The sequence below is a fragment of the Artibeus jamaicensis genome, unplaced genomic scaffold, assembly GCF_021234435.1.
Source record: "Artibeus jamaicensis isolate MK-2021 breed Jamaican fruit bat unplaced genomic scaffold, CSHL_Jam_final contig_497, whole genome shotgun sequence".
NCBI classification, from domain to species: Eukaryota; Metazoa; Chordata; class Mammalia; order Chiroptera; family Phyllostomidae; genus Artibeus; species Artibeus jamaicensis.
In genome coordinates this window covers 6779955-7356670 of record NW_026521863.1, presented here as the reverse complement: position 1 = coordinate 7356670, position 576716 = coordinate 6779955, and the positions used below count along the sequence as shown (strand labels likewise).

Sequence of the window (576716 nt, the reverse complement as noted above, 5' to 3'; positions counted from 1 at the left end):
CTATTTTTAAGTGTCTGCATTCATAAACACAGGGCCAACGAAACTTCGTTGATGTTATTGTTACTTTCTGGTAATTAATGGGAATTTTTCAAATTGTCTGCATCTCTATTTAAATGATTTATATGATGGACCTTCAGAGTTGCTGTTACAATCTATCACATTGTAATGAAGTAACTTAGGTGTATTTATTACCAATTCACAGGGAATATGGCAGGCTGGGGGTGATAAAACTTCTTCTTTCTCCTGGTTTCCTTACAGTTCCAACATTCTGTGATTGGAATAAATAGGACACGTCTTCACACATGAGACATTTGTAGTTTGAAGCCACAGATATTTTATTTGGGGCGCTGGCCAGTCCCTGGTGATTTATGACACGTTTTCATTACAAATTGCTGTGAGGACCGCCATTGCTCACCCACGAGGCGGCGGGCGTTTATTCATAAATTTTCAGCAATGAGACAGCATGTGCGCCAGGAATGATAGAATACTGTTTACTTTTCCCTCCTTCAACTCTCTCAAAATGTTTTAGGGAATTGGGGTTTGGGGACAGCTTGAGAAAAGGGAATAGTCCAAGCAAGGTCCTGAGCAGTGTGGCTCCGTTGGTTGGGGGTCGTTCCACCAGGCGCTGGGCCACCTGTTCAGTTCCTGGTCAGGTCACAGGCCTGTGTTGCGCGTTTGGTCACCGGTCCAGGTGCCTATGAGAGGCAACTAACTGATGGATGTTTCTCTCTCTCATCAGTGTTTCTCTCCCTCCCCCTCCCCAAAATACATAATCTTTAACAAAAGAAAGCAAAGAGAGCAGTCCGAGTGAGCATGTGCATGTCTCATCCTACGCCGATGCAGAGACATCCGCATCCTCTGGTTGTCTGCGAACAAACACGGGAGAGCAGCTACAGCCCATCCCTCTGTCGGTATGGCAGGAAGTCCACGGCAATAAAGCGGAGTTCTCTACAGTTAAGACCAAACCGGATTCAAACTTGTCATTCCCTAAGGCCACTGAGCTCAGTGCCTGGCAAACAGTAGCTGCTCAATAAACACAGAATTTGAGTTGTGAACTATGTGTTTGAAAAATTAAATCAATGTCTAAACAATCTTTATTTGAAGGGCCCATGCGATTGGGGAGGTCTTTTGCAATTACGAGATATTTGTAATACGACTGGAGGTCTTGAGCGTAATAAGATTTTGCATTCTTGATCTTTTCATTATCTTCCACATTTTTAAATATTGTAAATATGCAAAATGATTATTTTTCATCTGACTCACTTTGAGAGAACACAAAGGAAATAATCTTTATAAAACAAAGACTGCTGTGTGATGATTAACAAACACAGTATTTCCTAATGCCAGAAGCTTAATGTATGAAAGTATGGACCCTTCTACATTCTATGGAAGTTCTTTATACCAGTATTTCTATTTTGGCACATTTGAAATTTTTATAGTAAAATAATCTCTTACTTAAAAAGACTGAGTTTCATTAGTTGGCCCTGTTATACAGAGATTCACCCAGAGACCCCCCCGGAGATTGTGAGACCCTCAAAACATTTCTTTTCAGCCCTGGCTGGTGTAGCTCAGTGGATTGAGCACGGGCCTGTAAACCAAGGGGTCGAGATTCAATTCCCAGTCGGGGCACATGCCTGGGTTGCAGGCCAGTTCCCAGCAGGGGACGCACGAGAGGCAACCATACATTGATATTTCTCTCCCTCTCTCCTTCCCTTCCCCTCTAAAGATGAAAAAATAAAATCTTAAAAAAAAAAGAATTAAAGGAATCATTTTAAAAATTTCTTTTCAACAAAGCATTAATTTCTTACCCTGTATTCTTCCCTTTTGGCTTTGTTTGTTTTCTTTCATCCACAGTATTTTACAAGTTTATCGAGACTTCAAATTTAAACTCCCTTTAGGTCTGTACATCTGAAAATGTCATTTTTGATCCTTGTCACATTTTTTAGGAATCATTGCATACGAGAAACTGCAACCATTTAGATGTTTTATTAGAAATAAATACTCTTAACAATTCCACTACAGTCAAGATACAGACCCCCCATTAACCCTCAAAAGACTTTTGTGCCACTTTGCAGTCCATCTCTCCACTTGCCCCACCCTAGGCAACCACAGACCTGCTTTATGTCACTGTTGATAACTTTACAGTTTATTCAAGTGGGAAAACATAGGCAGACTCTTCTGTAGCTGACTTCTCTCCTTTAGCATGACTTACAAAGGTTTGTCCATGCTGCGGTGTACGCCTTTCTCCTGATGAACCCTACTGCACGTATTAGAGGTACCACCTGTTACTCATCTGTTTACCATTTGGTGGGCTATTAGGGTTAGCTCCGAATTTTGACTATTGTAATTAAATCTGCTATGAATGTTTTTGTATAGATATTAACAGATACATGTGTTTTCATTTTTTCAGTTAAATATGCAAGAGTAGATTGCCTGGACAATATGGCAGATGTATGTTTAACTTTGTTTAAAAAATGCCAAGCAGATTTTCAAAGTGTTTGCACCATTTTCTATTCTCAGCAGCAGCTTCTGAGAGTTCTACTTGCTCTTCTATTTGTTCTGTGTCCTTGGCAACACTTGATATTGTCAGCCTGTTAATTTGAGCTATTCTATGAGTAAACTGTGGCTACTCATTGTGGTTTTTATTTTTTTCACATTTCCCTGATGGCTAATCATAATAAGCATCTTTTCATGCATGTGTTGGCCATATATTTATCTTCTTCTGAAAAGGGTTTCTTCAAATAGTCTTTTCTATTTCGTATTGGGTTGGTTGTCTCTTTTATTATTAAATTGTAAGTGACCCCCAGATAATTCTGGGACCCACCACCACCAATGCATTTTTTAACTGTTAGGATGTGGTATTTGGGATTCTTACAAATAGGTTTACTCTTACAAAAATTTGGAAATGCAAATAAATATAAAAGTAAAATCAACATTAACCATGTGTACTATTAACATTTTGAAATGTTTCTTTCTAGTTTTTCTATGCATATTTATAAACATACTGTTTTATAAGATTATAAAACATAATCTTATTATAACTTGCTCTTTTCATATACTATATTATCAACATATTTCCATGTTTTTATATATAATGCCTGTAAAATATTCAAATACATACTGTTTATTAAAAACATGAGATATATAAATAATATTCTCTTACACAAGTCTGTATATCATATATACCATGGAGACCTACCATAGTTTCCCTATTCACCTATTATGAATACTTTGTTGTTTTTAACTTATATTTACTATACATAATGCTACATCATAAATATTTCAATATTTCCTCAGAATAAAAGTCCTAGAAATAAAATTGCTGAGGCAAAAGACATGAACAGCATTTAAATATACACACATATTGCCAAGCACTCTCCCAGCAAATGTTCATCCTCTCAAACACGGAGTGTAATATTGTTGTAAACTGCCAACTTGATAGATTAAGAAAGTCTCGGTGTTCTTTCAATTTATAGTTATCTGATATTCATAAGTTCAAACATTTTTTCATGTTAATTAGCCATTAGTCTTTCCTTCCTGTGCATTTTAAATAAGACAGTATTTACTTACGACTTTGAAAGACAGTCATTTCACAAATCAAATCAAAATACCTGGGTCACGCACAGGAAGTGCATCTACCCGCCTCAGAGGGGCCAGGCTGACGTCTGTGTTGTGACGGGCATCTCTGTTGGCACGTGGGAATAGCATCTTCATTGCGTTTCAGGTTCAGGTTATAGCCGAGCTCAGCCTCTGGGTAACTTACAATTAGCCGGGCGGGAGCCGAGAGAAGATGTGCACAGACACAAGTGGACAAATCGTGTGTGTGTGTGTGTGTGTATAGATGTAGATAGATATGGATACAGTATCTATATTTACATTAATATACATATATACTTATATGTTTGTATATTTGCATACAAATAATTTATATATACAATTAGCCACAGGTAATGATGGATGATTTTTGATGTGTAGCCCTCAATACAATTGTGTATTTCCATAACCTCTGGTCATACGAAAACTTGTTTTGAAATCCACTAAGAATTAAAACTGATAGGCTCCTTTGAAAATGTTACCGGCCACCATATTGTCTCATAAACCCTAAGTCACACCTGAGCTATAATTTACTACGAGCTAAAGAGAAATGCTATGAGTTGATTTTAAAGAGTCACCATTTCATACTCTCAACAGTAAAGCAATAGGCATTGAATAGTATTTGTGGAAGCTGAAATGCCAACGTACTCAGGGAGGTTGTTAGTGAGGAAGTGAGTCTGACCTTGGGCAGATGTTGAGCAGTGACGAGGAGGCTGGCCCTTCTGAGGAGGGGAGCGAGAAGGGCCTTCTGTTCGGAGAGATGGTGGAGGGTGATGGTCATGCGGGAGAGGCTGGGAGACCCCGAGGCTCGGATCCTGACTCTGCCACACACAGGGCATGGCTTCCACCTCTCTGCAGGGACCGCCTCACAGTGTTCCTCTCAGGATTTAAGAGCCTGGATACTTCCCTGGCCAGGTGGCTCAGCTGGTTGGAGCATCATTCCACACACCAAAAGGCTGTGGGTTTAATTCCTGGTCAGGGCACATACCTAGGCTGCGGGTTTGATCCCCAGTAACTCACATGGTGTCCAGCACATGGTAGGTGCTCCATGGTAGCAGCTGTCATCACCAGCACAACGTTAATGCGTGATGACCAGGAGGGGGCGCAGCGGGGAAACTGGCAGGGGTGGTGGAACAGCTGGGCGGGGTCCTGGGCCACAGAAGGGCAAGGGGGCTGGGGGACAGGCCCACAAGGAGGTTTACAGGGACCTGTGCAGCAGACGAGTCCCTTCGAGCTCCATGGGACATGGCAGGACGCAAACAGATCAAGAGACTCTCCTCCGGCTGTAATAACAGCAGCGTGCTGGGAAGTGTTTTACTGCAGAATGAAAAATCCCCTGGCACCGCTCAGGGGCCCTGACCTCACAGGGTAAACAGGGCCCGAGCGCTCAGCTCCAGGAGCTGGCGTGGCACTCAGCAGAGAGGGTGAGCCCTGCACACGCTGGGGTGGGGTGGGGACAAGGACTCGAGTGCCGAGGCGCTGTCAGGGTGGTTGTTATCGAGCGCGAGGCCATAAACCGAGGGCCAAGGACAGGGCAGCCAGGCCTCCTCCGCCTCCCGCAGACAAAAGGGCTGGCTCAGAGCCAAGGCCAGGCTGAAATGGCAACTTTCCGGTTTCACAGGTTGGGTGCGAGAACAAGGGGCCGGCACTGGCTCTCCGCCCAAGTCAGGTCTGATGTCTGCAGGTTACAGGGTCCTCCCCGAAGAGCTCCCCGTGACAGACAGGGGCCCAGCACCCACCCTGTCGCATGGAACAAGGTTGGGTGGGAGCTGTGCAAACAAAGCCAGCATCTTTGCCAGCGGGAGAGGGTGTGGCGGGCTGGTGGGACACAGGGAGAGTCACGGGCCACCAGCGGTTGGGGTGGCGGGCGAGCACATCTGCCAGAGCCACAGGCCTTCCAAGGTGGCCAACACTCCGGACTTTAAAGACCTCTCCTAGGACCAGCCAGAAATACATCAACGGCATGGTAACACATCAAACACGGTCAGCGGGGCAGGGGGCAGTGGCTACCCCCCAAGCACACCCAGCTCCGTGGTGGAGGGCGCCATAAATTCACTCCCAGAACCCATTCTTGTTTCCCTTCCTAAAGCCGTCCACACCTGGCAAGCATGGGGCTGCCTCGTGCCCCCTCGGGTGCCCACCCCTGAGAGGACTGTAACTGCTGCGGCCCACACCTGCTCACAGCACCCTCTCGCCCTCCCCAGGGGCGAGGACGCGGGGACTCCTGCCTCCTTACCCAACTGGTTACCCTTACCCCAGCCAACGATGGCCACCATTCATTCTGTTATCCTCACCTCCCGAGCTTCGACTCTGCAAAACCTGCAAAACAAAATTGTATCTACCTCTTGTTTAAAACCATGTAATCGTGATGTAAATAGAGGCGGGGACTGAAAAGGAATGTGAGAAAACAAAAAGGTAATTTGTTAGTTTGGTGGGAATGGAGGTTTCTCTTTCTTTCTGCTTATGTTTGTTCAATAAATAAATTTTTAAGAGTTTTTTTTTTTAAACAACTTGCCCTTTAACTAAAGTTACATTCAACTTGTGTGGTCTTGGCTCTCAAGATTTTGACAAGCTGGCTGCCCTTGCTTGAACTTCTATCTCTGCAAATACAAGGTCTATTGGAAATCAGGAGTTGTCACTTTTTTCCCCTGGGCAATCAACTGCACAATCACAAGGAACGCTTGCTATTGCCATTTCTGTCACTCTGGGGACACTAACACTGTAGGACTCTGACGAGAAAAAAAGAAAAAGAAGAAGAAGGAAAAGACTCATAACTTAAGAAGCACCAAGGTTTCAAGCGTGGCCTTCAGAAGCCCAGGGCTGCTGAGCCACTGACGTTCAGAACACTGGGGTCTGAAAGGAGATACAATGCATATTAGCATTATCAGCAAGAGTGCTTTAGCCAACTGTGTGTTCATATTCCTCAACCCAAATTCCTTGGAGAACGAAAGTAAAAATAAAGCCATGCTCCCCGCCTCCTCCAGGCCTCGGAGTCTGGGTTAAGGAAAATCTGCTGACTTGGCTGACCCTCACAGAGGTGCGGGGGCTGGGGGGGGGGGGGAAGGAGAGTGAGTTCTGACATCGGGGGCTGAGGTCAGGTCCTAACAGCTGCGCTTTGCCTGCATTTTCGATATTTTCTTTCAAACTTGCCTTTTTGCTGCTGCAGCTGGGCTTGTCAGTTTGCAGTACTAATGGGTTGTGATGGGGTGTCAGGGGAAGTCAACAATCAATGCTTGGAAAGAAATGGCAGGGGGTGGTGGCTGGGCGTCACTGCTGCCACCACCACCAGGAACAGAAGTACAGCGGTCCTTCTTCGGTAGGAAAATAGACGAGAAACTCCGTGACATGCTTTAAAGGTTCGTATAGATTTGTATCCTTTGATGACTGTCTGCTCTTTTCCGCTTGAAACTTGCCTATCAAAAACGCGTGTTCTGGTTTTTCAATAAGCACTTTGCAGTATGGTTCAAACTGTCCTCCGTGCTGTGGGTTGTAGCCACTTCTCACAGGAAGATGAAATGAGATGGGGGAATGTCGTCAGGAACGGAGGCCTGAAAGCAGTGGCCTGAGTGGCCGGGGCTACCTACCGCGTGAAGTAGGCCTCCTTCAGGGAAAACTCGTTCTGGCCCAGTGTTGTGTGACGCGAGGGTGCCATCACAGTAAGGCTCGGCCTGATGACGGTTACGGGAGGAACCTCACCGGAGACGTCCTTCCCCGATAAGTGGAAGCCTGCTACGGCCCTGGTGTCAGAGCACAACACTGACACTCGCTCCATCATGGGTTGTGTTATTCGAGTCGGAAACGACGGTGATCGACCATCGAGTGTAGCGTACCCTACGGTAACACAGCACTTCCTAAACGGGCTTTACTGTCCTTATTTGTGTGGTTCCTACTCAGGCCAAAGCGGCTACCAGGCGGAAATAGGACAAGTTGACTTCACACAGCTCTTGGGTTCCTGCGTCTTGTGTGATTCAGAGTGACCTCCTGCTTTATTCCCTTTGTAAACCCAATTCAACATGGCTCCGGTTTTCTTAAAGGGAAGTCCATCTGTATTGATCTTCCTTTTTAAAAATGAAAATTTAGTTACAAGCAAGACTGTGGACAGGAAGTTGTAGCGAATGGCAAGGAGCTTTGCTCACCCGTGCCCCTGCCTGATGGTGTTTTCTTCCCTGACCAGACTCCAACCCCACTCCAGCCTCAGCTTTTCCGTATTATCAGGATTTTAATCAGCTCATAGTGTTTGATGATCAGAGAAAATTGCACAGTGGAGCCTTTTTAAAAAAATCATCGTCCAGGAAGGCGAAGTAGATGTACTTTTTCTACTCCTCCTTCTAATTACAACTAAAAATCCTAGACAATAGTATGTATATACATAATCTTAGTAAATATATAGTAATGATTAGTACATTTCTATAGCAATAATGTATTTACTATGTTTATATTTCCAATGTATTCCTCCATCAATAATATACTTATTATATTTGTATTGATATATTTGCTCTTTTATATATTCGATATCAAACAGAAGATTGACAAGTAGAGACAAGGCAGGCCGACTAGGGACCTTGGGACTTGAGGGTCCACATGGTGGTGAGTGTCCTGGGTGTTCTTTCTGTCTCACTCATCCCATACTTGGAACTGGGGTAGCTGGCAGCCCCGAAATGCCAATAGGTACAGACAAAACTGTGCCAACCAAAGCCTGTTCTCTCTAACCAGAAGCCCAGGACAGGGGCAGTTTAACCAGACAGAGAACGTTCAGACAACATCTGCTCTACTTCAGCCAAACACTGAAGAAAAGCCTGCAGCTCCACCCAGAGAAGACCACCAGAGACTGGCGTGCCCACCCGCCCCTGCCCCATTCAGTGGTGTCCGTGCAGACCGTGTGGGGACCCAGAACACCGCCCGCACCTGCAGCGCTGAGGCTGCGGCAAAGGTATCAGCAAAAACGGATAGTCTAAATAAGATCCCAGATCTCATAGTGTAATATGAAATGGCCAGGTTCAACTGAAAATAACTCATCATCTCCCAAACCAGGACAATCTCAAACTGAATGAAAAAAGACAATCAATAGATGTCAACACCGAGATGACAGAGATGTCAGAATTATCTGACATTGAGTTTAAAGCTGTGATAAAAGTGCTTCAACAAGCAACTATAATCATGCTTGAAACAAATGGATAACCAGAAAGTCTCAGTAGAGGTAACAAAGGAATGCAACTGTACACATATCAATTGACAACTTGGAGGAAATGGACGATTTTCCCCCAAAACACAAACTACCACAATGCACCCAACATTAAGTGACCACTGAGTCACCTCGTTTGAATTCATCATTTTAAAATAGCAACAAGAGAAATCTGAAGGCCCAGGTGATTTTACTGGAGAACTGCACTAAACATTTAAATAGGAATTAACACCAATTTCAAGTAATCTTTCAGAAAATACAAGAGAAGGGAATACTTCCCAATTTATTTTATGAAGCCAGTGTTACCTTAATATGAAAACAAGAAAAAGGCAGTACAGAAAAGAAAACTACAGACTGATATTCTTCATGAATGCAGTTGCAAAATTCCTTCACAAAATATTAGCAAATTGAAATTCAGCAATATATTTTTAAAAATTAATATACTGTGATCAACCAGGGCTTATCCCATGGATGCAAAGTCAGTTGAATGTTCAAAAATCAATCAACATAATCTACAATATTAACAAACTAAAAAAGAAAAGTTACATAATCACATCAGTGGATGCAAAAAAAAAGCATTGGAAGAAATTCCACACTCACCCATGATGAAAGAAAAACCTGTTAGGAAAACATCTTACTCATTCTGCTCTGACCAGTCATCCTCAGTTTTGTCAGTGGTATGATCTTGGACAAATTACTTGATCTCTCTAAGCTTCCGTTTCCTCATCTGGAAAAAAAAAATGAGAGAATGATGATACCTATTTGTTCAGTGGATTATTATTATTATTATTATTATATAGAATTATTAGTAATTAGAAGCAAGCTTATTGAACAATGTTCTATGAATAACATTTTTTGTACACTCTGAGCATTAGAACTTAGCCTGAAAAGATGGATAAGACCCTCTTAGTTCACCTATTTAAGTACCTACCTATTAAAATACCTAAAAGTGCTTTTTAATTCAGAACATTATATGTGGCCCAAAAACATTATATGTGGCCCAGAAACAGTGTGGGTGAATAAAATAAAAATAAAACGAGTATCATGTATATTTTACCATCCAGTTAATTAAGACAACATTATGTACAACAAACAAGAAATGCTTTATAATGATGCTCTGATATAAACTTCTAATCACTGTCCAGTAAGGGATTGTTAAAAGAACCTCAACCAACATAGGTAACGTTGATAATAATAATAATAATAATAATAACAATAACAGTAATGAGAGGATTTCTTCTGGCCTTGCCCACATTTCCCTTTTCCTTTCATTTTCCAAATTTTGCTTAATCCTCTGCTGTGTGTCCAAGGCAGTCTCTTCCCCACATGGAGCTGTTCAGAAGCAGCTCTTCTTTGTCTCATTGCCCTTTTTCCTATTTGCAGAAAATTCTCTGTCGTTGCTGATGTGCTTGCTACATGTACATTTAAATAGTGCTCAACAATGGCACCTCTGCACAACGGGGCTCCCCTTCGATACACATCACAACATGCCTGCCAGTTAGGACTTCCCGACACAGGACAGCATCCAGCCCAGTCGCTTCATGGTGCTCCAGCCCTTTCCAGAGCCTCTCTGTTCAGAGTTCTGCTCTACCTTCTCTGTGGTCTGCCCCTGGCTTCTCCACTACAGTGCAGCTGGAGGAGGGGCCAACCCTGTGGTTTGGACAAAGGGGTAACCCTTGCTGTTTGGGGTCCAGGCTACAAATGCATTCCACTGGCCCCACGGAACGGCAACATCTCCACCTCACTGTTTGGTGTGTTAGGATTACATGTCTTCCCTAGTTGTAGTTCAGAAGATTTACCCTTTATTCATTTTAGGCTTATCATTGTGCAGCCCACAAAGCTCAAAAAACAATGAATGAATAAGTAAATACATATTGGCACCGCAGGCTAAGCTGACCTGAAAGGACACACACACACACACACACACTCCAAACCCATGGAAATGCTGAATAAACTTGTTTTTCAGTGCATAACTGAGCTCAAAAGCAAGGAAATCCCCAGATGTCAGAAATGAAGAACAACTCGAAGAAAAAGGAGTGGGAGCTGAGTCCAAACACAACAAGGGCATTGTAAACTGATAGAGCCCAGTAGATTGGGGACTCGAGTTTTATGCCTGTGCAATGACAGGAGACAAGACCTTGGGCCCATGCAAGGCAGGGGGAGAAACTAGGTTGCTGAATGAAACAGAGAGCCATGAAGCTTCGCCTGAACTGTGACACTGAGTTTAGACACTCAGCACAATTGCCATCAGTTTAGGGTGATTGGTAGAAAAAGTTACCTATAGGAAATTGGAACCAGAATGCCTTCTGCGCAAATCTGTACTACCCCAACTGAGAAATGAATATAAACACTAGTACAGCAATCCCTCTTCCTGGTATTTATCCTAAAGAATTGAAAACGGGATCTCAAAGAGATATTTGCACACCCATATGCATGGCAGCATTATTCGCAATAGCCAAAACGTGGAAGCAACCCAAGTGTTTACCAACAGATAAATGGGTAAGCTGAATGTGGTATATAAACACAAAAAATATTATTCCACCTTGAAAAGCAAGGCAGGAAAATATGACACATATTACAATAGGGATGAACCTGGAGGACACTGTGCTAAGTGAAATAAGCCAGTCACAAAAAACGAGTACTATATGACTCCATCATATGAGCCATGTACAGTGCTCAGACTCATAGAGACAGAAAGCAGAGAGTGGTTGCCAGGGGCTGGGGGAGAGGAAATGGGGGGTCCTTGTGTAATGGACACAGAGTTTCAGTTTTGCAAGATGAAAAATTCTGGGGATTAGCTGAACAACAATGGGAACAGACTTCATACAACTGAACGGTAGACTTGGTTAAACTGGTAACTTCTATGTTATGTGCATCTTACCACAATAAAAACCTGAAAAAAGACCTGGTTCAGGCCCCAGCAGGGCAATGGAAAACAAGACTGTCTAATTAGCAGCACAATCAGGGACCTGGGTCGCCCCAGGGGACAATCCCGGCAGAAGAGAAACTCACACTCAAAGACGGTGAACATGAGAAAATGCAACCCCCCGGGGAGAGTGAGCAGAGCAGCAAATGGGGGGAAACTTGCTCTCCAAGAGACACAGACAGCAGCGTGTAAATACACCCGCCAAAGATATGAAACATTATCTGTAAATCCCAATGAAAGAACAGAAAAGAGGATTGGGGAAGGGAGAAGAAAGAGGTAGCATTAAAAGAATAGGAATTCTAGAAATGAACAAATGTAGTCAATAATTTTCTAAAAGGAAATGATTGCATGGATTCAACATTGGTCTGATTGATATGGTTACTGACCCCAGAGCAATGGGCAAAAAAGGCTACATGTTTTATTCTGGCCTAAACTGTTATCCCACCGATTGCATGCTATATGAGCCATGATGTAATACCCAGTCCACAGTCAAAACCAAAGTAACACCAGGCATTCTCCTGTTCGTTCTCAAACCGTCAAACTTTGGGCCAGGCACCATTCAAAGCCCCGGAGACACACGACGAGTAAGGCAGCCAAGGTCCTTCCTCTCCTGGTTCCTGCTGTCTCATAGTTTGTCATCCACATGGCCATAAAGAGGCATAAATATAATAATTCAGACGCTTTGATAAGCATAATGAAAAATGTCAATAACACAGGGTGTAACGAGGGGACTGAATGTTCAGAAGAGGCCTCTCCAAAGAGGTGGCATTTAAGCCGAGCTTGGATAAGGAGGCACCAACCATGCCAACACTGGAGAGAAGGGCCACATAAGGACAGGAAGAGGCGAGGACAAAGGCTCCACGAGAAGAGAGGAGAAAAGCCTTTGGACTACCTTGTAGGACAGACATAGGTAGAGAGAAGGGCACATGGGTTTCCCACCAAATGCAGTAAACAAGAGGCCGCGGCACAGACGCACCCAGCCGTACATACTGCCAGTCGGTTGGTCGCCTTCAAGTTCACGCAGTGACTGTTCTGGATGCAGTGTGGGTGGGAGATGCAAACCAGGCCCGGAGCTCCAGTCAGCATTTCAGCAGAACCGGCAGACACAGAAATACCGTCTGTCAGAAGTCCGTGGGTGACCTTTAGACTCCATATCGCCTCTGTCTCGGTGAACTAATGAGTGAAGCGCATCCTCTGTGCCAGATGTCTGGGACCCCTCGAGCGCAGTCCATTTCTAAAGCCACGGTGGCAACCCTGCCCTGCAAGGTCCAGAGGGTAAACAGGTCAGCCTTTGAAGATCACACCGTCTCTGCTACAACTGCTCCACTCGGCCATGTAGCGGCAGCAGCCAAAGATAACAGGAAGGTGGACAGTGTGGCTGTGCTCTAAAACCACCGGCTCATGGAAACGGGCAGTAGTGGCCCACCCCTGTTCCACGATAATGACCTCCAACTCGGACGGAATCCAAATGAGCCTCGGGGTGTGGAAGACAGTTATCAGGATTTTGGTTTATGTTGTTTATCACGGAAGAAGAAATCAATTAATCCAGCCATATTTAATATCAAGGTCCCCATTGACACTCTTATTCAATCTGGTGATGGGGCATCAAAGTTCGTGGATGGTGCAGAAGGAACGGTGAGGAAATCCGGGGCATCCCAAAACACAGCAGTGTTGCCTGTGGTCCTCCCTTGCCCAGTTTACTGTGACGTGTGACAGCTTCGGTGTCACACTCATGACACAGGCAAGCATCTTAAAAAATTGCAACAAAGAATCTTCAGATTGAAGATGATATCAAGAACACAGGCACAAACAAGGGAGATGAAATAGCAGAGTCAACTTCTAGTATGAACATTTCTTACATAAAAAACAAAAACTATGAAAAAAATTATCATCTCTGAAAGGCAGTCCACAAAATATTCAATTCTGTGTTTGTTTGTTTGTTTTTTCACTGCTATGTAACAAATCATCCCAAAATGTTAGTGCCATAAAACAGTAACAAACCATTAACATCTTAGTTTCTCTTGGTCAGAAATCTGGGTGTGGCTTACGTGGGCAAGTCTGGCTTAGGGTCTCACCTGAGATTGCAGCCCGGATGTTGGCTGGGGATATGGTCACTGAAGGCCTGACTAGGGCTTGGAGACCCACTTCCTCTCCTTCCCAGATCGCTCACCCCCCCAGCAGGCAGGTTGGTGCTGCCCACTGGGAAGTTCTCCATTCCTCACCGTGAGGACCTCACTCGAGGCTCCTCCAAGCTAAGTGAGCGAAGGGAACAAGGAGGAAGTGGCAAAAATTTCCCCCGGCCCAGCCTAGAAGCCACACGCCATCAGCTCCCCGGGGGCCTGTTGGTCACACAAACCAAGGCTGGTATATTCAACACATACCGTGGGGGGAACTGAACAGATGTGAACACCAGGAGGCAGAGACCGCTGGGGGCCACCTTGGAGGCTAGCTGCCCTCATCCACCCTCCGACCCCGACCACTGACGTCCCTCCTACCCAGGGACGGACTCAGGCAGACGGAGAGAACAAACTCCTTCTTACCTCGCTCTCTGCTCGTTCGGGCCGCCATCAATTTTGATGAGGCCCTCCCACACTGGGGAGGGCAATCGGCTTCACTCTGTCTACCAGTTTAAACTTTTTGTTGTTTCAGCTTTACTGAAGTATAATTGACAAATAAAACTGAAAGATAATTAAAGGGTACAAGACAATCTGATACACTTACACGTTGTGAGAGGCCCCCCACTGAGTTCTTCAGCACATCCATCACCCCACAGAGTTCCTTTTTTTTTTTTTTTTGGTGAGAACCTTTAAGTTCTGTTCTCTTAGGAAACTTCGATTATACAATCAATCCACTGTTGTCAACTACAGTCACCACATTATACACTTGACCCTCAGACCTCATCTTCTCGCTGAGAGTTGGCTCCCTTTTCCCAACCTCTCCCTACTTGCCCCACTCGATTCAAATGTCAGTCTCGCCCCCAAACACCTGCACGGACACCCCTGAAGTAACACTTAACCAGACACTCCATGTCCCCATCGAGTTGACACCTAAAACTAACCACCACAGCCATTAAGAGAAGATTAAATTATGTTTAAAACATTATGTATTTCACATTTCTCTCCGGTTTAGTTTGCATTGTTTGCATGTGCTTCCCAAGATGCACAGGAGAATTCTTTGTAAGTGTCTACATGTGTGTGTGTGTCACAGACACGCACCTTCTTTTTAACAGGCAGTGTCACCGGATCAGCAACCTGTGACACTGCCTAGACCCGTAGTTTGGCAGCAACCGGTCTAAAGCCTGAAAGTGAAAGAGGGCACCTGCCCAGTCTCACTTTCTATTTTCGGCAATAATTTGTCAGGGCATCTATCTGGTGGCTGGTAAATGGAATAAAATACAGTTACCAGCTGGACTGCCTGGGGAGCCAACTCAAAAGATGCCGTGGTTTCGAGGGGAAGTGGATGTAACAACCACGCCAACCAGTCAGAGCCGGCGGCAAGCATTTAGCCTGTGCTTGAAGATGAACAGAATACTTAAAACGAAGGGCAAATTCCTCTTTTAAAACACAGTCTAGATAAACTGAAGCTATGAATACCTCAGGAAAGTACCTAGGGAGATTTTAAAGAGGAAAAGCTTATCCTTTTCTGGGGGGAAAAATGTGTCATATTAAAAAGGAAGGGGACTATAGAGATTTAATAGAAGGGAGAGAAAGGCATTAAGGACACCTACCACTGTTAGTGGCCAGCAGCGAACCCCGACATACTTTACTTTCTTCTCCCCTGGCCGCTCCCTCTCACTGACCCTCTTTTTACAGAACCAAGCCCCATAAACCAGCCCACTGCGGTCCTTTGCAGCTGGACCCTGCGCGGTGGTCGCTCACCCAGCTCCTAGATCTGGATCACCGGGGCCCTGTCCTCGTGCCTGTTCCTGCCCGGTTAGAGCCTGCGGACCCACGCAGAACATCCCACTCGAAACCCTCCGCCACGGGCCACGGCACCAGAGCCTGGCCCTACCCACTGCTAACAGCAAATGTGCTTATACCGCACATTGTACCGTAAGTGGCGCGAATTCTGTGTCAGCACCCAAATGTCCCCATAATTGACAGATGTCTTAGTTAAATCATTATTACTAAGAATTATGGTCTAGGCCGTAAGCAACTTCTACCACGGATGTAGCCCTTGGTGGGGGTGGTTGATGTTAATTTTTTCATTGTTTCCGATGACAAGGGACCTTGAACATGATTTTGCATCACTTCCGGGTGTACGGCATAGTTTTAGACAGTTTACGAAGTTTTCCCCCTGGAATGGCCAGCGCGCACCCGGCACCGTCCGCGGATTAAGCCCTTGTTCTGAGCCACACACTCGACATCCACGATTCTCAGACTTTATGGCGTTTCATCCACCCAGCAGTCCTAGGGACGGATATGTCCACCATTCCCCATTTTACAGAACAGAGAGAAACGAAGCTGGAGTGACTTGCCACAGGCCGAACCAGTGGCAGACAGGAAATCTGACTTCCAAGGCTGCCCTTGCATATTCCGTCCCAGACCTCAAGAATCTCACAAGATGTTGCTCAAAAGGGGTCCCTGGCCCCACTCCAAAGACTCAGGCTCAGCAGACCTGAGGTATGCCCCAGAAATCTTTTTGTATGGAACACCCCAGCCGATGGTAATTTGAGTGGCCAGTAGTTTTTTGGGACACGCATTGTACTGTATTTTAAGACATCTCTCTTTTTTTTTCTCATTTTTTTTATTTAGTTATTTTTTAAGTACAGCTTTTTGTCTATTTCTCCCATCCAAGCCCCCCCCCCGTACCACGCTCACCACCTCCTCCCCACCCCCCCAGCCCTCATCCCTGCGTCCCTCACATTTGTTCCCCCAAATCCCTCCCCCCTTCCCCCTTAAATTTCCTTCCCTCTCCCCTCTGGTCACTGTCCCCTTGTTCTCTATTTCAGTGTCTTTATTTTTATTCTGCTTGCTTGTTTATTTTGTTGTTTAGCTTCCTGTTAAAGGTAAGATCATATGGTATTTGTCTTTCAACATCTGGCCTATTTCACTCAGCATAATGCTTTCCAGTTCCATCCATGCTGTTGCGAAAGGTAGTAGCTCCTTCTTTCTCTCTGCTGCATAGAATTCCATTGTGTATATGTACCACAATTTTTTGATCCATTCGTTTACTGTCAGGCACCTAGGTTGCTTCCAACTCTTGGCTATTGTAAATTAAGATGTCTCTTAAATTGGTATTTTACTCTAACCAAATAAACTGAACTATATCTCAGAGGCTCATGGTTACATGATAACAAACCACTGGTGTTATGATTTAAGAGAAAATACACACACACACACACACACGTTCAAACTCTAAAAAACTGAAAAGCCAGAGGTCATGATTTGCATTACAAAATTATTCTTCAATTTACAAAAAATTCTCTGCAGTAAGTCCTCTGATAGCACAAAGTTCCCAGAGAAGGTGCCATACAGCAGTACCCATAAATGGAACAAAACTGGCCACGAAAACGGAAAAAAATAGTATCAGTGGCAGAAATACACAGAAAACCACACTAGTGAAGATCGTGGTAATTATGTCTCCCATCCACTTTCCTTAACCACCTGGTGCTCAGGCCACTAACCTGCCCTGGAGGAGAGTTGACAATGAGCAAAAAAACAAGCATTAAAGGAAACACTCAGAAAGAACCCATCACGTCCCCCTTGACAGCCTGATCTGTTTTGAGGGGTTGTGCTGGTGACTCGGTATTGGATTTGCATGGCATGTCCCTGCCTCCCGCTGGGAAGGTGGTCCTGGCTCATGTGACATGATTGGCTGTCTCCTTGTCACAGGGTTTGCACCGGAAAGAGCATGGAGACTTCCAGGTCTGCTGCCGTCTGGGTAAGTCTGTGCCCAACCAGCCTTGCTCCCTTGAACCCTCAGTCTATTACACCATTTCAAGTGCAGACTTTTTAGAAACACAGTAATTACCTAGGATAATGTGTGAAAGACAGTGCTTCTCCTATTCTCAGTGAAAGGTGTCATTCTCGTGGTTCTCTTCCCACTGCAAAGGCCCAGCCCTGACAGGTGGGGCGGGAGCCCTGCGGGACGTGGGCATAGGCCGTTTGTGTCACAGCCTCCACGCTGCAGGACAAGGTCAGCTCTCCGCAAAGAAAGGGCAGTTTGTGGGAGGAGCCAGGGGGCACACGGATCACAAAGCTCAACCCAACCCCCAGCAGCTGACAGAGTGAATGGAAGGCAAAGGGACTCCAGGGGTGACCACTGGGTGACAATGCAGATCCCAGCTGGAAGATAAGAAACTAAGCTTTGCTTCTAAATAGAGGCGGCTTTGACCACCAAGTGTTTGTCAAGCAACGTGGTCAATTCAAGGAAGTGTCTGGGGAGCGAGGGGCGGACCTGAGTGGAAGGAGGCATTCACCTCCAGAGGGCCAAGGCAGTGTGTGGAGAAAGCCCACGAGGATCTCCTTCAGGGCCCCAAGGTGGGCGCCCCCCAAGGATGGCCCACTGCTGCCCACCCAGGGGAACAGTTTCTCCAAGGCCCCATCCCCCAACTCACCCTCAGTCCCTCCAGCCTCCTCCTCCTGGGAACAGTCTTCACACGTGGACGGAGACGGCTGGCCCTCAGAGCCCCAGTGCCCACTCCACTTCCCTCCTGAAGAGCCCTTGGAGCGTGATAGACTCCACCACCCAATATGGGCCAGTTACAGATCTGCCCCCCTCTTCCCACTTTATCCTTTCCAGACCGACATGTCCACGAAGATGGCCTTTTAGACGTCTTGACTTGTTTGAGCCCATAGGTGGGAGCCCACAATCCCCTCTAAGAACAACTAGCAAACAACCTACCTACAGAGAGGAACTGCCGCAAAGCCAAGTGAGCGTGTAGGGCTGGGGGATGCTGCCGATGCAGGTCGGGTCATGTGCAGTTTGGGACAAAGAGGAAGGAAGCTTCCCCGAGGAGCATCAGCTTGAACTTGCAGAAGATGCGAGACAAGTGTTTGGAGCAAGGTTCTGGAGGGACAAAGCTGATGAGAGAGGCTGTCCCCCTCACAGGCCGCCAGGGGCTTACACCTCCCAGAGCAGCCAGATGGCACGACCAGGTAAGAGCCAGCTACATTAAACCATGCAGGAGAAAAGATCTGAAAAAGTCTCCGCACTGTTCTGTGCTCACATGCCAGTTCCACCTTTATTGCACTGCTGTCACCGTGGCGATGAGTCCTGCAGTTCCTTTCTCCATGTAAGAATGGCTCAGGTGGGGTGGGGAGGCGGAACTGGTGAAACAGGTGAAGGGCTCAAAAAGCACGCATTGGGAGTCACAACAATAGTCATGAGGATGTAAACCACAGCATAGAAAATATCCTCAATAAGATGGGAATAACTATGTATGGTGTCAGGTGGATCCTAGGTTTCTCTGGGTGATCACTTTGCAAATTATATAAATGTCTCATCACCATCTGATCACTATGTTGTACACCTGTGACTAATTTAATATTGTGCATCAGTTGTTGAAAAATATGTTTTAAATTTAAAATTTTTTTTACATTAATTAATTACGTAAGAATAGGTAACATTTACTGAACACTTTCCCTGTGCCCTGAACCGCGCTAAGGTCCACATACATTGTCTCGTTTCATTCCCACACCAGCCCACCACGGAAGGCATGGCTGTCTGTGTTTGACAGATGAGGAGGTTGAGACTGAAAAGGGCACAGTAATTTGCATTATCTCAGAATGAGCGGCAGAAGGGCGTGCTGTGGCCGGTCCGGCCCAAAGGGGCAGCCCTGTGTTATAGCAGAGTGTAAGCGGCACATTTTGAAATGCCCCCCATATCACTGAGATAAGCTTACGCCATGCTCACGGAAACTATTCGAGAAAACAGGTGTTTGAACATTTTAGAAACATTGCCGTTTAAAATGGTGAAAAGAAACTACATGTGGGTGCTCAGGGAAGCACAGTTCAGTCAAAATGCGGTTCCGTGGAACAGCTCATCCCTGATGATGCTGGATAAATGGAGTGTTACCATATTAGTAACAGCAGGAGCGAGGGCAGCACAAAGGCGATTAATATTATTAGTCAGGCTGCAGTGCTTGGACAGACTGGTGCAGGAGAGAAGGGCGAATCAGAGAAGCCACCGGGAAAGAGCTTCCGAGAGACTTGGGCCATGCAGGCCCATCCCGCCCCTTCCCACCACCCTCACCGACTGCTCAGAGTGCAGTGATGTTTCCAGGCACTGTGTATATTTCTTACAACGAACACTTGGCTGTTCTGCTCTCATTTTGAACCCCCTGCCTCTGGGTTGGTCTGCATCTTGGCGCTGGAAGCATTAGGCAATATATACGGACTGCAGCCTTGTGCACAGGACGAGGCTTACAGTGAAAGCAGACGGACTCTCCTTGTCTGGCGTATTGATGCTGTGCAGCAGAAAGCCAATAAGTGCATGACCTTGTTCCACACACAGAGACGTGCTTTTAACGGGCTTTTTCTCCCAGGCAGCGAGTCTGGCCTGGGAGGGAGAACAGAATGCATTTTGCTTTTAAGAAATGTGTAAGAAGGTACTCGTTTTTTCCAGCCTTTTTTTTTTTTTGCCTTTTATTTTTTCAGTTTCATGAAAAATACTTTTGAAAGCTGATTCCTTTTTGCACATGATGATTAGCAATGTCATCTTGCTGAAGGGCCTTTCTCCCCAAGCCTCTGGTTTGGTTCTATCCATGCTGCAAATGGACCCCGGCCAGAGATTCGCTCCAATTCAGATTCTTATCAGTTGTATTAGAGACACCGTATTTCTCCCTGTATTCCCATCTGACCTCTTGACTATATTAGACACATAGATATATGGATGGACAGAAAGACAGATAATGAGAACCTACAGGTCAATAACTACTTTCAAACCAGTGCTATAATTAAGAAAGCACAGGTTTGATTTTCTTACTCCTACATAACTCTTGTTTCGGGTGGTGCCAAGTTGAGACTGATTTATGCCTCTGCACACCATGAATAAAGCTTTTGAACTAGAGAAGTAGCACCACAAATGTTGTGTTGAATATACTTGAATATTAATAGGTACTTAGCTGTTATGTGACTCTATGTAGCATCTCAGCATTCTGTGTTCTACCTTGCTAGACACCTACTATGTGCCAGGCTCCATGCTGGTGCTGGGCATTCAAAGATGGGTTTGTTTGGGATCTTTTTTTTTTTTTTTTAAGGAAAAAGAAAGAAAGAAAGAAAGAACCCATGACTAAAAGGGCCACGCCACACAATCAGGGTTAATGAACACCATTTTTTAAAACTGTTTGAACACCGTTCTATGTTTCAAGCTGAAAATGACCCTTTTCTCCCTCCACCCATGGAATCAGTCAAGAACAAAAGGAAATGATTCTGAATTTTTTCCTTTCTTTCCAAGCACCTTGGGAAGAGAGAACCAGGCATGGAGCCAAAAAAGGAGGGTGGCTTTCCTAAGGAAAAGCACCACCCTGTTTGGCTTTGATGAGAAAAGAGAAAGAAAGAAGCAACGGCAACTGTGCACAGAAGCTCGCAGGGCGTCTATCCGAGAGGAGTGTTTTCATGGATAACCGCCACGGGCGGAACCGCAGATCTAATCAAACGCTCTGCGCACGTGGCTGCGCCCAGCCTCGGGGAGAAGGCAGCTCCGACATCGGCTGGGTTTCTAAGTTTCTCTTCTTCTATTCAGTTGAGCTTAGACAGCCTTACAATGCCTCAAATATTCTTCGCAGCCTCCCTGTCCTCCAGAAAAAGAAGGCTCATCGTGAAGACAAACCATTAATTCCAAATTAATTCCAAACTAATAAAATTCTCTTATCTCCATCACACAGGTGAGTTGTGATGGGACTATCTGCGTGGCTCCGCGCATATGTGTGGACTGCTGTCCTCTCTTTCTTCCTAGGAGCACAGGAGCACAAGAACACTAAGATTTTAAAAAATCATGCTGAGATGAATTATCCCTTCATCTCTCTACCCATTTCCCTGCCTTTGTTTCCCATCGGAGAGACTGTTCATGGAGCAGAAACAAGCAGGACTAAGAGGCCGCCACAGCCCTGGCCCTCTAGAGGGCGCTGTACACGCCAGACCCAGGAGACCTCACCAAGGTCACCTGCTTGATGCTGGATCCCACCGGCGTTTTTCAGAAAGTCTAAACGCGAATGTAGCCTGAACAGGCAGGAGTGGGAGGGGGCGCTGTGAGAGGAGGCAGGTCCTGGCTCTCACAGAGGCCGAGGGAGGACAGGTGGTCTCCCAGGGAGTGCTTCCTGCGTCAGAAGATGGTTGGGCTAAGTGGCTCCCAGTTCGGCCCTGTGTGGTAGAAAACAACAGAAGGGAAACCAAGGAAAAGCAAGAGAGAAAAGGGGCGAAAAAGAACCTATATTATTAGAGACAGTCCTGCCCAAGAAGCATGCTGGGTATTGGAAGGTCACGTAAAAGATGCTAAATCCACCAGGAAACTTCTTTTCCAGAGCCCACGTGGGTGTGTTTGCAAACCAGATCCAGACAGAACCATTTCCCAAGGCTCTCTTGAGCATGCCCAAATAATCTGACAGCAATGTCCCCAGGCGTAGGTGCTATCACATGGCACTTAACAGATAATGGAAACCAGGACAAAGGGGGGAAACTTTCCCAAGGTAAGCCAGCCAGCAATACCCGAGCTCAGTATGCACCCACCTGATCAGACACCAGGTCTGCATACCAAACTGCTACCTTCATTGATGGCTAAATGCCATGCCTCCAAAAACAGCCAGAAAAACTTCATCGACTTCTAAACCCAAACACTGAAAGCCAACTTTTTTCAACTCCATCACCGCTGCCAAGGTGGTAGAGTGAAGATATCCCCAACTATCTCTTCTTTCTTCTTTAGCAAATGTCAAAAGGTGAGGAAAGTAGAAAAGAAATTAGGATTGTGTGAAAACTCAGTGAAACCTGTGTTAGAAAAATAAAATATGTAAGTTAAGGCCAGGCCATCAATCTCCTAAAACTGCACTGAGACCCAGCATCCAGGACATCCCCTAGATCTCTGAACCAGTTTGAGCCCACAGCAGGCGGACGAGGAGTAGAGCCTGCCTCCCTTTACAAAGATGCTCTCAGCTCCAGGCTTCTCCATCCGCCACAACTGACTCCAGCCTCGGCCCTCTGGGCAGAATCGCCTTCTCCACCCGCCCCAACCCCAGCAGACGTATTTGCTCCCGACTTTACTGAGGGGCATGGGTCTTATTATATGAATCTCCTTCACTTCTGTCTTCACCTCACCAGTTCAATAAAGATAACTCCTCTCCTTTTTTTTTGTCTTCTGTTTTAGGAAAAGAGATGGTATCCCTCCTTTCCAAAGCTGAACCTCCTGCCTTTTCAAACACCTGGACTCAACAGTTATCCCCTCACGTACCTTTGTCCCACGATCGGCCTCTGTCACTCTGCCTACAAACCTGCACTACCCCCTCATCCTTGTAAATACAAATTAATGAATAAAAAATGCAAAGCCTTCCTTTTACCTATGTGCATCTTTATAACAAGGTTTCTAAAACTTGCTCAACCCTGAGAGTCACCTGGGCCCTTGTTTATTATCACAGGCACTTTCCCCTGGATGTGGACTTGGCAGGTGTGAGACAAGGTGTGGGAATCAGTGTGATTGGGCAACTTGGGGAATCACCTCCCTTCAGTCCTCTCTTCTGTGTCTGCAGAGGCTACTGGCGCAGGCTGTGATTGCTGCCTGCCTGCCTGCTCACCTCCCACGCACTCGCAAGCACGTGGCAATGCTCTCGCCCTAACAAACTTCTCTCCTATGGGTATTTTGCATTGTGACAACACAGCAAAACTGAACTACAAGTCCCAGAATTTCCTAACCAGGATGGTTCCAGGCGAGGGCTGGCCACTCAGAGAATCTGCATGAGATATGTAGGGCAGGAGTGAAACAGCTGGCTACGCTCTGATGGAGGTTCACAGAGGGCCCAGGACCTGGCGGCTTCTGTGTTGGTTGGCATGGGGCACACATGTGCCACCAGCTCCTCCTCCTCAAACTTCTCTGAGTTCTGGGCCCAGCACGCGGGCAGCTGATGGCAAAGGACCTGACTTGCGTGGGTCACCTGTGTCATCAAGGTTGGAGGTAGTGAGAGGCAGCTGCAGTTTGTCTTTGTAGGTTAAGTTTGTCTTCACAGGTTCCAGGTTGTCCTCAGTTCCCCCGGCTCATACCCAGTTTTTCTTCCCAACTTGTGGCCCCCACCAGGCACAGAGGCAAGAGCCTTCCGTGGACTTCTCCAAACAGACCAGTTGCCATGAGAAAGCCCATCTGCATGCCACTCCCAGATTTTGCTTCTCTGGCGGAACCCTGTCTGATATAGGCATTGGCACCAGAAGTGGTTCTGGGGGAACAGGACCTTAAACATGGGTTCTTCAACTTGGAACAGATCTATGCAGGATTGGTGCTCTGATTCCGTGAGATTTAAAGGCAGTCATGGTCCTGTCACCACTGGCAAAAGGGACACTGGGTGCCTGTGACATGCAATGGTGAAATATTCACTAAAGTGAGTACAGGTGTTGCAGGTGACCAGCGTCTAGAAGACAAGGCTTTGTGTGACCAAGTGGTTGCTGCTAGAATAGACCGTGGTTTAAATAAAGAACATAATGGAGTTGGCTGCTTTGGAGAGCACTAGAAAACTTTGCAAAAATAAAACGATGAGTTTGGGACTCTCGTTCCCAGTCTGAGGTCTGAAGAAGGGACAGTAAGCTTCTAGGACTTCCCTGAAGGAGCATTATTTCCTGCAGTCAAGATTTTGGGGAGGGGGGGCGGTTCGGGGGTGGAATCCAGTCCTAAGGATTCTTCTGAATCATAAAGCAAGTGAAATTTGCAACCTTGCAGGGTCTTTTATGTCAAAACCAGGGCATGACATTGTATGTATTTTACCGCAATAAAAAATTTTATACAAAAAGTACTCAATGAAATAGGTCTCTCTTCAAACTATGATTCCCAACTGTTTGAATTGGAGGAAGCTTTTTCTATAAGCTTCTCCCCTCACTGTCCCACCCTCACACACACGCGGTGGTGGTTGTAGTTTTCGTGTCATTTGGAAGAGGAAATAAGTAAGGAAAGGTCATATAAAAAAGAAAGAAAACCAGGGCATTTTTGGGACCTGAAACCTCAAAATAGTTGCTGACAAACCATTTTTGTCCGTGGAAGGAGCCCTCCCTCCTTGCCCAAGTTCTCAGTGAGGTCACGCTGTGCCAGGGGGTGGGGATGGGGGTGCCGCACCCTCAGCTGGGGTAGCTGGCTCTCCCAAAGAGACCTCTCATTGCTGCCAGACCCACGACAAGACTCAAGCCGTGGCAGACGTCAGGAGCTAAGGTACAAAGTGTGAGCTGGGAAAAGACACCATGTGTACCAAGAGAACTGGAAGACGGGGTTGTTGGATCAGACAGAAGGAATATATCGAATTGAGCCAAATGCCTTGCTCTGGGTGTGCTGAGCAGAGATTCTGGATTCAGTGTGCTCGCTCAAGCAGCTGGAAGTGGCTCTAAAAATTTGTGTCTTGGTTTCCTGAAACATAGAAACAAGAGTAGCCTACAGTGAGGGAAGCTGAGATGCCAGAACTTCCCTGGGAAATATTAAAGGAAGGTATCAGGAGCCCGAGGGGATCAGGATTATGGAATGGACTCATCGTACAAGACCTGTTCCCCCTCCCTTACTCCACGGCGTGCCGGGAGGGCCCAGCCTCACTGCATCAAACCCGTCAGAAACGAATTTCTGAGGGGAGCCCTGGCGTCCTTGGGGAACCCCACGGTGCTCCTCTTCTGCAGGCCAGGAATGACGGTGGGAACTGCTGCCATCAAACTGGACTCCCAAACTCATCAGAGATAAGGCCCCCAGAGTAGCAGGGTCCTTCATTTGCAAAGATCAGTGTAGCCAGGTTACCATGGTGAGGGGCAGAGCCAAAGCAGTAACCAGAGGGCTTCAAACCCCCAAAATCTTTGCGGGTAATTGGTCTTGGTATCCCCAGAACTGAAGTAGATGTAAGACCTTCTAGAGCTGGTGACAAGGAGTCGGACTTGAATCATCACAATCGGAAGTGTGGCCCCTCAACCATTTCCTGGATCTAGCAGGTTCGCCAACCCAGAGCCCCTTGGATGAGGGTGGGTGGGTTCCGCTTGAGACAGGTCCCAGCCACACGGTTAAGAATGAACTGATCCATCTCCAGAAAGTCTGCCATGACTCCTAATTGCAAAAAAAAAAAAAGAAGAAGACTTCACTGTGGTCCACAGGATGCCTGACGCACCGCAATGCCTGCTCCTCGAAACTCCCAGTCTTGGGCGCCGGGCACTTCTCCTGCAGCTGATTCTCAATCCCGAGTTCTTCTTTCTGACCCCTAAATGGAAATGCTGCCACATTCCTATTCGGGTCCCTTTTCTCTTCTCATTTCCCAAAACGCTCCCTGCATTGTCCTGCAGGCAGAATGCCAAACTCCCCTCCTCAGACCCCAATTTTTCTCTGTGTCTTGTCCCTGCTTCTCTGTGAGCTAAACATCAAACACCCAGATGTTCTACTGCCTCTTCAAAGTCATTCTGTGTCTGCTGTGAACCGAATATTTGTGTCCCTCCCAAAATTAAAACGTGAAAGCCCTGACCCCCGGGACTGGGAGAAAGAAATTTCTGACACTTCTAGGCCACCCAGTCCCTTGTATTGTGTTCCTGCTGTCCAGTCGGACTAAGTCACTGCCGTATTTCCTCGTTTCTCTGTCCACGATGCCTCGATCCTCCCAGTCAATCGGACTTGGAACAGCAAGCATCTTTGACTCCACCCCTCTCTTCTCTTCCCACGTCTAATTGGTCACAAAGCACTGGCAATTTTATTTGCACAATCTCACCACCCGTTACTAAAAATGTAACTGGGGTTCAAATCTGTGCCCCCTCTGGAGGAATGTACCAGCCTTCCAGAGGGGCTCTAAGTGCTCTGGGAACAGAGGTGCATATCCTAGACTTGTCTCTCAGAAACAGCAACTAACACCCCTAGTCTCCCCCCTGAACTTCACATGGAACACACAACCATGCAGTTGTAGCTTTTGTGCTCTTTGGGAAGATCACATCCTTAGGCAGGGCCTCCTCTCCCCAGTAATTATATCCACAAGCAGAAAGGGAGAAAGATAAGCATTTACTGGTCATTCATTGCTTTTGATTGTTTTTTCTTATTATATCTAACACAACCACTGCCCCCTCCTCCCCAGGCTTAGCAGAGTGTAGAGTAAGAACTTTGTGGCTGTCTCTTGGAGGAATCACCCTGCCTAAGAAACAGCCTCTTATTTAGCTTCCCCACACTCGATATCCCCCATGTGGTCTGAAAAGTCCATGGTGCTAACCACTGACCACAGCTCTCTTCTAGGGCAGCTGCCTTCCAAGGGGACTCCCAGTCCCTTCCCACAGAGCAGTCAGGTGACCTGGGAGCTGCAAAACAGAGAATGACAGCAGCAGGGACAAAGACACTCAGCCCTGTGTCTGCCTGGCTTCCAGGCAGGGCCACCCTAGATGTCCCGTCAGCTCCTGAAGAAGAAAGCATTGGGAGTGGGCCTTCTCAAGCGCCTGGCCTCTCTGGAGCCTTTGTCCTGTAATTGTGCATGTCACCAGAAGCCTGTGCTTTTTAACCATTGCTGACTAGGTTAGAGGGGCCTGCTGGAGTTTCTGGTGTCCTTGGCGGCTGTGACAGCTGGTTCTCCCGTGATGTGTATGTCGGAGAAGAGTCGGTTGGTAGCAAAGGGGTGCTGTCCATTCCTTTTTCCTGGCACGATTGCAGACATCCAGCAGAACCAGGAACACTTGGCTTTTCTAATGCAATGCTATAGCCCCTACCAAAGGCATCTTGCAAAGGGAGAAAGCCCCCCCTCCCAGGCTGATGGTACTGGGATACCCAGAGCAGAACATGTCAAGAAAATGGGCTTGAAACTAGGGCTTTCAACAGAAAAACAGAGCCAGGCCCAGGCCCTTCCGTGACCCTGCGGCACCAACCACTTTCCACCCTTCCCCTGTGGTCCCTCAGAAGGCTCTGCGTGATGGATGTGTGGTCTCCGTGACAGGCTGGGTCCCTCCGGCACACACCTCTCTACCCTGTACCCCCGTCTTCCCATCAGCCCCATAGGTCCCTTCCACTTCTCCAGTGCAGGACGGGGTCCGTCGCTATGACTTAATTATCTAGCCTGCATTCACTTAATTCACTACTGAATTGGGCCAACTAAAAATTGTCAACCCAAAGACATGCTTTGCAGCTCCTCTGATGTATTTCTGAAGGGAATAGCAGTCTGTCACTTCTTAGACATGTTGCTTGATTTCTCTGGGCGTAGGTTTCCTTATGAATAAAACGATGGGGGTGAGTCGGGCTGGTGACTTTAACCCTGGCTGCATATTAGAATCATCTGGGGAACTTGTAAACCAACCACGGGGCCAGGGCCCCTCCTCCCCAGACCAATTAAGTTAGAATCAGGGGGAGGGGCAGAGGCCAAAGCCCTAGTATTTTTTAAAAGCTCCCCAGGGGATGATAACTTGCAGCCAAGACTGGGGAACCGTCAGAGCGGGCGACCCCTCAGATTACTTCAGCCCCAACCTTTACTCTGCAAGGCCCCCACGTGGGGTGTGAACAGCAGTCGCTGTTGGACTGACTGGGGGTTGCAAACCATCTCTAACAACAGAGTGAAGGGAAGCCAGGGCATTAATTCAGTGACGCCTTAGGGTCCAAAGTAAAAAGTTCAGTAAGGATCAAAATAACCTCCTCTGAGTCTTACTGTGTCCGTCCAGAAGACAGGATCGGAGGTCTTCAGGATGTTCCCTGGACCTTCCATGTGCCCAGCAGTGCCCAGAAAAGCCAGTTGTGGACCTACTGTGTGAGGCAGCTGCCCTTTTATAGGTTACCCCACGCCCTCTTGGTAGAGACTAGGGCGCCCAACCTGCTGGGCTTGCGCAGAGTCCCAGCTCTCCAGTCCTCTCTCGCCCTCATCTCCCAGCCCCTGAGCCAGCCAGTAGTTGCTAACTGCCGGCACATCCACTGAGGCCAACTTCCAGGCCCTGGGGAAGCCGTGGGGGTCAAGCTGAAATAGCAGAGGAGCGTCAGGCTAGCCTCGAATATACACAAAAACGTAGAAGGTGTCTCCTTTTCTCCTCGACCCTGTTCCATAGCACTGTTCCACACAGAATTAGATACGGCCTTGCACTGTGATTGTTTCACGTGTTGGTCAAGCCTTCTCATAAATTCTCTGCACCTACTCAGCACAGAGAACGTAGTAGGCATCGAGTGAGAAACTCTTCAAGATGGAGAGGAAGGACAGGAATGAGACTAAACGTTTGATCTCATTATCCGCAGCACAATCCATTCCTCTCTCCTGCACATACCCAGAAGGTTTTCAGTTCCACTTTTAGGTCAAATGGGCTTCATTCCCAGAGTCATAGCATCTGGAATTGAAACAGACCTTTCAAACCGCCCAGAGGCCTCATTTTGTAGCCTAGGAGCCTGAAGCCTGCAAGTCGAAGGTCCCCCAAGGGGGCCACGGCAGACCTTCCCCCAGAGGTCACGGTGCAGCTGAATGAGCTGTCACAGCCACTTAGGAGCCCTGTGGGCTGCGGCACCAGCCAGGGCCACCCCTCACCCTCTCAGTGACTACTTAAAACAAAGGAGGCACAGAGCGTCCGTCCGGCAGGCATGTCCCTAACTGCCCCATGCTCCCCCTGTACCACAGCTCCCTCCCAATTCCCGTCAAATCCAGAAATCCGGCCCAATCAGTTCCTAGAGCAGGTTTTTCCAGAGCACTGTGTTTTTCTGTAGCGGACCTGCCTGCACCCTGGCTTCTCCCTCGAAAAGGACGTAAGCAGTAACCGTGGCTTTAAACCGTGTGGAGGTGCAATGCCCTGGAAAGGACCACAGTCCCCTCAGCCTTTGCTAACCCACGCCCTCTCCAAGAAGTGTAAAATCGCGCACTCCTTCCGTGACCAAGAAAGTTGCAGTGAAAACCACAAACCCTAGCTAAATGCAAAACAGTAATTTTTAAACGCGTTTTTATCTTGAAAGATACTTTCACTTAAAACTCATGTAATATTAATATGCACAGTAAGTCTGCTTCCTAACTTGCTCCCTTGCTTGTTTAGGAGAAAATAGATTTTTTTTCATTTTCCAAATAAAAAAATACCAAAATATTGACAGTGCTTTTCCAAAACAGCGTAGGGTCTTATTATTAGGTGTTAACGGGAGACAGGAACACAATATTTTAAACTGCAATGACCTAAGACTTAAATGATGCCAGAAAACTTAGCAGTTTTTGGAATGAGCACACGGCTTGGAATCAGGCACCAGGTTTTTAATTCAGATAATAGGGTCGCTTGGCAAGGATGGCTTTTGCCGTATCTGCGTGATATGACTCCACAATCACAAACTCTGAAACCTCCACCTCATTCTCAAGATTAGTGAGATCTTAGGGTCTGTCCTCAGCCCCGTCTGTGACCTGAGTGAAAGAGAGATGAATGGAAACCGAGTGCCATGTGCAGCCTTGAACAAGAAAAGGTTTCTGTGTCTGCAGCCTGCCAGAGGCTTTAATGGAACGTCAAATAATAGCTAAGCAAGGAAATAGGCCGAGGCCTGAAGTTCCATCCCCAGGGGAGGAAACTGTGGTGTTGTCAAAGAGAGAGAAAAATAAAAAATTGAAAATGTTACCAGCGCGCAAGTTGGACTGCACGGCAGACTGGGTTACACTTTGTTGCCCTTTGTATTCGGAGATAATGCGCCTGGTAGTGCTTGTTGCCTGAGCTTTACAATGTGGCTTCAACACCAACGGGAAATTCAAGAGTCTTTCCAAGTTCCATAAATTGTTCCACGGTTTGCTGCTGTCTCGTCACCGTTTTTTCCTTCACCGCTTAAATTCACAGTTAACCTGAAGCCTTTGGTGCAAAGAGAGGGCGCTCATGCCTTTCTGCCCCCGTGGGATGATTGGCTCATGGCTCTGAATTAACAGAAGTGATGCCACAAAGAATAAGTTGGAGAGCCACTCTTGCCTCGGCCTTGCCCCCACCCCTGTTACCCCGGGAAACAGGGGAGCAAGAGTAGGGAGCATGGGCCAAGCATCGGTCCTGCCTCCATCCTGCCCGGATGACATGATGAGCTTCAGAGAAGTGCCCCCAGCCCCGCCACTGGGGCTCTAGTTGTTCAGCCCAAGCACCTGTACCAGGAGACTTAAGTCTGCTGTCCAATTCCAGTCTCACAACAGTCACGCCACATAAGGATTATAGCCTTCATTTACAGGTGAGGACACTGAGGTCCAGAGCAACTGTCCAGACATTTGTCTGTCAAGGGTCAAAAAGCTCAGAAGGAAGACTTCCAGTTTCCAGTCTGGCATGTAGAGTATAGAGTTGCCACTCTGCTCTAACATGTAAAAAGCCGAACAAATTGAGAAAGTCCACAGTTCTTCACAGGTCCTTCAAAGAAGTGAGGCCACATGGCAATCTCTGTCCCCAAGACTGGAAAGACAGACGAGCAAATACGGACAATCACAACCCGTTTCGGGAGACACCCCTGTGCAGAAACTGCAGAACAAACCAGTGCCAGAGCAGAAAAACCCGAACTGTAATTGAGAAACTGCCAGTGGCTCACTGTGGGCAAGTCTCGGTTACAAACTCCAGGGGGACCCAGTTATAAAGGGGGAATCCACACTTGGTGAGTTTTACATCCAGGAGCTCACCAGGTCCTCCCAGCAAACATTAGAGAAAAATTCCCTTGTGCCTCCAGCAGAAAGAGCAGGGAAGGAACCATTTTTAAATACACCAGTGCATTCTATTCCTCTTAACAGGCTTGCCCTCAAAAGAAACAATTTCACCCCAGCCTAATTGACATGGGCGAAGGAAAATAGCTGACTTCAGCTCCCTCTGGCTGTCCTGTTCTACTTAAGAGGGAGATACTGAGGGGCAAAGGTGAAGTTCACAACCCAGGGCACAGGGTAATCAAAAACTGAGATGTGTAGGACACTTCCCCTCCCCTCACACCCCACGACCTACTTACTGTATTCCTTTTTTTTTTTAAATATATTTTATTGATTATGCCATTACAGTTCTTCTATTTCCCCCCTTCATTCCCTTCCACCCTGCAAACCCCCCCCCCCACCATTCCCCCCCTTTAGTTTATGACCACGTGTCTCAAGTTCTTTAGATTCTATATTTCCCATACTATTCTTGCCTTCCCCCCTATCTATTTTCTACCTACCGTCTATGCTACTTATTTTCTGTACCTTCTCCCCACTTCTCCTTCTCCCACTCCCCTGTTGCTAACCCCTATGATCTTCATTTCTATGGTTCTGCTCCTGATCTAGCTGTCCTCTTAGTTTGCTTTTGTTTTAGGTGTGGTTCTTAATAACTGTGAGTTTGCTGTCCTCTCACTGTTCATCTTTTTTATCTTCTTTTTCTTAGGTAAGTCCCTTTGACATTTCATAGAATAAGGGCTTGGTGATGATGAACTCCTTGAATTTGATCTTATCTGAGAAGCACTTTATCTGCCCTTCCATTCTAAATGAAAGCTTTGCTGGATAGATCAATCTTGGTTGTAGGTCTCTGGATTTCATGACTTGGAATACTTCTTTCCAGCCCCTTCTTGCCTGCAAGGTGTCTTTTGAGAAATCCGCTGACAGTCTGATGGGAAATCCTTTGTAAGTGACTGTCCCCTTATCTCTTGCTGCTTCTAGAATTCTCTCCTTCATTTTAATCTTGGATAATGTAATTATGATGTGCCTTGGTGTGTTCCTTCTTGGGTCCAACTTCTTTGGGACTCTCTGAGCTTCCTGGATTTCCTGGAAGTCTATTTCCTTTGCCAGATTGGAGAAGTTCTCCTTTATTATTTGTTCAAATAAGTTTCCCACTCGTGGCTGTTCCTCTTCCCCTGCTGGTACCCCTATAGTTCGGATGTTGGTGCGTTTAGAGATGTCCTGAAGGTTCCTAAGCCTCTCCTCATTTTTTTGAATTCCTGTTTCTTCATCCTTTTCTGTGTGGTCATTTTTTCCCTCTTTCTGGTCCACTCCTTTGATTTGAGTCCCAGTTTCCTTTCCATTACTATTGGTTTCCTGTGCATTTCCATTCATTTCAATTAGTTTAGCCTTCATCATATGTTCCTCTAATTTGTGACTAAAATCAACCAGTTCTGTGAGCATCCTGATCACCAGTGTTTTGAACTGTGCATCTGAAAGTTTAGCTATTTCTTCATCGCTTAGATTTATCAGCTCTGGGTCTCTGAGTCGTTCTTGAGCCATGTTTTGATCTGTTCATGCCTGTTACATATGAGGAGCGGAGCCTTAGATGTTCACCAGGGTGGGGCTACCCAGGTCGCTGGGTTGTGACACTCTATGTGGGGGCGGGGTCAGAGAGGGACAATAGTGGTCCCCTCTGCCACTTCCTGCCACTGGGGCCTGCACGGTCTGTCTCACAGTTCGCTCCTTCATCGGTTTATCTGCGTGTGAATGTGTGACCGTGGTCCGCCCTCAGTGGGTCCGCCCCCTACTCCACACCTGGGACCCGCCCACGGCTGCCGGTGTGTCTGGGTTGCGTGCCTGGGTCGGTCAGGTGGATCTTTCCTGCCCGACCCTGCTCTGCTGCTGGCTCTGCTGCTGGCTCTGCCCCTCTTACCAGTTTGGCTGAAGGGTTCGTTCTTGTCAGACTTCCGTATAGTTCAATTTTCTGTGGTTTGGCTGCGTTTTTGTTGCTAAAACTTTGTTGTTTTTAAACTTGGTTGTGTGAGAAGGTACAGTGCTTCCACCAATGCCTCCGTCTTGGCAGAAGTCCTACTTACTGTATTCCTTGCACCCCACAGAGCATGTCCAGCTTTCAACCAAAAATTACCAGGCATACTCAAAAGCAAAAAACACTTTGGAGAAACTAAACAAGCACCAGAAACAGAGTCAGAAATGCAGAAATGTTGGAATTAACCAACCAAAAATTTTTTAAACTATGACAATATGCTAAGGGATTTAATTTTAAAAAAAGTATACATCATGAAAGAACAGATGAGTATTACAAGCAGAGAAATGGAATTTCTAGGAAACAATCAAAAAGAAATGCTAGAAATGAAAACCTCCATAGCAGAAAAGAATAATGGGCTTTGATGGGCTCATTAGTAGACTGTACATGGCTGAGAAAAAGAATCTCTGAACTCGAGGATATAACAATAAAAAGTGAAAAGCAATGTAAAAGAATAGTGAACAAAGCAGAAGAGAATGTCCAAAAACTATGAGACACCTACAAAAGTGTGACATGTGCACAATGGAATATCAGGAGAGGAAAGAGAGAGAGAGAGAAGCAGCAATATTTGAGGAAAAAATTCCCAAAATTAATGTCATATACCAAACCACAGATCCAGAAATCTCAATAACAGGCAGAACAAGTGCCGCCACCCTCCCCCCAAAAAACTGTACACCTAGGCATACCATGGCCAAATTCTGTAAACATCAAAGACAAAGAAAGAAAAGAAGAAAACACCTTGCATACAGAGGAGCAAATAGCAGAATCACATTGAAATTCTCCTCAGAAACCATGCAAGAAAGAGGGAAGTGGAAAGAATATTTAAAATGTTAAGAAAAAGATCTAAGCAATCTATATTTCTATCCTCTGTAAAACTATCCTTCAAAGAGAAATACTTTCTCAGACAAACAAAAGTTAAGGACATTTGTTGCCAGTGGTCCTGTCTTGCAAGAAATGTTAAGAAGATTCATCAAAGAGAAGGAAAATGATATAGGTCAAAAATTCTGATCTATATAAAGAAATGAGCATTGGAAAATGAATAAATAAATTTAAAATAAGACTTTTATTTTTCTTATTCTTAATTGATCTCACATCTAACAGTTTGTTCAAAGTAATAGCAACAATGTACTAAATTATGTATGCTATCAATAAGTGGAATAATAAAAGTAATGATATAAGAGTTGGAGGAAATAGGATTATTTTATTATTATAAAGTATTTGCTCTACCCATGAAGTGGTAGTGTGATCGGAAAGTGAGGATTTGTGGTAAGTGTATATAAGAAACTTTATGGAAACCACTAAAAATGTGTTTAAGATAGAAGTGTAATTGTTATCTTTAGAAAGGACAGAAAAGGAAATCACATAAAATGCTAAATTAAAACCACAAAAGAGAACTTCCGCCAAGACGGAGGCATTGGTGGAAGCACTGTACCTTCTCACACAACCAAGTTTAAAAACAACAAAGTTTTAGCAACAAAAATGCAGCCAAACCACAGAAAATTGAACTATACGGAAGTCTGACAAGAACGAACCCTTCAGCCAAACTGGTAAGAGGGGCAGAGCCAGCAGCAGAGCCAGCAGCAGAGCCAGCAGCAGAGCAGGGTCGGGCAGGAAAGATCCACCTGACCGACCCAGGCACGCAACCCAGACACACCGGCAGCCGTGGGCGGGTCCCAGGTGTGGAGTAGGGGGCGGACCCACTGAGGGCGGACCACGGTCACACATTCACACGCAGATAAACCGATGAAGGAGCGAACTGTGAGACAGACCGTGCAGGCCCCAGTGGCAGGAAGTGGCAGAGGGGACCACTATTGTCCCTCTCTGACCCCGCCCCCCACATAGAGTGTCACAACCCAGCGACCTGGGTAGCCCCACCCTGGTGAACATCTAAGGCTCCGCTCCTCATATGTAACAGGCATGAACAGATCAAAACATGGCTCAAGAACGACTCAGAGACCCAGAGCTGATAAATCTAAGCGATGAAGAAATAGCCAAACTTTCAGATGCACAGTTCAAAACACTGGTGATCAGGATGCTCACAGAACTGGTTGATTTTAGTCACAAATTAGAGGAACATATGATGAAGGCTAAACTAATTGAAATGAATGGAAATGCACAGGAAACCAATAGTAATGGAAAGGAAACTGGGACTCAAATCAAAGGAGTGGACCAGAAAGAGGGAAAAAATGACCACACAGAAAAGGATGAAGAAACAGGAATTCAAAAAAATGAGGAGAGGCTTAGGAACCTTCAGGACATCTCTAAACGCACCAACATCCGAACTATAGGGGTACCAGCAGGGGAAGAGGAACAGCCACGAGTGGGAAACTTATTTGAACAAATAATAAAGGAGAACTTCTCCAATCTGGCAAAGGAAATAGACTTCCAGGAAATCCAGGAAGCTCAGAGAGTCCCAAAGAAGTTGGACCCAAGAAGGAACACACCAAGGCACATCATAATTACATTATCCAAGATTAAAATGAAGGAGAGAATTCTAGAAGCAGCAAGAGATAAGGGGACAGTCACTTACAAAGGATTTCCCATCAGACTGTCAGCGGATTTCTCAAAAGACACCTTGCAGGCAAGAAGGGGCTGGAAAGAAGTATTCCAAGTCATGAAATCCAGAGACCTACAACCAAGATTGATCTATCCAGCAAAGCTTTCATTTAGAATGGAAGGGCAGATAAAGTGCTTCTCAGATAAGATCAAATTCAAGGAGTTCATCATCACCAAGCCCTTATTCTATGAAATGTCAAAGGGACTTACCTAAGAAAAAGAAGATAAAAAAGATGAACAGTGAGAGGACAGCAAACTCACAGTTATTAAGAACCACACCTAAAACAAAAGCAAACTAAGAGGACAGCTAGATCAGGAGCAGAACCATAGAAATGAAGATCATAGGGGTTAGCAACAGGGGAGTGGGAGAAGGAGAAGTGGGGAGAAGGTACAGAAAATAAGTAGCGTAGACGGTAGGTAGAAAATAGATGGGGGGAGGGCAAGAATAGTATGGGAAATATAGAATCTAAAGAACTTGAGACACGTGGTCATAAACTAAAGGGGGGGAATGGTGGGGGAGGGGGTTTGCAGGGTGGAAGGGAATGAAGGGGGGAAATAGAAGAACTGTAATGGCATAATCAATAAAATATATTTTTTAAAAAACCACAAAAGACATAAAAATATGAAAGTCAAAAATAGAAACAGAAGATTGTAATAAATATGGTAAATATTAATCCAATAATCACATCAAATGTCAACAGTCTATATACTGCTTAGAAGACAGAGACTGTAACAAGGAATCAAAAACAAGGACCCAACTATATGTTGTCTACCTAAAAGAAAACCACTTCTAAAGATGCAGTTTAAAAGTAAACAGATAGAGAATGGTACAGCATGCCAATACTAATCAAAAGAAAGTAGGAATTAACTTCAGACAGAACAGACTTCAGAGCAAGGAAAATTGTCAGGGATAGAGAAGGATGTTACATAATAATAAAAATCTCAATTCTCCAAGGAAACATAACAACCCTTAAAGTGTATGTACCTAACAACAGAGCATCAAAATATGTGAGGCAAACTCTGATAGGACTGCAAGGAGAAGTGTATAAAACCACTATTACAGTTGTAGATATGAACACTTCTTTATCAGAAATACAGATCTAGGAGGCAGAAAGTCAATATGAAACTGTTGATCTTGATAGCACCTTAAATCAGCAGGATATAATTGATATCTGTAGACTGCTTTATCAAAGGACCACAGATTGCACATTCTTCTCAAGCTCACATGGAATATTCATCAAGACAGACTACATATTGGGCCATAAAATATGCTAACAAAGTTAAAACAATAGAAATCACACACTGTATGCTCTCAGATTACATGCAATTAAACTAAAAATCAATGCAAGAAAGAGAGATGGAAAATTCCAAAATACATGGAGATCAAACAACACAGTGCTAAATGACAAATGGGTCAAAAAAGAAATGTCAAGAAGAGTTTTGACCTAAATGGAAATGAAAAGGAAGCATATCAAAGTGTGTGGGATGCAGTGAAGGCAGTGCGTCGAGGGGAACTTACAGCATTAAATGCATGTGTTAGGAAACAAGAAAGATTTGATATTAATAATCTGAGCTTTCACCTAAGGAAAGTAGGAAAAAAGAACAAATTAAATGCAAAGTAAGAAGAAGAAAAGAAATAATGAAAATCATAACAGAAATCAATAAAATTGAAAACAGGAAACCAATAGAAAAAAATTTAACTAACCAAAACAGTGGTTCTTTGAAAAGATCAATAAAATTTATAAGCCTCTAGCCAGGCTAAGAGAAATAAAAAAGAAGAGATATAAAATAAAATAAATGAAAGTGGAGATATTACTATAGATTCCATGTACATTAAAAGGATAAGAGAGGAACATCATGAACACTCTATGCCCACAAATTTGATAATGTAGATGAAATGACCAATTCACTGAAAGCCACAATCTGCCAGAACTCACACAAGGAGAAATAGGCAAAATAAATAGGTTTATCCGTACTAGAGAAATTGAATCAATAATGAATAAGCTTCCCAAACAGGATGCACCCTGCCTAGATGGCTTCACCAGTGAACTCTGTGAAATATTACAGGAGGAAATTATACCAATTCTCTACAATTTCTTCCAAAAAATAGGAGCAGAAGTAATATTTCCTAACTCATTCTATTAGTACAGCATTATCCTAATACCAAAAGCAGACAAAGGTATGACAAGAAAACTCATAAACATAGACGTAAAAGTCCTAAAAAATATTAGCAAATTAAATAAAACGATATATAAAAAGTTATACACCACAACCAAATGGGATATATCCCAGGTATGGAAGCCTAATTCAACATTGGAAAATCAATTAATATAATTCATCACAACAACCAGTGAAAAAAGAAAAATACATGATAGTATCAATAGATACAAAAAAAGCATTTGACAAAATCTAACACCCATTCATGAAAAACTCTCAATAAGCTAAGAATAGAGAAGAATTTTCTTAACTTGACAAAAAAATATATTTAGAAAAAAACATACAGCTAACATCTTACTTAATGGTGAAAAATTCAAAGCTTTCCCACAAAGATCAAGTCAAGGCAAGAATTTCCTACTCACCACTGTGTTTCAACATCATGCTAGAAGTACTAACTAATACAATAAGACACAAAAAGGAAATAAAAGCAGATTGAGAAGGAAGAAATAAAACTGCCTTTGTTCAGAGATGACACAATCATTTATATAGAAAATTCTAAAGAATTTATTTTTTTAAAGCTAGAATTAATAAGCAATTGTAGCAAGGTTGCACAGTACATCAATATAAAACAATCACTTTTCTGTATACCAGCCATGAACAAGTAAAATTTTTACATTAAAAACACAATACCATTTACATTAGCATTAAAAACTAGAATATTAGGTATAAATAAATCAAACAAAATATGTGTAAGATTTATATGAGAAAAACTACAAAAAAATCTGATGAATGAAAGCAAAGATCTAGTTAAATAAATAGAAAGCTATTTCAGGTTCATGAATTTAAAAACTCAGTATTGCCAAGATGTCAATTTTTTTCCCAACTTGATCTATAGAATCAGTGCAATCTTAATCAAAATCCCAGCAATTTAACTTGTGGATATGGACAAACTGATTCTAAAATTTATATACAGAGGCATAAGATCCAAAAATAGCTAACACCATAGCAGAAGAGAAGTGCTAAGTTGTAGGACTGGAACTATTTGACTTCAAGACTTACTGTAAAGCTACAGTAATCAATATAGTGTGATATCAATAAAAGAAAAGGCAGATTGATGAAACAGAACAGACATTCCAGAAATGAACCCACTTAAATATAGTCAAGTGATCTTTGACAAAGGAGCAAAGATATTACAGTGAAGAAAAGATAGTATGTTTTAACAAATGATACTGGAACAACTGGGCATTCGTGGGGGAAAAAAAAGAATCTGGATATACATTAACCCTTCATAAAAATTAACTCAAAATGGATCACAGACCTAAATGCAACATGCAAAACTATAAAACTATCAGAGGACAACATACGAGAAAACCTAGATGATCTTGGAGTTGGCAATAAATTTTGGATACAAGACCAAAGGCAGAATCCCTGAAAAAAATAACTGATGAGCTGAACTTCATTAAGTTAAAAACTTCTGCCCCGGCTGGTGTAGCTCAGTGGATTGAGCGCAGGTCTGCGAACCAGAGGATCGCAGTTCCATTCCCAGTCAGGGCACATGCCTGGGTTGCAGGCCAGTTCCCTGCAGACCAATTCCCAAAAGGCAACGCACTAGAGGCAACCATACATTGATGTTTCTCTCCCTCTCTCCTTCCCCTCTAAAGATAAATTTAAAAAAAAACAAAAAATAGAACTAACATTTAAAAACTAAAAAATAAAAATAAAAACTTCTGCGTAAATGATCATGTCAAGAGAATGAGAAAACAAGTCTCAGTCTCTTGAGAAAATTATTTGCAGAAGATGTCTGATAAAGGGCTGATCCAAAACATGCAAATAACTCTTACAAATTCAACCATAAGAAAATAAACAACCCAATTTTAAAAGTGGGCAAAAGATGAGAACAGTTACCTCACCAAAGAAGATATACAGCTGCTATGTCAGTCCAGGAAAAGGTGGTCCACATAATATGTGATTAGGGAAATGCAAACTAAAACCAAAATGAGCTATCACTACACATCTACTAGAGAGGCCAAAATGCAAAAATGACAACCTCAAATGCTGGTGAGAATGTGGAGTTCATGCTTGTGGGCTTGTTTGCATGGCCTTACCATACAAACATGGTAAGGCCATTTTGGAAAACAGTTTGGCAACGTCTAAAGAAACTAAATATACTCTTACCATACCACCTAGCAATCATGCTCCTTGTTATTTACCCAAGTAGAGTGAAAACCATATGCTCATAAAAACCCACACACATGTTTATAGCAGCTTTATTCATAATTGCCCAAACTTGGGAGAAACCAAGGTGTCCTTCTGTAGGTAAATGGGTAAAGAAATAGTGGTACATCCAGCAATGGAATGTCATTTTGCACTAAAAAGAAATGATTCATCTAGCCATGAAACTAAATAAGTAAAGAAGCCAAACTGAAAAGTCTACATACTACATGATTCCAACTATATGACATTCTGGGAAAAGCCAAACTCTGGAGATGGTGAAAAGATTAGTGGTGGCCCACTAGACTGGTGGATATATGTATTGTACATTTTTCAAAACACACCACCAAGAGTGAACCCCAGTGAAAACTATGGACTTTGGGTGATAATACGGTGTCAGTGTAGGTTCATCGGTTTTCACAAATGTAAAATCATGGTGCAGGGGGTGGATACTGGGGAAGGCTGTGCCCAAATAGGGTTGGGGGGGTACATGGAAAATCTCTGCTTTTTGTTCAAAGTTGTTATAAACCCCAAACTGCTAAAAAATATATATATAAAGTTTATTAATTTAACAAAATTAACAAGTGCCGGAGCAGTAATTTGATGTCTGGTCAATTTAACTGTAAAAATGTTGCTTAATTTGGTAATGCCATCAAGCCTCTGAGATTAAAGCAGCCCCTCCCAAGCAGCTGAACTGGGCTAGTTTCCTTGGCCCTTTCTTCTTAAGGTCTCCCAGTCTTAACTTCCCTTCCAGCAGCCGAGGAAATCACGCAGTCACCCAAGCCACACAATGAGAAGCGATACTACTACAAACAGGCAAAATCTTTTAAGGAAGTCTTTAAGGAAATCCCAATCAATAGTAAATTTTAACTTCTCAGTTATCTCTCGCTATCCAACAAACCACCCAAAAAACGTCGTGGCTCACACAACAGCAATTTGTTATTTTTCATTATTCCATGGGTTGACTATGCAGGTTTACTGCCGCTCTCACTTGGACTGACACACAACCACGTTCATTGATGGGCCAGCCGGGGCCTGCGAGCAGCTGACTTAGCTGAGCTTCTCCCTCTCTTTCTGTCATAGTCTTTTACGCTGGGCTTTTTCTCAGCGTGATGATCTCAGATGCGCACAACAACTCAAGCAGGGCCGCCAAAAGCCTCTGAGGCCCTAGCCCCAGAGTTCGTACCACAGAACTTCTGCTGTATTGCATTGGTCAGAGCATGTCAGAAAGCCAGCCCATGTTCACTGGGCAAGGAAACAGACCTCTTGATGGGAGGAGGAATGAGGCCACCTTCGAAGAGGAATAAACACAATAAGCACAATTCCTTGGAGACCATTATTGTGCATACCAGTGTACCCCAGTCTCCCTTTTGGCCCCATCGGTGATAGCCAACTTCTTGACACCCAAAATCCCAAAGTCTCAGCCCATCCCAGCATCGGGCTCAGAGCCCATGATCTCATGCAGGTTAGGTCCAGACATGTTGTGCTCCTTAAGTGCAGTACTTTGCTGTGGCTCCTCTTCATCTAGGGCTCTGTGACTACAAGACAATGTTCTGCCCCACATATCCAACATACAATGGAAAGATAGACATCGGATAACTGCAATAGGTAGTCCCACTTTTAAAAGAAGGAAGCAGAGGTACAGTAATGTCACTGGTCCGTAACAGGTCTCAAATCCAGCTGGGCACATGTTTTGGAGCTCCTCATCTGGAAACAGGCATATTCCTTTATTGGGGGCCAGTAGTACTCCCTCGAAGCAGTTCTCTCACCGCCTGGCTCTGTTCCAGGCTGATTGGCTTTCCCTTCTGAAACACTTCTCCTTTACCACAAGAAATGGCCTATCTTCGCAGCTCAGGTTTCTTATTCTTCTTCATGTCCATAGAAAGTTGGGGGTCCAGAGTCTTCTCTTTTAATTTGTGCTCTCTCTCCCCCTTGCAGTCCAAGCTGATGGCTCTCTCAAAGTACAATATTCTCAAAAAAGTTTGTGGGTTTCCCATTAATAGAGTTACTCTTCATGTCCAAAAGGTACATGCATAATTCCTTTCAAGACACACATCTTTCTATGTGCCAAGTTGCTATGGGGTAATACCCTTAGGATTCTTAGAAACCATTTGGTCTGGCTGAGAGGATTCTTAGGTATCTCCTTAAATTTTCCAAGGACTTAACAAAGATTATATAGCCATATTCTTGATTCAGTGTTTACCTTGAGGCCGTTTCTTATTTGGGGAATCTCTTGCTGAAGACACTAGAAATGTGAGTTTTATTTTCTAACTAAAAAAGTCATAGCTCTCCTGTCTTCCTGCAAAGACCAGTTCTAATCTAAACATATCATTCTTTGGTCTATTTTTATCTCCCTGGGTTAAAAATACATAAATAAACAAAAAGCTAATAGTCATGTTCAACATTGTGCCCTGGCCAAGCTCACAAGTTCATCAGCCGTATTTTCTATCTTCCAAGTTACTGCGGTATCCGTTTGCCCTTACGCAACATGGGTCACTCCTTTCCACCTGCAGTAGCAATTTTCTCACTGCTCTTCCAGCTTCTGCTAACAAACTCTTTGCTGCCCTTTCATCCTCCACCTGCCACCCAGTTCCAAAGCCAATGCCACGTGTTTCAGGGGGTTGCTGCAATTGTACCCACTGCCAGATACGAATGTCTAGATCAGTGACTCACTGCTGCACAACAAAACACTCCCAGACGTAGTGGTTTCAAACGGCCACAGCATGTTATTCCTTCTGAGTGTGGCAGCCCCTCTGCTGGTGTTCCCTGGGCTGCGCTCAGCTGGCCAGCTGGGTGGGCCACCTGGGCCTTTCTCTCCAGAAGGTCTTCCATCTGTGCCTATTCACAGCTTGGAAGTCTCAGGGTTATTAGAGAGCAAGTGGAGGCTCCAAAGCTTTTAGAAGGCTAGCTCAGGAGACACCCGATGTCATGTCAGCCATATCCTATTGGTCAAATAAAGTCACAAGGCCAGCCCATAGTCAAAAAATGGGGGGGGGGGGCATGCATTCCACATCTTGACTGAAGGTGCAAAAGGGTATAAATACAGGAAAGTGTAATGCATTGGGAGCCATTATTGTAACAATCTACCACTATATTGTAAGAGTCTACCACTAGAGATAGAGAGATTTTATTTATTTATTTTTAGAGAGAATGGAAGGGAGGGAGAAAGAGAGGAAGAGAAATATCAATGGGTTGCCTCTCACACACCCCCAACTGGGGACTAGGTCTGCAACCCCCCAGGCATGTGCCCTGACTGGGAATCGAATTGGCGACCTTTAGCTTCGCAGGCCAGCGCTCAATTCACTGAGCCACACCAGCCAGGGCCATATATACTTTTATGTATGGAAATAAGTGACTTTTTTTTACCTCTGAATTTGGAATCATGATGTTTGCTTTACTAGTTTATTTAGATAAACGCAGGTGACTCATAATACTTTATGATAGTTAGCTTGTGAATGGCCTGTAGTATATTTGACAAAAGTAATAAATTCTTGGTGATGTGAGATTTGCCCAGAACTCCCAGCTATAAAGTGTTTCCTGTGAAGTAAAACTATATTGCGGAGGAATTTCTGCAAAAATGATCAGGTTTATGGATTAGCAAAGTGAGAATTAATGGGGTTCCTCTGCCTGTACTGCAGCCTCAGAAGTGGGGTTCCTATCAAGAAATTAGTTCTAAGAGCGGAGCCTTTTAAAGTCCTCCTGGCAAAGATGGCATCCTCTGGAAAGCAGAAAGCTGTGAAAGACTAAAGTTTGCCATTATGAAAATTATTTTTATTGCAATGCATTATTTTTATTAATTAAATGTTCACATGGATAACCTGGCAATAAACTTCTTTTTAATCTAAACATGTGTCTGTAATCTTACTGTGTGATAGAATTTTTGTACAGGTTTAGGACAATGTAAACTGTAGTTTCTGACCTTTTGCTCTCAGAGTCACTTTTACTATTAAAATTAAGAAAAATTTATTCAATAGAGTATCAAGGGTCATTTTTCAGATATTTGTGAGTGAGATAAAATGTTAATTATCTTCAAAAATGTATAAAATTAGTGATTATAAAAGACATCATAATATCAATCATCTTCTTTCATATGTGAAGGGAGCTAATAACACGTTTGTACTGACAAACGTCTAATAAGGCTGTTTTAGCCGGTAGACATGTAATTTTACATAGAGGAGGAAGATCCCATCGAATTAGATGAGATAGAATCTCATGACTTAATTTATAGTACAATCATGCCATCCTAATTGTTCAATAGTCTTTATCGGGTCAAAAGTTTTGACCCCATGAATGATGACTTCAAACACATTGATATAGCTAGCTTCAGAATAAATTACACATTCATGGAAAATTAAAAATCTATGTGCAGAAGACTTAAATGTATTTTTTTTTAATTCAGCAATTCATCTTGTAACTTCTTTCTCCAGGAACATTTCAAGTTGGACAGCCATTCTGCCAAAAAGCTAAATATTTAAAATGATACTATGAGTTACCTGGAGTAGTCGAATTCACAGACAGAGCAGAACGGGCTGTCCCTGGGGAAGGGGGAAGGAGAGGACAGGGAGTTACTGGCGATGGATGGTGGCGATTACTGCACGACACACATCTTGGAATGTTTGTAGATACAAAAGAAAGTAACTAATATTATGGAACATAATCAACACTAACAGTAACACCGAAGAACAATAACCATAAATATAGAAGAAAAAACCACTTTTCCAAAATGGCAGCTACTACCATTAATTCACATCAAACTCTGTTTAAGAGGGTCAGTCAGTCACATTGGAGACATGCCATTGCTGAGAGACATAAGTGAAAGCGGGCACATTTAACTGGAAAAAAAAATAGCTTGTAGCTTAAAAGGCGACTGTGTGATGTCTTACCTTAATCACTGTTTAAATTTTTTGTTACTGTCAGGAATAGCTTAAACATTTCCATGTCTAGGTGTCTATAGATCACAGGGCAAAATCAGTAACCTCCACGAAGCATCTGAAAAACTTGCGATTCCAGTGTGGCTTCTAAGTGCATTTCTCCACCACCACCCCCCACCCCCACCCCAGCCAGCGCCTGGCTCACTCCCAGCCATTTTTCTAGGTCAGACACTCTGAGGCTTCCCCTTCTCCATTCCCTGATTGCTGCTCTTGGAGTTTTCCAAACACTCCGGTTTCCCTCTCAGTGTTCATCCAGCTAAGACCTGTGGGTCTTTCCAACAAGCCTGGAAGCTGTTGGAAGGCTACAGTTGTGTTTGTTCAATTGTAATCCAGTCCCTGTGACGGTGTTTGGCCCACAGGAGACATAATCCAGGTATGTTGAAATAATGAATCAATCAATGATAAATTAAATGAATGATACATGCTTTTCAAGCCTGTGAAAAGAGCTGCATTTCAGGAGCCAGGCTCAACCCCATGGACCATCTGATGGAATGAAGCGTGATGAGCCACTGTGGCAATGACGCAGCCCAAGCCAGAGCTCTGCAAGGGATGAGAGGCAACTTTGGCAGCACCTTACGAGAAGGCATTACACTTCCCACCTGGTGCTTTCCAGAAAGCACCCTCCATCCATCAGGTGGTGGTAACTTTCACAACCAAAATACAGTTTCTGAAGGATCTGTGAAGAGTAGCTGACCAGTTCCTTCTGAAAAATGCTTTTCACAGAACTCATTCATTATGTGTAAAAAATACACATTATTAACCATATCAAAAAAATCAATGGATTTAAACTTGTACAGTAGGTGTAAGAAAAAACACAAAAACATTTTAAGCGCAAACTAAGCTTTATCAGTAGCCTCAGTAGTTATCAGTGAGCCTCAGCCGGGCCCCCACCCTCCTACCCTCCTTGGGTGGCATTCCCAAGATGGGGGAGAAGCCTCTGGTGCCCACCGCAGCCCTGGGAAATGAAGCCCGTGGTAGGCGTGGCAGGTTGCAGAGAAAAGCGGGCCACGCCCAAGCCCTACTACTCCTTCCACAGGAAAACCACGGTTTACTCTCAGCCACGGACCAAGGGGCCCTGACTGCAGTACACAGGACAAGACGTAGATCCCCAAGTGATCACCCAGTATCATAAACACTAAATAAACAAAGGTACTAGATCTGCTCCTGTTCGTGGTTCCTAACCTGGAAGAAATTTGCCCTCCTGACCTCTAACATTTTGAAAATCCTGGAAAAGGTAGAACTACACCAGAAAGAAGTGGAAGAAGAAAAAAATCCCTACGCACAAAGGGCAGCTCAAACTCTACCTAGCTTCCCCCTCATCCCTGCCCCAGGTGCGTGTTATGCAACATAACCAGTATTTCCACTTAACAGCATGTGGTTCAACACTCGTTGCTATGCCAGGGCCTCAATCGCACAAATGGCTTCTTCGCCGAAAGAGCATCTTCTCTTCCCAGTTGGAGCCTGTGGCCCGGGAGGCTTCCAGAATCCTGTCTTTGTGTCACCAGCACCCACGCAGCCAAGTCGCCTTTTGGAATAAGAACTAACCTGGGATCGAGGGTGGTGAAAAATAACCCGGAGGCAGGAGGCTGGGGGCAAGGAAGAGACTGCCAAACAATCAGCTTACTTCATTTATGCTTTTTCAACCAGTAACAGGATTTGTACTTACTGGGAAATAAATAAATTGATAAAGTTAGCATTTGCTCATTGTATTTAGTTATTATTCATTGTGTCCCCTGGTCCTGCAGGTTGACTGAGCTCAGCTAGCCACTGCTTGCTTGGGGTCTTTCCTGCAATTATGGTAAGACAGCAGCTGGAGCTGGAGTCATACGGAGGTTCAAAAGGACTGGCTGTCCAGGGTGGCTAATTCACTGGGTTGGCAGTTGATGTTCTCTGTTGGCTGGAAGTTCACAGCTGGGGGCAACTGCATGTTTTCAAGCTATACAATATGGATGACCTGGACGACACATACCTCTCCAAGAAGGCAGCTGGATCCTAAGTGTCCCAAGAGGGAGCATTCCAAAGGACCCAGATAGAGAAACGGCAAGAATGTTATTATCTAGCCTTCAAAGTCATAGCATCCCTTCAGCTGCAGACCAGATTCAAGACAGGGCCCACCCACGAGTGGGAAGAAAGGAGGCTGGGCTCCTGGGTCAGGGTGCCTTTGGAGAAGAGAAAAATATCTATATATCCCCAACATCACACAGTGTCCTTTATGTACACTATTTCATCCCCAAATGCCCCGAGAGATGAGTATAAGAACCCTTAAAAGGCTCTTGAGACCTGGCCCATGCAGCTCAGTGGCTTGAGCTTGGACCTGTGAATCAAATGGTCTGTGGTTCAATTCCCAGTCAGGGCACATGCCTGGGTTGTGGGCCAGGTCCCCAGCAGGGGGCGCATAAGACACAAAGACATAGTGATGTTTCTCTCCCTCTCTTTCTCCCTTCCCCTCTGTCTAAAAATAAATAAATAAAATCATTTTTTCAAAAAAGGCTCTTGAAAGAAAGGTGGCTCTCAGGTTGCTGTCTGAATTCCCTCATGATAATGAAGGGACTTTGTTTTAAATGTGTAAACATTTAAGTGGAATCCATTTTTCTCCCACAGGCCCTGCAGACAGGATGTATACTTGCATTTTTATGTTAGAGTGGGTTTAAAAGGCGTTTGCCCCCCTTTCCACGGTAGTAGGTGGGTAGCCACACAACTCTCACCCGTTTTTATCACTTTCTCTGCCCACAGGGCAATACCTTTCCACCCAGTAACCCAATCGATCTGCTATCTGCCAGGCTCACTCCCCACCCTACCTTTCTCCTCACTCTCACAGGTATCAGATTTTTTTTATTGCCTATCACAACTTTTTTAAAGTTTCAGACAATTTAAGTTTGCAGCATCTTCAACGCTGTACGTTTAACTTTGATTAAAAAAAGGCAAGCATATTTGTTTTTGTTCTCAAGTGGTAAAAGCCTGAGAGTTTAGTTTAAAGAACTTGTGTCACAGTACACCTTATTTGTCCCCTTATGCCTCTCTACTGCAGACCTAGGTGCTTTGTATAATGCATGAATGAGCCCCAATTAGAAACAGGAATGTATTTGGAGTAACTGTTTATTACGTTGTTCCGAGCATACAGCTTTAAATTTGCCCGCTGTAGCTTGAAGCTTTACACAAACTGCTGGTTTGCTGACTGCCTCGCTGGCAGCAACACGCACAGAAAATAGATTGCAAAAGGGTTTTTCTCCCTCCTCCCCCTCTCCTTCTCTCCTTTTTCTACTTTTTTTGAAGCCAGTCGTGAACATTTTTTAATCTTGTGGCATTTTTAATCAACACGTATTTCCTTCCAGGACCTATGATCCTCTATTGATTCCCGTTAAAATGCTTTTCTTTTCTTTGCCCCCTCTGCTGATCGAATTTCAGATCAGCCACAGGATATGCAACTAACCTTCCGGCACTACTGAACCCAACCGAGCGAGGGTGATCAAAAGGCGTGATGCATTCATTAAACATTCCTATCGCCCGGGCAGGAGCTCTCTAATGGAACATATCTCTTTCCATGGCAATTTTTTTCCCTTTTTTGTCTTTACCCCCACCTCCAAAAAATGTTTTTTGCCTTTGATCGCTAGGGAAGGGGGCGAGAACAGGAGAACAAAAGAGACCTATCTTTTTCCCCGGGGCTGACGTCAGTTTGATTTTACTGACAACTATTCGAGCGTGTGTAGCAGTTGGAAGCGGCCCCTCGCCCGCCCCCGCCCCCCACACCTTCCACTTAAGGGAGAAAACAAGACTTTTAGCTGCTCCGGAGACGCGCCCTGAAAATGGCCTGCTCGCGCTCTGAGCTCGATGCCCTCCCGCCCGCTTGGCAAAGGGCATTCAAGGCTTGTTTGTGTGGCACGATCTTTACTGGGGCGGAAAACACGCGGCGGGGGAGGAGCGGGAACAGGCGCAGGCCGGGCTGGGAGAGGCTGGAATGTTTCTTCCCGGCCCCGAGGAGAGGGCACGGGCGGGGGAACAAGTCCCTGCCGGGGCGGGTCGCACGGAGTCCGGGCACCCGGAGGGTGCGGGCGGGGCGGCGGCGCGAGGGTTCCGGGCGCGCAGAGCCTGGGAGCAGCGACCCGCCAACCCCGCGGGCGCGCGTGCGCGGCACAGCCCCCACGCCCCGGGCCGCGGCGGCCTCGGCGGCGCCAGCTCCAGGCTCAGCAAGCGCAGCGACCGGTGGACGGTAAAACCCGGGCTGGAGTAAGGCGCGGACCGGATCGGGGCGGCATGCAAACCCCGAGAAAAGCTGGAGCAATCCCGCCGGCTCCGAAAGCTGGCGCCCCGGGAGGGCCTGCTCCGGGATCTCCCGCCCGGCTGCGGCGAGGTGTGTAGGTAGCCAGGCCCGTGCGAAATTCCCCATCCGGCCACTGGGGAAGTGCGTCCAGGGAGGGCTCAGCCGTTCTGCGGTTGCCAGGAACCTGAACATCTTTAACCGGCCCACACCATTTCTGGAAAAGTCATATTTTCCAGGCTTTCGTGAAATAGTACTTTTCTAAATCTGGAGAGGAATGTGCATCCATTTCAGGGGAGAAAGACAGATGTGAAAAGTGGACTGGCTCCGGGAAATGTGGGTGACGGGGTTGGACCGGTGCCTGGTGTCCACCCATGCTCCCTTCCCTTGAGCACACCTGAGACGTTTGTTCGCCAAGCGGGGTGGGTGCTCGTGATCCACAAGGTAACTGCGGCTCATTCCGCCCGGATCAAAAGGTGAATTTCAAAATGGACCTTACCCCAGCATCTTGACTTTTCTGAAGGAAAATCAATGAATAAAAGTCAGCCTCTGCTGGCCCACCATGTTATTCACCTGGCACCTCGCACCTACCTGCACTTCAGCATTTGTCACTCTGAAGTTAGGCCGTTACCTTCCTATCTCCCCAAGGGCGGAAGATTCCTTGAAGACTGGATACCAAGGCTTGTTCTTGGATTCTGCTCCAGCACTTCAGAGTACACCATAGGCGCTGAATAAATGTTTTCCTCTTAAAGTACCATGAAGCACGGAGGGAAGAACAATTAAATTTGGCTAAGGGAAGGGATCGGAGAAGGCTTCCCGAGAGAGCAGGCTTTTGTGCTGGACTCTGAAGACAGCCCGAGTTGGTGGTAAAGGCCCTTCTGTTGTAGACAGTTGGCGGGTAAATATACACTCTCGGAGTCCAGAACCGAATTGATAAAAATTTTAATGGCCAAAGATTTTCCTGCGCAGGGGCGAACTTCCCCAACTGTGATCGTAGTCACGTAGCTACTCAGAGCTACAAAATGGAAGTCGCGTCTGGCTTACAGACTACTGGGTATTTATATTTTCTAGCAAGCAAGCAAAGGCTTACAGAAGCAGAGGCGGCGGTTAGCTATTGGCTTATTTAAAAACGGCGAGGGTCCCTGATTGGTGGGTGCTGCTGCTGGCGGGCACTTTCTGGCCGCCCGGGTTAGTTACCTTATTTGGCTAGAATTTTAAACCCAATTGTTCCCGGATGTTTGTTCATTACCCTGTTCCAGGAACTGCAGATTTAGGGTTGGGTAATGCCCTAGCTGTAATTTTCCTAGCTGGGTATAAAACTTCCAGGATGAAAGAACATGAACCAAAGGAGGGACTGTCCAGTGGGTGGGAACTGAAGGGTCTGAGAAGGGGGTACTCAGGGCATTGAAAAGGAATGCAAATGTGGAAGGTGCTTAGAGCCTTGCCTTTGGGTAGCAGCCAGGAAATGCACAAAACCATTGTATCTAACGGTCTAGAATATGAGCATGCAAACATAAAATAAGACAAAGAATATGGAATGGATATACCGGAAGAGTCAAAAGAAAAAAAACAAGGAGGGCAGTTTACCAGGGAATTTCAGAAAAATTGTATGAAACCCAAAAGAAATGCCAAGGAAAACCCCTGCCTTGTGACTCTGGGAACATAAACATTTTAACAGCATTTGAGTGCGTGTGGCAGGCAGGGTGGCGGCGGGGGTCTCTTTGGAAAAGAAAGGAAAGAGGTAATGATGGAACTAATGTTCTGAATAAAGATCTTTGACCATTACAGTGTTTCCTGTTTGTGAAGGCATGAATAGAATGGCTTATAGAAACCAGGAAAAGATATTGGACATCACTATTAAGAAAGAAGTACAACTCGAAACAAGAAAACAGTGATACATTGAAAACAAAACAGATGATCATCATTAAGGGATTCAACCTAACCTGTCACACAGCCAATAGAATATTATGCAGCTGTTAAAAACAAAGTGTATTTATTGGAAAGATGTTCACAGGGTACTGTTATTTGAAGAAGCAAATTATAAGCCAACACACCTGGAAGGACCTGTCCAGAATGCTGACATTGGCTCTCTCTAGACATCCCGATTATTAGTCACTGTTAACACTCCTTCAAACCTGTAAGTCTGAATTGTACCAATGAGAAATTATTACCTCTCTCATTAGAAAATTAACACATGACTTTAAAAAATGTTTTGTCTTTTAAAAATATATGTGGTTCATTTCTTCTGAAGCCGGAATGAGGCCTGTGGCACTGGAAATCCTCAGGGCAGGTGGGAAGAAGACAGTCTCTGACTCCGGCCAACCTGAGGCCTGCACATGGTGCCGCTTCTTTAATTCCCTGTGACTTCTGGCCCCAGACCCTTCTGGGCTCAATGGCTTCATCTATGAAGTGAAGGTGATCGTATCTAACAGGGCTGCTCTGAGTACTGGAGATAACATCTGTAAAACACAGAGCATTTCTTAGCAGACCCTGCCTTTGCCGTGGTGGTGGTCATTAGCACCTCTTACAGACAATCCTTCTCTCCCTCTTGGGTGGTAAGACAGTACGTCCTCAGCCATTTGAAGTTAGGAGCAGCCTTGTGACAAGCTCTGGCTAACGAAATGAACAGAAAGAACACGGGTCACCAGTGAGCATTTTCTCCATCTGCTGTGACAGCCAACAATTCCCAGGCTGTGGCCACCCTGCCGTCCTGGACCCCAGAATGAGGACAGGCAGCCTCATGTCCCTCCTCACGTAGAGCAGGAGTGAGAAGAGAGCCCTTGTGGCAAGCCACTAAGATTTGGGGGCTGCTTGTCACCAAGCCCAATTAAATTCCTGCTGACACAGCCACTCACTTATTTTGTGACCCTAGGAAAGATACTCGGTTTCTGCAGGTTTCCACGTCCTTCCCTGTGGAACATAAATGTTAATCTTGCCGCTCCATGGGCTGGTGGAGAAAACAAGTTAATGTCTAAAGTGCTTGGTTTGGTCGTGTACCTGGCCCTGGTAAGTACATGTGAAATGAGAGGGCCTATATAAGCTCACTGTACATGCTTACTTTCCCCCAGTACATAGGGACAGCCATCAGTGTGGGGGGCTCAGCCTATGCTTGCATATGGTCTTTCTACCATTGGGTGTAACTACAGATACATGCAAATGAGAAATGCCAGAGTTAGCATAGGTAAGAAAATTCACTCAAATATTATTGATAATCTTTTCATCGCTGGAAGAAATGCCAAGTGGTAAGTTCTGGTAGAATCAGCAGCCACATGCTAGTAGGTCATGGCCCTACCGTGACAGCAGGGAGTGTCCTTGGTGTGAGGGGGTGGGGGCATTAAGAACACCAAAAGGGCCCTGGCTGGTGTAGCTCAGTGGATTGAGCGCGGGCCTGCGAACCAGACAATCGCGGTTCGATTCCCAGTCAGGGCACATGCTGGGGTTGCAGGCCGGTTCCCTGCAGGCCAGTTCCCAGCAGGGGATGCACAAAAGGCAACCATACATTGATGTTTCTCTCCCCCTCTCCTTCCCTTCCCCTCTAAAGATAAATAAATAAAATATTTTTTTAAAAAAAGAACACCAAAAGGCTCCAGTGATCCTCACTGGACGGTGATAAAAATAGTGACCACCAATTTCTTCTAGAATAAAACTGTTTTCTTACCCTCTCAGAGTCCTTAAAAACACAGTGCCTTTTACATCATAGAGAGAAGGAGGTGTGTGTCTGGGTGCTTTGATGCTACATGTGTTTCCCTGCTTTGATTGGGGAGTGAGGACAGCGGACACACTCTGGTTTGGGGGACACAGGAGAGCTCTGCTTCGGTTGCTACGTAATCAGCAAGACTCACAACCCTGATAGAAAACGAACAGTCCTTTGGGGGAGTTTAGGCATGAGACCAGACACCTGGGAGGACCAGAAGGAGTGTCAAGTGGGGCTCGGCTCCACAGAGGGGGTCAGCAGGGGGTACTGTAGCACCTCCCAATTTGGAAAGGGATGGAAGGCCAGTGGAATTCTTAGACAACGCACAATGGGGTCTCCATGACCCAGATTTCAGAACACCCCTTCGCCACCCCTGAGAAAGGGCGGTGTGCAACAGCGGGGATGAGGCGTGAACAGCTCTACCTTCACATTTGCCGGGTTCTCTATAGTCAACCTCCAAGCGTGTCCCCGTGTGTTCACTCGTTCCGTCCTTACAATGGAAGGATCAGCCAAGCAAGAGAGAGATTTTGGCCCCGGTGAACCTTTCTGTGACTAACTGAAAGTTGTCAAGTCTTTCTCCACCAACACAGAAGGTGGCGGCATCGCTGGAGGAAAGGCGGGGACTTAGTTCTGGGACCTGGCAGCCCGTCGGAAATGAAGACCATGGAGCAGTCAGCACACAGCTTAACCATAACACAGGCACCCAGTTTCAATTTCCCTCACAACCAACAAGCGGCGGCCTCTCCATGTCTAGCACCATCACAGTGGTCCACGCACTAATGACCACACCCTTGGGGGCCTCCTGCCTCCTAGCTCTGCACACGTGCTCCCATCCTCTGTGTTGACACCCAGCTCATCCCTAAGCATCTCCTTCATCAGTCAAGCCACTTGCTCAGGCAAAAATCTCTGGTGCCTGGTGCAAGCTCCTAAGTCCGTAAGAGCAGGCCCGCTGTGGCTGGACTTGCACTACAGCAAGTTCCTAATTGGTTCAGAAGCCCATTCCCCAGTTGCTCCCACCCCAGCCGAAATGCCCTTCCCTCTCCCTGCCACAATGAAGATTCTACACACAAGGCCGCAGATAATTACATCCTCTGTGAGAACGTCACCGAGGCCTCCAGCCTCCAAGTCTTCCACATCCCTGAGTTACAGTAGGGTGTCTGCAGTTCAGCACAGTCATCTTCAAAGCAGGTCTCCTATTCCTCTGGGGCTGGAACTTTCCCAAGGGCCGTGAACAAGCATATTTTGAAGGAAAGCAACAAGCAGGCCCTCCTATTCAATACCCACTTTTACTAAAGACCGTGCCCCCTTTCACTGGGGCTCTTCTCTCACTTTGCAAAAGAAAAGGGGGTTGCTGCTCACTCTCATTCCCACTCTTAGTGGGGTGCATTGCTCCTGCATTTAAAAAAACCCTCCCGGGCACCAAAGACAGGGAAAATCGAAAGTCTCAGTGTAAGTGCTGGGAAGACGATGAACGCAGAGGACTGGGTATCAGTCTGCTCCAGTTATCGTAACACAGTCCCACAAATAAGCAGCTCAAATGGCAGAAATGTGTTGTCTCACGGAGGCCGGAAGTCCAACATCAAGGCGGGGCAGGACTGGTTCCTTTTGAGGTCGTGCAAGAAGGGTCTCTTCCAGGGCTCCGTCTTCGGCTTGTACATGGCTGTCTTCTCCCACTGTCTTCACATCCTCTTCTCTCTGTGCCTGTCTATCCCAGCGTCCAAATTCCCCCTTTCAATAAGGACACCAGTCATAGAGGGTTAGCATCCACCCTAATGACCTCATCTTAACTCATGACAACTACGGTGACCTAATTTTAAAATAAGAGTACATTTTGAGGTACTGAGGGTTAGGATTTCACTATTTGAGTTTGGAGGGGATACAACTTGACCCATAACAGGTTGGGTAACAAATCCTTTGCAAGTCAGGTGGTTTTCAATACCTTGCTTTCAGTGAAATTGAAAGAAGAAAGAAACAGTGTTGTTGCTGGCTGACAGGTCATTAAAACTAATGTTTGATAAGGGATTAACGTGATTTGAGGCAGATAAAGAAAGAAGGAGCTCCCAAAATTGAAGGACATTTCTATAACAAAACGTTTTCCATTCCCATCTCCTTGTTCATAAAAACAAGGATTTTTCATCTCTAGAAAATGGAAAACACAAGTAGAATGGATGCTAAATACTTTGTCATTCCAGCCATAAGTAATATTTATCCACCATAATGTAACATAACGTTTGGAAAGGGGATAGCATCATCTATCTTGCTATGAAATGTAAGCTTCCAACAAAACTTATTTTGTTAGCATTTAAAAGTAGTCTATTCATTAGGTTGTCTCAATCAGTTGTGTGCTACTAGTAATGATAACGCCATCTAAAAGTCTAAAAAACACTTGAAGCTGAGGGTCACAGGGATTTTAAAGTGTATACATTTCAATTTTTTTACATATGTTTGATACACAAAATTATGATGGGATACTCAGTAGAAGATGTTCAGTCATATACATCTTACATTAGCATAAAATTCTGAAGGGGAAGTAGATGGAAATAAAATTTCAAAAAAAGAGAAAAAATACACAAATTTTGCTGGCTAAAGATGAGCTTGTTTGTGTATTAAATGGATGGTGGTAACAAACTGTCCTACAACTTAGATTCCATTTGTGCACATTTAAACCAGTGACGCAACAGTTTTATGTTGAAATGTCAATGTTTACGATATGCTAGCAACTACATTTTTTGCAACTATCTAAATTTATGATAAAATTATGAATATTAACTTTTAAAGGACCCTAAACTATTTAGGGTCCTTGAGCAAAATGTCTAAGGATTGATTCGGTATATGGTCCCCTAGGTGTCCTCACGTCTAAAGGGATATTCAGAATGTGTCTTTTGCAGCTCACTGTGAATCCAGGGAAACTATCTGAGCTTGGGTCTTGCCTATTGTTGTCACAATTCCCACCCACAGAAGGAATCGAAGAGTTGGACACATGCTGGCAATCTTGGACTCTTTTCTGAGACAGCATGGTGGCATGAAAAAGCACGATCTTAAACCACAATGAGATACCGCTTCCTACCCATTAGGATGGCAATGATCAGAACAGGAAGGAAGGAAGGAAGGAAGGAAGGAAGGAAGGAAGGAAGGAAGGAAGGAAGGAAGGAGGGAGGGAGGGAGAGAGAGAGGGAGAGGGAGGGAGAGAGAGAGAGAAAGAAAGAGAAAATAAGTAAATGCAAGCAAAGAAATGTTGGCAAGGATGTGGAGGGTCAGAGCCTCGTGCAATGCTGTTGGGAATGTAAAATGGTGCAACTACTGTGGAAAATGGCATGGCAGTTCTTCAAAAAATTAGAATGGAATTACTGTATGACCCAATAATTTCACTTCGGGGTATGCGACCCAAAGACTGGAAAGCAGGGATTCAAACACATTTTCACAGCCACGTTCAGAGCATAACAAGATGTGGTGTGCTCGCACAACGGAGTGTTATTCAGCATTAAAAAAGGACATTCTGACACATGCTACAACATGGATGTACCCTGAAGACATTACACAAGGTGAAATAAGCCAGATACGAAAAGACAGACCCTGAGTGGTTTCACTTACATGAGGTCCCTAGAGTCATCAGACTCACAGAGACAGAAAACAGACCGGTGGCTTCCAGGGGCTGGAGGGAAAGAAAATGGGGAGTTAGGGTTTACCATTATGGTCCTGTTTAATGTTCATAGTATTGTTCTATTTCATTGTTTCAGAGCTTTAGTTCTACAAGAGAAACAATGTTCTAGTGATGGATGGCAGTGACGGTGATACAACAGTATGAAGGTAATCAATGCCACTGACCTGTGCACTTAAAAATGGCAGAAATGGCCCTGGCAGGTGTGGCCCAGTGGATTTAGCACCGGCCTGCAAACCAAAGGGTCACTGGTTGGATTCCCAGTCAAGGCACAAGCCTGGGCTGCAGACCAGGTCCCCAGTTAGGAGCATGTGGGAGGCAGCCACATATTTGTGTTTCTCTCCCTCTCTTTCTCCCTCCCTTTCTCTAAATAAAATCTTTTTAGAAAATGGCTAAAACGATAAATTGGTGTATATTTATATATGTATATTTTACCACATTTTAAAAATCCTCCCCAAAGGATATGTTTATTGACTTTTTAGAGAAAGAGAGAGAGAAAGGGAGGGGGGAGAGAGACAGAGGGAACAAAACCATAGATGTGAGAGAGAAACATTGATCGCTTGCCCCCGCCTCCACCCCCACCCCATGCACACACACCCTTGCTGGGGATCAGCCCCAACCTAGGTATGTGCCCTGACCAGGAATCGAACCCACAACCTTTTGGTGTATAGAATGACTCTTCAACGAACTGAGCCACCTGGCCAGGGTTTACATTTTTTTCTAAGAACACAGTCTTGGGACTCAGATCAGCTAGTAAGTGACCTTGAACAGTTTGCTTAAACTTCCTGAGTCTCAGAAAGGAACTAAAAATGCTTAACTGGGAGGACTGTTATGAGACTTGAAACCTAAACAGTGGACAATGGGGTGTGGGCCCAGATCCCCTCCTCGGGTCGGAGGTGCCCCAGCCCCAGCTGCTGCGCTGTTGCCTGCTGGCGGCCCAGGGCTGGAAGCATCTTCAGGCATCAGCCAGCCCCAGAGGGAGCGGCCTCGCCCAGGTTTGTAACCCCTCTCGGGAGGCAGCAACTGGCTGGTGCCCAGCTGACGCCTCAGCTGAGAAAACTCTGAAGGGCCATCCAACCGCATTGTGTCCAGCAGGGTGAGTGGCTGTAACATCCCTCGGCCTCTAGACAGTCCTGCTTCTCTCCCGTTCTCGTGGCTGGGAGAGAGTAAGTTTCCTGCGTGTGGATGTCCATCCCGGAGTCTGTCCCCAGGTAACTCTCCCCTGCTTAAAATTCCCCAAGAGCTTCCCATTGTCCTCAGAATGAAACCCGAAATGCTTATTATTTCCCACAAGGCCCAGCATGGCTTGGTCCTTTGCCAGTCTTCTCTTCTGCCCCTGCCCCTCCCTCGTCCCTCCCAGCCATACTGGGCCTTGGACAGTAGTCCTGCTGGCTGTCCGCAGCTCCTTCCATCCCTCAAGGTCATATCTTGCAAGGGGATTGCCCAAAAACATCCCCTATGTACACTCAAATCCCCTCTATGCCTTTACCCTGCTTTGCTGGTCTCCATAGCATTTATCTTTGACATGATATTAGACCCCCACTTGCTTATAAACACCAGGATATAGGTTCCCCGAAGGCAGAGACTTTTCTGTCCCTGTGGCCTTGGTGTGCTCAGCAACTGGAATGCCTGGCACAGAATAGGCACTCAAGAAACACGTGTGGAAAGGATTCACATGTTAGATATGATGTGCACTGAACACGTGGCTCAGTGTGTGGCGCGAGTCGGGGGCGCAGCAGATGGTGCCTGTTCTTATTATTTTATTGTATTTCCTGTCTGCCCAGCTCAGACAGGGATGTCGGACAGGGCCCTTCTCTCGTAGTCTACCTTTTATAGTGCTAGACACAAAATCACTCAGTAAATAAATACTTTTTAATTGGATTTGACTTGTTCTAAAGCCAATGGTGAGGTAGACGGATTATTTGTGTCCAAGCTGGCTGGCTGGTTCTACTTCATTCGAATGGCCAAGATTCTATCACATCACGTCAGGTCTCTATTAAAATCAATTATGGTCAGACTCCATCCGTCACATCCCAGGGAGAGGAGAGGACTCCCGTGAACATCCCCCTGGCCACTCTCGGCGACAGAGGGTCACTCTGAGGCCCTACGTGGTATCTCTTCATTCTAATCGTCAAACATTATAAATATTACGCACTAATCTTTAGAAACCACTAAAAGGGAGGTAACAGATGTGATCTCTGCCCCCAAATCACTGACAATCCAAACTTGTCAGAGCAGAAGACAGTGGCGAGTCCCCGCTCTTTTGTGCCTGCGCCCTCACCTGCCCTCATCACCCTGGACAATTTCCCCTCCTCCTGCTCCGCCCACTCGAGGCCTGACAGCAACACTCGACCTGGCAGCCCTGCCTGCTCCACCTCCCGTGTTCTTGGCTGCACACTGGCAGTGCACTCTATGAAGTACATGCCACACGGTTTCTCCTGCTTTGCCATGTCCAGGGAGCAGTGAACAGATGTACGGACATTTTTAAAATGCTGTTTCCTCACTATACGTTATCAAGTACCTCTGTGCAGTGAACAAGACTTCAGAATGCTGCGTAGAAATGGGTGACCATTCTTCGCTCTCTTTCCCTTTTTTGCAGATGCAATAAACACTAAGGGAAGCCCCGCCCCGCCACTGGGAGTGCACACCCAGGCAGGGAGGGGTGGCCCCTGCTGTGGACCAGGCTCAGTGATGGGGAAACCCACATTCTTTAGTAATTTAGTCCACACAACACTTTGAGGAAGGTGCTAGTATCCTCTATTTACAGATGAGGCAAGAGGTTAGAAAGATTAAGTCATGTTCGTGGGGTCACCTGATGGTAAGTAGTAAACTAAGATTTGAACTGAACTTTCTCTGACTCCCAGGTGTCTTCTAAGACTGCGCACTCTTGGGCTGGTTACTTATTTCTTTGCACCCGAGCTAGGTCCTGTTCCTTAATAGCTCCCATTCTACTCTGATTCTATTTTAAAAACAAACAAACAAAACCCCATAAAATGTCCTACCAGAGTAAAAGTGTTATAAAGCTACAAAAACCAAACCAGAATGGTGAGCGGTGACACAGCAGAGTTCGGGAACCGGCTCGCATACGTGGTGAAGGAAGCATTTCAAATCCTTTCGAATGAAAGAGAAATGGGTTATTCTGTCAATGGCATTGGGAAACCTAGTTGGTAAAGCAATTAGTAGGTGTCCAATAGGTGTCTGTGATTTCTACATCATGCAACTCAGCTCATCATGACCATGAGCTGACACTTGCCATCCGGCTCCCGCACTGACTGCTGGGAAGGACTCCAGAACTTTCCGAGTTCTGGACTTTCTGAGTCCCTGACCTACACAGAACTCCGGTCTTAACTCCTCACAGTCTCCTACGATACTTCCGATTTACGAAGTGTTTTCACTACCCCATTATAGCAGGGCAGGGTTATTATTCCCACTCTCCCTATAAGGACATGGAAGCTCACGGAGGTTAAGTTCACAGCTGGCATGGCTTGTGAAACTTAAACCCCCGGGCTTCCTGATTCCTCGAGTGACTGTCACTGTGAGACTCTATACATGGCCTGTCCTGACCCCCGCCCTCACATTCACACCCACGCAGCTCAAACAGTGGAAAACCAAAGCATTGCCACATTACCACAAAACCATGTTAGTTTCTCTGTATCCACGGTCAGCCTCTGTCCACAGCACACATACTTTACATAATTGCAATCATAGTTTAATCATAATTTAGTGGCCCACTTTTCCACTTCATATTGTAAGGGCTTTTTACAGTTTTGTAGGAAATGACTGATGGACATCCTTACTGTCTCTTAAGTGGTCCCCTTCCTTAAGGTCATCTATGCAAATCTCCATCCCTAACCCAATTGTTTTTAAATGAATTTCTTTCACATGAGCGAGTGTGGGCAATTGTGTTCCTCTTTTCAGGCAGCCAGTTATCTCCCTTCCCCCAGTGAGGAGTCTCATTTCTTTTCCCAAGCCATGGGTACCTCTACATGTTGCTCTACTCTCCGAGTTTCTTGGTGGGGGGGTGGGTTAACATCCAGCTCTTCTGCAGACCTTTGCTGGGGTGCAAGCGGCAGAGGGGGCATCTGGCACCTTCTCCTCGGAGCTTACGACCATTGCACATTGCATTCCTGTTGAGGATTCACTCCTCACTCCTTTTCTAACCTGTGGCTTCCCAATTTAGCTTGCCCAGGGCAGTCATCACTGAAATCTTGATTCGCCCCCATGGTTTCCTCCCTGACCAGGGAGAAGTTGCAAACTGAACATTTTCATCAGTTTTTGTAGACAGCTTGATGCACGGGACAACACGCTCTGCTTAGAGTGTTGAACGCGTCGTTGTTTGCCATCATCCACACCGTGTTTTAAAAGACCCATTTTACATGCTTACTGTGCCCTTCTCCCCATTCAGGAGATGTGACTGGCTTCATGGAAATGCGCCCTCACTTGACTGTCCGCTGTTTGGAAAGAAGTAGATAAAGAGAGACATGGAAAAGATACATTTGTGATCAGTGCCTGTCCTAATGCTCCATAATGTCAAATGCAGTCTACTGAAAAGAAGGAGTTATGGGGTCTTAAAAAGGCAGCATTCAAATGGGCTGTCAGCGAACACTGGTTGGATGGCTGTGCACAACCCTCTCTGCCTCGGCAGGACGCACATGGCCCCTGCTCCCAGTGCCTGCTCCGAGCGCCTGCTCTGAGGGCCTGCTCCCAGCAAGTTCATTCTCTGCACCAAGTGTTCTGGCAGACAAACACACTAGCAGAATCTGCCAACAGAGGTGATATAATAAGAGGGTTGTAATATTTTTAAATTTTATTTTTCAATCACAGTTTACATTCAGTATTATTTCATATTAGTTTCAGGTGTACAGCATAGCGGTTAGTTAATCGTGTACTTTACGAAGTGATTCCCCCCATTATTTCCAGTACCCACCTGGCACCACACACAGTGATTACAATATTACTGACTATATTCCATATGCTGTATTACATCCCTGTGACCACTTTGTAACTACCAGTGCGTACTGCTCAGTCCTCTCACCACTGTCCCCCAGTACCCTCCCCCGTGGCAACCATCCATCTGTTTTTTGCGTCTATGAGTCTGCTTCTATTCTGTTTGTTCATTTATTTTGTTCTTTAGATTCCACATGCAAGTGAAATCATACAGTAACTCTCTTTCTCTGACTGGCTGATTTTACTTAGCATAATACAGGGTTGTAATATTTTTGCAAAAGGTTGGTTTTGATCAGAGTTTTAACTGTGAAGTTCTTTTTACCTAATTAAAATAGAGAAAGCAAAGTTGCAGAATAACAACATAATAATAACCAGAAGAGATGCCGTTATGATTTGGCTTTGTTTTCAGACCTCTAATTGTAAAATATGTGAGCAAGGGGAAGCGCAAGCCTCGGTTTCTTTCTAAGAACTTGTTTTCTCTATCGACAAAAGCAACCATTTTCTTTTTTCACCATTAAGGAGCCTTTCCTGGGCAAAGAAGCCCTGGTTCCATTGTGAGAGCAAAGAAGGAAATTTTATGACTTAGTGCATCCCAGATTGATTGTAACTTTTCATGACTCAGCTCAGATGGGTTAGAAACGGCCAAACGTGTTTGAATATTATGCTTTTGTGAGGCATGGGCATAGCCAATAGCTGAGGGTTATAGGCGCTGTGATTCAGTAGGGGAATAGCAGCCTCGGCCTCAGAAGAATGCAGTGCCATAGTAACAAGCCAAATTGCTGGCATTGTCGCTAGTTGTGATTTCACTTTATTGATTGTCTCCTGTGAAACATGAGGCTCTTCATTTGAATCATTTGTATAGGTGTCATACTGGGTTAATTGCAAAGCAATTGGATTTAATAATAATATAACGATGTATCCATGTACATCGATTCCTTGAATTGTGAGATGTGAATTGCACTTGATCATGAGGTTGTGCTTCCCGATGCTATTAGATGAGCAAGTCCTAGGCTAATGGTGTAAATTTAAGCTGCCCGGAGTGAGCTTTAACTTACATGCCAGTTTGGATTGTTATTGCAAGTATTTTATGGGCCTGGAACATGATTGGTTATAAACGGGATGCCCTTGAACTTGAATTGTTTTAAAAAACATAGCTTTATGTTGAGTTAACAGCATGCCATTAAGATCAGTACCAATGTAAACACAGAGAATGAAGGCTTTCTGCTGGCCACACTTTCTTGGAGATTTTCGTAGTTGCTGAAATTATTTCACTTTTAGCTAAACTGGTTTGTCTTTGTTAGCCCACTGAGTAAGGAATATGAGAATGGTCCTCAGAGTTGATAGAAATTCCCTAAAAAGCAAGGGAACACTAATAACCAAGTTCATTATTTCACAGCAATTGAAAAAACAACATATTGTATACTTGCATAATTATTTTTATGGTTTAAAAGTATGGATACTTTCCACTTCTCCAGTTGTAGGGTATTTCTTCCAAGAGGGATGAAGCAGGGGAAAACATAGATTTCATGGGAAAATTTCATATCCATATGATAAAGAGAAACTAAATTTAAAAAATCAAGACAAACATGAGTAGGAAAATTAAAAGAGTGGGAGAAAGAAAAAAAGGAGGAGGGAGGGGAGGAAGAGAATGAGAAAAGGGTATGTTATAAAACGAGACTGAGTAACACCGTAAAAACTGTCTGCCACAACAGCAGCATTCAGCAGGCATTACAATCAAAGTAAAAACTGCAGGAAAGCAAGTTGTAAGGCATCGAAATATACTGCCTAGACTGCTCTCTCTGACGCATCTACATAGAAGCAAAAACTATTCTTTTTTTAGGCCAAACTTTGGTATGTGAATTCACCATAAAATATGGTTTTCACAAGTTACATTTACACTATCATTTTAACAAGCACAATTGCTATGCCAGATTTTTAATATCGTTTGAGGTCATGGTCAACTTGGAGAGGCCGCTGGGAGAATCCCTGACCCCTACAATTCATCCTAATCCAGAACGCAAAACCGGTCGCCTAGGCCCAAATGCTTCTCATTTTCCTTCCGCGCGGGTGAAGCTGGCTTTCTCACCAGCTCAAAGATGATTTGGGGGGTGATGTTAAATAAAAAACAAAACTAAAATACACTTAATAAGCACTGTGTTTATCTATTAGTTCTCTCTAGGTTGATCTTTTCATGAGCACAGAGCAACACTACAGGTGGTTTTAAAATGTTTTCCAGAAACGTGTTTAAATGCATGTGTTAATGGCTGAGACGGAGGCCCCATCTCAACACGGATGAATTACATGACCATGTGTTCGGAGCTGCTCTGGCCCGCCGTTGACAGCTGAGTCAACTGAAAGGAACAGCAGTGACAGGAGACGAGAAAGGAAGCTACTTTTATTTTTTTCAGATTTGTGTTTTAATTTGATGTGGATGTGGTAATAATATTGCCAGCTTAGGACGATAGACATCAGAAAAATTCTGAAAAGGGAGCCTTAGGAAGGCTTCATATTTATGAATAAAGTTAAATGCACGGAATTTTCTAGTGTAATGAGGATAACAGGAATTGGTGTTCTCCCATCATGCCTACAGTCTCGTTTCTTTGGTCTTGTGATTTCACAGTGTAGACGCCGAATATTAGATTTTCTTAATTCAAGTGAGACTCTCGTTAAGTAAAGGCCATTGGAACACGGGGAGACGGCTGGCGACCGGATGATGGAAACCGATGCGTACCTGCTGCTCCTCCCGCCCCCGTGCAGTGCTCTGATTAAGTATGGATACCCTTGACTCATTGCTGAGCCAGCTCCTATTTCATTTCCATACACTTGTTCGTGTCCACACTGTCTGTATTTCAAATGGAAGAGCAGGGCACCCACTCTGGCGATTATGGCCATACCTGCAGGGCCAAGGTGATGTCTGAAAGCAAAACTGGCTCAGAAGAGCTGTCTGTCCATCCAGCCAGCCATCCAGCAATCCATCCATCCATCCACATCAACCTCATTTTTAGGGTCTCACCTAAGTGCTCCTCCCTCCAGAAAACTCCTTTATTCTGATGTAGTGTGACTTTCCCTCTGAAATAATCATTTGAAATGTTCTTTTACAGTTACGTTGATTTATATCTATTAAATGTGCCGTATTTTGCCACCTATAATGTGCACTCATGTTTCTGGCCCAGACTTTCAGGAAAAAAAAAAAAACTTTTGTTTTAATTTTTTATTTATTTACATTTAGAAACAAAACCAATGATCATATTCCCAGGTATTATTTTGCATATGGGTATTGTTATTGCTTTCTAGAGTTACACTTCTAATGCACAAGAATAAATAAAATAATTAAAAACATTTATGTAGATATGGAATTAGCACAACCCATGTATAATACACATCCTTATTTTTCCCTCAAAGATTTGGGCAAAAAAGTGAGCATTTTACATGGCGAAATATGGTATCATAATATTATAATATAACCTCATTCATACTATTTTTTAATCCTCACTCAAAGACATATTTATTGATTTTACAGAAAGAAGAAAGTGGGGAGAGAGGGAGACAGAGAAACACTGATGTAAGAAACGTCCATTGGTTGCTTCCCGTGCGCTGATCAGGAGTTAAACACACAACACTGATGAGTGCCTTGACCGGGGATCAAACTACAGCCTTCTCGGTGTGTGGATGACACTGCGGCCAATGAAGCCATCCATCCAGGTAGCAATACTATTTTTTTTACCATGTAAAACAAGCCATGCATCTGTTACTTTTAGAAAAATGTAAAGAGGTGTTATTTTCAAATATGCTCTATACGTATGCCATATATATATATATATACACACACACACACACACACACACACACACATACATACACCATAGGTATATGCTACAGCATTAGACAAGGAAATGAACGCCCATGTTTTCATGGTGGTGTAAAGGTTTACCATCATTGAAGCACCATTTAACATGGCATGCTATAGTGTCGGAGCTTTTAGTTTTCTAAGGCTGGTTATATTTACAAACTTCTTTGCCTACTCCTTTTACCCTCCAAAGGAAACACACTTCTAATCAATTTATTTAAGCAATTATAAATGAAGGCACAGACAGGGATGACCTACGTAAAGAACCTCCGTGACAGGCCTTTAAAATGTCAAGCCGAATAAGAACACCACTGTGACATCTACTAGCTGGCCACTCTATAGACACAATTATTTTACCTTATAATTGATGACTTGTACCTACTCGTCTCCTTGTTTACTATCTCTGTGTTTTCTAACAGGATTATGCCACTTTGGAGTTCGAAGGGATCACATCTATACCTCCCTTCCACTGCCCGCTGCTGCTATCCAGAATGTCTATTGACATTTTCCACAGCTGTTCATCTGGTCTTTGCTTTGAACAGATACAATGAACATAACATTTTTAATATCGATGCTCATGCTATTGGAAAGTTTGCTCTTACAGTGAACCAAAATTTCATTCATTAGCTCGAACTTCTACATGCAGTTTCTGAAGTAATGAAAACTAAAACTACGCCCACCTTCGCATGGAAGCCCTTCATACATGTACAGCTTTTTTACTCTTCCACACAAGTGTTCCCTTCTCCAAGTCAGACAGGCTCAGTTCTTTCCGAAGTTCTAGGCACTTCAGCTTCCTTCGCCTTCATTCATTCAATCCGCTTTTACTGAGGATCGACTATGTTTAACACATTGTGCTATTTATAAACTGGATCTCAGAGTCAAGACAGGGAAGACATTCATCACCCAGCCACACTAAAGGGTTGGTCATTAAAAGTTCAGGCAAGTGGTCTGAAGGAAAGGAACACCGTTCTGTACAAAGGAGCCTGGGGGTCCAGGCCAGGTTTTGCCGCGGAAGTGATGCTTGGGCCAAGACGTGAAGAAACAGTGGAATCGAAGGAGGAACGGAGGAGAGACTCAGAAACAAGGCAGTCAGGACGTTCCAGGACTCTGAAGGCAGGAGGCGCCTGGTGTGCTCAAAGAATCGAGAGACTACTGTGGTCGGAGGCTGAGGGGGAGAAAGCTGAGGGGCAAAGTTGCAGAGTTCAGCGGACAGAATACCACCAGGAGCCTTGAAGGTGGGGGAGGCATTTTTTAATTTTATTTTCGAAACAGTAGGAAGTCGCTGAAGGGGGTGGGAGATGGTACACCTGGTCGCCCAGTATTCTGGCCTCACTTGCTCTGGTTTTCCTCCCTGTGGGAGGTGAGGCATCCCTCCCTACTGCACCGAGAAGACGCTTTGTGACCTGCGTTGGCCAACCAAACGTGGGCAGACACTTTAAAGCCGATATGTGGGTGACACCTTCTCTCCCGTCACGGTCATTGCTACCACGGCCAGCAATCTTCCACACAGAGGCTGCTGCTGGCATTTCAAAGGGCAACGTCCAGGAGGCAAAGCCACAGACAGGGTGCGAACCAGCGGTAAGCTGCAGCTGTTGAAGGCTAAAGAGGTTTCTGGGTTGTTTGTTACTCCAGTGTTACCTAACTTATTCTGACAAATACAAAAGGTTTTATGGGGCCTGAGGAGACGTGAACAAATTTGTGTTCTGAAAAGATGACTAATACTGTTCAGAAAGCAGATGGAAAAGAAGGCAAAGTAGATTCTGGAAAGCAAGTTAGACAGTTATTACATTAACCCAAGTAAGGGATGATGGTCAACTGGACAAGGGGGAACACAGAGATGTAAAGATGCAGATGTATCCAAAGGCTATTTAAGAGGCAAATTTTCAGGGCTTGGTGACAGATTTGGATCCTTGGTGGGGAGGGAGAGCGGCTGGGGGACCTGGGATGTTGCCCGAGTTTCTGGCGAGGCTTCTGACAGACACTGTGAACCTATGAGGAAATAGGTAAAACTAAATCCCGGAGGGGAAAGGTCATCGGGTTAGTTTGGATGTTGAATCTGAGGTGCCTCTGAGACGGCTGGGTGAGTGGAGTGGGCAGCTGGCTGCAGGTCTGGATCTCAAAGGCAAGGTCAGGTTAGAGATGTAGGTTTGGGGATCACTATATACTGGGTCAGCCAAAAAGCTTATTTGGTGTTTTTTTTCATAAGATGGCTCTAGTAGCGCTTAGTGTCTAACTTCATTCAAAACAATTTTGTTAAATTGTATTGTGACAGCTGTCAGATCAGTGTGCATTTAAAAAAAACATCAAAATTGGTGAATTTTTGTGTGGCCATTTTAATAAGAAAGATGAAAGAAAATAAGCAACATTTTCAACATATTATGTGTTATTATTTCAAGAAAGGTAAAAATGCAACAAAAACACAAAAAAGTATTTATTCAGTGTATGGAGAAGGTTCTGTGACTGATTAAACATGTCAAAAGTGGTTCACAAAGTTTTGTGCAGATTACTCGATGGACAATGCTCCAAGGTCAGGTAAACCAGCTGAAGTCGATAACGATCAAATTGAGACACTAATTGAGAATGATCAACGTTATTCCACGCGGGAAAGAGCTGACATATTCAAATATCCAAATCAATGGTTACTGGTGAAAATGAAAAACTGTGTCTTTGACAGAAAAAAATATGGACTTTTTGGCCAACCCAATAGATGACAACCGTGGATAGCAGTGACTTTGCTAAGTGGGGAGTAAATAGCAAAAGTAGGGTGCGAAAACGGAGAAATTGAAACTGACTGACTGATAGATCTTAGGAATTGAGTGTGGAGAAGCTCCAAAATGTCACCTGTGGCTGACAAACTTACTCTTATTAAGAAGAACCAGAAAGAAAAGAGGGAAGAGAAATGGGAAACTATGGTGCCTCAGAGGTCAAAAGAAAAAAAGTGACTAAGTGTCAAGGTTGCTCAGAACTCAGAAAAAACGAGGCCCCAAAAAGCTCCGTGTGTTTAGCCACGCGAAGGTCACCAGAGGCCTTTGCCAAAGCTGGTTGTTACCGGACTGGTAAGAAAGAAATCCAGCTCACGTGGTGCCACGCACACAGCCCTCCGGTGTCCCTGCTGGCTGTCAAACAAGGACGAGAATGAAGCAAGACCTGGGTGCTCCGTGCAGGGCCTCGCCACAGTTCAACCTCAAGGCCAAGTCCTGCAGACAGAAGCTCAGACGCCATCACTAACGTCCCCCCTGTGTCTACACAGTAGCGGGCCCTGCCCCCCCTTCTCCATCCTCTGTAGAGGTTAAGGAAAAAATTATAGCTCCAAACCATGATAAAACCATTATTTAACATCATTTTATGGGTACTTAGGAAAATACGATTAACTACAGATGCCACAATTTTGTTATAAAACTAAACAAACTCAAAAAGTTTATCCACATTAAGTTAATTTAACTAAAAGAAAGTACCCAAAACCACATGCAATATAAGAAAAGTAAGAAAACTTTCCACTAAATAAATATATATACTTTCTTTTAAATTAGGTTTTTTTTTTCTCTGTTTTGCGGTATCAGAGGGGATGAAGAATCCTTGCTTAGCCTTTTTTTTTTTTTGAATTTATTTATTTATTTATTTTTAGAGAAGGGGAAAGGAGGAAGAAAGAGAGAAACATCCATGTGCGAGAGAAATATGGATCAGTTACCTCTCACACACCCACTGGGAACCTGGCCCACAACCCAGGCATGTGCCTTGACCAGGAATCGAACTGGCATCTTTTCAGTTTTCAGGTTGGAGCTCAATCCACTGAGCAACACCAGCCAGGGCATCAGTTTTCTTAAGTTCTGAATCAGGTTGCTCTTACAGATACTGTTGTAACGGGGTACAGAGCATGGGTCTCCTGAGGGTGGGGAGGCACCATCCCCCCAAATCCTGCAGGCAGGGCAGGAAGGGGGCAGGGAACAGGACATAACAAAGGCAGGTTAACAGCAGACCTTCCTGAAAGGAAGGTCTTCCCAACTGCAGAACTGTGTATGCAACTGAGAACGTGCAGTGACTCATGACACAGAGGGGGTGGGGGAGCTCATACAGCACCTGCAAGATGGGGACATGACCTATGGGAGCCGACACCCTCCCCGAATGCCCGTGCATCACTGGCATCTCTTGCCTTCACTAATGATGGCGGCCAAAGGAGGGTCAAATACATTGGAAAGCTGACAAAAATGGTGGACACTAATGCACCATAGGAATAACTGGATGTTAGATCATCACACAAGAAGTTCTGAGCTGAACATTTAAAACTGGAGTGGAAGGTCTGAAAGGAGGCTGCCACGAGGTCAGGAGGTCTGCCTGGAAGTCTGCCTGGAGAAGATGGCCAAAGAGCAGGCGGTGCAGCGGGACCTGCCTGGCCAAGCACACAGAGACGGGAGAGATGCCCGGAGCTGAACTGTGACCGGGAATGCTGAGCTGCAGACTTCTGCTTTTCTCAAAGATGGTGCCTGGAGTTTTTGGAAACTGACCTGGTTTGGCAGAGGGAGGCAGGACAATTCATTTTGGGGTGTTTTTAAAGAAAGCAAGACTTAATGGCAGAAATCTGCCATTATTCTAAATCTGTAGAATAAAACGGTTGTTTTAAATAAACAACCCCTTTCCGTTTTCACCAAACTCTTGCCTTGGGAGTCACACTTCTTGGTGGCAGGCAATCGAACCCCACAGCTCTTCCAGAACAGCATCCGCTGGTTCTGCAACATGGTGACTACATATTTCTAGTTTATTCATTTATCAAATAATCTGATTCTTTTATCTTTTTATAAAATTCTTTGTCTGCCCTGGCTGATGTGGCTCAATGGATTGAGTGCCAGCCTCTGAACCGAAGGGTCACTAGTTTGATTCCCAGTCTAGGGCACATGCCTGCGTTGCAGGCCAGGTCCCCAGTAGGAGACACGTGAGAAGCAAGTGCTCATCAATGTTTCTCTTCCTCTTTCTCCCTCCCTTCCCCTCTCTAAATATAAATACATAAAATATTTTTAACAATTCTTTGTCATATAAACCACTCTTCTGAACTGTCTCTCAGACCTGGGCTTTTCTCCCTTACCCACTTCTGCCCCCTTATGCACTGGGCCTCTGCCGCTCACCCCAACTCACTTTGCATAAGCACCTGCCCGCCAGAATCTGATACCTAAAATCCTGTCTCAATCATTTCTGTCCCTTTCCAGAATCTATAATGGCTCCCTGGTTCCCAGCACATGAAATATTAAGTTCCCTACTTAGAACACAGGACTTGCCACAGCCCATTCCCATTCGACTCATTCAGTTGCTGTAACTACTCCCCAAAGTTCCGCTTCCACTTCCCCTACGCTAGCTGCAGAATCAGCACCCACACTTCTATTCGCCTTTCCTCTGTGCTCTGACACCCACCACCCCTTTGGCCGAGATGCCTTCTGCAAGTCCCTTCCTATAACCAAATCTCACCCATCTTTCAAGCCCCAGGAGGGAAAATCTGCATGTAGAAATTGCTGGTCTTCTATAAGAAATTTGCCAGTAAAAAAACAAAAACAATTCCACTGAGACTGTACAATGCCACGCTCTTTGAATGAGTTATGTCAAGAGCGCCCTTTGAGGTAGCCAACATATTGCAGATGGTGAAACTGAGGATCAAGTTCATCTACGGAAAGCACCTGCCACAGTGCCTACCTAAAATAAGGATTAGACAAATGCTGACTGTCACTACGCTTCCTAGAGAGATTTAGTCATTCTCCCAGGTCACACAGAAGTACGTAAAAGAGCTAGCATTCGAACCCTGGCTTCAGAGCCCAGCCTTTTTCATCGCCAAGAGCAGTAATGCTCTGTTTGCATTGCTGCTACCTTGCCGAGCTTCCTTAACTATTGCAGTCAACATTGATCTCTGCTGTCTGGATTCCTGAGCTGTTGGAGTGTCCGTACCACTCTGTTTTGCACTCGATGGCCATCTTACTTGGACTTTTACTTTTCCTTCAGTACATGTCTTATCTCAAGTTGGCCATGAGTCAAGACTAGTGGTGTGCTGAGAAATGTTTAGCAACCAGCTCTCAAGGAGAAGAGAAGCTGAATCATTATGTTTGTTAATTTCAGTGGTATAAATACTCCGACCATGGTCAATTTCAAAATACCAAAGCAAAGTCAACCAACTCGGAGAACTGCTGAAATTTTAACAATCGGCTCTGGAAAGTGGGTGCAGGCTGCCTGCAGCACCCCACTGGCACTAGGGATTAGATGCTAAACGGTACTTACTCTCTTGTCTTCTATAGAGCCAAGCACAGGGCTAAGCAAATAGGATTCATGACCACGTATCTGGAGCTTCTGGTTCAAGGTTTCAAATGCTTATAAGCATTTACTTAGCCAACTTCCCCAAAATCCTACTGAAATCCTGGTACACAAAACTAATGCTTCCATAATAGTGCCTAATGAAGAAAGGATGCTAACAGCCAAGTAGAAAATTTGACAAGTTATGAAAGACAAGAAAGCAGATAGACTTCTATTGATGGATATGCCAAAGGAAATGACGAAGTGAAGCACTGGTGAGGGCTGCCACAGAGGGGGAGCCTTCTTCCCAGGGAGACGCTAAGCTCGGCAGGTGTGAAGAGCCTAAGTGGACAGTGGAGCAAATAATCAGGGTAATTAATTAAAGGCCAAGGAATAGCTGAGCCAGTCTGCCCCCACCCCCACCCTACACATTTTCAGCATTGTGTCCCCAGCGACAGGTCTCAGAATTGCTTTCTCAAACAAGTACAATCTTTCTCTGGGGAGGACCCCACTGTGGATATTTGGGGCTGGAGAAACAGAACAGAGCCTGTGCCAACTCTGAACTTCCAAGTGGACACAGAGGGGGAATATGGGTGAAAGCAGTCCCACTAAAGTCCACTCCGTTCACAACTGCAGGTACTCGGTATATGTTCAGTGAATGAATAAATGACCCTTGCAGCTTATGGACAAATGAATGACTCTTTAGGCAACATGACAGCCTAAGCAAATGCACAGAAATTCTAGATTATTTAAAACCATTAAAATTTTGTTCTAGCAACCGAGCTAGAGAGATTGGGGAAGGAAATCTCCAAGTGGCACCAATAAAGGGAAACATCAAAGGCAAGAAGTTCAGAACAAGCTGTCCAGCTCATCCCTCTTGCAAGGAGTGTAACCGTGGGACGCAATTCTTGCCAACACCACCTAAACAGACGTGGGCTAGGGATTTCTGGGAATGTTTGGTTTTCCTGATCTGGGGACCATCCCTTCCTCCTAGTTGCTTCCTTCTCTCTTTCCTACCTGGACAATGGCTTGAGGCTGGAAGTGGAATAACCAACTTGCCACCATGAAGCAGACAGAGGGTGGAAGCCATTCTTTAAGGATGGGGGGGAAGAACATACAGGGACCTTGAGGAAAAGGACACAGATGGTAGTGTTTCTTCCCTGCTCTGCCTACTTCCAACCTTTTTTGTTATTTTAGAAAAGCAAAACCACTATAGAAAGGGTTGGTTGTGTCCCTAAGTAATATACATGGTATGTCCAAGAACTTGGATGGAAGAGAAAATACCTTTGAGAAATGGAAGCTCCAAGGCTGAGATACATTTGTATATGGGGTCAGAGTTTATACTACTTGCTTGACTTAAGAATCCTAACTCAAGATAGTAAATTAAGTAAAAAGTCAAGCCAGGATTTGAAAGCTCTAGACCTAGTAGTAAAAATGTACTTTCACTCCTTGGGAACACTTTTACAACTCTTAGGAAGAAAAAAATTGAAGATAAAGTTCACAGTCAAAAATTACAAGGTCCGGGACAGAATACACTACGGTGAGGTGTGAGTCACAGATCCAGCAGAAGGGAGACTCGGCCCTCGGAGAAAGCATGTGAAAGGGTGTTCTGGAAGAGACTGAAATAAGTATGACATGACCGAAGATACAAACACAATCACAGAAAACATCATAAAAGAAGAAAATACAAAAACAATAGGCAACTCTGAAAAAGAACCACATTGCGTCTCTCCAAGTAGAAAATATAGTCACTGAAATTAAAGATGTAATGAACAGAGTAATGAGGAAATAAGACAAAATTGAAGAAAGAATCCATAAACCAGAAGACAGACTGGAGGGAATTTCTCAGAATATAAGACACAGAAACTAGGAAACCACACTTAAATGCTATGGAAAATAGATCGAGAAGATTCGAAATGTACATCAATTAGAAATTCCAGACAGAAAAAATTGTGGAGAAATGGGGAAGAGTTGATATTTAAGAAAATAACAGCTGAGGGGGAGAGACAATATTAAGACACTAACACCTGAGTTTTCCAGAAATGAAGTAAAATATAAATGAGTCTTTGGATTTCAGAAGTATGTAAACACCCTAGCACTAGAAATTCACCATTTGATAAACTATAGTGAAAATTCAGCATGTCAATAAAAAGAAAAATGTTAAAAGCAACCAAAGCAAGTGCCTAAAAACAAAAACAAAAAGCAAAAAAATATCCAAGTAGACCATCATACATTTGCCATCAGTCACTGCAGATGTCTATGAGAAATGAATGGCATCTCCATGCTGCTAAGAAAAACAATTCTCATTCTAGAATTCTATACCTAGCTAAATTTTTATGCCAGACAGCGAACTAGACATTTCAAACCAACGTAAAGTGCGAGTTTACCACCCAGTGACCCCTCCTAAAAGATCTATTATAGGGTTTACTGCAGTAAGAAAAACAGTAGCTCCAGAAGGAAGACATGAAGGGCAAAACATAAGGATGAACAGAGACATTGTTAAACGTATTGTCAAAGTCACACAATGAATCCCTATACATAGTAAATTGGAGAGGAAACACTCATATACCCACTGGCAAGGACATGGGACACTGCAAAGGAAGACCTGAGCTCAAGGGCCCTGAGTTCCTGGGCTGCTTCAGAGGGGAACAGATATGGATGAACTTTACATTCCATTAAGAATTTTCAAGGGGATAAAAATTCAGGGGAAAAGAGGCAGGGTTTACAGGAACAAGTGTAAAGGACACATGGACAACAACTAAGGGGGGTGGAAATGGGAGGGAGGTGGGGAGCCCTGGAGGGGGTGGGCTGGGATGGAAGTAAAAGACAGAAAACAGTACTTGAACAACAATTAAAATAAATAAATTTAAAAAAGAATTTTTAAGAATAGTAAAGGAACAAAAATATCATATCCAAGCCAAAAGAAAGACACTAAAAGAAAAAGAACTTGAGATATCGACAATCCAATGAAAGGCAGGAATGAGGGAGTATGGAAAAAAATCAGAAATACAAAAATTAAATCCATGTTAAACAGAAAATCAGAAAACAATGTTGTGATACATATGCACATTATATGACTATAAATGCACACTTTAAACTATGAACCAATGTAAAATATTGTTCATGAACAAGTATATTAAGAAAAACATAACAATAAGAATAGATAATGTCAACTTCAGAATAATGACTATCTTGACAGGGAAAAGGTGGGAGACTGGGATTGCAAACAGGTACAGCAGGTAGCAACATACCTTCGCATGTTTTTTCTACCCTGTGAAACAAAACAAAACAAAACAAAAACAAGCAAATAAAAAGAACAGAATATAAGCAATGAGCTATTAAGTCCAAGAATAATTGTACATAAACAAGCAACATAAGGAGCCTGTGAGCCCTTAACACATTAGAAAGTACAATGGAACAGATAAAGCCTGAGTAAGTGGGAAGTAAGATCAACAGAGGGTGACTAGACACCAGTTGGTCTTCAGGTACTGGCATTGGCATTAGCGTTCTAACTGCAGAGCTTTGCTGAGTGGGAACATGAATTTAATTTGCAAAAGAAAAGATTGATATTGGAGTGAAGAAAAGGATTACATGACTAAAGATTTTTACACATTTAGCCCTGGCTGGCATAGCTCAGTGGATTGAGCGCGGGCCTGCGAACCAGAGTATCCTGGTTCGATTCCCAGTCAGGGCACATGCCTGGGTTGCAGGCCAGTTCCCGGCAGGGGACGCATGAGAGGCAACCACACATTGATGTTTCTCTCCCACTCTTTCTCCTTCCCTTCCCCTCTCTCGAAAAATAAATAAAGAAAATATTTTTTAAAAAAAAGATTTTTACACATTTTACAGAAATTAGCATATATATTTTAGAAGAGTCTTGTTTCCCTAAAGTATTTACAAATAAAAATAATTTGCCCTGGCTACTGTGGCTGAGTGGATTGAGCACCGGACTGAGAACCAAAGGGCTGCTGGTTCGATTCCCAGAGGCAACCATACACTGATGTTTCTCTCCCTCTATTTCCCCCTCCCTTGCCCTCTCTAAAAATAAATAAATAAAATATTTTATTTAAAAGGAATAATTTGACTAATAAAGTCTCTTTCTGAAGATGAAATGGTACCTCAGCCTGCTGGTCCTCCAACATGTTGGTGTGCAAACATGTGGATGAAAACCTGCAAATGATGAAAGTCCCCTTGGGATATTTCCAATGCAACCAGTGTCAGACTGAGCAGGTTCCTCCCCCTACTTGGGTTTGCTGTGATTCTGAAGAGGAGGGGGAAAGAAGAGGGGAGGGGAGGAGGGGATGGATTGGATGTACAACTTCCAAAGCCACTCACCTACTCTTACCTACTTGTTCTCTGTTCCTCACTGTGGCAAGGGATTGGACGCAAGGAGACCTGGAATAAATTTCAAATATGATCACTTCCTACATCTTCTCTTCCCACAATTTTCCAGAGAGTCTGGCATCCCCTACCTCGGCCAGAGCCAAGAGAAAGTGGGTTGTAATGACATCCCTTCCAATTCAAGCTGGCCAGGGGTAAAATACCAGTAGGAAAATCTGCCCTGGTTTTTATTGTTAAGTTTATGGCAGTTAAAAATACAATCCCCCGTGCTTCTGCCTTTTCCCGCAGTGATGACACAGATTTCCACCCAGACACCAAGACTCCCAGACCTGACCTCTTGAGCCAGTCCTGAAGACCCTTCACTGACTCCAGGAGGGTCCCAAGAATACTTTGAGGACCACCAGTTCATATCATCTCTACCACTCCAACCAGAAGGGTGATTCTGAAACATCGTGTCCCCGTTCTCATTTTTCATTGATGTATAATTTATGTATTATAAAATGCACATATTCTAAATATACAATTCTCTTATTTTTATGAAACTACACACCCCTCCCAATCAAGATACAATATAAAGGCATTTTTTATAGGAGACTTATTGTCTGGATGGAACCAATAGCAATGAAACACAATAGCTTCTATTTCCAAATCTTAACATTTGCAATCTTAGTAATAGCATCCAAGACTTGAAGATAAAGAGAGACAGTGTAGGAAGATTCCACGTTACACCATCTATAAGAATAGTTCTATTTTCCATAGTAATTTAGATAAGAAACAGAAAATGCTATAAATCACTGTAAAGTGATTTGTACTTTAAAGTACAAATCTTACAATTTGTATGCCGAAAAGTGATTACTCATTCATCACACTTTATTTTCATCTCAAATTTTCTTGTACTGCCACAGGAATAAGCTAATACACCTTATCTTCTGTCTCATCTGAAAAAACCTGAGTGAACAGTGTAGGCCAACATCCATGCTAGCAATGGGGGTGCAGAGCAACAAGCAGTTCCCTTTAAGTCAAAGAAAAGTAACAACTACAGAATACCTCACTCTGAAGTTCCTTTATTTTGGTGCGGACCTCTGTTAACAGGCTCTTTTCAAGTCTTTGGAGCATTATTAAATGATCCACTATTGATTTTCTGTGCTTAGCACTGGTGGAATGGAGTGACTTGAAGTACTAATGACTGAAGCCCACTCACTGTCTCAAGGACAGGTACAAAGGCAGAAGAAGTACTCGGAACGCATTCCTGCAACCATCCTTATAACTTTAATTTCAACACTGGGAAATAGGACAGGTGGGAAATAGGACACGGAATTCAACTCCTCTCTCACTTACATGTAGCACTGCTGCTATTTCTGTTACTTATCTTGGGAAATCCTATAAGTATTGGTACATTTTGCCATTCAGCGTGAAGCTGTATGCCTCATTTCTACCTCCGAAATCCAAATTTCCAGATAATCACTTTTAGAAAAGCATTCCTCTATTTTCAGCTTCATTCTCCATGGGCCAGTTATTTGCAATGCAGAGCCATTGAGTAACTAGAGATTACAGTAAGAATCTGTCCTGCCAGTTTCTACCTTAAAGAGAAAAGCTTTTAAGAGAAACAAACAACTTTTTTTAAATGGGTAAAAGAAAAGAACAGGCATTTTACTAAGAGGGAGGAGGGGGGAAATGGTCATACAAATTCAACCTCATCAGTAATCAGGAAAATGCAAATTAAAACAAGACACCATTTCACACCCCATCAGATGAGTGAAAATGTGTAGTCTGACAATGGAAAGTGTTGATGAGGGTGTACAACTACAGAAACTCTCATACAAACTGGTGTGAGGGAGAGGTGCCTAAGCGGGCCATGATGATGAAAAGAATGGTTTGTATTTAGTAAAGTTGGTATGCCTACCTTAGATCCCAGCCGTTCTCCTCCTGAACTACACATACACACACACACACACTCACAGAAGAATAAACCCGGAAGATTATATGTTAAAAATTTTTTTAAAGTTACAAGTGGGTTTGTTTGGATCAAGAAATGGAAAATAATTTTTCCTTTCTCACCTACAATCTGTATTTTCTTACATTTCTACAGTAAGAAACTGCAAAGCCGTGACTCTCGAGAACAATTACATAGCATCTAATAACATCACAGACTGAGTACAATCCTGAAACATCTCCACTACTTGGTGAAAGTCTTCACATGTACGAAACATACAAGAAGGTTCATAGAAACATTGTTTACAGTGGAAAAAAAGTAGGAACACCCCACATCTGTCAACAGGAGGATGGACATCTAAGCAGCAGTGAGAAGGAAGCAGAGCTACCGTAATGGAGGCGAGTGTATCACACAAACACCATGCGGAGTGACACAGCCGCGAATCGCAGAAATGCAGGCCCAGTTCATGCTGCTTCTATAAAGATTTAAAACACGCAAACGAACACAATATAATGTGTTGTTTACGTGGATATGCGTATGTAGGGAGAATGCCTTAACACACGGGGATAAACGCCAAGTGCAGGGTATATGCAGTCTCTGGAATGTGAGGAAGGGACCTGAGCGCAGGAAAGGGGACGGTGGGGGCGGGGAGGTGGACTTTAGTTTCACCTGTAATGGGCTGAAGAGGAGAGACGTTTGCTACTATAATTCTCTGTAGGGTGTTTCTCTTAATTTTTATAGGCCTGTAACATTATTTCATATAATGAAAGAAAAGTTTTCAATTAAGTGTATCTCTAGAAATGTAATTAACTGAAGGTGCAAACATGGACTTTGGGGCTAATTTAAAAAAATATTTTACAACTTCATTTTTGGCAAAGATTTCCAAACCAGGACATTTACTTTCTTCAAAAGTAATTTTTATAAGAACATTTTCTTATCATTATCACTCCATTCTGTTTAAAATCCAAACTTTCTCCACGGGGGGGGGGGAATGAAAACACGCGCCCCTCTCTCCCTAAAAGTATTTATTTATGTAAAAAAGGGGGATAAAGAAAAGCACTGAAGCTGGACAAAGTAGTCGTCCTTTTATCCTCTCAGCCTATTCTAAATTTAGGGGAAGTCTATGGCTCAGAAAACCCCTGGGTGGTAAGCCCTGTCCCCAGCCTTCATGGCTGGCTCTGTCAGGAGGCAGAATTACACATTTGCACATGGTTAAACAGTTTCGTCACCGAAGTAAAGTTAAACTTGCTTTAAAAGAAGGAAAAGAAAACATTCGGTGCATTCCACATTTTCCCATAAGTGTACCGTACCGTCAAGTCCTGCAGCATTTTGCATTCCTCAGAGCTCCTAAACACTACTTAAATTGTGCCCATAAATCACTTCATCCCAGGTGAAATATAGCTGTCTCCTCCAGGAGAAGTAAGGGGCGACACCTGGGGTGAGGACCCCAGCTCGGCAAGCATCAAATGGCGGTTCGCAGGGACCCGCCCTCCGTCTGGAAGGCTGGAGAGTGTGCGGAGGCTCGCGTCCTTTCTGCCACCCAGCCACTACCGGCTTCGGGTTAAAAGCCCTTGAGTTAAAACCCGTTGAAGGCTACCTCCTGACCACGTGATCCATCTCAGCACTCCCGACCTGCGGGAGCTGTAGGGTGGCGCGCCGAAAGCATCCTCCAAAAGGCGCAGCGAAGAGAGAAACTCAGCTGGAAGAGGTTAGGGAGCCCAGAAATTAATCAAGATACAAATGAGGGGCGAGTAAGCTCCTGGCAAAAGGACTCTCCTTTACCAAACAGCCCACCGTGGGACTCCTGAAACTCGCGGACGCGACGTGATTGACAGCAAAGCTGTTTACACACCACACACCCTGGGGTAGCGGGCTCGGGAAGCGGGGCCTGCGTTCCAGACGCTTCCTCCGGCTGGGAGCGGCCGCGAGGGGGCGGGGCGGCGCCTGCGGGGGGCGGGGCCGAGGCCCGGGGAGGTGGGGCCCCAGCGCATGCCCCGCTCTGCCCTCCCTGCGGGTCACGGCGCCCCTGGCCGGGACGGGATGGGAGGAGGCAAACCAGTTCTGTGGGCCTGCCCAGGGTATTCGTGGGGCAGGGCTGGGCGGAGCTCGGACCGGCCTGTTGAGAACACGAGCTTGGGCCCGGCCCAGCCCAGGGCCTCCATACTGTGCACTGACTGTCTGCATTGCCAATAAGGACCTCTGAGGAAGTAGGTGACATCCTAGCCCCGCCCCTGCCCCACCCCCAGTACGCACACTTACACTCACAAACCCACACGAGACACACACACGCTCTCACACTCACGCGCAGTCACACTCTCCTACACACACGAGGGGTGGATAGACATCTCTGATAGTTGCCCCATCTTCCTAAGGACACGGCTCAGTAGTCAGAACCAGCTGGAAGGAATCATGGAAAGCAGCTCCTGCCCTAGGCCCTCCCAAGGGTGAGGAGAGAGGTGGGCCTCTAGAAAAGCCTGGAAGCTTCCACTTCCCAGGGCACGTGAGAGAGAAGTCCGCCTCCCCCTGGGCTAGGCCAAAAATTTCTCCTTCTTGCTGGGCCTGTTCTCCGTTACTGAATGGGTTGCTTCAAATGTGAAATATCCCTAAATTGATTTCTGTTGATTAACAGTGGGTTCTTAGTTTCGGAATTAATGTCGTCACCTACCAGGACACTGCACCGCGCTAGGCACTTCCTCAATCACGAACCCACTGCGTCCTGGCCCGGCTGAACCGGGTTGCCCTTAACATCTGCCTAGAAAGTTGAGGGAACGGGCTCAGCCGGCCACGCTGTTGGGGTCACGTCCTGCAGACTACCTAGCTATTTAAACTCCAAGTTTCAGTACTCTGTAAGTTAGCGTTGACTTCACCCTTGACCCCGGACAGTCGGCCCTCCAGGCCTCCCCTTCCGAGGGCGCCTCATCCGAGGATTCAGCCAACCTCAGATTGAGAATATTTGGGGGGATGTTACGTTGTTGCCGACATGTCTTTATGCCTCCGATGGCTGCGTCTGTACTGAAGATGTACAGACATTTTTCTTGTCATTATTCCCTAAGCAATACAGCACAACTGTTTGCATGGTATTTACACTGTGTTAGGTATTATTATAAGAGTTCTAGACATGATTTAAAGTATACAGGAGGACATGCATAGGTTATATGCAAATACTATGCTATTTGATATAAGGGACCTGAACATCCTCGAATTTTGCTATCCAAGGTGGCCTGGAACCCATCCCCCAAGGAACCAAGGAACAACTGACTGTATTTTTCCTCATGAGCCATTTTTATTTCTTTTTCTTATCCTTCTCCCTATTCTTTCTGCCTCCTCCACAAACTCACTTTCTGCTACACCCTGGAAAGCTGGAGAGCAGTGAAGATTAGAGGGCTGTAAGTAGGGGAAATCCTGCCCACCAGAAAAGGATGAGGCAGAACCAGGACTCTGCGCCTCCTGCCAAGTTCAAATGGTAGGGGAACCAGCTGGGTCGCGCCGCGTCTGGACATGCTTTTCTGTTCTGCAGCTCGCAGAATTTTGTGTGTGTGTGTCACTTTAACTTCAGTGATCTTTGGTGCCCCTGAAGGCAAGTAGCACACCTGAATCATAAAGCTTCAGATGCGTTGAGTTCAAAGTTTTATTTTCTACTTTTAAAGCCCTCAATAAATTACGGCAAAGGGAGTTGGAATCCAGCCTCCAGCCCCGGCATTCCTCTGGGATTGTTAAGGTTGGCGAAGCAATCTGCTCGTGAGAAACCAGGTGTAACAAGACCTGGGTGGAGAGATCCCTGGCTTGTTTGTGGAACTTTCTCCTCCTCTGTGGCATCTGCCAGAGTCTCTCTGGGGCAATCCTGCAAGCTTGCCAATTGAGCTACGTGGTGGCGACCTGCCTTTGTTATGCAAGTCACAGAGCACAAAGCGTCCCTGCCTAGTGTTCCTGGCTAGCACAGGAAGGAGGAAAGGGGTCAACAGGAATTCCAGGCATCAGGCGTAGGATACCTCTTCACTTCCTCTGCCCCCTTACTTCCACCTCATCATCTTTAGAAGCCCAGCTAACTCATATTGAAAGAGAAGTAATGCTTCAGAGCTCTGCCACCAACTTGAATAGGGTCATTAGGATTAAAGTGATATAACATATTCAACATTAACTTTTGCACAAGTCTGAGCTGATGCAAAGAAAGCACTTAATTCTTGCTGTTCTCGTTTCCCTTGTTGTTATGTGGGATCCTATTTTGTCCTAGCTCTCATGTTTTTACACGTCTGGCAAAATAGTCGTTTCTTTCTAAGACTCTTAAAAATTATGGTGTCAGGGATAGTCAGCAATTCCTGTTTTTGTTTTGTTTTGTTTTGTTTTTTTCCTCTGAGCCTGTCTTCCTGCAAATCTCCTGCTGCTGTAGCAACTAACATGCTTTTGAATCCGGCAGCAAAGATGCCATTTGGTGTTGTTTTCCAGGCTGTGCTGACTGTTTGCCAGGGAGAACTCAGATCCTGGGACGGATATGTACTAACATGTTGAGACCTATTAGTACATACATACGTATTAATATGTTGAGAGCAACAGCAAAAAGTGGCTTGCAGTGGCTTTGCGTCAAACCCCTGGGGTGGCCCCACAGTCACATCCAAACCCTGTTTTGGAAGATCTGCCCACTCCAATCAGGTTCCTCACGACAACAACAAAAGAGGGTGGGAGTGAGAACGGTGGAGCCTCAGCCCCCTCAGGAACCAGCTTGTTGATTATTATTAATGCCTGCCTCTTCACTAGAGTGGAGCTCTGAAAAAAACACAAGCTCTCTTACAGAAAGAAAACAGAAAGTGCACCACTGTGTCAGAGATAAAGGAAATCTCCCTCACTCTGCTTTGTGTGGTGATCTAGACCCGCTGGAAGTCAGACTCAGGAGATACACGAGCCCAGACTGAGGAGGAGCTCGTGCTGTCGGCTCCGTGGGGGTGGAAAAAAGCTGAGAAATGACTCCATCCCATATGCCTCTCCAGGACATTCTCCAGTGATCTTCACGGTGAGACCAGCTGCTTCTCCGCCTCCTGGTATTTACTAGTGGGCACCCTGCGTGGGAAGGGACCCTCTGCACTCTATTCCCATGCAGTGGTCATTTGTATAACACCTTATCTGAGTGGTCCCCAAAGCATTTTAGAGAATCTAAATCCACGATTGTGGGGAAAATACAGGCATTTAGGGAACTGAAATGAGAAAATCCTTTGGCTGAAATAATATATCCTTTATTTCACAAAGTCTCTCTGTAACACAGAACCTGTCTGGGTGGTAAACTGATTCAAAGTCCTGAGGGAAGTGACCTGAAGATTATATTTTGTTTTTGCTATTTTGTTATGTGCTCTGAGTGAATTTAGAAAGTCGATAATATTCAAAGCAGGGCAGTCCTTTACTCCCCCCCTTACAAATCAACATGGACATGTGCCCTTAAAATGAAATTAAAAACCAACTCTTAAGTCCTTACATTATGGTACAAAAGAGAATGTGTTCTAAGCAGCAGACCAAGGGGCCATTCCTAGAATGAGATCGATGAACTGGGCCGAAGTGGAAGTATGGGGATTAGTCTAAATTACTGATTGTTCCTTTTCTTAAAATTCTCCCTGGCAAAGATTAAATCGCACCAAATATCAATCAACTCTGTGATAATAGGACTATCCAATTTGTTGCATTCAACATTCTCCTTTCTCTCACAGCTGTCTAAACAGGGTTTTCCCATTTAGCAACCAATTCATCCAGAGTTCTGATTATACTATAACTTAGGAGATCCCTTGAATCAAATATTAATATTTGTACAGTTATTAAAGGAGTGGGTGATTTGTACACGGACTCTGAAATTAAATATAGCATGTCATTTGTAGCCTTAGAAAAGGCTAAAATGGAAAAGTATTTTCTAATCTTTGGTTTTTGCTGGAACAACTTGTAAAATGACATATTCGAAGTGGTATGTATACTAACGAGATCTTTTACATTATCTCGTGCAATGCTTTTCAGACTGTATTTGTGCAAGGACTCTTTTCCAAACAAAATATTAAGTAGAAGCCAAATAAATAAAATGGATGAAAAGAGAGGTGCCACGGGGACCGGTGAGGAACTGGTTTTATTCTCTGAACCCTCGCAAGGGCCACCAGAGCACCTTTGAGGGGTGACAAGGCTCTAGGAAGCGTGAAAGCCAGTGTCGTGCTGTACAACGTATTAAAAAGAAAATAAGAGGCACCGTGTGAGATGACATTCCTCGCTACTGTGTAGCTGGTTGTCAAATATCATTCAGTTACTCGCTGTTTCCTGTCTTTATCATTCTTACTCCGAAGCTGAACTTTCGTGGCACTTTGTAATAGTGCACATAGATTCTGTGTCTGTGAGTTTCAAATTGTAAGTTCCATTTTTTTTATCCTAACAGTACAGAAAAGGCCAGAGGGCACGTGAGGCCAAAATACATGTGACCTCAATAAATTATTTAGATAAATATTTCTATCTTGTAGAATAACAACAATAGCTCAAGAAATGATTGCCAAATTATGATTAGGACCTTAGAGAATACTTTATCCAAAAACCCCGACTTTTCTTTTTCCAGTTAAGAACACCGGGGTCCTGGAAGTCACAAAACATCACCAAGGTTACAGGGGTAGATCCCAGAACACAACTCTCTTGTCCCTGAATCATATGCTTTCCTTGTGTCGTGTTGTATAAATTCATATGAAATTCTTCCAGCTTGAAAACATCAAAATTGACTCTCGATGGAAATCAGTCTAGTATTTCTATGTTTCTTTAGACTAACATGGTCCTGCTCACACTTTAGTTATAGTTAGGAAGCATGGCTTGTGTTAGGTCAGAGGTCATGGAAACATCCTTAAGCAGCACATGTCCCCTGCAAAAGGATTTCTGGAGGCCGTGTAGGGGACAAAGTCCACTAAGGCACGCAAAGCATCCGTGCCTTCTTTGGAAAGTGGAGGTCACATAAGCACATCTGGAAGACAAATTCGAGATGGTGGGGCTGAGACGGGAAGGCCGAAATGTTGGTGTAGAAGATACTGGTTTTCTTCCACCTCTGAGAACCCCTTTCACACCCAACTCTGAGCAGAAGGTGGGGAGAGGTTACCCCAGAGGCTGGCTTTCTCGGAGACCCAGAGCATTGAATCGTGAGCCAGATGTGAAGGGTGGCGAGTTGGCCTGGCTTGTGTATGTGTTATCAAGATAAGGGAGGTTCATGTGATCTTTAACTGGTTTAAGTGTCTCTGCGCACGTACCACATGCGTTTTCAAATAATTGGACACTTTATAAGTCACATTTCTTTAAATGTGTCACTCTCTGTTTCAGGCTAAGTTGGGGAGGATTTGTTTAAGTTCCTTTTGAGCTTTCAAGAGAAATAAGTAGAGTAGGATTTGCTGTGAACCAAATTAATACGCTAGTTTCCATTTTTGGTTTTTTAGCAGCTTTGCCTCCGCCCGGGAATACTAGCTCCTGCAATGTGGGTCGCTGTGCCCAGTTGTCTATATAATTACATTATGTGCACTTCAATATTTGTAAATGCAAGCATTAGAGTGAGCAACCACAGCAGGCTTCAGTGGGGCAGGGGGACAAAGGCGGAGGCTGTAGGTGAGGTCTGTCAGTCAAGCTGATTGACAGCATCTGGGTCTCCAACTGGGAGATTCATTATGTTGAACGACTTATCTGGTGTTTCATGTGGTTGGGCAAATGGAGGGTACTTGTCTTTGTAACAGTATCAGGGGGACTTGGGGCAATGATGAAGCTTGTTGTTCAGTTTATTCAGATTACATTTTCCAGGATGGCCTTGATTTTTAAATTATGTTATCTATACAGTATTTAAGGTTTCCTCAGAACAAAACTAAAAGGAAAAACGAAAGTGCTTATTAAAAGTGCTTATTATGTATCACGTAGTACTTGTTCACCCTACCTCACAAGATTGGTGTGAAGAACAAATAAATTTGAAAATCGTAAGAGACGTTGCAAACAAAAGAATTATTCACATCTGTTGCTAGTGATACACGTTTGAATCACATTTCAGCATTGGAAAGCTCAGGTGACTACTTCAACCTATACAAATATATCACTCTATTTTTTTCTTTAACAGTTTTATTGAAGTAAAATTTACATACCATAAAATCCACTCATTGTAAGTACGCATCTTACTGATTTTCAGTAAATGCATACAGTTTTATAGCCGTCACTAGAATCCAGTTTTAGATTTTCATAACCTCCCCAAAAGTTCCCTCATGCCCATTTGACATAGTTAAACCCTTTTCTTAGTCCCAGCCCTGAGAAGTCACGGATATGCTTGCTGTCTCTATAAATTTGCCTTTTTTTGACATTTCCTACAAATGGAGTCATACACATATAGTCTTGCAACTGGCTTCTTTCATTTATCATATGCTTTTGAGATTCATTCATGTCGTAACACATGTCAGTACTCGGGCCCTTTTAATTGCTGTGTAGTATTCCATTGTGTGGGCGTACCACATTTTGCTCCTCCACTCATCCAATGACAGGCATTTGCATTGTTTTGAGTTTGGGGCTGTTATGAATAACACTGCTATGAACATTCATATGTGTCTGTTTGGACATACGGTTTCATTTCTCTTGAGTAGGTTCCTAGGAGTGAATCGTTGGGTTTATGATACGTTAAAGAAATTTAACTTTTTAGGAAAATGTTAATTTGCTATCCAGTGTGGCTATATTGTTTTATATTTTCATCAGCGAGGTATGGGGATTCTAGTTTCTGATGTGCAAATAATGATTTCACGTTTGTGTACATACTGCAGAATAGTCCCCACAGTAAGTCTAGTGAGCATCCAACACCAGTTAGCAAGGTTTTTTTCTTGTGATGACAACCTCTGAGATCCACTCCCTTAGCAGCTTTCAGATATGCGCCAAATTATTAACTGTACGTTACAGCCTCATGACTTATTCGTTCTATAACTGGAAGTTTGCATCTTTTCACTCCCTTTACTCATTTCGCCCACTCCCACCTCCCTCCAGCAACCACTATTCTGTTCTCTATTTCCATGAGCTCCTTTTTTCTTCCCTTTTTAGATTGTGTGTAAAAGTGAGATCATACAGGATTTGTCTTTATCTCTCTGGCTTATTTTACTTAGCATAATGCCCCTGAGGGCCATCCATGTTGCCACAAATAGCAAGATTTCTTTCTTTTTATAGCTGAATAATATTCCAGTGAGTGTGTATACTCTTTATCCACTTATCCATTGATGGACACTCTCCAAACTTGATTTTTTGAGCCATTAGGGTTAGAGTTAGGTCCATGAGTTTTTTCTCTTTTTTTCTTAACCCCTCTACCTCCCCACATCCTCACCCCCTTTCTGACAGGTGTCTGCTCTCCATCTACGAGTCTGTCTCTGTTTTGCGTGTTAGTTCATTTAGTTCATTAGATTCCACATATGAGTAAAATCATATGGTACTCATTTTTTTTCTGACTAGCTTATTTCATTTAACATAATGCTCTCCATGTCCTTCCATGCTGTCACAAAGGGTAAAATTTTCTTCTTTTTTACAGCTGATGGACACTTGGGCTGCTTCCAAATCTTGACTATGGAAAATAACACTGCAGTGAACATAGGGGTGCATGTGTTCTTTCAAATTAGTGTTTTGAGTTTCTTCATAAAAATTTCCAGAAGTGGAATCACTGGGTCAAAGTAAATATCAAAAAACAGTTGCATTTTTATATACCAATAATGAACTATCAGAAATGGAAACTAAGAAAACAATCTCATTCACAATTGTTTCAAAAAGAATGAAATACCTAGGAGTAAATTAAACCAAGGTTGTAAAAGACCTGTACTCAAAAAATTGAGACAGTGAAGAAGGAAATTGAAGAAACATTTGCCAGTGTGGGTCAGTTGGTTGAACCGTCATCCCATAAACCAAAGGTTCACAGGTTTGATTCCTAGTTTGGACACATGCCTGGCTTTCAGGTTCATCCCCATAGGGGTGTGTGCAGGAGAGGGGGTGTGGCTGACAGATATTTCTCTTCCTCTCTCCCTCCTTTCCCCTCTCTCTAGAATCACTGAACATTTCCTAGGGTGAAAATAAAAGAGAGAGAGAAATTGAAGATGATACAAATAAATGGAAACATATACCATGTTGATGGATAAGAAAAATTGATATCATTAAAATGTCCATACTACTCAAAGCAACCTATAAATTCAACACAATTTCTATCAAGATATCAATGGTATATTTCACAGAACTAGAATAAATATTCCAAAAATTTATGTGGAACCACAAAAGACCCTAATAGCCACAGCAATCTTGAGAAACCAGAAAAAGTTTAGAGCAATCATCCTACCTGATATCAAACTACATTACAAGCCCATAGTAATCAAAACAGTATGATACTGGCATAAAAAACAGACATATAGATTAGTGGGACATAATAGAGATCCCACAAATAAAGCCATGCCTTTATTGCCAATATTTGACAAAGTGTAAGGTGCCCCGCCCCATGGAGCTCTTCTAGCCGCTGCAGATGAGAACAAGTCATCCTGGACATAATTTTGTTGTTCTGGCTGAGAAGGGGGTGGCAATTCCCTCTAGTGGAGAATGCCCCAAGCCCTTCTTCCAAATGGCTTTTTTGGGGAATGCCTGTAAAGCTCACCAATCAATGTCCAAAGGCTATACTTATAGAAAACAGATATTATCTATAGATACCAATTGAGGAAGCACAGAGATCTGCCTCAGGTCAGGGTCTGTTAAGGTGGGATTCATGAGATTAGGAGTTCACTCCCTTGTGCTTTGAACTTAAACATCTGGTTTATATCAACAGGGCTATACAAAGCAAAGCAAGCTTCAAAGGCTATGATGTATTTATCAGGTCTGATTTTACATGGGAGCCCTTGGTGTTAGTATAGGGTCGTGCCTGCTATCTGCACTCCCTGCGTTCCGGTCGAGACTTTCAGTCAAGGCCTTGCTCATATGGGGCTACGGTTTCCTATACCACACAAACTGGTCTCCAACAACAAAAGAAGCAAAAGTATGCAATGTGCTCAAGATAATCTATCCAATAGATGGTGTTGAGAAAATTGGACAGACACGAGCAAAAAAATGAGACTGCCTTCTTACATCATACACAAGAATAAACTCAAAATGAATTGGTCTTAAATGTTAATTCAAAACCATAAAAATCCTAGAAGAAAAGGTAGGCAATAAAATTTCAGACATTTTTCATAGCAATATTTTTTCTGATATAGCTTTTTGAGCAAGGGAAACAAAAGAAAAATAAACAAATGGGACTATATCAAAGAAAAAAGTTTTTCCACAGCAAAGGAAACCATCAACAAAATGAAAACACTACTCACTGATTGGGAGAACATCTTTGGCAATACATCTGATAAGGGGTTAATATCCAAAATTTATAAAGAACTTATAAAACTTAAAACAAAAAATAAAATAAATAACCAAACTTAATTTTTATACTCCCTCAAGAAGATAACTTCTTTTTACCCTATTTACTTTTTTATAAACCAGCCCTAGCAAAGTACTATGAAAATAATGCATCCTCAATAACTATTTGTTCAACACATGATAAAAAGCTCATTTTTTATGTAAATATCATCAGCATACCTGATATCATAATTTAGTAAGTTGCATTAGATTCTGTTTTGTTAAATGTGTTAGAATTGCTTAGTGTAATTGCTTGTTATAACATTACAATTGAAGTTATAGTTAGTTTATGGCTCAGTTTGAATTGAAGCTAAAAATTTTGTTTCTTTATTGTTTTGTATATCAGAGGTTTCAATTTTAAAACCATTTTAGAAGGGAGTGCTTCAGGGTATAAACTTGGACAAATACATGTAATTATCAGAGAAAAGTGATTTGAAGAAAAAATAATATTTTACGGTAACAAATATGTTTAAAAGACTTTAACTTTTAGGCATTATTTTTTTCTGTGCATGTCTCTAAGTGCCTTAACAAAAACAGCAAGACCATAATTAATCACAAATAGATAATGCTCTCAAGTGATCCAAGAGTAAGGAGAAAACAAACCAATACTTCACCCATCACCAGTACTCTGGACTCAACAGATTTCAAATTATAAATATAAATTTATACTTATGTATAAGCCTGAATGTGAAGCAAAAACAACTTTTCCTATAACTAGTAAATAACAGGAAGGGGGAAAAAAAAACTTTTGAGCCTTTCCTGGAAGGGTGCCAAAGATATACACTTGAGAATATTTTAAGGTAATTAGCATTTTTGTCTCTGTGTCAGTAAAAATAGGCTTTTGCCTGCTACTAATTTTCTTTGGGTTAGTGAGACCATTGTATGAATGAAGGGCTGTTAGAGGCCATTTATATTGTGCAAACAGAAGCACAAATTAGAGAGGGCATGTTAATAAGGAGAGTGGGCTTATGAGTGCTCAATTATGAGCCCAGAACCTGTTTCTATTTTAAGGGGATAGAAAACACATCAATCTTGCTTTTAGAATATTTTCAATTAAAATGAACAGCACATGGCCTACTAAGAACTAGCAGAGGCTGTGGCCATGTGGATTTTGAATAATTCTTACATCCCATCTTAGTATCAACACTGATATACGTATAATGGGCTCAAATATAATTTGAGATCCCAGAAGACCAAAGTCCCTGAGCTGCATAAGAAATTCTAAAGGAAGAGAAATATAAAACTGGACCATCTGCTTCACTTTTCGACACGCAAGCTCTAGAGTAGACTATTTGCAGGAAGATGCTGTTTAAAACCTGAACAGGGATGAAATATACTCCATATACTCACAACATACCGTTAACTCCTCTCCTAAGCATAATCAATAGCGTCCAAGCCTAGTTCAGCATGTTGAAAACAAAGCACAGTGTTAGCTGCACAGAGCACTCACTCCTCCCCACACGGAAACAATAGCGCGCAGATTACTCTCCATCCCTAGGCTGCGCCTCCTGCCTAATTGGGTGAGCGAAGGGAGGCATCCACTCTGCATAGGCGAGTGTTTGGGGAATCTAATTACAGTTTGCACACCCAGCTCACTGTAGGAGCTGGGACTGCCCCTGCTTTAGCCAGTACTTCCAGTGGCCCAATATCATAGTTTTTTTTTTAATATGTGCTTTTTTTTTTTATTTGGGCTTATGAAAACATTTGGTGATACTGTCTCCAAAGCTGCCTTTTCCCCTCTGTGAAACTGCTATTTTAGAAATTCAGCTAAGCAGGTTGCCAGTGTTCACATAATGTTCGCAAAGTGGAAACACACTAAATAAAACAGCGAAGGGTGGCGGGAATAAATGTGTCAGCTCTCAAAGCAGAGAAACCGCTACCTCCAACACTGTTCAATAGGCCCAATGCTGAACTTCTCAAGCCATGATTGTATTGGATCTTTGGCTCTTTTTTTCAGGTGGCACTAGTCCTCTCTCTTGAAACCTCTGTCACTATTAAGGCTAAAGTGCCATTTAAAGCAAAAAAGAAGGCAAAGAAATGAGCTATGGAAAGCCATGGGGAGCCGTCTGTCAATGTATCCTTTCTTGAGTTCTTTGGGGAAGCGGGCTTCAGGGTGTTGGGATCAGAGGCTTTATTTCGAATTTGTCTGTTATCATCTTAAAGCTTTCTTCAAGGGAGATGTATAGGGTTCATGTCAGTACACAATGTCTGTTGCTATGGAAAGGTGTGTACTTAACCCTATTACAGTGTTCTGTTAGAAGCAGTGAAGCTGGGATATCAGTTTATCTCTCTAAAAACCACATTTTATGGGATAAAATAAAACAAAAACCATGAACAGCATACGTTTCTGGCATTAGAGAACAATTTCAAAGCCCTTTTTTTAAAACATTGTGTATATCAAGAAGACATACTCTATTCTAAGGGCCACAGTAGCCTCTTACTACATAAGTTATCCATGGTAACAATGTGATAGATGTCAATTACTTGCAGTATATTATCCAAGCTCCTCTGATATTTCCATCCCTAAATTATTTTCCATGTCCCATCGCCACCCAAATATTTGCTGTTGGCTCCGCAAGAGAACTCCGCATTTAGCGTAGTTTCTAGTGCCCCGTTCCTGGTGAGCGATTTCAGCACAATAAGATTATACTTGACTGTTGCTGTTGATGAGTCCTCTGAAATGGAAAGGTGGAGGTTGCTTCACATTGAAACCTTGGCTGTTCTAGAAAAATCCAACCATTGATCAATCACAGTCTAAAATTTTTCACTTTTCACATTTTTCTTTGAATCAAAGTTGTAAAGTATTGTTTGTCTCATTTTCAAATAGGAATATATTGTATGGGGCTAACTACCCCACTTGTAGGAAGACATGTTGGTTCTGAGTACAGACTCTACAGTCAGAAGGCCAAGGTGAAGGTCTAGAGATGCCATTTGTAGCCTGCGCAATCTTGGACTGGCTCCTTAACCTCTCTGTGCCCATTTGCACATCTGTTAACATTGGAATGAGATTAGTGCCTGTGTCACAGGGTTGAACTGGAAATTAAATGAGGCAGTTCTGGTAAACCACTTAGGACAGTGCCTGGTGCAGAGTAGGTCTGCAGTGTTGGTTCATTGCATTGTTGAATGTCATCGTCCTCCTACGGTTTTTAATTTTACCCTTTTCCACAAATATGGAACTATTTCTCTTAAGAAGAATTTTAAATGGTAGACTCTGGGGCCAATGGTGCTGGACACTTGAAAAATAGGTGGGGTTGGGTGACTCTCCTGTGTCCCACAAATAATCCCATCAAAAAATGACTTTCCCCGCATCTCAAAGTGAGGACTTCGACTTTCCATGTGTAATAGCTGGGATTCTCTCTCTGTCCATTGTCCTATAGAAAGCTCCTTTTTGGTTCTTCTAGATAATATGAATGTGAAAAGAGTTTGGAGGTATACATGTGTTACCTCTGTCAAAATTTCTGCTTGCTTTATTAGCAATCCTTACATGTTATTAAATGTAGAAAGAGGTTTAAAATAACTTTGATAATTCGCCCCCACATATTCCAAGGACAATAAATGTAGACATATAGAAAGAGATGAGGAGCTCGCTCTGCACACATCCAAACCGATGCGCGAAGTTGCAGCCCAGACCTGGAGTTTGTTGTCGGTGCTTGGCATTTGTCCACAGTGAGGGGCACCACGGTCAGCAGGCCTGTTTCCTTTGCTCAGAGCATCATTTGATTCCTGTCAACTCAATCTGGCTACAACTGAGTGGAATTTTTTCTTCTTTAAAGGTTTGTTTTTCACATTTCATTTATATACTATCTCTAGTGAGGTCAAATTCCCCTGTAAATATTATCTAATTTATTCTCATAACATCTCTGAGAGATAGGGGGCATTCGTCTTTATTATTAGCATCTGGTGTTAGGAGATGCACATTTACTTTGTTGGGAATCACCAGGAATAAATCTCACCCAGACACTAATGGAAAATATAATAGGAGATAAATATAGGTGTATCTGTAAATGAAGATATTTTCCCACCTTTGAAATCTGTTGACTAAAAAGATAAAAAGTGGAACAACTTATGGTGATTGAATAGTAATAAAAAACAGCATTTAATCTAAATCTCTCCTTCTCATGATTACAACATGCTAAATATTACTCAATGGTAGAGAGCCTGCTGATGAGCTATGTAAATGTTTTCCAATAAAATTAAATAGATTAGAATTGGAAAGAGAATGTTAATGTTTCTGAGTCTTGTAAAGAGTCTTCTCCAAAAACTTTGCTGAAAAATGCAATTTCAGACCACGCCACAGCGTCATGGGTGCCGGCAGCGTGAACGCCCCCATTTCCCTGTGGCTGAAGCAGGCAGGGCAGCCATCCTATTCGCGAAGTTCTTGCCGTCTGCGATCCCGTGTTACAAATCCTCCTCCTGTATGTTGCCCGCTCCTTTGTTTTGGTTGTCAAGGTTTGTTAATGAGACAAGACTAAGATCATCCTCCTCTGACGGTCGCAGATTGAGTCGGCATGACGCACCATGAGGTGAGTCTAATTGCTGTTAATATCAGAAGGGCAAATAATCCTATTAAAAAAGAAGAACAGTTATTAAAAAAATAAATAGGTGGAGGCAAGTCAAGATTACATGATCGAAGGACAGCTTGATGAGGGGCAACCCATTAACCTGTAAGGAAACAGTTCTTTGTTTCCAGTTTAGTGTTTGTGAGCAAGATGGCATTTCTCCTAAATCAAAATGGAAACAATTCTTCCGATTCATTTATAGACTTAACTATTAGGTTTTCTTATACATGATTCCTAGTTGTTGATAGAGTATCAAAATGCGATGTTAGGCTCATGGAAAAACCTTCACCTTGCTCCTGGGGTGTTAGTGAGTCAGAAGGTAACTCTATTAGGTGGAGTGCACAACTCTCCAAGCCAGTGCTTCTCAAACTCGAATGTGCACGTGCGTCACCTGGGATCTTGCCAAACTGCAGGTTCTGATTTGGTAGCTTTAGGGTGGGGCCAACAGGCTACCCTGGAGAAGCTCCTAGAAGATGCCCCTCCTGCTGATCAGAGCCACTCCTGGAGAAGGCAGGCTCCAAACAAATACGTTTAAAAGAAATCTGCAGAAGCACAGCATGACCCGCTTTGCCATCATTTCAGGAAATTAAACAGCATTGGGATAACAATACCCAAACCACTTCCTTTGCAAATAGGAATGAAGAGAATGAGCCAATTTAAAGGTTCAGGGAAGGACTCTTTTGGGGACAACTTGAATTATGGGTAAGGTTGAAGGTGTAATGGAACAGTCTGGAAAGGCAGAAAGTCTCCTGATTTCCTCCCTTTCTCATAGTCATGGTTACTGATGGCTCTTAGAAAACATGGAGATATTCCTTTTATACAATAGACTTTCTTGATATGAATTCATGATGCCTGCATAAGAGAGAGAGGAATGCTTCTCCTCCTTTGTCCTCCCACAAACCAAGTTGTTAAGAGAACGTGGAACTCTGTAAGGACCTTACAGCCAGCACATTTCACCCATTCATTCTGTGCCCAGGACATGCTGCTTATTGGTGGTTACTTACTGGTAAGATCATCTGACACTCCCAGCATGTAGTCCGGTTTCTTGGGCTTTTGAATGCGTTAATCCTCAGATAGCTGAATAAGAGGGAGAACACTGAATTACTTTTAATGATTAAGAGTGCATTTGAGTCAGGAGAGCTTTAAATGTTTAGGAAAAATGGGTTTCAGAAACTGGACAGCAAGTTAAGTATTCTGAATGTTGGGAGATCACAAACTATCACTTACTACTTATTTGGTAAGTGTGTAGGGATAACATAAACCTGACACACAGGATGGTAGGAAAATGAATTGCAGCTGGATGGGCAGTTGTGTGGGTGTATTAGTCTGTTCAAGCTGCTATAACAAAATATCATAGACTGGTTGGCTCAAACAACAGGCATTTACTTCTTGCTTCTGGAGGCTGGGAAGTCCAGGATCAAGGTACTGGCTGATGTGGTTCCTGGTGAGGGCCCTCCCCCTTGGCTTGCAGAGAACCTCCTCTTTCCTGTGTCCTCATAGGACAGGGAGAGAACGGCCTCCCTCTTCTCTCCAAGCTGCCCATCCCATCATGGGGGACCTACCCTCATGAGCTCATCTAACCCTGATTAACCCCTAACGCCATATTTTCAAAATCCATTATGTTGGGGTAGTGCATCAGTATAAGAATTTGGGGGGACAGAGTTCAGTCCCTAGCAGTACATTAAAGGCAATGAGGGTATTAATGACTTTGGAATGATAATGCAAGCACAAAGATGAAGACTTTTTCTTGCTTTTCAACTTATAATGATGTCTATTTTTTACGTTCGTTGTCTCTGAAACCATGAGTCTACATGTGTATCACACTGGGACCAAGTCTGGAAATAAGGACCCTGATGATAGTTTCATCGCATTATTGGAAGTTATTTATTCTAAAGTTAAATTATTCTCATACTCACAATATAACCCTTGAAAGTAATTGTGATGGATTTACTGACTACTAACTCACATAATCCCACTCTAACAAAGACAAATTTACTTCTAGTGTGTTAGAAAAAAATCAGCGCCTTCTGGTATGCACAGTTAGAAAGTCAACACAGTGGACAAATGCGATATGGAAAGATTCCTTTTCTATTACAAGTGTCTGGAGTGATGAACAACATGAAGTAACAAACTTCCCAGATGTCAGGAGCAAAGCAACACACCAAAGCCAAAGCAAAAGTGCAAGCCAATGTTGCAAGGACCTGCAGGGGTTTTGTCCTGGATAAAGGCCCCCGGGGACGAGGATGGGCCCAGGAGAAGGCAGAGCCAGGGACAGGAGATGGGTCCTTAGACTCACTAGGCAGAGAAGCTGAAGCCAGTTCCCTGCAGAAAGCCTAGACCCTAGACCCTCACAAGAAAAGGTAGGCAAACTTCCCTCACTGGCCCGCGGAAGGAGCAAGGATGTTTGCTGTTATTGAGCCCTAGAATGGGCACAGGCCTGGGAAGGGACATCCTTGTCAGAGAAAGTGACACCAGCCTGAGATGTCTGAATTTATGCAATTAGCTCAGAAAGCTACCCCTAAGTCTGTTTCCTTGAACTCTCTAAGCCAGAGATTTCAACCACTGTGTGGCAAGAATTTTTAAAACATGCGATACCTGACTAGTCAAGGTCACTGACTCCTTTTCCTTTAAATTATCAAATAAAAGATGACAATAGGCAACACAACAATAACTGTCCAATGTGAATGAATCAAAATTATACCTATTTTTTTGGTGTGCTCCGGAGCTTTAGTAATTAGTTTATGTGTGCCATGAAGTAAAAAGGGTTGAAAATTGCTGCTCTAAGCCAATAAGTTAGCATAAAAATAGGTCCAGAGCCTCAAAACACTTGGCATCTGATAGAAGCAAATGCAAAAGCACTTCTGTGAGATCACCTTCACAGCTTAGGGGTAGGAAGCTGGAAGAGTCTACTAGGGCTGCCATAACAAAATACCACGGCGTGGGTGGCTGAAGTAACAGAATTCATCTTCTCACAGTTCTGGAGGCTGGAAAGTCCAAGATCAAGACGTTGATGGATTTGTTCTCTCCTGAGGCCCCTGTCCTTGGTTTGCAGATGGCCTCCCTCTTGCTTCCTCTTCACACGGCCTTTACTCTGTTCCCATGCCCCCTTGGTGTTTCTTTAAGGACACTGGTCATATTGGGTTAGGGCTCTACCTTGATGTTAATTACTTCTTTAAGAGCCCTGTGTACAAATAAATTATAATGGGGGTTAGAGCTTCAACATATGCATTTTGTGGGCAAAGAGACACAACACAGTCCATCACAAAAGCCTCTCTCTGAAAAACAACAGAACCCACTGAAGACGAATTCACAGCAACAACAACATGTTATAAACTATACGAGTAATGCTACCATAATGAAGAGTCATCAGAAACAAAAATTAGGAGAATTAGCACCAAAACAGCTATAACCAAACAAAAGCAAAGACACTCTATAATAAATAGAATGAGTGAAGAGATTTTAAAGAAGAAATGAAAACAATGAAATGATCCACCCATGGATTATCCCAGGGGTGTCCAACCCGTGGCCTGTGGGTTGCATGGGGTCCAGAATAGCTATGAATGCAGCTCAACACAAAATTGTAAATTTACTTAAATCCTTTTTTTGCTCATCAGTTTTCATTACCGTTTGTGTATTTAATGTGTGGCCCAAGACAACTCTTCTTCCAGTGGGGCCCAGAGATGCCAAAAGGTTAGACACACCATGGCGTGGAAATAAATAAAAGGAAAACTCGAAAGGAAGCAAATTAAATATCTAGAAATGAAAACTGTGGCCATTAAGATCTCACTGGATAGATTAAACAGAGTTTTAGACACATCCAGAGAGAAAATTAGCAAACAGGAAGGTATATATGGGAAAATTACCTAGAATAGACTACAGTGGAGAAGAGATGGAAGAGGTGAAAGACTGGTCCGGAGAGGTGGAAGACAGACCAAGAAGGTCCAACATACATCCAGTATGTCTCGGGGAGACATGGAGCAGGAGTAGAATATGGGAGACAAGCAACATTCAAGGAGGAAATAAGAATTTTCTATGATGGAATACAACAAGACCTAAAAATTGAAGAAGCATACTGATTCTAAAACAAGTAAAATAAAAACAAGTGTACATCTAGTTTGAGAAAAATCAAACCATTCCAATGTTTTCCACAAAGAAAATCTCAATAAATAATAAAAAATTGGTTTCATGTAGAACATATTCTCTGATCATAATGCCGTAAAATTAGAAAACAATAATATAATAGCTGTCAAAAAAATGAAACAGTATCAATAAAATATTCTACATACAAAGTATGTTCAAACATGAATTGAATCTTTTTAACTGTTTCATTGCCTCATATAGGCAGGAAAAAGAATTTTAAAGTACCTTATTTATAATTCTGGTTTCATAAGGAAATAATTTTCCTTGGTGTCATGGCTATTCCTGAGACTGTTTTGTCAGCCGCTGCCTGACCTTGATACTAAAAGACTACATTTTGTTAGTATTTTACAAAGCACTTTCATACATATCCTATCATTATCTAATTTTTCCCTCTTGGCAATGTAACTCGAAGATGCTTTGCATCTTCCTTAAGTAGTGTGCAAATCATTTACCAGTATGCAAACCACAAATATTGCTGGAGTCAGAAAAATTCCTTCGAAGTGATTTAACTTTCTTCTGCAGCATAGAACCTTGATGCAACTATGCCCAGTGAGTGTGGCCTTACAGAGAAAATTGTTAACATTAAAGGCTGAGGAGCTTTAGACAGTATTCTCCCACCAATATTAAATATTAGATACACGTTATAACAGATCTGTCATCTGACTGATTTCAGAAGAGTCCCCTAAAATATTTGATAGTGGGGTAGAGACAGTGTAGATGGAAAACATTATTTTTCCTTTGAAATTTGATATGAAAATTAAATAGACTTTTAAGACTTTGTAACACTTTTTGTAAAAAAAATTATTGATGGACTTAGAACACATGATCATTTTAACTTCAGGCTCCTTTAAAGACCTGAATTCTATTGAGGATCACGTTCTTATAATTTCATTAATATATCACCCGCGGAGGCTGGTTCTGGGAGGATTTTGACTCTGACCATTTCTATAGTGAATTCTGGCTGCTATTGCAGGCAGACAGGCCCCAGTGTTTGAAGAGGCAGGCTGGGCATCTTGAGACCTGCCACACAGGCTCAGGGCATTCTTTTTCAGGGGAAGGGGAGGCGGTGTATATTACTGACGTGTCTGCTGTCCTTTTCATCTTTATTGCACTCTTTCTACAACCTTGACATAGATAAACTCTTTCTGTTCACTGGCATCCACAAGACATCTCATCAGACCCATATCCTTAAAGGTTCGCTAAAGGTTTGGGGTGACATCATGAGGGCTTAAGTCCCACACTGTGTGACTGTTCACCCCACAACCTCACTGAACATCTCTTACCCTTACACCTTGTATCATTGCTGCCCCAGACCCCCCCATCACCAGCGTTCCCTGGGGAACATGCACTCCACTGAAGGATTGCAATGAAAATGATTTTTTTTAATCCAGCAAAGTAATTAAAGACACAGTTCCAAGCAAGTCTTGAAATCCTCCTAAATGTTCTATGTCTTATATTCTTAATTTATTTTATTCTAACGATTTTATGAGACATGAAGATGGTCATCATTATTCTTTGACTTTTTATTGTTCTTTCCTAATTTTTCCTTCTTTCTGAAACATAAATCTATATTTGAGGTAATGACTATGCATTAAAGTTACATCAAACAACTATCTTAAGATTAAATCAAATAGAAGAATGCACTTTTGGAAAATTGATTAAATCCACTTTCCCTAATGAGGGATTTAGATAGAAATGATTTTAAATCAAATTGACCCTAGATAAAGAATCTGCTGGTAAAACTAGGAATATCCTTTTAAAATAAAATGTTTATTATATTTTCTTGGAAAAACATCTTTAGTATGTATAACAAAGTATTAATTTCCTTAGTACCCAAATGTTCTTACATATCAATAAAAAGGTAAATAAGTCAATTTAAAAACAATAGACAAACTGTTTGCAGGGAAAAATGATAAGAATATACAAAGTTGAAGCTCAGTTATAATTGAAGAAATGCGAACTTCTAAAATTGAGAAGTGGATTTCCCTCCTTCTCATTGCCGGAGGGGAATGGTTTGCTGTGGCTGCGGGAACTCTGATGTCTCTGGTACAAAGCGTCAGTAGCAGTGGAGACTGAGACAACCCTTTCAGAGAGCAATTTCGCATGATTTATTAAACTTTAACATATAAATGTTACTTTTAAATTTAAATGCATCCTTTGATCTTCCAATTCCATTTAGAAATTTATCCTATAGTTGTTGTTGTTTTTACATGCATGAACAAGAATAATCATTGCCACTTTATTCAGCCAACAACCAGCCGAAGGCCCATCCATTAGGATCTGGTTCTCTCATATGTTACAGCACATCTGTGATTGCATGCGTTGTTTGAATGACGGAAATAGAGCTGTATGTGCTGCTAGACAGAAGTCCAAGATAAATGCTTCTATGCAAAAAAAAAGCAAGTTGGAGAATATATATAACATAATCCTGCTTGTCTAAAATAAGTTAATATTTTATGTATATGCTTTGGAAAAAAACTCTAGGAGGAAGTGGGAGAGTTAGAAGTACTCTGGCTTTCTATGTTCTGTTGCGAACCATTTCTTTTCTTTCTTTCTCTTTTGGTTTTGTTGTTGTGTGTGTATGTGTGTGTGTTTTCATTTCTTCACTTGTTTGTTGCTGTGAAGATATATTGTTCTTATAAAAATGTGTATCTAATGGTGAAATTCATTTTTATGTATATTAAATAATTTGTTTTAACTGTCTCTAAATGTTTGGGGAACCACAACATGCAGGCCTTTACCAACAGCAGGACAGGACAAGGCATAATCTCCTGTCCCTTTTTCTCTTTTCTCCCTCGAGTTGCTCCTGGTGGGAAGACTCTGCTTTGCTGGTTCACTAAACAGATAAAGGTGCCTCCGAAGTCAGGAGACGCTCAGAGACAGGTGCACCCCGTGTCTGAGGGACACCGGGGCTTGAAAAACAAAAATTAAATATGCTTTTATGAAGAACCTGTGCTTACTTTGTCATCTCCTCTCGGACCATCTCCCTTAGCAGGTATTTGTTACAAGTAAGGGAAAGTGGAGGGGGACTAAAGGCGCAAAATGAAGCAAATGTACATCATATACGTTCAGTTATATGTTGAAAGTATATATTCATGCTGCAGGAGAGCGGCTTGGAAAGCAATTGTGATATGCTTTGAAATACTTATTTCAGCAAGATTTTCCTGTTATTTGACTCAATGAACTGAAAAAGAAAAGAAGAGAAATAGGTTGTTCTAAGAGCTATTTTATTTATTCCTCTTATTTCCCTATTTGACCAAGTTTTCTTGCAAACTCCGTTGTAGGTTCAAGTTTCTTGGAGTAGACAGAACCTTGGTTGAAGCTGCTCTTCAGTAAGGAGGAGGGATTAAACTGCCCCCTTCCTAATTGCTTTCTGAAGCCCTCCCTTCTTCCTAATCTCACTGTAGTTTCTTAAGAAACGAGGCACTTACATATCCCCAGGGGTTAAATGGAGATTTCTGCTGCAGAGGGTAAAGTAGAGCGTTTGCTGCATTCATCACTGAATAACATCAATCACACATCCACTTGGGCAGTTAAATTTCTGTTGAACAAAGTACAGAAGTACCTGGGGAATGTCTCCCTCTTTGTAAGTGGTGTCATTAGACATCTGTCATGAAGGCCCTGTGAAAATAGACTTGGGGCTGCAAACAAAGTCATTTTAACACGGACACGATGCTAGGCACACACTGGTAATATTCTATAAAAGTTATCGAGTAAATTAAATTTCAAAATAGATTATTGTACCAACTCCCTAAACAGACTATGTAATTAATTACCTTTTATCCAAACTTGTGCGCTTATTGCAGCAAGAATTATCTTCCTTAAGCACCATTTTGATGTTTCAAGCTCATTTTCAGAAATTATAATCGGTTTGAATTTCTGCTCACATAAAATCTGCATTGCTGATCCATGTTGAAAGGTTTTCTAACAATTGGTTCCCTTCTACCTGATTTCCCTGAAAAAAATGATCATACCCTCAGTTATCTTTGCTAGCCCAGAACACAGGTGAATCTGCCTCGTAATGTGCTTTCTGCATCCAGATGCTGCTCCTGCCACCTCCCCGGCCTCCCACCCCCTCCTTCACCCTTCCAGACCAATCCCATTCTGTTCCTACCACCACCTGTCATTCCAGCCAGCCTGGCAGAATGTAAGTACAGAGCAGTGTATTCACAGTGATAACTCGCAGAGTTTTATTTCTCTTTTACACAACTCCCTATCAATCTAATGCAGTCTTAATGATCTTTACTGGGATATAAGCCCATTGGAGGCAAAGGTGGCTTCTATGACTTCGCCCCCCTCACCGAAATGATTAACATTTGCAAGAGGCTTCATGACCTAGTTAGTTTCAAAGGTATGATAACATCTCAGGAAAAGATCAAAGTGGTTTCATTTAAAAAATTTTAAAAATCATATTGATGGGTAATATCCATATCAGGTTGAGTCAATAAAGAAAGTGTCAAATATTTGCACATCAATCTAACACTAGAATAAAATTCAAATAAAACGTTCAATTCTTGTAGGTTTATGTTATTTAGTCTTTCCCTATAATATTAATAAAAAGTGTTCTGAAGGCTATCATGAGAAAATTTTAAGAAGTGTATTAGGGAGGATGTGTCATGTCAGTTTTCATGCAAATATTTAAAAGTGATAATAATTAAAGATAGGGCACTGGTAGAGTAATAGATATGTAGGTGAACAGAATGTAACTGAGACTTAAATAATGATCTGTGTACATAAGGGTGATTTAGTTCTCCCTAGGGAAAGCATTTTGTGTTGGAGGGATAAAGGATGATTTATTCAATAAAGATTGAGACATTTGATTAACTATTTGGAAAAGTAAACATTTGGATCCCTATAAATGCTAGCTAGATTAACAATTTGAAAGTAAGTCAAATTAAAAAAAAACACCTAAAAGTATTGGTGAATATTTAGGCAGATATTTCTATAATCTATAAGAACCTAAGAGAAGTGTCTAAAAATAATCCCAAAGACAGAAAATAAAGAGGAAGAAAAATCCTGATGAAGTTTAAAATTTCTGCATAAAAATATCATAAATGATGTTCAACAGAATAAACTGAAGAAAATATTTATAATGTGTAAAGCATATGTGTATTATAAATATTTGCCTTGATAGAAAAATGAGCAAGGAACTTTTAAAAAGCAACAGAAAAAGAATAAACACACATGGCGAACAATTTTTTAAAAATATTAACCATTCTAGTAATCAAGAAAGACTACCTAGTTGGCAAAGATTGGAAAGAATGGTACCTAGTGTGAGAATGGACATGGAAAAATGGAGCACGTTATGTACTTCTCATGGGAGTGTCATGTTGTACGGTCCTATGGAGTGAAATTTGGGAATACATCTCAAAAACCCTTCAAAGCATATAAGCAGGAAAATATATGTATACAGGACTGGTTATAACAGCTGGTCATTATAGCAAAATATTTGGTGAAAACACGTTATTCGGGAAAATCTCAAATAACAATAGCTAAAGAAGGTAGAAATTTATTTTTTTCTGTGAAATAAAATTCTGAGATAAGTAGTCCAGAGCTAACATTGCAAGTTCATGACCAACAGTGACCCGGGTCCCTTCTATCCTTGCGTCTACAATCTCTTCAACATGAAGATTGTACCTTATGGCCCAAGATTGTTATTTGCTAACCAAGCATCTCATCCACACTCTGGCCCGTGGGAAGATGTGAAGAAGAAAGGCACAGTTTTTTGTTTTTTTTTTAAAGATAGTTACTGGAAGGTAAATATAGCATAACAAAGGAAATTGGGAAATAAAGCCTTTATTCCAAACAGCACCTGCCTAGCTAAAAACAAGGAGTCTTGTTACTAAGGAAAAAGGAAAGAAGAGTATTAGTGGCTAATGTTCAGTTTCTGCCATGCAACCAAATTGTCCACTTTTCCAAAATTTTGAAATATCATATTGATGGGTCATAGCAATAGCATATTTCGAGTCAATAATGAGTGTCAAATATTTCATAAATGATTCAACAGCAGATACACTGTGGTACATTCAGACAATGGAATACTATAAAACTGTTAAAATGCTGATATAGATCTATAATTATTAACACAAAAGGAAATGCACAATCTATTATTAAATGCCAAAAGCAGTTCATAAAATAGTTTTTATAATATGATCCTAATATCTCTTATTTATCAATCTAGTTGCCCTTTTATTTATATCTATCTATCTACCTGTCTACTTTGAGGTGCTTTTTAGTTTCTAAAATAATAGAATTTCTAAGTTATCGTGTTTTTAAATGTCTGACTATATTGCAATGCAACATAAAATGAGTACTTGGAATTTGTTGTCAAGGTGGTTACTCTCTAGTAACCATCTCTTTCCTCTGATTACTGGTGGCAGCATTCTACACATCTCCATTGACAAAGCTTATTAATTGTGCTGTTCAAGACACTTTCTACTTTCCAATTATTTATAGGCTTTCTATTTCAGTTTCTGAGAGAGGTGTGTTAAAAACACCCATCATGGTTGGGGGGTATAATAATGCTATTAGTATATATGGAGGTCTGTCCAGAAGGTATCCAGCCACGTAATATGAAAAATAGAGACATTTATTCAAGAAGATATGAGATACAAGAAGCATTGTACACAGGACAATGACACCTCAATCCCCTTCAGTGTAGGCTCCTTGGGACCACACACAGTTCGATTTGAATCAAGTCATCAGCAACTGCAGCATGTGTTGTTTCTGCTCTAGTAGCAGAAGCCAAGGAACGTATTTTGCCATGACACGTTTCATGCCAAGATCCTGTGTCAAAATCTCAGACACAGCAGTGTTTGGAATCCCCAGATCAGCTTCTGGTTCTTGCACTGTGAGTCTCCAATGTTTGTTGATTGGGGTCCATACACGTTCAACCATGTCAGGCGTCCTGCTGGCTGCAGGCCTTCCAGATCATGGATCACTTCCTATCAACTCCTGTCCATATTCGAAGTGTTTGTGCCACACTTTTATTTGCACTGCAGCGCTCATTGCATCATCCCAAAAAGCCCTCTGAATCTACCAAATAGTTTCTGTGGAGGGATGTTCCAGCTTAATGCAAAATTTGATGCAGATTCTTTGCTCTACTTGCTCAGTCATTTTGAATGTGACGGCCACACAGTGCACATGCTCACTCAACAGCATCTACCGCCCCCACTGACGAGTACAGTAGAGTTGTCATTGTTCACACATGTGCATTCCAGTCCACTGTCTTTGGTTACCAGGTTATGTTGATGTCATGCAAACCATTCTTGTTATATTAACAAATGGCTGGACTTTTCCCAGACAGACCTCTTATATCATTATTTGTCTTTATACAATTTCAAGACTATGTTTTTGGATGCATGCAAGTTCAGGATTATTATATTTTCTTGATAATTGTTATTATTTATCATTAGATAATTGTCCTTCTTGTACCTAATACTGTCACCCTAAATTCTGTTTCTTCTAATTAATATTGCCTTTCTATCTTTATTTGTTTATTTTTAACCTGTAATATTTTTTTCCCATAATTTTCTTTCAAATATGAGGGGTCATTGTCATTTATGCTTGCAAAGGTCATATAGATAGAATTTGTGTTTCTATTCAGATAATTTCTATTGGATTTATTTCTGCCATGTTATTTTAGTTTTTGTGTTTGCCACATTTTTTTCTTACTATTTGGGGTTTTTGTTCTTGTTTCCTTTGAGTCTGATTTTGTTCTTCCCCACCCCTGTAGTATTTAGGAAGATATATATTCTCTTTCTTTGGATGGTTGCCCTTAAGTCTGAATATACCAGGCTACGATGGAGGTAATCGGTATCTCTTATTGTCTCTTCTCCCATGGTCTGTTTATTACTTTCCTCTGTTTTTAAACACCTCCCCAAATTAGCCTTTATTATTTAGGGTTGTAAGGTATCTCATCCATAGCCCTTCTCTTCCTCTCTGGATTCAGAACCAGTACAGAGAAAGAAGAGGGATAGAATTGGGAATAAGAGACTGAAAGTCAAAATATAATATTAGCTTTATTTCAGATAGATATGATTGGAGAAAGTGATCTTACAAATACGTCATTCCTGAATGAGATGGACTTCGCCCCTGACGGCTCAGTGAGGCAACCGCAGGTCTCCCTCATGAGGCTGGTGGCTCTCGACCTGGACACAGGCAGACCAGAATGCTCCTCTTCCTCATCTGGGGCAGGCAGCTCTGCAGGAGAGAGAGTAGCAAGGGCTGAGCCAAGCATGGAGAGCTCTTCCTCCATGCCTTTCTGTGGCTGGCTAAGGGTGCAGAGAGAAGTGAAGAGTGTTTTTATGGGGCCACTTGTGGAGATTGAAGTAGAACTTTCCTTCTTTCTATGGACATAGGCGTGGCAAGTAAGTGTCCTCTGACAATTATTACTATTATTGCTGTTTTGTTAATGCTGTTTCCTATATTCCCTGCTTATGGTGAATCAACCATGTACCTAAAATTTTAACTTCAGGACTTTTAACTGGTTGGACCTTCCCAGGGCACTGAAACCAGGAGGAAGCAGCAGCCCCAGCAGAGTTAGAGGAAGGGAGCCCTGCTAGCCTGGAGGTCATGCTTCTTGTCTGGTGGTGTCTCGGAGCTGCAGGAGAGGGGGTGACACTGGGCTCCAGTCCCCATTGACAACCTGCCCTCCACGAGCCTCGTGGAGCACCAGCATCTTCCCCGAAGAGAAGAATGAGGCTGAGACACTGTTCCACTCTCGGCCTGAGGGCCATGTGACTTGCTTGGCACACAGCACTGCTGAGAACTGCCAGGCAGGGAGTGGGCGGGACGCCAGGTGTGGTGAAACCCAGCTGACCTTGATCAGCTCGCTGGGACGGTGAGATCAAAGGGCTGGCGTCATCTGAAGTCTCCCCCCAATGCCAACAGCAAACGAGAAGCTAAGCTAAACTTCTCTAAATGATGGCTGGCATTTTTTTTTTAAACAGAACAAATTTTGACCAACCATGTTAGAAGACTGATTTCTCTTTCTACTTCTTTATATAGTATATTTAAAAATCATTTTCACGTGGAGAGGTGAGCAAAGAGTATGCAGGCAAGAAATGTAGGGAAAAAATGTATTATAGAGGAGGTGAAATTATGATGAAAATAATTAAAAGACTGTATTATATTCCTGAATTTTGTGAGATTGGGTAGCATTTAGCCACAATTTTAAATTTTATTTGTTGTGATTTCTATTCTTATTCAAAGGAAACATAAATTTTTGTACTTAATTTCTTATTATACTTTTCTTAGAAAGGGTTTCCCAGATTATAAAGCTGTACGTCCCACAAAACCGGGGCCCACTCTGGTTTTTTGTTTTGTTTTGTTTTACAAATACGTTTGCTACTCGTATTTGTTTTGCAAATACTTCCCTCTGCTCCTCGTCTCCCACATCCTTGCTGGGGTCCACTTTCCTTCTTCACCAAGTACATCTTTCAGTCGTTCTTCCAGTGGAGGTCTGTTAGTGGTGAGCTCCGACGGGTCAGAGTTCAGCCCTCCGCTGTGGCATGAAACTTAGCTGGGTAAAAAACTCAGTTTGGGTTTTCTTCCCCCTTCCGGCACCGAGAGGTGTTTCACAGCTGCAGTTTGCCATCGTTGCGGAGAAACGGGCTTTTCCCCTTGGAGGACGGTCGACCCTTTCTCCAGTCTTTTCTCTTTGTCGTTTATGCTCCGCAGTTTCCCTTCCTTCTGTCCAGGTTTGAATTAGTTCCTGTTTAACCTTCAAGGGCCAAGGTCTTCTGCAGTCTGAGGACTGATGTTCTCTGTCAGTCCTGGGGAAGTGTTACTTATTCTTTAGCATTCTAGCACTTACGTTGTTCCTAAGGAGTCCTGAGTAGGTGCAAAGCAATACCTTAAAAATATACATAAGGCGGAAAGAATAATGGGGGAAAAGCAAAAAAGAATAACAGTACAACCCTGAAATACTCACCGTTGAGTGTGCGGAAAGAACCGAAAGAGCAACACCATTACTTCCAGTTTCCCTTCTGCACTGCACCAGCCCCCGCGACTGACCCACCTATTTCCCTGCAGAGGCCACTATTATCCTAAACGTACTGTTTGTAATTTCTTTGTACTTTCACAAAGAAAATACATGGCAATTCATGTTTTAAAGTGTTGTATGAGTGGACTAATGCCATATATGTTCTTCAGTTTGTTTTGTCCACTGAAAACTATGTTCCTGAAATCCTACTGTATCGCTGCGGATAGCTACAATTTACTCCTACTCATTAGTGATTAGTGTCCCGTTGCCCACATTTTATTCGTTCTACTGTTAATGAACATTGGTTGGTTTCTAGTTTCTAGTTGTCTTAGTGCTGCTTTAAGCATTTTCATAAATGCTTCTTGGGACAGGATAGTTTCTCTAGGGTTTATGACCAGGAGTGAGATTGCTAGGTCATAGAGTATGGGCATCTTCATTAAGAAAAATTGGTTTTCATAGTAATTGTACTAATTTACCCTCCAGCAGTACTGTATGGGAGGTGGCCCTGCTCCCTATGTCTGCCAATGCATGGTAGTCTCAGACTTTAACATTCGCCAGTCCTGTGGGTATGGAATGGTAGGTCACAGAAAATGTGTATTTTTGCTACTGATAATGAGATTGAATGACGTTTTACATGTTTATTGACCACGTATATTTTCCACAAAATGCTTGTGCAATTCATTTTACCCCCTGCCCTTTTATACTGGTTTGCCTTTCTCTTATTGATTTGTAATTTTTTTTACATATTCAGGATACAAATACCATGGCAACTGTATTTTTAGCAAATACCTCCTCCCACCTGTGGCTGGTTTTTTAGTGTCTTTTGATGAATAGACATTGTTAATTTTAATGTAGCCAAATGTGTTCATTTTTCCTCTGTGGTTGTCAATTTTTATTTCTTATTTAAGAAATAAACAAAAGTATCATTAAAATATTCTTCCATATTGACTTCTAAAATTTTTATAGTTTTGTGTCTTACATATGGCTCACTAGTTCACCTAGAGTTGATTCTTATCTGTGACGCACCGAAAGGGTATAAGTTCTAGTTATTTTATGTACCTTATGGGTGTTTTTGTGTGTATGTGTTCTGATCTCCTGTCTCACTTGTTACACAAAAGATATATTGTGGAATTCAGGAAAATGGTATTCCAGGAGAAATTTATAGTCTTTATACTTAGAGCCTGAAAATTGAGTAAATATGTTTCCAAATTTGAAAGTTAAAGACATAATAACAGAAAAACCACAAAGGATGTAGAATAAAAAGCAGTATAAAGATAAAAGCAGAAAGCAATTAAATAATCATTACATAAACAATAAATCAATTAAACCAAAATCATATTAAGTAATAGGCTCAAGGAACACAAAATAGTGTTTTTTAAAAAGTAGCAAAATTGATAAACTCTGGTGAGACTAGTCAAGAAAAAGAGAAAAGGCACAAATATACATTAAATTGATAAAGATGTCAAAAATTCAGGTGCAACAGATTAAAAAAATAAAGAAATGCTTTTTTATTAACTTTATGCTAATAAGGTCAAAAATTTAGGAGAAAACATGCAAATTTCTAGGATAAAATATATATTGATTTGCATCTATTTTGCTAAATTCTCTTATTAATTCTAATAACTTCTCTGTGGATAACTGTGGGTTTTACATATAACAGCCAAATAATATATGACTTATAAAAGTATTTTTTCCCCCGTTATCTCTTAGAAATACTATATTGGAACTTTCCATTCTGTCTTCCATGTCACATAACCTTCTCTTTCTTATTTCCATTGTTATCTCTGTGGTGTATTATGGGTGATTTATTCAGACCTGTGTTTCAGTTGACCACTTTGTATGAGGATTTAGCTATTCATTGAGTTTTTCATTTAAATAAATTAATCTTTTATTTCCAGAAGTCCAATTTGGTCCTATTTCAAATCTGTTTGTTCTCTGTTCATAGTTTCCTTTTGTTCACGTATTGTTTTGATTTTTACCTTACCTCTTTAATCATTTTTAACATAGTAACACTTGTAGACTCTTTCAGAGTGCTCAGTTATCTGTATAGTTGTTTAGGTACCAATTTGGTTGAATATTGAGCCATTTGATCTACCCTCATCTTGTTATATGGTTTGTAGTTATCATTGTGCACTCACCTTAAACACTGGTGGTCTTCCCCGTAGGAGGTCTGTGTGCCCCAGATCACAGGTTTGCCCTGTAGTGTGCATTGGCATTTGGTTTTGCTAGGGTCCCAGAGTTTCCATGGTTTGGCTACGTTTGGTTTTTCTTGCCCCAATTTTTTGTTAGTGTGTCAGCTGAGAATGCTTATGCTATAAGGCTTGTGTAAAATTAGATCCTACACTCCGGCTTGGGCTAAATTTATCAGAAGAGATGTTTCTTTTTCCTTCTTACTCAAACCTTAAATATTGCAAGATTCCTTGCTCTTTGTCCTTGCTGGAAATCTTTTTTAGTGACATTTTTATGGACTAAGCAACTTTGCAGGATTATTCCCTTAATTCAAACTTTTACTTCCATATATTAATTTTGAGTGACCCCAAGGCCGTCACTTGTCTTTATGTGAGGTTTATGAGGTCTGCCCAGAAGGTATCCAGCCATGTAATACGAAAAATAGAGACATTTACTGAAGAAGATACAAGATACAAGAAACACTATACATAGGACAATGATATTTCAGTCCCCCTTAAACTAGGCACCTGGGGACCTCACATAGTTCTGCCAGTTGCCATCAGCTGCTCCTACATATTTTCCTGAATCTAATTAACAATCTGAAATCTGTTACCTTTCAAAGGTGATTTTAGTTTTGGGAAAAGCCAGAAGTCATAGGGCGAAAAAAAAACCCTGTATAAGACATGATGCGTGAGCAGGCATATTGTCATGATGAAGTTGCCTATCACCAGTTACCCATAGCTGTGGCCTTCTGATTCATCCTAATAGTTCCCATGGAGGAATGTTCAAGCTTAACGCAAAATTTGATGCAGATTCATTGCTGTACTTGTTCAGTCATTTTGAATGTGACAGCCACACAGTACACATGCTCACTCAACAGCATCTACTACCCCCACTGACTAGTGCAGTGAAATCATCATTGTTCACACACATGCATTCCAGTCCACTCTCCTTGGCTGCCTGGTTGCATGGATGTCGTATAGACTGTTCTTGTTAACAGTGGCTGGACTTTTTCCAGACACACCTTGGACAACCAAACTCCAATTCTCTAGGTGGTTCTATCAGCCCAACTTACAGCTATAGTTGTCATAGGACTTCCCTTTTCTCCCTCTTGGTTGAATCATCTACTTTTAAAAACACAATATATTTGTGTATTAGTGACTGATTTTATTTTATCCAAAATATCTATGTGTTTATTGCAGGAGTGTGGGAGGGTCCCCCATGTTGCTGGAACCAGAAGTTATAGAAAAAGTCTTGATTCACACCCAAATTTACATTTAAGTAAATATTCTCCATTGAGTGGGATTACAGATTGTTTTAATTTTCTATCAAAGCCTCACTTTTATTGTTTGGGCTTTATACAATTAATATGTAATACTTTTATTATTTGAAAATATTATAAAATAATTTCAATTTGAAAACTGGATTAGGGTGCCACACTACCCTACCATGTAGTTCAGAAATTATTTTATTCTCAATTGTCCATGTCAAACAGGGGAAGAAGTCACCAAGTTCTCAATTATTTTATATTTAACTTTAGAATGCATTACAGTGAAACATCACCAATTCAGACTAAATGAGGAAAATGAATCTAAGTTCATCTAAAAGATGGACATTTTTAATGCCTTTTAAAAATTTCCTCAAGTACATGCAATAAATGGAACAAAAATGGTGTTAATTAGGAAAGGTCCTATGTTGTGTAATAAACAGACTACATTAGTTGTTTTATGCTTTGAAATAGAAAAACATTTCCCATTGCCATCTATCTATATTCCTCACTCCCTGTATTTATTACCTACTGTTAAATTCAAGTATTGTCGAGTTGTTGCAATGATAACTTTTTAAATCTCGATGGCCTCAATTTACTGATGCTATTCATTTGTTTCCAGGTCTCTCTGGGGTGCAGGCTGCGTCTTGGGGTGTATGTGAGTGCACATGTGTTTAAGGGAGACTCTTGGGGGTGTTCAGTGTCTGTGCTGAATGATTTTTAATGACTCTTTCAGTGGCTACTTTTACTTTTAGCCCGGTTCCAATTCAAATGATGATTAATTCTAAATTATTGAGGTTCAAATAATGGTTTTCTTTAAATGCTTTGCCAATATGTATATACTGATTTTTTTAAAATTTTGAGGGTTTAAAAAATCTAATTCTAACGTACAAGGAAAATAGAAAATACTTCCTGCAAATATCCTATCAAAACATCACACTGTATATCATCCCAGCCTTTCCCTCATAAGCCCGGCTTCTTTCAGAAAGCCTTTCTGGGAGACTTGATTAAACTGAAATCCGTATAAAACAAAAGATGCCCATATAACAAAATGTGGAAGGTAGTTTCTCACAATGGACTTTCAGTGGACTATAAACATCTCTATGCTAGATGTTGCAGTTTTCCTAAGACCTTAGGAGAATTTCAGGTTTTCCTTATAGAAACGCTGGGGGCGGGGGGGGGGGGAGAAAGAAGGAATGAAAAAAGGAAGGAAGGGAGAGAATGAGGGAGGAAAGAAAAAAAAAACTGACAGAGCCTTACCAAATATAAATATATTTATAGCCACCAAATATAAATATATTTATAGCCACTAAAGTGTCTCCAGGTGAGCAGAGTGGTGGGCACTCACCTTGCAAGAATAGGGTTCTCTCCAGTGATATTCTGAAATCTCCACCCACATCTTGACCTGTGGTTTTGGGGCTTTGGGGCTGCTCAGGAAGTGTCTGAAGAGCTCAAACATGTCAGTACATTGGTATCATTCTCTGGGGAAGGGGACATGCTGCACTCTGACTGGTTGCAGAGGTCATTCATTCATTCGTTCATTCATCCAACAAACACCAGTGGAGGACCAGGTTCTGTGTTAGGCCCTGGATATACACGAATGTGGGGTAACCTCTTGGAGCATTCAGACTAGGGGTGGGGACACAAACATTCACAAATAATTTACAACATAATACAGGCTAAACTAGCGCTGTCCACAAGCTGGTTTCTAACTCAGGGTTGACCATTCCACTAGGTATGTGGGAGTGGTGGTCAGAAAAGCTTTACAAAGAGAGCGACAGTTGGGTTAAGTGTTGAAAGCAGCTTTTGACCAAGCAGTGTGGGAGAGGGCATAGAAAGTAGCCTATGTAAATGCGGAGAGCCAGGAGAAACTGGGGTGGGGCAAGGAATTGGAAATGGGATTCAAGACTACACTCGCAGGGATCATTTCTATAGTTTGTTACTAGAGAAGTTTCTCTGAACTGGTGGAGAGCACCTGAAACCACAAGGAGAAGATGGAGTGTTCTCCTGAGCTTGAAGTCGGTTCTTGGTGCTGCTTTGGTCACTGCCATTTGCCATTGATGATTGTTCTTCCCTCTCTCCCCCTAGGGGATAAGAGGGAGAGAACACTGTCTCAGTGGTACAAGAAAAAAGAAATGGGGTTCATTAGGGATGAAGACACAAAGCGTGAAAGTAGTGAGCCAGGCCCTGGGGGCAGTGGTTGGACGGTTAAGGGAATGAAGTGCACAAAGGCACAGAGAAAACAGGCAAAAATTATATCGGGGCAGAGAGGACGCCATCTTGACCAAGGCGGGGCTGTCGCCAGGGTCACCATGGCAGGCTGGCCGGCCACAGGGAAGGAAAGGAACCGGGGCATCTCAGCATTAGGGGGTTGATGGCGAGGAGGTGAACAGGCTGGTGAAGAAAAATGAGCAAGTGTCAAAGAAGCTTTAGGCTAGAATGGGCTCAGGAAAGTCAGAGGAAGAGAAAAATAATTTTGAAACTTAAAGAGCCATCAGAGTAGCCACGGACCGGTCCATTTGCCTCCCTTTGTAGATAAGGAAGTTGTCTTTGCCAGTATGTGCTGCTTCTAGGTCAAAGCTTCTGTCCTACGTCCCTGGAACTCTTATCCCAGCCACATGCCCCAGCCTTCTCATTCTTACTTGGCCTTTAGGAGAACTTGGATGACCTAAATAGACTGCCTGCCTCGGCTTTGATAAGCAGGAGTAGAATGAAAATCACAGAACAGCTTGCTTCAGACTTCAGTGTGTGTTTTCCTAGAGATCGAAGCAGAGGAAAGCCAAGAAAGGACGTGACGGTTTTCCTAGAAGAAAGAATTCATTAGAAATCCCAGACGAAACATTTTCAGGGGCCAGGTGATGTTAGAAATCAGAATTAGACAGGGATTATAAAATAAAATGAAGGCAGGCGGATCAGCTGTCCAGGGAATTTATCCATGGAAGGTTAGCAAGAAAGGTTATTCTAAAGTTTTAACCTTGAACCTAAAATTTTTATGACTTCCATGAATTACTCTAGCCTAGTTAATGATAAATGTGTCAACGGATAATAATTTGCAACACTGTTTTTTTTCCCCCCCAGACAAGTGGTGTTTCTTTCTAGTAACAGTGTGTCTATCTCTAGGAGCCTCTGGTTTTCTTGTCCTCCCATCTTTCCTCCTCCTTCTCCCCAGTCCCCTCCAATTTCTCCTTTCCTCCTCTGTCCTCTTCTCCACGGCACCCAACCTGAGTGAGACAAATTCTTGACTCCATATACTCATTCGTCCTCATTCTCGTTGCAGCCAAAGGGACTCACATGGCCCCAAAAGCAGGGGTGGGGGAGGGGTGCAGGCGGGGTTGCCGGTTGCCGAGGCCAGCAGTTCCTTCACCCAAGCCTCAGTGCCAGCGTTCTTTTGCCATGGAGAGGATTCACTGCGACGTCCAAAGTAAACCCACTCCATGTCATCCACTGCCCTGTCTGGCTGCAAGATCACGGGATGACGCAGCCCAGGAAAGCTCCCCCAGACTGCATTCCCCTGCCTCTCCCCGACCCCAGGTTGGTGCCTAGCTCAGTCTCCCAAGGGTCCCCTGTACACGGCAATGACAAATCCTGGGACCGCAGCCCTCACGAAATGGGTTGAGGATGCCAAGCCTGACCTGTTAGGCTGGAAAGAAAAACCTTTTCAACATTTTGGTATGTTTTTCTTTTCAGAGTTTCGTCCATTAATATGCAGGGATGGTTGTGAGGGATGTTGTGCAGGAACTAGAACCTGTCCCCCGCATCGCGGCTTCCCCACTCACTGTTGTGTCCCCTGCTTCATCTGGTCTCCCCTCTGGGTCTCACATCCTCTTCACCTCCTCTGCTTCTGCCTGGGTACCAGATGGGGCAAAGTCAGGTTTACAGTGGTTCCTATGGAAAATAATACAATAATTGATAAGCAAGAATACAAAAATAAACTCTGCGTTTTTGTATTCACAACTGTAAATCTACTTTTGCCCCACCCTATGTATTCACAATAAGGCGTAAATGACTGATAAAAGCTTAAGGTATTACTTGTTAGAAGCACATTTGTATTTTGACAGGGCATAAAGCCTTTAGAGAAAGGAATAAACCCATAAATCTGGATGGAGAAATTTTAATTAGGTAGCAGGAGAAATGTCTGGGACTGGATGGAGTACACCTGGTTTTCCTGAAATCACAGGACAGACACCCATTCTGCTTAGAAACTCTCTCTCACACACATCCCTGGCCTATTTAATCCCAGGCATATGTGAAATGCTTTACTTACACTCTCACGTACTTCTTACCCCACCCCCCGACTCATGCAGGGTAGATATTTAGTGTTGCACAGACACCCTGCTACACGGCAAAGTTAAGAAGACTGCCCAGACCCGCGCAGCCCAAACGTGTGGAACTGGACGTGACTCCAACTCCTGTGGACCGGGAAGCCCCAGCGGGACACTGTCTTTCCACGTGGCGGGAAGCGGGTCGGCGGCTGGCCTCCTGGGCTGCTTAGTTAAGGAAGGTATTGAGCTTCGGAAACCTCTTCTCCTAAGTCATCTTTAAAAGCCGCCTTAGTCATCTTTGTTTTCCTCCAAACTGCCCGGAGTGTGTGTGCGTCATGCCTGCAATGCTGTGCCCCAAATGGAACATGCTGGCCGGGTCTATTTTCATTTTTCAGCTTGTGTAGGATATAAAAAAAAATAAACAGCATATGGTGAAAAGTTAATGAGATTTAAAAAAAATAAGTTCACTTAAAATAATCCACGGGCTTTTCTACATGTGTTCTTGGTCTGGTTTCAAAAACCACAGGAGTTTTTACTATGCTTCAGAAACGGGTGAATATTTGCATAGTTTCTGTCGGGGTCAGTGGGAAACCAGTTTCATAGAATCGGCACTAATAATCATGTTTATAAACAAGTGCTATGCTGAGCTAGTACAGACTGGGACGTACTGTGATGTGTCCTAGCATTCAACATGTTCAGAGCAACCCTGCCCCTCTCCCTGGTTACCAGTCTCAGGCTCACGGGATGCTGCTTCAGCCAGTAAGTGTAAGGAAGTCCTACCCAGAGAGGAAGATGGGAACAAGCAGACAGCTTCTGGGAGTAGCCCTCTGAACATAGCTGGGCACTTACGTTACCATTATAGGTAGAACTCACCTTGTAAGAAAAATTTCCTACACCTTAGAAGCCAATTAAAAAAAAAGGAAGTTGAAAATCTTGTTTTTATTTTAAACAAGGAGGGCATACAAAGTTATTGTTTCTCAAGCTACCTGAGGTTTTTGCATTGAAAGAAACAATTAATTTGAAGATGCACATAAATAATTTTATTTGCATGATTGTGTTTAGCCACAAAGTTCTCTTGATAATTAAGTGCTAAAAGCTCACTGTGTGCGTTGAGGATTGTTCTGAGTGTTGTGGAAGCCGTAAGAGAAATAAAAGGGAAGGACTTTGTCCTGAAGGCGTTGATAATCCAGCTAGTGATGGGTAAGGCCTTTGATGAAATGGAAAGTGGTGTCGGACACTTCTTTTGTGCCAGGCAGCGTGCTCAAAGCTTTGCAGGAATTATGTCATTTAATCCTCAGAAGCCCAATGCTGTAGGAAATATACAGGAGGTAATGCAGGCTCGAGACGTTCATGGAACTCTCAAAGAGTTGTCTCGAGAAGTATATGAGAAACTATAATGCACTATATCAGCTGGGTTTAGATTTGGTTTGCTACGGAAAAAGAGGGGGGAAATCCCCAAACAAAACAGAGCAAAACATAAAAAAGCAGTAGCTTAAACAGACAGAAGTTCATTTTTCTCTCTTGTAAACCCAGTCCAGGGAAGCAACCAAGCCAGCACTGCAGCTCCCCTCTAAACAGGGACACACCTACCCCCAAAGGATGCAGGAAACAGACACATTTTTACAGGTGGTCACGTGCCCATTAAAAATTGGGGCTTCTATTTCTAAAGGTGAGGAGAACAGATGTTGGGTTAGGCAACTTGTTTCTCTACCATACGTGTGCAAAGTGCTGGCACAGGATAAACACAGTAAATGTTAAGTAATAATAGTTATAAAACTCAAAGCAGCCTCCATTGTGGCTTGGTTTATTGATTAAATACGCCTTGTGCTCCAGGTTTCTCCTGTTTCAGACTGTATCCTGTGCCTGAATGGGGAACTGAGTGAGAAGGGAGGGCGAGCGAGCCAGGAGCTCCACACACTGAGCGCGTTGACTTTCCAGGGCCTGCCTCTTCCTCCTCCTGCAGACCGTCGAGGTGGGAGGTGGTGTGCCCTAAAGTTTGCACCTGTGGAAAGGTGGCCGAAAGCCAAGTTATGATGCCAAACAAGGACACTGCCCAGGCCTGGGCGTTTTGCAGCCCAGGCTTCTGCTTTTTTCCCATGCAAATGATAGCTCCGCATTGTGGCAAATGGGGAGGAGCGGGGCAGCCATCCTGCCTTTCAGGGGGCAAGCAGGCACCCTGGACTGGGGCGTCCCAGTGCGACGCTGCTGGAGCTGTGCCAACAGGGGGCCCTGGGCAGGGGGGCTGGTTGTGAGTCATGAGTTGGTGGTTTTGACTGGGTGGCTTCATTTGTTTCAAAGAGTTTTGCATGGATCATCTCAATCTCCCAAATTCCTAGGTAAGAGACTCTCGGGTCACAAAATATTTGCACTCTATGGATTTGAGGAGTTGCTCTCACCTTCTTAAAACATCTACCAAGCAAGTTGTCTTTAGGTTTAGGATTCTATTATGGGCAGACTTGGTTTCTCAGAGCAGGGGTGGGGGTGGAGAAAACTGTGCAGGGTAGGTGCAGAGGGTGAATGGGATGGTAGGGAGAAATGCTGGCATTTCCAGCTGTTTCCTACCCAGGTTTGGGCCAGGAAGAGCTGGGAAGAAAAAGGAAGTGAGAGGGAAGACCTTGACCCTTCCACGTTCTCACCTGCATGTCCAACCCATGACCAAGTCCTTCCATGTTACCTCCTCACAGCCTCTCCCATGGAGGGCCACTGACTGCAGGCATGGTACTTTGTGCCAGTCAGAAGAAGGGATCCACCTTCCAGCAGGCTCAGTCCTGGGCCAGGACCCAGGTGAGTGGTAGGTAGGGCTCTGGACCCGTCTCATCTCCTTGGACAGGAGCATTGAATGGTGGTGGATTATTTGGGGTCAGTTCACACATCTCATGCCTGTGGCCCCTCTTGCCCCCATCCACCTCCACCATCTCTCTGCTCTTACTTGGACTATGAGCCATCGCGATAACGAGGAGGCCCTTTACAGAAAAGCCTCAAATTTAGACTTCGGTGCGGTTGCCAAGTAAGCGTATACATTTAGTCCTGCAGATAATGACTAGATGAAAAGATGTTCATCGTATTATTTGTTTTTAAACTTGTGATATAGTAACAGACCACACAGCCTGTGGGGCACTATGAATTCATTGAAATAAATTTTAATTATTCTGTGAAAAGCACTTTTGCATTGTATTATTGGGATGGAATACATTATGTTAAAAAATGTAAACATTACAATAATTTTATGACCCTCTTATTATTTCTTGCTATAATACAATATACTGGGATCCTAAATAAATGAAGGTTACCAGGTCTTCTTGGCCCGAGCCCTGAACCCAGACGCCTGTGACCTGATCCCTATTGACTGCAGTCTGCCCTGGCTCTCCCTCTCTCAACAGCCAGTGGGGTTCTGCGACCACCCAGAGTCCATGATGGCGGCAGCCCCCTGCTGAAACGCTGCAGGTCCTTCCCACCGCTCTAGGCACACAGGCTCCGAGGGAGCTGGGCCTGTAGAGGCCCCACCTCCGCCTCCGCCCAGGCCGCCTGCCCAGTCTTGCTCCCCAGCCCCCCGGGGCCTCCTGCTGTCCGGGATGCCCTTTCCCTTCTTTCCCTGGTTGGTTTCCCCTGGTTTTTCAGTTCTCAGCCCAACCCACATTTCCTCCGGGAAGCCCGTCTGCAGACCTGAGTCTGCGTCAGGCTTCTCCGATTATTTCCCTCGTGGAGTTCTGATCTTTTCTTCAGAAGGTGGTACATTTTACCATCAACTAGTGTGATTATCTGAGTGGTGTCCAGCAGGCACGCCCAGCGCAGTAAGTTAACTTTTATTCTTCACTGTCCTGGCTGCTGAGCCAGAGTGAATGAATGGGAGGACCACCCCCTCAGCTGCTCCCTGTGGATCACGCTTCCCGAGGGGGGATCTTTTACACACAGGGGCCTTGAGAACGTGGGTCACCAGCACCACAGAGAGAAGTGTGGCTTCAGAGGAGACATCTGAAGGTCAGAGATGCCGGGGTAGCCCGCCACATTTCAATTCCTACGGAAACATGTCACAGTGTGGAACTTTCCCTAAAGTTAGGGAGAGAAAATTACGTGTAACTAACTACTTGGGCATTTTCAGAGGAATGCACTGATAAGCAAACTCCTCAATGAAATTGTCATTTTGTGTTAAAAAAGAGAAAAGTATGTAACAAGTGCTTTGGCCCTTCCCAGAACAATTAGACACCTGTCAGTCCAATCATTTACTGATGAAGGTGCCCATGGATTCTCTGAATGAATCAGAGGCAAGGCAATTGAATATAAGCCGGGAGAAATAAAAAGCATGAATGTAATATAGTCATGCACGAGTTATTGTTTGGAACTTATTGTGCTTGATCTTCTGGAAGTTTATGCGTACTATGAAGCAATGAATCACATATGAAAAAAAAAAGCCTACAAGGCCCTACAATAAGTTTCTGAGATCCAGAAAAGTGGAGGTGAACACCCTCTGAAGGAATTCCTTGTGTTCTTGTTATGTGGCACCTCAAATATGGTCCCTTCCCACGTTTGTATATTTGAAGATCTAGAGTGGAATTATCTATAAAGTGTCTTTATCCAAGCAGCAGGGTATCAGTGATAGAAGCTGTATCCACGATTACATAATACAACTATAGGAAAGAATGCACTAATAGGTACTCAATACGTGATTTTGATGATGGCGAAATGAATAATGACAATACTGGGAATGAAATGAGAGATGCCATTGAACACATATTTGTCTAAAAGTTACAATTTCTAAACTAGGCTGTAATAAAGATATTTATTATGTAGCATTGACAATGTGGGCAGTCTGTATGATATTCTAAAATGTGAAGTGTTTTCTTCGTTTATGTCACTGGTATTACTGTTGCTAGCAACTTGGGAGAGAAACTGTAGTGATCTTACGTTGCGTTTGAGTTAAGGTTCTGAACGTCTAGCCCCTACTGTGGTGGGTTCCCAGTGTCAGTGCAGGGCCGTCCAAGGCTGTGGGTCAGGGCTGGGTGCCTGGGAGGGCAGCCGACAAAGCACAAAGGGGAGGCTGTTGGGTGTGGGTGCAGTCTGAGCCTGCTGGTTGACGGGTAAAGTCCTCCTCGATGCTTCCTTCATGAAGGGCGGCCCTGACAGCTGCAAAGAGTTGTTTTCCTCCCCTGCTGGGGGCAAAACCAAGGCAATATTTACCCTTTTCATTGTCAGGGCATGTCACAAGGTAGATTTTAGATAAATTTGTTGAATCAATCAGTGTAGTTTCCCCCCCACCAAGATTTATCATCCCCACTCTAAGATTCTTCCTAAGTACAATAGAGCTATTGATCATCAGAGTCCCCAATATTTATTCAAACTATTTGCTTAGATTTTTAAAAATCCTAATTGTTTTGCACCCTAAACGTATGGACCACTGTAAATTTACATAGTTGTTTCAGATCAAATGGTATATCCCGAATCTTGCGTTTACTTAGTTATTCACTGCTAACATCTAAATCGGAGAAGTGAAAAGGACAATTGTTTAGTGCTTTTTAAAGTCCCTGACCAGGATCAGTAGGGAAATCCCATTAGCTCCATTCAGCGTGTTTCTCATAAATGTAAAAGGAAAGCAAGTATCCAAAGCCTTATTCTTTAATAGTTCTTATTTGAAAAACCTTGACAGGGCTTTATTCTAAATTGCTTCCAAATCATGTAAAGAATACTGAGAAATATGATGGGCAGTGCATCTAATAGTTTGTTACTGAAAAAATAACCAGAACAGTAAAAGGGGGCTAATCTCAAAACAAACAGTATGATGGGCTCCATCCCATGAGGCAAAAAGAACAGAAACTATGGCGGCCTCCCATGGCCACCTGGCCCAGTCCTGTGGAAGTGGACAAGCCAGACAGGCTTTTTCATTCAGTGTCCTAAAACTTATTCAAAAGGAGCTGTTACTTGAATATTAATTTTTTATATCACTAAAAACAAAACAAAACAAACAAAAAAACCCAAGCCCATTTCGTAGCCAAAAAGGAATGTTTAACAAAATACCGGACTGGGTAATGGCTGGCCGAACCCGAGGGCAGGGGGCAACTTGTATGTGGCTTCTTTGTGGTGAGGTCAACTTATTAAGGCTGTCATCGTGGTTGGAAATTTAGGCAAGAGGTGTAAAAATTGGGAGCTCATTAGGAAAAACGAATGCGGTGATTTCCACTACCTTTTTATCAAAAAAGGAAATAGTGTAGAATTGCCATACAGGATAAGGGTGGCAAGTGGCCGTAGAAATTATGATCTACTCTTCAGACTGTAGTTTTGTGGGGCGTGAACCTATTTCAACCCTTTCTGATGGGCCCCTGACGACTGCCGTGTTGTTTACCAAGTCCTGGGTTTTTAAATGGAACTGTAAGAGGCCTTAATTTTGTTTCCCAAGAAGGTGTGTTTGCAAAGTGGAAGTTGAATAAATAGGAGCTGACTAGGTATCTTCAGCAAGAAGCCTTTAAAAAGGTATTTTAGCTTTCTCTGTGCTTTAAAAGACAAAACCGACTCCTGCCGGCTTTGTGTTGTGCTTCCCTTGCAGACTGCAATGCCTTCTGTCTGCGTTAGGGTGTGGCATCTGCCATCGGGGAGGAGAAACTGGCATGAGTCGCCTTTCAGAGCAGACTGATTTCATTGTGCTGGGGCCTCCGTTCCACAGCCTCTTGGTTCCGGTCTTCTCGATGACTTGCTGAAGCAAATGGAACTAAAAGAGATTTTAACTGACATACCTTTTTATTTTTTAGTTTCATGAATTTTCTACATGAAATAACCTTTTAAAGAAATGGGCCAGAGCTGAAGTTGGTGACTCATTTTCCCTTTTAGAATGAACGTAAAAATAAGGCAGAAATATGGCTACTCTTGCATGAATTGACTTTGATATATATTAGTTTGAAAAAAAGTACTTTTATGACTATGTATATTTTAGTTTGACTATAAATGTCTAAAATATGTAACTGACTTTAGAATATATGTATATACACACAACATATATTTATACTTACATATGAAAAACTTAAAAATTCAACTTACGGGATATAATGCATGTAATTAGTATGCACTGTATTTGCATATGCAAAGGGAGAAAATCCAAAAGAAAAATGTCAAAAAGTCATGCTAACAAAGATGTAGTATTCTCTTGGCAAAAACTGACAATTCGGCATGGATTCACCTTACAGGTTTGTTACTTTCTCTCACTCAGGATGATATAACCCTGGGTTCCGGTTGTTTGAGTAGAATTGCAAAGTGTTGTTTCTCAACCCTATAATGACCCCTGGGTACACACGGATGCCCCGCCCCCAATTAGTCACCGGTTTTCCCCATCCATCCTTTTCTATTAAATCAAGTAACTTTTACAGTTGGGTCAAGCAAACCAAAATAACCACTGTACTTGAAATAAACTAAAAGTCTTTATGAAAAGCTGAAGAACGAAATCATTTTAGAAAACTGCATTCTACCAAAATCGTACCATTTATATACATAAAAAATGAAAGCTCTGGTTTCAAAGCTTTCTCTCCATGAAAACTCAGTTCACACTAGTACAATTGAGCTGCCATTGCTTAGGTTAAGAAGTCCTGCTATTGAAGATACTCAAGGTGTTACTTGGTGATAAATTAACAATAAACACTTAAAACATCATAAAGTGGTAAAACAGTTTTGCTTAAAGAACAAAGCATGAAACATTTTTACTGTAGGATTAGATAAAATTATTATTACTAGTCTTATGTTTATTAAACAACATTTTTTGGTTTGGCTTCAAATAGAAATGAACTCACATCAAGGGGGTAATTGTGGGTATTAACCTCTGAAATATGGTGAAGGGTGTCTTACAGATTTAGGAAGGTGTGAGATAAACCTTAGCTGTTACTATTTATGGCACCGATAGTTAAATTTCCATTTGCAAGATGTTTGGAGTGTAACACACCACTCTTCATACTTGAAGACTTTCCTTTCAGGGAGAGGACAGACAAGTGTATTATTGCAAGAAAGACACTCCTTTGGGAATACTTTGAGCTTTCACCGACAAGCTTACACACATACATAAGGTGCCTTAAAAACTATATTAACATTATCTTTGGGGCAGATGTAGTCAATTACAGGCATTTATTGAGTACCTGCTGTGTGCACTTCGATTGTGGCTAACCTTCGCTTACACTCTCCTAATTTCCCAGTCTGAAGAAGTTGTGGGAATTAGACGCTGATGGCCCGAAATCAAGGCAGAGAGGCTAACATTTGGAAAAATTACATAACTCCTGGGAAAGCCAGTGCTTTTGCGCGGATTGCCCAATATTTTCTCTCTGTCGGCTCCTCGTCACCTTTGAGGCCAACAGACAACTTTGTTCCCCAGCCCTTCTCCCTCTTTTGTCTGCTCGTCAGACTCGTTTTCCACCTTTGTACCGTTCCTTTTAGACGTGAAAACAAACACGCGAACGCCCGGTTGGCAAGGAGACGGAGGCACGAGGGGAAAGTGCAGCCTCCGTCGGCCCCAGGCCGCCGCGCTCCCGGCGCCGGCGGAGCCGGCCCAAGTCCCCGGCCCCGGCCGCTGAGTGTGGGCGAGGATGCGCCCGGGCGGGCGGCGGGCGCAGGGCCGGGAGGGCGGCGGCAGCGGCGGCCCGCCGAGTCCAGTCCGCGTTTTGCGAGTGCACACGAGTAATCAGAGAGAAGTGGATAATAGTTGCTCGGGCTTGCTCGGCTCCCTCTCATGCCGTGCTGGGCCCGATCGGCTCAGCCAGTCGTGTATTTACCCATATCCGGGTTAGAGAGGAAAAAAGTTTTCATTTAAACCTGAACTCAAAACTTTCACCGTGAAATCACACAGCGGGAGCAGGCCCAGACCGTAAGGCGTGACTCCCGGTTCCGCTCCGGCGGGGCCTTCGGAGGGGGAGGGGGCTCGCTCGATCCCCTTCGGGGCGTGTGGATGCGCACAGGAGGGGCCGCGGACTAAAAAGTGGGTTTTATTGTCTCCCCCCGCCCCCCGCCCGGCCTCGCCACGCCGCGGCGATCATGGCCGCGCGGGCAGCAGCGGCAGCGTCGCGGGCGGGCAGCGGCGAGCGGCGGGCGCCCCCCGGGCCGCGGCCGGCGCCCGGGGCCCGGGACCTGGAGGCGGGGACGCGCGGCGCTGCAGCGGCGGCCCCGGGACCCATGCTGGGGGGCAGCGGCGGCGACGGCCTGAACAGTGTGCACCACCACCCCCTGCACCCCCGGCACGAACTGAACATGGCCCATCACGCGAGCGCGGCCGCCGCCGCCAGTTCTAACAGCGCCAAGAGCGGCGGATCCGAGGCGGCTCTCAAGGAGGGTGGAAGCGCCGCCGCGCTGTCCTCCGCCTCCTCCGCGGCGTCCTCCTCTTCCTCCGCGTCGGGCCCAGGCTCGGCCATGGAGACGGGGCTGCTCCCCAACCACACACTGAAAACCGTTGGCGAGGCCCCCTCCGCGCCGCCCCACCAGCAGCACCACCACCACCATGCCCACCACCACCACCACCATGCCCACCACCTCCACCACCACCACCACGCACTACAGCAGCAGCTAAACCAGTTCCAGCAGCAGCAGCAGCAACAGCAGCAGCAACATCCCATTTCCAACAACAACAGCCTCGGCGGCGCGGGCGGCGGCGCGGCTCAGCCCGGTCCCGACATGGAGCAGCCGCAACATGGAGGCGCCAAGGACAGTGCCGCGGGCAGCCAGGCCGACCCCCCAGGCCAGCCTCTGCTGAGCAAGCCGGGCGAGGAGGACGACGCGCCGCCCAAGATGGGGGAGCCGGCGGGCGGCCGGTACGAGCACCCGGGCCTGGGCGCCCTGGGTGCGCAGCAGCCGCCGCCAGTCGCCGTGCCCGGGGGCGGCGGCAGCGGCGGCGGCCCGGCGGCCGTCTCCGAGTTTAATAATTACTATGGCAGCGCTGCCCCTGCAAGCGGCGGCCCCGGCGGCCGCGCCGGGCCTTGCTTTGATCAACATGGCGGACAACAAAGCCCCGGGATGGGGATGATGCACTCAGCCTCAGCCGCCGCCGGAGCCCCCAGCAGCATGGACCCCCTGCAGAACTCCCACGAAGGGTACCCCAACAGCCAGTACAACCATTATCCGGGCTACAGCCGGCCCGGCGCGGGCGGCGGCGGAGGCGGAGGCGGAGGAGGAGGAGGAGGAGGCAGCGGAGGAGGAGGAGGAGGAGGAGGAGCAGGAGCGGGAGCTGTGGCGGCGGCGGCCGCGGCGGCGGCAGCAGCAGCAGGAGGCGGCGGTGGCGGCTATGGGGGCTCGTCCTCGGGGTACGGGGTGCTGAACTCCCCCCGGCAGCAGGGCGGCGGCATGATGATGGGCCCCGGGGGCGGCGGGGCCGCGAGCCTCAGCAAGGCGGCCGCCGGCGCAGCGGCAGGGGGCTTCCAGCGCTTCGCCGGACAGAACCAGCACCCGTCGGGGGCCACCCCGACCCTCAACCAGCTGCTCACCTCGCCCAGCCCCATGATGAGGAGCTACAGCGGCAGCTACCCCGACTACAGCAGCCCCAGCGCGCCGCCGCCGCCGTCGCAGCCACAGTCCCAGGCGGCGGCGGGGGCGGCGGCGGGCGGCCAGCAGGCGGCCGCGGGCATGGGCTTGGGCAAGGACATGGGCGCCCAGTACGCCGCTGCCAGCCCGGCCTGGGCGGCCGCGCAACAAAGGAGCCACCCGGCGATGAGCCCCGGCACCCCCGGCCCCACCATGGGCAGATCCCAGGTAACCCCCGCGCCGGCCGGGCCTGCTTCCGCCGAGGCGGCCTCGGCGCGCGCCGCGAGCCCTAGTTTCTTTCTTTCCGCGTACTTTTTCTGCGTCTCGTGCCCGGGGAGGCGGGGGCGAGGCGCCCAAAGCCATTTTTAAGTCGCGGCTGCCTCTCTCCGAGGCTGGGGCGCGCACCGGGTTCGAGTGCGCGGCCCGGGGGCCTGGCCAGGGGTCTGGCCGAGGGCCCGGCCGGGCCGGGCGCGGGCACTGCCGGCGGCCGAGCACCCCGCCTCGCCACCCCACCCCAGGCCCGAGCCGCGCGCGCTGGAGCCGGGGACTGCGCCGCCTGGCAGCCGGGTGGGCGCCGGGGAGGATCGGGCCGCGTTTGTAACGAAATCGGCGCTCTGGCCGGTACGGTCGGGACGGGAATATTGACCCGGTCTTCTCAGCGCCAACAATGAGCTTTAACTGGGGGAAAGAATGAGGAACTTTGTCCTACCTCCAGCCACACCACGTTCCTTCTTAGCTTCCAAGGTGAAGGAGGAAAAAATAGGTTAGCTTTGTGGCAGCCGAGTGTGCTTTTCGTAGTTATGCCCAGCCATTCAGAGATACTCGATGCGGGCTTTGAGTGTGAATGTTTGGTAGCAAAATAATACCCAGGCGTACAACGAAGAGGAGTTAGGGTATTCTAAAATATATCGATTCACTCCTGAGAATTGTTAGGAAATCCATTATTTGGCTTATGGGTTGCTTGAAAGGAGTCACCTTCAACAGATAGGCTGTTTTAAAGGAACGCCTTCCGGGTAAATTGAACTTATTTTGATCATGGATTAGACATACATTTTATTTAGCAAGTCCGGGAAAAGAGCAGACCAGTGAAAATTGATCTTTTTGGAACGGATTTATTTGGATTTTCTATAATTCGCTGTCACCCAAGTCCTACAGCGTCATTAGAAGTGTCCTGCAATCTTGCCGTTCCTTGCTCATAGGCTGAGCCTAAAGACTGACTTGATCTCCTTTGCAAGGTTTGGAATTTGAATTGTGGAGGTAAACTGGCTGTAATAGTCTCCAGACAGCTGCCTCTGAGTTGACATCTAATCTGCCATCTGATTGGCTCCCCTCTCACCATTGGGCATTTAGCACTGCTGATGTAAATAGAAGTGCTGAGCAGTACAGTCACAAAAATTCTTGCCACAAATAATATCTGAGCTCTATTGCAAGCAGATGTAAGGTAGAATATTATTTAAAGCTTAAATGACTACGAATCATATTATCAATAAGAGGATTAAATACATAAAAAACATTACGCTGGTGTCCAGTGCTGGGCATTTACAGAATTACCATCTTTGAAAATCCTAACATGGACATTGCATGTATCACATTCTTTAATTGTAGGGTGAGGATATGGCAGTTGAAAAATAATTAAACCACCGATTTCTACCAATTTTTGGATTCGTTAAGCTTTTATAAGTACCCTTTACAGATTAAACTATGAGAAAAATTTGAATTATATCATTACAATTTAATATACAATTAAAAGTTACGCTATTAAAATTTCAACATTCTGATATGCAATACCTTTTAGTGAAATATAATTAGCTTTATAACAAGAGTGAGGCTACATTTATAGTAATTTGTGTTTTTAACAATTATGACCCTCTTAAGATGTTTGTGGATGAGGTGTTCTAGTTAGAATTGACATTATAGTCGAAAAAAATGAAGCAAGAAAACCATATAATTTTTGCAGACAGTTAGTTAAAAGGAAAAAATGGATATTCTTGTGAAACACTAAAAGTCATTTTATATTTTCTTCTAATTTGGAGAATACAGAAACACACCAAGAGCCTTTCTCCCCCACTTAATTGTTTTGTTAGATTGGGTAACGTGAGCTCTATTTGAACTGCTTACCCAGTGAATTGGGGAAACTGTATTACATGCAAGGTGTGTTTCTTCCAAATAATTTTTCTTATTGCTATGAAAATTTTAAAAAATTTAATCTGTTAGAAAGTGATGACAGTGATTGTGATGTATATTTTCACTCAGCTCATTTACTTAGGTATATCTTAATGATAACCATATCTTAGAGGAGAGACTTCTCTGAGTGATTGAAAGACCGTATTTAACTGATAATCATGTGACTCAGACTGAGGATATTGATGTCCACTGCTTTCAAATCTTTACTTAGTGGAGTTTTACTTTTGATAATCCTGTATTTTTTCATTCTTGATAGAAAATTTTTGATTTCTGTTTTTATTTTTGATTTGCACAGGTAAAAACATTATAGAGAAACCTTGTGTAAATAAACCCACATAATTAATTTTAAAAAGATTTGCTTTGTCAGCTTGCTTTTAAAGGGACAGTTTAAAATTCACCTCTTTGTAAACTAGAAACGAAAGGATGATAAAGGCAGATGTAGGTTCGTGTTACTTTAAAGTATTATTTCTTAATGGTACCAATCATTTTAAGTATTTTGTTTTCTTGGAATGAGAGTGAATCCATTAGGTCCTCAGTATGACCCTTGGGAATAGCTTTTATATTTTTGAGGGGGAAGAAAAATGACAAGCATATGACCTAGATTGATAGATTTCTTTTTGGTACTTTATGGTATAATGTGGAATGTGTCTTTATAATATTTTTTCTTTTAGAGCACTAGTATTACTTAGTATTTGTTATGGTAAATGACTAAGAAACAGTCATTTGTCCAAAATATTAAATTACTACATAACTATAGGTCATAAAACGCTATTAAATCACGTTATTAAATGATGAAATTTTCTTGTGGCTTTTAACACGTTTAGTTTCATTTTTGATTTTAGGAAACAGTTTATATTGGGTGGCAAATATGGCTTATAGTTAGGAATAAAACATGCATATATAGTAGGGGGAGGGTCTTTTTAAAAATGAAATAAGCCGTTTTATGCTACAATTTTGGGTTTTTGTGAGATAAAGTATTCAGATGGAGCAAGTCTCAGAAGGAATGTTGAGATTTACTAACATAACTAGGATTTTATAATGTCTCTGTTTGTACTGATTTCCATTAATGCTACTTTACCTTTAGTTTTACAGAATTTAATACAATGTAATAAAGAGCCATATTTACCATTAAAAGAAAAGTGATTAGCTGGCTTCTAGAGCAGGCAGTTAAAGGCTGGTTCCTGATTTTTTAAAAATGTGTGTAGGATACATTATAGCTGACATCACAGCTCTCCCGGCTTCCTCTCCCCGCAATGAAATCTAACTCTGTCTGACATTTCAAATCTTGTAAAGAAATTTTTGTGGCCTGAGTTTGTGTATTTACTGAGGGATGGCCGGCTGGCTGCTCGATCATGAAAAGATGTGGAATTGGCAACTGTGATTCATAAAAAAGGCCTGTCCTTTAAAAAACAAAGGAAATATAAAAATGCCTACAGTTTTCTGTTCTCCTCGGTTATACGGGATGAAATTATGCATGGTTTAAAATTATTTTCATTGAGCTCCTGCTTTCTGTGTACTTACTTTGACAGTTTTTTTTTTTTTTGAATGGCAACTACTCTTTCAAACAGCGATCACTTAAAATTTATGTTCATATTGATACACAATCGATACGCATATTACAGTAGGGAACAGCATAGTCTCACCTTGGGTCTGCAGTGAGGAACCTTAATCCCTCCTTTTTCTTTGGTTTTGTTCTTTTTATCTATATCTAGGAATGAGTTTTCGGCCAGGCTCTCCGAGCTTGTTCTGTTTTTCCCACTGTCACTCGGTACCAGAAGTGGGCATCTACCCCCAAACAGTGTGTTCCTTCATTAGAAGGAGAATAACGTCTTCACGGTGGTATAGAAGTAGCATTAATTCTGGTCTGAGAACCTTTTAAAAAAATGTAAGGCAGTGTAGAGGAAGACTTAATATAAACTCATCTGGTAATTTTATTAGACATATTTTGAAAGAGATCAGTGTATTAGAATAGGGTTGAGGTTTCAGTTCTATTTCTTATTAATGGACTCTTACTATATAATTTGGGGTGGGGTGTATCTAAACAAATTACTTCTGATATGATGGGAACTTACTTATTTTCCTAGGTTAAATATTGGTATGACAGGCAAACCAAAAAGATGATTGTTTCATCTGTTTAACCCTGTCTTCCCCTAAGAAGAAAGTGGTTTGATTTAAAATTTGTTGAGATCCATGACATTTTGCCATTTGTTTTGAAGACTCATTTTGGATGCATTAGTGTAGGAAACTGTATTAGCTTTTTGCAGAGTGCATCTCTTAAATACAGAGAGAGGCTTGCTTTTCTCACTACACTAGCCAGACATCTCTCAGTTAATGGATCTGTGTGCTTTGATCCATATTTGTAGAAAAGGGACTAATATTTCACTTGTGTCACTTTCATTTTGGACTGTGTGTGTATATCTGTAAATTTGATGCTTATATTTAAGTTCAAAAGAACAGTCAATGTGTTACTTAAAGCAACAGATTTATGGAGGCTCAAAATGAATATTAATAAAGCTCATTCCATTAATTTTTTGCAATATTTACATTTTGAAAATGGATGTTACAAAATTTTTACAAAAATGGCATTTTACAATGCTGTTCCTATTTAAGGGGCCAATTCCATGCCCTGGGCCCTGTGGGAGTGGGGTGGTTTCGGTGGTAACCCCTTTTAGAGGTCCCCCTTCCTTCACCGGGAGATTTGTGCAGATTCTCTGTGGGTATGGAAAGTAGCGCCACACACTTGCTCTGTGCTGCTTGAGGCTGAGGAATCCCAAGTCCTCGTTCCCTGTGGTGTGGAGACGTAGCAGGCGGAACTGCTCACCCACCAAGGAGAGAGACGTGCGTGTATATTTATGTGGCATAAATGCAGTTCTGTCGCGCAGTGTCGCTTTTTCCGGTTTGGAGGCTATTTATACCAGGCTAAGTGGCCCTCTTTCGCTTAATAGGATGATTGAATGAATTAATTTTAATCTGAAAACTTGGAATATTTCAGTGACTTTTCCCTCTTAGAAATTTGATGAAAAGAAAATGATTGGTGTATCGTTGCTTAGGTATCATTAAATGCCCACTTATTTTGCCTTATGCTAATATCAGAACAAATGAAATTGTTAATATACATATACATATTTCTGTGTACTTACTTTGTAACTTAACAGTTCACAATAATTGAGTGACTGAGTAAATTTCTTTATCAAAGTAAAGTACGTGTTTCCATGGTAAATTTTCAGCGAATGTGCTGTTGTCAAAATCTAACTTGGAGCAATTCTAAGAAAATGATTTCCTTAGATTTACTTATTTGAATAGGATCCAACAGGCAGTTTTCAAACCCACTTCTGAGAGGACCAGTGCCACAGACATAAGAAGGCTGCCGAGTTTGGCAGATGAACTAATGAGAAAATGAATTTGTTTTTTGAAGGATATTTATTGCTAGGGGAGAGACTTACACCCTAAAATCTTAAGCATGTGTGGTTTACCGGGAGGCCTTCTTAGTTAGATGGCAGCAGAATCTGGAATAGATCTGTTGCAGCCAGACGGCCCATTCGAACTGAAGTAGATTTGGCCCCTGCTCACCAGCTTCTGCGGGAGGCGGCACTTCTCATGGGCTCCTGTGGGCCTTGGTGAGAGGTGGGACTTGGGAAACACACGAGAAGCCGTTCCTTATTAGGTGAAGCTGGAAGGAAGCCATGTTTGATGAAATCCAGGAGAAAATCCTAGACCACATTTTTTAAAAAAAGGGATGCTAAAAGACTATAGATAACGTATTTCTTTTATTGCGGTTAAGTGTACACAATGTAAAATTTACTGTTTTCACTACTTTTAGGTGTACAGTTCAGTGGCATTAAGTTCATTTACATGGTTGTGTAGCCATCACCCCATCTATTTCCAGAACTTTTTCATCTTCCTAACTTGAAATTGTATTCCTTCATGTCAAACTCTAAAACAGTTATTAAAGAGTATTGTAAGCAAAATAATCTTATTTTTATAACTATTAACCTTGCCATTTCATAGTTTATTAGTAAATTCTTCCTCAAATGTTCTATAGGAACGTTAATTGTGGGTTTTGTTTGTTTTTAGTCTATTACTTCCTCCTAATTCTAACATTGGGGTAATTGACTTAGGTTTTGCCTTTTTCGAAGTCTGTGTTGTGCAGGTGAGGTGCTTCGTTGTCAGTTATGTCATTAAAAGTTTAGGAAGAGCTTTTTGAAGCCTTTTTGCCTAAAGGTTTGGGGTACTTTGTGGAGAGAAACCCAGAACTTTGTTAGATAATAGGAAATGGAAATAAACTGTTGTCATGATCATTTTTTCTTTATTTCTCTCATCTTTTGCATTTTTAGCCTCTTCTTAAAATTATTGGTTTTATCTTTCTGCTAGTACTGAAAACCAATTACAGTGATAATTTTTTCTATTTGTGTGTTAAGTTCTGGGGTGTAACAGCACCCTTAACCCAGAGCAGACAAGCTGTCCATGGGATGCTGTGTCCATTTTCTTACTGTTCTGAGCCCCAAATTTGTCTCCCCCCTCCTGTTTTTAATTTGTAGTCCTCTGCAAAACTGCATAAATTCTTGGTACATGAAAAAACTCCTAAATTCAGACGATTGGCCTTTTAATTATATTTTAGAGGCAGCTGCAAAGGGATACTTCTTAGATTTTGAATAGTCTTCCTTGGGAAAGACTGTGTGTGTGTAAAATATTGGAATTGTACTTGAGCTGCTCTTGATGCTGATACAGAGTCGCACCTTTATGTGATCAGTTATATATATACTGTAACGCCGCATTGCACAGAGGGCACAGGAAAACGAGCTGTGATTTAGACACCTTGTACTGGGCGGCAACAATTGTTTCCTAAGGTGTAAACATTTAGCATTTGTGTATGCTGTGAGGTGTATGTTAGATAAATATCTACTCCACACGATCAATTGGCAAATATTTATTGAATACCCATTCTCTCAGTCAGCCTTGGGCCAGACACAGCCAGTGGCCAGGGCGCGGGGATCGCTGCCGTTCTGGTGTGCAGTTCAGGCAGAGAGGTGCTGCCCAAGCCTGCCCCCACGGTACCTGGGCATGGATTTTGGCATCACTGACTTAGAACTGGCTCATTTAAACGGAGTGCAAATAGCAACCGTGTGGGTCAGCAGTCTGCTGGCCTGCTCTTTTTTGGGTGGGGGAGTGGATTTTGGCAAAACAAATAATTGTAGGTTATTGTGATGCAGCTGATAGGAGCTAGTGGCTCTTTTTACATTTCTACCAATCAATGCCGGGCTTTGTGCCAGGGCAAAATACAGATCCACTACAGAGAATAATAACTAAAATAAGGAAAATATAATCACTTTGAAATTTATATAGAATGGTCCTTTTTCTTTATCTCAGTTTTCTACATTACTTGGGCTGTTGGGGAAAAAAGTTAAAACAGTCTGCTCAGATTTAGGAAGATACTTAGATTGCTGGAATATTTTTGGTAACTGTTTAGATAATGTATGCTGGCTGAGGAGTAAATTCAGCTACTGCTTCTGGGTCCTGAAATAAACCTTTCAGAAAGCAAGGCATGGGTGATTAGTGGAGGCTGTTCCAGGACCCTTCGCAGCTCCTGTTTCTTTTTCGGATGAGCATCTTACCCGAGTGCTCAGGTAAAAGCACTCAACGTACTTCGTAGCCTGATTTTGAAATGATTGCTAATTATAAAGTTTGTCTAGAGTCTGGCACCTAGTTTCTGAAATTTATGAAGCAAATTTTACACATTCAGTGACCATATATTTATTCAAGATGGTGCAAAAGTAGTTTATAGTTGTGGTCGTGCAAGACACAGTTTATTCTTGTACTCATTAAGAATTGTATTATTTTTCATATGAGCAACGGTGAACCCACGTCTGCCCCACCTGTGTATATCAAACTATATAGACCCTTTTAAATTCTCCGCTTCCAGTTTGTATTTTTTATAATAAACTCACTTTACTCAATGAATTATAAATGACCTTGGAAATGGAAATGTAAAACATTGTTACCGTTCTGCTGAGCAAGTATCTTTCTGAAGGAGCAGGCATATTTCTAAGGGAACAGGCATGTTTGTTGTATAGTAGTTCATTCTGTGATTATGAGGAGTTATGAGAAAATATGAATATATTGAAAGGCATCTGATACAGTGACAGACCGTGACTTGGAGTTGGTCCGACCTTGATTCATTGATAGGTTTCAGTGCTCAGTTTCCTCTGACAAGTTGCCTGCTGGGCGGGGTTGCCATTGAGGTGCTTGCTGTGAATCCTTTGGCAGCTGCCCTGGCACCTCTTCTTTCCCCACCTTCCTTCCCACCAGTGTGGTGAGGGGTCCTGGGTTCTGTTCTCTGTCTGGCACTGTCCCACTTCAGCGTGTGGTCAAGGAGGAGGCCCTGCCGCCATCAACCAGGTGACCCCTAGTCTCCCCCAGCTGCGAAGTTCTCTGTGGCTCTGAATTTCAAAAAACACTGCCTCATCAGCTATGCACCACTGAACAGCTTATTAAACTACACTAGCTCCCAGAAAGGTTCAGCGAATGCAAACTGAGACCTGTGCAAATACACAAACTTTGTGAATTCCACTGTAATTTCCCTCACAAAATGCAGTTTTCCATTGATCCAGGGCTCTTGTAAACAGTTACATGGGTTGGTTTTGGTTTACCAGTAGAGCCTGTCATTGGAAATAGCTGCTGCCCCATTTAACGTGCCATCCTTAATATTAACTAGTTCTGTTCTCTGGCCAAGAATCATTGCTTTCTTACACTTGTTAGACCTTCCCACTTTCATGATCTGCAGAAAACATCTGGCTTTTAGGGGAAGTACTTTTGCAAAGGAACCAAGTTTCAAAAAATTAAAACTAGGCTTTTTGGATTCTGGGTGGTGGACTCGGGGTCTCTCATTAGTTGCTCTGTGTCTGATTCAGGTTTGGTCCTTAGTAAGGCTGGGTTTCAGTTTACTGGGCTGCTCTCAGATAGTTGAACAGGGAATGCCAGATCTCCAAATGCCAGAGTTCTGCCTCAAATATGTAGAGAATAGTTTTTATAATTCTTTAAAATAATTAAGTTCTATTATGAACAAATCTGAGAACCACCTGGTGCTTAAGATACAAAGAGTAAATATAACATGATCCATAATTTTCTCTGGTGAATTATCACAGAATCCTGTGTTTAAGTGGAAATTAAAATGAATGGCTGGCTACATTATTCTTCTGCAGTTCTATGCAGAAAAACTGTATCTCTCAAAGTGCATCATCGAAGAACTCTTTGAAGAGTAGTTAACAGTGCATCCCAACTGAAGATTTCTTGATGGTGTACATACATTTGCAGTGTCAGTTTCAAGGGAACCTGTTCTGTCGGTTTTTCACTGCTTTATGTGGAAGGTCAGTATATTTGGAGACTGTTCTAGGTGCTGTGACATTGATGAGGAAGTGATCTGAATTTGGATTTTGTTTTGAGTATCATATGGTGATTTTTCTGCTAAAAAATGACTTTATAGTATTAATAGCACACGAAGGAATTAAAATTTCAGTTCACTCACTTCACCATATTGAACAGTCTTCTCTGTGTGAGAGCTTTGGGGCTACAAGTTTGTGTCATTGTCGGGAGAGCTGGGGCATCAGCGTGGGGCGTTTGTGGAGAGCCTACTGTGCGCTCGGCCCTGTGCTGGATGATGGATCCCTCGGTGACTGCAGCCTGGGTGGACCCTGACGAGTGGACTAGGCAGTGAGTAAGGACAAGAGAACATGCTACACTGTACAGTGTACGTGGTTTGGGCCAGAGCTTTGATTTGAAAGGGACTCCTCTCTCAGAGACTAGATGGGGGCCAGGTGGGAGTGGGAAGGCTCTATGCAGAGGAGCTCTGCACAGCTTCAGCGAAGAGCTGGTTTAGGAGCAGTTCCCCAGGTGAGGAGGGGTGGGGACCGCGGCTGCGGCCAAGGCAGGAGCCAGAGGCCTGCGGGTTAGAGGACCTGTGTGACCTCAGGCGAGTTACTTCACTCCCTGAGGTTAAATAATCTAAACAGGGGTGTCAAACCCATTTTCACAGGGGGCCTCAGCAGTCTTGCGGTTGCCTTCAAAGGGCTGAATGTAATTCTAGGACTGTGTAAGAGTAACTACTCCTTATCAGTCAGTTAAGCAAGAGCTCAGCACTGCCTCGAGGTAGAAATAAGGTGCGAGAGGATCAGACCAGGTGGAGGGCCGGGTTCCGCCCGGGGGCCTTGGGTCTGCCACCTGTGTCCTACAAGCATTTAGTGAAGACAGGATCCAGACCTCTCTCAGGTGTGTAGTTCTCTGATTTTGGAAGGCACGGGAAGGAGTACTCACACAATTGTCGTGAGGAGTAGAGTATAAAGTACCCTCTAACAGGGAAAGGGACGTTTTCATTCAGTAACAAAGGACTGTACGCTCCCAGGGGTCAGGAGTGAATTTAACAACAGCCTTTGAGTCTTCTCAGAACAAATAAGTTAACACTTGAAATTCATTTCTAATCTACGTGCTTTAGGTTTTTTTTTTTTTTCCAATTGCCTGTTAATCTTTACCTTGCTGAATATTTAGGAAAAGTAAGTTATGGCACAACTGATCACATCTCTAAAATGTTTTCTGATTTTTTAGTCATTTTTTTTTTAACTGGTGAGGAAGAATTCAGAAGACTGATGATCAGAACGTTGAATTTCACCACTGTCAACAAACAGGTGCCCTGGTGAAGAGGCACAGCAGACATTCCACCAGATGAACAGTATCCAAGGATGTTCATAAATTGTTGAACTTGCCTTGTTCATTGTTTGTCACGCAGGAATGTCTTTAGACTGCTTAGTGCATGTCGGTGATTCAAATAAGTAAGGTAGTTTGTGGGATCTTCTTATTTTACTTACTATTGCATTTAATTAGAAATGTGGATTGAGTAACTCTGGCCTCCTGTGCAATCTGAATTTTGAGCTGAAGGAGATCAGTGGTAGGCCGACAACTTTTCCAATTTTGAAGTGGGTCTTTTGCTTCCAATTATTTTTTTCATATCTTAAACAAGTAGTTGATTATTGTAACTGTTGAAAGTTACAACTGTAAAGTTACAGTCACATTTGTTAGGATTTTGCTGATTTTGAGAACCTGCTCTTTCTCCGCCGTTAGTGCCGACTCCCTTTCATTTCATTGGGCCCAGCAGGGAGAGCACCGAGGCAGGTGCCCTGCTGACCGCGGGCTGAGCTGCGCTTGTCCAGTCCGGCTTCTCACCCGCTGGTGTCCGCCGTGGCGGGACTTTGCCGCTTTCTCCCTGGAGGCGTTTGTCAGAAGCATTCGAGCTTTACAGCAGCTTTACTTTAATCTGCAATTATTTAGTGAGGGTAGGACCGGAAAAGCAACTTTGTTTTTTGTTGTGCATTAAGTTCCTGCACTTTTCTGCATTGCCATGTTATTAATGAGGAGAGAGAGAAAAGCGTGAAGAGAGAAGGTGAGTTTTATTTGTTATGTGTATTCACGCAACTTTTAAAAGAGTGTTGCTCTTTAAACACCCTTTTCTGGTCTGAGTAGTTTCATGGTTTGTTGATGCAAAGAAGTTGTAATCAGCCCTTAAGAATCTGAATAGGTACATCACGGACGGATGAACATACTTACAATATATATATTTTACAGAGAACTTGGTAGCAGAACATACAAAGAAAAACAGCAGATGAAAAATAAGAACTGTCCAGTTTTTTTAAATGTGCAGAGGGCTTGAACGGATGCTTCACAGAAGATGGACATCAGAGTATGATAATAAAGGCCACGGTGGGATACCGCTCCACACCCATTCATGTGGCTATAGCAGAAAGGACCGATTTGGTAGTTTCCTCTAAAGTTAAATGTATATTTATCCATCTGACAAATCCATTCATAGGGATTTACCTAAGAAAAATAAAACCTTTCAGAAAAAGACTAACGTGTATTTTCTCAGCAGTTGTATTTATGGTAGTTCAAGTGTGGCAGTAACCCTAATGACCATCAATAAAAAACGTGGATAAACAAAACAAAACGAAAAAAGGAATTGTAATCAGCTGTGAAGGTATCTGAGCCAGCTGGTTGTCAGTATGTTGAAGTTGTATTTTCAATGCATCTACACATTTCAGATAAATGCGTTTTATCTGGGGGGGCAGCATATCAGCATGGCCAAACTGGTGAAGCCGAAGTCTGGATTTGATTTGCACGTGTGGCTGTTTTTAGGGACTCTCACTCAGAGTTTCACACATGAAATAAACTAGGTAGCGTGTGCGGCATCACATGATCAAAATATTTTTCCCCTGCCGCTGCCAGAAGCTATCTATGGCTTTGCAACAATCTTACTTGTTGGGCATCATGCCAAGATGTTTAAGACAACCCCTTACGTGAGCTGTTCCATTCTTAACCTCTTTGACTGAAGTGCCGTGACCTTCACATATGTAGATTAGCCATGTGCTCTGTGAATTGAAACTTGCTGCCTCAGGAAGAAAGGGTCTTTCTTTTGATTCCACTGGGAATTTGACAGCCATTCATCCCTGACCTGGGCAGAGGTAATGCAAGGAAATTGGATTCACATGGAACACGGACAGATAACACCGGGAGGTAGGCAAGCTCTCTGCCCTGTCAAGGATGGATATCCTGTGGTGTGGGTCCGTGCTGATGGGAAGGATCTCAAAAAAGCAAGGAGAGGGGTTTTGGAACAGTGCCTTTTAAAAAAGGAAATTGTTGTTGCAGGCATTTCTAATTAGTTTTGACTCTTTTTCTAACCTAAGTTTTTGAAATCATTTCTGAATTTTATATTAATACTTCTTGATAAGTAATTTTAATATTGTGGACAAGCATAGGCCATAAATACATTTAATTTAGGCGAGCCTTTCAAAAGTAGAAAGTCATGCCTTTCTGGTTGGTGTGGCAGCTCAGTTGCTTGGGTATTGTTCTGCAAACGAGAATGTTGCTGGTTTGATTCCCGGTCACGGCACATGCCTGGGTTGCAGGTTTGGTCCCAGGTCAGGGTGCGTGGCAACCAGTTGATATTTCTCTCCCTTTCTTTCTCCCTCCCTTTTTCTCTCTAAAATAAAAAAAAAAAAGAAAAAAAACTTTTTAAAAAGTAGAAGTCATTAGAATGTTGGAGAGATGACTATTACCACCTGTGTATGGAAGAATCAGCATGTTTCTGCTCGTTATGCTGTACATTTTTCCAATGAACTGATCCTTACAGAGATGGCTTTACTCAAGGGTATGTTACTACTCAGTTTTGTAGTGATTAATAAAAAGTAATGAATGAATAGTGGAAGTTTGGATTTTCATTAGACAAAACCAGTTTTAAAGAATGTTTATCTTTGTTAGTAAACAACTTGAAATTAATAAAATTTAGTATAAGTAAGTCACAACATTTGATTAATTCGATAGGACGGTATTCAGAAGGAAAGTTCTCATTATAAACAGTGATGGGTTTGAAGCAGTTAGTTCTTTGACTTGTGTCTTAGCACAAGGAGGGATGGTTAGGGCAGTTGGAAATTGATGAGTGCTTTTGTGTGTGTTTCAGAGCCAACCCTCTCCTGTGTACCTTAGAGCTTGTGAAATATTTTGTGGGTCAGAGCCTCTGTAATGGGCTCTGTGGGAGGGAGGTGTTGTGGATACTCAGCTCTTTCCACAGGGCACAGAAGCGGACATCAGTGTGGGGATGTGCTCAATGGACGCAGGAAGCATAAGAATTACTGTTTGATTTGGGGAAGACTTGTTTCTTTTCCATATGGGACTAACAAACATTAGGAAAAGTGTCTGATCATGATTATGGAGAATGTGTGGGCTTTCACGGACTTCTGTTGATGTGGCGGATGTAAGGAGTGCATAGGTTTCCCCAGCATCTTTATGCGCGATTGGGACGATGGGGCAGCAAGCTGGCCCACAAAATGAAGTGAATGCAAGGGTGGCGGTGAGGCCGTCCTGGAGAAGGCAGAGTAATTCTGCAGTCAGAGGAGCAAGGCAGGCACCTGACTGAAGTCAGAGTGAACAAGTGCCAGGGGCCCTCCTGGGAGAGCAGCCAGCTGGGTGCAGATGGGCAGGAAAAATGTTAAGGTGGTAGTGAGTTGGCTAAACTTTGAGTGTTTTTTTTTTTTTTTTAAGAGTGGCCTATGTAAGACTTCAGTGGGGGACCAATTCTAGTGAGCTGTGATGGGTAACTCTTGTAAACACATTGCTTCTGTCTCATTCTTGGTCTCTCAAATACAGAAATGCAGGTTCAGAAAAAAATTTTTAGAAGAGTCCTAAATAATTATGACATGATAAGAACAATACCTTCTGTTATTGAACACCTACTATGTGTGCCAGGCACGTTGCATGAATTTTCTTAGGGGTGTATCATTACTTTTATTTTATTTAAAAAAATGTATTTTATTGATTATGCTATTACAGTTGTCCTGATTTTTCCCCTTTTGTCCCTCTCCACTCAGAGGCCCCCCACCATTGTTCACATCCCTGGGTCATGCGTATAAGTTCCTTGGCTTCTCCATTCCCTATACCGTACTTCACATCCCCGTGGCTGTTCTGTAACTACCTATTTGTACGTCTTAATCCCTTCACCTCTTCACCCGTTCTCCCCCTCCCCCTTCCATCTGGCAACCATCAAGACGTTCTCCACATCCACAATTCTGTCTCTGTTCTTGTTTGCTGAGTCTGTTTTTTAGATTTGATTGTTGTATTTTTTTAAACAATTTTTTTATTCATAGTTTTGATCTTTTTCTTAAATAAGTCCCTTTAACATTTCATATAATAATGGCTTGGTGATGATGAACCCCTTTAGTTTTTCTCATCTGGGAAGCTTTTTATCTGCCCTTCCATTCTAAATGATAGCTTTGCTGGGTAGAGCAATGTTGGCTGTAGGTCCCTGCTTTCATGACTTGGAATATTTCTTGCCAGTCCCTTCTAGCCCGCAAAGTTTCTGTTGAGAAATCAGCTGACAGTCTTACGGGAACTCCCCTGCAGGTAACTTTCTTCTTTTTCTTGCTGCTTCTATGATTCTTTATCTTTAATCTTTGGTGTTTTAATTACGATGTCTTTTGGAGAGGGCCTCTTTGCATCCATCTTGTTTGGGACTCTCTGTGCTTCCTGGACTGGCATGTCTATTTCCGTCACCAAATTAGGGCAGTTTTCTTTCATTATTTTTTCAAACAGAGTTTCAATTTCCTGCTCTTTGTTGTCTTCTGGCACCCCTACGAAGTGAATGTTGGACCACCCGAAGTTGTCTCAGAGGCTGCCTGTATACACTGTCCTCATTTTTTGGATTCTTTTTCCTCCTTCTTGTTCTCATTGGTTGTTACTTGCTTCCGTATGTTCCAAATCATTGATTTCATTCTCAGCTTCATCTACTCTGCTATTATTTCCCTGTAAATTGTTCTTTATTTCAGTTAGTGAATCCTTCCTTTCTGACTAGATCTTTTTTATGCTGTTGAGGTCCTTGCTAAGTTTCTGGAGCATCCTTATAACCAGTGTTTTGAACTCTGCATCTGATAGGTTGCTTATCTCCATTTTGTTCAGTTCTTTTTCTGGACTTTTGATCTGTCCTTTCATCTGGACCCTGTTTCTTTGTCTCCTCTCTGTGTTCGTTTCTGTATATTCAGTAGAGCTGCTTTGACTTTGTGTCTTGGTAGTGTGGCTTAATGCAGTAGGTGTCCTGTAGGGTCCAGCGGCACAGCCTCCCTTATTACCCAGGGTGGGTACTAGAGGTGCACCCTTCGTGTGGACTGAGTACACCCTGGTCTTGTAGTTGGGCCTTGGTTGCTGTTGGCAGATCAGTGGGAGGGGTCACCCAGGCCAGTGAGCTGCAAGGACTGGCTGTGACCACTGACCACCAACCTCTGCCCTCTAAGGAGGATCACCTGTGGAGGGGTAGGGTGGTGGTGCAGGCCAAGGTCAGCCCCCACCTGTGTGTTGCCCGGGGTACCCTGCCTGAGCTGTAAAGCAGTCTGAGATGGCTGCTACTTGTGCTGGGCTTGGAGATTCCCAGGTGAAGCCAAGCTGTGACTCCAATCTGGCTGCTGGTGCCAAGCCTGGGGCTCACCGATACCAGCTGTTACTTGTTTGATAGGGTTTTAGGAAGTTGTGAAGCCTGATCTAAAACTAGCCATTCATATGGAAAAGAGCTTGGGTGGGCCCGTAAATTGGGTGGGGCAGAGTCTCTGCTTATCTCCTGGGCAGGTCAAATAGTGCTATCCAGGTTGATGGAGTCTCAGATATGGCACTGGCTTGCCAGCTCTGTGGGGGGAGGGTTTAGAAAAGGGACAATGGCCTCTGCTCGCCCTGATGGCAAACCACTTCAGTTCCTCCTTATGCCACTGGTGCCTTTCAAGCTGCTGCCCCAGTGCTGGAGCTCAGAGGGAGTGAGTCTGAGTAGCTGAGTCTGTGTTCTGAGTAGGTGGGTTCTTTGAGAGGAACCGCTTGGGGCTCCAGCAGTTTCTTCCACCTATTCAATCCATCCCTGAGGGTTTTGCAGCCAAAAGTTGTAGGGACTAATCTTCCTGGCACTGGAACCCTGGGCCCCGGGGTGGGGGGGTAGGGGGCTGGTATGTGGGGGCTGGGACTCCTTGCCCCTAAGGTATCCCTCCCATTTTTATCCACCACTTGTGGGTGTGGGACCAGCCTGTTCTGCATTTGTGCTTATCCTACCTGTCTGGGTGGATGTGGTTCTTTAATTCCATAGTTGTCCCACATCGGATCAACTCAGTTTCTGACTCTTCTGAGTGAAGGTGGTTCTGTTTTAATTTTGACGTGCTGTGCGAGCCGTGTCTGCCTACGCTACCATCTAGACCGGGAGTCACTTCTTAAAATTAATTCATTAATTGCGATTTTATTGAGCTGACATTGGCTAATGGTGTTATAATTTAATATGTGTATTCTCTTCTGAATGCGCCCCTCCAAAAGCCTAGTTTCCATCTGTTACCATGTACTTGACCCCCTTTACCCATTTTACCTCCCAACACCCAATTTCTCCCCTGGTAACCACTCTTCTGTTCTCTGTATCTATGAGTTTGTTTCCTTAGTGTGTTTGTTACTTTGTGTTTTATATCCCACTTGATTGAATGAAGTCATCTAGTTTTTGTCCTTTCCTACCTGACTTACTTCACTTACCATAATACCTTCAAGACCATGTGTGTTGTAACGAGTGGCAGTACTGCATCTTCTTATGGCTGAGCAGTGTTCCGTCGTGTGTACCACGTCTTATCCGTTCTTCCATCAGTGGACACTCAGGATGCTTCCGTATCTTGGCTGTTGTAAGTGCTGCAGTGGCCACACAGACACAGGTACATATATCTTTTTTAATTGTTTTCATATTCTTCAGGTAAGTACCCAAAAGGGAAATTGCTGGGTCATATGGTAGCCCTATTCTTAAGTTTTTGAGGAACCTCTACACTGCTTTCCACGGCGGCCTCGCCAGTTCACGCTCCCACCAGCAGTGTGCGAGGGCTCCCTCTTCACACCTACCAGCACTTGTTTCTCGTCCCTTGGATGGCAGCGTTCTGATAGGTATGCAGGTATCTCATTGTGATTTTGATTTGCATTTCCCTAGTAATTATACTGAACGTCTTTTCGTATCAATTGCAGTTCCTTTCAGTAGACTTACAAGGCAGTCTCCCTATTTTATAGACAAGTAAACTGGTGGAATTAAGAAACGTGCTCCATACCCAGGTCTGTCTGATGCCAAAGCCCACGTTCTCTCTACCGGAGGAGTGGCTCTCAGGCCTGCTTGCACTTCAGGGTCACCCGGGGAGGCAGGCGAGGTCCCCACGCCCTCCCCGCAGGGGTTCTGCTGCTGTCACCCGCCCTTCTGCCTCCCACAGAGGTCATTGATGAGCGAGAGGTAAAATTGAAACAGCACTGTTAATACATGGAGAATTACGTCCTTATGACTGAGGAGGTTTTAGTGTGTTTTGGCTTTGTAGCCAAGCCAGACAGAGAAGAGGAACGAATCTGTGCTCCGAGGGCATGAGGGTGTCTGTTCGGTTTTTCTGATGGTTCGCTGAACGTTCGTTTATGTCCACCTGTGGGGAGACTGCCCCACAAGGGGTCACGTGCTTGAGTTGGGTCTTACAGGGTGCGGTGAAATGCTGTTGCTTAAAGAGGAGCACGGATTCTCCTCTGTCTGTCTGGGGTTGTTAAGTGTGGCTGTGACTGAAGTTAATGAGCTGGGGAGGTGATAGACCAGTGTCTAGCACATAGTATGTGCTTAGTAAGCAGCTTAGTATGAGAAACTGGATGAATGCACTGGGCATTGTCTCACGGTCAGTTGGTGTTACCAGCAAGTCCGGAAATCTCGTAAGTCCAGGGAAGTTAGAAGAAAGAATAGGGAAGGGAGGACAGGTGACAGGGGTCAGGGGGTTGGAGAGAAGGGAGCTGCAGGAACGAATTTTAGAGTAAGAAACAACACAGTGCAATGCAATGTCTGTCCTTTTCTTCCTGACATTGTGTGCCCAGAATGAACTGTGGTGGCGACAGTTGTAAGTTAACCCCCCAAACTAGCATGTCTGAAAATAATCAAGATATTAAACACATAGTTAAAAGAAGAAATGTAAGGCAGAAAAACCTCCAACCCGGCAAGGTTGTTTCGTCAGGGTGATTTCTGTCATTGCTGCTGCCACATGGCATTGTGGAGCCAGATTTCAGCGGTGAGACCCCTCACGTGCTTCGTTTTACTCTGTGCCTTGCCTGGGGCCTGTCAAGGTTGGCCAGGCTAAACGGGAGTTAGGATGGGCCCCGTGGCCCTGTCGGCCTTCCTCTTCCTCATTGCGTCTAAAGGAAGGTACAGCTCTGGGAGATTCCCCTTTATGTTGCCAGCTGTTCGTGTCTTTTACAGTTTGTCAATAGAACCAAATCTCACAGCTTTCAAGAAATCAGTTTGGCTCATTACGTTGTCTCAGGCGAGCAGTGTGAGTTAAATCCCACCTAACCCGTCCTGTGGAGTGCGTGGGCAATGGGAAAGAACACGGAACTGGTACCGGCTCCGTCTGGTTGCTGGGGTTTCGGCTGGTGGTCTGCTTACCTCCTTCTAAATTTGTGGCCAAGAGTATTTCCAAGTGACTGAGCTCCATAATGCTGTTTCCAGCTTAGAACTAAATGAAGGCTTTCCTTCTTGATTCCTATTTTATAAAAATGTTTGACTTTGCTTTACCACTTCTAATAATGTATCACTATTAAAGTGATCACGGAGTTACTAGTTTTTGAAGTTAATGCCAACCACACCTAACCCACTTCCAGCAAATGAATGAACCGTCTTTAAGACTGCACAGGAAGAGAATAACAAACAACTGGTAACCTCTTTTTTTTTTTACTGTTAACATGTGTCATAGGAAAGTTCTTTTCTCTAAGAGTGGACCTTTAATTGTATTTGATTCTTTAAGCTTATTTCGCTCCTTATGATAAGAGGTATCTTTTGCCTAGAACGCTAACACCTGTCTGCCTGTCTTCATCCTTTCGGGGCATTTCTGTACTGAGGCATCACTCATCCGGTGCTCTGATTTCCAACACTGTGATCTTAACATTCTGACACAGCTCTGAAAGCGTGAGGAAAATGACTGCCACAGCGCTTGTGAACTTACCTCCACTGGAGAAGAATAAAGCCACGCCCCCCTTTTCAGGCATAGATGATAGTTATTTGGTTTTCCATGGTAACGTTCCTTTTTGCCAAGTACAGCGTGGAGAAGGTAGCCGAGCAGCTGGGGGGCAGCAGTCGGGAAGTGAGGGGCTCGTGGAAGCAGCTGGGTTCTGCCAGACCACAGGGCCGAAACGGGCCATGCTGGCCAGCATCTGATGACCTTGTGGGGGACACTAATGAGAAGCCAGCTGAGCCTTCCCTACCCTGGTGCCTTTGAGAGCCCGGGACCTCAGTCTGTAGGAGAAACATTGAGTATAGTAATACAGGGATATTTTGAGGGAAGCTTTTCATAACCCAAAGACCCAGGGAAGGATGAGTGTGAGACCTAAGTTGATGGCCAACAATTCATTGTGAGATACTCTGTTACTTTGTGTGTATACTTGACTCATTTAACAGAGTCGGCATCTGCTGTGTGACGGATACAGTGAATACAGCCTAGACCTTGCTTTGGTAAGGCTTACCTTCCAGTGAAGTTCCATCCCGTAGACGGTAGAACTACACATCTGCATGAATCAAACAAATAATGGTCATGCAGTAAGTAACGAGGCCGAAGATGAACAGGTAATAAAATCATTATGTAAAGGAACGAGCACAGTTATTTCTAGTCTTACAGATAAGTGCTCGGCATGTACCTGTGTCAGAGGCAGCGCTGTCCTGCCTGAGGTTGACGTGACACGTGGCAGCCCTGGTGCTGTCTTCTTGTCCTCCAGGCTGGGAGGAAGAGGGACACGCACGGAGTCCTCGTTCCGGCTTCTCTGTCTGCACTGTGACTCTCTGAAGGGGCTCGTCTGCTCTTTAGTGTCTGTCTGTTCAGTAACAGACACGCTGGGTGTGAGATGTGTTCCCAGCCTAATGGCTTGCTCGTGGGGAGGCAGGGAGTGGGGGTCTGGACTGGAGGAGGGTGACTTGGGCCCAGCACGTTGGTGTGGGTTCATGGGTTTGCCTGGAGTCACCTGGGCTGGGGGGGCGCGCATCTTTGAATGTCTGGAGAGACCTCTCAGAGCAGATCGTTGCACTTAGGGAATTAGCTTTGGTTATTGCCACTCGTGCCAGTGGTCTCAGGCCAAGGCTGCGGTCAGTGGGTGGGGGACTTTTCATACACGTTCTCAAGATCCTGGTGGACACCCCGGTTGGGAGCTGGCATTCCGGACTGGCCACGAAAGCCGTGGCGGATCTGGAACAGTTTACTTTATATGTGTAGGGTGCTCTTTGATGTTAGATTATTTAATTTAACACAAGTATATGTGCGCTACCATGTAATTACAATGAAATTGTTCTTTAAATGGCAACTCACATATATATCCCCTTGCAGGCCATACAGATTATAGGCAAGATTCCCTCGTGGTACCTGGAATCTCAAAGGGAAAGCAGTTGTTTTTCTGTTGTGCTGAAATGCTGTGTGTTGAGCCATTAGTGATGTGGCACGCATTACCGAACGCTTGCTGGGTGTCCAGCACCGCGCTGAGAACCGCCTGTGCCTTGTCTGTGATGTAAGTACTGTTACTGTACCCGCTGCACAGATGAGTAAGCAGAGGCACCGGCTGGACGGCCTTTCTAGAAGCGGCTGAGGCCCGAGGTGCACGCTGGTGCTCGGAGCATTGTCTCTTCAGCACCGTCCCGCAGTCCACCCAGCAGCGGCCGGCGGGGCGCTCGGACGAGTGGTCTGGGTTGCCCTTGTGGAAGCTCTCACTGTAATGGTGGCTTCTTTTTCTCGCTGGCATTCACGTTGTTTACTGTTCTACGAGGATACTGGAAAAGTTCAGGGAGAAAGGCAGCCCCTTCACGCCGAGGAGATAGCATTTGTTGGGGGTCAGGGGAGATGGGAGAGGCTGAGACACAGGGACAAGATCAAATCCTCCAAAAGCCACCTGGCTGGTGGCGCGACCCCCAGGCCGCATGGAAGACCAAAGGAGAGTCGTTTCCGTCCTGCCTGTGTCCCAGGAGACATGGCTCTAAGGGGTCCACCAGACTCCCCATCTCCCCGTGGCAAACGTTTTTCTGGTGGTGCTCCTCTGGCCCCCCAGTTGGGAAGCGGATTTGGGCTAGGTGCATTACTTTTTGGGTGAGATTGCGAAGGGCCTTTATGTTTGGTTTAGTGTTCGCAGCTGCCTTCCTGAAGAGGGGACTCGGCGTCAGGACTCGTGTGACTGCAGGGCCTCTTTCCGGCAGGAAGGTGTTTCAGCATTTCAAGTTCCCTCTGCAGTCACTGTCCAGTGTGGTAGCCGCTGGCCACACGAGGCTCTTTCAGTGACAGTGCATTAGAATTAAGTCCAAGGAAGAGTTCAGCCCTGTGGTCGCCCGAGCCCATTTTCGGTGCATCTGAAAGCACACAGCAGCGGCATGTTTCACCCCGAGGCACACTGGTCTGGTCTCGTGGGGTCACAGCAGTGGACACGTGGTGGCCAGTGTGGCTCTGAGCAAGTTCTACACGGGAGCAGCTTGAGGTTTGGAGGCTGTGAGTAGTGCAGGGTCTCGATCGAATCATCATTAGTTTTGAAACTGCCTTTGCTCTCAGCAGGGCGAGTGTATTGGGGTGATGCAAAATTAAACCATGATCGAAAGATGAAAGACAGATAAAACAATATTACAAGAAGTTACTCTTTCTGTTTCGTGGGAGAGCTCGGTCCAGGCCCCCACCTCGTCGTCTGCGGACAGTGGGAGCAGGGAGGGTGTCCTGTGTCGTCCAGGTCCTGAGCCAGGACAGAAGCGCTGCTGCCGTGTGGAGACGTGTGTGCGGCAGCCTGTGTCACCGGTTCTGGTTCACTCCCACTAAGAGCTCGGGAGGCTGGTCAGCGCGTTCAGGGGCAAGTGCTTGATTTCTGATGTCACAGTCTGAACTTGAACCAGCAGCCTGGTCTTTGGAAATAGGTTTTGCATTTTGCTGTGGAAAAAAATTGAACTGCTTTCCCAGGGTTGACCAAATGTTTTAACTCTTCATAGCAAATGAGGCATGAAACAAATTGTCAAAAGGACGGAGACGGGATTATTGCGGCACCAGATGCTACACTGGCTGGCGAAGCTCTGGTGGAGGTGCGGGCCAGCACCTCTCTCCTTCTCTTCCCTTCCCTTCTCTGGAGGACGCAGGGCAGCGGTGCAGCCTCGCTGCCTGCCCTTCGACAGCGCCCGGTGACAGTGCTGCTCTGAGGAGCGATTAACAAGGACTGCAGGCTGTGTGGATTAGGAAAACGCATTTTCTGTGTGCAGACATGCCGGCTCCCATCTTGGGCAGATGAAGCAAAAGTGCGTTTGGAGTGTTCCCGGGAGCTCGGCTGCATGGAGAGCCTTGGCTCTTCTCTCCGTGCACGTCACTCCTCGTTTGTCCTGTGTCATTCTAGTCTGAATAATACCCTTTTGCAGGGTTTAGGGTTTTAGGATGTGGTTGTTTGAAGAATAATGCTTGAACTGAAAGGTAATGAAGTGTTTGAATCGTGGACTTTTTACTTTTAAAATATCAAATGTTAATTGAAGGAATGGCCAGAGGTTTCATAGGCACCCCTGATAGTTTTGGCCGCTCCTCCTTCACTTTTCACTTTGAAGCTTCTCTTTAGGTTCCTAGAACGACGTATTAAGAAATAGCAAACAGAAGGCTACAGCTCTCCCAGCCCACCGGGCCTTTTAGTTTCAAGCACCATCACAGAGTAGCTGAAATAGACGTTCCCTACGGAGAGGGAGAGGGAGAGGAGAGCGTTTACGTAAATGCAGAGGAGGAGGGTGCGTTGGCCTTGTTCTTCTGTGACTGAGTTATTTTCCATGTTTCCACATGTTTTTAGCTCATAAGGGGGCTAGTACATGAATATGTGTGCACGGATGTGCACGATCATGTCGTGTGTATACGTACATGTGTCCATATTTAATGCACATGAGTGGAATGTTACGGTCCTGTCATAGTAACACAGCTCAGACTCTTGTGTCTTTGCATCGAATGCTCACATCTGGTGGGTGTGTGAGTAGGTCCCCTTTTTTCACCTTTTCAAAAAAATGTTCTGCTATAGTGATAGGTGTATGTAAGGAGAATAATAAATTGATTATACAGTTTCCAAGCAACCGTGTGTTCTTATTGGACTGAATTATTGGAACTGACTCCAGTGTGCTGAAGTGATTGAGTTTTTTGGTGTGTGATTTTTGTGCCTTTATTAAGCCTCTCAATGAAGATTTAAGAGCTGATATATTTTAACTACACGAGGCTCAGTGCCTGCTCCAAACCCTAACCGTGAGCCTTGCGGAGCCTCTGTGTCCTTCTCAGGAAAGTGGGGAGGGAGTGACCTGTGGTGCTGGCGCCCGGCCAGGTCTCGACCACTGAGTGCTAAACTCGCACCCTGCATGTTTACCAAACAGAGGCCTTCAGCAAGTGCCTGTAGTTCCCGAAGTGGGGGCACTGCGCCTCAGTGTGGCGCTCGGTTGGAGGGCAGGCCCTGCCTGTGGCTGCCTCGGTCCCACCGAGGTGGGTGGGGGCGCGCCCGCTCTCCATTTGCCCTTCCTTCTAAAATCATGATCCACATGAAGGTACATTTTACAGATGTTTTACACGTTTTCAACCAAAGCACAAATTTGGGTTATTTGATTTTACTTAGATAACAGCTTTGAACATAATTTAGTAATTTCTAAAGTTCTGTTCTTTTTTTTTCCTTAAGATTTTATTATTTTTAAGAGAGAGGGGGAGGAAGAGAGGAAAAAAGAGAGAGAAACATCGATGTGGGGTTGCCTCTCACATGGCCCCCACAGGGGACCTGGCCCACACCCCAGGCCTGTGCCCTGACTGGGAATTGAACCGTCGACCCATTGGTTCACAGGCCGGCACTCAGTCCACTGAGCCACGCCAGCCAGGGCTGAAAGTGCTGTTCTTATCTAGTCCGCACAATCAGTAGTTTTGTGAAGTTGGGTTAATATCCCTCTTCCCCACATGCAGAAGTCAAAGGAGAGTGGTGTGGTTAAGACCGCAACGTGCCTCCACACCGGGTTTTAGGCCCCAAACAGGAGCTTTTGTGCTGTGCACCGTCTCTGTCTTCACTGCACGATGGTAATGCTCCAGCTCACAGAGATGTCAGGCGTTTAGATCAGGGGGCAGCGAACTTTTCTTATAAAGGGCCAGATAGTACGTATTTTAGGCTTTATGAGAATGGTCTTTGTGAAGGGGAGGCTGTATGCCCAGAACACTGTGGACGCTTATGTTTGAGTTTTGTGTAATTTTACATTTTAATTTTTTTCCCAACTTTTTTAAAAAGTGGAAAAAAACAAAACAAAACCGGCCTTGGCCAGGTAGCTCAGCTGGTTGGAGCATCGACCAATGACACCAAGGTTGCAGGTATTGGTCTCCTGTTAGGGCCCAGACAAGAATCCACCAGTGAATGAATGCATCAGGAGGTGGAGCAACAAACCCATATTTCTCTCTTTCTCGTTCTCTCCCTCCCCCTCTCTCCCTCTTTCTCCCTCCCTCCCTTCCTCTCCTCCTTCCCCTTGCTCCCTAAAATCAATCAATTAAAAAAATGTAAAAAGCATTCTTAGCACACTGGTGCAGCACAACAAGTGGTGGTGGGCTAGATTTGGCCAGTGGGCTGTGACTTGCCAGCCCCCATTGGGGGTCACGATAGGGACAGGACACACCTTTCCATTTCAGGTGCTGTCCAGAGCTTCCACCGCCCACCCCGTTAGCTGCCCTTATTAACACCGCTCTCCTCTCTGGGATCTCATCTCAAGTAGCACTGCCGGGCCAGCACCGGGCTGGGAGGAATTAGGTTGTGTGATGAGACAGGTCCAGAGGGAGCCCGTGGGTGGCATGGGGCTGGGACTCCCGTAAGCACTGGAGTTGGTACATGTGAAACCAGGCCTCTTGATTCTCCACCCAGTGAGCTGTTTTCTTTTTTATTGGCTGCTGTCATTTATTTGCATTTCTCTGTGTTCTGGGCACTCTGTCAATTCCTTCATTTTTTTTTCCCTCCGAAGTTATGAGTTTTATTCCGAAGATTTAAAAACAATTATAGTAGTATGTAAATACATGAACACATTCTCATATAAAGGATTCAAACACTGGCAAAAACATGTACATTGAATATTTAAATTGCCCTTTACTGCTGCACTTTCAGAAGTATATACTCTTCAGTTAGATGTATTTTTTTTCCTAACCTGCTTTTCTTTCCCTTTAAAAATACTGTAGGTGAACATATACAATTATGTAAGTACAAACACCTGTATATAAGATCATACTATGCATATTCTTCAACTGGTCTTTTCCCCCACTGAGTCCTCTTTTGGGCGCGTCACAGTGGTCCTGATAGTTCCCTCTGGGTAATAATAGGGAAATGAGTGTTAGGGGGGTGGGGAGGGAGTAGGGGAGGAGAGGTGGTCTTATTGTTGTTGCAATCACTGAAGAATTGAAAATAAACACAATGTTGATTTTCCTGTGGACGCCGAATCATTCCGGAACGTCGTCTTCCGAGGCACTTGGCTAAGGTTGCCTGCAGGATCTGACGGGGTCCTCTGGCACGAGCCCCGCATCAGTCACTCCCTTCGCAGGCAGCCTCGGGTACAGACCTTGACCTCGTGTCCCTGTGTGCTGCTCACGGCAAAGTTTCTTACAGGGAGTGTTAGAAAGATGCAGCCTCTTCGTGGCTTAGATGCTACTTCTAATGGTGTTAACCCCGTTGTGTTCCAAAGCAGGCCGACATATTTCAAAGTAATTGAATTCAGTAATGGAAATTTCAAAAGCCATTGAGAGGAGGTGAGCACATTTCCTATTGGAAGGCATTAGTTGGGTTTTTTCCCCCTGTTATTTTCATTGTATCTAGTTAGCTCAGAAGTAAGAATGAGGAGGACAGAAAGGAGAAGTGTGATGGTATAATACAGATCTTGAAATACTTAGAAGTTCTCATTCTTTTTTAGGTGTGGTCCTGGGTAGGTAGACATCCCGGTCCAATGTAGGCCATAACTTTCTAATTCAATCTCTCGAAAGGAGGGAACCTGGCAGGCTGCCAGGTGGTGTCGAGTGAGTGTGCGCTCCGGGGTGAGTTGACCTCTGGGGTGAGTTGACCTCCGGGGTGAGTTGACGGGCAGCCTGGGCAGCCTGGCGCTACTGTCAGAGTTTGTGACGCCCCGTGGTTCCCATAACACAGACTTCCTCGAATCCTACCATCTTCCCATTCATCCTGTTTTATACCTACTTTCTCTCAGTTCCAGCTAAAATTAAAAAGTATATATTTTAAGTACATCGTGTCTCCCTTGTTAAGGAACACTTTTCCTAATCTTTATGCAAATAGGAAAATTGAAAATAAAAACGCCTGGCCTTGACCAGTGCGGCTCAGCTGGTTGGGCGCCGTCCTGTAAAAGGAGGGAAGGTTGCTGGTTTGATCTCCAGTCGGGTCACAGGCCTGGGCCGCTGGTTTGGCCCTGCCGTGGGGCACACAGGAGCGGCAGCGCCGCTGTTTCTCTCTGGTGTTAATATTTCTCTCCCTCTTTTTCTCCCTCCCTCCCCCCTAAAAATAAATAAATAAAATCTTTAAAAAAAGAAAATAAAAACATCTGTAATTGTTCATAAGGATTTATTTATTACTCATACAAATTCTTTATTTGTTGATTTGGTTTTAAAATATGAATGAATATCCTGCTCTCCTCTGCTCTGGTTTTTGCTCGATAAAAAGAAACTTTAAAAAAATGAGCAAATAGTTAGAAGCACTATTATTTTTTAATTTCTTATATATTTTTAAAGATTTTATTTAGTTTTAGAGAGGGGGAAGGGAAAGAGAAAGAGAGGGGGAGAAACACCAATGTGTGGTTGCCTCTCATGTGCCCCCTACTGGGGACCTGGCCTGAGACCTAGGCCTGTGCCTGGACTGGGAATTGAACTGGTGACTTGCAGCCTGAGTTCAGTCCACTGAGCTGCACCAACCAGGGCTAGAAGCATTATAATTTTTTATTGCAAAATTGTTAAGGGGTTTTATTTCTTTAGACTTTGGGGAGAAATATCTTAAATTTGTACAATATGAGTTTGTTTTATTTTGTTTGACAAAAGGTTAATCAAACTCACATGGCCAAGCAAATCTCTGAAACACGCTACTTTGGGGGGATATTTATTCATTGTATCTGATTTATTCAGTTGACTTGCTGTTTATTCTTCAAAAAGTAAAACACCATTAGCCTCTTCTAATGAAGCATTAGCCGCCTTATTTTTGGCCTCCTTCAGGTTGCTAATTCTGTGCACCAGGCTGGCACATAAAGAAAGGATCAGTGCCGGGTGGCTCTTGACGCCGAAGAGCGTCCTCCCAGACCGACCTCCCGACGGCTCAGAGAGCCTCGCGTGAGTCCTGCCGCAAACCTCCCGGCCTTTGCTGCTTCTGCTTTGTGAGCGGTGCGGTCGTTTTGTACGTAGGACGTTATGCTGGGGTATTGACATTTTACTGCTCCAGACGCCTGTGTTTCTAAGTTGAGCTGCCTTTCTTTCTAAAGGGGAATTTTACAGTTGTAAAATTTCAGCCCTATTTTAATTTTGAAATCTAGGTGAAACCTAATCCCCGGAGTGCGCTTTCACTGTTGCAGTATAATCTTTTCATGTGATACCTGATTTAGTTGGAAACAAATTAGTAACTAACTATGCATGCTTAAAGGAAGCAATTTAATAAACAGGATTTTAGAGAAACCTAATCAGAATTGTAAAACGATGCTGGCAAATCAATTGCATTATGCAGAATTATTAGGTTAGATGTAGCTTTTAGATAAGTGTGGGTAAACCTGAGGCTTTTGTAGGGCCGTTGTCAAGTGCATTTATAAATGTGCCCTTCTCACCTAACAAACAAAGAGGGGAGGGGAGCCTTCACCTTTTCCCTGAAGAGTGCTGGTTCATTCAAGAATGATTCAGAATAGCCTTTTCAGATCTCTGGGCAGAGGCCAGCCATACAGTGGAGCTGGCTACAGCTGCGACTTGGTTACCCACATGAAGTTCAGTGCGCTGGGCAAGGTCAGCTGTGTAGAGGTGGGCAGGGTGTGTTCTGTGGTCAGGCAGCGGGAAAAGGGTGGAGAGATGGAGCCCTGCACTTGAGGATTTGAGTTCTCACTGGACACACACACACAGAAACGAGGACCCAGGAGCAGGATTCAGGGACGAGGTGAAGGTTGGCCAGTGACACAGGCCTCAGCTTAGGGACCTTTCGCTGCCTTGGCCCAGGTGGCCTAGGCCATGAGAAGTCAACAACGGCCACTTTAAATCGTGTGTGTTCCTTGTCAGCTTCCATGCAGGGACTTTTACAGAGCTGCTGTTAGTTAACCACTTATTTTAGTTTCAGTTCATATACATTTTCTTACATTGGTATCGCTATTTTCAGTTAGAATTTAGGTGGACCTTTCTAGTATATATTTTTCTTTCTATCTATCTATCTATCTATCTATCTATCTCTCTATCTATGTATGTATCTATCTATCTATCTCCTTATCTATTTATTTACATTGGCTAGGTTCTGGGTGTGAACCCTGAACACCCATGGGAAAACTATTTTATAGATGAGGAAGTTAAGGGCTACAGGAGTGGAGCAGCTCACCTCGTCTCAGGTCATCTGGCTGGTGGACCAGAACTGGATTCCTGCTCTGTTCTAACTCTTAGAACCCAGGGCTGTTTTCCTTTATCTTTGCAGCCATCTAGCTGTTTAACGTGGTGTTGAGGAGACAAACAGAAACTTGCAACCAGACCTTCCAAACATTATAATGGAGGTTTCTTTTAAGGTCTCTGGGACCACGGGAGGGTGGTCTCTTCGCTGCCTGATGATTTTGAGACAAACTTGATAGGGGTGATCGAGAGCCCCGGTTTGGAGGATGAGTCGGAGTTGGCCCAGAAATGGGAAGAGTAGAGCGTCCAGGAACTTCTGGGCTGCTGTGTCCAGGCTTCTTGGTCAGTGAAAATGCTGAAACGCCAACAGTGGAATTGTGAGCAGCAGCAGGCCCTGCCTGGGAGCAGGTTCGGAGCAGCAGTCTGCTTGCACACGCAGGTGTGTGCAGGGCCTGCGTGAAAAGCGTATTAGTTTTTCTAAGTTGTGGACTAGTTTTCTTGCATTACAACTTGAGTGGCTTAAAACAACACACGTTTACTGGCTCAGAGGTTCTGAGGGTCAGGAGTCCAGGCCCGGCCCCGCCGAGCCCTCTGCTGCGGCTCAGAGGCTGTGGCAGGGGGTCTGCTTGCCGCCAGGGGGTCTGCTGGGCTGCAGAGCTTCTTGCCTGTGTCTGTGCAGTTCCTAGCCACCTGCTTCCTCAGTGCCCCCAGCAAGGGGAGAAAACCTCTGCTGCTGGGAGACTCTAACTTCTGGGACCGCCTGGACTTCCTTGTACAGGGCACACCTGATTGTGTCGGCCTCCCAGACCATCGTTTTTTGATTCGCTCAGTCAACCAATTAGGGACCTTAGTTGCATCTGCTGAATCCCTTCAGCTGTGCTCTGTTCTCTGGCCCCCGGGCCTGTCCATACTCTAGAGGAGGGGATCACGCAAAGGTGTGGGTACCAGGCGGCAGGAACCCCGGGAGAATGCTGCACACCACAGGTCGCACCGTAAGGTACCTTTTGTTAGGACGGTGATGCTGTTTGCAGAGTGCCTCGAGCAGTGCCTAGGTCACCCTGGGCACTCATTAAGTGGTGGCTGCTGTTACTATATTTGTGGCTTGATATTTCTGCATATCTTCATCTTTTATTATCCACATTAAATGATACATTCCCATGAATTCTAACATTTCTTCCAGCCTGAAGTTATTATCCTTAGCTGAACTCTCTTAGGACTTTATTTTCCTCTGCCCTGTGGCATTGACAACCTTATTTGTATCTTGAATTATTAATGTACATCTCTTATTTCCTCCGTTACAGTGTGTGTTTCTTAAAGTCAGGGGCCATCGTACACACCCATGTACTCTCACAGGCCTGCATATTGATATTTGCTCAGTTTGAACAGTATGGAGTGAGTGAATGGATGTGGCCTCTGAGATAGCTTGTTTCCTCTTTTCTCTTAATCTGTGTTTCTTACCCTTTTCTACCCTGCGCCTCCTTTTGGTGAACATGCGTTCCCTTGTGACTCCTCCAGTGCTCAGATTCGTGCTCCCCAAAGACCAGGTTCCTGCTCACCACCTCCTGTGAAAAGGCAGAAGGTGGACTTTTCATGCAAATTCTTAACAATAGAGATTATTTTGTCAAGCTCTACTTTTACGTGATGTGTTTTAAAGACAGTATTTTCCCCCTTTTCCAAGTAGAAAATTGTCCTGGATATGCGTTTTCAGTTGCACCTGCGAGCCTGCCCTCATTCCTGTGTGTACATAGTGCACCCACCCGCTTTCGCTTCTGAGAGTTCTGCTCTGAGCCGATTCTGACCTGCCCTGGAGGCCTGTTGCGGAAGGTGGTGACCTAGAGGTGAATGTTCAGGTGAAGACGCCACCCCATTTGCACAGATGTAACGGGACTCTTTGTCTTTCCTTTATTTGGTTCTTTTGTAATGAAAGGTGTTAAATGGGTATGCGTTTGCATTTGTGAACCCTATTTCCTGAAACGGTTACAGTGTGTATAGTTTAAGAAGTGATCCTAGCTATGAATTTAGCTTTCCGGAGTGTATGGCACTTGGTAAATACTACTTGATTGACACTGAGGGCTTCGCTGTCTGTGGGAGCCAAGTGAAAACTGGAGACCCCCGCTGTTTTTCTACAGAGGAGTACTAGGGGGTCAAGGGGGGGCCTGCCCTCCGAAGCCCCCCAGGCTGTGTCTGCCAGGCAGACTTTGTCTTCATGCTCTCTAGCCATGACTGTCCTGTCGCCTGCCACCTGGGAGTGGGTACCATGTCCCAATTAGCTCTCTTGCTAAGCTAGCAAACAGAACACCTTTGGTCACAAGATAATAGAGCAAATTTATGAGGCGATCTTTCTTTTTAAAGGAATTCTGTGCCTGTACCTAGGAATCAAAGTTTAGTGTGCTGAAAGGCAGGTAAATTACGTCTGGTCTCCAGAGGGCTCTTTCAAATTCAGAGCGACCCATTTAAAACAGGCCTTATCTGGAATTAGATTGCATTGAGTACTGGCTGTTTTAAATGGGTCCCCCTCTATCCTGTGGAATTATTTTATGCCTTTGAAAAGACTTGGCTTTGTGTGGTCAGTCCTGCTTTTATGAATGTTGAGGATGTGGGAATGCATCTGAGAGCTCGGAGGGGCAAGAGTGAGGGGCTTCCGCAGAATCGGGCATGCTTTCTGAGAAGGGAAATTAATGGTAAAGAAAAACAGTCTTTGGCTTTTTGATGCTCTCATAGGTGCATTTGAAAGTGTAGATTATGTAGGTCATGTGGTCTCACTTTTAATGATACTTGGTCACTTTGACCTTTTTTATTTTTTATTTGTTTTTAAAAAAGATTTTAATTATGTATCTTTAGAGAGGAAGGGAAGGAGAGAGGGAGAGAAATATCAATCAGTGTATGCTTGCTTTTCGTGCATCCCGTGCTGGGAACTGGCCTGCAATCCAGGCACGTGCCCTGACTGGGAATCGAACCGAGATCCTATGGTTCGCAGGCCCACGCTCAATCCACAGAGCTACACCAGCCAGGGCTGATACTTGGTTACTTTAAAAAAAATTTCCTCCTTATTCTCTTGCTCTGCATTCATGTTACTTTTTTTTTTAATCCTCACCTGAGGGCAAGCTTAGAGAGAGGGGGTGGGAGGGAGAGACAGGGAGAGAAACATCTCTTCTGTGCCCCAGGGACTGAACCTGCAGCCTGCTCATGTTCCCTGACTGGGAATCGAGCCCGGGACCCTTTGGTTCATGGGCTGGTGCTCCAACCAACTGAGCCACACTGGCCAGGGCTTTACCTTTTTCCTTACCCCCAACAAAGAAAAATTTTAAGCCTAGTTTTTGTTAACTTATTATGATGATAAATTTTCTTGTGAAGACCCACCTATTACCAGATTATTCAAAATTAAATAGGAAGCAGCGAATTAACACAGAAGTGTGTATCCAGCAGTAACAGTTACTAAAATAGTTTTGAACAACTGGATGCATGTATACTTTTGGGTGGTTTCAGGAGGCTTAAAAATGCATGTATTTTGGTACCAGTCGTAAGCCCCTAAAGTGTCTGGTCATACGTTCTTTGAGTAGAAAGTGGGAGAAAGGTAGAGAATATGAAATTGAAATGGCTCGCAGGCAGCCAGTCTAACACTGCGAGGCTCTGCATCCTGACATCGTTTCTCAAGGTGGCACATCCTCTACCATGGTTCGGGTGGAGCTCTAGCAGCCGTGCTTTTATCTTCCAGTTATTCTCCGAACATAGTCAAACTCTTTCTCGCCCTGAACCCTAGACTTGTCCGTTAGTTAATTTAGCAGAAGGGTGTTGATGCAGAGTGCGGTTCACTTAGGCTTTCTTGCAGGCTGAAGAGGATGGTGCACCTTCCTTGATTTCCCTCCTCCATCCCTTTCTCCCCTTACCTATTTTTAAAATAGCGGTGCCTTTCATACTGTCAGAATTTCATGTTGTGACACCCCACTCAGAAGTTGTGACAGCAGGGTAATGACAGCAACTGCCTCCTAAGAATCAATCAGGCAATTAATTTTGTAAATGAAATGCTGATTATACAAAGCTTCACATGAGAGGCCCAGTGATTAAAATCAATTTAACAAATTGTTTCAGGTGGGACTTGATTAATAATTTGCCATAAATGCTGAGGATCTATGACCAGCATACCTTGTTGTTAGTCTTACCACCCAGCTACGCAGAAAAACCCCTGTTCTTTCTCTAACTGCCCAACTTTATCTGAAAATCTGCAGGTAAGCTGAGCGGTTACCCTCTTGAGGTACCTAGGACAGACCACACGCGTGTGTGTGTGTGCGCACACACTCACACTCTCCCATAGTTGCTCTTTGGTTGTCTGTCTGCCTCCATAGACCTAGCTAACAAGGAGAATGGAATGCATTATTACATTTTTGTATCAACCTAGCTTATGGTTTCTGCTGTTCTACTTGAAAAAAAGTTTGTCCAGACAGGTTTGGGTACAATCACGTTAAACAGGTGTTTTTCTATGAAGCCTGTTTTAGTATTTTCTTAGGCTGGCATATGAGGTCTGTCTGGAAACAGTGCAGCCAGTGTCAATACAGCGAGAACAGTTTGCACGGTGTCGGTGGAACCTGGCGGCCAAAGCCAGTGGACTGGAATGCGCACGGGCGACCATTGACAATATCTCTGCACTAGTCAGTGTGGGTGGTGGACGCTGTTGAGTGAGCGTGTGCACTGTGTGGCTGTCACATTCAAAATGACTGAGTGAGCAGAGCTATGAATCTGCATCGCATTTTGTGTGACGCTTGAACATTCCTCCGTGGAAAGTAGTCGGATGATTCAGAAGGGCGTGGTGGTTGGCAGCTTCATCACAAATGAATATCTGGTGCCTTCTGGACAAACCTCGTACATAATGTGTCTTAAAGAGTGGCATTGCTTTATAGACAGTTTTCATTCTTAATTGCAGGAATAGCTATAAACATAGTTTGGGAAATAGTGTTTTAAGAATATTAGAATTGGTGACCTGATAGCATGGAAATAAAAACGCCTGCGTTTGGAGCACTGTGATGAGTCCAGGAGCAGCCGGGTGTCTTTCTCGCACGCGCACACCAGACATGTACTTGAGTGCCTGTGACACTCAAGTGTCACAGGCACTCAAGGCCTCACTCTGAGGCCAGACTCAGAGTCACGTCCCACAGTTTTTGTCACTTGTGTTGGGTACATCTAGGACAGCAGCACAGTGCTACTTAGAAGAGGATGGCTCGGGGAGGTGAGGGTTAAGGCGTATTTGAGTTTCTTGTATTTACTTTGTTCGTGAAATAATAGCAGTAGTACTCGTCCGTTGTGGAGGAGACTTTGGATGAGGACACCCTTGGTGTCCCATGGAGCTAGCTCGCTGTTGAAGGAGAGCAACATAAGCGAAGCGTCCCAGCTCGTTACGGTAAATGTTCACTATCCATTGAACAAGAGAGACTGTGGTGGGAGTTCTGAGAAGGCAGAATACTCTCTCTGTTGGTACTTCTCTGGATAGGAAGAGGGTTTTTTTTTCATTTTAGAGGTAGCCAGAGGTATTTGGGGTGCAAGGGCATTGTCAGGGTGGGTGTATTGGCTGCCTTAGTGTGTGGGCACAGAGGTGGGCAGGAGGACTGTCTGCGTTCAGTGTGGGCACATGTCTGACAGGTGGCAGGTGGGTCACCTCAAGTGGAGCCTTGATTATTTGAACGTTGAACTTGGGGGTTTTGAATTCTTTAGCCTGCTTTGTATCTTTTGACCTTCAGGGCACTGTATTGATAAGATTTCTGGTCAAAGAATGAGGCAGGTAGGAGAAGTATCTCTTAAGGATCCATATTCTTTAGCTTCTTACCAGGGCAGTTGGTAGTTCTCGCAGGGTGGAGGGATGATTCTAGAATCAGAGAATGCTAGACCGGGAAGGGACTGTAACAGTTCATCGCTTGATCCCTCACTTTACAAGTGAGGAAGTTTGGAGCCCAGAGGAGTGAAATTGCCCAGTAGTAATAATCTCTAATACTTAATTGATCTCGCTGGTTCCAGGCACCCCTCTGAGTGTTTGGTACCTGCTATGCTACTTGGTACTTACAAAGAATGCTGTGAGGGCGGTGCTCTTCCATCCTGCACTTTAGAGGTGGGTGCTGAAGGTCAGAGAATTCATGTGATGGGCCTAAGATCGCAGCAAGTGGCCTGGGCCAGGGTGCGGGCCAGGCCGGTTTACTCCAGAGTCTGTGTACTTGACCCCAGTCTCCTGGACCGAGGCTCCTTAGGGCCCTGTGGCTGGATGGTGGGAGAGTTAGGCTTCGTGTGCCACAGCAAGCACTTAAACTGCCAATTTTTGGTGCTCTCTGAACCCTTTTATCCTTGCAGCTGAAGCTTTATCAAGCACAGTTTGGGGCTAACTCAGTTTTTTATTTGTGTGGAGTTGTAAAACTCCCCACTATGTTTTCCATGGGTAGTTGCTGCCCTTATCTTAAACCAGAGAACCCGACAGCCAGACAGCCAGTCCCCTCCCCCCCCCTTCGGGTGTTTCCGGGGGAGCAGGTCTGCTCCGTCTTTTGAAGGGCAGAAGAGGGCCAGGGTCACACGTGAAAAGTGGCAAGTGGCTGTTACGAAAGCACCTTTTGAAACTTTAACAAAGACAAATCAGGGAGAATTCTGGGTTAAAAGATGGCATATTTCACTGGTTTGAGATCTTTTAAAAAACATTAAGAAACCTGAGGGGCCAGAATCCCCCTTATGCCTGAAGGTTGAGGGGGGTTACCTGGAAAGGTGACTTGTGGGTAAGGGTTCCCACCAGGGCAGGTTTTTAACCCTGATGATTTTTTAATTAAACATTTTTTTGTGTGTCTGTGGAATGGAAGCTTCCTTAGAATTAAAAAAAAAAAGTATTTAGAAATGTATATTTGTATGTGTTTTGCCAGTGTCAGTGCTTATAAATATTTTTAAATTTTTATTTACTTTTAGAGAGAGGGAGAGGGAGGGAGAAAGAGAGGGAAACATCAAAGTTGGAGAGATACACGGATCTGTTGCCTCTCACAAGTCCCCAGCCGGGGGCCTGGCCTGCAACCCAGGCATGTGCTCTGACTGGGAATCGAACTGGTGACCTTTCAGTTCCCAGCCCTGCGCTCAGTCCACCCAGCTACACCAGCCAGGGTCCAGTGTCAGGACTTTTAGGGAAAGAATGGCAGCCTCTGTCCCCCAGCCCTGGTTCCACCTCACTACATCCACTTCCTTTTTCCCATCCAGTGCTGTCTCTCCTGGGTTTGTGACTCGTCTGGCTCTGCTTGTTTCTTCCCCCCAGTTTTCCTCCCCACACTGCCCCACCCCTTAGGGGGCAAGCCTGCCCCAGGCCCCGCCCCACCCATGCGGTTCTCAGTTCTGAGGAGCTGCAGACCTCCTTGCAAATGGGAGGTGTAGGGATTGTTTTGGTTTTCAGTTTTCCTAGTCTTTCCTTTTTGTCCATTTATTTAGCTTTTATTTTGAAATAGTTATGAAATTGACAGGTAAAATGTAAGGGTAGCATAGAGCAATCCCATTTAACTTTTACTCTGGTACATCAGTTTTTAACATTTGCTGCCTGTTCTGTCTGTGTTTCTACCCTTCTGTCTGTCTACAAGGTATTTTCTGAGAACCTTTGTGAGCTCGGCTGCCTTACTCACTCCTGAAGCGCGGGCCGGAGTGCAGGTCCCAGGAACAAGGTTCCCTGGGCCTCTGCGTCTGCTGCAGTCCGTGCTCTCTCGTCCTCTGGCGGCTGCGGGGTCTTCCTTCCTTTAGGCGGCCTGTCCTGTGGCATTTAGGTGCCCTGTCTTTTTCAGGCGGTAAGATTCGGCTGTGTGTTGGTCAGGTTGGCTCTTTCTTTGAGCAGTCACATCACAGTAAGAGTCAGTCTGTGCTTTCACCTCCTGACGGCTCTGGCACAGTAGACCTTTGATGGGCCGTGACTCTGAATCCCATTTTCCCATGAGAGACCTGTGGCCTGTGTATCTTTGTCCAGAGATGGGCAGTGAGTTGGTAACGTTCATAGTATGTTTACTGGTGTTTTCTTTAGCAATTTTAAAGTTGTTAATTTAAAAAATTAATGAAATAGTTTGAAAGAGGCCTGGCGGCAACTATGGGATTTGCTGGGAAATCGGTGACCTCTCTCTGTCTTCAGGTACCACTCTGGGACGTCTTTGGGATTGTTCATTCTCGCAAATCACACACCAAGCATCTTTAGGATGATTGTCTTTGGGGGGGGTCGTTATCTTAAGATGGAAAAACAGAGGCTTGAGCACTGGAATACGTTACCAAACAGTTTCTGGCTGCTAAGAAAAGCAGGAGAGGGACACGAATCCAGGTCTCCAGGGCCAGACTTCATGCTCTTTCATTGTACCACAGAGAGCAGATTGGTTTCTGTTTGTCTGCAAAATCTGATTATTGGTACTGGCTGCTTACAACTCCACAGGGTGGAAGACTTGGGAAAACGAGTGTTGGGGCCGATTTTCAGGGTCTGCGTTCTGTGCGGTGGTGGAGGGGTGGAGGGCGTCTGTGCCTTGCAGTGACTGTTCCGGAGTTACACCTCCATGTAATAGGTACAGTAGAGTCTGTCCCTGTCAAAAGCCTGTCATGTGCCCATAACTTGACCGTGTCTCCTTGTGTGGCAGCTCTGTAGTGATGGTAGTGTTCTTGCTGAACAGATGAGTTAACCAAGATGCAGAGAAGCTGAGCAGGGACTTTCTCAGCGTCACGCAGCTACACGTGGTGGGAATGAAATTTGAGTTTCACAAAACTTCTTTTCTTGATTTAAGTCTGTATATGGGAAACATACCATATTATTTCTCTTTTTTCAATAAGTCTGCTACTAGGTTGTCAGTAGAAACACATGAATATGTACGATACTGTATACTTAGAGAGGTAAATTTTAGGAATGGTTAAAGCTGTGATAAAAGCTTTACAGATTTTTTTTTGTGGTGCAAATGACAAATCTGAGGGAAAGTAGAAAAACATTCCATTACTATTTTGATATTGCTTTTAGGTCTAATGTATTCTCGAAATAAAAAACACAGATACAGCCTGTCCAGAAAAAGTACAGCCATTGTTAATAGAACAGGAATGGTTTGCACAACATGGAAGTAACCTGGCAGCCAGGGAGAGTGGACTGGACTGCGCACGTGTGAACAATGATGACTTCACTGTACTAGTCAGTGGGGGTGGTAGACGCCATTGAGTGAGCCTGTGCACTGTGTGGCTGTCTCATTCAAAATGACTGAGCAAATAGAGCAACAAATCTGCATCAAATTTTGCATTAAGTCTGAACATTCCTCTGCAGAAAATATTGAGGTGATTCAAAAGGCCACAGCTATGGGCAACTGGTGGTTAGCAACTTCATCATGCCAACACGAAGCATCAGATCACCCAGGTGACTTGAGTTAGCCCCCCTACAGCCCAGATTTGGCACCCTGCGACTTCTGGCTTTTCCCAAAACTAAAATCACCTTTGAAAGGGAATAGATTTCAGATCGCCAGTGAGATTCAGGAAAATACGACGGGGCAGCTGATGGTGATTGGGAGAGCTGTGTGAGGTACCCAGGTGTCTTGTCTAGTTTGAAGGGGTCTGAGGCGTCATTGTCCTGTGTACAACATTTCTTGTATCTTGTATCTTCTCAAATAAATCTCCATTTATCCAGCACATGGCTGGATACCTTCTGGACAGACCTCATACACTTTGGTTCATAAAATTATTACATTTGCTAAATTAAATTTAAAAGTATAGTTTAGTCAGTAACGTATTCATTGAATGGACTTAGAAGCTGCTGCACTTCACAGATTATAAAATAATAGGTTTTTGCCAATTTATAAAAATCAAGCAAAACCCGGAGAACCAAAACAGACCCATTTTCTGGACTCATTCTGTGTTACCTGGGTGAAAGCTCTGCATGGGTTTAATATTTGTCTTCTGTACCTCCGTGTTCTACTCCCGGGCATAGTCTAGTTGGGGAGAGAGACAGTTACCAAGTCGTCCCAAGTAAACATTTGCATAGTCTTCGGTGAGTGCGGGGGGGGGGAGCGCACATACAGTGCCTTCCAAGGGGATTGTGCCTCGGCCAGGTCGAGGGGGGCTTCTCTGAGGACGCTGTAGCGCTGAGTTGGGGGGGTGGGGAGAGCAGAGCTCCTGTTGCTGGGAGGGGAAGGCACGTGGGTTTCCCGGAGCCCCGCAGAGGCCCCTGTGGTGGGAAGGGGAGATTCCCTGCTGATGGTAGTGCTGTGGGTCAGTGGGCAGGGTTTTTCTGAGGTTTGTTATGAAGACCTCTCCCTGAGACGCTGACTTGGTGAGGGCTGGCTCTGGTGGAGAGAAGAATGAGCTAGAAGAGTGCGTCTTTGCACATCTGGTTGGGGCGGGGTGGCATCCTTTACTGAGGTGGGAAATGGATGCGGAGGATCCTGGACATCCAGGCAGGGTGTTTGGGGCTCCGAGAAACCAGCCAGGGGAGCCACGTTTGGGGGACACCCCGTAAAGAGGTATGGAAAGCTGTGGCTTGTATGAACCTGTGAAAAGCGGAGCTTTGTCTGCACGATTCTTTGCTTCTTACACCTTTCAGCCAGCAAGAGGTGCACGTTCTCGTTGGAGCCCGGCTGTTTAACTGGCTCTGTGGTGTTGAGGAAATCACTGCTTTTCCGTTCAGCAGATGTTCATCATGGCAGGCATTGCACTGAGTGCGAGGGGTGCAAAGATGCGGGAGACAATCTCCGCCTTTAATTAACAGTGTGCCGGGGAGACAAGACAATAAATAGATTAAATTATTGAGTGATTTTGCTCTGACTTCAATGGGCTAATTTGTTAAGAAGGGAAAAGATTTAGGAAAACTCTCACCATGTGATAAACCCTGCGGTACCTCGTGTGATCCCCCAACAACACCGGAGGTGGGCGCAACTGCACTCTGTGTTACGTGTGAGCCCGTGTTGGCACAGCTAATGAGGAGTAGGAGCAGGGCTCGCCTCTGACTTTGAATTTCTGCGCCCTGCCTTTCCTTCACCTGTCTTTTGCCTTGAATTCCCAGTGTTTTCTTAAACTTCGGACTATTTATTTTATATGTTAGAAGAGATGGAGGAGGTTGAAGCGTCCAGAAATTGTCCCCCAAAGGCAGATGTGGACCCGTGGCTGAGTAACGAGCGTAGTCAGCGCATCAGAGGCAGCTGCTGCGCCATGGATGGGCGTTTGCTGAGGCCTCTGAGGAAGACCTTCCTCCAGGAGTGCAGTGCCTGGACGGCGGTCTGTGCCTGGACGGAGGTCTGTGCCTGGACGGAGGTCTGTGCCTGGACGGCGGTCTGTGCCTGGACGGAGGTCTGTGCCTGGACGGAGGTCTGTGCCTGGGAGCGGCGCCAGGGCTTCGCCCGAGGCTCTGTCCCCTCCCTTGACCTCTTCAATGTTTCTATCAGGGGCGTGGATGAACACACGAATAAAATGGCATGCTGATTTAATTGGTGGCTGATGTCAGGAGCGGGAATGCAGTTGATATGTTAGATGTCAGGCTAGAGCGGTGACCAGAAATAAGCAGAGTTTGAGCAGGCAGAGAGGCGTGCTTTTGCGGCTTGAGTCTGCTGCGCAGCTGTACAGCAGGCGGTGGGGAGGTGGGACGTATCCCAGCGGATGGACGGCTCGGGTCAGAAGTGGGTGGGGCTGCCAAGAGAGCGCAGAGACCTGAGGCCGGGCAGTGCCCCTGCCGGGGCCGGAGAAAAGGAAGCAAGTTGCTTCCCACAATACCTTCTGTGTTGAGGGGACTGAGAATTGGCATGTTTTACTCAGAAAAGGGAAATAGATTCAGCTATCTTCAAATATTTGCAAAGGACCAAGTGAAAGCCAATGGATATAAATCACAAGAAATGGTTTCTGTTACACACAAGGAAGAAATTTGTAACATTCATGGTATAAAGGCCTTCATGGGGTTCATACATACGTGCTGTGCGGACCTGGGAGGAGGGGAGGGTACTTTCAGTCCTAAGATGCTGTTTCATTGCTGAATCCTGTATCAGGGTGTCTTGAAGAATTGTGATCAAGTGAGAGTGTATTACTGTGCTTTGGGACTGCCTGGCAGATGGTCAGTGTTTGACGATGCCGGCCAAGAGCGTTGCCGGGCGGCGTCTGGAGTCTGTTCTGTGGCCCTCTGACGCCATATGATAAATTCAGGACGTGTATGCATCATGATGCATTTTTAGAGCGTCCCTAAGAGTTGAGAGTCACAGCCTCTGGTTGTTACTTTTTATTGGTATTTTATGGATAATCTTAATTCTGAAAAATAAAAATCCAGAAATATTTTAGATTCGGGATTTAAAATACAGTTAGGAAAAATATTGTTCTTCTCCTGTTTAATGACACTGTATATGTAAAAAACAGGCTTTGTAATTTATACTTGTATATCAAAACATGTTTCTTTCAGATAAAATTGCATAAATAAAAATTTCCCATAATCCCATTTTTACCCTCTTCCTTCAAATTTCATTCTGTGGCCCCACAAAGACATGTTCTTTTTAACTTGCCTTAAAGAAACCAAAACCCCCAACCAGACATTGCCGACAAGTTGGGATGTGAGTGTTTTGGTCCCTCCCTGGTGCCCCCCCCCTGTGAATGGCGTCCTGGTTAGAGGCTGTGGTAATTAGATGGTTCTTTGAGCTGACAACCAAACAGCCTCTTTTTTTCCCTCTAATATCTTCGAATTCCACCTCTTGACCCTTCCTATGTGGCAGAACGTGGCAAATATTCTTGGATTGACAACAGAAGAACTGAGAGTGTGCTGACTTCCAGTGTCTGTTTCAGTTTGTCGTAATAACAGGTGCTGATTTGTCCTCAGCACGCGCGGCAAGCAGAGTGGCTCTGGATGCTGGGCTGCGTTTTTCCGGCCTCCCTCCCCATCCTGTGTGCTCGTTCCATACAGCGGAGGGCAGGACCCGAGTCAGGGGACTTGTGTTTGGTCTCCACCCCACCCTGGCAGCGCGGGGTGGCCCCCATGGCGCCCAGCTCCCTCACGTCATCTGGGCTGTGAAAGTGTCTTTGGTAGTTGGATTCTGTGCTGGTGGTGGCTGTGGAAAACTGAAGGTCTTGGCGTTTTCTGGCTTGAAGAGGAATTTGCATTCTTTCTCAAATGAGAGTCTCTGGTGTCCCAGTGCCTGTTTTTGGCTTAAACTGATTTAATGCCGTTAGGAAGGAGAAGAACTTGAATACAACTGTTGGATTGTATTCTGTTACTGACCTTACATGTGTCTTCTCTGTACATGCGTGTACAGAGTGATGTAGAAAGTGGTTATGGATATTTGCATTTTATTTTTGAGAACATTTTACTTTATGAGATCAGTCATCAGTCCCAAAGTGCATCACCATAGCCATCTAAGTCATTTGTGCTGTAAGCTAAGGGACATAAACAGTACAAAGCATTTACATTGCCATTTTAGTTTGCTTGGGAGATAAGAAGTGACACATGAAAAGTGGAGAAATGGAACATAAACTAAGTGTACAAGGCAACCCGGGAGTCTGCCGAAGCAGCATAGGAGGGATTCAGGGCAGGTCCCCTCCGTGGATGGTGCTCCTGGGGTGGGGTGCAGGGGGGAGCTCCGTGGTCTTGAACCGAGACCGAGTGAGCTTGGTGTGGGGCCGAGAGGAGAGCGGGAGCAGCCTCAGGAGGAGCAGCAGCAGCTCGTCCGGCTTGTGTGTGCTGTGCATGGAGTGTGGGTGCAGGCACGGAGGAGGGCGGGGGCGGGACAGCCGGGTCCCGTCGGCCCTCAGCCCACGTGCGCCACAGTAGCGTTTGCAGCATGCCTTGGGAAGAACCAGAGGCATTTCAGAGTTATATTTAGCATCACAGAAAAGTCAACGTAGATTGCTTCACAGTATGACAGCCACTACTTACAGGTCACTGTGGCTGGCTCTGATCGTTATCAACCTAGTTTTCACATCGCTGTAATTCATGCACATCACTTGCACACCTGACATTGTTTCACAGGTGCTTCTCCATGTCTCTGCATATTCTCCTGTGCCCATACGTTATGGCTGGTCACATACTCTGAAACCATTGACTACTTGGGTAGTTTCAGTTTTCTTCTTGGAGCAGTTAGTACGTGGCTCAGAGATCCTGTCTAGTTCTAATTTCGTTTTCACAGTAGTCATTAGGTGAGTATTATTTCTCCCATTTAGTGAGTGAGAAAACGAAGAAACGAGCAGTGTGTTCAGGCACGCCCAGTGGTAGCAGGTGGAGGGGGTAAGGGGGCGGGTGCGTCTACTGTGGATCCAAAGCCGTGTTTCCCCCCGAGACCGTGCGGCCTCCCTGCAGGGTTATAGCATTCATGTAGCTGCGGACGGTCTGGGTGAATTGCACGCCTGCCCCATTTGAGAGAGAGTGTTAGACTTGGAACAGATACAGTTCTTAGATCTTCAAGAGTTTCTTGACTCACTCTTTAGAGAGAGTAGCAGTTTTACCTGGTAGTTCAAATACTCACTTGCTTACATTGGGTAAAACTGTTTTATAGGTAACGAAATACCACTTCAGAAGCCTTCTTTAGTTAGTGCTCAGGTAGAACATTTTCCCAAATAACAATTCACAAGGGGAAGTTTCTTTCTCCGAGCTCCTGCCTAATCCAGATACTACAGAGCAGGAATGTCAACCTCATGTTTACCGGGGGCCACGGCAGCCTCGTGGTTGTCTTCAAATGGGTGAAGTAATTTTAGGACCGTGCACATGTAACTGCTCCTTAACTGTTAAGGAGCTGAAATTACATTTGGCCCTTTGAAGACCACCGCGAGGCTGCTGTGGCCCCTGGTGAAAATGAGTTTGACGCCCCTGCTGTAGAGGTGTGTGATTGGAGATGAGGAGCTGTGACGGTTCTTCCTTCTGTGGGCTTTTGTACTGCCCTTTCTTCAGTGTGTGGTTTAAGGAATAGGGGGAAACTATTGTGAAATGTTATGTGCAGGAAGGAAACTACTAATGAACTATCTCCAGACCTTGATATTTAGGAGTAAATGCAAGCAGATAGATCTCTTTATTATAAAAACATGTGTAGGCATATGCTGAAAGATTGGTAATGAAGAGTAAGTGTAAAAAGTGTTAAGTACAGCTAAAGCATACTAAAAGTGATTTTTTTAAACTTGCATAACCTTTAAAAGGGGAGGTAGCTGGATTCCCAGACCAGCCTCTAAAAATCTTTTTAACCTCCAGTACAGCCTAACTGTGCTACCTGATGCATCTAGAATCTGTGTTCCAAATCAGATTTTAAAATGTGCGTTGTACTCCTCCTTATTTACAGTCTTAGGGATGTGAAACCTTCTGAGGCTTTTGGGTGGTACAGGCAGCAGTGGCAGCTCCCCAGAGGGGGGTCCAGGAAAGTGTGTGTGTGATGGACGACCTATAACTCATACATCCATGTGCCTCTGTGAAAGATGCATAACATATAACTCACACATGTGTGCGTATGTGTGTGTGATGGATAACCCATAGGTATGTTAAGGGCTGTTTGGAAATGGGTGGTCCATACTGAGGCCTTCAAAGGGCTTGTATTTTATGAGAAAAGTATTTGAGGGCTATTCTTAATGTGAATGATGCCTCTGATACAGTAGAAACTGCATGTGAGAAATGACAATGGGGACACTCTGGAATATATCAACAGAAGGGTAGATGACAGAAATAGAAAAGTTCTGGCTGGTGTAGCTCAGTGCCAGCCTGTGAACAAGTGGGTCGGTGGTTTGATTCCCAGGCAGGGCACATGCCTGGCTTGTGGGCCAGGTCCCCAGTAGGGGGCGTGCGAGAGGCAACCACACACTGATGTTTCTTTCCCTCCGTCACTCCCTCCTTTCCTCTCTCTGAAAATAAAGCCTTCAAAAAAAGGGTTAGATGTGAATATGAGAAGCCAGTTGCCTTTTATGTGTTTGGAAAAGTCTTAGATTTGATTTGGTCTTTGGTTTCTTTCAGGAGATAACTTGCAAAAAAGCAGGGGTTGAGATCCTGCAGTTGTACGTGTTTTATGTTAAAAATAGCAAGAGCACACGGGGATGGATTTGGGTTGTGGATGAATATTTACTAATGGGCCAAAGGAGGGATGCTAAAAATTAAATCATTTGCTCTATGTAAGTATCCGTTTTCATATCTGAAGTCTCACTGAAAGGTGTTAGATGCATTTTGAGAGGTACAGATAATCTGTATTTCATGCTTTCAATCTCGAGAAATCTCAGGGTTACGCTAACAGTTTTTGACACGGGTACGGATTAAACTGAATTTTAAGTAGGACTGTGAGACTTTCTGGCTGTGGTGAACCAGGTTCTGCCGGACCATTTCCGTCATTGATAAGATGGGTTTGCTGTACCGCGATCTGTGGACGTTCCGGTCATTTTCCCATTTTGGGTTTCTGCTTTAATTTAGAGAGTTTGGTCATGCAGTGTGTAAAGTGAAGTAAGCAGACCTTCCCTGTGCCCTGGCCAGTCCAGACTGAGTGTGAAGACATGGCTGCCTCAGGGCCTGTGTTGGAGATTTAGCCTGAAATCGGTCTCGCAGTAGGTGAGCCGTGTTCGCTGTGGGGTTTGAAATCTCCAGCCCAGTCCTGATTTTCACACTTTCATAGGAGGTTTTATTTTACATTTTGTAACAAAGTGTGGAAAAAAGTTATATTTTTATTTTTAGGCATAAATGCTAACTTAAATCACTTTGGGAAACTGTGATTTTTAGTTCTCAATTTTAGTTTTACAATGTCTATCAATATATATGTTTGTATGTTGAAATGTGAAGTCAGCACGTGTGTAACATCAGTATGTTGCTTGAACAGTTTCTGTCATTGTTGAGTCCACCGTTTTTCTTGACTGGTGAAAGAAACACGTGGAAGTCCCATGGAATTGTGAGTTTGGAGCAGAACTGTTTGGTGTGCCCGTGCTTTCATTCAGGTAGCGCAGTTGTGGCAAACTCCGGGGACCCCCAGGCCTGAGCCTGGCTGTGTTGTCTGGTCAGGCCCTGGCCGACCCCTCGCAGACCCATCTCCTGAGCCTCCCCGGGGCCTTGGGTGTCTGGTCGCGTCTCCTGCATGGCACCGCGGTCTTCGTTCAGCCCCCCGCCTTCAGCGAGTCGTTCCCTTCTGAACCGGGATGGCCACTGACACTCATTTTTATGCCTCCAGTGCCTGGCCAGTGCGCATGGTAGATACTCAGTTAACGTGGGGTGAGTGGATCAATCCTGTCGTTTGAATGAGCACCAGGGCAACCCTAAGAAGGAAGAAGGGCAGAGACCGATGCAGCCTTGAGTCGGATGTGGGTGGGAGGCAGGCCTGGTGGTTCTTCTCACCCCCTCAACTGGGCTGCAGCCCTGGCACCCCAGTTCCTATCTCTCCCCTCTTCTCTGCCAGGAGGCTGCCCTGGCCAGGGTTGGGAGCGACCTCCCAGTCCTCCAGTACAGCAACAGCTGCTAGCCCTCACCTGCCGCACACCGGGGCTGCACGTGACCGTCTTCTCTGCAGAACACCGCACTTCCCAGGAGGTCTGACTGCATTTCAGACCCTTCTTTTGGTCTCTTGGTGGACTGACTTCTTTTTTTTTCCTTCTTCCTTAAATGGTGATATTTTTTTAAGAACAGTCCTCCACCCATTATTCTCTTTCCACATATTCTTCCTGGATAAAATTTTAAGTTTTTACATGTTTCCTGTTCATTAATTCACCCAGTATTTATTAAACATTTGCTGTGGGCCACGAGCACTGTCTGACTTATGTCCTGAATACATAGTAGTGAGTAAAACAGAAGAGGTTGCTGCCCTCCAGAGGCACCTGTCCTCTGTGTGCCGACTTCCTTAGTTATCGTTCTGGCTCGCACCTGGCCTCCCAGATGGAAACTCTGCCTCTTCCTTCTGGAGAGTTTCAACTGGATTTCCGATGGGAACCTCAAATCTCGTGTGGAATACAAAGGCTCCCACTTCCTGGCAGAGGGCTGATCGGCTTCTACCGCCCCTGTGTGCTCTGTCTCAGACGGTGTCTGACTGTCAGTGAAGCCACCCTTGATTCTGCTCATTTATCAGTCAGTCTCCAAGTGGTGCTGCATTTCCATGCTGTGACTTGAGGCTGGGCTGGCTTGGTCCACCGCTGCTGCCAGCTGCGGACCTCAGCTCACCGGCCTCCTGCGGCTGCCCACCCCGGCTCCAGCCAAGCCGCCTGAGAGGCCAGCCTCCCAAGAGGCGGATCTGACTGCAGCTCCCTTCATCCCTCAGGGTGAAGCCTTTAAAACGGCACGTACGGCTCACCCTTATGTGTCCTGGTTTCTGCCGGCAGCAGCGGCTTCTCTGCAAATTCCTGCTTCGTTTGGCTCTAAACTGCTTATGTTTCCGCACACTCTCAAGGCAGGTCATCTCCCTGGAGCCGGTGCCTTATGCTATGTCTTCCGCTTTGTGGTATTCCATGCCTTGCCCCTTCCCACCTTGAACCTGGTTTCTTCCTATTTATCCTGCGAATCCTCAGTCCTTCCTGAGAGTTTCCGTGAACTTGGTGTGAACAGAGTCTGGCACACAGTAGGGAGCAACATATGGTTTTGGAAGGAAGGACCCACTGACCTGTTCGACGAGTGCTGCAGGCCTTTGTGGCCAGCGTGGAGGGACCGGCCCACCCTGCACTGCTCCTTTCAAGCACCCGGGGAGTGAAAGCCCAGGCCCGGGCTCCAGTTCTGACTCTCCCCAGTGGCCTTGGACCTGAGGCCCATGGCTGACTCACTAAGCCAAAAATAAAACTTAAAGTCTAGTTTTGAACTGGTAATGTTTGGTAAGTTCCTTACTTACATTGGGAAGGTGGCTTGTGACTCATAGTCTGGGTGCTTATGCATTCATGGGCACTAGTAGTCTTTGGAAGTTTTCACCCTAGACATTCTGTATTATTTAAAATCTATCTTTCACTTTCTAAACAGCACTCAGATGCATTAATGTTTGATAGGGACTTGCAGACTCAGGTCTAAAATGAAGTAGTTCTAAGAATACTTTGCAGTCAGAAAGTGTCCTAACCGCTCAGTATTTGTTGCCTTTACTCCTCGGGGGCGAAAGGAGCTGAGCGAGACTCCCCGTGCTCAGCGGATGCTTGCTCCCTGCCTCGGAGGCAGAGTCTTTTCTTGTGTTCTTTACGCAGGACTGTTCTTCATTGTTAAAACCTTCCTAAAAGTAAAAAATAAAATGTCTTGTATTCATCTAGGCATTTTTCTTCATGTTTTTCTGGGGTTTTATTTGTCAGGTCCTTGTTGTTAATGTTTCCAGAAGGATAGTTGTGTTTTTAACGTACATGTCCGCACGCTAAACTTACTTTCTGCCTTCGTAATGAATGCTGACGTAATAAGCCTCCTTCGTGTATTCCTCCACAGGGCAGCCCCATGGACCCCATGGTGATGAAGAGGCCTCAGTTGTATGGGATGGGCAGCAACCCTCATTCCCAGCCTCAGCAGAGCAGCCCGTACGCTGGAGGTTCCTACGGCGCCCCCGGCCCGCAGCGGTACCCTATGGGCGTCCAAGGCCGGACCCCGGGGGCCATGGGAGGAATGCAGTACCCACAGCAGCAGGTTTGTGCTCCTTGTTACTCCCTTCTGTCCCCTCCTGTCTCTGGTGACAGCTTTGTCTTGTCTCTTATGGTCCACCTAAGGTTAGTGTTGGGAGAATTAGGGGGTGTTTCACTGATCTTCTGCTTTTAAAAAAGTTTCACGAGTTTTTTCAAGTAATCACATGTATATATATTTTTTTCCCCTTTCTTTTAAAGCAGGAAAGGTGATCTTTTTAGAACAAAGTGAACAAAAAGCCTGTTTGGTAGAAGACCAGTGTAACCAGCCGCATCTGAAAGATGTACGCTGTCATCGTTCTGCAGCAAATTGTGTAGATCTTAGCCTCAAAGTGAACTTGACTTTTAACCATTTCTGGCGTCAGACTGTGTCTGATTTGGAGCTGTGCATAGACTTCCTAAGGCAAAGTTTTAAGTTATTTAAAAAAGTCTTTCTCATGAAGATAGCACCAATCTGAAAAGTGTTCATTAATTTCCCAACAACTAATTTTGCTTTTAAGTCTTACACATTTATCCTATACCTTGTTTTAAAAAAGATTTTATTTTTGGAGAGAGGGGCAGGGGAGGGAGAAAGACAGGGAAACACTGATGTGAGAGAGAAACATCGGTTTGTTGCCCTTTGTACCGTTGCCTCTCTGGTCAGCGCCCCAGCCGGGGGCCTCACCCAAAACCCAGGCGTGTGCCCTGACCGGGGATCAGACCCGCCACCTGCCGCTTTGCGGTACAGCGTGCAGCACACAGTCTGCTGAGCCACACTGGTCAGGGTCCCCTGTCACTTTTGAAACAGATTTCTGTATTTCATGCAAGAGGACTTGATGCATCCCTGTTTTCTTAGAATCATGTTTTCTGTTTTAAACAAGAAAGATGTTTCCTGTTCTCAAGACCCAGTATTTTTCTCTAGAATCCAGTAGTTGGAGTTCCCTTAAATGACCATCTGCCTTCTGGCAGCACCAAACCTAACAGTCTCCTGGGCGCTGGAGGGTATGTCGTTGTTACGCCGGCCTGAGGAAGCGTGAAATTTGGAAAGGATAGATTGGATTGTGACTTGTCAGGGTGTTTTGTGACTAGCACCCCCAGAAGGCTTTAACCCTGGGGGCCTCGGGCTGGTGCCCCAGGCAGCCCGCTGCCTCCCCGGAGGTGCGTCCACAGTGTCACCGGAACCCATCCAGGGTTTCCCAGGGCGTCTCTCGGGAAATTCTCCCTCTTCTGGTGTTGGACCAGAAGCCCTCTGTGGAAATGAAAGCACCGGCTGGCACTTCTGCCCTCTCTCAAGTGGGTCAGAGAGCGACAGGTATGTTGGGCGCGGAGTACGGCCCGGCTTTGGAGTGAATGCTCCCGGAGAAGTTGCATTTCAGCCTGTTCTTTTCGAGACTGAGTATTGGTGACGTTTTTACCTTCAGGCAGTCGTAGGGAGAGAGAGAAGTAAGTTGGGCTTAGAGGCCTTGCTCTTGGTTCTTTCCACGGCCTTCATAGTGTCCTCACCCCTGTGTATGAACAGTTGGCTACTCAGAAGTCTAGCAGTCAGTTGCAGACTTAATTGTACTCTTAATTTTTCCAACATTACTCCTTTCTTCTGGCAATATTGTACTACCTAGAGTAAAAATCTTTCATTGAGACTGCTAATTGTGAGAGGGAGATAATTTGTACAGGTTTGAAAAGTAAGGTAAGAGTTACGATTTTCCTCTCTTTCCCTTTTTTTTACTTTAAAGCTATCTTGCCCTTAGATGGGGGGAAGTAGGCCCAGACGGCCAGCTCCTGACGCCCTCCCTGTGTCCAGTAGCTGATTTCATTTGGGAAAGAGAGGAGGGGCAGAAAGGTGGTAAGAAATAGCAGGTCCAGCGGAGAGGGGCAGACGCTGGCCTGGTCTCGTGTGCACACGTCCCTCCCCGCTGTGTTTTCCTGACGGGAAATTGGGAAGTTGTTTCAACAGGTGCATTCCTGGTACGCTGCTGAACACCCCGTGCGTTTTTCTCTGAATGCGTTCAAGTCTTCCTAGAAGTTTTTGACATGGTTTAGTTTGCAGTCCCTAAGTGGGACTCTAAAACAGTGGGAGAAGGTGAATACCTAGGAATTTTTTCATTATTTTCTCCCCAAGACATGTAAGGCTGAAAGTAGAGGACACATTACAGATACTTAAAGAGTAGCCTTGTGCTCTTGGCTTTGCGGCTTTATTCTCTCCCTGTGGCTCTCATGTGCTTGTGCAACCCAGTAAAGATTGCATTTATTTGAAGGGACAAATGGATGATTACCTGCCAAGTATTTCAGCAAATTTTTAAAAAATGTTTTCTTCGTATCTCATTGTATTTTTTCGCTTGCCATTCCGCCCACACCCTCTTCCAGCTCCACCCATCCCCCCACCCCTGCAATCACCACAGTTGTCCATGTCCGTGAGTCCTTTCTTTCCAGCAAGTTTTTAATTAAAGCTTTAGATAAGGTATTTTACTGCCAACCAAAAGAAATGCCTGATTCTAAACACAGATCTTTCTAATAATGAAAGGGGAATGCTATGCCTGGAAGGAAGTGAGTCCCCGGCTGTGAAATGTCCAACTCGCTAAAGTTCATCATAACTGGCGGTTCTAAAAAACCTTCACTGTTTCTCACCTTTTCATTAGTTATAATACAGCCTAAAAAACAGGCCGTTTTGTTTTGAAATGGAAAAGGCGAGCCCTGACTGTGCACGCCCGTTCGAGTGTGTGTAACACTTGACAGGACACACAGTTTGTATCACAGCAAGTTCATGGGATCGGTGAGGTGCAGGCTTTGACATAGAAAAGAAGTCAAAATTTGGGGAAAGGTCATTAGAACGTATTTATTTTGTTAGTTTCAGTCTGTGTTCATTGGTGAGGAATTTTCAGTGAGTTGCTTTGTTTGTGACTTTTGGGTGATTACAGGTTGGTCCCCAAAGTCCTGGCTCATTGATTGGCTGCTGCGTGTATTCATCTTCTCCTGATACTGATGTAATTGTCTGAATCTTGCTGTACTCATGGCTGCTAATGTTCTTCAGGGACAGAGTTGAAAGATGATGATGACATTGAGCTTTCACCGAGTGGACATCACCACCTAGGCATGATTTTGCTTTGGACAGCCTCCAAAGAATTCTGGTTTGGTTTGTGAACCTCTAATGAGCTGAATCCAGTTCATTTAATACTGCTTATATATTTATTTCTGCAAAGGATTAAAATGTAGGAATTCAAGTTTGTAAATTAAGTTGCCCACTTACCAGCTGAGTGGTAAGTTGTCTTTGGCTCAGGGTTGCAGTTTGATTCCTGGCTGGCATTCCACTCCCGTGATAGGAATTTTAAATGAGTTCTGTTAGAAAGAACTGCAGTGCTTATAGGACATTGAGCGTGGGCGATATCACTGCTTATTACTTTTTGTCTCAGAGAGGCAGGAGGAGCTGGCCACTCAAGTGTCAGGTCTGATTCACCTGGCGACTCTTGATTTGTATGGTGGTAATTTTACTTTTGAAATATACTCGTGACTGGGTCTTTGAAGCATGATATGATAATAGTACATCATTTTGGTATTTGTTAACTGGATGGAACTAGATTTGTGGTCTTTTACTTGCTGATTCTCCCACACTAACGTGTTTAGCAAATACACGGCTAAATAGATTAGTTCTGAGTGGTGCCCTAAAACCTAGTCTCCTTGGGTTTTTGTGGAGCTCACAGGGGACGTGAGTGTTTGGTGGTGCCTCTGTGGAGTGCTCCGCCTCTGGGCTCCTGGAACTCTGACCTGGGGATGGTTAACAGAAAGAACGGTGCTGGCAGACTTCATCTCATGAGAAACTGCACGGAGGACATACAGTTTTTAAGGGTACTAGGTTCTGACTCTTAGTTTTGATTATTTTAAAAACAGACAGCTAGTTATCCTTTCCTGGATCAGAGAAACAAATGTTTTGTTTTATTTTTCTTGTTTCTTGTGATCATAAATGTATGCATAGGCCTGTGTGGCTTGCCTTAGATGAAATAGCACCCAGGAGAACCAGGCTACAGAAACAAAAGGTATATTTATTTGTGTCAAGCAGAATTTGTAATCGGAGATTTTTCTTAAGTTATTAGGGCTATTGGGTTGATATTTTAACTATCCTTACCTTGTTTCAGATGTTTGTATACTCGGTTGCCTGCTGGTACAAAATCAGGGAAAGGGGGCAATGTGAGAGACTGAAGTTCATGGGTGCTTTTCTGATGTTCAAAGGAAAAGAGGACCTTTTTAGTTTTTAAAAACACATCTGTATTGTGAAGACCTTTATAACAACAAGAACAGGGAATAGAATTGTTGTTTTGAAAGATAGCATGGTAATTTGGTAATTTAGCATAGTAATTACATAGGAATTTGTTATTTTTGATAAGGTAATATCTTCACTTAAAACTTTTCAGTAAAATGGAATTTAAAAATGAGTTTCTTTTTGAAACATTTAAGAATCAATAGGTATTTTTCTTTGCCTTTACCTTTTACACCCTTTGGATATGCCTATTTTGCTATATTTTATGTAAAATATTTATTTCAGAACATAAGCATTCTATTTGGTGACATCTTAACATCCAAAATACTTTTTTAAATGCAGCTACCTAATTTGGCAGCAGCTTTTTCTAAAAGGAGACAGTCATTACCATCGTTTGGCTAAAATAATGTTTTTGGGGGGGTTATTGAGGCAAGTTTTAGGATCCCCCCGTGTTACTTTCATAATCGGAATTACATTGTCATCCAGTTTGAACAGTGTTTCTGCAGAGTAAGGGTGAGTGGGCAGGGAGGACGGCCCCAATTTGGGGTCCGTCGGCGGGAAGTGTTTGTCCGGGCTCTGTCCCTGAGTCCCCGTGGGGACCTGATGGTCACAGCCTAATTTTTGTTCTTTCCGACGAGAGCTTGGGCGTCCTGTTTTTAAGGAGCATTGTTGGGTGTGACAGGATGAGAAGGGAAAGCTTGACGACATGACAGAGAGGAATGGGTACCTAGTGTCTGTCTTACACTCAGAGTTCATTTCTTGAAAGTTTATGTTCACTTGAAGATGCCCACCTGTACTCGAGTGTGTACACGCACACTTGCACTTGAGGATGCCCACCTGTACTCGCACGCTCATGCGCTCACTTGCACACATGAACACGAGACAGAACTTCGTGTGGCAGCAGCATCAAAGTGTAGTGAGGTAGGTTTGTATATGTATGTAGATAACATATTAAACATGTGTTACCTGGGTATAGATATACATACACCTAACACATCAGTACAGTGGCGATAAACATCGTGGCCATTAAAATAGTGAATGCTGTGAGGTTTCATTCACTGTTAATTTACAGTGTTTTTACATACGCATGTTCTCCGCTAAGAGACTTAGAGCCAAGCTGCTTTGCTTGTGCACCTGAAATGTTTGGAGTCCTTTCTGCAGATGCAGATTTGTATAAATAATGGCCTTTTGTTGGCCACATTTTGTCTTGATTTCCTCGGTTGTTCTTCATCAGGGAACATGAAGGTATTTATGGTTTACCAACAAAATGCATTCACACCTCGCATTTCAGCTTCCAAGTCGACAGCAGATGCTCCTGCTTCTGATGCCAAAGTTCCCTGTAGACGGAGTTCAGTACCGAGAAAATGTTTGTGAAGAGGTTTGTAGATACGGGAATTCTTTTGCTCCTTAAAATTTAAATTTCTGGAATACTTAACTAGATGTTAAGTTGGATTTAAACACTTTGAAGCATTCAGTGCCACATTCTCAGGAGAGGTGTATTAGAAGAGATCACATTTCAAGTTAAATCTAAAAGTTTAAAATCTTTAGCCTTTTACCTAAAAATTAACCTTAAAAAAAAAAAGAAAATGTGAGATAATTTCTGTTTTAGTTTGGAAAGGTGCTTTTATATTAGGAAGTTTATATCTGTATATCTATATCTATATGAGCATTTACATTGTTTTAGACATTCTAATTATATTCAGGGTACAGTACTTATTCTCTGCTGGCAGCTTATACTATTTTTTTCATTTATGTATTTTACATATAGAGACTTACAATTTAAAATATCTGTTAAGCTTTTCTTTTATTTTTGAGATGTTAATCTCAAGTATGTTTTAGGTAGCACTAGAATTACTTGAGTGTATTTTTTTAATTCTTTTTTTGGAAAGATTTTATTTGTTATTTTCAGAGAGAGGGGAAAGGAAGGAGAAAGAGTGGGAGAGAAACATTGATTAGTTACCTCTCTTACACCCCCAGCATGCACCCTGACTGGGAATTGAACCCGCGACCTTTCGGTTCCCAGGCCAGTACTCAACCCATGAGCCACACCAGCTGGGGCTTTTTGAGTATATTTTAAATAAATTTGATTTATTTGCTTTTACCAAAGAAATGGGAAGTACGGTATTTAATGTTAAAATGTAAACAATTCAAGTAAAGCTAACAGTTGATAGCAGTGAAGTCAACCAACTATATTCCCTCAGTGCTCCTTGAAAAACAAACAGAAATCCCAGAAGATAAGTTGAATGTTCGAGTGACAAAGTGGCATCTCTTAGGCCCGTGGTCATCAAGCTTTGCTCAGCGTTAGAGCCTCCTAAGGTGCTTCACACCCCAGGGACGGATGCCCATGTCAGTGGCGCCCGAGTGGAACGGCCCCTGCTGCCTTTTCTGAGCTGCACAGGTGACTCCACTGTGCACCCGGGATGAGCAGTCAGGCACCAGAGCAGGACCAGTAGGTCAGAACCCGAGAGCAGGTTCCCAGCTAGATACCATGTTGCACCCTGGCAGCTCGTTCTGGGCCCTTCCCAGTGAGCCAGGAGCTTGCCTCTGCCCTAAAGCCCCCGGGACCAGGAGTTGGGACTGCTCAGTCTTTGCCGATTAATACGTGACCCTTGTGGGACAGTGGAGGGTCTGGACCTGCCGCTCCTCCATCAGCGGGAGGAGTTGGACTACAGGCTCTCCTGGCTCGGATGTTTCTTTAGGGTAATAGTGAGCCAGTGTCTTTCCATTTTACTTTCACATTCTACAGTCGTGTCATTTCAGATAACAGTCTTCCGAAAGGTATGGACTGACGCCTGGCAGTTTGTGTTAATATAACTACCGACCCAGTTTCTTTAAAATTGTTTCTAAAAGGGGAAGAACTGTATCTTCTTTGAAGGTGAGCAAGTTGTTGCAGTTAGTGCAGTACCTTATTTTCTAACGTTTGACTGTATTAAAGTGAAAGTTCTCTCTGAACTCCTGATGTATGTCAGATATGGAGGATGGAGTCTGGCCCTTTTAGGATGTAGAGAACCTTCAGACTGAGATGCTGACTCTTCTTGGAGTCACGAAAGGCAGCGAAGAGAGGTCAGTAATCACTTCCTCGTTTCACACTGCGTTGCTTTCCCAGCAGTTGGAGGAGAGGCGGGTCCTGTGTGACCCTGGGTCCCGCGTGTACAGGGGGTTCTGAGTACAGAGGAGGCCTGGGGTTCACGTTCTGCGCCGTGGCTTTCTGTCCTTTAACTTCCACGGAGGGGAGCTGGATGGCGTGCTCTCTCTCTTTTACTTTAAAACAGGTATTTTAAAGGGTAAAGGTAGCTTTTTTCCTGTTTTGTTAGTGGATGAAAGTTAAATTCTTTATGATAAAAAGTTGTTTATGGCAGTAGGCTTATTTGTGTATGCAACACATTTATTGAGACCATTTGTCCTTAACATTTTGAGAAGTAACTTTACAGGGTAAACAGTAGTTGTGAATGAAGTTAGAAAAGCAGTTCAGCAGCCGGGGAGACAAGGGAGGAGACCGCCAGGGGTGTGAGAGGGGAGGGAGGAAGCGCCCTTGCTTCTCTCAGTGGCCTCGTGGATGGCCCTGCCTGTGGGGGGCTCGATCAGTTTGGGTTTCTTTGGCTTCAAGTGGAGCTGCCCCCTGGGGCCAGCCAGGTGTTGGACATTCCCTGGAGACCCTAAGGCTGAGACCTGAGAGTGGTCAGTGGGTCACGTGGGACAGGACCGTGCCTTGCCTACTCACGTAGCCCCTAACCAAAATTTTGTCATCAACTGCAGTGCCAGGGGTTACCCCAGGAAGAGGTATCCTTACCTTGGAAAATAGACTGTAGTCCAAAGAATTAACCAAATTAGTCTCCCTTTATAGGTATTGAATCATTGAGAACGTACTTTAAAAAAAAAAAGACTGTAAAGACTGTCAAACCAGTGAACTTGGCCCTTCAGGTTTAGTCACAGGTCCATGTCAAGTTCTCTAAATCTTCAGACATTCAGAAATAACGAGTAAGAGTAGTGTCAACAGCAGAAAATGAATGTAGAATTAAAAGGCAGAGAGCTGTCGTTGCTGAGGTCATGCAGTTTTACTCTCTGGTCTGGAGACTGAGAAGAGCCCACTGGGCGGCTGCAGCAGCCGGGCCCGGGGAGGAGGTGGGGACGCGTGTGGCAGGTTGGGGGGACTCCCAGCTGAGCTGCTTCAGAAAGTTTCCCAGTGCCACACATTAGGGTCACCTGTGCCTTCATCCCCAGCCTCATCACTGCTTCCGGAGAGAACTGAAGGAAAGGGTCAGAATAATCGTTGGCCCGTGGGCTGGACGACCTCAGAATTACTCCCTGAAAAGATCAGACAGAAAGGAGACTTCTTTTCCTTCAATTACTATATTAAGTTTCCCATAAGATTATCAGCTTATCAGATATCCCAATAATCTGGATATTTTAAGCGTTTTATGTCTTTGGATGATCTCCGTATTGTGGGCTTCATGCAGGTACAAGATTTTCCTTCTCTACTTCCTACGTGTAAGTCCTGCGCTGTTCATCATGGGTCTTGGAGATGAGGAAACTTGTTCCTCAGTGGTTGGCCCGATTTTCATAGTTGGGAGAGAAAAGGAAAGACCACATTCCTTTCCAAGTCTCCAGGGTGACCAGGGAGAACCGCCCTCCTTCTCACTGGTGTCTCTGGCGGTGACCTGGTGACACCGTGGGCTCTGTCTCTGTGACCCCAGGTGTGTCACAGGCCACTTACTGCCACATGCAGCCCGGGTAACAGCGTTCAGAGTGGAGCACGAGGCAGAGGGACCAGAGGCTCATCTGCTGCCGCCAGAGGCCTCGGAAACTGGGCAGTGAGCAGCGGGCAGCGGGCGGAGTCCAAATCGAAGTCAGCTGTGGTCGGCCCGCCTGAGAATTTCAGTGATCCGAATGCCTCTCAGCTTCGAGGGGGGCTGTACATTAAGCTCTGAATTCTAGAATGTGGAGGCAGGGCTTTTCGGTTATAGATCTTTGTAGAGGACGCAGAATTATTCTTGATTGTTCCAGAGTTTTTCTTGGGTAATAACTTTTCTTCCGTACCTCTCCACCTGCTTTTTCAGTAAGTGGCGGCTCCGTCCGTTGCTGGCATAAGCCAGAGTTCACAGTCACCCTTCTGTCCTGCTGCCTTTCTGTCTGCTAGTCCCTGGCCTCTTCCTTTGAAGTATATCCGGAATCTGAGTGCGTCTCACCTCCTGGCTGGACCCTGGGGCCCAGACCACCATCTCCCCTTTGGGCCACCACCGTGGCCTCCTGACTCTTGCCACCCCACAGTCTGCTTCAGCAGAGCAGCCCAAGTGCACCTGTCAAAGGGTGGAAGGCGGGCGTGGCCCTGCTCCTCCCACCTCTCTCCCAGTCCCCAGGCTCGCTCCTGCCTCCACCCCCCACGTTCTCCCCTCCCGGGGCCTTCGTTTGTGTGCTTCCTTCTGCCTGGCAGGCTCTCCCCGAGTTTTGCAGAGCCGGCTCTCGCATTCCTTTTAGGTTTCTCTGACTCAAGTAGAATCGCCCATGCCTGCCTCTTGCCCCATTTTATTTGCTCCACAGCACCCACCACCTGAGGGGCACTGGTCACTCCTAGGGTACATAAGCTGCAGGCCACAGGGACTTGGTCTGGCCCTGGTGTGGTCCATGCAGAGCTGCATGCGGCCCCCCACGAGCAATCGGAGGGGAGAGGGCGCCCCTGCGGGCTGGCCAGTGGGCTGTGGCACCCCATGCAGCCAGGTCCCAGTGTTCCAGTGGCGTGTGCACCACCTGCTCTGGTGGAGAGGTGGCTTCTTCTCCACCGCGTTCTTCGTTTCCAGTCGAACTCCAGTGCCTGGCGCCCCTCTGATCCGGTAGGAAGCCTGTGGACAGCCACTTGGCCTTACTTGTCACCCTGCTTTTAGCGTCCTGAGGAATTTCTGCTGAGAGAGTATTGCTGCTCATCTCACTCTGTGTGGAGTGTTAGGGGCCTGTGTTCCTTCCCTCCGGTCCTAACCCTATGGAATAATTGGAGGCAGTTGCCACTTCCCTTCGTGGCTGGTAATGTTCCCTGAATCCTCTCGTGTTGAGTGTGGTACACTGAGTAGGGGAGGTGAGCAGAGGTTCTAGAATCCAGATCGCAGCTGGATTGGATTCGGCCAAAGTGTGATGCTGGCTCTGGTCTTCGTCCTCGTCCCGGTCATCTGATGGTGCTTCCCGAGGAGGACTTCTCGGGCAGCTGGCACGGCAGTTATAGAAAACAGATGTGTTTCCGGAGGGCTTACCGCCGGAGGGGAGGGAATTCCTTCCGAGGGGCGGCGGGGAGCTCCGCCCTGGTGGGGGAGGCTGGGGGCCGTGAAATGGGCCTGAAGCCCTCTGGTGTGGAACTGTTTTACATCCGTACTCACCCTGGACTTGTGTAAAAGTCGGTGTTTATTAATGGGAAGACAACCTTAAAAATGTGACATTTTAGTTCTCCGTAAGTGAAACTGGTAAGTCAAACCCACTCTTCTTAGCAGGCATTATTTTCACATGCCTCGTGGGGCCGGAGCCCCCCCAGAAAGCCTCGCGGTGAGCAGGGGTGCAGCACAGGCAGACTCGGGGCCGTGGTGTGACGCCACGTCACCGCTTGTTTGTGGAGGTGGAGGTCACAGCTGTACCTGTAATGAGTGTGACACCTGGGCAGAAAGAAATGCAACTTAGATCATATGAAGAAATTGCCATGTGCTGTGCTCTAGTTGAAGATGATGACAGCTCGGTCGTCTTCAGTTCTCCGAAACTACAGGATTCAGTGCGTCAGTGTAGGTGCTGCCTCAGCACCCTCATCACCGTCATCACCGTCTTCTCGTTTGTGAAAGACGAGAGATTGTCGCTGGGTGACGATCATAACAGGAACTGTGGCTCCAGGAGCTACACTAGGAACTCGCACGTGAATGTCTCAGTCCTTTCACGCTTCTACCAATGTTTATCTCCATTTTATGAGTAATAATAGTGCTCATTGAGGGTTTATGCTGTGCCAGGCACTGCTTTACCTCTTCTGCCTGGGTTAACTCGGCCTTCACAGTGGCCTTCTGAAGCAGGTGCTGTGTCCTTACTTTGCAGATGAGGAAACTGAGGCAAGGGGGTTAAACCAGGTTCATCAGATCTTGCTGTCACTGAACTGCAGGATTCTGGTGAAACTGGATGCATCTCATCACTGAGGCCAGAATGCACTTGAGTTTTCCAATAATAAGGCTGATTATAATTAAGGTGGCCTCATTTTGACATTGTGCATCAGCTTCGTGGGAAGTCCTCTGTGACCTTTACTAAGTTGAAAATGGAATGTTACTGTGTCTGTTGCACTTCGAAACAGAGCAGTTATTTTTATCGAGGTGAAATATAATAAAAGCAAACATTTTAGAGTGTGCAGCCGTGGCTAGCCTGGCTCAGTGGATTGAGCATCAGCCTGTGAACTGAAAAGGCCACTGGTTCGATTCTCAGTCAGGGTACGTGCTTAGGCTGCGGGCCAGGTCCCCAGTTGGGGGCATGCGAGAGGCAACTAATTGATGTTTCTCTCTCACACTGATGTTTAAGAAAGAAAAAAAAATAAAACGTGCAGCTCGGCGACATCTGGTACCTTCGCGGTGTCGTGCAGCCGTCTCCCCTGTCTAGTCCTGAGTCGTTTTCACCGTCCCGGGTGAGGCCGCTGTGCCCAGCAAGCGTCGCTCGCTCCCTGTCTCCTCCTCCCCGCAGCCCCTGGCAACCACCAGTCCACCTTTTTTCTCTGTGGATTTGTCCGTTTTGGACATTCCAGAGAAATGGGATCTTGTATGACCTTTTGTGTTTGTCCTCCTTTACTGAACGTAATGTTTCCAAGCGTGTGTTGGTGCTTCAGACCTTCGTTTTCGGCTCAGCGTTACTCCGTGGTCCTGGTAGACCACGGTTTGTCTGTCCCTTCATCTGTGATGGGCATTTGGGGTTCTTCTTCAGCTCCTGTGAGTTTGTGTGTTGTCAACATGGGGGTGAGGATTTGTTCGAATATCTGTTTTCAGTTTTTTCGGGTGGATTCCTAGGGGTGGAATTGCTAGGCCATTTGGTAGTCCAATGTTGAACTCTTCTCTAAGGAGCTGCCAAATCGGTTTCCACCGTAGATGTACCATTTTACATCAGAATTACAGGATTTAACGTTGGTGTGGTATGTACTGACTTCTGCTAAGAGCCAGGGCATCCTACTGAACCCCTTCCGTGTGTCTCCTCATGTAGTTCTCACCAGACCTGTGCCAGTGGGAAGACGGAGCAGGTGGGAGGCTGAGCTCATCACCCGCACAGTGGGCGAGAAGTCGGTTCTTGCTTTGGGTCGTGCAGGGCTAGAGACCACCCCGCCCAGCGTGTCTCGGTGCGAGCCCCACGCCCTCCCGGGGCTAGGCAAGACCGTTAAAGAAACTGGAATCATGTGGTGAGAATTCTCTCACACTTTGTCTTTTCTGTGAGCTGAGATGCGCTCTTAACGCCATCCCAACACTTCTCGGCCCCTCCTGTGCTCTCATTTTCTAAAGAATAGGTTCAGTCTTACAGCCTCGGGCAGGTGTCTGTACCCAGTTAGAGTGTAATCATTCTACAGTATGTTCATATTATTTATTTTTGTGATTATGTTCTATTTATGGTAAGTAATACTGGTTTTCTATTTATGGTAGTAAATATGAAGCTTTCTTTTAAAGTAAAAGTATATGAAAGTGATTCACGTTAAAGAAGAACAGTTTATACTGTGAGTTGAGGTTACTCACTTCTAGTTTAACTCGGACATTGAACGCCAGCCATGTGTTCTGGACTGTCCTGGTCCCTGGGGATGCAGGGATGACAGCGACCAGCTCTTTGTTCCAAGGTGCTCTGCGAAGAGATCAGCTGATGGTGTGAAGTGTGGCCAGGTACCGATGTTCACCCTGCTGTTACGGCAACGTGAAGGGGTACTTCCCAGGGTGGGGTAGGAAGAGAAAAGTAGGGGAGCTCTTGGAATGTGTGTGTGAATACAGGTTGATTCCAATTATAGCAGATCTCTACTGAATTTTAAAAATTGGGCTTTTGGGTTCAGGTAAATACCAGTATCTCATACATCCATTTGATTTGATGTGATTTTATTTTATTTATTTATCCTCACTTGAGGATGTGCTTATTCATTTTAGAGAGAGGGGAGGGAGAGAAACATCTGTGTGAAAGAGAAACATCCATCGTTGCCTTTTACACGGCCCCCGGCCTGGACCGAATCAGAACCCAGGCCTGTGCCCTGACCGGGACTCAAACCCGTCACCTTTCCATTTACGGGATGTTAACTCTAACCAACTGTGCCACGCCAGCCAGGGCTTTTGGTTTGTTAAATTAAGAAAGTGTTATTAAGGTTCACACAGTGTGGGGTATTGCAGAGTACACTCATGGAATCACACGCAGGTTCTGTGTTTTGCCCTGTATAATGCACATCCATGTTCTGTGTGCATCGTGTATGGGATTATTATACCCACGGAATGTAATCACTATACCAGTGTACAGTGCGCATCCTTATTTCTCCTTCAAAAATTTGGGCAAAAAAGTGTGCATTATACATGGCAACATACGGTAGATGGGTGCTTAGAAGATGGTGTGCCGAGCACTGCAGACAGGACTTGGACGTGTGCCCTGGGGATGCTCCAGCCACAGGGCGTGGGGGGCGGGCTTTCTGGAACGAGTGGCGTCAGACCTGAATCTTGGGGCAGGGGCTTCCTGGGTCTGGGAGGAGAAAGCGGGGGTGCTTCTCAGTTCAATTAGGCTTTAAAGGTTTACAGAAATTTTCACAAGCATAGAATCTAGCTTTTTTTTCTTCTCGCACTTCCAAATATTTCTTTCATCTTTGCCCATTTGGGTGAGGTCAGAAAGCAGCAGGGCTCCTCAATCTTACCTGACTTTCAAGAGGAACTGTCTCTCCATGCTGGGCTTCCAGAATGGAGCACGTTACCCGTCTCATCATGTGTCCGGCGGAGCCGAAGTGGAGCGTGTCCGTAAACGCTGTTCTCGTAAGTGGGCCTTTTAGGAAGGGCCCGCGATTTCTGTGAGGCTTATCGTCTTCCCCCGCAGAGACTGCGCCGTGCCGGGCCTCACACCTCGCACCCTGCGTGGCAGGCACGTTTGCACCTGAAGAACGGTATCCACTGTTGGGCCCTGCGTGGCTCATGAGTTTGCTTTAGAAAGAGGAACCTGCCAAAACCTAAAGTCATATTCAGACAGTACAGTCAACACTCTGAACTTTTATTCTGGTGTGTTTAATGAGGTGAATGAGGATATGGAAATATGTAGAAAGAAGTTAAATTTTGAATAAAAACCTCGGACATTATTTTCCTCCTTAAATGAACTTACTAGTTGACTTTTATTATTTTTATAAATGGGAATGTAAAAAAAAACACCTCTTGCCACTTTTTCTGATTATGGACAGTTTTATCTGTTATTGTTGCTCCTGATAACACATTTTAGGGCATCTTTTCTTATACAAAGTTGCATATGTTTGCTACACATCTTTTAATTTAAAAAGGAAAAGTTAATAATGTTCTTGCTTCTGTTAATCAGACCTATTAAATTCACTATATGTGCTCAAGATTTTCTCTTCCTTCCTGTTTTCCCCTTGCATTATTTCATCTTTGAAGCAGTTTTAGTAGTATTCATTACCTTGTTCTTACAGTAATGGCTAATACATGATCGGCATTGTGTGATTATTAAAAGTTAGTTACTTGAAAGTCCAAAGCCACACATGAATCAGGTAAAATGGTTTCTTTTGACAGTAAAGAGGTGAAGGGTGATTTACTTCATGTTAAGCTGATTACATTACTCTAATTCTAATGAGGAAGAAACTCGAACTCGAGTGGACACTAGTGGTTGGTTCACTTGCCTTTGGGAAAACTGAGTGTGCATACCCATGTTTTGATTGCTTTGTCAGGGGCGCACGCTTAGTGGGTAGCGTGTGGCTGCAACACCCAGCAGATTAGCTGGAAGACCCTGTGTAAGAAGATGCCCGTGTCGCCACCGGCACACTTTCCCGTCGCCATTGCTGCTCTACTTGCGTAGTTTGGCTGTGGGGTGTGGGCCGAGGGGTCCGTCTGGCAGGCCCCACCATCTCTTCTTACGAGTTTTTATGTCACTCATTCTGAAGGATCTTTCCTCTTTGTATTTCAAATTGTGCAAAAAAGATTGTGTGCTGTGAAAACGCCACAGGTTTAAATTTAGTGGTGGTTGGACATTTGGCTGCAGGTGAGCGGTGTCGAAGGGGGTCTGCGGTGGGACCCTCACCCCACCCGGAGGACTTGCCACTGCGAGGCCCGGTCTGCTGGAGACAGCACGTACTCAGAAAAGTAAACAACGCTTCTTCAAGTGCGCACGCGGTTTGGAAATGGTTTTACAGGGCTTCTTGTGAAAAATACCAAGTTGAACTTCATCTCTCCTGGTCCATGAATTCTGTTCCCTCGAAGCATTTGCTTTCAACTCTTAGTGGGTTATCCCGGCACTTGAATCCGTATTTCTAAATGACATGATTATGTGGCTAGTCCTCAGTTTTTGAACTTGGACTCCGTTGGCTCCCCTGTGTGAAAGTTAACTCTTCACGCTGCCCTGCCGCGCAGTTCCCTTTCCTCTCTTGTCCTGTTAGATCATAAATTAAGAGTAAGTCCATATTCTGTGTTTCCACTAACAGGATTGAATGAAATTACCGTCTGTAGTGGAGACTTTAATAGCGGTGGGTAATTTCCGGTAGATACAATTTCGTGTTGTTCTAGAGTTGATAACTGCCTCATAGTTTTACTTTTGAAAAACAGATCACCAGCTTATCCTCCTCTCCTGATATAACAGTGCAGTTTCGTCTCAATGAGGGGGCCTATCACTTAGACTCCCGGAGCCTCTCTCCTGCCATAGATGCCCATTATCTTTTGAAGAGCCTTTCTGTGTTTGGGGACATGCCCACATGTCAGAGCTCTGCCTCTGCAACTGAGAATTCAGAGCTCAAATTCCTAGCCTCCCTTGCAGCTCAGAGGCATTCCGTTGACTCCAGGTTTTCCAGATGGACCCCCCCCCCCCCCCCCCCCGTAGCCGGCTTGGACTGGAAGGAAGCCTGTTGCTCATCTCCAGGTGTCTGGCTGAAGCGGCAGTGTTTGCCTCCTTCTGTGATCAGAGCCGGAGTCCCAGTGCCTCCTCCCCGAGTCTGTGATTTGTTACGCTCACGACCTGCTGCACATGTGCTAAAACTTCCTTCGCCATCGTGCTTGGCATGACTTTGTCCTGCACCTCAATTTTCTGCATCCGTGCCTTCTGTCTTTAGTTATTTCCTCATTTTGGTGAGACCCATTCTCCAGTAACGTCTTAGGAAGGGTGCAGGAGAGGGAAGTTTCCCTGCGTGTCAGAAAGATGCTATTTCTAGCATCACGCTCGATCGGTTGTTCGGCTGAGTATACGCATGGAATTCTGGAACTAATTTTCTCTCAGAAGCGAGTGTTTATTGCTCTCTGATCTGTACCTCCGCCGCTATATGTCCCCATTTTTTAGCCTTTGGTCTTCTTAGAGGCTCTCTATTTCTCTGATATCTAAAATATTGATAAACCTTAGAGTTGGTATGTTTTATTTATTTTATTTATTGATTTTTAAAAATTTACCTATCCAGTGTAGAACTCAGTTCTGGGAATTTTTGGTGGGGGGGGAGGGTTATATTTTTTTATCATTTCCTTATCTTGATTTTCTTTGCTTTTTCTGTTTTGAATTCTTATTAGTTGGATGTTAGACATCTTAGATTCATTCTTTACTTTTTGACCCCTTTCTCCTTTTTTAAAAAAATCTTTTTGGTAGATAGTTTGCTTTTCAGCTATTTTGGTGAGTTTTTACTTTCTGTTTTTATAGTGTCACTTTTCACAAGCGTGGTTTTATCTGCTAAATTCTCTCTCTCTCTCGTTTTTACACCATCTCATTCTTGTTTCATGGGTGCGGTAGTTCACCTCGCTGAAGATCATCCGAGGCTCTTGTTTTTGAAGGTTTGCTCTGCAATGCTCCTTGTCTCTCTTTCCTTTGAGTCCGGCTGTCCTTCCCCTTCGCCGTCCTTCCTGTCGGATGGAGGCCGTCTTGGGATGCGTGGTGATTGTGGTTGTCTCTTGACACGTAACAGTGAGGTACGTGTGACCCCAAAGCTAAGGACTGTGTTCCTGGACAGGCGTGTCCGCAGGTGGGCCTGGCTGACGCGGAGGAAGTCAGGCATTGTGTCTGAGGACCCTCCAGTCGTGTTCTCCACGCTCCCCTCCTTCCCAGTGACTCATCCACAGGGAAGTGGGGGCCTCTGGAGGCTGGGTGTGAGTGTGTATGTGTTTGTTTAGACTCCATTTAACCCTGTTTTCCACGGACGAGGGTCTGCGGCTCCCTCTCCAGTTGGAAATCCTGTTCGCTTCTGCCTGGATTGGAGTGAGGATTGTTCGAGGGGCAGTGGGGCCAGTTCTAGATCACTCCTCACGGCTATTTCACCCAGCCCCTCCGCCTCCGATTCCCGAGTCTTTGGGGTTTCGAACTTTAATTAGCTTGCTTCTCATCTTCTCACTTAGAGCAAATTAAAACTTTAATTATCACTTGTCTATCAGCTCTTTTCCTTCCAAAAACATTTTGACCTCTTACCTGCTATTATCTTACATTTTCTTTGTCCTTGTGGGTGTCTACTTAAAAATAATTCTTTTACTCTCAAGAAATTCTTTTGTTGTTGTTGTTATTGTTGTTATTATTATTATTTACTTTTATTCCATGAGGGAGTAGAGATAAACGTGAGCATTTAATCTGAAATGTTTCCTGGAAGTCTTAACAAAGACACCTTTAATAAAGCAGTTTCCCTACCGAACCTGTTGCCTGTGACGAGGATTTCACGGTGTGCTCCCTGGTGGTGCGGCAGACTTTTCAGGGGCTCAGGGAATGGGCGGACCAAGCACAAACCTGTGAATACACGCACAGGGCGGCCCAGTGGCAGGGCTCTCTGTCCGGCCAGGGCTCCTGGCCCAGGAGGCCGTGTGGGCACGGTGGCCTTTGTGTCGGTTAGTTATCCAGGAAAAGCCGCAGGGAAGGCAGGAAGAGTTGGGGGGACGGGGAATGAGCTCCCCAGCTGTGCGTGTAGGACAGGGTCGGGTCAGAAGTGGGGAAGACGGTGGGGCTCTCTTAGGAGAATCAGTGCCCAGAGCAGGGCAGCTGAGGGCAGAGGCCGTGGAGAGGAGCGGTAGGAAGGCAAACACGTGTCTTGGGGGTGACTGCGTGCGAGAGCAGACGTGTTAGTGACATTCGGGTCGGAGATGATCCCGCTGTTTAAACTGCGAGGATGCGCTGGATGGGGATACATTCTGTAGGGAAGTTACTCCTGCGAGTCTCTGAGCAGGTGACACTCTTCTGGTTGCTTTTGGCTTTAAGGGTAGTAAAAGGGCACATTAAGGAAACTATTTTAAGCTTATATTTAGTCAGAAAAGAAATTTCTGACAGCAGTGAATAGCGGCAGTCCCCTTCCCAACCTCCCCAAAGCCACAAAGTGAGCCAGTGAGGGAGAAGCAGCTGCGGGAAGCCACCCCCCTTGCCTGACACTGTGCAGTTCTGGTTTCAGAACTGAATCATGACAAAAGCTGGAGAACCTTCAGGACTCAAAAAAAAAAAAAAAGATGAAATGGTGTTCATTTAAGGTGGACATTTTTCTGATATCTGTGTTTTACATGTAATTTTTAACAATAAGGGCTGAACTTAAAGAACGTTCTCATTAATTCTTATTTACCCAGAAAACTACATTAACCACTGGAGCAAAATCCTCAAGCACGCAGTCTTCAGTCGAGATCTGGCTGTGTTTTTTATCCAAGGAAGGACAGCCCTCTGGTATCTGTATGTGTGGCCCAGGGCCAAGACCAGGGCGCAACTCAGAACACCACCTGCAAAGGGAGCAATGACAACAGAAGTCAGGTTTGCAGCCTTATGTGTCAGGAATAAACAAACAGAGTCCAGTTTACGTGGCCAGGTTTAGTCTTCACGTTACTGCTTATGTTGCCATGCATAGGGTCTGGTAAAGGGATGGGGCTCTTCTGCAATGAAATATCTGCCCATTTTCATCAGCTTTCACAAACAATCTTTTTATGTCCCCGTCACTGTGAGACACCATTTAGTAATTAGGGTCCCTCTGGAAAAACCTTATATATAGACCACCGTCCTGGCTGAGGTTGTTACTCATCCCTGAATGTTTCAGTGCCCTGGTGCTGGCCTCGTCCTGAGGCCCCTTAAGTTAAAAATACCCGGTGTGTGGTCTTGCCAGCTGGCCAGAGGCCAGGCTTTTTATAGCCCCGTCTGGCCTGGGAATGGAGCTCAGTTCCGGGGGAGGTGCGGGACTGATCTGTGGGCAGGGTCTTCACTGGCCTGGGGGGGCCGCTGCTAGCGTGTCTTAGCTTGGTAAGTAAAAGGCCAGCGTAATCTGATGCCGAACCCTCCTCCGAGATCTTTTGGTACCATGTTTGTTAAACTAACCAAGGAGACAACCTGAAGTAAATTTTCCTGTTATTTTCGAAGCCTGTTGGACCATCTGCTAGGAAGAAACTTCACTGCCTAAGTACATATACTTTAACTAATTAATTGAGTACCACGTTCCTGGAGAAATATGTTTGTTTATTAAATGCCAAAACTTGGGGACATTGAGTCTTCATTTTTGGTGTTCTGTGTCCAGTGGCATTTTTCCTAAATTATGTCCAGAATTTTCTTGGCATTATACATGCAATTTATTATTCTGAATTGTTGCTTAGTTTCTTCTGAACGTTCCATTCATTTCCACAGCTCCACCCCTAACAATACCTAGAGAACCATTTTTATGCCATTTCTCCCTGTGGTCTTTCTTGGATGCTGTTTCATACACTAAAACCATAGGATTCAAGGAATAAAAGCCATTGACACGTTGCTTTGTTTTGTTATTACACACTGGCAAGGAATTTGGTGAAGTGAGCAGTGGTGTTACATAATTTTCATTAAAAACAGTTTTCATCCCTGGCTGGTGTAGCTCAGTGGATTGAGTGCGGGCCTGGGAACCAAAGGGTTATGGTTTGATTCCCAGTCAGGGCACATGCCTGGGTTGCAGTGCAGTTCCTAGCCGGGGACACATGAGAGGCAACCGTACATTGATGTGTCTCTCCGTCTCTCCTTCCCTTCCCCTCTAAAGATAAATAAATAAAATCTTAAAAAATAAAAATAGTTTTCAGGCCATACGTTTGTGTCTCATGATGTGTGACCCAGAGCTAAGACTTAAAACTATTAAATAGCAGAATGTTACTCAGTTCGCAGGAGCTTCTGCATTTATGTAGTTTAGAAGAGTCAAATTTAAATAACCTCTTTGGTAAACTCTTCCTGTCTTTATATGTTTTTCTGTCCTGAAAAGCAGATGATCACATTAATTTTCTCCCTCTTGCCACTTGATGGAAGGATACAAAGAAGAAAAAAGGCCAATCTTTGTGGGGCTTGGGGAAGGGGAAGGTTCTTTATTTTGTTTGTGAAAGCTCTTAAGGAGCGTAGTTGGAAGCTAATTGTAACAGGTTGTATGGACCTGGAGGAAGGGACTGGCGTCATTGGCCCGACACTGGTGATTGAAAGACAGTTGATCACCTTCTCTGGCCTATTAAAAATGCTAGAGAGCAGCTTTTTTACATCACTGCGGTCTTTTTGTAACACCCCTGTGGGTGTGTTTGCACAAAGTCATGTCCGTCAGAACTGGAAGTATCTTTCACGGGGGTCTTTGAGTGGGTGGCACTGGGCATGCACGTTTCGGCACCTGGCTACTCAACACGGGGCTGCCTGTCCCTGGAGAGGATGTCCGGCTCACCTGTGTCCAGGTTGAGGGGCACAGGACTGTACCAGCTGTTGTGATGCGGGCACTGTACGTGATCACTGTGTCTGTTAGGAATGATCGCTCCTAAAAGTACCCAAGATGGGACATGGGTGGGGCCGTCTTGAGAATGCAGAACAACGTAAGATTAGATTGCAGACCCTTGTACTGGTCGGTATGAACTTACATAGTTTGATTATAGCTGTTCTGGTGATTTTGGATTAACTCGGTTCTTATTCAGGACTAAATTCTCCCAAGAAACTGCATAAATATTTTTCTTTTGGAGGAAATGTAAGTGGCTTTTGTAAATTCATTTTGGGAATTTCTAATTTTGTAGGATGTTAAATCCTTAAAAACAATTCTATTTTTAATGTCCTTTGTAGTCACATCTTCAAGGGGGTTAGCAAGCTGAGTGAATAAGGACCATTTTCAAATCTTGTAGCACATGGTATTATTTTTAAATAAATGAGGTACATAGAACTAAAAATAGACCTTCTTTATTTCTAGGGAAATGAAGAACTCACATTTTGGGGGTAATGGGGGAATAGTTCTTTTTTCTTCTTTACTGATTGCAAAGGACTATTTATTTGTACATGATTTAAACATTTTTTTGAAATGCTTAATGCAAACAGTAAAAGGTAAAAGTCCTGAAATTTCGCACAGCAATAATGAGTCTGGTATATGTACTTCTAAATAAAGTTTTAAAATGCTGTAATATTGCACATTATGCTCTGAAACTTGCTTCCTTTGGTTATTGTATCTTAGCTGTTTTCCACATTTCCCCATTTATTTAGATAATGTTGCACAGTCTTCCTTTGTGTGGATATATTGTCATCTGTTTAATCCAATGTCTGATTCAGAACTGTTTGGGTTGATTCCAGCATTTAACTGTGACAAATGATGATCTCTTACAGTTGTCTCCTTGTGAAAATTATTTTTAAAAGATAAGTTCCTAGAAGTAAAATTGAAGGGTCAAAGAGTCAGGGTTTCTTTTCCAGTAACAGGAGGAAAACGATAAAATCCCAAGAACTCAACTTGGGCTGGTCTTTTTTTGCTTTTTAAAAAAGTATTTTAAAAATGTAATTTCAGTAATGAAATTACATTACTGAATGTAATTTCAACTCCTTAACAGTTAAGGAGTAGTTACATTTATACAGCCCTAAAATTATTTTGGCCCTTTGAAGGTAACTGCAAGGCTGATGTGGCTGGCCCCTGGTGAAAATGAGCTTGATGCCCCTGATATAGAACATTGCACGTTTGTTAAAAAATATTTGTTAACAGCATTGGGCACTCTTGACAGGTGTTCTGTGTGGTCACATTATTTATCCCCACGTGGGGCAGCACAGGCCCTGGCCCTGTGTTTTGGGTGCTGCTGTTGCCCGTGGAGAGGCTGGTCACCTGAGCCTGCTCCGAGCGCCAGAGCTGCCTCCCGCACTTGGGGCCGTTCCCAGGGCTTCGTGCAGCCTGGAGAGCGGATCTAGAACCTCTGATTTGGCGGCGGGAACATACATACCCTTTTTGTTCCCCAGATGCCATCCTATCATTAAGGGTTCACCTTGCTCCTTGTTATTTGCAGCTTCTATTTTCTGGTTTGCTTTTGACGTTCCCATATTTAATTGTATATTTAAGAAGTCATACAGAGTGTTATTGATTTATTTTTTTTTTTTTAAGAAGAAGACTGTTTCTTGGAAGAGATTTTCTCTTCTCTCTTTTGTGACAATGAATTAGACTCCTTCTTGAAGGCTCTGGATCTGGGTTATTGCAGGGTTTGCCTTCTCTAAACTGGAACTGTCCAACTGTTGTGCTATTTCAGAGCTGGCCCATCTTTCCCGTTCCAGCTCCGGAGGTAATTTATAGCTGGTGGTGTCAGGAGCGGGCCTGAATTGGGCCTGCACGGTGTAGCCTGGAATTTTGCAAGGATTGTGCAAATCACTACCTCAGCCTTCAAATGGCCAAGGACAGTAAACTTCTGACTCACTTAACTTATTTGACTATTTAGTGACCAAGTGCTTCATGTAGAACACTAAAATAATGAAAAAGCCCAGCACGTGTTTGGAGCTGAGAGCTGATTTGGCTTTTAAAAAAATTATAAGCTTTCGAATATAGCCAGCAAAGTGGTCTTCAGCACAATTGGCGGTAAATGGATCCCTGTGGGCTTGGAATCAGCTTCTTACTTTAGAAGCTGTTATGGGGGTATCGTTGTCTCTTAGCATTCAGTTGGTATTTTCTAGAAAAAGGGCACTTTTGAATTGTGCAAATTCGTGTTTTTACATATTTCCTTCCTAATTGGAGAAAGTTGTATTTCTACTCTTATCTCTGGCATAAGCATATAGGGACTTTGATTTCAGAGTATTTTGTTTAATTTGCAGTAACCTTCATAAGTTTAGTTTGTTCTGTGTTTAAATGTCTTTTAGCTTAAAAATTTTTTGAAGGTAGTGATTGGATTTTATTAATATGGTGGTTTCCTAAAAATAGTCCTCTTAAGACTGCGACTCTTTTCCAACCAGAAGGAGGTAATTTTTATCCCTCTGAACAAAAAAGTTTACCATTCATTATCAGACGTTTTTCCAAAACTGACCACAAGGAAACATGTCGAGACTAACTCAGGGTTATATAGAAGATTAAACTATGATTTAATTACAACAATTGATTCTCTGGCTCTATTAATAGCTAACGACTTATACTTTCCTGGCCTGTGAGCTACACTTTGCTGTGTTTTAGCTTTTAGGTACAATCATTAGTGTTCCTAGAGATGAGACATTCCCAGGGACAAGGTTCTATAATGTTCCTTCCTTCCCTGTTTAACTGGGGGAGCAGAGGAAGAGAGGGTTACCGAGTGAGTACACTCAGGCCCGGAACCCCAAACTTCCTTTCTGCCGGCCTGCGCTGGCCGTCAGACACAGCAGCATCCTGTTACACTGCCAGGAGGGATAATGCCTAGAAACCTACAATGTTCTTGAGGAGTTCACTGTATGCGCATCATTTCAGCACAGGCATTCTGTTGGACTGATGGAATTCCCAAGACTGTGGAATACTAGGGGGTACTTGATAATCTTACAGAGTTTAAGGACTGGATTAGGAAGTAGAACTTCAGAATTCCAAGCTTAGCTCCATGCTTTGAATATTAGTGAATGCATTAGAATTATAGTCCTTAAGTCAGCATGTATCAAAATGTGTTGTCACAGTAGGTGAAAAGTCTGTGTGAAAGTGATCGAAATACTTTGATACATTCTTTAAGATGCCCTCGTCATTTTTTAAATTCAGAGTCCCAGGATTGTCCTAAGGATGAGTTTTGTTTCCACCCTGGCATGAGAGTGGGCCGGGATGGCACGTCCCTAAGTTGGCCAATTCGGGGCCACCCTGCTGCCTTCCCTGGGAGGCCTGGGTTTACCTTTGGGCCACCCTGTGGGGCAGGACAGGGCACAGCTGGACGGAGCCCGCCGGGAGCCTCCTCCTCTCTTCCGCCTGGACTTGTGCGGTGGAGGAGACACCTGACACCTGTTTCTTCTGATTGGCCGGCACAGTGGCTCTTGTCTTGTGCTGGGCCACCCTTCTGGCACGGACGCTCCCTGCTGTTTACTCCCCCTTGGAGCTCTCAAGGTCATTAACTTCAGAGATGGTTTTTGCACACGTAAGATGGGCCTGATGGCATGACCTGACTCCATAGGTTTTTCAGGGTTGAGTGAGATTACACTTGTAAAGAGTTCACCAGTAGAACTCCCCCAAACTAGCTAACTTGTACCCTGTTTCTCCCCATCTCCTTTTTTTTTTTTTTTTTTTGGCTGAGGATTGAACACAATTGCTATGGTGAGCTAAAGTAGCCCCGAGAACTGCTGTTTTCTTTGGGCTTGAGTGATTCTTGATGTTTATTTGGGAAATTGTTCTGGAATTCAGAAAATTCGAGATTTTTACCAACAGTACTTGAGGCAGGTTAGGGGCCCCTTTGGGCGGGTGGGTGGGGGCGGGGGCAGTGGAGGGGGAGAGCCTGCTGAGATTTCAGTGTGGGTTCATCCCTCCAGGCGTATTCACCAGCCTCTTCTGACCCAGGCAGGCACTGGGGGCAGAGCTCAGAATTGGCAGCATTGTCCCAGGACTGAGCAAACAGTCTGTTCTAAACTAGTTCTAGTCCTTGTGTTTGCTTGCTTTATTTTTTATGATTTAAGCAGAGATGTTATTTATTTTTAGACAGAGGGGAAAGGTGGGAGAAGGAGAAACATCCGTGTGTGGTTGCCTCTCCTGTGCCCCCACTGGGGGCCTGGCCTGCAACTCAGGCACGTGCCTCACTGGGAATCACTGGGAATCAAACCCGCGACTCAGTCCTCTGAGCCGCACCCGCCCGGCCTAGTCCTTGTGCTTTGAATCTTTGCATTGAAGCAAATGAGTGAAGACTGCCCTCTGCTCCACCCTGTGATAGTTCGGGTGGAATTTGTTCCGATTCTGCAAATCACTAAGGTGACGTTATCTAGTTACGTTTGAGCGTGATGGCCACAGGTGAAACAGGGAAGGTTTGGGGAAGATTTTATATTGAGAGTTTATTTCTTTTGCAAAGATGGTGTAGCATATTAACTGCTATTAATTAGCATAAATAATTAAAACAAAAATGGGATCATCAGAATATTTGGACAAAATGTGTTAGGAGGTAACATGAGCTTCTATTTCTTGCATTGCTTCGTCCTCTTAACTTCCGGTTAACTGCTACGTGGTTTTTGTCCACTTGGGCCGTTTGATGAGGCTTTTGTGATAAACTGCTGCTCGGGGTAGGTGGGGTCGGTGGGTGCTTCTCACGTGGGGTGGAACATGTGTTAAAGATAGAATCAAAGCGGCAGTAATGTCACGTCACCTGTGTTTGCTTAATTTAACACCCAGGCATGAATGGACCTAGATCAGGGAGATTGGGAATAATGTCCACTTTGGGAGGAGCAAGCTTATAATAATATCAAAATTATTAAGAATTAGCAATAAATGTTTAGGGGGTACAGATGATACTTTAAAAGCAAGTCAGGGAGCAGATTGTTACTTGATTTCCTAAAGCGGGTAATTTAACCAGAATTTACCCTGGGGGTGAACTTGGGCTGCAGAAAGAGCGTGGTGTGCAGCGCACCCAAGTTCACCTTGCGTGGAGCAGAGGCCGCCTTGGTGGCCCGTGTCTGCCACACAGAGCAGAGCGGGCTCGTTTCCCCGCTTCAGTGCACCCCACGTTGTTCTCGTTCCACCGATGAGGAATCGTTTCAGCAAACTACACGTTGACTTCTATTTTTAATTTCCCTGTTTTGATAAAATATTTCGTATTTTAGGCAGTGTTTTTGAGGTAACTCTAAAGTGATTATTTTATAACTTCTCTTAAGGTATTAATAACCAAGCCGAGCAGTACGTCAGCTCCATGAAAACTGGTTAAAACAATGAGATCATCAAAGCAGTCCATCATTTCGACGGGAGCCTTAACTCTGGGGGGCGGGGTGGGGTGTGTGCTGTTTACATTCCCACAGTTAGAGATGGGAATATGTAATCTGTTGGTTCATGTCTGAGAAATTCGCTCTGGAATATAGGAGCCAGCTGCTTACTGGTACGCACGGGGTCCTTGGAGATGCTGTAGATAGAGCACTTTCATGGAGTAGGCATTGTTGAAACTGCCAGTATGAAAATACCGACTGCAGTGGTTTCTTCTCTAGTATCAGATTCAGAAGGAAAATTTTGCTTACGTTACCTACTGTTTTCACGTATTGTAATTATAACCGTGTTCATGCAGATCGCTTCTAGATAATGTATAAGATAGTTCTGGGGTCAATCTGTGCTCAGTTTTTTGTGGTATTGTTAGGAGAATTAAATGTGTTCTGAAGTATTGAGCTCTGGGTGCCTGGCACAGGGCGAACACTCAGTATGTGTAGCTTGATGTTAACCCAAATGAATGTACTGCACATACCATGTGGAAAGATGTGTGTGTGCTTAGACAAGTTCATTCAGTGTGTGTGAATGCACAGAAGCACATATGTTCATGTGCATATGATGATCACATAACCTACACTGTCTGGGACACATTGAATGATGCTACAATGTAAATACTTGCAACCCCCCACTGTGTATCATGTGCTGGTTTTAGCATGTTACATACATGAACTTGTTCCACCTCATAGCAGTTCCATGCGGTGCATACTGTCTGTCACCTTACTTCCCCCAATATGTTAGTGGAGAAGCTGGGACTGAGTCCATTCTGTGCTGCTCCACACTCTTAATGAATAAGCGAGGCTGCCTCCCCAGCCTGAGTGTGCACTGGGTCCCGTTCTCATGCCGGTGCTCACGTTTGGCCACCTCTCCTACAGCCGTGTGTGTGAGACGTATACATCATGTAGATCGTAGCTCATCCAGTGCACCGTGTGTGTTCTCAAACACATGAGAATAATGTTAGCTTTAAAAAATGCTTGGGTCTAAGAACCTCCATTGCTTAAAAGCATGTTGCTTTGCTTAATTGTCACATGCGTCAATCATCTTGTTAAAACTGTGGCATAAATGTAAGGGGAAGACACCTGGGGGGGAGCCAGAAAAATGATTGATACAGCACCTCGACCAAACAGACGGGAGACCGAGGTGGTGGTGATCTAAGGGTAGGATGGCCTCTGACCTCACTGAGTGACTCGGGGCCACGGTGGCCCTGAGGGCTGTCATGGAGTGGATGACGTGCCGGAGGTGGCAGCTCTGATCCAGGCACCTGCATTCCCGCCCTGGAGTGCTTGAACTTCATGACAGCTGGAACATCAGCCGAGGTCTGTACAGTTTGTAAGTGCTTATAAATCGCTACTTTCACTTGAGCCTCACAGAGCATTGAGAGTATTACCATTTTCCAGACGAGGAAACTGAGGCTTCAGTAAAGTAACTCCCAGGGTTCAGTGGAAGTGTCAGAAGCTGAACCGAGGTTTCCGGAGGACAAAGCCGTGTTCTCTGTGTTTACACACAGTTCCAGGAGTGTCAGAACCCTGGTCTCCTTCCCACGTGCAGGCTGTCCGTAGCCCCTGTGAAGCTTAAATGCCAGGCATAATAAGCCACTTGAAATTAAAGGACAGGTGGCCCTGTGGGTAGAAGCAGGGGCCCTGGTGTGGCCTTGGCCTGGGTCCAAACTTCTGGTGTGGGGGTTCCACTGGGCCCTCCTGCTCCACAGTGCTGTTACTTGTTTGCCTCTGTGGGCTGTTGTGTGAAGGGGGCCTGTTTCCATGAAATTTCTACTTGAACTGGAAACTTAAGGCGGAGCTAGAGTCGGGAGAGGGGCTAAGAAGCCACCACAATGGTTCTGGTCACCCGCCCTGAAGTGGCTCTCGTTTTATTTATCTTTTTTTGTTTGTTTGTTTGGTGTGAACAGAAAAAGAGGCAAAGAGCTTTTGTTTCTTAACCCAAGCAGTAGTAGTTGGTTGTGCATTTGAAGTGAATTGGTGTCTATCACACACCTGTTCTGTTATCCTTAAACGGTCGGCCTTCCCCCTGGTGTGGTGATGTGCGGGGGAGCGGTGCTGGAATTGAGGCCGCGGGCACTGCCTGATTTTTTGGCTGTGAAGGGCCTGAGAGCAGGAAGCGCTCTCCTTTCTCCCAGAGTTAGTGTTCATTGTTTGACGACTTACGTAATATTTAAATTTCAGGGTTTTTTTTTTTTCCTTAAAAATTCCAGTGTTTACTGGCATGCTGTAGTGCAAATGTGAAAAGGAAACTGTTAAAATTTATCTTATAATTTATACACCAGCATTTTATATGAAGCCATGCGTATGGCAGCTTTTCTGTTTGTGTTAACTGGTACCAAAGCTTTTCTAGATTAAAAACTGTAGGTTGCAAGACGTGTGGTTTTTCACATGTGCAGTTATTTCTTTATCACTGAGTTGTCCTTCCAAGCCCGGTCTAAATGTGCTCGGAAATTACCATCTGCTCCCCGCAGTTTGGAGAGGGCACAGAAAGACCAAGGTGGGAAGCTGTCACTTGTAATATTTTCGTTCAAACTTTCACACCCTCCTTGTCTGGTTCCATAATCGCATGCAGCAGGAGACGTTTCAGCCATTCAGTTTGATCCCGATTGTTAAGGGAGGTGGCGGAGGGCACAGGGAAAGACCAATTTAAGACCCAGGGCACAGTATGGATGCATATTTGAGAATCTGGTAAACCATGAAGGCATTTAGAATTTCCTCTCTTAGCTCAGTGAGTTAGTGGGTAAGTCCTTGCATAAGCGACATGAATATGAATAAAAATACCTATACTTATGGATATATTTTCTTATGCATAATTGGCTTTCTCACAGATTTTTAATGCTGAATTCTCAAATTTCAGATCTGAAGATTTAATGATTTAATAGTTTTTTACAATCTTACTTGATGTTCAGAATTTATGATAGATAATATTGGAAGGATTTTGGATTGCTTACATAATGTATTTTTAAATGTGTTTTCTTTTTAATTTTAAAAATTGATCTGTTTTGGTTTTGATTAGAATGAGTGATCACAGTAGGCTTTGGAAATGAAACATGATGGAAACTTGTTGGTGTGAATTGCTGATAATTTGGAATGGTCAGGAATAGGAAGACCATTAAAAGGTGGGATTTGTGCCAGTGGAGAGGAACCGGTGGTATCAGTGCAGCCCAGAGCGTGGACTTCTGGTCCTCCCGCGAGTCGGTTACCCAACACTGGGCCAAACTGGAGTCACTGGTTTCACCCTTTCATTTACTCGGCGATGATGCGAGAGAGGAAAGGAATTTTGGTCTTTCATTGGCAAAATGATGGTTCTAACTTCCATTTAATGACGTCTTCAGTAATTCCCACACAGTTCTATTTAGTTAAGATGTCAGTAATTGATTTTTGAGGAATGGCATTCTGTGGTTTTTATAATTAGAACAGAGAACTTAAAACAGAAACCCTTTCTCCCCACCACCTCACCCCCCATTTTCTAGCCTATGACAATCTGAGAATCTTTAGAAAAAGTTCTTGGTCCATTCATACACCTTGCTTTGTGCAGGGTGTTTGCCTCTTGTGCAGCCAACATCTTAATGATTTCATCAAGTAACAAAAATGTGAAACAAGCTTTAGAGAAATTATAAAAATACATTTTTAGGCCCTCAGAGAGCAGGTGTGTTGGTAACCTTGTGTGTGCTGATGAGTACACTAGAGATACGTAGAAGCGCCGTGGGGATCAGAGGTGAAGGTGATGCTGGGGCTGTGGAAAGTCACGTGGGAAGTGGAGGGGACGTTTGAGCTGGGATCTAGTGGGAGAATAGCAGGAGCGTGTCTGTATGTATCTCACATACAATCTTGAACTTGTAGAGTGTGTTGATGGGGAGTGATCTGATTCTTACAGGGTTCAAGATCTTGGAGAACAAGATAGAAGTTTGGGTTGGTTCTAGGGGCTGAGCCCCCATGAATGGAGTTAGTGCTCTTATCGAAAAACTCCCTTGTTCCTTCTACCACGTGAGCACACAGTTGGAAGACTGTGAGCCAGGAAGTGGGCTCTCTCTTACCAGTCACCATAGCTGCTGGTGCCTTGGTCCTGGACTTCCAGCTCCCAGAACTGTAAGAAAGAAATTTCAGTTTATAAGCCAGCCAGTTTATGGTCTGTCTGCCTGAGCCCGAAGGAACCAGGACAGATAGCTTTAAATCTGCGTAGAAGGCAAGGTAAGGAGGGCCTGGAGGTTCGACTTGCAGTGGCGGTGGAAGGAAGGCGCAGGGTGGGCGAGGAGACCAGTCCTGGGTAACACAGGCTCCTGGTTTGGAATGAAAGAGATCTGGGCCCACCAACCAGAGGTCTGGCCTGTCTGCTGGAGGAGGAGGAGAGGGCCAGTTTGATTTTGGGTGTGGTGGGTTTGTGGCGACTCTTAGTTGTGTAAGTTTGAGAACAGTAGGGAGAGTGTCTCGTATTTCTCTTTTCCTTCAAGAATCTTAAACCCACTTCATTCTCACAGACTTCCTTGTGAAATGCAGAATAGTCGTCTTTATTTCACAGATGGGGAAACTGAAACAATTGAAGTGTTGAGTGATTTACCAAAAGCATAGAACAGGAAGTGGAACCTAGGTTTATGGATACTGTGAACACCTCGGTCCTGTGTTCCGATTACATAGAATAATTGCCAGAAACGGTTTCTCTTGCTGCGTGGATGAGCGAGTCGTTCTGGTCCCCGTGGTGCCGCACACGGCCCCCGAGGGTTCGGGAGGAGCCGCGGGTCCCTCACGCTGAACTGGATGCGGGGCCCGGCTCAGGGTGAGAGGTGCCGTGGCCGCCTGGCGCCTTTCTGGCTCGAACATTCTGTCTCGAACATTCTGTCTCTGGACTTTCAGTGCCATGTTCTTGAACTTGTTCTTTGAGGTAAGAAAAAAGTGTTCAACTCCTAACAAATGATTTGTTTTCTTTTTTTGTCCAAGTAGACTGGAAACATACTATGTTTGTAGAACACAGAAGGCTAGAAATGGCTTGTGACAACTAGTTTTGTATTTTCTTAAAATTAATCTTCTCCCTCATAGCAAAGCCTCATGTACCTAAAATAATTCAGTGGGCTGCAGGGTATACTGGGAATTGTAGTTTTCCACTTCTTTGTGTTGTGAAGATTAGTAATCTTGCAGCCCTCTGAGGGAGATAAGGAGAGGGTGCTGGCTGACAGATTGTTATCTGGTTGTTCACACGTGTGCCCGAGCAGTGAATATACCCTCAGTGCCTCCCCTGGGCTGTTAGCTTGATTCTGAGTCATGATAATATGTAAAGTATGGCTTTAAGATTTTTTTTAGCTTTTGGTACTGTAATTTTTTTCCCTCTAGTGTCTCTAATCTTTGCTTTTAGCCTAGTTTTTGAAAAGTTTTTCTTTGTACCAAGGGTATAGATGGAAATGGTTTACAAAGCCAGTGGTTTTACCAGCTCAGCGGCACTGCCCGGCCTCCCCCACGGGCAGCCGCTTGAAACTCCCTGAGCTGGTTCTTCCAGATGCCTCCGAAGTTTTGAATAACACACTTGTATTGCTGCTCTCGGTTTTAGGCTTGAGTCCTGGTTTCCCCTGGCAGGTGACAGCCTCGTTCTCCTTTCTCACCCTGTTCTCAGCACAAGTGTGAGTCCTTCGTGGCTGCTGGTCCCCCACTACCGATTTGTCGTGATTTTCCGTTTGACCGCCGACGTACTTTCACGTTGTTGAGGCTGGGGAAGCTGTCTTCAGAAATGAGCCGTGTGCTGAACTGCTGTTCATTTTTCCTCTGCGGCTCTTCGTTTTTCTTGAAGTTAAGAATTGTCTTTTCTTTCATTTTCCATGTGTACTTATTACTCACTGCATTTTATATTTTTCGTCAGTTTGTCACTGTTCGTATTTTGGTGTAAGATGTTCGGGTCCAACAGTGTGTTACCACTTTTGTCTTCCAGGGGAGTCTTGGGGAGAGTCTCTGGCTGGCCTCTGTCACATGTATACCTGTTACCAGGGATCCCCTTACGGTCCTCTGGGGGTCCCGCTCCGCCCTTTCCTGTGTTGGGTGGGATTTTTGGTTTCTTGGGTTCTGTGTCTTTCTTGTTTTGGTGCAGCCCATCCCCCTACCACTTTCTCAGGAATGTCATAGGGAAGTACAACGTGAAGGTCTTGCATGTCTGAAAATGTCTTTATTCCCAAACATGACTTAAAGATTGACTGGGAATCGAGTTCTGGGAATCATTTGTCCTCAGAATTGTTAAAAAGGTAAATTTGGGGGCGGTAACATTGGTTCAGAACACCGTGTACGTTTCAGGGCTTTCAGAAGTTGGAAGGAGTCACTGCTGCGCAGCCCCTGGCGCCGCCCTTAGGAGGTGAGGAGCCGGTCTTCTTGCCTCCTGATCCGAGCAGGCGACCCCTCTGCGCTCCTGGTTTGTAGCGTCTTCTTTCCCCAGCGTCCTTCGGTTCCATCTCGGCCCCTGTCCGTCCGCCGCCCTGCGCACTCGTCCAAGCGCAGAGCATCTCTTGCATCGTGCCTTCGATGCCCCTCCCCTCAGTTTGACTCTTCTCCCTTTCAGGAACTTCTGCCATCTGACACTGGACCTGATGGACTTCTGACTTTCTTATTTTTTCCTGCCATTTTCTGTGTCATTTTCTTTTTGTTCCCATTTCTGGAAGAGGTCTTCATTCTATTACATTTGTAATTTCTAAGGCTCTTTCGGGGCCTCTCGGAGTTCCTTCCTTCCTCCTCTTCGTATCCCCCCCCTTCCTCTTTTTTTCTTTCCTTTTTAAAAATTAAATTTATTGGTTAATAGGATCATCTAGGTTTTAAGTGTGCATTTCTGTGATCCGTGATCTGCGTATTGCCTTGTATACCCCCACCCAAAGTCAGGTCACGACTATCACCATATAGTTGGCCCCCTTCACTAACCCCGCCCCTCTGGTGACCACCATGCTGTTGTCTGCCCGTGGCTGTGAATTTCAGTTTATATCCCATATGTGAGTGAAGTCATGAGGGTCTTAGCTTTTTCTGACTTATGTCACTTACCATAATGTTCTCAAGGTCCATCCATGTTGCTGTAAAAGGCAATATTTCATCCTTTCTTACAGCCGAGTAGTATTCCCTTGTGTATAGTGACCACATCTTGGTCCGGTCCGCTGTCGAAGGACGCTTTGGTTGTCTCCATGCCTCGGCCACTGTGAATAGCGCTGCAGTGGACATAGGGGTGCATGTGTCTTTGAAATAAATGTTTTAAAGTTTTGGGGGGTATATACCCAGAAGAAGGATTGCTGAGTAATATGGTAACTCTACTCTGTTCCTAATTTTTTGAGGAATTTTCCTTTTCTTAATTCTTTTTCAATTTTGTTTTAATAGAATTCTGTGTTTTAGGGTAGGTTATTGTCTTTTTCGAAGTCATTAAAATTGTCCATTTACAATTTTTATAACGTCAAAATGTTTATGATTTAATATTAGATAAAACAGCACAGCTACATTCAGTAAGTTTTCAGGATAATTAAAATGTTGAAAAAAGACTGACAGGACATAAACTTGTCCCTGAGCTGAATGATTGGTATCGTTGCATTGTCTTCTTTTTTGTCTTTTTCTGCTTGTTTTGGTCTCATTTTCACATTGAAGGCTTTGCTCAGCTACCAGGAATCCTTGGCTGTCCAGATGCCTTGGCAGGGCTTGCTGGCCGTGAGACCCACTGTGGGGTGGCTGGGTGGCCGTTCAGGGGACTTTGGGACCCCCCACTCGTACCCTAGTGTGTCTAGGTCTTTGCTGTTGGGCTGGCCGCAGCTTCTCCCCGGGAAGAGGGCTGTGGGCAGGTCTGTGGGGGGCACTCAGCGCTGACCTGGCATCACTGCAGTGTGTCTGTGGTGCTGATTCTGCGGGACCACTGGTCCCCCCTCTTTTGGGAGTAAATCTCTGGGCTTCTGCTAACTGTGGCAGGTGCTGTGCTTAATGGGAGAGATGCTGCTCCTGGGTCAACTTGAACCACCCTGAGGCCCCTGCACACCCGTCACCACCACTGTCCTCTCCTGGGTCCACCAGTTCCTGAGCCTTTTTGCAATTCTGTCTTGTCAGCTGTGTTGGCTAAGCTAGTGAATCCTTGTCCTTCTGTTTGTAGTGTCCAGGGTTTTCTCGCTCTTATTGTTCTTGTACCTTGGGGATTGTTTTAAACAAACAAGAAGGAAACAAAAATCAAGTGAAAAGGAAACTTTACTGCTGTTTTTGTTTTTCAGAGGGAATGATGCTGGATGTAAGCGTTGAATCTGCCATGTTTATCTAGAGTTTTTCTTTAGATTACAGATATGTAAGTCATAAAATCAAACAATTTGGCTGCAATTACATTTTGGCTACATCTATGAAGGCATTTTATAAATACCTTTGCAGTTTATATGAATATGTACATAACTGGGTTGTAGCTCGTCCAGAATACACAAACAGACTTGTCCTAGACATTAACGTGTACTCAACAGCTACAAGAACTGTCTTCACTCTGTGATCTCTTCAGAGTAGTTTATACTGCTCGCAAGTTGAAAATACCGATGATTTCGAAAGCATCATGGAAGTCAGTTCATTTAAATGTGATTTAGTGCGTTTTATTTTCTATACAGACTCTGAAAATGACTTGTGACCCAGTCTCTCTCTGTACCTGAATGCTCCCTCCAGCCTGGCAGAGTGCTGACTTGTACGTTTGTCCCAGAAATATTTCCTTTGAAGCTGCGCCACGTGCCCACGTGAGTGTGGGAGTCTGCGCGTACAAATCCTGCGTCTCGGCCCTCTTGCTGTGAGGGAGGGCACAGCATGCTCTCAGCCCAGATTGGGTGTGTGAGGCCGCGCTCTGCCTGTGGGCCTCAGTGCGCCGTCCTGCCCACGCTCAGCCACCGTGCTGTGATACGGTCTGTAGCCTGCATTGTCGAATCTTCTGTGGACCTCTCTTCTGCCACTCATTGACGGACAGCTTTGATCATTGATGTCTGGCAAATAACACTTCGGGTTCTACGAAGCAGATTATCTTGCTGGATGTTCAGATGCAAGTTTTAATTAAGGTGGCCTGAGGTGCCTTCGTAGAAAAGTCTGTGGAAGCCCAGTTGGCTGTTGGGACTGGTGGGAACCTGTGCTGTCCAGCAGGACCTGGGGCCCTGCTGCTGGGGCCTGACTGCCAGGTGTGTGCTGTCAGCTGGAGCAAAGACCTGAGGAGGTGCCTCGCTGCCCAGGGGACCAGAAAGGCACGGAAAAGTGCGTGTTTGCTGGGAGCCCATTCACATGGGCACAGCTGCTAAGAACACACGCTTCCTCACCCAGGCGGTGAGAGGGGTGAGTGCCCTGCTTCCTGTGAACGCCGCCCCAGTTCTGTTATTGGGATGTTTGATTGCCAAATGGAATGTGCTGAAGAGCCACTGCACGGTGTCGTCCTGAGAAGTAAACCCCCCCCCCCATCTTGGTTATGTGTGAAAAGCATCTGAATAGATTATTTTGAAGTGTTAAAATAATGCTTTGGAATACTTCTGTTTTTTTCTTTGGGTCTTATGAACGTCTGTCTTTTCAGATTAAAAATGGTAAACAGGATCTATATGCTTTCAGTGTGGCTTTTCAAAAATAGCGTTTCATTTCAGAAGCAGAGCCGCAGATCTCTGTATCCTCTTCACACGCCCTCCCCTGAAATCTCGCCCCGTTCCGAGTCCAAAGTGCGTCTGCTCTGTGGATCAAACACTCCTCCGTCAAAAGGGGATGAAAGCCCCCAGGTGTTGGTTTCGGAAGCGATGCCCACGGTGCGTGCATCGGTGCGTCGCTGTGTTAGGGGGAAGGTCTGCACTCTGTTGTTGCACGTGGCCGCTGCGTGCCCGTCTTGGGACCGAGCCTGACAGTCACGGACAGCCTGCACAGGAGCGGCGGTCGATGGGTCGTTTGAGTCCTGTAGCCCCGTGTGAGAAAATTGCAGCAAGCTGCTGAATGACTGCCTGTGTCAATATGGAACCATGAATGGCTGTCTGATTTATTGCATTGGATCAGTTTTCCATATGGTCTTGACTATTTGTTGGGCTATTTGGATAAATTGTAACTTGACAAAACATGTACTCAATCACACTTCTTTCTCCCTGGAGGAAATGCTGTTTCTTTAGTCTTTATCACTTATCACTGATGTACTGGGTGCTGCTATTGAATCATATACAGCATTAGCATTAATAGTAGAATCTGAAGATAATATGATGAATAAATAACTTTAAAAAACAAATGCTGGAAGGCTGTAAGAGGAAACAAAACAAAATAATAAATCAATATTCATATATAAACCATTCAGGACTATAAATGGTGTCTCTTTAGCACTAGGATTTAAAGCCAGTTTTTGTCAGTTCTTGAGTGTAGTGTTTTCTGTTTTCTCTTTGTGAAATGGAAAGGTCTTGAGGAGGAATTCAGAAAAATTATTATAAAGTGAGAGACACCTTAAGAGTAGCATTTATTGGCATGTCTCGTTTTTTTGGGGTATCTAATTTGAAGTGTTGAGGGAAGAGAAATTTGATGGCTTATAAAACATTTCTGATGTTTAAAAGTGAATTTCATCTTTTCTCCTTGAATACACTAAATTATCTATGTTAGCACTTGAAACTTGATTCAGTTTAACTGACTCACTGTGTACATACCACATGTGGGTTCCCCCCCCCCCAAATTTAAAGATTTGGAAATCTGTACTCAGATTTGTGTCAGAAGTAGTTAAATTCTCAGATTTCATAAGGTTAGCAATTTTTCCTAATGATAATTCTTACAAAGACAAGATAACAAAAATGTATTTTGTCTAATGGTTGTCATCTTTTTTTCATATATTCATTTATCTTCCCTTGCCTCAGTTTCTGGCTGTAAAAAAGTGAATAGTATTTACTTGAAATTCGTACCTACATTTTTGGATGAAAAATCTTTATCATTTAAAGGTAAACATTGAGGAGTGTAACTGTCTTATAAATATTAATGAAATCTTATACTCAAAGTAATAAATTTTTAGGCTGTTAGTATGCACAAATTTGGTTTTTCCGAAAGTAGAGAACTAAGTCTATAACTATTCTAAGGGGTGGAGACGTATAAAGACTGACTTCTACGCCATTTTTTCTCACTGATGCGGCAGTGTTGCAGGCATGCCGTGGAAACCACTGAGGGTTAGTGCAGCGTCAGGAGATACGTGAAGAGCTAGTAGACTTGTCGAGAGTGAGCCATAAGTAAATTTCTTTGTATCGAATTTTATGTGCCCGTTGAGATTTCTTTAAGAAAATGCATTCCTATGGGGGGGGGATTTGGTTCTGAAAACTAGCGGTAAAATCATACTTAAGAACTTGAGACATCTGTTGAACATGCATATTTAAATATCTCCTCCAATAATATTTTAATATTCATAGTAACAAGACAGAGTGGTTGAAAATGACAAATACTAATAGCTGACTTCCTTGGTGAATGTCCCCCACAGCAGGGAGCAGTGCGAGTGGGGGGTGGGGGGGTGAGGGAGGTAGCTGTTCAGGACGCCTTGCCTCCGCCAGGAGCCCCCAAGCTGCTGGTCTGCCTCCCCTGTCGCTCCTGCTGGGGCTCTTCACACTCTGGATTACCATGCCTTTGAAAAGAAGTTGCAAAGCCAGGGGCTGCAAGGCCACTCCCGGCCTGGCCCTGTTCATGAAAATGATCCCGAGTCTGCTGGGCGGCAGTGGGGGAGGCTGGGGAGAACTCCCAGTTTCACAGGGCGTTTCAGTAAATCTCGCCCCCCTCCCTCCCAGCTAGATACATTTATAGTAGGGCAGCGAGTCCTGGTTCTGAGCCCTGCCCTGGTGTGTGTGCAGAGGTGGGACCCTGTGGGGAGTTCCTGTTGGCACCGGAGTGGCTGTTTAGAGACCCTGCCTGGCCTTGAATGAAATGCATCCAGCCTGTGCCAGAGGCCAGGGACACTAGGAATGCCCTAACTTCAGAGCTTAGGCTATATTTGCCATTGAACAAATTGTGTAGGTTAAATTTCACTAATTATCTTTTATATATCTAGTTTTAAAAGTCTCCATGATTTCGTGGCTGTGTATGGCTTTGAATGAAGTCCTGTCAAAGACTGAATCTGTGTGGTAACTTAGAATTTCTGGTGGAAAAATGTGGGTCCTGGGTTTTGCTTGGAAGATAGAAATGGTAGTAAAGCAGAAATTAAAATGGTGGCATACATCCCTGTAAGTAGGACAAAGAGCTGCTAAGTGTATTGTGTTTGAACATCATGTGTATGTTTAAATATTTTCAAACGCTGTTCTCTAGATGTAATCAAAGTTAGCATTCTTTGCTAAACTTATTGCAATCTTGCAACCGTATTTAATAATTCTCTATTCAAAAATTCCCTAAGAACATCCAAGAAGCAGGCATCATAAAGTTTAAACCTATTTTACATTTCTGATTTTCATCTTGTTGTGGCATCTACCTACCTAGCATCGTGCCTGGAAGGCTATTGGTCATAGTCTCTTTAAGCCTTGTAACTAAAATCTAAGTGATTTTTTCTCTCCCTTGTCATTATCTGGAAAAAAGAAAGACCATCCATCAATGAAGATATACAAATAACGAATAGGTTTGAAACTCAGTGCCTCCATGTCTTCTTACGGTGCAGCCTGGTTTCCTTGTATGTGCACCCATAATAGCTACACCCTGCGGTGTTGGAGAGAGAGACTTACTCATTGCTTGTGTTTACTAGCACCTAGCTGGGGTAGTGCCTGGCATGTAGGAGGTGTTGAGTCAATGTTTGTTAGATGAAGGCATTCATCTAACCAAATGGTCTGGTTTACGTTTGCAGTGGACAGTGAAAAAAACTGTCCGCGATCGCACGGAAGTCAGATTTCTTGGCCAAACTCCTTGACAATTCCGTATGGTGCAGTGGAGAAGGCCTGACCCGGGGGCAGCGAGGGCTTGCATAGAGTAGGTAAGTGGCTCAAGGTCACATAGGTCACAGAGCCAAGACTGGAATCCTGGCCTTCGCACTGCAACACTGTTGTTCTAAATTGCTGTTTTATCCTACTTGTGTGATATTTTAAAAGTGCCATGCGGAAGGACATGCTGTGGTCCGAGAATATCGTTCTTTTTACACGCTCTCACTGGCTCATCTGCGATTCCAGGGACAGTCAGCTTGTGTATGTCATCTCATCTCGGTGACGGGAGCATCGTCATGCAGGGGCAGTGTCCCGCGGGTGCTGAGGCCCGTACCTTCCAGGCCTGGGGCGGGGCCCATGGTGCAATCCTGGGACAGTCGCTTCTTTTTCCTCCTTGAGGAACTACAGTGCCCCTCCCCCGTGTGGCTCCTTGGTGCTTAAATAGCTCGTGTATAATAACCAGTAAATATCCATTGTCATCATCAGGAAAAAACCAAAATAAGTAGCTTATATATACTTGAAAGCTTTGTTTCTTCTTTCTGTTTTTTTTCTCCATGTTTTTTGACTTAAAAATAATAAATACATGCTTCTATAGTGTGGTATGAAGATGTACAGTCTTGAAGTCCTGTATGGGGAGAGGTGGGGTGGAGTTTATGTGGAATAAAATGAACCTGATTTAAGCAACAGCTGCTTCTCAAGATGAGTGATCTTGAGCAAGCTACTTACACAGTCTGTATAATTTCCTCCTTATTAAAAGAGAGTTGTGATTACTAAATGAGATTTCATGTGTAAGAGCAGGTAGCCTAGGACCTGGTTGGTACTAAGAGCTTAATAAACACTCCTTCCCCCATTTCATTCTTTCTTGGAACCATAGCTGATCTGGTTAACCCAACAGTTCCCGGTCTGTGTGGTTTTATGGCTTGATGAGCATTCATTGATAATTTTCATTCAGCAAGACAGAGCTTCCGGAGGCCGAGTATCTAAGGGGAGATAAGTACCTAGGAAACAAGTAGTCCGCTTGAGCGCCCTGCCCCTCCCTGCTGTCACTGGGCTGCGTCATTGTTCCGCACCTGCTGGTGTGCTCATCCTTCCATGTTCTCTTGCTTGTTGGCTCTCTTTATTTTTACATGCTGCTACATGCTGCTTCTTCCCTGGAACTCCCACCCATCTTCCCAGTCTTAGTGTGTGATGGGTGTGGACGGGCTTCTTGCACTCCAGGTCTGCTCTGCTAGGCAAAGCCTGTCTTCACTCTTTGTCCTTCTGCCCTGCTTTCTGCACCTGCAGGCTGAGCTCCAGTGTGTCACTGGTCACACCAGCAGTTAGTGTTTCTTTTTATTTTGTCTCCTGCTGCAGTACTTTGTTCCTTTCTGCCCCCAGCTTCGTTGAGGAATAATTGACGGATATAACTGTATACATTTAAAGTGTTCAGTGTGGTGGTTTGTGGAAAGCAGGATCAAGGTAATTAATACATCCATAGTTAACCTTTTTTTTTTTATGGTGAGATGGTGTACAGTGTACTCTCAGCAGCTTTCAGGACTTGGTACTGTGTGATTGGCTGCAGTCAGGAGGCGCTCAGAATACTTCTTGTACCTGAAAGGTTTATGGCGTGGGCCACATGCAGCCGAACCCAAAATCGTAAATTTACTTAAAACATTATGACATTTTATTGTGATTACTTGTTGCATCTGTATTCAGTGTGTGGCCCAGAGATGCCAAAAGATTGGACAGCCCTGGATCTCACCAGCCACCATTCTGTCACTTCTACGAAGCTGATTTCTTGCTTTCTTCTTAGGGTCCATGTGTCAGTGGTGCCACACGATATTTGTCTTCTCTGTCTTGCTTATTACTTCACTTCTAGGCTCATCTGCGTTGTCGCACATGGCAAGATTTCCTCCTCCTCCTGCCGATGCTCCTTCTTGTGACTGAGTAGTACTCCAGTGTGTGTGCGTGTGTGTGTGTGTGTGTGATTTCTTGTCCATTTGTTCCTCAGAGAACATGTAGGTTGGCTCTTGTGAAGATAAAGCTCAGTGGAAATTGAGGGCACAGACATTTCTTGAAGACCCCAAGTTCATTTGGTTCAGCTGTGACCCGGGGTGGCTCGCTGGGTCCCCTGGTAGTTATCTTTAGTTTTTTGAGGAACTGCCACACTGCTTTATTACCTAGTGGCCACGCTCATTTACATTCCCCCTAACAGTATATGAGGGTTCACTTCTCTCCCGTCCTTGCCAACATTCGTTGTCGGTTTTCTTTTTGTAACAGGTATCCTAACAGGTGAGAGGTGATTCTTCCCACCTGACTGTGGTTTTGATCGGCATTTCCATGATGCTTAGTGATGTTGAGCATCAGTTCATGTATCTATTGGCCATTGTAGGTATAATTTGGAAAAAAATGTCTCTTCAGGTTCTTTGTCCATTTTTAATTGGATTATTTGCTTTTTTTGCTGTAGAGTTGTATGGGTTCTTTGTATACTCTGAATAGTACCCCTTTATCAGATAAAAGATTTGCAGATATTTTCTCTCATTCAGTAGCTTGCCTTTTCAATTTATTGATGGTTTCCTTTGCCGTGCAGAAATTTTTTAGTTTGATGTCATCTTACTTGTTTATTTTTGATGTCTTCGCTGTTGGTGTCCAAGAAGTTATTACTAAGACCTGTACTGGGGAGCATTTCCCTGTGTTTTCTTCTATAAGTTTTATGGGGTCAGGTTTAACATTTAAGTCTTTAATCCATTTTGAGTTAACTTTATTTTATTCTAAAAAATATTTTTATTTACTTATTTGTTTGTTTGTTTGTAGAGAGAGGGACAGGGAGAGAGAGAGGGAAACATCAATGTGTGGTTGCCTCTCTCACATGCCCCCTACCAGGGACTTAGCCTGCAACCCAGGCATGTGTCCTGGCTGGGAATCGAACCAGTGACCCTTTTGTTCACAGACTGGCACTCAATTCACTGAACCACACCAGCCGGGGCCAATTTTTATATACATTATAAGGTTCAGATCACTTTTACTCTTTGCATGTGGATATCCAGGTTCCAGCATCATTTGCAAAATACACTATTTGTTTCCTATTGTGTGTTCTTGGTGCCTTCTTCAAACATCAGTTGACCGTATATGTGCGTGTTTGTTTCTGGGCTCTATTCTGTTCCACTGGTTTATGTGTCTGTTTTCATGCCAGTACTATACAGTTTTGATTACTATAGCTTTGTAATATAGTTTGAAACCAGGAAGGGTCATGCCTTCAGTTTTGTTCTTCTTTCTCAAGATTGTTTTGGCTATTCGGGGTCTTTTGTGGTTCCATACAAATTTTAAGATAATAATTGGAATTTTCTATCTCTGTTGGACTCTGAGCACATTGGAAGCCAGGAAGCGTGGCTTTTCGTGTCTTTGTCCCTGATGCCTCGTGCAGTGTTTAACAACAGGAGGCCTTCGGGGGATTTGTGTTGAATAAATGGAGTGGCATTGCAAGTTTTGACAGCCACCTAAAGCTAACCTGGAGATTAACGATTGGGAAATTCTGGGCGGGGTCACTTGCATAGAATTTTCTGTCATTCTTACTGTGTAATAGTTCAACTCAAGAGACTGGCATCTTTATAACTAGTAATTAGTTTCCTTTTGGAAAACATTCTTCTTGTGAAGAAAGTACTGTACTTTGAGATGAAGGCAACTAATACTGCTCTAGTATTTTCAACCTAGAAGTTTAGACATGAATATTTTTTTAAAGTCTGGCATAAAAATCAGAGACTGATTTTTGAAGTGGGGAGTCCGTGACTTCCAGCACTGATGAAAACGGGATTGTGTGTGAGTGAAGATGCAGAACGCTGCACTCGAAGTCCCCCGCTCACTGCTGCGGTGTTGTCCATGTGTTGACGGCTGGTCTGCAGATTCGAGCCCTGGTGTGCAGTGCAAATCACCGGGCAGATGCGCCCGAGTCTTGGACGGCGCTTTACTGGGACGCTTCAAGCACTTGGAAGGCTTTTCTTCACCCACATACGTTTGTCTGATTGTATCCTGAAGGGAAAGGCTGGTCTGCAGTGCCCTTGTGTCTACAGTCCCCCGCCGATTGTCTCAGACACTTGCTTACCTTCAGCCATCATCTCCCTGGCCTGGGCCCCAACCTGTCTCCCAGCCCCAGACTGGCCTTCCACCTGTCTGCTGAGGAGTGTCTTAAACCCCTCAGAAACAGCTCCTTCTCCATGTGATTTGCCCATCTCTCCTAACAAAACCAGGACATCTCCAGTCCCCTGGGGGTGGTGTCAAAGAGTCATACTTGATTTTGCCCTCGTTGCCTGTATTGGTTTGCTTCTCAAGTGTATTTCAGCCTCATGCATTAGAGTAGAGGCACTGGCCTCAGGGATTCCCAGTTTGCCCTGGGACTGACCTCCTTATGAGATGCGTGACGTGGAGACCACGGACCCAGGCAGCCTCAGTCCCCTCATCTGTGCGGTGGAGGTGGTGTTCTCCACCTCGCCAGGGTGCTGAGGCAGGGAAGCACCATGGCTCCAGGCCTGGCACAAGGGTCTGGGGACGGCAGCGAGTCGACGCCCACCTTTGGGCGGGCGCTCCATCTCCCCTCCCACCCCTGGATGAGGACTCTCAGAGATCCCAGCGCCCGGCTCAGTGCCACCCACGCCGCCCTGGCCTGGGGCCTGCCCCGTCTCAGCGCCTTCTCTCCGGTCTCTCATCCCCTCTACACAAACCCTGCCTCCGTAAACCTGCCCCACACGGATTATTATGCCATTAGCTGTGGTTCCAAAGTTCGGATCTGTCTGCCTCTGTCTCTGGGACCTCTGGCTGCTCCTCCGAGCTCAGCCTCGCTCACTTCTCGGAGCTGTTGTTTGTTTCCATAACGTGGCTTGAGCGTGTGTCTCCTCAGGTCCCAGCATGCTGGACGTTGACGGGTGGTGACCCAGGGGCTGACCTTTGCTCTGTCAGGATTCCTGGAGCGGGAGGCCCACCTTGACCTCCCAGCTGTGCCCTTAAGTAGAACAGCCTACTTGAAGTAGCTGATCAGTGAAATGTTTGAATCTAATTGACACATAACATCTTCTTTCACCTAAAATGTACCGTGTACTTTGAAAAGGCATCTTCAAATTACCTGTTTCAGTATGTGGATCAAGAGTCATAGCTGGGTAAATATTTGAGTCTGATACCCATTTATTTATTGTTCCCCACACCTTAATTTAATTGGCGGTGAGGACCGTAGCACTGCAGGATGCTGTGAAGCCCAAAACCCGTGATGCGGAAGGAAAGAATTCTTTAGTCTCTTAGGAAGTTATTGTGACTGTGTACTGGGCGATCAGATTTCCGAGCTTTGCAAGTTGTTAACTGAGTGCCGTTCGCTTTCCTCCATCTGTGTCCCTCGTTCAGCCTCGTCAGTGACATCTATATTTTGTTCCCTAGAAAAGTACGAAGCCGTTTGTCATTCATTCAAAATTAACTGCACTTACGATGCCCAGTGATAAAAGCTGAGTGAGGTGAAAAGGAGTTATACTCTCAGCTGAATTATATTTTGAGTTAATGCTTCTGTTAGTTTTATTTCATACCCTGTTTTAATGTGAGAATAATAGAAGCCTAAAATTGTCCATCTTTCTCCCACCAACTTCTGCTCAGAAAATTGAGATGCCAGACTCTGCCCACATTTAAACCATATCATGCTTTTGCCAGTGAGCTATTGTTTGAAACGAGTTCTTAAGAGGGAAAAAGTCACAAAGAAAGCTGTACTTACTGAGAATGTTTTCCTTTTCTTAATAGAAGGATGGCCAACTGCCACGTTTTGTTGTTGTTTAATATCACCGAGGTTTTGCGCGGCTCTGTTGGAGATTACGAGAGTGCTGCATTTTGGCTGACAAATGTGGTAAATGTGATGCAAATCTTCTGTGTTGTACATTTCTCTGAATAACATGTTTATATTGTATAATGTGCTGAATACTTCTGTTGAAGGAATTGCTTTCCTGCAAGGAGGTTGAAAATTCCTTTCGAGATTTTCAGTGTCTCACACGGAAGTGTCCTGTGTATTAATATTCCAAACTCTGTGTGTGTTCTACATGCACATTGAAAACACTTCACTGGCACACACTAGCCACTTTGAAGTCAGGGCTCTGAAAAGAGTGAGGGCTGTACCTGTGGTTTACACTGCTAATTTTCTTACTGCACCTGCTGGCCACCGAACAGAGTTGTTTAAAGAAGTTATCCAGGCTCTCTGTTTGATAGAGTAGACAGCACTGAGGGGCCCCTGCAGAGGGACCACATGCATGGACCAGTACCTCTGTGTTCCCCTTCGTGAAATACTGCCACGGGGGTGTTCTCACTGACCCCAAGGCCCTCCTGGCCTGTGGACCGAATGCTGGGTCCCGGCTCTTCTCGTGGGCCCTGGCCTGACTTGTCCCCTCTCAATGCTGCCCCATCTCAACGTCACGGGTAGCCTCTGCTGTGCCTGCTGGTCCAGGGACGCTGCCTGGTCAGTGTGAGACAGATCTCTGATCCCCAGTGGGGTATCCCCACCCTGGTATCTCTGTGGATAGTCTCTCCCCCAGTCCTCCATTTGTCCCCGTGAAACCATGGTGCTGCCCAGTCACCTCAGTCATCACTCTGGAAGTCACCCTTGTTGTTCCCGCCTCTCCACCCACACCCAGCCGGGCGCTGGTTCCTGCAGAGTAAGTCAGACCTGCTCTGTCCTCTCGCTCCCTAGCCTGCGCATGATTTGAGCCCTCTGCCTGCACCGCTGTGGGTGATCGCTGCGTCCCTTCAGCTAGTCCTCTGCTAATTGTTTCTCTCATGCTTCTAGATTATTCTCACTTCGAGGCCCCCTGAATGTTCACAGATGGACTTCAGGAGGCTGTGTACTCTTCGGAATTAAATATTAAAAATGTCACGGATGTGTTTACATGCATTTTTCTGATCATTGTGTTCTCAAAGTGTGTATAACTCCCAAATGGTTCAGAACCAGTTAAAGCACAATTACTCCTTCACATGGAGTCTTCAGAATAATCTTGCCGAAACAAATTGTAAATGGGATATGTCACTCTCCTGAATGCAGTTCTTCTAGGAATTCCTGTTTAAAATAAAATCCAAACTGTTTGGCGGGATGGCCTGGCCCTTCTGACCTGACCTGTCTCCCTCTCTAGCTATGTCTTCTGCCGGCCGCCCTCCCTCCCACGGCTGCGCATCAGTTTGCGGGAATATTTGCGGCGTGAGAGCACACCATGGAGAGTTTCCCTCCGTGTGTCCTCGTACTATCCGTCCCCGTCTGAACTTAGCCATTCCGCCGCCCCCTGCCCCATTGGCTTCAGGTGTTACTTTCTCTGTGAAATCTTGCTTGCCTGCTGGTCCCCACCCACACGTAGTCAGCTTCGACTTCAGTGAACCCCTCTCTCCTTGCGCCGAAATTCTTGGTCTCCGCTGGTGACCAAACTTGTGGTCTTCATCTAATACAGTCGAACTGCCTGCCTCGAGAATCTTATTCCATATGACCCGTGGACCTTCTCACATAACTACGTTCATTCGTGGCTTTTGGTTAGTTACCTAAACTGTTTTGAGCGATACGGCTCTTGTTGCTCTTGTCCTTGGTCATGTGTATCATGACATTTGTGTGTCATGCTGTCTTCTGTTTTTGCTCTGCTGTGCTACACATTTTGAAGTTCTGTAGCTTCCCTACTTCTCTGCCGTTTCAGAACCTGCTTTTACCAGCCAGAACCCTGAGTTAGTTGTAAACAGTGAAAGCCCGGTCTGGCCAGCCCGTGCCGGAATCGGAGTGCAGACAGGCTGCTGGGAAGCTCACTGAGTTGCCAGGGAGGTGGGAGAACTGGGCCAGCAAGGAGGACAGGCACACGGGAGACCACAGTATGAGGACGATGCCAAAACCAGGTCACGGGGACAGGGAAGGTATCTTCTGTCACTTTGTATGCGATGCCACAGCTTGTCCTGTATCATCACTCCGCTGGTGTCCTGGTAACACACATTCACAACACTCACCTGAAGCCGAGTGGCCCTGCCAGGAAATAGTCTTCCTGCCCTTGTTTCTTCCTGTTACGAGATGAGGCAAAGGCCGTGGTGTGTGCATTTGGGTGGTTGACCCTGGGTCACGGGCCAGTACCCCAGTTGCTGGTGAGTGTCTGTTAGGGGGCAGAGTTGGGCTCTACAGCTCAGACCCTAGTTACAATGCATGTGTTTTTTTCCCACACCACCAATCAGTTCTCAACACCAGTTGGGTGTCCTACAGGTTAACTCCATTCTGACACTGTCTACCTAGACACAGCCTCAGATCCCATGGTCCTGCCAAAGAACCCGCTCACCCCCACCGCAGATGCCAGTCACAAGTCTGGGTTGTCACTTGTGCTTCTGACCGACTGGCCACAGATCCCGAGTTTCTAATGACCTTCTCCTTGGATTCAGTTCATTTGCTGGAGCAGCTCATGGAACTCAAGAGAAACATTTCATTTAATAAGTCACCAGTTTCTTATACAAGAGTAGGATGCAGGAATGGTCAGGAGGGAGAGATGCCTGGGGTAAGGGACGGGGGAGGGGTTGGCGGCTTCCGTGCTCTCTGAGCACATTCTCCCCCCCCCCCCACGTGCTCTCCACCCCCGAAGCTCTCTGACCCTCTCCTTTTGGGTGTTTATGGAGGCTTCGGTGCATAGGCAGCACTGACTGAATCATCAGCCACTGGAGACTGATTCAACCTCCAGCCCCTCGCTGCTCCCCAAGGTGGAAAGTTCCGACCCTCTCATCACTGGTTGGTTCTCCAAGCCATGAGCCCCTTTCCTCACTTAGAAATTCTGTGGGTTTTAGGAGCTACAGGACGAATACCAAGTCATCAGTCAGTGCTTCACAGCCCCCTGTCAGACTCATATGGAGAGGAATTATCCAGGTAACGGCAGAGCGTTAATCGCCTGGGCAGCCCAAGCCCGGACGGGCACTCACCTCGCTGCCACTGCTGCAGTCCGTGCGTGTGCCTTCGGAAGGTGTCCAGAGTGAGGGCAGTGCTGCTGTCCTGGTCGCTTATGCAGTGACTGACCTTTGGGGAGTCTACCCAACAGCGCCCCCTTCAGCTCGGGGGAGGAGCACGTAATACCTGTTATAACGGTGGCGTTAGGGAGGCTGCTGGGCTGAGAGGTAATGCAGGCTGACAAGGGACTTGCGGCTGTCGAGGGCAGCACGGAGCGTGGCCCAGCACGTCTCTGACTCCAGACTCCATGCGGCGTGTCCCCATGGCACCAGCCTGCAGGCCCCGCTTCCTGGGGCCCTGAGGGGCTCGGGGAGGTGCATTCGCCATGGGCACACCGACTCGGAACCTCATCCACGGACAGGCCCGCACACCAGCCGGGCTGGTTCCGTGAACACTAATTTGGTGTTTGTATTCTTCTTCTGTCTGCTCGTGTTGTTTAATGCTTCAACGTCTCTCTGGTTGACTGAAGCCATATGTCATTCCAATGGGACCAGTACTGTGGCGTTGGCCTGACAGTCACTCGGCTGTGGAGAATAGCACAGGAGAACTGTGCGATCAGCAGAGCAGTGGAAGGTACGAGCGCTGTCGTGGCCGTGCCCCACGACTCCGCGCTCTGGCATGTGCACTCAGTGGACGGGGCCACCGCCTCGCCCCCTGTGAATCCGTGTCCCCCTCACAGATGCTGCAGGGGCCAGAGATGAGCACTTTGAATGATTCTATCGCTGGCAAATAGGTTCTGGGAATTAACTGCCTCAAAACAAGTAGTGCATGAGGTACTCTAGTTGTTGTTTTTCTTATATTAAACACACAAGTTCTTAAGAATTTTAAGAGTATTGGGTAATTTTTCTGTTATATGGACAGGCTTTGCATTTTTTTTTAATCCTCACCTGAGGACAGGCTTATTGATTTTAGAGCAAGAGGAAGGGAGGGGGAGAGAGAGGCGGAGAGAAACATAGATGTGTGAGAGAAACATCCATCAGTTGACCAGAGACTGAACCCACAACCTCGGCATGTGCCCTGACTTGGAATTGAACCTGTGACCTTTCAGTTTATAGGACAACAGTGCAACCAACTGAGCCACAGCAGCCAGAGCCAGGCTTTATAATATAATGTTTTTATAAAGTTTTACATCACCTCTTGTTGAGTTAAGAAGTAAACGTGGTACATGTAGGTATATATGTAGAGGTGTGTGTGTTAAACTTAGTGTTCCCTCTGTTTTTCCTACGTCTTGCAGGAAAACTGAGAGCCAGCTCTTTCGTGATGGTGGGCGGAAAAGAAAGCAAAAACAGCAACAATATAAAAATTTAAACTCTGCAGCAGCAGATGGCAAACTGTCACCAGCAAGAAACTTTCCAACATTAGGAGATTTAACAAGTCTAAAATCTCTGCTGGGGGCCGTGGCCTTCTGGGAGTGCAGATGCCCCCCACGCTTCGGCATATTGGAGCCATGGGGTGGGGGCCCCGTGGTAAGGGAGTGCAGGTCAATGTTACAGAGAGGACAGGGAGCCGGAGCAGCAGGCTGCAGTTAAAAGTCGGACAGATCCGCGATAGTGAAGGTAGATACATTTTGTGGGGAAGGAGGCATCTCGAAGTGAAGAATGACCCTGCCTGTCATCAGTAGGGAGTGGCAGAGGGAGAGAGGGCTGGGATGGCGGGGGTGGGGGGCGGGAGAACCTGGAATACTGGTGATGGAAGGAGATCAACCCAGGGAGGGCTTCCTTTGTTCAAGGCCAGAGCTCGTTGTACAGTATTTGTAGGGTCATCCGGAAGCTGGCGTGCTGTTCACAGGGCCAAACGCAGTGCTTCGTACATAGCGAGAAATTTTTACAGTTATCTAAAGTGTATTGTGTAAGGTTTGCAGAAAAGCACTGATGGCTTTTGGTGGATGGTGGTTATTAAGCTTTTATTATTTTAGAAAATACTCGTCAATTTTGTGTAGTGAACGAGTTTTGAGTTGACAACGGTGGGTGGTGGTTTCTCGTACTTCTAATGTAGAGAGAAAGAGGCAAAGAGCAGGTTTGTCAGCGTCTGTGCAGGCCGTGTGGGTTGTCAGAGGTCAGCAGTGGTTTGCAGGGTAGTCACCTGTGTCTGTGCCATTGCAAAGTGTAGACGTGGGCCTGCGGGCGTCTGCCGGAGGCTTATGACTTGACCCGGGCCAGCCAGCCCCCAGCCCTGCTCTCCCCGCCACGCTCCAGGGCTGGGTGGTCTGGAACGGCCTCGCTGTGGACCCCTCTTCTCACCGTAGCGGGCTTTCTGCCGTGTAGACCCAGGGCGAGCCTCGGGCTGCTTCTCTGGACCCACACCGGGGTCTGGTCTGTGGTCTTTGAGATTTTGGAAAAGCCAGGTTGGAAGTTCATGGTATGCCAGAAGAAACGTGAAGCCATTGGCTAACTTTTAGTTGTTTCATATTTTTAAGTAACTCGGAGTGTGCGGACTCATGGGGTCTGTGGCTCAGCACTCAACCTCCTCCTTTGCCCGGCGTTGGGGCCAGGCTCCGGCGCAGGTGTTGGTCCGCGGGGGTCGAAGGGGAGCAGGCATCGCAGTCTCTGCAGACCGTAGGTGCTCCTTCAAGGTTAAGGCGTGGCTTTGCAGCACAGTATTTGACTTCTGGGGGAGCAGGTTATTTGGGTTAATGTGAACAGTGATGTAAGGAGGCATTCTGAAGGGGTGCGCAGAAGGCTTAGACTTTCCCACAGACAATTCACAGTTGATATTTGAGAATTAGCTGTATAAGTCAATGACTTGGGTGGTAATTTGTATGTTTGTGTTTTAAAATAAAATTTATATGGAGTCAGACGTTCATGCAGCCAGCATTTTTAAAGCATCTGCTCTCTGCATAGTGTGACTTTAGGAACGAGTTGAAATTCCTTCTCATGACCTCGCATCGTAGGGCGCTAGTTAGTCCTCGTCCCCTCGCTGCGCTCCTGTCTCTGAGGCTCAGCAGAGCGCACTCTTCCTTCCTCCGTCAGTTCAGGGCCTGGAGCTTCAGGTGTGAACAGCATTTCCTCAAGTCCTAGGGCCGCGTCCTCACCGCTTCAGATGGGATGTGCCCTCTCCGCTGTCCCGCTCTGTTCCTGCTCAGACTCCCGTTTACACTGAGTCGTAAACGTGTTCTCTCTCTCTCTCTCTCTCTCTCTCTCTCTCGCTTGTAAGCTGCTTGTGTGCAGGGATCTTGCCTTATTCACATTTGGGTGTTCGGCAGGGCCTTGGATGATTCTGTTGACACTTTTGGTCAAGAAAATGTTGAATCAGTACATGTGGTATAATGGAAAATGAAGAGAACTTTGAAACCCACTTGGGAAAACAAAGCGTAGGAACAGGTAGGGATTCTTGTTGCACTTTTCTTTAAATTATTGGGCCTGTCTGCATCCAGAAACCAGGAATCCAGCACCAATTCTCACACTGTTGGGCCACGTACTCCGAGGCATTTTAAGGTTCTTCTCTGTGAAAGGAGATTCATTTTGTCCCTTTTCATGGTATTGCGATGGAATTACCCAGGACCATTTTATTTTTTATTTTTATTTTTTTAAAAGATTTTATTTATTTATCTTTAGAGGGGAAGGGAAGGAGAGAGGGAGAGAAACATCAATGTATGGTTGCCTTTCATGCGTCCCCTGCTGGGAACTGGCCTGCAGGGAACCAGCCTGCAACCCAGGCATGTGCCCTGACTGGGAATCGAACCGCGATTGTCTTGTTTGCAGGCCCGCACTCAATCCACTGAGCTACACCAGCCAGGTTACCCAGGACCATTTTAAAGTGCTGTGTGTGAAGATGAAATATTGCTACTGTCCGAGATGGTATTTGGGGGGTAGTTGGTACCAATGAGAAGGTCTGATGATGAGGTGGTGGTTGCTGTGGTGGGTCATTTCGGAGGAGAGGCAGAGCCGGTGAGCCCCATGCTGCCGCTCGTGGTGCAGGGGTTTTCAGATGGAGGCCCCCGGGGACCCCGGTCAGAGTGGGGTTATGACCGAGGAGTGCCCGGGGACCCCCAGGTGGGGGGAGTGGACTCAGCAGCTTAGCTTCTGTATTTTCTAAGATTCGAGTTCCATTGCCATGGCTGCCTTCAGTATCTTCTGTCCCCTGTGTCGTTTGGGTGGGGACCGTTGGTGAGACACCTCAAAGCTCCCCGTTCTTAGAGCATCTTCCCCAGTGCCTCTTTCCTACAACGGTCTTCCTTATAAGCATTCAACTTCTCCGTTACGTTAGCTGTCTTTATTCTTCTTGGTGGCATTGTTGCACATTTCAGGTAGAAGGAGTAATGATTTTTTCCAGGTTTTTCTCCCAGGAAGATTATTTGCCTGAACATTTGTAGAACCCTGGCCAAGACCTCCTTGCTAGGGAGCCTCAGGATTCCCACAGTTGGGGTCCTCCTCACTCCCCAGCTCCTCCCCCCAAATGTGCTGCCCTGTCCCTGCGATGCATTACTTTTCTTCTTTGGGATCTGTGCGGAAAATCAAAATAGACCTAGCCCTTCCTCTTCACTCTTTTATTGTAACATTTGCTCCCATCTCATTTTTCTTGCCTTGGCTCCTCTGGTGCTCCATTCCGAACTTTCCGTGTCTTCTGTCCTGCTCTGTGTTGGTGTGTGCCCTTGCTGGCCCATGCTTACTGCTCTCCGTAACAGAACCCGTTCTCCGGATTGTGAGCTCAGGACCCGGACCTGGCTGTCGCGGCCTCGTCCTCTGCCCTTCCTTGCTCCAATTCCTGTTTCCTTCCAGGAGCTGCTGTCTCCGCTCTGAGTGGCAGGGACGCTCGGGGGTTGTCCCCTGCTCTGTGGGGTTGGCCCTGTCCCCATCCCAGCTGCATCCTGTCGGCCTGCTGCAGCTGAGGGCGCTTTCTTCCTGTGCTGGCGTGGCAGGGTGTGTCAGTGGCAACTGTGGTCGGGGGAGGCACTTCAGGAACCAGTACTCATGGACACTGATTTCTTCTGGTACAACATCACTTGGAACAGTTTTCTCTGAGAGTTGCTGAAAAAAGTCAACTTTGAATGCAGCGTTTTTAAACAGCTGTTTGTTGTGAATCATTTATTAGTGGGAGCATGAAAGCAATGTATTAGGCTGCACCCAGAACTATTTTTAAAACGGGGAAGAGAGAATAAAATATGAATGCATCACATGTAGTAAGGGTGTCAGGTGTGTTCAAGAATGTGATATAAAACATAGTTCTTCTTCTGACTTGGAGTCCAAACATTTAAAAGCCATTTCCCTGATTTACCTTCAGTATTTTTAAGTTCCTTTGATTCTCTATCCTCTTTTCCTTCTAATGGAAATTTAAGAGACCATTTTTTTAATTAAAATTTTTGTTGTTGTTGTTGACATAAAGTAGAATTAGAATATGGTCTTTTTGCAGGACGACCCTGCTGGAAACACAGTGACTTAGTTAACCAGTTGCAGGCAGGCGTCCCCTGCCTCATCAGCTGCATGGCAGGGCGTGGCCGCCTGAGCAGGGGCCTGCAGTGGGGGCAGCAGCCAGGACGCCTCCGTGGGGGGAGGGGAGGTTCCGTGAGGGGGACTAGGACCTGTTGAGCATGGGGTGCCCAAACTCTAACAGTCAATTTGTCCTGGACCTGTGGGGCGATTGTCATCTGCTAGGACGGTGGCTGTGATTTTTAGGTTTATTAGGCTCCCACCAGTGTGGAAGTGGAGGGCAGTGGCAAGATGTTTCAGAACCAAAACGACCGGATGCTCCTGGCTAACTCTTTCCTTTGGCAGTTACATGCAGCTGTAGGTGTTCAGTGATTGTTGACTGCAGCGTCTCTGGTTAGAAATGTGACCATTCTTCACCAATTACTCATGCCTTGTCTATAGCTGGCCCCTGACCTCGGTGTGGTCTTGGGTAACTGCTGGTCTGACGCACTCCCCCAGTCTGGTTAGGGCACTGGCTGTGCCCGAAGAGTGGTTGGGAATCACGCCCCCTCCCCACCATGTGTGGTGCGTTCGTTCAGGGGTTCGTGAGAGCAAAAGTAGTTGTGCGATGATGCCGTTTGAGGCCTGGTCTTTTCACCTTAATGGCGTGTAAGACCTTCTTTTCTTACAGTGAAAATAAAGTAAAAGTATGGTCTAACTAGAAATATTTGGGCGCAGTTATCCTTATTTGTCATCAGATTGGAGGGTCGTGTCTTACGTAGGACAGTTATTTTCTAGCCCTTCACGTTCACGCAGAAACAGTTCAGTGGCTTTCGGATTCCCCACCGTCCACTGACGCAGGCACCTCCAGTGGGCCGCCCGAGCTTGCCCCTGTGCTGAAGTACAGTTTTTAAGGGGACTAACTATGACTTCATGATTATTAATTTTCGTAATGCGTAGGTTAGAGTGCCCAGTTTTACTGAATAGCTGATACAGAGAAGACGGTAGAAAGAAGTGAAACTTTTAATTTGTTGAAAATTCTACAGGAAGTAAATCTTCCTCTTCCTGCCCTCAGGTGTCTTTTTATTAATAACTTTAAAATGTCAACATCTTTTATGTTTTCCTGACGAATCTTTTGGGAATATATGGCACATAGTTCCATCTGATGAAATAAGGAAAAAGTGGCAGATCTTCTTTCTCAAGGGAAATAATTAATCATTTTCTCTTTTTTATACAAACATTTGCTTTGAGGTGTATTTATATATCCAGGGCTTTGGTATTATTTCCAAAGCATCGTTTCCTCACACTGCTTCAACCTCATAGTGGAGCTCCTGTTTAAACCGTTACTCGGTGTCACAGGTTTATCCTGTAGGTTAAGTTTGTGTGTTAAATGACTCAAAACGAAGCGGCGCTCCCCCGCCCGCTTCCGCCTTTAGTGTGTGATGTCTGTGTTGATAAAGCTCTTATATTCTAATAGTTTCTGAATTAATCTAAACCACCTAGGTTTAAAAATTTTAGTTTTAAAGCTTCAGACCAGTGTGTACATTTTCCCCTGTAGCCGTGTCCTTTTTACCTGTCCTGTCTTCCTTTTCACCACCGCCCCCACTCCCACTGCTTCTCTCCGGTTCCCCAACTCCCTTCTAGAACAGAGCGGGGTGTCCGCAGCGCCCTCCGCTTCTCAGGTTCCAGCGGAGGGTCCGTTTACAGCCTCTCCTCTGTGCTTCATCGACATGTCGCTCCTGTTCAGGGTCTGAGTGTCATGGCAGAGTGGAGTTGGCACGGGGCGGTGGGGGGACAGGCGCACAGACAGTTGAGTTCTGTTGGTGACTCGAGCTGGGTGAAACTGTGCAGGTTTCCTAGCCCTTGATCTTAGTAAGGAGAGGCTGAACCAGTGACTGCTGAAGTCTCTGCCTGTTCTGACCATGTGTGATGAAGTAATTCACAGTAAAGTGTGACTGGGCGTAGCCTTCCGAGGAGGCCGGGGAGGGTTTTCTGTTTCAAACCATGTATTGATCCAGGTATGTGTTGGGTATGTTTTGGGGGGTCTTTGTCACCCCCTGCCTCTCCTGGCTCCCAACGCAGACTTTGATCCAGGGACTAAAATGCAAGGACTCAGTTTTCCACTGATGTGCAGATGCGTTTCCCCCAGTCTCCCCCTTTGCATGTCGGGTTTGGGGACAAATTGCTGCCTGTGAGAGAGAGGGCTTAGTAGTAGAAACATCTTCTAATGCAGACAGACTCCTTTCCTCTCCCTCCTCACATTCCGAAAGTCGGGGTGACAGGAAAAGGCTCGGTCTGCTCACCTGAAGCCAGTCTTGGTCCTGGGTAGCACAGGACAGAGCCTTCAGCCCCCTCCCCGCCTCCCTGCAGCTCTGTGCACCCACCCAGGGAGGGTGCAGCAGAGGGCCGGGTCCCGGCCCCGGGACTGGCTCAGATTCTGCACTGATGCTGCCGGGTCTTCAGCCTCGGAGGGAGGCACTGATGGCCTGGGGGGGTCTTGGCTGCGGTGTGTTAAGAAGTCTGACCCTTCTGCGTTACCATCGCTGTTATTTCTCCAGTCATACAGTTTCCACCGTATGCGTCATTTATATTTAGGGGTAGAGAGGTTAATGAGTGTGTGTTTTTCCCTTAAAAGTATCTTATGAAACACGCAGACTGTATTTTCAGATGATCATGTTTAACACAATAAGTTTTTGAGATTCCCGTTTTTTAGGGGATTGGTGGTTTTTTTACTCACATTTTCATCAACTCAGATGTGAAAATCATTTCCTTCCTTCCTTCCCTCCCTCTGGCAGGAGAGGGGAAAAAAAAGATATTAGTTTGGCCAAAAAAGTCCGTTATGTTTTTTTTCTGTAAAACAAGGCACATTTTTCATTTTCACCAGTAACTTGATTGACTTGGATATTTTGAGTGTGTCAGCTAGCTCCTGCTATTGGCTTCTAGTGGGTAGAGGCCAGGGTGCTGCTGAACACCTTCCAGTGCATGAGACAGCCCCACAGCAAAATGTCAGTAGTACCAAGAAACTTCACAAACCACCTTTGTCACATTCAGTCAGTCACAGCACCTTCTCCATACAAGTCCCAAATATTTCTTTGTGTTTCACTTGCATTTTTACCTTTCTTGAGATAATAAAGCAGAATATGCTGAAAGTGCTACATATCTTCTTCCATCTTCAGTGTTAAAATGGCAGCACAAAAATTTACTGATTTTGATTTTTTTTTTTAATACACACCGATATAATAGTTGTCACAGTGCAATCCAACAAAATTGTTTCGAATGAAGTTAAAGACACCTACATGGTGCTCGAGCCATTGTGCGGAAAAAACGCATTGGGCACTGTGGCCAACCCGACAGAGGCTGTAGACAGAGGGGCACCCGGCCCCCTCACCCTCGGAGGGTGAGCTGGGGACTGTGGGCAATGATATAATTACTTACTTCCATTAAAAGAAGATACAACTTTGAAGCTGTGCTAAGAAATCACACACACATGCTCACATGTGCCAGTATGTGCACACGATTAAGGACTTGGTGTGCATGGTATAAAACCCCCAAGGTAGAAGGACCCTGTTGAGAATGGTCTTGCTCGTCCCGTACCCCCACCATCAAGTTCACCTCCATGGAAGATACCAGTCGCTTGTCTTTCCTTTGGCTGATGTAAAATTTGGCTGTACCGTGGTAAACCCGTTTGCTCCGTAGATACCTCAGACGGGGACGGTCTGTTCAGCCTCATGTTCACCGCCCGTGTTTCAGCCTCGCGGCTGCGGAGTGGACATTGCAGCCACAGCAGAAGCCATCTCTGAGGTTCTCTGAAATGCCCCTTTGGCCCACCCGGTTTGGCAGCTGGGTTTGTGTAGGAAAGTGGGAAAGCTCTTGGCTCCTCCCTGTGCTTCATAGACACAGAAATCTCTGGCCAGGGGGCAGCTGGGCAAGACGCTTCTCTCCATCCCCGCAGCCGTGCTGGCGTGTGGGAAGCAGTGTCCTTACTGAGCACGTGGACCACGTGGGCGGTTTTCAGAACAGGAAGCGACTGCAGCCTGACACTCACACTCACTTTAAAGTGTCACTAGGAAACCCTGCTGCCCTAACGTGTGTTAGGTTCTGCTGTATTGTTCTGATTTTTATTTTGTAATCTTTTAAAAATTGAGACAACTAGAAGATTATACTTACTGATTCGGAACTACCTGTGGCGGTTTGGGCAATAATATAACAAGAAAGATCATTGTTTTCCAATGAGGCGTAGTTGTTACTGGGTAAATGACATCATGTGCCTCTTTTCGTGGAAAAGTACTTTCTGGGATGGGGATAACGGCACCCCTGTGAGGCAGCACAGGCCTTTTCCTTTCTTTATTTTATTTTCAAGTCACTTTTTCCTGGAAATTGTTGCTTCTGTTAGCAGAACTGGCCTGCTTGTTGCTGTAGATGCCCCAGAGCCCGTCATTTCTCTGTGCTTTCTGTGACCTGCACTGAAACAGAACTTGGTGCCAGTCATGTGGGTGCATTTCCTGGTTGGGCTTCTCCAATTTCAAAATGACCTCATAGGTTTGGGATGGAAAATGCCTTTTGTTTTTTAAAACGGCGATGCCCACAGCCCAGATGTCGGAGCTCTCGCGTCCCACGTGTGTGGGGCACGCAGACCCAGGATGAGCGTTTCTTGCGCAGGACGACCTGGGAGAGACGCTGGCCCACTCATTTCACGTGGCGGCTCTTGGCTTTTTGGAAGAGCTGTGCGAATTAACCATCTTCTGCTCTCGGGCACCCTGGCCCGCACCACATCTGTATATGTTGGGAGTACGTTCCTATTTTAGCTGAAGTTTTTAGGATGCGATTACTGTGCTCTGTGTTACAGACATACTTTCTCTCTGAAACTGTAATTTTTTCCTGTTATATTCTGTTTTATCAAAAAGTGCACTGTAGACTTTATAGGACTGTGACAGCAAATGCCCTTGATGGATCCTTGGTAGGAAAGTGTTCTAAAGTGCATAATTAGGGCCCTTGAGCATAAAACTACAATTACACTCTTGTGTGTTAATTTTATGTACAGTAAAACTTTAGCTCAACACTGGTTATAAATGAGAGGAAGCTTCTTTTTTAAAATTTTATTTATTTATTTACTTTTGCCTATGAATGCTGCATCTTATGACTACTCAGATGGAATCCTCTCTAGTTGGCCGACCTGGATGGAGAGGTGAAATCAGCTGTGGTTGGGAGATAGAGGGGGAGACAGACCGTGCCTAGAGGTTCCTTTCCAAAAGGAACTGAGGAGGTAATCTTACTTTGCTACAGCTGTGCTTGCTGGGCCTTTGGAATCATTCGTGCTGTTCCAGCGATGGTTGTGCCTCGGAGACCAACCAAGTGGGAGCAGTTTAGATCAGCCAGTGAAAACAGTCGGGTCACAGAGCAAGCTGGAGAGCAGCTGACAGGGGAATCTTTTATGTGTTGGAAAAGAAGCTTTGGCTTGTGCTGGTGGGCCATACATTTGCTAACCACACTCTGTACACTAGCACGAGGGGCACTCCTTGAAGCTTGCAGTTAATTTTAGGAAAGCTAGAGGATGTACCACTTTACAAAACGGATAATAATGTTTCTGAACTTGTTACCCTCAAGAGGTAGCATGAACTAGAAATGTAAATTGAGAAGGGTATAAATAAATTTGTGGATAATAGAATGATGGCGGTTATGAAGAGGAAGCAAAGGCTGTCGAGGACGTGTCTCTGAGTTTGGGAAATTGAGGTCATGAGCCAGACCCCGTTTAGTCCCACGGCTGTATAGCAAGCACATTTGCTCTTCTGAATGTTGGTCTGACCTGGCATTCGCTTAAGCTGTGATTCGCTGAATATGGAGCAGTGGGACTTAGAATAAACAGTGAAATTTTGCAAGCAATTAATTATTGTAAAGAAATCTGAGAGAGATTACGTGTATATTATTGTCACTGTTACTTATTTCATACAATTTAATGTTGTGTGTACCTGTTAAGGAAGTGTTAGAAAACAAACTGGTCATGTAAAAAGATTTATTACTGATGACACATGAAAACTTTTCAACTTTGTTTCATAAATCAGAAAGTAAATTTTTCAGTAGGCATTTTTAAAGGTTTTAAGCTAGAGGAGCCCTGACCGATGTGGCTCAGTGGATTGAGCACTGGCCTGTGAACCGAAAGGTCGCTGGCTCCGTTACCGGTCAGGGCACAGGCCCGGGTTGCGGGCTGGGTCTCCAGCCAGGGGTGTACGAGAGGCAACCGACCGATGTTTTGCTCCTTCTCTAGTACACTCCCTTCCCCTCTCTCTAAAAGTAAATAAATAATTTAAAAAATTTTAAAGCTAAAGGCTGCAGGGGATGGTTAAAGTAGCCAGATATGTTGGTTATATTTCAGTCTTGTAGAACAACAGCCCCCTCTGTGGCCCAGAAGTTGTGTCGGGAGCAAGGGCACTGAGTCCACGGGGAGTGGGCTCCAGAGCAGTGTGCGCTGTGTGGCTGGCTCGTTTGTGTCCGTGGCCACCAAGTCCGTGCTGGGGCTGAAGACATCGTCTGACTTTGGAATGCTCTGCCAGCTCCTCCTTCCACCCCGGGTTGTCTGTTTTCTGTTGCTCACGGGGAGCTGGACAGAGTTTGAAGGACTTCAGCTGTAGTATGCAATGCATACAGTAAGTGCTCAATATGTGTCTGTTGATTGTTTCTCATTTTTCAAGCATGAAGGAGTAATTTCAGGAAATTGTGTAGGTTTTTTTTTTCTCCCTTAGTCAAGCCCGAGGATAAGATTTTTCTTTTTAAAACAAGAAAATGGGGAAAAAAGCGCAACTGAATTGCTTAGATGTCTCAGTTGGGAACTTAGCTTAAGGGACTGTAGATTGTGGAGCAGATGTAGGATTTTGACCTTGTAAACTTTATTTATTACCTTCTGGCACATTATTTTTGACTGGACATGTTGACATAATAAAATTTCCTCATGCACTTGTTCCAGCCACACACTGGCAGAGTGTCTGTGTTCCTAGCTGTGGGGAATTTTCAGTCTGTCTCTTATGCGTGAAAAATAGTGTTTGATCTTTCTGCGCATTTGGAAGCCAGCAGATTTGCCACAGTAACGACTAAAATGTAGCTGTTCCCATCTTAGGATTTTTCCCATGCTTTTTTGCCTTTTCATTTTGTAGCATTTACCTGGAGGGGCTCAAACCTATGATGAAAAACAAAAATTAAGGAGGCTTCTGCTGTTAAAGACAAATTGGTATAATATACTTTTTGATGACTCTTAGAAAGACAGCAATAAATAATCCAAAATAAATTGCATTTTGTTCTAGATTCATGAAAAACACTGAGTAGGTTTAAGAAATGACGGATAACATTGTGTTGTTATTCTTCTAGGCTATTCTTTACTCACATCACACACAGAAACAGTTTCATGCGCAAACGCAGCATGTGCATGCACACACACACACACACATGCTTTTGTAACCTGCCATCCTTTAACTCCACTTCAGTAATCCATGGACAGACCTTGTTATTAAATGTTTATCCACAATCAAATTCTTTAATTTTAAATGGCTCTGTGCTCTTTCGTTGATGCCTCCACCTTTATTTTACCCAGTCTCTACGGATGATCATCTAGCCTGTTTCCTTGTTTTCGAGGGAGGGTTTTACCATGGGGTGCATCGAACTCCGGCCATACGTATCTTTTGCATACGTGTTTTGTATTTTTCTTAAGATAAATTCTTTTTTAAAATTATTATTACTAATATTTTTATATTTTATTTATTTATCTTTAGAGGGGAAGGGAAGGAGAGAGGGAGAGAAACATCAATGTGTGGTTGCCTTTCGTGCGTCCCCTGCTGGGAACTGGCCTACAGGGAACCGGGCCTGCAACCCAGGCATGTGCCCTGACTGGGAATCGAACTGCGATTGTCTGGTTCGCAGGCCCGCGCTCAATCCACTGAGCTACACCAGCCAGGGCTAAGATAAATTCTTAAAAGTTGAATTCTCGGTTAAAGGGCTGTTGTTTCTCTACATATTGTGTCTTGCCTTAGATATTTGAATTTGCACACTCACCAGGCTTATTTAAATTTGCCCAACTGCTGTATAATATTTTGGATTATGTAAAGTGAAAAATATGAAAATCTCTTGTTAAATGCCTAGGAACATTTATTTATTATCAACCAGGAACTTTATATCTAGGGTTAAGTAAGGCAGGAATGTTTTTTATGTAAAAAATATAAAAATAGGAGGAAATTTAGATGTTACTTTTGTAATTAAGTATATATACATACATTGCCAGTATTTTTTAAAAAGTCCTCACCTGAGGACCTTTTTGTATTGCTTTCTTTAGAAAGAGAGAAAGGGAGAGAGGAAAAGAGAAACACTGATGTGAGAGGGCAACATTCACTGGTTGCCCTCTCGCACGCACCCTGATTGAGGATCGAACCTGCAACCCAGGTGTGTGCCCTGACTGGGAATGGAACCTGCAACCTTTTGGTCTATAGGATGACGCTCCAACCAACTGAGCCACAGCAGCCAGGGCCCACTAGCATTTTTTAAAGTTACAATTTACATACAATAAAATGCTCAGGTGTGAAGTATATATTTTCATTAGTTTTTGACAGATACATTTATCCACAAATCCACCACCTCTATTAAGTTTCAGACTCATCACTCAGAGTTTTCTCCTGTCTTCTGGCCGGTCCCCATATCTTACAACCACCAGTGCAACTTCCGTCACTGTAAATTAATTTTGCCTGTTTTTGAATTTTACGTACACAGATTATACAGTCTGTTGAGTATACGTACAGTTTATATAGTTCCGAAGGAACGTGTAGACACCAAACCCTGCTGTGCTGCTCAGGACAGAAAAGCTGTGCTTTTCAGGTCCTGTGACCTGAAACTGCTGTGAACATTATATAGAGTAGAACAGTTGGTCTTCGCAAAGAAGAAGTTGGGCCCTTACCTTATACCACATGCAGAAATTTCCTCGAAATGGATTACAGCATCTAGACACAAGAGATGAAGCTATAAAATTGTTAGAAGAGAACAGGAAAGCCTCATGACATTGGCTTTGGCAATGATTTCTTGAATGTGGAACCAAATGCACGGGCAACAAAACAAAAGACAGATAAGTTGGACTACGTTAAAATTAAAAGCTTTTGTTTATCCGAGGACTCAATCAAGAGAATGAAAAGGCTACCCACAGCATAGAAGAAACTATTTGGAGATCAAATATCACATAAGGGACTAATGTCTATAATATGTAAAAAACACCCTTACAACTCAACAACAAACACCAACCTAATTGAAAAATGGGGAAAGGACTGGGAGACAGTTTTTCAAGGAAGATAAATGAATGGCCAAAAAGCATGTGGAAAGATGCTCAACGTCACTAATCATTAGAGAAATGAAAGTCAGGCTCACAGCTAGGTGTGATACCTCCTCACATTCACTAGGCTGGGCATTACGCAACAGGCAGAAAATATCAGCAGTAATGTCCAGGATGTGGGGAGTGTGGAGCCCTTGCGTGCTGCTGGCAGACAGAAAATGGTAGAGTCCCCGTGAGAAACAGTGTGGCGGTTTCTCAGAAAAATTAAACCTAGAGCCACTGTGTGATCCAGCTGCTCCACCCTGAGAATATCTGAAAGAAGTGAAAGCAAGCACTGGAACGTATGTGTATGCCATGCACGTAGCCCCGTTACTCACAATAACAAAAGGCACCAGCAACCCGGTGTCCACAGTGGAGGGCTAGATAAACGACATGTGGCATAAACTCACAAGGGAGTGGTTTTCAGCCTCATCAAGGAGTGGAATTCTGATGCTATAACGTGAATGAACCTTGAAGGCATTGTGCTAAGTGAAATAAGCCAGACACGGAAGGACAAATATTACAGGATTATTCTTACGGGAGGTACCTAGAGTGACCAAAGTCATGAAGGAGCAACGCAGAATAGTGGCTGGCAGGGGCGGGGGGGGGGGGAGTAGGGGAGGGTGGGTGCAGGGTTTCCGTCGGGGTGGTGAGGCCCTGGAGGTGGATGTGACAGTGGGTGTGCGATGGTGTGAACCCGCGCGACGCCACTGAGCCGTCCACTGCAGAGTGGTTGGAAGGGTGCCCTTTATGTTATGTGCGTCTTACCACAGTGAGAAAAGAACAGTCGGTCTTTTGTCCAGGGAGAGGAGTGCTCCTCCCCTTGCATAGCGTCCAATCAGGACGCTGGAACTGGGAAGTGGGGAGTTTTACCTCTGTGAGGCTGTCTGTGTTGGCCTTTAGGCCAGTGTCATTCTTTTGATCTTTAACTGTTTCCCTCCAAAAGGAAGGACAGGCTGATCATGTACATAGATTCAGATAAGGCAGAGGTGACGGATCCGTAACCGAAACTAAGGTATGTTTTCCTACCATAACTGTCCAGCTCACATCGAAGTGGGTTATAATTTCTGTTCCCAGTGTTTTTATGAGCTGTTGTAGAGACAGAACATTGGACTGGACCAGGGCGTAGCCCAAGGCAGAAAGCTCTTACATTTATGTGTCAGTGGTGTGCGATTTGCAGCAGGTGATTTACGTGCTGATTCCCGAGGTTCAGCCTGCAGATACTCAGCTGTTGCTGCGGGGCTGCGGGCTGGGAGTTCTGAGGGCCCCAGGGGCTGCCTTGTGGAGGCTCCGCCTCCCTGGAATTTCACATCCGGGGGTGCGTGGTGTGCTTGCAATCAGATGCACCAGAGAAACAGCGGACTTAAAGAGGAGGGGCTTCTTAACTCTTTAAGGATTTCACAGGTCCTTTAATGTGTTAATTGGCGTTATGTTTTATTTTTATAGTGCATGTATTCCTGGAACATTTTTGACTATAGGTCTTGTTCCTTGTTAACTTCGTTAGATTAGTGTTCCCTGCAGGAAAGTACAGAGAAACGCTGGCATTGACGTGCCTCCCTCAGAGACTGGCTGGTCCACAGGAAATTTAGAAGACCCCGATGAAGTCTTTATCTTGGAGTGGCGTTTGGGGGGGTGTGGTGGCGAGTGGTCCTGGAGCACAGCCCTAGCTGGGACTCTAAATAAAGTGGCGGAGCAGCACCCCTCTGTCCAGCCCTCCCTGGGTCTTCTGCGGGGGGAAGAGGGGGGCGCCGCAGCCTCTCCTGTGACTCTTCCACTGGCTGGTGGTGCTGGAACCTGGGATGTGGTGGAGGCAACGCCTTCTTCAGTTTAAATTGCGAAATAATCAGGCGCACAGAAAAGCACAGAAACAAATATGGTAGACACTTGAGTAACTACAGTAAGGTTATAGGTGTTGTTAACATTTTGCTGTCTCGGCTTCTCTCTTTTTTAAAGGGAAAAAATGCAAGGCTGACGGTCCACCCTCTTTTTTCCCCCTCCCCTCTCTAGAGAGGATCATATATTTCCTTTTCAGTGCATGGCGTGTTTTTGTAGTTGGACTGTATATATTATTTTCATAAACAATATGTACTATTGTGTATTAAAATTTACATAAATGGTATCATGTTGAATTAACATGCACTTATTTTGTTGCTTTCTTTTTAAATTCAGCATTATAATTTTTAGATTTGAACTGTTTTGATATGTGGGTCTTACTACTTTGCTTTTTTTGAATGCTGTATAGAATTCTATTGTGTGACTACAGCAAAATGCGTTTCTCCATTTACCTGTGGTGGCAGGGTTTGATTGTGCTCTCTTTCTGGCCTCCGTAAGCAGTTACATCGGGTGTCCTTGTGGGGACTCAGTGAGGGTGTCTTTGGCATGAATTTATTCACGAGGGGAATTGCTGGCCTGTAAGTCAGTGCACCTTTAAACTTTGTGGGTCAACTGCTTTTTAAATATTTTTTTTAGGAATAAAAAGGGGAGGATGAACCTTGATTATTTCTTCAGTTTTGGGGTGTGAGCATAAAGTTCAGGGTTAGGTGAAGTGAAAAGCGGAGCCTGGAACTCTGCACATTTAACGTGATACACGGATGTGCAAGTTAATACTCAAATCCTTCATCCAAATAGTTTCCTAAAGTAAATGTTAGAGTGAGTGAGTCATTTCTAGCTGTGCTTTTCCTCTCTAATACTATTTGAAAGCATTCATATTTCTTTGAAAATCAGAATAAAGTTTTTAGAAACAAGTGAAGTCAGTTCTGGTTTTTAAATAACAAGCCAAAGCTCTCATCCCAGGATTTTCTAGAGACGTCCTTTTAGTTTAGTTTAGAGATAATCTTTTTATTCAAACCGCGCTCTAAATCCAGTAGTTTGGACAGTAATGACTTCAAGGGTTAGCGGTGAACAGCCAAGGGCCTGAGGCTGCCTTGGGGTGAGGTTCAGTGTTTCCGGCTATTGGATGAAGCTGAACATAACGTGTATCAAAGATTTGGATGGTACAGGTGATTTCAGTTTTATAATGTGTTCGTTCATTGCTTTAAAATTTTTTACAACAGCTCAATTTATCATTCCACCGAACAACATCGTTCATTCATTCAACAAACACTTAGGTCTGGCCGGCCCTCTTCCAGGAAGCCTACGGTGAGTGTGGAAGCTGAGTCTAGTGAGGAGGACAGACGTAAAGACACGAACTGAACCAGACCATCTCCCCTCTGGTGAAATAGAATCGGGGGCTGGCATGCAGATGGGGGAATCGGGGCTGGGCTGCTCAGGGAAGAGGCGAGGTCTGAGCCAGAAAGGCTTTGTACCCTCAGCCCTTAGCCCTCAGCCCGTGGTTCCAGGTGCTCGGTAATTCCTGGGTAAATCTCTCTTGCATGCAATAGTCTGGTAATCTCACTGACCCTGACTGTGGTTGAGAGCTAAGAGATAAAGAAAAAGACTCTCAGTAGCCAAAATCAATTTCACAAAGCAGTGAAAGCTCATGGACTGATCCTTTATTGTTTTAACAATGTAGTGGGTTTCTCAGTCCTCAGCAGATTCCATTGGGGATCACGTTCAGGGTGACAAGCAATGGCTGAATGCCTCACGGGCACGTGAGCAGACAGCACAGCGTGGGACGGGAGTCCACTCTGGGGCTGCATGGACCGCTGGCGGCACCAGCACTGGGTGAGGTCCCGGCCTGCTGACACGTGTTAGAATGACTGTTTGGTCGAAGCTGTCAGAAAAGCATATATTTCTTTGAAAGCCCTGCATCTAGATTGATTAAAACAAAAACAATATTGATCATTAAAGAATTAGACTTTAGTTCCAGACAGCTGAGGTATTATATTTAGAAATTGCTCTTTCAAGGCAAAACCTAGGGAATAGTTAATACTCCAGAGCTTCCACTGCAACCTGTAGTTTAATGAGTGATGGTAGCATCCATGGAGAACCCAAGCTGGATTGGTGCACGGCTGGTGATAGTGTTACTGTGGATTAGCAGAGCAGGTAGCCCCGGTGAGCAGATGGAGACGCAGGACGCGTATGGTGACGGTTGTCCGTGTTCCCACAGCTGGGGCACAGTGGTACTTGGGCTTAGATTTCCCACGTTTGGAACCCAGAGGTTCTTCCGCTGAACGAGAGCTGGTCACTTCTGTTCCGTCCTGTGGCTCCCACACAAGGGTGGCAGACTCGACAGTTGGCCCCAGGCCCCAGGCCTCACTGATCGCTGCCTGTGCCCTCAGTCACTGCATCCCGGGCTCAGAGCGATGAGGCACCAGGGTAGGTTAGTGCCGGAGGAGGCAGACCGTGGATCTAAAAGGAGAGCAAACAGGCTTTTACCCAGGGAAGGTGGTCGCGAAATCTCCCCAGCAGGTGTGTTTGATGGCTTCGCCTCACCTCTCCTGCGTTCTGCAGATTGCTGCTGCGGCTCCATCGGAGATTTGCCGACGCTCTCACTCCCCCACACTGCCTGCCTCTCGGGCCACTGCCCTTGCACCCCAACCTGCCCCAGAGCTTCCTAGGGCTGAAACAGATAAAGATTCTAGTGTGTCGTGACTGCCTGGTGTTAATTGACTCCTTCCAGAACATGCCCTGTTGTTGTTTCGCTTGGAAAATGAAACCCCCACCCCAAGCAACACTTCCATATTGTGCGTAAGTAAGGTTTCTGTAAACCAGAAAGTCAACATATTAAAGTGCAATTCAGAGGGGAGTCTGCTGGCTGTGTCGACTGAGCTTTGCAGTCATTTTAACACCGGCAAAAAGTGTTATCCTAACTGCTTCAAATCAAACTGCAGAGACGCTTGTGTGAAATATAGTATTAGATATCAAATCAAACATATGGGTGTTGAACGGAAGGATATGTGTTGTGGGTAGTCCATGGTATTTTAGCATGTGGAGTTGTATTTTATGGAAATTCTTTGGCTTGGCTTATGGCAGGGACATACATTCATTATGAGATATCAAGCTGCAAAATAAATAAAAGCAAAGCCTTCAACTGTGCTGCTAAATGGTTTTCAGTACAAACTCGTCTGCTCATCTGACGTAGGGTCTGTGTGACGAGAGGCGTTTGGGAGCCATCATGGGCCGTGCGCTTTGGGGTCGCTGCTGCCAGGTCTTAGAAATAATGATGGGTTCAAAAAAAGGATGAACTTTAACTGTTTGCATTTTTTCCCCTTTTACTTCATTGTGTGTGTCATGAATTACAGTGCTAATTGATCTTAGAGGCAAAGCATGTAATATTTGTTTTCTTTCACCATTCCCACTTTTTGTCATTCAGTAGGTCTGTAGTGAGTTTGTTTCCTGAGTGTGTTGTCTGGAACTGATCAGTGAATTCGTAAGTGTGTGGCTTCACAGGGCTCAAGTGGTGTTAAGAGTGATTTCACCCTTTTTGTCTGTTGAGTGCTTTTTGGTATCTTTTTTCCTTCTTTTCCTCTCCAGCTCTCTCTTCCAATTAGAAAATTGGAATGAGAAATCTGTAAGTCCATAGATTTCTCATTTGGAAAAAAACACTTAAAAATTCAACAGTGTATGTATTGTATGAAGAAGGAGGATGTTTTTTGAGCAACGATTGCACAACTTTTTAGGCTCATTTAAATTGGAGATGGTGAAGACACATTGGAGGCCGTGTTTTTGCATCTCTCTCTCTCTCAGAGGTTTTTGCAGCTCAGTACACTCTGCTTGGCACCGTTACCTGTTCACCAGCTAGGAGAATGCTGTCCTCGTAGTAGGAATATCTTTCCTTGAAGAACTCACATTGATGGTTGTGTTATTTGATATTCATAGTATTATTGTAAAGCAATGTAGTTTTTTTTTTTTTAGCAAAATAGTCGACGAAATTGCTAATGTAACTACTGTATGTGATATTTTAGAGCAAATTATCTTTTGACTTCATTGATAGGACAGTTTGTGACTATAAGGCAAAATGTTGACCTATGTAAGGGAAAGACTTGAAAATATTGAATGCCATCGCTTAGCAGAGAACCCACTTCATGTTGCCAAATTGAGACCATGTTTGATTTCATCGAAGTGTACTTTTTGACTTTCTCGCTTTCTTTGCCTGACTTTTTGACAGATGCCTCCGCAGTATGGACAACAAGGTGTGAGCGGTTACTGCCAGCAGGGCCAGCAGCCTTATTACAACCAGCAGCCGCAGCCTCCGCACCTCCCCCCGCAGGCTCAGTATCTGCCGTCGCAGTCCCAGCAGAGGTACCAGCCGCAGCAGGTGAGCGCAGCGACCACTCTGCAGGCCTCCTATCACCCTCAGGCTCTGCATTTGGAGGCCAGACTGGGCTCCGAGGCATCTTCCTGTCCCATTTTCAACATTCTCTTCTCACTGGGGAAAAAAATGTCCTTTTCAGAAAATGCGAAACTGTAATCCAGTCTGAAGTGTTTGTTTATGGGCGGGTGACTGGGACTGAAGGGTGGGAAGGATGCTTAATTGCTTCTCACATTACTGGGCAGTGACAGCAGAAGATGTCAGTCTTTCCATGTTCTTTGTCACTGGTGCTCTGAATCCTTCAAGGAAGGGCTCTGTCACTTTGAGGCTGATTCATGAAAATGGTTTTATCGACCATTTACTCTTGCTAGTTGGCACGCATATTCCTGGTGTTTGTATCTTGAGCTCTGTTTTTGGTTTTTGTTTTAATGGCAGGCACTAGTATATCAAAACATTGTTGCTTTTGGCAGTGTTATTCTTCTTAAACTAGCTTATAAACATAATCACTTCAATTACAATATATTATAATACTAAAGGGAATCATGTACTTTAAGTATATTAAGCAGCTTCTAGTTTAAATTAGCCTCATTAAATACGCTTGTAGGTTATTGGGCTATATATTTCAGCTTACATGGTTTGTAGAAAAATAGTACATATGCATTTGGTAAAGTTATTCAATTGCGTCTTGTTTCAGAGATTGTCATTGAGTGATACTAACGTATCAGGAGCTGGGACTCCAACTGTGGATCCCAGTGCGACTTTCATTCATTCGCTTCCAGTCGTTAGCATCATAATGCAACTTTCCATTTTGGGTTTTTTTTTTTCCCTTTTGTGGGGTAGGGCTGATGAAGAGATGGGAAGACAGTGGCACTGATTATTCAGTTTTTAAAGTGCTTTTAACACATCTTGAAGAGATTGTTAAGGCTGAGCAAAATATATACAGATATGGAGCTTAATTTTAATCAATGCAGCTCATTTCTCACCTACTAACTTGGGTTTGTTGGAGTCTTCCCAGGTGCCTTTTATGTAAGAGTCCATAAAGGAGCGTATAGCTTTAACAAAACACGTGAAACATGTTAAATCCTGTCTTTGCATACATGATTTCAAAGTTTTGTTATTACGTAAAGGGATTTATAGAGGCAGGAATGTACATTATTTTTGAGTTATTTTTTTCTGGTCTTTTGGTGAAATGTGGGAAAATTAAAAAGCTTTCTCATTTCCTTTTAAGTAAGAAACCAGTATGTGGGTTTGTGAGCTGTAAAGTTACAGGCTTTTCAATGGCTTCCGGAACCTTCTTGGACTCTGTAGACACAGAAAGTTTTGTCATGTCATCAAAATTTAGGAGGGACTCAGAGGAGAGATTGTGTTACTCATTTCGCTTCGGTGTGCTGCATTAAAGCTCTCATTGTAGAACCGCTTTGATTAAGGACTCTGGGTGCCGCTCATTTCCTTCAAGACCAAGCTCAAAATCTACTTCCTTTCTGAAGCAGTTGCTGATGACTTCTGCCACATGGCAATTAGTTACTTAATATCCTTCACAGTTAAATATTTAAAGCATGCTACAGGTAAAATCTTACTTTAATGAATAGTATTTTAATGGGCTTAGTTTAGGTCTGTTTTATGCTTTGATTGGTACTGTCATTATGTCAGAAGTACTATATAAGCACGAGTTTTTAATGTAAATATTGCCAATTTTGTTTATTCTGAGAAAAATCAAACATTCCTCAAAGTGCTTTGGAAATATTTTCTTGTTTTCATACTCCCTAACTGTAGAATGCCTGGCATTTTTTCAGTTTCATTAAAATCATTATGGGACGAGCCGTGGAGGTCAGAGCCATGCAGGAACCCAGGGCTCTTGTTTAATAGGAAGAGTTTGTTTTTCAGGGAGTTTATGTTAGGATTAACTTAGAAAGTTTCTCTAGGAAGTGAGATCTTGTATTTTAGATAATAGTTAGCACCTCCAAAAGCAGAATAATTTCCCCAGATGTATCCCCAAAACAAAATAAAAACTGACCAATAGAATATTTTCAAAATCAAGCTGAATTTTAGTAAGAATTTGTAATACTGAGTTCACATACATTTAGAAACCAAAGCTCAACAGTATTTACTGTAATATGCCAGTTTTTTCATAACAGACAAAATGATTCTCTCTGTAGACTTTCCTTTTGTTTCCAGACAAAGCACACAGAGGTTTTACAGTTAGGAGTCAACCAGCAGATCACACTTTGAGTGTCCTGTCAGTGTGACTCATAAAAAGGCGATTTTAGGGTTCCACTGAGATTCCTTACTTCCAGACTCAGAGGGCAGGCTGACAGCTACCAGGGGGGTTAAGGGGTGCAGCGAGGGGGTTGCAAGTTGGGGATGGGGGTGTAAGGGGTCTAAATGGTAACAGAAAACAGACAATAAAGATTAAAAGGAAAAGATTCCTCATTTTGTGTCTCTGTTTTTAATGTGCAGTATTTTGAATAGTTAACACATTCATATGTTTCAGAACTTACAAAGTACGAGGAAAGGGTACAGATAAAAGTCTCCCACCAGTTTTTTTTTCCCCAATTCACCACCCACGCCATCTTCTGGCAGCTAACCACTTTATTAGTTCTTGAACGTCTTTCCGGAGTGTCTTTATTTAAATGGAGAAGCAGTATGTTGCACTTTAGTTCTTACCCAACTCTTACCCATATGGTGGCAATGCTCTAAAGCACTGTTTGAACTCGCCTGTGCTTTGTAGTCCCCCCTCCCCCACTCCCTTAAATGTTTCCTGTAGATCTTCACAAAGGAAAACATAAAGCAGGCCTTCATATAGCTTTATTCCATTTTACGAACATACCATAACTTCACCAATTCTCTTTTGGTGCACACTTATAGTGTTTTTACTTATTTGCAATTTAAACAATATTGCCATGATAAACTTTGAGTATGTGTTAGTTCATAAATGTGTAAGTATATCTGTAGGATAAATTCCTGGAAGCCACACTGCAGTTATAATTCTGGTAAATATTGCCAGATTGTTCCCCTAGGGCTCGTACCAACTTGTGCTCCACCATCGATGTGTGAGAGTTCTTGTTTCCCTACACATGTGCCAACGGCGCCGTGTTATGAAGCTTCTGGATTTTTGCCAATCCGCTAATGTAGTTTTAATTTGCATTTATCTTCTGATTGATGGTTAAGCATCTTATATATTTAAAAGTTGTTTGCATTTCCTTTTTTCTGGACTTTAAACCTGTATTTTTTAAATCTTAAAATTATCCATTTAGTTGTTGGTATTTAAAAAAAATTGATTTATGAAAGCTCTTTATATATTAGGGACCATGGACCTTTGTGGTTTAAGTTACTAACCACCATCCCTCATGTTATCATTTGTGTTTTGACATCAATAATGGGACCCTTTTTTTTTTGAGGGGGTTATGCAGAGGGGCTTTTAAGTTAAACAACTTTGTAGTCAATTATCATGCTTTTATTGTCTTTGGATTTTATTCTTAGTGGGAGGATGAGGCAGGCGTCCATACTTCAGAGTCACAAAGGAACTTTTCCATGTTATTTTATAGCAATTGCGTAGATTCATTGTTATATTTCTCTTATCCTAATCTGTGGAGAGAGGTATGCATCCAACTTAACTGTCTTTTTTCTGGATGGCTGCTTGCTTGTTTAAGTACTTTTCCCTGTGTGGCTATTTTATTAGGACTCTCCAGGAAGCAGAACCACTAGGATGTGTATATGGATGCACATCCGATTGGTTGGTATAAAGAGATTCGGTAGAAGTAATTGTCTTACCTGAGTATGGAGGCTGGCAAGCCCAAAATCCGAAGTGTGGGCCCACGGACCCTGCGGCAGGGAGTCCGAGGGCAGTTTGCTGGGGAGCCCTCTGGCCTCCAGGGCCCTTCTCTCTGTGGTCTCCAGATCTTCAGCTTGCTGGGTGTGGCACCCACCCCGCCCACCCCAACCGTGGAGTACAGTCTCTTTTGTGTCAGGTCCCTCATTTAGATGTTGATTTCATCCCCAAAACACTGCAAGTGACACATAGAATTAATCTTTTCTCAGTTGATTCGAAATGCACTTTTATTAGTTGTTCAATTTGCTTAGGTACAGTGTGAGAGATTATTCGGTGATTTTTTTTGTTCTTTTTTTAAAAAATTTTTTTTATTGATTATGCTGTTACAGTTGTTCTATTCCCCCTTTCATTCCCCTCCACCCTACCCCCCATCCCCACCATTACCCCCCCTTTAGTTTATGACCATGTGTCTCAAGTCGTTTAGATTCTATATTTCCCATGCTATTCTTGCCCCCCATCTATTTTCTATCTACTGTTTGTTCTTTTTTATTGGCCCTTCAATGAATGCACCAGTGGTATATGGTTTCCATTATATTTTAGTGTCTGGTAGGGTTAGAGTGTCTTCAGTCAGTTTTCTTTTTCAGAATTTCCTTGGCTATTTGTGTTTGCTTATTTTTTTCGTATAAGCTTTTTAGGTTTCACCATGCTTTGTCCTAAGACTTTTGTCTTTGTTGTTACTATAATTGGGTCTTTTTAATTATATCTTTTTCTGCGAAACAGACAATACTTATGAGAGAAGTAAGGTAAAGCACAGAGTAGAGCTTGTTTGAGCAGTTGCTGCCCTCTGAGCGCAGACCAGGAGAGGAGCGCACCTGCGGTGAAACGCCTTGAGTTGCTCAGGAGCCTCCTGGACATCCTGGGAAGGGGCGGGGTTGGGTCTGGACAGGGCGAGACGTGTGCTGTGCTGCGTGATTCCAAGGGGGACTCAGGAAGTGGGGGGTCTGTCCTGCGTGGTCTACTCTAAAAAAGCTGGGGGTCTTGGTGATTTATTTTTACCTTCTACGTGGAGGTAGGAGGGTTGGTACAGGGACAGGTCGTCATTGGTGAAGGAGCACCAGCCACTTAGAGAAAGACAGGAGAGGAGGGTGTTGAGTCATTTTGTTGTTAGAAAGTGAGCTCATCCGGGCCCACTTTCAGGTCTGGCGCTGTGCTGTGAGGATGCTTCCTTCACTCGGCTCGTGGGGCTTGTGGTCCTGGCCGGTTTTCTGTCCTCCCCACTTTCCCACTCCACCTTCCTCCTCTTCCGGGAAGACTTACCTCTTTGTTTCTTCACTTGTGTAGGTAGTTTGTAATTTCTTTCACAACATTCTTCAAAGGAGCACTGTTGTACTTCATATATATTTGTATAGACCTTTTATTTTTGTTGATATAGATTGCTTTTAAAAGTTCTGTTTTTCTCACTGTTGCTGGCATATACAAATATAACAAAATTTGTACACTACTTCTTTTGGTTCAGTGGCCCTTTAAGTTCTTATTAAATTCCATTAACTCTATCCTTTGTAGATTCTCTTAGGTTTCCTCAATTTAAAAAAAATGCTTTAAAAACGCCACCCCTTCCCATTTTTGTCTTCCTGCAGATTAGCTTCTCCAGCAAATTGTTTCAAAGAACTGTTAATTCTTTTATCATCTCTGCTTTTAAAAGAAGGCTTTCAGCATTTCATCATGAAATAAATATGCTGACTCCATTTTTCTTTTTTCTTCTTAGCTTTCCACTATTGGGCAAGGAAGTTCCCTTCTTTTTCTAGTTTGCCAAGAGCTTTTATCATGAATGGGTGCTGAATTTTATCTTTCATGTCTTTTTATGTCTTTGAGATGGTCATTTCGTTTTTCTCTTAATAATCTGTTACTGGGGTAAATTGTGTGTGTGTGTGTGTGTATGTGTGTGTGAGAAAATATAGGTGTTTTCAAGTTATCAATTTCTTCTTGAGTAGGTTATTTGTCTAAACATATCATCATATATCAGGACTTTATCCATTTTACCCAGCTTTTCAGGTTTAAGGTAAAGTTATTCTTAGTAGTCTTTATTACTTTAATTTCTGTAACATCCAGAATTAAGGCATTTTGAACTCATGTTTTTCCTTCTTTCTTTTATTCTTGATTCATCTTGTCAACAGTTCACCTTTCCAAAGCCACTTTGATCATTATCCTATTACGCATTTTTTTTTAGAGTTTGCTTACATTTTGTTTGTACTTTGGTTATTTCTTGCTTTTTGTTTTTCAGATGTATGTTTTTCTCTTCTGTTTAAAAAAATCAATTAAGGCACTGCCTAGCTGGTTTGAAGCCCTTTTGTCTGATAAAAACAAATATAAGACTAAAGATTTCTTCTTCAGTGCTGCTTTGGCTGAGTCTCTCAGATTTCGATATGCATTATTTTTGTTCTTTTTTAATTCTAGGAACTTCCTCATTTCTCTTCTTTTGTTGTTTTTCAAAGACAGTTTCACTGAGGCCTGGGTTTACCTTCTGTTCCTTCCGAGGGGTTGCCTGTAGGCCCTGGTCCTCTGGAACCATATTGTGTTTCACTTTGTAAGTTTTTGTTATTAAAAACGTTCTTCATATGCTGTTAATGAAACGATATAATGAAGGCTCACAGGCCTCTGTAATTTCTGTACTAACCCAGCCAGACCGGGACATCCCTGCTTACCTACCATTAGAAAGCCTGCACGGTGATTCTTTTCGAGCAGAACGCCATCAGGGCTGATGCTGTGGTTTGGTTCTTTTTACCTGAACTGCGCGCTCTCTCTTACCCCATCCCACTGGGGGCTTTGGGGTGTTGGAAAGCAGAGTCACTTGTCTTGTGAGATAACTGGGCTGATGGTTTTCTCCTGCTGTGGTTTGGTCCTTGAGCCCCTCTGCTTCCTGCCTGTTGCAGGTTAGAGCTAAAGGCTTGATGGTCACACGTTCTTGCTGTGGTGGTTGCAGGTCATGCCCGACAGGTAGGCCGCTGCTCCTGTTCAGCGGGCGGTCTGTGACCCTCCCTCTGAGGGAAGAAGCCTCGCGGTCCCTCCAGCCCCGGCCTTTCTAGTGGCCATCGGCAGTCTCTCGACTGAGTCTACAGGGACAGCTGGATGAAGACGAGCCTTCCCTACTGTACTCTGTTCAAATTCCTCACCACAGACTTAGTGTCAGACGGGCAGGCGGCTTTAGACTGCGGAGTCCGGGTGTCTCGGCACTCGCCATCACTGGTGGACATGGCTTGATGCCGTGAGTGCATGACATCAGGATAAACGTAATGCTCGCTGTGCCGCAGCAGTGGTGTTAAGATTGATCGGTGGGTTCGGGCGCTGAAGGATTCTGGGACCACGTTAAATGGAAGTTTCTTTGTGAGGTTTGGGGGGCCACACCAGTAAGTGTTCATTTTGACCAGAAACCCTGATGATAGTTAAACTGTGGTTGCTCATTCTCATAGGAGCCACTTTTAAATTCCTCTTCCTTTGGAGTATTAAGTACCAGACGGGTGTTTCCCTTTTCTGTTTAGTGGGTGTTCGTGCTCTTCGTGGAGAGGCGCGGTCTCATACTGTGCTCCCCCCGGGCAGGCCCCGCACTGCTGTTTTCCCTGGTCCCTGCGTAGTCCTCGAGCAGAAGGTTCAAGTCCATAGCGAAAGTCGGCTTCTGTCGCTCTTTCTTCCTGGGTTCCTGGCTTGCTTTCTGTGTGTATCTGATTCTACTCACATTTATGTCGTCTGTGGCTCATTTAAAACAGCACTTTATCCAATATTTGAGATCTTTTAATCAGTACACTTTTAGAATATCTAATCTGCTATACTGCTGGAACTGTTACTCTCGATGTTTCCTGGTTATTAGTTTGACAATCCCTTACACTGTTCAAAACTGCATAAGCGTGCAATAGAACAGAAAATTTAGAACATACAGCAAGAACATCCCCACTTTATAAGGAAACTTTTCTAATGCCTCCTTTATTCTTTCAAAATAAAAGACATAGATATTGCCTACACAAAGTTCATAGACAATATAGGTAACCTACACAGAATTTTTTAAAAAAGATTTTATTATTTATTTATCTTTAGAGGGGAAGGGAAGGAGAGAGGGAGAGAAACATCAATGTGTGGTTGCCTCTCGTGCGTCCCCTGCTGGGAACTGGCCTGCAACCCAGGCATATGCCCCGACTGGGAATCAAACCGGGATCCTCTGGTTCGCAGGCCCGCGCTCAATCCATTGAGCTACACCAGCCAGGTCACAGAATTTTAAAGGAGTCATAGTAATGCACTCACTATATATGGAAAAGGGAAAGGAAGGCAGCCTCTAATGAGATTTTGAATATTGAACTAAATAACTGCACAGGCCTGGCTGTATCAGGAGGCCCGGAAGGAGATGCTGGCCTGTGTGTGTGGAGTCCCCGTGCACCTGACAGCTGCACAGTGCCACGGAACAGGAGTGTCGTGTCACATCAGTAACTCCTGTGTCACGAGCAGGGTCCTTGGTGGTGACGTCTCTTTCTGAGATGATGCTGAGCAGCTCTGGTCAAAACCGAACAAAACAAAGTCTACTCTCCCCTCAATAGACGTGATAGTTCTAATCCTGGTGAAGTCAATATATGCCAAAATTATTTTAAGAAACTTTGAAGTCTTCCTTGACTCTTTTTCTTTCAAACCCTTTCTGTCTCCAAATTCTATTCGGCATCTGAGAATAACTTATTACCATATTTTGTTGTGTATGCTGCACACTTTTCCCCCATATTTTTTAGGGAAAAGTAAGGGTGCATGTTATACATGGGTATAATAATAGTTATGGTAATCTCGTGTTTAAGGTGCATAAAAACATGAGTTGCATTATCCACGGGGGGGCACATGATACATGAGAAAATACGGTAGTTCTGTTGCTGCCTTGTGTCAGGGCGTCCTGGTCTCCTAACTGCACTGTTCCCATTACCACCCATTAGTCCTCAGTGCACCTGCCCACTGTGGGCATGCGACAGCCGGATGCGCATTTTAAGGACCCGGTGTATCTTACCGAGTTCTCCTCTGGAAGGTGTTGATAACACAACCGACCCAACCAGCTCACTTACATACATTTTAATACTTATTCTCTGTTGGTTCTTATTTTGAGTTATTTTATTTATAGTCAGAATGGTACATAATTGGTTTTGAGCCCCAACAATGTTAAAGAGACTTTAGAATTCTGAATTAGTTATAAAATCTGCCTAATGTGGTACCAAGATCATTGACTGACTACATAACAGAATTTGACTTTATCAGTGAAGAAGTACACAGTCGGAAATTTATAATACTTTGCATAGTAGGGGAAGTCTTTAATGCTGTATGTATGTATGTAGCTTCTTGCCTTCCACTTCATTGTTTTGGGGTCATAAAGTGTTATGTGTGGCTTGGTTTCCTGGGTCGCTGGCCCCTCTTGGCAAGCTCTCATTATCTTCCTGTCCCCTCCTTGACTCTAGGTCGATTCACAGTCTTCGTCTTTTCCCTCTGATTCCTGTTCTGCTCCAGACCCACTCTCCTCACTGGAGAAGAAGTCCTGTTTACTCTCACGGCACAGGTTTGCTCTGGACCCCCACCCGCTGCCTCCCAAGGGCCACGTTCAGAGCCTCAGGCTGCATAGATGGAGTTGCCTGGTGTGCGGGGCAGGTGACGTCGCCGCCTCTGCCTCTGCCCTGGCGGTGTCCCTCCACTCCTCTGCTCCACTCCCAGGGCTGGGAGGGCGGCAGCCTTGCAGAACCCTCTCTCTGTTCTCAGGCTTCAGACTGCACTCTTTCCGTAGCCAGAAGAAGCTTTTTGTCCTTGAGAAGACTTGTAGGAGTTGAGTTTATTCAAGTGAGTCCCGGTTTATTTAAGAAGGAGAGAAGTGTCGAGATAGATTTTTAAAACCCCTAGTATAAAGGGGCGAGAGGATTTTAAACTTATCCTTTTGGGGTGCAGTTTTTCTTCCAACTGATAGAATTAGTTCAGGTCCTGAGAGAAATATCAGGTATTACGAATGCATACTTCTCAGGATAGAACTTTATCTTTTTATTATTCTTTTAACCTTATTGGGAAAATTTTGGAAGACAGAATGGTTAGAAGAAGCAAAATGTAAACCATTTATTGAACCTCTTTGTGCTTGGTAGTATCTTGTACGGTGGGAACCTGGTGATTAATGAGCCATCGTGCCCAAACTGGAGGAGCTCCAGTCCAGTAGAGGGGTCGCTGGGTACGGATATGATGGCACTACAGGAGCGAGGGGGTTGGGGCTGCGCCCAGGTGCTGGTGAATGGCTCTCAGGAGAGCTTGGAGAGTGAGCAGGTTTGCTTGTGAGAGAAGAAGAGCTAAGCTTGGGGTAGGACCTTTTTTTATTGTTGTTCTATTATAGTTACCCAATTTCCCCCATGCTCTCCTCTGTCCTCCCGCGTGTCCGTCTGTCCCCCCCCTTCCCACAGTCAGTCCCCACCCTGTTATTTGTGTCCATGGATCATTCATACTTATTCCTTGACTATAGACCCTTCCGCTTCTTTCCCCCCTTGTGCCCTGCACCCTCCCTTTTGGTCACTGTCAGTCTGTTCTTTGTTTCCATGCCTCTGGTTCTTTTTTGCTTATTTTATTGACTAGGTTCCATTTATAGTTGAGATCATATGGTATTTGTCCCTTACCACCTGGCTTATTTCACTTAGCATAGTGCTCTCCAGTTCCATTCATGCTGTCACGAAAGGTAGGAGCTCCTTCTTTCTTTCTGCTGCATAGTATTCCATTGTGTAACCACAGTTTCTTGATCCATTCATTTACTGGTGGGCACTTAGGTTGCTTCTAGCACTTGGATATTATAAATTTTGCTGCTGTGAACATTGGGGTGCATAGGTTCTTTTCAATTGGTGTTTCCGTATTCTTTGGGTATAGTCCCAGCAGTGGAATTGTTCAGGTCAGAAGGCAATTTCATTTTTAGTTTTCTAAGGAAATTCCATACTGTTTTCCACAGTGGCTGCACCAGTCTGCGTTCCCACCAACCGTGCACTAGGGTTCCCTTTTCTCCACGTCCTTGCCAGCACTTGTTTGTTGATTTATTAATGATGGTCATTCTGACTGGTATGAAGTGGTATGTCATTGTGTTTTTAATTTGATGGCTAGTGATGCTGAGCATCCTTTCATATGTCTCTGTACCCTCTGTATGTCCTTATTGGAGAAGTATCTATTCAGGTCCTTTGCCCATTTTTGAATTGGATTGTTTGTCTTCTAGGTGTTGAGTCATTTGAGTTCTTTACATATTTTGGAGACCAAACCAACCCTTGTCCGAGGTCATTGGCAAATTTGTTTTCCCGTATGGTTAGTTCCTTTTCCATTTTGATGATGTTTTCTTTTCTTTTTTTTTTTAAAATTAATTTTATTTAGTTATTTTTCAAGTACAGTTTTTTGTCTATTTTTCCCATCCCAGCCTCCCCTGCCCCTTGCTCCCCACCTCCCTCCCATTTCCACCCCCCTTAGTTCTCGTCCCTGTGTCCTTCCTATTTGTTCCTCCAAATCCCTCCCCCTTTTTCCCCTTAATTTCCCTTCCCCCTCCCCTCTGGTCACTGTCCCCTTGTTCTCTATTTCAGTGTCTTTGTTTTTTTTTCTGTTTGCTTGTTTGTTTTGTTGTTTAGCTTCCTATTAAAGGTGAGATCATATGGTATTTGTCTTTCAGCACCTGGCCTATTTCACTCCTATGCAGACGCTTTTAAATTTGATGTGGTCACATTTGTTTATTCTTTCCTTTATTTCCCTTGCCCTTGAGGATATATTGGTGAAAATGTTGGCGTGTGCGGTATCTGAGATTTTACTGGACCAGTTCTTGGTTCCTGAAAGTGGAGGTAATACGCAACCCTGAGTGGTCCCAAACTAGACTATAAGGTGGTTATGGAGTCAGGGTCATTAAGAAGGGACATACTACTTTTGCTCTTGGAACTGGTGACTTAATATTACTTTTCCTCAATGATTGAAAGTGAAATGAAAGGTTATTGTTTTATACGTTTTTAAACAGAATAGTGCCAGCCTGGCAGGCCATGGGTCACCATGGATCCATCCCACAGGCGTTGAAACAGGTGGAAGTCTGTGTAAACTTACATGTGAGTAGGTAGTTACAAATGTTAACATTATATATTCTAAAATGCTGCTTTATTTAGACATCTTCGTGGTCTGCCATTTCAACAGAAGATGTGGTAAACTGAAAGTAATTGGCAAATGGGTATCATTCGAAAAGAAGGAGATAGCGTTTGTAGCACCGAGGCGAAATACTTTCAAATTAACTTCCCCTCAGACAAGTCACTGAGTTCAGAGTTGACATTGGGCACCTCCGCTGTGATCCATTGTGGTGTAAACATTTTCTTCGTTGCCATTGTTATTTAGTTATTCTAATCTATGTTTTTATTCTTTGACAAAATATTAACTTACAAGCTGCTCTTTATTCTGCAGCTTTTGGGGAGATTTAACCCCAGAAGGCCTGTGTTAAATCACGGAAGTGTTCCTGTCATTTGTTCTATGAGATTTGTTATAAGAGCAAAGGCAAGGGCATTTATTGTTCATTGTCACTAATTGCTGAGCATTGATTATTCACACTGGAGTCTATTAATTAACTTGATAATAAAAGCTTTTGGAATGTGGCTTGATAAAAATTATTCTTTGTTTAAAGGTGATTGATTACCAGTGAAGCCTTGGGTCGTGTGTGAATTTCGAGTCTCCCCCTTCCTTCTTGCTGTCCCTATTTGCAGTGTCTTAGGCTTTGGACCATTACTGGGGGACTTTCCCTTCAGGTTTATAGGGCTCAGGAGCATCTACAGAGAGAAGTTTTAACTCACGTTGAGGTCTGAGCAACACCCACCCCTAGACTGGTTTCTGGTGGCTGACTTGGGTAACCACCGAACTGCTTCTCAGACATGGGTTGGAGCCACCGTTGGGGGCTCAGCAGTGGTGCTGGGGTCGGCTGCTTGGCCACGGCCTGGATGGTTGGCCCCAGTCAGGAGGACAGGCATGGGAAAGTGGCGGCTTTCCTCTCTCTGCTGCTTTTTTCCTTCCTCAGGAGACAGAGCAGGATAGTAAAGCTTGGCACTAATTTGAACATAGATATAATTTGCTGCCTTAACAGTTTCAGTTCATACAGAGTGGTCAATTTTGTGTTATTTGCGTGTGTGTTTTTGCTTTCGTTATTCCCCAAACCTTAAGTAAATAGAAGAAACTCCTGACGGATGAAGAAAAACATTTTGAGAATGTTAGACTGCCATTTGACGTGGATGCTGTGTTGTTTCGACACGCTGTAGGGATCGGGGCGATCCCAGTCCGTTGCAGCTGTGTCTTGGCTTTATCGTGCAGAAGCGGAGACAAGCAAGAGGAAAAGCCTCGAAGTTGGTACAGCTCTCTTCTACTAATAAAACACTTTTGGCTCTTTCCTGGAAAACTTTCAGTAGTTACTGTTTTTATCTTTTGTGTTATAATTGGGAATCTAACTTCATTAGATTATAATTTGGTAATGCTGTTCATGTTCATGTTTAAAATATTAAAAAAATTTTTTTCAAGTGCCAGAATCAAAGAAAAACAAAACCAAGAAGTGAGGAATTATATACTGCTGAGGACATTTTTAAGAATTTACTTTAGAAAAGCGATGGAAGGCTCTTTCCCAGAAGAGCCGCCTGGAAGGCAGAGGCGGCCTGGCCCGTGCGCACAGCCTGGCCCCGGCGTCGGCCTGTTTAGAAATGGGCAGAAGACCGAGTCAGCTGCCCGTCACCATCTACTGCGGTGATAGGAGAGGAAGCTCTGTCCACGTTTAAGATACACTTCGTTAAAGCTGAAATAAACTTCAAACATGTTTAGAGTAGGGTTCACTCTAAGAGTTAGCTAAGCTCTACCCTGTTCCCTGTGTTTTTGACATTTTCGAATGATACCCATTTGTAAATTACTGTAGTAGCGTGTGAGCTTTTGAAGTTTTTTCCTCTCTTCCTTTTCCCCCTCTCCTCCATCCCCATCCCTGTCTCTTGTAGAGGTGGAGCCGTGAAGTGGGACCAGGTGTCCTGCCCTGCAGGTGCTCTGGGGACACGCTCTCTAGCTCTTCGTCCTGGTCGCCCAGGCTCAGCTGGTGGAGAAGGAAGCCTCTTCCCTCACAAGTGCAGATGTTTGGGGCTCTTGTTCAAATCTGGGGACGGTTCTCTTAGTGACGCTGCACTTCCTCTCCTCTTGGACCCCCCACGCCACTTGAGGGTAGGACAAGATACACAATTAAAAGTCTCATACTGATACACGCAGTCCTTTTTCCTTGATATTTAAATTTGGACACAAGGGATGTGGAGGAATTCTCCCCGTTCCATTTTGTTTTGCTTCTCTCTGCTGTCTTCATTTGTATTTAGCTGTTCATTTCAGTTTCTTAATTATACATAACATCAAAGTTCTTTCTTTAGCCCTGGCCGGTGTGGCTCTGTTGGTTGGAGCATCTTCCTAGAACCTGCAAGGTCGTGGGTTCCATTCCCAGTCAGGCCACATGCCTGTGTGAGAGGCAACCGAGGGTTGTCTCTCTCCCTCTCCCTCCCTCCCTTCCCCTCTCTCTAAAATCAGTAAGCATGCCCTTGGGTGGAGACTTTAAAAAGTTCTTCCTTCACCAATTTCTTTTTTTTAAAAATTTTTAAAGTTTTATTTATTTATCTTTAGAAGGGAAGGGAAGGAGAGAAGGAGAGAAATATCAATGTATGGTTGCTTCTGGTGCATCCCCTGCCTGGGAACTGGCCTGCAAGCCAGGCACGTGCCCTCACGGAGAATAGAACTGCGATCTTTTGGTTCGCAGGCCCGTGCTCAATCCACTGAGCTCTACCAGCCAGGGCTCCAATTTCTTAATTTTTAACAATTCTTGGAGTGACACACTCCATGTATATTGCATTTCAAGAGAGTTTCTGCAGGTGTTTGAAATGGGGTTACTTTTAGAATTGGCTAGTGTGAGAGCAACAACCACCTTTTTCTTCTGGGAGACTAATGGAAGCAGCCCTCTAATTACCTGGCTGATTTTCCGCACAGGGCTGGGCTTTTGGGGAGAGGAATGGAGTCGTCATCTCTTTGCCTTGGCCTTGGGAGGTGAGAGACGGCCAGAGATCAAGGAGGGCCAGGCGAGGCCAGTGGCAAAGTGGACAGTGTGGTGCCCTAAAGGGAAAAAAAGGGGTAAGCTGTCTGCATCAGGGTCATCTGGAGCGTTACTGGGGTCATCTGGCGAGTCCTTACTCCAAAACTGTTCTTTTGGGGGAACCTGAAGATCTGATTCCACTCTGTGAGCAATTCTGATGCGTTTCAAAGTTAGAGAGTCACGGGGGTGCAGAAACACTGACCAGTGCTCACCATTTTTTTTCCACCAGCGTCACCCCTTGATAGTGCCTCATTTATTATTAAGAACCTTGAGAGATTGTGCAGCAGTTTATGCCTGAATGTGGTCGGGTTTGGTCCCAGTTCTCTCTTAACCTAAAGGGTTGATGGTCCTCTTTATTAGTGTATGTATTACACAAAACTTACAACAGTAAACACTAATAAAGAAGGTATGTTTTGCTCCAGGTGTAGGCTGATACTCCAGCCGTAAGGCCGCTGGCATGGGTCTTGCCAGTGGTTGCCTAGTGTTTTTCCAAAGTCGAGTGCCCATGATAATCACCTGGAAGGTGGGTAAACTGCAGATTGTTGAACCCTCTGTGGCGGTTGATGCTGATACTGGTGCTGACCCCGGGGACTGCCCTGGGAGAAGCGCTGTGTACGTCTGCTAAGGGCTCTGAGCGGTCTGGTCGTCTCCGGCCCAGCGTCCTCCGAGTGCACACCCCCCGGGGACCCGAGAGTCCTGCACGGCAGGGCACCCTGGACCCCACTGTTCCAGCACTCACCCAGAACCGTTTGGGTCGTCACCCTTGCTCCAGAGCAGTGGTTCTCAAGCTTGACTTTCCTTCCAGAAAAGCAGGATTACCCTCAGAACGTCCTTGGAAAGTTCGAGGAGTTAATTTTAGTGTTAAATGTCCAAAGGAATAAATTTTACTTTAATTTTGATGTAATTGATAGCCCCCCTCAAATTTCTGGAGTCTTATTTTTCTTCATTTTCCCAAAATAGAACTTTAATTGACTCTAAAGGTAAAATAGTTCCTATAGTCACAGCAGCACTGAACTGGAACATATATTTTTGAACTTATAAGGGAACCTCAGAAAAATTCAGATTTTTTTTAAAGAGAAGGAATATCTACAGCTTGTCTGCTTCCAATGAAGGTTAGTAAAGATGATAGTAATTGGACTCTAACTTCTTGTAAGTATGTGTTTTCCCCTCACAGTCTGTGAAAACTGGAATGGAGAATGTTAGAATTAATTTCATAGATCAGATGATCCATTTTAACATCTTTTTGAAAGTGATTAAAATAATATGTCCTCATGGTAAAAAAAAATTAACAGATCCTTTTTACTTCTTGAAAGCATTTTTGGTACAAAGCAAAACAACAGAGTCTTCTCTGGCTGGCTGCCTCTTGTCGCTTTCTAATCTGGCCTTCCCTTTGGCTCTTTTAGCTCTCGCTCCAAAGGCATTCCGTGGGGAAGCCAGGACACTTTCAGAGTGGTTCCCTGTACAGCTTCAGGGATGAGTTAGCGAGATTGGCTTAAAGGAAGATCTTTCTGGCACCTTGACTCGCATTGACAAAACCAGACTCTCTACCCATTTATACAGCTTGTGGGTTTCCTAAGTCCTGTTTCAGCAGCTTGCTACCATGCTACTTTGTCCCTCGTGCTGTTTCTTTAATTACAGTATGTGTATTGTAATGCAAGGTGTCCTGTCTAGGTCACTTTTTAGACTAGAATTACGTAGGCAACCTGAGCTTTTATTGCATACGTGATTTGGACACTCACTGTATTTGGAAATTCTTTAGTAATTATATTTCTACTTCAGTTATTTAGATAAAGATTGTAATGTTATTGTTACCAACCTGGTTTTTAAATCTCTCTGAAATTATGATGTTCTCAGTTCTGGTGAATCCCATTTTTGATATTATTATCCCTGTTAGTTTTTGAGAGTCTGGTGAAGGCTAGAAATTGTCTTCTCAGTAAAATATATGTATTACACAAAATTTGCTTCAATATCAGGGGAGTTTCCAAATCCCTTTCTCTCCTGGTGAAGAATTCAGGCCCTTAATGTGAGTTCCAGGCCCAAGAGTCCCCGTCTGTGTCTCTCGTGCCTGGGTCGGGCATCTGCTGCCCCAGGAGGGGGGTGTGTGGGCTTTGGCAGATCGGCCCTGAGGGGGTGTGAGGGCCCAGTGCCACTTCGTCTCATGGTGGCCAGCGACCTTTTTGAGCAGCAGCTGCTGCTGCTGCTGCTACTTCTACAGTAAGGACCATTAGGACCATTCCTGACCTCGGGAGCATAGGTAAGGGGTGGGTAGACTCATATCTACCTATTTTACAACCATAAAGGCCCAGTACACTAGGCCTTGTTAATAACACAGTCAACTTTCATGCTGGTTACCACTCCATGGTGTAGAACCTAAAGTCCCACATTGTAGCAAGCTCTTCGTGATCAAACCTTCGTGAAAATACTACACTATCTTTAGTCAGCAGTTCTCAAACTTTAAACCAAATCTGGGAAATTTATTAAAAAATTAATTTCTTGGACCATGGACCACAGCCTCAGGTGGAAATTCATCAGCTTTGGGGGTCAAGTCCAAAGATGAGTCCTTGTCCAGTGGGAGGCAGAGTGGGAAGGTAGTGAAATGCTGGGACTCTGGAGAAGGAATACGTGACCTTGGGCAACTCACTCAACTTCTGTGCCTCAGTTTCTTCGTCAGTAAAAGAGTACTTATTCCGTAGGGTTGATGTCTGGACAAGAAGACTGCATTCAGTGAATAGAGCACTTAGAAGAGGGCCCGTCAAATAGTAAATGCCGTGTAATGGTTAGCTGCTACTGCCATCGACATCACCACCACGGTCATGGCCACAAGGTGCAGTCCCAGTGGTCCAGTGAGAATTTTCAGTCTCATTCTTCAGTGTGGTGTTAAGTGCATAAGTGACAATGGGGGAGATTCACCAAACAGTTAAATGTGCCAGGCACAGTGTGAGTCTTAGAGACCATCTTCTTTAATCGTTGATGCAATATTTGGAGGTGAGTCCTTGTATCTTGGTTTTATGGATGAGGAAAGTAATTCTTTTTTTTTTAAACATTTTATTTATTTATCTTTAGAGGGGAAGGGAAGGGAGGGAAATATCAATGTATGGTTGCCTCTCCTGCATCCCCTGCTGGGGACTGGACTACAACCCAGGCATGTGCCCTGACTGGGAATTGAACTGTGATCCTCTGGTTTGCAGGCCTGCACTCAATCCACTGAGCTACACCAGGCAGGGCAGGAAAGTAATTCTTTGGGTAATTAAGTCATGGAGCTTGGTTTCTTTGTGTGTGTGTGTGTGTGTGTGACAAAAACATAGCTGAACATTTACTATGGCTCTTGTAGGTTTGAGTTTATTAAAATCACTCAATTAAAATCACAATTACTTTGATCCTTAGCTCTTGAGTATCTTAATATTTCTCTGGCTATTTTAGGAAATGTGAATTTTGACAACCATGTGGCTTCCTTTCTCACTCTGGGGTCCCCAATACCCCAATAGTTTAGGAAGAAGTTCTTGTGAAAACTGCAAGAAAAGAAAAAGTTTTTCTTAAGTCTCGAATGCTGGAGTAGTGCCCTTGGAATCCTAATTTGAATAGTGAAGGAGAGGCAGCTGCGGGTGGTGGTCTCCCTGTTCTCAGAGCTGCCAGGCGTCATCCTTGCTGCAGGCGGAGGGGCCGCTGCAGCCTCCTCTGTAGGACTGGCAGGTCCTGTTCGGTGGTGACATTCCTGCTGATGGCAGGCTACAGCTCTGGTGAGGAAGCTGCGATCAGTATTAGTGAGAACCATCAGTAAGAAAATGTAGCTTGTGCAAGCCTGTCCTTTTTCTAGAATTGTGTTAAAAAATCTGGAAATAATCATTTCTTTGAATTGGTAGAAAATAACATTATGAATTTAGCCTTTGAACTCATCAGTATATATGGCATATTAGAGGGAATACGGCTTTAATATAAGCCTGGAATCTGGGTATGGAGTCAGTAGCAGTAGAAAGCCATTTGAGCTTTGGTTGTGCACTTCTCTGATTTAAATACATAATATTTTTGGAGCCAGGGTAAAGGAAGATGCAGGGGAAAGTGTCGATATGGACGTAGAAGAATCGAAGTGACTTACCATTACCCCAAAGAGACTAAGCCCGATACGTATAAAACCCTAAGATGCACGTTCACAGGGAGGGCGGGTTGCACCCGGGGCCTGCCAGCTCGGCTCAATCCAGGATGGTTTCTGGAGGCAGAAACTGAACTCAGACAAATCTGTTCAGGGTCGCACAGCTAGTGAATAGTCTTGAGGTTGAAATTTGAGCCCATGTGTGTTGGACTTCAGGGTTCGTGGTCTTCGCTCTGTGTCTGGAAAAGGCTTCTTGGAGCCAGTGAAACAGAAAACTGGGCCTTTAAGAGGCTGGACCAGGGTAAGAAAGGGTCAGAGTGTCACGTTTAGGCAAGGGTGGCAGCTGGTGCTGTGAATCACAAGGCCCGATCAGGAGGTGAGATAGAGAAAGGATCACTGAGTGAACAGCAAGGGCAGATCTTACCTTGGGGGTCTGGGGGAAAATGAAGCTGGTACGGTTTAGTTAAGACTATGGAGGGTTTTTTTTTTTTAAAGACAGCTAAGTGTGAGGATTAACTAGCACAGCAAATGTGTTAACGGTAAAGTGGGAAGGGGCTAAGAAACTAAAAGATGAAATGATCTGTGCTCAGTGGGTTTTCTTGGGAGGGAGGAGATGGGGGCAGGGGACCAGGGTTAAAGCTCCTGTGGTCTTTCAGGTGGAGGCTGGAGGCAGCTCCCTGGTCCAGCCCCGCCTCTGCGAGAACTTGCACTCATCAGAGTGGAAGTTGTTAAGCATAGACAGAAGTAGATGGGATCCCACCACGGGGCTTTCAGCAGTCACATGGCCAGTCTTGCTGCATGGACACCCTCTTCCCTCATCCCCCGTCTCCCCCCCTCAATATATTTTGAGGTAAATTTCAGGCAATGTGTCCTTGGATCTATAAATATTTTCGTATAGCTCTAAAAGGTAAAGGACTTCAAAAAACAAATGTAATACAGTTATCTCATTTAAAATATCATGTTTTCATGTGGTTATCCAGTGTTCCAATTTCCAGTAGTCTCAAGTGGAGTAAGTTTTTGTTTAATTTACATTGTGGGGTAGTTTGAATCAAGATCCAAAAAAGTCCAGTCTTCCAATTGGTTGAGACCTTGTCATCGCTGGGTCCTCCCTGTCACAGTCTCCGCCTTCCTTTCTCTGTCCTTGTCTTCTTTCTGTTGCAACTTAATTGTCAGAGAAACCAGGTCACTTGTCTAGTGGAGATCCCCAGAGTGTGGGATTTGCTGATTGATTTCATCAGTCCCTTTTACTTCCTGTAAATTTGTAGTTACATATGCAGGCTTTATCAGACTTACTACTATTTTTGCCAAGAATATTCCATTGCTGGTTTGCTCATGAGGAGCTACAGAATGTCTTGATTTTTCTCTCTTTTGATGCCACTGCTGACGCTCGCCATAGTTTTCTGTCTCTTAATTTCCATTGTTTTCTTTTTTTTATTACATTCTCTTGCAGTCATCTTTTGCCTTAAGACTGCTGGTAACAAACAGCAAAATGTATTTTGTAGCACATTGCTACCAGGTAGTGTAGCTGTTAACATGATAAATAATCTTGGACGTGGGCCCAGGTTTTGTTGAGTCTCACGTGTTTGCCCCGCACATTTATTTTGTGTGCTGAGTCTCATTCTAAGTGTAAACTCTGAGAAGCTATTCAGCCAGTCATCCACCAGGCTCTTGGTGAGCGCCCGGCACCTGGAACCCAAGAGGAAGTAAGAATCTTCTTCAGGAGATGAACAAAGAGTTAAAGTGCAGCATTGCTAATTCTTTTACAGCAGCAGGTGAAGTTGGTGAGAAGTAGTTGTTTTGTGTGATGGTAGAGTTCACTTCTAGCAGGATCTTGGGGACAGCCAGATGCTTTGCAGATGCAAAAGGAAGGACATGCACTTGGGACCGAGTCTGAGACTGAGAGGGAGACTGAGAGAGCTGCACGTGCAGACGTGTGGCCCCGTGGGAGCCCCTGAGCAGTCGAGTGCATGAGGCCGAGGACTTGTGGTGGGCCCCAGAAGGCCAAGGTGAAGCTGCAGTGTCAGCTGGAGGGTGTTGGCGAGCTCCTCTGTACCAGCCACCAGCCCAGGGCCTGGACTTCATCCTGCAGGCACCGAGGAGGAGGCCTTGTCTGAGCAGCAGTGCACTGTGCTGTCTGTACGTTTATCTGTGTCTTCTGCTGGCTTGTGGGAAGAGGATGTGGTGTAGGGCAGCCCAAGTGGGGGTGCTGGCAGTCGGAAAGAGGAAGGGGTGGACTTGACAGTGATTTGGGGTTTGGTGAAGCGTCGGATGGGTGTGGATGATGAAGGAGATAGATAAGTCAGGTGTAAGGAGGACGGCTGGGAGAGTCACTTCTTGACATGATGAGTGCAGGGGACTCTACCTGCAGGTAGAGATGTTCACAATGTGGTTCAAGTACATGGGACTGGTAGTAGAGACTCAGGAATCCTCTCCCACTGGGGGCCTGCACGGAGTCCTTGGGGTGCAGATCTGAGGGACACCTGTTTGCAAGACGGGGACAGAAGGAGGAAGCAGCAGAGGAGCCTTGAACGAACATAGCCAGGGACGGCGGGCTGAGTCTCTCCATCCTGCTTTCCATCAGCCTGTGGACTTGGAATAACTATTTGATGGGAGTGAGTGCTAAGGAGAGGGGCCTTGTCTTCAAATTTGCAGTAGTCTTTTATTTTAATGTTTCTTTTTTGTAGTGTCGTACTGGAATGTTTGGAAGTATGCTGCATAAAATAATAAAGATACATAATTTACATAATTTTTGAATGGGAAATTTAGGAGGATATGTAGAAGCCTAGGATAATGCCTTAAAAAGTTAAAATTACTTTAAATCCTTATCATGTAAGAGTGCTTGAAGCTCTCAGTGGTCTCTAAGGCACAGTCGGGCTAGAAATGACGGCCGGCCCATCTCGTTGAGACTCGGCCCAGTGCTCAGGCGCTGGCCCTGCAGGTTTCCTGCGGTTTCGTGTCTTCCTGGTAAAACCAGACGGCAGTGGGGCCTGTCGTGTGGGGTTCTCGTAGGGACGGATTGAGCACGCCGCCTGTTACCAAGTGGCCAAAGCCAGCTGACCGGTTAATGTCTCCATTAGGGCAGGGGGGACATGACCGTGCCATTCTGGACACGGGTGTTTTATACATTTACATTGCTTTCCTTTGGAAGGGATCTTTTAAATGTATTTGTGTACAAACTAAAAGCAGAGAGGTCAACAGCATGCCCAGTGTCCTGAGTGGAGTGACGATTTCATGTGTGTGGCAGCCTGTGTGGCCACGGGGCATCTTTTCTGTGGAGGTGACATCCGCCCCCGTGTGTCTCACACTGCAGGACCAATTCTGTTCCCTGTTGGTATGTGGAGTGGGTGAGAGCAGTTTGCAAAGCAGGGAGAGAAAAGGCGCGAGAAATAGTTCTGGCCTAGATGTTACGAGACCGCTCAGAGCCACGCCGCCTCACTCCGGGTTTCTCTGACAGCAGTGAGGGCCATCTTCATTCTCTTTCCAGCACATCTGTACTTAATGCAGTTATTGGAAAAGCCTTTCTTAAATAACATAGGAATCATCACGGTTCTAGATCCGTGGCTCCCAGTCACTTTTCGTTTTAAATCTGAAGCTCTCTGCAGGACTACAAGGACAACTAGTGGTCACCGGCTTCTGGACTCATCCTCCCCGGCCTCTTAGTACCACTGCTGTTCGCCTAAATTCTTGGGGTGCCTTTGTTTTTGGATTTTAGTGACTACCTGCCACTCCTCCCTCTTCTCCCCTGCCCCGTGTTGGCTGCATTTCATACGTGCTGACGAGGTGAACATCTTTAGTGAAGCCTCGTTGGATTCCAGAATGGGGGGCTTCGAGAGGACATTGGCACTGCCTTTAAGAGTGCTTTGCCAGTTTCTGTCAAAATCTTAAATGTACCAGCCCTTTGGCAGAATTCCACCCATGGGGGGTTTATGCTACAGAAATACAGGTGGGGCAAAAGTGAGTTTACCGTTGTGAGTTTGTTCTGCTATTATTGCTTATTACTGTTTTCCACATGAGCAAGAAGAGTTTATTCTTGTATTGCTTATTATTATGTCATTTTTTATACACACAACTGGGAATCTGCTTTTGCCCCATGAAGATGCACGCACTAGGGTGTTCCTTGCAGTGCTGTGTGAAGGAGGAAATGGCCGGAAACAATGTACGTGTCCATCCCTGGGGGCTGGACAGGTAAGTCCCAGCACTGACAATGCGGTCCTGTGCAGCATAAAACAAGAGAGTGGAGTGGATGTTTAAGTGCCGATGCAGAACGAGTGCCCCGGTACCCTGTTAAGGGACCCAGATACGATGCTGTGCACAGAGCTCGTGTCCTAGTTGTGGTTAAAGGACAGAGGCTTTGCATCTGCATTGACACTTGGTGTGAGCATGGAACCGCGGTTAGCAGCAGACTGCGCGGGGGGATCTTGAGACGGGGGCAGTCTTTCTTTGCGCTGCTTATCTTATTACAAATCTTCCGAACTCACACCATGAGAATATGTTTCCCTTTTAATTATTTTAAAGTGTCCTTGACATTTCATTCTACATTTTTTTCGAAGTCTCCTACTGCTGTGAGTACTGAATTTGTTTTGTTCTATGAAATGAAAACGCGAGCACTTGTGCTCTTGGCCTTTATACTGGCCCATGTAACCACCTGGTCTTACCCATCACACAGCGTCAGCAAGTAGGACACTCGGGCTCCTTCCAGTCCTGCCTTGTGCTGGAACCTGGAGCGCGGCCAAGGCAGTGGTCCACACTAGCCACTCAGGGAAGGACTTAGGACTGAGGTTTGTTAAGAGAAACACCACAGTAACTTCTGAAACAGCGGTGTGCATGCCCCTGCCCCCGAGCTGTTTCCGCACTTCTGTCGTGAGTCAGCCTCCCTTTTACCTTGGTCTCAACATAAAGAAGGTGAAAACCAGAACCCACCAATGGTTAAAAGCTTGGGGGTGAGAAGACGGAAAATAATACTGGCAAGGAACTTTGACAGGGTGAACCCACACTCTTCTGGTGTGGTTCTTTTGTACGGCAGTACAGGCTTCCCCCGCTATCCGAAAGCAGAGCTTTCCTGTGAAACCTTTCGTAAGCCGAAATATAGTGTAAAGTGAAGAAGCAACCGTGATCGGACACTTCTTGCTGATGGATGCACAGGAGGGTGGAGCCACACTCCGACGCAGGCCGCTCTCCTGTGGGCAAGGCCGAGAGGTGGGAAGGGCTGGGCGGGGCCTCACTCGCTGCCTGCTGGGCACCTGCGGCCTCTGCAGTGGCTCATGCAGAACAGGCACTGGGCACTGTTTGTACTTACTTTTTCCGTAAAAGGGAATCACCTTTTCAGATTTTTTGTTAGAGAAAACAGGTACTCACGTAGGTATTTTGTTACAATGAAGGGACATAAAGCGAACTTTGGACAAGCGGGGGCGGGGTGTACAGTTCATGGCCTTGTATATGTACAGTGGACAAGTGCAATAATACTTCGTGTGTGCAAACTAGGGTACAAGTGAGTGTGCACCAGTCTACACTCGTAAATAACCAAAGCTGGCAGTGACGTTTTACAAATGCGAGGCTGTGCTGAGTCGTTGTTTGTGTATGCACTGTGATGCTGAACGTATTCTTTCTGATGCTGACATGGCCCTCTTATTGTCTATTAAACTACTGATTTCTACTTTACTCTCCTCCAGATGAAAATAAGTACATACCAGGGAGTAAAAATAGCTCTGAAGGGGAAGGAGCTCAGGTTTGTTATGAGATAGAACTTTTATGTCTTTATTAAAGCTGCCAAGCATAGACATTATAGTCCCACTGTAAGTTATCTATAAGATGATCGTATTGAGTTAATACTTGGTACCTTTTCTGGATGTTCTCTCAGTTAAATTAATGCTTTATGTTCAAACATAAATTGAAGTGGAACAAGTCCCATTTTCAGCTATTCTCACTGAATTTTATTTTAGTTTTATTTTCAACTGTATTAAATAATTGAAAGCCTCTTGTGGTTAGGAGACTTTGGTGGAACCTACAAAGTCTTAACAACTGAAATGTAAAGTCTTAGTAAAATTTTTCTGACAGTTTTCACAGTCTGTTAGTTCTGTGTTGCTTATTTCACAGCGGTCAGTATCTAAATTGAAATGTGTATTCACTATAGTTGTAATGGCCTTTTTCAACTTTTTAAAACATCAGTTCATTTAGCTGCAAAGAGAAAGTAAGAAGAAATTGAAAGGGCTAATAGTAGGCATAGAGCACCTGAGCCTGCCCTGCTCCTTAACTGAAGTTTCACTAGAACGAGAGTCGGAGCACCGCCTGCAAGTGTGTGTGCGTGCGGCAAGCAGGGTCTGCTCACTGTTGGCCTGTTGTGAAGCTGTCCTCACCTTGGTGGGGGGTTTATAACAGGGCGAAGGCCCCCAGATGGAGGGCTTGTGCCCTACTTGATTTGGAGTCCTTGCTGTTAACGTGAAGGACCCTGCAGGGCACCCAGCGGGAGACCCGTGTGACAAGTGGAAGTCTGGGGTCCAGAAGAAACACACTGTTGGGGGGGTGGCGATGAGAGTGGTGATGATCTTCCAGCCTTGGCTTAGGTCCCCCACAGTCTGATTGTTACCTTCGGCTGGCAGTCGGACTGAGGAGCTACCCTTTTCAGTATCCTTGGGTTGCATGGGCTCACCCAACTCTTACAAGTTAAAATCCTGGACAACTTGGGTTTAATTCTCTCACAAAAGTGTACTGCTGACGGGATATTATGCATTACTGTTGGAGGTTGGAGATTCTGGTTGGTTGTGTGTGTGTGAGCGCAGGTCTGGTTAAAGGGAAGAAGGGCTGTTGGGAAATGCTGGCCTACCGGCCTGTTCTTACTGCAGAGCCCGCGTAGAGGCTGGTTGCCCCAGCCCTGGGCTGGTGTGCTTTGTAACACCAGCTATTGGGCCAAAGTTTCTTGGCTTAAGAAGCCATGTAATTTTCAGTGCATACCATGCGAGAAAGAGGTGGGGCAGCAGAAACTTTCTATAGGGTTTCAACAAGTAAACTTTAATTTCTTAAATAGGCATTATTTTTTTAAGTTATATACTGAATTAACAGGAGAAGTGGAACACGTATATCATATTTCTTTAATTCTAACACATTTAAACTGATAGGGAAAGGGAGAGAACTTTATTTTTAAGGGATATTTTCCATTTTTTCCTCTCTTCAATCAGAAACTGGTTCTCCAACTTTGAGTGCCAATTAAGACATGCTGCAATAAGTATTTCTCTTTCTGCCCTGCTGTTTGACTCTGGGTGTCAGTGGTGGTAGAATGTTCAGTAGCGGAGCATGCATGTTAAACAGCGAGAGATCTGGTGTATAGTAAGTTTGCTGTGGCGTGGGATTTGGTTTACATGATATCATTTCAGCACAATACCGAGACCACGCAGAACGCATGCTGGAAAAGTGTTCGGCAGGACGCCGGGAAGGCCATGCTAACGATGAGTTTCTGGCACCCCAGCCAGTTTTCTGGGCGTGTTTGGTTCCCCGCTGCTGCATCTCCCTTTGTTGTGGTTCTCTGGAAACCAGGCCACGTGAACGCATGGACTGCATACATTGCGTGCATTGCTTTTGTACGAACCCCAGGAGACTGCGAGCCTAAGCATGATGTTGTTTTGTCAGTTATGGAGAAGGCATATTGAAAGTCAGTTGATAGGAAAGTTTTCATTAATTATTTCACCATTTTCAAGGTGACATTAAGGCAGTTCAGCCACAATCAGAATCAGACAGTACAGCCGAAATCAGAATTAAACAGTAAAAGGAGCCTTGAATTCTCTGTGGTTCAGAGGGAAGTTTGCTGCGGCCGACCTCCTTCCCATCTTTCACTCACGAGTCACCCTCCAGTAAAACCCAACTGTGGTCTTGGCTTTACATGGTCTCACAATAATTATATTTCTTAATTATAAACATGTTTGTGCTCTGGAGGATTCACTGCCTTTTTCGATTTTGTTTTTTTACTTTTGATAAAGTACTAAAAAACGATCGTTATAACAGCTTACGTCTACTTAAAGGTAGCAGGAGTTGGTAGTTGGCAGTAAACCTTTGCTTTGTTTTGGTTGCTGACGAAGCTTGTGACTCAGACCCTGATGAGGTGCTTTCTGTTTGTGTCTGTTTAGGACATGGCTCAGGAAGGCTACGGAACTCGGTCTCAACCTCCTATGGCTCCTGGGAAGCCTAACCACGAAGACTTGAACCTGATACAACAAGAAAGACCGTCAAGTTTACCAGTAAGACATTATTAACGTGCTGATTTGGAAATGTAATGAGTTAAAGGTTTTTAAAAAGAGCTGCTGTTTTTGTTTGTTCTACTTTCTGTTAAGGCTTAGGAGAGAAGTTTCTAGATTTCAGAAAAAATTTTGATTTTTTTTTTCTTTTAGGGTTTTATTCTTTAGGAGCTCTGCAGCCCTGGATAAGTTTATGCCCTTTGTAGGGTCTCTGAGTGCAGTTGGCAGGTCTGACTTCCTGGTGGGCTTTGTGGCGGTCGCACTGTGGCTGCAGTGCCCCTGCAGCTGGGGTGGCCCGCTGCTCTCTGGTGGTGACACAGACCCGAGGTGTCTGTGTGAGAGTCCCGTGTGAGGGAATACCCGCCAGGCAAAGGCCGTGATGATGGGACACCATCCAGTGGTAGTTTGAATTTCTTCTGGAACTTTATAATATGAGAAGTAGCCCAAAAGAAAGTATTTTAGTTTAAGATTGGAAAAAGAGTATAAGTATTCCCCCTCCCCTCCGCCCTGCAAATATTGTACAGTGGCTGAAATGCATATCACCTGGAGCACTGGTTATATGGTAGGGTACCATGTTGATGCCATGGTTCATCTGTGCTTAATTTGTTCTTTTAATAGGCAACCTCACTTAAACGAGGTGTTTCTTATAAACTACAAGAATACATCTGTGTGAAATTTTATTACTTTCTTGCTAAAATGTTCTGATTTGAAGAATTATTGTTATTACTTAATCTCCATTAAGACATTTTATTCAAGGTGGACATTCAGACTAACCATGATATTAAATATGTTTCCATTAAGCTTTATTATATTGCTCCTAAACGTTTGAGCACAGGCCTTTGTAGTGAACGTGGCACATGCCCTTTGCCGTCTCTACCACCCACACCCATCTGCAGCTCCCACGTAGCCTTAGAGGAGAAGGTAAGTGAAGGCTGCAGGGTGCCCAGTGGCTTTGAATCTGATGCACGTTTTTGAAAGCCTGATTTTACAGCTTTTATGCTTATGGTGGATGAAATGTTCATGGTCATGTTTTTAGTCACAGTGGAATATTTATTGTGTAGTTACTTGGTTCCTGAAGAAATGAAAAAGGGGATGGATTTAGTGTGTTAACGCTCTAAGCTTTTTTTCTTTAGCAGACAAATCACAGCTTTGGAGACTACGTAGAGAGAGAGAGAGTGTGTGTGTGCATGCGTGCGCACACTGTTGATAAGTGGAACATTTGTAGCATATTTGGAAGTTGGCTCATAGTTTTAGGAATTGAAGTTGACTCCTGGGAAGCAGATGGACAATGAATCCCACTTTTCTTCCACCAGATCGTTGGTGTTTTTAGAGAAGCCTGACTTGCGGGTTTGTCATTGGCTGGTGATTTGTACCGATAAACGGGTTGGTGGTTTTGTTGTCCGTTGACGCGGGTGTTCGTGTGCCGAGAATAGCGCGCAGTGTGCTGCTTCCCTCATCCCCCTGGAACTGGGCGTCCCTGGCGAGGCTGTGCTGCTCCTCCGGGCTCCGAGGCAGAGTGGGCACTTGGCACCCAGCTGAGGCTGCAGCGTGCGGGTCCCAGAGCATGGGCTGCAGAGGGCTGCTTGGGGCTGGCGCTTTTCAAGTTCAGTGCTGGTGAAGGGGCTAACGTGTTTTAGGAAGTGAGCCAGTATATTCACCAGTAGTTTAAGTTTTTCTGAATTATTCTATCTGCGTATATCATAAAATGGCTTGCTTTCTTCCTTAATCTTTCTTTATCTTGCCTGTTTCCCAAGAGGATTTAAGGTTGCTCATAATATAAATTTTCTTATGAAACCATTGAAAACATAAATGTCCTAATTGGTGTTTTCTTTCTGTAACAGAAAGAAATAAGTAACTCACAGACAAATAAGATGCTGACTGACTCAGTAACATTTTGCTAAATTTTTTTAGAGAGCAAAGTTTTCAGGTTTCACGGTGAGTGTATGGAAGTACCACACCAGTCTCTGAATGTGGTACTTCCATAAACTGTGTAGACTAGCAGTGCACCTCACACCTCTCCCCTCCCCCCATCTGTTACGATAAAAACTGGCTTTATTTAAGTGAATTTTAATGCCCCGTTTTTCTTTCAACAAGCTTTATTTGTGTAGAAAGTTTCTATATGAAGTCGACAAGGAGGTTTTTATTTATGTGGGTTCTACATCAGTATGTTGTACACAATTAAGGTAATTATAGTTTGGGGAAAGGTTTGTTGATATTCAGTATGGCTCTCATATCATCTATTTTTAGTGTTACACTTATTAAACATATTAGTTCTCTGACGTGGCTAAGTTGATACCACAGGCACTGTGAAAAACTACTTGTATGTTTGTTATCACATCTGAATTTCTCATGTAGATTTATACTGCTTTTTTTTAAGTGTCAGTGATATAAACTTTATCTTTTTGCTTATGTAAGAGAAAATTCATCGTATTTGTAATTGCTAGTCTTGTAGCTTGGAACTAAGGAAGTGGGGATCATATCTGTACTTTAAAAGAATGTCATCAAGTGACTCTAATGTTAACTAGTCAGTCTTATTATGTATTCGACTATAAGGAGGAGCCTTCCCGTGTAGTTAGAGCTTAACGGATTTGCTTACATTGACAGAGACCTTGCAGTACTTTTCCGTGCAGTCGGGGTTTTCTTCAGCATCCGTTGTCACACTGTTAACTTTCCAATACGAGCAGTCAGGACCTTTCCAGCATCTTCAAGCTAGACCCGTAATTTGATCCCTTAGCCATCCTCTCACCATTGTTTGAACTGGCATTTGTCTGTATTTGCATGTCATTTAATTCTGGGTGATCTTCAGCAGCTAACACAGTTATGTTCCCAGCCAACTTAGAGCTTCAAATCATCCACACGAAACCAATGACTGATAAATTAATACTTGTCCTCTGTTTGCCTTGGGGCCATGACCACTATTATTTGCTTTTCACTTAATGCTCTCAGACCTAATCTCAGAACAAATCTTCCTTAATAATGTCCACTTATTTCTGTACCTCTTAATCATACGGCTTTTTCCCTGTTGAGATACATCAGCTTACGTACCCTTTGTACAACCGTTATTAACAGCTCTCAGCACACACACAAGCACGTGACAGAAAAAATAGTTTGAAGAACTCTGCCTCCCTGGAATATTAGCACGTAAAATTTGAGCACACTCAATAGTTTTTTTCTCTAATATTGATATGAATTGAAGCCAGAATTGAAACAAAATGTATATAGTGGGAGGTCTAAAAAAATGGTGTAAACTTAACTCCCTTATTTAATGCACTTCCTGTTGAGTCTTTTTTGGTATTTTCACCTCTGTGCTGTTCACTGTTAACCCTCTCATGGTGATGATTTTCATGGCTGTCCTGGCCCTCATTAGACTAGGATCTTTTCAGAGTATTTGTTATGTTTTATTCAGTAGGTGTTTTCCAAAAAACTTTTGAATACAGTCTTCCTCCAGTTGTAGAATTTTCTTTCAGTTGCTTAAGGGGTCTCTCCCAAGGCCCTGAACGGCCATCAGGAGACCCCGCTCTTTCTGCGCGGTGGCACGGAAGGGCTGGTGCAGTCTGTGGTCTGCCCTGCAGGGCGGCTTCACCCTGGTGGGTGTTGTCTTCGTCGTGAGCAGCTTTTGAGCTTAGTGTGGTAACCTTAAGATGTAAGAGAAGAAGAAGTGGGCACTTTAGGATTATGGAGCTAAAAGGCATGTGAAAATACTTGTCCTTAGCAGTAATATATTTATTACTTTTAAAATGAATACATTGACAAACAGTAATCACAGTTTCAATAAATATAGTACAGATAGATATGTTGTTAATAAAATATTTATAAATAGGTATTAAGAATTAAACAAAAAAGTTTTGGCTTTTTATCTTCCTCATCTCAGCAAATAGTGCTTTCTCCACCAGGGCGCCTAAGAGCTGTTCAAGGCCCCTCCGTGTAGAAGCACCACTCCGCTCTCCCCTGCAGAAGAGGCCTGCCCCCGGCTGTGATTCACACGGGCCCATTATTCTGTTTACTGAAGAGATAGACTACGAGCAGGCAGGTTCTAATCGCCTCTGAAAGGACCCGCCCGCTCATTAAAGACCTCCTTGTGACCCTTTCCTGCTCCCGTAGGGAGTCTTTAAGGAGGGTGATGTGAAAAGGATTTTGCTCTTTCCCAGTTTAGTTAAAAAGCCCTTGCTGGCCTGTGGCACTTTTGTTGGGGTTGCAATCAGAAGGAAGTGCTGAGGTTTGGATAAAACACAGGTGCTTTGGCCCTTTGTGAAGGGAAGAGGCAGTGAGCTGGTGGGTCTTTGAAATAGAGGGCGTTACACGGGAGGGTGGAGGCCTAAAGGGGGTCGGTGGGAGGAAGCCCTTTGGAAGAGTGCCCTTTGGAGATTAGGTGTTAGCCCCAGAGCATGCGGCGATCTGCCTTAACTGAAAAAGAATCCTCTGTGTGTTTGTTCTTTTAGTCTTTAATGACATTTATGTTGAGTAGAGGTAAAAGGTCATGTGCTTTGGAAGCACATATGAATATTGATGAAATGTTTCTAGGGACATTTTAAATGTGTATATTTGATAATATAGTTCCTGTGAACAATGGAAAACTATTGGAAAAAGCACAGTGAAATGTTTTTAATTAGATTTTGCTCTTTGCTATGTTCTCAACCCAACTAGAAATACAAATCGCAAAGATGATTTTACCTTAGTGGTAGATTCTTTCAGAAGTTAAAATCTACCAGGAAAGAATAGATGTATGGCTGCTAAATGAACTCTTCACAGACTTTTTAACTTTGTATCTTGAACTTGATTTTAGTGGTTGTCAATTAAACAGTTAATGTAGCTGTCTTTCTTGATTGAGCCTTCTCAAATTATTCTGAACATTTAAAAATTTTAAGTTGATAATAGAGACATCTAACCTGTTGTCACCTTATCTTCGTGCTCAAGCATCGATAATCCCTGTGAGCAGCAGAAGACACAAGCTATTTATCGGTGCTCTCTGTGTTATCAGGATGGGTTGAGTTTTAGAGGAGGGGAGGGGCAGGAGGTCCTCGGAAGGAAGGTGCCTTTGTCAGCTCCTGTCTGCAGATGCAGCTGGTCCTTGGTTCGCTTCCAAACTGAAGGTGCAGGCACGTTTTGGTCTCTTGGAGGAGTTTTCAACAGAACGTGTGGTACCGCCTTTTCTTACCTAAGACTTACCATGTTTTTAAATGTAATTTTAGTCACTGGCCTGTTCAATATGGAGACATCGGTTCTTTTTGGATTACGCTAGACAGAAACGCATTGAAGACCTTACTTGAAAGTCCTAATTTAGGGAACATGATAGTGACTCTGACAAATGTTTATCTTCCAACATGGTTATTTCTTTAGGATGTGATGTTCTGTCATTTCACCCCCAGAATATTGTTGTGCTATTCGTAGTCATTTTGAGAATAGGAGATAATACTTGGACAAGGTAAGAAATAGCAGAAAGTGGGAAGGTGTGTTTCTCCCTCTTTCAAAAAAAATCTTACACTTAGATATTTGTTCTGTAAATGAATATTCAGTAACACCTCACCAGTCTGGATTTCTTCCAGGTAAAAGCAGGCTAAATAAATGGGAGGTTTGAATAAATTAATATTTAAAAAGAACTATAATTTGCTTTTAAATAACTCAGATGTTTGTGTGTGAAGTGTTTCTAAATTGAGATCTTCAGTCCTGTTGAAGTAAATGGATAATTCTAAATTTATTATAGCTGAGATATTTGCTTAGTGGCAATGTGTTATTTTTAAAAATTCATTTAAACACATTTCTTTAAGCATATACTCTACAAACTTTTTCACGTAATATTCTGAAGATTTCCATTTAAAATATGGGGGAAATGAATTTCAACCCATTTTTATGTGACTGTCAATTCCCAAATAATTAATGAAAGAGAACTATAAAAAATAGGCACTGGACAGAATTGAAGATGAAGAGAGGCTGAAACATAACTGATTTGCAGGATATTGGTTTTGATAATAGAAGGATAACTATGATCTATAGTTGATAAATGAGGCTCATTAAGCGAGGGATGATAAATGCACATACTCCTGGCTAATAGAAAAGTAGGCATACAGATTTTGCTGTAACAAATGAGGGACTGGAAGGTTTTGACCCAGCTTGCTGCTCTGAACTACAGGGGCCCCTGGAGCCTTCTTCATGGACCAGAGACAGTCTGCTCTCACCTTCCAGGTCTGTCAGCGGCAGAACCACACCCAGGCCTACGCCCGTCTGACCAGAGGGGCCCTGTCTGCTCACAGAGGGGAGAGCAGCAGTGTTGGGCGTTTGTATAAACCACAGAATGCAGTGTGTGCGAGGAATTCTGACATCGGGGCCTGGGGCCTCGGCTAGGAGGATCTGTCAGCTGCTCGGCTCCTTTAGGTTTTAACTTTATCTGTTTTCAATGCAAGAATGAAAAACGAAGGATGCTCAGGGTAGCTTTTCTTATTCTAACCTGTTTCTTTTCTTTTTTTTTTTTTACCAACAGTAGTTCTTGCCCTACTGAGCTAAGGAGCCTCCTTCCTCCTTTCCTCACTGCTGTCTGCGGGGGTGAGGGCTGGTTTCCTCTAGACTATGCAGAGGTCTTCAGTGTATTTTACTTAAGGTTGTCCACGTTAGGTGGGAAATAGATTTTAATTTGCGATTGCCACTTTGTAGGTGACTAAAGACACACATCTGTTTTATATAACAAGAGACATATAACCAGCAGGAGCTCATAGTAGCATCTGTGGACTGGTTAATTGGGTTTATTTTTCTTTTGGACTGGAAGTAACTATTTTTAATATTAACTGTCAGTTTAGGAGCTCAGAGGCCGTGGAAAGCAAACTGGTAGATGAGAAATTTCCAGATCGATAGCACAGTCGGTGCTTTAGAATGTGCGCAGTGTCTTTCCCGTGGAGAGCCGGCGGGACCCTGGATGTCTTCCCAAATAGGGGACCGTCGGGGTCCATCTCAGTAAACCAAGGGTTTCACTGGGGAGGAATAAGGGGAAGAATAAGCACTTCAGGCAGCAATCCCACATCTGGGAATACATGCTAAGAAAGTAGGTTTTACATAAATGCATAAAAATATTTAGAGCAGATTTATTGTGAGGTTATAACCTGTAAACAATCAGCATGTCCAAACACCGAAGAGTGATTAAGAAAGTCTTGTTGCGTTGATTCAATAGCCTGACACTTTTGACCTATAAGTGGCAATTTCACATCATTCAACCCAGTGGACTTTCAACCTCATGAAAGTTATTCCATTGAAAATAGGAGAAAAATGTGTGAAGACAATGCAGAAATAAAGAAAAGAACCCACAAAAGGGTGGCAGGTAAAATACAAAGGACAAAAATTTCATGTGTAATATAAATTCAGACATGTAAAATATGTTTCTGTATTGATAAAGATTAAAATAAAACAGAAACGTCATTGGAATAGAAAAGCAGAAACAATAAGAATATTAAATATCTATTCACGTTGTTTTATTTTTGTGTGTATATGTATGTATAGATGCACACGTATAAATTTAAAATGTGATGAATGAAGGTGATATTAAATTATAATTAGAACCCTGTAAAAGTGGTTTAGTAGGTTATCTAAAATATTCTATTTTATCTAAGTCTGAAAGAAACACATTAATCTGTATCTCTGTGGGAAAAAGAAATTCACTGATTCGACTTGTAAATAGAAGTATCCGGTAGCAGCCATCCGAAGACGGAGTGATTTGCCTGCTGGGACACTGTGGGTTCTAGGAGGAAAAGTCCCAGAACACCTATTTATTCTTGTTGCTGCAAGGTGCTTAATTACACCTGAAAGAGCCTTGAAAATCTTGTGTTGGAGATTGCGGTGGGGGGGGGAGGGGATACTCAATCTTTCTGTTTCTGAGTCTTTGGCAGGAGTTCTAATTCTGTCGCCTCTTCTGGGCCTGATTTCTGAGTGGACTGGTAAACAGCAAGGGTGTAGGTAAAACATCAGCTGGAGGTGGTGCCGTAGACACCTGCTGGTCCACGTAGCCACGGCTGTATTGTAACAGGCTCCTGGGTGTGCCGTGGACACCTGCGTGCATGGGTGCACCCGAGGGTAGCTGCTGGGGTTGTAGGAGTCAGGATGGCTATTCTCTAGTGAGAGCGAGAGCCCGTCAGTTTCAGGGGCTTCATACAACAAAACTGTATCCTTCATTCTTGCTCCGCGGGCAGCGTAGTTTGGCAGAACGGCGGTAACTCAAGGAATCAGACCAACAGAGCAGCCTCTGTCCCAGAGGGAAGACAGCACCCTGGGGGCCTTTCACTGGTCTGGGCATCGTTACTCACCGTTGACTTGTCAGAATTAGTCACAAAGCGCTACCGACCACAAGGGTGCAGAAAGTGCAGTCCTACTGTGTGCCGGGAAGGCAAAGATGTGGAAATGCTTGACTGGAAATGTGGTAGTTAGTGACTACCACAAGGCTCTTCTTTCCTCATTGTTTTTTTTTTAAAGATTTTATTTATTTACTTTTAGAGAGGGGAAGGGAGGGAGAGAAACAACAAAATGTGGTTGCCTCTCATGCGCCCCCTTCTGGGGACCTGGCCCACAACCCAGGCATGTGCCCTGACTGGGAATCGAACCTGTGACCCTTTGGTTCACAGGCTGGCATTCAATCTCCTGAGCCACACCAGCCAGGGCCTCGTTGTTTCTCTTTAACAGAAGCATGAGATATTGAGATGTGAATATGTCGTCTCTGAGAAACAAAAAACTTGTCACTCTCAGGACAGGGAATTAATACATGTAGAGAAGGATCTTACCTGAGAGCAAAATTTTTATTCTTCACTCACAGTGTGGGATTTTAGAGGTATCCCTGTCTTTCTTATCTTTTTCTTTTGCCTTCTCTAAATTGTTGTAAAATAACTGAATGGTCTTGTTTTCCTTTGTTTGGGTCAAGAAATTTTAGCTGAAAATTGTTACTGTGTGAAAGAAGATTATTGGCTCAACAAGCCTTCAATTTTCCGTGAATAGCGCTCCCACCCCCAGCTTCAGGAACATGCCGTGCATGTATGCTATTTTAAAATACAGACTGTAATTTACAACAGGCAGTTTGATGCCCCGCTGAACTTTGTTTAAGCCAGGGATAAAAGAGGGGAAAGAAAGCTTTAAGCCACGAAAAAGTGACTAAGCTTTCTCAACCACTCTTTCCCATAATGCAGCCTGTTAAAAAAAGAACTGCTTCCAGGTACTGGTGCTGCCTTTCCCCAGGACCTAAATTTCCTCCAGTGCCCGATTGTGATGTGGGTGTCTTTTCACTGTGTCTCATTGCTGGGCCATCGTTTGCGTTTCCTCAGTGTGCTGCAGGGCGGTGCTCGTTGCCAGTGGAATCCGTGTGCAGGCATGTGTAGGCATTGTCCGTGCTCAGTGTGCGGAAGAACGTGGATTCTCAAACTCAGTGCACAGATTTTAGCATTCAGTTATCGATTGTTCTTTTCCTGGAGGATCTTGATTTAAATAATACCTGCCCGTTAGACTGGAATGACATGAGTAGTTAACTGAAATATTATTTACTATGAGATCATTATAAACACGATTAGGCTGAAGTAGTTTATAGCACTTGTCTTTTTTTCCTCCTCACAAAAAAGAAAATGAACAGCTTATAATGATTGCATGGAAGGATGACTGTGTTTTGATAAAATAATATATTTCAACCTGGAGAGCTGTTCTGACAGGGACGCTGAATGATAAACAGGGCTGCTTCCTGGCTAAGGTTCTGGTCCAGAGCCATTCATGCAAGGTCTCAGGACCTTTCGTGTGCTTCTCTGAAAAATGAGTGTGAGTGTTAACAATCTCCAAGCCCGTTGAACCTCCTAACTGCAGTGTTACAGGCCTTTGTTAGTGTAGAAGGAGAAAAGCACTGATAAAGCGAACTCTTTATCTGCAGGAGGAGGTTGAATGAGACGTGCCGCCAGCTCGATATCTTAGTGACGGTTTCCCATGCTGGCGTGCCATCTCCTTTAGGACACGTGTCGGGATTTTGGGTTGCCTAATCGAGTGCACGGCCTTAATCTGCAGGCCTGCGAGGGCCGCGGGGTACCCTGGGACTCTGTCTCTAACAGCTCAGAGGTTGCAGAGCTGCCCCTCAGTTTGGGAGTCTCACATATTTGAGATGTATTTGAGTGCAGAGAACTCCAGGGAGGAGGAGAAAGGTTCGTGGGAGACGTTGAGAAGTATCCTTGACCCCTGAACAACATGGGGGGTTGGGACACCTGTGCAGTCGAAAATCTGTAGGTAACTTTTGATTCCTCCAAAACTGGAAGCCTTACTGACAAAATAAACAGTTGATTGGCACATATTTTCTATGTTACATGTACTATGTACTATATACATACAGTTACATGTACTATTTCTATGTTACATGTACTGTGTACTGTATGATTACAATGAAGTAAGCTAGAGAAGAGAAAATGTTAAGAAAAATATATGGGGGGAGGGGGAGGTGGAATAAGGGACAGGTTACTGAAGGTGAAGGGGGAAAACCAGGACAAAGTAATAGCATCAACAATGAAAAAATTAAAAAGCACGAGAAGAACATACATTTACGGTACTGTATGAGTTTTTGGAAAAAATGTCACATACAAGTGGGGCCCGCACAGTTCCAAGCCATGTTGTTCAAGGGTCAGGTGTCTTTTTTTTTTTTAATTTAAGACTTTATTCATTTATTTTGAAAAAGAGGAAAAGAGAAGGAGAAAAACATTGAACGTGACTGGGGACTGAACCTGCAACCTAGGCATGTGCCGTGACCAGGAATCAAACCAGTGACCTTTTGGTTTGGGGGATGATGCCCGACCAGCTGACCCATACAGGTCAGGGCCTGTGCCAGGTATCTTTAGGACCACCTGGTGAAGTGGGAGGTAGAAAAGACGAAGACGGAAGCAGCAGCCCCGGGACAATGAAATCTCGTGTTTTCTTTTAAATCTTGTCTTTAATGCCTAGTTCCACTGCACCGGTGGGAACCCGGTGGAGACAGTTTTCTCAACCAAGATGGTCTTGCCACGGTCGGTTTTAATTTCATGATGGTGGAAGGAACACTCCAGGTTGACTTTGTGTACCATGAAGTAACTGAGTAACTGTGTACTTCTTAAACCAAGATTTACTGCAAGTAGAAACGCTAGCAACCCAGAGACTGGGAAACCACCGGTTATTTTAATGAGCCAAAGCCAGTATCGTGGGCAACGCCCCCCGCGTTTCTGCGTGTCAAGTCCGTGAAGCTCACTGGCATCTCTGAGGTGCAGTGGCACGTCACATGTCTCGCTTTGTTGCTCCGCTTTCTGTCCAAGCACAATGCACCCAGGCAGTGCCATGCGCTGTCCCGGGTCCACACTGCGAGGCTTCTCAGAGTGTCCGGAATGAGGGAGCCTGGTGAGCAGTGAGTGAGTGACGAGCCATCGCCGCAGTGGCCCGTCCCCATCTGTAACTTGGACCCTGGTGCTGATGCTCTGTGTTTCTACAACATTTTCTGGTGTAAGTAGGGATCTTAGTTGGACTTCATCTTTGCCATGGATGTGGCTGGTGGAGTACAACGCCCTCATTCCCTCCCTCCGGTGGCCCTCAGTCCGCATGGATGGCTTTTTGTAATCGTCTGTACATGGAGGAAATTTGGCTCCAAAATAATAACTGTTTATTTATTTATAACTTATTGGACACCATCTTAAAAAGCCTTATTTCTTTTTTTGAAGATTTTATTTATTTATTTTTAGAGGGGAAGGGTAGGAGAGAGGGAGAGAAATGTGAATGTATGGTTGCCTCTCATGCGCCCCCTGCTGGGAACTGGCCTACAACCCAGGCATGTGCCCTGACTGGGAATTGAACCGCAATCCTTTGGTTCACAGGCCTGCGCTCAATCCACTGAGCTACACCAACCAGGGCAAAAAATCTTATTTCATATAAGGGAAAATTTCCGTTAACACTGGAAACTACTAGTGAAGGTTGGAGTTGGTTTCAGGAGAAAAGAATACCCAGAGATTTTTATGAGGTTAAAAAACAAATCCTGAATAACTGCTTGGATGCTAAAACTCCTAAAGAAAAGCATTTTATTCTTGGTACTAACTCTTCTTTTTTTGTGTAGTTCTTGATGTAAGATGTAAGATATTGCCATAAATAGGAATTGATGTTGAAAATTGATCACATTGGCTGTAGCTTTACATTTCATTTAAATTCTCAGAGAGGATTTGCAGACTATTCTAGCAGAGTTTACATAAACGCAAAGATCATACCTGTAACTTGGACTAACACAAGAGTGCAACCTAAAGAAATAGATGAAATTAGATGCACTTCCATGCCTGTATACAGGACTCATGTCTGCTCGTTCTCTTTGCCATTAGAATCGTGGATCCCGTGTTTGTTTCCGTGGGTGGGGACAGGTTACTTTCTGTTACTTTGCTTGGCTTACTCTTGAACGATGCAGACTTCATTCTTGCACGAGTGCATTGCGGAGAAACATTCCTTAGTTAAATTTGTTTCATTATAGTGTATTCTTTTCTGAAACCTATTTTGAATTTCTGTTTGTGGGTCTGTTGTACACGTTTAATGCCTTTCCTTTTCTTTTTGAAGGCGCGTGACTGTGGGAGGGGGGGTGGAGAATATGGGTTTGGTTTGACGCGGTTGGGGAAGACACTCCCTTTTATTTTGTAGATATAGTTCACCCCTTCAAGCACCATCATTTCCTGTGATACGTTTGGATTGAAGCATAGAAAGTGGGGCTTGTCCATGACCTCCGAGGGGGTGCTTGTTTATATTAAAATCAAGCCTCTCCCCACCCCCATCCCTCCCGTTTTTAAAGCACTGTCATTTCACTGCTACATAAAGAGCAAAATAATATGTGTGTACTTTCTCACATTTAATTTGATTCAGATTTTTAAGCTCTAATTCCCAGATGTGAAAAAAGAGACTCAACACGGCAGCACACGTGCCCCAGAACTCAACAGACAGGCATCAGAACGCACCTGCAGCTCACGGTGTCCTCGTCGGCCTGAGCTGTCGCACCCAAGACTTGCTGTCCTTCTAAATTAAACTTTCTGTAAATTTTGATTGAAGTCATGCTTGTCCTTGAACAGATACAAATGTGTTCAGTTTCCCCAAATACTTTTGCTTTTTCACAGTTACTATGTTTATGTTTTCCCTCGCTAGTGTGCCTACATGTTGACATTCTCAAGGCACAGGATTTCGCTTTACACAGAAAAATTCAATTACATTTAACAATCATTTATTGATCACCTTATTTTTAAGGTTTTATGTTGGGTGTGGTAATAAAATAATAAAATTTGAATTATTTCACTAACTTACTACTGGTGCTCTTTTCTGTAGCACATTTCAGCAGTAAGAAATCAACAAGGAAACATACCTACATTCACAGCGCCTATTATTTAAAACTTAACACATTTGCTCCTCTAATCTTCAGAGAACCACCTGTAGGATCTTCAGAATTGGTACCTTCAGCAGCACGTCTGATTTCACAGAGGTGTTTTGTCCTTTTGCGGGAGTCTTGAGTATTTGAAAGCCAGGGAGCAGCGGCAGCTGTGTGAGAATGGTGTTCGCGGCTCGTGCGGGGGGTGCTCCGGGGGGCGCTGGCCCAGCGGCATCTGCGCGGGCGGCTCGCGCACGGAGCAGGCGGCTGCCAGGCGCTCTGCAAGCACTTGATTCCAGCACAGCAGCCACGGTGCCTGCTTTCTTGAGTAACTTCATGAGGGATTTTATTATCTTCGCTACTATTTTAAACTTAATTTTCACTTCCTGTTTTTGTAGGGTTGCAAACAAGATATTAAAGCCCTAGCCATCTTTGATATAACTCTAGCCCTTTTTTGTGGGTATCAGATTTTGAAAACTATATCTAAATAGGTACATTATAGTTGATGAAGCACATTAGAATGTACTGTCAATTTAGTTTTACTGCTTGTATAGTTCACCTTTACCCCTTTGATAAAACACATATAAAACCTCCATGTATATATAGTCACCCACACAAGTGCTCAATAACTGTCAGCTTCGCACCCTTCATGGCCCTCCTCCTTGGAAACTGCCTTCAGCCCACAGGGCCTGGTAGGGATGCGCCCAGACTCCCATCTGGAACAGAGCCATGCAGAGTCCCCAGCTCGGTGGCAGCTTACTCGTGCCCCCTGCTCTGTCTTGTTGACTCCTCTCCTGTGTATCCATTGTTGAATCCCACTACTGTGGACCTCGTTGGACTGCAGTGCATTGGTGTGAATACCGCTGCATTCTTTTTGACTCGTATTTATTTTTATTTGCCACATAACAGAAAAACATGAATGTAAGAAAACTGCACTAACATACATTGTAATTCAAAACAGTTTCTCCAGTCTTATGCTGCAATTTCTGGTTTAAGTGCTGCAGATGAAATTGTTGGGGAAGGGTGGGTTGGGGATAAAGAGACAAAATGCTATAGGGTTCATCTCATGGCAACCAGTCATGAAGAATTTCTGATGGACAGTGCAGACCGTGGAGGTGCACTGGTCATTCAAACCGCAGTGCTGGTCAGTGATATGATGCTCAGCTGCACTCCCCACGTGGCTGTCAGAGCTGCGTGGTTAGCTGCAAGGCGGAGGCGACCAGGGTTTACTTTCCCCACGCTCTTTACGCCTTGTGGTGGTATCAGTGAATAGTGAAAGCCCCTAAGAGAAGACAGAGACAAGAAAAAGAAGGCATACTCAAAGACACAGGTAGAACTCTTTGCTTGCAGTCAGGTCTGCTTTAGATAAACCGCTCAGATTTTGCCAAGAGTTTTCAGATTTCTGAGACAGATAACCGTGTGAAAAACCGTGGCTGTCCAGGAAAAACCAGTTGTGACCGGTAACACATCTTCAGTGGGAGACTGAAGGTGGGGGCTCGGGGAAAAGTAGGTAACACTTTTAAGTCAAATGAGAGAGAGAGAGAAGGCAGGGGGGCAGAAGGAGGATGGGAGCAAGCACGGGGGCTTGTCTAAATAATTATATTGACGTAGGAAACACACCTTTTTGAATTCTGCCTTTTTAGGTGACATTAACCAAATCAGCTGTTGTAAGTCAGGTGCTATTTTGAAGGCAGTAGCACCTTGGATGTATCTTATCCTGGTGTGTTGGGGTTGCTCTTCCAGGCAGTTGTGTTTATTGATGTTTAAACTCTGCATCCCAAATAGGGAGCTTTTGCAAATGGCGATTTAATACCTCAGCCATATTTAGGCAGCAGCGGTAGCTAGTGAAGTGGTACCCGGACAAATTACAGAGGAAATGAATGTGACTTTGTCCTCGTAAACAGATTAAGACATTTTGCTTTTCCTAATATCGTGTGCCCTGTTCTGTCTTATGCTTTGTGTATTATACTATCACTAGTTTAACTTTTGAATTTACCTGCAGACCTAGTTTCTTATTAACGATCAAAATACATAAGGTTTAATGTAATTAATGCATTCTCTTAGCCTCCCTGCCTGAAATATTTTTTTTAATGCTGTGGCATTCTAATATAAGGGTATGTCCCAGATACTGTATAGCTTCATATTTAAGAATATAGATCTGTTCATCTACAAAGTGTTTAAAAACATCTTGGATGAAGTATTCTTTCAACATGTGCCCCTGTGAATTATAAATAAATTTGTTTCTTTTTAAACATACCAGTGACCGCTTTTAACTGAAAGAGTCCTGTTCTGACAGGACGTTTTCATTTCCTCAGATGTTTTTATATGGAATTTATAACCTGTGTGCTTCCAGAAAGGGTCTCAGTTGACCTCCAGTAAAACATTTCTGTAAACTGAGACCACTCAAAGTGGAGTACAATTAAAAAAATGTTTTAAGGAGGGAGAAGCCAACAAACCATTCAGTGTCGTGAATAACTGTTCAAGTCCAGGATTCAGCCCTGATGAGTTGGCACAGGGGAAAACAGAGGCTGCGTAATTATTATTAACATAAAGTGGAAAACCTAAGTTCTGGAGGAAAAAATATCACTCTTCTTCTATTTTATAAAAGGAAATATTCTATAAAAGAAATGTTAAATACGAGTACTCCTGTAAAAATAATGAATAGCGATGCCAGAATACGGGTTTTTCAGGGTTTTTTTGGTTTTGTTTGTTTTAATAGTGTTGAAGAAGTCCTTCCATGTCACCTGGAATGGTGTCCCGGGCTCCTTGGCAGCCTCCTATCTAAGAAGTGAATGAATGGCTTTTTATTCCAGTACTTGTTTAACTTGACAAAACTATGATCCTAACAATTCTGTCCAAAGGAGTAACTTATTGAGCATGTTTTCATTTCATCATGCTTTTTAAAAGTAATCATTTTGTAAGCGTAATTTATGTAGCAGGATGAAAAGTCATTTAGTAAGGAAACAGGTCAGCTGTAAAGAGAATCTCCCATAAACTTCTGGTTTTCGTTTTGAGGCATAGGTAACAAATGTATGTGGTAATTCAGCATTTTTCTGTTGCGCGTTTTTATGGGAGGAGATTGCTAATATATGGGTGTTAGAAATCAGGCTCCAGACCGATGAGACAGGTGATGGCCTAAGTGGTACAGTGCGTGCATTCCACTAATGACTTAATAGTTATAACTGTGCCGGTTTCTATCTTGCGGTGAAATTTATATGATTTATTTTCTTGCACATCTTCACTTGATGACTTGAGTACATTATGAAACTGGAGTTGTCTTCCTCAGGAGAAAAAGGATTCATTCGTAATCCGTGCAGCTCCTTTTTGAGGTTTAGTGAGAGGAATGTGGAGGCCGGCATGGTTCCAGCCTCCCTTGTTGCCCCCCCTTAAACAGCCCCCTGCTGCCCACCCCGGCCCCAGGTTGGCCATGGGAGAGATTTAGGACTGGCTGTGTTTTGGTTGCTGTGCCTTGTATTTGGGGGGGCAGGTAGGGGATGGGCAGCAAGCCAGAGAGCTAGTTGGGGGCAAGGAGTTTGACACCAGCTCTGATTGGAACCCACAACTGTCTTTCCCTTTTGGCCATTCGTCAACCTTTGGGGAGAAGGGGAACAGAATGTATTCTGCAGATCTGCTGAAAAGAGGCTGCTGTATTTTGCTTCTGTCATTGTAAGGGGAATTGGACTTTTAAAAGCCCCAAACTGTAAGAGAGAGTGCAACAAAAAGAATTGAACATGTTTATTCTAATAAGACAGTAGCATTTTAGTAAAACTGCCTCTTTTCATTTGTGAGCCAGTGTATAGCCATTTACAACTTCCAGTGAGAACAGGTCCTGGTAGTGGGAAGTTCGCCTTGCAGAGAATCTTCAAAAATATTTTCACATCAACGTTGTGCATTTTATTACCTCTAGGAAAAGTACTTGTTCAGGATCTTGTGGCTCTTCCAACTACAGGGCTTGTGCTTTTAAAAACTGTTCAGCTGCAAAGTCACGCAACAGCACTGCCTGGGTCAGCTTTATTCCTTTATGGGGTGTTTCTCTTACAGACACGAGACCCTGTAAATGGGCAAATTGTTTTCCAGTCTTTCCCTTCAGAGGACTTAAAGAAAAATCTCCAGTATTTGGGAATAGATTGGGTGGTTGGAAGAAAGCTCCCAACTTTGGGGGAGCTGCTCTCCTGGACCTGAGGTGTGCAGATCGATTTTGCTCCCTTAGCTTGAAACAATTTTGACAAATGCCAGAGTTTTGCCAGCGAAGGAGTAGCAGTTACAGAGGTGGCTTTGCAAGTCCCTTGGAACAGCCCTGCACATCTTCCGTCACTTCATCTGAACAAGAGGGGACAGCAGACGCTATTTTTATGTTCTCCTGGGAACAAGGAAAAAGGAAGGCGGGGTACTTCGTACCATGTAATTTTAAAAAACAAATGGGATTCCATTGAGACTCTTTCTTGTTTACTTTTTGTTTTACTTTTGCTGTTTCCCAGTGTGTTTGACTAATGTAAATCTTCCCCCAGGAATATGAGAATATGTGGTACAGTCCGCCTCATAACCTTCCTGGATATTTTTATAATTTATCATCAGCTGACACCGCCTGGGTAGAATATTCTTACCACTCCCTCTGGCTGCTGGAAGTCTGAAATTACATCTTTGTCTTTGAAGTCAGGCACACTGTTAGCGTTGCTATGGCGACGGGGTGGGTAATGGCGTCCACAGACAGGAGATTGGTATTTAGCGTCTAAATGCTGCTGTACACAGGCCTTGATTTTCAGAGTGGCTACTGAACTGTCCCCTTTTAGTAAATGTTTAAAAATTACATTTTCACATGGTCTTACTAGATTAATAGTCATGGTTTATTTTATTTTAACTGCAAGGATAAAAGCATTATTCCATTAAATGGGTAGCTTTTCCCTCCCTCTTTTGGTTTATGCATTATTAACACTGGCTTTCCTGTTTTGCTTGTAACGTTTTATAGGCTTTTTCAAACATGCAGTCAGATTTGCTCTGTTGCCCCTTTATTTTTTTGGACTTAACCCATTATCAGCTTGATCTTGCACAATTTCAGAGGCAACAAAGTTCTAAGGAACTAAGCTTTTAAACTACTAAAAAATGAAGTGTGTGTCTGTGTGTGAATTGAATTTCAGCAGTAACTTCGTTTAAGATGTTTTTTGCTTGTCTCAAGTTTCTGTTTAGTCCCTCTTCCGTACCAGACCCTCCCGTGCCAGATGAAAGGGAAGGCTTTACAGTTCCTGGAACTTGAACTAACAGCCTCTTCCTTTCTTCAGTCTCTTCGGTCTGAGACCCTTTACTCACGTAGACATATGATTTGTCGATTTTGGTTTATTTTGTCATTAGAATAATGTTCCGTCTAAAAAGTTTCTATGATATGTACATGTCCCTCCCTACCTGATATATGACTTGCCTCTAAAATACTATTTTGAATACCTGTGATGTGCAACTCTCAACCTCGTGAAGTATTTTATTTCTAGTCATTTAAATTGGTAGGAGATTCTTCCTTCTGTTAATTCGAAATGTTTTCTTGGATTGTGTTCTACTTCTGCCTTCTTAAACCATACAGAATAAATCTAAATTCCTCTTCTATAATATGGCTGTTCAGATATTTGAACATAGTTTTCAGTTTACCTAGGTTTTTACTTAGCTATTTCCTTTCGCTATTTTCCCGCTATGTGGTTTCAAGTCCCTCCACCGCCCTATTCTTTTTTCTTTTCTTTTTTAGTTTGAGAGACAGACCGACATCAGTTTGTCATTCCACTTGTTTACGCATTCATGGGTTGCTTCTCGTATGTGCCCCGACTGGAGACAAACCCGCAACCTCACCCTGTCAGGACGATGCTCCCGCACTGCGCTGTCCAGCCGGGGCCCACCACTGTATTCATAGCTCTTCGGTAAACTTTATTTTGCAGAAGCATTTCCAAACACGAATCCTTAACTCAACTGAGCTCTCCAGAGGTGTGGCCAGTGTGGAGGCCTGGACCTCCCGCTGTGGACCATGGCGGGGCTGGTGGCCCAACCGACGGGGCTGCCTTGAAGACACAGACACGAGACTGTTCTGTCCTGGAACCTGCGCGCAGGTTTCACGAGGGCCGCTGCCGAGCACGGTCTCACTTGCCTCGGGCCCGTGTTCAGGCCTGCTAACACGTCTTTGGATCCCAAATCTAACATGCGTTTCACTCTCTGTTATTCTTACCTTTGCGTCATCTGTAAATTTCTATCTCGTAATAGCTATTATTATAAAAACGCAAGGAGGCCGACTGCGGGACTTTCTGACAGTCTGGTCTGCCATTCTTCCAGGTCTGATCGATGTAGAGCTCCCACACGTTCCAGGCCACGCCTTACACAGGAACTGTGGCACTCTCTTTGGCCGCAGGCAGGGTCCTGTCGCCGGTGTCGTGGTGCCATTTCAGCATTACCCGTGACTCTTCCAGTGAGATAATACACGGGAAGGTGGTATCATACTGAACGTTAGCACGTCATTTGCTATTGAGAGAGTTCCGTCTTCATCAAACCTAAATTTGGGGTCAGAGGAGAAAGTCTGCTTTGTACACCAAGCCGTGCCCTGTCCCCTGTGATCGGCGTTGGCGTCTTCCCTGAACACACCAGGAGCGGCCAAGACCGCCCTGCAGGGCGGAGGAGGAACCCGTGCCCGTCCCCGGAAGGGCCCAGCACACAGAGCCTACATGTCCTGGGGCTGTGGCAGAAGGCGCTTCCCCTGGTGTTAGGATTTTCTAAATGAAGCGGTTCCATTTGAGGGGCCTCATATTTCAGGGAATGGGGTGCTTGGTCCTGGAAGCCCAGAGCCCATCCCATTAGCACTCAGCTGGGGAGAGCGGCCGGGGATGCAGGGGTTCCTCCTTCCATCACGCTTCTCTGCCTTCGCCTGTGTGTCCTGCAGGCCCGCGGCTCTACTCTCTACGTCCAGCTGCCCAGGACCAAGGGGCTGCTGGGTGCTCGGGAAGTTGGAACTGGCGTAGTCTTTTCCAAGGGTCCAGACCTCCGGGAAAACACGCACTGGGGCCTGGCGTTAGGGAGGAGGTCAGGCGCCCTTCTCTGCAGATCAAGTGGGCTTTGCCTCCCTGCTCACCACTGCCTGTGGGCCCCTGGAGGGGAGGGCAGGGTGATCCTAGGGGCTGCTCAGAGCAGAGGCATTCCTTTTTGAACGGGCCCCAGGTCCTCTCCTGTATTCATGGACGGTAGGGTAGGCACACCGTTTCTGCTTGGACTTGTAATAAGCCATCTCCCCGCTCGCCACACCCATGCCTCTCTGCACAAGCCAGGGCTCTGGCTGTGGAAATTCATATGGCATTAGGCAGGCCACTTACAAATTTAAAAATTGCCCGTAAGTTTTATGGATTTGAAAAAAAATTACCACAGAGCAGTGCTGGTTCATGGACTGGCAGGTGGGCACTCACCCTCTCGAGACAGTCTCTAGGGGTGGTCTTCCTCTCTTTAGTCGCCCAGGAGGCCCTGTGTGATGGCGACCAGTTAAGCTTCCCTAATTGCCCGACCATTTTGGCTTGAATTTAAGGCGAGGGACGAGTAAGTTCTCACTCCAGTGAGACTCTTAGTGTGATTTTCATTAAGGGAGTTTTGGCAGCCGAGCACCGTTCTGTTTGCGGTGTTCGTAGCAGAAAGCGTGCGCAGGGACTTTGGGTAATCCAGATTGGCGCTGTCTGGTGGGGTTCTGGGCAGCAGGAAAATACCCGATGTCCGCCTTGTCCAGTGTGTGAGCCACTCACCATATGTTGCAGTATAGCACTTGAGATGTGCCATGTGTGCGGCGGAATTTTAAATTTTAATTAAACTTAATGTAGTCACATGTGGCTAATAGCGGCCATACTGGACAGTGCAGTTGTGGATTATGGAGCCTATGCAGTCATGTTTTATTACAAAGTGGATTTTGGTGAGAATAACAATATGTTTATATTTGTTTACATGATGGCACGTAAATCATTGACTTGTAGTATATGCTGACTAGCATTTGAATGCCTCATTCATACATGTGTACAAGAGCTTGAAGGTGCAAATCTATTTTAAATGTAGGGTTTACCTGTTGTGGGGTTTTGGAAGCCAAGAGGCCAGGAATCAGGATAATTGTACATTCAGTGAGTGAATGTACTTGCACCGCACTTGAGGACTGTTTTAGAAGTTAGAAGGCTGACCTGCTTACGTGTCTTTCCTGTGCATATGAGCTCGTGAGTACCTGTGTTTACTGGAAATGGTTATTCCAGTGACAGTTGCCTTAAGGATGTCTTCTGGGTGTATGTGCGCATGCCCCCCCTCCTTCCCCCACTGCCCTTTCCCGTGCCACACATACACACCAACATCAAGGTCAGATGCAGCTGTGAGGAGTCTGGGCCCTGGGGCACAGACGGCAGGTCAGGCAGCGTTGCGACCCACGGGGAGCGGAGTGTGTTGTGCAGGGCACAGGATTGGTTGCCCGCACCACTGCAGACTTACGCTGGATTTTTAGGATGTGGACTGTAAAGTGCCCTAACGCCTGTTGTGACATCTTTCTCCTCACATGGCCGTCATATCTGAGAAGTAGCTTCGGGTTAAGCCTGTGGTGTTGTTAAGCATATAGGTGGTATCTACCGATATTTAGCTGTTTATTTTTTTTCCTAATTGTAAAGGGCATCAAGAGATGCTTTCTTCCATGAGTCTCAGATACAATTTCGTACTAAAAGTAGGCGGCAATTTGGGGCAACGTAGGAGTTTTCAGACTGTTGACTTTTTCAGGCTGACTTCCTCATTGGCCAGGCAGGTGACGATGGAGATGACGATACAGAGAGCCTGGCGGGAGTCCACACTGCCGGCGTCCCGAGTCCCCAAACAGCTGGATTTCTGTGCTCTGTTAAGGAATTTGCTTGTGGCACTGCCTTCCTTTTATGTATAAAAGCAGCCACTTCATCTGCTTTTTTTAGTGTTCTGCATGTTTAGGATTTTCACAAGAACAATATTCTACATTCAGATGATGTAGTTGGGTAGTTTGAATGGTATGTTTCAGGATTTCGGATTCACTTGTCAGCACCTTCAAAACTCCACTTCCGTTCCTTATCTACGTTCATTTCACCGTTCATTTCACCAACCACGGTGTTTACTCAGTGCAGCCAATGTCTCCTGATACCAAAAGGTTAAATAGTAACTCATTTTCTTCATAGTCATTATCCCACACCTGGGAACTCCGTTTTATTTTTAAGATGCTTACCACTTCCCTTTTTTAAAGAGGAGAATCACTAGGAATGAGTCATAATAACTTTTCAATATTCGTTTGATTCTGCGGCGTATTGTATACTTCAGCATCAGAAGTAGATGGATGGGTTATTACTGCTAGTTGTTCTCACTCATTCAGTCTATAAACCTAATTTGTTTTATATGTGATGGGAGAAGGGGAATTTATGAATTCATTTTACTGAGCAATCTTTCAGCCTTTGCAGTACATTCCTGGTTTGAAGAAGGATGAAGAAATACAGAGTCTGGGAGACTATGGAGCACATCCCAGCATGCACGTTTTGCTGTGCTGTGCGTTTGCCAGTCTTGTGGGGCATCTCAGTGTTCCCCAGTGTCTTCAGTGTTTCCTTGGAGTAATCACTATTTTTAATTACAGTCCAGATTTCTCTTCTTTTGAGAAACAGTAGTCTCCCCTGTCTCCCCCTGTGTTTGGAAAAGTCAGTAATCTGGGTAGTTTCTATTTAAAAAGCTCCATTAAAACCAGGGAGTGAAGTAATCCCGGTAATGAAGCCGAGCGTGAAAGGTGGTGAGGACAGGAGCAGTGGGGACATAGGTCATCGTGAAGGGAAGTCCTCGTCAAGGTAAGGAAAGATAAAGAGGTTCTTCTCCTTTCTTCCGGCTTTTTTTTTTTTTAAATTTTAAGTGAAATAAAATTATTCACTACATGTATTTGTTTTAAACTAAACACAAAACCCCAAAGACTATTTAATCACTATACTTTTGTTAAGATTATGGGAAAGTAATTCAATGAGTCTGTGGGACTTTGCCTAGGAAAGATGCCAGGCAGAATGGAGTTTTTTCCTCTGTCAGTAGGAACACTTGTGTTCTTTTTTGGTGGTTGGGTGTAATGTTCTCCTTTTTAGTCTGTTCTCTAAAGGCTGAAAGCAGGAAAATGACCTTTCCTTCATTCTGTTGAAAAGGTCTTGCCTAATTTGAGTTGTTTGTTGGTGCAGAGGTGTTTAAAATCTATTAAAAGGTTGGATGTTATGTCTTATTATGAAGATATTTCCACAAAATCGTAGCAGTTTACTAACATTTTAAGAGAATTTGTAGCATGAAAGTGCAGCAGTTACAGAGTTCAGTTGACTACCTGTCTGAGTCCGTTTAAAAAATAGGGATCCTTTCTCATCCCCTGCAAGAAGTAAATAAATAAGTAATACTCAAAGCTTTGGATTTCTCCTGCTGCTCTTTTCTTTATATACACTTTAGTGGAGTACAGTCCGTGAGGGCAGTGTCAAAAGTGGGAAATGACTTCACAGATACCCATGAGGCATACGGCTTATAAATGTTTCGTTTCCGCAGAGAAAGCACTGAAGTACGAGCTTAGAATGAGGGTGGCGGCGGTGTGTGTTGGGGGCGCAGAGTGTGAGTAAAGCTTTCTGCTCTGATGGCTCTTTGTTGATCTAAAAGTCCATTTAAGGAGAGTTAGGTCACTTTGGGTTCTCATGAAGGGCATTTTGTTTTCTCAAATCGGGATGGAAACAGCCTGCTCTTTGAATGGGTCGGGTCGAAATGACTCTCTTGCCCCCGGCCCATCCCTTCTCTAACCCACTATTGACAGACGAGAAGTCTGCTCCCACGCGTGTGTCTCTGGTTCGCCCTGTGGCTGCGCACTTTCCTGGGTAGATTTTCGTTCGGGATTGTCGGTGCAGATCGTCCAGTTCTTGGTTTAACTGAGAACACGGTGTTCATCCCAAACCCCTTTTGTGACTTTTTTTAAAGCAATATTTCATTTCCTTTATAATTCCTAAGTTTCTTTGCTTAAAAATAAAACAAATTTCTATCTTCTGGTGGGAAATTGAGATCTGTACATGTGTGTGTGACAGATGTCCTTTACTGACTCAGAGCACATTCCCTTGTGCATTGATATAATGGAATTACTGATCTTAAAATAATTTATCCTAGTTTATAGTAAAATAAAATCATGTTTTCACTTGGTAATTAGGTTAGTTCAACCAGCATGAAATACTGTGCTCAAACTTCGTTTTGTTGGCAAACTTCACCATTAAAGTGCTCTTTTTGTTTATTGGTTTGGATGAGTTTGGGGTTCGTTCCTGTGGGTCAGTTTCTATAGTGCACCTGTTTGCTAAAGCCTTAAAAACTAAAGCAAGAGTGTCACGTTAGTCTTCGTGTTTGTCTTTTATGTTTAAAGTGCAGTTGTCAAATGAGGGAGAACCCGGAATTATTCTGTGGGGAAAAAAAAGAGCCTGGGAAACTAGAGTAAGATTTGAATTTAGCAGTGACAGGGTTGTAGATCTATAGACATGCAGCATTTTCCTGTAATTGTTTTAAGGCTTGAATTTAGAGGTGATTTTGTGCAGAGAAAAAGCAGAATTATTCTCTGAACGTTTTGTGAGTCAGGGCACAGGAAACCTGGAGAGCGGAGCTCACTGTGCACTCCTGTGGAGCTTGGGTTGTTTTGAAAAGCCGTCCCGAAGTGGGCCGTTCTTCCACAATATTAAAAAGAAACAAAGAGTTGCAAAATGGAACACCGACTTCTAAATTTGAAGTTATATGTGTTCTCACAGAAAAGGAAAGGAATCGCCCTCCTAGAAAACAAAGAAGGAAAGAAACCCCCAGGCCCTCAGCTCCACAGAGACCTCTGTTGCACGGGGCTCACGCTGGCACATCCCGGTGCCTGGGCCCTGCGCTGGGTTGCTCAGTGGAAACCAGGGACTAAAGCGATGTTACATCTCATCAGCATTCCTTCGTTGTCAGGTTCAGAGCCAAAGTGCATTTTTAGAATACGATGCTGTTCCACGCAACTGAAGGTGTGTGTTTTGGAGTGAAATGCAGGAAATGGCGGCAGTTAGGACTTTTGGGAGGTGGTGCAGTGCAGACTCAGAGAACTGTGACTTTCTCTTCCACGTGGTGGTGAGGTGACTCCCTGTGCGCAGCATCCGGTCCAGCCCCTCAGCTGCCTGCTGGCTGGTGCCGTGCCCATTGGCAAGCATTGCACCCCTGAGCCCGCGTCCTCATTGGGATCTCCCTGGGTTCCCCAGGCGTGGAGCTGGCCCATGGGCACGTGCGCCTGGCCTTTCCCCTGCTCTTGGCCCAGGTCCCGGGAGCCGCTTGAGTGACTCAGAGCGGGGTCACTGGGGATGCTTGAAGTTAGGCAGAAGGGCAGGACCTGTGCACACTCAGCTTCATCTCCTATCAGATGTGAAATCTGTGCACACAGAGTGTTTGCTGGTGTCTCTTGAACTTGAGGTAAATGGGCACACGAGGCTGAGGAAGAGCTCTGTATGATTTTATATAACTGAGGTTTTGTTTATGGAGGAATGTATTTTAAAAAGAAAATTTATATTATTTCTATATATTCTAAAATGAATTAAGAAATATGTGGGAGGATCAGCCTGCCAGTTCATTTTTCTTAATAAAAAAATAAGTCTACTTATACCATCCACTCAGTGTTTGCTAGAAAGAGCGGGTGTACTGATTCATATCATGGAATAATCGTACCCACGTGTCTGCTATTTAAAGACAGTTTAACAGGCGGATCCCAGTGTGGCCGTAAAGTCAGGTTTCCTCCTTTTGCCTTTATTGTCTTCGAGTGGCTATTTCTAAAGTTTTAAAATAAAACCAGGGTAAATTATATCTTAGTGGTTTTTTAAGTTTTTATATTTTAGTTTCAGAAAGTAGTTTTCCATAAATCTGTGCCCCAGTCAATTTGTTCACATAACTTTTGCTGAATTCTGTTTTCATGGGTTTAACAACCACTCTTTGCTTTCTCACATTTTGTGTTGCCTTCTTGCATCAAATAAGGGATGTAGAGTTAGAGTAGGAAGTAAAGAAACCTACTGGTCAGTGACATGTTTTCTCTTTAAAAAGAGCTCTACTTGTTATTCTTATCACATTGGTAATATATATTTATTGTAAAAATAGTAAAGATACCATCTTCCGTATCTTAACATTTTTGCACATATTTATGGACAATTCATTTATGTCAGAAAAGCAGGGTCATGTCATCTATATACTGTTTATAGCCTGCTTAGAAAATGTAACATCATTTCTGGTCAACTGTAGGTATATATACCCTTTAAATGATTGCATAGAATTCATTTGGAATAAACTCATTTAAGAAAACATTAAACCTAAATAGACTATGTAGTTGCATTTTCTAGTTTTCTTCTTGCTATATTGATCTTCAGTGTTCAAAGTGATACTTAGATATTAACAAGTAATTCTGAGTAGCATTTCACTAAGAATAATCAAATGCTACTTTAAATCAAAACTGCGGAAGAGTTCATTTCACAAACAAGCAAGGCTCCTCAAAACAAAACAAACTTAGCTTCTTGGCATATTTATTTGAGATTATCCTTATTCTCAAGGATAGACAGACAGACATTAATGTGACAGAGAAACATCAGTTGGTGGGTGCTTCCAGTATGTGCTTTGACCAGGGACCGAACCTATAACCTTTTGGTGTAGGGGATGAAGCTCCAATGAACTGAGCCACTTGGCCAGGCCCCCCCCCCCAAAAAAAAGAGATTTTAATGTGCTTATGAAGTAAAGGTAAGAGGGGTGCAGATGATGTACAGCACGAACTAGGCTTGGCACATGTCAGGGCCTGGACGCGGTTTCCTGTTCGTCTTCCCTAAGACGTGCACGCTTGCAGGTGCGGAAGGAAGGTGACCTGGTAACCCCTGAATGAGAGGTCTCTGCACCCCCCTCTTCAGTTTGCGTTTCAGAATCTCTGCTGTCATTCTTGGAACCAGTCACAGAGATTATGCACTGTGGCTCGCAGTTGTGGGAAATACTGTCCCTAGTGCTGGCCATCCTGTACTCTTCCCCCATCAAAAAACCAAAAAACCCAGAAGCCCAGCCTTGTCATGGACTCAGCTGCACGCCTTGTGACCTCATCTCCCAACCTTTGGCTCCTTAAGACTGAGCTGTCAGGGGCCCTGTGACATCAGTACATGTGACTTGAATGGCCACACTGCGTACGCTGAGTCAGCTTTTTTCTTTCACTTCCACGCAAGGAGAGCCAGGCGCTAAGGCTCATGTTCAGAATTTATTGCTACCTGTTGGTGACACTTTAGAGACCTCGCTGCTTATGTGAGTAGTAGCCAAATGGAAGCTAATAGTCTGTTTGAAGCTAATAATCTGTTTTGACCATGAAGCCTCAAATCCTAATTTTTTCCCCTGACCCCCCCCCCCCCCCCCCCCCCCAAAAAAAAAATCTCTTCATGCTTATGTGCTGAGACTGTACCCAGGCCAATTTGACACATTGGGTGCGGAAAATTAGGGTCAGATTATTTGAGAGATTTGTGGTTTTAGATTCTTTCAAGCGCACTCTTTTGTGTGCACTCAGGCCACAGAGTGTTGTCTGTGAGTGTTTGTTTGTATGTCTCTCTGTAAAAACTGCATGTTTGGAATTACTGTTGGTTTTGCAAGAGAGAATACATTTTGAAACCATCTTTGAAAGAAACAGCTTAACCTCAATTAATGTATGGATTCTCTTACTTGCAAGGATTTATTTATTTTTTATCAAAACTTTAGGAAAATTTACTAAGGTCATATTCATGTCTTGTGTATGTGGTTTGTAAAGGTTTTGTTTAGGATATTTGGGGAGAATTATTCTTTGGTTCTGTTTTATGTTAGCTTTTAGAAAATGAAAACTATATAAACAGTCTAAGAAGCAGTGTAGATAAGGTGCTAAATAAATTGTCATCAGCACCGGAGGACATAAGAATGCCTTAATCTCCAAGCTACGTGGTGATTTTTGTGTTGTGAAAGGTTAGCTTTTCAATTGATAGACCTAATTACCTTTCCAATGAATATTTCATAAGTTATGTACTTTTTCATTGAATATACATCTGCATATATATTCTAGTCCCCATGTGGGAGACATCAGTTATCAGCAGTTTGAAATTCTTCTGTTTTGTTTGTTTGTTTGATTTTGCATAGTGCAGCTGTGACGAACAGTTTATTTATATTTTTAACATATATTTTAAGGTTCAAAGCAATAACAATTCCACAGTGCTTTCCCTGCCGTTACTGTGTTGACTCGGTGTTGACTGTGACTGCATAGTGAATCTCGTGCATCTCCTCTGGGGGTTCTGTGTCCCCCCCCTTCCCCATCAGAACACGAGACCCTGGTTTCTGCCCATCTGCCCACAGCCCGGGTTTCTGATGCAGGCCTCTTTATTGCTCAGACTCCCTCTTCTTTATCTTAACAGCGTGGAAAGTAGGTGTCATTTAAGAAAAATTACTGTTGATAATTCCATGGCTTTTTTGCCTAGTTTAGCAGGGGTTATTGGAATAAATGAAATTCTCACTTTAATTTATGAGATGTATTAATAGTTGTAGGAAACTGAGAATAAGTTTAAAGTAAAATGTTAGTGGTTTCCATTTTGGGGAAAGTTATTATAATATGTTTAATGAACTCTTTTCCCCACCTCTTTTACATTAAATACAGTTTGAAATTTTAGAAACTGATGTGGAAATAGAGTTTGCTAATTATCTTTTGGGGGAGTTTGTGAACAGCAATTTTTAGCTTGATTGTCATACTTAAATGTACATTTGGAGTGTATTGCAGATCATGCAAAAATTCAGTAATCTTTACTAAGTTCTGAGAATGTTTAGATTAGACTTATGTAATTTTGTCTTTGAGGTGTAGACAGTATACACTTTTTTTGTTTTAATTACCGGGATGCCTTCCTTGTATATTTATATGCTCCCCCCCTCCAGGTTTTTATTTAAAACGTGTTGTAATGGGATCCACGCAAAAGGAGGGGGTGATGCGTAGGGAGCAGGACATGGCCAGGGACACAGCTTCTGTCTCTTCCTGGGGGAGAGGGGTGACGAGAAAAGGCCAGGGCTGGCGCTGGGGTGAGGGGGAGACACCGAGGCTGCTTCCCTCGTGCCCAGGAAGAACCTCTAGTCCCTGGATTTCCACATTTACCCCGGCCTCCTGCAGTTCTGTCTAGTCCCTGGATTTCCACATTTACCCCGGCCTCCTGCAGTTCTGTCTCCTGTGTGCTTCGTTTGCTTTTACTTGACCTACTGTTGATGCAGGGCCAGTGGACCTGGGTGATCTCTCTGGCCTCAGCACAGGGACCACAGCTTCTCGTGGCATCTCTGAGACATTTGGTAAATGCTGTCCACTTTCCTTCCAGTAAACGGGGCGTGGCTCCATGTGCAGGTACTGTTAACTTACCATTCAACAAGATAGACCTATGGCCAAACCAGTTGTCGTTAATCGTTTCTTGCTTAACTTGAAATTATATTAAGACTTTAGAGAGGGCAAATAGGATATATTGCTATCCATAATATACCAAGATTTAAGAAGGCATACTTTAAAATCTTGTTAAGGTTCTTAATTATGAAAGCGTAAATGTTTTAGAAGGAGTGGTTTCAATTTGGGGGAAAAATTATTACAGTACAAATACATATCTTTTTTCATAGCCTCTTTTTCTAGCTCTTTTAATAACTTAATAAGTTTCCTTTTTGTCTGTCTTTGTTCTTCGTTAATGTTGACATTGTTGTCCTATTTTGTTATTGCTTTGATTAGAAATTTTATCTCAACCATCATTAGTGGGTCTGTAACTCCAGTCTTTGAGAGACATTATAGGGGTTACACAATATTACTGATTTTCAAAATACACCTCATATTTGAAGAATCAAAAATGTGTTACTAAGAAGAAATTAGTTTTATACATATACATACACAGACATATGCTTTTTAGATGACAATTTCATAGTATTAAGACACCAGTCACCATAGGAAATATCATTAAATAGAAATGAAAGTCATGAAGATAAATCAGCTGTCACCTATTAGGTTAATGATTAATTTGGAAATGGGATTTCTTCTCTAATACCTTACTCTTTTGACTGATTTTCACTGCTATGTCATAATGAGTAGGAAACAGAAAAAGAGGAGGAAGGAGAACATGTGTGTTTATTTGCACATGTACATAAAATTTGCTTCAATGCTTTAAAAATAGAGAAATATTAATATAGCTTATGTTCTGTCTGAAATATAAACTCCAATCTGCTGTTAGCGTAGGTTAAATTCACTATTGTTATCAGATGAGAACTTAATATTTTAGACTTTTCCTAATGTATTTAATATTGTTTGATCAGTGAGTTGAAATTGCCTTTGTATGTAACATTGGCTTATATTGGAAACAAATACTGCAAGACCCTCTGTGGGGGGGCTCGTGGTTATTTTAAAGTGGTAGAAATAAGATTCATAAAGAACTTTTATTCATCCAATAGGGAGCTCAGTTTCAAAATTGACTTTTATTTCAGTTAATAAGTACATCTTTGTGGCAGATGTATATGCAGAGTTCAGATTTGTGTAGATTTTGGACACCGAGTTTGTTTCCTGTCCATTACGTCCTGGGAAGGTGCTGTGCTTGTCCCATCTTAGGCCACCGGCCACTGTTCCCTGTCCCTCTGTGTTCTTTCTGTCCGCCCGCTGGGTCGGAGCACAGGGAGACGGGCGCGTCACAGAGCCAGCACTTGTGCGTGTCGCTAACCACACGCCCCCCTGACACCTTATCTGGGCTGTGGTCCGCCCCCAGAAGTGACTGTTCTAAACTAATGTTTGGTCATTGATGCTGTTTGGTGGCCAGTGTTTTAGTACTGACTGTTGTTAAGTTGATACAAATATTTGAGTGTTTAGCTTATTTTGCTCTCATTTTACAAAAATGGGAAGTTGAATGATAACATTAATGATGACAGATCAGGAAAATGTAATAGGAAGACGTGAGGCGTTCAGAGAAGACGGCTGTAGAGAATCTCTCATCTTGATGGGTTATTCATGGCCCCTTGGCAAGAAGGGGGGGAGTCCTCTCTGGAAAGTGTTTCAGGAGGCAGATGCCCATTAGGTTTTCCTCCTCCTCCTCCTCCTCCTCCTCCTCCTCCTCACCCCTCTGTGCCTGCAGAACCCCACCTGCCCCCATTGTGTTTAGCTGTTGCCCTTCGGTCTCATGCTTCTTCCTGGAAATAACTAACCTTGTGACTGCAGGACTGTCTGTACTCTCGGAAGTCTTGTCACCGCCGGTGGTTACAGGAAAGGGGCCCGCTGGGGACAGTTGGTGGGTTTGACCCTTAGCACCGCCAGGTTTTCCTCTTGACCGGACTTTTCTTTTTGCCTCTGTGTTTTGCTAAACATGGAGAATAAAGGTTCCTTCTTCAGAGTGTTACTCTTGGGATTACTTGACGCCATGCGTTACAGTAAATTGCAGCACAGTTTTGTTGCTCATGGTTATTCTGGACTTCGGTCCTGCGCTGGCTGCAGCGCAGAAGCTCTGGGGGCACCGTCGGGCCACACTCTGCCTACTGGTGGGCGTGGCCAGACAGACTGGCAGGAGGGCACTGAGTGTGGGGCTGGGTGACTCTGCTCCAGAGGGAAGCTCTGCCCTAAAGGATAGTTAGCTTCTGGCAGTATCAGTTCTGTTTATATGTTGGAGTTGGTGGTAGGCTGATACATTTAACTTCAATTTAGTGTGTTTCTGGAAAATGCGTTCCACGTTCCAAACAAGTTGACTTAGAGATGAACCTGACTATGTAATTTATGTGTAAATTATTTCAAGAATGAACAGTGGGTAAAAGCATAACCTGCTGTTAATATCTCAGTTGATTTTATCTGTGTGTGTGTGCCCACAAAATCATCCAGATAATATTCAGTATGAATGCAGACCCATTCAGAGTAAGTTAGTTGGTCTAGGCCCTTGCCAGGTGGCTCAGTTGGTTGGAGCACCATCCCCTACACCAAGAGATTGTGTATTTAATTCCAGGTCAGGGAACATGCCTAGATTGCGGGTTCGATTCCCCGGTCCAGGCACATATGTAGGAGGTGGCCGACGGATGTTTCTCACCCCACCCTCTTCTTCCTCTTTCTCTCTAAAATCAATAAACGTATCCTCAGATGAGGATTTTTAAAAAATAGAGTAAGTTTGTTGGTCTGGGCTAAAATTGTATCCCTTTCCAGTCCATGGGTGGGTGGTGGTTGGATTTGCACACGAATGTTGAATTCACATGTAGGTTTTCCCTCTGAGCCCTGGTATGTTTTAAACAGGCAGCTGAAGAAAAGAGTATAGTCTGAATTAACTGTGTTTAAGCCCCTAAACTTGTAGGTGTGATGAGTCAGAATTTTCTGCTCTGATTGAAAACACGTGTCAGGAAAACATTTAGGGTCTCATAATATTACAATAATCACTTTATGTATAGCAGTTCCCTATGAGCTGAGTTAATTAACCTTATTCAGGTGGCATTAGTTTTGTTAAGTATCAGTCGATAACTAGAGATGTGTGACAATGTAAGTGACTAGGGGAATTTAGACTCTGGAGCATTTATTGAAATGGAAGTTTAAAGGCATACTTCACTACTAGATCCTGATTTCCTAAAGAAAATACATTATCTAATAACTTACAAGGCACAGTAACTTCAATTTAATTTTCTTCTGTCTGGATTATTTTTCATTCTGAAATGCCTTTTGCACTGACTGGTACCAGACAGACTTAGGTTACAGCAGTTCAGACTTTGTAAAGAAAATTAATATTTGTCCTTTCTGTGTCAATTAGGGGACTCTAGAATGTAGACATTATGTAAAATATTTTATTTAACTGCTAGAAATAAAAGCTTTGAATTTTTAAAACATTACTTTTGATTTTTTTCATTTAAATTTTTTTTACATTTTATTCTTTAACACTTGGAACATGTTTTAACTACTTTAATTACGATTGCTTAGCAATTATCCTGATTTAAATTTTGGAATATTACCAGCAGATTGTTCTAAATGATTTTAATCCTACTTCATTAATATTGTCAAATTTATGTGATTAGTAAGCAGCATTGAAAAGAGGTCCTTTTGGGTCACAGCAGAGCCGTGACTTCCTGTCCAGTGTTCGTTCCCTCCACACGGTGGTGCCTCTCTTGTGGTCCCCTCCACGCTTACGGACGCTGTGGGACACTGGTGGCCTTTTGCCTTCAGCTGCCTTGGGGGGCGGGGCTTTCGTCCTGTGTGTTGTGCAGTGTGTGTGTGTCTTGCTTGGGCTGAATCACAACAGGTGACGTAAGCGGGACCTGAGCGGGCGTCCATCACGTGCTGGCTCCGTTCTCTCTCAGCCTTGCTTTGACCACCCGCTCTGCGTATTCCTGCATCTCTAGCAGAGAAACATGGTTTTGCCCCTTTGTGCTTTGTGTCAAAGTGTAGTCTCTCACTTTCTGTGGGTCCTGGTTTTTCTCTCTGCATCTGGTTTCCTCAGCCAGCAGGGCCCTGAGGCTTGTCACACGCACAGACAACTTCAGCCACGTGCTCACTCTCCTTGGCATCCTGAAGTTCACTGTTGGTGAAGTTTTCAGAAATTCGTAGTTAAGAGTAATTACCAGAGAAAAAGAATGGAAAAATGACTGGGATTTGGAGCTTTGGATTAAAGTAGACTTGAATTCAAACATTTCAGTTTCTGCTTTTACTTGCTTGAAAAAATTATGACTTCCTTGAAATTGCAGTGTTACTGATAAAACGAGCCTCTTATCCTTATTGATAGAAGATTACATGAGCTTACTAGTGCCTTATTACACTCATTTAGACTCAAGATTTCCTCACTTTAAAAATGGGAATGATAGATATCATGTAGCATTGTGTAGCAAAGTTGTTGAGAAAAAATTTCTGAATGAAACATGTCAAACAATAAAGAGTAGGTGTGCTTGGGAATGTGTTTGCTTTTATTGCTGTGTAATAAATGACCACTTACTCAGAGGCCTCAAACAACACTTGCTTTTTTTTTTTCATTGTTTCTATAGGTCAGGCATCCAGGTGAGTCCTGCTGATAATGGGGTGTCCGCTGGGGTCTCCTCTGAGTCTTGGGGTCTTCTTCCACGTTCTGGTGGTGGTTGGCAGATTCGTTTCCTTGTAGCTGTTGAACTCACGGCAGCCTGCTTTTTAGGGGCCAGTGGAGAGCCTCTGGCCCCGTTTCAGGAGCTCTTCTGACTTGGTCAGGCCCACTCAGGAAAATCTCCCTTTTGACTCACTCAGAGTTAACTGGTTGGGGACCTCAGTTTCCCCTGCAGAGTCCCAGACTTTGCCGTATATGTGATTGACTTGGGGCGAACACCCGGCACGTTCACAGACCCTGCCTGCGCGCATGGCTAGAGGGTTGTGACCGCATGTGCGCGGCAGGAGCCAGGGGTCTCGGGGCCACCTTAGAACCCGCCTGCCACCGGTAGTGAGGCGCTGGGAGAGACTCAACATTCCTTACTTCACATGCTTCCACGCTTGAAGGTTTTAAACATAGTATGCAAAAAGACAAAAAAAAACCACAACTTTTAATGTACTTGATAGGAGGTTTCCTAAACCAACACTGAAAGACTGAAATTCTGGAGGGCGCATTAGCGGATTATCTGTGCGGTCAGCGATGGCGGCCCTCACACGTGGACGGAGCACTTACTATGTCAGTGGGCTGTCAGCCCGAAATGGGAAGTGAGTGGCCCGGGTGGGGACTTATGCTGCCCCCGAGGGGTTGGGTCGGGGTGAACCAGGGGCCCGGCACCCTCACTGCTGAGTGGAAGACTGTGCAAACCCACTTTACTAAGGACATTTAGTTTAATGAGATCACGTAACCTTAATGAAGGAGTCTTCCCATTTTTAATGTTTTGAGGAACCTCCATACTGCTTTCCACAGTGGCTGCACCAGCCTGCATTCCCACCACCGGTGCACCAGGGATCCCTTTTCTCCACGTCCTTGCCTACACTTGTCGTTTGTTGACTTCCTGATGGTAGCAGTTCTGACAGGTGTGAGGTCAGATCTCAGTATGGTTTCAGTTCGCATTTTTCTGATGATTAGTGTGGCTAAGCATCATTTCATTTCTGTTGGTCATCTGAATGTCTGTATACTCCCCTCCATTCTTTGCAGCGTTAATTTACAATTGCTAAGATGTGGAAGCAACCCAGTGCCCATCAGCAGACAGACAGCTGGGTGAGAGAGTTGTGATATATACAAGGTGGGGCAAACGTGGGTTTACAGTTATTCGTGTGGGAACTGCTACAGAAATCAGTAAGTGATGATGCAGGAGTAAACTGTGTTTGGTGTGCTCACAACTGCAAACCCACTTTTGCCGCACTCTGTGTGCTAGTCACATACGGTGGAATGTTACTTGGCCATAAAAAGAATGAAATCGTAACCTTTGTGACAACACGGATGGATCCAGAGGGCATTGTGCTCTGTGAAATAAGACAGAGAAAGACAACTACTGTATGACTTCACTGATATGTGGAATCTAAAGAACAGGACAAACAAACGCAGACGCAGACTCATAGATGCAGAGAATAGACTGATGGTTTTCAGGGGGATTGGAGAACTGAGTGAAAAAGGTGAGAGCATTGGGAAGTATAAAGTGGCAGTTACAGGACAGTCACGGGGATGTAAAGTGCGGCACCGGGAACACAGTCGGTAATGTCGTAATGACTGTGTGGTGCCAGGTGGGTACCAGGATTATTGGGGGAAACATCTTCGAAAAGTGCAGCATTGTCTAACCACTGTGCTGCACACCTTCACCTAACGCAAAATAATATCGAATGTAAACTACAATTGAAAAATAAAGTTTAGAAAATCCAACAACAAGCAACACTCTTTCCACTGTCACCAGTGGAAGATGACCACGTTGAATGAACGTGTGAACGTGAACTTGGCCCCGTGGTTTGAACTGAGCCCTCAGAGCAGAGATGACCCTTGTACCTGCTGTTGTTCACTTAGACGGAGGCCCCCTCTTTCTCACTTCAGTCCCTTGCTCTGCCCTGGGCTCCCCGTTAGAATTCAGCTGAGCACTTCAGTCCCAGCGGTCTCCCCGAGTTCAGCTGGATCCATCTAGCGGGAGGAACCCGCAGGAATAAGAAACTGCTGGGTCGCAGTTCAGATACTTCTCTAAAGGAAGGGATCTGCCCACAGAGGACCCACCAAAGAGTTAGTTTAGGGATTCTGGTTAAAAATGTTTTTCATTAAAAAGGCATTTCATACTTTCGGGAATTTGTATTTTGATTCATGTGAAGGAGATGGGAACATCAGGGAAGAAGTGACTCTGGCTGGCTGGCGTCTGTTAGCACAGCGTGCGGACTGGTCTCCCCCACACTGTGTTGGGGTCAGTCCGAGACTCGGGGCTGCCACTCAGGGGCCACAGGGGGCCGTGAAACTGGCTGTGGGGCACTTGAGGTCGGTGAGTGTGACTGGGAGCTGAATTTTACATTTTATTTCATTCTAATGAACTTTCGTTTAAATAACTGCATCGTCGTTAGTGGCCATCCCATTGTTTGGCACGGAATAGAGTTGTCTCTGCTGTTGCAGTGTGTGTGTTTGAACGCGCTGGTGTGCGTGAGTGTGGCTTGTGAGTCCCTGCAGCAAAGGGCCAACTGAGAGGTCTTTAATGCCCTTTCTGGTTCTCCTGTCTATGCTTTATTGATTCCCATGAATTACTTTAAAGTGCTTTTTAATAGCATATGTAGCTTTATTGCATTAGCGAGTTTTCTAAGTTGCTCATCATCTTCTTTCATATTTATTTTCACTTTTATGCAATAAAGCTAATTTTTTGTTGATTTAAAAAGGAACTTAGCTTTTTTAAGCATCATAGAATTCCCCCTATTAAATAGAAGGTAGAGGCACATGAAATTAATAAAGAATATTTCATTTAGTTTAAATTTCTAACTCTCCAAAAATCATTTCACTGGTTTGTCGTGGATGAAATCTCCCCCAAACACACACACGTTTGGTTTAGTGTGATTTACTAACTTATCTTAATAGTTATAACATTGGATTTACTTAGAAATTCCTTCAGAGCAACTCAGAGACATATCTTTCTATACCTATAAATAGAAAAACAGGAGCTGTTCGGAGATTTATCCGTGTTTACAGTGACGAAGGATGCAGTGGTCTGTACCGGTCTGTGGTATGTCCAGTCCCCGAGCAGCCCTGCTGGCGGGTTAGTTTTTATGTGACCTGAACGGAGGTTCTTTCTCTAGCTTAGAAGTTTATTTTTTCCCGTAACATTTGGCTGGACGAATTCAGATGTGATTTTTTTTCAAAGGACACCTGACTCGAGAAGATTATTTTGTTCCTTCAGGGACTGACAACACCAGTCGGCAATTTTGGGAGAACAAAAAACAGACCGTGGGGAGGACAGAGTAAAAACTGTGATGTAGTTTTGAAATTTGAATTTTTGCTGTGGGCATGTTTCAATGATATTTATGTACATTTTGTTTTTAATCATCTAAGGAAAGATGAGCAACCTAAACAAGCGCATTGTGACTGTGGTGGAGGATTTTGGAGCATGTGAACCTTGAGCTTAATGAACCTGGAATAAGGAAGCCAGAGGAGTCCTGGCGTCTTTATTCAGACTTCTCGCTTCTCGCGAGGGGAGCGTTACTGACTTTCTCTCCGCAGTAGAGTGCGTTTTAAGACACACTGAATTACGGCTGTCAAATAGTTCTATAGAAATTATCCCGTTTGGTTCACGTGCCCGAAACACTGATTGTGCGGAGGTCGAGACGCATGTGTTGTGATTTTGCCTGAGACTGGTGAGCATGAAGGTTAAGTTGTTTCTTGAAGATGCCACAACACAGAACAGAAAACACCCCCAGTCCTGGTCTCTGCCGGTCCCTTCACACAGCACATTACTGTGTCAGTGAAATTTAGATCATGAAAAGGCTCAGAGAAAGCGCGCATGAAAATCTCCCATCTTCTGGCTTCCCTGTTGTCAGATGTTGGCACATTTGTTTTAACTCAGCGGGTAGCTTCACCTGGAACCATCGAATTTCTCAGCTGTGATTTGATGTTTTAGCTGCTGCTGTAGAACTTCAGGTGCGCGCTGCCCCTCACCACTGCCTCCCTCCGCCCGCGCCGCCTGGCACAGAGCATCGCTGCCTTCCAGGCGCGGCCAGGCTTCCCCTCCGGCCTCGCTGCCACTGCCGTCACTGCTTTCATTACCCTCTAGACATTTTACTTACCTGGCGCTTGACGGACGTTTGGGCTGTTGCTCTTTTTGGTCACCAGGAGCAGTTCTGCCTGGAACTGCCACATGTGAGCCGTCTGGAGACATCCTGTTTTCATTTCTTTTGAGTGGTTCTCTACTGGAGGAATTTTGCTACAGCATGTGGTGCATGTCTGTCGAACAGTTTAAGAAACTGCCACGCCAGTTTCCAGGTGGCCGTGCCACTTGACATTCCTGCAGTCTGTCTGTCTCCACGCCCCTCTGGCATTCGTCTTCTGTCTGCGCTGTGGCCACTCTGGTGGCTGCGACTTGAGGTCATTTGCATGTCCCCAGTAACCGATGGTGCTCAGCATCTTTTCTTGTGCACGCTCTTTCTCTGCTTTCTGTGCTGAAATATCTGGTCGTCTCTTTTGCTCTTTTTAAAATTGGATTGTGTTTTTTTTTTTACTGATTTTTAAGAATTCTTTGTATAACCTGGATACAAGTTCTTTATCAGATGATTGGCAGGTATTTTCTTGCAACGCATGGCTTATCTTTTCACTTATCCTGAAGGTGTCTTTTGAAGTGAAAAACAAAAACAAACAAAAAACAATGCCTTTAATTTAGCCAAAGTCCAGTTTATCATTTTTAAACCACTTTTCATTCTTTAAATATTTTTCACTGACTACAGAGTTCTAGTTTGACAGTACTTTTCTTTTGGTACTTTTCAGATACCGCTCCGCTCTCCTCTGGTTTTCACTGTTTCTGACGAGAAGTCGTTCTTAATTTTGTTCTTTGTGTAACGCGTTTTTTCTTCCTGGTTCCACTTAAGACTTGCTCTGTTACTGGTTTTAGGCCATTTGATTGTGATATGACTGCAGTCATATGTGTAGTGGTGTGGCTGTCGTTTTCTTTGTGTGTCTTGTGTATGTAGTTTGTCGTGGATTATAGCTGGTCATATTTGGAAGCTCTGCAGCCATTTTCCCCCCTTTTTAAAATCTTCCCCACCATTTGAGCAGCATTAAGCGCAAGTGCGTTGGCCTCCCCGAATCCCTCTTTTCCTGTGTGTTTTTCTGTATTGGGCGTTCAGTTTCAGGTGTCCTTTCTTATGCCTCGTTCTAGTCTGCCTTTAAACACACTCGGTGTGTTTTTCCTGCCAGACGTTGTTGTTCTCATCTTCACAAGTTCAGTTTGGGTTATTACACGTAGTTTCCGTGTCTCTGCGTAAGATGTGAACTCTTTTTTCTCTGCCCTTTTGAAAGTTGGAATATAGTTATAACTTTGCATATTTTTATCCGCTCGTTCCCGCACCTTTGTCATTTTTGTGTTTCAGTTTACTGATTTTTCTCTTTATTTTGGGTCGTATTCTTGGCTTCTTTGGGTACAGACATTGTGGGCCTTACCTGGTTATGTGTGTTGTGTGCATTTGTGTGGGCACCTTTGACCTTTGGCGTGGGTCCTGGTCACATCGTTTGGAAACGGCTTCATCCTTTGGGGCCTCACTTTTAAACTGCGGTGGGCGGGACAAGCATGAGGTTCAGCACTTATCGGACCCCCTTTTGAGGCCAGTTCCTTCCGAGTGTCTGACACAGTTTTCCGTCTCTGACTGGTTGGGCACAGGAACTCTTCTGCGTTAGCCCCACCGGTTCCTCTTTCCAGCCCTTTTGGGTGGTTCTCTCCCCAACCTCAGGCGGCTTCCCTGAGCACGTGGGCTGAGCGTTACTCAGCCGAGTCCCGGAGGGAGGCTGCTCCTGTCCCCAGTCCTGTCTCGTGTAGCCTTCTCCCCTCCCCAGAGGACACAAGCCCTCCTTTCCTCCGTGGGCCTCCAGCTCCCGCCTCCCCGTGCTGCAGTCTGCGACTGGTCTGGGCAGGGTGCCGCCGTGCAGCTGCGGGGTCTCTGGCACCACTGTCCTCGTGCCCGATGGTCAGTGTCGTGAAAGGTGTTACATACTGTGTCCGTTTAAAGGAGTAAGTGTGCCCTCTCTGATACAAATGAACATCGGACAGTAGAGTTTACAGGCAGGGAAAGGTACCGACTTCTTGAAACCTGCCATTGAGATGTTTCCTTCCCTAAGTTTTGTTAATGCCTCTGAGTTCTACTGGATAAACATGGTCCTAGACGTGACTTCAGGGCAGTGTTTAAATACAGAAATACGGAAGTCCCAGTACGTGGCATAGAACCCAGCTCATCACTGTGTAGAAACTTTGTTTTTTGTGCCCTACAAAGAGAGACTGTTGAGTGTCACTATGTGAGAAGTTATTTTCACTGTGCAGTTTTGGTAGGTGGATCTTTACTATTTACTCTCCTGGTAAGAGTATTTTCATTCATATAATTCAAAAGAGAATTGAATGACTGGGTGTTATTAGTATAGAAAGAACCATTTCCTTTGCAAGACCATAAATTTTACCTTCTTGCAGGGTATATTTAAAAGTGATGTATTACTTTTTCTAGCTACACATTTTTTTAGGCTTCCTTATGATAGCAAAATCAAACTGCTACTTTGTTCCAAATTTTTCTTCATTTTCTATGCAGATGGCAGCTGACTCAAAGGTACATGATAGTACATTTACTTTTTTCAGTTAAAAGTCATAAAGCCATGTTAATGCTGGTGAATTGCTTAATGAATGAAAGATTTGAATGTCCTCAGCGCTCACCTTTCCATTTGTCCAACAAATAATTCAGAAGGCAGTGGTGTTGATATTGTCACCTGATTGCAATTGAAGAGCTTTATTTCCTAGTTCATCATTCTGTCAGTATTCTTTCCATACTTACCTAGTTACAGAGTCCTTTGAAAATTCTCTTTTGACAGGAATCTCCACGTGGCAAGGACAGTTACATATTACATCACATTATAGTAAGTGCTTATGGAACCCAACTGCTGGCATGCTAGTTGGAGACTTGCCCTTCCTGGGTCAGGGTCCCGGGAATGCTGCTTCTCGCAGACAGCGTGCGCGGTGGGCACACCAACTCGGCCAGGAGCGCCCGCGTCCTGCTGCAGGGAGAAGTTACCCACCCCAGTGACAGTGTGGGCGGCTGGGAAGACAGGACGGGCCGTGCGCTTTCTCTGCTGCTGAGGGTATTGGAAACGACTGGCTACTTGCTCCACCTGAGCGGGGAGCCTGGCAGTGGTCCAGGGCAGTAGCGAGCGGCATGAAATCCAAACGTGGGCTGCTTGCAGTCGGTTGGTTCCTCCTTTTAATTGTCGGTTGCAGAGTGGCTTTTATTTTCCAGCACCCAAGTAAAAAGACCCTGGAGAAAGTATCTGTAAGAGTTTAGTATTTCTCATTAAAAAGCCATCCAGATTTCTTGCAATGCTGAGGTCCATAATCCTGGTGGTGGTATAATTTGATCGGTGTATCTGGGAAAGAATTACTGAACTCCTTCCCGTGTGGGGGGGAGTGTGCTGGTCTGCACCGGGGTACAGAGCTGGCGTTCGTGGTGCTTGTCCTGAGGACGTGTCTGCGTTAGCAGCAAAGGCCTCCACGGCACGATGCCCTGTAGTAAACTCTGCTGGCCTCTGGGACACCCAGGGAGGCCAGCAAGGGCCCCTGGGCCGCAGGGACCAGAGAGGGCCAGTCCTGTGCCACGGCAAGGGGTCTGCTGGTTCCGGAAGGGCAGGAGTGTCCCTGCAGCTGGGATTTTCGGCTGGAAGCCATGGAGAGCTCTGACTTACAGAGGAATACATAGTTTTTAGCTTCCTTTCATTATTTTAGGTGGGATCTCAGAATTCAAATCATTTTTATTCACTGGAAGAAACAGTTTCATGGTACATTTGTTCAGACTTTATTTTGATACTTATATTTCAGTATAGGTCTCTGTCATCCTGGCGGTTGAGTAAACCAATCTTTTTGTTTAATTCGTGTCTTAGCAAAACACTAAAAGGTATCTTATTTCTTGAGACTTCCAGCAGCTCCCTCTGCTCCCTTGCATAATGCGTCATGCCAGCACTCCGCTGACAGTTGGAAAGCGCCGCGGTCTCTTTCTCTAAGACTGCTCACACGGTCACAACACCCGTGCACGGGGTGGGAGGGGTGGTGCGAGGTGACAGTGGCGGGTCATTAACGGCCTACGTAACAGAGTCAGGAGATGGAGGGTAGTCTCCGCCTTCCTTCGTGTGCGTGTACAGAACCAGGCGTGGGAGCAACAGCCGGTTAGAGGCTCCCGTGTCCCTTCCTCCTGGGATACGCCGTGACCCAGGTGGTACGAGTTTGTGAAAGTAGACACAATTTAGAAATGTGTAACTACTTAGAGGAAATATTGAATCAAATGAAACTATCTCTGAAATTTTGTATTTCTTTTAAAAATTCACATGTACATTCATAAATAATGTGCATTGCCCTTTAATTCCTCAGTCTGGCGTCATTTCACGACTCTGCTAGAGGAAGGCGATAGCTTGCTTTCCACCCCGTTCCTGGTCTTCCTGTCCTCCCAGCGGTAATCGTGCCTCGACCTCGGGTTAGGACCATATTACTGTTTTCATTATTACACCTTTTTACTTTGGCTCACCACTAAGGTGAGTATTTGTACTACACTGTAACCACATTAACTTCCAGTTTTGCCTGGAGTTACACTTGCCTCCTCCTCCTTTTGTCTGTCTCTCTTTTAAAAACATCTCAGTAGTACTTTCTGAGCCCAGTCAGCAGCTCAGCCGTAGTTTTTTGTACTGTTATAACTGTCAGATAACTGTTCCCCAGTTCCATTTCTTAGGAGACCACAGAGTGGACGTCGAGAGTCTCGTACCCAGCCTTTGCAGCGGTGGCTGCCGTACTAAGTTTCTGCTGCCTTTACTGCTGTGCACGTCCCTCTCCTGGGATGCGCCTGCCCAGCCCCCCACCCCGTAGTGTTCCCTTCGCCTGTTATATGTGGATCTTCTGTTTCATAACTCACTTGTCTTTTGATTGTGCACTTCCTTCAGTAGCTTCATAAGCTAGGAAGGAAATATTTCAGACCTTGTATTTTTTCAAAATACCTTTGCTTATACCCTCACATTTAAACAGTTTGTTTGGCTCTTCTATCTAGAGTAACTTAGGATGGCCAAGACGTCAACATATATAACCTTTGGACTTTTGATATGCCTGCCTTCGAGTGTTTTGTGTTGTTGCTGAGAAATTTGATGGCATTTTGATGAGTTGACCCTTTCTTTGTATGTGACCTACTCTGCCAGACCCCCTGGGAGCTGCTGGGACTTCAGTTGTGTGTTTGTGTTTCTATGGGTTTTTTTTGTTGTTGTTGTTTATTTGTTTGTTTCTTCCTTGTGCTGAGCGCTAAGTTTCTACTGTTATTTATTTCTGGGAAATCATCTCGTAATATTTATTTATAATTTCTTTCTCCCCCTTTCTCTTTTTTCTCATTCTGGAACTCTTGTTGGGTAGATTTGAATACTGAATTGATCAATCTTTTCTTTCTTTTACTAATTTTCTCATTCCTTTTTGTTTTCTAAGAAGTAACTTTGACTTTATCTTTCAAACCGACTTATTTTTCTCGTTATTTTTTTAATTTCAAAGTGTTTTCTTTCTTTTTAAAAATATTTTATTTATTTATTTTTTAGAGAGAGGGGAAGGGAAGGAGAAAGAGTGGGAGAGAAACATCAGTGTGTGGTTGCCTCTCATGTGTCCCCTACTGGGGACCTGGCCTGCAACCCAGGCATGTGCCCTGACTGGGAATCGAACCAGCAACCCTTTGCTTCACAGGCCCGTGCTCAATCCACTGAGATACACCAGCCAGGGCTCCAAGTGTTTTCTTTGTATTTCATTCCTTATTATAACATTCTGTATGTTTCATGGATGCAGCGTCTTTTTTTTCCCTCTTGGAAACAGAATTTCATTATTGTAAACTGTTTTCTTCATTCTTTACATTATCTCTGGTCCTTCTGAATTATTCTCTCTACTTTTTAGAATCTCTCTCAAGCCAGTGTTTACTGGCTTGTTTGTGAGGGTGAAGCACTAAAATGTGACCGAAGCTCTCACTGCGAGCTGGGCGTGGGGACTGGTGGGCATCCCTTTAGGGTCCCGACATTATGTGCCACTGTTCTCAGTGGGGGCTTCCTTAGGTGGGTACCTGAATGTCTTTCCTCTGGAGTAGTTTATCTTCTCCAAAGAGGGAGCCACTCATCTTCGTTTAGAGAGATGGCGAGGGATGTTCAGGCCTGGCTGCTGGCGTTCTGGAGCGGGACTAGGAAGGGCGTTTTAGGTCTCAGCGGTCAGTACTCACTCTCCTAGGGCTTGTCCCCATTTCACAAGCCATCGTGACCACACCGTGAACCCTGAGCATTTCCGGCTCCTTGTCTACAGAGAATCCCCCTCACCTGATGGAATAGGGATGGTGGCGCTCTGATGCTTTGGTTTTTACAGACTTTCACTTAATCCCCCTTATTTTAATCTGGCGATCCCCGGTCCCCCAGCTTCCCAGGTTATATAGGTTATCTTGGTTTGTGTTCCTTATTGCTACCCTAGTTCTGGTGCCCCTCAGAGCTTTAGGATTGGCCTTCTCCATGCTGAATTGTTTCTCATTCCTCCATATGCTTTTCCATCTGGATATATTATCTGTAATATTGTTTCAGGTAACAGATCACCTCAAAACTTCATTTTATTAACATAATTATCTTACTATATCCCCGCTGTTTCTGTGGGTGAGGAGTTCAGGAAGGGTAAAACTTTGGCTAGGTGTCTCTCACGTGGCCTCAGACAGTCGCTGGCCGGAGTTAGGAGGAGAGTGAAGAGCAGCCGGGGATTGGCTGGTCACCTCCTCACTGTGTATCAGGGCAAAGCCACAAGACCAGAAGCACGGGGGCGTGGCCAGGGTGCTGCAGCCCCGTGGCTCAGCTGCTGAACAAATGGTCTGCAGCAGTGGGGTGGGCGTGGTGGGGGTGGGGCATCAGCATAGTAATCACAGGAATGAGTTCTTTTTTCAACTTCTGGTTGGGTCTGTTCAAATTTCTGCTTAAATTTCTTTTCAAAATATGATTTCCAGATCCTTGTTTTTGTGCCGCTGTGCTCTTCCTTATGCCTCCTCTTGTAAGGAACCTGAACATTACTGGGGAAGAAAGGATATTCTGGGCAAGTGAGCAATGCCCCCAAACAGTTATGTTCCAAATTAGGAGTTTGACCTCCTTGGACCTGTTTGGTGTCTACTGGCTTTTTAGGAATTTTCCAGGGGTGTGTGGCGGTGGCTCAGTATTACTGGGAAACAAAAGTAAAGCGAGGAAAAGCAGCCCTCTGCGACCGGCTGGGAGGACGCCGCAGGGTGTGTGGTGGTGGGTGGTGCAGGTGCTCGAGGTGGAGGCCAGTCGTGGGCGAAACTGAATACAGAACTGGGAAGCAGTCAGAACATTAGCTCCGGCCAAAGAGAGTGTGTTTCAGGGAGATTTTTGTGAGTGCAGACTTTCATTTCCAAATAAATGCAGTAGGCTTTTTTTTTTAAAGTTCTTATGGACGGAAAGCTTCCATATATTTTAAACACACTGAGATTCTTTCAGGCACTGGTTCTTAAGAGTTGCCCACGACATGCGTCCTCCTGGCAGTGGCCCTCGGAGAAGAGGGGGGAGGACTGCCAAGAATGCAGTGCTGTGGTTCTGGAAACATGACTCAGGTCACTTGAGACTGAAATGCTTTTTGGACTGTCCCTTTCTAAAATCAGTGCAATAATATCCCCTTTTGATAATCTCGATCGGCAAAAGCTCCTTGTTCAGTGGTTGAGTAATAAATAAGTATAAAGGGAGGTTTTTAATTCAGCAAAAGTGTGCATGTTAGAAAAGACAGTATATGAATTGGGAGGAACAAAAAGTAAATCTTTAAACTTGGATTTCAGGGCCATCTGCTCACATTGAATGAATGGACACATGTTTAAACATTGGTTGTAATGGATCATCTGCCATTTAAGTAACATTAATGCCCCCAGCTCACGTTTTTGTATTACATTGGTTGTTTATTTTTTGTTAATTTACGTTAGTATTCAGTTTTCTCTTAAGGGTTTTTCTTTTCATACATAGGAACAACTGTTGTGTCTTGAATGTCTTTTTGTTATTAAAACTTTCATACATACGGGGTTTAACTGAATATACTTTTTATAGCCTAAAAACGTGAGCCACATTGATAATAAAACTTAGCATCTGTACATTGTTACAAAACTCCATCCTGCAAGAGAACTCATACACCTCCATGTCTGACCCTGCCCAAATCACCCCGAGAAATTCGCTTTCTCTGGCCTTCACCTTGGATCACATGTCCCACTGCTCAGGGTAAGTTTCAGTATTAGCAGCCTTACTCCTGCTATTTTTCTGTCAGTTTTTATTAATGTCTGCCAAATTTCCTCTACTTGGAAGGCTTGTTTCTTTGATCTGTCAAGATTCACACAGGCAGGGAAGAGAGTTAGGGAGGCTCATGTGCCCTTCCTTTCAGAATTAATCTTCATTTGAGTTAATTATCTACCTTCAGGTGGGTTCGGAGCTGGTCTTAGCAGCTGCCCTGACCCCTCTCAGCCACCTGCCGGCTGACACCTCTGTTGGCTGGCACCTCGCTCCCAGTCCTTAGAGGGAACCCTTCCTTTCTCCTGTGTTCGTGATGGATTGATTGATTGATTGATTGATTTATCTTTAGAAGGGAAGGGAAGGAGAGAGGGAGAGAAATATCAGTGTATGGTTGCTTCTTGTGCATCCCCTGCTGGGAATTGGCCCCTGCCGGGAACTGGCCTGCAACCCAGGCATGTGCGCTGACTGGGAATCAAACCGTGATCTTTTGGTTCGCAGGCCTGCGCTCAATCCACTGAGCTACGCCAGCCAGGGCCCTTGATGGATTTTTATTAAATACAGATTTTTAATTCAGTTCTGATTTCTCTTTATCAAAAAGACTTTTAAGTTTCCGAAGTTTGGCTCACGAATTACTTTTAAGCATTAGTCAAAGTATCCATGTCTTGTAGACGAGCATCGTCAGCCACAGAGACGGCCAGGCCTGCTGGGTGGGCCCTGGGCTTGGAGCGCGGCACTGCCCCTCACTTGGGCAAATGGTCTCGTGTCTCTGTGCTTCCGTTTTCTTGCCTGTCAAATGGGACCGTCATGCCTGTACCTTGGGGCAAGGTGACCATGCAATGCCCTTAGAACTCTGCTGGGTACACAGTGGTTTCTCAGTGGGTACTATTACTATTGTTATCGAAGGCCTTTGTTAGATTCTCTTACACAGACTGAAGCCAACCTTTGTTTTTAAGACCAGTGTTGCCATTTTTGAAGGCAACGACTCTCAGCATAATAGTAGTAAAAGTGATTAAACGTGATTGAAACACAAACTGGCTACTTATTTTAAGTAACCTGTAAAAATATGAAGGAAGGAAATACTTGCCTTTCTTCTATTCCAGATAAACAATTACAGCTAATATTTTTATCTCTTTCTTTGTTGCCTGCTCTAAGAAAATCTGATACATGGAAAATTTGGATTTGGAGAACACAGTTTGGGGCCAATGGTAGAAGGATTATTGCCCAAGGATTTTGCTTGTGGATTCACTGGTTAAAGAGTGGAGGCTTGAAGAGAAAGGAGCTTAGGGAATAGAATAAAAAACTAACAGGTAGTGTGGTCAATAATGTCAAGTGTGGGCCAGCAGCTTCATTTGGGTGTGTCCAGTTTGTGCTGTACTTCCAAGGAGAACATCGGTCACATTATGTGAGGGGCTCCTGTTCTTCCGCACCGCCTTCATCCGTTCTCGTGTGGCACCTGTGGTGTGCACACTGTTTGCTCCCCGCTCTGCTCACCCAGGGGAGGGGAGAGGGGCAGACGCGCCCAGGAAGCCCTTTCATGGCTGTCCCCTGGCTGCTCATTCCCCGCTTGAAACGGGGGGGGGGGGGGGGGGGGGGGGGGCAGCGTATTGTCTTGTTTCTCCCAGAAAGTGAATGGTGCACCAGCAAGCAGTCGGGGGCTGCTGCAGGAGCTGACCCCCAGTTCTGGTCGCCTCAGTGCATGTGTGTGTGTGCCTTTGCAAGCTTGTTGGCCTGTCAGTTACTGCATCCAACGTAATTGATTTGTCTTTGCTTCAGTACAGTGCCGAAGCACACTCCAGTCACTTTCAGCACACTTCGGCATGCGGAACCATATTTTAGAATGGGAGGTCAATGCTTTACTGCTTTTTTCCTATGTATTTGGAGGTGGCTTATCCTTGATTGGCCAGTTCCAAAGCCATGACCCCCAACAGCCACCTCCGTTAGAGAACAACAGCCAGTATTAATGTAAGTTAGACATGCATGGTCTTACCATCAGAGAAATGTGCCATCAAATAGGGAAACTTTCTCTTTTTTTGCTCATGCACATTTCACACAAGTGGCTTTGACCCGGGGCTACAAAGGGGCTGTGTTGCCACAGGGGTCTGACACACCTCTGTTGGCTTTTACTGTTCCCTCTTCCTTTCCCCGATCTTATGACAAGGGGAGCTCTGTGTTGTCGCAGTTTCTGCCAGTTCTTTCAGCTCCCTTTTGGGTATATAGCTCTTTGGTTATCGTTCATCTGTCTTAGCATCATACTGGATTCTCTATCCCTTTATCTGTACATCCCGTTTACTCCGCATAACCACCTAAGTCAGGACCCTGTGCTCTTTCTCTGCTCCTGCCTGTCTTTTTAGCTCTGTTGGGGTCACATCTTCATAATGACAGCCATTGGTGTTTCTGCTACAGAGAATCCTCCCATATCCTGGAGGTCAAGGTGAAGTGAAGATTATGTCTTTTTAAGTTATGAAGATCTCGAGCAAGAGAGAAGATAATGACATATTTGACAGTCACAAGATGATGCGCATTAATCTTCAGCAACTGAAATTTGCAGGAAGCTATCATAGCTGTGCTACACAAAGCCAGGGTACATTGCTGGAGGAAGTCTCAAGTTTTACTCAGAGTGGATTATCATCTAGTAAGGACACACGTCAGCACGCGGAACCATATTTTAGAATGGGAGGTCCTATTTTAGCTAGTTCTGAGGCCACACATTTGGTTCTGCATCCCATTCGGCTCACTTGGTAGCCGTGTAACAATGACCAGTTTATTTAACATCTCTAACGCTGTTTCCTCTTCTGTGAAGGGGATGGTGACCCACGCGCTGGGCTGCTGGGAGGAGTCGATGAGAGTCGGTTTGCCATTCCCTGGCTGCAGTGTGCACGGCAGAGACACCCAGTCAGGGGAGGTGGGGCGCAATGCTGTAGAAGCAGTAATATGTGCGGTTACTTCCCACGTGAAGGGAGTCCTTTCTGCTGTGGCCGTGTGGTAGGTCAGGGGTGATAGGAAATGGTGACCCAATATTTACTCACACATACCTAAGCTAGTAGTTTATCCCTTTGCCATAATTCCTGCCAATCGATTTGCTTTATAACTTTACAAACAGTAATGTAAAACTTCTTATGCAAAAAGTATTTATTGCACCGTGAGTTGTTGAGCACTTTCAGAGAGCACCTGCTGTCTCACCAGGCCTGGAGCTCACTGCCGGGCCACGTGGGTGGGAGTGGAACATGGCCTGGTCCTTAGGGAACTTAGTCTAGAGAGTGGCAGAGTCAGCTCACTGGGGAGAGAGCCAGGTCCCCTTAACTGTCGCTTTTTTGAGGTGTTTGGTTTATTGCACTAGCTGACTGTGATGACATCATAAATGGCTTTTCACAGCGAATCATATTTCACAGCTAAGATGATTAATAGTGGTAACTAGTAATGGTAACAGCAACTAGCATTGATGAAAGGTCTACTTATAAGCCAGACACTTTTGCAGGCATTTTACTGGTAGTAGCTCATTTAATTTTCACACCTTCCTGTGAGGGCTGTTACTAGTTCTATTTTATCAGGCTCCGGGGAGTAGTACTACGGCCACGATTGCATGGCTGGCATAAACTGCAAGGTCAGAACTGGAACCCTGGCATTGTGGCCCCCACAGAACCTACTGTGCTGGCCGGTATCTTACGATCTTCGTGAGAAAAGAGGGATCCAGCCATACATTCATCCAGTATTGTACCAGTTGAGAACTAGAGAAATGTTTTAGAGAGAAAGTCTGTTTTATGTATTTTCTGTGTCTTGAACTTCAAAAATTTAAAGGATATTTTCATGACTACATTGTCAGAATTCTGACTTTTAATTTTTTAAAATCGGGAATAATTAGAGCTTGATGTTTTCATAAACATATGCAGTAATTGTTCTGGATGACCTGATTCCTCCCCCCGCCCCAGCAATGCCGTATGTATAAATTGTTCGTTATTTTGTACCTTAACTTGCTTCTTGTCAACATGCTTGTTCAAGTAGAGATCTTGCAGTTCTTAATATTGAAAATTGTCCAAAAGTTGTAATCCTAAATAAATTACAAAGAACAATATTTTAAAAGTCAGCAAAGTTACAAAGATCATCGTGTTATGAACAGTAACCTTAAACATAGATATTTAGTTTCAGTTTTCTCTCCTCAGTAGAAATGATTCTGCATAGGGTGTAACGGTATATATCATATATACATGTAACAATGTATATAGCACATCATAATAACTCTGTAAGATAGTGCATAAGTGTAAACTGTACTAAGCTTGTATTTTAGCTTTTAGATCTCTGGTTTTCCACTGTCACTAGTTAAAATAACCGTGGCTGCAGACACCAGCATGTCTGTGTGTGTTTGCGTAACTTCGTTTGGGAAGGCCACTTGCTACAAGAGCCGTTCCCCTTGCTCCTTTCTCAGTGTGCGGTTTGATGGGAAGGCCCCGTATTAGAGGAAAGTGTTGCATATTAGCCTCTCGTCATGATGTAAATGCTTCTAATTTGTTCATAGTCATAAAGTCATAATCATGATAAAAATGAAAAGCCAATTTCTTCTGTGTTACTTTCAGAGGCTTCGAATACAGAAGAGGGTCATTTGTTTCCAGTGGCTCTCGTTCTCTGCTCTAAACGTGGTTTTCGATTTTGGTTGTGCCTCTTCGCGAGTCCTCCCTCTGATTTCCCTGCTGGCGAAGGGGCCTGGTGAACAGCAGGACCAGAGGCCCGCACCGCGGCCTCGCTCCGGAGCAGGCGGTGTTCAGGATGGGCCCCCATCTGCTGGGTCTGTGCCGCGGCGCGGCGCTCCAGACCAGTCGTGGCTGTTCTTCCCAGAGGCCCCGGGCTCTGGAGATCTGGCCCGGTTGCAGAGGAGCCCCCCTGGGCTTGCGCCCCTGGTGGTGGGGTCGCACAGAGGTTAGCAGCCAGTTCAGGACTCGGGTGAACCGCCAGGCACAGAGAAGGTGGTGGAGAGCAGCAACTCTCTGTCGCTCTTGGTTGGGTGGCCGAGTTTATGTTTTGGGTTAAAACGAACAAACCACGATTAAGAAAAAAACTCAGTGGGTTAAAAGACAGGTCTTAATAATAGGTCGTCAGGTGTCCCCTGTAGAGAGTCTGTCTGCATCATTTCGGTTTAACCGTTGCAGCCATGTGGCGGGCATTCTTATTGTGACAAAAAATAAGGGACTTTTTGTTTATATACTCAGGTTTTTATCACAAGTAAGTGATAAACATTACTGACAAAAATGTCTGGCACACATTTATTTCCTAGTCTGTGAGATGTTTATGATACTTCATTTTATATTAGTTTGTAGATAGATAAGATGCATGGATATAAAAGATTTTATATCTTTAATGCCTGAATATTAAGGAAAAATCACCTGAAATACAGAGTCTCAGCAGCCATTGTAGGGCTGTAAGCCAGACCTTCCAAAGCTGCTTCAGTGTAACTATTCTGACTTCTCAGAGTTTTCTGAATGCAGTAGAAATAATATTTATTCCTTCCACAAGTGTGGGTAGGAACCATGGGTCATTTGTTGAGACTAGAAATGAAATAGTCTTAATTTCTTTCGGAAAAGGTCAGTTAACTTGTAACGATTGACTTTTGAATATTTGTTGATAGACATGGGTAATACGTTCCAAAATTTGTAAAATCATATGCAAGTTTCAGGTGTAACACCTCCTTGTAAAATATATACAGTATGAAATATTTACTAAGTAACTAATGTAATTATTGAATGACACTTAGATTATAAACTCAATATTTATGGAATGTCCCAGGCCGACAAAACGCATCTCTCTCTTTCTTTCTCTCCCTCCCCTCCCCCGTCACACTGTCTCTCTGTCCCCCACTTCTTCCCACCTCGCCCAGCCGTGCCTGGGTGCCCAGGACCAGGGTAGGCGAGTCAGAGCTTTGCAGTGAGCCCGCCCTCCGACCCCCACCCCCCGTGTAAGATGGGGAGCACAGAAGGTCGCTGCACTCCGAAGACCCCCGACACATGCACACAAGAAGCACTACCGAAGGGGACTGTGCCCTGTTCTCTTGGGCTTATTAGGGATTTCACGTGCACCTCTTGACTAATGAGGTAGTAGGAAGTCACAGCATCTCTCAGGATGGGCTGAGATGATTAACAAGTCCCTGAAAAATTGATTTCATTTTCCTCTTTTTTCATTCCAAAAAGAACACTGGTTGCCTCTAAGGTACAAAAGGGCGAAGAACAAGGAAGAGATCATAAATAATAAACCCGTACCCTGTTTTACAAACTGAGCTACACAGCTCGCTGACCGAGGAACCAGCCGATTAGGTGTTTCAAGGACAAAGATTGTCCTAAATGCGTAGCAGAGTCTGCTAACGGCTAGAGTGGCCGCGTTACAAGGATGCGGACTTGTTGGAGAACATGTGCTCCCAGCGTACGCCGCGCCTGCTTGGGGCCAAGCCAGGGCACTGGATGAGGAAGTGAACAGTGACCTGGGACTGGGTCCTCCAACCTGCCCCTTAACCCTTCAGAGCTTCAGTTTTGACTTCGTGGCTAGTGCCGAGTTCCTGGGAAGTGTTGTATGCTCAGGGCCAGCGCCAGAGGATCAAGTTATCGCTCCTGCTGGACTGACTACTTTTAAGTGTCACCAGATGGGTTGGAGAGTCTGCCTGCAGCCTCGTAATGTGTTGGGGTGGCTATTGATGTGGCAGTAGGGTTGCCGGGTAAATTAAAGGGACACTCGGTTAAACTGGAAGTCCAGATAAGCAGTGACCAGTTGTTTAGTATTAGTATGTCCCATATGTTACACGGAGCACATTGCTAAGTCTGTCACTCCTGTGTGCCAGGAGGGTGCATGTGGCCGAGGGGAGGCGGCCGCCCCGCAACAGAGCCCATGAAGAAGCTGCTGGTGAAAACCTCAGGGTCTATGTCAGTTGGAACTCTTGATTTGTTAGCGCACCTGAATCGTTTTACCTTTTAGAGAGAGGGGAAGGGAGGAAGGAGAGGGACAGAAACATCAATGTGTTAGAGAAATAGAGGTTGGTTGCCTGTCACATACCCGTAATCGGGGACCTGGCTGGCAACCCAGGCAGGTGCCCTGACTGGCAGTCAAACCAGCAACCTTTTGGTTTACGGGATGACTCCCAGCCCGCTCTGGCCCCACAGTCGCAGCTCACCTAAATTGTGAAGCTCTTCCAGAGTCAAGACTAAATCCTTTGCATGCCACTCAAATAGTGTGTGAATAATAGGAATATTTCCTATCCAAGAAAATTTTCCATAATTTTGTCCACAAGCTTGGATGGTGAGGAGTCATCTAAACCACCATCTGTTACTGGTCCCTGCAAGTGGTACCAAACCCCTAGGGGTATCTGCAGGGCTGAGCTCTCACCAGGGGCACGTTCTTTTCCCTGCAGAGATGGGGTGTCTCACTGAGACTAGAGGACAACCGGAAGGGGCTGCGTATTCTACAGATGCGGAGAAAGGGGCTCTTAACAAACCCTTCACCAACAACCCACCACCTCCGTGGCACCGGCTTAGAGACAGGACAATAAAAGGAAAGAGCGCTGGACGTCAGGAGCCAGAGCCCGCGTCCTGGCCCCGTCCTTTACTGTGAGAGCCGGACTTAGTGTCTCACTCTCTGGGCCTCTGTGTGTCCTCCGTCAAGTGAGGGTATCTGCCCTCGGAGGATTGTTTTGGGGGGAGTCAAAGTCAATAAGTCAAGTTAAAGTATTAAATGTTTTGTGAGTTATGGTGCATTTTAGAGATGGTACTAAAGTTATGGGTGTTACTATTTATGCTGCATTTCAGTTTGGGGGAAGTTTTCCCAAGGGTTTCTGGGTTGGGTTTTGGGTTTTTATTGTTGTTGGGTTTTGTTTTTTGTAACTGAATTCAAGCCTCATCAGTGCTTCATACTGAATTAGGTTTTTGCTGCACAGTTGTTAATAAATTTTGTGAATTGGAAATGTAGTTTCACAGTGGCATTAATGTCCAAATCAAATCAGCCTTCTGATTGATTTTTAATCCGCATTCTGCCCGAAGTGGCCATGTGAGTAGGTAACACTGCTAATTTATCACAGTGGTTTCAAAGCCAGGATGCACCTGACGACGTGTGATGTCGGGGGAGGGAGGAGCGTCAGTGGTAGGGAGCGTGCGGTGTGGTGAGGCTGGCGCGGTGGACTCGATTATTAGTGTCACGCAACACAGGTACATCTTCAACAGGTGAGTCCCCGGGGAATTATTTTCTTAATCTGTTGTTTTCACAGACATACATGAATTTATGTAGTCTATAGGAAACACCTAAGTGTAAAATTGTTCTTTTCGGAAGTTGTGATTTACTATGTATGTAGGGGCGTCAAACTCATTTGCACCTGGGGCCACATGAGCCTCGTGGTTGCCTTTGAAGGGCCGAAGTAATTTTAGGACTGTACAAATGTAACTACTTCTTCACTGTTAAGGAGTTGAAATTACATTCAGCCTTTGAAGGCAACTGCAAGGCTGATGTGGTCCCCGGTGAAAATGAGTTTGACGCCCCCGACGTATATCATACCAGTTATTTGTATAAACGTGGTTTTTCCCTCTAGCAAAATTTAGAGGTTGAGCATGAGGTACACCTCAAAGCCATCGAAGAGTGTTTACACTACAGACTCCGCTCGAGTGAGAGCCCTGCTAACACCTGGACCTCTTTCCGGCATTGTGCTCAACGCTCACTGTTTCCCACTGTGGACTGTAATTGCCCGTTGGGCGAAGAAGATCCAGTGTGAAGATCCAGTCCATTATCATTCCCAGCACCGTACAGCTTCTTACAGCTTTCAGAAGGTTTTGTTTTACCGTCATACTAAATACTTACAATTACCCAGAGGTAAGCATGGCAGGCATTTTTTCCCCTTATTCTGTACAATGGAACAGATGTGGAAAGTTCTTATTTACAAAGTTCAGGTGGCAAGTAGTGGAGCTGAGACTTCAGCCACGTGCATTTTGATTTCTTCTTTACTGTTATTTCCACTCCATACTGGTCCGCACCAGACCCTCCCCCATCACTTCTGCAGGTTTATGTGTATGTTTACGTTCACATAAAGGAATGCTTTTTTTCTTTTTTAATCCTCACCTGAGAATGCTTTCTCAGTGCTGAGAGAGAGAGAATGTGAGAGAAAAACATCGGTCGGTTAGTTGCCTCCTGCTTGAGCCCTGACTGGGGATCGAAGTTGCAACCCAGGAATGTCCCCTGACCAGGGATCAAACCCCGAAACCCCTCGGTTTATGGGACGATGCTCCAACCCACTGAGCCACACAGCCCAGCGCTAAAAGAATGAATTTTAATATCTAAAGATTCTCTTACCGAAAACTGATACGAAGTTATTTGACTCAATATACTACTGAAAGATTAAGAAGACTCAATTTACACGGGATAAATTCTAAGCACAAAGACATCATTATCCCAGGAAATCATTTATCTGAAAATGCGAATACTAGCAAAGCATTCATAAATTTTAGTATAATGGGTGTGAATAAATTCCTATGGGAAATGTTTTGGGGTATATTCCTGCTTTTTTCAGTGCAATGCTTAAAGCAGCACTGCCTCTGTAGAAGCTGTCACTCGGTGGTCCCGTTGGTGGCAGAATACTGGAGAGCGTGGGTGACAGGTCCCGTGCGGTGCGGACGTCCCTGCAGCTTTGCCTCTGGGTGTGGACAGAGAGCAGCGGGAAGTCGGAGTGTGACGTGGACATGGAGTTGACCTGCGTCTAGCGTTTCTGTGTGACTTCTCTCCCACTCCATTTTGAAGGAAGTTGAGAAAGCTCAGAGAGGTCGCAGGGGGGACTCAGGAGTGAGGGTGGGAGCCGCCCGCCCCCCTCAGGAGGGGGAGTTTGAGCAGGCAAGCCTGGCATCACTGCACACCAGTTCGGTCTTCTTAACAGCCGTAGGGAAAACCGCCACTGTGTTTTCTCTGGGATAAAATGGTATCTCCAGGTTCTGTTTATTCTGCCTGGAAAACAAGGAAAAAAACATTTTTTTTTAACCTCCGACTGTGGTAGACTCTTCAGGAAAGATTGCTGTGCACGCTCAGCAGGCTCCAGTGTGTGCGAGTGTGTTCCATTCAGCAGAGCAGGTGGAGGAGATTCGCGCCGGAGAAGGAAAACACACTGCCCGTCTTCTCTTCAGTGATGCTCTGCGCTGTCTGCGGTGTGCCCGTGACGTTCTGTGCTGTCCGACCCCAGAGACGGAGGGCGCGGTGCAGAGGGCCCCAGAGTACACCCTTGGGTGGAGACGGGCTGCGTCATGAACCCTGTGCTGTGCAGATGTAGGCAGTAGTGGCCTGTACACTGGGGTGGACTCAGAGGCTTCCGATGATCCGCTTACCCTGGGACATGGTACATAAGGGCATGTACTTTGTCGTCAGGTGAAGCCCAGCCATGCACCCAGCTAGTGTGTGATATTGGAGAGGACGCTTGATTTCTCTGAGTTACAGCGTCCTCATCGACAAAGCAGAGGCAACCACACCTGTCTGAAAAGTGCTTCTGTGCAGGTCCCAGAGCCCAGTCTGAGCCGGGCACAGCAGACACCATCAGTTCCTTGCACTGTTGCTCTCACACTCACCATCATCGTCAGTGGTGCCTCGATCTGCATACGTGAACAGCGATCGCTCTCGTGTGGGGCTTCCGGCCAGCGTCCCTCTGCTTTAGTTCCGTCGTTGGCTGTACGGCATGACGCACCAGGACTCAGGTATCCCCCACTTCTCAAAACTCGCCAGTGCAGCCATCTCTCCGATATTAGAGCCTGCTTTTGCTAACCTAAAGAAATCCAAAGAGGATTTTTGCTGATTTGAAAAAAGGTGAGAAGTGAAAATAGTGTCCAGCGCTTGCTCAGCCTGAGCCCTGGGAGAGGCGCAGGGCACGCTTCCCGCCAGGCTCCTTCCCTGGGAACCTGGTCTTCCCCAAAGACCCAGGGTGGCAGCGTCCCAGGAGGAGGGCCTGGCCAAGGAGCAGACCCCTGCCCCTGGTGCGAGGGCGCAGCTGCAGAGGCAGGCAGGCCAAGTCCTACTCCTCCTCTGGTCCTTTACGGGCCGAGTTGCAGTTGGAGGGTTCCTGGGTCATGCTTCTGAGTGAGGCTCAGGAAAGTCACCGCGGGCCAGAGGGACGCGTGGGTTGCTCTGCCCCTGGAAGCTTCCTAGTTACCAAGTGGGCGAGCATTTTCTTTCTGTTTGCGATGGAGATAGGAGAGCAGTATGCGTAAAATGTCCTGCACACTGTGAACCAAAAACACGCTGAAAATAAATGTTTTGCAATGTCCTACTTTAGAATAATGACATAATTTCGTAGATTTTTGTCCTCATTTTGCTTTTGCATGTACTTGCGTGGTGTTCAGCGCTCTGTACCGAAGTGCAGAGATGGCCTTAAATTTCCTCACCATCGCGAAGCACTTTTGGAGTGAGGTGGTTTCTCTAGTGATTACGGTGGGTTCACACTGTTTTTCTTTCCACACTCCTGTTCCTGGTGAGGCATGCCCAGGTCAGGGGTGCGTGTCACTGGAAGGAATGCTGATCTCAGTTCTGAGCAGTCATCCTTTGGATTTGCCTGGGAGGACATTCTTGGTAACTAAGCTGGTTACCAAGAAATACGAAGTTTTTTATTTATTTCATTTATTAATCATTAGGAAACTTGTGCACATTTAACACTGGAAAGATACCAAGAAGAAATGTGTCACCAGAATGACCAATGCTCCAGTGCGCTCCGAATGCTCAGAGCCGAAACCATCCCCTACCGCGGTCCATGGAAAAACTGTCCGTGAAACCGGTCCCTGGTGCCGGCAAGGCTGGGCACCACTGTTTTAAAGGGCAGAGGGGTGGACGGGCAGAGAAGACTCTCCTTGGGGAGGACGAGAGGCTGTGGGCTGGGGTAGGCTCCATGAGCAGGAGCCATTGTGTCCCCTGGCGGGGTTGCTGGCAGAGGGAACTTGCTGTGTAGCCCGCGCCCTCCCCCCCCCCACTGGGAATCACATTTGATTGAGTTTTGTGGTGGTTATTTGCATGCCCCTCCCCCCTTTTTTTGAGTAATGCTAGATTGGGCTCAGTCTGCCCCTTCCCTGATTTTTATAATAGCCCTCTTACTGGCCCAGGCAGCGGTACAGTTGAATGTTGGGGAATAGAATGAGCCCCCAGGAATCGAGGAGAGAAATTGGGGTCATGGAGGAAGGAGCTTAGAAAACCTGTGAGCAAACCTGGGTTTGCACCCCGATCCGTTAAACTCAAGTTATATAAAATCTCCTGGTCAGCGTGCCCAGAGGCTCTGGTGGTGACCTTCCATTACTCAGTCCCTGTTACTAGGAGCTGGAGGGATTGTAGGCAAATGTGTGCCATTGGAGTTGGGTGGGAGACTGAGGGGTCGAACCCAGCACCCCCGACTCGGCAGTGTTGGAGCCCGATTCGCTGGGTGCTGGTACCTCTTCAAGGTGACCAGGTGTGTCCTCTGCTGGTCCTTCCTTCAGGGACTTGCCAAAGGCCCTGCAGCTTGTGGGAGGGTGGGTGCTGGGACCTGGGACCTTTCCTCTGACCTGTTCTTAACTTTGCCTCCCCTGCCAAGGTGTTTGGGCTTCCTTTTTTGTGTTAAAGAATATGGTTTAGATACAGGCTGTCTTGAAAAAGGTCAGTAATTCACTGAAGTCCGTAACAGTGAAATAAGGTCTGTTTAGCTTTGAGACTTATTTGTGAACACAGGCGGTCATGCCTCCTGACGTTGCCTTCAAGTCAGCCTCCATCCAGGGTTTGCCAGGGGAAGACCGGCCTGGCGCTGAGCCGTGAGGCTGTCACACGCAGGGGCAGTCCTGTGCAGAGGGGCAAGATTTGGTAGAAAGCCCAGTGCGTCTGCGCTGTTCTGGGCCATCTGCGTAAGGGACTTGTGCCTACTTGGATTTTGTGCCCGAGGGGAGTCCTAGAACCAGTCCTCTGCGGATCCTGAAGGAGGATTCTAGTTCTGTTTTGACTAAAATAGAAGGTAGATCAAGAGAGGTAGGACACAGGTACAGGGATGGGCCATGTACCAGCCCATTCCTATAGTATATACTGGTGTGTATACTTGGGTACTAGCCAGCGTTGGAGCGGAGAAGTGACGTGCACAGGCCCGGGGGGTGTTAGGAACTCTCATGACAGCTAATTTGATGACCAGGCATGAGATGCCTCGAGGCAGGGAGGCCAGTTAGCAAACAGATGTGATACCTGAAAAACTGGCCGGAAACTAAGTGACGGCGTGGAACGTGGGAAGCGGGTTTCTCTTCAGTGACAGGACTGCTGAGGGATGCTGTCCTTTCTACAGCATGTTCTGCGCGGGCGGATAGTCTCAACCAGCAAGTGTTTCTAGTGTGTCCCTCCCTTAGATGTAGAAGCTTACTTACCTCTGTCAGCACCGAGATTGTCACAAACCTCACTGCTGTCAGTAACGAAGTAGAATGTCACCACTTCAAACATTCAATTAGTGTTTATTTGCTAGTGATGTTAACGTTGGTTAACATACTTTTCTAAGTGCTTCACTCGTATGAATTGGTTTAATCCCTCCCAGTAGCCCTGAGACGCAGTTACTTCTTTCTGTCCTTCCTGTTTGCAGGGGTGGGCATGAAGCTCAGAGAGGTTAGGTCACTCCTAGCGCAGTGCAGTGGGGCCAGGGTCTGAATGCAGGCCACCTGCCTGCACAGCCCGTGTTTTAATCCACCTCCTGAGCAAAGATCGTGATGTAATATAGCCACCCCATTTACCGTAGTTCTGCAAAAGATTGTGAAAGGCTATTCTTGGTAATTTAGGAAGTAGTCTTTTTGTAATTCTTACAGAATCCTAGTTAAGGGAATCTCTATGTTGCAATGTGGTGAACTCTTTGGACTGAAAGTAACCACACACACACTAGAATTCACTGGTTTTAATGCAGAGATTTTCAATTTCCCTCCCTTTTTCCCTCTCTGCCTCCTCCTCCCCCTGCCCCCCTCTCTTCAGGTACCTTATTCTTTACCACTCATCCATATAGAGTCTAGACTACTGTCTGTAATTTTGTAAACATTTATGTGTTTCAGGCTCATTGCCTATAAAAATAACTATTTGAATGCAGCAAGGCTTCCTATAAATTTCAGCAAAGCAACTTGTGTAAAATCTAAATTAAGGTTATGCGTTTGTGAAAGTAAAAACTCTTTCCTCAGAGTGGCTCACCCTTCACTTTCAGAAAGGTGTGACCCTCTTTTGTTTTTAGCCATGAAATTGCTACTTCACTCATCTTGTTTCTGCAGGACATTTGTAGAGTATGAGCAGTAACACTACCATCCTGGAGAACTTAATGGTTTAACTTTGTGACAAAGGAGGGAAGAGCCAACGTGTTTAATTGCACCTGCTTGGCAAGAGCCTGGAAAGGACCCAAAGGCCAGACTGTTGCTCAGACTCTCTGTTTCTTTCTCACCGTGTGTGTGATGCCTGTTTCGGGGTTTTTAAGCTTTTTCAGTGGGGCAGAGGTGTGGAATGGCAGGAGTGAACAGGGCGGCCGTGCCTCATTTGCTCTGCTTGCTTGTTGCCTTTGGATTGGGTGCGGGTGTCTTGGCATGGCCAGGGGTTTCTGTATTCCCATCATGGAGCCTGTGCGTATTATTGGTATTTAGAGACTTGGACAGATCAACAAAATTATAAGATAATTCGATAGCTATTTGAGGATTTTGCTATTCCTTTGGGCTCTAATTGTGGAAGAAGTATTGTAGGCCTAGCCTAAGTCCCCTTCCATGTGAATTTTATACCTTTAGTTGATAGGTAGGAGCCAATTAGAACAAATTATGTAGTGATTGTGATTTGATTAGTTTAAGGTGAACTAAGTGGAAAAATTGAAAAGAAAGCTTAATATAAAGCATTGCATTATTTTATGCTGTGGTGACTTTAATAATGAAGTATAAAATGAAAATGTGATATAAATTTGTTCTGATGCTTTTGAGGAAATGATGCTCTGTCATCAGAAAGCTGTTTTTTATGAACTGTGGCCTGTGAACAGCCGTGTTGCAATAGATGTTGCAGTTCATAGTTTAAGTGTAGATGTCTTTTATTTACTTCTGTGAGATGTTCACATGGATGTTATCAGAGGATTTGTCTTTTATTAGAAATGAATTTAAATGCATAAGTGATACCATAAAATTAATCACCATCGTCTTTCTCTGCTACTCGCTCAGTTGATACCTGTGTTGTATTTCAAAAGGTATAGTTAATTCTCAGAACTTACCAAAATAAGGAATCCACAGATCCAGGAAGCCCATTGCATTCCAAGTTTAAATAAGAAATATATGCCCAGACTTCACTGGAGAACATCAAAAACAAAGAGAAAGTCCTAAAAGTAGCCAGAGAAAAAAGAGTGTTACTTAATAAAGAAATAGTTATAATGCTAGCAAATTTCTATAGTTCTATGGATTCCCAAAGTAGGAAAAAATGTCTACAGAGTGTAATTAGAAAAATTATTTTCAGTACTGTGCAAAAACTGTGATAAATGAGACCACTCGGAGATACACAACTAAGGGAGCGTGTCACTGCAAAGCTTGCACAGTCTCTCGTCTACAGGAACTTCTGGGATACGTGACTGCAGAGAAAAGCAATTTCCTAGCTGGAATATCTGAGGCGCAAGATGGAGTAATAAGCAGAAGGCACAAATAAATACAGGGTAAAGCTGAACAAGCGTGATGTGAAATAATAATGGAGTCTGATTTGTAGGATTAAAGAACAACAACTGATCTGTTATTGTTCAGTAAGAATAAACTAAAAGTGGGGGATTCCGTTCAGTTAGCTACATGGTCAGATTTCAAGGGAAACCACCAAAAACATAAAATGAAAAAATTACAAAACCACAAGAAAAAGGGAAAAGACAACAGAAATGAGGTCCTTCAGAAACAAAAGAAGCTGTTTTCACCTAGAGCACCTCAGAGCTTTTATCATTAGACCTATTCCTGATGATGAAAAATCAATAAACAAAATCAAGTTCTATTCTTAAGTCTCTTAAATTCACCCAGTTTGTTTACAGTATTGATCAGCCTAGAAAACCTTTATATCCAAGCTCCTTCCAAATTCACGGAGAGTAAAGTGGCTGAGGCCTTGCTGTTCTGTGTGAGTCGGGGTCCTCACGGGACCCCAGACATCACGGGCGTGTTGGGGGCTCATCCACAAAGGGGTATTTTAGATACAGTAGGAGTGCAGGCAGCTTACAGTCCACGGTGCTCAGCAGTAATTGCCACTGTGGATGCCACTTATGTTTTCTGTTTGTTTAATCTCCTTCTGCACCCTACTTCGAAAGAATAATAACTGTCCTTAGTTATTGAGCACTATTCCTGTCTGGCATTTTGCTAGATTTTAAAAAAAAATTATTATCTATAGTGCTCACAGAAGCACTGCAAAAAAAAAAGGAATTATTTTGCGTACTTCACGCACATTAGAAACTAGATGTTGCAAGAGGGTGCCCCGTTCAGGGCTCCAGAGCTGGCCAGCGGTGGAGGCAGAATCCAGCCCCTGTTCTCTGCTTTTTAAAGTCCCATCCTCTTTCTGAAACAGCTTCCCTCTCAGCTCTTTAGACATTCTTTAAAAACTAAACACCGGCGATACCTTTTTTCCGTTGTGTTTTGTTCATCTCTGGGTTGTCTGTCCTTCTGAGAGGCAACTACTGCAGCCTTCCGGAGAGGCTTTAGCGGACTCTCATGTGCAGGGCCCGAGTCCTCGAGCCAGTCTGACAGGTTGCACTGGGGACCTCGAAGTCCCGGCTAGCAGACCGGGCCGCAGCTACGCTCCCTGCAGCAGACAGGTGTGACCTGCAGGGTCTCTTTCAACCACCATCACTTGAGGTCAGGCCCGAAGCAGGTGTGACTGCACTTTCGTTTTGTAAATGGAGGAGGAGAGCCTTTCAGCTGCACCAGCAGTGCCCACGTGGGACACAGCTGACGGGTCCCCATCCAGGGGACAAAAACATTTTACGTATGTTGAGTAGAGCACTGAGTTGCTTCACCTGAAGGACACTGTTCCTTAGGGTTCCGGGTCTCAAAGATCTGGAATGTGGGGAGGGGGAGGCACTGGTACCTGGGACGCGGAAACGCTGTGCGCTTATTTGAGGCCACTACCCTGTGAGAGTCCCACAGCCCCTGGAGACTCCCGATTGCCCTTGGAGCTCGTCTTCTGCTCCGAGGGTTTCTCCTCACTCCTTTGCACACAAATGCAAAAAGGTTTGCACACAATGTTGTAAAAGCTCCCAGTAGTCATAGGTCAGGTGAACTATATTGGCATAAAAACTGAATGTAAATTATATCATTAATATATTGTTTATATTGATTACATGTTGAAAAGATAATAGGTGTAACTGAATTACACAAATACATTATGAGTGTTAATTTTACTTCTTTTTGAAACGCAATACGGTGACTAGAAAATTGACAGTGATCGGTGTGGGTCGCTTCTTTCCGGTAGTGAAGGCCTCAGACATTTTCCAAGCACACGTCTTGACCTCTGTCAACGAGTCTCTGCCTTGGTTGAAAATTAGCCAGACCTGGGAGCTTTAAAAACTCCTGCCCAGGTCACACTCCAGATCAGTGCGAGCAGAACCGCTGGAGATGAGATTCAGACACCAGTTGAGTTTATTGTGTGTGTGTTCAAGGTTCCTATAAATCCATGCCCCCCCCCCTTTAGCTTTTTCAGTTACATTTAGTATTTAATCAACCCTTGCTTTACTTTTCATATTTAACCAGTTTTCCTTGTTACAATTTAACCTCATTTCTTCCGTTCATTCATTCTTTGGAGTAAGAATTGATACAGTAGTATATTTGAAAGAGGTGAGGATTCCATTCTAAGTGAAAACTGAGAGAGACACTGGGTTTCAAACGATCCTACATAGAATAGTTTCCAGGGGAAAGGGTCGCAAGCTGAGCTGGGCCAGAAAGTGGCTGTTCATTTCACTGCAGGGTGGCCTCCGAGGAGTGGGTCCCAAAGCCAAAGTTTTGAAAAGTTCAAGTTTTCAAGACGGCCGCAGTGTCCGTGCCGGTGGAGCCGTGTACCAGCACCACCCGGGCAGGGGCTGCCCCTTGTCACCAGCCAGTGGCGATGTCTTGGTTCCCAGAGGGTGTGGGTCCAGGTTGGACAGCTCCAAACCAGCACCTGTGGGAGTTCTGGGGCCGTGGGACGGAGCAGATCTCGAGGGCCTTATTCTCAGCAGATGAGGGGAGCACAGGCCAGAAACCAAGTTCCTTACATTGAAGATGTACTTGGTGAATAGAGAGAGATATTGGAGGCTCCCCAAGGGCACCCTGCTCATTCACAGCTGGCTTGGGTGGGGGGCATGGGGTGAGGGCTGGCTGGCTGTAGCCTAAAGGTCCTTCACTTATTCCCGGGTCCCACCGCCTGTAAATACAACCTTGGCGTTGCAGGTGTAGGAAGAAGAAGGCACTGACCGAGGGCCAGGAGACTGAGTTCTACTCTGATTTTCTCTCAAATAACCGCATTTGTGGCCTTAAGTCACTTAATCTACTGGGCCTCCGTTTTTCCTCATCTGTACATGAGAAGTACTTAGTAGCCAGTATTCCCTTCAAGCCTGTGAATATCTCTGCAAAATAGCAGTGAAGAAAATAAATGTGTCGAAGTAACAAGTGTGGTAGAAAACTGGAAAAGACTGTGTTTTTGAATAGGGTGTGAAGTTTCTGAATAGTCATGGCTGGGAAGTCGTGACTTGCACTGCCCAAGGCATCCTGCGACCTTGCAGAGGTGGTCAGTGCCTGCAGAGTTTGATCTCGGCTTGAGTTGCTTGTCTTCTGAGATGGCTCAGGAGCCGGCAACCCTAATCTCTAATATTTAGACCCAGTACTTTCCGAAGTGTATTGACTCAGCATTATTCATTTCACGTGGAGCAGTAGCAGGAAAAGAACTCAACGGCAGAGCTGTGGCACCCTGAATTGAGGCCTCAGGTGAACCTAAAGATAGAAAATAAATGCCAGGATGGAAATCTCACCGCTTTACATCTACCTCCTGGGTCCGAAGGCATTTGCCACATCACGCAGCTGTCACTGAAGGCGCGATCTGCCCCGAGCCCAGAACCGCAGTGTGCTTCCGCTCAGAGTGAGCCCGGTGTCCAACACTCACATTGAAACCGTAGGAAGGTGTGGGCTGCATGTGCATTGCGGGTGGAGCGGTGCTTGCCCGTGGCCTCACGAGTTTATTTTTTCTGCACTGGCTGGAAACATTGCACTGTAGCCAGATTGGATGTCAGCACAGAGGGGAATCAGTGGCATACCCGACAGAGGAAAAGTGACCAGTGGAGACCACTTAAAGGAGCCAGCCCCGTGCAGTATACTCAGGAACACAGACCAGCACTAGAGGAGTCGGTGCCTCGGTGGAGATCGATGCTTTGACTCCGTGCATTGCTGGTACACACGAAAGAGCTTGGGGCATCGTGACATTTGTGATGGTGGTACTGAGTATTTGCTGAGTTGTTTTAGTGGCTCCATATGGAAACCTGCTTTCTTTGGGGGGAGTCCCCGGAGGATAAGAGTTGGTAAAAGCGATGTACTTCCCACTGCTGAATGTCAGTCAAGGAGCCCAGACCTGGGAAGCTGTTGAGGGACCCGTGACTGAGGTTTGGCCAGTCGTAGGCTCCTGCTTGGTTAAACCACCCCCAAGTCAGGAGTCTAGCAAGACTGGGAGTGTGGTGTGTCCATCGCTAGAAATGCTGGTGGTGACATTCGGGGTAAAACTGTTTCTGTTACTGTGTCTCCTCTGTTTCTTGCCCCTTTTCCGGTCCTGGGCCTCCGTAGCCAGTTCTGCGAACTTGCTCAATATTTTTCCGCGAAAGTCCCTCTCAGGATGTTAGCTGAACTTGGTTTCAGTTCTTTCTAAGAACTCTGATCGGTATAGTTAGCAAATTGGCTACTGTACGTGGCATAAAGCCAGTGGAGGTGTGTTGTGACTGGTGACACAGGTTCTGCCGAAGGGGTCAGATGGTCTTTCTGTACTTACTGGATTCAAACTTATTTGTAGTTACACGGCTGTGGGATAGAAGCATTTTTTTCGTCTTACCCACTGCAGTTTGTAGGCTTTATAGGTGTAAAGCTTCACAAGAGAATTTCTGAATTTGACAGTTATCTTGTGCAGTACAGTGTGGGATAATGTTATCAGCTCCATTGAATTAAATCACTTTTTGATAGAAAAGAGTGATCATCTGAATTCCAAATTTGAGGAAAAGATTGGTTTTTAGTTAAAATAGAACCTTTAGATGGTATCACAAGTGGGACAGTTAGGTCTCATTTGTAAACTAAAGACTAATAAGCCAAATGTACACTTCATTTATTCCACAGAAGTTATCGATTACCTTCTGTATACTGAATACTGTGCCATTTCTCTGTATTGTGCCAGCAATAAAAATGCAAGTGGCAAAATATGGCATTCTCCATCATCTAGGAATTTGCAGGCTAAAGTAGAAAACAAATAATCAGATCGTTACAATTCAGTATTTTGAAGAGGAGCTGGCTAACCCGACCGAGATGATCAGATTGGGAGAAAAGAGGTGCCATTGGGTGCCGTGGCATCTCTGATATCCACCATTGCACACAGTGCCAAGTACACGGTAGGCACTTAGAAAATATTTGTGAAATTAAGTTTGAACTGTGCCCCGAAGAAGGAGTCGATGGGAGCCTGAATTAAAGCGGAAATGATGGAGACTTAGACAAAGACAGAGGTGTGATTTCTGCTGGGGACAGTAGGACACATGGACAAATTCCAAAGTTTTCAGCTCAGGCAGATTGATAGTTTGTCATTAACTGAACAAAAAGGGGATAGACGTTTGTTTGAGATCAGTGGAATGAGAAGAGAAAATTAGTTCAGCTATGACTTGCTAATAAATTCAAGGTTTTTTGAGGGACATCTTTATGAGACTTGTAGCTGAAGGAGTCTGGTTAGTCCTGCAGCTCATGTGAAGGAAATGAAGATAAAGATTTCAAATTCATCAAAATATTTTACTTCTGAAGCCATGGAGTGACTGAGCTTGCTCAAGAAAAAGTGATGAAATGTCTGTGATAGATCTATGAAGAAGATAACAGTTTTAAACGGGCATTTCTGGAACTGATGAGATTTACTCTAAGGGGGCCCACCCAGGAAACCCAGGGCCTCACCATCCTGTTCTCCTGATGAGGGTTTAGCAACCGTTAACCCCACGTTCTCTGTGGATCTGTCTTTCCTTTGCTGCGTTCATTCCTCCTGTCCTCCCACTGCACAGCACCCCCCAGCCCCCTGCCCGAGAGAAAGGCCAAGTCGCCATGGGACGCCCGTGAGACAGCGAGGAGAGTCTCAGCCTGGGCAGAGCCCCTCTGTGGTGGCTGTGAGAGCTTGCCACTGCAGCCATCGTCCCTGATAGGAGCATGTGCAGTGTGGGCCAGGGCTGGGCCAGAAGAAATGATCCTTGCACTCTAGCTCTCAAAAGACATTTGGCTGATTTAATCTGTGTGCTTCAGCAGTTGTCTACTGTTTTGCGCAGAAACATTTCAGTGTTGATGTTTATAGATCCCCTCTTTTAATGCTTTGTACCTGGATTCCATATTGGCAATCACTGATGCTCTTTATGCAGTGATGTCTTTAGTTCTTTTTTTTTTTTTTTTAAAGTCTATCTCAGCATCAATTTAAACTCGTTTCCCAATCCCACATAGTCCGGCCCCCTCCCCCATAGCGAGACCTATCTAATACGGCTGCTGAGCACCTGACCCGGGCCTAGCCCACGTGGAGAGGCAATGCACCTATAAAATACACACCAGATTTTCACAGCATGGCACTCAAAAGGTAAGATACCTCATTAGTTTTTATACTGAGTGCATGTTGAAATGGTCAGATAAAATACATGATTAATTTTGTCTTTTTCTCTTTGGCTTTTCTTAATGTAGCTCCTAGAAAAGTGTAGATTTCATGTTTGGTTCATTATGTTTCTGTTGGACAGCATCGCTCTAGTCTCGTCCACATCACGTGGAAGAACCCGTTCCCTTGCAAGCCCTGAGCGAGCTGCCGTTGCTCGTGGATTTGTTGGCGATCGATTGTTCTTGTCTCTTATGTCGCCGTGCAGCGTCAGAGCCGACGCTGATTCGGCAGCATTTCTGCTGGTCTGTTTTGAAAGCCACCTTTGTCGATGACAGTGGAGTTGGCAAAGGGCAGATCGGGGAAGTCGCACGTCACTGCGCTGCTTAGAAGTCATCATCGATTGCAGCCAGTAAAACATCTGTTGGAAACATGGGAAGATGTTCTCTTTGGTCTGGCTTTAATTTCGATAAAAATAATTATTGGGTTTTTATAAAATGTTTTTACTTTTTACGTTGCTCCAAAAGGGATTTAGTGTAACCAGTTTTGTAATGTAAGTATGGTTGACCCATGAACAATGTGGGGGTTAGAGGCCCCAGTCCTGAACCCCCCAACACACAGTAAAAAAATCTGCTTGTAACTGTTCACTGACGTTGTTCCCGAGTATGTATGTATGGGGGTGTTCCAGGCCCCCTTGAACCCCCAAATCCACCGATGCTCAAGCCCCTGTATAAAATGGCTTACTCAGATCAATGCATACAGCATCCAGACTCCATCTGTGGATGTCGTACAGGGGTTTATTTACTGAGAAAACTCCATGTAAAAGTGGACTGGGGCAGTTCAGACCCACTTTGTTCATGGGTCAAGTGTAACTGGTTAGCGACTTTGTAGGAATCCGTCGTAAAAAGATGGTACCTGTTATTTTAGGAAATGAGTGGTGCTAGTCAAAACGCCCGTGAACTAAGAATTCATGTTCCTCTAGACGATTGCTTCTCTTTTTGGTCTCTCCCGTGAGACTAGACCTCATTCCTCTGGAAACGAAGGTTTTCATCTGAGAGAGGACAGTTTGTGAGTAACCCGCACCCATACTCAGAATGCCTCACCTGCTCAGATTACGCCTTGAAGTCGAAAATAAACAGCCTGGTTATTCTTCATGGTGTAAATGTCTAGAGCTCAAACATCTTTATAAAATGGAGGCTTGCCTTTTCAATGTTCGGAAAGAAGTTGTAAATTAAAAAAATAACCACTCCCTTTTGATGATGATAAAGAAAACTCAGCTTTTTAATAATTGCCTGTGTACGTATGAGACAGAGGTCAGGCCTCAGCCTTACTTCCTGTTTCCTAGTCTGGGGCTCGGTAACGCTGGGGCATGGAAATGTCTGATTCCCAGCGTTTCTTTCTCTTTAAAATTTTCTGTTTACTTTAGTACATACCATATGTAGCAGTCTTTCTAGGGGTGTTATTTTATTTTTATTTTAATATTTTTTAAAATTTATTTTTACAGAGAGGGAAAGGGAAGGAGAAAGAGTGGGAGAGAAGCATCAGTGTGTGGTTGCTTCTCATGCGTCCCCTGGTGGGGACCTGGCCTGCAACCCAGGCATGTGCCCTGGCTGGGAATCAAACCGGCAACCCTCTGCTTCACAGGCCTGTGCTCAATCCAGTGAGCTACACCAGCCAGGGCCTTTCTAGGGATTTTATAGGTGGGAGAATATACATAAACACACAGTTGATGGACCTTGCTGCCTTCAGAGATCCAAGAGGAAAAAAGCCATGTATATGATTACTATAAAATAATACAATTACATCAGCACAACCCAGTAGTGTACAAATGCAGGACATTCTTTGAAGGGGATCACAAAAGTGTTCCTGTAAAGAAGCATGGGGGTCTCAAAGGGAGCAGAAAAGTGTTCCTGTAAAGAAGCACTTGGGGGTCTCAAAGGGAGCAGAGTTGTAGGGAAAGTGAAGGGCTGGCTCCATGTGAGTAAAGGCCTGGAAAGAAAAATGCGTGGTAGGTTCAGCGTAAGTCACCAAAGAGGGTAATTAAAAGAATGAGTCCAGGGAGGTGACCTGGCTTGGCAGGTTATAAATAAATTTCCTGGAGTCCCTTGTCCCAAGCTAAGGAGTCTGGACCCTCTTGATATTAGTAGAGCGACAGAGTCGTACATACATCTTTTAACAGTAGGGATGGGATACCTTCTGAGAAATGTGTCTCAGGCGATTTCATGGTCCTGCAGACACTATGGAGGCCCTTGCACAAACCTAAGTGGTACAGCCTATTGCTCCTTGGCTACCAGCCTGTGCGTTACTGAACACAATGGCATTTGTGTATCTACACTTAGAAAAGGTACAGTAAAAATATGGTACAAAAGATAAATGTGTGTGCTTCTGCTTACCCTTTGCGGGGGCTAGAGGGGAGGACTGGGGAGGGAGAGTACAAGTCCGGAGTAGGGAAGGAGGGCGGAAGACAGGAAAGGAAGAGGATGGGAGAGCAGAGATCTGAGGAGTCCCAGAGAGATAAAGCTTGAGAGGAGAAATAATGAAGGGAGAGGGGGAGGAGGGGGAGGGACCTAGAGCAGAGAGACAGGAGGCAGGAACTGGTCTGAAGGAAAGAGACAAAGAGAAACAGCGTGGCGGGAAGTGACTTTGCGCTCTTTGGTGTGCTCAGGAATCAGTGAGGGGGAGGGGGCAGGCTCCTGGGCTCCCCGCCTGCCTGGCACGTGGACAGTGTCAGACCCTCAGTTCATATTACCCAGAGCCAGCAGTCAGTTCAACAGTGTAGTCAGAGCAAGTCTTTTGTTTCAACATCACAAACTCTTTGCTTACAAACCATATGACTGTATTCAAATCACTGTTTGCTAAACACTGGGGCCCTGTGAAAGATAATGTGTGGGAAGGAGCGTGGAGTCAAGGAAACCAGTCTCACAGCCTTCTAGGTTTTAAAAGTAGAAAAAAGTGAGATAAGCCAGTCAGAAAAAGACAATTACCATGTAATTTCAGTCATACGAACAAACAAACTGACCTAACAAGCGAAACAGAGACAGACTCGGGGATGACAGCTAAGGGGGTGGGGGAGGTTAGGGTGTGGAGGGATTGAGTGAAAGGAAAAAGGACTCATGGTCATGGAAGACCGTGGTGATGGAGGGAAGGGGTCCAAGGGGAGAACTACAATAAATAAATTTTAGAATGCAGGGTGAAGGCCCTCAACTGAGGGTAGTGGTTGCAGGAACAGATGCTAGGATGGGTTTGAAGAGCTGGCTGTAGACCATGATTGGATGATTATCACAGCGACCTGGTGGTGCTGTTTAGTTCTCATAAAGCCAGTTACGTCTGCTGTCATCATTACACCCTGTAGACACGAAGAGGCTGAGACCCGGAGAGGCTAAGAAACCTGCCTCCAGTGCTCGGAGAATTCGATTCAGGCCCCGGTGGTCTTGCCTGAGTCCAGGCTCTTCATTTCTGTTTCTGCCGGAACACGATGCAAAAAGCAGTACGAAGTCCTAAGATTTCTAGCCTGGCGGCCGACGCTCCCATCAGAGAACAGAGGGACTTGTCCGTTACACGTTAGGGCTTGTGAAAGTTTTGTTTTAGGTTCTGTTCTTTTTTATTTTTATTTATTTATTTTATTTTATTTTATTTTTATTTTTATTCCAGGGAGAGGAAGGGGGGTGGAGAGAAAGAGACAGACAGATACATCAGTTGGTGGGTTCCCATACACACCCTGCCCCAGAGGACCAAACCTGCAACCCAGCATGTGCCCTGACAGGGTATCGAACCCACGGCCTTTCTGTTTATGGGATGACACTCCAACCAAGTGAGCCACACCAGCCAGGGCCTGTTTTAGGCTCCGTTCTCATCTCATTTTGCTTGCTGTTCTATGCGAAGTTGTCATCCACTTGCATGAACTCAGCTCTCATGTAACTGCCCATGTCTCCATGTGGAACATGTGCTCCATGTGCACACACGTGCCCTGACCTGTACTTCCCATGGTCAGCTGGCAAGGCCTCCTTGGTGGTACCACAGGCACGAGAAAGTAAACTGTTCCAAACCAAACTCATTACTTTGTTGATGTGAGAACCGTGTGTCATTGAACACTGGGGCGTCATCTGGACTACTCTCACCTGTATCCATTATCTTATTAGAACTAGAGCCATCTGAAAATCTCATTAGGCCCCCTAAGCAAGCACGGATATATGCTGGAATGCATGCATGCATACGTAATGCCAATTAACACAATTTGGAAGGTGAAAAGGCAGCAAAAAGCTGAAAAGTAACTGTAAGAAAGGAGAAGAGAGAGTGATTTCAGGAGAGAGGGATCAGTGCATATACAGATGGTCCCCAGTTTACAATGAACCCTTAACACTTTTTTTTAATGATGGTATAAAGGCCCTTTGCATTCAGTAGAAATCATATTCAGGTTTTGACTTTGGGTGGTTCTGGGGCTAGAGGCGTTCTCTGTGATACTCCTTCCTGGGGCCAGTCAGCCTGCAACCATTAAGGTAAATGACCAGTACTGCTCAGTGTACGCTGTTCCCAGTGTTCTGGGGGATCGTGTGTCCTGAGCATGTTTAGGGGAGGCTAGGAACCGATGAAGGATTGACTTAAAATGGATTTGAATAATTCTTTTTGCTCTTGCTTTTTAACCTTGCATTTTATATATGTTACTCTTTTATACCTTGCCACAAGTTCAGCACTTCATAAGGGATATAATTTAAACAGTAAAAGGTAGATGGGCTCATCTTTGTTGTGTAACAAATGTTGTATAACCACTTAATTGTAAATTGAGACACAAAAATAGGTCTAAACTTGATCTAAAATGTAATAAGCATCTTTTTATTAACACAAACTTTAAATTTAAAAAATTTAAATTAGGGTTTGTAATGTTTGAATTAACTGGAATCTCTGCCACCAGGCACGTTTTTGTTATTGGTATCATTGGTACTGTAACAATAGGTAGGGTTTAATGATAAATGGTATTATATAAAAATGAAACCTGATTTTAGCCATTTCTCAATCAAATTGAGATTCAAAGTATTACATAGTGATTTAGAACTCTATTTTACAATTTCCTCAAAGTTATAACATTTGCCCTCAAAGTGGTGCTAAGGATAATATTTAGACGTAGCTAACTTCCGGCTACTGCTGATCTGGAATCCTTCCCTGCACGCAAGGCCCGTGTCCTCCACGGTCCGGCTTTGCTTCTGTGCGCTTTGGCTCTCCCCTGCTTCTCTTTCCTCCTTGGCCTGCCTGTCAGCGTCTGAGTTAATCATTCGCCATCCTAACAGTTTATCTACTTTTATTTGTTGCCAGAGAGTGGCTTTGGAGAGTATTGAGTATTTTAAGGGGAGTTGACCTCTTTCTAGCGACCAGCTTTAATATTACCGTTTTCATTTTTTTTGTACATTAAAAACAACTTTGCATTTGTTTCTTTTTCATAACCAAGATCTTAGGTTTAACAATTTAGAATCCAGTGATTGGATTTGGCACTCAATTTTGAAGAAACTGATAAATGTTTTGGAAGAAAGTATGAAAAAGAATCTTGAAAAGGTGCTGGTAGTGGGAGAAATGAATGATTAAGCAAGTTCAGAAATTCCCACGGTGTCCTGAACCCTGAAATCAAGGAGTTTCTGCTTGGAGGAGCTGGATCGGGAGCGGGAGCCAGAGGAGGCAGGAGTGCGCGGGCGCAAGGTTGTGCAACAAAGCTCTGGCGAGGCTGGCTCCCAGCAGGCAGTGCTCCCCGCCCCTACCCGAGGTTTCCCGGCAGGCAGCCTTCGCCCCGCCCTCCTCACCCCTTGCTGAGGCTGCGTGCGTGGAAGGGGTGGGGGAGAGTCCTTCCTCCCGGCTGCACACCCAGTCCTCTGTAGCCATTTTCCCTGGGACGGACGGCCTATCGTCCCTTTCCCCGCCCGGGTGGGGGTGCTAGCTGGCTGCTGCGGGGCTTTCTGCAAGGCCAAAATGCCAAATGCCCTGTGAAACGTGGTTTTGTGAAGTTTCTGCTGACACAGCTTAACGCTTAAAGGAAGCATCCCCGTGGACTGACGAAGGCAAAGAGCGTTTTCCTCTACCACTTATAGCCACAGTTCCAGCCGAAATTACTTCATTTGCCCCCTGACCTTGTCTTTCGTTTGGCTTGCAAAATCTGCAAGTTTTTTTCTTCTCTACCTCTTTAGGTGCTTCTCTTTTTCACCCCTTTAACTCCGCCACCCCAAAAGGAACAGTACCACCCAACTTCTAAGGCTTGATGAGCTGCAACTTATTTTGCGTGATTGAAATGAATGCTCGATGGTGGAAAAGCACCAAAAGAGCTGGGGAGGAAGGACTTGGGGTCTTATCCGAGCCCAGGTCACCAAACACAGGGCCAGTCCAGCGCCCGTGGGCGAGAGGCGGGGTTGGTCTTCGGGGTCTGAGCCCCCAAATAGAGGGCACTGCAGGTGGCAGAGGGTGAAGGGCAGGGGTGGGATGGGGCGGAGCTCAACCTAGTGACAATAACTGGGCGGGCTGGTAGTGAGGGGCGGGGTCAGAGCTTAGCCCTGGCTTTGGACACTGGGCGGGGCCTTGCTGCGGAGGGCAAGGGGCGGGGCTGGCGGGCAGCAGTGGGCGGAGCCTGACGTCCAGACCTACCAGAGCTCAGCTGGGCTGGCGGGTGAGGGGCGGGGCTGCCGCCGCCATTGGCTGCTGCTTGGACTCAGAGTTGCCAGAAGCTGGACACACCCAGGCGGGGGCTGCTTAGACAGGTTTCCGTTTGTGTAATAACTGCTTCTTGGAGCCAAGTACGTGATCATCCACTTTACTTGGCCGGGAAGCTAACTTACAGCATTTTTAAAAGTCTGAGGAAAGTTTAACCTTGTAAAATTTCTTCTCCCCCTGCCTTTGCTTTCTTGTTCTTAATTAAATTCTAAACAGTCTTTTGGGAATACTTTCTGCTTTTCAGCTTTTTTCTGTCTTGAAGACTTAGGGATCATTGGGTATTCTCACTGGTCTCCTGTAGTTTTAAGTACAGTGTCGCAATCTAGACACCTTTGATGTTTTCAGTTAAGGTAAATGACAAAACTATAGCAGATTAATTAAGACATGCATTTAATCCAACTATGTAGTAGTAATCAGCTATGGCCACTTGGTTTTTAAACTTCTTTTATTCCACTCTATGGACTGTATAATTTATAAGATCTGTTCATGTACTGTGTCATTGATACTGCTTATATAAACAGCTTACTGTTTGGTACAGGAGTTCCTTGTGCTCAAATCAACTCAATTTTAGAATTCTGGAAACTTAATAAAGGGTCTTATATGACAATGTAGTTTTGATTTAGTTTATCAATATTGATTTAGAGGCAGAATCTAAGAAATAAGGGTTTCGAAGAATATGAGAAATGGCCTTGAGTAAAGCCTGAAGATTAACATTCTGTTCACTTTAATGCAAATTAATGTGTGCTGTACAGGTGAGTATATATAATGTTTATACTTATGATGTGTATACCAGCAAGATTACAAGAGGGACATTGCTACCCTTGATTGTTTACAACACTGGCCAGATCCATTTTACATTAAGTTCACATTTATTTGAGTTTCGTTAAAGGGGGTGAGTCACGTACCAGGATATACTGTTGTATTTCCCCGCCCTCCTCACATTATAGTAGACACGAAGGGCAAATGCAGTGTTAGGATAAAAACTCTCATGGGTGATCTCGCATGGGCCAAGCTTAGCAGCTCTTTTTAGGTTTTGAGCCACAGTCTGTGTAGTACTGATTAAATCGATTCAGGTCAGTGAGTTTTTTTAACTCCCTGGCTTTGTAAATACTGCATTGATGGAAAGGCTTAATTTTTTGTGTATTTCAGAAATGATACATATATAGCAATAGGGAAAAAAACAAAGTCTTTCACAGATACTGATGGAATTTGGAAACAGTACAACATGAACTAACAAGAATTTCGCCTCTCATCCTCCCAGCATCTTCTATGGTTACATGGATAACCCCAGTCCCATTGGTGAAAGTGTATCTAAAATTATAGGTCCATCAAGCTTTACTTAGGAATCACCATTCTGATGTTACTCAGAAAGTCTTGGGTTTAAAATCCTAACCAAAATGAGCACGGAAGACTTGCCTCTTTGGATGGTTAGTTACGCCCAGTTTCTCCAAGAACAGTTTCTAATGGCTTTAAGTATTTGTCAGATTTAGAGCAAAAATCATACTTTGCCTTCCAGATATTCTAGCAATTATGAGCTGTACACTCCCCCAGGTTTGGATTAACCGAGATTTTAAGCAAGTGTCCGATGCAACTAATTTTGCAGGTAGGTTGTAGATGGGGCTGAGATGTAAATGTGAACGTACATGGGCGTGCATGTACACCTGTTAACAGGTGTCAGCTTAGAGGTTATTTTTATTTTTTACTTTTACCCAGTTCCCCATTTTTTTAAATAGTGAATTTGTGTTAAATGTCATGAGCATCCCCATCCTCTTTAAAAAAAATGAAATACAGCATTGAGCTCACATTTGTTACCGGTAGACTTAATCTGCCTGTGCAGAGTTGTCCTTGAACTCAAGAGTTCCTTTTTGGAGGAAAATTTTGGTTCACAGTATCTGACTTCAGCTGCATTACAGTTCTGCTTTGTGGAGCCCTTCTCCCACGAACACTGTGACATGCAGTTTAAGTGACTCAGCAGTTAGGTGAGGTGCAGTTTATCCCAGATGCTGTTTTGTATTCCTGTTAATAAAATGATTTGAGTGAAGATCTTCCTGTGCTTCTACTTCTGAATATCAGCAGTTGGGATCTCCCATATCTAGACTAGGTTTTCTCAGCTGTGGGACCGTTGACTTTTGGGGCCTGATAATTTATTTCTGTGAGGAAGCTGCCCATGCATTGTAGTATTACCCACTGGGTACCAGGAGCAAACCCCACTCTGACCTCCCAGTTGCGATGGCCACAAATGTCTCTAGACATTGCCACTGTCTTCTGGAGTGAGGGAGGGTGATGTGCACAAATTTGCTCCTGTTTTGAGAAGACAGAAACTCAATCCACTGGAAATCTCTGCCCAGAGTTGCATATAAACTCTTGGTTTAAAAAAAAAAATGACATAAATGAATGTTACTTCCAAGTAGTAAGTTTCTTTTTAAGTATGGCTGTATGTTGTTTATTTCAGAAACCTCATTTTTGTTTAAAGAACTGTAAAGAATTTATATGAACGAAACTGAGGCCACTTAACACAAAATGTTGAAAGGCCCTACTGAAAGTAGATGTTTCAGGCAAAAAATTAAACTTTTTAACCTTGAAACTGTATTTTCATTTTTTTTGCTACTATCTAACTAGAAAGCACTTTCATGGTGTAAGCTAAATAACTGGGTTTTCTCATACATCTGGGATTATTGAGACTGACTTTCCAAAGAGATGTAAATATGTGATTCTTTACAGTATTGTGTTTTAAGATTTGAATTTTAAAAATTGAACTTTGAAATTTCTGAGCTACAAGTGAAGGTACTATTTATTATGAAGTGGTAAGTGTCATGCTTTAGATCTGAAGTTTATATAATATATTCTTGTCTTAACTGGTACCTACTACTTTAATGTTATTGTAGTTCTAATTTGAAGCTTGTGTAATATTTTCATGTCTCAACCTGTACTCATGTTTAAGTTCAAATTTATTTGCAGTTGTATTAAATAACAAAGTTTTTTTATTGCTCATGATTACTTTTCAGCCTCAAAAAACAACCTAACCAAAAAATTTCAAACCGCCCCCATAGAAAAATGTAACCATTCATAAATAAAGAAATCTCTAGAAATTATCAATGGAAAATTTCAACTATATGATCTAAAATTTTTCAACAAAATAAAAGTTGTGTACTATACAATGAGAATCAAAAGTATTTTGAGTATGAGAAACTGTGGGATATTATTTTAATTCTAGCCTCTGTGTTTGGGAAAGCTAACACTCTATGGATCATTGTGTTACAAAATGCAAAACACCATTTACTTAAAGAATAGTCCTCTAGGAGAACCTTAGAGTGTTTCTAATGGGAACATTTCCATTACTGCAGAGCCTCCCCTTCCCCCTGGAGGCAGCCCCTCCCTCCCTCCCAGCTCCTGGTGACACCAGTCTGGCCACCTTCCCCAGAGCTTTGTCTTCTCCAGCAGGTTAAAGAAATTGGATCGTATGGTAGGGAGCCTTTGGAGTCTAGCTGCTTCTACTTAGCACAATACATTTGATATTCATCCGTGCGGCTGCTTCAGTAGTTAATTCCTTGGTTTGTAGGCGAGTAGTTTTTCATTGTGTGGATGTGGCCCATAGTTTTGTTTATCCATTCACCACCTGACAGATGTTTGGTTTGCAGTTTTTGACATTAATGAATAACGCCTCTCCAGACATTCTCATGCAGGTTTTCATGTGAACATGTTTTCATTTCTCTTGGTAAATGCCTGGCATTGGCCTGTCTGGATCATGTGGCAAGATGAGTTTGACCTTAGCAGAAATTGCCGAACTCTTACCAAAGAGGCTGCATTATTTAGCTGCAGTAGATTATCTTTAAAAATCAGTTCTCACGTTTCGATCCCATGTTTTTAAACCGACACTCATATTTTCTTTTGCTCTACAACACTGCTGTCTGCAGTGAATGCAGAAGTTTCCTTCTTGGTCATTTATTCTTTAAGGGAGCCCTGTGGTCTCACATTGCTATTATTTTAGAAAGTGACATTATTTCATGTCAAGACATTTACCTTGACATGTCATAGCTAATGAAGCAGTTACACATGAGTGTCACTAACAGGTGTGGCGCCTTCCTTGTCCTCCAGGCCAGCCGTCACACCACGGCTATGCCCCGGCAGGTTCCTGGTCACCGTTAACGGTCTCGCCTCAGCGTCCTGTGCTCAGGCGCCAGGTTCCTAAGTGAGCAGATGGGTATGATTTATCTTCCTGAATATTTTCTGCATTGAAATGCCCATCTATGGGATTATCGACATTTTTCTGACTATTCAAGACTAGAGATTCTTGATAGACAAGGCTTTTATGGCCCTCTATATTCTAGAAGATTAATATCAAACCATTTTGAACTCTAATGGCATTGAAATAAACTCACTAGCTAAGCCTTTTCACACAGCTACTCCCTATTTTTGAAGGCTTCCTCTTTTGTGCATTTTTTTTTTAGAAGATGTGCTTATTTTGGAGAGAGGAAGGGGGCAGAGGGGAGTAGTGGCGTGCTGACAGTTAGTTGCCGTGAAAACATCTACTTTTTTTGTTAATTTGCTTGTTCCAGAACTTCCTGTTCTAGCCTCAGTTTCCTTCACACACTCACGCCCCTGGTTTGAAATTTTCGTTACTGTCGCCCTCAGCAGATAAGGCTAATCTCACGGAGCTTGTGCGAGCAGAGAAAGGGGGACGGGGTTGGTGGGGGCCAGTTTAGTGTGGGCCCTGTGGACGCAGAGCCCCTTAGGGGGAACCGAGCGAAGAATTAAAACGTGGTTGCGTCCTCTAGAGAGACTCCTCGGTTTGCAGGTGCGAGCAGACCTAAGTGAATAGGTGGGCTCTTCCGAGTGAGTCCTGTCTGAAACAAGTAAAAGGTAAAGGTTTGTAGTTCAATTTAAGTACGACTAACCTTATATTCTTTTTCTCTTTTACTGAGTTGTCTTTCTGTTTCATTTTGGTAATCATGATAGTCCTAAACAACTTAATTTAACTTGTGATAAAAGTTTGATTGTAAGCACTCTTTCAGTGTTTTTAAAACCAATCCATTTAGGTGGCAGCTTTTTTCCTTTGTCGTTTTTCTGGCGAGCAGATCCTGGTGCAGAGTTGGTGGGCCAGGGGCATGTGAATGGGGCAGAGAGCTGCGAAAAAGAACCAGTGGCTCAGAATCAAATTAGTAATGTTCTGACAGCCATTTTAGGGCAGTCGTAGAAGTTTAATTTGTTGATCTGAAAATGTTTCTGTTTTTAAAACACCTTTTATTTTGTATCCAGTCAGGTATAGGCATCTTTTTTGCACCTCCTTCCCTTAGACATGGTGATGACTTTCCCAGCGCCTCTATCTGTGGGCCTGCGCAGCCTGTGTTAGTCAGTCCTTTGCGTAATAGTTTTATAACAACTTTCAAGTTGCTTTTCTGAGCCGACCTTAATGGGGTTTGAGACTGGGAGAGGGGTAAGTACAGTCAACTTTTATTACCTTAGTAGATTTATCTAGTTATTTGGTTTTTGTTTGTTTGTTTTTTTAAATTTAATTAATGTTCAAGTAGTTTTCTGTCTTTTACTCCCTCCCAGCCCACCCCCCAGTGCCCCCCACCTCCCTCCCATTTCCACCCCATTTAGTTATTTGTAATACAGAATTTCCCTCTTTGTGAAATGTAATTAAAATAGAAAATACAGTTTATATATTAATAGCTTATGTTTCTAGAGCATTTGAATTAATGAAACTATAGTATAGTAAATTTGAAAAAAATTTTAATGTCAATTGAGATATGAATAAGTAGATACTTGGATAAAGAGGGAAATATCACTTAAAATAGCATTGAATTATGACAGAATTCACAAAGTATATGACATAATGGAAGATGAGATATTATCCTAATTTTTATAAAGTTTAGATAAACTATCACTTAGTGTTCAAAAAGTAAACTTTTGAAATACTTAGGCACCTGTAACTTCTTTTTTAAATTTTCCTTCATCAACCTCTCGGTATTTATGAATAAGTATAGAAAATCTTAATATGGAATAAATGTTACTTGAAATATACAGGAAAAGCAATCCCATAAAAATTATGATATGACAGGTAGTATTTTACCGTCATACACTTTCTGCTTTAATAAAATAGGAAGATCTAAGGGCAATTAGGAAAGCAGTACTTTTACTGAAAGTATTATTTCAAAAGTTTTGTGTGTGAATTTATATTTTTTGAGTACACTTTTGTTGTATTAGAAAGATGGAATGAAATCATCAGTCGATACATACTGTACACCCTCTTTCTGGCTCCATATCTCATGTTTCTTGGTAAACATTGGGAAGTACAGAAACGATGAGCCTTCACACATGTGATTTGTTTGGAGCAGCCTTCTGAACGCCCCTGTGCCCTGTGCTCGGGCGCCCGCTCTGCTTTGTCTCAAGGAGCTGCTCTGTGGGCTGGTCGTGCTGTTGTGGACAGTCAGGTCCTCCGGGTGCCGTGGAAACCTTCGGTGGGGGGCACGCCTGCCCGCCCCCCACAGCGAAGGCCTGCAGCCCGGGCAGGGGGCTCTCACCGCCGGCTGTGCTGGAGTCAACCAGCCCAAACGCAAAGCTCAAATTTTACTGAAATTATTTTTAAAAATTTACTTCGGAAGTATTGTGAAATATACATGTTCTTGTAAAATAATTATTGTAGTCATTCCTTGGAAGAATACAATTCTATAAAAGTCAGTACATTTGATTCAAAAATAATAAATATCTATGAGGGCAACATATTTCTTTCATTGCCATCAATTTAAAAAAACAATCTTTTTACAGGAATTAAAATTTATGCTTAGGAGACAAATGCACCAAACGTGTGTGTGCGTGTGTGTGCGTGTGTGTGTCTCATCAGTAAATATAGAACTGGGTTCTGTTTTTTATTAACACATGTGTGCAAGGCAAGTAGGTATGTAATCAGCCAGATGGTACGTGAGACTTTAACTCACAGAGTCATGTGAGAGAGCATGTTTTACATCTTGTCACCCCTATACCCGTGACACAGTGAGCCATGTCAAGGTTGGGTTAATACAGCCCTCAGCATTCATTCACACACACACACTTACTTCTGCATTAAAGTTACTTGTCAGAGCTCCTCCTCCGGGTCAGACCTTCTTCAAGGTGAGAAGCCTCCAGCTGTGAATGAGAGCGAATCCCTGCTCTAGTGAAGTTCACGTTTCAGTAAGGGGGACACATCAGCCAGCTTCAGGGAGTAGCGGGAGAGAGGGAGGGGGCTCCGTGTGGCGCCCCCTTCAAACTGTGAGCGCCTCGAAGGGACCGGTAAGAGGAAGATGTGGTGGCAGGCTGTTCCAGGGGAAGGGGACTGCAGATGCCAAGGTTCTGCGGTGAGAAAGGGTCATTTTGAGGAACTGAGAAGTCAGTGTGGCTGAACCTGGGCCTGGAGGGAGTGGGGACTAGTGGGGCAGGCAGGAGCCGCGCTGGGTAGCTTCTTGCGGACCGTAGTAAAGCGCTGAGGCAGACTTGGTGGTCTCGGGAAGTTTCGGGTCACGTTGCGCGTGGAGATGGAGGAAGGACTTGGCTGTGTAGGTGCTCCGAGTGCTTTCAGAACTCCCTTCGGTGTCCTGGCGTTGTTGCTGGGAACTCCACCAGCAGACAGTTGCACGACAGCTAGACTTCTTTTATTTAAAGGTGTGCCATGTACTAGTTAGCTTTGCTCTGCAACCCACCGGCCTGTAACTCAGTGCTCAGAACAGCCACAGTTTATTTAGCTCACCATCCTGCAGTTTGACAGTTCGGCCCGGCACCGGGCAGTTCTGGTTTCTGCTGGGCTCATTATCCCTTCAGTCATCTTAAGTGGCTTGGAGCTGACTGGCTCTTGGCTGGGGTGCTGTGGTCACCGAACCGAATCTTTCTTATCCTCCAACACACTTGCCTGGGGCTCGTTCCCATGGTGGCTGTTTGACTTTCAAGAGGGTGATTAGAAGTACCATCGCCTGTGGACTCTTGGACTTGGAGGTGGTATGGTGTGCTTTCTGTTGCTGCCTTCTGCGATCCAAGCAAAGCACAGGTCCCACCCAGCGTAAAGGAGTGCAGAAAGGGAGTCCATTTCTTCGGTGGAGGGGCCGTAAAGCCACATTGCACTGTGGTGGCTGTTTTCGCACTCCATCTTCTAACTCAAGGTCTCCCTCCTCTGAGTCATACCGTGAGTTCGTAACTGCCTTGTGAGTCTGAAGTGAGGGTATCCTCGCTCAGTTAAAGAGCATAATTAGAAAGAGCAGCGTGGCCACAGTGTCGACAACCTTTTTAAAAAGTGGCAGCCTGGGGTATGAGGGCACAGCTAACATCGTGGTATAGTCAGTAACGTGAGCCTACTACGCCTTGTAGAGAACAGCGTCACCATAACGTATCCTTTCTTTGTCTTGAAATTGAAATCCAATGCGTGCTATTAAGTGTATGCTTTGGGGCTTCCCAGATGAAATGTATCATTGTTATTGATACTTACTGGTTCCCTCTGTAGATGGGAACAGGTTTTTAGTTCATTTTAAACCATCACAAGCACGGTGGTTGTGTGCCTCAGCATTCACGGGTGGCAGGCGTCCCTGTGTGCCCTGCCACCTGCCACCCGGGCGCTGAGCGGTTTTCACCGGCCGTGAACTTGGGCTGCCACGTGGTGCAACATGCTAATGAGGAGAATGCTGACACGGGTTTGTATGTTTTTGTAAGCATTCATTTTTAAACAGATCACAAAAAAAGTAAGGTGGTAATAGTAGTGGTAAGAAATAATATGACAGAAGGTAAAACAACTTTCTTGCTTGCTAAATTCCAGCTTTGAAACCCAGCGTGAGCTGTGAGTGTGTGTATATGTATATGAGAGAACAAGCATGCACACAAGTGAGCGAGGGCTCTAGGGGAGGGGCTTGTCCTGCGTTTTAAATTGTCATGGATCCTGGGGCATGGTTTTGAGCAATTTATTTATGAATGTGCTTCTCCTTAAGTTAGGCAAAAGTATGCTTCATGGAATAGGTTCTAGTAGAATATTGATCTTTTTGACCCAACCAAAGTAGACTCAGTAAAACAGTGTTTTAGTCCCTTGAATTATCTAGGCAAAAGTTATTTTTTCCAAAAGTGTGTGAATCCTTGGTAATTTGGACAAATATTGTGACTGGAGATTCAATCAGGTTCTTACTGATTATGATCAGTCTCCCCACCTCACTCCCACCTCCCTTTGAATTGAATAGCTTTTCCATTCCTACCTGGAATTAGTGGCAAAATTTATTATATCATTTTAATGTTTCTGGTGAAGACATGGTAACTCTGGTCACCAGAGAAAGTAATAGATTATTTTGTATCACAGTTATTGAAATGGAAAATTAAAACTGAGCTACCTCTTCTTGTTATTTCAAAATAAATTCTAGATGCAAAAAAATATTTTAGATGCAAAAAAATAAAGTCAAATGTGTTAAAAGAAAATGTGAATGAATATTTCAAAAATCCTGGAGTGGGGAAGTAATTTTCCAGCATAGCAAGTATTCTAGAACATATGACAGAAGGAAATGGATAGATTTGAATAATTTTCCTGTGTAATAAAATATTTCCTCAAAACTGACTTTTTCATGATTATGTACTGACTTAGCATATGAATATACCATACTTTAGTTAACCATTCTCTGTGTTTGTACACTTTTTGTAATTTGCCTGTTATTTCAAATAATGGTGTAGTACAGTTATAGAGAAATGTATACATAGCTGGCGACAAATTGAATCACAAAGAGTGATTTCTCCAGCAAACGGACCGCTTGCATGAGTGGGCCTGCGGCCGGCGGGGGGCTGGTGGGAAGCCCTCTGCTGAGTGACCTGTCCTCGCCGCCTGGCCCACACAGGTGCCGGGGCCACAGTGCACACAGGCGCTGACCCTCTGTTTTTGACCTTTACAAGCTTGAAATACAAAACGTTTGCCTACTTTGCAGCGAGTGCTGTTGACATTGAAGTTTCTTGTTGTTATTTTGCCTTATTTTGTTAAACTCATTATTTTTATTTGAACAAGAAACAGTACAATACAGTGAAAAAATAAGTTTTTCTCCTTTGAAAACAATCGCTGATGTGTTTGTTGCATACTTTTTCAGAAATGGTTTAAAATCAAATGAGGGGGCCCCCAAAAAAACCCTGGAATTTATTTATAAAAAATTTATTCTTATACGTTGAAACTTCAATCACCTTCCAGATTCTCTCCATTTGATGCAGTACACCTATCAAGACATTCTTTCCACTGCTCAAAACAGTTTTTGAAATTGTCGCTTTTGATGCCTTTTAGTGCTTCTGCCATTTTTTGTTTTACTCCTTCCACATCTGCAAAACGTTTCCTTTTGAGGACTTTTTTCATCCAGAGGAACAAAAAAAGTAGCTCCGGGACGAGATCAAGTGAATAGAGAGGGTGGGGCTCGGGGATAATGCCAGTTTTTTTGTCAAATACTGTTGAACACTCAGTGCAGCGTGGCAGGGGCACTCATAAGTCACCCATGGTGGAATGGGCAAATGCATTGAGCCTTAAACAAAAATTCACTGGAGCTGAACACCGCTTCTCACAACAACACCAGCTGGTACATTGATCCAGATGGGATCCCAGAACACTCACCTAAGTGGAGAAAGCCTGTAGTACGGGGGACCTGCTCTGCAGAAGATAACTTCAGGGTTTTTTGGGTGCCCCCATATACCCAACTCTCACTTTTATTTTAAATACAGATGTTGGCTTACTATGCACACTGTTAATGATTCTTACATTTATCATAATGCAGTCTCTTTTAACAGCAGCCTGAAATTCTGTTGCTTGGCTGTAGGATTGTTTATTAAACACTTCCTTTTGATGGACATTTGATTGGTGGTGGCTTTCAGCTTTTTACTGTTATAAACAACTTTCATAAATAGCTTTGTAAGTGTTGTTTCTGCACTCGAGTATCAGTGGAATTGTTGGGCTAACACTTAATCACGGGCATTTTGATGGGTTTTGCCAAATTGTGCTTTATTCTAATACACGTTCTTATCATCAGTGTGAGGTTATTTCAGTGATTTCCCACAACTTTTCAACATTATCAAAATTGTTCATCTTCAGTAAGCTGTTGTGAGAAACATAGAATAATATTGGGAGTTTTGCTTTGCATTCCTTTAAATATGAGTGAGATTCTTTATATATGATTATAAAGCATCATTATTTGTCACTTTATTTTCTTTGTGACAGTGTGGTCCTGATTTTTGAAATTTTTTTAAATCAAAATGGGATATAGTTTTAGCATTGTTTTATTTTCCTAAAGATTTTATTTATTTATATTTAGAGAGGGCAAGGAAGGGAGAAAGAGAGGGAGAGAAACATCGGTGTCCGGTTGCCTCTCGACTGCCCCCTACCGGGGACCTGGCCCACATCCCAGGCATGTGCCCTGACCGGCAGGCCTTTGGTTCACAGCACTCTCTCCACTGAGTTGCACCAGCCAGGGCAACATTGTTTTCTTTAAAGAAAATGCTGCTTAATATTAGTTTTCTCTACTTTAAAAGTGAAGGTGAAAAGGACTTTGAAAGTGACTCAAGAAAGTAAAGTATAACCAGTTTTACTTTCGAATTCATGAATCCACATTTTCTCGATTTTCTTAATGAAATGATTGGAAATCAAACTGGTTTGCTTTACTTTTGGCCAAAGCAGGGCTTATTGGCGTAATTGAGAGCGGGGGGCGCAGCCATGTAGAGGTTTTTGTGCTGGAGGGGAATGAAAGCTGTAGATGGCTTGGCTGCCCCTGAGCCGTGAGAACCGAGCCTTCTCTACAGGTGAACCTTTTTTAGGCACCTGTGTTCTCAAGTAGTGATTGTGTCATCATCTGAAATAGGCGTGATTTGATGGGAAGGACCTTATCTTGGACCTAACACGTTTCTGCTTTGTTTAACCTGCACACCTTACACCTCGGAAAGCCTGGATACGTGCTCTCTCTCCAGTGATGTCAGGTTGCGCCCCATCTTTCAGAGTTATCTTTGCATCTGTTACAACATCTGTGACAAGGACAGCCTGGCTATTGTGTCCTAATTTTACATCTGATAAAACCTGTGACCTTCTTTCTTAATGGTTTTTATAATGCTGCCAGTTCTAAGTCCCCCCAAACTGAAGGTTAAAAACAGTACCATTAATAATTTCCTTGGTTATTTCTAAATTTGAATGTATTCTTTTAAGGAATGTTTGGATGTACTTCACCTGCGTGCAGCGCATGTATTGCCTGCCCCTCGAGGGAGTGTTTGCTAATGACTCAGGTGAGCGCGGGCTCCCGGCCCTCTGCCCCGGGGCCCCACAGTGAGAGTCACCCCATTGGGAATGTGCTGATTTTGTTCCAGTTAAACCTGATTCTCTTTTTAACTTAAAATTGTGACTGCTTTATCACCAAATTAAATCTGATGATGATGGTTGACTAATAACTAAAATTCCATCAGATAAACACAAATGTAGTTCTAGTTTATATATAGGAACTACAGGTGTTTTTGGCTTGTGAAATATAAGATAGTTTTTTTAAACATTGAAATTTATGACAAAAGAAACAAAAATGCTTACCAGATTTCCATCGATAAGTTTAATTACTGCTACCTGCAAATTATATGGGATGACTGAAATACTCCCTTCCTCCCACTAGGGGGGGTTCCTTCCAACTTAGGTAAAAATGCTCTTGGATCCAACACAAAAACCTTTTTTATTAAATTGAGGTTAATTGCAAGTTTTTAAATCAGCTGTTTTTTGTGGATGTTGAAATTAAAATTTTACAAAAACAAAATACAAAAAATACTGAAGTGCATGTGTATTTAAACCATTGTGCTTTTGAACAAAACATAGTTTTTAGAAGTTGCTTTAACTAAATTACCTAATACTTAGGAACTTCAAAACACCCCTGTAAGCCCTTCTGGAGAGAGACTCTGGGGTGCAGGATGAGGTTGCCTTTTCGAGACTCACCTCCATCCTCAAGCCCCAAGATCTGTGTTCGTCTCTAGCTACTCCCCTAGCCAAATGGAGAGAGTTCCTGAAATTTCACCAGGATGCCCGGGTTCGCTATCAACTCAAGTTGTCAAATATATTAAAGCCGCATCTTTCAATAGATTTTTATTTGCTATTGAATTTACGTGCCACTTTGCCTTTTTATAATATGTTAAGCAAATGTAGAATTCACTTGGAATGATTTTGCTGATTTAAATTCCTCTTACATGTTTTAACGATGTGATTGCATGTATATTAAAATACATCGAGGCTGAACGGACCTCACACTGATGCACGCAGTTGTGATCTGCACGGACGGGTGGGTAGCGTGGGTTCACAGTTGTTCAGATGGAAAAAGGCAGGCTGTGACGATTGTAACACGAGAATGAACTCTGTGTTCACATACTTACAGCTGTAAACCCTCTTTTGCCCCACCATGTAAAATATAAGAGCAAAGTTACAGTCTTTACAGTAGTTGAGATTCAGCAAATTTGTTGTTTGTGTTTTCCCTTTAAAGTCTTCAATGCTGATTAGAGGTTTTATGTAAAGGTACTTGAGGTTAGTAACCTAGTGTTGTGAAAGGAAAAACTTAGAATTTTCAAACATATGTAGATTGCAAATAACTTCCTTTTTCTTAAACTAAAAGTCTATAATAAGATCTTGTTTCTAAATCTAACAATTAGCTTTGGAAATTGAAGTGTAACCAGTGAATCTTATAACGATTCTGTGCTACAGTTGATCCAACAGTTCAGTGTTTAGCCTAGAATCACATTTGGTATCAGCAACATATGGTTTTCATGAAAATGAGGCTGCTTGTCTTCCTAGTACCTGGTCATGCATCTCTGCTGCTCCATGCGCTGGGGGAGCCTCAGTTTTAGTAAAGCGATTGGAGAATACAGTTGGTTTCTTTTTTGACCTCTTTAATTTCATCCTGGCTGCCAGTGCTACTGAAATGATCTTCCTTTCTGTGTTTCTTTCCCCCAAGGGGAGAATCCAGTTTTGTTACAGCAAGATACATTGGGTAGGCCGGTGTGCCTCCTACTTAAAACTCGCACTACAAATGCCTAATTTAAAAAGGTTTAAAACTAACAGTGAAGCCAGCTGGTCACTTTTGTCCCACCCCCACTGTCTTTCCTAGATATATATATTTTTAATTCCTGTTTGTTCTGTTGCCATCTTTCTTCACTCTTTTTCATCTTTTAGGTACTTCGTAGTAGTCAGTTAAAAGCTTTATACATCTGACTGAATAATTGTTTTTTAAAAGTAATTATCAGTGTACGTCTTGTGCCATGCAGCTGTTAAAATGCACCAGGCGGACGGGCCGTCTTGAAGCTTCGCCGCCACTTAGCTGTGTGGCTTAGGCTCTGCCCGTCCGGAGCCGTGCTTCCAGAGCTCCTGCTCTGCCGCGTTCCGGAGACGGCGGTCTGCCCGCGCCGGTGCGAGGGGGACGAGAAAATACTGGCACCCTCACAGGCACGATGACACTGCTTTACGAAGCATGACTTTCATGTCACTGTCCATAAAAGATGAAGAATCGTATGCAGCACCCTGTGATCTCAGTGAGGAGGGCGATCCTCCTAACTTCCTAGATCATTTTGAGGGGAATCTAACCCCCCTCCTTCAATGTAATGGCAAAATTATTCCTTTGAAAGAAGCTTTCCAGGTTATGAAACTGGGACCTGGGGTAGTGACCTGGATTTACACCAACTCTTGCAGAGACAGGCACGGCCGTCTCTGTTTCTTGACGCCTGACATGAACCAAGTGCCTGCTTTCTCAGAACTCTGAGTTCTGGGCCATGCTGTGCTCTGGTGTCTGAGGCTAGACATCAGAGGAGGGTTTTTGGTTCGTTTGTTTTTAATTTTAAGGATTTTATTTATTTTTAGAGAGAGGGGAAAGGAGAGAAAAAGAGGAAGAGAAACAAGGAAAAAGAGAGAAATCCATCAGTTGCCTCTCATAGTTGCCCCATCCAGGGACCGAACCTGCAACCCCAGGCATGTGCCCTCACCGGGGATGGAAGTGGTGACCTTTTGCTTTGTGGGACAACTCAACCCACTGAGCCGCACCAGCCAGGGTTCAAAGGAGGTTTCCATAGTGCCTAAATTATTTTTTTCCTTATGATTTCAGGTTGAAGTCTTGCCCTCGGAGGATACTGCCTTTGGACTCAAGGTGTGTAGTCGGATGTGGCTTGGTTAGCCTCTGCCAGCTCCCCAGGTGGAGTGGGAGGCTCGGCAGGGAGGACGTGCTTTTGTTTGTTTGTTTGTTTGTTTGTTTGTTTAAATTAAATCTAGAGGTTCTAAAATCTTCCAGAATTTAAGCTTTCCCCTTTATTCTGATGAAGATTAGACTGTGGTGGTATTTCCTTTACCTTCTTTCTTTCTTGCGGAGAACATTAGAAACGGAGGAAATCATGAGTTTTACGTGGCGATATTTACCTTTAACTTTTAACAAGCCATAGAACAGGGCTTTTACTAAACCCCTTCTCCCCGCAGTCTGGGGATATTGAAATTCCAACTGCCGAACGTTACCCGATGCTGTTTTGGGTTCATAACTCGAGCTTCCTTCATCTATTCACTCATCATCCCTGCTTCAAATATTTGTTGAATCCTTGTGTTCCAGTCACAACTAAATTAAGTCCCAACTCCTGCTCTCCAGTTGCTCACAGTCAGTTGGTAGGCACGGGCCTATAAACAGACACAACGTCCTACAGTGTGGTGATCTCCATGCTAGAAATATGCAGAGGGTTTGCGGAGTGCTGTGGGGTTGGGGGGAGGTATTCTAGGAGGCTGATCCCTGGGCAGATTTGAAGACTGGTGCTATATTTAGGCAAGAGGGGGGAGGAGAGGGAAAATAAGAGCTATTTTTAGGTTGGAGAACAACCATGAAAAAAAAATCAAAAGTAGTTAAATTGCGTGTGTGCGTGCCAAAGATCTCAGGTTGAAGAGGTTAAAGATGTGAATTTTATCCCGTAGAAAATACAACGCTATTAAAAGAGTTTAAGGCAAGTAGTGGTTAGGTTTGCAACAGAGACCCTTCTGACCACTTGGTGGGGGACGGATTGCCAGAGACCAGGGAAAGCAGCTGAGTGGGTCGGGGGAGAGCCAGCGTGGGTCTGAGCCGGCCACGAGGGACCGCCTGGAGTCCCTCCAGGGACTTCCTGGAGAAGTGGGTCTGTGGGGGCGGGGGGTCCTGGGACTTGCCCTTGCAGACGGTGCTGGGGTGGGGGGGGGTGCCGGGGCTGCCAGGGAGACCAGAACAGAGGGCGGGGCCCAGCGGGAGAGCACAGCGAGTGGGCTGGGGTTTTCTCCCATCGCAGTCTTCCAGACCTGCAGTGTGTCACATTTACTTGCTTTTTGTACACATTTACCATCAATAAACTGTGAGAGCACATTGGTAGGAGGCACTCAGTAGGGGAGTGTGACTGCGTTTCCATGTGAAGGTCTGGAAGTGGAGGGAGGTACCATCGCTGCTCTGGAAGGCAGAAGTTTAGGAGAGCAGTGGGCAGATTTCAAAATACATCTCTTGTTCAATGCAGTGTCTTTCCTGGGGTAAATTAGTGCTTACTTGTTTGGAGTAATACAGTCTGGTCACCGAAATAATTTTTGACGGCTTTTCTTTTTGAAACTGAGTAGACAGAAATATATGTGTGACCAGTTTCTTTGTGTTCCATTGCTAAATGGGTATTAGAATTCCACAAATCCAAAGTGTTTTGATATACTCTTTTGGCTGGCATGTTCTTTGGAGGAAGAAAATTGTGAATGTTATGCTCCTTTTTATGCTTTTTGATAGAAATGGTTACAAAAATATATGTGGAGACGTCATTAAAAGTGAATGATTAGGAATCCGAAGGGTAAACATACATCTTGTTCTCAAAAAGAATGGGAAGGAGAAAAATGACGAGCTGTCGATCATAAGGGATCACAAGAGACAGAGTCCCCGCTCTTGGGCCCAGTCCCTTTGGGCGGAGAGTGCCCGCCCGTCCCATCCACGCCACCTTCCAAACCACACCCCAGGAGAGCACAGCAAACTCTGTAAGGCCGTTTTCCCAAAGCCCTGTCCCAGGGCCCTCCGTGTATCGCGTCTCGTGTTTTCCCTCCCTCTGTCTTTTCCTTTTCTGTCTGTACGTCCCTGGAATCCGAAAGTTTTATCCCCACAGGAGATCTCCAGGATCCTCTGGTCGCGCCTTCCTCCAGGTTAGAGCTGAGGGAGCTGGAGACCTAGGAGTCCCTTGATTCCCAAGGTCAGAGCCCTTGGCCAGCAGGGATGGGACCAGACTCATTAGTTTTCCTGTGAATATTTAAATAAAAATATACTCTTTCCTCTTAATAGGACTTTTTATCCTCTTTGGCAATAATTTTTAGTATTTAGGCATCTAAAATTTGTTGCTATTTTAGAGAAAACTCAAAGCTTAAAATATCTAAAACTAAGATTTAAAGTAGACACCAAATTTGTTTACCCTTACGAATTACTTTCTGTCCTTATCTCAGTGAGTAAACAAATCCTAGAGAAAAAGAACATCGAAATTCCACCTGGTCTTCTGACCCCCAACGAACATAGTCTCATAACTCTGCTGGGCCTTTGCACCCACCTGGTCCCCACCGCCGCTGCCAGCCTACCCTCCTCCCTCGCCTTCCCCGGGATTGCCGTCCCACCCATGGAAGCATCTCAGGCCCATCCCACCGCCCATCTGCTCGCTGCCCCTGCCCTCCACTCCATGTGCCGTGAGGTCCCACCTCCTGTTGCAGACTGCTGAGCTCCCAGCCTATGTGTGCGTGCTGCGCCCCTGCCTTTGCAGCCTCTTTGGGATTTCTCTTCTGCCCTCTTGTTTTCTCCTGTGTATTGTGCACAGGTAAGAGCCTGGCATGGCCCACCCCAGCACCACGATGCAGCATTTTCCCCAGAGAGAATGTAAGCTCAGGGGCTCCATCTTGTTCATCTTTTTATATCCTTATTGATTCGACTGGCTTCGCAGTACAGGAAGTAATTGCTGACGATTTAGAGTTCTTTAGCTAGCATAACAATTGTGATTGTAAAAAAAGAAAAATCTGTAATATTAACATGTTACTACTGCATCGTATTCTGTTCTGGGATTTTGTCACTGATCTTCCTGTTTGTTATCTGGGTTGATATGTTAGCTTGGCATTTGACTTGGTAGCTCCGAAGAGCCCAACTGCAGGAAGACACGTACCCATCGTCCCTGCTTATCGAAGCTCTACAGTAGTGCTGGTTGGCACGGACAGCCAGTGGTTCCGCGTATCTCACTGTTAGCGTAGGTGTCTTGGCTGCTCAGGCTGTGTGGTCCCGGGTCTGGGTTTCATTCTTTGTTGTCCGCTGCCAGTGGCCGCCATGTAGGTGCCACACAGGTGGAGAGCATTGCCACCTTCAAGGAAATTTCTGTCGGCCAGAGCTGGTCCACAAAATAAAGATTCCAAGTGGTCACGTGACACAAGATATTTTAATGTAACACATTTCCCGAACGGAACTGCCTTTTTTGATTGATAGGAAAACCTGAGGATTAGAGCAGATAAGTAGAGAACAGAAGAAATATTCTGTGCAGTGAAATAAATGTATATCAAATAAAGTTGGCCTGCCCCACTTCATTTGAGAGTAAACGATTTTCAACAGGCTCAGGAAGTTAGGGATCTTTCTGGTGGTCACTGGTGATGGGTCATTCATAGATTACCAGGCATTACACCTCGGAACTATCAGTGTGGACGTTCAGATTTAGAACGTTTAGTAGTACCTAATAAGATACACCGATTAACATGTTCTTCCTTTTATTAATGTGACCACATGAAAGCATACCTTAATCTTCTTTTGAAAAAATTTGTTTTGCTGTAGAGCTGCATGAACTCTGCTTCTTCCCAACTCTGTCTTAGCAGCGTGTGCGTTCTGCAGATGTACTGGCTGACGCCCTAAGTGGGTGTGAACGTAACTCAAGTGAAAGTACACTTAAGGTGACAACATCGTTGCAGCGAAACCGCAGACCTTTTCTCTTCAAAGTTCACAATCTTATCAACCCATTACTTTTCATGATATGAAGGGTTTCTGTTTGCATTGAAATTTTTTTCTTTAGTGAAAACCTGTTAGAAATCCTTAGAGAAGTAGAGGGCGGAGTTTATTCTTTACTGTTTTAGTCGTTGAGTCTCAACCAAAATCATAGAATGTATGCATATTGATAAAGCAAAACAATTTTCTGTTTCTCCGTGAAGGAAGGATTCAAGGAAGGAAAAAATAAAAATCTATAGCAGTTCTCAGGCTGAGCCTGGGAATCCATGTTGAGTCGTTCCCTTCTTTTGTTAGAGAATTTCCCAGCCTCTCCTATGCCATCTGCTGGTGGTTCAAGCACTTACATGTTTGGCCTTACATCTGCTTTATTTTTATTTAGGAAAGATTTGGGGGAAATGTTCTGTTTGTGTTCACCCGTAATATTTTGACGCAGTTTTGCTTGCCATGTTTAACGCTATTTCTAAAAGCTGTTTTAGCTTCTTTTCCAACTCCGCCTGGACAGGACCTGAGTATGGAATGTAGAAAAGAGCCTGGACAGGCCCCAGGGTGCGCCGAGAGCAGTGGCCGGACTGCAGAGCGGTCTCGAGGGCCGCAAGGAGGAGGAGGAGGAGGAGGAGGAGGAGGAGGAGGAGGAGGAGTTCTTGAGCCTCGCTGGGGTCGTCCCTGATTTCTGAATTTGGGTTAAATGTGGACGGGCAGTTCTGTGCTACTCTCTCATAATTAAGACGACTTGACTTGAAGTGACCAGACCTTTACCTTACTTTAAGTCCTAGTATAAGGTTGGAAAACGACTTCTGATTATCACTAACATTATTTTCTGGCTCTAAAATACTACAGGTTTGCCCAAATTCGTTAGGCCAGACCTTTACACCCATCCTTATTTATTCTTCTGATTTCTTTCTGCTAGTGCTCATCATCTTGGGGAAAATATATTTTTTGTCCACAAACAAATTTTTTCATGAAATAAAGCCAAGCAAAATTTTTCATAGAGAGGCAAAGTGTGGGGATTTTATTTTCTGCCATTTTTTATCTCCTTTACTAATTTTCTTTAGAACTGCCTTGACTAATTCTAGAGCCTTAGGTTCATGGGTCAGTTATTTCTTCATCATTTCCTCAAAGAGGCAAAGTAACCCAAAGTGTTACTCTCAGTTTTTGTCTTCGGGATGAATAAGGCTGAGGGAGGTCATGTGGCTTATTTAGGTTTCTGCCTCCCAGGCCAGTGCCGTGAGCACAAAACTTAGCCCAGCTCATCCATCCTCCCAGTCCAGAGCCATCGATCGGACTGAATCTGGGGAAGCCGAGATCTGTCTGGCTCAGCGTGGTCTAACATGGGCAGTGTTGTGTGGTTGGACCCTGTGCATCAGGGCCCTCCTGTGTTACTTCAGATCTGCATTCGGTTCCGACACACTGTATCTCTTCAAAGCCTTTATCCCAGTCGCAGGGCGTGCGTGTGCCGTTGGAAGTGCTGGGTGATCACCATGTGTTCGCGGAGGCCCTGGGCATGAAAAGTGCCCGGTAGGCCACGGACCCTGATAGTAGGCCACGGACCCTGATAAAAGTCATTCTCCCAGAACATTACATGAAAAGTCAGAAATATTTTATCATGACCAAGTGGTTCGCAGTGCAGTAGCATCTCCATTTCTTCTAGACCAAATGCTCGGCCAGGTGATGGTAGGTGAGTGGCAGATTTTTTAGGTGGGTTTACTGATCGCATGGTGTCAGTCTCAGGATTTAGGAAGTACGATTGTGCAGAAGCGTGTGCCCTAATTATGTGGCCATGTGGGTGGAGGGGGACACAATGCGGTGCCATTCTTGCCTGCTTTTGTCAGAATTGCATGTTTTCTTTGGTTTAAAAAAAATGATGTTGGAGGAATTGAACATGGCCTCAAGTCCTTGGCCCTCAGAGGTGATCTTTTTAAGAGAGGGAGGAGTTATTCTGAAAGAAAACTTCCTTACTTTGTATATGCGAGAGCTTGATTGACTCCATTTTTCCTTGGGGATGTTATTTTGGCACTATTTTTGAGGACTTAATTTTTAGTTATAATAAAAATGCATGTATTCTCCTTATCCTCACCCTCAAACACCTGTTCATTTGAGATGTGCACAAAAAATTAGTGGCTTATCTATAAAATGTCTTAGCACAGAGGCACTGTAACCCTATTAATAAACACCAAGCTGCTGAAGATTTGTGGGGAAAGAGCAATGAAATTAATCCAGGGAAGATGAGGGACGCTTCTGATTGCGTGTGGCTTAGGTTTTCTCTGATGCCAGATTTTAACGCCAGTTTTGTTTCTTCAGATGGTGAAAACCCTCCGCCTCCCCTCCCACTGCCTTGAATCTGGCTTGTACCCAAGCCATGTCAATTTCTGAAAGTCAGTTGAGAATGTCAAAGTGACTGGTGTTGAAAGAGCCAATATGTTGCAAGATGCTCAAAGCCAAGTAGAACATTTATGTGAATTAAAGAATTTATTAGGAGATGATTTTTAAAAATTAGATTTGAAAAGAAAAACCTGTTGAATTAATACTTGCATACCAGATGTATCACTGATAAATACTTGTAACAGATATTCCCGAATAAGCAATAAAATTACCATTTTACAACTGAAGTAATGTATCCTGTGGGTACATTTGCAGAGATACGCCAAGAAAAATACATGCAGAGTTCTTGAAGTAATAATGCAAATAAAACATTTCATATTATAATTTTAGAATAACAGGATTTGGAAGCAAGAAAAAGTCTGGGAGACTATTTATTGTGTCTAAATTCTGCTTTCACTCTGGCCTTTTGACAGTTGGCTTTTTGATACTGTGTGGTTACCGGAGTGTCTGTCTGTGCATCGAAGGCTGACTTGAATGAATTGAATCGTCTGCCAGAGTTGTGGTTGAAAATTTCAGAAACTAAGTAATAAAAATCATATTTTGTTTACTTTGTTGCAGTAATGGCCTATTTTCATACTTTTCTGAATTCTGTTGGTGTCCGAGGCTACCATCGAATCACTAAGCAGAGGTTTTTGTCCTGTAATTGACTCATTTGCGCACAGCCAGCGTGGCTGAGCAGCATGAAGCGATTGTGTCCCCACGTGCCAGGTCGTAGAGACTCGCTGCTGTGGCCTGGGCCGCTTCGCCCCTCGAGACTGCTCCGCAGTGCCCGGACGGGCTCTGGCTGGGCCGGGAACCTGTGTCAGGGCCGGAGCACACCTCACGGGGACGTGTCCCTTGGTCTTAGCAGGTCAGGAAGAAGAGTGGTAAACGTGAGGAACGGAAGGGGGGCAGGAACAATAGGACTTGTGATCTGCAGGATCAAAACAGAGTAAATTAAATCCTGCAGAAAATTTCCTTTTCTTCTGGCCACACATGGTAGGTTAACGCGCTTATCTGGCTGTGTTTCATATGAAGCCACATATGTTTTTGTAAGAGAGTCCTCTTAACCTCCCTCACTCTTCCCTAAATTAAATTTGCACTTTGGAAGGACTACGCAGTGTCTTGTCCAGGGGAAAGGGGGTGAAGAATGGCGTTAAAGAATGCGTGTCACTTACGGTGGAGGCTGTGCTGTAGGCCCACTGAGGGTGTTGCAGGTCACAGCACGGGGAACCCAGTGAACGTACAAAAGGTGTTCTGAAAATGGTTTCAAGCAAATCTCCCGGCCATTTCGCAGAGTTAGAGGAGATTCTGTGTTGTGTCTTGAGTTTGCAAATTCTTTTAATTTTACCACATTATATTCCTATTTTTGTCTCATTTATTTTTAATCTCCTTCTAAAAGTCTAAGCTTCTTTTCTTCAATCATCTTAATATTTTAACCTGTACTTAATGTTGCCATAATTTTTTAAAAAATAATATTATATGCCACTGCAGTATAAGAATAAAAAGTGTTTCCTGTGATAAGGGTATAATTAGAAAAGAAGCTGGGAAGTGCTGACTTTTAAGATACAGAAGAATCTTCATCACGGAAGCGTTTGAAGGGCTTCAGTTTTGATAGTCAATGAGTAACCTGTATTAAAAGATTCAACATTTTATTTAACCTTAAGATGAGCCATTAAATAGAACACATAATAACAAGAGATCAGTGAAATGACTTTTTCTTTTCTGAACAGGAGTAGATTTTTTCAACATGTGCTATTTAACAGTATGCGCAAATATCTAGAAACCCAGGTATTGGTAATAAACACATGGCTGTGCGGGTTGTAAATAGTTCCCGCTTGTGCACATTTGTGTATACGTTGTCTCCTCTCACGTGTGACGAATGGGTGAGTTGGACGAGTTGACCTCCCCAAAGGATAAGTTTGAAAAGGACGGAAATGGAGACCTGCCAGGCATGTTGGCTGGAGTCGTGGACAAGAGCAAGGCCTGTCTGAACTGCCACTCAGTTTTTATTCTGCGAGTTTGCAGGGTTGGTGATTAGAGTGGCTTTCGCCCAATTATGCTGTGATTATTCTGCTGCACTGTAATTGACTGGGGAGATATGCTAATACCTGTCATTTGGGATGATAAAAGATGAGCAGGGGGCGCAATGCATTATTTAGCTGGCTGTGTGATAGATGAGGATGCGCGAGTGCTTTAATTGCTGAGAGGAGAGGTTAAGCTGAACGAACGGATGAATTAGAAATGAGGTTTTTTATGGCTTGTGGAAAAGTGAAATAAAGGAAAATGTGCCTTACACTGAACCAGCAGATAGAAATGAGCACAATGAAACTATAACCAGGTAGCTTGCTTTACCAATTTAAATATTAATGAAAAATGTAGTTTAGAGTTCAGTTAATAATCGGAAGGAGAGTACACAATAGATCCTTCTATTAAGCAAAAAAAAAATTGTTAAGGGAATTGTTTTCATTGGAGATGACGGTATTTATGACTTGTAATCTCTTAAATTCATGTTACATTTTTGGTTCTACTGAATTGTAGTGTGCATCAATTCTGAATTTCATGCTGTGTACCTTTTTAAGTCCGAGCTTAGAGCTACCTAGGTTTCTGGTGCCTGTCTGTCTATCCGTAAATGCGGGCAGAGGAAGGCAAGAAAAAGAACAAGTATGTAAAATACACAAGGAGAATGTAGTAATAGTGAGTGTACAGATAGTCCTTGAGTGAAAGAAAGGGTCTCAGGTAGCCAGCGAGTGGCACAGACCTCATGTGCTGCATGCTCAGTTATCGGTGTTTTTGTGGGGAAAAATTAGGTAACAAGTGCTATTTTCCTTTCATATTGTTTCCTTTTGCCACAGCCACACATAATATTATATGTGTATTTCATAAAAGTATTTAAAAATACTCCATTGTAATCTGTAGTCTCCATGGTTGTTCATGGGATTTGATGTTAGTGATCTGCTGTGTTTCAGTTTTGTGCATTCAGTAGGTAATTATTTTGGAAATGCAGGCCGAGCAGCAGTTCGCAGAAGTGGACTGTGTGTTCCACACCAAAGGTGGGGGACTTGCACACTTCGTCAGCTTTCACACACATCCTCCTTCGGCAGATAAAGATGCGGGGGAGCGGTGTCCCCAGCTGTGCTGTTTGGTCTTGTGGACGAGGCAGTGGGAATACAGGTTGAAGAGGAGTTGTATTTTTTGTGCAATGAAGAAAATGACCCTCACACACTGTTGAATTATCTTGAGACAGTCCAGCTTCTCAGAGGCTGTGTGACTCGTGTAGTGTAGCAGAACTGATCAGGGGTAGCTTTGAACCAGCATATGGAGTGGCGATGGGTTAGTCTGGAACAGAGCACACCTGCTGGAGTAGACGGGGACGGGGGCTGATCGCTGTCCCCAGTGTAACTGGCACCTCTTTTGCACATTCCTTCGGAAACAAAATGAAGTTTCCTAATGGATGTTTTTAATCAGTATCCTTCTTGGAATCCAAAGTAGACGCTTTGAGATGCCTAACTCTTTCGGACACGCATGATTCGCACAGGCTGCTTGGGTAGCACAGGGTGAAGTAGTGAAAGAGAAGGTGCATGAGCCTCCAAGAATGGAGCAGCGGGGACAAAGGCAGGGCAAACACAGCAACCCACACACAGCGGCACCTGAGGCCGTGTTTACAAGCTTGCGCTGAAACTCGGTGTTTAGAATGTCAGCTGACTCCACAGTGAGGGACGGCAGCAGCCCTTTGGGGAGGTGGCATCTTGGTGTCTTTCTTGTCAACAGTATACAGAGAGTAGTATACAAACCTTCTAGTTTTGTGCAGTTTTTACAAAATACAAGCACTTTAGTATTTGTCCTCCCTACTAAGCAATTACTTGATTTTGAGACCTTGTGTCTGAGTCTTGGCTAATTATAATTATACACAATATCATCACTTGAGTGTGAAAATGATTCTTGAAGGTCCTTAGTTTGAAAGATTTTGCTTTGTTTAACCTGGTCATGGAAAAAATCATGTTTGCCGTTTCCTGTTGTTCCCATGATACAGTAGTCTCACCGTGAATGCGATTTATGGGGCATGGGGTCCTCCTAGTGAACACTGGGTGCCCGAGGTCGCTGTTGTGTCACTGTTCTTTTGGGTTTGTTTTTATTTTATTTTGTTTCATATCATTTTATGTATATTGATTTTAGAGAGGGGGAGAGGGAGAGAGAGAAGCGTCGATGTGAGAGAGAGAGAAATACTGATCAGTTATCTCATGTTACGCACCTCAGCCAGGGATGGGACCCGCATGCGCCCTGACCGGGCATTGAACCCAGCCTTCTGGTGCCCGGGACAGCGCTGCAGCCAACTGGGCCCCCTGGCCAGGGCCACGTCAGCATTCTCAACTCATACTTCTTCCCCTCGGAAATGCTCGGTCTTAAAACAGATTTGGTAGCACGAGGCTGCATAAAAGTTTTTTTCCTAAATTTTCTTAGCATTTTTTAATATCCCTTCTACCCATTTGAATGTTTTTTGAAAAAATGGTGATGAGTTACAGTGTTTGTTTAAAACTGTGGTTATATTATTTTAAACATTTTCAATATGATTATAGAATTATTGCCACAGGGGACAGGCTAATGAGAGGGCAGCCAGCGCCGCCTGGCTGCCCCTTCCGAGGCTCGCTCTTCCAGCCCCGTGCAGCCCTTGCCTCGTGGCACGTGGAGAATTTGCGGGGTGGGCAAAGCCCACTTGCTAGGTGTCACTAGTGCAGGTGTGGGTGGTCCAGTGGGTTCAAACAAATCACTTTAAAAACCTTACATACATTGTACATTTTAACACAAAACACACAAATGTTTAGTTCTGCCTTTCACTGAGACCAGTCATCTCAGCCACACCTAATCCCACCACAGTTTTAGCCATTCGTCTTCAGAAGAGAAGTTCTCAGGCCCTCTATTCACATTTGTACATTACTTCATTCCTTGTTTCATTGCTTTAAAAAAAGATTTATTTATTCATTCATCTATGTATGTATTGATTTTTAGAGAGAGGGAAAGGGGAGAAAGGGAGAGAATCATCAATGTGTGAGAGATACATCAACTGATCGGTTGCCTCTCACATGCCCCCAACCAGGGACCTGGCCTGCAACCCAGGCATGTGCCCCGTCCAGGACTCAAACTTGCAACCTCTCTGTGTGCAGGATGACGCCCAACCCACTGAGCCACACCAGTCAGGGCTCATTAAGTTTTATAACTGGAGGAATGTGTGGCATAAAAGTGCTTTGGAGGAAACACAGCAACCTGTTGGGAAGCACACGTCTCAGCTGGCATGGGCAAAGGGAGGGCTTTCCGGAAGCCAGCCCCTCTGTCCAGCGCTGGAGCGGGTGTCTGGAGGCGAGCGTGGGCTTCCACAGCCCCTCAGCCAGGATCTCCAGCCACCGCCGGACAGGTTCTGCTGTGCACATTGCACAGTTTCCCTGGCTGTCGTCTACAGCTAGTCATTTCCTCAAGAAATCACGGGGCTTACCTTTCCTTCTGCCCATGCCAGGTCCTGATAATGTGCCACCGGAAGAGATGCGGGTCATTAATCAGTTTACTGGGGAGGAATCATTTGTTTACCTGTCTTATATTATGGTTTTGGTTTTTTCTTGCCAGTAAGATGCTGTTTTTCTGTTTGTGTCTTTGTCATGTAAATTTACCTGTAGAAGTTGCACAGAGTACTTTCACGGAATAGGTGCTCCGTTTTTTGTTTTTTTTTTCCTTTGCTTTAAAAAGAAAACAAATGTAAATAATTGTTTTAAATGTCAAGCCTTTAGTGCTCACTATAATATCTCCTTGCAATCTTTTGTCTTTCTTAAATTTAATTATAATACTCTTGATACAGATGGAAAATTAACGTTAAGGGAACATTAAAAAAACAGATGCCTTCTGGTTAGATTTGAAAGGAGAGGGAAGTTGCTAATGCATTAGTTTTCTTCTACTTAGTAACAAATTGCAACAAATTTAGCCACTGGAAACCACACCCATTCACTCTCTCCTCCTCCCCTGGTTCAGCACCCCCCCCCCCCCCCCCCCAGTTGGGCGCCCAGGAGGTTGAGATCCAGGTATCAGGGCTGTGCTCTCATCCAAAGTTGGGGTCCTCTCCCAAGCTCAGTGGCTGTTGGCAGAGTTCACCTTTTTCTGGCTCCAGTTCTTAGGTCTCCACTTTCTTGCTGGACATAACCACAGGCCACTGCCTGCCACACACACCCTCCACAGTGCTGTGCTGGCAGATTTGCTTCATTTCTCCCACATCCTTGAAGGATCGCCTGATTAGGCCAGGCCCACCTAGGTCTTCTCCTTTTAGTAATTCTCTATCAGCTGCTTAGGGCCTTAATTACAGCCTCAGAATTTGTCCTGCCTTATAATGTAACATAACCACAGGAGTTCCACTTGTCAGTCGCCAAGTTACACTCAAGCGGAGGGAATCATACAGAGTGTGTCCACCGGGGGCTGGAAACCTGGGGGGCCACCTTAGAGTTCCGCCCGCCACAGCTTTGGATTCACACTTGCTGTCAGATTTTAGGGATGAAATGATTTTTTAAAATACGTGTACTGAAAGTGTCCCTAACTTGTTCTTTTTAAAATGTAGCCTGGAAAAATGAAAGTGGGATATAATAGAACGTATTTGATTAACAACATTGAAAATCAGCGATAAGCACCTTTAACAGAGCTGTCTGTCCTGGCGACAGTTTTATTTCTCGCAGCGCCTGCTCGCACAGAGCAGGGCGGTGGTGTCTCACCGCAGACGCCCGCTGCGCGGCCGACGCGTCTCTGCGGTGGCTGGAGGAGGCGCTGCCTCTCCATCTCCAGGGCTTCTGGCGCAGCTCCAACATCTTTTTCCTTCTTCCTTCTTCTTTCGTGTGGCTCAGACCTAGGACCTCTGTCCCACAGGTGTGCCCGTTACTGGAAGTGAAGTCCCTGGCAGTTCCGGTTAGCCTCCCAGACCTGAAACACTAAGGAAAAGATTTCTCTCAACAGTACATTTAAAAATCATCATCTTGACATTCGAACCTGACTAATTGTTTTTAGCGTGTCTACAGAGAAACTTGGCTTATGAAATTCAGTTATTTTGTTGTTTTTTTTAAGAATTACATATATATATATAACTTTACAAATTCTGTGGATCAGTCTCAGATATAATGTATAAAAAACCCACACTACCTTTTATTTTTAAACCAATTTTACTTATCCTCTTAAATTATGTACCCACGTAAAGATACTTTGAATTTACCTTTGCCAACACTGATTCTTTCAGAATTACATTGGATAAAAGCGATACATTTCAAATGGGATTTTTATATACTTGATTCGCGTCCTTTTGTGAGGACCTCCACTGGACCAGAAATCTGTGGACAGGCAGACGTGAAGCAAACCCGATGATGTTTTTATTTTACCCAGGTTTTGAAAATGTGACAAATACCTCAATTTTTTAAAAGTCATAAATATTTACTGTACTTAATTCAGTAATCAAATAAAAGCTTAGAAACATCAATTCTGTGATACCAGCAGCACACTCCGTAACTGGAGTGGGATGGTTTTCTGATTACAGAGGAGTTGCTGGTGTTGGCATGAAAATTACTAATGAACTTTGTTTCTTTTGCAAAATTTTTGGATTTAATGGACTGTTTGATGGGTTAATATTGTGGGGGGTGATATGTGTGACTATAAGAAGAATTATACCACGTTTAAGAAAGCCAGTGCCATCAAATGGCAGGACAGACACCCATGATGGGCCGGCCATAGTGGGGAAGTCCGTGCCCCCTCTGGCCCCACGCTTTCTCCACACGAGTACCTCCCCTTGCGTCCGGTAGGGTTAGGAAGCTCAGACCTCTGCCCGAGTGGTTTTTTCCTAGAGTGTCACTAGCAGCCGTCTCTTGGGCTGCTTTATCCTGATTCCCGTGCTGGGCTATGTCCTGCCACTCCGAGGACCAGCCTTTTGGGCGGCCTGGTGTTTGACAGGAGCAGGCCTTGTGATCAGAGGGCAGATGGCTGTGCACGGTCCCCTGTGCCGGGTCCTGGGGACGCCAGGCTGAGCAAGACGTGGTGCCAGTGCAGCTGGAGAAATGGGGCCGTGTAGCACAGGGCAAGTGCAAGGTGGTTACTGTGATTCGAGGCTCCGTAAGGTTTGGGAAGCACGGTGTGGTCTGGGGTGGTACAGCTTGGAGAAGAGCGTTAGAAAGCGCCCCAGGGGGGCAGGCGTGAAGGGACCGGTTTGCCTGGGGCGGGGACTTCTGTAGGAAGGAGGTGGACGACCCCGAGCACTGGCCTAGATGTCTCATCTTGTTCTAACCTGAGGAGCTATAACCAGAGGCGCCGCAGCTCAGAAATGGGGTTTCATTTAAAAAAACAAAAAGTCAAGGGTGTCTCTTACTGTAGGAAAGACTGGATTTGAGAAGATATTGATTAGTTGTATATCTTCAGCTTTTTGGAATCTAATGAAAAAAATGTGAGTGCTTGGAAAATAGTAAATTGTTGTGTATATGAAAGTTTTCATTATTATTTATAGCAGCGTGTTATATAATAAATTTATGTGGTGTCAGGAATTAAAGGAACTGGTAAAATGACTCCATTAGCTAGAAAGTGGTTTCGATAAAACAACGGATCAGCTAAACTAAGACATTGCTTTTTAAAGAGATAGATTAACAGTTACCCATTTGGTTTTTCCTTTCATAACTTTCATTACATAATGTATTTGTTCATAAATATTCAGTAGGATACTGCAACATGAGAGTTGTTGAAGATAGAATCTGGTTTATTTAATGGAAATTAGGCAATTGGTAAGTAAAAGAAATGTTTATTCCTATATGTTGCAAAATGTTTCCTGGGACTAGAGTGTTGACAGGTTCTGAGACTCGTTCATTCAACATTTATTAATTAGTTTCCGTGGGCCAGGCCTGTGCAAAGCTGGGGGACATAATGATTAGCAGTGTACAAGTGACCCTTCATTCCTGTGCTGCGCGCACTCTGCCGCCTGGCTGGGCCTGGACAGACCTGGTGAGAGCGAGCAGCCTTTTTCGGGTATCATTGGCTGGTCCTCGGAGTGGCAGCCTTTTTTTGGGTATCATTGCTTGTCTCCCGTTTCCCGATTCTCAGGTGATTTGTGGGAGTGCAGATGAGATGCAGTGCCTTTGGTTTTCGGGAGTTTCGGGAGGACGACGAGGGGAGAAGTTCACATCGGTGCCCGGTGCCTCATCAGCACCTGCACTGCCTTCGCATCAGCCGCCGTCCTCTCCCAGTGAGTTGGGTCTCGTGGGCCGCGCATCCCGAGGACGCGTATGGTCCCTGGCAGGGCGCTTGAATCTCTAATTACCAGATTCCTGACTTAATTGCAATTACCTGGGCACCCGGGCAGGGGGAACTTTTGGAAAAGAATGTAATTAGTGAAACAGGAACTTTGCTGTTCACTCCTTGTCTTGATCCTAGCACCAAACAGAGCACTGACGGTGTGTCTGTGAGGACAGCCGTCAAGTGACAGAGGCGGGGCCACACTGGGCTCAAACCACGAGCAGCGCCTGTCGGCCTTGGGGTCAGAAACAGCTGTGATGTTCAAGCAGTGGAGATTCAGTTTTGCTTTGTAGTGGTGTGGACTAAGCATGTGTATGTCTTTTAAGATTGGGTAATTATCTAACGTAAAGATTTACCAAATACTCCTGTACAAACACATGCATTGTATACTTTTATTAATAAATGTAAAATCCTGAGTTGTGTGGTCATTAAAAGGAAAAATATGTTCCAATAATCAGTTGTTTCAGTAGTAGTTTTTTTAAGGGATGTTTTTCATTAAAAACAAATTCACACACAACAAAAAAGTTTCAACCTGCTTATAAATAGAGATTTAAATTTAACTTAAAACCGTTTTAGCCCTGGCTGGTGTGGCTCGGTTGGAACATTGTACTGTAACCGAAGACTGCAGGTTCAGTTCCCGGTCAGAGCACATGCCTGGGTTGCAGGTTAGTTCCCTGAACCCCGGTCCAGGCACTGGGGGCGTACAGTTCCCGGTCCCGGTGCATACGGGAGGCAGCCCGTTGATGCTTCTCTCTCACGTCGATGTTTTTCTCGCTCCCTTCCTCTCTCTCTAAATAAGCAATGGAAAGGGGTCCTCCAGTGAGGTTGATAAAAAAAAAATTAAAGTTAAAACTAATAAGGACATCTCAATATCTGTAAAGAAAATGTGCACGGTTTATGTTCCCATTTTTCATGCCATTCTTCATCCCATTTGGTTGCTGCACCGTGCTGCCCGGGTGCAGACTCACAGCCCTGGCGCCGGAGTAAACATGCAGCCGGGCCTGGTTTCACACCTCTTTGACCCGGTCCTCAGCCCCCTGCCAAGGAACTCAGTTTCTCTGAGTCCTGCCCTTCCTTTCCATCTCAACAGACCCCTTGTCCACACCAAGGTTAATTTTGTCCATCTATGGTTAATTAACTTATAAATGATCTTTTACAGCTTCTTCCCCATGGAGCTGCTGGTCTTTTCATTCCAGCCTTCTTTAAAATGTTGTGCAAGGGAGCCCCCGGCCCAGTACTGGGTGCCGCTGGGTGCAGAGCGGCGGGGCCCTCTTCCTCCTCCAGCTCTTACCCAGGCCGACCGACCAGTTCCTTCTGGTTCCCACTGGCTATGAGAACACTTGCTTATGTGTCTTTTCTCATACATTTATTGGTTGTTTTTTTGTTGTTTTTTTAACAGCAGTAAATTAAGAGCGTAGACTCTGGAGTCTGGCTGCATTTGAATTAACGTTGTTAGCTGTGTGAATAATGAGATTATAGAAATGTAAAATTCTAAATGGGAATAATAAGTACCTCGAAAAGTTTTAAAGATTGAATGAATAGGCCATGTGAAGCACTCAGAGCAGCACTTAGTGTGTGATGGGCACCGTGTGCTGTCGCCGCCACCGGTTAAGTCCCCTGCCAGCCTGCAAGGCAGCGGTGGCAGGCAGCACCCCGGTTTCACAGGGAAGGACACGGAGGGTCCCCAGGGTTAAGTCAGCAGCTTAGCATCACCCAGCTGGTGGTGGAGCTGGGCTCTTGGCTCAGGTGTTTGGACTCCTGGTTGTGAGGACTTTTTCCATCCATCTACCCAGTGGTTTCCAGATTCAAAAAAGCAAAATAAAATACCAGATCGCTCAATGCAATTTTAATTTCAAAGAAACAATGAATAAAATTTTAGTATAGTTACATTCCAAATATTACATGGTGGATACAGAATACTAATAAATTATTTGTTTTTTTGTCCAAAGTACAAATTTAATTGGGAGCCTGTATTTTATTTGATAACCCTAATTCATTTATACAGAGTATCTACTCTGTGTAGGTCCTTAAGTGATAGTTCACAGATTGAAAAGGTAGCTGATACAACCCTTTCTGGACTTTTTTATAACATAAAAATCTTTTTTTCCAGATAGTCCAGTTAAATACAGTCAGACTGAAGTGTTTGGGCTGCCATCTGCCCCAACCAGCAACAGGGTGTAGGTTGGAAATACTTTTGAGAGAAACACCACAGTAAATCTTCCAGCAGCTGGTGCACGCAGTGCGGGGGTGGGGGCGGCGGGCAGTGAGGGCGCAGTCCCGAAAGGAGCTGACAGGTAGCCCGAGTGTGCCGTCCCTCTTGGAGATACGACGCGGTTGCAGCGAGCTGGCTCTTGGTTCCCAGTGTGGAGCTGCCCCGTGGAGGCTCGGGCTTCTGTGCTGCTCTGCTTCCTTCTGTTTATTGTTGCAAGTCTCTGTAGGCATGAGCTTGGGTTGAAAGCCTTCTCTCTCTGGTGTTGTCATAAGAAGTATGTCCAGGGGCACCCACGAGAAACAGATAGCAGCGAGGACTGATCACCACTCTCTCATTGTGTTCTTTCCACGATGTTTGTCACTTTACTCAGAGCATCCATTAGTCTGATAATGATTTAAAATATAAATACGTTCCATTTGAGAATGAGGATGGCCAGGTCCAACTGGACCACCCTCCCTCTGGGGTTCGAAGAATAGAGTATTTCATATGGCAGCTCTTTTGTCGATGTTTTTGAATCTTAAGAGACCGGGTACACTCAAGTGCCCCAAGACGGTGTCTGCCGGTACCGGGAATGAGCCGGCACTTGTTTTTCACACCAGTGTGAATGTTGGGCGAGGGTAGAAACTGGGAGAGAACCGGCATTTATGGAGCAACACATGCCACCAGACACTTTGAAAAGCACTCTGCACGTGCTCCTTCTCTGTCACAGTACTGTGCAAGGCGGCCGGCACAGTGCACCTCTGCAAAGGACGAAGTAGGCTCAGAGGTTAGATGGCTGATACTGGAGGACACGTGGCTGGTAATGAAAAGCCAGAGCTTTTTCTGCGCCACCAAGATGCTAATCTTAGGGGCCGCTTTGTTCTCTGTTAGGGAGTTTTTTAGATGCTGTGCCATGAGTGAGTTTAATTCACTGTCACCATGAGAGCTGTGTCTATGGAGAGCAATGTATTAACTTTCCAGGTGCTTGTGAGTGGATGAAATAAAATGTAGAACTGTTACTAAGTACTTTGGATGAGTCACACTTCCTGTAGTTGTTTCTGTGTGGCATTGACACCAGTGGGTAGACCTAAGCATCTGTTCCTTATAGAGCTTCAGGTGGCCAGGGTGTCACCAGGGCAAGTTCTCATTCTTCCTGGCTCATCACAAGGTGACATTACCATCACAGATGTTAAGCCCAGCGTCTGGTTCTCTGCTCTGCAAGGCTCAGAAAGCAGTTTTACCAGGAAGGTGCTAGCAGATGGGCGAACCGTGTCTCCGGAGAAGACTCATGGGCCGCCAGGTTAGCACGGCAAGGGTCTTCTGGGGGCAGACCTAGGCAGGAAGGGGTGCTTTGTGGGTTCGGCAACTGAGCGCAGGATGGTTAAATGACTTGGATGGCTTGCAGTTTGGGACGAGGATGGCCAGCCACCTCCACTGCCACGAGAGGCGTCTCACACTGGTTGTGCAACTGCCCTTGCTGTCCGTGGGCCTGGCTTCCCATTGTCAGCTTCGTCTGCAGAACCTCCATGACTCTTGTTTCTTTTCTATGCTTCTGATGCTTATCAGACCCTCGTGTGATTAATAAAGTTCTTCTTGAGACAGATCAGTGCAGCTGGTCTGGTTGTAGGAAGATATGGCTAGCCCAGGGGTTGGCCTTGCTGTTTAAGGTAACTTTATATATATCTGCTGAACAGTAACAAATGTTTTTCATGTACAGGGTGGGGCAAAAGTAGGTTCACAATTGTTTGTATGGAAAATAATAACAAATAATATAAGAATAACGGCAAACCTGTGTTTGCCCCAGTCTGTGTGTGTGAGCATTGAGAGTCTAAAACCCATTTCTCTAGAAAGCTTTAGTTGTGTTCGATCTAAAGAGCAAGTTTTTCTAACAGTGTAGAAACATTCTCCTTAGGGTTTCTTCTGTGTTTTAAGTATATTGGCACTCACAGTAAAGAGTTTCTGTTTTAATTTTTTTTTCTCTTCCACACCTTCTCATTCATGGATACTTGAAACCCAGTCCAAAGTTAGTTGGAAAATGGACAGTGGTTGGCTACACTCAAAGCAATGACTTCCAAATGCTTCCCTAACCACCGTCATCCTGGAGAGGAGAGTGTCCTGCCCTGTGGCCCCACACCCTCACCCAGCGGAGGGGTGGGGGGAACACTGTGTGTTGCAGAGACGCGCCCTCGCCCCCCACAGTCCAGTCTCCCGGGTTACGGGTTACGTAGGCCCTGCCTCCTGGGTTTAATCCCCTGTCTCTCACCATCACCTCCTCTTTCCCTCCTCTTTCAGTTTGACTCTCCTTCCCTTTTTTCTTTTAGCATCTTCTCTCTTTCTTTTCCAAACAAATAAATACTAGAGAGAATTACATGTGTTTTGTTCTTTTATTAAGAACTGACTCCAATTCTAAAAAATCACTCCATCTTCAAGTACCAGTAGAGCTTTGCACCAGCTGTAGCCGAAAGTCCACCGAAGGCATTTATGTAAGCCAACAGAGAACTTGGGAATAGTTCAAGCCAGGTATGTGAAAGGAATAAAGTGTGTCTAGGCAAATGGATGACTAAAGCACCATTTTATCATATTTGGGGAAACTTACCTCTCTGCGTCCCTATCCAATCCACTATAACCGTGCTGGTAAAAGTCATGGAGAATGTAAATCAAAGGAAGTTCAGATTAATGAAAACATCAAGGTACAACTATGAGACAAATGGAAGGCACTCTGAAATACAACACTAGAAAGGTAATAAAGTAAAAGTACCTCTTTTTTTAAGCCAGAACTAGTTTGGCTTTGCATATTATTGGCTCTGTACTTTAATCGGGATGCATTCTTCCACACGTTGGTGCCTGTCCGTTGGTTAATGTAAAAGATGACGATATTGCGGCTGACGCTTCCTTTTACTTCATACTCAAAACCGTCTCTAATTGACGCAGCGTGCCTCCCAGGACAGTCATTTCCAAGTGCATCAAGGCCCTCGACTCGATGGGCATGTTGTTGGTCTTTGACCCAGAAGTGGGAAATGACCCCTGTGGGGAGATCACTGGAGAATTGGACCCGTTGTGGTGGTGGGGTCAGGGGTCAAGCCATTACCTACCCGTAGGCGTTTCCGTGTAAATTGGACTTCCGCTCTCCTGAAGGCAGGTCATTTATTCAGGGAGAATACTAAGGAAGAGCTCGGCACGTGTTAGCGCTGACCCATGGGGTGAGGTGGGGCCAGAGGAGTTCGGAGGTGGCTGGTTGTGTTCCTTTCTGTCCTCTCCTGCGTCGTGACAAATGACTGTGGGGTCATTGTCTAGAAGTTGGTGTTTTTCAGTGTAAATGTTGTGGAAGTGCAATATAACATGAATAATGGAAAGGTGCACACGTAAGTGTGTGACTTAATACACTTCCTCAACTGCACACTCACATTAGTATCGTCAGCACCCAGCTCCAGCAACCGCAGGACCAGGGGGCTCATGTTCCCCTGTGACGCCATCGTCCCCTCCATCCCGCAGCCCCACCAAGGGCAACCACTGTCCTGAATAAAGCCGTGTTTCAAAGAGCCAGTGGGCTCCGCGGGCAGGCTGCCTTTTTGCCTTTTCGTCTTGCTGCCGAAAATGGTCTCACCTCTCCACTTTGAAATGTTTAAAAGTTTTGCGTGAAGACAGCACAAACCTCATTCAAGGAGGTAATGTTAACATCAGTTTTTACTCTTTCATATAGCTGTGAAAAGAAATTTAAGAATTGATGTGCGTCACAGAAGAGTGTTCTTTCCTTTGCATTTCAAATGAATTACTCAAGAGTTATTACCCTTTAGGAATCGCAGAAGAGAAGGAAAGCTATAGTTCGACTCTTTTCAGTTTTGTCTCTACTATTCTTCCTTGTATAATTACTGCTTTGCTAATTTTACTGTCTTCTGAGGGCTGTGTATAAAGCTTAGAATTTTAAATGGTGTTATAACTATTAAATAGTGCATATTAGTCCTAAAATATTTTTCATTAACTCTGAATATCTAAATGAAGGAATTTTTGTAGTGACATTGTTAGGCCGGAACGCCATCCTGCTGGCGGGATGTTACTGTGTTTAGTAGCTAGCTGATGTCTTGATTCAGGGTTGTCTCTCATTCCAAAGAAGGGATCACATGTGCTCCTCCTGGTGGAACAGGTGATGGTATTTTGCCACTTTCTGTTCAGGAGGATCTGGAAGCTAATTGTAGTGCGGACGATTGTCATTTTCCATCCACAAACTAAGAATTTTTTGCTTGGAGAGGGAGAAGATGGACCTGGATTGTTAATGGTTTTCATTCTCAAAAACTAATGGCCCCCCTGGAAACGCTGGTGGAGGACCATCTTCTTTTCCTTTAACCCTGGCTGTTTTCCGTCTTGTCTTTTCCTCTGCGTGGCATGGCAGTAGGGACAGCAACGAGAGGGAGAGAAATGCGGGTACAGAGCAATGGACATGGCAGGGACCGGGGCCTGGCCCGGATGCCTCACCCCCAAAACCTAGTTCCTGATGTACAGAGTGCAGTCACTTGTCACCCGTACCTCATGAGACAGCTGTCAGGATGAAATAACAAAATGGTTTGGATAAAAAGATACAGGAATAATAGCTATCATTTTTTTTGTATTCTTACTACTTGCCAGAGTGTTCCAGGTACTTTCCTTTATGCCATTACAAACATAAATTCAACACGGTTTCATCAGTGAAGAAATCGAGGAGGCATCGGGGAGTCGAAGTGTTCTGGGTGGGCTGGGTGGCTGGCAGGAGTCAGTGAACCAAGGTCCAGCCACGAAGCGCAGGCTCCTAGCTCTGTCCCCTCCCCTCCAGGAAAGTGGCTGTCCGTGATGTCAGGAGGGTCCCCAGGCACTGCAACTAGTCCTCACCTCTGGAGGGAACCAACGGGGTCCAAGTCAGCCTGCCCCCTCTTTCTGAGAAAGTGGTGCTGTCCCCCCACTGAAGCGCCATGGCTCTGCGGGGCTGCGTCAGCCCACCAGGCCACCTTGCTCTCGCTTCTCACGAAGGTGCTTCCTGCTCGAACAGACATGTAAAGTTCTCCATACTGTTAGTGGAAATCTTGTATAATCTTTATTATTTGCCGGATCTGTCCAAAGCATTACCTGCTTTTCTTCCTTTAGTTCCCGCAGGTAGTCATTGGACTAGTCATTCATTCATCCAGAAACGATTTAAACACGTGTATCAGGCCGTACAAATGTTTTCTTGTCTTCTGTGACTTTCTCTCGTTTTCTTTCTGTCTCTGCTCATCCCCCTTATGCGGCCTGTCTTTGGGTCCCACTGTGTGTACTTGTGTTCTGCACGGTGAATTCCACTGCTCCCAGGAATTGAAATTCAGTATACGTGCTGTACCCCGTGTGTTGAAGACTAAAACAATTACAGATACTTCAGAACTCGAGCTCTATAAGGTAAACTGGTTCCCGTGTCAGATCGCACTGTGCTGGGTCGCAGGTGGCCGCGTGACTCACAGCGCAGTCGGTTCACAAGGCGCTTCCCTTACGTTTCACTCCTGCGAGTCCTGGGGGAAATCCGCAGACAGAAGGAAGCAATTCAGGTGCCTCGTCGGTGTCGGTGCCGAAATGCCTTGACCCGTCTGGATTCCCCTAAACGGAACCCGGATCCCCGCCCAGAGCAGGTGGCAAGGTGCGAGAATGAGGATATTCTGTCTGCCTGTGGCAGTTAGATGTCCTCTGGTGTGTCACTCTGTGGTCTCTCGGTTCATGGGCTTGCGTGTGACCCTGCTGGGACTCACCAACAAGGAGACAGTGAACACATCAGCGTGTCCGAGAAATTGGGGGACGAGACTCACCAAAGGGTAGGAATTAGAAAATGACAGGTCCGTGTTAGGTCACCAAAGGGCCTGTCACATGGTGCCCTGAGCTTGCCTGTCTCTGCAGCAGGGTTCTTCCTTCATCACTGGCAGGGTCCCATTCTCACGTACTGAGTGAAACGAGGTGTTTGAGACGGTCATGGACCCAGGTATGTATTGAGGGACAGTGACTGTTAGAACGTGCACTTAAGTATAGGTAGGTGTGTACCCTCACTGTCAGTGCCATGCTTGTGTAGGTGTGCCTAACCCACATGCACACACTTACACACACACTGTCTCACACACGTCTGTCTTTTGAACTCCTGGATGAGGCTATCAGTACCAGTGCGTTCTCATGTGATCTGTGTCCACAGAACCTGGGCGTATTTTTTGAATGTCAAATAACCTTTTATTTATTTTTTAAAAATTTTTTATGGTTGTATTACAATTGTCCCAATCTTCCCCCTCTGCTCTGCTCTGCCAGCCCACACCCTCCCCCACTAGTACGAGTCAGTCCCCGCACCGTAGTCCATGACCTCACGTGGTGAGGTCAATCCCTTCCCCTTCTTCCCACCATTCCCTGCCGGCTCCTTCCGCTCTGGTCGCTGTCAGTCTGTTCTGTGTTTCCATGTCTCTGGTTCTGTTTTGCTCATTAGTTTGTTTTGTTCATTAGATTCCTCTTATAGGTGAGATCATATGGTGTTCGTCTTTCACTAGCTGGCTTATTTCATTTAGCATAATATTCTCCAGTCTCATCTGTGCTGTCGCAAAAGGAGCTCCTTCTTTCTCTCTGCTGTGTAGTATTCCATTGCCTAAATGTACCACAGTGTTTTGATCCACTCATTTGCTGATGTGTGCAAATGCCATAAATAATTGCCGACATAAAAATAATTTAGCTTCTCTGGACCTCAGTTTTACATTCTGAAAACAGCATAGGAATAAATGTTTACTGTGGGTTTGTTTTAGTTCTAAAAATTCTGTCCTGTTCTTAACAACTCATTGTGTTTCTCTTCCAAGGCAGTCTTTCACACTTCACTCCCCCCACTTTTTTGTTTGTTTTTTTTATACTTTTATTTAGATATAATCGACTTACAAGATTGTATTAGTTTCAAGTGTTAACATAATGATTTGACATTTGCATATATGGAGTAGATCTATCTCCTCAAATACACAATGAACTATTATTAACTACAGTCACACTGCTGTACGTTACAACCCCACGACTTATTTATTTTATTGCTCTCCCCACACACTAATATGTTCTAGAACATTTCTACCTGAAGTTCTGGGTGCAAGCCCCATTACCATCTGCTAAACAACTCTAAAAATTGGTTAGTACTAGCATGGGTTAACAGTTAAGCCTAAAAATAGCTCATTTTGGTTTTTATATACTATTCATGTCTTAAGTGTGTCCGATTCGGGAACCTTGTTTCTACTGTTTAGTGCTGTTGAGAGTATTCAGTAAGTTCCTGAGAACGTGTCTGGGCCTGGCATTGTCAACCATGGGCTGCCTGATTATAAAGCTACTGACCAAGAAATGTTAACACAGTGTTTGCAGCCTGTTGCAAATTTAACACATGGTTTCTTGTGTCGGCTCCAGTTAACGCAGTTAGTTAGCTGTTTCAGAAATGTTCTCAGGAAAACTTAACCGTTCCCCACCAATGTAAAATAAGGCCTGCGTCAGTTTCTTACCACTCTTGGACATTTAAACTCCCTCTTTTCAGCATTTATTCATGTTCCTTGTACCAGTAATGTTATGTTATTCTAGGGCAATCCTGTTTGAATACTGAGAACACAGACCAATTACCAGCATCTAAAGCGAACAGAGAATTTTCTCTGTGAAGAACTCAACATCAGCCTGACACTAATAATCGCAAGCGGTAGGTAGGCGATGAGAGGCTGCAAGCCCGTGGAAGGAATTCTGTTAATAGACCCTTCTTTGTAACACACCAGCACCTACCAGCCCAGCTTTTATACTGGCTGAGTAACTACACAAAGCGTCCCAGCATCCTAGCCTAGGAGAATGGCATTGTTCTCGTGGAATCTTTCATGGCTCTCTGAAAGGGAACGATGTGGGACACTTACTGTATGTTTTTTAATTTGCAGTTAATTGAAAATACATAAATTGTAACACTGGAAATTATGTGGGAAACAAAACCATCATTTTCTTGATAGAGGATGGTAAGTAGGTCAGTTGGTGCCTTCCTTGTGTCGGCATACACATTATGCCTTTAAACATACGCTGTTTTGCGATACTAAAGAAAAATGACGGAAGGAAATGTGTCAGAATGTTAGAATATATTTATAAGTTCTGAGTAGCGGCACTACTCGGGATTTTAATTTTGTTTTGTGTTTGGATGTGGTTCTCATTTGTTTTTAAGAATACTGTGAACTATATTACTTTAAAATATTCATTTTGGGGTTTTTTTCCACTTTTTTAAAGGAAAATAGATACCATGAAATATGTTTCTCATGTTGCTGAAGAAACGTACAGTTTTGTTCTGAGTTAGTAGTAAGTGAATGTCAGATCTTTTCCCCTTTTAATATCCATATTGGAGTAGGCGGGTTGCTTCCTGTTCTCTGTCTGAGAATGTGAGGACACAGAATTGAGAAAGAATTGAGATTTGCATGTTATTTTTACATATTATAAAACTAAATCTTATTTCCTGTTAAGAGGCATTAGTAACAGCTCGGAGATGCAAAAGGTAATGTCCATCTCTAAAAGACCAAGTAGGACATTCCTGTTTTTTAATCGCTAAAGATCAGCATCTCTTCCTGTCATTAATGGACTTGCACACCCTCTTTTCTTCCTAGTTAAGAACCTCCAGTAAAATAAGTTAACACTAAATGTCACTTCATTATTGCAGTAACGGTCACGCAGCTCTGCTCCCCTCGCTCTGTGACACACGTCAGCACGGGTTCAGGAGCCCGGCTTCATTTCCTGCCCAGATAGGCCTGTGCAGACGGCAGTGGCGGTGGCAACGCAGGGCGCTCTGCGGGTCACTGCTGGGGGCCCGGGCCCAGAGTCAAGGTCTGGGCATCCCGGAGATGCCAGCCTACGCGCTGCTCTTTTCCCTCCGCTGTCCTTGATATGTTTATGTACTTGCTTACTTCTTACTCCTCAAGTATTTTTCTTTGCCAGATTAAGAACCATTTTATTTATGAGTATGTGAATGTTCAAGGAGGAACTCTTACACTTAAATGAACCTGTAAGGAGCCCATAGAAAAGCAAGTGCCTGCAGCGCTAATAATGAGAACTGACAAGGCAGTCCTGCTGGGTTTATTTATGACCTTCTGCCTCTGTGAGCTCTTGAGAGAAATTCCTTTCTAACCGTAACAGTATTGTCGGAGTTTGGCACTGTGCAGAGAAATCCTGCCGAGCCCCGAGGCCCACAGACTGGCGCTCGTTCAGCCCGGAACAGACTGCTTTGCTTGTTGTAGTTTTACATTTTCCTTCACTCCTCTTCCATTTAATTCGTAAGTAGCTTTCACCAGTCTTTATGTACATGCTTTTAAGAAATATATTGCTTTTATTCCTAGAGCCAAAAATCTATTTTTCCTTAACACAGTGTCTTATCAGCTGCTACGCAATGTTGGGAAATTCAAAAGAGGACAGAATACAGGAAAGCTAGAAGAGACAGCTGTGCCCTTCAGAGGACAAATGACGGGCAGTCACATCACATCGTACAACCTGATGGCCTGTCATGGTGCTCCCTAGTGCTCTCGCGGGGCTACTCAGTTTAGGAGTTTAAGGGCACCTAGCAGAATGAATTTACCCAAGGTTACAATAATGCCGTGGCTACTATTTCATCTCATTCTGGTACTTTTAAGTCCCTGTTTACTCTGGCTGGTTGGTCCTCTTCTACAATGTCCGAATGAAACAGGAAACTTAGAAAATTATGTCTAAAATTGTGGTTTTCTTTGGAGGTAAAAGAAAATCGATAATGTTGAACATGTACTGTTGAACGCGCAGCCCGTGGTGGCATCATTCTGCGTGGACGTGTGGGAGCGGAGGCGCCCCCCTGGCCCCTTGCTTCAGTGTGGCAGCAGCGACGGAACAGCAGTTTGTGCTTCTGTGTGAAGCGTGGTAGGCCTGCGACTTCTGTTTCTTCCGAGCGTCTTTGGGTTGGAGGCGCCAGCTTGAGTGGGAACACGCTCTGTAGGGCCCAGTGAGCCAGAGGTACCCATGTCTGTGTTTGCTCCATGCGCTTTGCTTTTAGAGGGCGGGGCTGTTGGCGGGGGGGGGGGGTGCTCTGTCCACAGGCCGTATCATTGAAGTCACTGTTTATATTTGTGCTTCGTTCTACGTACATCAAATCTGATTTTTTAACATTTTCTCAGCCATCTTATTCAAGTATGTACTTGAAAATTGTATTAAAAATCTGGGCCTGTTAAAATGTAAAAACTATACGTGTGAGCATAATTTGTTATTTGTCCACTTTGTCTTGTCGTTTCTTTACCACATACTTTTGCATTGTTTTAGCATCTGTCGTGCAGATACTGATACGCTTTCATGCTACCGTTATTCAACAGTTTCCTGTCTTCTGAATGGGCTTATTTTAAACTTCATTTGTTGTTTGCTTTAGAGTGAGAATAAATTAATACCTTGTTTATTAAGTTATGCTGTGGCTATGCATGTGTTAAAAACTATTAAAACCTCCAGGGGCCCCCTTCGTTTTATTTCTTTTACAAAAAAGCTTCAGTGTTTATTAATATAACTGCTCAAGTACAATGAAAACAGAAAAAAAAATTCTCCCAGATCCAATCATGTAAAATAACCAGTTAAAATTTTATTGAGTGTCAGTTGTTGATACCTCTTGTGCATTAAAAAATACACGTATATTTTATATGTACACATAAGTATGTACATTTCTATAATTTTTTATACTATTTTACATAAATTTGATCATGTTTGTTTACTGTACCTGATTTTCACTCAATAGTCTTTTTAATAAGAATTACATTATTTTTAGTAATTATATATTTTAAGTGGCTCGCTACTAAATTGACATTTACGTGGCTTCTAATTTTTTGCCATTTTAGGGTCTAGGGTTCCTGTTTTAAATTTATCTGCGTACTTCATGGTAATACATTTCAAAATTATGATTTTTTTTCACAATGGCTGATTTATTGAGCTCATTATGTTCTCAGCCTCTTTGAGGTGAAGATCCATTTTATGGGTGAAGGAGCCGAGGCTCTGGGATGTTCACTCACGCGCCTCTCGCCTTGCTCACACCAGTCGGAGGTGATGGAGCAGATCTGAACCAAGGCCTCATGTTTCCAGGCAGTGTGGTCTCGGGCACGCAGTGTTGACAATCGGTGCCACTGCATTTCACAGAGGCGCCCAAGGCCACCTGCTCCATTGTGTTAACAGTGAGCAGTGCACTGTCTGCCGGCACACGACTTGCGGGAGAGCGCCTGTCAGAGAACGGGAGGGTGCGTTCGGACTGCCGCTGTGGGCTCATCTGCCTTTGTAAGCCAGATACTCTTCTGGGTGTTCTCTGCAAATTCTCTATCACATGCTCGCAATGTGTTTTATGTTATAAAGTGTTAAAAGTTAAAGTATAATCTCATGTGTGTACCGGTATGTGTATATGTATATGTATGTTTATATATGTACAACTGTTTCCTGGACACTTTTGTACGCTCATAGATCTTATTCATAAATATGTGTAATCCTCACCAAGGTGTAAGAAATATTTTCCCCATGTTTGGGTGGTGAATTCAAGGCTTAGTGAGGTGAAGTGACTTGCCTGGGATTGGGGAAGGAAACGGTGGAGCTACGGCTTGACTTCCAACCGCTCTCACTCCGGGGTTCATGCCGCCGCCTGCTGTGGTGTCACCACACCCCTGCCCTGCCACAAATACTCGGTGGGCACTGGTCTGGCGCCAGGCGTCGTGCTTAGCGCTCTCTGCATAGCAGCTCACTTAGTTCTCCCACAGCTCTGTGAGGTCGTTACTTTCACTGTCCCGTGATTCCAGCAGGTGAGCAGTGGGGCACGAGGGGCTCATTTGCCCGAGTCCGGGGAGAGGGGCTGGGTGGGGATCAGCTGTGTGACTCCGGAGCCCAGATTCTTATCACCACCCCCACAGCACACCCCCAGTGTGAAAGAAAACGAGTATGATGTAATCCCAGCGTCGAAAAGAAAACACCTAATGAGTGCTTTTGAGAAACTGGTTCATTCGAGGAGGGGGATAAGACAGAGGTTCCGAAGGAGTCTTCCCGGCACTCAGATTGATGACCAGAGTTTAAGTTCAATTGTATTTCAAAACTTAGGATTTACTGGGATAAAGAGGACTTCGGCAATGGGATGGGCTTGCAGGTCAGGTTACTTAGGTCACTCCCATGTGCAAAGGTTTTGGAAGGAACGCAGTGGGAACCTCACCCTGCCACCTCTTGGGCCCTATGTCTTAATTAGCCTATGCTGTCTTCAAGACTGCTGGTCTGGACTAGGTGATCGTCAGAGAAGACTCCGTGTGCTTCCTGTGGTCCCAGGAGCCTGCTCCCAGCCCCAGGACCGTCCTCTGTAGGTGTGAGGGGCCGCGGTACCGCTGCGTGGCTCTGCCGAGAGGCGGCAGGCTTGAGTGTGGAACGTGCCAGCTGTCCAGACAGAACCGAGGCCCTGACTGATAGTGTCGTCATCGTCATCTTTATTAGTAGTAGTACTATTGAAAGTTTCTGTCTGAGGCCCTGAGGAGGTTGATGGCCACTTCCTTTTGAGAAGTAGCGTTTGAAGTAATATGTTATAAAATGGCTACATGCTCTTAGGAAAAATTATTATGTAAGACTGCACCTGAGTGGCAGCACTTGAGGTGGTAAGCGACCAGCCGCTCCCGACAGAGATGAGACAGCGCCTGTGGGAAGCCTGTTACCTCGGCAGAGCTCGGGAAGGTGCGTCTTGTTCATGAGCTTGACTGGGGGGGTGGTATTGAATGGGTTGAGGTTCATTTAAAAACAAAAAAAATTTTTACCTGTAATCTAGTCTGGCTAATCGTGTAAAAAACTTTCTGGATTCTCTACTTTTTTTCCTAAAGAATTTAGAAGTTTTAACAATTATTTCTATGAAAATATCGAATCCATTGTATTATTTCTTTTTATGTTTAACATAGGAAGAAACAGTTTAACATAATCTGAAAGTCTCTTTTCTTTAAATACTGAAACAACGAAATAACCCCTGTCTTTCCATCTTTTGGCAATTCATTATAGAGAGAGATGCATTCAAGAAAGGAAACTGGATTTGAATTGATGTGGCCTTAGTCTTTATTTTATTGTTATTCTATTTCTAGCTTATTCTTTAAAACAGGAGTGAGAGCTGGCTGGAGTGGCTCAGTGGATCGAGCGCCAGCCTGCAAACCAGAGTGGTCACCAGTTCGATTCCCAGTTGGGGCACGTGCCTGGGTTGTGGGCCAGGTCCCCAGTAGGGGGCGCATGAGAGGCAACCACACACTGATGTTTCTCTCCCTCTCTCCCTCCCTCCCTTCTAAAACTAACTAAATAAATAAAACCTTTTTAAAAATAAAATTTTAAAAAGAAAAAGAAATGTCACTTTAAACAATAAAACAGGAGCGATAGGAAGTTTGTGCCCAATATATAACTTCATGTCAGGAAGTAACGTCATCTTATATTTTAAAAGCGATGTTCTTCACAATTTCCCTGTCGTTTGCTCTGTTCGTTATATGTACCCACTGGCACAGTCAGCACTGCGGTCCCCATGCTAGGGTGGGATTCAAGATTAGGCCGCCTTGTGCACAGCGGATCGGCAGCAGCACCAGGCGTCACACCCCTCTGTCATCTGGTTTCGTCCTGTAGCGCAGCAGTCTCTGCGGTAACATTTTGTTACTTGTGATTCTTGAACAGTGAGCCGCTGGGTGTTTTTCTTCCCACCCCACTGTCAGCCGCCTTCTGGTACTGCAGCACGTGTTGCGGTGTCGTGATGGAAACACCGTTGAAACCTGTGTCCCTGGACACAGAGCAGGCAGTCCTCCTCTTACGCATTGCAGCGTGTGAGTGACCGGTCCAGCTGGGTTGCAGAAAAGTGGGGGGGAGCCTGCCTCTCTGCAAGTTGCATATTTCTGGGTTGCAGTCTGGGATTCGATTTTTTAAACCCGATTCCAGCGGGGCCTGCAGAGCCTTTGCCAGCGTCCCCAGGGAGTAGTAAGTCGGGGAACACGGGGTCACCTTCGCTCTCTCCACTGTCCCTGCCACTCCTTCTCAGTACCGCCTCTCTCGTGGGCTGTGTCCCCACAGCCTCTCCCTCGTGGCTAATAGTGGTAACAGCTCATACTTCGTGAGATCTTGCTGCACCGATCCCTTTGCTTACAATTTCTCATTTTATTCTCACAGCAACTCTTTTCAGCAGGCATGAGTTTTCCCTCATTTTACAGATGAGGAAGGAGAAAGGTGGAAAGGTTACGTGCATCGCCCACGGTCCGTTAGTAAGTGGCAAAGCTGGGGCTTGAATGTACGCCACTCTGCCCCAGCCAGAGTCTGCACTGTGGCAGATGCTACCAGTTCATTAAAACTCAACCTGACACATTCCGCAGGAGATAAATTGACCTGGGATTGCGGGGGGAGGAATTTTGGAACTCCCCCTGGTGGTGTAGATGTCGGGGAAGACCTTACCCTGAGGGCAAGGCGGCCTTGGAGGGAAGGAAGGCCTCGTGGAGTGACCAGGGCGAGGTTTGTTCCGGGTTAGACCGGCAGCTCCTTGGCTGTCACCCGGGTGGGAAGGCCAGTAGGACCTTGAAGCGACTCCGCCTGCCCTCCGGCCCTCTCCAGCCCCTTCGCCTCCCCCCGCGGGGCTCCGCCCACAGTCACTGCCCTTTTTTTTTTTTTTTTTTTTTTTTTTTATTTAGTTATTTTTCAAGTACAGTTTTTTGTCTATTTCTCCCATCCCAGCCTCCCCGCCCCTTGCTCCACCTCCCTCCCATTTCCCCCTTCTGTTTTTTTTTCTATCCTCCTTTTCCCCTTACTTCCCTTCCTTCTCCTCTGTATATCTTGTTTTATTCAGTGTTTTGTTTTTTGTTTTTTGTTTTTTTTTTCTGCTTGCTTGTTTGTTTTGTTGCTTCCTGTTAAAGGGAAATCAAGGTTGTTTACCTGGTTCCTAGATGCTTTCTCTTGGCCCGCTGCCGCTGCACTAGGCTTTTCGGATGCGCGGTCACCGTATGGCCCACTGCTGCCTTCTGCCCCGCGTTAGTGACACACTGCTACATGGAGTTTTTGTGTATTTCCCATCGGCACTGTTTACGATGTTCATATTAATATTTTTTTAAGATTTTATTTATTTATTATAGAGAGATGGGGAAGGGAGGGAGAAAGAGAGGAAGTGAAGCATCAGTGTGTGGTTGCCTCTAGCACATCCCATACTGGGGACCTGGCCTGCAACCCAGGCATGTGCTCTGACTGGGAATCAAACCCACGATGCTTTGGTTCACAGGCCTGCACTCAATCCACTGAGCTACACCAGCCAGGGTCTAATACTTTTACTTCTAACACATTCAGTCTCACTGCTCATAGTATCCCAGTTTCTGAATACATCTATAAATATCTAATACTCCTAAAAAGTTAGATTGTCTTTATTTTTTGCTATTATAATACTGAAACAATGCTTCTGTGCTAGTGTCTCTCTCCTTACACCTTGTGCCTACTTGTAATAAACCTGGGAGTGGACCTTCTGGGTCATGAGTCCAGTGTATCCTCAGCTCTCTACGATGCTTCCAGACTGTCGTTCAAAGTGTCTGTATTGAATTGTATTTCCACTAGTTGTGTCAGAAAAGCATAAAGTGCGTATTTTTTTTCTCCCCAGTGTTTTATAATCACAAAATCTCAGTCGGAAGTATCACTTCTATTTAGTGTTGATAAGAATATCACTTAATAATCCAATAAAGGAACTTAAGTTGCACCAAAAAACATGTGTAAGAGAAATAATTGTCTTGATCATGTAAAAATGAAAGGAGGCAGGACAGCTTTTTCTAAACAGAAGAATTCTAAATAATGTATCAGTAGAAGGAATGAAGTAAACAGAAAAATCAACAACAGTAAGACTGCAGGTAAGATCCACTGATAAAACTAAAATTAACGGGCAATACTTCAAGGAGAAACAGGATATGTGCTTGGCTTTGTATATTTTCCCCCAAATACTCCGATTACTGTGTGGTTTTAACACGTGGCGTTAATTTCTACAGTCTTCGCTACCCCTCCTCCAGGAGGTGGGCTTAATTCTCCTTCCTCGGGTGTAGGCTGGGCTCGGAGGCTCCTTTCTCCTTCGTGGAGAGAGTCGTGGGGCAGTGGAGAAACCGGCGGACACGGCGGTCACCCAGTGGTCGAGCGCAGTGTCCCGACAGATGACCGTGTCGCTGTCACGCCCTGCTCTGCTGCTCTGGCGAGGACACCGCACTTCCGTGGTGTTTTCCCCCAAACATGTAACACCGGCCTAACCGTGAGAATCCACAAAACAAACACAGATTGAGGACATTCTACCACATACCTGACAGGTGCTCTTCACAAGTGCCGAGGCTGTGAAAACAAGGACGTGCTTGAGAAGCTGGGGTGCATCAGAGGAGGCGAGGGAACACGGGGGACAGATGCAGCGTGCTGGCCCGAGTTGGGTCCTGGGAGAAAGACATTACGGGAAACTGGGGAAAATACAAGGTACTTGTAGTTTCAGTGACAGTCTCGGGCCAACGTCAGTTTCACAGTCTTGATTGTGCCACGGCTGCAGTGTGAGTGTTACTGTTTAGGGAGGGCACGCAGAAACACTCAGTACTGTCTTCGCTACTTTTGTGTGTAAGTCTCAAGTCATTTCAAAATAAAAAGTGGAAAATCCAGCGGAGGATGCATAACAAGTATCTGTGTTTATATGGTTCGTGTGACTGGGGAGAACATCAAAATAACTAAGTTATTGGTCTACAAATAAAACTTCCCATTATTCCATGTAGACTCCATACAGTTTGTGAGTTGTGCGTTTTTCCGTTTTATTTTTGTTTGCTTTTTTAGGTTGCTAATTTATTTGCAGTTTCTGTAGGTCTTACTGTTTTAAAGTATCTCATTGCTGTGTACTGAAGAGATAAATGTCTCCTGAGGGTTCATGCCTTTTCATTAAGTTTTATTTTTAGAACTGCTACGTGCTAAGCATTCACTTCTAAGCAGTAGTGTCTGTACCATGAGGGATGCAAAAGGTGGTGTTGATTGCTTTTCTGGTGCAAGGATTTATGATGCTTTCAGCAATAAACACTGCTATCAGTAGACAAACTCAAAATCTTACATTTTTACAAATCTTGTCAGCTTGTCAGTTTGCTCTCAAAGCACCTGGATCATTCTTACATATTGCCTTGTACCTGGCATCAATATTTGCCAAGCACCAACTCATGACCTCGACCCCTCCTTCAGCAAGCACGTTGCTAACTGACTTCCCCTGCGTAACCACTCCTATCAGGAGTCATCACCGGTGGTTCCGGAGTAGAATAGTTCCAGAGCATAATCTGTTAAACAGAAACGTTACTCGGTTAGTTTTCAGGCACCGCTGTTACTATTTTCAGGGTAAGACATATGACTATATCCTTCCTCATTCTACCCAGGGACTCTTACGCGTAACTGAAGTGAGTAGTAGGAGGTGCCAATAGTTATTTAGGCACTTTTTGTTGTCATTGTTTTTCATGTATTTGTTAAATTTTATGTAGTGCTGAAAACAGAGATTTTAAGAGTGTTTTACAAATTTATTCTTAACTAGTACCTATAATCTTGTCGTGTTTAAAGCATTCATTGTTCATAACTACTTGAAAACGTACTTTTTCTTTTAAATGCTTGACGTTTCCTATCTGGCATTGCACTGCGTTTCTTTTCCTTCTCTGGCCACATTCAGACTGGCTGCTTAGACTTCTGTCGGCTCCCTGGTTCCCCAAACTGTAAGCCCCTGCCCCTGGGCCTCGGGTCTGAGACCAGTCCCAGCCGCGTGCTCCCGCTCCGCCTTCCTTCCAGCCTTCCCGCTCTCCTCTTCTCTGTTCCCTCCGTGGCACATGCCCTCCCAGGTTCTGCTGCCTCACACGTGGCTCCGTGGGCCTCCTGTCTCCTGCCCACCCCTCGTGCAAAGGGCACGTCTCCGCCCCCAGCCTGGGCCTCCCGACAGCAGCCCCCGCACCAGCGTGCTCTCGCTGGGGACAGACTGCTCCGTGTTCCACGACACTTAGCAGTCCTCGCCTTCATCACAGAATCTCTGCTTTTTATTTGTTTGTGTAGCTGTGTCTTGTCATTAAGACTCCATGAGAGAAGGCATTTGAGTGTACAAGATCACATATTATAGGACAACTTATAAAATGTTATCCACCCATGCACCCACCCCAGGGCTCCACCTGCAAACCCTAGGTAGGGTGTGCCTGCTGGGGGGGGCACTCAGGACAAGTGTCTTCCACCCCCCAGCTCCAGTGCAGCTTTAAGTTCCCCAGAGTCTGTAATTTGTATTAATAAGTGCATTTTTTAAAATGCCCTAGCTCCCGGAATAATAAAGGGCCAGCAGTTATTCACGCACGAGTCTTAGCATTTTCAGTACTGACTTGGGCCGTGACTTGGGGTCAGAAGGGGTCTTGGCCATGCAGGACAGTGAAATCAGTTTAAAATCTTTCGGCCGATGGGAACAAGGGACCGGCGTTGACAAGATGCTGCAGCTTCCTCTTGTGGGAACTGCCTGGCGGCCCTGGTGCTCAGAAGGCACTAGAGCATGGCAGTCACAGTCGCTGCTGGAAATGGCCACCAGCGGCTCCGGTAGGTGCCACTTGAGAGGGCGGTCCTGAGAGTGTGACCCAGGAGGGCATGCTATTTCCAGATGGAACTTAGTCCCACTTTCCATTCAGCCAAAGGAGAATGATGAATAAATTCTCACCAGATTAGTTTAAACCGCTCATACTGTGCCAGAGGGGCTCTTTGTGGTTCTTCCTGGCCTCCAGAACATGGCCAGGCGTCAATAGTGGAAGAGCAGAGACTCTCCCTGGGCGGAGTTCAAAAGAAGAATAATTTAGGACCCCCCTGAGGCCTGTGCAGTGGGGAAAAATTCCCTGACATGATGCATATTTCATACCGAGGTTGTTTACCACTTCTAAATTTAGAACGGCAGCGGCGCATTTCCTGTGAGGAGGTTTAACCCCGGGACCTCTGAGGCTGGCTTTCGTTTCAGGTGCTGGTTTTTAAAATTCAAAGGAGACAGAACCATTGTCACAACGTTTGCTTACTGCAGTGTGCTTAACTCTGAATCCTGCTTCTGTGAAGTATCAGTTTAGCTGATTATCCTATAAATGTCCTCTTCAGATGAGTTGCCCATCTCGGGAATATTTGCTTGAGAAGGAATGCAAGTGAATCAGGTGAAAGCCATTTCCCCAAGAAAGGGTTCTTGGCTACCTTTCCTAAAATGATTTTTTGACTCATTCATTTTCCTTGTTATCCCTGGCTTTGGATAGGAGATTGTCATTTACGGAGCTTATGGCTATTTTAAAATTAGCATCAAACATTATTTTCAGTTGACCTGATACATCTTAAGGCTATGCCTTAAGGCATAAAATGTCACATGTAATAAAGAGATAAATATTTGTTATGTTTAAATAGAAAGTAAAATATATAAAGCATGTTTGGAAAGACATTCTAAGGCCTACATATTAGTGCTTCAAGTCATTTGCTGTCTAGACAGAGGAAAGTGGCAGGGACTGTCGGGGGTGTCTTGAAATACACTATTTATTACACATGGGTTTACACACAGACATCCTGGAAAATGAACATTGTGAGGTTTTTTGTGTGTCAGTCACGTATTGGCTCAATTCTAATATCAATTTTAAGGTGTATTTCTTTCTCATGTCCAAATGATGGTTCCAAAGTAAGGTTGGTGGGTATGAAATGATTTCACAGTGCGTTTCCAAAGAGCTAAGTGTCTAATAAGACTGGATGTTGGCCTCCAGGGTGGTAATTGGAAACAGAGGGCTGAGTAGTCGTTGCTTGGTTTTAAGAGCGAAGTCAGTAGTTTTCAGTAGAGGCTCGTGGTAAATGTTTAGAAACATTTGCATGTGCTGTCTTACTTGTAGAGTGTTTGCAGCTGCATTTCACTCCAGGGTGTATCAATTCAGTGACATTCACCAGTTACTGCCTTGAAGAAAGTTAGAGTCTCGTTGGAGAAAGAAAAGCTACACGCCTGACTTTCATACTTAATATCCTAAGAAGAAGAGATACTGTTCCTGCTTCTGAAGATGACTGAGGGACTTTTTCAAAGACCATTGAACTGGCATTTTAACTTGTGCTTCAAACCGTGGGAAGTCACAGGAGAAATCATTAACTGCGTCCTATTAAAACCCCTGAACAAGAGACCCGAACGTTCTCTTCGATTGAAGTATCTCTGTCTCTAACTCACTGTTTATCCTCCGCTCTCTCGGGGCCCCTCCGAGCAGGAGATGCCCAAGCACGTGCTACACTCTGCAGTTCTGTGAGGGACCAATCTGGTACCCTCACCTGATTGCACCCAAAGCCATCGCTTAGAGCATTTTGAAGTTGATTTGCTTTTTTAAAAAAAACCCACTCACTTAATTAAGCAAGGGAGTAGAAGTTTGTAACTCATTCCAGTTCTTTGGGACAGTAAGATGTCCCTGGCAGTGGTTGATGTTATATTTAGTAAGCCAACTTGGTAGACAAATTGAACAATGTCAAAACCTGCAGTGTATGTAGGTATTAATGTAAAATTTGTAGGGAGGATCCTCTGTAGTATGTAGACATGACAATATTTATACTTAACTGTGTGTGTCTGTTTTGTATATATGCAGGTTTCTTAGAATTCTTCCTGTGCCCCTTGTGGGTAATATATCCCATGTACATTCCTCTGCCTCTGCCCTCCCTCCACCACCAGATTGGATCAGGAGCGTATCCGTGGTCGGTGTCAATTCCTAAGTGTTTTCTCTGGTCAGAGTCCGCCAGGGCCGTTACTGCTCCTGGGGGGCATCTCATCCGAAGCCCAGTGCGATCTCATGTACTTGTCACTTGGGTTAGAATGAAAAGTTGACGTGGGCAGAGGGTAGAGGGACGGTGGTTACAGAGAAAAGTCTGCAGAAGTTTTAGAGTAAAACAGCCTTTTTTTTTTTTTTTTTTAAGGAATGGAGTTAATAAATAAATGGACCATTAGCAGTAGGAGTTATATATTACTTCTAGTGTGCTGGAAACTGTTTCGTATTGTGAGTGATGTCAGATGTTGAAAAACCCAACTTACTCATGAGATTTCACCAAATCAAATGGTCATGGTAAAATACTGAACTTACTCTGCAGGAGCCCATGAATTCTCTGCCTTCCCTGTCCCTCGGTCAATGAGGAGGCAGATGTAAGGAGTGCTGCGGGGCAGGGGGACTCCAGCCCCTTAAAAAGAGCCCTCCCTGCAATTACCTGAGCTGCCAGCGCTGTAGTTTGAAGGTGCCTGGCCTGGAATGAGATGCAGTAAGGCCTCGCCTGTCTTCACAGGCCCCGTAGATCTGATAGTACTTACAAAAGAAGAATCGAGTTGGTGCCCTGCTGACTGAATTGTCCTCCAGAGGAGTATTAGTTACAGAGCTTCTTTGTTAACGAGGCTGAATGTTTAAACCGCTGCTGAACTTCTTTTATTAACGTGTTGTAAGACAACTATCCGTATGGATGCCCTGAGTGTCTGCAGGGTGGGAATATTTCCCTGTAATTTACATATCAAAGTTCTGTGTGTGTATAACAGTAGCATAGAAATTATATATTTTTATTACTCTTCTGTTGCACTGAGGTCTAGTCAGTACTGAAATTCTGATGACATGTGAACACTAGGAAAGCCACTGTTTTTATATTTCTCTCCTGATATTTTCTTGATCAGCTTGTTGAATAACAGAAATGCTTTTCGTGCCTTTGCCGCTTGAACGGAGCTCGAGTAATGCCCGCCCACATCGCTTTTCCACCTCAACGTGCGGTTTTAAGGGAAGATAGGGAAGGAATTCATAGGTCGTGTGGAGAACTTTAAAAACTTCAAAGTAACAGTTTGTTTTTTTAATGCAAAGACTTATTTAACTTAAAGTAATGATGTTTTTAAAAAATTAAGTCTTTTCTGTGTTCAATTCTCTGTGTAATCTTTTAGAAGAAAATGGCTTTATATCTCGTTTTCAACCAGTTTTCTGTAAAGAAGCACGAAAAGCCTATTTCCTCCCAGCGGACTTCTGTCTGGTCGCCCCTTTGTTTATTGGTGATACACATTCGTTAGGTATTAGAGAATGTATCTCAGTGTGGAGCCCCCGTTCACCCTGATGCGGGGTGGGGGGATGGGGGTGTCCTGTCAGTCCCATCTCGGGGAAGCACGAACATTGCCTGCTGTTCCAAGGGTCACAGTGCAGTTCGGCTGGGGCCGTGTTGCGCTGGTTCCCAGAAGGCGGTGGGCGCGGTGGTCGGCCACACGGGGACACCACGCTCTGTGACTCGGGGCTCTGCGTCCTTCTCCGGGGAGGGCCAGCAAGCATGTACCTAAGCTTGCAGGCCACAGGGTCTCTGTCACAACTGCTGTCCCTTGTAGCCCCAGAGCAGCCAAGGGCAGAGGAATGGCTGCAGCTGCATTCCAGTAAAACGTTATGGACGCCGAAACTTGAATTCAGGTGTTTTTCATATATCACAAAATGCTACTTTTTTTTTCTTCCTTTTTGAGTCATTTAAAAATGTTTCGCTTGTGGGCAGAGCAAATACAGGCAGAGTCTGGTTCTAGCCCATAGACCACAGCCTGCGGTGCCTCACCTTAAAGAGCTACGTCCCAGTGTGTCCCTATGCACGTGGTTAGGTAGGGACAGCCGCTCTGAGGCTGGGCCCAGAGAAGCCAGCGGCCAGCCTGGGGGCGGAGGTCTGGAGCCCTGTCTGTCCTCGTTGGAGCATCAGAGTGTTCTGTGCAACCCCTCCCGTGAGCCCAAGTTTTGTCTCTGGGAGCTCAGAGAAGCGCCTGGAGTGCTGACTGAACACTTTCTGCACAGTGTGTAGGATGGTACATGCTTGATAACTTCCTCTATTTCTACTGGCTTCATTCGCAAAGTTGTGTTTTGTTGGAAAGTCTGGTTCCAGCCATTGCAGCCATCCAGTTAAATACGGTGACTTACCAGCCGAATCCATGCAAAGTCACGCATGTCATGTGTTCTGAGCAGAAATGTTCATAAAGTGGTTTTCTCTGAATCCTGAAGATACAATTCAGTTTGCCCCATTTTCGTTTAAAGATTTAATGATACTTTTCTCTGGGGTGATATTTTCAGTCTGCCCTGTTACTATTACATTTGTTATTCATAAGCACAGTTATGTGGCATTGAGGATTGTACTCCATTTTACTGGGAAAGATGTTATTCTTAGTGCAAGAAATTTTTGTTTCTCTAAAATACTCATTTTTTGGTGAGATTTTCATCAGCTACTTTTTAGAAGATGCATTTTTTACTTTATTATCTTTAGAGGGGAAGGGAGGAACAAAGGGAGAGAAACATCAATGTGTGGTTGCCTCTCATGCCTGCTCTGAGTGGGCATGTGCCCTGACTGGTAATCGAACTGGTGATCCTTCTGTTCTCAAACTGGCACTCAATCCACTGAGCCACACCACCCAGGGCTAGAATATATTTTTTAATCACTGGCAATTTTGATGTTAGGAAAAGAGAAGTTAATTCTATAAAATGATCATATGCTTTCCAGGAGACTAGGATCTTGGTCCTGAGTTTGCTTTGTGACATTTTGGGTGCCCTGTAACCAGTTCTGCTTTTCCCAGCCCCTTTTGGTACTTCCTGTCTAGATTCGTTCTTCAGAGCCTAAGCATCTTCCTGCACTAATGTTCAAAGCCCTCGTTTCAGAAGTTGCAGGAGTAGGCAGTGAGGAAAAGTAAGCATGAATACCATTGAAAGAGCAGTGAGCGCTGGTTCAGACTGAAGGTGCCTTAGAGACTGTGGCGTTTCTGACTCCATGCTGTACTCGGTAGTCCTGGTTATCGAGACAGGTATCTTGGACCTGCAACTCGGCCCTTGGGACTCATTCAGTACCTGGCTGTCGGCCTCCACTGTATTTGCAGACCCAGTGACAAGGAGGCCCGTCCTGAGGGCGGGCCTGCCCTGACTTACGGAGCACCCACAGGTGGTGGCCCCCGGCTGTGTGCCACAGCTCGGGGTGGGGGGGTGGTACCAAGTCAGCCCTGCCCTCCTGCCATTCTGGAGTGTGCGGAAAACCCCTTTCCTCCTTTCTCCTCTCTCATCCTCCCTCCTTCATCTTCAGCAGGTGCCGTGCGCCCCCAGTGCTGTAACCTTCAACTGTAACTTTGATGCTGAGCCTCAGTTTCTGTATCTGTCAAATGGGGGTTTTAGTAATTGCCTTCAAGGGTGTCAGGAACAATTTAGATAACATTGAAATTGTGTAGCTTAACACTTGTAAAAGTAAGGCATGACGTTAGGAGTCATTCTACTGACACACTCCAAAGGGATTTATCTTCCCAGTATCATATAAAAATACATATATCATGCCCTGGCTGGTGTCTCAGTTGGTTACAGTGTCATCCTGCGCACCAGGAGGTTCTGGGTTCGAAATGCGGTTGGGATGCGTACAAGAGGCAGCTGATCTGTTTTCCTGTCACGTCGATGTTTCTCTTCTCTTCTCTTCTCTTCTCTTCTCTTCTCTTCTCTTCTCTTCTCTTCTCTTCTCTTCTCTAAAATCAATAAGCATGCCCTTATTGATTTTAGAGAATTGAAGATTCTCTAAAAAAGTGAAGTGAAGTGAATTCTCTCTAAAGTAAAGATTGTTTTTAAAAAATACATACTCTTATTTTGTTATAATGGCCTTTATGTAACTTCTTAAAATGTGATGATTTTTCACCGCAGGCTTTGCTTAAAATTTTGACTGCTGGTACATTGCAGTCTCCCAGTTTGAAGTTCAGACAGTCTGCCAGCATTGGCTTTTAAGTGAAAAGATCCAAACCTGCAGTTGCCAGCTCAGGAAGTGGTCATTTGAGAGTCAGGCTTTCCATTCAGATGGTCAGTTGTCACCTAGCGGCTGTGTCTGGTGGCTCTTTGAAGGGTTTGTTGGACAAGGGGCTGGCAGCTTAAACTTGCAGGGCCGTCCAACCTTTTGGTGTCTCTGGGCCACGCTGGAAGAAGAAGAGTTGTCCTGGGCCACAGATTGTGATACACTGTGACACATAGTCACAAAAAATCCCATCATGTTTTAAGTGAACATGAGTTTGTGTCGGGCCACATTCACAGCCATCCTGGGCCACAGCCATCGTCCTGCAGCCCGTGGGCCACAGGTTGGACACCCCTGGCTCAAGGCGAAGCTGGTTTTGTGGAGTACAGCTTTATTCATTTTTTAGGGATAGATCAGATCTTACAGGTTCAACTTATAAGAGACTTCATCAAAGTTTTCTAATAACAAGTGGCCACGCTCTGAATTTGGGATGTCATCTAGGAAAACTTCATTGGCAAGGGGGATGTGGTCACGATTTTCAAATGGTTTTGATCAGTTATTGGTCCAAATATGCAGTGTCCTCTGTAAACACATGCGCTTTCTTTCTCCCTTCCTTCCTCAGGACCTGTCTGGCTCCATCGATGACCTCCCCACGGGAACTGAGGCCACCCTGAGCTCAGCAGTCAGTGCGTCCGGGTCCACGAGCAGCCAGGGGGACCAGAGCAACCCGGCCCAGTCGCCTTTCTCTCCACACGCGTCCCCGCATCTCTCCAGCATCCCCGGGGGCCCGTCACCTTCTCCAGTTGGCTCCCCCGTGGGAAGCAACCAGTCGCGGTCGGGCCCGATCTCCCCCGCGAGTATTCCAGGTACTCTCTCTCTGAGTGGTGGTTGTTTTACTCTGAAGGACAGACGGTGCTAGTATTTATCAGTAGCAACACACATTCCCGTACGTTTTTGCTATTTAAAAATCTAGCGATAGGAACACATGTGAGGAACGTCACTTTGTGAATTGTTTCTCACCGAAGCATGCAGGAGTTCCAGTTCCAAAAGATACTCAACTAGTGAGTGTGAACACCCAGTTAAAATCACGGTGGTACCTTCAGTTTGCACACCTTCCTAAACTTACGCCAGAAAATTACTTAGTTTCTCTTAGCAGGTATTTTGTGATGATGCCTTTAAATAAGACCCCTGTTGTTAAGTACCACTGAGGTGAGATTGTTGACAGGTCTAGGCCTTAGTTTGTATGGTTCTACTTAATTTATACCATGGCACTTATTTTCTAAAATATATTCAGTATTTGTACTTATCAGAGTCTTAATTTGATGACACATATTCAAGACCCTGCTGCTGACACAGTCATTACCTTCTGATTTTGATGTAAGACGTTTATGTTCCCATTAAGTCTTGGGCTCAGCTGTTTCAGTGGCCACACCACTTCTGGGTTTCCTGCTTCCTGTATTGTGAACTTGGGATTATCTGTTTGTCTGTCTGTCATTTGCCTCATCCTCGTCCATCTGTCTTAGACTGAACCACCCAAGCAACAAGCTTTCCTTTATCAGCAAACTTGATGTCGCTGTTTTCTCTGTGAATTTTGTTAACACGAAACAGGTGGCTGCCAGAAAGTACTTTCTCCTAACCTATCAGAATCAATACTGATAGCTGATAAATTTTCTGCTAGTTTATTCTATTATCTTGGAAGTAAGAATGATAGTTTTTACCCCTTTTTACCATTTCACACCTTTTATTTTTTTTTATCTGTATTATGAGGTGTTTGATGTATGTACGAACATATATACACACACCTATGTAACATGCTAATTTTGAAGCATAACTATCAAACGAATACCTGTGAGCGCCTGCCCAGTGCAGGTTCGGGGCCGGGGTGTTTCCGGTGGGGGGGTGTCTGCGTGTGTGGCCCTGTGTGGTCTGCAACCAGTGCACCTCCCTGCCTCGGACAGCCTCCAAATGCTCTTCACTCATTCTTCTTGGTTTGGGAGTTTTACTACATACTTCATTTATAGAGTGCATATTGTTAGTTTTATTTAGTTTTGAGCTTTCTGGAATTGCATCCGATTTAAAATAATTGTAGAACTCTTCGTCTGAGCCGAGGCACTTGTGAGCATGTACAGGTTGCTACTTAAAATTGCAGTAGGACAAGGGGCACAAACCGGGCAGGTGCTGGGCAGGTAAGGACGTGTGGTCCCAGTCTTGCTGTAAGTAGCCCTTCTGCAGTTACTCTTTTGACTAAACGCCATGTTTCTAAGAATTGTCCATATTTTGGATATAGCCATAATTTGAATTCATTTTAGTAAAAGCGTTTTGATGTTAATCTGTCTTTCCAAAATATTCGTCCTCATGGTAATCGTAATAAAACCTGGCCTGACCCTCTTTAAGCATTTTTAAAGCTGTGACTGCTATATATTTCAGAATTCCTTAAGAAATTTTTGGTATTGTGATGGTTTCTGAGGCATTACCTAGCTCACCATTGGAAAATTGTACGCAAAATACTATATTTGTTGAAGAAGAACTCACTCATTTTTTAATTGAGTCAAAAGGCCTTTTCCTAATGCCTGTATGAAAACTTTCCTAAGGTGTCAAAATATCGTAGTTTTTCTTCAAAACCCCTGACATGGGCAGTTCACGGTCTGACCGTTTTTGCCTGTGTGGTTATCATTCCGGAGGAGGGGCTCGAACCCTTCGTTCCGCTTCGGTACAGGACACATCACGCAGCACAAGAGCTCACTGGACACACGTGCTGTCACCTGCCACAGATGGGATTGGCCTCAGAGTTGGGTGCTGAGTTGCGTCTTGTGCAGGGACCCGCAAGTCAGTGGACCGTGCGGCCGGCGACCTGTTGGCACCGCCACCCACGAAGCTGCTCCTTCTCAGTCACCGCAGGGCAGGGCCCGCCCGCACTGGCTCTCTCTGCTGCCTCCCTGGGAAATGGGGTTTTTAACAGAAAGTGTTCTTCTTTCTTGGCATTGTTTAGAGCATATAGCTCATATTTTAAACTTGTGTCGGAAATGCTGACTGCCCAAGGCCAACTCGTCCTTTCGCCATCCCAAGTCGGCTCCTCCATGCCTGTGTGGACATGGTGCTCCGGAAAACCACCCGGTGAAATGCAGTCCAGGGAAGAATTTCCGCAGCAGAAGTCCGCTTTGCGGGGGGGAGCATGCTATTCAAGTCCGTCTTTATGGAGTATGAAGCTGTATAGGAATAAAATCATGTAAAACATGACAAACAGAGTATAGCTTAATGTTAGTGTTATTTTATGAGGCATAACCTCAAGAAAATCTGATCAGCAGTTTTGGCCTTTGTTCACCTTTCTACCGAGTGGAATTCCAGTGGCATTTGAACTGGATGGACTTCCATAATCATCTTATCTTAGCTCCTCGTTTTATTTTTACTTTTTAATTACATTTTATTGATTATGCTTTTACAGTTGTCCTGATTTCCTCCCCTTTGCCCCCTCCACCCAGCACCCCCCCCCGCATTCCCCACACCATTGTTCATGTCCATTATTCTTGCATATGTGTGCTTCTGCTGCTCCATTTCCTATACCGTACTTCACATCCCCATGGCTGTTCTGTAACTACCTATTTGTACTTCTTAATCCCTTCAGTGTTTTCACCTATTACCCCAACCCCTCCCATCTGGCAACCATCAAAACATTCTCTGTATCTGTGACTCTATTTCTCTTGATTCTGTTTCTGTTCTGCTTATTTTGTTTTTTAGATTTACTTGATAGGTATTTGTTGCCATTTTGTTTATATTTTTGATCTTTTTCTTAAAGAAGACCCTTTAACATTTCACATAATAATAGTTTTGTGGTGATGAACTCCTTTACCCTTTTCTTTTTTGAGAAGCTTTTTATCTGACCTTTGATTCTAAATGAGAGCTTTGCTGGGTAGAGTAATCTTGGTTGCAGGCCCTTGCTTTTCATCATTTTGAAGATTTCTTGCCAGCCTGCAAAGTTTGTTTTGAGAAATCAGCTTACAGTCTTACAAGAGCTCCATTGTAGGTAACTAACTGCTTTCCTCCTGCTGCTTTTAAGATTCTCTGTTATTAACTTTTGGTGTTTTAATTATGATGTGTCTTGGGATGGGCCTATTTGGGTTCATCTTGTTTGGGATTCTGTGCTTCTTGGACTTGTACATCTATTTTCTTCACCCAGTTAGAAATATTTTCAGTCATATTTTTTCAAATAGGTTTCAGTTTCTTCCTCTCTCTCCTCTCCTCTGGTAAGCCCATGATGCGGATGTTGGTACACTTCAAGTTGTCCAGAGGCTCCTTATACTATCATCATTTTTTATAATCTTTTTTCTTCTTGCTGTTCTGATTGCATGCTTTTTTACTTTCTTATATTCTAGATTGCTGATTTGATTCTTGGCTTCATCCACTGCACTGTTGAGTCCCTGTGAATGTTCTTTATTTTAACTAGTGTATCCTTAATTTTTGACTGTTTTTTTATGGTTTCTCTGCTCTTTTTATTCTGTTGAAGTCTCACTGAGTTCACTGAGCATCCTTATAACCCGTGTTTTGAACTCTGCATCTATTAGATTGCTTGTCTCCACTTTGTTTAGTTCTTTTTCTGAAGTTTTGGGCCATATTTCTTTGTCTCCTCATTCTGGCAGCCTCCCTATGTTTGTTTCTATGTATTAGAGCAGCTATGTCTCCCAGGCTTGGTAAAGTGACTTGATATAGTAGGTGTCCTGTAGAGTCAAGTGGCACAGCCTCCTCTATCACCCAAGCTGGTGCTCAAGGTGTGCCTGCTATGTGGGCCGTGTACTCCCTCCTGTTGTAGTGGAGCCTTGATTGCTGTTGGCATGCCAAGGTCAGCTGCCAGCTGTGTTCTCTCTGGGGTCACACACCTCAAGCTACAGAGCCATCTGCAAGTGGCTACTACTTGTGCTGGGCTTGAAGGTGCCCAGGTGAACCAAGGCCAGGCCTAGGGCAACTTAGTGAGAGGTACAGGGCTTGCTAAAGCCAGATACTGCTTATTTAAGATAATTTAGGAAAACCTGAACCATGAGCCAAGACAACTCATACATATGGAAAAGCAACTGAAAACCGCTTGGCTGGGCCAGAGAGATGGGTGGGGTGAAGCCTCAGGGAATCACCAGGGCGGGGCAAACAGTGTGGGCCAGGTTGATGGAGTCTCAGATATGGTGTTGCCTGCCAGCTCTGTGGCTCTGTGTGGGGGGGGCTCAGAAAAGGAACAGTGGCCTCCGCCAGCCCTTCTGTCTGGCTGAAAGCTGCCCCCAGCTCTCGTCCTAAAGCCAGACAATTCAGTTCCTCCCCATACGTCTCTGATGCCTTTCAATGGCTGCCCCCATGCTACAGCTCAGAGGGACTGAATCTGAGTAAGTCTATACCTGCTAAAGGGTCCAGCCATTTCTGTCTTCGACAGCCTCAGTTCCCACTGATTTTCACAGCCAGAAGTGATGGAGACTTACCTTCCTGGCCCTGGAATCCCTGGGGTGGGGACCTGGGTCTGGAGTTGGGACCCTTCACTCCTTAGATATCTCTGCTGATACTTCTCTGCCACATGCAGGTGTGGGACCAGCGCTGTTCTGCCCCTCCTACCAGTTTAGGTGTAGTTTTCTCTTTAATTCTATAGTTGTGGGACTTCCATTCAGCTCCATTTCTGACAGTTCTGATTAATGGTTGTTTATAGATTAGTTGTAGTTTTGATGTGGTTGTGTGGGTAGGGACCCGTGTGTGCCTATGCTGCCATCTTGCTTACCTCCTCATGTTATAGCCACTGGCTGGCTGTGCAACCTTGGACGAGTCCGAGAGCCTCGCTGTGCCTTGGTCTCTGTGTCTGTAAAGATAATAACCGCATCTCATGGGGTTACTATAGTGATCACTTGTGTTAATACACATGACGCAGGTGCATAGTAAGTGTCCGGTGCTCATTAATTGTGATTAGGGATTGTTACTGTTCACCTGAGATCTGGAGACTTGTTGGTGGTATTGACTATCTGGAACAGCAGAGGCTTCACAACTGGAAAAGCCAGCGTTCTCACCTCCCAGACCCAACAAGCAGAGACAGGGCCTTTTTCAGACAGTGGTCAGTGATCTGAGAACACGGCGGGTTTGTACCCCAACAGACCATCTTAAATTCCATTTTAAAATGGCCCTTTTTATAAGGAGGACAAAATGTAGGTAAGGGGTTTGGAATTCAGGGAAAAGTTCATTGGATTTGAAAAAGTGCAGTATTCTTGCCCTGGGGGCGGTCTTTAGCTGTGTCCTGAGTGGTGGACGTTTCACTCTGGAGCACAATAGCTCAGATGCCTCTTGAATTGCTTGCAGTCCTCCTAAGGCACAAAGATGGGACTGCCTGTGTTCTCCTGGAGTCAGGGTGGGTCATGCCGTCAGTCCCTGGAACAGTAGCTTTTACATGCATTGATTACTAAGCTTATTAACTATTACTTAAACTAAAATTTTCCAACTTTTGAATTCCCCATCAGCTTCTGAGTCTTAATCCAATGGTGCCCTTGTACAGTTCAGAAGATACATACAGCAGTCCTGCTGCCCACGGGCACATTCCAAGACCCCCAGCAGGTGACTGAAACTGCTGTCCTGTGTACACTACATGTTTTCCTGTACAAGCTTTTCACTTAAAGGAAGCTCTTTATGGCTTCTCTTCAGTGTACATGAATTGCCAGTGTCACTGCTCTTGCACTTGGGGCCTGTCATTAAGTGAGATAAGTGTTACTTGGACATAAGCACTGTGATACCAGGACAGTCAGTGTGCTCACTGGCTAAGTGATCACTGGCTAAGTGACTGCCATGTCTACAACATGGGGATGCTTGACAGAGGGACAGGGCGGGGTGGCAGGAGATGTCATCGTGCTACTCAGAATGGTGCACGATTTAAAACTTACGTGATTTGTTTATTTATGGAGTTTTCTGGTTAATATTTTCAAACCACCGTTGCCTGCGGTAACTAAAACCCGTGGAAAGCAAAGCTGCGTGTGAAGTTTCCGGTGATGATTTGCCGTGTTCACCAAGGTGATTGAGTAGGACTGGTAGAACTAGCCATAAACGGTGTTTCCACAAAGTTGACTCTGTTTTTCTTCTAACTTGGAAAAAAGATACGTTGCTCTTCTTGGGGGTTTAGTTCTGAGAAGGTTGAGAGAAGACCAGGAGACCAGGGGAAGACAAGAATCTAAATCTTTGCTTCACTCCGATCATGGGCAAATTGATTTCAGTGTGAAGCGATAGGCAGGCAGTCTAGTGGAAAATTTAATAATAGATGCAGTTCAAAACCCTCGGCTCTCACACTGTTTGCATGTATTGAGACATCAACCAGCTACGATCAATACCGCCCTCTCTCAGTGGCCTTGCCGGGCCGCCACCTGCAGGATGGCGGTTGCACGGGGCCCGAAAGGTGCAGTGGGGTGCAGGCCGCCCTCCACGCCTCGGAGCCGCCCCCGAGCGTCTTGGGGGTCAGCGTCCACTCTTGGAGTCCCCACAGCTAAGTCTACTCAGACATCCTCCCCGGAATATTTTTTGATAGATGCTCATCAAAAATTTTCTGTGGTGTTACCTTAAGGGGATTTGTTTTAAAAATCGTGCAGCTTTTTGTTGAAGAAAAATTTTTGGTCTTCTATTTCCCTCTACCTACCCTATATACTCTCTGTTTTCTTTCCTTTTTTTTTTTTAATGTATTTGTGTGAACTTGGTCATAGGTAGGAAAACCACATTTTAGAACTGCTCATAAAAAGTTGGGTTTTGTTTTTCTCCATTTACCTAAATGCAGAGACACCTGTCCTTCTCTGCCAGCGAGGCCCCGCCAGCCATCTCACCTCCGCCTTTTTCACCTCTAGTCCTTACGTTTAAGTTTCGTTCATTTGTGCCTTCGACCCAAAGACAATTTTCGGTTTGCCTTCATTTGGTTCTAAGTCTGTACTAATGGGATAAAAATGTCAGGGAGAGAGTGCATGGTTTCCCCCAGGGCAGGATGCTCAGACCACTGCCCTGGGAACGTCTTTTCGAAATTTCCCCTTATGTGTCCGCATGCAGCCTTTTGCTTCCTTTCCCCGCTTCCTTCCTCTCGTTCCCAGGACCAGCTTGTGCTTTCTGACCTCACCGCTCTCCCATTGCCTCCCACCACATCTCGCTGCTGCCTCTCCGTGCGTCACAGATTGGCTCTCTTGGTCATCCTCTCTCCATCAGGTCGTTACCGAAATGCGCAGCTGTTGTGTGGCTGATAGCTGGGGTGCGGTGAAGCCGAAATGTTATGGGGCTTCTTCCCAGTGTCGCCTTCCCAGCGTTTGTTGAAAAAGAGCAATCATTTTTCTCCACGGCCGCCCTGGTAAATGAAATTGACAGCCGAGGAGAAGTGTCACAGCGCTAGATAAACAAAGCCCAGCAAAGCATCCCGAATGGCTGAGTCTGCTTCTTGCCTGTTAGACCGTTTCCCCACCCGCTGCAAATGTGCCCTCCTGTCGTGGGCCTCACGGACGTCGCGAGTGTCATGGGAACCACCGCTGTGACACACGGGCACACGTCGCCCTGGCACCTCCCTCCTTCAGTGGGGCTGTTCCTCTCTGTGTCCTTTGCAGAGTAGGAGGGAGATTTTCTGTGTCAGAAGCCCCATGGAGTCTCTCCTTTTGTTTGCGCAGTGTGGGCCGGCGCCGCAGCTCCTTGCAGCCGGAAGGTTGGGCACTCGGCCTGGGTGATCTCACGGGCACTCGAGACCAGAAGTCTGTGTGTCACACAGTCCCCCTGCGCCATTGTTGGTCTCTTCTTTTAACTTAATTGTCTTCATTTCTCCCTCCTTTGCATTGACGTATTTCTATTTAGAGAAAGAAGTGAAATGTCTCTATCTTTTTAATTGGTAATGTGTACAAGATACACAGGCATTTAAATCAAGCAAATCTGAAGTCCGTTCAGTTGGTTCTGAAATATATGACATTAAACCTCTTTCCCCCTGTTGATAAATGACCCCAGCACACTGCACTTTTGCTGATTCCTGAATTACAGACACCCCTGAGGGACTCTCCCTGGGCAGGTCCTGACTGTGCTGTGCAGACCTTCCCCCAGGGCCGAGTCAGAACCCACACCCGGCAGGACATTTAGTGCAGGGTAATTTCGCTGGTCTCACCTCCAGAGCCAGCCACTCCGGTTTACTAACAAAGCAGAAATGTAAATAAGCCGGACTTTGTAAAATGTTTGTTATTGGCCAAAGGCCTTTGTCAGCTTTTTCTTCTATATAACACTGTACGCAGCCACAGTGTTTAAATATTAAGAAGGGGAACATGCAGTGGGGGAGGGTGACGGCAGGCAGACATTAACTCTTCATGGCCTGGCCAGCGTTTTTGTTTGCGCAAACTTCCAGTGTTAAACTGCTGAGGGGAGCTCCTCGGAGCTGAGGGTGGTAAGTGTGGAGCCCTGAGCAGATTCCCCCCAGTCTTTATTTACTCAGCCTCTGGCGTCGGGGCCAGGCCCGGCCCGGGGTGGAGCAGTCACTTTCCCCGGAGAGCTGGGCAGTGGATCAGGACCGAGGACCTGGAGCCAGGTGTCCACGTTGGTGTCACGATGGGGAGATGCTGTCTCCCAGCGGTCCTCTCTCCTGCCCCGCACTGGGTGCTCACTATGCGAAGACTCACTAGTGACTGCCTCTGCCTGGCCGTCACAGACAAAAACAAAGTTTCATCCAAAACGAAAGTAAAGCTCCCTCTTTTTAAATCTCTGTTGGGTGAGGCATCTTGTCTCCCACCAGCCCCTCCCCCGCCTGGCCCGGGGTCAGGGCGGTTCAAGAGCTAAGAGGGGAAAGGGAGAGGAGGAGTCTTGCGTGAATATTTCAAGAGCCGCCCTCATTGCACTGATCTTTTCTGTTTCTTCCAGAAGCCCTCTTTCCCCTCCCCATCCAGTCCACTGGAGCCCCCCCTCCCTCCCCCTCTCCACCTCCCCCCTCCCCCCTCCTACGAGCCACACACCTGCCTCCGAACGAACCTGCTTCTGGGTCCACAGCACTGGGGCCCCTGACTTATTCAGACTCATCCTGGAGAGTAACCGAAGTTGCTGTCCTTTGAAAACAGGGACAGATTTTAGAGGCCCATAGAAGTGGCTTTGCCAGAGATCGTCCTTCCAGTCTCCTAAAGCCACAGCGAGTCTAGAGCCAGGCTGTCAAGCGTTCTCGCACCAGCTCCCGGACTGCGAGCCAGGCCTCCAGCTCGCGGACCCGCTGTGGGGAACCTGCACCCTCGGGGAATCGTAGGCACCAAGAGTGAATTCCAGAAACGGTGGCACCGAATAGAGGAAATACGGAAAGTAACTCGGGCAGCATCACGGTGCATTTAGAGCGGTTCCATGCATGTGCTCACCCAGTTCTGCCTTTTCCCCAGCAGGTGAGAGCTGCGTAGTTTTCAGTAGGAACGGATGGCCGTGCCTACAAACAAGATATTTTGGTTAGAAAACTAATTTTCATGCTTCATTTGACATTCAGACAAGCAGATTCTGGAAGGTTGCTATAATGGGAAAGAGAAAAATGATTTGCAGTTAGGAGTTAGTCATAGGCTGGAGTGAGCAGGAAGGATTTGCGAGGGAGGAAGTGATGGTTCCCGGTCTAATTTGTCAAGATTAGTGCTTGTAAAACGAACACCAGAGGGTACAAACCAGGGTTCCTCTCCATTTTCATCTGTTCCCCTGGATAGTTTGAACTCTTGGGGGTCAAGCCTAACCCATCTTACATAAGTAAATTTTCCACTTTTCAATTCATTATTGCTTAATGAAATTCTGGGTAAAATTAGGACTTTATTTCTCCATGTAAGCGGTTCTACCCCAGTTTCCTGTCATGGTAACATTAGCAGACTCTCTAAAATGGCATCGCACGTAATGACAAATTTTCTATTTGAAAGTCTGCAGTTGCCCTACCTGGTAGTCTTATTTTAAAACATCCATCAAGTGTTCTCGTTTGGCTTCTTGCGAAGCAGAGATCCTGCAACAGCTTGTCGTGAGGACGGTGCATGCTGCTTACTGGCAGGCTGAGCAGGGGGAAAAGCGCTTGAACACAAGATGCCATTGACGTATCCATGTTTCTGATCTGTGGCAGCCCAGAAAACATCAATTCAGCAGTTCTACAAACCAGAGAACTTCAGCCAGTATTTTTCTTCCCTTACAAAGTAAAATATTTTGTACGTTATAGAAAACGGTAATTGCTGATCCTTTCCAAATGGTGCTTAGCAACACGTTAAGAACATGTGAATGTATTTTGCCCTACAGCGATATGTGATTGCAGCTCTTTATGGTTCAGTTATGAGATATTACCACCCCCGCTTCTGAAACTTAGACCATGATCCTGGCTGTGGAAACTCAGTGCCTTGGTCATGAACATTCTCCTCTTTCTGAAGGGCAGGTTCCCCCCCCCGCCCTTAGACCTGCAAGCAGAGCCTTGCGTTTGGAGCTACTGCCCCAAGATTCTGAGTTCCTCTTCCCTTTATAGCCCCCCCCAAGTCAGGGGTTCCGGTCATTGGGGAATGACCATTTCTCCTTTTTTTCAAAAGCAGAAATCTGTTCACTTCTTCCATTTCAACAAAACTCAGATTAAGCCTTTCGTGCTGCTCCTGCCCCCACATGCAAAAATGAGACCATTAGGATCTCCTCAGGATGCACATTCCGCGGGGGTTTTGCTCCCCACCTTAGTAAGCTACACAGTTCCCTGCACACTCCCCTCTCGTGTCCATCCCCGTTCTTTTGGCTTCTGCACGTGGAAGTGTGGGAAAGCCTGTGCCGCGAGGCGGTGTTCTGTGCCCTGTTCTTGCTCTGCGTGGCGAGCGGTGAGGCTAACGCACTTATTCGGTCAACCTGGCGGCCCACTTCCGCACTTCCCCACTGTCTTCGTTCTGTCCACGGGAGCAGTGCTCCCAGGGCCTGCTTCCCGTTCGCTGTCATCGCTGGTGCTGAGTAGACTGTCAGCGCCCTAATCTCATGTGCTGAATGCTCTGGCTCTCAACTCAGGCATGTGCCGCCACTCTTGAAGTGGCGTTGGCCTTGACCCGCGCTGTTTCCTGTCTTCACCGAGACGGAGGAATCCGGATGGAGGGGTACAAAAGCTTGTTGGAACAAATTTCAGCATAGAAGTAAAAATTTCCAAAACATCATTTGGGAAATGGCAGTGAAATAAATAGTACTTATAGTCAAGATGCTCCTGGTGTTGATTTCAGAAACTTCTGGTCCGTATTAATACTGTGTTTTCCGAAGGGAGTAAGTAGTGGGTTGTGAAAGGAACGACTCCGTTTTACAGGGAGTATTGTGTTACTGCCCTATCTTCTGATAACTCCGGACCAGGATTATGATGATGTGTTGATTGATTATAGCCGTTAAGTCTCGTACTAATCAGTTTCATCACTTATTCTCAATTCACACACTTGCACCTTTGATTTCTCTTCCATAACAGGGTGATATGGGTTGTCATTGACTAATGAAGAACAGAATTGGTTTCGGCGTGAGACAAACGGAATGCCGACACCAATCCTAAAATGCATTAATCTTTCATAATCCACATCTGCATGTTTATAAACGATATAACCGGGGGTTGTTCGTGTTGATACTCTCCCTTCCAAACGGAATGTGACGTGGGAGTTTGTACCTGCAGACTACGTTAAATGCGCACAGCCCAGAGGGTGACCTTGCTGGAGAGGCTGCACAGGTTGGTGGGCTGGGTGGGTTTTTCAGACATAGTCTGCTGAGACTATGCTGCTGGCATTTCAGACATTTGCTGCTGAGTAGACCAGATGGTGAGGCCCCACACCCAGTTTCTGACTCAGTAGGTTTGGGGTGGGGCTGGAGAAGGTGCATTTCCAACAAGTTCATGGGGTGAGTGAAGTCGGTGGTTCTCAGCCCTGGCTACACAAAATGTCCCGGGAAAGGCCTGGTGCTAGGCCGGCCCCAGGGATGCCAGCTGAGTGGTCTGGCTGGGTGCTGCTCCAGCCTTCTTAAATCTCTCCAGGGGCTTACCCTCCGAAGCCAGGGTCGGGGAGTACTGAGAGAGGGAGGCTGGGCACTGATCCCAGGACACTCCACGACAGAGATCACCAACCACGGGACAAGGAGCAGCCAGGGTGTAGGTGGAAACCAGGCAGAGTGTGGTGGTCCAGAGCCGTGCAAAGAAAGCCGTCCCGCAGTGGACAAGACCACTGTGCGCAGAAGCGCTTCCCACTTCCCTCCGAGTGTTCCAAGCGCGTGTTCTGAAAGGAAGCTAGTTAGTACTCCCCGTTATAACCACGCCTGTAAAGGTTGTGGGAGAGTTGAGGCTCTCAGTGGCTCTTTTTCAGGGCTGCGTGTATGACCGTTTTTCTGCACTTTCTATAACAAGGTTGTGGTTCAGTAGAAACCCGTCGTGTAACAGGGAAAAACTCTTGTGATAAAATAACTGCAACAGTCTGAGGTATTAGTAAGAGAATCCTGTTTTCGCAGTCGTTCCTTTTAGTTCATTTTACACAAAATCTAAGAATCGTATTTAAGTTCTACTTGAGAAAAGGCACCAGCGCTTTGGAGAGCTGACCCTCACTGTGCAGTGCTTCTCGCCTTGTATCATCACTTTGCATTCTAAGTGCACCCGAGGGGGCCAGCTGGTCCGGTGTCCCGTGTTCAACACTGCTGACCATCCCGTGGGCCAGAACTTCCCTCCCGCAGCCGAGTCCTTTCGCCTGGAACATCCGTCCTGCCCCTGGCTGGCCTGGCAAACTCCCACTTGCTTTTTCAAGACCGTACTCCAGTGTCTCTCCTGTTGCAGTCACACTGACCCCTCCATGCCCGAGGGAGCCAAGCTGTCCCTCTGTGGGCCACCACCCAGCCCAGGGGCCTCTGGAGGGCAGCGAACGTGGCTTCCTTTTCATCCCCGGTGCCAAGGACAACGCCTGGCACGTCAGTCACTCAGTTAATGTCGGCCAAACTAAAGAGCTCACAGCTCTCTCTGAATAAACCAGAATTCAAGAAAAGACAGCCCTAGAATCGATGACCTGTCTGACCTGTCTCCCTCCCCTGGGAGGGGCTTTCTCCGTGAGAGGTGATCTTACTTCCTTTCCCGTCCTTAAAAATAGAGCCCGAAACAGTGGTTCTGGTCTGCGTCGGTCTGGACCAGGTGTCTTTGTACGTAGCCCCCACCCGGCTCGAATCCATCACTCACACATTGTGCTGCATCAAGTGTTGTCCCGAAATTCTGGGATTGTTTAATATCTAGCATTTTCATAACCTCATTATTTTTAGTAGATGTCTGTTATTAATGCTGTATTTTGCCATGTATAATGTGCACTTTTTGTCCAAAAATTTTTAGGGGAAGTAGGGGTGCGCATTATACATGGGTATGGTGATTGCGTGCCGTGGGTGTACTGTGTCCTGTGTACACAACACGGATGTGCGCCGTATGTGGCAGAGTTGGGTCACGAACCCTGTCTTCTAAGGAAATGGTCGGTTCGGAACAGAGTGGCTGTGGAGAGAGCCTGGTCCCTGCCCAGATAACACTCCCATTCTCCCAGGGGCTGGTGCCAGCCTTGGCCAGGGGAGCGCAGGGTGGAGGGGTGCCAGGCGGGGCCGGGACTCGGGCTCCAGCCGCGCGTGGGTGATGTGCTCCCGATACTGGAAATGACCCGTGACGAAGGTAAAAAGAGCTGTTCGTGAAAAAGGTATCTCAAAAGCACCCTTGCTGAACATTGACTTAAAATCTGAAATAACAGGATCGATCAAGGATACACAAGGCTACAGAGCGCCTTCTGCTCAGGCGGCCACTGCCTGTCCTGCTCTCAGAGCGGCCCCCGCCCGGCTCCCTGCCCCTGGCTCCCCTTTGCTCCTAAGGGGCAGACCCCTGAGAGCACCCTACTGCTTCCCGCCTGGGCTGCCCAGGTCCCTTTAAATGAAAAATAGTCAAGGCATGTGAAGGGTTGGCTGTACCTCTAAGAATTTAGAGATTTCAACTAGAAACCTTTGATTTCTGTCTTAAGTTTTTCAGCGTAATTCAATGCTGTAGCTTTCTGTCTCTTTCAGGTTCTTTTATACCAAGGATTTGGAAGCCTAAAGTTTTATCACAAAAATAAGCTCTCAATATTTTGCGTAATGGCAAATGAGCGAATTCTAAAAGTCTTTAAGAAAACAGTGCGTTATTTTAGCACATAAACTGACAATTCCATATCTAAGCAGGAAGTACTTAGCAACCATGTTGCCTATTGCCTGGAACGCCAATGTTTTATCTGTTGGTCCCAGGTTTATATGTACTGTGCTTATTTTCCTCAAATTCCAGTATTTAATTCCCAAATCTTGTACCTCTTCCTACTTTATCTCACATCCAGAAACAGCATGAAAATGCCCATGGACTGGCCACATGGACCATCTTCTGGGCTGGGAAAAAAGCGTGGCCCCTTGTCCCTGCAGGGCACACGCTTCTTGTGTGTGCCCATTGTAAGTGACACCATGCCAGCGAGCGTCCGCGAGTGGCACTTTTCATAGCTGCTCATGTTTACAGTCAAGAGTTGCCAGGACATGTTGGGACCCAGAATGAGAAATCTGTGGCAAGAGAGGATAGAGGCAAGTGAAACTTTTCATTAAAGGAAAAGACGTGCCTTGGCTTTAAAAAGGCCGGTCTCCATCGGTCACGCGGAGCCGTGATCCAGTGGGGACCCGGGAGCAGGCCGGCGCCTCCTCTGGTCGTCCTCCTGGGGGCCCAGGTGGACAAATTGGCAGCCCTGTTCGCTGCTTTTTTTCCTCTCCCCTTTGTACCATAAGAACCGCTAATCGGATCCATGCTGCTGCAACTGTGGTTAGTTATTAACAGAATAAAAGCAGATTTCTTCAAAAGAACGGGAAGGGGAAACGAGTCTACGAAATTGCAAGGTTGTTAGAATCTTAAGTGCACAGCAGTCGGTTTTCCCCCATATTCTGAATTGCACGACGCACACAAGTCTTTCATCTGTCACTGTACCGTTTCTTCGGAAGGCAGCCAAATATTAAGCTTCTCAAACAAACAAAAAAAAGGAATCTTAGAAAGAGGAAAAATATTGGGGAGGAATAAGAATAGGTTACAGTGGGGTAAAATTAGGTTTTGTTTTTATTAATTTGTCCTGGTGAGAGAAATGTAAACCGCCTGCTCCATTTGGTCTGCCCTCGCCGCCTCTCACCTCCCCCAGAGCAGGGTGGGGGCAGACGGAGCCGGTGGCTCTGCCGGGGCCTGTGGCTGGTGTTCTGCATGAGTGGAGTTCGGAACCGGCCACTCCCTCGTAGATGGCAGTGCTGCGGACTTCCTGGTGGGGGACAGGTGAGCTGCGTTACACCTGAACACACACATGCTTCCCCCACCTGAGGGGGGTTCTTCTGCAGGACCTTTGGACTGTACTTCTGAGCTTGAAAGCTGCCGGAAATGGTGTGTGTTTAGTAGAAGGCTTTTCAGTCTGGAAGTCCACGCGTTTCTTGCATGTCCAGCATTGAGAAGGGGGAGTTCCTCGGAGCCCCGAGTTCCCAGAGATGAAGGGGCTCCTGCTTTCAAGCAGATCACATTTTCGCTCATACCACCTGTTTCCTATTCATATCTTCACACTTGACGTTAACTAAAGTTCCCTAAAGTTTTATCTTTTATTTACTGGTCATTTTTTTCACAAAGAAACTGTTTTTAATCACTTTTGCCGAGCTACTGTAGCAGTAAAGAACATTGAGCCCTGGCCAAAGTGGCTCAGCTGGTCAGAGCGTGGTCCCATAACTGAGAGGTTGCAGGTTCGATTCCTAGTCAGGACATGTGCCTAGTTGTGGGTTCAGCCCCCAGTCCAGGTGCATACAGGAGGCAGCTGATTGATGCTGCTTTCTCTCCCTCTCTCAGGTGAAGATTTAAACACAAACAATTGTCTGAAGTGAATGGCCCTGGGAAGAGAGTGGCCAGCCAGGTTAAGGCACATTGTAGGGGAGGATGGAAAGTCAGAATCCAAGGCTATACTTTTCCCACCATCCTTCCCCGACCCCAGGTCACTTGAGAACAGTCTACATTAAGAGCATTGTAATTAGAGCTGAGACTCTCCATATGTAGATGTTTCTGGACCCTGGTTTATCATGAGTCAAAGCTTGCAGTGACCAGCATAGGAAAGTGTAACAGTCTTGGTTCCAAGCACTCCCGCCCTGCTGCCCAGGGCCTTCGTGGGCCTTCGTGAGCCTTCGTGAGCCTTCGTGAGCCTTCGTGAGCCTCCAGTTCTCTGCGGGAAGGTGTCCGCCCAGAAGGCCTCCAGCAGGTTTCAGGCCACGACCATCAGACTGACTCCCATATGAAACCTGTTAGGGGACTTCAGTGTATTTAATTAATAAAATAGGACAGTTGGGAAAAGCTGGCTGGAATCCAGTGGGCTAAATGAAATAATTATCGTAAGAAGCTGGTCTTTGTAATAAAAACAAGCCCCCAAAACCTCCAAAGTATTTGTAGCACAACCCCAGTGAAGGCCTAACTCTTACACAGAACGTCCCGTAGTTGCTTTTGTTTCCTCCTCGTCCATGGATGGACCTTTGCAGCTGCTCCGTCTCAGACTCTAGTGTGAAGGTCAAGACTCTCCGACTTGCAACAGGGGCACTAGTTGAGAAGATGTATCCAGCGGGTGTTGAATTGTTTGTTTGTTTGTTTGTTTGTTTGTTTAGAACAAAGATAAAGGCACCACCTCTAAGTGTTCTGTCACCCTGGGGTTTCCGCCTTCCCAGAGGGTGCGGACGTGTAGGAGCCAGACACGCCTCCGAGGCACCGACTTACTACTAACGGTATCTTCTTGGTACAATTTGGGAAAAGCTAAAGCTTTTTTAATGAATGTTGGAGCCGTAGGCCGTGGAAGGGTCTGTCTTCGAAGTCTCAGGCATTGTCTGCAGTGCCAGGGGACCAGGTGGCCATGGTTCTGTGTTCCCACTGGCGGGTACAGGAGGGAGAGCGTCGCTGTCTGTTTTGTGCTGCTGTAACCTGAGGCAGGTTGGTTCACAGTAAAGAACTGTGTTGACGGCCTGTTCACAGCTGCTTCTCCACCCGCCCCACCACGACCCCCCACGAGCACCCCCTGGTAAGAGTGAGATCCTGTTTGAAACACTCCGGACAACAGGAAGTACTTTAGTCCTCATGCACAGCACTGAGATAAACTGTTAACTCTAACCATGACGCTGGAACCTGAGCAGATGCTGTGTTTTAAATGTCTGCTTTGGAGCTTAGTAAAGTTCCCTAAACTCGTCTAAGTAAATGCCCAGGACGAGAACATTCAGTGGATGTATCAACTATTGAAAACTCATTTTTCTCCCACACCATGATGTCACTAAAGAAAACGACCGGTGAATCCTGCGGTTCGGATGGCAGAGCTGCCCTGTCTTGTCACACTCTGCTGTGGGTGCCGTCTTAGATCAGACGCCCAAAGATTTCTGCAGACACCGTGCACCCACCCGTGCATTCACCCATCCCCTCCCGTCTCTTACCAAAACCAGTACTTGGTGTCTCAGAGAGTACAGAGATAACTCTTCTACTATGAGTACAGCCCAAGGTAAGAAGTTAACGGTGTTCTTGCTGGCGGACTCGGCAGAATATAAGAAGTAGACCCCCCAGAAGACCTATGAAGTCAAGCTGGCAGGTGACACCTGTACTCTGCTTCAAGGATTTGAGACAGAGCCGATTTCTGTAACGTAAAGAAAGTACGAGGCTATATTAGAATAAAGCAACCAGTGTCTTAGTTTTGGATGCAGCAGAATTAAATAATAATCAGAGGGAGGTGCAAGATGAAAGTTGATCTTGGTCGTGATAAATTTGTAATTGGTAGCAGTAATTTTTATAATGTGTTTTTTTTAACTCCTCAGTAAAGTTAGTAACACCACCAAGAGTTTTCGAAGGGCACAAGAATAATTCAGTTGCTTACTGCTGAAAACTATGGGATGTGTATTGACTTGATAGCAGCATTCCAGGGAAGAACGGGGTCATAGTGGCGTTACTGCCCTGAAGTGCACCTCGTTTCTTCTTTGCAGGTCAGCAGCAACCACAGCTAACAGTTCACTCAAGTTCACAGGCCCCACCTTTCTAAACGTGAACCTGTCTTATCCTTGTTAATTTCAAGGAACTTGTGAATAAGACCCGTGTCTGTGTCACTAGACACCTAATGATTGCCCAGAATTCTAAGGACACCCTTATTGGTTGGCCGTCCTTATTGATTGGTAGATTGGCCACCAAAATTTCCCAGGTTGCTGCGGTTTAACGTGTCATTTCATGTGAATTTTAAGAAGCCAGTCCTCTTGACTCACTAATGGAAGAATATTCTGCCCCTGTCTTGTACATAGTAAGTACTCAGTGGTTTTTTACTTCATTTTTTACATTCAAGTAAAACCATCTCTAATTTCTGTGAGAACTTGTAAAGCAAATAACTGTGCGATCCAGATGTGGCTCTCATTTTATCCACTTTTGCCCACACTCGGCTCATGTGGTGAAGTTGGGGAGGGAGAATGGGTTCCTGGAAGTCAAACCGAAATCGAGCAGCCTCATCGTTCACACGTGCGATTGGCCATGCTGGTGAACTTCGTCACCGTTCCTTCTCGGATAACTGAATGCACACTGAGTCCATTGTTTCTTCAGCTGCAACAGTGTGAAAGAAAGAAATGCTTTTTCTCTGGCCACTACGGCTTTTGAAAAATGCAATTTCCGGGTATTTCCTTGCCTGATATAGAAATAGCACAGTGTTACTTAAAAAAGGATAAACGCTTTGTTCGCCAGAAGCCCTTGCCGTTCAGAGTTGACATTTTTGTTCTGAGTCTCTATAGTTCTTTGCTGCAGCAATTTAGACAGGAATTAACCCAGAGAAGTTTAGCCTCCGTGAAGGATTCATGTGGAAATGCTGGTCAGCTGAACTGGTCTGTATTCACAACACAGCAGCACTAGAGTGTAACTCACCCGACTGCATCTGACCTGTGGCTCTGATTTGTCTGCTTTGCTCTGGCCAGAAAAGTTGGGAAAAATAAAGCTACAAGTAATTACTGAACTGAAGATTTCCCTGCTAAATGCGGTTGCCGGTTAAGTCTTAGACTTGTGCTGGCATGAAGTGCTGAAGAATCCAGTGCCGCCTACACGGATCCGATTCGAAGAGGACATAAACCAGATCCTCTTACTGATCTCATTTATGTAGGCCTCTGTATTAAACACGGAGGAACGTGACAGGTTTGTGTGTCATTCTTAACAAATACCACGTAATGTTCATTGACTTTTTGAGTAAGTGTCCCTAAATGTTTCTTTACTAATGTTAACATTTAGAATAGGGAACAGCAAACTGCCAGCTTTGGGCCAAATCTAGGTTGTTCCCCTCTCTTTGTAAATAAAGTTTTATTCATGCTGCTTTGTTAACACGCGGTCTTTGACCACTTTTGCACTAGAACAGTTGAGTTGAGTAGTTGGGACAGAGAACATATGGCGTGCACAGCCTAAGATACACACTCCAGCAATTTACGGAAAAAGTTTGCCACTTCCTGATCTAAAGTGCTAAGAGAAAACTACACAATCACTGATAACTCATAAAGGTTTAATTAGCTGTTGGTCTGGGCTTCGTGTCTAGAATAGTCAGCTACTCATTTATTATTCAACAAGTATATATTAAGTGCTCGCTGTATGTCTGGTCCAGGGGTTCAGCAGGAAACGGTGCAGACAGTTCTCTGTACCTGTGGAGCTCACAGCACAGTGAGATGAGGCAAACCGTGAGCAGAGCAGTAAAGTAACAATTCCGGGGGTGTTCAGACTGTGTTCCCTGTAGGAAACGTAGACTTGTACTTGGTAGGACTTGCTGCCCCGCCGTCTCGTTCTGCGAAGTATACCAAGGCAGAGTGTATTCATGTCTCAGCTCATCCACCGTAAAGTCAGACATTACTAGATGCCATCTTATCAAAAATATGCATACTAATCTGTTTATACCCAATTCTGTTGTATACTAAAATCCCAGTGTTTTGTTACTAAAGGTATTTAGTTTGATTATCTTGATCCAGTTCTTAAAAGCTATTTTCAATGAGAAGATTTTTCCTCAAAACCTCCGTTGTATAAAAATTTTAAAGAAAATCTTAGAAAACAAAGCCCATTAGTACATTAAGAAAGTAACACACCATGGCTAAGTGGGATTTATTCTAGGAATGCAAGGTTGGTTCTATATAAACTCCATTAATATTATGCACAGTACAAACAGATTTAAGGGCAAATATCACCCCCTTTAATAAGATTCAATACCCAGTCACGATTGAAGCACTCAAGGAAGTGGCAGCTGAGGGACGCTGTCTCACTGTAGTGAAATGTGTATGCTTCAGTTTACAGCCAGCATCTTACGTACTGGGAAACCGTTAGAAACGTTGCCTCTAAGATACAGACAAGACGGGTGATCACCGTCTGCACCGCTTCGCAGCCGCGCTCTAGGGATGTGGGCCGGTGCCGTTGGCAAGACTGCTCAAAGGCGTGAGAAGGTCGTAGAAGCAGTAAGAATGACTCTTTTCACAGGTGATGCAAGAGCAAGCCCAGAAAAGTCCAGAGCATTGGGGATAAATTAGTCCACACGGTGAAGGAACTCGCAGCAGTGGCAGCAGGCGATGACGGTCACTTCCAAAGAGCCCCAGCCTTGCTCTGCACCAGCAGGAAACGCGTCAAAGACATACCGGCAGAGAAAATCCCATTTGTACTGGCAACACAGATTAAATGTTTAGGAATGAGCTTTATTAACATAAAAATGTGCGAAACTTCTATGTGCCTGAAAGAAACCAAAGAAGACCTGAGCAAATGAAACACATCTCCTGTTCTTGGAAAGGATGAACTTAACAGTCATTGCTTCTCCTGGAGCTAATTTATAACATCAGGGTGATCCCAGGGGCGATGTCCACTAGCCACGTTACACAGCTGGACAGTCAACAGGAAAGTTCATGTGGAAAAGGCAGTCATGCTAGAAAACATGGAAGAAGAAAAGTGGGATGGGTTTGGGGAACTAGCCTTAATTACAGAGTGTTAAATCATCCTCTAAAAGTAGGTCTTAAAAAGTTTTCATCACAGAGATCAAATTAAATCCATCTTGTACCACACACTGAAATTAACTCCAGTAGTTGAAGATGAGACCACGCATGTACTTGAAGAAAACTGGAGTGAATTTGTCTTTGCCCTTTGCACAAAAGAGAGCTATCTAACTAGGACTCGAAAAACAGAGGCAATAAAAACAAAGGTTGACAGATTTGACTACTTTTTAAAAAAAGATTCCATCCCAAAAATATAGCGTCAACAAAATCTAAAGATAAGTGACAAACTAGGAGAACATACTCACAATTTACACCACAGACAAAAGGGCTAACATTCCTAACATGTAAAGAATTCTTTAAAGTTTCAGGGAAATGGACTGAAACCCCAGATAGGAAAATGGTGGAAACACGTGGCCAACAATTCATCAGAAGAGGTATAACAGCCCTCAGTCATGAAAGAGGGCCAGATGCAGTCCGAATTTAGAGGGATGCAGTCAGGGACACCGGCTGCCACCTCTCACATGTAAGACGGATCAAAGCAGTGCAGGTGGGAATGCAAACTGGTTCAGGGCTGCGTGGAGGGAATTTTGGAAATGCGTAACCTTGTGACCCAACAATCCCACTCCATGGAATTTGCCCCTGAGATAGATCTCAAAGAATTTGAAAATACACATGCAAAAAGCTGGGAACCACGTAAGTGCCCACCCGTGGGAGAGTGGAGGGACAGACTGGAACCCTCGCACGAAGGAGCGCGTGGACCTACATAGAATCCAGGAGAGTATCACAAACCGGTAGGAAGTGCTTTCCAGGACACGCTGCTAAGTGAGCAAGGCAAAGCCCAAAAGATGTCTAGGATGTGCTACCCTTTATAGTAAGGAAAAAGATAATATAAGAGGAAACGCAGATGTCTTTTTATGCAGAAAAACTGTGTAGGGAAGATAAACCAAAGCCGAGACTGGTTGTTCGTACAGAGCAGGCGGCACAGGGTGGGAAGCAGGAGCACCAGGCATAGCAGAGAGTAGGGACGGGGAGGCACGTGTCCTTTTGTGGAACGCGGACGTTCAGAACCACAGAGGCATTTCACATGTCCCCAGAGTATCAAAACAGAGCCAGCGAGGGCGTGGGGGCAACGCCACGTGGATTACACCACCACCAACGGGCTCTGTGTTTTTCACGAGAACACAGGTTAATAATTCTGAAATCACTTTGTATATGTAATAAAATTGAACAAATGTGTAAATTGATCTAGATACTGAGAGTTGGGTTTCTTACCACTGGAGAAAGCAGTTATAAACAAGGAGAAGAAGACAGCAACAGTGTATCCTCTAGTTTTGTATTGGAATTGGAGGTATTCACATAAACTCATGGTAATACACACACACAATGAAACATTGAAATATAGATGTGTGTATGTGCAGGTTAGTGTACCTATGAGGGGGACCCCCCCCCAAAAAAAAAACCCTGGAATTAATTTATTTACAAAATTGTGTATTCTGCCCTGGCTGGTGTGGCTCAGTGGATTGAGTGCTGGCCTGTGAACTAAAGGGTCACAAGATCCATTCCCAGTTGCGGTACAGGCTTGGGTTGTGGGCCAGGTCCCCAGCGAAGGGCACGTGAGAGACAACCACACAGTGATGTTTCTCTTCCTCTCTTTCTCTGGTACAAAGAACCATGGCTCCTAGGTTGATTATAGGGTTGGAGCAGGAAAAATAGAATATGAATGAGCTTGGAGCATCTTGTGGTTGCAGAAAACAAGGATTGAAAGGAGCTTCTAATGGCCAAAGCTGGGACAATTTGAACAACAAAATAATGTCAGTGTTGGATTTGAATCCATAGAATAAAATAAATATCCTTGAGTCTATTAGTTTTTCTACTCTTGTGGACATTACTACAAACTTGGCAGCTTAAAACAGTACTCATTTGTTATCCCATAGTTTCCATGGCCAGGAGTAGTCTGGGCACCGCTCAGCTACATCCTCTGCCCGGGGTCTCAAGAGGCTGCAGGGTGTTGGGTGGCCCCTGTTCCCATCTGGAGGTTCAGCCGGGAGGAATCCACTTCTGGTCTTTCAGATTGTGGGAGGGCTCATTTCCTGTGGTTGTAGACCCAAGGCCGGCAGGCTGGGGGCGCTGCCCGTCCTGCTGTGTGGCTCAGTTCACATCCTGGCAGCTTCCCTCTCCAAGGCCAGCAGGAGCGCCTGGCAGCTGGAGCCTCAACCCCTGCAAAGGCAGGCCTGTCCAGGGTCCTCCCCCTTTGGAGCGTTTCAACGCCAGTCCGTTTGGGACTCGACACCTGCAAAACCCCTTTCGCTTTGCCATGTAACAAGTTTCGGAGTGATGCTTCATCATTTTTGTTATTTCTTTGGTGGGAAGCCGAGTCACAGGCTCTGCTCTCAGTCACAAGTGGGGATCACACAAGGATGTGGCTCACCGGCAGTCATTCCATGGTGTGCCCGCCACATGCGCTCGTAGGGGTAAAAATAGCCTAATAAACACATGAACAAAGGAGGAGGAGGTAGACTCCTGCTAGTAAATGTGGAAGCAAAGAGGGAAGTGAAGAATCACCCTTAGAAGACACTGCTAAGGTGTCTATAATTGTTGCCAAGAGCATGCTCAGTGGATGCAAAAATTAGTGGGTGCAGGTTTGAGGAGCGGTGGGATTCACATAGTCTCAGGTATCTCGCCTGTGGTACTTGCCTACTACAGAGGGCAGAACAGTAGCTTTATATTGGAGGAGCTTGGCAGGCACCAACTTTGCCAACTAATCCATGGGAACGTCGGCAGAAGTGACACATCATGAAAGTGTCGGGACCCCCTAGACAGAATGAGCTGAGGCTGAGGAGGGCATGGTGTGGTGCACACCCCAGCTGCATACGCTCGTTCAAGCCACGAGTGCAGCAGACTGAAGCAAACCGAGGGGCAGCCTGGGAGGTCACTAAAATAACAGGAAAGACGGGGTCTTTGGTGACTAAGGAGAAACCACGGCTGGGTGCCGTGTGAGACCCTGGAATGGAAAGAAGATGTGAAGTGGAAAATTGGTGGAACTCAGATGAGCTCTTTAGTTAACAACATTGCACCAGGCTTTAGTGCCTTGCAGTGACTATTTTGTGGTTACACACAGTGAGGGGAGGTGGGCTAGGGGTCCTAGCTTTCTACCTTTTCTCTGAGTCTACAACTAATTAAAATAAAAGGGCTTCATACCCTGGCCAGGTGGCTCAGCTGGTTGGGGCTCATCCCATACATCAAGAGGTTGCCTGTTCAATCCCTGGTCAGAGCACATGCCTAGGCTGGGGTTTGGTCCTGAACTGATCGATCTTTCTCACTTGAGTGTTTGTGTGTGTGTGTGTGTGTGTGTGTGTGTGTGTGTTCCTTTCTCTCTCCCTTCCTCTCTGTAAAGCCACTAAGCATTTCCTCAGGTGAGGATTGTAAAAATAAAGAAATACATACAGGTTTTTTTTTTTTTTAATAAAAGCTCATAGTATAGACTTGTGTTGCAAATCAAAGTAAAATGTGAAAATCAGCCAAAAGTACAAATTTGGGTGACTTATGGGTGTTTCATTTTTAGGTTGTGCAAAATCTTGCACACTGTTGTATGTACAGGGCCATTGGAGAATGGAAAAACTGGTTTTTATTGAAAAACTCATAGTGTGAACCTGTGTAGTCAGAAGTACAAAGTGCTGCGTTTTGCCGTGTGCGATGCACACCCACAGCTTTGTCCCGGACTTTCAGGAGAAAAATCTTTTGTTTTAGTTGTTTAATTCAATTTTTCATTTACATATAAAACGGGTTATTGTAGTCCAGGGAATTATTATTTTGCATACAGATGTTATTGCTTTCTATAGTTACACTTTTAACATATAAGCATAACATTTATATAGATACACAGTACCACCCATGTATAATGTGCATCCTTATTTTTCCCTCAAAAATTTGGGCGAAAAAGGTACACAGTGTACACAGCAGAATACGGTAAATGGTCATTGGAGATGCGTAGGTATAAAGTGGTGACGTGTCCTCCAGCTCGCAGCGTGGGTTGGAACTTTTCCCCCGTTGTACTTCATTAGCATCGTTTACAGACACTGACGAGGGGGAAACATGGGCTTCTCTTGGAAACAGTGTCGGTGGTTAAAGCCTGTTCGGAAAGTTGGTTTGTTCACTGTGCATGGCAGTGTTCTCTTTTAAAATAATTACCTAATTATGTTTAAAAGATTTTACTTATCCAGACAGATGTCACACACAGATCCATGGGTTTGGAGGTGTTTATCTAATTTGGTTGGTGCAAAGGGCTCTGAATTGTCTTCCTCACGTGGACGTTGGGCACAGATGAACACTCGGCATCGTGTTGCTGAAGCAGCTGTTCTGACTCGTCCTCCACCCGGACCTTGGACTGGCTGCTGCCTGCACCTTTGGAGAGTGGAGCTGTTTCCTAGGAACTGTGAAACTTGATGGAAAGATAGGGGCAAAAGCAATTGTAGGATTTGAAACAATTTGGGCAAGTCTGACTACCACGAAAGGTACTTGAGTGTTTCTTTAGAACATGGATTTAAAAAATGAATTTTCTCATGGCTTTAATGAGATATTTGTCTTAGAATTGCACCAACAACCAGCAAGCTCTGCTTGGATGGGGCAGGTTTTACGATTCGTGAGACGGTTCTCTGACAGCCTTTTCATTTTTGGCTGAGATGCTACACGGAGGAGCAGGGCCCTGGGCGCACGTTCTGGAAGGAGTGGGTCCTCTCTGAACGCGGAGTCACTGTTTTCACTGTTAGGAGGCTCTGCATCTGGCCTGTCAGGCAGAAACAGTCGTTACAATGTCAGCACTTACTGTCCTAGAGCAGCTGCTTCCCTGGTGACGTTTTTAAGTCAGGATTCGGCTGCAGAGAGCTTTAAACTTCTGAACAGGCTGTGGATCGGGGCCTTGGGGTGTTTCTCAGGAAGCCCGTGGCCTGGGGCCAGCACACAGCAGCTTCTGTGTGTCTGTAACCAGCTGATGGGCAGTGTTCAGTGTTGTGCTGGTACGAATGCTGATTTCCGGCGAAGAGGCCTACGGGTGGGTGGATGGCTAACTCCTGTTGGTCTAGTTCTTCCATCCTGCACAGGTGGCTCATTCTCAGCGGGACTTGCTCCTGGTGGCCTCGGTGGCTGTCCCGGCAGGACAAGCGTGGCAGCCAAACCCAGGAGCACTCAGAAATGCACTCATAAGTTTTACACCCTTTTCTCAAATTGAGAACCCTAAACTTCCAAAAGGAGTTCGAGAATGTTTTGTGGTTATATTTTAACAGCTATTTCTAGCTGTTATCTAAGTGGAAAAACATTTCCCCGCCTCTCCAGCTGCCGAAGATACAGCTGTTACTAGAACCAGTCATGACCGACAGTCTCAGGGACGGTGCTCTTCCTGGTCTGGGCTCCTCCGCCTGGCCTGCCAGCCGCCGGGCGCACACACTCACAAGGGCCGGCCAGTGTGGACTCCCGGCTCGGCATCGTGACCTTCACTAGGATGACCTGGTGGTGACCTCAGTGCATTAATCTGCCCCCCTCGACTGGACTGCGGTCCTCTGTAGCGCTGCCCAGAGCTGTGGCGGCGGAGGTGCTGTGGTGTCAGCGCAGTTGCCGGCCTGATCCGGCGTCATCACGGACTCCACACTGGGGAGATGGAGATGGGAATTTCTCTCATTCCAATTTATTTTAGCAAAGGGGGAGGTCAGAATATAAAATAGCATGGTTTCCATGCCGTGAGAGCATGTGCCTTGAGGATTGTGCCAAGTTCAAGTGCCTTTTGTATTCTGTGGCTTTAGTCAGAGAAATGCATCCTCAGCCTCTGAGTCAGAAAGCGAGTTGAGATCGTGGAGAACCTCTGATGATTCCTGAATTTCAAAATCCCATCTCCTGCCTTCAAATGACTAATTGTCTCTTTAATTAATAAAGTAATAAGTATTTCTTTCTTTTATTCATATGCTTAGATTAAGGGCCATTAAATAACCAAGATTTATTAAATATTTGTTATGCTAATGAGGGATTACAGGAGTAAAAGGCACGATTCCTCTCTCAAGGAGCTTCCATTATAGCTCGGTAAGACCAACTGAGCGCACATTAAGTAAATGGAAACCAAATGGATGCTGAAGAGATGCTGTTGCTTTATTAGCAGTAAAGATCAAGAGCGATGCAGAGTATTTCCTTCTTGAGTGATAGTATGCACTATATAGTGCTGTGTTTTGTTTTTTTAATGGAGATCTTGTAAGTTTATTTTAAATCTCTGATTAATTACAAAGGATTTTTAGACATCAGTCATATTGCTGCACTGAGTAAATATTAACAATGAATATTGTTAACACTGTGGGCCGCTATGCCTGCCCACCCACTTGGAGACTAGTTTAAACTCCAGAGGGCGAGTTCAAGTCATCGGTCTTGGGCTTTGTTAAATGCAGCGAAGAAGTGTGTGTCGGGAGATTGCAGCCCCTAATTGATTTGTCTGTGAGTTTGGGAACTCATCCAGTATGAAACTGAACTTTTCTGGGGGTCATTTGCTAAGTATGTTTATGCACGTTGCCTGGTTGTTTTACACACGCACACACAAAAGGGTGAGACAGCATGCGTTTTCAAGCTCTGTCTTTGTGCAGGGGACCGTTCGTTTGTGAGAGTAAAGATTAAGTAAGTGTAACTGTGCCTTGGTTCTGCGCAGTCACAGCATCGATGCAAAGGGTTCCTCACCCCCACTCCCCCCTGTGTTTTGCAGGCAGTCAGATGCCTCCGCAGCCGCCCGGGAGCCAGGCCGAGCCGAGTGCCCATCCCGCCCTGAGCCAGTCCCCAATGCCACAGGAACGAGGTGAGGCTTGTGAGAATCAGCTTACCCATTCATATCCACGATCATAAATAATTCTTAAAGGACAGTGTGTTTCCTCATCAGATGAACAAAATAAACAAGGACTTACTTTTAACAACAAATACAAAAAAGAAGGATGTTTTCCTGCAGACTGGGTGAAATTCTACCAAAATACAGCTCAAGATTCAAAGAATATGTATGTGTGCATAGCACCACCCGGCACAGTGCGCACACAACTGCAGTAGTCTGATGCTGAGCTAGCCCCGTGCAGGTGACAGTTCGATTTGGGCGGTGGTCCCAGTGAAGTGCGGTGTTAGTGTGTGTGTGTGTGTGTGTGTGTGTGTGTGTGCCTGTTGATCAGTTATTTGTTCCATGATAATATTAAAACTTTAAGCACATAGTAGGACCTTATCATTATAAAATGATAGGATCTTAGAACTGGAGCCATCTTAAAAGGTCCTGGAGGTCAGTCGCCTCAATTTACAAATGAAGGAAGTAAGGTCCTTAAAGATTTTTCCTTATTCTCAGAGGCTACTTAGTGCCAGAGCCGGAAAAAAGAACTTTCCTGAAGCCCTCAAACATTCAAGTTTTCTTACATATGCAACCCTGTGACCTCTCCCTACTCAAGCTACTCTTGGTGGTGGTGGTGCAGTGATTTTAACCCAGACTAGTGGAGGCTGGGGTTTTCGGGCCTGCTGCACCTGCGGTGCTGAGCTCGACCACGCCCCCCGCCTGTGAGCCAGGCCGGCCCCACCCTCCCCAGAGATGCCACCTTCCTTCAGTGCTCTTCGTAGCACACTCGCCCACACTCCACTCGGAAGGCAGAAGTCGGTGGCTTGGTAGCTAATACTTAAAGGCTCCTGACCCTTAATTTTTATAATTATTTCTGTATGAGTTATACAGGTGGCGATTGCGCCTAATGAGAGTTACAAGGTTTATTTCACATGGTACAAAATCAGTAGCACGTTGTCTAGAAAGTAATGCCAACAGAAAGATGGATTAGCCTCATCTATGCAGTGTTAGTGTTGAAATGACTGGTAGGAATCAAATGAAATTTTGGAATACCTTTACATATTTAACTTTTTATTATAATTTATTGTATGGTTCATACTTTCATTTCCTTATCAAGGTACTCCAGTATGTTTTAATAATGGAATAATGAATGGTTTGCAAATTTCAGAGTGTACAAGAGGAGAGGGTGTTGCAGTAGATTGTTAGGCCACACCCCCAGATTTCTGATTCAGTGGGTCTGAAGGGGGACACTGACCGCCTGCATTTCTGACATGTTCCAGGGTTTGCCGGGGCTGCTGGTCTGAGGACCATACTTTGAGAACTGCTGCTTTCTAACCATACTACAACATGTTTCAATAATTGTGTAATGTGTGCATTCGTTGTTCTAAACTGTCTACTGTGACCTCCTGTAAGTCATTCCCATACCTCACACCCTCTCTATTACTGCTCGTTTTGTGTTCATTCCTCGTACGGCGCTGGTCGTCTGGGAGACCCTGCAGAAGTTCACAGAAAGTGCACCAAGGCCAAGTGCCTTTCTCGGCTGCACTCAGCACTGTGTCCCAGGGTCGGGGTGGGGGGGGGAGGCGAGGGATAAAGGAACTGCGCTGCCCTGGGGCTGCTCGGGCCAGACCCAGAGCTGAGACGAAGGTGTTCGTTACCTCACTCCGTCCTCACCGTAGCCCTTTCCCATCATCCCCGCGGGGAGAACGTGCCTCCTTTTGCCAGCATTAAAGGATAAGGGGCACCCTGTTTGAGAGTACTACAATGCTAACCTTTATCTCTAAGAACTAACAAGGAGAAACCCTTCCAAGATCCTCTAACAAGGTCTTCCCCCGGCCCTTCCAACTGATACGTGTTTACGAAATGTGAAAGTGTAGAACCCCCATTGTCAAGGACGAAACACCAATGAGGAAACATAGTTAAACTTGAAAGTCGAATGTATTAGTAAGGCACAGTCTAGGGTTTTCCTCCCATGTCACTCTGTGGAAAGTGCTGGGTTGATGTGTTTGCTCTTTGTTCTCCCCTGATTATCTTTATAATATACTATGTAACTGGTGATGGATACCTAACAGTCTGGGTAGTTATAATGACATTCCTTCCAGTAGCAGATACAAATTTGACAGTTTGCTAAATCCGAATTCGTTTTCATGAATATGCCTCTCACACTTTCTCTGAACAGTGCTAGGGACACTGTACGCATCTCCTGTGTATCTTTCGTTGGTTGGACAACCAACCCCCCCCCCCCCCCCAACAGGAGACTTTTCCACTTTGGAATGACTATTGGGCGATGCTTTGCCCTGTGTGAGTTAAATTTCCTGAACAATGGGGAAGCAAGCCAGCACCAGAAACTAATGTGGAATAGTATTGAATATAGACTGTAATTGGGGTGGGGGTGGGCGGGGGGAGATGCCAAATGGGATTATAGCATTATTCTGTATGTATTTTTAAATCAATATATTTTTCACAATGAAAAAATAAATACTAGGTAGCAAGAAAGTGGGGTTTTTTTACTGACTTTGTTATTTGTTGAAACCCAGGAAGAAATGTTAGCTCGTAATGACATCTGATCAGATATTTTGGTGGCAGGTGACACAGTCATAGCAATGCTTGGATGCAACAGTAGCCATGTTTTTCTTGCTTGTTTTTACCACGACGTCACATGTGCCGACCGTGCTCACGGCACAGAGTAGGTCTAGGAAAACGCGTGTTCGGCTACCCCCCAGTGTGTCGATCTCATGTTTTAAAGCATAATTTAACTTCTTTATGCCTTTAGAATTATATGCCCCTGCCACCCCCATTTAGGGAAATGATGAAAGGTGCAGAGAAGAAAAAATATATCTTGGTGAGTTAGCATCTTATTAAAAAATGTATTCTTTCTCAGAAGACACGGATCTGGATACATAAGAACGTGCCTTCCGTGCTGCGCAGGGCTGAAGTGGCCAAACTGAGCCGTGCCTTTCATATTCATTGTCTTAATAATATGTGATAGTTACACAGTTTTTTTAGCAAGGAACCTAGAAACACACTTGTCCCGAGACACCTTTACAAAGCAAGAGACGCAGCCCGCCTGGGTTTGGAGGTGCCCTTTCCCAGGTGCCCCCGCCCCCAGCCCTCAGGGGCCCAGCGGTGCCGACAACGCACTGTCCCTCCCAGCGCGAGAAGCTGAACGTTGGCTCTGCTGCTGCTGCTGCTTCCCACTTGGTCCTGGTATCCCCAGTCCGGAAGAACTGCTATTTAAAAACTCTGTACCCTGTTTAGGAGAATTGGGCAGACCAGAGTCCATTAGCATCGGAACCAAACTGGCCCTTCTCAAGGTGGCACAGAGGCGGCGGGCTGGCGGGGCACCCTACCAGTTCAGGGTCCTCCTTATCTGGTGGCTCTGGGTTGAGTTTCTCAGAAGACATCAGTCACCCTTTCCCCACATTATGTATAGAGGAGAATAACGGAGTTTCTGTAGTTTTATATTTTCCATCCGTAACAGTATCCGTGTGAGTAAATGTGGGCACGGACAGATGTTGTGGGTACAGAGAGAAGGGAAGCACTTGGCAAAGCCTGGGCGCCAGAAGAGCAGTGAAGGTAACCCTAACTTTCTGCAATAAATTTTACAGGAGAATTGTAGCTAACAATTTCAGATGAGTTTTGTCCTTATTTCTTAACCTCTAACATACACATCTTTAAAATTGGAAAGAGCAATAGGAAATGACTTAAGAATGTGTTTTCTGTTTTCTAAGAGGGCTTGGAGGGAACATGGAATAGCCATTGGAGTAGATAAATAAGTGTAAGGATTATTACCATCAAAATGATCGCGTTTTTAACCCCTATAAAATGTTCGGCTTAATGAAACTAGCAAATGCCCTTCTAGTTTATTGGATTAGCAATTAGGTAAAAACATTTCAAGAAGGCTTATTTATTTGGGCAGATGTAGAGGTCAGAATTAATTTTTTGAAAACCTTTTAATTGAATTCCCTCTGAATTTTCACAGTGGTATCTAGTTAAATATTCACGTTAGTGCTGGTGGCTTTCTGAGGGTCTGAACTAGTTCTGAGTTCTCAGAATCAACACGGGTTGTTTAACCCTTTTCGGCTGGTATGCCAGCAGGGACTTCTGCAGGGCAATCCCACAGTGTTGGAGTAATTAGAAGGCAGTAATGAGGATTTAATTAGTCCTTGAGATGGGTTGGAAGCAGAGCCACCGAGACCTTCCCCTTCTGGACACAGATGCAAGCGGTGGGCGGTGGGCGCTGTCCCGGGGCTGTGCTGCACTGGACATGTGTCTGTCGCCGGGGACAGTGCTCTGGTGCCATTCTGTGACCACGGGGTCCGTGCAAAAGGGGTTCCGGGTGCAACCTCACAGAATGTCCAGGTGGCACCCCACCCAGCCCTCATTCATGTCCATCTACGCGACAGCCGTGCCCTCCCTCTGTACCGGTGAAACAAAGTCACTATGCAGGCTGCCTGTCTCCGGGGGGAGAACCGGCTCTCACCCAGTCAGTGGCACCGACGTCGGACAAGCCGGGCAAAGTCCTGTGGGGACTGTCGTCGCAGGACACGGAGGAAGTAAGCAGATTTTGCAGTTTCATACCCCAAGTCCTCACCGGACTTGGCTCTTGCCAGTTGTGTGTCCAAAGTGCGACAGAGTCCTCGTGTTTGGAGTATGACCTTCACAGGATGTTTATCAGTAGCTCCATTTTTAGGTATAAATAGTGACATTATCCAGAGGAGGTGGGGGCAGATATTTAGACTTTTTGAACTTTTTTTCCTTACCATTTTTATATTCAGTATTATTTTGTGGTAATTTCAGGTGTACAGCACAGTGGTCAGACAGTCCTATACTTTAGAAAGTGTCCCCCTCCCCACAGTATTCCCAAGCCCCCACCTGGCACCGTCCATAGTTATTGCAATATTATTGACTGTATTTTCTGTGCTGCACTTTACATCCTGTCCCTGCTTCTGTGACTACAGTTTGTACCCCTCGATTCCCTCACCTTGTTGACCCCTCCATCACCCCCTGCCCCGGTGGCTACCAGCAATCTGTTCCCTCTGTCTACGCGTCTCTCTCCGATGTTTTCTCATGTGCCGCCATGAAAAGGTGAATCAGAATTTCTGTACTTCAAAAGTAGGACATTCCCAACTTCCATGTTATATAGACTGAGTAGACTGTGCCTTCATCATCCTTACATTTTTCCTTCTATGAATCCAGTGTTAACTGCCTTGGGATAGTGTTACCCCTACTCTTTAATGCTGCATTTTGAGAATGCCTCGTCAAATTTCTAGGCATTCTGTTTGCTTAGAGCACCTCTTTCTTTTTAATGCCAGGGGCAGAGAAGAACAGTCTCTTAAAATAAACCCAGGGTCTTACCGCATATGAGAACGAGCTCTTGGGGGCCAGAACTGACTCAAAACGTTTATGCTCTGTCCTCACCCCCCACCCCACCCCACCCCAATCCCCGTCTGCCAAAGAGCCCACACGTGATCTGTGTTCAACCAAGAGTGAGCTGGGCAACGGGAAGTAATTCAGCCTGCACACATTCAGAAATGTCAAATCTTGTTAGAGTATAGGACAGCCAGAGAATAAAATGCTTCTTGTTATCAAATTCAGAGGGCCCACCGTGTTAGTAAGACTTCTTCGACTTTCCCGTCGTGGGTCGTGTGCTGTGCTGTGCTGGGAGCGTTTCTCTGCAGATGTTTCACTTCCGCGCCAGGTTCAAGGCGCCACTTGTGCCCAGTGACCTCCCGGACTCGTCCCTGCGACCCTGCAGGTCCCGTGTCTGTCTGAGCCGGGGCCGCCACACCAGAGCCTGGCACAAAATGAATTGTCCAGAGGCCACCTCCAGCAACACCCCCTGCCACACACCCCAAAACCACGCTTTTTATAACCCAGGACTAGTTGGGTGAAAATAAGTAACACTTCTGAAAAGTTTTTAATGCTACTAACTGGTTTCATAATGATTTTTTTACACCAAAAATGGGTCTTAAAATTTTTTAAGTTATTTTTAATATGTTAATTGATCTAACTTCTTGTCAAGAACAGATGAAGTTGGTGGTCTCCTTCATTTCTGTACGAAGACAATTGTTACAAAGTTGCAATTAGAATTTAAGGTTTCTTTTTGTTTTTACGATCTACAGACACTATTTTATTTCCCTGTAAGTGTGGCAGTAAATCTGCAGGTGCTGACATGTTTCGTAGGGTGTACAGGTTGTCAGAAAATTTTCTCTTACTCTCTCTTTCTAATTGCCCTTGTATATGAAGGTGTTCTTATTTATACTGTAAGCATCCTAAATGAAACTGTGCTGCCTTTCAGCACCAAGGGTATTGTCAAAAGAGAGTATGTACCACGTTCCTCGTACATTGCTGTGTAAGTCTAGCGGCTCAGTGTGTTAAGGAATTAATGAACCCACCCCCAACCCCAGATGCAATTAATTTAGCCTCTGCCCTTAATTGAGGATCCCTTTTTTAATAATCCATGACAGATGAAAATGAACTCAAATGGGAGGTTATATACAAGAGAGAATATCTAGAAAGCTGTTTCTGATTTCTTCAGCCTCAGAACTCTGGGCTGGACTGTGAACCAAGCCAAAGCTAGTCCGCAGTGAAGGAACAGTACAGGACCTGGACTAGAGTTATCATTAAATTCGTATTGAGTCTTCTATCGAGAGATCTGTTCACAGAAAGGCAGGGAAAACAAGTATCACATACAAATAAAAGCAGATTTATAGTCATTGAGGAATCATTAGTGTAAACCTTAAATATTTTTTAAGAAGCATAGTTTTGTTCATTTCGTTACATGCAGTATTTTTTGAATTGCCAATTTAAGTTTGTTTTTAATAGTTATCACTCGTTTGTAATCGGCTCGTTATTCTCCAGTGGAAGTGGTTGAGAACATCTGGATCTCTGGTAAACCCAACATTGTGCATTGCGTGCACTTGTTTGTGACAAGATGTTTTCTCCTGTGTCTCTGGGTCTGGCTCTCGGGGAAAGACCGCTGTCTGCCTGGCTTCCCGAGCCGCAGAGCTAAAGGCATCCTCAATGCCTTCTCTCCGGCATTTGCCCTGCGTTAGGCCTCACCGTCTGCAGACGCTCCCCCGCCCCGGGATGCTTTGCAGACATCCACTATCCTACCCCGGGCCCCAGCCCCGTGAGCTCTTTCCGCAGCTCCCAGTGTCCTTCCAGGTGCAGCTCAGTTCCCTTCCTGCCCACTTTCCGTGCTGCCTCCGCAGACCAGGTGGATTGTGTCCTCTCCGTACAGAAGCCTGGAGCAGCTTCCCTTTGCCTTCAGAGAAAGGCTGCCCTGCGAGGCTCGGTTAGGAGGCCTTTCCTCATCCCACCCAGTCCCCGCTTGCTGTCTCACTGCCTCCCCCATGCTGGGCCTCTTGGGGGATCGTTATATAGACTCTCCTCTCCCACCCTTTGTCACCCACACCTCAGCCCCACTCCTTCCCCAACATGGGGTCCCCTTGCCTGTTTTTACCAATCCTGAATAGCCTGGCGCCTGCTAGGTGTTTGAGTCTGGGTTTGCTGAGTGAACAGATAAACGAAGCCGTTACTTGTCACAGAGTGCTGCCCCGTGGCCCAGGCACCTCGCCCCCATACAGCCTGAGTCCTCTTGGGACCCATTGCTGGGGTTCATGGTTTTGCTGTCCCCAACTAGAGCTCTGAGGGCCAGGGCCTCGTATAGTATGGGCTTTTCTCATTTGAATCCTCAAGGAGTTTTGGAACCAAAACATCTGGGTTTAGGCACAGGCTTTACCACTAACTAGTTTTGTAACCTTGGATAGTTCATTAAATCCCTGCTTTCTTCTGTAAACTGAGGATCGGCACGTCCCATGGATTGTCCCATGGATCAAATGCCATCCTGAATCCAGAAGTTATGAATTGGAACGCACTGTGCAAATGGTAATAGCAAAAGCATGAGCCCCCCCCCCCATCAGGGTAATCAGTGCGAACCCCCCTGACTCGTTTTCCTAGGGACAGACGAGGTCAGCAGCTGAGAGGGTTTTGTCAGGTGGATGGGGAGAGCTTAGGTGCTGCCTCCGGTGCCTCCGACTGCAGGACACTGTGGTGGTGGGGAAGGGAGGGGCCGTTCTGCCAGTTCACCTGACGCACAGCTGGGAGAACTTGGGGGGCGGGTCACAGCCTCGTGGGGGCCATTCGTTTCTGTCCTGCCCAAAGCAGGCATGGTGTGCGGAGAGCAGGCAGGCAGATGAACACTGGAGATACTAAAATGTGACGAGCATATTCTTCCAAATCTCCTTCCCTCCAAATGGGAATCTGACACCTGTTTGTGACGAGAAATCGCTGTGTTTGTCGTCGGAGCCCCTCTGCCGAGGCGGCACAGCGTGTGACCATGATTTCACACGTGTTGGGAAACATCTTTTAGTGAACCGGCTTGAGGAAACAAGGCAGCCATCCTGTGAATTTTTAACAGATGCCAGTGTGAAAATAAATTGCCCATGTGCCAAAGGAAAAGCATGCTTTGCTTCTTGGTGGCTTGAGGCTCCTCGGGTGTCTCGGTGCCCCGACAGTGCCGCGGCCGTATGATGCGGCGCCGTGTTCAGGCGCAATCAGCTCTGCACACGCTCACCCTCCTGTGTTCGCCCTCCCGTGTTCGCCCGGCGAGCTCGCACTTCCTTGGCTCTCTTCCCTTTCGTGGGGTGGACGGACGATGATCTGGGCTTCACGTTTCACTCTGTTTTTCCCACGGGAGTGAACATCTTTAATGCTCATGTTGCAGAGTTTGGTGACTTGCACGAAAAGGAAAAGGAGATACAGTTGAAGGCTAAGATCCATGTTAAGTTGCCTTCCACTTTAATTTTCTGAAATTTCCTGGTCTTGTTTCCTAATTTATTTGACTTTCTTTCTAAATCAGTTCTCTACTACCCTTCAACTTAAGCTCGCGCTTTCCTTGGCCCCTAACCCAGCGTTGGGTTCAGAGCTGGGACAACTGTCATCGCCCGTTAACACCTAAGGAACTCGCTCTCCATCTTCCCGTGTTGTCTCCCCAAAAGTTAAATATAATTTTATTCTGTTTTTGAAGGGTTTTGAAGTACTTCCAAAGATAAACTCTTTCTTATTCAGTAAAGCGTTTCCCTGCATTTCTCCTGCATAAAAATATGCTGCATTTATTTCATCTCCCATAGAGCAAATGAGATTTGTGTACGATGACTACAGAAGTCAGTAGCTTTTAATTTTTTTTATCTGCTACTGTTTCAACAGTAACACTGGATCTTTCTTTTGTATAAGAATTTTTTTTAATTTTTATTTAGTTATTTTTCAAGTACAGTTTTGGGATGGGAGAAATAAACAGAAATAAAAAGAATTTTGTTTTTTATAAGTGAGAGAATTATATAGCATGTTTTTTTTTTTAATCTAAGAAAAATATCCACTTAGTAAACCACAAATATTCAGTATAATGCTGCAGGAAATAATTGAAAGTTCCTGAAAACTCACTTATTTAATGATAATTGAGATAAATATTTTAGATGCTCATTTTCTGTTGGGCCAATTCTACAATAGCAATGAAGGGATTTTTTTTATTATTAAGAAAAACGTCTCTGTGGCTCAATCTAACACGTCTCTATACTAGACACTGAAGTAGTGTTTTCCTTAGTCCTGACGGAGCGTGACTGGACCAGCTGTGCAGTAAGCATCAGTGGTCCATGCGGGAGTTTTCCACTGGTGCCGGCGTGAATATCCGTGGGACAAGGCCCTGCAGAGGACAGTGTGGAACATGCCCACTGCGTGGGGCCCCGGCCCCCCAACAGTCCTGCCTTTAGTTATTGGGTGCATAGAAAATGGCAATCAAAAGACCATCAGGTTGTAATGTGATATCTAAATTAACATGGTGTGCCTTTGGAATAAACTTTAGGGCAAGTTGTTACCATCTCACGGGGTGGTGGGAGCAAGTGTGGACAAGATGGGGGGCTTTTCTCATGAGCTCCAGGGCTCTGTGAGGGTCCGCCAGCAGACAGGCGGGACTCCCTTTTCCCAGGCCACAGACCAGGGTGTTTTTCTTCATAGCTAGAAAGAGGATAGTCTTCTTATTTCAGACTCTGGTCTCCCTTTGAACCCTACAAACCCCCGGTGGGTTGGTTCACCCATTGCACAAATGTTCATCAAGCCAGTGGCTGTCACAGGTGCCTGCGATCCAGTGGGAAACAGAAGTCAAGGTCCTTCCTCTTTGCACTGAGATGTAGCAGTCGTGCACTTCACCCGAATCCAGTCCCCCCCCTCCTCCCTCCTTGTCCTCTTTCCCTCTCTCTCTTTTTTAATAGGCAAACCCCAGGGAATCTGCCAGATCCGGGAGGATGTGCATTGAGTTTGGTGCCCCTCAGCTGATCAGCTCTGTGGTTGCTGGGTGTGTGGCCTGAAACTGACAGGCTTAGCATTTCTGAGCCAAATAACACAACAGGCCAATTATTTCTGGAACTAGCTATCTGGAAAAGGGCACTGGTTTCTGGATAGTCAGCGGAGTTGGGGGAACTGCCCAGCAGCTGTAACTGGGCTGCGGTGCTGGGGGTGTGGGCCGGGCGGGGACGATGCACAGCCTCAGGACCCCGTGCGGCCTGTGGAAGGACATCGGGCTGTTTGCCAGGAGGCTCGCAGATGTCACTCCAATGTGACCTCCATGCATTAACCACGGTCCAGGGACTTGCGGCCCTTTCTGCTTTTCCCATGCTAACCGCTTTGTACTGGAACCTGGCATGGGAGGCTGGTTTGGGAACTTGGAGTCTTTCAGACAAGAAATAAATGGTGGGCTATGTGAAAAATAATATGAACACGAATAGCGATCACTTCCAGAGCCTCCAGTCTGTGTGGCGGCTCTGAACTCTGTGCTACCGGGACATTTTCTCCTTCAGTCTTAGGCGGCTCCCTGTCATCTCCACTTTTCAGGAAAGGCAACCTAGGCTTGACTCTTAACCAACTTGCCAGAAGTCACCTACTCAAAGTGGCGAAGCCAGAATTTGAATTTGTGGTGCGGGGTGGGGGTCGGGGACATGGACAGAGTGGATGCTTTGGGCAGGTGTTTAAGGTGATGGGAATCATTGTTTTCTGTGGCCTGTGAAGCTGTCAGCCGCCCATCACTCCTTCCTTGAAAGCTGCCCGCTTTTCCCCAGAAATGATTCCTCAAGCGCACTCTGAACTAAGGAACCAGGCCATCACATTTATTAAACTGTGCACAGCAAAAGGAAATGGGCTCTGAATGAAAATGCTTTCTCATTCATTAAAATCATGGGTTTGTTTCCAGTTCTGTGCCAGACACTTCGCTCAGTCCCGCAGAGACAGATGCAAGGAGAGCATCGCTCTAAAGCCTTGGTCTTCCGTCCAGGGGTCAGGAAGACGGTCGTACCACCAGATGTGAGCAGTGTGCCCACTGCTCTGCCCCAGCTCACGTGCGTGGTGCTTTTCGGGCATGGGAGTGTCTGCGTTCTGGGTGGCCAGAGGAGGCCGTGGAAGGGAGCAGGAGGCCAAGAAGGATGAGGGGACATCAGTTACCTGGTGGTGAACAGCCAGCTGCCCGGGCACACCATGCAAATAGCATGTCCAGCAGAGGCCCAATCGAATGTTTTGGTTGCAGACGGTGCCTCCCGTCAGTGGGTGTTGTGCTGAAGAGGAAGCGCAACATATCAGAATGGGAGGAGGAAACCCTTGTGGGTAGGCGTGGATGCAGAAGCAAGTCTGTGAGAAGGCTGGATGCTGCGCGGGGCGGGGCCACTTCCCCCGTGGGCTCTCGACATTCAGTGGCTGGGGTGGGGAGGCCTTCCAGAAAGTGGTCAGGTGTTAAAGTAACCATTGAAAAGAGCTGACCAAGCAGAACAGCGCCCCATGGACTTGTGGGGTTTAGCTGAATGCAGGAACTTTAGCTTCTAGGAGTGAACACATGGTGCCGTCCACTTTGCTAGTCACATGGGTCTCTGTCTCAGGCGGATCCCAGAGGCTGCGTGGTTAGCGGTGTCTGGACCATTCCTACACACCCACACTGAGGTCTGCTTAGGAGGGCTAAGTAGGGCTTCTTCGAGGAAACTTCGCTCGTTCCCAGTCTGAGTTGGGTCCTCGTCTGCCCCCCAGCAGCAAAAGTCAGCCCAGCTGGGCAGGCACCGTTGGGCTCATTGTCTGTCCTGGCACCCAGCTCCGTGCCTGGCGCCGTAGTTTACCACTCTCCCTGGTGACAGGATTCGGTGTCCACTCAGCTGACTTTCAGTCCTTCAAGAACTAGGATCTCCTCTTCTCCCCTCTTTTTAATGCACTCCGACTTGTCACACATACATTCCCGAGGGCCAGGGTTAGATTGAGGCACGCGGCCAGCACTTGTGTCATGTGGCCGTGGATGGAGTCACCAGTGTGACAGCTTAGCCCAGAATCCCCACAGAGAATGGAGGGCCCGTGGCATCTCTAAAAAGGCAACAGTAATGCCTTTGTGTGGGGCCGTCATGGTGCGTTCCGGCTCAGAGAAGCACTTTTGCATATGTTTTTCTTAGCCGCTCTCAGACTGCTGTTGTAATAAGCCCGGACGGGAAGTGTGTTCCGTTTCAAACAGGGGACTGTGGTGTCTGATGTCAGCAGATGCACGTGTGTGCGTCCTGCTGCCTTTTTCTCTGAGCAGGTAGCTGCACGCTCTCTTTCCCTAAAGGGGAAGCTCTGATTTTTCATGTTAGAAATGCACCGTGTTCCTGCGGAGTGTTTTAGTACAAGGGCTTGGAGAGCTGTATGTATGCACCTGTAAGGAAGGACTCAGAAATAGCCAGTTCATTCATGCAAACCTCCTACAGACTTCTGGATAAAGTGCGCAAATCGTATTTTCATATGGAGTTCCCAAGATTTGGGGGTAAGTTCTTTTATATAATGTAAATAGTAATCGTCTAAAGTAGAACTTTTTCCCAAAGTTTGAATTTTTCAGGTTAGCTCTTTACTTGGGGCACATAGTGCTGTAGTACCTCTAGTAACTCAAGATACTTTCATAATACTTAGGAAACTCATCTATGCCTTCTAAATTCCCCTTGCTAGAAAGTGTGACTTCAGGGGCTCGTAACCACAAAAATTGTGCACCTTCTGTAGAAACAGCTCCATTCTCTTAGCTGTCAGCTTTCTGTGCACAGAAAGCTGCCGTTTTATAGTAGCTTTTTCTAAAAGAAGGAAATACAATCAAATATATCATCTTAAGTAGGCAGAAAATTTGGGATTGAAATTTGATTTTTGGAAACATCATAACATTTATTTCATTCAAAATAAAGGTTAAGACAAAACAAAACAAGGAATACCTCCCAAAAAAGAAACATGTGAAGTATAGGTCTGGATTCAGTTTTTCCTCGGAGAAAAGTGTTTAAGCGAGCCGCGGAGAGCAGCAGAGTTAGAAGTAGCACCCCCCCCCCCAGGCACTGGGGTCGCCCCGCTCTGCACACGGGAGGAGGCCCAGGCCAGGCCCGGGAGCCAGCGCACAGTCTGCACAACGACGTGGACGGCCAGGACTCTCGGCTTCGCCCACTGCCCTGGCTGGCCCACCAGGCTGCCCTCGCTTTTTCAATATGTAATAATAGTAGTGGCTAATAATTACTGAAAGCCCACTGTGTGTCAGGCACTGCTGCGATATTTGGAGGAATCACCTCCTTTAATCCCCACAGTGGCCTTCTGTGGTAGATGCGTTTGTCCCCATTCTGTGGATAGAGAAACAGGAATAGACTTGCAAAGTGTTTCTCTTTAGGATGGAAAATAGGAATACTTCTCTTTTAAGCCAGCTTCTGTCTTCTAACTTTACATAATTTTGTTTAGATTATTATGGTATTCAACAGCTTTTTAAAAATATACTTATGTTCATAATGGATGTCTTTTTTAGTGTCATAGTTCAGACAGACAGTCACCAACAGAAGGGTGGGCAACTGATACCAGCAGTTCTGCAAAACAGCGATTAAATAAAATGTTCAACTTTACTCCTGATACAAGACATACGGAATCAACACAAACCAGAAACTGTCTCTGAACAGGCACCTTAACACACCATTTGCCTTGGCGAGCGGAGACCTGGGGTAGGAGATAGGGATATGTGGTTTCTAACCCTTTGGAGTTTTACTCAGTTACATAAGCACCGGAGTGATGCGGATTCCACATATTTAAATATAAAACAACTGTAGGAATAAAACCAGCTTTTTCCTTCTAGCTGGAAACTGCATCTGCATAGGTGGGGTATTCAGGAGTTAAAAGATACCCACGGCTGCTTACTGACCAGAACACCGCCACCATAGTCTCTTACTTTTGCGTGTCCCGTGATGGGCCACAGAACATTTCCACATTCGTCCCACCTGACGATGTAGCAACCGTGTCTTCAGCTGACAGAGAGGAAGCCGAGACCCGGGAGATTCGTGATCTGCCTGAAGCCGCACCGCTCATCTCATCAGCACACACTGCAGTGCCTTGCTTTACTTATGTTTCCTCCCTACGAGGTTCTAAACAAGCAGCACACACAGCACTGTACCCTGGGCCCCTGTCCCCACCCGGCTGCCGTGAGACGAGCAGAGCTCAGGAGGGAGTGGGGGCAGTTGTCACCTCCCTCAGGAGGGAGTGGGGGCAGTTGTCACCTCCTTTCACTGTCTGGGGACAGCTGGGAGGGGCTGTATCTAACCGAACACGTCAGACAGGGCTGCAGGAAGCACCTGCAAGTGGTGCCACTGGAAAGCACTCGAATGGGAGAGGAAGCCTCCCAGTGTCAACCTCTGCGGGCAGAGGTCATTGCCACACCCGGGCAACCTCGTCCCCAAGGTGTGGGGCTTGATGTGGCCACTCATTGCACTTGATCCAGCCTTGACTCGCCACCTCCTTTGGGGCCTTTTCACAGACTTGTTTTTCTGCAGAATGCCAGTGGTAGTCCAAGTGGAACATGACGTGTGTTTTTAAGGACCGACTAGTCAGAGGCCAAGAAATAGCTTTGCCCAAGTAGAGTCTTAGAACTCAGGTTAAATAAACCCGAAGCCTAGAGTAAGTGCCCCAGAGGCCACAGTAGCTCAAGGACGTGCCACATCATCAGGCCGCAAGCCCGTCAGTGTGGACACTTCCGCAGGTGAAGTGGGGCTTCATGCAAATTAAAGGACCGGTGCTTTCCTTAAGAAGAAAGCAGCCATTCTCTGGAAGAAGGAAAAAGCCACACGGCCTGTGTGGAATGGAAACACGTTTTTATTAAACGGGACTCTATATGAAACTCCTGAGAATTTCTTAGTAAAGCTTAGATAAATATTTCATGTAACATCTTAAGATGCAATCATTTTTAGTAATTTTAGTGCTCTGATTTCTGTTTGTTTTCAGATTTGAAAAAGCAAACATTTCTTATGCTGATTTATATCTGGAAGCTGCCAATTGAGCTCCATTTCATAAGGCTTATCTTTATAAATAAATGAAATGGGATAATAAGGAGAGCTCTACATACTTTTTTGTCAGTCTCTAGACAGAAGCAATAATGAGGAATAGCTCTGGGTCTGTCTTTTCAGGGAAAAGCAATGTTATGAGACCCTGTTTTTCTCCTGTGACGTAAGCCACAGTGTTTGTGAACACCCGTCCCAGGTAACCCCTAATTCAGGCTGACCTCAGGTCCAAACCTCATTTCTCCCTCCCACTGCCTCTGAACTCTGGAAGCTTCTGCTCTGGGTTCCCCGGCAGAATAGGCAGAACCTGCCCTGTCCAGCCCACAGGGCCCTTCGCCTGGCGCTGGGACTCTCACCAACCCAAACTGTGGGTTTTCAGAGCTTTGTTAGAATGCTAGTTTGGTGGAGTTAGCTTTTTCTGAGAGGCAGGTCTTGATTCGGGGTGCACTTTGTCTAAATGAGTATTTCATAGCTTATTCCACATTCCTGCCTGTATGTTGATGTATCGAAGTCCTTTCTGATGCATAGCATGTTCCCGATACTCTGCCAGACACTGCGATGCAACCGTGGGCACAGACGTCCTTGCCCACGGGCTGCATTTTTGTGGGGGAAGAGAGACGATGGATGAGCCAAAACTAAAGTCAGATGACGGCAGGTTATAAAAAGTGCTGTGAAGAAAAGTGAGAAAGGAGAGCGGGTGGCTGCATGCTGGTCGGTCAGGGAGGCAGGCCCGGAGGAGCCCCCAGGAGGTCCCGGGAGGCCCGGGGACGGACAGGGCAGTGAGGAGGAGGAAAGGACACGGGAAACGGGGTTGACAGGAGGAGGGCGGTGCCGCACCCCAGAGGGTCCGGGACACTGGAGTCAGGCGTTTCCAGGCCCGGTGGGCGGTCTCGAAGGGCTCTGCAGGGGAAGGACGCACTCTCATTTCTCCTTGCGGTCCCCAGAAGGCAGTGTGGCAGCTCTGTGGGGGTGACCCAAAAGGAACGGGCTGGACGGTGGGGCAGAGAGAGAGAGGCGCGAGGCCGTGGCCGGCCGTTGTGGGGAAAGGAGACAGTGGCTGGCGCTGGCCTGTGTAGGTGTGGACAGGAGGCACTGCGTCTCCGAGGTGGAGCCCACGGGGTGCTCCGGTGGATGGATCGCACACAGGGAATCGGGAGGGAGGGAGAGGATGGCGTCAGGGGTCCTGACGTGAGCCTTTGGGTGGGTGGTGGTGCCATCGATGGAGATGGGGAGACCAAGGCAGGATGGGTTTGTGGGCGGAAGTCGCCCTCTGTTTGGGAACGGAATACACAGCAGCCCCGCCAGCCGTATACAGCTCACCCACAGGGACAGCTCGTGAGTCAGGAACGCACAGGTCTGCGTGCTGGTTAGGAGTCAGGTGCCCTCGGCCTGGGCCTGAGAGAGGGGTGGGGTGTTTGAGTGACACGTGTCCCGGAGAGGAGGAGGGGGCGATGCTCGCTCTGAGGCAGCACGCACAGCGTCTATCCCCGAATAATGGAGAGTTGCTTTCTGTTAGGGACCTCATCTGCAAGGCACGTTAAGGGAACTTGCCTTCCCTCCTTCTTTCCCTAGTTCAAGTCCGTGATCCCCTGGGCTCCCAGAACCTCTAATGAGAGTTCAGAGTGAGGGCCAGGGTAGCTCCAAAATCCTCCCCACTCAGCTTTGGTCTTCCCGTGTTTCTCGAGGGGAGCCTCCCGGCGCCAACCTTCCTCCCACCCTTCTTCCTCACGAGTCCATGTCCATTTTTGTCACCTGCATTTATATATTTCCATTTATTTCCTACTTAGGTTTTATGGCAGGCACACAAAGAAACCCTCAAATGTCTCAATATGGACCTCAACAGACAGGACCATCCATGTCGCCTCATCCTTCTCCTGGAGGCCAGATGCATCCCGGAATCGGTAGCTTTCAGCAGAGTAACTCGGGTGGGACTTACGGTCCACAGCTGAGCCAGTATGGACCACAAGGTAACAAAAAAAGAGAGAAGAAAAAAGTTTTTCCAAATGCATTGCAGTGGGTCGTAGAGATTTTGTTAATGTGTTAATTTGAGATCTGAGCATTATAAACATCGTGTGAGATCCCGTTACTTGTTACCTGGCAGACATGTGAGGTTAATGCAAACCCACAGCCCCGTAGTTGCCCATGATGATGGGAAGAGTAATTATAGCGACTCTTCATTAAGTGTTTCTGCATCAGACACCGCGGTAAGTGCTCTTCACACGTTGTTATAATAAAGGCGTAAATGCTTGTTTCTGTGTAAATGCTTTAGGAAAGAGACACAAGCCTTGTCCTCAAAAGTTTCTTATTTAAAACTCGGGTTTTGTTATGTCGAATCCTGAGTTTCCCCCTCCCTCTCTGGGTGTAATTATCGCACAGTAATGTGCTCACTGTTCGGGAGGCCGTCGTCCCATTAAGTCTTCTCCCAGTTTTTCCCCGAAGTGCTGGAGCAGGTAAATGGTAGTTCTGATTTTCAGTCACCACTCGTTCTCTTAGAAGACAGGACAGAGCCTGAAAGAGACCCGGCTCTCAAAGCGGGAAATTTGTCAAGAGTACAAAAGTGAGTGGCCCTGTGCCCGAGTGCGCTGTTGACGTCTGCCTTCCTGGAAGTTGATGCGTGTGTTGTCATGTACACGGAGAGCCCTTTCGTCGAGGTTTAACCCCGGTACTTGTGTTCCGAAGTCACTTTTGGCAACCAGGCATTTGAATTCAGCACCTTTTTGATATTTTATTTAAATTAGACATTAATGCATACTTTAGAGAGAGTGAGATCATCTGGCACAATTCCCAGAGCTTCCCACTTCTGAAAATACCAGGAATATTCCTAATGAAGCTGATGCATCCCCATGAGGGAACCGTGGTAAAATGTTGGCACCTCCACGGCAGAGTTGGGGCCACTGAGTTCAGCCTTGGTATTTCCCAGAGGCCTTTGCATTTGGTGGTCTCTGCTGAGTGGGCACCCACAGGCCAGACGATTGTACAGGAGACCCAGACACCTTGTCGGCTTTGTACCTGCCGTTTCTCAGAAAGGCCTTCCCGGCTATTCGTAGTACTTTGCAGTTTGAAAATTGAGTTGCCGAGTTTCTTTAATGCTCTCTTTCCAAAGGGACTTAAGCCCCTTCCACACCACAGGTGTGGCACCGTGTCCTCACGGTGCACTTTCTTAGATCACATGCCAGCTCTTCCCGTTGTTCGGAAAACCGTGCTGGAAGCCCCCAGCCCAGCCCTCTGCTCGGGCCCCTCCCTGCCTCTGTTCTCGAATGGAGTCAGAGTGCTAGACTCCCTGCCTCCCGCGTCATCCGTGGTTCCCCGCCCCTCCCCACTTCCACACCCCAGGGAGCCCTGGGGATTTGCGTCCCCCTTGACAGGACCCTGAACCACTCAGCCGTGAGAGGGCTGCTGCCCCCACACCCTCGCTCCTCGCAGTGGCTGTCTTCACAACTGGGTTTCTTTGGCTGTCATGAAAAGAAGAAAACTTAAAGTTGGAAGGCAGATTATAAATTGTGAGAGGCCCAGAGAAGTGTGGGCTTTTGCACAGACTGTAACTGGAGACAAGGTCACAGCCTTGTTTCCAGAACGGGGTGGGGGTGGCCAGCCGAAGGTCTAGGACTTGACTGCTACCTCTCGCGGGCCTTCATGGAACTTGCCGTTGGTCTCCCCACCCGTCGGTAACTCACTCTGGGGGACGGAGGACTACCTGGTAAGTCCTCGTTTAAGAGCACAGGGCTCATCCCAGCTGCCATGTCCTTACTTACTCTGCGGAAATTACTTTTCCTGGAGAAAATGAGATGATACAACCTTAGAAGTTGCTTCTGATTCTAATGTTGAGTCCGAATTTTGCTTCAGCTCTGGAGCCTCTGACACAAACGGAGCCCAGGGCATCCGCCACACCATCTTTGGATTCAGAGTGGAAAGGGCGTCCGTTCTGAGGTTCTGGGGCGGACACACTGAGTTTAGGCTGGTAGCAGAAACAACTTCACATGAGAACGACAGTCCCCATACTGGTGCTTTCCGACTTGGAAAGACAGCATCTGTGTGTCTGCATGCTGGGTTTGCGCCTTTCCCCAGGTGACATCCAGCTGTTCCCGGCGAGGTGCGTGGCCGGCAGACCTTCAGTGCCCCACTGCAGTCGGAACCACCCGCCTCTCCTCCTCACCTGTGGTCTCCTCAGCAAGGAGACCCTCATTCCCCTAAATGACAGGCAGTCACATTCGGAACATGCACAGTCGAGTCCATAAACGGCCTTACCTTTGCATTTCTCTCTTTGTTGATCTTTTTGAACGGGGTCCCAGGGTGAAGTCTGTGTCCCTCGTTTCTGTTAACTACCCAAGTCTTTGGGAAAACATTCAGCTTGCATCTTTGTGGTGTACGTCTCAGATTCAGTGGTCACCGGCCTCATCTCTGTTTCTGTTACTGACTCCATGACTGTCTTCTGGTTTGGTTTGGCTTTTAAGTGCTCTTGGGGGGGCAAGGGGAAATACCGTACAGTGTCTTTTTCTATCTATTTTATTGTCAGGAGTAGCTTCTCCAAAATCGTTCTTAGTGATAAGAGCCAACATTTATCTGATGTCACTATGTCCTGGGTGCTGTTCTAAGTGTTTTTCATAAATTAAGTCCTTTGTCCTCACATGCTGTTATTACTCAGTCCACTGGACAGATGAAGAAACTGAGGCAGACAATAGACAAATGACTTCACCAAGATACACAGTGGTCATGCCAGCATTCAAATTCCAGTAAACTCACCCATTCTTAATTAGCAGGAAGCCCATGGCATTAACTCTAGTTTGTAAGTGAGCAGGTCAAGGAAGTTGCCTGTGACCCCACAGCTGGTACATGCAGAGCCAGGGTTCAGGTGGGTCGCCCCCCCCCCCACCTTAGGTGCCCCCTCCCCACAGGCTCCTTTGTTCTCTGTGCCAGCTGGGACACAAGAGACAGTTTGCCTTCAAGAAACGAGGGATATCATTGTGGAAACACATCAACAATTCTAGAGATTAAGGAAAAAGTTCCTATGAAGTTAGGAAGGGAAAATTTTTATTAATGTATAATGTAATTATATTACATTCATGAAGTGTATATTAATACTGTAAAACCTGAATTATTTAAGTATACAAATGGAATCAAGCCAGTATAAGTGTGTAAAATGTCCAATTGCATATATTTCGTGGAATAGTATTTTTCTACCTACAAGCAAGCGCATTTTGTAGCTGCTCCTACGAAGTGTGTGCAGGCGAGCCGCGGGACGTCCTGTGGCAGGTGGAAAGGGTTGTGTCATTGCTGTGCTCCTTGCTGACAGCCGAGTTTGTGTGGGAAGAAGAGAGGCGGACTCGGTTTCAGGGGGCTGTCCCCGGTGTCTGTGTGGACCCTGGAGCAGCGTCAGTCACACTGGCTGTCCGCAGACACTTTTCCCACATTTGTCAGTAATTGTGAGAGCTGAAAGTCTGGCCCTGGTGTTGCCTTGGGTGACAGAGACTGAATCTGCGCCCCGTTGTCCCTCGCTCGCCGGCAGGGCCTGGACCACCTCCCTCAGCTGCAGCCTGGTCCGCTGCCTCAGTTTGTGGAACATGTGCCCCAGGAAGCAGAGAACTCACGAGTGGGTGAGTCCGGTGAGCCTTTTATTTCTAAATTACATGGTAAGAGATGTTTTTCAGACAGGTTCAAGGCTTTTTCTCTGAAGTGAATTACGTGTCATCTGAAGTCTTCCTTCTCCCTTCATTAAAATATGCTTCTCATAGATTCAGCAGAGGCAAACTCTAAATGATACCTACTTGAAATGACCACAGTTCCAGAACAGTGGATTTCACAGTAATCATCGTACAGCTGTTTCGGTTCCAGAGGAACAATGTACCGGTGTCACTAGTCAGCAACTCAGCAGCTATTGGAGAATCCCTCATAGGCCCATGACAACCTCAGTGTCACCGTGACCCAGGGCTCTCGTCTCTGCTCGTACAAGCCCAGGACCTCAGTCTTGTTACTGAATGAAGCCGAATTCAGCCTCCGCCTCCAGGGGAGGCGTGTCTGCCCCGTGGATGTGTTCCCAAAGGCTGGCGCAGTTCACTCCCTCTTGGGCTTAACTCTTTTTCTCTCTTGAAATGGGTTGTAATGCGCTGGACGTGTTTACAGCTCTCTCCTTCCTTAACTGTGTTTGATGGTAAAGTGGCGGTGCCGGGCGGAAGTATTCACTCCCTATTCTGTGCCGATTTGTTGTTAGAGACGTATTCCGAGTATCTTACTAACGAGAGAGAAAGAGCAAATTGAAGCAGCCATTTTATAGCTAAAGGCACTTAATGCGGTCTTCTTTTAAGCATGAATTTTTCTTAACAGACTGGTAATTGTCATGATTCTATCAAAGCCGAGGGATTAGGAAAGAAAGGAAAGTTTAAACTGTAAGTCAATTTAAACTGTTAGAAAGATAGGAAAAGTAAAAACATAAAACAACTTTCAATTTTGACTAGTAAAGCTAACTGTTGTCAGTAATTACATTATATTGCTAATTAAAATCAACAGCACCCATGGCCCTCGCCCTGGACTGAGCGCACAGCTGCGGTGGCGGTCCCAGTGGCCTGTTAGCGCCGCTCCAGGTCTCAGTCCTGAAGTCCTGGACAGCACCATGGGGGCAGCGGGCGTGGACAAGTGGCTTTGCTTGGCGTTGTAGCAGGATGCCTTTACCCGGAACTGGCAGCTCTGCCATCTTTCAGATGTCTGTTTCAGGAGAAGGGGTTTATGGAATCACAGCTCACTAACTGTGAGAGTGGTACCCGGGGTACTATCGGAAGGGGCCCTGGGCCATCAGGCGAAGCAGATCAGAGCTCTCCCTGCAGGGGGCGCCATTCCCACACTGGCTCTGCGGGCAAGGGGGCAGGGCGCCACCAGTCAGGGCCGGGGAGGGTGCAGGCGCTGGCGCAGTGTGTGACCTTGCAGCTCTGAGACTCCTTCGTTCTGCTGCAGAGATTCTACAGTTTTATACTAAATGTGGCTGTTAAGATAATAACACCTCTCACATTTGTTGTCAGTGCTTTTTTCTCATGTCCTGAGAAGTACATTAGCATATCTTCACTATGAAAGCAAAACTTGGCATATGACACACTATATGGTAAAAAGATAATTTCACTGATTAAAAAGTTGTCTTATTGATGTTGGAATAGTTTGTGTTGGTTCCATGGCATTCTGCCCATTGTCCATGGCCAACATGCCATTTCTGCCCCCACAGTGACCACACGAGATAGAGAATCTTGTCTTTTTCACCCTTTTTACAGATGAGGAAACTGACCTTTGGAGTGGCAACTAGCTTTCTGAGGGTCACGTAGGCAGCAAAAGGTCATGCTCCTGTCCCTTGGGACCCAGCGCTCTCTTCTCCACTCACCACCCTGATGTCAGATACTGGCACCTGACTGGGCACCCCCGTCCCCCGGGCCCATGGCTGTGTCTGCGGAGAGCTGCTCCTGCGGCTGGAGAGGGTGCCCTCCTGCTGCGAATAAGTCCCCCAGCTTTAATTCTCTTCGCAGGGCTCAGCACCCTGTGACACTTTGTCTCCAGCTGCTCCCTTGCCTCTCTGCTGCCCACCAGAACGTAAGCTCCTTGCCCCTGCTCACTAGTGAGTCCCCAGCCATCCGCACAGAGGTGGCGTGTCAGAGGGTGCAGGCAGGGACCCTGGTCCACCTTCTCCACCCTGCCTTGGTGCACAGCGGGGTTCGGGTTGACTAAATGCTTAAGAATTGTCTTTGGGGAGTGAAACTGGGGATCATTTGTTTTCTATTTCTCTCTGTGCCTCTAATCATCTGCATTGAGCCTGTATTGCTGTATAACTAAATTTTTAAAGGAGTTAACTTTTATGACATACGTACAAAAAACACTACCAAAGGTGGAATGCCGAAATCAAACTACAGGTAATAGGTCTTTCCTCCTCTTATAAGCTTTGTGTAGTATTAGTACTCTTGCATTTTTATTGAAGCCTTTTAAAAAATGCATGTTGCCCCTGGCTGGTGTAGCTCAGTGGATTGAGCACGGGCCTGCGAACCAGACAATCGCGGTTCGATTCCCAGTCAGGGCACATGCCTGGGTTGCAGACCAGTTCCCTGCAGGCCAGTTCCCAGCAGGGGACGCATGAAAGGCAACCATACATTGATGTTTCTCTCTCTCTCTCCTTCCCTTCCCCTCTAAAGCTAAATAAATAAAATCTTAAAAAAAAAAAAAAAATGCATGTTGACCTAAGAAAAATGTGGCTCCTTATATATCAATTCGAAAAATAAATTCTCTATTTCTCCAAGTAGTGGGGTTTAATGCCTGACTTGGGGTGAGTCAGCTTTCATTTAGAGCCTGCATTCGTGGTCCTAACTGCTCGTCAGCTTCCCGCCTACAGCGAAGCTCGAGCAGCACTGTGTGATCCGCCTGGGGAGGAAGGTGGACTTGGAAGGCGTTTGAAATGCAACTTTTGTTTTTCCACAAGAAGGGTCTTAAATATGGTAACCTGTGAAAAATACTCAAAATCCTTCCTCATACGGAAATAAAAATCAAAGCCACCGTGGCCGTCACTACATGCCTGTTGGAATGGCTGCTGTTTTTCGTTTTGCTTCTTTTTATTGGCAATATCAAGGACATAGGGCAATTAGAATTCTCACATATTTTTTTATGGGGTTTCTTACGAGGTTAAACTTGTGCTTACCGTCCAGCCCAGCACTTGAGTTTCTAGGTTTTTCTTTTTTCTTTTTTTTTTTCCAAGAGAAACGAAACATGTCTACACAAAGACCTGTGTGCAAATGTTAGCAGCTTTATTCATAATTGCCGAAAACTGGAAACAGCCCAAGTGTCCACAAAACAGGATACTACTCAGCGACAAAAGGGAACAAACTACTGACGTGCAAAAGTATGGCTGAGTTTCAAAGGCAGGCTCTAAGTGAAAGGAGCCAGGCACAAAGGCCTGCGAATGGACGACTCTATTTACATGACACTGTGGAGAAGGCAGAACCTTGGGAGCGGATCCGTGGTGCCACGCACGGGAATGAGATTGACCACAAAATAGCAACTGTTTGTCATGATAGAAATATCCCGTGTCTTGCCAATGCTGGTGGTTGTAGGGTTTCGTGTGGTGGTTATTGTGTGTAAATTCTAACTCGGTAAAACCTGACTTCACGTAATGTTATGTAGTAGATGGCTGTAAAAAAAAAAAAGTAAAGATCTTTGGCTAAAAAATACAGCGAATGCATATTTAGCTCTATAGATGCACAAATATGTTTGTGATATGTAGCTAATTACCCATTTATTCATTCCCACCCAGGGTAAAGTGTCTGTTGTATGGTTTGAATGTCATTTTTACCCTCCCCAGCAAAGGGGAATAATACAGAACCTTTCATGTCCACAAGCAATTGCTGAGTGATTGAAACTGAAAAACAAAATTCCCTGTGTGAGTAGAAACATTTAATAGTTCAGTAAAAGCAGTAAGTTTGAATATGGCTAGTACAATAAGTAGCAAATTTAAATATTCTGGAGTCAGGTGTAGACTTATTTGTGGTCCTCCTGAAACAATGATGGTGACTTGAGTCGGGTCCAGCCCCTGCTTCTTCTCTCTGGTGCTTGAGTCTAACTCCCGGTGGGCTGGAATCGGAATTCACCGGGTGACCAATTTTCCGAGGCTGGTGTGCCAAGATGAACCCACTTGAAAACTGTGGGCTCTCGGACTTGGCTGCGAGACCCGTCCAGCTGAGGTGGGCCGGCCCGGCATCTGCTGCCTGCATTGTGCTTAGTGCTGAATCCATCTGTTTTCTGTCAGGGCCAGTGCCAACAAATTACTAATCTATTAGAGAAACATGGAAATAAGATTGCACTTCTCAGTCCTGGCTTTTCCTCTCATGTTTGGCTTGGCTTACGTCTTTGAGTTTTGTTTATCTGGGGGAGAAAGATACGTTATCAAGTAGCAAAGAGTGGGGGCATGAGGCATTTTTCACTCCTTCTCACATGTTTTTAAGAGATTATGAGGAAAAGATCACACTAGTGGTTGTTGATAATGTAACTGTTGTTGAGGGTGGTGATGGTGCCTGTCGTTTATCAGGTAACTGTACCGGTCACTTTCTGCCCCTTCCCCATTGCTATCATCACAGGTGGCCAGACTGATGGTCAGGAGGGTTCAATAGCAGGTCTAGGGTCGTGCCCCTAGGAAGCGTTGGAACCAGCCTCCACCCCCAGGTTCTGGAGCCCGTTCTTTAGTCACTGCTGCCTCGTGAGCCATTCATTTAAAGCTTTAAATACCAGCTTTGTCTGGGCACATGAGCTCCATGGAGAGAGCCTCTCACTTTTCCAGGAGGCCAAGCGTCTCGGTCACTTCTTTCCTGTGCTCACTAAAATGCGGCCACCGACCGCCAGTCACACCGAAGGTGCCAGCCCACGGGGTGATGTTGCTTCTCAGTCCCGGCTGTGGGCGGAGCTCTACTCCCCCTGTGGGCAGCCCCTTCTCCAGCGAAACCACGCGTGGGCCTCATCCGTAGTGGCCAGATCTGCACGCCTGTTTTCTAAAACAATAGATTAAAGTGTGCTTCCATTTTCTTTGAAAGCAAAGAATTGCATATGTTTTCACTGCATAGTTTCTTACCAAATGAGTCACCAAATGGGCATCTGGGGAGGGTGGAAACTAGCTACCAAGTAATAGTGTGAATATGTGAATTAATTTCATCTGCATTCACACTGTGAGTGAGCTTATGTATTTCTAACAAAAGCAGGAGGCAGAAAGGAGTGCTGGATTGCACTGGTGCCATCAGGTAACGTGGAAGTCAGGTGAGCGAGGTCAGGAGCAGGAGGACAGGTCCTCCTGCTCACAGGGACGAGTTCTGGCTCCCGGTGCATCGAGCCCGCAGGCCCCGGCCCACGGGAACACGCCGAAAGCGCCCTTCCCGCCAAGATGGTTTTGGGCAAACAGACCTTGTATGTGGTCCCGTGGGATGGGAGATTCAGAAGCAACTTAAGAACTTTTTAGAAAGAATGTTTAAGTTTATAAACACTGAATATTTTTACCTTTTACTTGAAGCAGTATAAGTTTGATTATTTCTGCAAAGGCAGAGTAGGGTTTCTTCATGAAAAATGCAGTTAAAGTTGAGGAGCTGGCGGCCCCAGAGGTCATTTATGTCGAACTGGTCCTATTCCATCCTTCTGTTTTCCAGTCACTCACATTGCCTGTGCCTGGCTCTGCTGCTCCTCCTCTGCTGGCTCTAAGAAGTCGCTTTCTGTGCTGGTGGAGCACTTTCGTAGCTTGTTCCACGACTGGTCTACAGCAGGGACCAGCAGACTATGGCTCCCTTAGGTCTGACACCTGTGTTTGTAAATAAAGTTTTATTGGAACACTGGCAGTCACATTTGCGTATACATCGCATCACCTCCGGCCACACTGGAACAGCAGTGGCAGCCTAGCTTGGACAGAGACCATCTGCCCCACGGAGCTTCCCCAGCCCTTCACAGAAAGTGTTTTGGCCCGTGGTCTACAGGGACGATGACCTACGCACCATCTGCAACGAGTAGTATACTTCACAGACGACCAAATACAGTGCACATGATGTACCTGACAAAGAGCAAGCAGCTTTCTTGCAGATTTTTGGGGGATGCAGCTTCCTGTGTGTGGACCCAGGAGCACCAGCTTCATGACCATGAAGTGACTGTTGCTGCAGCGTGCTTTTCCCTTAACGCTGGGGTGGTCCGCACAGGGCTGCGCGCCCGGACTCCAATCTGTGCTCGAGGCCTGCCGGGCTGCAAGAGCCGGGCTCCTCAGCTCTGGAGTGAGGCTTGTAATAACAGGGACTTCCGGTGCCTCGTGTAAGGACTAAATGAGCTAACACAAAGAACTTGGGGTTGAATTTAGCACATAGTTAATATCCAGTACCTGCTTTCATTGCTGTCACCAATCCAATCCAGTTTCTGCTGGAAACCCTCGAGAAGCCCCTCATCCCCAGAGTAAGCCCAGGTCTCCGAAGCCTGGAGCACAGGGCCCTGCAGAGTACGCCTCCCCGGCCCCTCCCATCAGCACCCGCCCTTCCTCTGCCTTCCTTACTGCCCCACAATAAAACCCCCACCTTACATTACACCATTCACCCCAGAAACTCCCCAGGTAGTCCACATTAGACAGCACCATCTTGTTTTACAGAGAAGAGAAGGAAACAATTCAAACTCCCCTGGGGTCTGCAGACAGCACACACAGACCCTTCACTCGCGCCAGCTCTCCCGGCCTCAGGCCCACCCCACACGGACTCCTGAGCTTGCGGCCCAGCTCCACTGCCCGGGGAGACCCCCGACCTCACCCCAGTAGAGCCCCTCTCAGCTCTCCTGCTCGTCACAGTGCCTCGTCTTGCTTGGCTTCTGTCTTTCTCTTGCCTCACCCCTGCTACTCTGCCTCGAGCCACACACGCAAACACGGGGCGAGCCAAGTGTCCGTCACGTTTATACCGTGCGACGGCTCTAGTGTTACTTAGTTGTCTTTATCATCATTCGAAACAATTTTGTTTGTGTTGTGACAGCTGTCACATCAGCTACATTTTTTTTTAAACTTAGGAAAATTGGTGAATTTTTGTGCATCCATCTTAATATTGAGGATGAAAGAAAATACAGAACATTTTTGGCGTATTGGGCTTTCTTATTTCAAGAAAGGTAAACACCCGAAACAAATAAAAGATTTGTGCCATGTGTAGGGAAGGTGCTGGGACCTATCAAACGTGTCAGAAGTGGTTTGTGAAACAAACCACTGTGGACATTTTGGCCAGAATAATCCTTTGCCGTGGGGCTGTCTTATGCACTGGAAGGTGTTCAGCAGCACCCTGGCCTCTACCCACTAGAAGCCAACAGCAAAGCCAACCCAGTAGCTGAGACAGCCAACATACTCAAAATACCCGAATCAGTCAAGTTATTGGTGCAAATGAAAAATGTATCTTCTATTTTGTGGGGGAAAAATTCACGGGGTCCGTGGCGGCGCAAACGAATAGATGGTGAGCTGCCCAAGGGCAGGACCTGGGTCGCATCCCTCTCTGTGCCCTGGCGCCTAGGATGGCTGTGCCGTGCGAGCAAGGAGTGTCCTCCCGAAAGCACCAAGAATTGACTGAGAAACATGCCAACCCTTGTTCTGCAAGCACTTGTCTTTCCACGTGGGTGTCATTTCAGCTGTCGTTTGTTGGAAGCACGTTTTATTGGTCATTTGCGTGGGTTTGAGTCATTTTGCTTGAACCGGAATCCTGGGCTACTGGCTGTTGGGTTTTTCATTTGTGGATGGAATCGTGGCCGTGTCTGTGTTTCACGTGGCTGTCGGAGAGAAGGAAACCTCTGATGCAGGCGCTTGCCCCAGCGTCTCGTCCGCAGCAGGGGCTGGAGTGGCGTTAGTGTGCCTTTTGCAGTTCACTGAACGTGCACTCGACCAGAGAGAAAGGTGAGGCAGGAGCGAGGAAGCCACACTGTTGGCATGGTCCCCGCCACAGCCGTGCTCTTGGAGTCCACATGCGTGCGTCCCCGCGTGAGCGGGAGGCGGTGGGTGGGCGTGTGGCTGTAGCTCTTCCTCCCAGGGCCCGCCCGCCTGCTCCCCAGGTGCCGAATCTCACTGCACTGAGTGCCATGCCAGTGCTTGAAGGTACCTTGAAGGGCATGGCGTTAAGCACAAGCCGTCTGCTTTTCTGGTGCTTGACCAAAAAAAAAAATGTTCCCAGCACCAGAGGAAAACGCCTGTGCGACACTAATGTCGAGTTTCCACAGGACTCCTCCAACGCAGCTTTGGAGGCTGGGTGTGACCGTCTGCGCGGTTCCTCGTCTCTCTGCCCCCGTCATCACCGTCATGTGGTCTTGCAGCCATCACAGTGGGGACTGGAGTGAGGATTGGGTGTGAGCTGTAAGAATGGGACGTGTGGAATGTTGAAGCGGCACATGGTTCTAGCACCCCTTGCCCGTTGGTAAATGTGATCATGATGAGCCTGGGTCCCCACCCCACCCCCAGGCCACGCTGTTCTGTGTGGCTCTCTGCTTTGGGGCTGTGCAGAAAGCCCGGGTTTAGACTGCTGGCCTCACCAGCACCAACGGCGGGGGGGAGTTAATAAGAATAATGACTGTTATTCTGTGTTGATCATATTGTTGGACAAAAAGTATTTCCAGTGAATGTTTTCTGAGTGTTTTCACGAGTCCAGGTGATAAGTAAAAGGCGTTAATTTGTGTTTGCTTTTTATTTAGGTAACTACTCCAGACCCTCAGCGTATAGTGGGGTGCCCGGTGCAAGCTACAGTGGCCCAGGGCCTGGCGTGGGCATCAATGCCAACAACCAGATGCATGGACCAGGGCCAGGCCAGCCATGTGGCGCTGTGCCCCTGGGACGAATGCCATCAGCTGGGATGCAGAGCAGACCGTTTCCTGGAAATATGAGCAGCATGACCCCCAGTTCTCCTGGCATGTCTCAGCAGGGCGGGCCAGGAATGGGGCCACCAATGCCAACCGTGAACCGTAAGGCACAGGAGGCAGCTGCCGCAGTGATGCAGGCCGCTGCAAACTCAGCACAAAGCAGGTATGCCATCGGGCGGGCGGTCTGTGTGTGGACATGTGAGCGCAGGCCAGGCACAGGCATGGGCCCGGGTCGTGGGGGGAGCAGTGGAGCGTCACTGTACTTGGCTGTAAAGCTGAGGAGAGGAAATGACAGACCAGCTCTCTGAGACACTGATAAGAAACCTGAATTCGGGGGCAAGTCAGCAGTTTGCCGCCGCTGTGGGTAGAGCGGGACCAGCACCGCGAAGCCGGTGGCGAAGGCAGCATCTGTGTGGCTCCCTTTAAAACAGCGAGTCTCGAGCCCAGGACTAGTTAGACTCTGAACCATTGAGAAAAAACTCCCTCTTATTGCCCTACCATCCCATTTTTATGAAATAGAAACTGTGTACATGCACATATGTGTATTGTGTGTGTTTGTCTAAGTGTATATGTGTGAGATTTCTAGACTTCTCCCTAAGTTTCTAGACTCCGGGCTACCTCTGTTTGTGCCCACACAAAAATGTGCTTACGAAAGCAGCGGCACTTCAGAAAGTGTAAGCTGACCAGGGAAGGCTTCATCCTCCATTGCTTTTAATCCTGATTTTAAAGTTAATTCTTGAAGTAAATACTTGACCTGTATGAAATTAACATACTGAATTTTAAAATTGTGAGGCCAAAGTGAATGTTTTCAGAGAAGCACATATAAATATGTTTCATGTTGAACATACATTAAAACTCATTTTAAAACAAAGCAAGTTGAAAGATGTGTATGAAAACAGGGTCTTCTGAAGAAAAGGCAGAAGGTTCTGATTTTGTTCCAAGTGGGAATAAAGGTTTTGTGTATGTGTGTGCGTGTGTGTGTGCGCGTGTGTGTGTTTAAATGTGTCCCTTTGTTGCTTTTCCTCTGAAGCGACTATTTTGGGAGTGTTAGGGATCCCTCCAGTCTCACAGTTTCCTCTAAATAATAAGAAAGTTCATTGGGAATCAGAATGGAAATCACTCATTCTCTCTCTCCCTCTCGCCATCTCTCCTGCTCCCTGACTCTGCACCTCTCTCTCATCCACGTGAAATCAGCATCTTCTGAAGCCCAGCAGACACCTCTAAACCAACCCTGTGCAGACTTCAGGGACCGCTGTAATCAACCCGTCTATGAGGACGGGTTTGGCTGGTCCAACTGAAGTTCTAATTTATGTTTAAATGAATTGTCGGTTGCAACTCATAAAGCACATATTATTTTCTGTTTAAGTAGAAAGCACTTGATTAAATTTGATGTGAAGCCTTGGATGGTGGTCTGGGAAGAAGATAACCATAGAGATGTTGATTAAAAAGTCCTGCTAGGCTCCCTTTCTGAATCCGTTTACATATCATTTTACATAAAGTGATGTATCAGTATCCTGCTCTGCATTTTCATTTTCCGTTTGTAACTGGGAGACCATTTCCAAGCGAGCTCTCCAGGAGTTTAAATGGGGATCGTGCTTTTTGGCTTTGACCAAAATGAGAGCTGTCCCTCCGAACTGTGAGCTGAGATTAGATCTGAGACTCTCAACTCTGCCCTCTGCTTTGCTCTGTCCCACCTGCCCCCCCCCCAAAGGAATGTGCCCCGTCCCACTGCCCTAGCTGCACGGCACAGAGGGTTCAGCCCATCCCACTCCCTCCACACCTACATGTGGAAATGACGGTGGACCGGGGTATTCCAACTTGTCTACAGAGCACATCCAAAGAAGTTGTTCTTCTGTTCTGCTTTAGGCCACCATACGTTAGGTCGCCTGCTTATCCCAGCCAGTCTGGGGCTGGCGGACGCCCCATGTTTTCTTCCCAGCACCCCAACTATGGCAACTCTCAGGCTCCCATGATGCACCAGCCTGACCAGTACGGGTAGGTAGCAACAGCCCTGACTCGCTGGGGACCTGGGCCTTTTTTTTTAAACTGTTAATGAACGTGCCATCCGGCTGCAAAATAACACCCAGAATAAGAGAGTGAAAGACCTAAAAGAAACTCCATCTCAGAGGGGGGTGTGTTCTGTTTATTTGTTTCTTTTGGTTTGTTTCGGGTGGTTGTTTGTGTTGTCCTGTGTTGTTCTCATCCACGGCACGGCAGTTTGGTAGCAGCCTGCATGCACCCCCAGGCCTGTCTGCATGGCTTCCAGCTCGGCCCCTTCCCTCCGCCTGCGAGGACCCCAGGCTGGGTCTGCCTAAAAGTAACCATCACTCCCTTCACTGGTGTCATGTGTCGTCTAGGTATTTGTATTGTGTTATCACCACAGCATGACTGTCATTCCTCCCACTGCAGCGACCTGCCCCCCCCCCCACCCCCGATTTCAAAGTGCAGTGACCTCATTGGACCAGAGACTCACTGCCGGAGACAGGACCTAGGTTAATAACAGGACTCAGGGGGGGTTTCATTGTGTCATCACTCAACAGACGTCTGTGCCGAAGATTTCTGTTATTTCCTTCTCCCAAGGGGTTGTAGAGTATTGAAGTCACCAGGGAAATAGCACCAAATAATCCAACACAGGATGTTTTCCTACCATGGTGTTGCCATGCTATTACCAATTACAACACAGGAATTACATATAGCAACAAAAAGTGTCTCTTTCCTACTACAAACTTAAAGTATGTTATTCAGTGATAATAACATACTCTTAAAGTATGTTATTACTCAGTGATTTATTAAGCTAAAATACTATGATTGATATCACCTTTGTATAGTAGTGATAAGCTTATCCTACATAGACTGAATCATACTCAGTAGTTTCTTTAGAAATATACCACATTCTTGGTTAAAGTAGGGACCAGCCAGCCCGCTTTGTTTGAAGAGTAAACATATGGAACTGCTAAACTAGGTACAAATGTGTGGTACAGAGAGCTTTCTGATAGTTTTATATTCAGTATACATCTATTTCGATGGCAAGAACAAGTGATAATTTTGTAATTGAGAGTTCTAAATCCTGTAAACATGGTTTTAAATGTGGACCAACAAAACAAAATTCTATAAACATAATCCTAAAAGTGCAATAACAACTAGAGAACTCGGTGAACCTACTCATTTAGGGGAAGTTGTTTTTCCCTCCTTTTTCTTGCCTTCTGGTACCTTCAAGGTCACTGCATGAGTTCAAGGTCACTGCGTGAGTAAGGAGGAAGATAGCCGTGGTGAGAGGAGAGCATCTGTCATCAGCTGCTACTGCACAGAATCTGTCCTTTCCCACCTCGGGAGCCCCATCCAGACCCACGGAGCTGGTGTGGCCGGGCCTTGCCAAGCCACATTAAGCAGCTGTGTAAAATGAATTTAAATGGCGTGCACCAGAGCAAAATCTCTTCCACTGGGGCAGAAAATCGATGTTAGGTAACCAGCACTCGGAGATCCGATCTACGCCTCGGCCAGCAGCATCCAGAGCGCTTCCCCAGAATACAGCTTCTTCTCCTCCGTTAAAAATAAGAAAAGGAAAGAGGTCCGCGTTTCTGTGTAAACATCATAAAGCACTTGGCAAAGGCTCACCCTTGCCACCCCACCCTGGTTGGCTCTGAATTTTGTCTTTCGTGTCTGTGGTATTCTTTCTAAAAAAAGAAAAGTTTTATTTCTATTTTAAATCTTTCTTCCCTTGCAATACACGTAACCTGTTGTGCTTTTTTTTTTTTAAGCCGAAGCTTGAATGTGAGAAGACGTGTGTAGTGCACTTGTGAGAGCCACTGGGCTCAGAAACCCGGCTTTTCACACGTGCTTTCGCTGCACGGCGACAGCTCGTGCAGCAAACTCCTGTTTTTGCTTTGGCTTTTGTTTCCCCCCATTGGTAGCTGTCAGGTTAAAGTTGGGTTGACAGTTTGAAAAGACACTTTTCTCGTTGTCAGTTTGTCTTTGGGAGAAGAAAAGACATTCGCAATTTGTTAGTATGACTTCTCTCCAAAGTCAAACCCCAAAGGGGCCGGAGCCGACGGAAAAAGCTGAAGAAGGCAACTTAGTGGCGAAGGCAGTGAGTGAGCGAGTGTGTGCGCAGTTGGAGAGAGAGAGCTGTGAACTTGAGGGGGGTGGCCGGGGCGAGCCGGCTCTGGGCGCTCTCAGCGGTGGGGTGGAGCGCGGAGTGGAAACGCACGTGGGTGGACTGTGAGAGGCCGCCTCGCCATTCCCTTCTACGGGGGCACCACAAGGGTAAGACCCGCCCTCCACACTGAGTAGGTTAAGGCTTATATAGATGGGTTGTTTCTGTCTTTCCCCTTTTGAGTGAAGGGGTCCCTCATCTTGATTATAAGGGGGTTTACAACAGAATGGGGTGAAGCATATTGTCCAGGGACTGGACTAGCCGCCCAGTAAAATCCAGCATTTGACATGAACAGCGTGTGTTGTTCAGGACACCCCCCCCCACACACACACACACACACTGATAGACCTTTTACTCAGAAGATGCATTGCCGCGTCTGGTGTGCAGGCATCTCTGGTTAACGTCACAGTCTTCAGATGCTGCAGCGGAGGGAAGCACAGTGGTCCATCTTGACTGACAGCCTGGGTCGGGGATGGCAGGCGACGCTCATCTTCAGTCCATTTCTGGTGGCCGTCGTTGCTTTGTCTCGTGCCGCTGGCTGGGGTGTGGCCGCAACAGAAAGGACCCGTCGTGCGAGGGTAGAGACAGAAGTCGGCACTTTCACCCGCATCAGTGCGGACCCCTGTGTGATGCCGATGCGAGCCACGCCTCGTCCTCGAGCTGTCCCCAGGAGACTTCCCAGTGGACTAACAATGCCTCCAGGAGGAAGACCTGCAGCCTCCTGAGTCCTCAAAACAACAAGTCAACTTGAAAAGCGTTCTTCTACGCTGAATGTCACAACCACAAGTGTGGAGACCCACAGTAAATTTAACATTTACGTCATACCAAAAATGAGCGCAGTTGAAATCAATTTGAAAGTATTTTTGCTTTTGGTAAAATAGGAGATTGGGGATTTTATTTTTGAGTCTTGGCCGCTCTGTAACAGGGTGAAGAAATTCTGTGGCGTCTGAGCCAAGACCTTTTGCAAGAGTTCGAGCCATGGTCCTCCTCTGCCCGCAAACCTCCGCCTCCGCTCAGCAACACGGGCGGGTTGGTCTGTCCTTTGGGTGCATGGCCCTTGTGTCTGTGTCTCAAGTGCACCCCCCACACACACCCCTCCGGCAGCTGTTCTCCAGTGAAGTGTATTTATAATTCAATTCCCTCCTGCTATTTGCCAGCGAGGCACTTTTTCTCTATTATTCTTCTCTGAAGCCAGTGTGACGCGGGGCTGCTCATGGGCCGGAGCCACTGGCCTGGAAACCCGCTAATGGAGATGGTACAGTTGGACGTCAAAGAGGGGCGAGGACTCTGCGCTGCGCCCCAGAGAGAGTGGGGTCCCAGGGCCTGGACAACCTGCGAGTGATTCGTATTAAGAATTCAGCCCTTTGGATTTTGGACAATTGGGTTTTTAAACAATAGCTATGATTTCAAAAGTCATGCTATTAAAAGACAAAGAGAAAAGATTTCAAAGGCTGAAATAGTTTTGTTTCTGCAGTTAAATGTAAGAGTTCACAATATCCAAATACTGTGCTTTAATTTTCAGCCTTTTTTTTTCAAAATTTAGAATTTGAATGAATATTATGTTGGTATTTTAAGGTGATGATTTCAATCAAACCTTTCAGAGTTATAGAACTATTTCAGCAGCTGGAAAGCACATTCACTAGTCTTCAAACCAAAAAGCAGTAAAACATGATCAAAGCATGAAACATACAGCAAACCTCTTGTGGACTAAAGTCTGTGGCCGTCCCCGAATGACTGGTTGTCCCTGAGAGAGACCTGGAAACTTAACACAGCGGGCCCCAGCGCGGGAGGGCTGAGGCTCCTGGCTGCAGTTTCCGCTGCTCCCCGGGGTTTCCAGGACTCCCTCCACGGAAGAGTGCTAACGGGGTCCCGGGGCGAAGGGTCCGGAAGGTGCCGACTACTCAGACTCGCTGGCCTTCACTCCTTTTCTCGAGGGCTGTGGGATGAGGAAGATGCCGGCCAAGGCCAGGACACTGGGTGAGTTAGAAATGACTGTGGCTCAGGCTTTGGCGCTCTTGACTCATAGCAAAGTCTCCCAAAACCCCTCTCACTCTCCCTTTTGGCATCTTCTCACAACTGAAATATTCCAGTTCCCGGCCATCCCTAGCCTGTCTTCTTCATTCAGATTGTCTGTGCCTCGCAGCCGGGTGCTGCCCTTCCCATCTGTTGAATAGGTAACTCACAATACTCACCACAGGCTCGGGGCCCTCACTGACCTGTGAGTCTCTCAGTGGAGTGTGTGCCCATCGACTCGTCTGGGCCACTCGTCTGCGTCTGACCTCACGGCCCTGCTAACATCTCCAGCTCCAAATGTGCACACCCTCCCACCAGACAAAGTGGGATTGTCACGTCCAGATTCGGCACACTCGTCCACTGTCACGTCCAGATTTGGCACACTCGTCCACCCATCGTGGGAAAAGTCGGCAACACAGCCCAGCCAGGCCCAGGTATTCAGTTCGTAAAGGGCAGCGTGGCTGCGATCCTATCTCCAGCTAGCAGTGCACCGGCCTCATCGCCAGCCTGCAAGTGGATCCTGGGATGTGCTGACTGGTTCTCAATCCGAACTCCGATAAGCTTGCCGATATGCCAGGCAGAAGGCAGTAGGAACTGCGTGTGAGTGGTGAAAGTGCCTTCCTCTCTCCCAGGTGGGGGTCGAGAAGCGTTGTGGGCAATGGTGTGAGGATCACAGGGGAGGGCTGCACTCTCCAGCTGCCCCTGGGGCTCTTAGCGGGCAGCGGCTCCCTAAGGCCCTGCTGATCTGCACCTTCGTTCTTACTTTGAAGCCTGCTTCTGTTACACAGCTCAAACCAACCAAAATATGCACAGCTCTGGACATTAGGTTTTGTTCCTTGCTTTGAAAGTTAAAACTCATTTTCCCTGGAGTTACCTTTGGCTGAGTACCTACCAGGTAAGACCTTGCTGGACTCTGCCCCTCCCACTTCTCGGGGCAGAGGGACTGGCTAGGATGCGAGGGACTTGTTTTGTTTTGCTTTCAAGCCTTTCCTGCAACTTTTTACCCAATTTTAAGTAGTGTTTTTGGGGGGGGTGGGCTGGGATAGGGGTAAAAGGCAGAAAACTGTACTTGAACAATTAAAATTTAAAAAGAATAAATTTTACTCCTGCAAAAAATAGTGTTTTTGCTTAAGTAACTTCGTTGACCATGGCTGCGTGTAGTTCAGGAAACCCATAAGAATATAAGAGGGTTTGTTTGTTTCAGTTGCAAATGACTATGTTATACTTCCTGGCACTGCAGCCCTGGACAAGTGCGTTCTTTGTCAGATGGTATCGGCAAACATTGCCCTGACAAAGGAGATGGGGTGGTGATCTCAGGACCCCAGGAGTTTTCTTCAGCCCACAGATTGGCCCATTACAGCTTCGTGAGGTTTGTGAATGCATAGTGGACTACGTGTTCTTCTTAATTACCTCCTGAAACATCACGCAGGCTAGCTCCCTGCTGTTGCTACACAGCCCCTGGTTATTTGTCACACTCACATGCTCCCGTCTCTGAGGTGCTGCACCTCGAAGGAGACCCCCATCCCTTGTCGGGTCACCCCCCCGCCCCCACCCCCAAAAGGGGATGGCCTAGTGTAAACAGTGGGCACTCCTGTCGTTGAGAAGGAATAGCCTGCCTTGTAAATTATCGGTGCTCTTTTTTTCATGGCATTTTGATCTCAAGATAAACGTTTTAAAGTAAATATCTTTCAAGCAGTTAGAAGGGGCCTTTGGACTCCAGTGGCAACTAATTTTTCTTCCCCGAGGGACAGTGGATGTCATTTTTACCAGGTTGAAAAACTGCCCTTCGCATCTTGTCAGAGTTCAGTGGGAAACTGTCCCAGGATTCACCAAGTTCTGGGGTCACCTCTGGCAGGACACAGACAGGTTTGGGGACCCTCTTTGCTTCCTGTGACTTTTGCCCACACCCTGAACTTAAGGCAGCTAGAGTTCTGGGCATCAGCAGAGAGGTGCTGATGCATAATATCTGAAGCATTTTCAGAAAGAAGACTTGGAGTTCATTTTCATGTAATTATCAGCAGTTTATAACAACAAAACAATGGGCTTAACAAACCAAAATCTCCTTCAAGATGAAGAGAACACCCATAGTTGTCAATCTCCAAAGTTCAAGCACCAGACAGATTGCGCATCCTCTTCACATCCTGATAATCAAGTCTCTTGCTTCAAAACCCTCGAGCTCAATTTGTTCTCCTGGTTGCTTTGCAAGAGAAGGTGGAGATCAGTCAGCTGCATTAGGAACAGCTCACGGCAGTTCCCCTGCATTGAGGCGAAAAGAAAATATGGCAGCTTGAAATTCTACAATAGGTGCCATTTCAGCGAGCTGAGAACAGGTCGGACCTCTGAGAAGTCCGCGTGAAGCAGTTGGCAAAAAGGGGGAAATGTTTCTGATGTCACAGGCTTTTAGGAACCCTGTGCAGCATGTGCAGTGTTCCTCAGTGTGTGGTGGAACTAGCTTCGCCAGATGCAGGGGTGAAAATACAGCTCTTCGGAGAAAGTGGAGACAGGCGGGAGAAATGCCGCAGACACGGAGAGGCCTCGTGGGCACCGCCACTGTATCCAGGCCTGTGGCAAAGGTGGGCCAGGGAGACCGTCTGCTCCGAAGAGCGATCTGCTGAACACCCCCTAGAGAGACTGTTCTCGAGAATGTGCTAACCAAGGTACCACTGCTCATCTATTGAAAGGGACTTTTTCGTGGAGCTGTTAAAAAACAACATTTCTCATTGCCCATTCTTAAAGGAAAAACAACTTAAATGCAGCAATTACCAAAGGGTTCAGGGAGTTCCTGATTTATGGTGGAAGATGGCTAATTCTGGCTGTCAGGATTGTTGCTGGCATTGCACACATTCCGGCTTTCTTTGAGGGGAGGGGCTGTCGTGAAACAAGATCAGGTTCACAGCAAGGGGAGAGGTAGAGGAAGACTCGGGAAGTGTTGCACAGGACCTGCCTGCATAGGCAGGAAAGAAAAGAGCTCCACTCTGCTTTCCAGACGTGAGTCTCCAGTGTCTCCGCGACATTGCCTTTGGGGAGCTCAGAGGCCACATGTCCACAGCCGAACTCACGACCTTTGCGGTGCTTTCTGTGTCCCGTGCCCGCCCCAACTTCATCCTCTTATGCCAGCCGCCACCTGGGGGGCACCGAGGTGCACTTTCTCTTTGCTCGCAGATTTCATCTGTCCCTGAGTCCTGTCCGCTTCACCTCTGAGATCACACTCGGCCCTCCTTGCTCCGCACACCTTGTTCCAGGGCTCCGTCGTCTCTTACCTGGACTGTCGTGAGAGCCACACAGCTGGCGGCGGGTCCCTTCTTCTACAGTCAGAGGACGTACAGCCTTTGAAAGACACATCCTTTCATGCCCTTTCTCCTGCTTGAAAACCTCCCGTCTCTTCCCATTGCTGCTCTCAGGATACAGACGAAGCCTTACAGAACCGGAAGCCTGTGTGATGCGGCCCTGTGCTCCGTGTCTGCTGCCATCTCTTGTCCACCAGCTGTCCCCTCCCAGAAGGAGAAAGGCCCTTCTCCCCTCATGGACCCCCACAGATCCCGAAGGTCTCCTCTGAGATGCCTTTCTGTCCCCATCCAAGCCAGTGCCCTTTGACCTCACTGCTCTGGTCATCTGACTTTGGTTGGTTGGTTGTTTTGGACAAAGACTGTGCCCCTTTTCCACTCCCCTCCCACACCCACCTTAAACAAATGATGGGAACTTTCAACCCAATACAAGAATTTCTGATTAAATTTGTTATTTTGAGCATGTCTCCCTGAGTGAAAGAGGTGTGAAGGTTCTTTTAAAAAGGGGGGAAATGAGCATGTGTATTTTTATAGGACTCTACAAATTATAAATCCTTGGTACTTCCGTTTGTTCTCTTTGGCTGACTGATAGAAAGCCACTTTACCTTCCCAGGATTGATTCTGGCCAGAGCAGGTGGCTGGTTGAAATTACAATGTTATTTTGCCACCAGAATTGCTAATGCCCTTGTGTTTATAGGCACGCTGATGGATTAGCCACACCAAAAATAGGCCAGCACTTCAGCAGCTTTCTCTTCTGCTGTGATCCTGTTGTTTCGGAGGCATAGGGGGTGCTCCCTTTTGAAATACCAGATTAAAAGTGATCTTGACTGAAGTTGTCCCTCTTCACACCGCTTTGGAAGAGTCACGGTGAATGTGGATGGAACGTCTGTGTTCCCGGTGGGGTGGTGCTGGACACAACATCTGTGATCATGAAGCGTTGAAAATGGGGCGCCTGGGGGATGTGCACAGGCGGTTGGGGCTCTCGAGGAATGAACTTCTGAAATTGGGCTTTCCACAGTTTCACATTCCTGGTCCAGATAGCAGGTTTAAGGGAAAGAGTGCCCCAGACTTCAGTGTTTATTTACCTTATTTATTCAATCAGTAAGCAAGCATTCCTGACCCAGTAACTCAGACGGCCTCTCCCGTGACATCCACACAGAGGAAGGCACATGTGCTCGGCAGGCGGGCACCGTCTTCAATGAGGCAGGCGCTGCAGCCCGCTCCTTTGGAACGTGGCCTGCCTGAGGTTTTCCATGGACGTGCTAGACGCTTTACCGTGGAGCTTCTCCCCCTGTGTCTTCGCCCCGGGTTTAAATAAAGTGGCTTCACTCATGCAGTGTCTGTTTCCAAAGCATTTCTTCTGTCTGTCCCTACTCTTCTCCAAAGGGCTCTATAGGAAATTCATTCTTTTCCTTTTTTTTAGATTTAATTTTAATGTGTTTTTCCCATTACCATTTAGTTCCCCTGTACCCACCCCTCACCGCTGTACTGTTGTCCCAGTCCGTGAGTCCTTTTTCCTTTTTGCTCAATCCCTTCACCCCAGCCTTCTCCCCACCACCCCCGCCTTTAGCCGTCAGCCTTCTCTCTGTCTATGAGTCTGTCCCCATTTTCCTTGTTAGTTGAGTTTGTTCATTACATTCCGTATATAAGTGAAATCATGTGGAATTTGTCTTTGTGTCACTGGTTTATTTCATTTAGCATAATGTTCTTCAGGTCCATCCCTGCTGCTACAAAAGGTAAAATTTTTATTTTTCTAATAGCCGGGTAGAATTCTATTCTACAAATGTGCCATAGTTGTTTTATCCACTCATCTACTGGTAGACACTTGGGCTGCTTCCCTATCTTGGCAATTGTAAATAATGTTGGAATGAACATAGGGGTGCTTATGTTCTTTCAAATTAGTGTTTTAGGTTTCTTCAGCTATATTCCCAGAAGCGGGATCACTGGATTGAAAGACATATCCGATTTTAGTTTTTTGAGGAATCTCCATACTGCTTTCCACAGTGGCTGCACCAGTCTGCGTTCCCGCCAACAGTGCGGAAGGGTTCCCTCCCACATCCTCACCAGCAGTTGTTTTGTTGCGTTATTAACGATGGCCATTCTGAGGAGTGTGAGATGAAATCTCATTGTGGTTTTAATTTGCATTTCTCTGATGCTTAGTGATGTTGAGCATCTTTTCATATATCCGTTGGGTATCTTTATGTCCTCTTTGGAAAAATGTCTATTCAGGTCCTTTGCTTATTTCTTAATTGGCTCATTTGTTGGCAAGAGGGTTGTGTGGGTTTTTTGGTGTTAACTTTTGTAAGTTCTCTAAGTTCGGGGGCATTTGGATATTAACCCCTTACCGTATGTAATAGTGAATATGTTCTCCCATTCTGTGGGTTGTCTTTTAATGTTGTTGATTTCCTTCACTATGCAAAACCTTTTTAGTTTAATGTAGTCCATTTTTTTTCTTTCATTTCAGTAGCCTGGACGGAGATATTTAATAAAATATCACTATAAGCAATGTCGGAGATTTTATTGCCCATGTTTTCTTCTATGCCTTTTCTGATGTCGGGTCTAACATTTAAGTCTTTCATCCATTTTGAATTTATTCTTGTGTGTGGTACGAGAAGGTGGTCTAGTTTCATTTTTCTGCATGTATCTGTCCAGTTTTTCCAACACTGTTTATTGAATAAACTATCTTTAGTTCATTGTATGTACTTGCTTCCTCTATTGAATATTAATTGACTAGAAGGGTGTGGGTTTATTTCTGGGCTGTCTGTTCTGTTCTGTTGATCTATGTGTCTGTTTTTATGCCAGTACCTTGCTCTCTGGATTACTGTATGTGGCCTTATGGTATAGTTTGATTTTAGGTAATGTGATTTCTCCAACTTTCTTCTTTGTTCTCAAGATTGCTGTTGCTATGCAGCGCCTTTTGTGGTTCCATATAAATGTTTGCAAAATTTATTCTAGTTTCTGAAATATGTCATTGGAATCTTAAAAGGAATTGCTTGAGTCTATAGGTTACTTTGGGTAGTAAGGACGTTGTAATGATGTTAATTCTTCCTATCCGTGAACATGGTGTGTGCTTCCACTTATTTGTATCTTCTTCACTTTCTGTCTTCCATGTCTAATTATTTTCTGAGTACAGGTTTTTACATTCTTGATTAGGTTTATTCCCAGGTATTTTATTCATTTTGTAGTGATTGCAAATGGGATTATTTTCTTAATTTCCCTCTAGTTTGTTATTGGCATATAAAATACAACTGATTTTTTATTACTAGTTTTCTATCCTGTTACTTTGCTGAATTCATCGATCAGTTCTAGTAGTTTCTTAGTGGAATCTATGGGGTTCTGTGTGTACAGCATCACATTATCCGCAAATAATAACAGTTTTACTTTTTCCCTTCCAATTTGGATGCCTTTTATTTCTTCTTCTTGTTTGATTGCTGTGGCTAGGACTTCTGGTACTGTGTTGAAGAAGAAAGGTGAAACCAGACATACTGTCTTGTTTCCTATATTAAGGGGAGCCCTTACTGTTTTTCCCCATTGAGTGTGATGCTGGCAGTTGCCTGGTCACATACGACCTTATGATTAGGCTCCCTCTAATCCCACTTTGCTGAGAGTTTTTATCACAAATGGGTGCTGGATTTTATCAAATACTTTTTCTGCATCTATTGATATGATCATGTGGGTTTTAGCCTTCGTTTTGTTTATGTGGTGAATCACATTTTTTGTTTTGCAGATGTTGAACCAACCTTGCATTCCTGGAATAAACCTCACTTGATCATGGTATATGATCTTTTTGATGCATTGCTCTGTTTGGTTTGCTAATGTTTTGTTGAGGATTTTAGTGTCTGTGTTCATCAGAGATCTTGGCCTGTAATTTTATTTCTTTGTAGTGTCTACCTGTTTTGAAATTAGGATGATGCTGGCCTCATAAAATGAGTTGGAGAGCCTTCCCTCCTCTTGAATTTTATGAAATAGTTTGAGGAGAGGTATTAGTTCTTTTCAGAATGTTTGGTAAAATTCACCTGTGAATCCATCGGTCCAGGGCTTTTGTTTGTTGGGGATTTTTTTATTACTGCTTCAGTTTCACTAGATGTAATCTGTTTATTCAAATTTTCTGATTCTTACTGATTTGGTTTTAGAAGATTACATGTTTCTAGGAATTTATCTACTTCATCCAGGTTGTCCAGTTTGTTGGCTTGTAGTTGTTCATAATATTTTCTTATAATCCTTTGTATGTCTTCGGTGTCAGTTGTTATTTCCTCTATTTCTGATTTTTTTTTTAATTTGGGTCTTCTCTGTTTGTTGTTTCCCGATGAGTCTGGTTAAAGGTTTGTCAATCTTATTTATCTTTTCAAAGAACCAGCTCTTGGATTCATTGGATTTTTTGTGTGTGTGTTTTTTTAAGACTCTATTTCATTTATTTCTGCTCTGATCTTCATTATTTTTGTCTGTTTACTTTGGGCTTTGTTGTTCTTTTTCAGGTTCCTTTAAGTGTAAAATTACATTGTTTATTTGAGTTTTTTCTTGTTTTTTAAGGTAGGCCTGTAATGCTATGAATTTCCCTCTTAGGATTATTTTCCCTGTGTCCCACTGATTTTGGATTGTTTCAGTGGGACACAGGGAACACTCTCATTTTCATTTGTTTCAGGGTGTCCTTTGATTTCTTCCTTGATCTCATTGTTGACCATTCATTGTTTAATAGCATGTTATTTAACCTCTATGTCTTTATGTGTTTTCTGGTGTTCTTGTGATTGATCTCTAGTTTCATAGCGTTGTGGTCAGAAAAGATGCTCGATGTGATTTCAGTCTTCTTAAATTTATTGAGACTTGTTTGTGCCCTAGCTAGTGGTCTATCCTAGAAAACATTATATGTGCACTTAAAAAGTATTTATATTCTGCTGCTTTGGGAAGAAATGCTCTGAAGAGATCAATTAAACCCATTTGACCTAGTGTGTGGTTTAAGGCCACTGTCTCCTTGTTGGTCTGGAAGATCTATGCACTGAAGTCAGCGGGGAGTTAAAATCCCCAACTATGACTTTATTTCTTTCAATCTCTCCCTTTATCTCCATCAAGATTTGCTTCACATATTTAGGTGCTCATGTGTAGGGTTATATCCTCTTGTTGGATTGTTCCCTTTATCATTATATACTGTCCTTCTTTGTCTCTTACTATATAGCCTTGGTTTTAAAATCTGTTTTGTCAGATATAAGTACTGCTGCACTAGCTTTTTTTTCCTTTCCATTTGCATAAAATATCTTCAGTGTGTATCTTTCAATCTGAGATGTGTCTCTTGGAGGCAACATATATATATATATGGGTCTTGTTTTCTTATCCACAACTATGCTGTGTTCTTTGCTTGCAGCATTTAAGCCATTTATGTTTAAGGTGATTATTGATAGATATGTATTTAGTGCCATTTTATTGTTAGACTATTTTCCTTATTTTTTTTTCTTTCTCTTTTTCTTCCTCTTCTTAAAAGGAGCCCTTTAACGTTTGTTGCGGTACTGGGTTTGTGTTAACAAACTCCTTTAGCTTTTTCAAGTCCGGGAAGCTCCTTATTTCTCCTTTGATTTTAAATGGTAGCCTTGCTGGGTAAAGTAGCGTTGGTTGTAGGTGCTTGCTTTTCATCACCTTGAATATTTCACACCCCACCCCCTTCTGGCCTAAAATATTTCTCTTGAGAAATCCGATGACAGGCTAATTGGTGTTTCCTTGTATGTAACTACCTGCTCTTCTCTTGTGGCTTTTAGCCTTGTCTTTTCTTTAAGCCTTGTCATTTTAATTCTGGTGTGTCTTTAATTCTTTGTGTGTGTGTGTGCTCTGCCCGGATGTTTTTTCTACCTTGTCTTCCAAATGACTGATGCAATCCTCTGCTTCATCTAACCTACTATTTATTCCAGTGTATTGTTTATATCAGATATTGCATTCTTTATTTCTGACTGGTCCTTTTTAATGATTTCTATGTCTTTTTTTTCATGCTATTGAGTATCCTTGTAATCATTACTCTAAATTTTCTATCTGATAAGTCACTTGCCTCTTTTCAACTAGCTCTTCTTCTGGCGAATTCTCTTGTTCTTTCATTTGGGGTCTGTTTCTTTGTCTCCCATTTTGGCCGCTTCTTTGTGTTTGTTTCTGTGCATTAGGTAGATCTGCAAAGTCTCTGGTACGGGCCTTTGTCAGACGCTGCTCGTGACTGGCCCTGGTCAACCTGTTTGGAGCTCTCAGCGACCTGCAGAGTGTGGTCCCCTCTCCTGGGCCTGTTTGTGTGCAGAAAGCCATTCATTTCAAGATACATATTTCACACTTCCCTCTCTGTCACCATTGACAAAAACATGGTGGTGATTGTTGAACCAGTATGATCTATAAATTTCTTTTAAAGCACCAAAATCACATATGGACCATTTTATTTTTCATTTTACCGTAGTTGACTTAAAAACAAGATATTTAGAGGATTTCATCCTGTGTTTTTAAGTGCCCTATTTAGACTGTAGTGGGAGTCAGTATTCCACTTTCTGTCTTCAACGTGGACCACGGGCAGTGGTCACTTTAACATTGGTGTTTGCCTCTGGCTTTTTCCCAAAGCCAGCCCTTTGTAGACAGGTGAGTGTGCCATGTTTGAGAACTCTCCAAAGTGACTAAAGGAGAACCTATAAAAAGTTACGTGTGTAGGCCAAGAAGCACTGTAGGGAAGTGCATTTGCAGTCCCCATTCTGAGTTACTCTTGTTTAAAATTACTTGTGTTTGGCCCCATCTGGTGCGGCTCAGTTGACGGGGCATCATCCGCAAACCGAAAGGTCACCAATGGGATTTCCAGTCGGGCACATGCCTTGGTTGCAGTTCAGTCCCTTATCAGGGCAGGTACAGAAGGCGGCCAGTCATCGTTTCTACCTGTCACACCGGTGTTGACGTTTCTCTCCCTCTCCTTCTCTCTCCTATCCCCTCTCTCTAAAACAAACAAAAAATAGCCTGTGTTTTGTCATTGAGTGACAGACTTTAAACTGTTGTGTATCATCCCAACCAAAGGGCAGTTTAAATACTGTTCTTCTGGTCGATTGCAGGACTACGTGTTTAAATGACAGGGTGGCGGGACCAGTGCCTGGCTGCTTGCAGACCTGGCCGCAGGGAGCCTGGCCCTGAGGTCAGCATGCTGTGGGTGTGAGCGCCACCTAATGGTCACTCTCACGGGGTGCAGTACAGTGGCTGCCTTAGTAGTGTCATCGCGACAGAACATCATTTTTTAATGTTTACCAAATTCTCCCCCAGGATATTCTTGGGCATTCATTGCCACAACTGTTGCACGTTAAGAATCTGTAGCGTCAGGACAGTAATTTGTTAACAAAAACTATCCGTGCGCATAGACCCATTAGAAACCATAGCCCAGTGGTTCACAAACCCAGAGGTCAAGGTTAAGGCACTTTGCTCTTCCCTGTACCTCTTACCTTTTCATAGGGTTTTGCAGTGGAAATGTTTCCCTCGGTTCAGCTGGTGTGTTTTCCTGGTTTCACTTTGTTCTGCCTGCCACCGTTTCCTTCAAAAAGGGGAAACGCTGGTGGTGGACTTCTTCACCCCCAACTCCACTTGGAGCGCTCCATGTGGTGCCGTGGTCGGAAGGCGTTAGCGGTCAGTGAGTGCGTGCCGCCTCCGGAACGGGGCCGGCCCCCGAGGGGGCTGCGCGCCTGGCAGTGGTGGTGGTCAGCCCATCCGAGTAAGGGAGCCGTTTGTTGTGAGCCGCAGAAGCCTCTGGCGTTGGCCACTGCAGGCAGGTTGGCGTGCTCTCAGCCCAGTCACGGGTGGCCACCCACGTATCCTGACCCAAACAAGCTGTCTCAGTTTCCAGAATCCAACAGAAAGCACTAGGGCCCTTTTTTAGTGTTAAGCCCATCTCGCTTATTCCTGGCAGTAATTTCCAGAGCAACAACGAACAGGATTTCATGTGCGGTGATTAAAGACCGGCTCCTTCCCCCATTTAGACAAGCGGCCGAGTGCTGTGCCCCACGTTCCCGCGAGGCCTTGTGTCCCTCCGGCTGCTTTACTGCTGGGAGGCCCAGGGGCCCGCAGCACACGTCCTCTCGTGGTGTCCACCTCACTGAAGGGTGCCCTCCAGGAAGAAAAGAGCGCCCTTCTGACTTGTCGGCTTTCTACGATCACACCCGAGTCCAGCAGACAAGCAGAAAGTTCTGCAGCCGGTTGCTGTGTGGCATCACACTGGTCTCAGCAAGTGTTCGCAATGTCGGGGGGCCCTAGAGAAAGAAGTGTAGAGCGCCGGGCTCACAGCAGGCTTGGGGAATTCGGTTTCTACCACTTACTAGCTCTGTGTCTTTAGGCAAGTTACTTAGCTTCTCTGATCCTTTCTTCCTTTGTATGTGAGCATAATTCCACCCACCTTCCTCCAGGAATTTAAAAAATCAAGTATGTAAAGTGCCCAGAAAATATGGCAGGCATATTTGTGAGTACGTTCTTCGGGAAGTATTAATATTAAAGTCATTGTCAATCCCTCCATGTTGTGTGTCAAAACTGAGGCCCTGGAAGCCAAAGTGGTTTGTTCCCACATCCCAGTGACAGTGGAAAGTGTGGCTAGTGACAGAGTTGAGGCCCGTGGTAACTAGCAGCCGGCACCTAAAGATTCAACAGCAGTTGAATTTTTAATTTTTTGTTATCTTAAGGGTATTTTTTAAAATCTCTGTAATGCAGACATTCTTCATGCCTTTGAGAAACCTTTACATAACCATCCGCCTGGTAGATTTTATATTCAGATTCTCATTTCCTCCTTAGTTATAACAAGTGTGCAAAAGGAACCTTTAGCTTCCTGTGCATGTTAGTTCCACCATGTGTGAAGCTGAATTTGGTGGAAGCTTGAACACAGGGCCATCTTTTGTCCTCTGCCCATTCACTTAAAATACTTTTTAGTAGCTGGGTCATGGGCTCGGCAGTTGCCCTTCCTAGGAGGCATACACACCTCAAAGGGCCAAGGTGTGCGTGTAAATTGTGTGAACATACAGAAGAGAGTGCAGATTGCTGAAATAGGCACAGTGTCTGCAAAGGCAGAGCCTCCGGGGGTGCAGGAAGATGGACCCATAGAAAAGGTGGCCCCAGTCTGGGTCTCGGAAGGGCAGGTCCAAGTTGGCTGGGGTCGGGAGGCAATCAGCGACTTGAAAGTAGTCTCCAGAAAACAGCCCATCAGTTAGTTAGGGATGCTCTCCCTGTGATTTATCTATCAGCAAGTTAAGCAACTGTCCCAACAGGGGCCACTTGTCCTCTTCCGAAACAGTTACATGAGTGCTAAACTTGCTTTTGTTTGAACGAAAACACCTCAGAGGGACCTAAGATATTTGAGTTAGTGCCAGCTGTCTTGTCTACATGCCGCTGTTAAGACCCTAACCCCTCAGAAATGTGTTAGTAGCTGCTGGGCAGGATCTTTCTAGGTGTGAGCTGACTGGAGGGGTGAGTCAGAAGCCAGGGGGTGGCCTCACGCCCATTCTTCATGAACTGGGGTGGAGGCTGTAACGATTCAGCAGGAAGTCGTCATGCCACTTGGAAACTCAGCTGGGCCCTCACGGCTCCTTTCTCCCAGAGCCCCACTCACACCCTTAGTCCTTCAGCTTTCTAGAATGTTCTTTCCAGGCCATCATCAAGTGTTAATTTGTACAGAATATCTCTGAATGGTTTAAATAATATTTAAAAGGAAAAAACACATTCAGACCTTTACTACTTTGAATTTTCAAATGGACTGTGTTTGAGCTTTGTCTACAAGCCAGAAAGTGGAATCACTACAGATAGCTACACATCACAAGACTAGTGTACTGTTTTTTATTAATGACTTATGTTAATCTCTTAAAGAACCTTTAAATTTTTTTTACTATTATACATTAAGAGCCAACAAATGACAGTTTAATGGAGGTACAGGGGGTGATAAATCATCATTAATTTGGAACAGACAGGCAAAGTGGATTTTTATTTTTCCTGTTAGCTTTACTCCCAAAAGTAAATATTAGTGGCCAGATCTTTGAAAAGTTTTTTGAAGGTACTGTATGAAGAGAAGCTTGACCCTCGGTTTGGAGTCTTTTAAAGATTTTGCCACATTGCCACCAACTTTCTTTGCTGTAAACTTTCTGGGAGAATTAAACCACCTGCCGTTAACCTCCCCACCCCCCCACCCCGAACTTACCTACAGTTAGAGAAATGACACTGCATTTATCTCCTTCAGAGCCTAGAGCACCTCCTGCTGCTTTGCAGTAGTGAAGAGGTTTGTCTCGAGTATAGACACAAAACTAACCAAACTAAGTCACCAAAAAGATAAGTTCAGGAGTCCGCATGGCAGTGGGGGAGGGGTGGGCCTACTAGAACCTGAGCCAGTCAGGGATACTCACAGCCAGTCGAACCTCCCTCCCTTCTTGTCCCAGGAAACCCTACAAAAAGAAGTGGAAGTCAGGTGCTCGCTGTGTAATTTGAATATAGGGAACTTGGTGTGTCTTTAATAGTACCTAATTTCAGAATGTTAAATAATAGAGCTAAAGGGAGTTTTGGAAATGCTTTTCCCCATATTCATTATGTTAGAAAACTTAGGTCAAAGAATTTTTTTAGTAACATACCCACACTGCTTCTTTGTTTTTCATTTCTTCTGTTTATTGATGTGAGGGTACTAAGTGATGTTAATAAAGAGTCAGGTCTTTTTAATGTTAGAATTTAATTTTGCTTGCTTTTGTAATTCCTGTTCTTATTTCAAGTATCCCCTTTTTTGCTTATATTTCTCTGTATAAATCTTGACAAGCTTGAAATGTGGAATTTATTTGTGGAATTTATATTAGTTGGAATTTTTACATAGTGCATTAAATAATTACTTGGCAATAGAGTTCAGCCTCTCTCTCCAGGACATAAATTACTTCAAGCAAACCTGAAAAGTAATAACCCCACCCCATGCACAAATGCATTATGAGAAATGGCTGCCAGGGCAGACCGCCGCCAGTGCGCGTGGTCATTGTACGGACACGTGTGCTTTCTCTTCACACAGGCAAGGCAGCTTTCCGGGCATGAATCCGAGCGGGCTCGTGGCTTCCAGCTCTCCCTACAGCCAGCCCATGAACAACAGCTCTGGGCTGATGAACACCCAGGCGCCGCCCTACAGCATGACGCCCAACATGGTGAACAGCTCCACAGGTAACCCTGGTGGCCCCAGGCTCCTGCGGCTGCCCGCCCCGGCCCTCCGCCCTAGGCCTGCACCCCTTCCTGGGACCGTACAAAACCCACTCCAGCCTCGGATCGTTGGTGAAAGGGGAAAATACTACTCCTCTGCTTCTTGGAAATTTGCTCAGTCTATTTAACTGTTTTAAGACTTGAGGATTCTATTTTATGTAAATTACTTTTATTCATTCTGTGTATAACATGTGGGCATATTTCCAGTGTCACTGGAGATGACTTGCTAAATATATACACTCAATTCTTTTGGGGGGGTCACTGTGGGACTGCTGGGGGATCCATGACAAAATCCGCCTTCTCCATTTGGTAGTGCTGGAGATACATGTTCAAATCCTGTTTTCAGATAAAGTGATTAAAGGCCAGAATGAGGGCAGAGGTCGAAGTATTTTTTTCATTTAGGGAAACTCACCTTAAATGTGTACATGAAAATGTGCTCTTTGTCAATTGTCTCTTTGAGAAATTACATATTTGATGAAGTGTTTTAAATTTTTCATTATGTTTACATTTTTCAGCCCACTTGATGATCTCAGTTGCTTTCTTACGAAATCCCATCTGATCAGTGCAGTAGGAAAATTCTGTCCGTTTGTGGCCATATTAAGAATGTCCAAAACTGTGCAAATGCATCTGTGTTCTTAGACTCCTTAGACCCTGAACCACCTCTCCGAGCCCCCTACCCACCTAGAGACTGTGAGTGCTGCTCTCTAACTGAAGGAACACCACGTAACTCAATCTGTGACCTGGGAGACCGAGAGGTGCCGTTTGGGGTAGGGTCGCTCCTGTAGTCGGTCCAGAGCAGCGTTGAGTGTCCCAGGATGCTTCCGACGTGTGAGGACAGTGTCGAGGGGGCAGAGGCCTGGCCTCCCTGTTCCATCTTCTCATTTCCTCTGCCTCTCGCTGCCTTCCCGGCCTCTCTTTCTCTGATAGGCCGCCTGAAGCTGTTGGATCTCGGTCGGGCTGGGCAGACAGCGGGCGGCTGGGCTTCCTGTCTGAGCCCCCGAGGCCTTGGTGTCTAGGGTCTAACTTAGTAGTGCCTTTCCCTGATTACTTCCCTCGAAAAGTCTGTGGAAGAGGAAACAATAGAAACTACTAGTGAAAGTTTTTAAATAAACAAATGGCCCTTCCTGGTGTCGGGCAGGCCATTCTTCCTCCCAGTGAGGTGGCCGTTTTACGTCTGCAGTGAGAAGTGCAAAGCTGAGCAGCCTGTGGGCTGGCAGCTTCCCCACTGTCCCAGGTAATAGGGGCTTTGGGTTATGACATGATGGGTTTTGTCTGGCTTGCCGAAATAAAATTACTTCAGAGCGTTGAAACTGCACAATAAATTCTTACCTACTATTAGCAGCACTCATTTTTCCCTTTTTCCTTTGGACTCCAGAGCCGCAGAACGAACCAACGACAAATAGATGGCACCATGCCCTGCCCGAGAAGATTTATGTATTCCTAAGGAACAGCCAGTTTAATGGGGATTCACAGAGAGGGGTGGTTTTTTTTTACTATTTTTCAGATAATTCAGTTATTCGTTATTTCATACAAGGTAATCTGTTCCACGAAAGGCCATTTATCCTCACAGGCTTTTGTAGAGGCTAGTCGTATGTATATATTTTTTATTCCATTGTGCATTTTGAAGTATTGAGTTTTTAATAATTTAAACATTTATCAGTTTTTTTCTACACATTCATGTGGTTTTATTGCAGCTTTATTAAGTCAAGGGCTACCTGATAGGAAGTAATCATCCAGCACATCCGAGGAATATTGACGAGACAGTGTTTACCATCCCCTGTGGATGGGCGCACACATGTCTGCCAGACTGGGGGGCGGGCTTCGGGGAAACAGGCGTGGCTGGGCCCACTCTACGTGGTGAGCGCTGCGGAGCATTTGGGTCCAAAGACGCACACCCAGCTCTTATAGGGATGGGCCAGAAATGGCTTGGGTCACCGTCACGTCTGTCTACGTGGTTTGTACCCATGGACATAACTCCCCAGTGATAACCGCAAAGCACCGTCTCCGTCGAAGACACTTTGGGAGACCATGGAGATAGTGCAGATGTTGCCAGGCTGGCGGTGGGATTCTCTGAGGCTCACTGAGTAGCCAAGCCCGCTGGCGTTCCACACCCTCTTTGCTGACTTAGGCCGTTGTTCTGTAGACAGTGAGCAGGGCCACAAAAGCCCTTCTGTGTGGTGACAGATTGTTCCAGGCTTCAGTGAGCAAGTAATTATTTAAATGCAGTGAGTGTGCGTATGAATGTGACAACTATTTCTTCACTGAAAATGCTGGGATGGCAAGCAGGGGGGAATTTTTCTCCAAAGGAGCTGTTTCTTTAAAAAGTATTTGAATTAAAAGATTAGAACTATGGATTACTATGAGCAAAATTATAAGTGACATAGAACCTTGTTCAGTACACCCTTACATAATTACTGGTGGTGTTAGCTGCATGGCTTATTTGTGTTCCGCTTTATAATAGTCTTCAGCCCTGCAACATTCCTTAGCCTGCACACCATCCTAAAGAAGACAACTAAGTTCCTGGAAGAAGGCCTGGCGTGTGGGGGTGTGCGTCCCTCACATGTGTAGGCACTTCCGGCAGCAGAGCCTGCAGATCGGAAGTGAGCCACTGCTCAGTTCTGAGCCCTGTCAGATTCCAGGAATGGGTCTTCCAGCTCGACCCGAAGTGCCCTGCCCCAGTGCTCCTAGGGCAGGGTGGACTAGCTCCGGCAGCCTCGCCAAAGAGGAAAGGCAGTCACTCCCCCACGGCCTCCACAGTTCCTTCAACTTTCTGAGAAATCAAGAATGGCCTTGCAAAGTCCCCTGAAAGGCTCCTTAAAACGACAGATCCCTGGGTGCCCCTCAGAACTTTGGGGTACGGGGCGAGGGTGGGAATCCATATTGCTAGCAGACTCCGGCTTCTGTCTTGAGATTTCACGTCCCTTCCCAAAGGGAGTTTCAGGTCTCAAGTACCAATGCTAGCAGTTGTCTAGGTAGTTTAGAGCTATTGTTGATTTTGTTAGCTGGCTTTAAATCGATGATTTTAGGTGAATTGCTGCCCCCCTCTCAAGAAACACAAATATTTGATAAGTTATAAAAGCCGTGCATCTTAAGCTGGAGAATATGTACGCTGAGTTGCACCGAGCATGTGGCTGGGACTTTCTCTCGAGCCACAGTCTGTCTCCAGGGAGGATCCTGGGCCGCACTTGTGCAACTTGTGGAGGGGCATCAGCCTAGGGAAGTTTCCAGGGGTTCTTTCAAGGCTTTGCTGGTCTCAGTAGAGATGTTTCTCTTGTGCTGTTCTCAGACGCAGTGTGTTAACTGTTATTTATATATTTGCCACATATAAAAATAGCCATGAATATATATCTACAGATGAATACACATAGATAGGCCCTTTGGTGTTTTCAAAAACAAGGAGTAAAATATCCTGCAAAGTATGCTATATCGTTTATCATGGAAGAAGAGAACTGTTTGTGCGTTTCTGGTCCTATTTTACCACCTCTGGGAATGGTTTTGCAGCCTTGCAAGGAGACTGAGAAAGGAAGTTGAGAAGGGTAGGAACGAATGTTTAAGTTCCCTTTTACTCACACCATATGTTCTTTATGTTGTTTTTGAATATATTAAATCCAGGGTGAAATAGCTGCCTTAGGACCTTGACCCACACTTACCTTAAGAAATCATTCTGCCTCTTAAATTTCCACAGTAAAGCCAGAGGCGAGTGCTGGCAACGTGTTTACAGCACTTTGCCGCAGTCCACGCACACAGGCCCCTTACTGCCCCTTTTATGTCTGGGCTTTACCTGCTGGACTCGGGCACCTTGATTTAACGCATCCTTGTAATAGTGGTGGCCTTTCTTTCCTGGGAAAGGGGAAGAAAATAGCGCCCCTGGAGTCCCATTGCCCTGGGAGGCATGTGGCTCTTTACGTGATTCACTGAGAATTCTACCGAGAAGTCAGAAATAAGCATTTCGGCAGAAGAATAATGAAAGCCCCTGTCAGGAGAGACTTTATGGTCCCTTCAGTAGGATAAAATTTACATCGTAAGGCAGGAGTACTGAACAAAACTGTTTCTCTACTTCCTACCCTAATTTATTTCTCAAAATAATAGAGCAATGCTATTTTGACATTTTCACACTTGCGTAACACAGATGCCCATTTTTAAATATGTAACATTTTATATATTTTAAATGAAGAAGCTTGGAGAATTTTAAATTAATATACATGCTTATATTTATCTAAGTCTGATTTTTAAATCAGTGTAAATTATCATTAATTATCATAATACTTATTGACCTAGCTCTTCGTACTTAAATTTGCTTTTGTGTACATTAACACATTTTATGTGTGAAGAAAAGTACCACTACTTTTTATTGTTTTAAATAATGGGCATAAAATATTATGGATACCAACAAAACTTATTTGTTACAACCTTTGGAGAGTAAGGACTTAACAGAAGCCACGTGTTCATGACTTTGCCGCTTTCTCTGGAATTGTATGGCTGTCGTTCCTTTGAATCCACTCTGTGAATAACTAGCAAGGACATGTGGCCTTTCATAAATAAGACCCCTTTTCCATGCTCATCCTGCTTCCCCCCTTATATTCTTATAAAAAGGGTCTTTCTTAATGTGCAGATTTACCAACTCATATCTCGCCAGACCCCAGAGGTAAAACTGCCAGAAAGCAACAAGACAGGCTTCTTCGTGTAATATCTCTCAGCTGCTTTTTTGAGGTTTCACACATTCTCAAAAATAACAGCATTTTTAGCTGATCCCAATAGATTTTTCTCTGCAGCTGCATCACTTGAAAAAGCTTTTTGTTCCAGTTCTTAAAGTCTAAGTATTGAAAGTAATTTGAAAAAAAAAAGAAAAACATCCCAATTATGATTTGTGTGTGTGGTGATGACTTCAAGGGCTGACTGGGCTGCAAATGGGCTTTGAAAAACAAGCCACTGGAAAACAGGCATTTCCGAGCACACCATTGAGCGTGCCCGTGTAAACTCCTGGGCACGTGGCGGGGCAGGCTTTTCTGGCAGGACCTCTGGTCTCAACCTGCAGCGATGCTAACGATATTAGCAAATTAGCACCACGGAGCTTGCCAGCTAATTCGCCAGAGCCCTGCTCACTCTCTCACTGCTGTAATTAAAACTAATTATTTTCTAAAACATAGTAATACACGAGTATGTGCAATAATCGTTTTGTAGTGGGCAATCTGTGGAGCCTTTTCTAAAGCTTCCTTTTTCTTTGTTTTTTGGCACATCGGGCCCCACGTGCACTGCCTTGCTGAAACCAGCACTCTCGCCTGCAGGATGTAAACTGGGTCCCAACCATAAAACCCCAGGTCTAGCTCATTTTGAAATAGAATGTTTTCTGGTGTCCGCTCACTTCTGAGGCTCAGGGTTCCCTCCGTCTTCCTCTCCCACCTCCACCTCTGCTCACATCTGTCTGACGTCACACTCCCAGCCCGGGGCTATGCAGATGGCTCTCCCCGTGGGGTTCTGCAGGAACTCAGCTGTCGTTCTCCGGGTATCCGCACTCACTCCCCACTGCAGCCTTGCTCTCCCTTCAAAAAGAAATCCAGACCTATGTTTTTCGCTTGACATTGTCTATTCTTATTTGTAATAAGGGTGTGTAAATCATTCTTTGGTGACCCTTTCATTCTAATGTGTGGATGAAGTTGATTGAATTTCTGAGCCTCGAGATAGAAAACGAGTTTTGCGTGGGGTTGTTGGGTTGACCCTTGAGCCAGTGTGGGTGTCCGACCTGGGCATTTGAGCTCTGCTGCAGACCGAACAGATGTATGCAGTGCACCAGGCTGGAAGGAAACCAGCCCCGCTGCAAAATAATCAGAAGTTCTTTCCTTCACAACTTACTTTTGATCGTTGTCTTGGACGCTCTGTGTCACAGTTTTCTTCCATTATGATAGACCGGGCTACAACGTAGCAGATTAAGATTTTCAAATGAAACAATATAAAGTGCAGATGATTTTGCAAACTACAGATTATGTGAATTTAGGAAATTAAGAAAGCACTAAATCCCCTTGACACCGGCCAAAAAATATACACAGCCAACACTGGCCTTCAACACCTGATGAACAATTGAGAGATTGGGTTTATGGCCGCTGGTCACCTGCTCTACCAAACAGTATTGCTGTAAGTCGACTTGCGGTGGTTTGGGTCTTGAGTAGATGATCACTTTTCTTTTTTTAAGACAAAGGATTTCCAGAATATCATACTGTCTGGATTTCAGAAATTAGTATGCCCTGAGTTACAGTTCTTCTTCCTTTCCTTCCTTCAAAGGAAACTCGGGTACCCTGTGCGTCACCCCAGAACTTGTGTCAGTAGGAGCTCAGCCTGACCGGTCACATGTATAATCCTAAACTCTTTCTCCTGTTTTCGGTTAGCATCTATGGGTCTTGCAGATATGATGTCTCCTGGTGAATCCAAGCTGCCCCTGCCTCTCAAGACAGACGGTAAAGAAGAAGGCACTCCACAGCCTGAGAGCAAGGCGAAGGTATTCCCTTTCTCCTCTGCACGCCGCGTGGGGGCTGCCTTGCTACCGCTGCCCTGTTCTGCAGTCGCTGGTGTTGGCTGGCACTTGGTTTTCCGTTTGGTTTCTCCTCGCTGCATGCCTTCATTGTCTGCACCGTGTTTGTCGTCTTTCTTTCCCCACCCCCTCATGGTGTGGATCTGAAAGTTACTAGTTCTATGGCATTAACTCATGGTCGTGGGAGAGGGGTGGAGGGACGAGACCCACCTAAGAGAGGTGCTTTGGGGGTGGGGAGAAGTAAGGAATCTTGCCTGGTTTTGATTCTTGCAGCCATTTTCTCTGCCTTCAGTTTATAGCTTCCTGTTTTGGCCGCCTCAGCAACAACAACATACTTAATTTTTGCTTTCCTGCCTTATTTGATAAATAAGGTGAACAGCTTTTTTTTTTTTCTTTCTTTCATAATGGGTAACCCATGCTTAGCATTCCATGTAAGCTTGAAGTAAGCATGGTGGCTTAGTGGCCTTATCCAGCATCCAGCAAACTTACCAAATTATACTAATTAAGAATGCTGTTTTAATCCCTTTCTGTGTGTGTGTGTTTGTGTGTGTTGTTTGTACATGTTTTATATATATCTATTACATATATATAAAAGTCAGTCTGTTGAACTGGATGTACTTTCTGTTATTTTAAATAAAGTTTGCCCTACCTTTGTCATTTTTTTTTTTATTCCTCTACCACAGGATAGCTACAGCTCTCAGGGTATTTCTCAGCCCCCAACCCCCGGCAACCCGCCCGTCCCTTCCCCAATGTCCCCCAGCTCTGCTAGCATCTCCTCCTTTCACGGAGATGAAAGCGATAGCATTGGCAGCCCAGGCTGGCCAAAGACTCCGTCAAGCCCTGTAAGTGGCTCTGGTTTTCGTGTTTTCCTTTTTTTTTTTTTTTCGGGGTTTTTTGATAATGAACTAATTCTACTTTAATGCTTGCTTATTTATTTGTTTATAAGACTTTTTCTTCAATAATTTATCGATGAAAGGGGTTCTTTATAATTATATCAGTAACAAAATGAGTAAAGTCGATGTGCATTGTAGAAGTTGATTTCTGCTCATGGAACCGCTGCTGTAACGAAGCACCTGTGCACTGAGCATGCGATTGTGTTACTGGGTCCAAACTCCCTCCCACGGTGATTTGGTTTAAAAGTCTAACCCGTTGTGCACCTGAGAAACTTAGGAAATTTAAAACGAGGCACTTCGCCACGTACGTGGGACCTAGTAAGCAGCTGTGGAGCGAATGACAAGTTTGGCGTTTGGCCCAAATCTTTCAGGGGCTGTTGTATCTGAAACATCTTATTTCAAAACTGTTACCTAAAAATATAAGCATTATACTGTGGGTAAAATTCAGCATAATATCACCCCTGCTTATTTCAACCCACTTATCAGAAATTAACAGAAAAGTTGTGGGGATGTTGGTGCATGTGACTATTTGGAATGTTACTTTTAGATTAATGATGTGTGCCTGCATTAGAATCAGTTGAGGTGAAAAATTATATCCTGCACGGGACTGCTAATAATCTTGAAATTGTGTGGCTTCCAAATGATTTATATTTAAAAAAATGATAATGTGTATATAAGGGAATTTTTTAGCCTTTATACTCTTCTGCCCTTAGAGTCTTTGTTTTCCTACTAAAGAAATCAATTCAGTGCCATCAAAAAAAAAGAAAGAAAGAATGGCACCATAGTGCCCTTTATTTTACGCTCATGAAGTAAATCAAAAGATCTTTAAAAACAAAACCAAACCAAACCTTAATGTTCGATTACTTGCCAACAAAGCTTAATTAACATACTAACTTTTGTGAGCCAATGTATTGGAAAGCGGGGCTCGGGAAGAGCAAGCAGGAGAAGCCTGTACCTGCGGAATTCGGCAGCTCGTCAAAGCCCAAAAGGAGGCTGCTGTCGACTAATCTGTGCGATGGTTTAAGCCATTTGAGCTGAAGGTTTTTAAAGAGTTGGTGGTTCCAGTACCTATTTGTAAAATTCATATGGAGCTCCAGTCTAACCAGTATTTTCCTTTTCAGAGGAAGAACTGGTAGATCTTCTCTGTTACCCTCTCTGTAGACACATTTTGCTTTTGCAACAACCGAGATAAAGGGAACAGTGCCTCTAGGATGGGTTAAGCTGAACTAATGGGGAGGGGGAAGTGCGGCTCCTGGCGTTGATGTCTGTGTGTCAGTTGCTTTGAATCTCAGAAGGCATCCAAAACTGGGGGGGGGGGGGGGTCCCCCACACTCTGCCCTGCTTTGTGTTGTCTTAATCTGAAGAAAAGCATTTTTGACTCTAACGCTCTCAAGTTAACAGGTAGAACTCAAATGATAACTTTTCAAAAAACATTTGTATGTCAGCTCAGAGGGAGACATTTTAGAGGTTGAAAATCTTTAAAACGTTAAGATAATAATAAAGACTAAGTTTATTAAAAACAAAGACTACTGGTGGACTAGATGTTGAAAATTCTACCTTGCTGATTTCTGAGTTATAGAGAATGATGGAGATATTTATTGTATTTTAACTTACTAGTTTCATTCACCCCATGTTCTACTTAAATACAAGAAAAAAAGCAAATTGAATTGTTAACTTTATTTTCTGGTTATAATTTACTTAAAATTGCATATGACTCTTCTTATTTATAAATATTTTTACATACATTACCTCTTACTGTACCCTAACCTTTATAAGAGTTATTTTTAAAGATTTTATTTATTAACTTTTGGAGGGAGAGGGAGGGAGAAAAAGAGGGAGGGAAACATCAGTGTGCAAGAGATACACGGATCGGCTGACTCTCGCACGCCCCCAGCTGGGGGCCTGGCCTACAACCCAGGCCTGTGCCCTGACGGGGAATTGAAGCAGCAACCTTTCGGTTCCCAGGCCAGCACTCAGTCCACTGGGCCACACTAGCCAGGGCCATTTTAAGAATTTCTAAGCCAACTTCTGGCTCCCGTGGTAGATAAGAACAAGGGAAGCTGCAGTCGGGTGGTGGGAGATGGCAAGGATTGCACTAGATGAGAAGACAGCCGTTCTCTTGAACGAGATGCTCATTCCAGAAAGGACCAAAGGGTATCGTAACGAAGGACCTCATTTCATCTCTGCTGTCAAGTCACTGCAGACGCGTCCACTTAGGAGTGCTCGCCTGCCTGCCGTGTCCGGGACTGACTGCAGTTTGTACTGAGAGTTGCCCTCACCAGGCCCCTGAGAAAGCCAGTCTAATAGCAGGCGTGGACCAAACAGAAACACCTTCTGTGCTTCGGCAGCGCGCTGCGGACCAACACTGTGTTGTCAGAAAACATTCTGAAATGAAAGCAAACATTCGCACATACACATATTACCAGGCATATGGTAAAGACTGCTAAAATGTAAATCTGCCTAAAAGACTTGAGCAGAGATGTACTTATAGACTTAATTAAGTTATATGCAAGGAAAACATTCGTGGCACTATAGTACGTGTCTTGCTGGGATTTTTCAGCCATCCCCGTGTATTTCTCTTGTCTCCACAGCAGTTTCATGCAGTAGGATACACTTTTTACTACACGGAGACAGTATGAGTTGGTCCCAGTGACCTCGAAAAGTTAACCCACCTTTCTGCAGAGCTAGTTAGCTTACCCATAGTCCATGTGCAGACTGTATAATGGTGTTTATCCAAAAGTCACAACACAGCCAATGTCCAAGCAGAAAGGTCCGTGTTGAGCCCGGTCAGCGATAAAGTAGGCACTCCTGGTTTGCCAAAGCTTTTGTTTCTCTGTGTTCTTTTTCTCTCCCGGACACCGAGACAAACTTTGGTCGTCGGCTGGGAGGCAGACCTCGAGGCCGGGAGTGTGGAGGTTAAGTGGCGGCCATGGGCCCGGTCCCATCACAGCTTCAGTCTGGCCGGATAGTGTCCACGTTCATGTGGCACCGTGCTCACAGAGGAACCCTTTTAGTAAGACGTTTTAATCAGCCGTTAATTCTCATTCGGATGGTGCCCGGCTTTCCAGACCTTTCTGTCCATGTGAGCATTCACTCATGGAATGAATACCCACCGAGTACCGTCACTGTGCAGTCGCTGCTGGTGATTCCAAGTCTGCAGGGACTTAGAGCTGAGTCAGGAGAGTGGAGGGCAGACTGTTCTACACTGTGAGCACAGGCCACCCGGGCAGGTGAGCCCGCAGTGGAACCAAGGTGAGGGAGCAGGCACCGGGGAGCGTGTCCTGGGACCAGGCAGGAACAGGACCCACCCACGTCACTTTCACTTGGATGCTGTTTCCTGCATCGTGGCGCCATGAAAATGTCTTTGTGAAGCTCTAAAACTATGAAAATACAGTGATTCTATTAAGAACTATGATCTTCATTAAGCATTTCTAATTTTAAGAGAACAAATTGAGATATGCAGACATTGAACTTAAGTTGAATTAATAAAGAAAGGTAGGAAAAGTTAAAATATGTTTAGTCAAGCTAATTCGAGACCTGTTTCAGGTCAGGAGAACCCACTCCTTTCCAGAGCCCTTCCCAGTTCGGGTTTGAGAGGACCGGGTCGGAAGCGGCAGTCGGAGCTTACATTCAGGGTGTTGGGAGAGTAACTTTACGTCGAAATAATTGCTTTTATTTCTCTGAAATTTCAGATTGCTGAGATCGAATCTGAAACTTTTTAGTTTTTCACAAATGAAACACAAGAGGAAGGAGGTCAGGGCTTTTTAATTGATTTTAAGGGAGAATGCTTTTTTCTTCGTATCCTTCAAGTTTTTGTTTATTTTAAAACATTGGATCCATTTTCTCTTTAGAGTACCCAAAAAAAATTCAGTACTAGGATTAAAAACCTCCTGGTAATAACTACCCCATTAATGATAACAAAGCTCCTGAAAGGTTCTCAGTATGAGACTGTGGTATAAAATGTTACCATAGCTTTTTCCTTGGCTGTAAGAATAGGAAAATAAACTTTTAAAAGTTATAATTGTCTACATGGTGTACTCCATATTCTGGAACGTACAATGTACAAGGTCATGTCAACAGAACAGGAATGTGTGCCTGTATTTTTAAGCTCTTACCTAAAGTAATTTTGAAATGACTGACGTGCCGTTAAGCTTCAACATCGATGTACATTCTGAAAGATTACACCACCTTTTATCCTACCACTCCACCTTTGTCTTCTTTACATCAACAGTACCACCTATTTCTATATATTTGATGTAAAGATTTTTATGCCTCCATACTCCTGAAGCTGAAGACTGAAACTTTCAGCGAACGTAGCTCGGGAGAATGACTTGTTGATTGGAGGGAGAGCTGCGAGCCAGCAGCTTCGTGGGTTTGTTCTCAGGCTCCTTGCTCAGGCCCTGTTTTTACTGGGGATGTTCTCACTAAGCAAGGTAGAGAATCAGACCTCACTGGCAGTCGTGTTACTTAAGCCCCGAAATTTCAGCCATGTGTTTGAAATTATTTTAAGGTAAATTTAATGCAGAAGAGTTAAGAAAAACTCCATCTAAATAATAGCTATATGTTGGTAGTCTAGTAAATAAACATGACTGAACAAAGTAAATTGCTGTTCCAAGGAAATCTTTATAGGGGATTTGGAAGTGATTTTGTACAATAACCCCAGAGTTACAAATTATTACAAGTACACGGACATTGTTACAAATACAGAGACATAAAAGAAAAGGAGACTATGCAGGAACAGTTGTGCTGTTTAGGACTAAAAGCGTTCCCTTCCCCCATGGCATAATTCAGGTAGTGGGTTCAGGTGTGCAGAAACAGCGACTTCTGACATTTTAGTATCAGGTACAGTTGGAAGAATAGTAGACCAAGGATTAGAGCCTCAGCACATGGGCATATAAACACACATGTGTAAGAGTAACCACATATTTATAGATATGCTGGGAGTATGAAATAGCATGTGTTCATGATTAAAACATGGTTACATAAGAAAGCTATTAAAACAATTACATACTAGGCCTTCACCACGGTGGAGCAGTTGAAGACGTCCTAAGGAGGGAAAGCTGGCCGTCATGACCCAGTGCTGTGCACTCAGAACTCTCGGGCAAGCACGGCCCCATACCACTGGGTCCCCTGGTTTGTGACCCGCCTCTTATTTTCAGCAGGTTCCATGTGTTTGCCCTTCCTTCACGTGACTGAGTTTTAATGGAGACACACAGTAGCCATTCTTAGTTTCACAAGGAAAAGAGAGTCCATATAGTTTGGGGGGGCTCTAAAATGATATTACTCGTGAAGTGTTAGGTTCACTGTGACCATTGTGTGAGCTAACACCCTTTTATTGTTAAAAATGACCTGAGCTGTCATTGGAATCTTGCCTTCTGGGATTCAATGCTTATATCAATAAAGTAAAAGAGGTTTTTGATCCTTAAGTATATAGAAGGGGGAGTTTGGGCCTTTGTTTAAAGTCAAAGTCAACTCTTAATTAAGAACTGTATAGTTTGTGCCTGAACTAGTAGCCTTCATTCCTGGTTGTTGTGTGATAGTAGTAGTATTTAAATTTCCTCCCTTTCTGTATTTGGTAGCTCATTGCTTCTTTCTCACCTTCCTCCCTTTCCCTCTGCCCACCGTGCCCCCCCTCCAAACGCTCCCCTGGGCTCCAGAAGTCCAGCTCCTCCTCTACCACCGGGGAGAAGATCACAAAGGTGTACGAGTTGGGGAACGAGCCCGAGAGAAAGCTGTGGGTCGACCGCTACCTTACCTTCATGGAGGAGAGGGGCTCCCCCGTCTCCAGCCTGCCTGCCGTGGGCAAGAAGCCCCTGGACCTGTTCCGACTCTATGTCTGTGTCAAAGAGATCGGAGGTTTGGCCCAGGTAGGAATGGATGGATGGATGAGTGGATAGATGGATGGGTGGGTGCATAAGGGGACATTCTAGATAAGCTCTTACAGCAACTTTCTTTGAATATGTAGGCTCAGGTCATTTTCTCACAAAAAGCTAAGTTTCTGAGAAAGTCACTTTCACAGGGTCCCTGGCTGTGCAGCCAACTCACCATGTGCCATCAGCAGGTCGTTTATATGGGCCTCGGTCCCCATCTGTACAATGAGACACAGCTAGGTTTCTCTTCAGGGACCCCGACAGCTGCAGAGTTCTATGGGATCTTCTGGTTTCATAGTAAATACTCTAGAAATGTTTTGCAAATGACCAAAATAATTGTCTGGATCGGCTATAAATAAGATTCACTGTTTCCCTCCGTCCAGAGCAATAATCAAGAAAACTAGTCATACTTGTAAAACCAGGTCCCTGACACCTGCCACAGGGGGTCACCTCTGTCCTTATTCACAGGGCTGGGTCAAGAGTGGGCAAGGTGGCACCTGGGGTGTGGGGTTTCAGGAGGCACTTGTGTTCAGGGTGGTGCAGGTGCCTTCCCTGGGCTGGCCTGACTCTCAGGGCATGTCCCCTTAAATGTCACACCCTCAAGGCCACACTCTCCTCACTGAGTCCTAGCCCTCCCTTATCATGGAGTCTGGTGGGCATGTGAGATCCCTGCAGGGAGGACAGGAAGGGCACTAACCCTCAGGTGCTCCCTGCTTCTTGGGCGAGGGCCTTTGTCTTTCTAAGTTCCTATAACGTGCAGGAGTCAGCAGCCCCAAAGAAGGCAGAGGAAACTAACGAACTGAAGTGCAGTGGTATTGTGGCCCAGGGACTCCTGAGTAAGTGGCGGAGGCCAGGTCTGAATCCAAAACACCTGCCCCCACCCCATCAGCAGTGGTTCACAGACCCAGCTAGGCATTGATGGGTGACTCAAACCTGTCAGTTCCTGGGCTTCCACCCTGATCAGTGAAGGGAGCCACGGTGGGCACTCGGTGGCCTGATACACAGGCACGCTGCAGTCCACCCAGGTGGTGCAGGTCACGAACTCCCCAAGGGCGAGGCATCTAACTCACGAGTCTCCCCCGATCTCAGTGTCCACGCTGCACAACTTGGCTGCAGGAGAGGCCTTGGTTCTCCCAGAGGTACCCCATCCCACCTGCGGGGGCCCTGAGACCTGCAACTAAAACAAGTGGAGCTTGATTCAAGGCTCTGCGTGGTCAGATGGCAAATCACACACCACATACCACGTGTGAGTGGTGGTCAGCTAGGGGAGAATCAAGAGCACACGTCTCCTCTGCACTTAGACCCCCTGACCTCTGCTCTCTCCCCCTAGACCCCTGACCTTTCCCCTCCGCGCCCAGACTCCTCGTCCTTCCCCCCGTGCACCTAGAACCCCTAGGATACTGAACAGTTGGGGGTCACCATCACAGAAGTGTATGGTTTGTCTGAACATCTTGCTTCAACTCTCAGCCCTGTGCATGACCACGTTGGGTCTGCCGAAGAGCCTCTACTGGCTTAGCTAGTAAGTATAGACTGATGTGCCTGCGATTCACCAGTGAGCTCTTGGCCTTGGTCACTTACACCCATCTCAGTCTTCATCTGTGACCATCAGATGTGCCTGGAGCAGCTGCCGCAGCCACACACAGCTCAGCTCAGCAACTTGCGTGTCAGGGTGTCCCAGGCCCCTCTCTGCTTCGTTTCTGCAGCACTGCACAGGCCTGCTTGTTGCCGGCTGGCAGTGAGCGCCAAGAGCATTGGGTGGTTTATCGTGCACCATTTAGTACTAAGTAAATGGATATAAAGAGCTTTGTGAGAAAGTTTGAATCCCAAAATTTAACATTTCGTTAAAAACCACTTGTGCCCTTAACCCTTCCCCACGCTGTTGAACACAGGACTCATGTGAACGCAGAATAATCCCCAAGTGTTTGCAGGTATTCATGTTTCATTCATGTGTTGAACCTTCCATAACGCTGTTCCCCAGCAGGAACCAAACGGGTGAAATAATGCCTAACGTCCTTACATAACATGCAGGGCTTCTTTCCTCTCCTGACTTTGCCACTGTATTCTCTCCAGCCTGAGGGTGACTGGGACCCTGACAGTCCCACCTGTTCCTGCCCCTTCACAAGCCCCAGGTGACTGCCCCACAGGCCAGCTGGGGTCAAGAGCCCAGCGAAGTCTGATGGCTCACGCTGGGCCTGTAAGTTGGGGTGCCTTCGTCAGGGGCCTTGTTCCCTTTGCCGGACACCCCAAGAAAGCCTCCTGTGAGGGGCCGGATGCGTCCTGGTTCACAGGCTCACCTTTCTGGGAGCGTGTGGCTGTTGGAAGGAAACAATGGTTTGCATATCAAGGCTGAAACACTCAATTTGCCAAATAGTTCTGTTACTGGTTTTAAAAGTAGTTATTAGATGCCTTTTTTCCAAAAATTACAAGTGGGACGGGGCCGAGTGTGAACGTGTGTGCGCATGTGCTCAGGGGCACGTTGCAGCTCTGAGCGGCAGGACGGAAGAGTGCAAGGCATTGGAAGAGGCACCGGGCAGGAGAAGCTCGATGCGCAGGGCTTTTTATGTAGCCGTCAGCAGGTTCCTTAATGGCTTTATAACTGTAAGTGCTGTCTTTGCACTACTGAGTGGGAGTAATGAGCATTAGTTAAAAGTGGCGAATGAAAAAAAAAACGTAACCAAGACATTAAGTGCTTTTTTTGTCTCCTGGCTTTAAACAAGCTACTTTGCTGCAAACCAATGACCCTGCCTTCTTTTTTTTTTTTTTTTTTCTGCTAGGTTAATAAAAACAAAAAGTGGCGTGAGCTGGCAACCAACCTGAATGTCGGCACATCGAGCAGCGCAGCGAGCTCCCTGAAGAAGCAGTACATCCAGTACCTGTTCGCCTTCGAGTGCAAGACCGAGCGTGGGGAGGAGCCACCGCCCGAAGTCTTCAGCACCGGGGAGACCAAGAAGCAGCCCAAGCTGCAGCCGCCATCTCCTGGTAAGCAGGAGCACTGCAGCCTCTGCCCAGTGACTGGGCCTGGGCCTGGGCCTGGGCCTGGGCCTGGGCCTGGGCCTGGGACTGGACCTGGGACCGGGACCAGGACCGCTGCGGCGCACCCCCTCCCCCACCTGAAAGAGCGCCTGTCGCTGCAGAGGAAGGGGTGTTTGTCTTGTCTGTGTACTTGTGCCCCTGTGGGTGGAGTCCAGGGGAAGAGAGACTAAAAGTGTGTGTAGTATCCTGTCTGGTCTGCATTTCGAAGGCACCGCTCTTTAGGTTTACCTCATTTAGTCAAAGCAGACTTCGGAATGCATGGCTGGACACCATTACTCATCATCCAGGTGTGTTGAAGCAGTCCCCCTAACTCTGTCCAAAGGACTAGCCCAGGAAGCCGTGCTGGCAGGTGTGCCCCCGAGAAACCCCACCCTGCAGTGGAACAGGTGGCTCCTACCTGCTCGGCCTCCGTCGGGAACACTCAGACTTGCACATCAGTGAAGTGGAATCTGGATTTTGTTGTCATGTCCCTGCCCTGCAAGTTGTCAGCTTTAGGGGACTCAGCAGACTGTCCTGGTGAAGACGCGGTGTCCAGTCAGCTCCGATCGAGAGGGCAGGCATGTTGGGCGTAAGGGCGGGACACCTGGACTCCCACATACAAATCCAGGTGACACCTGCCTCGCCTGCTGTCTCTCCGTGCGACCGCTGGCGACGCTGCACTCTTCCCGCCCTCCCGCCAGCCCTCTTCTACCTGTCAGTGTTACAAATCTGCAGTTACCACATGACATTTTGATCAACACGATATCAGAGATGGGAGGGAGTTTGCCTCATCCCTGTTCTGGGTGGTGACTTCTCTCAAGTTCACCTTGACCTGTGCTGGTCTGATTCTGCTGCTTCCGAGATGGTCCTTCCTTACCTGTCTGTCCTGCACGGGAGGCGGGGCTGGTCCCACCTGCTGGTCCCACCTGCCGCCCCTGCCGCACAGGCTGGCTCTGCGGTGATGCCGTAGAGCTCATCGCCAGCGTTTCCTGAGCCCTGACCGGGTGCCAGGCATCTCGTCTCCACGTCAGACACGGCATACAGACTCTCGTTTAAAATAGATACAAAAGCCAAGGCACGTAAAGTCTGAGTGACTGACCCAGAGCCACAGCCAAAGTGAGTGGAATCGTAGGGCTTGGCTCAAAGGCATGCTGCGCACAGCTCACTCACCTGCCTGTGTTTGAAGTACCTCTGTGATGCGCAAGATGTTAACACCCAGAAGGTAGTGTCTGTGAGCCCAAGAGAGCAGTTGTTTCTCGCTAATTCAGCTGCCGTCTGGACGGCAGTGCTAACACCTAAGGTCGCTAATCGAGGGGCCTCACATGAATACTTGTAGTGAATGTGTCTAGATTGCGGTCTGTCACTTGTAAGTACAGGTAGAAACCCTCTCTAACCCTACCCTCGAAGATCCGAAGCCTGTGCCAGTTACAAGCGTACCTGAAAAACTGAAATCCAGTTTTAAAATCTCAGTATTCACAGAGTAAAACACAAGCTACTTATGAACAGCTCTGAAACTACTTTTCCAAAATAAAAACCCAGTGGGGTGTAGGGACCAAAGTGGTGAGTCTGCGAAGATCTGAAAGTGCATTTGATTCGCCGGAAAAGAGCTTGTGTCACTGACTGGTCGGCCCTTGTGCACGAAGAATGGTCCTCCCCGGCCACGCCAGCGCCAGCACGGACGCCCCGCTGAGGCACAGGTTCCGCAGAAAGTGGAGGCCTGTTCTCCTGACGGCTCTGCCTGCTCCCTCTTTTTAAGCTGCCGTTTTGTGGCAGCATTATCGTTTTAACTGCACAAAAGAGCTTGGATTGCACATGTACTTCCGATGATCCATTCTTCTCAGTGTCCAAATGGAGCTAAGTCCCGAGAAGCAGGCAGCAGCAGAGGGAACCTTCCCACGACGCCTCCCTTCCATCCGTGCACGGCCTGGGAGGCAGGCACCCTGTGTGTCGGGCTCGTCTGCTCCTGTTCAGTGTCCTGTGCACGGCTTACGACTCACCGCTGGGCCAGACGGACAGAGATTGGGGGGGTGGCCGTGGGTTACTGAGGGAGTAACTCACGTCATTCCACAGCCGAAAGCCAGGCACTGCCCCAGCAGCCGGGGGGCGGTGCCCTCCCTGATTCTGGAACTGTCATTAAAGAACTTGTGTCTGAAATGTTCTTATCATCAAAAAAGGGAAGAAACGTATTTTTAATGACTTGCCACATCAGGATCTCACATATACTACATTTTTAAAACCTAGTCTTCAGCCAAAATATGTGTTCGTTGAAGTCAGTTTTTCCCACGGGCACGTAATTGCAGCTTATTCCTTACCAGCACATCCAGGCAAACTGAACTAAGATTCTTAAGAAATATTCTAGGTTATTTTTGTAAGTGGTCACTGAACTAACGTAAATTCTAGATCATTTGGTAGTATTCCAAGAGCCTTCTAAGTCATCCATCTGAATCCAGTTTTGATTTGACATGGCCGATAGGGATCTGAAATTCGATTCTGTCAGCCCCGGAGGTGTGACCCTCAGCCCTTCGGGTCCATCGGGACCTTCACTGTGCCCTGGCCCTGCCGTTCCCCACAGAGATCAGGTTCCCCCGGTCTTCCTGCCACTGCAGCAAGTCAGTCTAGGAAGGCCCTCGAATGAAACCTGGGCAAGGCTGAGCTGCAGTTGCATCTTTAAGGGGATCTCATTATAATAAAACTATAAAAGTTTTTGGACTTCAAATGAACAGCCGCAGGAATTTCTGACTCAGCTGGCCTGGGCAGCCTACAAAGGAATGGGAGGCAGGGGGCAGAGTCCTGCCTGGGAGGAGCCTGGGAGGGCGGGACAAGGAAGCTCCACGTTCAATTCGTTAGTCTGTAACCTGAAACCCATCCATCTTTGCTGACAGGTGGCTGCCTGCGTTTCTATTATTAGCTGACAGGTGATGTCACAAAACCTGTCATGGATCCAACTAGGGAATCCTCAGTGGAAGATAAATGAGGAAGGGGCTCAGGTTATAAACAAAGGTGCCCTCTGGGTGACCTCTAGTCACTGCAGGCTTGGGACAGATCAGCTCTTCTTCCTTCTCCCCACTGCAACCCCAGCCAGAAGTAGGGCACCAGGTTCGTGCTGTGTAAATTATCTCCCCAGCCAGGAGTCTGGCTGCATGGTCTGAAGTGTGTGAATGTACTTAACCTTCAGTAACCTTTCCATTGTTTACTTTCGAGTATACATTTGTAGCTTCTGGCAAAAGGTAGGGACATCCTAGACTGTGTGCCAGCCTCTGCTGTTAATGAAGCTTCAAGAGGTTGCATTCATTTTTTCCCCCCTGAAAGGGAAGGAAGAAACTCTGGCAAGAGGGAAGAATTTTTTTCTTTTTTTTTTTATGAGCTGTAAATGTGAATACTTGTAAATAATGTTCATTCTGAAATCCCAGCCTTGCGAACCATATTTCCAAGGAAGCATGCAGGCCGCTGTGCAGTCCGCTCCTGGGTGTGAGATGCTAGTCATTTCTCCTGCCAGCTCTGGGCCGGTCACGTCTGTAGGAATACCCTTACAAATTTATAAAAGACTCTCCTTTTTTTCTTCTGTTAGACGTTTAAACGTGCATTGCCAGGGTTTCACCAAAATTTGGTTTGTAAACTAGCCCTGGGCACCCAGGGGAGGTGCTGCACAGGACCCGCGGCCCGTTGGCCGCTCCCCGGTACGATTCCTGCCGGGGCCGGCCCTGGGCAGACCTGGCCGCGCGGGAGCTGAGCGGTCTGAGTAGAAGGGATGGCCTGGTGCCGTCACCGACTCCGTTCCACCCACTCACCGATCTCCGGTGGTCGGTTTAATTCGGCTTCCTCTACAGGAAAGCGTGCGTGGTGGTCACTGCCGTGGGACTTGGGGACAGCGCCTCAGAGGGCCTGTAGACGATGACGTGTGCAGTGTTGTTGTTGACAAGCAGCCGCTAGCTCTGCCGTTCTTGTCAGCTTGGCACACTGCTGAAATCCAGGCATGGAAAGAGCCTACAGTCTAGTGAGCCCATTATTCATTGACTAAGCAATTAGCAGAAGAAACCAGTATCTGTCGGAACACCTGTCCTACTGAGGACTCTGCTCAGAGGTGAAGCAGGAGCCCTTCACTTACTGCTCTCCCTCTAAGGTGGGGTTAATTTTTCAAGAATCCCACTTAAGTTTTGGGAAGATTTCTCAGTTCTGAGCTCTATTATTATAATGTAATTATAATTAAAGCCAACTCTCAAAACTTGGTCAGTGACTTTCAAGAATTCCAAGCCAGTGCTGTGTTGTAACAGCCAGTCTGACTTCCCGGCTCCAGAGTCACTGCCGGTGGACAGAGCGCAGGCCCCCAGGCACCAAGAGATGTGCCGAGATGTGCAGTGAGGCCCGTTACTGTTTTGTATCCTTGTCTCTCAACTTAGACACTTTTCATTGCCTGAGACCAGAACTAACTTCTCTGATTTTTTCCTAAAACATCACAATAGTCAATCAGATTGAAATACTGAAATTTTCATCCCATTGTTCTTATTTTTGGACATATAAATTATCTGCATTATAAACAACACCGAAACAGACATTTTTTTGCCTTAAACCTTCTTTATACTAGATTGTTTTCTAGTATAATCTAGTATAAATCTGGGATTAAATACCCAGGAAAGTCATTATCTGGTCAAAAAGAATAACTACATTTTATGGCTCACAAGTGAAATATATTTCCCAGTAGTTGACTAAAACAACTTTTCCTGATTTTCACTACAATGTAAGAGTAGTTCTCATCACAAGAAAAAAAAACTGTGACTACATTGGTGAAGGATATTAACTAGATTTACTATGGTGATCATTTTTCAATAGATACAAATAACAAGTTATTATATTGTACACCTCAAACAATTATAGTGTTATATGTCCATTATACCTCTCTGAAAAAGAAAGAGCAGTTAATTTTATTACATCATTGCCAGCAATGGATATTATTGCTATTTCTAATAAGATAGTGTTTTGTTTTCTTCATTATTTGCTTTTGGGGTTTTTTTGGAGGGGGGTTGTTTGTTTTGTTTTTTTAATACTAGCAAGGATAACCTTGCTTTGATAACCTGATTTCCTTTCCCCATTCTCTCTTTGTACTTACTACTATCAGCTAACTCAGGATCCTTGCAAGGTCCACAGACCCCCCAGTCAACTGGCAGTAATTCGATGGCAGAGGTTCCGGGTGACCTGAAGCCGCCTACTCCAGCCTCCACCCCTCATGGACAGATGACCCCAATGCAAGGTGGCAGGTATGGTCAAAGAACTGTGTGAGCCGTACAAAATCAGATTGGCCTATCATAATGTTCTGGAGCAAATCTTATAGAGAAAAGAGATAGTATTCTCTAGTGAGTTTTTAAATGTTGAATACTACCAGTTTTATTCACCTCACTTATTTTGGATAGTTTTCACATTTGCAGATTTCAAGATGAGCTTATTTTCTGAATAAGTGTTTGGAGGTAACAGCTCTCACCATGTCATCAATCCTTCCTTTTTCTCATCGCCCCAGAAGCAGTACAGTCAGTGTGCACGACCCCTTCTCGGACGCGAGTGACTCCTCGTTCCCCAAACGGAACTCCATGACCCCGAGCACCCCGTACCAGCAGGGCCTGAGCATGCCCGACGTGATGGGCAGGGTGCCCTATGAACCCAACAAGGACCCCTTCGGGGGAATGAGAAAAGGTAAGTGCAGAGAGACCTCTTCCAGGCTGGCCCCCAGGGAGCCTTCTCCTAGCGAGTGCACCTGAAGGCACACTGAGCAAAGGAGCTCTGAACACCAAGCCTCTGCACCGTGGCAGTCACACCACATGGGCTGGGCTTGGGGCTGGGTGCCGGGAAGGGTCGTGCAAACCTGACCTAGGGAGGCAGCAACAAAGAAATTCAACCTCAGAATATACCCATTTATTATATAGGTAACATTGCAGATTTGTCTGTTACATAAAGCAAGATAATCCATACGTTTTCCTTTCAAGCTTCCAAGCTGCTTATTCCAAGTAAGGATTGTGCAGAACATGCAGTCAGTGTATAAACTCAGAAATTCGAAAGCTTTGTGAGTGTTGGAGGCAGCTATTTTTCTTAGTGAGATGAAACATTAGAAAGAACATTTTGTTAGTGCCGTTGGGGGCTGTATCACATTTTTAGACTCTGAAAATATGATCATCATAATAACATGGAAAAATAATCAGTGGTGTTTGAAATTTGGCTTCTAAAGGTAGTGTGAACCACTCCAGTCTCCTATCTGTGTGCTGTGTTGGTGAGAGCTGTGTCTCTTTGGGTTTTTTAGGCCTGCAAATGTCCGTATTGCAGAGCATGGGGGTGGTTGTGGGCTGCTTCGCCAGGCAGTAGGTAGCCATACAACTTGTTCTCGTCGACCATGTAAATGATACAGCCCCTCAAGAAGGAAGTTGTGTCTCACATTTCCCGTGTACTTCATTCAGCTCACTTGCTGCTTTACAACACGGTATGTTGAGTGCCAAGGTAAAGCAGGTAAACAGAAAACCCCCGGGAGGCAGATTCTTTTGCAGCCGTGTCCCCGGTGCTATCAAGTTCTCCATTCCTCAGTTCACTGTATTCTGTCAGTGAACTTGGTGGTACTCTGATTGTTTTTATTTACTCACCAGCATCGGTGCAAACGCCGTGCTTTGTCCTAATTGCCCCATAGAGAGGAGGGACCGTGGGTAAAAGAGCCCAGTCTGAGACTCCGGAGCCTCGGCCTCATCCGTCTGCCCGCTGTTGGGGGGGAGCTTTTTTTTAGACAGTTCTGTGGTGGGCGGGGCGGTTCCTTGCTCCACATGGTGTCAGCTGAGACCCTGAGGAGCTGTCCTCCTCTGGAAGCTCCATGGAGAGCCCTGGAGCTGGGATGCCACTCGAATGGCTGGTGCCATCCGGACGCTGCGCCGGGAACACAGCTGGTGCCACGGGCGTTCCCCCGGAGTTCCCCAGGTGCCACGTGACACTGGATGGGTCTCAGGACGGGGCACTCCAGGAGGACAAGCGCCATAAGCCGCTTCACGTGTGCCATTGGCCCACTGGTCAGAGCTGGTCAAAGCCCAGCCTGGTGGTGGGCGGGGACTTGGCCAGTCGTGACTCCTGGACATGTGCTCCAGCAGGGGGACACCGGGGCACAGCCTGCAGTGGCAGGCATTGGCCGAGGTCGTGCAGATCTGCTGCTCGCTGCAAAGAAGAGTGTGAATGCACGGACCCCACCGTCACACTAAACATGGTTATCGTCAGTCATCTGGATGTTTGCCAGTCAGGCTAGGAGGGGAAACGTCTCATGACTGTTTTAACTTGGGTTTCTTTAATTATTAGCGAGGCTGCGCATCTTTTCAAGTATTTCTTGCCTGTTTTTATTTTTAAAGATTTTATTTATTTTTAGAGAGAGGGGAAGGGAGGGAGAAAGAGAGGGAGAGAAATATCAGTATGTGGTTGCCTCTCAAGTGCCCCCCTCACGGGGACCTGAACCGCAACCCAGGCATGTGCCCTGACTGGGAATTGAACTGGTGACCCTTTGGTTTGCAGGCCAGTGCTCAATCCACTGAGCCACACCAGCCAGGGCTTGGCTATTTATTTTTCTTGTCCTGTGACAATCCACTTTTGTGTTTGCCCATTTTTTAATTCAATTATTTTTCTTCTTAATGACTTTTAAGAACTCTTTGTATATTGGGAAATGAAGCTATTTAACTTTAATTATTCCCCTTAATTTTTGTCTATCTCTGTTTTTACGTCTATAAAATGGAAAATAACATCAAAACTCATTCTGCTGAGGTTTGATGGAGATGAAATAAGATAAGTATGTGAAGCCTGACTTGGTTGGTTGGCTGTTGTACCACAAAGCAAAAGGTTGCAGGTCTGATTCCTGGTCAGGGCACAGGCCTGGGTTGTGGGTCCGGTCCCAGATGGGGCGAGTACGAGAGGCAACCGATGAATGTTTCTCTCTCATGTCGATGTTTCTCTCCCTCTTTTTCCCTCTCTTATCCTCTCTCAAATAAATAAGTAAGCAAAGATCATGTGAAAGCGTACTGCAAAGCGAACAGACACCTTCTCCCAGTATTAGGCTTCCTTATCTGCCCCTCGCTGCCAGCCTAACAGATTCATCAGCTCACAAAATTTTCGCCAGTTTTTGCCTCTTGTGAGATAAGAGTAACAACCTTCATAGGGTGAACAAGCAGTAATACTGTGATATATTGATTCGGATCTGCATGGAAATGTTTAGTTTGCCTATAGACCAGATTCTGGGCTTGACCCAATTTCCTTCGGGCTCTGAGCTGGTGCTAACTTGCATATTTGACCTAATTGCCACTCTGCCCCCAATGGAAATGGTGCACCTCGTCCATTCTTGAGCAGTTCTTAATGCCCTCGTGGTTTCCTTCATCCTGATTTGAGAGTGTGTCCATGGGTGGGTGTTTGCATTAAGGTGTTCTCTTTTCTCCCCCCTCAGGGAAGGGAACTAACTTTGTAAGTGTATTTCATCTCTTCCTCACCAGACTCCGTTAGAGGCATCACCAGCTTCATTGAATAGACAGGGAAGTAAACTCAGAAGTGTACTGACTTTCCGAGGACCTGGAACTGCATTTGTTTCCAGTATTACCATGTGACAAATTACCACAAACGTAGCTGCTAAAAACAACATCAGTCTGGTGTCACAGTTCTGCAAGTCCCCAGTGCAGGGGCTCACACGGCAGGGGTCAGGTGTCAGCTCAGGTGAAACCTCCTTGGTGGCTGGGGCACCTCGGCTTGCTCGGACTGTGGCAGGGTTTGGTCCCTTGCAGCTGTGGGACAAGGCATCTTGTTGACCGTCAGCTGGGGGGTGGTCTTCGCAGCTGCCCCTCCACTACAAGGCAGGTGCTTCTTCAAGATCGGAGGGAGGGCATCTCTGACTGGCTCTGCTCTGACCTTCAGATACGGATTTAAAAGGAACACCTGGACAGTCTCTCTTGGTTAACTCACAGTCAGTTGATGAGTACCTCCAGTTACATCTGGGAAATGCCTTTTGCCACAGGAGGTGACAGCATCCCATCACATTCAGGGATTCTGCCCACGCCCAGGGATGGCCTGTGCCGGGGGTTATGGAGAAGATACAGCTGCCGGATTAAGGATAACTGGACTAGAAAGGGACCTTGGCTTTTGCAAATGCTTACTGCGCTCTGTCATTTACAATTCCACAGTGCCTGGAGGCAGTGAGCCCTTCATGACGCAAGGGCCGATGCCCACGAGCAGCATGCAGGACATGTACAACCAGAGCCCCTCCGGAGCCATGTCCAGTCTGGGCATGGGGCAGCGGCAGCAGTTTCCCTATGGAACCACCTACGATCGGAGGTGAGTGTTTTCAGGGGGGAGATGAAGCCATTTGCTAGGACCTGTGCTCCCGCCCCACAGACTTTCCTGAGACCAGGGGCGCCAAAAACAGTGTCGCTTTCCTGCGGGAGTTCATGAGGACTGTGTCTGGTGGCTGCCTTCACTAGAAGGCTGTAACAGGACCAGGAGAAGGGCCTTGTCCCCAGGCAGCCAAGTTCAGCCGTGTGTGTTAAGCAAATGCCCGGAAGTGTAGGTTAGAAAAACACTGGAGCCGGGGCCGGGGCACATCTTCTCCCTGAGAACTCAAGGCCACAACCGTCCCATGTCACAGCAGTCCTGCCAGCACGCAGGTGCTCTCTGAGACCATACTGAGACTGGCACCTCCAGCTCCCACGTGTGGCCCTTCTCGTGATCTGGCAGGACCTCATGGGCGTCAGCTCGGCCCGCCCGCAAGTCCTCCTCCTCAGAAGGGCTGTGTGGTGGTGGCCGCAGGGGCTTTGGGCAGGCCCGGGCGTGTGAGTTCTGGGGAAGCTCTTGTAGCCCATTTCTTCAGATGTCCCCGCTCCTCCCCATGGACACTGGAGCTGGGGGCATCCTGTGCTCCTTAACAGACATCTCCCAGAAAAGCCATGGCACCGGCCTCACCCTAGCTTCCTTGCAGGATGGCGTCTTGGCAGGCACACGGCAAGTTGCGTGGCAGCACTGACCCAGCGTTGTGTGTTCTGAGACAGGAGCCGGTGCTGCGCCTCTGAGAGGGAGCAGGGAGCTGCTCCCTGAAACAGTGCTCAGGGGAGGCGCTCTTGCTGCCCCAGGGCCGGGGGGGCGGCTCCGAGCCTGCAGCCCAGTGCCACTCTCCCTGCAGGCCCTTCTCTGTGCTCTTTGCCTCCCTGAGAGCGGCGCTCAGGGACAAAGCTTTAATGTAATAACAGCGTTTTTTAAAGGGAAAAATGGAGGCACCACCAACAGCTCCTTTTCTGGCTGTAGCCACGTGGGCATTTCTCCAGATGTGGGGGCTTTCCTTCAGAGTCCGGGGGATCAGAGTGGTGCCCCACTCATCGGCCCCCCACTCAGCGGCCCATATGCTGGGAACAGTTAGGAAGTGAAGGAGGTGTTCCTGGCTTAACACACAGGGAGTTGGTGTGTTAGAACCAACCAACTAATGGTGACTTAGAACTCGAGACTTATCATTCTTACCCTGGTGAAGTGTGGCGAATGTTTGTTATAACGCCTGCATTAAATCAGTTAACCATGGAAGTGTGTGATATACCAGATCAAGAGTTTTGCTTAGATGTGGTGTGTCTCTGAGGGTCCGGCAAAAGCTGCTGCATGTGTGTGTCTCGGCTGATGAGATCAGAAAACAATTGTCCAGAGACACCCCATCTTAGAGGCCTCGAAGCAGATACGCACATTTTCCTGTTTCTTCCGGAATGCTTTCCACGGTGTTGCTCAGCCTGGGTTTGAACGTCGTTTTGCTGCTACCGCGTTAGCGAGAGGGGTCTGCCTCATTGCTGAGTTTTCTCTTCTGAAAAGCGTTACCTGTTCAGTTTAAATTTTACCCACGTCAATTGTGTTTTTCCTCCTAACTATATAAGCTTTCTTCTAGATAGATACGAATGCCATTACAAAAACAAAAACTCCCCTTATATCTGGTTTACATGTGATATTCTAAAAGTTCATTTATTATTCTCATTCATTGACCAGTTTAGGAATATATTGAATCTAAGTATTCTTTTTCTTACAAGATAAATATAGTAACTCAACCAGTTTATTGTTTTAAATTTCAAATCTGTTGAGTTTTTGGAACATGCTATTTTTTATATTTATAATTTCTCAGTAAAATAGCTGAAAAAATGAGTCTTAAAATGGGAATGATGTAATAGAAATACATTTAAATCATCCCTGTTACTCTTTTCTCTATAAGCCTTTCAGTATTATAGGGCTTTGAAATTTTGAGCACTAGCATCCATATAATTATTAGCTAACTGAATATCACTTGGATTAATTTTGAAGCATACCTTTCGAAAATCAAACATCTCTCATTCATAATGAGAGAGTGAGGAGTGGAACTATTTTCTGTTACCGCATGTCCATGTAGTGGTGCTCTCAGAAATACCGCTTGGGTTCTCAGACTGTGTGGTTTCTTGCTTTCGTTAACAACCCCCGTCACAGTCCCGTAGGATGCTCCCTGGTCGGGAGCGGGTGGGCGGGGCCTCTGCTCAAAGCCAGAGGTGCCCGCCCAGCCAGCCCAGACTCCTCCTGCCTCTAACCAGGAGATTGGCGGCAGTCCCAAAATGGGTGTTCCCATCCCTTTTGCCAAAAGTTAAAGTCTGCGGCTGCTCAGGCTGCCTCTGTCGGAAGGTGTGTGAGTAAAGAAAAGCTGTTGAGGAGCATAGAGTTTCAGGAAATGGACTATTCTTTTCTCTCTTGGCCTAAAGTTTTCTCTGAATGCCTCATTCCAGGCATGAGCCTTACGGGCAGCAGTACCCAGGCCAAGGCCCCCCCTCGGGACAGCCGCCGTATGGAGGACACCAGCCGGGCCTGTACCCGCAGCAGCCGGTGAGTTGGCGAGTGGGCGGGCACCTCTGTGCTTTCAGTTTAGAACTCAAACCTGGGTTACTGCTAAAGAGTCCTAGTGAGCATGACAGAACTGGCCGGCGTGGGTTGAACAGCCACGAGGTGTTGGTGCTAGAAAGTAGTCTTAGGATTCTGCAGTCAGCAAATTAAAAATAGCTCTTGATATACAGTCTCCTGAGACCAATACAGCCTGTAAGAAGCTGAGGACGTTCAGCCTTGTAAATAATAACAAGCCCAACTTAAGCATATTTTAAACATGTCTGTTGTGTGTACTGTCATAGTCAAACTATTTCTCAACAACACAAGATCTAAGATCTCTGGTAAAATAGAGGGGGGGGTTAAATGCTCATTTAATTTTACTGGCACATGTACGTACATCGAATTGTATTGGTAAACCAACTAGTCTGCAGCAGATTTCAGGGAAAGAGAAAGAACAGTAATCACACGTCGGCATCGTGCTCACATCAGGACATTCGCACCTGGTCAGGTGCGGGCGCCCCTGGTGTCCCCGAGAGGGAAGCTTAGTGACAGGGGCTGCGCCCAAGCCCACCCTCAGAGGCGGGGGCCAGCAGGGCTCTCGTGGGAGGGTCTGACCTGGGCCAGCCGGGAGCTGGAGCGAGGGCCGTGGGTGTCGGGCGTCAGGGCAGCACAGGCGGGTCCCGTCTGAGGAGTCAGCTCCTCCAGGGGGCGTCCTGTAAAGTGAGGCCTGAGGGATCTGTGTCACCCAGGAGCCTCTCAGGTCTGTCCTTGTGAGATTTATCCTTTGACCCTCTGGGGTCACCACCTTAGTGCCACGCCAAGCCCCTGTTCCTGCCACCTGTGTGATAGTCACCAAAGCCATACCCCCGTCCGGTATTGCAGTCCTGGAAATACCAAGACAGGAGGCTCTTATCTCCCAAGCACTTGACAATGAACTTGGGAAGCCCTCTTAAGAGTACAGTGGCGTGGTACAGTGTGATAGTGAAGCAGAACACACCGGGTGCTGGTCCTCGGTTGCTGTAGGGCCTCCCCTAGTCACTGCGCAGCGAACACCCACCAGGTGATACCAGTTTTGCACAATGCACCTGCCTGTTGGCGTGACTCGTCTCTCTGTGAATTTCAGAATTACAAACGCCATATGGACGGCATGTACGGGCCTCCAGCCAAACGCCACGAGGGGGACATGTACAACATGCAGTACAGCAACCAGCAGCAGGAGATGTACAACCAGTACGGAGGCTCCTACTCGGGCCCGGACCGGAGGCCCATGCAGGGCCAGTACCCATACCCGTACAACCGGGAGAGGATGCAGGGCCCGGGCCAGATCCAGCCGCACGCCATGCCCCCGCAGATGATGGGCGGCCCCATGCCATCGGCCTCCGGCGAGGGGCCCCCGCAGAGTATGTGGGCGGCTCGGAACGACATGCCTTACCCCTACCAGAACCGGCAGGGCCCCGGTGGCCCCGCACAGACACCGCCGTACCCCAGCATGAACCGCTCGGACGACATGATGGTCCCTGACCAGAGGATCAATCACGAGAGCCCGTGGCCTTCCCACGTCAGCCAGCGTCAGCCTTACATGTCCTCCTCCGCCTCCATGCAGCCCATCACGCGCCCACCGCAGTCGTCCTACCAGACGCCACCCTCGCTGCCAAACCACATCTCCAGAGCACCCAGTCCCGCGTCCTTCCCGCGCTCCCTCGAGAGCCGCATGTCGCCCAGCAAGTCTCCCTTCCTGCCCTCCATGAAGATGCAGAAGGTCATGCCCACCGTGCCCACGTCCCAGGTGGCCGGGCCGCCGCCCCAGCCGCCCCCAATCCGGAGGGAGATCACCTTCCCTCCTGGCTCCGTGGAAGCATCACAGCCGGTCTTGAAACAAAGGCGAAAGATTACCTCAAAGGACATCGGTAAGTGTGCCCAGGGCTTTGCTCCTGAAGTGAGTGCTGGGTGTGGCCTAGAATTTTGCCATTCAGATGTACTTCCTGTTCCTCTCCAAGGTAGGAAATTCGTAGGAGAACAAACTGTCCGGTTTTCGTAGGAGCAGTGGTTGATAATAATTCACTAATGGGAATTGAGAAGCAGCACTGGAGAAGAGCATGAATTCAAGTGGTGTCTTCACACGGGACTGTTACTGTGTAAGACAGGTGGCTCCAGATGAGAAACCAGGGAAGCCTCAGTGACTGTGGACTAGGTTTTAGGCTTGAAGATTTGACCTTGACCAAGCACTTAATCTCTGCAACACATGCTTAGCAGAACAGCTGTGGGGCTGGTGAAACGCTAGGTGGCCTAAGAAAAAGCCACCCTGTCGCTGAGGTGACAGCATACAGACGGGCAGTGAGTTTGCCTGGGAGAGAGCAGGAGCCTGACCGCTGGCAGGCAGGGGTGGAGCTGGGGGTGGAGCTGGATGCGGCGTGTGGCGGCGGCGGGCCAGGGGGCCGCTTCAGCTGAGGGCCGAAGGCGCTTGTCCATCCTCCTGGGGACATTCTGAATGCCAGCCAGGTCTCTGGACTTGCTGGGAATACACAGTTTTCCTGTGTTGTTTTTGAAGTACTTTTAATACAGCAAAGGGAACTAAAGGTCTTTATTATATTAAAAATTTATTTTCAAAAATCTCAAAATCACTTGACGTGAAATCCTTGCAGTGATCAGAAAGATATTAAAGACATTTTCAATCACTGGGCACTAAAGAGCTATAGAGAGGGGAAGAAAAGTGAGGAGTTTTATTTAGAGAGGGGTCCTGGAAGTGAGCAAGAGATACAGACACAAGCACCATTATATGTATGGAAATATATGTAAAAATATGCACATGTATTTGTATGTTTATGTGTGTGTTCATATGTTTAAATTTTTATAAAATTTCTTAGTACACATTATGCTGTGTACTAAGTGTTTGTAGCCTAGGGAAATTTACGTTCCTTACTTTAGAAAGGAAGTCTGCTTTTTCTTTTATGAAAACATTATGTGCCTATCTCAGAAAAACTAGAAAAGTAGATGAAATTAAAATAAAGGTGCACCTGAGGGTGCTGTTGGCGTCTGGTGTTGGCTGTGGCCATGGCGAGCTCAGATGCGCCCATCTCCCCACGCCACGTGCTTCCGCGGCCCTTGCAGCACCTGGCGGGCCTCTTCTCTGGGCCCCGCTCGCGGCAGACCTTGTGCACGCTTCATCCGGTCGCTCTGTCATCTTCGGTAACAGGAGTGGGGAAGCCCTCCGTCTCCCACCCTGGCTCATGCCAAGCTCTTGAAAAATCTGAACCATCGAGTGCTGGTGTCTGTCAGCAGCACGTTCTGAGGTCAGAGGTCAGGACTGGACGAGGATGGCATGAGAAAACCAAGACCTCGTATCTGAGAGGTGCTATTGGGGAATAATTTTCTGTTATATTTGCCAGCCTTCTGAAGATGCCACCTTGAGACACTGGCAAACGGAGCAGGCAAAAGAAGACAAGTAGCATTGTCTGGTCTGACTCCAGCGCTGGCGCTCTGATGCAGCGGGCTCTCTCCGGGTGTAAAGGAATGACGTTGGCCACGTGCGAGCCACCACCCTCTAGAAGCACGTTTGGCTCACGTTTCACCCACGAAGCAGAGGGATCTTACACACCAAAGCCCCTCAGGACAGCTGTCCCCTCATTTAAGATCTGGAAATGATCACGCTTAACGATCCCTCGCAGCAGTCACTTAAAATCAGTACCTCACTCAGCACTGCACTGCTTCTTTCTTAGCCTTCTGCTCGTCCCTGTCCTTCCACGCAGACAGTTCATGTTCGTCACACCCTTATTCTTCCCCCCACTTCCAGTGACTCCGGAAGCATGGCGTGTGATGATGTCCCTGAAGTCAGGTCTTCTGGCCGAAAGCACGTGGGCTTTGGACACCATCAACATCCTCCTGTATGACGACAGCACCGTCGCTACGTTCAATCTCTCGCAGGTAAGCCAGCGCCAGTCCAGCCGAGGACTGACTGGGGTAAGGAAAAGAAGTGGCGCTCACAGCTCAGACCGATGCCGGCACTCAGCACCAGTCAGCGTGAGGCTGCCCAAGAGTTTGGTCTGGGCTAAAATCACTCCAGGCTTCCTAGAAATTCACGCATACCTATGTCCCAGAAAACCGTGACCCTGTACATGTATGTGTGGGGGTGGGATAGGTCATAGTCAAATGGCTGTTTTAGAATGAGTATTAGCAGCCCAGTGGGAATTAACTCGAAGGTCACGCACAAAGTTCTATCTGTAGTCAGTGTTAGGAACGTAGCAGGTTGCAATGGAGTGTTACTTTTCTTTCCAAGGGGACTCATACCTTTTTAATTTTAAAAAATGTAAAAGTAGAGAGAAACTTTATATTTATAAAATGTTAATGTACAATCGTCCCTTGAACGGCGTAGGGACAAAGGGTGCCCCCACAGTCAGAAATTGGAGAGTAACTCTGCCTCCCCAGGCAGACAGGTTTTTCCCTCAGGGACTGGCCCAGGACCCCCCGTGAATATCAAAATCCACGGATGCTCAAGTCATTCGTGTAGAATGGTGTGAATCAATACATACGGTCACCCTCACAAATCCGAAACTGCACAGGTACCCGCTGAAAAGAATTCTGCATGTGAGCCGACTCTCGCGGTTCAAACCCATGCTGTTCAAGGGTCCACTCTCGTGCGAGTAGAGCCAGCAGTTGAACGAATCCCCACGTACCCGCCGTTCAGCTGAAGTGGCCTTGAGCCCGCGGCCGGGCTTGTTTCTTCATGTGGTCCCTCCATCTCTCTCCGGGTTACTCTGAAGCAGTCATGTGAAAGCCTGCTACTCGGATTGAGCTCACAGACCTCCTTGGTTCGTTGCTGGGTTTAGAATAGTCCCCAGCGTAACCGCCAGAAGCGAGAAGGGAGCTGAAGTTGGGAAGAATGCCGCAGAGTCGGCTGGCTACAGACTTGTCGAGAGATCTTGAGAAAACAAAAACACGAAAAGGTGGTTTTCCCTACTGTGTGCGAACAAGTCTTTGCTTTGGGTGAAAAAAGCCCAAACCTCTAGTTCCTTCTATGGAAATAGGACCAGAATCTCCCACTTGCTCTTTCTTCTCTCAGGTAGGTCTTCGCTGCAGCCCTGAGAGGCAGCTTTTCAGTTGATAGGAAGTGTAGTAATAAGGTTATAAACATCACACGGAGTTCATTCCAACTGAAAATGAGTATTCAAAAGTGGATGCCTCCTGTGCTGGAATAATTAACTTTGTCCTCATCTCAGGTGAACTGCTACATCCCACATTTTCATAACAGGTCTGCCGAATCAGCTTTCCCTTTTCCCTGGCCCTGGAGGAAAGTCAAGTTCAGTGCTGGTGTACCCTAAGAACGTGATCCCCTTCTCATTGCCTCTTGGAGTTCCCTTTACGTGGGGACTCCTTCAAACCCAGGAAGCTGGCAGCAGGCTGGGAAAGCAGTTGCTTTCCAGACATCATCTCTAAAGGGTCTTTCTACTGACTGGCCCTGTGTCGTTGCCACACGTGCCCTTGCGGGCAGAGGGGAGGGGTGCTGTGTCTGTTGGTTTTCTCGGACCAAACATGTGCTTAAGGGAAACTGGTCCTTGTTGTGGCTTTTGTCTCTCAGTGAGAGTTGTGAGCAGCTGAAATGTCACATTGCATGCCGTGAGACATTCCAATCCACTCATCAGGGACTCAGCTGACTGGCTTTGACTGTTCCCTGTTTATGCATGCTACATTGCTGAAGTGACCTCCCAAAGGCGATACAGAGGTCATAAATTAGAGTGACCTATGTATGGCACCTGAAACAAAAATAGCCATATAGTTTAATAGCAAAACTGTAAAATTGCAGGCAAGCGAAGTTTGGGGTAGGGAACAGGAAAGAACATACAAATGCATTCTGTCTAAATCAGAAAAGGCTAAGAACAGCGAACCGCTCCTTCTCCCTCCGAGATCACCCTAGAAATAGGAAACTCGTGGGCAGGTTTCCGTGCTGATAGTGTAGAGGCGCACGCGCAGGAAGTAAGACACGGTAGATAAACGTTAGGTTGGTCGGTGATGAGAAAGTCGGGATGTGGGTTCTAACCGATAAGTAATTTTTCTTTCTCGGCCCAGCCAGAAATACAGAAAACCACCACAAAACACACTGTCAGTGCTCAGGACTTGGACCCTCTCGGCCCTTTTGATGGCATAACATTGTACCTGTTCTTGTTCTCTTTCTCCTCTCTAGTTGTCCGGATTTCTCGAACTTTTAGTAGAGTACTTTAGAAAATGCCTGATTGACATTTTTGGAATTCTTATGGAATATGAAGTGGGAGACCCCAGCCAAAAAGCACTGCAGAGCGCAATGAAGAGAGATGATGGCCAGGCCTCGGCCGACGATTCTGGGAAGGAGGAGGAAGATGCCGAATGTACAGGGGACGAAGGCGACGAGGAGGAGGAAGAGGAGGAGGAGGAGGAAGACAGTGGGAAGACAGAGACGGAGGAGAAGAGCGGCTCGGCCCTGACTCCTCCCGACGCCACTGCAGATCCAAAGGAGAAGCCCAGGCAAGCCAGCAAGTTTGACAAGCTGCCAATCAAGATCGTCAAAAAGAACAACCTGTTTGTCGTTGACCGATCCAACAAGCTGGGTCGGGTTCAGGAGTTCACCAGTGGCCTCCTGCACTGGCAGCTGGGCGGCGGGGACACCACCGAGCACATCCAGACTCACTTTGAGAGCAAGATGGAAATTCCTCCACGCAGGCGCCCTCCTCCTGCTCTGAGCTCCACAGGCCGAAAGAAAGAGCTAGAAGGAAGAGGGGACGTGGAAGAGCAGCAAGAGAGAAGCATCATTGCCACCATCGACGACGTCCTGTCTGCCCGGCCGGGGGCACTGCCCGAAGACGCCAACCCTGGGGCGCAGGCGGAGAGCAGCAAGTTCCCCTTCGGTATCCACCAGGCCAAGAGCCACCGGAACATCAAGCTGCTGGAGGACGAGCCCCGGAGCCGTGACGAGACCCCGCTCTGCACCATTGCGCACTGGCAGGACTCTCTGGCCAAGCGCTGTATCTGTGTGTCAAACATTGTCCGTAGCTTGTCTTTTGTGCCTGGCAACGATGCCGAAATGTCCAAACACCCAGGCTTGGTGCTGATCCTAGGGAAGCTGATTCTCCTTCACCACGAGCACCCAGAGAGGAAGCGCGCGCCGCAGACCTACGAGAAGGAGGAGGACGAGGACAAAGGGCTGGCCTGCAGCAAGGACGAGTGGTGGTGGGACTGCCTCGAGGTCCTGCGGGATAACACGCTGGTCACGCTGGCCAACATCTCCGGGCAGCTGGACTTGTCTGCCTACACGGAAAGCATCTGCTTGCCGATTTTGGATGGCCTGCTGCACTGGATGGTGTGCCCGTCTGCAGAGGCACAAGACCCCTTTCCAACGGTGGGACCCAACTCTGTCCTGTCGCCTCAGAGACTTGTGCTGGAGACCCTCTGTAAACTCAGTATCCAGGACAACAATGTGGACCTGATCTTGGCCACGCCTCCATTTAGTCGTCAGGAGAAATTCTATGCGACGTTAGTTAGGTACGTTGGGGACCGCAAAAACCCAGTCTGTCGAGAAATGTCCATGGCGCTCTTATCGAACCTGGCCCAAGGGGACACGCTGGCGGCAAGGGCAATAGCTGTGCAAAAAGGAAGCATTGGAAACTTGATAAGCTTCCTGGAGGATGGGGTCACGATGGCCCAGTATCAGCAGAGCCAGCATAACCTCATGCACATGCAGCCCCCGCCTCTGGAGCCACCAAGCGTGGACATGATGTGCAGGGCGGCCAAGGCGCTGTTGGCCATGGCCAGGGTGGACGAGAACCGCTCGGAGTTCCTCCTGCACGAGGGCCGGTTGCTGGATATCTCGATATCTGCCGTCCTGAACTCTCTGGTTGCATCTGTCATCTGTGACGTACTGTTTCAGATTGGGCAGTTATGACATCAGTGAGAAGCAGCATGTGTGAGTGAAGACTAGAAGCTCCCGTGTAACTGGCTGTTTTCTGTTCTTGTTTATCCAGCGTAGGAAGAAGGAAAAGAAAATCTCTGCTCCTCTGCCCCATTCACTATTTACCAATTGGGAATTAAAGAAATAATTAATTCGAACAGTTATGAAATTAATATTTGCTGTCTGTGTGTATAAGTACATCTGTTTGGGTTTTTTTATTGTTTTTTTTTTTTTTAACCAAAGTTGCTGTCTAGTGCATTCAAAGGTCACTTTTTGTTTTTCACAGCTTTTCTTTTTATTGTTCTTTTCCATGTTGTATTGCATTTTGGGGGAAGCAAATTGACTTTAAAGAAAAAAGTTGTGGCAAAAGATGCTGAGATGGGAAAATTCACCACACCGAGGCCAAAAGGTGGCAGATCACCAATATCCCAGGCATGTTATACTTCGGATATGAAATCAAAACTGTATCCCATCGCCCAAAGCTCTGTGCAATAGAAACTTCTAGAGATGTGTAGGTGTAGGGGCTCAAGGAGGTGTGTCAGTCGGTAGTCAGACTGTATGACATGATACTGGTTTCTCCACAGGAAAATGGTTACATTAGGCGAGGAGCAAAAATAACGTGTTTTTTTTTTTAAGATTGAAAATGCGTACCTGACAACGATCAACGGAACTCGCTTCCTCTCCACTCCCGTCACGCCTGCTGTCTGTCGTGGGCCTTCCACATGACAGTGCTTCACGGTTCCTTTAATCATTTTTTAAATATTTTTTTTTACTGCCTATGGGCTGTGATGTATATAGAAGTTGTACATTAAACATACCCTCATTTTTTTTCTTTTCTTTTTTTCTTTTTTTTTTTTTTTTTTTAGTACAAAGTTTTTAGTTTCTTTTTCATGATGTGGTAACTACGAAGTGATGGTAGATTTTAAATAATTTTTTATTTTTATTTTATATATTTTTTCATTAGGGCCATATCTCCAAAAAAAAGGAAAAAAATACAAAAAACAAAAACAAAAAAAAAGAGGGTAATGTACAAGTTTCTGTATGTATAAAGTCATGCTCTATTTCGGGAGAGCAGCTGATCACGATTTGCTTCATGAATCAAGGTGTGAAAATGGTTGCATATGGGTTGATTCAGAAAATGGTCACCAGTACAGACAAAAAAAAATACAACTGCAAGGAAGAAACACAACTTCAAAGATTTTTCAGTGATGAGAATCCACATTTGTATTTCAAGATAATGTAGTTTAAAAAAAAAGAGAGAGAAGAAGAAATCTTGATGTAAATTCCTCCTTTTCCTCTGGCTTAATGAATATCATTTATTCAGTATAAAATCTTTATATGTTCCACATGTTAAGAATAAATGTACATTAAATCTTGTTAAGCACTGTGATGGGTGTTCTTGAATACTGTTCTGGTTTCCTGAAAGTGGGTCCGTAGTACCAGCTCATTTACCAGGTACAGGGAGACGTAGCCATGGACTGTCACAGCCCCTCGTCACGAAACCGTGAGGTCGGGAGGGACCTTTAGGGGTTACCTGCTTTAGAGTGGGGAGCAACAGTCTGACCTCAAATGAGCCAGCTAATTCGCCTCTGTTTGAAGCAATCAGCTCTGACAACACCGAGGTGTGAGGCTTTTCAGGGTCTGTGGGAGGGGGCTGCCAGCCCACGGGGTGAGACCTCAGGAGGTCACCGACCTGACAGTGCAGACTCTGCCTTTTACTGATCCCGTCTTCATTTTAACCAGAGTTCACTATTCCATGCCTCCTCTGTGTGCCTCAGAGTCATTCTGCATTTAGTCGACTCCACCGTGTATGATATTTATACTGTGCAATGTTAAAAAGAGTATGTTATATTGTATGTCGTGTACATAGTGCAAAGTGATTATTTCTATTTCAGGGCATATTAATATTCTCATATTCCTTCCTACCTGGTGCACAATAGCTTTTTAATACCAGTCATTCCTCATTTCAACTTTTTCTTCCTGGGATTGACTGTTACTGCGTCACCTGCACTCTCTTAATAAAACTGCTGCAAAACTAAGCTGTTAGTGGACACCCTCCCGATTCTACCTCTTCATGCACCCTCCCGGTCAGCGCATGCTCACACCTCCACGCCCTCCGCCAGACCTCCTGTCCAGGGCCCATCACTCACGGTCACACACGGAAGAGTTAGACCAGAGCACGCAGTCACAGTCAGAGTGGGAAGCGGGACTCTCAAGTGTCACGAGAAAAAACCTCTTTTCTGCACGCAGGCTCATCCATCAACTCCCACATAACATAGTCTCCTTCCATGACGATGCAGCCAGATACACGTTGAATTAAAAACCCATTTATAATTCTACTTGAAATACATCTGCTTGCTGGGAACAGATTTTAGAGCTCCAAGCTTCAAATAAGGAGATTTGTAAGAGGGGATTCAGTATGGTTAGAATTCCTCTCTTACGGAGTATGAATGAAAGGTTTGAAGTTACCTACTAGCCCAGTTGTCAATGAAAAGATCGAAGTCATTACCGAGGACCGTCGTCGTGGCTGAGTTGGCACCAGCACCCAGAGCCCGGCCACGGCCACTGAGCGTGGTGTGTGCGTGCTGACGTGCACCGTGGTATCTAGAATAATCCGGGAAGACTTGAGCATCCTTTCTCCACCCTCACCCCAGACTCGAGATGACAGAAGCCCATGAAGAACTTACAGCCCACCTGAGATCGTCCTGCCTACACACTGACTTACTGCTTTGTCCTAAAAATTAGTTGTTTTTTTTTCTATGAGGTTTTTCAGAAATTTACAGGATGCCCATCTTGATATGTGTACAAAAAAAGATAAAAATAAAGGTGCAAAGAAAGTTTAGTATTTTGGAATGGTGCTATAAAGTTGAATCTGTTGGTATTTGAGTGAATGTTTTTAATGTCACGGAAGATATTGGGTGGCATGTTCTCAGAAATAACTTCAAAAAATTTGTTGGAGGTAGAGAATGATACAGAATCCTTTTTTATTTGTGAATGTGGCCTATTCAAAAACTAGTTATGCTGTTTTTTAAAACTTAAAACAGACAATGATTTTTTGAAGGGGGGGTATGAACAACTTGATGATATGGTGTAAGCTATTAACTACCTCTTTTATGAAAAAAAAAAAAAAAATGGCCTTTGCCCTGAAATCCATCTATTTCAAAACTGTTGGAAATCTTCCATTTCCTTTCAAAGCCCATGTACCAACTCCCCTGTCTGTTCGCCTGCAAGGAAGCGGTATCATAAATGAGCCAGACAACCCGTTTTCTTCTTGCTGAGTTTGTTTCCCTTCTCTGTCTGGAGAGTGGAGGCCCTGCTGCCTGGCAGCGCCAGCCCTTGTCCCCTCTGCCCCACCCCGGCAGCGGGGAGCTTCATCGTCAGACCGGCATGTGACATCCCCCATAAACACGTTTGGTGGTGGTCTGCAGCCTGCTGAGCGTCCCATTCTTCATGAACTCAGCAGCGGTGCCGAGTATTGAGTGCACACTCTGTGCACAGTTGTGTTCCAGGCTGGAGAGATCGTTGATGAATGAAGACCCTGAGAAGGTGGTTCCGGGGATGGGGAGAAAAGCTCTGGGCCGAACGTCGAGAGCTCCTAGTGAAGCCCCAGCCATGGCCTAACCCATGTGCCCTGCAAAGGTGCTGGGTGGGTGCTGTCTGAGGTCCCACCCACGCTAAGATGGGGATTGGAAGGCATCTGGGTCCCTTTCTGCCTGTCTTCCAGTGAGGGTGCTGTGCGTTTTGAAGTGGCAGGAAAGACAGAACCAGGGCTCAGGGATCCCAGGTTACCTGCTAGGCCCCTGGAGACAGGATGGCACTGAAAATGTGCACGAGGACTTCATTTGAAGCCTTCTTTGTTCTTAAGTCTTGCAAACCACAACACAGGCCCAGGCCCATCTGCAGTCACTGGGTGTCCGCTGAGTCCCAGCCCGCTTTAGTTCGGTGGTGACCCAGGTCACCAGTTGGTTCACCAAGTCAACTGGCTTTGAGGTGTAAACCCAGGGAGTCCCTGGGGGCTGTTGGGGGAAGTCCCTCAACTGTGTCCCCAAATGCTGAGACTCCTTTCCTGTTCCCAAATTTGGCTTTAGGGTCTTGGAGTTTTACCCCAGCTTTTTCCAAAGCACAGCCTAAGTAACAGAAGCGACCTGAAAGGGGCAATGCCTTGCACACTCTCCCGGCCACCTGCAACCCGTTATCATGTAAAAGACTGGAAAACCTTGCAGAAAAGACGCTGGGGAGTCCCAAGCCCTTCCTGAGTTACTTAACGGGGGACCTTTTTTTTTAATCCTATGAACACACTGCAGAGCCTTCTGAAGCACCGGCATTAGCCGAAGATCACATCTGACTTCTACGCATCCGAGTTCCTTACGCAGGTATCTAAAGTGTACTTATTCCTTAAACTAAACTGACATGTCCTCCCTTAAGGGGTTCTGGAATCTTCTGCTGTCCCTATAGTCTTCGGCAAGGCACTTACATTCTTTGAGCCTCAGCTTCCTCGCCTGTGATAGCGTGGCGATGCCCACCTGGGGTTGCCGAGGGACGGGGATCGTGACAAAGGCCCTTAACACCTGTGCGTATACCTCTCCTTTGTCGTCCGCCCGAAAGTGTATTTTGTGCAATTTTACACTCTGGTCTAAGAGAATATTTTCCCATTTTTCATAACCACTCACACGTTTCTGTGTGACTGTCTTTGTTCTTGACTTTTCTATTAAAAGCCATGAAAGCTTAGCCTGTTGATTGTGTTGTTGCCGAGGGTGACTGCAGAATGTCTCTGTGGACCATCCGTGGAGGGTGTCCGACCCCCACAGGTGGTAAGAGCTGTCCTTTAATTTTGCAAGCCTGGGGAGCGCATATCTCTGGAACACGGTCATGCAATAAACTTGACCTGTCCTGTCATTCTGAAAGTAAGGTGGCTAGCAGCGTTATTTCAGGGGTCAAATATGGCAGAGGGCCAGTCCTGTGTTTCATTGGCTGTTTGCTCTCACCTGATGCTCCCAGCAGAGAGCTTCCCCAGAGACGAAGGACTGTGGTCTTCACCCTTAGCTGGAGATGGGCTGGGTTTCCTCGGGTGGTGGGCGTGGCCTTCAAGATGCGTGTCCTTTCCCTGGAAGCTTAAGGTCGGGGAAATAATGAAACTGGAACTTTCATTTTCCACATTAACTCGGTGTCCAGCTGGCCCAGGAGCTGGTGTTCTACAAACCAGGCTTTCCCAAAGGCCCACAGAACCTAAACTTGGATTCGGCTTCTTGAAGACGGCCTTGCTCAGAGAAACAGCCCTTCGGGCCAGACCGGCAGCACTTCTAACACTGCTGCCCAGTGAGTGGTGACAACTCTGTGTGGGTGTTTTTAGTGCTTGGAGTGGACATGACCTTCAGGCCTGGGTTTTCTTCGGGTTTTGTGGAAGCTTTGCTGGTTTGGGGAATGATGTCCCTGATAAACAGCCTCTTTGGTGCCCCTGCTAGACAGTATGGGGGGGGGTAGCTCTTTTTCTTTTCTGTGTCACTCTTCACTCACCCACTGTGACTCAAATGACACCTGAGGAGTGACAAGGGACATGTGGGGAGGACACCCATGGCTGATGTTTGGATCATAATTTTCAAATGATGCTCTAACGCAAGAAGTTATTTGTTCCCGTGGGGAGGGAAAATGACATATCTTCTACACATTTCGGATGAATACACTTCTGGCATAATGAAAAAATATATATTTTTTCCCTGCCAGCACAGTCCTTGTTTTGCTGGTTCAGTGTCTTTGTCACCAAATGGTCGAGCATGTGGCCGCTGCTTCTCTTGGCCATAAGATCTGAAGGGAGAAGATTTCGGATGACGGGGAGCCCCAGAGATTTATCGGGACAAGTTTTGGTGGCAGAGGGGAGCGGAGAGCAAAGGCCCCTCTCCACCCACCGTCCCGAGCACTCCCCTCTGCCCACATTTTACACCGGATGTCTGCTCTGCTGGGTGGAAGGAGATTGGAATGCATCTGGAAAAATAGGTTTTGTTACGTAATGGAATTTCACCTTGGTGGGCTTTGTTTTCAAAAATTAAATGTGATATTCGTTGGAGGGCTCAGAGGACTGAGCAATCAAATCGGGGTGCACGCACTGATTTTCTCAGGAGCACGTTGGAAACCTGACTTCGGTGGGGCCCCCGTGGGGATGTCACAGGCTCCCACTGGCCTCAGGCCCAAAGTCTCAGCTCAGCCCTCCAGCCCTCCAGCCCTCCATCCCTGCCCCTGTCACAGGAGCAGGTCCCAGTGGGGTGCTGCTCGGACCCCGCTCAGCGCCTGGGGAGCAGGGTTCTCGGTGGTCTCCCACAGCCCAGCTGAACAACACCAGTTCACTGCCGCGCCCTTGTTGTTCCCGTCAGGTGGGCAAAGCCTGAGCCCCCCCCCCCATCCAGCATAGAACAGGCCTGTGCCAAACCATAGCACTTTCCATCCAAAACATGCCGAGCACTGTCACAAGCCCCCGTGATGTGCCCCCGGCAGGGCCTGCAGGGCACTGATGGGCGCCTGGCCCAGAGCGGGTTCAGCCTCTGTGGCCGCAGGCGTGCCTTCTGCCCCAGCCGAACTCGCCCTGGGGGCGTTCCTTCAAGGGGCAGAGGCGCACTTGTAACAGGGGACACGTGTTTATTTCCTCTTGTCTTTAACTGACTTAGGTTTGGGGACAGTTTGGCCCCTGGATTTGCTTCTTTAGTTCTTTTTGGTGTGGGTGGCATTTGATGCCTCCCGGAAGTGGCATCGAACAGGGTCAAGTGGCAGTGCCAGCTTCCTCCCAGGCCCAGCTACCTGTTCTCGCCATACGTAGCCTTTCTGCAGCCTGTCTCCACTGCCCAGTGCCACCCACTGGGCATGGCCTCCCTGGGGGCCACCACCACCCACTTGGAGGGGGCGGCCAGTTCCCGGTCACGTGGGCTTCGACCGACATGCCTGTGGGGATTGGTGCACATCCAGGTGGTGGACGCCATCACAGCCCCTGTCCCTCCTGTGAGTGTTTGCCCCCACCTTCCCGGTCTCCTGCTGGCGGGGCGCCACCCACCCTCCCTTGCTCCTGCAGAGCAGACTGGTGGGAAGACCCCAAGACCTGAAAGCTGCCAGTCGGGGTCAGGAAGGGAGGGGGCAGGATGCAGCATCTGGAGGAAGTAGGAAGAAGGTCTCACTTTGTCTGTGCCAGGTGAGAAGAGGGGGCAGGGAGTTGGGACACTGGGAAAATAAAACTTTGGAATGTCCCCGCAGTGAGAAAGTGTGGAAACAGGGCAGAGACACTGGGGCCAGAAACCAACCAAAGTCCCTTTCATTGTCTCCTCATTCCCTGAACCAGGGGCAATGTGCCTGCTCCCTGCCCTTGCCCTCCGGCACCATTGTCTTGTCCTGCAGTAGGCTGACCTCCTGGGTCCTGGGCCCAGGGCCGTGCAGGTGGCGGGCACTGTGGGGGGTCGGAGGCCACGAGGGACAGGCTGGACCAAGCCCCCGCCCCTGTGGCCCCTGGCCACGGGAGTGGCAGTTGGCAAAACTCTCACGCTGCTCGTCCCTTTGCTCCCTGCATCCGAGCTCCCTTCCCTGTCCTCTTAATGTAAGAGGTTAAAAACGGGCCCGCTGTAGAAATTTTGAAGAGCATGAGAGCGTGGAGATAAAAATTTTAGATAAAAACTACCTATAATTCTGGAAATAACCCACTTTCATAAAGTGTTCAGTTTCATCATCCACCTTGGAAATGTGTTATGAGCCTTGTCATGTCATTAATTTTTCTAACATTCGGGTCTGGGTGGCTGCCCAGGGCCCCATTTTTCCACCAATCCCTGTTCTTGGGCATTTATGTCTTCTCCAAATTTTCACCACCATGAGCAGTGCCGCTGCGAACACCCTGGAGGTGAGTCTTTGGGAGTCTCTCTAATTAATTCATTAAGATAAATTTGTAGGGTCGGTCCCTGCAGAAATGATGTATGAAATGGGGCGGCTGTTATTTAAAGCCGTTTGGATGTCAGGTCATTGGATACCCCAGCAGAAGTGGACGACAGTGCAGCCCCCGAGCCCAGGCGGCACCGGGCAGGCAGATTTGCCCCCCAAATCTGACAAAACAAGACAAAAAAGACTTTTATCGTTTCATGTTCATTTCTTTGCCAGTAAGACTGAACCCTTCTACTATGCGTTAACTCACTTATATGTTGTCATTCGGAAAGTTTCGAGTTGTAGCCTTTGTCAATTTTCTGCCAAATATTTTTTCAAATTAAATTTGTTATGAATTATATTTATTTTCTAAAAACATTTCTGTCACTTTTTTCCTCTCCCCCCCCCCCTTAGTTTTGTGTGCTTGACCTCAGATTCTTTATCTGCCAAATGAATCCCTTGGACTAAATGACCTCTTGACCCCAAGGTCATTTCCAGTAGCTCAAGCCTTGCCCCTCCCCCTCCCCTTCCCCTCCAAGCCATTAGCGTAGCTCCAGGGAAAATCCTGAATTTCACAGGTCTGCCCGGTTGCTTTTCACACTTGACTAATTGAGGCCGGCTCCCAGGTGTGCGAGGGAGCCCAGGGAGCCGGTCCCTCCCGGGAAAGGAGGTCGAGCTGGGCCTCGGGTCTCACACCAGGGGCCCCAGGAACGCAGCCTCCGCCCCCCCCCCAGCAGAGGACAGGCAGACCCGCCCGCACGTGGCCTTGGATGTAGATGGGCACGCTGTGGTGTGGACTGATTTACTTTTAAAGAAGAAATGTAGGTTCCAGAACAATGGAAGCCGGCCCAGGCCCGCCGCACCCGGACGGCGAGACCTGGGAGCCCCGGTCCTGGGGAGGCGGCCGTGGGCCTCAGACGGCGTTTACCCCGAAGACCTTTCTCCCTTTGCACATTCGGTGTCTCTCTGGGCCCGGGGTCACAACCGCTTAGAACGGGCTCCCACGGGCACGGCAGCAGGTCCCCTGCTCTGCTTTTCCAGACGGCGCTCCAGCGCCAGCAGCGCAGCACCTCCCGCACCTGGGCCCCCCCCCACCCCCCCATGCCCCCCCGCGTGTGCGCGCGCTCCCTGGTCCTGCTGGCCATCCCTGGCCAGTGCCACAGAACAAGAGAACAGCGGTTTTGCTGCAGCAGGGGAACTCAAGGCTGCCAGGGTTGGGGGAGGGTGGGGTGCTGGCTGAAGAGAAAACCCGAACACCTGCGATCCCGTCCCTTGTCCTGCACACGTGAGCTGCAGAAGCGAACGCTCAACCGGCAGAGGGCCCTCTTTGGTAATTACCCACACCAGGCTCACAGGTTCGGGTCTGCAGAGCACCCTGGTCGGCCGCCACGGCTGGAGGCCACTCCCCAGGCCCAAGTCCCCCCACAGCCCAGCCCTGGCCTCCTGGGTCCCCAGACAAGGCTCCGGAATGCAGGGCCTGAAGTCAGTGCCTCAGGTCAGGCTCCAGTCACAGGAGACAAAAATGGTCCTTCTAGATGTAAGAGGCAGCTCAGTGAGGAGGAGGGGACTGCAGGCTGGGGTGGGGGTGCGCAGGGAGAGCCAGGGGCTCCGGGAAGGGCCAGATGGGGGGTGGAGGGGCGTTCTCTCAAGAGGCGGATAACTCTCCAAACACACATTCTCATGAAGCTTCAGCATGGTCAGCTCCTGGGAGTGTCAAGATGGCTCATAAAAAGCCCTGTTCAATCATTTTTGAAGGTAAGAAAGCCCAATATCCCAGCTCTCCCTGTGGATAAATGGAGGGGGGAGGCTTTGGAGTCAGAAAGACCTGGAGTGAGTTAACCCTTCACCTCCGCCTTCTCGTTCAGGAACGGGGTCCGCTGTGTCCAGGTTCAAGGGGCTCAGTGAGCTCGTGTCCGGGCCCTTTGCTGAGCACCCGAACCAGCGGGAGCTCGGCAGTCTCCGTCCCTCTGTCTGCGAGTCCGTCCAAGGGACAACACAGGGGCCGGTGTCGAGGTCAGGCCAGCGTGGTGTGACCGGCCGGGGCCACCTTAGCCAGTGGACCGAGAGCGGGTCAGCCCCGTCCAGTGGGACTGCAGTCAGTCAGAAACAGGGCAGTTAGTCAAATCGCTGCCATGGGCAAATCCGATGGGAGACTGACAAGCAAGTGACCGGGAGGGCGAAGAAGGGGCCAGTCGGCCATTTATTACTCATGTATTCATGACGTCTGCATTGTTTGTATGACGTATTAGGTACGTGTGCCTGAGACATGGTGGGCCTGTAGGTAGGAGAGAGACGGATGGTCCGTGTTGGATGACGGATGCGGGATGGACGACCGACCACGGACCGTGTCCAACGAAGGGGAGTGTGAACAACCCAACGTGGACCCTGCCCTCAGGGCACCTCAGTGAAGTGAGGGAGACAGACACGTATCAAATGGACAAATGAAAAAACAATTACAATGGGGAACGTACGTTATAAAGAAAAAAACCTGGGTAACACCGAGAATGACGGGAGGTCGCCTTGTTGGTGTATCGGGGAGGGCGTCTCTGAGGAGGTGACATAAGCCAATCCTCCAAGGTGCCACCGTGGGGAAGGTGGGGAGCAGCGGTCAGAGGCCGCCCCGGGGAAGAGCCCCTAGGTGGGGGAGACCAGGGCCTCGGACCGACCCAGGAGCCTGGTGGAGCGGACCCAGGGAAGGTGGAGTGAGACAGGGAGGGGCCTGCTCCTGGTCGACTGGACAAGAGAGCTTCTTCGAGGATGTGGCATTTGGGAGGCGTCCAGGGGCCAGGCGGGGCTTCCCCGGATGAAGGCCGATGCAGCCCCGGAAGTGGGCATAAGGAGGCTGTCAAATGGGACCCCAGACGGGAGCTGGCGAGGGGCCAGGACGAGGCGTGAGAAAGCGGGGGCGTCACAGTGGGAAGGGCAGCAGCCCCTGAGGCGCCCGTGCCTGCTTTGGCAAGCGCAGGTCTCCAGAGAAAGGGCCTGGGGCCTGGGGGCCACGGTCTGCTCCAGGTGGGGCTGCTGACCCCGGCGTTTTGTTGCAGCTGCTCCTTCCTCTGGGCCCACCCCAGAGGCACTCACTCCCCTCAACACGAGCTGTCCCTCTCCTGACTACAGCTGTTGTGTCCCAGGCCCGTGATGAGGGTTTGATTCCAGGCAGGGTGGTCCCAGGCCTGGCCACCCACCCAGTCCCCTCCTGCCACCTTTCAGCTCCAAATCCACCCTGTGGGCTGGAGTCTGCAGCCCATCGTGATGCGAGAGGGGGTTGCTGGGGGCGGATGGGGACAGAGGAAGGGAGCTGGGACTTTCTTCCCAGGTTTGGTCCCTTGGGACAGTGTCCCAGCAGCAGGGCCCACCTGCCAGGGTCTGGCCGAGCTCCCACCGGCTGGGTCCCTCAGCGCTTCCTTGTGCTCTCTGCCACTGGTGGCTACGCAGTATCCCTTCTCTTTGCAACACCCCCGGGGGTGGAGTCCTGATTTACTGGCTGCGCACAGGCATGTGGCCTGCACAGGGAAGCGGTGGGGGGGGGGGGGGCACCCTGCCGGCCGGGGCATTCAGCCTCAGGTTAATGACGGCCCCTCCACCGCCCAGGCCTGGCCCGACAGGAGGGCGTGCCCTGGAGAAGTGGGCCTGGTGGGGTTCTCCAACTCAGTGGGGTCCTGGGGCACCAGGGCCCCCATCCTGCCACCACACTCGGCTGAGGCTCTGCCCCCCCCTTCACCCAGAGAGGAGGAGGGAGGCAGAGCTCGCTGTAGTATGTCTGTTTTCATCGTGGAGGACCTTCATTCCAGAAGCCTCGGGCACACCTCCATCACACGTCATCCACCAACGCTCATCGTGTGGCCACCCCGGCTGTGGGGAGCTTGGGGCAGTAAGGGTCTGGCACATGCAGCCTCAGCTGTCGGAGTGAACTCAGCCATCCTGGAAAAGGACGGGGGCAGCCTGAGGTGGTGCCCAGGGGACAGAAGATCAGAGACAGGTGCTCAGCCCGGGGGCCACCTCAGCGCTCTGCACCTGGCCCTCCAGCTGCACAAAGCAGCCAGTGCTCCCACAGGGACTGGGGGCCAGGGACCAAGAGCAGGGCCCCCCACCCCGGTTTGCTGGCATGTCCCACAGGGCCCTCTGTCATCAGGCTCCCCTGAGCGGGGACTTGGATGTGGGAGCCGCTGACAGGGCCGTGACGTTGGGGGACGATCCTCACTGCCCATATTAACTGGTGGTCTCTGTGTGTCTGCCCCCAAACCAAGGGCTGACCCTGGAGGTTGTTCTGTGCATCAGCAGATGCTGCTTCTGGAAGCTCCAGCTCAGACGCCACCTGACGCTCACCTCGAACTTCCCGCAACTCCTTCCGCCTCACAGCCGCGGGGCCCTGGTGCGGTGCCTCTCCTCCCTTTGTGCAGGCCTCCCCCCGACACCCGGGAGGGACCTTGCTGTGACCCCTGCGCCCTCATGCTGTAGCCTTCTGAGAATTTAACTCTCTGACTGCCCCTCGACATCTGTCCCTTCAGCCCTTCTTTCCTGCCTCCGGGGGTCAGCTGGCCAGTTGCCTGGTCTCCATGGCAACAGCACCTCTCACGGAAGCCTGTTCCTACAAGGTCATACTCACTGCCTCTGTCACCTCCCTGCCTGCACACACCCCCAGCCTCACACAAAGCCCCGCTTCCCCCGAATCACTGTCGCACACCGACGGCCTTATCCTGTCTCCAGAGATTCATCTGCCCGCCCAGTTCTGTCTTCTGTCCAGCTGTCAGGACCTCATGGACGGTTCCCTTGAACCTTTGCTGGTTTGCTTTGGTCTCTGGGCAGTGGGGGTGGAGCTGGCGGGGTGCAGGGTGTTGTCAGGAGGGGCCACTGGGAAGGCATCTGTCAAAGCGCAGGTGAGGCTTTGAGGGCCAGGTGAAGGAGGTGTGGTCTGATGGGTGTTTCTGTGACAACTGTCCCAACTCCAGTCTTTTGACTGAAAGGTAAAGACAGGCGGGCAGGGTTAAGTCACACGCCCCAGGATTCGGGGTGGTCTGGAAGGTCACCTTCCTGGGCAGCTCGCTCTCAGCCTGCTGAGGTGAGGAGAGGCGATGTAACAAACTGCCCATCGGCACAGAAGACTCAGTGTGGGGACATGTGCCTAAAAGGGACCTGAGCCTTTGACGGTGACCTGCCAGAGGACAGTGTGGGAAGAGCTGTCACTCAGCCTCCTATCGTGGGACCGGCACTGACAGCACCAGCCTTTGTCCCTGTGGCTATTGGCCCAAGTCCATGTCACAATATCCCAGCATCAGTAGGGACCGGGAGGGCTGTCCCCTGCGGAACAGCTGCCAGTGGGACATAGCGGTCAGAGGACAGGTCTGGCCTCCAACCCTAACTCCATGGCCCATCAGCCACACAAGTCTCTGTGTTCTCCTTTGCCACACGGGATGGGGCGGTGCCATCTAAGTCACAGAATGGTGGCCTGTGTTCACTGAGACAGCACCTGGCTGATGTGCCTGGGACACAGAAACATTCAGGAGTGGCCAAGGGCAAGGCCAATGCCACCGTCAGGCCATCTCTGTTATTGGGGGAGGGGACCCCGCATGATGTCGCTATCGCCGAGTGTGTGTGTGGAGTCCACCGAACCACAAGCAAGCCTGCGTGTGTAAGTCCCACCCCAGCAGTTTCAGGGCCCAAATGTCCCCAAGTCCCCCAGCCCTTTCCTTCCCAGTTACCGAACCTGACAGTCAGAGCTGGTGGCCGATCCCTCCATCCAGGCTGAGCCCCACACTGCGGCCCTGTCTGCAGTCCTGCAAGTGCTGGTGTGAACAGCAGGCCCCCAGGCGGGCGGCCAGGCCTCCCAGGGGGAGTCAGGGCTGGGCGGGCTGGGGGAGGACTTCTACTCGGAATTTGAGCCACTTTGCAGGGACGTTCGCTGCACTGGAGAAGCGTAACCTTATACTTTTGCTGCGCCTCACAGGAAAACTTTGCATTTTAAATTAACAGCATGTCCACCGCCAGTATTCGTGGTTACCACCTGTAACGTAAATCTCTTTTAGAGATGTGTGAGCAGCATACATAATGAAATATCAACGTGAAACTTGATTTAAAGTGGCTTCTCATTAATATAACAAATGAAATGTACCAAAATTTGGAAGTATGTTCCTTTGGGCCTAATTAAAACACTGAACAAAATACATGTGGATGTATATTTTAAATGAAGATATTCGGTAAACAGAATTAGCTACAAAGTTTCATTCAGGTTGCAGAGTGCCCTGTGCGTGCGCCTGTTGTTACCAACATCACCAAACCTCTGCCCTGAGCTTTCTCAGGCAACGTGCAACCAATTAACTCCTGTCTGAGGTGGCAGGTGGGCTTTGCTCGGCAAACTCCACTCTGCACAGCCTCGGGGGCTTTGCCCGAGCTGCTTTTCGCCTGAGGAAATTCTCCACGCACCCAGGACTTGGCTCAAACTTCCGGGAACCCCAGGGGCAGTTTGGCCAGTGGCTCCAGAGAGCATGCCCAGAGCTCAGGAAGGGGTGGGCTCTCCATCGCCCACCTGGGCATCCAGGAACAGGTGCCTGAGGGTGGCCAGGTGACACGTGGGGAGACGGGAATATGGCCATCAGATGGCTGGAGGCAGCGACAAAGGAGCAGTCAGTGTGGAAATGCAGTCTGCTTCCAGCACCCAGTCAAGGGCAGGAGGTGATGCAGCACTTGCCACAACTGTTATCCCCACCCCTTTGGTGGCAGCAAACGGAGGGGAGCACTGAAAGCCCAGCCTGGGGCCCCCAGCCCCCGGCACCTGCACTCAAAGGCTTGGCATAGGGTCAGGGTGGGGAGGAGTGCCTCCCGGTGACGATGTTGGTCACCGTCAGAAGATGCCCCAGAAGCCAGGCCACCTGACGAGAGACCCAAGAGGCCCCTCGTCTGTCCACGTGTCCCCTCAGCCATCTGGAACAGGGTCTTGTCTCCAGGCTGTGGACCAGGACTTTGCAACATGGAGGGGCCTCTGCCCTTGGCAGGGAAATCCCCCATGACCCAGTGGTGGCCCCTGGGGGCTGAAGATGTGAGTGACACACACGTGCTGTGTGTCAGCCTGAAGACACGGCTACTGAAACACGGACTCTGCAAACAGTGACCATGTCTGTGCTGGCCGGCCACCTAGAACTGGACAGGCCAGTGCGTTAACCCCTCCTCACCCTCCCTGCCAATGGGGACGCCTCAGCACCATGCCTGTGCTGCGAGCAACACGTGGACACAGTCCAGCACTGCCCAGGACGGGCTGGTCCCCAAGCTGGTCCTCGCTGCCCATCGTTATTCCTGCTCCTCTGTGAGCTGTGGCCTGAGACTCCAGTCCCTGGGGGCCCCTGGGAGCCGGAGGACCTCGACAATAACACAGGCGCATGGCGCTCTGTGATTCACACCCGCCTCCACGCATCTTCCCTCCGTACAAAGTGCAGCAACGTAGGCCGGGCTGGTTGGTCTTCCTCCCTCGGCCGAGGATATAGGCTCGGGGGTGTGGACTTGCCCAGCATCATGGCCACAAGCTCCATCGTGAGGACCTGCCTTTGAAGCCTTGTCCCTCCACTGGGGTGGGGGAGCAGGGCCCTTGGACAACCCCAGAGAGAGCTCTGTGCAACCCCGAGAGCTTCCCACGGCCTGCTGGCCTGGGCTTGGAAGAAGGGAAAAAGCCAGGCGGTGAGACAGACGGCGGGGCAACTCCAACCAGGATCAGCTCCTCACGACCCTTCCATCCGGTCAGCAGTGGCTTTCCTTCCACACAGTGGCCACGCCCATTTCCATGGGGACGGGGGACCCAAGGTCCCAGGTCACATCTCTCCACTTCTGGGTGATTTTTTGGGAGGCCAGTGGCAGCAACCACAACCTCAGTATTTCACCGGCCACGTGTTAACAGGCACGTTATCGAGGTTTCTGGACTTGCGGGAATTCTCAGCTGCCACACGTGGCCTGTGCTCATATCCCTTTTCCAGGCTCAGAAGAGGCCTCACTGTGTGGGGTCGGCAGCCTCCGTGACTCCGGGGGTCGCTCGTGGGTCATGACCCTAACGCAGCTTCCCCACAAAGAGGCCGAGCAGGCTGCCCTGTGTCGCTGCCCTGCGCCTGGCTGCCCGCACAGCAGCCCCGAGGGACACCTGCCACTTCACAAGCACCATCTGCACAGAGCGGAGCTCCAGCCCGGGTTCGGGTGGGGGCCGGGGGATGAGAAAGGGCCTCGTTGGGGAGACTTTGCGGCGAGGCCGAGGGGGAAAGCTCGGCGGGGTCTCTTCTATCTGAAAGGCAGTGGCCTAATGGCAGCTGCCACCCGCAGAGAGCGCCCCGGCTTCCGTCACACGTGGGGAGCTTCTGTCCAGGTGTGCGCACGGGACGTCGGGCCCTCCCCTGCGTCAGGGACCTCGGAGCGCACGGCGCCCCAAGAAACGGTAGAGAGAGCGATGCGGCCGGGCTGCAAGGGCTCCTGGGTCGGTTAAGGCCCGTGGAGAGAGGCGGCTTTGAAGGGCAGGGGACGCGAGGGACGTGTTGGCTACCAAGCCGCAGAGGCAAAGTCCAGGCTGCCCCCAGACACTCACCGGGCAGTCGCTGTCCCTCGCCTTTGTGGGTGCTGCTCCCCTGCCAGGAACGCCCTTGCTCCCACTATTGACCTTCAAGACTCACCTGGCCTTGAACATGATGTACATGTGAGTGACATTTCAAAGAGAGCATTGGCAGGACTTACATCAGATTGAACTGGTGTTGAGAGGGGCAAGGGAGAGAAAGACATCGACCTCGGTCAAATGTGTTTGGTGGCAGAGGGCCCGGGGGCTGTAGCTGGTGCGAGTGGTGGGCAGCTGGGAAAGGGGCCACGTCCGCGAGGGTCGGGATGCTGCCCTTCCCCTCCAACAGGCTGAGCTTCCCATCAGCGACAGTCATGGGAGACAGCTGGAGTCACCAGGGAAGGACAAGGTGAGGACTCAGGGAGTGGTGGCTTGGAAGTCCCTCACATTCCGGGTGGAGAGAACAGGGTCAGAGGGGGAGACTCAGACCCTGTGGAGATCTTGGGGCAGAGGAGGCCAGCAGGAGGTGGGCATGGGCCAGGCGCCCTCGTCCCTGGCGCCTCGAACCTGCTCACACGAACCTCGGCTTTTGCTGCTGCTCTGGGAGAGACCCAAAGCCCCAGGAGAACACTTTGTGCCGCTGCTCCAATAGAACAACCTTTAAAGCGTTCCTTGGCGCTTGGAACCTGCTAGCTGGTGGCTTTGGGGGACAGCTGGGAGTGACCTGCCCAACAGGCAGCTGCCCAGAGGGTGCTATAGGCCCCTGCCTTCAGTTCCCAGAAGAAAACTGGATTCTGCCAGGAACTGAGGAGAAGACGGTAAAGTGTGCCTGGGCTGCTGCCCTCTTGGGGTTGGCGGTAGAGGCTGGGCCTAAGGGGCAGAAGGCGGGAGAGGGAGCCAAACGCCCCTCCCAGGGTTGTGACGCTGGGGTGGGGGGTTCTGGGTTCTAGAGAGAGGAAACAGGGCCAGCAGCGGCCACCCAGCGGGGCTGCCCGTGCAGGATGTGCTGTTGTCAAAGTGCCTCCCTGTCCTGGCGGTGGGGGGGGGGGGGGGGGGTGCGTGCGAGGCTGTAAGGGTCTGAGCCGAGTCCCGGGACCACGCACTGTCCCTGAGAAGGCTGGGCATGTATGTCTGCAGCCCCTCGGGCCCCTGCCACAGGTGAATGGGGTGGGGGGGTGGGGCAGGGACATTGGGATGACATACACAGGTCGCAGCCACACTCCAGTGCTCTTTTGGAGACCTATGGGTGACTGGGCGACCTCGGTGCCTCCCTGCCACCACCAGCAGATGCAGGGCGCATCTGATGGGGGACACCGCAGCACCAGGTAGGATGGGCAAGACACGAGCCATCTCTGGTCAGGTCCCCACTCCTGAGTGAGCCAGGTCACACCTGTGCCCCTGTGTGTGAGTCTTTGGCGAGGTCACCTGCATGTTCAGGTGGCAAGCAGCCCAGGATTCCACGATTTCACCTGGCCTCGGGCTTCAAACTGGACGTGCTGGTTCCTCCGGCTCCTGCTCTCTGGGTGGCCGCGGCGCTTTGGCGCACTTTAGAAAGGGCGCCCACTGTGCCCCGTGGGAGGCCTGACCTGGCAGGTGCAGGGCAAGCGGTGTGCTGCCCAGGACCCTGCCTTGGGGCAGGCAGAGTAAGGACCTCGGAGGCGGTGTGAGCGCTTCCCTAGCTGGCCCGGGAGGGGCACGCAAAGGTGCGAGAAGTCTGGGTGAGCTGTGGTTGTAATTGGAGGTGGATGGTAACGTTTGGTGAGGTGAAATGTCGCAGATTGCGAGTCTGGAGCCCACCCCTCGCCTTTGGTGTTTGACTGTCTTTATCCTTGGCAGTTTGTGATTCCCATGTTTCAAAGACACAGCTTTAAAGGTTCATAAAGCTCCAAAGATTTCAAATAGCTCTTCTAAAAGCACTTTGATGGTTTAAATGCAGGCACATGAATTACATATCTCTTAAATTACACAGGGGTTTAAATCGAAGGGAAAATGTCTTTGGTAAGATGGATTGGGGTTTTGTCTGTGTGGCCCATGGTTAGAAAAGTGAGTGTAACACTTTTCTCAGGTTGGTGGCGGGAAGGGCAGAACGAGGAGGCACTGGGCGTGGGGTGCTCATACGCCCTGCCCCCCGCCCCACGGTGGCTCTCAGAGCAGAGAGGTGACACCCCTCCCTTCATGCCCCTCCCAGGCAAGGGCAGGGACGTGGCCACGTCCGCCCCCTGCAGGGTGTGCTCCTTCCGGGAAGGGCTGCCTCCGCCGCCTCGTGCCATCTCTGCTCAGGTCCGTGGTGAGTGAGTGAATGAATGATACAAAGAACCAGGGAATGTAGCGATTCCATCTCCACTCCTGCTGTACCTGCCGCTTGCCCACAACCTAAAGTGATAGTAGCCCTTTCCCACCTCTCCAGGCCGACCCTTCGAGAGACGTGGGGGGGGGGGGGCGGTTGGTGTGTGGCGAAAGCTCAGCCTTGGGACCAGGCTCACAGGCTTGAATTCCGGCTCTGCCGGTTATTATCTGGGTGATCTCTGTACTTCTCAGTGTTCTCATCTGTGGAATGGGATCATAGTGGCCTCTCAGTCACTATGGGTTGTGAGGGTTAATCTGGATACACGTAAAGCACTTAGCAAAGGGCCTGGCCCACGGCACCTTCAAAATAGAGATGGTGATGGTAGGGAGGGAGGTGATGGTGGTGGTGATGGTGGCGGTGGTGATGGTCATAGGTGTCACCTCTCAAGCTCTCTTCCAGCAATCAGGTGTCGGCATTATCGCCCGTCCTTTGTGGTGACTACTGACTATGCCATGGGCTTTGGTGCATCGCACACCCCATGTGACAGTCCTAAAATGCAGGTGGCCCCACAGGCAGACACCCTGTCCTTCTCCCACGGCGTCAGCTCTACGGGCAGGAGCCAACCAACTGCAGCTGCGGCGGCTGGTAGTCTTGCAGGGGGTGGGATTACACCCCCTCCCCAACCCCGAGGGCATCCCTTCCTCCCCGGCCTTCGAGAGTCGCCTGGTGATGGGGCGGCTATTCAGAGAGGCGGGCCCCCTCCCCTGCTTGGGCACAAGGGCCTTCGCTGGGCAGTCTCCAGAGCTGCCAAGGAGTCTCTGAACAGCCTCGGCCTTGGATATGTGCAGGAGCTAGAAGAGAAGAGGAGAATTCTCTAAACTGTTCCTTAGAGAATAAAACAGGGAGGGGATGAGACTTCCCTAGCAGAGAGTGTTTGGGAAGACAGACCTCAGGGGGCGTGGTTCTTCCAGAGGGGCAGTAGGGGCCGGTGAGCGGGCCCCGTGGACGGGCCGTGTCCACTCGGACAACTGCCCGTCTGCAGAGCTTCCCTGGAGCTCTCCGAGCAGAAAGAAAAGCCCGCCTGGCCGCCCCTCACCTGCCCCCAGGAGCTCTCGGTCCCTCTCACTCACCCCTTGTTCTACATCTACTCGCTCACGGTTGCTCGGCCCGGCCGCAGCTGGGACGGTAAAGCCCTGGTGGGCCGGCCTCCGACTTGCTTCCCAGCACAGCTCTCTGCCCGTATTGGGTGCTGGCCAGTGTCTGCGGAATGGACAGGTGGCCAGGGGCAGTGCTGAGGCCCGTGGCGCCTCCTCGGGGCAGACTCTGGCCTTGTCGTTCCCAACTCCGGTGGCCCGCACGCCACGTGCTCAGGGCCACAGTTCTGGCCAGTGGAGCCACTGGCAGAGGCCACGTGAGCTGAGCCGCCTGGCTGCTCCTCAGGTCCACACCCGCCCACGGCTCCCGGGGAACCTACTCCTCTCTCTCACTAGGAAACTTTGTGATTTTAAGCAATCGATATGATTCGATTTTTAGAAACACATTCCTCATCCAGTCAGTTCTCATTCCGAACCCAGAAATGCTTCAAATCTCCAAACCCCCCACATCAGAATGTCTGGGTAAAAGTGCTAACTCTTGATTTTACTGCACGATTCATCACGGGTTTGGGGGCTGCTGGGGGTGGGGACGGGGATGGAAAACCCCACCACGGCCCTGATCTCTCTCTATTACAGAAATGGACGGCGAGGTGGGGATCGCAGCGCCTATAAATCAGCATGGAGTTCTGGGTAATCTGATGCATTTTTCAAGTGTTGCTCTTGCCGGTTGGCATGCACAGAACTGCTCGGTTGGCACAAACGTGGCGATCAATCTTCCCCCACCCCTGGCCTCGCCCCCACCTCCGAGCCCTGCTAATATTTTATACATAAACCAGTTTGGATCCGCAGGGCCTTCCAGCTAGTAAATGCTCTGGAGACTCATCTTTATGGACCTGCAGCCTCGTAGCGTCCCAGCTCCTCAGGATGAAAAGGAGCTTTATTGGGTGCGTGCGTGCGCTGCGTGGGGGCGCCTGGCCCCCATTACCCCCACTGTGTGCTTCTCCGGGGACCAGAGACAAGGCCGCTGGAGGCCTCAGGGGAGGTGCGCTCGGAAAAACGACCCTCTTCTTTTTCCCTTGTGTCCCAAGGTCCCGCCCACAGCACGCCAGAGGCCCCGAGGCCCAGGGGAAGGAGGACGGGAGTTCTGAGCTGGGCACGTGACCTCGCGTCTCTGCACCAGGGGAACGGGGGCGGTGATCAAACAGATTCCGACGGCTGTCCTGGGAGGGGCCTGGCTCCACCAAAGGAAATGAAGACGGTGGCAGTTTCATTTGCTTTAAAGCGCAGCCCTCATAATAAATGCGTGCGGCAAACGTGCTGAGCAAACACTTCGGCGGTCATCAATATGCGGGGGCTGTTTATTGCCTCATAAACTGGGAAGCGAGTGATACTGTCTCTTAAATCAATGGCTGTGTGGACGGCCGGGCGCTCTAGGAGAGCAGGGCCTCCAGGCCTCGAGGGCGCTTGAATTAATGGCCAGAGCAGTGACAGAGAGGCGCTTAGTCACCACGGAGGGAATTGGGAGCCATCCCAGAGGTCGGGCGCACCCTCATCCTATGTCTGTGTCAGGGCGAGAGCCACGGTGCCTGGTGAGCCCAGGGCACCCTGGACGCCTTGGGAGGGAGAAGGGGGTCTGCCTGCCTGCCTTCCTAGACTGGGTGTCTCTGAGGATGGTCCAGGCCCCCTCCAGATCCGCAGCACCATGCAGCAGGAGAAGAGCCTGGGGCTGGACGGTGAGAGACAGCTGGGCTGTTCTTTTGCTGAACAAACAACTTCACCAAACACCAACACTGAACAAGGCCACCCTGTGACAGGGGTGGAGAGAGACCGAAGCAAGGCCACTCGGAAGCACGGTCAAGTGCAGGCAGAAGACAAGCACATGCTCCAAACCACAAAATGGCCACACATCCCTCCCACCCTCCCTCCCAGTGAGAGCAGCGGCCACTTCTTTCCAGTGACAGCCTGAGCCTCCGCCCTGCTCCCCCTCCCACGCAAAATCTGATTCGCAGTCCCACCCAACGTAAGGTTCCCACACCCATCAGCCAGCCCAAACCCTGCAACACCCGCCCCCCCGCCACACCCTCACTGACACACCCCGGCTTTCCCACTGTGCTCCGGCTCCCTGGTGGCAACAAGTGCCAAAGCCCCAGCCGTGTTCAGATGAACACCCCTGTGCTCCTGATGTCTTTGGCTAATGGGCGTTGTTCACGGCCTCTGCTTCTGCCAACCCAAACCGGCCATCTCTGCGTTGGGGACAGGCCCACTGCCATCCACCACCGTAATCACAGCCACAATTTCCATGGCCACCACCACCACCACAATCACTCCCACCATTCCCACCACAGCCACCACCCTGCTGAGTGATTTATGTGCATTGTATTATTTTCTCCTCCTCCAACTGTGTAGGGCAGGTACGGTTATCTCTATTTTCCCAAATGAGGCCACCCAGCTCGAAGAGATGAAGTGACTGGTTCCAGATCACTCAGCTAGCTCAAAGGCAGCAGAGCAGGGGCTGCAACCCCAGCTGGCCAGCGACACTGTACAGCTCCCACAGGCAGAGCGCTCTGGTGCCTGGCCAGGGGCGGGGTGGGGGGTGGGGCGCCGCCTCCCCTGCTCTGCGCTTTCCCTTTCTCAGACCTTGGACGGAGCCACCAGCAGCTGCCTCTGGGACCCTCCCTGCCACCCTGGCTGACCCCCGTCTGACCGGCAAATTGTTGTGCTTCTTTATGGTGGCTTTGCACGTGTTCTGGTCTCTCATGTGTGGAATCCATAATCTTACTTGCACAGAAAGATCTTATTTCATTCACATCCAAGTTCTGGAGTCTATCTCCCAGATGCCTCCATGAGCCAAATGCCGTGGACACAAATTCTTTCCAGAGCCAAGAATAGAAGCTGCCATTTACGAGTCTCGATCTCCGACTGCGGCCAGCAGGGTCTCTTCCTGCCCACGCCCTTTATGTCATGACCATATTTTCTTCACAATTGGCACCTTATTTAGATGCTGCAGAAAGAGGCCCAATTCAAAGTTTCTAATTCAAATTATTTGGGCTGAGAACACACAAAGCATCTGAACTGTGGGTGGAAAATACCCTTTTTACATGCTTGACTAAGTCCAAGACAGCTTAAAGGATTTTCTTCAATAACAAACAAAATTCACTTCTGGACTGAGGAAAAAAATATGACACGCTTCCACAAAAGCGATGCCCACAGAGAGAACGTTTCTGTGGCCGTGAACCCAGAGGCGGTGTGGAGAGCAGAACCCGGCCGACACTCAAAGCTTCTCCAGGCTCTGACGGCAGACGGCAGTGGCGTGCAAAGATGAGGGGCTGCAATGAGGCTCATCATAATGAATTTTAAATGATTTTCGATGATGCCGAATGTGACATGGGGACTTTTTCAGGTCGGCAGTGGGGCATCTGGCACAGTTCACAGGTAGGGCAGCAACCCCGGGGACCATGGAGAATGGCCCCTTCTCTTTCCAGTAAGGCTGTCCTGTGGTCTGAAGCGGCTTCCAAACATCCCCAAAACACGCGTCACTGCGGCGGTGGCAGCTCCCTCGCCAGGCCCTGTGTGCAGACCACTTCCCGCCGAGGCGCGCACTGCTGGGGGCCAGCTGCCAGCAGCTGCTGCCTGTGTCCCCAGGGGTCAGCCTGCTGCGGTCACAGCCCTGGCAGGGGCACCCTCCACAGAACGGAGGTCACTCTGTCTCCATCTCCCAACACCATGTCACTGCCTCTCTTGAGAAATGCCAGGTTCAGGGTTCTCTAAGAGGATGAGCGCCTAACTTTTCTCTTTCCTCAAAGCAGCATCTGGAAGGAGGGGAAACTATTTTAAAGGCCCACAGGACAGTTGTCTTGTCTTCTTTGTTCATAGACAGTCTCCCTCCCCAGCAAAAAGAGAAACACAAAAGCAAATGAAAACAGCCAATGTGGCTGTCTCCCTGAAGACCCTGGGCAGCTGCCAGCAGGGAGTGGAGACGTGCTTGTCATTGACCCCCAGGAGGTGCCTCCTGCTGTCCTTGTTTTTCTGCGTCACAGGGTTGACCCTCACTGGAAACAAAAGCAGAAAAGCCCCCTCTCTCCCCGTCCCCGCTCACCCCTCGTGCTTGCGACCCTCGCCACGCCTGCCACGTCTGCCTCTCAACTCACGTCTTGGGCCCTCCGTGCAGAAGGCCCATGGGCCTAACTCGCCCTTCCCACAGCCCCTCTGCCCCTGTGCCCTTGCACCCCATTCCCAACCCACACACCACTTCACCCTGCAGTTACCTACCTGCACCCTCTGCCCCCACCCCTGCCCCACGCTCCCCTCTACCACACACCCAAGCCCCCCAGCCCATCCCCCACTGGCCCTGGACTATGTATTTGGACCTGTGGGGAACCGGGCCATCTGCACCCCAGACCCCCACTACTGAAGGGGGACAGAGCTGAGGCAGTGGAGGTGGGGAGAGAGGAAGGTCAGGGCCAAGGCACAGCAGCGCTTCTGCAGCCCCATCAGAAACGCATGGATTTTTGTTACAGCCGCGAGGCCCATCCAATTAAAAACCATCACCGGCGTGTTCCAAGTCTTTATTCTTGCCAAGCGCGCTGACAGCCAATTGTACAGAACAGCACTGTTTGTTCAGCGTGGCCTCACTCCCACAGTGATGCCCCCCCCCACCCCGGTGCTGGAAGGTCTAAAGGTTTGGTAGGTGATCCTGACCCACACGTAAGCCTCAGGTTCGGGGTTGAAGCCAGGGCACAGTCCTGGTCTGGGGCTGGAGTTGTCACTCAGCCTGTTGCAGGTTTCCCTCTAGGGTTAGCCAGACAGGCCGGGCTGCCGAGGAAGAGGAGGGAGAGAGGAGGAGGACCCTGCATGTGTGATCCCCGCCAGGAAAGCATTTATGAACTGCAGGAGGTGTGGGGGGGACAAGGTAGCCATTAGGAATTGCAGGGCAAACCATACACATCTCTCGGCATGACACGAACATTGAGGATTGGGCACAGGGGATGGAGTCAGGACCCACACCTGCCCACAGACTGAGCCTGTGTGCGTCCAGGAGACCCATCCGGTGGTGGAGGCAGCACTGGGGGGAAGAGATAGGCCCTGATATCGGACAAACCTGGGGTCTGTCTGGCACCGCCACCTCCGAGCTGTGTGACCTGAGGTCTTACGCTCTCCGAAGGCCAGCTGACTGACCTCTGTCCCCTTCAGGGACGGCCTGGGATCCTCACATAAGAAACCTTTGTAAAAGCACCTGGCAAATACTAAGTGATCCACAAACAACATTTTAATTGCACGTCACGGTTTTCTGCAAATTTTGATAATCTTCCTACTACCTATTTGCCCAAGTCTGAAAGTATCTTAAGAGTTGATATTTAATGTTTTCGTTTCTGGTTGAGGGTCGCAAAGAAGGAAAATACTCACTGCCAAATCCCACTCTTCTTCCCAGATATGCTCTTTATAAAGTTTCCGAACTCTCCCAGCTGGTCTTTTTAGCCCAGATTTCTGTGCGGTGCCTCTGCTGACACAGCCGTGTGTGTGGCGGGCGGGGCAGGGGCTGACCCCCCACCCGTGTTGGGTGTTTCCTTGAGTGGGTCATAACAGCGCGGTGGCCTCCCTGCGGTGAGTCGTTGACATTAACCACTTTGGGGTCCCTTTTCTCCATGTCTCAGTCCCTCGTCTGTTAACTGATGATGACAAGAATCATATGTTCTTCTTGGGATTACTGACCCAGGATGCTGAGCTTTGGGGCCCCACCATCAAATTAACCATTATTTTGTAATAGTGCTCTCCTCCAAAATACCTTGTTTTAAACAGTGACCAAACTATTTCTAACTCAGATTTGAGATCTCAGTGTTCGGCCCGCTTGCCAGGACTTGGTATGGGCGATGTTTTTAATTTGTGGTTTTAATTTTCATTTCTCAAGTGATTAATTTTTTGAGGCTCTTTCATGTGATTATCTGCCGTCTATATATCTTCTCTGGCATTATCTAAAATTTTGGCAAATTGTTCGAGTCTTCTGTCTGGTTTTTAATTGAATTAATGTTTTATTGAATCTTGAGAGTTTGAAATATATATTCTAGGTACAAGTCCTTTATCATATAGGTACCTTATAAATATTTTCTATGGTGTTAATTTTCATTCTCTTAACATCTTTCAAAAAGCAGAAGTTTTTAATTTTGATAAAGTTTAATTTATCGCCTTTTTTTGGTATGAGTCATGCATTTGGTGTGGTAGCTAAAACATTCTTTGCCTAAACCAAGGTCACAAGTGTTTTTATGTTTTCTTCTAGAAGTTTAACAGCTTTAGGTTCCATTTGGAGTTCATTTCCGTACATGGGGAGGGTTGGAGGGAGGTTTGTTTCTCGGCACACGGCTGTCCAGCCGTCCCACCATCATTTACTGGGAGGGCTCCCCTCGCCCTCATCAAACGGCCAGTGCGCCTCTGGAAAACCAGCTGCCCCCCTGCGTGCGGGTCTGTCCTGGGGAGCGTCTCGATTTTCACGGGCTGAGCCTGTGCCGAACTCTCTGCTCCCGGGACACCCACAGTGCTGCTTGCTGTCGAACGCAACGTTGGCTCACCGCGGCCAGTGCCGGTTGCTCTCCCCTCTCCCTCTCCCCCAGGGGGGGTTGCTCTCCCTCTCCCCCAGGGGGGCGTGGCTGCAGACCCTCGCAGTTCTCCCCGAGGCTGGGGGTTGGGGAGCCCATAAAGTACTAACCCCTTATCCATGGGGGACACATTCTAGGTCCCCCAGCGGATGCCCGAAACCACAGATTGTATTGGACCCTGTACGTACCATGAATTTTCCTTTACGTACCTACGGATGAGTGAGACTCAGTTTACAAATTAGACACAGTAAGAGATGAACGACAATGACCAATAAAAACATACACTTGTAACAATATACTGCACTGAAACTTGTGTGAACCTGGTCTCAGTATCTGATAACTAGTGACTAACTGCCAGGAAGTGTCGCAGCCGTGTCCAAACTTTTGGTGTCTCTGGGCCACACAGTCAATACACAAACACTAACAAAAACACAAAAAAATCTCATAATGTTTTAAGTAAATTTACAGGGTGTGTTGGGCCACATTTGTAGCCATCCTGAGCTGTACGTGGCCCACGGGCCGAGGGTTGGACCCCGTGGTGTGCAGTGTGGACATCTGGACGAAGGGATGACTCATGTCCCAACCTGATGGTGCAAAATTTCATCATGCTACTCAGGACAGTGCGCAATTTAAAACTTAGGAATTGCTTATTTCTGGAAACTTCCACTTAATGGTTTTGGGCTGCCGTTGGCTGCAGTGACAGAAGCTGCAGAAATGGAAACCGTGGATGGGGGGGCTGTAACTCTCACTCTCTCTCTGGACAGTACTCTGGGTGCCCAAGGGGCTCTGCAACCCTGGCCTGGCCGGAGGGCCCGAGCTCCCCGCCCCCTCCCAGCACCCAACTCTCTTCATTCCACTGGGCCAGAGCAGCGTCCCGAGAAAGTCAATTAGAAAATCCCGCCTGCCTTTCGGGAACGCGGAAGGTTAGCCTCTCCGCCAAGTGCCCGGATGGCACGGAGTGGGGGTGCCGCGTGCACAGAGGAACGTCAGAAGCACCTCTCTTACTTCCCTGCAGTTGGGGATTCGATGGAGCCGTGACCTGCCCTCCACTGGGCCCAGCACCTGGACACCATGGTACGCTTCACGAAATGACCGAATGTCCCCGCAGTGGAGGCCCGTTTCATTTGTTTAACTGTGACCGACAACTAGCGAATCCTCTGCCAAAACACGAGCCCGGCACGGAGCGGCACTCGCGGCACCTGCGGCCAGACGCAGGCGTGGGCCGGTCCTGCGGCCGCTCCTGTCCCCCCCAGGCTGGAGAATTGCAAGAACCACCAAATGTTTCCTTTTTCAAAGCGAGCTGCTCTTGGCCTGGCGGAAGCACAGAGGCCACGCTCCTCCTGCCCCCGCCTCTCCCCCCAGGCTCAGGCGCGGCCTGTAGGACCTCCAGTTGGACGAGCGGCGTGCGTTTGGTATCCAGGGAAGAAAACATGGTTCCAGGTACGTCTTCCCAAGCGTTGCACACACTCACACGCACAGTCATTTTCGAAGGGGGGAGGGTTAATGGGAAAATTTATTGGAGCAACCCGTCTACTTTACCCTTCTGTAAGATCCACGAAGCACGTTACCAGATTAAAGACGCTGAGAAACCCCAAAGCAGCCACCGGCAAATTTCCCAGCTGCTGCTAAGAACACTTTTCACCTAACACCCGTGAACACAGGGGTGGGGGTGGGGAGGGGGCTCGGTTGGGAAATGACGTTCGGAAAAAGTCCACGAGGCGTTTGGAGAGCAGGAGTGGCCGTTGCTTCGTTCTACCCAGTGAACGTCTTGGAATCCGAGGCCGAGAGGATGAGGCGTTTGGGACCTTTGGGCTCCCTGCCCGCGTCTCCCTGGCAGGCAGCTGGGGTTCGGGAGGAGGTGCTGCGGCTGCCCGCCGCCCTGGGGGTGGGAGCCCGGGCCAGCGCTCTGCCATGAGCCACTCGGCTAAGGCTGCTGGAGACCCCCGGGTCAGAGGAGCCCGCCTGCCCACCTGAGCAGCGACTGACCTGCGATGACCCAGTAAGTTCCTAGCACGGGGCCTTTTCTGTTTTCTCATACAGTTTCCCAGGGAGTCCTTTTCTCCAATCGTCACGACTGAACTAAACACATTTTTTCCCAACTCCCTTCTGTGCTGCCTCTCCGTCCTTCCCCACCTTTGAGGCTGGAGGGTCAGCTCTGGCAAATTTCCATCTGTCTCTCAAGAAGTTTCAGCCACAGAACAGTGGGAGCGCTACCACGGAAGTGGCGTTTCCTCCTTAGTTTTGTGCCTCTGCTGCCCCCCCCCCCCACCATGTGGAGTGAGATGAAGCGCTGGCTGTCCCTGGGCCGTGAGCCGCCCCGGAGGCACCCGCCCTGCCCTGTGCCCTGTGTTGCTGTGGGAAGCACGTGGCGCTCATTCTCATTCTTTATGCCTTGTTATTCTGCCCATTTCTTTAACCTACTTGTGCTGACTTTATTTTTAGTGTGCCCATTGTGACAGCAAATCCTGAAACTGCCGTGCCTGTTTCCAAAAATGGCCGTTGTGAACCAGAATGCAGACCTGGGATAAACTGTGTCCACTGGGGCGGTTTCAGGCAGCAGGGCAGCCATCTGCTTTTAGGGCCTGCGTCAGGCCCCCTCCTGGGGGGGTGCTGGCCCAAGAAAGACCAGCAACCTGCTGGCATAATGAGGCATTGTCTCTGCATCTGCCTGAAAATGCTCGCTTCTTCCCCTTTTTGGAGAATTTCCTCCAACAAGAGTAAGTTCCCTCCCCTCGCCCTGTCTTTTGTTGGCAAACTATAAAATATGCGATGCTCCAGAAGCCGATCAACTTTCAGCAGGTCGCAGCGGTTTTGCTGGATTCACAAGACAGGGTGGGCATGGTTAGGGTGGGGGTCTGCAGAGGCCCACGCGCGGGGAAGGCTTCCGACTGCAAACACGTCACCTCCCAAGTGTGCTGACATCCACCAGCAGGCACTGCTAAGAGGCACGCAGGGGCCAGAAGCCGGCATTGGGACCATGTCCAGGGACACAGTGAAGTTTTACCTTCCGGCACGGAGCAAACGGGCCGTGGAGAGGCAGGGGTGCTGGCACTGGGATTCCTCGGGCAGGCTGTGACCTTCTGGCCACCACTGGGGTGAAGGCTCTGACATCCTAAGCTAAGGAGACCTTTTGGCTACAAGCCCCGCTGGTGGAATGGGGTTAGATTTAGAGCTTATCATCGCAGGCATTGAAGTCTTTCTGCTCTAGTGCTTAAGATGCCAGGGCAGTGCTCCTGCAAGAGGCCCCACCAGCATCCCACCTGCCCTTGCCCACCTGTCCACAGCCCTTCCATCCTGCAGGCCAGTGGCCGCTGGGTCAGGTTGGGCGGAGGGTCAGAGGTCCCACACGCTGTGCCGATCTGATTGCTTCACAGCAATTCCCAGGTGGCCCCGGGACTGCACGTGTGACTCAGCTGCAACCAGTGAGACACAAGTCTATTGATGGGGCTTCAGGGAAAGACTTTTTTTCCAGCTAAAAAAACAAAGTCCATTAAGGAAAAGGCTTCCTACACCTTTGCTTTCTTTCTGCCTTGAAGGCTTTTGTGTGCGGATGGCTTGCGCCTTGGCAGTGCCCTGGGGCCTCACGGTGGCAGGCCTAGGGTGACGGCCACCTGCTGAGGTTGGGGAGTGGGGTGCCCGGAGGCCGTCCAGCACCTGCGCCCACCCTGGACCCGCCGGCCTCCAGACTCCTGGCCACCCGAGATGATTGCCTCTCCTTATTGCTTAGCCGATGTTGCCTCCTCGGGACCAGAAGAGGCCAGGCCGGAACGACAGAGACAGAGCAGGAGCAGCTCTAAAAGCCTGGCCGCGATCTTGCGTCAAACTGAGAAGAGGCAGTGGGAGTGTGCGCTTATAATTTATGTACCGGTACATGGCGAGGGCACGGACACGTACGCCCTCCCAGAAGAATCGGTCTCCCCCTCTGACCCACTGCCTAAAGGTGTCCTGTGCTGGGGACCTGCCCGGCCAGACTGCACCGAGTGACCACTTTCTGGCTTTGTGCAAAGTCATTTGTCAAGCATCATGCAAAGTATAATCCACAAGCTTGACCGTCGTTGAAATTATTTTATTGCCATGCAGCCCAGGTGCTGGGAGAGATGAAGGAGGAAGTCGAGAGCCTGGATCCCTGGTGGGAGCTGCAGAAGTCACCTGTTGGGGGGGGGGTCCGGCGTCTGTGGCCGCGGCAGTTCATGCTCACTCCGGGGCGGGGAGAGGACTGCCTTCTGCCAGCAGAGTCCTGGGGCGGGTGACAGTGTCCTGGCATGTCTGTGCTGACACTCTTCTTGGAGCTTCCTGTCCCTTCAGCTTGTCCCAACCCGTCTGCTTCCAGTGAGGCAGCCACAGCCCCAGAGCCTGGTTCGGGGTGGGGAGGTGGGGGTGGGGGACAAGGAACCTGCCCTGGGTGGCGGGGGATGACTGGGTCTCTGACAGGCCAAGGATGGGTTTCCCGCACTCACGGATTGCAGATGACAGCAATCCTGCTAAACTGCCCTAGAGGGAAGATAGATGACAGATGATTGATAGATGGTAGATAGACAGACAGACAGTCAGATAGATTTTGTGCCTAAGGTTTTTAGTTTCTAACCTACAGTGTTTCTCCCAACACGCTGGGAGGGTCCCTGATGGCAGAGGACTCGGCAAACTCCCGGAGGGAGGACACCACTTCTGCTCCCAGCCCGCTGGTGGCTCACAGGAGGGGCAAGACACAGCGCATATCCAACTGGGACTGAAAATTGTGACGCCCTAACCTGAAGCCTACTCTACTCCTACACGGTGAGATACGGCCAGCGGTTACGTGGTCTCGTGTCACTTGAATGCTCTTCACTGCCTTTTAGAAATGTTTGCAGTAAGCACGCATCTCAATAATCAGAAAAAGATTGAGATGAAAACAAAATTACGCCAAATGAAAGAGGAAAGAGCCCGAGGGTCAGGCCCAAGGCAGCCTGTCAGGGGGAAGAGGGTGCCCTTGGAGTTGCCCCGGGGACAGGACCGTGGGGGCTGGGGACAGGACGGGCGTGAGTGTGGTCCTTGTTTAGCACTCGCACGTTACCCTGTCACAGGACTGTCTCTCCCTCTGTCAGGTGTCACCCCTACCCCTCCCCCACACGGGAGTCCGTGTCTCTCGTGGGCCTTCTCGTTATACCCGGCCCACACGCTGGCCAGTGCTGACGCCGGGGCTTCCTCCTCGGGAGTGTCCCTTCCGAGTCCTTCCGGCCACCCGTGCTGCCCTCTGGAGAGGTCCCAGTGGTGGGGGGAGCCCGTCCATGAGGTCACGTTGCCACCCGGCTGCCTTCACAGCACTTCTCTGAGGCAGGGGAGCCGGGCCTCCGCCACACTGGGCCCCAGCCATCCCAGCTTTCCCACCTGTCCCGGCCTCAGAGGTTTTGCCGGTGTCCAAGGTGGAAAACCCTACTGTGGTGGGTACCAGTTTCCCCCTCGCCAGCCCAGCGCACTCAGTTTACGAGGTCAGGGCACAACGGCCCAAGAACTGGAGTAATTCACCCGAAGCCACAGGGAGGGTCAGCACTAGGTCCTCAGTGTCTTGGTGCTGAGTCGGACGTTTTACCGCCTTGGTGGACAGGCCCGACTGGGTTGGGGGCTGCCGCTGGCCCCATCTGGACGTGCTGATGGCTGCGCCTCCAGGTGGCTGCAGTGCAGGTGGCAGAGGGACACCCGGGGCTTTTCAGTGGTCCTGGGACACTTGCCATTACTGTCCGACCCTGGCCACAACCTCCTGCCCCGTTTCTGTGGGTGTGAGTCCTCTAGGGACCTCACAGATGTGGGCTCACGCGGTGCCTATCCTTTGCGACCGGCTTCTTTCACTTAGCACCATGTGGACAAGGCTGGCCCACGCTGCAGCCGTGTGAGAACGCCCTCCCTTCTGAAGGTGAATGACAGTCCTCTGGACAGACAGACCACAGATTGCTTATTCAGTCGTCCATCCCTGCTTGACAGGAGCTGCTTTCGAGTAGGACGAGGAATGTGTCTGCCCTCCCCTCCCCTCCCCAGTTAACGGGGCACCTGTGATCTTGGGACAGGATGTCCTGACCCTCCGTTAATTCTCAGGCTGTACCACTATGTTTCTAGAGTTACAGACCTTAACAGGAACAACTGTACAATTTGTTAACTCACTGTGAGCTTAATTTCCCACCCAGTTCACCCCTACACACACGCGCGTGCACACACACACACAAACACTCACACTCTCACTCACCGCCTTTGTAAGTTGAGACCCTGGCTCTCCAGTGGCTGTGAGTCCCACTGACCCGAGGGTCATGGCCAACGGGAGATGCCCCTCAGTGCCCCCACGGTGGGTTGTGGCCCAGCACAGAGAGGGTATCACGTCTCACTTCTCTGCCCAGCTCCTCCGATAACGGCCCGTGGCCCGCAGAACGAAGCGCTGCACTGCCTACAAGAAACCCTGGGGCCCGGATGTTGTGTCCCCACCCCCGCCCTGCCCGGGGCAGCAGCCGGCTCGCCCAGCTCACTCCGTTGGTCCCAGTTCCGTCTCTGGCCCCTGCTGGTCCTTGAGCTGGGGCCTTCCTGTCTTCCACCCTCGCCTGGCCAGCAGGGCTCTCCCCAGCCTTACCGGACTCTCTCTCTGCCCTGCCCCCAACACCTCACCCCCACTTAGTCGGCCAGGGCCACCTGGACAGAGTTATCGTCTCCCAGTTCTGGAGGCTGGAACGGTGACAGAGCTGGTTCCTAAGGGCTGGGAGACAGGCTCTGTTCCAGGCCTGTCCCCTGAGCTGGTGGTTGGCCATCGTCTTGTTCACAGAAGGTCCTTGTGTGTGCGTGTGTCCAAATTTCCCCTCCTTATAAGGGCACCGGGTCACATCGAGTATGGGCCTCCGGCACTGGACTCAGTTTAACTTAACCACTTTAAGGTCCTACCTCGTGTGAGAACTTCGGTGTGTAAATTGGGGGCACAGTTCAACCTATGACACCCCCACTCTCCACTTTAGCATCCTCTTACCTTTTCTTGGCTTTCCTATTCTTCTTTTCTTAATCCTCACCCAAGGACATGCTTATTGGTTTCAGAGAGAGGAAGGAGGGGGAGAGAGAGAGAAAAACATCCAGGTGAGAGAGAAGCACTGGTTGGCTGCCCCCTGTGTGCACCTCCGCCAGGACTGAACCCACAATCTAGGTGTGTGCCCTGACTTGAAATCGAACCCATGACCTTTTGGTTTACAGGATGACGCTCCAACCAAGTGAGCCACCAGCCAGGGCTCAGCTTTTCTATTCTTTAAAACACACGTTAGACCCTGCAATCACTTCGTTCACTTGTTCTTTCCCTCTGACTGTAGCTTCCATCAGGACAGGGGCTTCCTCTCGCCTGGGGGCCCACACATTTGTGCACTGGGTGAGTCTGCCTCTCCCCTGTGCCGATCAGCACCCCACGCCCCCTTCCAGGGTCAGTGCAGCCCCCGACCCACCTCGTCCAGGGTCAGGGCCTCCTGGGACCAGGAAACCCGCAGGTGGCAGAGAGGCAGGGCCTGAGCTCCGCCCAGAGAGCCTCAGGGGGTCACAGGAGAGTGACGGCTCCTCTTCTTCCTGTTATCACCTCCTTGTTTGTCAGGTCCTGGCCAGAAATCACCAAAGTCCATCACACCAACCCCTTTTAATTCCCATTTCTCTCTGATGCCTTAATTAATGATTATTTGTTTTTCATAATAATCTAATTCATTTTTGAAGCATTGTCTTCTGTCTCTATGAGCCGACATGCCTGGAGCAGGCAAACACCATCACAGAGGGCGCTGGGGCAGGAGGCTGACACGCACAGCGGGGCCAAGACCAGGGAGGGGCTGTTCGGGTGGCCAGGCAGCGGCTCTCTGCCCGGCCAGCTCCTTGTGGAAGGAAGAGGCCCTCCTCCTCCGGCCAGAGGAGTGAGGCGTGTGGGGGTGGCCCCAAGCAGCCAGGGTTCTACCTAGTGCCTCACAGAATCACCATCACCACCATCATCGCCACCTTCCCCACCATCATTTTTATCATCACCACCAACATATTATTATCAACACCATCGCCATCACCATCATTACTACCACAGACCCCCCTTTCAGTGGGCCTGCGCACCAGGGCTGGGTGCTACTCAGATGGGAAGGGGGCTTGGTGCCCAGCGGAGGGCCAGAAGGATGGTCTGGAAACCCGCAATTTCCCGCAGCTGGCTGTTCCACAGGGGTGCCCAGCGTTCACCCTGGGAAGCCGTGGACCAGGGGTGTCAAACTCATTTTCACCAGGGGCCACATCGGCCCCGTGGTTGCTTTCAAAGGGCCGAATGTAACTTTAGGACTGTGTAAATGTAATTATTCCTTAACCAGGGGCCAGGAGCTCGGCACTACCACCAGGTAGAACAAGGTGCTGGGCCGGATAAAACAAGGTAGAGGCCGAATTCAGCCCTCGGGCCTTGTGTTTGCCACCTGTGCTGCGGCCTGTCCAGAACCCAGGCGCTGCATGCCTTCCGGACACCACTGCTGTCGGAACTGGGAGGGAGGCCAGCCAGTTCCTCGATGCTGGCTTCCCGGGACCTGAGGGCCGGTGTGTGGCTGGTACCGGACAGGGCTCCTGGACCTTGGGGCAGAATGGTCAGGACGCGAAGGCAAAATCTCAGGAAACACCATGGGCCCAGACACCCTGGTCCCAGAGCTGTGGCCCTGGGTCCCCAGAGGACCACAGAGGTTGGTGATGGGGAGGCTGGGCACCGGAGACCGGGCGTGGCAGCTCCAGCGCCCCAGCTGGCACTGAAAACCCCGGTTGTTCTGTCCATCTGTAAGCCCGTGGAGACGGCCCCAGTGTGCATCACCCGCCCTGGACACCTGTCGTGACGGCCAAGCCCCCGGAAGTGCTGGGGTCGCACGCCCATGCACGTGCAGGGGAACGTTCACTGCACAGTGAGTGGTAGCACGTCTGCTGCGGACTTCCCACATCGTTTCTGGAAGCCCTGGCGGAGGGTGAGCCATGGGGGTTAAACAGAAGGAAGTGGCCCTGGCTGCCGGGCTGGCGTTCCCAGGACACTGTGAAGAAGCCTCTGCAGCCCCCCGGAGACCTCAGGCCTGGATACTCCAGACCCTCCTTTTTTAAAAAAAGTGAATTATAATTCACTTGCCATACCATTTGCCCACCGTGAGCGTATGACCCCTCTCAGGGTGTCTGCTGGCTTCATTTCTTCTGCTGGGATCCTGTGGTCCACCCTCGCCCTTCGAAGCACCCCGCTTTGTGGCAGAGGCCCTGACCAAAGGTCCCCGGGGGCCCTGTGACCTTAAGTCAGGAAATATCAGGACAGAAGAGCTGAGCAGGGCCGTCCCCACCCCTCCACCCCACACCCCTGGCTTATTTCAAGGGCACAAACACTGTGTCCTCTGGGCACTTCCCTGAGACCCTGGAACAGGACACGCACTGAGGGCAGCGGCCGGACAAAGCAGCGCCACCTGGACATGCAGCGTGGGCTTGTTCCTGTGAAAATGGTGAGACGGACTCCCTCCCACAGCTTTTCTCTGTCTCTGTCTCTCTGTCTGTCTCGTGAAACTCTTGTTTAGAGATGAACTGCCCAGACCTGGGGACGCTCCTTCTCCGTCCTGTGGCAGCGGAGCCCCTCTGCCTCGTTCCAAGCCGCCCCGGGCCCTGGCAGCTCCTTCGACTCTGGACACTCTCAGCAAACACTGAGAAGTGACGTCTGGCAGGAGGAGCGGTGTGGACATGTCCCTTGAGAGCCTGGTGCCCCGCCAGTCCTCATGGAGTCCACTCATCACCACCGGGTTACATGCTAGAACCGGCTCAGTGGCGGTCGCAGTATTCATTTGACAACAAGAAACGGGATGTTCTCCTTTGCCTCAACCCAGACGCTCTCCTAGCGAGGTAAGCGTTGTTTTACGTCTGATGCGAGTGTTGTCGTTGTTTGGGACTTGGCTGTCATCGGGAAGGTGGTGTCCCAGGAAGGGTGTCAGAGGCCCTGGGCACTTTGTTCTGGAGCCCCCAGCTGTGGCCAAATCAGAATTTTAATCCGTCGCCTCACCTCTCTGTTTGCTGTTTGGAAGTAAAGCCACGTTATCTCTGGGTGCCATCGCCTCCGTTGGCCAGTAAACCGGCTCCTGTCAGATTTAGGGCTGACCTGTCAATCACCTTGGTGATGTCGACACTTGGGCCTGAGGAACATAGATGATACAAACCGCAGTCACAGAATCACAGGAGCACAAAGTATAACTTGATTTCTCTGCAATTAAAGTCAGTTTGTCTCCTGAACCTCATTTCTGTGGCAGAAAACCTAGTTCAGTAAATCACAGGTGAACTCGGACAATGTTATGACCTCACAGCCGTTTTGTGCTGAAGAGCGACCTTTGTGTCAAGATCGGGCTGCTCCCTCCCTCCCTGGACCGCCCCTCAGGTCTGGGGCTGTGCTGGTTTCCTCGGTCTGGCAGGTCCCAGGTGGGGCCCCTCCCTGGGGCCGCCTGCTCTGACTCTGGCCTCCTGCGCGTACCTTGCTTTGATCCGTGGGGCACCAGCAAACACCAGGCCGTGAGAGCCTGGGAAAGCACCCGTGCGATTGGACTGACTCGGGCTCTCCCTGTGCCGCTGGTAAGAGAAGGGGATGCTCGCCCCCGGCGCGGTGGGGGCCTGCCAGGTCAGCCAGGGCACAGCCGACTCGGCAGCATGAGCGCCCCACTCCCCCAGCAGCGCCTCCTGACCCAGCCTCAGTGACTGTGGGTACACAGACCCAGCTTCAGGCGAGCTGGGTCCCACAGACACCGCCAGGCCCATGGCTGTCCCTCAGCACTGTAGGAGCCGTCAACAAAGGGCACACAGCTGCCATGAAGTATTAGGTGCTGTTAGCAAGGAAGAGGGGCCCGCAGCTCGCAGAGTCTTCCACCCTGCTTTCTAACTGGGGTTCATGTGCTTGTGTGATCCTGAGAGTTGGCTCAGCTTCTCCAGGCCCCATCCAGCATCAGAAACCAGGGACAATGCTGCCAACTTCACAGAGCTGTTCAGAGGACAGTGGGACGGCCCCAGGACGCGTAGCCAGGCCGCACACAGGCCAGGTGCTCTCGCAGCGGCAACGCTTGCCCTTCCTCAGGGTACTGGGGACGGCAGGCGGACAGGGCGGCCTCACAGGGCCACTCTTCCCCCGCTCAGTCTGGATGAGCCCTAGTTCTATGACAAGCCCGGCCTGAGCGCTGCCCAAGGTGACGCGTGGGCTGCAGAGTTCGCCCTCCGGCACCAGCTGCCCCGGCGGCTCTGCGCCGAGTTGTACATGTTGGTTTGGGACACGTTTTGTCTTCAGATTCCTTATGGGGCAGATTTAGCATCTGGCGGCATGGCCTCTGGCTGTGAGGAGTCTCTAGTAAGCTTTGTCGCTGGTCTGGGGCAGGGATCCGGCTTTTGGGAGGACAGAGGAAGGGCGTCCGCTTAGAAAGAAACTGCCTCCCTCGGAGAGGGCGCGTGGTCTGTGTCACCACAGGGCTGATCAGGGTGTCTCAGATCCGAGCTGAGCCATCCATCATCTGTCTCTAAACATCCCGAACACGCCCACTTGGCACTGGCTCCGCCGTGTGGCCTCAGGCTGGGCCATTGGTCCCCTCTCTTCCCCCATCCCCACCTCCCCCCCTGCAGCCCAAATGCACACCAAATTGGATCTCGCAGTGCCTTGGGTCCTTCCTATAGCTGCCATTGCAAGTGGAATAAGTTCCAGACCTTTCTCTTGGCCCAAGGCTTCGTGATCTGCCTCCTGATGTCTCACCCCTGTCCGCCCACCGGGTTGGCTTTGGGGCACTGCAGGCCTGTGGTCACATGGGACCCCATGCTTGCTTCTTACTCTGCTGTTGCTGCCTAGAAATTTGTAATAACTGTTGAACAAGGGTCAGCCTTTCCCTTTTGCCCTGGGCCCCATGAACTGTGTCCTGTCCTCACCTCTTCCTCCCGCCGTTCACCACACCCCAGCTCTCTCATCTCTACACACCACACTTCCGCCTCCTTCTCTGGGCTCCCCTGGGCCCTTCCATACCAGGGTCCCCACGGTGCCACCAGCACCTGACACAGGGCCAGTTCTAGCATGCACACATACACACATCGTGGTGGTGGTTCCTGCGGGAGGTGCACACTGTCCCCAGAGGCCGGGCCCCCGGCTGCTCTGCCCTCAGGCCCACAGCTCCAGGCTAAGAGGGCGGAGGCTAAAGTCCGGGTGGCCGGGGTGTCCAGCTTGCTCCTGGTGGCCCACAGGCACCTTCGAGGTCCCAGGTGAGCTCCTGTTCCTGTCTCCATGTCCCAGTTTCTTCTAGAGAAGACCTGGGCAGGCGTTTAGGCTTGAAGACAAGAAATTAGTGTCCTTTATGAAGAGGACTATCGCTGGCCCCAAATGGCTTGACCTGAGTCTGAGACATGCGGCAGCTTGACTCTCAAAGCCAGCTGCCCCTGTTCCGGCCACTGTGCGAACTGAGTGAGATGGTACAGGAAGTGCTAGTGGAACGGTAAAGTGGGCCTGGGGCACAGTGAGTGGGCGGCGAGTGGTGCCCCATCAGTCATCTTGGTTACGAGTGACAGAGCGCACCCTGACTCGCTGACGTTGAAGGGGAATTCATCATTAGAGTGTATTAGGTGGTCACAGAAACCTTGAGAAGGCTGGGGAAACAGATCCAAGGCTTGTCTTCCAGGATCAGCACCTGCATCCGACCACACGCCAAATGTCGGGGCTCAACTCCACCGCAACCTCAGCTGCCACCACCCCAGTGCCACATCTGCCCTGGGAACCGGCCTGGCACACGGGGCGGGCTCTGCAGCCATAGCTGTTGTCATCATCTGAAACTAGGTGCCAGGAAAACAGAAGCCCCCACTGAGCCGGTTCCCACAGAGCTCACCTCTGAATGGGGGTCTCACATGTCACGTCTCACTGCCATACCGTTCTAGGAGGACCTAGCTGCAAGGGAAGCTGGGACTTGAATCCTGACTCCCGTGTGGAGTAGTGAAAACTCAAATCATGGGGACTTCCTCACATACAGGAAGGTCATTCAGAAGACAAGGGGCAGCTACAAATGGGACAAGCACAGGCACCAAAAATAAAAGGAAGCTTCAGAAAATGTTCTGCACCTAAGCTGAAGCCTTGCTTTCTCAGTCCGGGTCCATTTGGTGTCAGAGACAGTGGTCACAGGTCCCCCATGGGGAAAGAGTGTGGCAGGACTGGTGGCGTGTGTGATTACTGGGCTCGTGTGAAATGGGCACACCCAGAGCTGGGCAGCCTGTGCCAACCAGTGAGGTCTGGAGGTGAGGTCACACAGGCCAGATGACCCCGTTACCTGGCTTCCTCGGCTTCCAACAGCCCCTGCTCTGCGGCCCGACTGGAGAACGGATTTCTGCACTCGGCCAGACCTGACAACTGCCCAGGGGAAGTAGTGATAAAAATGGTTTTCTCATCATTTACGTGGGGCCAGGTGCTGAGCAAGCACTTTATATCTCCCATCTCTAAGTCCAGGGACCTGTGAGGAAGGTTTATCGCCCTTGATGGGATGACGTGGTGTGAAGAGAGGCTGAGCCAATCACATCATGAGAGCGAGAAGGCGGGATCCGAACCCAGGCCTCAGCCAGCACGTGGTACTGTCGCTTACATGCTGTGGCTGTGAATGCTCACAGCTCACTGCTGACCCAGCCACATGGCCCACAGACATGGCCAAAGCAGGTCACACGGACCAGTCACAAGGAACCATAGGGCAAGACTAGGTTCCCAGGGGACATGGCGGTCCTCCAAAGGACAGGGATGTCCCCTAAGGACGTCACAGTGTTGTCCCCACAGAGGACAGGCTGGAAGGGGTGGGGGGGCTCCTTGCTGCCAAACTGAGGAAGAAAAGGAGCCCCTCAGTCTCTGCAGAAGGACAGACACCTCGACTGGAATGTTCCTTCAAGAGCTGAATGAGGCCCCAAAGCAGGTGTTGCCAGCGGGGAGGCCCAGAAGCTGGGCATAAAGTGTGCCCGGGCCCCTTGGACACGGGCAGGGTCTCCAGGAAGAGGGCAAGACCCACTCTTCAGGGCCTGAACCAAAAAAGGCTGAACTTGGACACTGTCCTAGTTCCACCTGAACCACAGCTCTCCCGGTGAACTTGGACAGCAGACAGAAGCAGCTCAGGGCGTGAAGTGCTGTGGCCTTGTTCGCTTGCCTGTCCCTCACACTCCGACTTGCCTTCAGAAAAGAATTTGCAGCAGCATATAAGAAAGCAAAGCATAAACATTTATATAAACATATATATAGTTAAAAGCCTCAGGAGAGTGGTTTAAAAAAATCAAGATCAAAATTAGAATGCAAATATGCAAGTGTGGGTGGGGGCAGATGGGGGGGACACCTGCTCAGGAACCACGGCTGATCTGCAAACGTGGTTTTGAGAGTCTTCGTCCAGGAGTAAGGAGAGAAACCCTATCAGCTCCGTAACTCACAGGAGCTTCCAGCCTCCCGGCTTCTGCCGGTGTCTTTCCGGGTCAGGCCTCCTGTTTATAGTCTGTTCTCAGGGGGACGCTCCGCTCCTGTGCTCTCCCTTCCTGTCCTCATTTTCCTTGTCCTTCTCCGGGTTTATTTTCAGCTGCCTTCTCTTTCTGAAGCTGCAGGGGCTGCACAAAGGAGGCCAGGTTCCCTCCCAGCTGCTCCCCACCTTGGGGAAAGCGGGTGGGTGGCAATGCCACCCTGGCTGCCCACCTGAGCTCCCAGCTGGGTGGGGGCGGGTGGCCAGGTTTGGAAGCTGGTGTGCAGGAGACCTGGGCCTGGACGCAGCCAGAGTAGGGCGGAGCGCTGGCTTCTCCTTCAGAGCCAGGGGACTGCTCTGACCTCCCTCATTACTCCTGGCTCGTTTGTAATCAGCTTTTCCATTATCGTGCCGTGAAGCCCTCCCAGAATCGCATTAATTGCCTATGACTACAGCTGGGTGGTTCATTTATTCTTCCTAATTTGGAAGATCCAAATGGTTTAACCCCTATTTCTACTTTAAAAGCTTTAGGGGTTTTGTAAGCTCCAGAGGCGCTCAAGTCCAAGGGGCCAGACCCACACTCACCCAGGTCCAAGCATCACGCCGTAAACACGCCCGGCACGCGCAGGGCCCCCTGCTCGGGTCAGTGGTGGCATGGGGAGCAGTGTGATGTGAGGGGCTGGCATGAAAGCAACATTACCGCCATTGCCACCCCGTCATGGACACCACCCCCACCACCATCCTCACCGCCGTCACCGCCCTCCACTGCCACCGCTGTTACATCCCCACGGCCTCCACTCCCCCGGGGGCCTGAGTCTCCACCACTCGGCCGGACTGCTCCCTCACAGCTGTCCTCGGCCATTCTCTCTGAAGCCATAACCTCATTGTGGCGTTGGGAGACTCAGACCTGCTTTTCTCTGTGACCGAACGTCCCCGGGGTGAAGATCGGAGGGGAGGCCTCTCACAATCCAAAGAGAGCTGAAATATGAATGAGTGTGTGTATGTGTGTGTCCAGACACACAAGTGTACACACTCTTATCAGTTAGATAATGAACAACAGAATTTGAAACAAGTCTTCTGACCCCTCATCATTTACCTCTTTCGACCTTAAGGAGCAGATCACAAAACTCTGGGTTGTGCTGAAGAAAGTGGTTTTCAAAGTTGAAGCCAGAGAACCTCCGCCCCCACCCCCACCTCCCCACCACCACCTGGGGGTGTGCTAACACCCGGGGATCTGAGCCCCACCCCGTTTCCCATTCCCTGGGTCTGGATGGGGTGCGGCCCCTTAGATGGAAACACACCCACATGCACACACACACACTACAAGCACATAAACACTCACAGAATGGATTGAGCTTGCATATTAAAATGCCTGCCAAAGTAGAGCATGAAGAAATGAAAAGCAAATAAAACAGGGAGATGAAGACGCACTAAACTTGTTTAACCAGCCGAGAAAAGCGGCTCTGATCCTGGCCCCGACCTGTGGCTGCAGGGATTACACAGCAAATAGGAAGTTTGAGGCAAGAGAAGCACAACCCACCCTCGGGGTGGGGGGGCAGGAACAAAGTAGTCCGAGAGCAGCTGGAATATGAGCGGATTCCTCGCAGGGGGCAGGGAGCAACTCCTGCCCGGGGGGGGGGGGGGGGGAGCCAGCAGACAGACACGCCTAGCAGCCTGTGACCACGTGAGCATTGCTGCCACGCCATGACACTGCCTCCGCCTGCCCCAGACCCACAAACACCCAGGGAGAAGGCTAGCAGCTGGGGCGGTCGGGGACGAGGACCTGAGTCAGAGGCCCTGGCCCTGGGCCCTGGCTGAACCCCTCTGGGGGTTCACCCACAAAATGCCAATGACCGTTCGCCCTTGGCAGGGTTGTCGTGGGGGTTAAACGAGACGATGTGTGCTCCACCGCTCGGGACAGCTTCACCCGCCCTTCTCAGAGGACAAACATGCAGAGGACCCCCCCAACTCAAGGGAAGAATTGACCACTTAAAGTTGTGTGTGTGTGAGCGATGTTGTTTGTAATGCTTGTTCCTTTGTCTCAGGCTTGACACTCATTTTTAAAAAGGAACGAGTAGATAAATCTGAAACAAGGTGTCAGGAGGCCCTCAATCAAAGCGTGAACCCCCCCCAGCCCAGCTACCTCCCCCACCTCAGGGGGCCTGGAAAGCTGCCTTCCGACATGCTCTTGTTCCGAAGGCCTTTCCATTTTCCAGTTTCTGCTAAAAATGTGAACACCCCTGGAAGATAGGGCGCTGGTACCCTGCAGGCCAGGGATGGGCTCCCTCCCGTCACCCATGCAGATCCGGAAGGTCTGGGCTAACCCGCCGCCCGTGGCCCTTGCCTATGTACATGCAAAGCTGTTATTTCCACTCCCTGGATAGTCAAGGAGGAAAGAGAAACCGGAAAATGCAGGTCTCAAATTGACCGAGGTTGGGGACCTCGATATTCATTTGGAAAGAGAAACCTCACTTGAAGACAGTACTGATGGTCCTCGACACACAAAACATGGGCTCGCTATCAAGAAGGTACTCCAAGGTCTCAACCTCCCCCACCCTGCATCACAGCAGTGACCTTAACCTCAGGCACTCAGTGCGGGTCCCAGGGGTGTGCTCTGGAGGGTCTCTAACTGTGGCAAAAGGATTCTCCTGGGAGCACCTGCCAATCTGTTCCCAGCAGGCACCCAGACCAATTCATTCCGAGTGTCTGGGAGTATGTGTGACCTGGTGGCAGGCGATCCTAATGGGCAGCCGAGCCTCCGAGGCCGCAGCCCGCACAGGATTAGGACAAGAGAAACCTGGGTCGACCTTCTCCTCCACGGCGCCGTGTGGGTCCGCACCTGGGGTCTACGTGCCTCCGAGGCCTCACCTGTGAAGCGGCTGAGCAACGCTTCCTTCCCCGGGTTGCAGTGAGTCATGCAGAGAACCTGTGCAAAAGTGCCCGGGGCACAGGTGGTGCCGGGCAAAGGGGGACGCTATTACCTGTAATTTAGGAAACCGAGGCACTCGGCTTTGAGTGCACCTCCGTGGGCCTGCTTCCCCCCTGGAAAACACGAGGGCCCCGGGGAGAAAGGTGTCAGGTTGCTTTGAGCTCCAGCCGTCTGGGAGAGGCACCCTGAGAGAAAGGGCTCAAAAACGAGTCACCACTGCCCCGAAAACTTTAAAAAACGATCGGAATCCACAGGTGATGAAACAGAACAAAACAAAACGGGGCAGCAGGCTCCCCGTTTATTTCCCTCCCTGCTCCCAGCCCCGCCGGCCCCCCATCGCCGGCTCCTCCCACATAGGCAGACAGCTCTTTCAACCTCTTGCCCTTCTTTGTCCCTTTCATGTCCCAGCTGACCGAGGAGTGACCAGTCCAGGCCCTGACGCCTCCGCAGTGCTGCACTCCAGCCAAGGCTGGGAGGCTCTTGAGCCCCAAGTGATGGAGCAGGAGTCCTCGGTGTCGGCCTGGTGACTTCTGCGGTGGCTCATTCCTTATTTCCGGAGGCTGCCCTGGGTGGTGCGGGGTGGTCGGCAGGATCTCCTGCTTCCGGCCACAACCCATGAGGAGCAGTGCCCCAGCCATGACAATCAAAGATGTCTCCAGACATGGCCCAGCGTCCCCTGGGGGACAGAGTCACGGCCCCCAGCCCCCACCCTTCGAGAACCACAGACCTGGAGGCCCAGCCCTCCTGTCTTGAGGTAGAGGACGGTGAGCCTTCCTGCGTCAGCATCAGTTCAGTTCGCCCTCCTTGGACCTGAAGTCACCCAAGAAAGTAGAGCCACTGCACGAAGGGCGGAGTGTGTCCACTCGAATGTGAGCAGGGAGGGAGGAGGGGCCAGGGACCGGAATGTTCTACCTAGTGCTCTTTGGAAAGTCACTGAAGCCCCTGGAACTGAAGCTGGATGAGACCTCCCTGACGGGTGAGGGAGGGCGAGGACAGTACCAGCTGTGGGGACAGGTGCCAGGTGCTCCTGCTGCTTCCCGGGGACGGCCCCCAGCCAGGCACAGCCTGGTGCCAGGCAGTGTACAGGGTGGCTCTTGGGGTCTCCCCGCCAAGGCTGACCACACTGTCCAGTCCTGGCGTGCATTCCACTGCCTTCTGGAGAGTTCTCCCAGCATGAAGGGCGTTACCCCATTTCAGGAAACGAATACACATTTGCCTCCACACACTCACAGAGGAGGAGCAGCCCTGGTAGACTCACCAAGGTGTTAATGTGGTTACTGGCTGGTGTTTCAGGTAACTTTTCTCGTTCAATTGCTTATTTATGTTTTCTCATCTTTGTACCTGGAACATGCAGTGATTGGTAACAAGGAAAAACAGTCACCCAAATAAATAAGAAGAAAACCCAAACTGCTGTAAATACCGTTTGGGTGAAAGAGGCTGTAAGAGGGATGGGTGTGTCTGCCGCCCGCGGTAGGGGGCGCAGGCCCCTGTGTGTGAGTCTAGACTTGGGGAACCTCTGGGTAAGTTGTTCAGACAGTGCCCTACACCCCTCAAGTGGCGGGTGCACTGGGTGGGGGGCACCCTGGGGGCCTTGTTCAGGGGGACACACACCCTGCAGGTCTAGAAACTTCTGGGGCTTCTGGGCCTCCCGTGCCTGGGGTGGGAGGGAGGCTGGACCACGTGTCTGCGAGCACGCGGCTGTGAGCACACGTGTCGGGCTCGGTGCCAGCGGGGATCTGAAAGGTGCCGTGTGGGTGCCCAGGAGCCCGAGAAGGGCTGGGTCTAGGGGTTGGAGGCTGAAGAAGGAAAGGAAGCAACGCTGGGGACAGCCTCTGGGCGACAAGGACTCATTCCCTCCCATTTTGCAGAGAGACTGCCACCGTGGGCGCCTGCACCCGACTACAATGAGCCTGCGTCGCGGGGACTGCGTCTGGAAACGGACAGTCGTGATTCTGCCGCCCCACCGGCGCGGGCGGGACCTGGACGTCAGGAGGGCCGAGCCCCACGCGGGACGCCGCACAGACTCCGCGGGCTGCGCTCGGTCCCGCACAGACGGCTGCAGCAGCGGCCGCGGGGCCCGGGCTCCGCCGCCCTCTGCTGGGCGAAGCGCGAAGTGCAGCCCCCCGTCGGCCCCGCCGCCCGGTGCGGCGAGAAACGACCCAGTCCTGGGGGACACGGAAACCCGGAGGAAACCTGGGCTGGCGGGGGAAATGCGCGAGCATAGACCGATCGTAGAACGGAAGGGCCTCGTGGTGCCTCCGAGGAGAGCGTGCGAGGCTGGCCTCCGCGTCCCCGCGGGTCCCCGAGATGGGGACGTTCGCCAAGCACCTGTGTGCGGAGTGTGGGGGACGGGACGAGGGAGCGGGAGGCGGGGGAGCGACACGTGGATCCTGCTCCCCAGGAGCGGCACGTTGGTCCCTCTGGTGGAAGAAAGAAAAGGAATGACACTGCCATCGATCCTTCAGCAACATGGGTTCGAGCAGCCCAGGTCCACTTATACACATCCCCCCGCAATAAATTCTGCCCACCCTTGGTCTCTGTGGGTCTCACATCCAGGGGTTCAGCCACCCGTGGATAGAACGTGGTTTTCGAATTCCCAGCAGCAGATTCCCAACCCGGGACTGAAAATACTGTTTTCCATCTGCACCTGGTTGGCTCCGCAATGCTAAGAGCCTACTTAGGTCAGTTTGTTGGGAGTTAAAAGTCATACATGGATTTTCAACTGTGTGGGGTTGGTTGGCACCCCACCCCCCGTTGTGTTGTTCAAGTGTCGATTGTACTAAAATAAAACACGCTCCTGACACCCCGACAGGCAATCACCAGGGCTGTAGGCGTTCTCTGTCAGGAACCAGAGGCGGAGACCAGATATATTTCTTATTCTGTCACCGTCGTTACATTTTTAAACACTGAATATTGATTCGGCCAACGTCACAATTAAGTTGTGTTGAAAAGCGAAATGGAAAGGGTTTGCCGTGGGAACGAGGTGAGGAAGAACGAAGTTTCTACAGTCTGTTGTGAGAAGTGTGCCCAACGCTGGACAATCAAAGGTAAAAAATACAAGCATAAATTAGGTACACAGGATGCACGCACGCGCATGCGCACTCCCACACCGCCCAGCTACAGGAAGTGAAACTACTGGCTGGGACAGAGGGGAAGGAAAGCAAGGGCGCCGGAGACAAACTGGTAGGAATGTTTGTTCTTTGACCTCGACGCATTCACAATTCTGATGGATTCTTACAAATGAGAAGAGGCAACGGGGAGAAGGCTGCACACAAAAACAGCCAAAGTATTCTTCCTCAGTTTTTATGAATGGCAGTGCCTCCTAGAAAAATTAATTTAGAGACAGAGAAAGGCAAGGACACCCGAATCTTTCCTAAAGCGTAGCTTCCTCACGGCTGTGTTCCCCTGAGCACATGTCTTGAGCCTGCTCCTCCCCCGCCAGCTGAGAATAATCCCCAAATTTTAAACAACACTTGTTGAGGCTTAAGCGAGGGGTTGCACACGTTTCCCTTGAAAGTTTTCAGCTGTGAGTCCAGGATTACAGCCACCAGCAACCTTTACAGAAACAGAAATTTTAAAACGTGCCAGTGCATAAAATGTTTTGTGCTGAATTGACCACAAACGCCAAGTTGGGACTTGAGATAACTCCAGAAATAAGAAAGAGACAATGCAGAGATTTCGGTGGTATTTATTTCTATTTATAATACACACCCTGTCAGCTTCTGAGAAGGATGAGAGGCAGCTTCCCATAAAAGTCGTGCACAACAAGCTTGCTAAAATAGGAGCAGGAAATTGAAAACTCATGCAGAAGGGGGAGGGAGCAAAGGTAACAAAATTATTGTGACTCAAGGCTGAATGAACTTCAAGCCCGGCTTTCTGGTTGCTAAAACAAGGATGGAAACATGCAGCCTGGCTGAGGGGTCATCGGAGGAAAGAAAATAGAGTCACGGCAGTGTGTGAGCTCTGCAGGGGCCTTTGGGGTGTCTCCGGTGCGGCGGGGGGGGGGGGGGGGCAGCTCCACAGCCTGAGGCCAGGTGGGCAGGGAGAGCAGGACCTGGGGTGCTGCTGCTGGGAGGCCTGGGCATGAATGGGGATGAAAGTGGGGCCCCGGGGACTTGCCTGGTCCTGGGCTCCTCCCTGGTCCTTCTTCTCCAGAGAGGCCCGCTGCTTCTATTCATATCCCTGGGCCCCACAAGTGGCAAGGGATGGATAGTGGGGCGCCAGGGACACTTGGACTGTCGGCCTCTGTGGTGCCAGGTGAAGCCAGGGCTGGGTCAGGGACCATTGTTATTATCTCAGGCATGCCTCGGATGTATTGCAAGTCCAATTCCAGAGCACCGTGATAAAACGAAGATCGACGTAAAGCAAGTCATAAACTCTTGCTGGTGGAGGAGCCTGCCTTCAATGAGTAACTTATGTGAAGACATAGAGACAAGCACAGCGAAGCCAGGCGTGCCTGTATGCGCAGCGGTGGCTGTTCCTCCCTAAGGGGGTCCCCTCTAAGTTTTCCTCCCAGCGGAGCCCAGGGGTATGGGTCAGACCCTGTGCTCAGCGCCTGCAAGTCCCCAGAGGGGCTCTGAGGTGCTGCCCCCAGCAGGAGCTGACCCTACCTCCCCCGAACCAGAGTGAGTCCCTGAGTCTCTAACGCTGTTTGTGAACAGGAAGATGCCTGCCACGCCAGGGCCTGAGAGTGGTGCCGGGTGGATGCTGCGATGCTGTCCAGAGCCACCTTGTGCTTCAAACATCTCACCCTCAAAAGCCGTCACCAGGTCCGGCTCAGTTACAGCTATGACCTTGGCTTGCAGTTTTCTCTCTTTTAAAAAGAGGAAAGTCAGCACCAAGGAGGCCCATTAAAGTGCAGCCCACCACCCACGCCTGGTGCTCCCAGACCTAAGGAGGGCAGGGCTCAGCACTGTCTGGTCGTTAGGGCTTGGGCTCTGCCGCCTCCTGCTGGCCACCTGAGGCAGGTGCCCCACCAGGCTGGCCACGGTCCCTCCTTCTAGTGCAGGAGTGTCCAACCCATTTTCACCAGGGGCCACATCAGCCTCGCAGTTGCCTTCAAAGGGCTGAAATAATTGTAGGACTGTATAAATGTAACTACTCCTTAACTGTTGAGAAGTTGAAATTACATTCGGCCCTTTGAAGGCAACTGTGAGGCTGATGCGGCCCCTGGTGAAAATGAGTTGGACACCCCTGGCCTAGTCCATTCTCTTAGTCAGAATGCCCTCCCCTCCACCCCCAGTAATCTGGGAGTGCTTAAAGGAGGGGTTCTAATGATCGCCATGCCAGGCACTTACTACCTGTGCTGTAGATAAATGAGTGATTCAAACATCAGTTTCATGAGGTCACAAGCACAGAACTCCGTGGGTTTCCCAGGCCTTGTGAGCAAAATCCCAACTTCTCCGCAGCCGAGGCCTTTTATAAACGGGCTCACGTCCCTCTCCTGCCCCGTCCGCCAGCTGGCTGGCCTGGCCCTGGGCTCACGGGCCTCCCCAAACCTGTCTTTCCCTGCTCCCCGCCCCCCCTCCACCACCCTCCACCCCCAGAGGCTTCTCCCCCTCCTGCCCCTTCCAGGTCACTCTCTCAGGTAAAACCCGTGGGGAGGGACTCTTGTCCACTCTTCCTCTCCCCTTGGGTCACCATCCAAGCGGCAGCCTGGGCTGGCAGATATCAACTGACTTGTCTCCCTCCCAGGGGCATTGTAAACAACAACTCGGGGCCTGAGATCCGTCCGACACACTGAAGTCCTCACCACTCGTTTCTGGAAGACTCCCTCAGGGGCTCTGTGTGGTCCCCAAAGCTTTGGCGTTTGTCCCTGAACCAGCAGCGTCAGCATCCCTGGAACTTTCTAGAAATGCACATTCTCCGGCCCCACCCCAGACCACTGAACTGGGGGCTCTGTGTGGGGCCAGGACCGGTGTTCTGACAAGCTCCGGGGTGATTCTGGTTCAGGCTGAGGTCTGAGAACCGCAGGCCCAGGTGGAGCACTGGAGGTGCAGCCCCCTTTCCCCACTGGGGGAACCTACGAGCCCTGCTCAGCCCAACTTGGGGCACCCAAGCCTTCTCCTGACCCCCTTCCGATGCCCAGTGTCCCTGAGTGCTCCGGGGTGTGCTTCAACGGTAGAGGTGGGGACCGCCCCCCAGTGACGCCTGACTCACCAGCAGGTGTGGCCTCTGGAGCCCTGGCCGGAGGGGGCTCCCACCTGCTGGGCGACAGATGAAAGATGGGCAACACCTGGGGTCCCAGCAGTGGGAGGAGTGTGCCCCGAAGGGGTGGGCGGAGTATGTGGTAGGAGGTGCATTCGGGTGTTATTCAGTGTGAACCAACCAACACCCAACCCAGTGAGTCCGGAGCGAGCCAGGCTGGGGGGGTCCCTGGAGCTGGCTGCTGTGTTGAGAGCACTGCACACGTTTACTTAGCCCTGTCAGCAGCGTGGTGACGGGGCAGTTCGTCTTGTGCCCACTTGAGAGACGGGGACTGTGGGCCCGCACGGGTCATTTGCCCAAAGGCATCCCAGCTGCAGGTGGAGGGGCCGGGTTTGGAGTTAAGGCTGGGAGGCTGGAGGAGGCTTGCAGGGTGGCCCAGGTGGGGGAGGGGCTGGACGTTAAGGGACTCAGGCCCCCTGACCCCACCAGCGGCCCCCTGAAACCCTCTCGGGGAGGGCGGCCTGGTTACATGGGTGCAGTGTGATTGTGAAGAATTTTAAAATGTGTGTGATGGGGTTTGTCATAAAGGAGTTTCAGCTGCAAGTGTTTATTGGTGGGTTGCGGTACTGAATAGAGACTTCATAATCCACTATGAGCAAGGATAAGGTTTGGGAAATGACCACTCCGTGGCCAAGGAGGACGTCCCTAACAGAGAAGAGGGCATGCAGGGCCGAGCCCAGGGGCTGCCCGGGGGACCCCAGCACAGGAAGAGAGGCTTGCAGAATCACTCATTAACACGTCCTCGTGCTGAAAGAGAAAAAGGAAAAGCTGAGGCTAATGTGACCTGGCCTCAGGACTCCTCTTGGAGGGCTGGGGCCAGTCCTGGGCAGGGACCACAGAGGTCAGCCCTGTCCGACCTCTGCAGAGACTTCCGCAGAGTGTGGTGCAGAGCATCCAAACCCAAGGACACCCAATCCCAGCCTTGACCTTCTGCCAGCTAAGAAGTAGGAAAGACTTCCCCCAGGTTAGAGGAAGTGATCCTTAGCTTATAAACAGGGTCATGTCTGGCTTTTCCAAGTGTTCCCAGAGCAGGGACTGGCAGGGGCGGGGGAGGAACTGGAAGATAAGGAGATGGAGGTCAAGAGGGAGGCGTGGCATCGCCTTCTGGGGGCCTCAGAACAAAACGAGGAGGGAAGTGGAGAGGAGGGGCCAGCCCTGGGTAGGGGGCGCACCCCGTGCCTCACTGGAGGTGCCTCGTGTTTGTCCAGGGCACACCTGAAGTTACCAGGTGATTTCAGTGTTTTCTAGGGCTGACCAAACACACACAGGCCTCCTGGAACTCCACGTAATTCAGGAATCAATCACTCTCCTCGCTGTCTGCCTGCAGCCTGCACCGTCACTGACAGCCTTTGTGACGGGTGGCCAGCATGGGGTGTGTGGTTCTGGGGCCACCGAGCAGCCACCAGGAGCAGGTGAGTTGGAAGTTTGGAGCCCCAGCGAATAAAGTTGTTGCACACGATCAGATGGGTCAGGGCCCATGAGACTCTCAGCCTGCTGTGGATTGAAGGAGAGCTGGTTTTAATTCTAGTTCTTGTGGCCCAGGCACGGAGCGTGGCATCACATGTTGGTACCGGAAGGCATGATGTTAACCCGCCAGCCCGAGCTCTCCTAATAATTCCCGCTGTCTCCCGACAGACACAACCCGGGGAAACTGACTGAGGGTTTGTCATGCTAAGTAATTAATGTGTGATGGCACTCCGCTCAAAATAATTTAGTGACTAGTGGAAAAGTAAGATATAATGCTGAAGCTTCCATCAAAGGCACAAATTGGGTAGATTAGGTGGAATTATTGGACCTCTTTCTAGGGCACATTAGGTTCACAGGGACGTGGAGAGTGGGTTGGCTTCTCCTTTCTCCAGCAAACAGCTCGGTGTCCCGAGTGACCCTCCTACCCCTCCCTTCTCAGAATAGAACAACTCGGGGTCGCGGGCTGCAAACAAGAACGCTCCACCCTCAGAGGTGAGGAAGGAGCCTCATTCCCTTATTACCAGTGCAGCCAATGGGGAGAGTGGAGCTTCTCAAAGTGAGAAGGGAAGTTTTTTTCCATGTCTTCTGGTTTTAGAGAAGGCGCCCCCACGGGGGGCCTGGCCAGGCCCCACTTGGCAAGACTGCCACCTTCTCCTTGGTGGGACACAGGGTCACCCTGAGTGAGCTTGGGTCTTCCCTGCGAATCTTCATTCTGTCACTTCCTGCTCAGTAGGTTAGAGGTGGTGGATGCATTACAATCGTGCTTTTAATTTCTAATCTTTGGACCATCTGGTGATAGGATGGGGACTCAGTAACCCCTGCGAGAGTCCAGGCCCCACCTCGGACACGAATTTTCATCATCCCGACGCAACTTTTGTTTTGAGTTTTGGTAATGGAGGTAAATGTGGTCACGTGGGAAGAAGTTTCACCAGGAGCTGGATGGGCGGTCTTGGACACGTGGGCCCTGGCCCCACGAGGAAGTCCTTCCCCACCTTCTTCCTCTTCCTCCCTCCTTCTGCCCTCCTTCCCCCTTCCTTCCTCTTTGTTTCCTTCTCCTCCCTCCTTCCTTCTTCTCCTCCCTCCTTCTCCTCCCTCCTTCCCCTCCCTTCTTCCCTCTTTCCCTCCCTCCCTCTCTTCCTTCCTCCCTACATTTACTAATGGGCTTGTTATGGGCTTGGCCCTGAACCTGAAGGAACCACACAAGGGCGAATGGCCGCTTTACTCAGGGGTGTTGCTGCCTCTCTGGGGTCTCTCCTGACCCTGTTTTTAACCCAGCCCTCACTCCTGCTTCTTCACTAAGATTTGAAATATTGAGAAGTTAAAGCAAAGGCGCTCCTGTGAAGAACATGCGGATCCCACATTATTTGTAGATAAATCAGACATGTTGCATTCGGACGGGTCCCTCGGGAACACCTTTGGATGGGAGATGTGTTCGGCTGGATTTGCCCCATCTTGCGGGTGGGAGTGGCATTCCCCTCCAGCTCTGGAGAAGCCTGGATGAGGCACAATGACCTCCACGTGTCCTCGACGGCCAGGTGGAACCGCCTTTGTCACTGTGTTGGCCCAGTCTCCCTCCGAGACGGGGAGTTGGCTAGCAGACTTGACGGTGTGCTCTTCCCACAGATATTGTACAACAATTATTTGTAATAAAATCTATCAAAAGAGGATCAGGGTTGGCCTCCGAGCAAGCTCAGAGCAAAGGGCTTCCTTGATCACTCTTGTCTTTGACAAGAGGCCTTATTTTGGCTTTGCAAGACATTCACTACACTGGAGTTTCCTTGCCTTTGTAACCTCTGTCCCAACTGGAAGATGTCTAAGAAGCCGAGCCACTGTGGAGTGAAGGGACATGGAAGGACCCGGGCTGAGGGGCTGGTGTGTGGCGATGGCCCACGCCGGTAGATGCCCCGGCAGGTGTCCAGATGAGGCTGCCTACCATTTGGGCTTTGCTCAGAGCAGGAAACAGGGATTTAGGCCCTGCAACAGAGACGGGTGGAGTAGACGACCAGTAGCAATAAATAAAGATTAGCACAGGCCCATCACCCGGGGGGCGAGGCAAAGGGGCTTCGCAGAGTTTGGCAGGACTCAGTAAGAACTGTCAAGTTCAGGCTTCCATTTACACTCAGTTCTGTTAAAGGGTCCCTTTCAGACAATGGGCCATGCGTGCTAGAGACCCGGGTCCGCCCTGTGGACTGCCCGTGTCAGGCTGCGGACCCGAAGCCCCGCTCTAAGCACAGGCGTGAGGGGCAGCATGAAGGAGGTCTGGGAGCGTTTTCAGAGAAGCGGGGAGCAGGCGCCCCGCAATCGCGCCAAGCTTCCCCTGTTGGCAGACTGAGTTTCGGAGCCCTCGAAGGATGGCTTCTGCCGTCTGCCGTTAAGAACAGGAACATACCATCCACTTTTTACTATCGTTTTCTTTTTTACTAAGTGATCATCAAATGATGAAGCAAAGGGTCCGGCCCAAACCGCTCTGCTAATGCTTGAGGACAGAAGTTGAATCTATACATATCTGCTTCTCGGTAACCGCATTTCTAATTCTCTCCAAAACTGGTCACCTGCCATCAGACAAAACTGGCCAACAGCCCCGCTCACTGTTACAGATGAATGTCACTGCTCACAGGAGACACCACGCTTCCTTCCTGGACTCACAAAATCACAGCCTTTGGTAACTAGTCCTGGAAATGGCAGTATCAGTCCAAATGCCTGAGAGAGTTCATGACTCTTGGCAGAAAGGAAAAAAAACATCACTTGAACATGATAAAGTACTATAATAATGTGTATTCTGCTACCTTTCATGAGAAACTTGTTTGGAAAAAAATTTTAATTTTACCTAGCTGATTTTCATTTGTACTTAGCTACTGTATTTGTTTTTGTTTTACTCTTAGAGATAATACATGAAAATGAGGTGAAACAGACAACATTCTCCAGGAACCAAGCCTAGGAGATTAAATTTTGCCCCTAGTGAAATAGCTAAAGAGTGGATTTTAATTACTTTTGTCCCCATGGACTCCCCCCACCTTAATTTCTTATATTTTCCCCCTTAGGTTGCAACAATTAATTTGCACATTGAGTCCCTTACTACCCATGAAACTAAGAAAAATGTAAAACAGGCAAGATTAGGCACCACCTTTGAAAATTTATTTATTTATTTATTTATTTTTAGAGAGGGGGTAAGAAATAGAAATATCTATCAGTTGCCTCTCGTGCACCCCCAGCTGGGGACCTGGCCCACATCCCAGGCATGTGCCCTGACTGGGAATTGAACTGGTGCTTTTCAGTTCAGAGGCTGAGGCTCAATCCACTGTGAGCCGCACCAGCCAGGGCAGGTGCCAGCTTTTGACTGAACAGGTGAAGAAGGGTTTTCTCACCAGTCAGCCAGTGTCAGCGAGATACAGTGAGGGTCACACCTGCAGCTACACCTCAGCTTCCTGGGCCTGGGCAGCTGTGGGTGCCCCTGTCATCAGAACCCGTGTCTCATGTAGAGACAGGCTGCCAGGCACCTTTCAAGGCAGTGCCCGTGCCCTGGTTTTCATTCCCAGGTTATTCAGCACCCACAGTTTCTTGGCTCTGAAAATAACAGCAGCCCACAGGTCCATTTTTACAGGACGGCAATAACTCATAAGAATACATGTTTTTTTCTTAATCTTGAGGCCTCAAAAGTCCACCACACTTTTCTTCTCTGCCCACCACATTTTCTGTATCTTGCTGTCGCTAACAGCTCTTTGGAGGGCTGGGATTCTAAATATAAAGCTTAACGCTCAACTGGTATAAGCAACATTCTTACCGAAAGCTGCCTTAATGTCGGCTTACACGTGGAGTGAAAATGGCTCGCGTTATCCAGCCTTTGAAAAGTTTCTGGTGTTCAGCCTCCATGAAATGGATTGCTTATGGGGAGATAATGTCTGTTCTATTCCTTTTTAAGTCTGTGAAAAATGTCATCCTGGTTAATAGGGTGATTAAAACTCTTTATGCTCCAGGAGATAAATGTGATTATGTTTGTCATACTCTACCCAAGATAAAGACAGCGAAGAAGGCAAACTTGAAATTCCGTAACATTTCCTCTCTTCCATAGCCAGGAACATTCAGAACTCAATACACAGATGGTACTTCACATAAAGAATAACATTATCTGTTAAACATTTTTCCTTTCCATTAACCAATTTAACAATATGGCTCTGGTATAAGAGAAATAGACAAATGACAAAATCTTCTCATATCTGAGTTCTGAGTGCAGGAAAACGCCACTGCCATCACGCTGACTGCTTGCCTCTTAATTTTCATCTCTGTTACTTCATTTTTCCTTTTAAGATGCAACCAGAACCTATGCTTGGTACCTGTTCTTGGAACTCCGCCCCCATCAAACCGTCCGGCAAGTGACTCAGGATCATTCTTCTGTGATCCCTGCCATCCTTGGGGTACAGATGTGGGAAGGGTTGTGAACATTAGGCAAGCCATTCAATCCGTACTCAGTCCTCCCGTCCCTGCCACCCTGTGAGGACAGAGCGTCCCCCCACAGGCCCAGCTCCCTCTTGACACAGGTTTAAGGCCCTGAGAGGAGTTCCTACCCTTCAGGAGCTTACAAGGCAGGAATCTATTAAATAGAATCAAGATTAATAATGATTTTCCCTTTTATTATCTTAGACAAGCTAGAAATTCTCACTTTCCCCTACCCAGTGGAGAGCTTTAAAAAAAAATCAGTAACTATTCTCCATCTAAGAAAAAAAAACCTAGACTTTAGCTGTAAATAGTTGTAGGTGGCCTGCCTGCATCTGTCAGGGTGACCTGGACTCGGACTAATATTGTGGACGTGAACCTGGCCCACATTATTTTGTTTCAGCTTTTCTTTTCCTCATTTCACTCCAAGCCTAGCGCTGAGGGAGGTCACCGAGGAGACGTGAGTGCGGGTGACCTGAGAGCTGGGCCCTGGCAGTTGGAGGTTCCTACCCCACCCTACCCCTGGAATCTTTGTCCTCCTGGCTCCCAGAAGTGACTGCAAGGACACAGCCTGGAGACAGAAAGGCGGCACTGAGACAGTACGGACAGTGTGCGTGACGGACCCCAGTCAGGGCCTCCACGTAAACTTTGAAGATTAGGTGCACAGGTGCAGAAAAGGAAAAGCACGCAGGCCTGCGGCTGCCCAAGGCCATCCAAGGCCATCCCCGCAAGGCAGTGCCTTTGCTCATGAAGCCTGCGGCCCACCCGGGCCGGGGCCTGCCTCCCCTTCCCTCGCCCCCGCCCTCCGAGTGAGGGGGCCGTTTTCAGACTCCACTGGGGAAACCCCCCAGGAGGTTGGGAAGCACCAGCTGGAAATGTTTTCTTAGTTGAGATTTAGTTAAAAATGAAGGTGGGTGAAGAGCTTTGGCGACTCCACGTACCCTGATCAACTTCACACTTTTTTTCTGTTTAGTCTGGGATTTTCAGCAGGTTACATGCGAATCCCAGGGGCTCATCACACCCACTGAATTAATAATACAGCAGTTTTAATGGGTAAAGTGCTCCAGAGAAAAGTGTTATGTTGTGCACTTGACCTCTCATTTAAAATGTTTCCTTACAACTAAAAAGTTTCATTAGAACAGATTAATTTCAAATATACTTTATTAAACCCGATTGCTAATTAGGGCCTGAGCAACGATAAAGAAATTGCACAACTGATATTTAACCAGAGGTTATTTTTCTAGACATACCGACAAATTATTTTCCTTAAAAAATTTTAAATCTCCAGTGCAAATAATTCATTGCAATTAGGCATTATTCTGTTTTCTGTGCAAGCTCATGGAGGACAGAAAAGGGCTGAGTGTGTACATAATAATTTACCAGTTTCATCAGCAAGGCAGTACTTAATATTGAGACAATTTCAGGTGATCCTTG

The 576716-nt window shown here is 46.3% G+C and overlaps 1 protein-coding gene, 1 long non-coding RNA gene and 1 other non-coding gene across 13 annotated transcripts; 2 read left to right on the top strand and 1 right to left on the bottom strand.

Moving 5' to 3' along the window:
- Positions 1 to 106407: 106407 nt before the first annotated feature.
- On the bottom strand, positions 106408 to 127329 carry LOC128627975 (uncharacterized). The gene is made up of 3 exons (XR_008392280.1): positions 127198 to 127329; positions 115533 to 115641; positions 106408 to 106537 (listed from the first exon to the last, which is right to left on the bottom strand). It is a non-coding gene; the product is annotated as an uncharacterized LOC128627975 (long non-coding RNA).
- On the top strand, positions 113661 to 113877 carry LOC119035009 (small nucleolar RNA U3). The gene has a single exon (XR_005079687.1). It is a non-coding gene; the product is annotated as a small nucleolar RNA U3 (small nucleolar RNA).
- Positions 124516 to 520830, top strand: ARID1B (AT-rich interaction domain 1B). 11 transcript variants are annotated; one of them, XM_037126068.2, is made up of 22 exons: positions 124516 to 126716; positions 175089 to 175283; positions 244234 to 244383; positions 271476 to 271586; positions 361838 to 361879; positions 404908 to 405151; positions 432976 to 433065; positions 450206 to 450385; positions 462591 to 462918; positions 464622 to 464750; positions 483208 to 483353; positions 489770 to 489879; positions 490596 to 490754; positions 496463 to 496672; positions 499450 to 499654; positions 504801 to 504939; positions 505200 to 505369; positions 508855 to 509005; positions 511444 to 511540; positions 512661 to 513444; positions 515328 to 515458; positions 517713 to 520830. In XM_037126068.2, exons 1-22 carry the CDS (start codon positions 125013 to 125015, stop codon positions 519441 to 519443), a joined length of 7206 nt encoding a protein of 2401 aa, XP_036981963.2. In that variant the 5' UTR covers positions 124516 to 125012; the 3' UTR covers positions 519444 to 520830. The 11 variants fall into 11 exon arrangements, with proteins under 11 accessions (XP_036981963.2, XP_036981965.2, XP_036981968.2 ...); XM_053668766.1 differs by having other exon boundaries at positions 124517 to 126716; positions 505197 to 505369; XM_037126070.2 differs by lacking the exon at positions 432976 to 433065 and having other exon boundaries at positions 505197 to 505369.
- Positions 520831 to 576716: the final 55886 nt, after the last annotated feature.

What these genes read in the sequence shown, in the direction of transcription:
- ARID1B (XM_053668766.1), top strand. Translation starts at nt 125,013, where the DNA reads ATGGCCGCGCGGGCAGCAGCGGCAGCGTCGCGGGCGGGCAGCGGCGAG. An exon ending in CATGGTGAACAGCTCCACAG is followed by an intron (nt 483,354 to 489,769) that starts GTAACCCTGGTG and finishes GTTTTCGGTTAG; the next exon opens with CATCTATGGGTCTTGCAGAT. An exon ending in CTTCGGGGGAATGAGAAAAG is followed by an intron (nt 505,370 to 508,854) that starts GTAAGTGCAGAG and finishes ACAATTCCACAG; the next exon opens with TGCCTGGAGGCAGTGAGCCC.